A 467,432-nucleotide genomic window follows, 5' to 3' on the forward strand; every position below is an offset into this window, starting at 1 on the left:
TAAACTCACACAAGGGTGAATGTCAATCATATCTCCATAAAGCTGGTAAAAATGTCTGAAATCTTGCTCTTGGAATCTCCTACGTGGGTTACTGACTCTTTGGGATACGTATGTACAGTTACAGAGAGACTTAGGGACGGAGAGGGTGTCTGAGGCCTTGTTTTATTTCAAAGAAAGCCACTGAACAGGCTTGAGGCTACACAGCCGGGAGCAGAATCCACGCTGGACCCTCGATGGAGGCCCACCTACAGCCAGCACCCTGCTACTGGGTATCGATGCCCCTGTCCACACCACTGACTCCCCTGAGGGAGGACACTGGGCCCTGAGGCTGGGACTGCTATCGCTGCTGCCCTGACCGCTGCATGACCCCGCTGTGACACTGCTCGGACCCCCTGCGCCCAATGCATGGACGCTGTCCCAGTGTGTCTGTCACGTGTCCTGAGTCAGAGTCTGGCAGGGGGTCACGTGACTGTTGACGCTTCATGTCACATCCAACTGCAAGACTGGCAAAGTGGGTTCTCCTCTCTATGGATGGAGGTGGTCTCTGTCCCCAACAAGATTCTTTAAGTGTGGAATTCCTTCATGTGGGAAGAGAGGTACGAGTTCTGGGAACGGACGTTGGGGACCAGGAATGGAAAAGAACGACAAATTTCGCCATTTGGAGTCGTGATCTGAGACTAGAACTTGATCTGGACGCTGTAGGCTCTCAAGTCTGCTTGGATGGAGTGACTCATAAATGGCCTCTTTCAACTTATTCCCCTGATGGTTGTTGGGGACCCAGCGTTTATCTACTCCAGTTCCTACTCACACGTAAGTGGACTAGCATTGTTGGGTGATGAAGTGATTGCTCAACATGTCTTCTCCCGGCCTTGGTCTCTTCCTGGGATTAAAAACCCAGATCTGTATCACTTCAGATGATCTGCACATATACACTGACATTTTATGTTTCTTCTTACATGCACATATTTCTAGGGAGAGTGTGTGTAATTTTATTTGGTTTTATGTGGCCTCCACAAAAGTATGAAAACCTGTTCCAGTGTAGACACTATTCTACTTCATCTCTGGTCCACAAACAGCTAATTATCACAGTGTTTTAGCAGATCCAATGACATGATAGACATGCTCAACTTTGTCTGGGCAATGACCAGTCTCAGACAGAAGGTAGAGCTTTCTTGCTTATACTCACTTTCAATTTCTTTATGTATCTTTTTAAGGGCTGATTAACAGTTCACAGACCAGTGCTGGCTCACAGAAGACACAATCATCATTGGTTTAGGTGACTTATACTCCAGCACCTACTCTGGTGCCTAATAAATAGCAGAAATGAAAAACAGTTAATGGGGTCTCCATTTCCAGTAACATAGTAGACTAGGGTTTAAGGCTGCCTCTTCCCTAAAAACAACTAAAAATGCTAGAAAAAAACCATAAAATCATCCAAAAGTGCAGTAGAACAATCAAGAGAGTAATCATTTAAGTCAAAATTTAAATATGGGCAGTAAGCCAGAGAGAATAGTTGTTCTGATCCTTAGGGCATTTTTCAAATCTAGAAAACCTTAGCCTGGCTTCTCAGGCTCATAAGCTTCATAGAGAGGAAATAATGCCCAGAGCTTCTTCATGTGAGGAGCAGGAGAAACATCCCCTCCCTGAAAATCTGGAACTTAAGACTCATATCCTCAGAACAGGGTGACACAAAGCAAATCTGTTCTATTTTCAAGTACAAATTTGTTCTATTTCAAGTACAAATTTGCCTTTGAGCCGGGAAAAGTGAGCAAACAACTATTTCAAAAAATTTGCAATCACAGACTAAGCCGTCTGTGATTTTTTTGTCCAAATTTGCTTTGTCATTGTCCATTGAATCAAACTAACTTCATGTCATTAGTTTAGTTAATAATTGTCCTGGATTGGTGAGGACCCAACAACTGTAAGAAAGAAACAAATTTCTCAAGGGAAATCTCTATTTAACCTACGTGTCAAAAAATTTACACAAATAATTGCACAAAGAAAAAGAGCAACTAGTAGAAAGAAATGTAAATTTCAAATGAAAAAAGACTGATTGACTAACTTTAGAAAGAATCAGTAGTAAAATGCTCATGAAACTTCAATATTGAAATCGTAAGACATAAGATATAACATGACTAGGCTATGATATAAATATATAAATATATGTTATTTGAATATATATTATGGATATGACATGAAGAAAAGAATCACAATATTGAAAATGTAGTAAAATGGCGAAAAAAGCACCTCTCAAAAATAACTATAAAATATAGTGATTAATAAATAATGAAAATACTATATTCTCTGAATAAGAAGTTATCAGTAAAGAGGAATGAGTGGAGGCATGAAAAACAAAAAGCAGAAAGTAAAATGGCATCCTAAATCCAACAGTGTCAATATTAACATTAAATGTCAATGGCTTAATTAAGTCCATCCAAGTGCAAATTGTTAGACTGAACACAAAACAAGATCCAATTATGCTGTCTACAGTAGACTCACTTGAAACTCAATTACAAATAGATTAAAATCAAAGGGATGGGAAAAGTCATCTCAGGGAAACAATCATAAGAAAGCTGGAGGGGACGCACTCTTAAGCCAAAACGGACTTTAAAAATGCTAGTGAAGATAGACAGGATCGGGTAGGCAGAGTTAAAATGGTGGAGTAGTAGAGAGACCCTGAACTTGACTTGTCCTTCGAATACAGCTAGATCAACATTCAACTATTTTGAACAACGAGGAAGATGATCTAGGATTAAGGAAACAATCTGCACAGGTGGGGTGAAAGAATTTGGCAGATCCGAGGTTCAGAGCTCTGCACTGGGGGAGAGGCAAGTGGTGTGGCCATGAACGGGAGGGAACCCAGTTTGCAGAGCAAAGTCAGGAAGAGGGAGAAAGTGGCCAGCAGGTAGGGACCTCACAGTAACCAGTGAAGAGATCCCCTGGGTCACTCAGGGAGACATTACTCCCCTTCCCAGAGGGCATTTGCAAGACAGTATTTAGCCTCTCCAAGGACAAAAGGCCAGCCGGGGCCATTGTGGGGATCTCAGCAACAGGGTTAGAGGTGCCCAGGGAGGGCAGAAAACCTCTTCACTTTTCGCTGTGAGCTACAATGGATTCAAACCTCTGTGTGGGAGCTGAGGGGCCACTTTTCTGGGGCTGAACTGAGCAGAGCGCAGAGACTGGAGCAGGTCACAGATAACCTGGCCAACACTTCTCGCTGTCGGCCCCAATAGATTCAAGCCTCTGCAACTGCTTTTCTGGGAAAGAAGGGAGTAGGGGACTGCGTCCATGCCCAGGGCTGATAACCTGGTCCCAGCTTCTGGCTGAGCGTTACGATAAGCTCTAGCCTCTGTGTGCGCACCGTGCGATGGCTTTTCGGGGACAGAACAGTGCTGGGCCTGCCCTGAGCCTCTCTGCAGGCGGATGGGAGTGGGCCCTTTAAAACATGGAGTTTTGAGTCCCAGTCACCAACCAGAGAGAAAATACAAGAGATCTGTGACTCTGGGCATGCCCAAGACCCAGGCACAGACAAGTTAGGGCAGGGAACCAACGAGGGCCCAGGACACAGGAGATTGTTCGCTTTTCTAAGAGGACCTCCTGAACAGCTGTAGCAGAGGGTTCCACTCCCCAGGGACAAGAGGGTGGGAGACGCCACATTCTAGCCCCTACACCACCCGCACCCCCCAGCACAGTCAGACTCCAGAGTGAAACAGCACCTCTAGTGGAGGCTGGAGTCCCCCACACTAAACCCCGCCCTCCTGTACCTGGCAGGGGCATTATTGCATGGGCAAGAGAGCCTGTGAGCCCGCACAGCAGGTCTCTCCCTCAGAAAAGCAACACAAGTGCCCCGCACCTACTAAGTCTACTGATTAAAGAAAGCTGCAAAACATCAGTTTCTGATGGAAATGCGACCAGGCTTGTTGTTGTTGTTGTTGTTTCTTTCCTCCCCTCTTCTTAATTTTTAAAATGTTTTGAAATTTCTTATTTTTTTATTCTTTATCCTTTATTTTATATATTTTTTTCTTTTTTTAATTTTCCCCTTATCTTATTTTTTGTATCAGGCTTATCATTTTTTATTCATTTGTTGGTTTGTTTGTTTCCTTCTCATATTTTTCAGATCAGGCTTATTATTTTATTTCCTCTTTTCTTCTTTCCCTACTCTGTTTTTCCTTCTTTCTTTATTTTTTAGAATCAGACTTACAGCTTATTGTTTGTCTGTTCATTTGCATTTTAATTCCTTTTCCTGTTGTCTTGGATCAGGCTTTTGTTGTTGTTGTTTTTTCTTTTTTCTTTTCTTTTTCTTTTTCTTTTTCCTTTTTCTTCTTTTCTTTTACGGGTTTATTTTGACAAACAAATCAAAGCAACCAACTTAATGGTGCAAACACTCCCCACTACAAGCACAGAGGAACTCTGTAGAGGGAGGACCAATGGAAAAGAGCAGCCAAAACACAACAGTAGAGTCTACACAGCATATACCAGAATTACTTCCCGAGTTGTTGTTGCTGTTATTGCTGATTTTTGCTGGGTTTTGTTTTTTCACCCTTTCTTTCCTCCTTTATTTTTATGGACAAAATGACTAGACGGAGAAACTCACTTCAAAAGACAGAAGAGGAGGTAATATCACTGTCAGGGATTTGATCAATATGGATATAAGTAAGACGTCTGAACTAGAATTTAAAACAGTGATTATAAAGATACTAGCTGGGCTTGAAAAAAGCATAGGAGGCACTAGACAATACGTTGCTTCAGAAATAAAAGATCTAAAATCTAATCAGGCTGAAATTAAAAATGCTATTGCTGAGATGCAGTACAAATGGAGCCGCTAACAGTGAGGATAAACAAGGCAGAAGAGAGTGATATAGAAGACAAAATGATAGAAAATAAGGAAGATGAGAAGAAAAGAGAAAGACAACTACTAATTCACGAAGTGAGACTTGCAGGTCTCAGTGATTCCATAAAGCAAAATAATATCTGGATAAATGGGGTCCCAGAAAATGATGAGCAAAAGAGAGGGGCAGAAGGTTTATTTGAACAAATTACAGCTGAGAACTTCCCTAATCTGGGGAAGGAAAAGGGCATTCAAGTCCAGGAGGCACAGAGAACGGCCCCTCAAAATCAATAAAAATAGGTCAACACATTTAATAGTGAAGCTCACAAATTTCAGCGGTAAAGGGAAAATCCTGAAAGCATTTCAGGACAAGACGTCCTTAACCTATAAGGATAGACACATAAGGTTGGCAGCAGACCTGTCTACAGAGACCTGGAGGCCAGAAAGGACTGGCATGATATCTTCAAGGTGTTAAATGGGAAAAATAGGCAGCCAAGAATACTTTATCCAGCAAGGCTGTCACTCAGAATAGAAGGAGAGATAAAGATTTTACAGGACAAACAAAAACTAAAGGAATTTGTGAACACTAAACCCGCCACCACAAGAGATACTAAAGGGGATCCTTTGAGCACAGAGAGAGCCCAAAACTAACAAAGACCAGAAATGAATGGAAATAATCTACAGATAAACAGCAACTTTACAGGTAATACAGTGGCACTAAATTCATATCTTTCACTAATTACTCTGAAAGTAAATGGACTAAATCCTCCATCAAAAGACATAGAGTATCAGATTGGATAACAAAACAAGAACCATTGATGTGCTGTCTACAAGAGACTCATTTTAGACCCAAAGACACCTCCAGATTGAAAGGGACAGGGTGGAGCACCATTTATCTTGCTAATGGACATCAAAAGAAAGCTGGAATAGCAGTCCTTACATCAGACAAACTAGATTTTAAACCAAGGACTGTAACAGATGAAGAAAGACACTGTATCATATAATACGAGGGTCTATCCAACAAAAGATCTAACAATTATAAATATTTATGCCCCTAACATGGGAGCAACAAATATATAAACCATTTAATAACAAAACTAAAGAAACACATTGATAATAATACAATAACAGTAGGGGACTTCAACACCCCACTCACAGCAGTGGCCTGATCATCTAAACAGAAGATCAACAAAGAAACAAGGGCTTTGAATGACACCCTGGACCTGAGGGACTTCACAGATATATTCAGAGCATTTCATCATAAAACAACAGAATACGCATTTTTCTTGAGTGCGCATGTAACATTCTCCAGAATAGACTGGGTCACAAATCAGGTCTCAAGTGGTACCAAAAGATTGGGATCATTCCCTGCATATTTTCAGACCACAATGCTTTAAAACTTGAACTCAATCACAAGAAAAAATTTAGAAGGAATACAAATACATGGAGGTTAAAGAGTATGCAACTATAGGATGAATGGGTCAACCAGGAAACTAAAGAAGAATTTAAGAAGTACATGAAAGTAAATGAAAATGAAAACACTACAGTTCAGAACCTTTGGGATGCAGCAAAGGCAGTCCTAAGAGGGAAAAATATAGCAATACAAGCCTTTCTCAAGAAACCAGTAGAGTCCCAAATACACAACCTAACCTTACACCTAAAGGAGCTGGAAAAAGAGCAGCAAATAAAGCCTAAACCCCATAGGAAAAGAGAATTAATAAAGATTAGAGCAGAAATCAATGAAATAGACACCAAAAGAACAGTAGAACAGATCAATGAAACTAGGAGCTGGTTCTCTGAATAAATTAAAAAGATTGATAAACCCCTAGCCAGACTTCTCAAAAAGAAAAGAGAAAGGACCCAAATAAATAAAATCATAAATGAGAGAGATCACAACCAACACCAAGGAAATACAAACAATTTTAAGAACATATTATGAGCAACTATATGCAAACAAATTAGGCAATCTGGGAGAAATGGATGCATTCCTAAAAACATGTAAACTACCAAAACTGAAATAGAAAGAAAGAGAAAACCTGAACAGACCTATAACCAGCAAAGCAATTGAATCAATAATTTAAAATCTCCCAACAAACAAGAGTCCAGGACCAGATGGCTTCCCAGTGGATTCTACCAAACATTAAAAGAAAAATTAATACCTATTTTTCTGAAACTATTGCAAAAAATAGAAGTGGAGGGACACCTGGATAGCTCAATTGGTTAAGCATCTGCCTTCAGCTCAGGTCATGATCTCAGGGTCCTGGGATCGAGTTCCACATTGGGCTCTCTGCTCAGCGGGGAGTCTGTTTCTCTCTCACTCTACCTCTGTGTTCCCCCTCTCTCTCCCGCTCTCTCTTTTCAATAAATTAATAAAATCCTTTTAAAAATATTTGAAAAAATAGAACTGGAGGGAAAACTTCCAAACCCATTCTATGAAGCCACCATTATCCTGATCCCAAAATGAGCTAAAGACACCACCAAAAAGGAGAATTACAGACCAAGATCTGTAAGGAACATGGATGCAAAAATTCTCAACAAGATACTAGTTAATAGGATCCAACAGTACATCAAAACGATTATTCACCACGGGCTCCTGGATGGCTCGCTTGGTTAAGCATCTGCCTTCAGCTCAAGTCATGATCTCAGAGTCCTGGGATCAAGCCCCACATCGGCGTCTCTGCTCAGCGGGGAGTCTGCTTCACCCCTCCCTCTACCTCTGTGCACGCTCTCCCTCAAATAAATCAATAAAATCTTTTTAAAAAAAGGATTATAGGGGTGCCTGGGTGGCTCAGTCATTAAGCGTCTACCTTCGGCTCAGGTCGTGATCCCAGGGTCCTGGGATAGAGCCCCACATCGGGCTCCCTGCTCCTCGGGAAGCCTGCTTCTCCCTCTCCTACTCCCCCTGCTTGTGTTCCCTCTCTCGCTATGTCTCTCTCTGTCAAATAAATAAATAAAATCTTTTTTAAAAATTAAAAATAAATAAAAATTAAAAAAGGATTATTCCTGGGATTTATTCCTGGGCTGCAAGGGGGGCTCAATATCCACAAATCAATCAATGTGATACACCACATTAATAAAAGAAAGGACAAGAACTATATAATCTCTCAATAGATGTAGAAAAAACATTTGACAAAATACAGCATCCTTTCTTGATAAAAACTCTCTGCAGGGTAAGGATAGAAAGAACATACCTCAATATCATAAAAGCCATATAAAAAAATCCACAGCAAATATCATCCTCAATGCAGAAAACTGACAGCTTTTCCCCGAAGGTTAGGAACACAACACGGACATCCATTCTCACCACTGTTACTCAACATACTACTGGAAGTCCTAACCTCAGCCATCAGACCTCAAAAAGAAATAAAATACATCCAAATCAGCAAAGAAGAAGTCAAATTCTCAGTCTTCACAGATGACACACTACTTTATGTAGAAAACCTAAAAGACTCCACCCAAAAATGGTTAGACTGTTCAGGAATTCAGCAAAGTTGCAGGATATAGAATCAATGCACAGAAGTCCATTGCATTTCTATACACTAACAAAGAGGCAGAAGAAAGAGAAATGAAAGAATCGATCCCATTTACAATTGCACCAAAAACTAAATGATAACTAGGAATAAACCTAACCAAAGAGGCAAAGGATCTGTACTCTGAAAAGTATAGAACACTTATGAAAGTAATTGAGGAAGACACAAAGAAATGGAAAGGCAATCCATGCTCATGGATTGGAAGAACAAATATTGTTAAAATGTTTATGCTAGCAATGTCCACAATAGCCAAACTGTGGAAAGAGCCAAGATGTCCATTGACAGATGAATGGATAAAGAAGATGTGGTATATATATACAATGGAATATTATGCAGCCATCAAAAGGAATGAGATCTTGCCATTTGCAACGACGCGGATGGAACTGGAGGGTATTATGTTGAGTGAAATAAGTCAAACAGAGAAAGACATGTATCATATGATCTCACTGATATGAGGAATTCTTAATTGCAAGAAACAAACTGAGGGTTGCTGGAGTGGGGGGTGGGGTGGGAGGGATGGGGTGACTGGGTGATAGACACTGGGGAGGGTATGTGCTCTGGTAAGCGCTGTGAATTGTGCAAGACTGTTGAATCTCAGATCTGTACCTCTGAAACAAATAATGCAATATATGTTAAGAAAAAAAAAGAAGAAGAAGGTAGCGGGAGAGGAAGAATGAAGTGGGGGAAATCAGAGGGGTAGACGAACCATGAGAGATGATGGACTCTGAAAAACAAACAGGGTTCTAGAGGGGAGGGGGGTAGGAGGATGGGTTAACCTGGTGGTGGGTATTGAGGAGGGCACATTCTGCATGGAGCACTGGGTGTTATGCACAAACAATGAATCATGGAACACTTCATCTAAAACTAATGATGTAATGTATGGGGATTAACATAAGAATAAATAAATAAATAAATAAATAAATACTCAGAAACAGAAAAAAAAAATGTTTATGCTACCCTAAGCAATCTACACATTCAATGCAATCCCTATCAAAATGCCATCAGCATTTTTCATAGAGCTGGAACAAACTATTTTAAAATTTGTATGGAACCGGAAGAGACCCCAAATAGCTGAAGTAATGTTGAAAAAGAAAACCAAAGTTGGGGACACCACAATCCTGGACTTCCAGCTCTATGACAAAGCTGTAATCATCAAGACAGTATGGTACTGGCACAAAAACAGACACATAGATCAATGGAACAGAATAGAGAGCCCAGAAGTGGACCCTCAACTATATGGTCAATTAATATTCAACAAAGCAGTAAAGAATATCCAATGGAAAAAGGACAGTCTCTTCAACAAATGCTGTTGGGAAAATTGGAAAGCCACATGCAGAAGAAGGAAACTGGACCACTTTCTTACACCAGACACAAAGATAAACTCAAAATGGATGAAAGAACTACATGTGAGGGGCACCTGGGTGGTTCAGTCATTGAGCATCTAGCTGTCTTCGGCTCGGGTCGTGGTCCCCGGGGTCCTGGGATTGAGCCCCGCGTCGGGCTCCCTGCTCTGCAGGAGGCCTGCTTCTCCCTCTCCCACTCCACCTGCTTGTGTCCCTGCTTTCGTTATCTCTCTCTGTCAAATAAAAAAAATAATAAAATCTTAAAAAAAAAAAAAGACTTAAATGTGAGACAGGAATCCAAAAATCCCAGAAAAGGACACAGGCAGAAACCTCTTTGTCCTCAGCTACAGCAACTTCTTGTTAGACACGTCTCCAAAGGCAAGATAAACAAGGTAAAAAGCTTTTTCACAGAAAAGGAAACAGTCGACAAAACTAAAGGACAACCTACAGAATGGGAGAAGATATTTGCAAATGTCTTACCAGATAAAGGGCTAGCGGGATGCCTGGGTGGCTCAGTCAGTTAAACATCTGCCTTTGGCTCAGGTCATGATTCCAGGGTCCTGGGATCAAGTCCTGCATCGGGCTCCTTGCTCAGCGGGGAGCCTGCTTCTCCCTCTGTCTGCCACTCCCCCTGCTTGTGCGCGCTCTCTCTGTCTGACAAATAAATAAAATCTTCCAAAAAAAAAAAGATAAAGGGCTAATATCCAAAATCTATAAAGAACTTATCAACCTTGACACCCAAAAAACAAAAACTTCAGACAAGAAATGGGCAGTAGACATAAAAAGACATTTCTCAAAGAAGACATACAAATGGCCAACAGACACATGAAAAAATGCTCAACATCACTCGGCATCAGGGAAATACAAATCAAAATCACAGTGAGATACCACACACTAGTCAGAATGGCTAAAATAAACAACTCAAGAAACAACAGATGTTGGCAAGGATGTGGAGAAAGGGGAACCCTCTTACACTATTGGTGGGAATACAAACTGGTGCAGCCGCTCTGGAAAACAGTATGGAGTTTCGTCAAAAAGTTAAAAATAGAACTCTACGACCCAGCAATTGCATTAGTAGGTATTTATTCAAAGGATACCAAAATAGTGATTTGAAGTGGCACATGCACCCCAGTGTTTATAGCAGCACTCTCCACAATAGTCAAAACACGGAAAGGGCCCAGATGTCTATCAACAGATGAATGGATAAAGAAGATGTGTTGTATATATATACACTGGAATATTACTGAGCCATCAAATAGAATGAAGTCTTGCCATTTGCAACCAGTGGATGGACTAGAGATTATTATAATAAGTATAATAGGTCAATAAGAGGAATACAAATACCATATGATATCACTCATATGTGGAATTTAAGAACCAAAAAAGATTAACATAGGGCAAGGGAAGGAAAAATAAAGTAAGATGAAAATTGAGAGGGAGGAAAACCATAAGAGATGTTGAAGGAAACAACCTGAGGGTTGCTGGAGGAGAAGTGGGTGTGCGGAAGGGACAATTGGGTGATGGGCATTAAGGAGAGCACTTGATGTAATGAGTACTGGGTGATATATGCAACTGATAAATCTCTAAATTCTACCTCTGAAACTAATAAAAAAAAGATAAACAAGATCACTTTATAATGATAAAACCGTCAAATCATCAGAAAGATAAAATACTTCTAAACATATTTAACAATAACTCATCACCAAATATATGAAAGCAGAACTGACAGAGATTGAGACAGAAATAGACAATTCAACTATAATAGTCCAACTGCAATATATCACTTTCAATAATGGACAGGACAACTATGCAGAGAGCAATAAAGACAAAGAAGACTTGAACCATACTATAAGACAACAGTATAAGTCTGACATTTCTAGAACATTCTAGCCATGAACAGAATACCCATTCATTTCAAATGCACATGGAGCTTTCCTGAGAATAAACGATTTGCAAGGCCATAAAAAAAACTCAATGAATTTAAAGGGGTAAAAATAATACAAAATATGGTCTCTTATCACACTGCCAGATACTAGAAATCAATCAAGAACTGGAAGAAATCTGGGAAACTAAAAAATATGCAGAAGTAAACAACACACTTCTACATAATCAAAGCGTCAAAGAGACATAAAAACAGAAATCAGAAAATACTTTGAGATTAATAGAAAGAAGACAGAGCACACCAAATCTTGGAGGGTCCTACTAAAGCAGTGCTGAGAGGCAAATATGTAGCTGTAAATGACTACATGAAAAAGAAACATCTCAAATCAATTACCTAAACTTCCATGATAAGTCAAGAAAGAAAGATGAGCAAACTAAACCAAAAGCAAGCAAAAGGAAGGAAAAAGTAAAGAATAGAGTAGAAGTTAATGAAATAGAGAAAAGAGAATAAAATAACAATATAGAAAACTAACTAAATCAAATGTGATCCTTTGAAAGATCAAACTGACAAATCTCCAACTAGAGTCACTAAAAGACCCAAATTACTGGGATCAGCAATGAAAGAGGGGATATCAGGACTGACCACACAGAAATAAAGAGAATTATATGAGATTATGATGAACAATTATATGCCAAAAAAAACCCTTACTTGGATAAAATAGACAAAGTCATGGAAAAACACAAACAACTAAAGCTGACTCAAGAAGAAATAGCCTATATGAATATATACCTATAACGAAGTAGAAGATTCAGTCAACTGTCAAAAACTATTCTTGAAAAAAGTCCGGTTCCAAATGGCTTCACTTGTGAATTATACCAACTGTTGAAAGAATTAATAACAATTCTTTACAGACCCTTCCAAAAAGGAGAGGAGGGAACCCAACTCACTCTACCAGGCTAGATTATTCAGATACCAAAACCAGACAAAGATATCACAAGACAATAAAACTACAGACCAACATCTCTTATGAATATAGATGCAAAAACATTCAACAAAATGTTGCAAATCAAATCCAGCAACATATAAAGAGTTACATACATGCCTAATGAAATTTATTCCAGGAATGCAAGATTGGTTTAACATTTATATCAATTAATGTAAAACACCATATTACTATATTAGAAAACAAAAGCCACATGCTTATCTCAACAGATGAACAAGAAGCATTTGACAAAATCAGACATCCTCTCATGATAAAGACTTAACAAGCTACTAACAGAGGGAATTTCCTCAATCTGATTAAAGGCACTTATGAAAACCCTTAAGCTAACACCTTACTCAATGGTGAAAGACTGGTTGTTTTCCTCCTAAATCAACATGAAAAAGATGTCCATTCTCACCACTTCTATTAAAATTTGTGCTGGAGATTCTAGAGCAAGAAAATAAGAATAAAGTGTATCCTGACTAGAAAGAAAAAGAAGTAAAATTATTTCTATTCACAGATGTCTTGTACATAGAAAATCCTAGGGAATTAACTAAAAAGCTATTAGAATGAATAAGTAAGTTTGGCAAGGTTGCAGGATATGAGGTCAATATATAAAAATCAGTTATATTTCAATACCCTTTCAATAAGTAATCCAACAATGAAATTAAGCAAACATCTCCATTTACAATAGCACCAAAATGAAAAAAATACTAAGAATACATTTCACAAAAGAAGTGCAAAACATATACTCCTGAAAACTACAAAACATTGTTGAAAGAAATTTAAAAGCATCTAAATAAATGGCAAAATGTTCAAAGATCAGAAGACTTAAAGTTGTTAAGGTAGCAATGTTCCCCAAATTCATCTATAGGTTTAACACAATCCCTATCGGATACCTAACTAGCTCCTTTTTTAAAATCGACAAACATGGGCGCCTGGGTGGCTCAGTTGGTTAAGCAACTGCCTTCGGCTCAGGTCATGATCCTGGAGTCCCGGGATTGAGTCCCCTGCTCAGTGGGGAGTCTGCTTCTCCCTCTGACCCTCTTCCCTCTCGTGCTCTCTGTCTCTCATTCTCCCTTTCTCAAATAAATAAATAAATAAAATCTTTAAAATTGACAAACTGATTCTAAATTCACAAGAAAATTCAAGGGACTGAAAATAGCGGCTGTAGTAGGAGGACCCTCAATTCCCATATCAAAACTTCTTGCAAAGTAACGGTGATCAAGATGGTGTCGGGGGATTGGTTCAAGAGGGCAGCTTATGTGTTTTCTCCTGAACCCATCTTCCTACATGAACACAACAAATTTACATCTACATATGGAATAATCTCCTCTGAAAAAGACCTGAGCCTCCACAACAAAGGATAAAAGGACAGCATCAAAACAGGTAAGAGAGGGAGAGACACTCTTGCCAAAAAGAAAATCAAAACCAAAAAACCGCACTCCAGGCACGAGACTCCAAAATATGGTGGGATCTCAAAAATTCAAAATTTCGCTGAGAAGCAAGACATCTGTGCTCCACATCAGGTATTAAACCCTAGGTCCTGCACAGGAGAGATGAGCTCCTAACATGCTTGGCTTTGAAAACCAAAGGGATTAAGGGGCGCCTGAGTGGCTCAGTCCTTAAGCGCCTGCCTTCGGCTCAGGTCATGATCTCAGGGTCCTGGGATCGAGCCCCTCATCAAACCCTGCATGGAGGGGCGCCTGGGTGGCTCAGTTGGTTAAGTGACTGCCTTCGGCTCAGGTCATGATCCTGGAGTCCCGGGATCGAGTCCCACATCGGGCTCCCTGCTCTGCGGGAAGCCTGCTTCTCCCTCTCCCACTCCCCCTGCTTGTGTTCCCTCTCTCGCTGTGTCTCTCTCTGTCAAATAAATAATAAATAAAATCTTTTAAAAAAAAAGAAAGAGAACCAAAGGGATTATATTCAGGAAAACCATAGAACTGTAGGGAATGAAGAACCCACTCTTAAAGTTTGCGTATGGTCTCACTCACCTCAGGACTCAGCCTAAAGAGCAGCAGGAAAAGTGTCTAGGACATATGCGAAGGACACCCACTTACTAATCTTTGTTTTGTTTTGCTCTGTTTTTAACTCTAGGAGAGTTAACATACAGTATTATATTAGTTTAAGGTGTACAGTATAGTGATTCAACAATTCTGTACATTACTCTGTGCTGGTCAGGATAAGTATGCTCTTAATCCCCTTCACCAGCTTCACCCATCCCCCTACCCACCTGCCCTCTGGTAACCCCCAGTTTGCTCTCTCTAGTTCTGAGCCTGTTTTTTGGTTTATCTCTTTTTCTCCTGTCCATTTGTTTTGTTTCTTAAATTCCACATATAAGTGAAATCATATGCTATTTGTCTTTCCCTGACTGATATTTCACTTAACATTATACTCTCTTGATCCATCTGTGTTGTTGCAAATGGCAAGATTTCATTCTTTTATATGGCTGAGTAACATCCCATTGTATAAATATACCACATCTGCTTAACTTACTCATCTATCGATGGACACGTGGTCTACTTTCATAATTTGACTACTGTAAATAACACTGCAATAAACACAGGGGTATATATATATCTTTTTGAATTAGTGTTTTCATAATCTTTGGATAAATACCAAGTAACGGAATCGCCGGATCATATGGTAGTTCTATTTTTAATTTTCTGAGGCAACTCCATACTGTTTTCCACAGTGGCTGCACTGGTTTGCATTCCCACTGCAGTGCTGGAGGGTTCCTTCTGCTCCACGTCCTCACCAACATCTGTTGTTTCTTGTGTTGTTGATGTTAGCCATTCTGACAGGTGGGAGGTGGTATCTCATTGTGGTTCTGATTTGCATTTCCCTGATGCCGAGCGATGTTGAGCACCTTTTCATGTGTCTGTTGGCCATCTGGATGTCTTCTTTGGAAACATATCTGTTCATGTTTTCTGTCCATTTTTTAATTGGAATATTGGTTTTTAGGGCATTGAATTGTATAAGTTATTTGTATATTTTGGTTACCAACCCTTTATTGGATATATCATTTGCAAATATCTTCTCCCATTCCATAAGTTGCTTTTTAGTTTCGTTGTTTCCTTCCCTGTGCAGAAGCTTTTAAGTTTGAGGTAGCCCCAATAGTTTTTTTTTTACTTTTCTTTCCCTTGCCTCAAGAGACATACCTAGAAAAATGTTGCTGTGCCCAGTGTCAGAGAAATTATGGCCTGTGTTCTCTTCTAGGATTTTTATGGTTTCAGGCCTCACATTGAGGTCTTTAGTTGATTTTGAATTCATTTTTGTGTATGGTGTTAGAAGATGGTCCAGTTTCATTCTTATTATACATTGCCGTCCAGTTTTCCCAACACCATTTGTTGAAGAGACTGTCTTTTCCCCATCGCATATTCTTTCCTGCTTTGTTAAAGATTAATTGACCATATAATTGTGGGTTTATTTCTGGATTTTCTACTCTGTTCTATTTAACTCTGTGCCAATTCCATACCATTTTGATGACTACAGGACTCTGAGATATGATCCTTCTACAGCTTTGTAATATAACTTGAAGTCTGGAATGTGATGCCTCCAGCTTTGCTTTTGTTTTTCAAGATTGCTTTGGCTATTTAGGCTCTTGTGGTTCCATACAAATTATTAGGATTGATTGTTCTAGCTCTGTGAAAAATGCTGTTGGTATTTTGATAGGGATTGCATTAAATATGTAGATTGCTTTGGGTAGGTTAGACATTTTAGCAGTATTTATTTATTTTTATTATGTTATGTTAATCACCATACATTACATCATTAGTTTTTGATGTAGTGTTCCATGATTCATTGTTTGCATATAACACCCAGTGCGGCATGCAGAACGTGCCTTCTTTAATACCCATCACCGGGCTAACCCATCCTCCCACCCCCCTCCTCTCTAGAACCCTCAGTTTGTTTTTCAGAGTCCATCGTCTCTCATAGTTTGTCTCCCCCTCCGATTTCCTCCCCTTCATTTTTCCCCTCCTGCTATCTTCTTCTTCTTTTTTTTTTTTAAACATATAATGTATTATTTGCTTCAGGTTTAGCAGTGTTTTTGCTTCCAATCCATGAGCATAGATTGTCTTTCCATTTCTTTGTGCCATCTTCGATTTCTTTCATCAGTGTTTTATAGTTTTTGGAGTACAGGTCTTTCACCTCTTTGGTTAAGTACTTTATTATTTTGGGTGCAATTTTAAATGTGATTGTTTTTTAATTTCTTCTATTGCTGCTTCAATATTGGAGTATAGAAATGCAAGAAATTTCTGCACATTGACTTTCTATCCTGTGACATTACTAAATACATTCATCAGTTCTAGTGGTTTTTTGGTGGAGTCTTGTGTTTCCTATATACGGTATCATGTCATCTGCAAATAGTGAAAGTTTTCGTTCTTCCTTACCTATTTGAATTTTTTTTATTCCTTTTTCTTATCTGACTGCTGTTGCTAGGAAGTCCAGTACTATCTGGAATAAAGGTGGTGAGAGTGGACATCCTTATCTTGTTCCTGATCTTAGGGGGAAAGCTCTCAGTTTTTCCCCATCAAGGATAATGTTAGCTGTGGGTTTTTCATATACAACCATAATAAATAATAATGTTGAGATATGATCCTTCTAAAACAACTTTGTTGAGGGTTTTTATCATGAATGTATGTTGTATTTTGTCAAATGCTTTTTCTGCATCCATTGTAATGATTATGTGGTTCTTATCATTTTTCTGATTCATGTGATGTATCACATTGATTGATATGCAAATATTGAATCACCCTTGATACCCAGGAACAAATCCCAGTTATGGTAGTTAATCATTTTTTGGATGTACTGTTAAATTTCATTTCTACAGGAGTGCAAGAACGTCTGAGCTGCTCTGGGCCCTAGGGATCTGAAGCCTCTGAGGTTGGGGCCCTAACCCTCACCTGCCCAGAGCCTATCCCTGCAGCATTTGGCTGCATTGCCCCCAGATCTAACCCTGCTGGGGATCTGGAATCTCTGGCTTCCAGCCTTCTGGCAGTTTTTGCTTCTGGTGCCAGGCCTGGTGGAGCAGGTTTTCTGGTGCTCCTGGTTTGTGTCCCTGGGCCCTGAACTTAGGGGACTTCAGTGGTCACCAGCTAAGCTCATGTCCTGCTCATGATGGGTTGTCTCTTCTCAGCATGAAGGGGCGTGGCCAACAGTTTCCTTCAGATTGTATTTTTGGCCTTGATTCTCCGCTGCGGTGCTGAGCCCTCCACTGCGAGGGCCACAGCGAGGTGGGCAGAGTCACAGCCATGGGGACAGTGTGTCCAGCTGCTTCAGGCCAGGTTTGCCTTTCTGCTGGGGAGCTCTGCAGATGCATGGGGTTCAGTCTGGCTGACTGAAGCCCAAGGAAGGCCCAGGGGTCTGGGAGGGATTTGGTAAGTGTTGCAGGGCCCATGTCTTCTACCCAGTGGTACAGGGGTGGGGGGTGGGGGGACTGTTGCCACCACAGCTCAAGGCCCCTTCTCCCATCTCCTCATCTCCCCTCAGGAACTCCTATGCCCCCCCCTGCCATTCTCTTTCCTTTCTCTGATCCCCTTCTTGATCCTCACCAACCCCCATCTCACCTCTTCCCCTCATGGACCATTGCCCACAAGGAGCCCTCTGGCCAGGACTCTTCGGGCCCCAACTTTTCCCAACTCTAACTTTCTGAGAGGGCCCTTTGCCCAGAGGGTCTCCCTCCCACTGCCCTCCTGCCCTCAGCAAGGGGAGCCCTGCAGCAGGGTGCTCAGCTCCTTGTGTATAGACTTGTCCTCTGTCTTGGCAGATCCTCCCCCTCCTTCCCCTCCAATGCAGGCACCTGCCCTGGGCCCTCCTTCATCCTGGGCCATCACCCAGCACCACCCTGTCCCCACTCCTTCAGCCTACCTTCACCCTCTTGTGACCTCCACTCTCCCTGTGGGCTGGACTCCGGGTCTCCCGGTTCCCTCTGCACCCCTCCTCCAGGGCCCCTTGCCTGCCTGCACCCTTGCCCACTTGCCTGGCCCTCACCAAGCTCTCCTCTCTCAGGAGCTCCTCCCATGGGCCCCTTGCAGTCAGCACGCCTCCTCCAGGCTCTCAGCCCACACCCCCTCCTCTCCTGTCAGCCTGTAATTAAGTTTTTTCAGGGCACCCAGTCCCCCATTCCCAGGCCCTCAGCATTACTCTCCCCTGCTGCCTCTTGCCGTCTCCCCCACCAACCAGAAAACTGCTCCAGGTCCAACTGTCCAGATCCTTGGCCCTCATCCCTCCTTTGGTTCCTTGACCCCATTGGGCCTCACTCCTGACATCTAGTCCCCAAACTGGTTGCTCCTGCTACATGGTTAGCAGCTGCCTTTTGCTCCAGCCAGCCTTCGCCCCAGCCTGCCCGACCTCTGCTGGATGACACCCTTAACCCTTTGGGGGTCTGACCTGCCCCCACTCCCAGAACCACCCCCACCATGCAGGTCCTTCCCCAAGGTGTGCACCATGGCATTTTGGTTCTATTTTCTCTTCCATTCCCCCTCCTTTCTTTTTCTTCTTTTTTAAAAAGATTTTATTTATTTATTTGACAGAGAGAGACACAGCAAGAGAGGGAATACAAGCACGGGGAGTGGAAGAGGGAGAAGCAGACTTCCCGAGGAGCAGGGAGCCCGATGCGGGGCTCGATGATCCCAGGACCCCTCCCCCTCCTTTTTTTTTTTTTTTTTAAGATTTTATTTATTTGCGAGAGAGAGAATGAGAGACAGAGAGCATGAGAGGGAGGAGGGTCAGAGGGAGAAGCAGACTCCCCGCTGAGCAGGGAGCCTGACATGGGACTCGATCCCGGGACTCGATCCCAGGACTCCAGGATCATGACCCGAGCCGAAGGCAGTCGCTTAACCAACTGAGCCACCCAGGCGCCCCTCCTCCCCCTCCTTTCTAATACAGACTACACTTGGGGTGCCTGGGTGATTCAGATAGTTAAGCGTCTGCCTTCGGCTCAGGTCATGGTCCCAGCGTCCTGAGATTGAGCCCTGCATCCGGCTCCCTGCTCAGCGGGGGGTCTGCTTCTCCCCCTCCCTCTGCTTCTCCCCCTGCTCATATTCTCTCTCTTTCTGTATCTCTGTGTCTCAAATGAATAAATTAAAAAAAAAAATTCTTAAAAAAAATACAGACTACACTTGGGACTACACTCTGAGACCCCTGCCTACTGCCTCTCCCCAGGGAACACTGGCAGGTCCAGCCCATCCCCACATGGGGCCTCACTCTGATACTCTTCCACTTGGGGCTAGGCCCACACTTTCCCCTCCCCCAGGGGCACTGGCTTATCCTAAATCCCTTGTGGTCACAATCCCCCCCACAGCACTCTGCCTCACTGCCCCTCCCTCCCATGGTCCCACCATGTCCCTGATGAGCCTTCATTACAGGCAGCAGCCCCTGGCTCTCCACTCCACGCTAACCCCCTGTGCACCATGGCAGCTCTGGTCATGGATCCCTCACCCTTGGGTGCCCACTGTCCCTCCCTCCCTGCTGACAAGACCTCTGTTTCACCGTGGCTTTCTTGCCCCTCCCTTGCTCTCTGCAGGCCAGCCTCACCCCTTGACCTCCTACCTTCACCTCTTTACAGGAGCCCGTGCCTCCCTCCCCTGGCTCCTGTCCTGCATGTCTGCCCATCTCCCCCACACCCCTCTGCCATTCCTTCTTCCCTCTCCTTCCTGCCCCCTCTCCTCTCTTCCTGCATTGGAAAGCCTCCGTCCTGTCCCTTGCACAGGGGCATTTTCTGCATGCTCAAGACTTCAAGCAGCTCAGGACAGCAGAGCTTTTCTTTTTTCTTTTTCTTTTTAATTTAAATTCCATTAGCCAACATATAGTACATCATTAGTTTCAGATGGAGTGTTCAGTGATTCATTAATTCTGTATAACACCCAGTGCTCATCAGATCACAAGTCCTCCGTACTGCCCATCACCCAGTTACCCCATCTCTGCACCCCCTTATTCCTTATATTCTTTCTCTACTTGACTTACTTCATTTAGCATAATACCATCCAGTTCTATCCATGTTGATGCAAATTGTGGGTATTCTGATGGCTGAATGATATTCCATTGTATATATGAACCAAACCTTCTTTATCCATTCATCTGTTGAAGGACATCTTGGCTCCTTCCAGTTTGTCTATTGCGGACATTGCTGCTATGAACATTGGGGTTTCACTACATCTGTATCTTTGGGGTAAATACTCAGTAGTGCAAATGCTGGGTCGTAGGGTAGCTCCATTTTTAACTTCTTGAGGAGCCTCCATACTGTTTTCCAGAGTGGCTGCACCAGCTTGCATTCCCACCAACAGTGTAGGAGGGTTCCCCTTTCTCTGCATCCTCGCCAACATTTGTTGTTCCCTGTCTTGTTAATTTTAGCCATTCTAACTGGCGTAGGGTGATATGCCATTGTGGTTTTGATTTGTATTTCCCTGACGACAAGTGATGTTGAGCATTTTTTCATGTGTTTGTTGGCCATTTGTATGTCCTCTTTGGAGAAATGTCTGTTCATGTCTTCTGCCATTTCTTGACTGGATTATTTGTTCTTTGGGTGTTGAGTTTGAGAAGTTATTTATAGAACTTGGATACCAGACCTTTTTCTGTTATATCATTTGCAAATATCTTCTCCCACTCCATAGGTTGCTTTTTAGTTTTGTTGACTGTATCCTTTGCCGTACAGAAGCTCTTTATCTTGATGAAGTCCCAATAGTTCATTTTTGCTTTTGTTTCCCTTACTTTAGAGACATGTCTTGGAAGAAGTTGCTGTGGCTAAGGTCGAAGAGGTTACTGCCTGTGTTCTCCTCTAGGATTTTGATGGATTCCTTTCTCACATTTAGGTCATTCTCCCCTTTTGAGTTTATCTTTGTGTATGGTGTAAGAGATAGTCCAGTTTCATTCTTCTGCATGTGGCTGTCCAATTTTCCCAACACCATTAACTGAAGAGACTCTTTTTTCCATTGGATGCTCTTTCCTGCTTTGTTGAAGATTAGTTGTCCATAGAGTTGAGGGTCCATTTCTGGGTTCTCTGTTCTGTTCCACTGATCTATGTGTCTGTTTTTGTGCCAGTACCATACTGTCTTGATGACTGCAACTTTGTAATATAGCGTGAAGTCAGGCATTGTGATGCCCTCAGCTTTGGTTTTCTTTTTCAGCATTCCCCTGGCAATTCGGGGTCTTTTCTCGTTCCAAATTTTAAGATTATTTGTTCCATTTCTGTGAAAAAAGTTGATGGTGTTTTGATAGGGATTGCATTGAATGTGTAGATTGTTTTGGGCAGCGTAGACATTTTAACGATGTTTATTCTTCCAATCCATGAGCATGGAGTATTTTTCCATCTCTTTGTGTCTTCTTCAATTTCTTTCATAAGTGGTCTGTAGTTTCTAGAGTACTGATCCTTTACCTCTTTGGTTAGGTTTATTCCTTGGTATCTTATGGTTTTTGGTGCAATTGTGAATGGGATCTCTTCCTTAATTTCTATTTCTTCAGTCGCATTGTTAGTGTATAGAAATGCAGCTGATATCTGTGCACTGGTTTTGTATCCTGCCACTTCCTGAATTGCTGTATGAGTTCTAGCAATTTGGGGGTGGAGTCTTTTAGGTTTACCCCATAAAGTATCATGTCATCCAGCAGAGCTTTTCTGAGAAACATTTGACGTGCGGTTACTTCCAGAAAGCAGTTTCATCTGTGGTCTCCTCCCTGCCCCATAGGATCCCAAGGACTTTGTTATAACCTCACAGGGGTGTCCCCGCATGGATCTGTGCATCAGAGATTTTTCACTGAGGGATGCTTGGATGGTCAGGCCTTCCTGCACCATGACATTGAGAGAGATGTGGCACAGCTTCAGGGACTGTGGGCAGGAGCAGTCCTGGGACACAGAGACCAGAGACTTGAGAGAGACCAGGAAGGGCCTCAGAAAGACTCTGTCAAACATCCTGGCCCTGCAGGCACAGAAAGGAAATGACAGTGGCGTCAGAGCAAGAAGGATGGGAGACCGTTCCCAGTGAAGTTCAGGGCAGAAAGGAGGGACCTGTCTCTTCTCACTGGAGTTGGCTGGGGGTGGGGGTGAGGACCGACGGTCTGTGCATTTCAGCTCAAGGTGGCCATTACTGAGCCAGCACAGGGAAGACCTGGAGGAGAGCAGGTTGGACCCCTTTGGCAGGAGTTTGTCACTGGGGCAGGGAAAGCAGAGGGACACAGGATGGGAGAAGTCACTACTGACTGGAGGCAGACATGCATTCCCTCCAGGAGGTCTGGGGCTCGAGATCTGAGAAGACAAGAGCACCAGGGCTTTGAGCATTTCCACTAAGATGGGGAACTCTTTCTCTCCTATGACCTGAAGGCCCATGGATGGACAGTTTCCTGGCCCTCCATTCATACCTTGGCTATGGAAATCAAGAAGTCCTGGGATGCAGATGGCTTTCAAAGCCAGGATTCCTCACCCATATGCACGGAGAGCTTCGGGGAAGCCTGCAGAAATATCTGGAACCCTGGATGGGCTTCTTTGGCAGACGAGGTATAACCCTGGAGCAGGGGCCTTCCTCTCCCCCAGATCCATTGAGCCCCCCACAACAACCCTGTCCAAGGAAGCCCTCCCTGTCCTAAAGGATGCACATATATTCTGTTGGTGCACTGTATTGTGATCTGCCCGTCCTGTTACAGCATCTGGATAAAGACACCAAGCAAGTGGGAATGGAAATGTGCTTTCCCAGGTCAATAGTCCAGGAAGACAGTGGACTCTCCTACATAAAGTTGAACCAGGGGAGGTGGGTGTCAGGCAGGAGAGGAACCCTAGCCTCCTTGTCACAAAGAGTTCCCTTATAGTCCCCTCAGCCCAAGAGCCCACCCTTCATACCCTCTCCTCAACATCAACACACAGATTCAAGAGAGTGAGCCCTGGATCCCAGACCCATCCTCCTGCCAGTCCAAAGGAATTTGGGTTCCAGGGCACGGAACAGACTTGGAGAAGGTCTGGGGTCAATGAGGGCTCCAGCCAGAGGTGGAAAGGTGGGAGAAGCAGCCCACTTCTGTCTTCTGTAGAGGGGAACAGGGCTCAGCCATGTGCCTCACTGGCTCTGTGCTTTCTCCTCAGTGTCCCCAACAGTGAACAGTCCCCAACAGCCTTGGAGAGCATGGTCCCCCAACATGCTGGGCTTTCAGTTTCTCTCCCGGGAATATCGCCCTGACCTGGCTTCAGGATCAGGAACCCCTGAGCCAGGATGCCCAGCAGTTTAGGGGAGTCCTGCCTGGTGGGAATGGGACCTACTAGGTGTGGGGGGCCATAAGGATTCCCCAGGGAGAGGAGCAGAGGTTCACTGGCCACATGGAAGCCACAGGGAGCCACACTGCACACCCTGTACATTTGGGTAAACCTGGGTGATCATGGAGGGGGTTCTGACTCTGGTCGGGTCAGGAGCTGGGGGCGGGGGGACAGGAGAGCAGGCCCATGGTCCTGGGGAACCCAGGTTAATATAAGGCCTTTTTCCAGGAAAGGCCCTGGCGCACCAGCATGGACGGACAACCATCTGCCTGCTGTTGCTGCTTTTCTTACTTACTTTTCTTACTGTCATCATTGCGCGTGTCTTTTCTCCAAGAATAAGACGTCAGTCATCAGCAGCTGTGGGAGCCCAGGTGAGAAATCTGGCCAGTGGGTGGGATCAGAGCCTGGGACATGGGGTCCCTCATGTATTCCTCTGCACAGATTGGAGGGACGACAAGCTTCTGTAACAGGAGCTGAAAGTCATGGTGAGAGGGGCTGGGAGCCACGTCTGCATCTTCACCCTTAGCCCTGCTCAAAGCCAGGGTCCCCAGGGCCCGTGAGTGGTGAGCAGGTGTCTCCTTGCTCTGGGTGAGGATTGGCAGTGTGGGCTGGGGCTCCCTGCTCTGAGCTTGTCCATACTTCTCTCTAGTCTCAGGTTCAGCAGGACTCATCCCAGCGTGATGCATGGGGACCACGTGCTGACTGGAGAGGGCCCAGGTGATCATGGGATCAGAGCGACACAAGCAGGAAAGGGTCCAAGACTTAGTGGGGAAGGGTTCAACACTGGGGAGGAATCCAGACAAAAGATGATGACTCCATTTCATTCCAGTCTACACCTGCTCTAACTTCTCCAGCCATCATGAGGAATCCAAGAAAAAGACTCACAAGGCTCCACCTAGGGGTCAATGGAAGGTGCCAGAGCCCTGCCTGTGATGTCCCCTTAGGAGGTCCCACTTACAACACACAGATGTGTCCTGAGCACAGATGGTTACCTTTGGTCCACTTTGAAGCCCATCAAACTGCTCCTCCAGGACCTGTCTCCCAAGATGTTCCTCAGGGTCACTCCTACCTGTACTCTTTCCTGGGTCCCATCACATGCCCCATGCTTCCTGGAGTGTCCTTGTGGGTCATATGCAAGAGTACATGCATATGACCATTGGGAAGAGAGGGCCAGGCCATTCTCAGGATAGCTGTGGCCACTGGTTGTATCTTGCCTCCCTGATTGGTCCTGTCTAGCCCATCAGGGCACAGACCAAGGGACCATTTAGGGCAGGGCATTCTGTCTGTGTCCTGTGGCCTCATGTTGCCCTCCTTGAGTCAGCTTGCTTTCTTGTGGTTCTCACTGCCCTGTACATTTGGAGGAAGGGATGGTCAGAATGATTACCATGTAGGGCACTTGGGTGGCTCATTCGATTAAATTTCCGATTCTTGATCTCGGCGCAGGTCTTGATCTCAGGGTCATGAGTTCAAGCCCCATGTTGGTTTCCACGCTGGGCATGAAGCCTCCTCAAAAAAAAAAAAAAAAAAGATTCCTGTGTAATCAGCCTGCTTGAGGGGAGATGAAAAGGGAAAGACAGAATTTTGTGTTTGGGCAAAGAACAAGGCAATGCATGAAACAGGGAAACAATGGAGTGTGTGGGGTATGCAGGGCCTGGGGTCTTTCTGTTGATTTCAACACTTCTGTGTGACCATCATGGAGGGCAACTGATTTCTCACTCTTGAACCTAATTTGTTTATAAGCCGGCCCTTGGTCTTGGGCAGACTGGGATGGTTAGTCACCCTACCCCACACTGAGGGCCTGAAACCAGGTCACAACTAGAGATAGGGTCCATGCAGTTCTGCAGGTGTTCCTGATGTCCTCTGGGGTGGCCCTCCCAGAGTGAACATCAGTTATGATTCTATGGGGTAGAAATGGTTGCCTTATATGCCATTGGGACATTTACTGGAGAAAGAGTATGAAAGTTGTGTGCCAATTTCTCAAATTCTGCTTTAAATTTTAATGTCCAGAAACAAATTATTTCAGCTCACTAGCCTTAATAGGATTTCCTCCACTACTGAGCTGGCCTAGCATATTAACGGAACAGGCATTCAAAGGGGAGGGGGCCATCTAGGAGGGTTCCATGTGGGAGGTAGGGGAGAGATGGGGGCAGTGACAGTCTCAGGGTGCAGAGGGTGGACAGGCAGTCTCAGGCTTGTGGTCTCAAGAACCCCCTGGACCTCATTTACAAGAAGATTGTTACAGGCTCTGCCTGTATTGCCTAGTGGAATCCCTGCTAGGATCAGGGCAGGAAGGCCCTGGCAGCCATAGCCAAGCACACTTGGGGAAGACCTGTGATTCCAGGTGCAAGTGGACCAAGAAGGAGCAGGGAAGGTCAAGTGTAGCCTGGGAGCCTGGGCTAGGGGGGAGGGTGGAGGGCAAGGTCAGGCCTCTGTGAGCCTGGGCGCTCCTGAGTCAGGTCATGTACAGACCCCGCTGCAGCCCTCTTTTTCTAGACTGTGCCTGCTGGTCCCCTGAGCTTTCTGATGTGCCTTCCGGTTAGGAGCTGCTGGCTCAGGGCTAGGGGAGGGAGGAGGCTGAGCTGCAGTTGGGCTCAGTGTCTGTAGTTGAGCGACACTGGCAAGCAGACAGCAGCCCTGGGGCACAGGTGCTCATGCTCATGCAGGTGGGGATCCAGACAGCTAGGGAGAGAAGGTGCTGTGTTTGTGACCACTGCCTGGCCTGGAGGAAGAGGTAATAGGACCTGTCTTTCAGGGGTGCCCTGTGCTCTGTGGGTGGATGGGTTGGGACTTGAGGGGAGGGAAGGCTTTGAGCTTCTGCTCCAGGGTGTTGTTTTTGGTCCCAGGGTCCTTTCCTGCTCCTGTCTGGTGGTTGGTGGAAGCAGGTCCAGGTGACGATGCTGAGGGATCATGGGGGGAGACCAGCAAAGGCTGGCTAAAGGGGTGAGAGAGAGAAAACAGTGAGGGTGTTACCCTCTTTCAGAGAAAGGCAAAGCTGAGTTTGGACAACTGAAGGAGAAGTCCTGAGAGCATACAAAGCAATATTCAGCACCAGCTGGGCTTCTATTGGTTTCTCTTTTCTCCCTAAACTTGTTAGTCTTCAAGACCTGGATTAACACCAGATGGCACCAATAGGCCATAATGGCAGCAAGCAGCATTTAACAGCCTCAGTGCACTCCCCACTGAGAAGCAACATATTCTGGAATATTCTCGGCCATTCAGATCTTCAGATGACTGTAAGCCCAGACCATGTCACACAGAGCAAAAGAGCTGCTGTTGGGCCCAGCTGACCCACACAATGAGGGGGAATAAAGGTGGTTGTATTATTTGGAGATTTTTTGTTATCTAGCAATAGGTAACAGCAATATATAATGTATTTCTATTATTATATTTTTATTTATTGTCTGTCTTTCCTGTCAGATGGCAAGCATTAGGACGATATAGGACATAGGACAATAGGACACAAGCATAGGACAATAAGACACAGCCATGTGCTGTGTCCCTGGCATTAAATGATTACCAGACCTAACACAAACATTGGCCCAGAAGCATTCATGGAATATAGTTAGAGGAATGAATGAATGAATGAATGAATGCATGCATGCTATGACCAGAATTCCTTAAAGTTGGGCTTGGGGCTGGAAGGAGGAAAGTTTATGGGTGTTTGATATGGGGAGTTCTTTTTTAAAAAAATTTTTTATTGTTATGTAAATCCCCATACATTACATTGTTAGTTTTAGATGTAGTGTTCCATGATTCATTGTTTGTGCATAACACCCAGTGCTCCATGCAGAACGTGCCCTCCTCAATACCCATCACCAGGCTAACCCATCCTCCCACCCCCCTCCCCTCTAGAACCCTCAGTTGTTTTTCAGAGTCCATCGTCTCTCATGGTTCGTCTACCCCTCTGATTCCCCCCCTTCATTCTTCCCCTCCTGCTACCTTCTACTTCTTCTTCTTCTTTTTTTTTCTTAACATATATTGCATTATTTGTTTCAGAGGTACAGATCTGAGATTCAACAGTCTTGCACAATTCACAGCGCTTACCAGAGCACATACCCTCCCCAGTGTCTATCACCCAGTCACCCCATCCCTCCCACCCCACCCCCCACTCCAGAAACCCTCAGTTTGTTTCCTGAGATTAAGAATTCCTCATATCAGTGAGGTCATATGATACACATCTTTCTCTTTTTTTTTTTTAATTTTTTTTTTTTAAGATTTTATTTATTTGCGAGAGAGAGAATGAGAGAGAGAGAGCATGAAAGGGAGGAGGGTCAGAGGGAGAAGCAGACTCCCCGCTGAGCAGGGAGCCCGATGCGGGACTCGATCCCGGGACTCCAGGATCATGACCTTAACCAACTGAGCCACCCAGGCACCCCCACATCTTTCTCTTTTTGACTTATTTCGCTCAGCATAATACCCTCCAGTTCCATCCATGTCATTGTAAATGGCAAGATCTCATTCCTTTTAATGGCTACATAATATTCCATTGTATATATATATGTGGCTAGGACTTCTAATACTATGTTGAATAGCAGTGGTGATAGTGGACATCCCTGCCGTGTTCCTGACCTTAGGGGGAAAGCTCTGTTTTTCCCCATTGAGAATGATATTCACTGTGGGTTTTTCATAGATGGCTTTTGTGCTATTGAGGTATGTACCCTCTATCCCTGTACTCTGACGAGTTTTCATCAAGAAAGGATGCTGTACTTTGTCAAATGCTTTTTCTGCATCTATTGAGAGGATCATATGGTTCTTGTTCTTTCTTTTATTAATGTATTGTATCACATTGATTGATTTGCAGATGTTGAACCTTGCAGCCCAGGGATAAATCCCACTTGGTCGTGGTGAATAATCCTTTTAATGTACTGTTGGATCCTATTGGCTAGTATTTTGGTGAGAATATTTGCATCCATGTTCATCAAGGATATTGGTCTGTAATTCTCCTTTTTGATGGGGTCTTTGGTTTGGGGAATCAAGGTAATGGTGGCCTCATAAAACGAGGTTGGAAGTTTTCCTTCCATTTCTACTTTTTGGAACAGTTTCAGAAGAATAGGTATTAATTCTTCTTGAAATGTTTGGTAGAATTCCCCTGGGAAGCCATCTGGCCCTGGGCTTTTGTTTGTTGGGACATTTTTGATTATTGCTTCAATTTCCTTAGTGGTTATAGGCCTATTCAGGTTTTCTATTTCTTCCTGGTTCAGTTTTGGTAGTTTATACATCTCTAGGAATGCATCCATTTCTTCCAGATTATCTAATTTGCAGGCATATAGTTGCTCATAATATGTTCTTATAATTGTTCGTATTTCTTTGGTGTTGATTTTGATCTCTCCTCTTTTTTTTTTTTTTAAAGATTTATTTATTTATTTGAGAGAGCGAGAATGAGAGAGAGAGAGTACATGAGAGCGGGGAGGGTTAGGGGAGAAGCAGGCTCCTCACCAAGCAGGGAGCCCGATGCGGGACTCGATCCAGGGACTCCAGGATCATGACCTGAGCCGAAGGCAGTCGCTTAACCAACTGAGCCACCCAGGCGCCCCTGATCTCTCCTCTTTCATTCATGATTTTATTTATTTGGGTCATTTCTCTCTTCTTTTTGATAAGTCTGGCCAGGGGTTTATCAATCTTGTTAATTCTTTCAAAGAACCAGCTCCTAGTTTCCGTTAATCTGTTCTACTGTTCTTTTGGTGTCTATTTCATTGATTTCTGCTCTGATCTTTATAATTTCTCTTTTCCTGCTGAGTTTTAAACTGCTGTATTCTAAACATAAAAATAATACAAGAAGCTTCTCTTTCAGTCGTGGGTTTTATTGTTAAAAATACTTGTGAATGCATACTAATTCACTTCTAGATGTCGGAGGCACCAAAAGGCATTATAATGTGTCTTCCCCTCGAATACAAAAACTTCAGTGTTGCTCTGGGATTTTACACTCTCTCTAGAATCCCCTTGAGATTTCTGAGTGTGAAAGAAACCACATTGGACACAAGGTTGTATAGCAAACAAGCTCTAGATAAATAGGGCTTTTATTTGAGTGGGCAATACTGTTTGGACAAATGAAAACATTATGGGATTTCTAGAGAAGAAACTCGTTATACATTCCATAGATATGCTTTGGCTGAAAGTGGCAGAAACGCAACCCAGGCTGTCAGAATGGGGGGAGGGGGGGTTTGTTGTCAGTGAACAAACAAAACTAGCAAGAATGCTACTGTCCTTGTGTGACTGGAACCAGGGTGTGGAATGCAGGTAAAACCTCCCCATCTCTTATTTCCTCTTTTCTCTGTACTGGATCATTTTTCAGACCAATCACCGGTACAAGCTCTAGTTTTAGCCCTTTCTAGGTTCGTCCCTCTCAGCTTGCCAACAAAGAAACACAGAGGTCTTCTCTGGTCCACAAGAAGAGATTTCTAGGACAGGATTTTGAATCAATGACCTGAATCCTGGCTTTTCTTTGAGTGGGCTGTAGTATTTGGGCGAATAAAAGGACTATGTTGTTGCTAGAAAAAAGTGTAACTTCATTACTCATCAGGTATTTCTTGGCTAAACATAGCAAAATGTAACTCATGCTTGTCAAAATGGAGGTTCTTTGTCTTAGTGAACAGTGGAGGGAAAGCAGGGAAACAGTGAGGCTCCCACACAGGCAGCTGGCCTCGGGCCCTCCCCGCTGGATGGGAAGCAGCAGTCTGTCCGGGAAGGGCTGTCTTGGGCCCGCGCTGCCACCATGGGGTGGGGGGTGACTGAGTCTGGGTTTCTGTGTGAAGAACCACGTGGCTTTCACACTAAGCTATGCCCTTCAACTTCCACGCTACCGGGGCTACAAAGGGTCACTGGACCTTCCGGCTACCTTATTCCGGTTTCTCCACTTGTCGGCAAGGAGAGAGGCCATTTATCCGAGGCCCCTCACAGATGACAACAGTGCCACTGGTCTCTCTCCGAGAGAGGCCTGGGGCCCATGGGACCACTGTCCTGTCCTTCCCCCAGGTGGAAGTGGGTGCAGTTTCCAGCGCCCACAACTGGGTCCCTAGCCCTTGAAAAGGGACTTCCTGAAATCACAGAGAAAGACAGATGTGCTGCCAAGAGTCTGAAGCAGTTCGGAGCTCAGAAGGGTATTTGATGTAGACGCTTGTTCTCCCTTCTACCTGATGAGAGTGCGGAGTTCATAATGAAGTGTGGGATGCTGGGTCGTTGCCATTTAGGGGAAGGAAAACAGCATGTTCTATACTGGGAATCAAACTCACAGATGTGTCATTTACGGTCAGGAAATCTGTGGGGAAATTATAAAGAAACTTATGGAGCACCTTTTCTACTCACATAGCTTATGATCCTTTCTTCTACTCATGACAAACTAAGCCTAGAGAAATTCTAGAATCCCTTCAAGGCGGTACAATTCAGAGGCAGAATCAGGATTCAACCCCAGTGTCCCTTCGCTTGGAAGGTCGTGCTCTCTGCGGCCGAGCACTCGACAGCTGTTCACAGTAACCCCACAGACACCACACGTCCGTCAACTCCATGAGCCTCTGAGGAAGGAGTGGCCTGAATGAGTTCACCTCCGGCGGGGCAGCTCAAGGCACGTTTTCTGCCCCTTCTCCCTCTTCTCACTGATCTCTGGCTCCACGGTGAGCAGTCCTTCATTTCTTCTTCCAGAGCCCGTGTTGACTGACTTGGAGCAGCACCAGGGAAATCTGGGATCCATCAGAACAGCGGGAAGAAGCTTCCAGGGCAGCCCAAGATGAAGCCCGTTGTGGCACTAGAGAGACTGAGTTTGCACCTGGTATCGCGAAGAGGAGGTGATTTTCCTTCCCACTCTGTGTAGAGAGACTGGGCGGCGCTTCAGCACCTCCTCTTCCTCCCACTTTGTGGAAGTTTCTTGGCACTTGCGGCACAGGCCTGGGAGAGAGGAGCCTTGCTGAGGTCCTAAGGATTCCTGAGAATCAGGCTCAGGGTCCAGCGAGAGGGACTCATAGCTCTTGTACCAAAAGGCGTCTTCTTTACTTCTGTGGATTTGGATTCACTGGTTTTCTGAAAACCTTCTGAGAGATTAGAGAATTGAGAGGCTGTCAGATCACTGACACTCTGTCTGCACATAACACCTTCTCCAAGATTTTCCAACCACAAGATGAGGGAATCTAACCTGACATACTGACAACCACCTGGGACAATCAGATCCAGGGACATTTCAAAATCTAATAGCGTGACCAAGGTCAAACTAGAAGGAGATTCAGTAAAAGAAGAACTGAAAGGAGAGAATGTAGACTTTGGGGGAGATCATCGCTCCTGAACCACAGTGGTCTCCCTTCTTCCCCAGGAAATACGTTCCAAGACTCCCAGGGCCTGCTTGAAATGGCGGAGAGTACAGGACCCTAGATGTACTAGGAGGTTTCCTCTACATACACACCTGAGATAAAGTTTAATTTATAAATCAGGCACAGCATTAATGACATTCACTAATAATAAAATAGAACAAATAGAACAAATACTGTAAAGAAGTTATGCATTCTCTCCCTCTCTCGACTACTGTGTACTGTACTCCTCCTTCTTCTCGTGATGCTGTGAGATCATAAAAGGTCTATGTGAGGAGATGAGGGAGGGGAGTGAGGTCAGCCCCGGGATGTACCTTAGGCTACTATCGACCTTCGACCTCGCGCCGAAGAGCCCAGGAGACCAGGGGAACGGAAAGCACAGAGAGCCGCCGCAGGGACAGCGAAGAACAGCTAGAGTGGCTCTTCCCTGGGGCCACGTGACAGTGACGGGAGTGGACCGGCCGCTTCTGGGCCCCGGTCCCTCCGCGCACGATCCCACAGGCTCCTAACGATGACGCATTCAAGGCGGTTCTAGCACACAGACCTTGCGACAAGGAAACGGAAACTCAGGCAAAACAGTTCCCGCGCTGCGACCACCGCGCCCGGCGGCCGTTGAGCCAGAAGCCAGCGCCGCCCCCGCGGCCCTTCGCGAGGGGAGGCCGCTCTCCGCAGCCCGGGCTGCCGCCGCCCCCGCGCTCCCGCCCCGCGCCCAGCAGCCCCTGGCAGCACCAGGCCCGGGGGGACGGGCGCTGCTCTCCGTCCCCGAGGCCCCGCGGCCGCCGGCAGCGCCGTGGGACAGACGCGACACGGCCGAGCCGCAGCAGCGGGGCCGCGCGCCGCGCGCACAGGCCTCCGCAGAACGCAGCGCGCAGGCGCACGGGCCCCACGGCCCGCGGGGCCCGGCTGGGGAGGCCGCCGGTGCGGTCCTGTGCGGCGCTCGCGGCTGAGGGCACGTCCGAGAGGGCGGCTGCGGCGGACGCGAGGCTGAGGGGGAGGTGGGGAGAGCGACGGGCTGAGGGGGAGGTGGGGAGAGCGACGGGCCCCACGGAATGGCCGCAAGACGGTGCAGCCCAGACCAAGCGCACCGGAGGGCACCGGAGGCGAGGCGGCCACGTCGCCGAGCCGGTGGCATATGCTGCTCAGCGGAGTCCCCGCACAGGGCTCGGCTGGCCCCCTCTGCGGGAGGCGGTGGGCACAGGTCATGGTATCGCAGCCCCACGACTACACGGTGGAAGTGGGGACCCCCCCACTGAAGGGTGGGTGCCCCGCACCCCTGCCACCCTCCTGCCGTGCTCGGGGCTGAGAGATTCACGCTAAACAAGGCAGGTGACGCTACGGAAAGTCCAGACGGCCAGAAAATGCCGGCATCAAGAGCCGTAGAGACCTGAAAACTCGTTCTAATCGTCCGCACGAGGGGAACGATTCTGAAGGCCACTGGGATGGTTAAGTGGCAGAATGTGGGTGCAAACCCAGGCCTCCCGACTCCTAGTCCAGGGCACTTTCCATCAGGCCATGAGGGAGGCCCAAGGCTGAAGGTCCGGGAGAAGAGCTGCACACTCATGGAAAGGTTCAAACATAGAAACCTCTGGAAAAGTCCACCTGCCTCACGCAGGGAATGCAGGAAGCAGGAGAAATCAGGTCACCTCCAGTGGTCACGTCACACCCGCTCTTCTGTCTGAGATGGCGAAGCAACGGGACACAAACCACCTCATCTTTCTGAGACTCAGCTTCTCTCCCATGAGGGAGAAGTGACACTTTCTCTCATTGCCTCCCACAGTCGTCCTGAGCCTGAAATGGGTTCTTTCTGAATTGCCAGATATGGTAAATTCAAGCTGCTTTTATAGTATCCGTTAACACTGATGATTTCCCCACCCTGCGGAAGAGGACAACGAGGAGCACATAGCTGAGGTGAAACAGGAGTAGGGTGCGGGGCTCTGATGTGCATCCAGTGCAGCTCTGACCTTCAGTCTCTTTCTCTAGCAGTAGAAGTGGTCCTGCACCAGGAACTCTGCTCACCCCAAGCTCCTGGTCTCCGAGGATGGACACGTGGGACTCTGAGAGGCTCTCTGCTGGGCCATCTGCTCATCCCCAGAGATTCAACACCAGCCCCTGTGTGCTGGGTCAGGAGGGCTACTCCTCTGGGACCCACCGCTGGATGGTGGCACGGTCATACTGGGGACACTGCCTTCTGAGAGTGGCTTGAGAGTTGGTGAGGGGCAGGGAAGGATTTCTCTGCCAGAAGGAGGGCATCTGGGCTGTGCGGGTCACCACGTGACAGTTCTGGGCGCTCACCATTGCAGACACCAAACTGCCCCACATGAAAATCCCCAGATGGAAGGAGTGACCTTGAATAGCGAGGAGGAGCAGGTGAGCTCTTTAAAAGATAAAGAGGCCGGGCGCCTGGGTGGCTCAGTCGTTAAGCGTCTGCCTTCGGCTCAGGTCATGATCCCAGAGTCCTGGGATCGAGCCCCACATCGAGCCCCACATCGAGCCCCACATCGAGCCCCACATCGAGCCCCACATCGAGCCCCACATCGGGCTCCCTGCTCAGCGGGAAGCTTGCTTCTCCTTCTCCCTCTCCCACTCCCCCTGCTTGTGTTATGTCTCTCTCTGTCAAATAAATAAAACCTTAAAAAAAAAAAAGATAAAGAGGCCATCATTTACTTGTCAGGATTCTTTCACAGGGAAAAGAGTCTCGTTCTTTAGGTTCAGTGGAACATGGATCAGCTGAGCCTGCATCCTTGAACTGGACATGCTTCCCCAGGGCTCTCCTGACACCTGCTCAGACATGTGCTCATCCCCACAGCCATGTTGGGCCCATACTGGGCATCCGTGAAGAGACCTGTGTGGCGGACCCCCTCCCGTCCCATCAGGGGATTCTCAAGGACAGCAGAACATCTGTGGTCTCCGCATATCAAACGGCTCCGTCCCCTGGTTCCTGGTAGAAGACTTGGCACCTGTGTTCCAGGTACTGTGTGTCATCATTCCATTCCCAGCCCACAGCCGCCCCCCTCCAACACCCTGCCCCGCCCAGATCTCCCACCCCCTCCAGCAGCCATCCTAACACCGCAAAGGCACAAGAACCTATGTGCTTGTTGACAGTACGGATTCCTGGTCCGCCCACAGAGAACCCACTGCATAGAACGCATTGCTGGAGATAAAGAGAGCCCCCTCGTGATCAATCAAATAGAATGAGGGATGTCCCAAGTACAGACAGAAAGGAGACCAGTGGTGGCCCAGGGCTGGGGGCAGGGGGAGAGGACCAGATGCAAATCGGTGTCAGGGAACTTTAGGATCAGGGACCTGTTCTGTATACTCGTTGTCGGACTAGTTCCATGAGTCTAAACAATGGTTGATATTCATGTAACTGCACCTCTGCAATTGGGGAATTTTATTTTTTTTAATTTAATTTAATTTAATTTAAATTCACTTAATTAACACATAGTGTATTACTAGTTTCAGAGTTACTTTATGGTTCATTAGTTGCAGATAACACCCAGTGCTCATTACATCATGTGCCCTCCTTTTTTTTTTATTTAAGATTTTTTATTTATTTGACAGAGTCACAGTGAGAGAGGGAACACAAGCAGGGGGAGTGGGAGAGGGAGAAGCAGGCTCTCCGCCGAGCAGGGAGCTTGATGCGGGGCTCGATCCCAGGACCCTGGGATCATGACCTGAGCTGAAGGCAGATGCTTAACGACTGAGCCACCCAGGCCCCCCCAACATGTGCCCTCCTTAATGCCCATCACCCAGCCACCCCATCCTCCCACCCATCTCCCCTCCAGCCACACTTAGTTTGTTTCCTATAGTTGAGTCTCTTATGCTTTTACTCACTCTCTAATTTCGTCTTATTTTCTTTTTCTCTCCCTTCCTCTATGATCCTGTTTTGTTTCTTAAATTCCACATATGAGTGAAATCATGTGGTATTTGTCTTTCTCTGGCTGACTTATTTCACTAAGTATAATACCCTCTAGTTCCATCCACATCATTGCAAATGGTAAGATTTCATTTTTTGATGATTGAGTAATATTCCATTGTATAAAAATACACACTACATCTTCTTTATCCATTCATCTGTCAATGGATATCTGGGTGAATTTTATTTCATATGAGAATCTTAAGAAATAAGAGAAAAGTATAGAGTAAAATGGCAAAAGAAAGATAAATATAAACTAGGTAAATATAAACTAGGAGATAAACTTTAGATAAGTATAGCTAAATATAAACTGGGAGAATTCACTGCGAGCTCTCCTGCCCTGAACTAATTTTAGAGGAAGTCCTGCAGACAAAGGGAAGTGACACTGGATGGTATCGTACAGAATGGAGTAATTAACAAGAGAAATGGTGCTATTCTCTTTATGTAAATTTTCTTCATAATTTCTTTAAAAGACGTATGGCTGTTCAAAGCACTAATTAGTTCATGATATTCTCTGGCTTATACTGTGTGTTGGTGATATGTGTTCCAACAGCAGCACAGAGGGGCTTAACTGGAACTCTGTTGCTACAAGTTTCCTGTATTTACTGGATGGAGTTCAAAGTTACTTTAAGTAGACTGTGAAAAGCTGAAGATGCAGGTTTCAATTCCTACAACTTCAATTAAAAATTAATGGACATAAATATAGCCACGAGAAGAATCAAATCATAAACAAAAAATATTTGCTGGAAACCAAGGAAGGTACAAAAGGAGGCATGAGAATGGAAAAGAGAAGGGACAATTCAGAAACAAAAAGCAAAATCATAGACCCAAATCCCACCACATTAGGAATCATAGTAAATATAAACCAACTAAAATTCTTTTTTTTTTTAACAGAAACAACAATGCAGTATTTATTTTATACAGTTGAACTGGGTACCTAGTAAAGTAAGCTATAAAAATTCCAAATAGTTATCTCTAAAGGAAACCCTTTGTTTACATGGTTTTACATATTAATTACTCTGGAAGTTTCTGAACTCTGTTTAGCAGTAGATCTCCTTTCCTGATAGTTTCTTGGTACTGCCAGTTCTTGCTATCAGGCCTGTAAACCAACTAAAATTCTAAACAAAAGTTTGAGATTATCAGGCTGCATAAATATCAAGATAGACTATATGCTATGTAAAATAGAAAACCTTGAAATATAAAACCAAAAATAGGTAAAAAGTTAAGGGATTAAGGAATATCCTGAGGGAATAAAAAGCATAAGAAATCGGGAATGTTGCTTTATTCTGAAGCAAAATAGACTTTCACACAAGGAGCATCACCAGCGACAAAGAGGACTTTCTAGGAGGATAACAGGTCAACATCACAGCAAGACAAAAGTAATGAATGGAGAAGAACCTAATTACAGAGCTCTAGAATAGGTGACACATAAAGGGGCAGAACTGTAAAGAAATAGACAAATTAACTATGATATTTAGCCATCAATACTCCTCTCTCATTAATAGAACAAGTAAGGATTACAGGACTTTAACCATACTGTCAGCCAAAACAGACCCTGGACTGAAACTAAAATAAGTCTCAATAAATGTAAAGGCAGCCAAATTATAGACTATACTCTGTGACAACAGTGACATTAAATTAGAAATCCATCACATGAAGATCTCTAGAAAATCCCCAAATATTTGGAAATGAGAACACACATCAAACCCATGTGTCATCATGGCTTAGAGAGGCAATCACAAGGGATGTCAGAATTCCCTTCACCTGAATGACCATGTACAGATATGACAATGTGGGATCTGTAGATGCAACAAAAGCAGTTTGTCATTTCCCAGTCTGCAGGGGCAGGAAGCCAGGTCTGAAGGATGCAGATACCAGGTCCCTGGTCCTAAGGGGCACCAAGGGGTAGAAGAGGCAGCAGACCAGGGTCCTGGGCGCTCCAGGTAGGGAAGGGGGGCCACCCTCCAGATTCCAAAAGGTGGGGTCTGACCCCTGCACAGGAGCTGCCCCCCTTGGTCATCTTGGGCATGGTGTTCAGACGCCCGGGTTCTGCAGGCCTGGGGAGAGGGGAGAAGACACATGTGGGTCCTGGAGGAAATGTGAGGCAGAAGCCTGGGCCCTGAGTCCTGGCTGATGTCCTTGTACCTCCGAGCTCCAGGATGGCATCTCCATGGCTCCAGCTGCTGGGCCCCTCGCTGTCAGAGTCTCTGGGGCTGCTCCTCATGGAGCAGGGGTTCCACTGACTTCACAAGTAGAGACGGTTTCCAGGTGGCAGAGGCTGTAAAACAGGGGTGGACGGCAGGGGGCTGAGAAACCCTAGCCCAGGGAGTGGGAATCTGGAAACTCCAGAATCAGAAACCAGGGCTGGCCCTTCAGGGTGCACGGGACTTGCTCCCCCTTCCTCTCAGTTCCTTGACGCCCCGGCCTCCCCAGCATAAGGGGGTCTTGCTCTGGAGGAGAGGAAGCCCCTTAGACACCTCCCCTCTCTCTGCTTTTCCCTTCTTTCTGGAATGTTTGAACTATTCATAGTGTCAGTGTGGAAAATGCCTGAACTTAAGTACAGTTTCCTGACCAATGACAGAGCTCACCCCTGTGTGATGACCATCAGGTGACAACCAGAGACCGCTGCCAGGGCTCCAGCCAGAAGTCCCTGCGCCTCTTCCAGACAGAACACATCCTCTCCCACAAGTGTCCCTAAGACGACTCCTCCCCCTGACTCTGTCCCGGGTTCCTCCGCCTGCACTCTTGTTGGCCCCCACCCCCTAATGTCAGTACTTCCTCCCTCTGCTCACTCCTCCGGGAGCAGCCCCAGGTTCCAGGCCATCTCCCAGCGGAGCCCCGCCCCTCCTCCTCCCCTCCTACCTGACCTTAGGAACTGAGAATCCAGAGCTGGTTCCCTGGAGGAGGACCCGTTCGCCCTGAAGCAGCAGCAAGAACAAGTGACAGGGACCCGGGGTCAAGGTCCCAGGAGGAACTGAGGGCACCCAGCATGTGTGTGGGGTCCACTGCGGACCTGGGAACCAGCCGTGATGGCCTGAAGATCTGTTCCTCCCTGAGGCCAGAGTCCATGGTCATTCAATGGGGAGAAACCACCTATGTCAGCATGTATTTTGGGAGACAATTCAGACTGAGGACTCGACACTGGATGGGGGCTTCCCCTGTGTGCACAGCCCCGTGCCCCTGCTGGGAACCCCGGGAGACCCTGGGGAGGTCCCTGGGGAGAAGCCCAGAGGGCGCGCAGGTCTCCCGCCCTCAGCCCTGTGGCCACACGGGGGCGCTGCGGCGCTCCGGTCCTGCACCGCCAGGGGGAGCACTGGGCTGAGCTGAGTCAGGCCCAGAGGGCTGACCTGCAGGCTGGGCATGGGGGAGGGGGGCGGAGGAAGGGGCCTTCTGAGCAGCCCTGGGGGCAGGTGCAGGGGGGCGGGGATCCGAGGAGAGGAGCGCTCTGGAGCCCTGCCCCGTGTCTGAGTTTCCATCTGTCCTCCCCACAACCCCTCTCTCCAGCCCCCGTCTGACAAGCCCAGGAAAACCGAAGAGTAGATCCTTGTTCCTCCTGGACTGATTCCCTCGCTGAGGGCTCTTTTACAAAAGACACTCCTTTATCTTAGAACAGTTGGAGATTTACAGAGAAGTGACAAAGGTAGTGCAGAGTCCCTGTGTGCCCCACACTCAGTTGTCCTGTCGTTAACACCAATCTCACCGTCATGCATTTGTCACAGCTAATGACCCAATATTCATACGTTACTACGGATCTCCACACGGGATCTGCTGTCATGGTTTTGTTTTCTCTCCCAAGACCCCGTCCAAGTGACCACATTGAGTGCCATCATGTCTCCTTCAGGCTTCCCTGGCTGTGACCGTGTCTCAGAATGTCCTTGTTTTTCATGGCCCTGACATGTTTGAGGAGATGCTTCGGGTACATTGTAGACTGTCATTGTGAATCAGGCTGGCTGAGGCTGTGGGCTTTGGGAAGACCACACCTGGCTGGGCCCTTCTCCACGCCACATAGCAAGAACACGCAGTGATCCCTTGCTCGTCACGGATGAAGTTCACCTTCACCCCCGGGCTAAGGTCGTCTTACCCACATGCTCCCTGTGAAGTTCCTTCTCTTGCTTTGTCCCTCTCCATAAAGTAGTCTTTGGAAGGAAGTCAGGATGTGCAGCCCACAGGCGAGGGCTGTCCCGCGGTGACAGTTTGCATGCAGGTTGTTGTGCAAACGTGAGTTCTCAAATGAGGTGGGTAAATACCTTCCAGGGGGATCAGCAGCTTGTGTGCTCAGTCCATGTGTGACTTCATAAGAAACTGCTGACCGTCTCCCACGGCAGCTATGCTATTTTGTATTCGTGCCCTTAGTGACTGAGGCTTTCTGGGCTCCCTGTCCCGGGCAGCAGGTGACAATATCAGTGCTTGGATTCCCGCCATCTAACAGGCGTGTGATGGCAGATCACTGTTGTTGTCTTTTGCATTTCCCCGGTGACACTTTTTGTTGAACATCTTTTCATATGCTTGCTACCCATGAGTGTATCTTCTTCAGCTCTCCAGATTTTTGCACATTTTTTAATAATCATTCTTATATTTTTATTGGGAAACCCATCCGTTTTTCAAATGAATTTAAAAACTTTTCCAATATTTTTAATGAAAAATTCTCGTATTGTCATATATCAACATTTACTACTCATCTTTCATATGTCATGAAAAACACCATTATTATATGCTTGGAAAATCCCCAAACCCATTCTCTAATGAGTGTCCATCATAATTTAAAGAGTATTTTCTCCACTCAAATAAAAAAAAATCTATTGTTATAAGGCTACAATCATTATATAGCAAAGCAATTCCTACTTACATGCTTTACATGAAAAAATAACTCATTGTTCCTAAACCCTGATGCAAGGCATTTCAAAGGACGCAAATAAAACATCGGTGTAAACAGCAGTACAGAACATGAGTGAGATAACATGAGTTGAATAACTTTTACACAGCTTGACCTAGACTAAGGGAAACATAAATTCCATCATAGCCACAGCTATAAAGTATGTTAAGATTCACAAGAATTTGTTTCTCTCATTATATAGAGAAGAACAGGCTGTATAATCTCTTAGAAAAAAAGAAAACCTCATAAATATTTTCATATTGAAAAATGGCATGCTCTCTGGGTATGTATGAAATCAGCATATTCAGAAGTGACCGGGAGTAATAGCAAATGGCATATCTGAACACCCAGCTTTACTATCCCCCAGGCCTACTAGTCTGGACTCTTTGTAGCACCACGGAAAAGGCATTAGAAAATCACAAAGGTACGTGACTGCAAACTCACCCTGACACGAGGCTCACTTAGCCCACAGTAACAGATAGCAATGATGCAGAGAAGATTTTGTCAATTATTGATTAGATATATCTAGCAAGAAAAAATCTGTTATGTTAATACATCTCAGGTACATCAAGCACCAGTTTCAAGATTATCAAACACATCCAGCATATTGTTGCTCAGCCCGAGAGTTCATTTCTCACCACTTTCCCCCTTATACCCTGAAAGGCAAGGAAGATAAAAATAGAATGGTGAGAGCTATTCTAAGAAAAAATCAGGGGCACCTGGGTGGCTCAGTCGTTAAGTGTCTGCCTTCGGCTCAGGTCACGATCCCAGGGTCCTGGGATCGAGCCCCGCATCAGGTGCTCTGCTCCACGGGAAACCTGCTTCTCTCCCATTCCCCCTACTTGTGTTCCCTCTCTTGCTATGTCTCTGTCTGTCAAATAAATAAATAAAATCTTTAAAAAAAAGAAAGAAAGAAAGAAAAAAAATTCAATTCCTTCCCTATCAAATGTATGTCTCTCAAGTAAAACACAGAGGAAGCAACAAACTTAAAAAGGTCTACGGCATTCTCTGGAGCTTCCCATCCCAGCAGAACAATTTTTGCCTCTACTAGAGGATTAATGCCTGGGGTGAGGAGGCCAAAGCCAGGCCTTGGTGCCCCATCAGAGAAGGCCAGCCTAGCCTTACTGCTAGAAGGCCACACTTTACATTTCGACTGCACCTCTCACAAATCTCCCCACTGGTGAGGCAAAGAGGTGTGAGTGTGAATACGACTCAGGGAGCCCATCAAACCCCGCTAAAAACTACCAAAATAGACTGCACTGTGGGTTAACTTCATATATAAAAACAAACACATTGGCCTCTTTTCCAGTGGTAATTATGATTAGCATTCCCTTCTTAGGCATAAAAGGAATAACGGTGTATCTGGGTTTATGCGCAGTTCATAATCAAGTATAAATATTCAGACCGTTTCATTTTAAAATTACAGATTAAAAGTGACTCCCAAAAGAAGATCAATTTCTTCATAGAGGAAATATAGTTTATAAAAAGCTGGAATGATGGTTAATTCAAATACAAAAACTCATACACAAAAAGTCCTCCTTTTCCCTTCCCACCTTGCTTAGGTTCATCCAGTTGATTCTACCACACAAATGTACTATCATTCTATCACAGAGTAAAATACTAACAAAATGCCTCAGTTAGCAAACTGAGGACCACTTCTTGACAACTGCAGCATTGAGGTAGAGCTGAGAATCACCACTCTTAAGCATGGTTTCCTTCTTCCCGTTTTGTGTCCCACAATGATTATTAAAGGAAGGAATCTGGTCTGTAAAGGACTGCGTCATCCACTGCCCATTTGGAATATCCCCGAAAGTTGATTCTCCACTGTGACTTAGCCCCGTGGAAGGGAAGCTGCAAGGGTCGACGTTGCTCGGATTTTCAGCAAAAGCACGCCAGACGCTGCTTCATAAACTGGGTCATATTTTTCTTCCTTAAGAGCCATCTTCTTTGCATCCTCTTGGGCTAGCTGTAGATCAAACGTACATTCACTTCTTGAACGTCTGTCTGTGTTTGGTTCAGTGCCTTTCAACTGATCTCTCAAGTCTCTCAGCTTAACGTGCTTCGTGCTGGGCTCGAGGAAACTTGAGCACATCTTGCACTGGATGATGGCATAGCAGGGCAGGGAGTTTCTGTGTCTGCGATCTAATGGGGCCAAAGTGCAAGTTCGAAGTTTTTAATCTTAACTCCAAAAACTTCTTTACTAAAAAATTCATAAATACATTTTCCATTAAACACTGCTATCCGTGGCTGATGTTGCTCTGATTTCTGCACGAGAATACGTCCTCCTTCACAAAATTCTTTACTGGAAAGAGCTTTGCTGCGTGGTGTCCTTCCCACCACATTGGTAAATCCAATACCATACTTCCCTGGTAGAGCATGATCATCCACCCCGTTCAGCTGCACCTCACTCAGGCCTGACATAAACAGACCCTTCCAAAAATGGTTTCCAGGTCCAGGGTAATGATGCCCTTTGTAAGCTGCCATTAGTCCTGGGTTTATGCCAAGAATCACAATGTTCAGATTGAAGGTCAAAATGTCCGGGAGGTCTTAGAAGTTCAGCTTCTGAAACACCGTTAAGACAGTCTACCTTTCTTTTCACTTTAAATGTGTCTGTAATTTTTTTTTCTTGCTTTTCTTTTGATTTTGTGGACTAGTCAGACTTTTTGGCCTCAGCAGGCTTTTGGGGTTCTACTGGGTGTTTTGGTTCTGTTGCCCTGGGTTTTCTTTTCCTTCCTTTTGGGGTCTCATGTGCAGCAGGTTCGCGAGCAGGAGCGGGGTCTGGAACTTGTGCCGTATTTGCTCTTCCCTCACCACTGCCCCATCAGGAGCTCCAGCCATCGTTCGTGGGCATGGGGATGTAGAAAAAGCTCGAGCTCGCCGAAGCGAAGGGCTGCCCGCGTTCTCCGCTTCCATCCCCCGCTGCGGCTCCACGGCAAGCGAGCGCTGGTCTCCGGGGGGCGCCGGGAACCCCCCGCCGCTGTACCGCAATAACCAGAGCCCAGAGCCCCGACAGGAATGTTGGCAGAACCCGGCTAGGGGCAGGCACTCAAGCTCCTCCCCCGAGTTTCTAGTCCCACCCCCGCACCCCGCCCAGCCCCAACCCCCATTTTTGCTCATTTTTTAAATGAGTTCTTTTATATGTAACTAATGAATCATTGAACACTACATCAAAAACTAATGATGTACTATACAGTGGCTACCTGAACAAAATTTAAAAAAAAAGAAAAAATGAGTTCTTTTCTTATTGGTCCTTTTTTAAGGGTTTTATGAGTATTCTACAGCAAGTCCTTTATTAGATATGGGATTTGCAAATATTTTCTCCCAGTCTGTGTCCTGAGCATGTTTCCTGATGTAACAGTAGACATTAGGGCACAGATGTATTTTTCTGATAAGACACATGACTGTGCTGGATTTGGGGTAGAGAACTTAGGCGACTGGGGGATGAGGGGTTACCATGCGACTTCTTTATTTTTGTACATTTGTGAGTATCTATTGAATTCTCTTGTATGTGCATGAATAAAGTTTTCAAAAAATACACTACTTTAAAATCCCTAACCCCTGACAGATCATCCTCAGACCATAAATGAAGACTCAGATTCTGAACTTCTACTTTAGGGCCAATTATCTTTTCACTGAACTATTTGGCCTTTGAATTTGTATTTGTGAAACAGGTGGGCTGGATGGACAAATTCTCCCACTGAAATAGCTTGAAATGTAGAAAAACCATCAGCTTGAAAGCATTAAACCTGACATGATAGTACTAAATGAAACAATGAGCACCTCCCAAAAAAAAAAAACGAAGGAAAAGACCCTGCCTGGCCCCCCAGAAAGCAGGTTCCTGAGACATGGAGCAAAGGCTCTGTGAGTCCCCTGCCCAGAGTGCAACCGGGTGGCCCAGCCCTTCCAGCTCTGAGCCCTGAGTTGCTGACTTTCCCACCAACTCCTTTTTTAAAGTGTAAATAAAGCATTTACATTCTGATTCTGATGTGTATGCATGATGTATAATATATATGATGTACGTCTATTCACTGCAGAAAAATTATAAAATGCGAAAAGTGATAAATGACAAAGTAAAAAGGATGTAATTCTCACTCCTGAGCTGTTTTTTTTGCATTTGCTTCTAGTTTCTTCTATATCCCCCTGCTGCTGGAAGTTTCTCTTTCTAAGGTGATGAGCTCAGACTCAGGGGCCTCGGCCCTGCTCTCTCCAGATGCCATTTCCCCAGTCAGCTCCCTGTCACCCTCCTGAGAGGCCTGCCTCTCACTTGCTCTTCCCTGCTCAGCCTCCTGCACTCCCTCCCTGCTCCCCTCTCTGAGGTGACAAGCTCATTTGTTCCTCACTCAGAAAAGAAGGACTCAGGTGAGAACTGTGCACCCCCATCCCCCACCCCAGGTCGGCACCTGTGTCCTCAGCTTCTAAGCAGTGTTGGGGGAGGGGCCTTCCTGTCTCAGGCTGCCCCTCCACGTGGGCACACATGGCCCCTCACTCACCTGCATCATGCACTTGCCCCTGTCTCCTGGCTCAGCCATTCCTCCTACAAACATGCTGCCATGACTCCCGTTCAACAACTTGAAGCAAAACTAAATAAACCAAAACAAAATCATCCTATAAAAACCCAGTGCTTGCTCCCAGGACTCCTCCAACTCCTGCCCCATCTCTGTGGCCTCCGTGCAGAACTCTTCCTGACCCATCTCACCCACCATGTTGTCCTTGTAGCCAATGGATAGAGGCACAGAGTTCCAGAAAGTCAAATATGTCTGTAGTTCTTGATATCAAGACAGATGTGCCCAAGCTTCCATGCCCCCATTTCCTGAATCTCTGAGACCACCTGCATTAGTTCTTCTAGCTGATTCTCTGATTATTGCTTCTGTGCTTCTAAGTAGCCTGCTTCTCACATCTGTTCTCTGGTCTTCAGGTTTATGCATCAACTTTACTGAATTGGCTCTTCTTTCACACACTCCCATCTTCCCCATATAATTATTTGATAATTTTGACAAGCTCAATGTGCAGTGTTTGCATTATTATGACCATGACATGCTAGTTGATGTGGGAAACAAAGGCAGAAGAAAAATGATTAAATTTCCTTACTACCTAGAGACCACTGACAAGTCCTTGAAACAGGCACAGCGACCTTCCTCTAGGGACTCAGCTGCCTCGATGTTAATACTTCGCTAAGGGCAAAACACAATCCTAGTCTGACCACCCCCCCAATCCTGTAAGTCTAAACTTCCTTTATCTCTAAGCCTTCCAAGATACATGTTGGTATGTATCATCCCCCAAGCATATGGCCCACCAATATACATCTGAAGGGTCTCCTGACTAAGGTTTTATTAGACTGTAATAAATGACCTTTTCCCAACAATAGCTAGCCCCTTCAGGATCCTGGAAACCTCGCTTCCAAATTTCCTTAGAGACTTTTGCTATCCCTACCCCCCTCCCAACTTGAAAGTATGTAACAGGCCACTCCTCCTGACCCCATTGCAGCTCCTTCTGCCCACGGGTCCCCGGGCTTTAATAAAACCACCTTTTTGCACCAAAGATGTCTCAAGAATTCTTTCTTGATCGTCGGCTTCGAACCCTAATAACTTCTTTCCTACATCACTAGTCACAACTGAGCATTTCATAGACTATGATTACATGTCCTTTCCTGAATCAACTTTTTATTTTCCCTAAATAACTATCTTATCCCTTCATTTGCTTAGTTTCTGTTGAACTCCTATTAAATCCTTCCCCACTCCCCCTGGGTAAGTCTTCATGAACTCAAGCCCATTCACTCTTCTCCCATCTTCTTGCCCGTGCAGCCCCCTGGCCTGCAGCCCTCAGTCCTGCCCCATGGGGACAGGATGCCTGCACCCCTGGGACAGGGCTGACACTCGGACCCCTGCAGCTCCTCCTGGGGGCCCTTGGCCTCTCTTCTGCTGGCTCCCTGTGGCCGGGATCCCATGTGCTCTCCCTGTCTGGTTTTCTCCATCATTTGTCCCACTTTGCCTACTGGTGTCCTGGGGAAGGAAACATGGCAAGTAGAACAGAAACTCTCACATCTGAGAAGCCCTTAGGCTGCCCTCGCCCCAGAGTTACATGGTGACATGACAGAGACTCTGTGCTGGACAGAGTTGTCCCCGGAATTTGGGGGCCTTGCCTCATGTCTTCCAGTTGCCAGCCCTGTGTTGTTGCCTCTTGGAGTTTTCAGGGTGTCTGCCCTTCCACCGTCTTTCTGGGGTACCTGGATGGCTCAGTCAGTTAAGCGTCTGCCTTTGGCTTGGGTCATGATCTCGGGGTCCTGGGATCAAGCCCTGGGTTGGGCTCCCTGCTCAGCGGGGAGTCTGCTTCTCCCTCTCCCTCTGCTGCTCCCCCTGCTTGTGCTCGCTCTCTCAAATAAATAAATAAAATCTTAAGAAGAAAAGAAAAGAAACAAACAGGTCTTCTCTCCTGCTGCCTTCACCCTCCCGATTGTACAACTTCAGGGAAGGACAACTTTAGTCATCCAGTGTATCCACTCAATTATTCATGTCTATGGTCATATTGTTCATTTCCCAGAGCTCTTTCCTGTTCTGTGATTGCACAGCACTGTGTGTAGTTGTGTTTTTGTTTCATATCCATATGCCTGTTGCATCCTGTGGATATGACTGATCCTAGTTAGGGGACCTGCTGGGTCTCCTGGTTTCTGCTTTCGTGATACCATGACCTTCCTCCACACAACACTCATCTCAGGAGCAACTTACGTTTCCCTCTGTCATTTCTGCTCCATGCCCATCTCCCACATGACACTGCCAGTGTCTCGTCACCAGGGTGTCACCCTTGCTCTGGGTTGTAGCTCTGGAGTCCAGCTGATTCTGAGCCCCTGGAGGCCTCCAGATGTCCACTGGATGATAGGCTTCAGTGTTATTTGAGCAGGTGAGTCACATTGCCCCTTAATGTCCTCTTAAGCTCTGAGCCCAGCAACCTCCTGTCGCAGAAAATTCTGGAACATTGCAACAATTCACTTACATGGAGTGCACATAATACCCACCCCCTTATGGACAGGGAACAGTGAACAACAAGTCAACAAGGCCTCTGAGAGCAAACCTTCTGGTTTGAACCCTGGCTGCACCACCCCCTTCTCCTCTCCAAGTCTCCCTTTCCTGTCCGTACAAAGGGATCCCCTCTGGGGTGCCTCCTGGGTTTGCTTTCATGATTGACTGCGACTCTCTGTGTAAATCACATGGTGATAATCCCTGAGACATGTTAATGTTCCACTGTTGATACCATTATCACCTTAAGCCCTTCTTTGCTTTATAAACCCAAGTCAAGAAACATCCTTGACAATATACTTTTGAGAACACGTGTGATTATCTCTTTGGATAAACTCCTAAAAAAATTGTCTGTGTCATAATATAAGCACATTTAAATTGTGGAGATAGTTTACAAAAACACCTGTTAAAAATTGTATCCCAGGGGGCGGAGCAACATGGCGGAGGAGTAGGAGACCTGGATCCTCTCCTCTCAGGAATTCAGCTGGATAGGGATCAAACCATTCTGAACACCTACAAACCCAACAGGAGATGGAAGAAAAGAAGAGCAACAACTCTCTCATCAGAAAAGCGACCACTTTCTGGAAGGTAGGACATGTGGAGCAGTGAATCCGAGGCGATATTCGGGAGGATAGACGGCGGGGGAGGGGCCTCCGTCGGCCGCTTCTGGCAAGTGATAGAACCGCGGAGCACAAAATCGGAACTTTTAAAAGTCTGCTCCGCCGAGGGACGTCACTCTGGTGGCTAAGCGGGGGGTGGAACCCTCCGGGACAGTGTGGTCTCAGGACCCTCGGGGTCACAGAAAGACCGGGGGTGCCTGAGTGTGGCCGAGCTCCCAGGTAACAGAGCAGGGAAGCCGGCTGCAGAGGCGGAGCCCAGGCGCGGGCTCTCAGCTCGGGGTGGCCATAAACCGTGATCCGCGGCACAGTCGGACCACTGCTCCTCCAGCAGGGACCCAACAAGCGGCAGATCCGGGGAGACTCACCTTCCTCCCCCGGGAGGAGGTGCGCGGGAGTGCACCGCAGGGATCTGCTGGGTTTGGAGACTCCACCCGGGGTCGGGTGCCAGAGATAGAGGCGCGCGGTCGCAGGCCGGGTGAGCACGGAGTGTGGCCGGAGACCGGGGAGACGGGAGTGACTGACGGCTTTTCTCTGGGGCCTCACTGAGGAGCGGGGCCCCGAGTTCTCGGCTCCTTCGAGGCAGAGATTGGGAGGCCGCCATTTTCACTCTCCGCCTCCAAAGCTGTAGGGAAAGCTCGCAGGGAACAAAAGCCCCGGAGAGCAAACCCGAGCAGATTACTTAGCTGGGAGGGGGCAAGGGCGGGGCAATTCCGCCTCCGGCAGAGACATTTGGAAACCACGGCAACAGGCCCCTCCCCAGAAGATCAACGAGAACAGCCAGCCAAGACCAAGGTTACCGATCAATGAGAATGGCAGAACTCCAGCACTAGGGGAATACTGCACATAGAATTCATGGCTTTTTTACCATGATTCTTTAGTCTTTCAAGGTTAATTTTTTTTTAACTGTCTTTTTGTCTTTTTATTTCTTTTTGAATTTTTCTTTTTCCCTTTTTCAACCAACATCTTATCAATCCCTTTTTTTAAAAAAAACATTTTTATTTTTCATTTTTAGAGTCATATTCTATCCCTTCATAATAGTTACCCATATTTTTGGCTTATATATATAAGTTGTTCTCTCTTTAAAATTTTGAGATAGTTTCTTCTAACAGATCAAAATATACCCTAAATATCTAGTATATGGTGTTTTCTATTCCCCTACCTGATCACATCCTCTCCCTTTTTTTTTCTCTTTCTCTTTTTTCTTTTTTTAAATCCTCTTCTTTCTTTTTTCAAACAACTTCTTATTAATTCCTTTTATAACATTTTTTATAATTTCCATTTTTACAGTCATATTCCATCCCTTCCTCATATCAACCCTTATTTTTGTACATATATAAGTTTTTCTTTCTTTAAAATTTTGGGAGGCACTTTCTTCTAAAAGACCAAAATACACCCCAAATCTAGTGTGTGGCACTGATCTATATACCATATAGATCATATTTGATCACATTCTGGTTTTTCTTTTGTTGTTGTTGTTTTGTTTTGTTTGTTTTTGTTTTTATCTTTATCTTTATCTTTTTCTTTTTTCTCTCTTTCCCTTTCTTATCCCACTGCTTCAGGTCTTTTCTGATTTGTTTAGAGTATATTTTCTGGGGACGTGGTTACTCTGCTAGCATTTTGTTCTCTCATTAATCCATCCTCCTCTGCACAAAATGACAAGACGGAAAAAATCACCTCAACAAAAAGAACAAGACGTAGTACCGACTGCCAGGGACCTACTCAATACAGACATTAGTACCATGTCAGATCTAGAGTTCAGAATCATCACTTTAAAGATACTAGCTGGGCTTGAAAAAAATATGGAAGTTATTAAAGAAACCCTTTCTGGAGAAGTAAAAGAGCTAAAATCCAACCAAGTAGAAATCAAAAAGGCTATTAATGAGGTGCAATCAAAAATGGGGGCGCTAAGTGCTAGAATAAATGAGGCAGAAGAGAGAATCAGTAATATAGAAGATGAAATGATGGAAAATAAAGAAGCTGAGAAAAAGAGAGATAAGCAATTACTGGATCACAAGGGCAGAATTTGAGAGATAAGCAATACCATAAGACGAAACAACATTAGAATAATTGGGATCCCAGAAGAAGAAGAAAGAGAGAGAGGGCCAGAAGGAATAATGGAGCAAATTATAGCAGAGAACTTCCCTAATTTGGGGAAAGAAACAGGCATGAAAATCCAGGAAGCACAGAGAACCCCTCTCAAAATCAATAAAAATAGGTCAACTCCCCGACATCTAATAGTAAAACTTACGAGTCTCATAGACAAAGAGAAAATCCTGAAAGCAGCTCAGGAGAACAGATATGTAACCTACAAGGGTAGAAACATTAGATTGGCAACAGACCTATCCACAGAGACCTGGCAGGCCAGAAAGGACTGGCAGGATATATTCAGAGCACTAAATGAGAAAAATATGCAGCCAAGAATACTCTATCCAGCTAGGCTGTCATTGAAAATTGAAGGAGAGATAAAAAGCTTCCAGGACAAACAAAAACTAAAGGAATTTGCAAACACAAAACAAGCCCTACAGGAAATCTTGAAAGGGGTCCTCTAAGCAAAGAGAGACCCTAAAAGCAACATAGACCAGAAAGGAACACAGACAATATACGGTAACAGTCACCTTACAGGCAATACAATGGCACTAAATTCCTATCTTTCAATAGTTACCCTGAATGTAAATGGGCTAAATGCCCCAATCAAAAGACACAGGCTAACAGACTGGATTGAAAAACAAGATCCATCGATATGCTGTCTGCAAGAGACTCATTTTAGAACCAAAGACACCCCCAGATTGAAAGTGAGGGGGTGGAAAACCATTTACCATGCTAATGGACACCAAAAGAAAGCTGGGGTGGCAATCCTTATATCAGACAAATTAGATTTTAAACCAAAGACTGTAATAAGAGATGAGGAAGGACACTATATCCTACTTAAAGGATCTATCCAACAAGAAGATCTAACAATTGTAAATATCTATGCCCCTAACATGGGAGCAGCCAATTATATAAGGCAATTAATAACAAAAGCAAAGAAACACATCGACAACAATACAATAATATTGGGGGACTTTAACATCCCCCTCACTGAAATGGACAGATCGTCTAAGCAAAAGATCAACAAGGAAATAAAGACTTTAAATGACACACTGGACCAAATGGACTTCACAGACCTATTCAGAACATTCCACCCCAAAGCAACGGAATACACATTCTTCTCTAGTGCCCATGGAACATTCTCCAGAATAGATCACATCCTAGGTCATAAATCAGGTCTCAACCAGTACCAAAAGTTTGGGATCATTCCCTGCCTATTTTCAGACCACAATGCTTTGAAACTAGAACTCAATCACAAGAGGAAAGTCGGAAAGAACTCAAATATATGGAGGCTAAAGAGCATCCTACTGAAGAATGAATGGGTCAACCAGGAAATTAAAGAAGAATTTAAAAAATTCATGGAAACCAATGAAAATGAAAACACAATATTCAAAATCTTTGGGATGCAGCAAAGGCAGTCCTAAGAGGAAAGTATATAGCAATACAAGCCTTTCTTAAGAAACAAGAAAGGTCTCAAGTACACAACCTAACCCTACACCTAAAGGAGCTGGAGAAAGAACAGCAAATAAAGCCTAAACCCAGCAGGAGAAGAGAAATAATAAAGATCAGAGCAGAAATCAATGAAATAGAAACTAAAAGAACAGTAGAACAGATCAACGAAACTAGGAGCTGGTCCTTTGAAAGAATTAACAAGATTGATAAACCCCTGGCCAGACCTATCAAAAAGAAAAGAGAAATGACCGAAATCAACAAAATCATGAATGAAAGAGGAAAGATCACAACCAACACCAAAGAAATACAAACAATTATAAGAACATATTATGAGCAACTCTATGCCAGCAAATTAGATAACCTGGAAGATATGGATGCATTCCTAGAGATGTATCAACTACCAAAACTGAACCAGGAAGAAATAGAAAACCTGAACAGACCTATAACCACTAAGGAAATTGAAGCAGTCATCAAAAATCTCCCAAAAAACAAAAGCCCAGGGCCAGATGGCTTCCCAGGGGAATTCTACCAAACATTTCAAGAAGAATTAATACCTATTCTTCTGAAACTGTTCCAAAAAATAGAAACGGAAGGAAAACTTCCAAACTCATTTTATGAGGCCAGCATTACCTTGATCCCAAAACCAGACAAAGACCCCATCAAAAAGGAGAATTACAGACCAATATCCTTGATGAACATGGATGCAAAAATTCTCACCAAAATACTAGCCAATAGGATCCAACAGACATTAAAAGGATTATTCACCACGACCAAGTGGGATTTATCCCTGGGCTGCAAGTTTGGTTCAACATCCACAAATCAATGAACGTGATACAATACATTAACAAAAGAAAGAACAAGAATCATATGATCCTCTCGATAGATGCAGAAAAAGCATTTGACAAAGTACAGCATCCTTTCTTTTTTTTTTTTTTAAAGATTTTATTTATTTGACAGAGAGAGACACAGCGAGAGAGGGGAACACAAGCAGGGGGAGTGGGAGAGGGAGAAGCAGGCTCCCGGCCGAGCAGGGAGCCCGAGGCGGGGCTCGATCCCAGGACCCTGGAATCATGACCTGAGCCGAAGGCAGATGCTTAATGACTGAGCCACCCAGGCGCCCCAGTACAGCATCCTTTCTTGATCAAAACTCTTCAGAGTATAGGCATAGAGGGTACATACCTCAATATCATAAAAGCCATCTATGAAAAACCTACAGCGAATATTATTCTCAATGGGGAAAAACTGAGAGCTTTCCCCCTAAGGTCAGGAACGCGGCAGGGATGTCCACTATCACCACTGCTATTCAACATAGTATTGGAAGTCCTAGCCACAGCAATCAGACAACAAAAAGAAATCAAAGGCATCCAAATTGGCAAAGAAGAAGTCAAACTCTCACTCTTTGCAGATGATAGGATACTTTATGTGGAAAACCCAAAAGACTCCACCCCAAAACTGCTAGAACTCATACAGGAATTCAGTAAAGTGGCAGAATATAAAATCAATGCACAGAAGTCAGTGGCATTCCTATACACCAACACCAAGACAGAAGAAAGAGAAATGAAGGAGTCGATCCCATTTACAATTGCACCCAAAACCATAAGATACCTAGGAATAAATCTAACCAAAGAGACAAAGGATCTGTACTCAGAAAACTATAAAATACTCATGAAAGAAATTGAGGAAGACACAAAGAAATGGAAAAACGTTCCATGCTCATGGATTGGAAGAACAAATATTGTGAAGATGTCAATGCTACCTAGAGCAATCTACACATTCAATGCAATCCCCATCAAAATACCATCCACTTTTTTCAAAGAAATGGAACAAATAATCCTAAAGTTTGTATGGAACCAGAAAAGACCCCGCATAGCCAGAGGAATATTGAAAAAGAAAAGCAAAGCCAGTGGCATCACAATTCCGGACTTCAAGCTCTATTACAAAACTGTCATCATCAAGACAGCATGGTACTGGCACAAAAACAGACACATAGATCAATGGAACAGAATAGAGAGCCCAGAAATGGACCCTCAACTCTATGGTCAACTGATCTTCGACAAAGCAGGAAAGAATGTCCAATGGAACAAAGACAGTCTCTTCAACAAATGGTGTTGGGAAAATTGGATAGCCACATGCAGAAGATTGAAACTGGACCATTTCCTTACACCACACACAAAAATAGACTCCAAATGGTTGAAAGACCTCAATGTGAGACAGGAGTCCATCAAAATCCTAAAGGAGAACACAGGCAGCAACCTCTGTGACCTCAGCCGCAGCAACTTCTTCCTAGAAACATCGCCAAAGGCAAGGGAAGCAAGGGCAAAATGAACTATTGGGACTTCATCAAGATTAAAAGCTTTTGCAAAGCAAAGGAAACAGTCAACAAAACCAAAAGACAACCGACAGAATGGGAGAAGATATTTGCAAATGACATATCAGATAAAGGGCTAGTATCCAAAATCTATAAAGAACTCATCAAACTCAACACCCAAAGAACAAAGAATCCAATCAAGAAATGGGCAGAAGACATGAACAGACATTTTTCCAAAGAAGACATCCAAATGGCCAACAGACATATGAAAAAGTGCTCAATATCGCTCAGCATCAGGGAAATCCAAAACAAAACCTCAATGAGATACCACCTCACACCAGTCAGAATGGCTAAAATTAACAAGTCAGGAAACGACAGATGTTGGCGGGGATGCGGAGAAAGGGGAACCCTCCTACACTGTTGGTGGGAATGCAAGCTGGTGCAGCCACTCTGGAAAACTGTATGGAGGTTCCTCAAAAAGTTGAAAATAGAGCTACCCTATGATCCAGCAATTGCACTACTGGGTATTTACCCCAAAGATACAAAAGTAGGGATCCGAAGGGGTACATGCACCCCGATGTTTATAGCAGCAATGTCCACAATAGCCAAACTGTGGAAAGAGCCAAGACGTCCATCGACAGATGAATGGATAAAGAAGATGTGGTAGATATATACAATGGAATATTATGCAGGCATCAAAAGGAATGAGATCTTGCCATTTGCAACGACGTGGATGGAACTGGAGGGTATTATGTTGAGTGAAATAAGTCAAAGAGAGAAAGACATGTATCATATGATCTCACTGATATGAGGAATTCTTAATCGCAGGAATCAAACTGAGTGTTGTTGGAGTGGGGGGTGGGGTGGGAGGAATGCGGTGACTGGGTGATAGACACTGGGGAGGGTATGTGCTCTGGTAAGCGCTGTGAATTGTGCAAGACTGTTGAATCTCAGATCTGTACCTCTGAAACAAATAATGCAATATATGTTAAGAAAAAAAAAAAAGAAGAAGAAGAAGAGGGTAGCGGGAGGGGAAGAGTGAAGCAGGGGAAATCGGAGGGGTAGACGAACCATGAGAGACGGTGGACTCTGAAAAACAAACGGGGTTCTAAAGGGGAGGGGGGTGGGAGGATGGGTTAGCCTGTTGGTGGGTATTGAGGAGGGCGCGTTCTGCATGGAGCACTGGGTGTTGTGCACAAACAATGAATCATGGAACACTTCATCTAAAACTAATGATGTATGGGGATTAACATAAGAATAAAAAAAAATTGTATCCCAGTGTTCACTCCCATCAACCTATATGATGGTGTTTTCCTGACCCTCTGATAGACACGCTCATCCCTTACTTTCACCTTTGCCAAGGTCATTGATTCTAAGTTTTGTTCCTGTTACTTATTCCACATTCTCATATTTATGTTTACTTATTACCAATACAATTTGTTTTTGTAAATCTGTATAAATTTGTTTGACATTTCATTTCCTCCTTTCCAAATTGTTTTCTAACATTTTTTAATTCTTTTTTTCTTCCTTTTCCTTTTTTAAATATTTGAGTGCATTTGATACACAATGTTCCATTCCTGGGGCGCCTGGGTGGCTCATGTTAAGCGTCTGCCTTCAGCTCAGGTCATGATCCCAGGGTCCTGGGATCGAGCCCCGCATTGGGCTCCCTGCTCCGCGGGAAGCCTGCTTCTGCTTCTCCCACTCCCCCTGCTTGTGTTCCCTCTCTTGCTGTGTGTCTCTCTCTGTCAAATAAATAAAATCTTTAAAAAACAAAAAACAATGTTCCATTCCTTTCACGTGTATAGCATAGTGCTTCGTCATATAATCCAAACACTTCCACCCTTGGGTATTTACCCAAAGAAAATGGAAACACCAATTCTATAATTATGTTTTGAATGTGTTGCAGCTATTTTAAAACATGGAATTTAACAGAGAAGAAACAGCAGCCTGCCAACATCAGGAGCTGGTCTGACACTGACAACTAGGCTCAGTGTGGTCAGAAGCTGGCTAATGTCCACCCCTTGGCCATATTCTTCTCCTGTGGGACATAAGCCCACAGAACATCACAGAACATCAGCATCCGACAAGGACACTCTGGAACCATGACATCACTGTGTGTCATTACAGACAAAAACAAGGCACTGCACACCCCACAGAATAACACACACCTCCCTGTGTCAGCCAATGTGAGCAATCGCTCACATCGCTCCTTTGCCATGACTGCTCTATCCTCGCTCTGGTCTGGTCTGCTTAGAGAGAAGATTCACTGAGATGCTCAACCATGGAATCGCCCACACGTCCTGACAACACGCAGTCAGGAGTCGGCCCCAGCTTCCACAGATCCTCTCCAAAACACTCATCCATGTCCTTATAGGTTCCAACACCTTCATATTAGGATGCCCCATGGCCCCCAAAGGAGTGTCTTCTCTCTCACTGCAACAAGTAATAGATCCATCTTGAGTGCCCACAGGTGCTCCTGGTGGTCTTGGGCTGAAGAATAATGATGCATGTTACCTTTTTGTCTGTGAAAATTGTTTGTATCTTTGTGAGTGCAGGGCTGGCATTCGAAAATTTCATGTCTTTCTTTATGGGTTTTCATCATTGGACCATGCTTAGAGAATTCTTCATTCCACAATTGTAAACATTTCATGTATATTTTTCCCTGGGTAGAAATGAAGAGCAGAGGGTTTCAAGGGTGAAGGGAAACACAGAGAATTGTCTGGATTTGGGCAAAAGTATGAAGAGGAGCAAGAGGTAAAAGATAGTAAGGTTGTGGAATCTAAGATGTACATCTTCTGCTTTATGATTTTTACAAGTACGTACAGAGCCTACAAGGTACACGTTGTATTCAATATATTCTCTCACCTGGGCTCGGTGAACACTTATGAGCCTCCTTATGTTTACCACGTGAACTCAACCAACACCAAGACACCCAAAGTAATAGAGACAATGCTCCAGGGATGGGCATTGTTGAACACTTATGACCTAGATGTGATACATCATATTTTGGCTAATGTCTGTACACTTCAGCTGTTATAATGCATGATAATTAAACTTTCATGCTGTATTTTGAGGATATGTCTCAGACCCACATACACAATCCATGACTTCCATTTGAACGTAAGTTTAATAAACATAGACCTATGAGTCACACAGTATCTTTTCTGAGGAGGATCCAGAAAACTAAGAGCATTCTAGATTGGTAAGGTCTGAATAGTAGCTATGAACCACATATGGCTACTTAAATTCATATTCATTTAAAACAATTAAAAATGCCACTGCTCAGGACACCAGTCCCATTTCAAGTGCCACCTGCATCTCTAGAACCACATGCATCTCGCTCCCACCATAACGGACAACGCAGATATAGAACAATTCCTTCCGCACAGAATGTCGTATCGGACGGTACTGCTCTGCGTGCTTTTTGGGCCATGAGTCAGATGCATCAGACACATGGAAAGTGAAAAGACCAACATGATTTCTCTTACAGACGACATCAGATTCCGTCTGGGATGTGAATACATACGAAGCTGGTGGGTCACAAAATCAAAGTCGCATATGCCTGGGTCTGGTGTCTTCGGGTGCAAACTGTTCCTAATTACAAAAGGGAAACCCCTGTCCCCCCACCTCCCTTCCCAGACTGGGGACCCTCTCCGCCATCACATTTCCAGGAGGTGAGTTCTCTTCTAGCTGCACTTGGGGGCTAAAGTCAGAGCTGAGTTTTCAGAGGCAGGAAGTGCAGCTCAGGGAAAGGGATTCTGCTGAGTGAGGACAGGCCAGGGCAGGACCAGCCGGGAGACTCTCCCAGGGTTATCAGAACAGCCGTTCTCAAAGTGTGGTCTGGGGAACACCTGACGTCACTGAGGCCCTTTCACAGAGTCCATGAGGTTAAATCTATTTTCCTAACATTATTTAGACAAAATGGCCTTTTCACCATGTTGACGTTCACACTGAGGTAAAACTTAGAAGAACGGAGGTGCAAACTGCAATAGTTGTTATTCTTCACCATTACTTACATCCACAAAAAAAACCAAAAACCCTCTTTCCACCATCTTTCCGCACCGCCATAGTGGTTGTCTGAATATCTTGGCAGATGCTTTCAAGAGCAGTAACAATGCCTGAGAGAGAGGCCAAAGCCAGGTCATATTAGCCATGCTCCAAAGTCATTGTCCCGTTTCTAACTGTGATGACGAAGCTCGGTTACATTGTTGAATTTGAAATCACTGCTGATCACAGAGCTGGGAACATTGTTGGGAACCTCAGGGGCAGGTTAAACACGTGTGAAGTGAGCAGCCCCGGATTTGATGTACAACTTTAAGATCTACAAAAATGGCAGAAGAATCCTTCCAGTTTGGTTTCATTGTCCTGACAACCTCACCTGGCATCATGGACCATGAAGAAGCAAGATGAAAACACACAGGAAGGAAAATCCTGGCGTTCTTTGTCTAGGGATGTAATACATACCTGCAAATAGAATGCCTCAAAAACAAAAACAGAACAAAACAAGATTAGTGTCACTTTAAAATATCCTGATTGAAGCATTAAATATTACTCTTTTTATTAGATATTCTCAAATCCACATTTAAACATGTCTTATATGATGATGTGGAATGTACAGCACTTCCACTACATGCATAAGCCCCCAAGGAAGATAATTTGTGTGAATTTAATTGGCCTCCCCCCCCTTTTTTTTTTTTTGTACAGAATGCCATTTTTCCTAAAGGAATGAGTGAAAGAGAAACTTGGAATATTTAGACTAGGAGATTTGGCACACAGTTTCTGGAAAATGAATAGGAACTTACCCTTTCATGAACATCAACTCACATATGACAGCTGAGAGTACTTGTTGCCTTGATCAAATGTCAGCTCTCAAGAGAAAATCAGAACTTTAGGAAAACTGTGATCCACCAAGAAACGACAGCTTCTCACTCCTGACACACTTTTCTGTTGGGATCTGTGGTAATATTAAAACAAATCTGACTTTTTGATCATTCAATTCCAGTCTAATCAACACTAGAACATGTATATAATATCACGAAACAACAGATTCCTTAAAAAAAAAAAAAAGTCATGCATTAGTACAAGATCCATTCAGTGTGCAAGATGGGCCTGTGGATTTTAATGTAACAGAGAAGGACATAGTCATGATACAATTTCGCGTTCCACTTTGCAAATAAATTACAGAAAGTAGTTGTGTAGTTTTAATGTAGTATCTAAGATGAACATAGAGAAGTATCTGAAAAGGTTATGAAACATGCTAATCTGCCCTATTTGTGCAAGTGTGTAAATTTTTTCATACATTTCAACCAAAACAACACAATAAATGCAGAAGCAAATCTGAACATGCAGGGGTGTCCTAAGGAGACAGACAAGAAAGACACTTGAAAAATGTAAAACGCAACAAAACCACTCTTCTCACCATGCTGTTTATTTCGGAAATACTTATTTTTCATAAAAATAATATTTGTTTTCATGCCATGGGTTATTAATGATTCTAAATGAATTTATGAATTTCTCAACCTGTTTTATTCCTACTATGGTAAATACCGATAGATATAACCCACAGACCCAAAATATCCTTGGGATCCTCAGTAATCTGTGAGACTGTATAGGTATCCTGAGAACACGGCGTTTGAGAATCACTGACTCACACAGCTCCTGGGCCACGACTCAGGGAGACAGTGTGACAAAGAGCGCGCCGTGCAGTAGGTGAGGGGTCGGGGCAAAGTCCCAGGTCCCTGCGCCTGCCTCTCAGGGTCTCAGGCCCCAGGGCGGTGTCTGGGGTGGGGAAGCCCAGGGCCGGGGAGTCCCCATCTCCCCGGTTTCACTTCTCCGTCTCACAACCTGTGTCGGGTCCTCCTGCCTGGAGACTCCTGACAACGCGCCGGTTCGCATTCCCATTGGGTGTCGGGTTTCTGGAAAAGCCAATCAGCGGCACCGCGGTTCCCGGTTATAAAGTCTCCGCACCCGCCCCGGGAGCCCAGCGGCGACTCACAGTCTCCCCAGACCCCGAAGATGCAGGTCGTGATGCCCCGAACCCTCGTCCTGCTGCTGCCGGCGGCCCTGGCCGTGACCGAGACCTGGGCGGGTGAGTGCGGCGGCGGGAGGAAAGGGCCTCTGCGGGGCGGGAGCGAGGGGACCGCGGGGCGGGGACGCGGGACCCCCGGGGAAGGCGCCTCTCCTTCGCCCCCGCCCCAGCCCCCCAGCCGCCCCCGGCCCCGCCACGGCCTGTGCCCCCCCGCCCCTCCCCGCCTCCGCCCTGCTCTCCCGCCCTCGGTGCCCCTCCCCTGCCCTCCCGGCCGCCTCCCCCTGGGCCCCGGCCCCGCGCCGGGACGAGGGTCGCGCGGGGTCTCAGCCCCTCCGCGCCCGCAGGCTCCCACTCCATGAGGTATTTCTACACCGCCGTGTCCCGGCCCGGCCGCGGGGAGCCCCGGTACGTGGAAGTCGGCTACGTGGACGACACGCAGTTCGTGCGGTTCGACAGCGACTCTGTCAGTCTGAGGTACGAGCCGCGGGCGCCGTGGGTGGAGCAGGAGGGGCCGGAGTACTGGGCCCAGCAGACGCGAGGCGCCAAGGACAGCGAACAGACTTTCCGAGTGAACCTGCAGACCGCACTCCGCTACTACAACCAGAGCGAGGCCGGTGAGCGACGCGGGCCCGGGTCCCGGTCACGACCCCCATCCCCACGGACGGGCCGGGGTCGCCCCGAGTGTCCGGGCCCGAGCGCCACCCCGAGTCTGAGGGAACCCCCGGCCCGACCCCTGACCCGGACGAACCCGCGGGAAGTTTCAGGCGGTTTTACTTTCTGTTTGGACTTAATCCCCGGCCTGTCGGGCGGGGCCAGGGTCTCACACCATCCAGGTGATGTACGGCTGTGACGTGGGGTCCGACGGGAACCTCCTCCGCGGGTACGGGCAGTTCGCCTACGACGGCGCGGATTACATCGCCCTGAACGAGGACCTGCGCTCCTGGACCGCGGCGGACACGGCGGCGCAGATCACCCGGCGCAAGTGGGAGGCGGCCGGTGTGGCAGAGAACTGGAGGAACTACCTGGAGGGCACCTGCGTGGAGTGGCTCGGCAGGTACCTGGAGAACGGGAAGGAGACGCTGCAGCGCGCAGGTACCAGGGGCCGCGGGGCCTCCCCGACCTCCCCTCCGCTGGGGCTGGGTTCCCACCAGGAAGGGAAAATGGACTCGGTGTCAGAACACCGCCCCTCCCACGGGTGGGGACACGGAGATCGCCCGGGTGTTCCTGTTCCTACTAGAGAGGGCCTCACCCAGAGGGCCGCTTCTCGCTAAGGGGCAGTGGGGGAACCCAGTCTCTCCCGGGAGGCAGGTGGAGAGCGTCCCTGAAATAAGCCATCAGCGGTTCCCTTTAACCCTGGCAGCCACCTTGGGAACCATGACTTTCCCTCCCAAGGCCTTGTTCTCCAATGACAACATCGCTGGAGTTCTGACTCCGGGTTTTCTGACTCATTCACCCCTCGCCACAGTCAGGACCATTAGTGTGCACTCTCACTTAGACCTGCAGCCTCCTTCCCTGGACTGTCTCCCTGATCTAGAACTTTCCAGGATTAGGGGATCCCAAAGGCTAGTTTGGTAACTGGGCTGTGTGGTTCTTCCATCCAAACCAATGGCTGGGTCCACCTCAGGATGCTCACATGAATGCCGTTTCAGTGGCCCATAAAGGTCCCAAGTGTGGATTTTCTGATTCTTCTTCAGAACCCCCCAACGCACACGTGACGCACCACCCCATCTCTGACCAAAGGGTCACCCTGAGGTGCTGGGCCCTGGACTTCTACCCTGCGGAGATCACCCTGACCTGGCACCAAAATGGGGAGGACGTGACCCAGGACACAGAGCTTGTGGAGACCAGGCCTGCAGGGGATGGGACCTTCCAGAAGTGGGCGGCTGTGGTGGTGCCTTCTGGACAGGAGCAGAGATACACGTGCCATGTGCAGCATGAGGGGCTGCCCGAGCCCCTCACCTTGAGATGGCGTAAGGAGGGTTTGGGGTACAGCCTCTACTCAGGGAAAGCAGAAGGCCTTCTGGAGAATTTCAGCAGGGTCAGGACTCTTGCCAGAGCTCTGGGCCCCTCACCCTCCCTTCCCTTTCCAGAGCCGCCTCAGCCCACCATCCCCATCATCTGGATCATTGCTGGTCTGGTTCTCCTTGCGGTCACTGTGGCCATGACTGGAGCTGTGATCTGGAGAAAGAAGCGCTCAGGTAGGGAATGGAGTGGGGAGATCTGAGTTTTCTTGTCCCTTTGGGGGGTTTCCTAGGTAGGAGACTGTCCTGCCTTGTTACTGGGAAGTACCATCCTCATGCATGGACTTGCCCACTCTGGAGCTGATTACTAACGCTCACTGTGTAGCAAACACTTGTGAAAATGAAGGACACATTTTCATCTTGGTAACTCTGGTGATGGGGACCTGATTCCCAGCAGTCACAGGACAGAGAAAGGGCCCTGCTGAGGACAGACCTCCAGCAAGTCAGGTGGTCCAGTGACCCCACACCTTGTCCTTCATGTTTCTTGATCCTGTCCTGGGTCTTCAGTCACAACTCTGCAAACTTCATTTAGGACCAGGACTGGGAGCTTCCCCTAGGATCTCATGGCCCAGCCCTGTTCTGGCTTCTGACATGATATTTTCTTCCCACAGGAGGAAAAAGACCAGGCTACTCTCATGCTGCACGTAAGTTTGGAGGGAGTGATCCCTGAGACCCTGAGATACTGTAGACAGAACCCGACGGGGAGCTCACCCACCCCATAGCTCCTCCTCTAGTCTCCTCTCCTGTGGGCTCTGACCACGTCCTGTTTGTTCTCCCCTAGGCGATGACAGCGCCCAGGGCTCTGATGTGTCTCTCACGGCTCCTCACGGTGAGACCCTAGAGACCCCAAGTGGGGAAGGGTTAGGGCACTAGGGAGAGTGTGTCCGCCCTTATGTGACTGACCTAAATTGGTGCATGATTTTTTTTCACAGTGTGAGACCAGCTGCCTGGTGGGGACTGAGTGATGCAATATGTGTTCACACTCCCACTTGGTGATATCCACAACCCCTGACTTCTCTTTCTGCAAAAGGTGCCAGATGTGTCTGTGTTCTTATGAGTACAATGTGAGGACATGAGGAGATTTGCCCACCCTGCCCACCACGACCCCTCCCTATGCTGATCTGCATCCTCTTTTCTGATGTGCTTTCCTGTTCCAGCAGAGGCAGGCCTGGACCATCTCCATCCCTGTCTTTATTTCACGTTGGGCTGAGTACTAATGACTTATTTCCCTCTTGAAAATTAGAATCCAGATATAAGTTTTGTTTCCTAATTCTTGGCATGTGGGTCTGATGAGGTAATAAAAGAGGAGATCTGTAAAGTTGAGACAGCAAATAAATGAAGCCTGAGAACCTTCCAGAATCCCTGTGTTTATTGTGCTGAGTGTCTTGCAGGTCGGGGCAGAGAAGGCTGTGAGGAGCCGAGTGGGGACAGGGCCTGTGCCCAGTGGTGCTCAGTGCATCATGGGTGTGACGTGCTCACCCCTCAGCTGGGTCATCTCTCTGCTCCGTGTCCTTGCCCCTTCTGTGGAACCTCGTCTCCCCAGGACCTGTGATCACAGGGACTTGAATGTCCCCTGTCACCAGGACCTTGTGCAGCAAGAGCTTACTGTGACTGGGTCAGTTTATGCTCAGGCCTGGATCAGGTCACAGCCTCCATTTTGGGGTAGTTCTTTTTCAGTGTTCCTCTAGAGCATCAGGCCTGTTCTTGCTCTTGTGTACGAGTTCTTATCCATTCTCCCTGGGTGACCCCGTCGGTTACAGCAGCGGGTGTCCTTTGGGCCATGGTTCCCACAGGCCTAGGTTGTCCCCTGCACACACGAGTTCTGTGGTATGGAGGGATGAACTTTCAGATTCATCCATGTCTTCCCCTCCCTCTAGAGCTGTTTTCTAGATAATTCTTTAGATTCTGGAGGTAGAGAGAGGAGGAATCAGAGTTTCTCACCCTTATTAAACTTCAGTTAGTTTCTGTCTTCCCTGCTGCTCTGTCCTCTCTCCCCGCCCTTACTTCATTGATCTTAGTGCCGGCTCCGATCCAAGTTCTTGGATTTATAAAGCAGAGTCTAACGTAGATTTCTATGTGTTTGGAGAAAAGGCCCCAAAAAGCCTCAGTACAGTGTTTCTGAAGAGAGAACTCTGTGTGCTGTGTGTGCAGGAGACATGGTGTGGGGGAGGGGGGACTGAGCAGAGAGAGAGAGGGGAGGGCAGCCCTGTGAGAAGAGAGAGGCAGCCCGGTTGGCGAGGTGGGCGCATGGGGGGCGGGGGGGAGCTGCCATGGATCAGCTGAGCCTGAGGCGCATCTAGAAGAGGGAGGTCCTCTAGCTGCTCATTCATTCACCTGATAATTGTCATGTGCCACATACAGGACACGCTATGTTTACGTCTGGGACAGCTCAGTGAGACTAAGAAGAGGGAAAACATGCGGCTCTTGTGGAGATTAGTTGTAGTGTAAGGGGCAGCCTGCACTTGACCCTCGGGCAATGCGGGGATGGGGGCAGTGACCCCCGCGTGCAGTCAGAAATCCAAGTATGGCTTTTGACTCCCTCAAAACATAAGAACTAACAGCCTCCTGGTGACTGGAAGCCTTACTGATAACATGAACTGTCGCTTCACACATTTGCATGTTACATGTACTATATACTGTGTTCTTACAATGAATGAAGGTAGACAAAATAGTAGAAATCATAAGGAAGAGAAAGTGCGTGGACAGTACTTACTGTAGAAAAGTCCGCATCCAGGTGCACACGCCCCGTGCAAACCAGTGTCATGCAGAGGTGAACTGTGTACTGTGTAAGCGCAGTAATAAGGGAAGTGTTTACATGGAAGTTGGCAGGAGCTTTGAGGAAGGTGACCCAGAGCACCGTGCTGGGACGGGGACCATGGCTCCGTTACTCCAGGGATCAGGGAGCCTCACTGAGAAGGTGACCTCTGAGAGGTTTGAAGGTCATGAAGGAATTGTGTCAGAGGAGGTCTGGGGGGGGAGCTCTTTCCAGGCAGGGAACCCCCAGGGCACACGCACTAGGACAGGAGCGCGTCCTGTGTTCACGGAAGGGTGAGGAGGCCACCGGGGCTGGAGCAGAGAGCCGGTGACGTGAGGTCGGATGTCAGCCTCGTCAAGGAGGCCTGAGGCTATTAAAAGGGTTTTGAGTTTTCTCTGCGGGAGGCGTGGAGTTACAGGAATGAACAGATCGATGCGACTGACTTTCTTGAGCAGCATCTGTTTGCCTCTGTGCAGAATCGGGAGGTGCAGGGAGAGCGACCAGTAAGGAACCTGTAGGAAACCCATGCCGTGTCCCAGGAGGGGGATGCGGGCTGTACATCTGGGATGTGAGGAGGGAAGCTACTAGGAAGTGATTGGGAGCTGGAGATATTCACAGATGGACTTTGCAACATTTCCTAATGGCTTCATTCTGGGTGGTGAGAAGGAGGAATCAAGAGGGCATCCAGTGTTTCACACATAAAATCTCTGCATTACTGAGAGTGTAGATCTTAAATGTCTGCACCACACAAAAGGAAATGGTAACCATGTGACATGATGCACATGTTAACCATGCTATGGTTGTAATCGTTACCAGTACAGAAATGTATCAATCATCAGGTTGTACCCCTAAACTCACACAAGGGTGAATGTCAAGCATATCTCCATAAAGCTGGTAAAAATGTCTGAAATCTTGCTCTTGGAATCTCCTACGTGGGTTACTGACTCTTTGGGATACGTACGTACAGTTACAGAGAGACTTAGGGACGGAGAGGGTGTCTGAGGCCTTGTTTTATTTCAAAGAAAGCCATTGAACAGGCTTGAGGCTACACAGCCGGGAGCAGAATCCACGCTGGACCCTCGATGGAGGCCCACCTACAGCCAGCACCCTGCTACTGGGTATCGATGCCCCTGTCCACACCACTGACTCCCCTGAGGGAGGACACTGGGCCCTGAGGCTGGGACTGCTATCGCTGCTGCCCTGACCGCTGCATGACCCCGCTGTGACACTGCTCGGACCCCCTGCGCCCAATGCATGGACGCTGTCCCAGTGTGTCTCTCACGTGTCCTGAGTCAGAGTCTGGCAGGGGGTCACGTGACTGTTGACGCTTCATGTCACGTCCAACTGCAAGACTGGCAAAGTGGGTTCTCCTCTCTATGGATGGAGGTGGTCTCTGTCCCCAACAAGATTCTTTAAGTGTGGAATTCCTTCATGTGGGAAGAGAGGTACGAGTTCTGGGAACGGACGTTGGGGACCAGGAATGGAAAAGGACGACAAATTTCGCCATTTGGAGTCGTGATCTGAGACTAGAACTTGATCTGGACGCTGTAGGCTCTCAAGTCTGCTTGGATGAAGGAGTGACTCATAAATGGCCTCTTTCAACTTATTCCCCTGATGGTTGTTGGGGGCCCAGCGTTTATCTACTCCAGTTCCTACTCACACGTAAGTGGACTAGCATTGTTGGGTGATGAAGTGATTGCTCAACATATCTTCTCCCGGCCTTGGTCTCTTCCTGGGATTAAAAACCCAGATCTGTATCATTTAGATGATCCGCACATATACACTGACATTTTATGTTTCTTCTTACATGCACATATTTCTAGGGAGAGTGTGTGTAATTTTATTTGGTTTTATGTGGCCTCCACAAAAGTATGAAAACCCGTTCCAGTGTAGACACTATTCTACTTCATCTCTGGTCCACAAACAGCTAATTATCACAGTGTTTAGCAGATCCAATGACATGATAGACATGCTCAGGTTTCCTTGGCAATGACCAGTCTCAGACAGGAGAAGGTAGAGCTTTCTTGCTTACACTCACTTTCAATTTCTCTATGTATCTTTTTAAGGGCTGATTAACAGTTCACAGACCAGTGCTGGCTCACAGAAGACACAAATCATCATTGGTTTAGGTGACTTATACTCCAGCACCTACTCTGGTGCCTAATAAATAGCAGAAATGAAAAACAGTTAATGAGGATTCCATTTCCAGTAACACAGTAGACTAAGGTTTAAGGCTGCCTCCTGTCCACGTGAGGTGATGAGCACTGGGTGTTATATGCAACTGATGAATTACTGAATTCTACATATGAAACTGATGATGTACTATATGTTGGATAACTGAATTTAAATTTAAAAAAAATTTTAAAAACAAGTCTGCCCCTTCTCCTAGAACAACTAAAAATGATAGAAAAAAAACATAAAATCATCCAAAGTAGAACAAAGTAGAGTGATAGAAAAAAAACATAAAATCATCCAAAGTGTGGTAGAACAATCAAGAGAATAATCCATTAGCCCAAAATAAATATGGGCCATAAGCCAGAGAGAACAGTTCTGAGTCTTAGGGCATTTTTCCAATCTAGAAAATCTTAGCTTGGCTTCTGAGGCTCATGGGTCATAAAGAGGAAATCATGCCAAGAATTTCTTCATGTGAGGAGCAGAAGAAACCTCCCCTCCCTAAAAATCTGGGAACCTAAGATTCATAGCCTCAGAATGAGGTGACACAAATCAAATCTGTTCTACCTTCAAGTACAAGAACATTCTAAGGAAATTTGCCTCTGAGTCAGGAAAAAGTGAGCAAACAACTATTTCAAAAAATTTGCAGACACGGACTAAGCCGCCTGTGATTTGTAGTCCAAAATTTCTTTACCATTGGCTATTGGGCCAAAATACCTTCATGCCAAGTAGTTTAGTTTATAATTGTCCTGGATTGGTGATGACCCAAAAATTGTAAGAAAGAAATTTCTCTAGGGAAATGTCTATTTAACCTGTGTGTCAAAAAATTTACACAGAAAATTGCACAGAGAAAAAAAACAACCCAGGGCAAGAAATGTAAAGTTCACATGGAAGAAAGACTGTGATTAAGTAACTTTAGGGAGAATGAGTAGTAAAAAGCTCATGAAACTTCAATATTGGAATCATCAAGACATAAAATACAACATGACCAGCATATGATATAAATATATAAACTTATGTTATTTGAATATATATTACGGATATGATATAAAGAAAAAAATCACAAAATTTAAAATATAGAAAAAATGCAAAAGCAAAAGCACCTCTTAAGAAAATAACTACAAAATAGAGTGATTAATGATTAAATATGAAAATATTACAGTTTATTCACTGAATAAGAAGTTTTCAATAAAAGAGAATGAGTTGAGGGGCACCTGGGTGGCTCAGCTGGTTAAGTGCCTGCCTTCTGCTCAGGTCATGATCTCAGAGTCCTGGGATCAAGCCCTGCATCTGGGTCCCTGTTCAGCGGGGAGCCTGCTTCTCTTTCCCCCATCCCTCTGCTGCTCCCCTGCTTCTGCGCTCTCTCTCTCCCTCTCTCTTAAATAAATAAAATCTTTAAAAAGAGAGAGAGAGAAATGAGTGAGGCATGGAAAACAAAAAGCAAAAAGTAAAATGGCATCATAAATCCAACAGTGTCAATATTAACATTACAAGTAAGTTGCTTAAATAAGTCAATCAAAGTGCAGAGTGTTAGACTGAGCACAAAACAAGATCCACCTATGCTGTCTACAGTAGACGCACTTGATCTCAGTTACAAATAGATTAAAATCAAAGGGATGGAAAACATATCTCAGGCAAACAACCGTAAGAAAGCTGGAGTGGATACACTCATTAGCCAAAAGGGACTTTAAAAATGCTACTAAGATAAACAGGATGACTTTATACCGATAAAATGGTCAAGTCATCAGAAAAATGAAACAATTCTAAACATATATTCACCTAATAATTCAACACCCAAATACATGTAAGCAAAACTGACAGAAACTGAGAGAGAAACAGACCATATGACAATAATAGTTAAACTTCATATATCACTTTCAATAATGGACAGAACAACTATGCAGAGATCAATAAGGATAAAGAAGACTTGAACCATACTATAAAACAACAGTGTAAGTCTGACATTTATAGAACATTCCAACCATGAGCAGAATATACATTCATTTCAAATGCACATGGAGCTTTCTTGAGGATAAGCCCATAACCTAGGCCATAAAAAAAAAAAAACCTCAGTGAATTTAAAGGGGTAAAAATAATACAAATAGGTTCTCTTATTACAGTGGCATGACACCAGAAATCAATAACTGGAATAAATTTGGGAAACTCACAACTATGCAGAATTAAACAACACACTTCTATATAATCAAAGGGTCAAAGATGTCAAAATGGAAATCAGAAAATACTTTGAGATTAATAGAAATGAAGACAGAGCCTACCAAAACCTAGAGGGTCCTATTAAAGCAGTGCTGAGAGGGAAATATATAGCTATAAATTATATGAAAAAGAAACATCTCCAATCAATTACGTAAACTTCCACGATAAGTCAAAGAAGAAAGAGGAGCAAATTAAACCAAACGCAAGCAAAAGGAAGGCAAAAATAAAGATTAGAGTAGAAATTAATGAAATAGAGAAAAGAGAAGAAAGTAACAATGTAGGGAACTATCTAAATCAAATGTGATCCTTTGATAATCAACCAAACTGACAAATCTTTAACTGGACTCATTAAGAAAAAAAGAAAAAGACAGAGAAATGACCCAAATGACTGGGATCAGCAATGAAAGAGGGGATATTAGGACTGACCACACAGAAATAAAGAGATTATGAGATTACGATGAACAATTACATGCCAAATAATTAACTTACTTGCATAAAATAGCCAAAAATGCTGAAAGACACAAACGACTAAAGCTGCCTCAAGAATCGGACTATACCTATACCATACACCATCTGAATATGACTATAATAAGGTAGAAGATAGAGTCACTTGTCAAAAACTATTCCACATAGGGCACCTAGGTGGCTCAGTTGGTTAAGCGACTGCCTTCGGCTCAGGTCATGATCCTGGAGTCCCTGGATCGAGTCCCATATCGAGCTCCTTGCTCAGCAGGGAGTCTGCTTCTCCCTCTGACCCTCCCCCCTCTCATGTGCTCTCTCATTCTCTCTCTCAAATAAATAAATAAAATCTTTAAAAAAGAAAAAACTATTCCATATAAAAGCCCAGTTCGAAATGGCTTCACTTGTGAATTATACCAAATGCTGAAAGAAGTAATAACAATTCTTTACAGACCCTTCCAAAAAGGAGAGGAGGGAACCCAACTCACTCTACCAGGCTAGCATTATTCAGATACCAAAACCAGACAAAGATATCATAAGACAAGAAAACTACAGACCGGTATCTCTTATGAATGTAGATACACACACACAGATTTCAACAAAATGTAGCAAATCAAATCCAGCAACATATAAAGAGTTAAATACAAGTCTAATGAAATTTATTCCAGGAATGCAAGATAGGTTAAACATCCATATCAATCAACGTAAAACAGCATATTACTATATTAGAAAACAAAAGCCACATCCTTATCTCAACAGATGAACAAGAAGCATTTGACAAAATCGGACACCCTCTCATGATGAAAACTCAACTACTAACAGAGGGAATTTCCTCAATCTGATTAAAGGCACTTATGAAAACCCTTAAGCTAACATCTTATCTAATGGTGAAAGACGGGTTGTTTTCCTCCTGAGATCAGCACCACGAAAAGGATGTCCACTCTCACCACTTCTATTACACATTGTGCTGGAGGGGACCCCTGGGTGGCTCAATCATTAAGCGTCTGCCTTAGGCTCAGGTCATGATCCCAGGATCACGATCCCAGGTCCTGGGATGGAGCCTGCATCCACTCCCTGCTCCGCGGGGAGGCTGCTTCTCGTTCTCCCTCTGCCTGCCGCGCCCCCTGCTTGTGCTCTCTCTCTCAAATAAATAAAATATTAAGAGGGGAAAAAAAAAGGAAACGCCAAGTGAGGTTGTCAGGCTCGCCTCTTGGTGGGTTCAAGGCAAAACACTCAATCAAGCCAAAGAGGAGGAAAAGGAAGGGTTTTACTGACAAGTAAAGGAGAACACCGCGGGTATTTCCCAAAGCAGTGTCTCCCTGAACAACAAACTGGGGAAGTTTTCAGCTGAGGGTGCAGAGGTCACTGAACCCTCTGATGCAGGACACCTGACCCTTGGTTGGAACTGCTGTCTCTGCTGCTCCTGGCACCCGGATGACACTCAGGCCACTCGTGCCAAAATGTCTCTGCACAGACTTAGCGCCAGAGCCCGGAGCCCGCGGCCGCCGCCACGTCCCATCAGATGCGCCTTGAAGCAAGTGAGGATGTTAGAGGTACCTTTGCCAGAGCGAGAAATAGAAAATACCGACTTCTAAAAATATCTATTGAAAATGAGAAACTCGTGATCGGATCATGTAGTCAGCCTTCAGATTCCCAGGGGAAGGACTGTGACTCCTTTGTTTTACCCCTCCTAGGGGACAAACAACCGTGCTATATAGTATTCAGGTTAGACTCTCAGAATGCCAGGGATATGAATGGATACTCATTGTCTGGTCTCCAGAACATTCTCGTGATCGTCAAAAAATGTTGTGTGCGGCAACGAGAGCACCTCTGAAAAAGGAGTTTGGAGGTGGCCACGTGAAAGACGAAGTGTTTGGAACAGTAAAGGAAGATGCATCATTACATGGATATAAAAAACACGTGCGGGCACAATCTTCTCCTGCCCCATTGACTGCAGCTGAGGAAGAATTACGGCAGATTAAAATTAATGAGGTACAAACTGACATGGCTGTGGGCACGAAGATCAACACTACAAGGAGTAGCATTTCCTCTTTCTCGAGAAGCTTTTCAGGCTTTGGAAAAATTAAGTAACAGCTCAACTATGTGCAGTTGGAAACAGACATAAAAACGAAATTATTATTTTGGCCAACACAACAAATACAGAACTAAAAGATTTGCCAAAGAGAATTCCCAAGGATTCAGCACGTTACCATTTTTTCCTGTACGAACATTCCCATGAAGGAGACTATTTGGAGTCCATAGTTTTTATTTATTCAATGCCTGGATAACGGATGCTATATTCTAGCTGCAAGAGCCCTCTGTTAGAAATTGTAGAAAGATAACTACAAATGGATGTCATTAGAAAGATCAAGATGGGGTGTCTGGGTGGCTCAACGGGTTAAGCGCCTGCCTTCAGCTCCGGTCATGATCTCAGGGTCTTGGGATCGAGCCCCACTTCCGGCTACCTGCTTGGCAGGGAGCCTGCTTCTCCCTCTCTCCCTGCCCCTCTCCTCCGCTTGTGTGCTCTCTCTCTCTCTCAAATAAATAAAATCTTAAAAAAAAAAAAGAAGGAAAGATCGAGAGAGACAATCGGGATGAATTGACAGCAGACTTCCTTTTTGAAGAAGTACACGCAAAGCAGAATGCACATAAGCAAAGTTTTGCAAAACCAAAAGGTTCTGCAGGAAAAAGGAATTTGAAAACTTATTAGGGGTCCAGTTGAAAGTGAAGCCACTGCTGATTAAAATCATTATATTAAGCACTACAATATTAGTTTTTTAAAAGTCCAGCTTTTAGTACAGGAGAACTGTTATATCGCTGCATGCAGGTCAGCTCACCAAGCTTTTGACTTCTGTGTTTCTTAAAAATCAAGGTTACAGAAGATTATATACGATGTGCTAGTATTAATTTTCTCATACTGTTTTTTAAGCAGTGTGTAGAAGTATTTTTGAATTGTTACTTTTTCATGGAATTCTTCTGGGCACTGTCCTCTCCATTAGAGTGTTTTTCCAACATTATCCAAGACTACAAGGCTATATCAGGCTCAGGATTATTTTGTCTTTCAGTCATAGGGTAGTTTTAATGTTTATGTTGATACATAGTAGGGAAAAAACTGAACAATGAGAAAAGCTCCTGTGTTTTGAATTTACCAGCTCATGGGCAGTGGCCAACAACCAGGCCGCATGGTCAGGCAGCAGGGCAATGGAAACAAGGTCTATTAAAGGGATAACCACATGGGGGCCGGACCCTCAATCACTACCGGAATTTGAGGGGTGCATTAAAGGAGGACATGGTGATGCTCATCACAAGAACCACCTTCTGAGTTTGGAAGTTGACTGAAATGGATGAGTGGGTATCCTGGTGTCGTCCTCTCTTGAGGTAGCCACGTAGGTCAGTGAAATAAGGGGACCGTGGGGGCTGTGGCAATGCAGAGAAGGGCTGAAACTCTATAGTCCACTTGCATCCTCTGTGGCCCCAAATACCAAAAAGAACTGTTCTGGCTGCCAACCAAACTGTTGGAAAGCCTTGACCGTAGCTGGCAAGTCAGAGCAGTACCGGTAACCCCGAGGGGCTACAAATGGGCCTTGACAGGAACTCGTATTCTGGATTGGGCTTTGCTCACCCAGTGGTAGATGCAACTGGTCAGAGTGCTATTAAAAAAAAAAAAAACCAAAAAAAAGAAAACAAAACACAGCTAGACATCACTTAAAAATTAAAAAAATAAAAAGCACAGAGAGGACTGGTCCTGTGTGGACAGCTCAGTGACATTTTACACGTGCACACCTCCACATACCACCCCCCAGAGCAAGATGCCGAGCACGCTGAGCTTCGCAGAGATTCCCAGTCAATACGTCACCACAAAAGGTAACCACTCTCTGACTTCTGACATTATAAATTAGTCCTGATCCTCAACTGAACATACAAAGAGTCATACTCTTGCATGTGTGGCTTCTTTCACTCGGTGCCCTGTCCGTGAGATTCACCCACGGTATAGGGCGTAGCCACAGGCCAGTCTTTTTCGGGGCTGCGTGGTATTCCGTTGTATGGACGTGCTACAATTTATGTATCGATTTTCCTGTCATATGCATTTATGTCGTTTCCCATTTGGGGCAATCATACATAGTGCTGCTGAGAACATTCTTATACATGCCTATTGGTGCACATGTGAAAAAAAAGATACTGCACCAGTTTGGAATGCTCGGTGACATTTCCTCACACCAAAAAAACAGTGACAAACCATAATGTCCCACAAAGGGCAGAGAGACATGCTGACAGAGTAACAGCTTCATGGACAATGGGAACAGGCAACGGAGACGTTGTGAAAACAGGGTGTTGGGGCCATACAGGCATGAAGCGCTGGCTTCCACACCTTCCCAAGTGTGTGCTCCCACCCCGCGTGAGCGGGGCTACAGGACGGTCCCCACTACACACTTTTTCCTGGGGGATCGGAGGAGGAGGGTAGGGGACGGTTTCAGTGTGACTCTACAGTCCTTCCCAAGGGAGAGGACATCGGTACGACTGTGCTTCACCTCCGCACTCGCTCATCCTACCCGGTGCCGAGTCTCAGGGCAGGGATGCAAGTGTGCGTGCCAGAAACGGGACGCGGTCCGAAGCAAGACACCGTAACTACTTCGTTAAATCCTGATGTGGGAAATCCGAAGGGCCTGAGGGGAGGGCTGTGCCTTCACCCCATCCAGCAAAGTTGGGGCTGACGGCGAGCACAGCTACCTCACCTGGTGGCCCCTTACCCGCCAGTTCTGTCCGGGTGTGACCCTCCCCTCTACGACCGAGAGTGGACTGAGGTGGGGGGGGGCTTGCCAGGCTAGTGTTGCTGCCCGCAGTGTAGACCAGCACAGCAGCCACACATGATGTCCCTTCAAAGGCAGAGAGTTGGGTATAAATGCAGAGAAGTAGAAATAGTAGCTGAGGTTAAAGGAATGGATAAATTCGCTACGTAACGAGGGGAATCCCATATTACATTAACCCCTCCGAAGAAGTGTGAGCAGAAGATGACACTGTCTCTTAGCTCAATTATCCCAGATGCCTGACAGAAAAAGCCGTACGCTGTGTGGACATTCCTGCTTCTGGAACCTGGCAACACTGAACGGACCCAGCAGACCGGAGCGACCCTGGGAGACCCTGTCCTCCAGTAGGATGGTGGGCAAATTGTCAGTGGGACGCGGGTACCGTGTCAGCATCTCTGCAGTTCCGGTCCTACTGCTACACGGGACCTGTGGTCAAAGACCAGGGCGTGGCCTGTGGGATAATACAAATATTTGGTCTCTGTGCCCGGTTCCTGGCACCGAGCTCCCCAAGCCCTTGGGATCTCCTGAGAGATAAGAGCGTCTCTAGTGTGCTAATGAGATGACTTGGCTGAGGGTCCTAGATAGCTTCAGGTTGGGGCTGGTGACCAGGAGGCCCAAGCCATGGTTAGAGAGTTGGAGCCATCAGCCTCGCTCCCCGACCTCCGGGGAGAGGCGCTGGAGGCTGACCTCCATCCCCGACAGCCAGTGACTGACTCAAGCATGCCTACGTCATGAAGCTTCTACGACATCTTCCCGACAATGGAGTTCACGGAGCTTCTGAAATGGCGAACACGTCCACGTGCTCTGAGGGTGGCACATTCCAAGTCCACAGTGACAGAGGCTCCTGCACGGGGACCTGCACGCTCCCACACTCCTGCACCTCTTCATCCGGCTGCTCGTGTGGATCCTTATAATAAAGCGTAACGGTAAGCATGGAATTCTCCTGAGATCTAGGAGTCATGCTAGCAAATCACTGAACGTCCAGGGTACCCCCAACTTTGTAGCCAACTTGAACAACAGCGCAGGGGACATGGGAACCTGAGAGTGGAGACTTGCTCGTGAGCTGAGGGCAATCTTGCCAGATGAGTCCTTCCGCCTGTGCATTGCATGCTCACTCCAGGTGGACAGCGTCAGATGTGAAATGAATGAATCAGAGGACACCCAGGTGGTGACAGGGAATCAGAGAGCTGGTCAGGTGGGGGAAGAAACCCTCTCTGCTCCACAAAGAGAAACTCAGAGTAAAAGCAAGCAAGTTAACCCTGTACCTCATCTCGTCCAGGAGCAAAGATAGCAGAGCTGAAGCATGGCTATCACGTCCGTCCGTCTGCGACCAGCTGTTCACGGTCCTGTTACAAAAGGAAAAAGCAGGCCCAGAATGGAGTCACTGATGCTACGCACCACGGAGAACGTCACACTTAACCTACTGCAGCTTCACCTTCTCCCAGAAATGCGACCTGCAATCGGCCACCGGAACGTCCTGCTCAGCGCTGAACGGACGCCGCCGGGAGACCGCCTCCTTTCCCCTTAGTCGGGCCCCCTCGCTCACAACAAGGCCTCATTTACTCATAGTTTCCTGTTTTCCCCTCCCCTCTGCCTTGACAATCCTTTCCTTTCTGCTACTGGAAGAGGCTCCTTGCTCTGTGCTAGCTGGGGGCTGCCCGAGCCATGAACTGCTGAAGAACCTGACCTTCCATGTGCCCAGTTGGCCTGTGGTGCGTGAACAGTCCCGACTTTGCGGGACACTCCAGCTACCCTAGAAAGCCAAGCCGGTGCTCTGGGCTCCTTCGCTGGTTGGTTTTTTGTGCTTGGCAGCGGTCACGTAAAAGCTGACAGATGCTAGAGACTCTCGTCCCAGAGTAGCGCCCTGCACAGCGAAACAGAAACATTCACGGACACGTCGGCGCACACAGACCCGCTCATGTCTTACAGGTGTTCTCGTCCTTGCCAGAGCAAAGGCAGGGCACATACGCCCTGAGTCATCGGGCCACCGGCCCAACTGGCCAAACTGCAGTGGACAACAGCTGGGTCTCACCACGCGCCATCCAGGGAACGACAGGAGAACTGTCATTTATTAGCCACGTGGTCCTTCGGCCGAGCCTGAGCGCCTACAAAGCACCTGATGGAGCTGCAGCCTCCGATCTATGCTCCAGGACCCGCGATGAGTCGCTTTCTCCATCCCGCGCCCCCAGCACCCCAGCGGCCTTCCCACAGGAGGACAACTGCCCGGTCAGGGCCTCCGGAGGAGCCCGCCTCTCTCCTCCCTCCGCAGAAGAGGCGGACCTCTTCTCCCCACAGCCTTCCAGTGGGACCCGGCCCGCGGCTCCGCCAGACAGGGGGGCACACGCTGGACCCGACGCACGACCCGTTGACAGACAGAGGCTGCCACTGCGCACGAGGCGTGTGACAGGTGACGTGAGTGGCAGTGCGACCCCAGGCCCACGCGCGGCCGCGGCGGCCAGTGTCCCGCCTCAGCGGAGTCCGCCGTGCGCGCGGGGACATCTGTGCCCGCGGCAGAGGCCGGGCTTGCGGTGGCACGACGGCTCGGGCCCCGGGCCGCGCAGCTAAGCCTGTCCCTGCTGGTCCCCAGGCCACACGTCACATACGCAGAGGACGCCCGGCCGACGCGTGTGTGAGCGCACTACCTGTCGTCTCAGGTCGGGCGGCGCCGGACCGCAGCGTTTGCTCAGAGGAAGAGCTGCGGGGAGCAAGCGTCCGCAGATGCGCGCCGTCCCAATGCGACCCGCTCCCTGACGCTCCCCCCACGACACCCGCGATGAAACAAGGACGTGCATCTCCCACATCACCCCGCACACGACAGCAAACGTCCTCCCTCCTCTTTGCGGGGGGCGGGGGGACAGACGTAAATGCGATTTTAATGCCCCGCCCACCCTGGCCTGCTCTCCCCGCGACCTCAGCGGCTCCCCATCCGGCTGAGCACCAGGCCCCAGACCCACAGGCTCCGAGGATTAGGCACCAGGTCAAGGAATCCCCGATTTAACAAGCCCCACGAGCAAGGCTGAGGCACAGCCACGGGGAATCCTAATCTTCGTTCCCGCGGCTCAAAGTGTGCTGGGAAGACCAGCAGAACTTCAAGGTCTTTCCCAGACGCGAAACGCGCGTGTCCCGTCTGTGGCGCACGACCTACGCCAGTCACGGGGTGACGAGTGTGGAGCACCTCCCCAGGCCACAGGCACTACCTTCACTCTGCGGCCGCTGCGGCCCGGTCAGCCCTCCCGCTGCCCCTCCTCCCTCCGCAGCGCCCCGGACTCCCTCACCGCGCCGTCCCCTCCCTCCCTCCCTGCTCTCACAGCACCTGCCCTGCACACCAAGGGCATTCCCGTTGCCAACAAACCGCCATCCTCGACTCACAGGTGCTCCTTCCCAGCCGAACAGAAATCGAAGGAGACTCTGCTGCGTCCGTAGCTCCTTGACTTGGGACTGGAGCCCGCACGGGATCAGGAGGGCAGAGCGCAGGCAAGCAGAGGTGGGGACGTAAGAGCAACGAATTTAAAATGCGAGGTTCCGGCACGCCCCCGTCTGCTAATCCAGAGTCTGGTCGTCCGAGAAGACTGGGGAAAAGATGGGAAGAACAACCGAGCCCCAGAAGGAGGGCAAGTCCTGACTGCGTGTGAAAATAACTCTGGATACTACAGATTCCCGGCACGGGGGCTGCCCTGGGCCTTGTGGAGACACCGCCGGGCCAACCACCTCCTGCCACTGTCAGACAGGAGACACCCGAAGCTCAGTGAGACCAGACTCCCACACGAACGTGAAAATAGGCCTAGTCCTCTACAGAAACAGAGGAACAGCAAAGAAACACCCAAAGATGGGCCGGGGGCCCAACCCAGGCCTGAGCCGAGGCTGACCCGGCCACGCAACGTTGCTGCCCACGGCCAGTCCCGGAGGCAGGACAAGGTCTGGGTGATGTCCGAGGCTCTGTCATCCCAGGTCCTACTGGAGGGACAAGGACAAGAGAGCAGAGAGACTCCCCACCTGAGCAGTGACCATGTCACACCCCCGTTGAACTGAGCACCAACTGGGCATGAGGCTCCTCCACACGAGGCTCCTAGCAGCCTTTTCCTGTCCCCACCTAGAGCAGACCCAGCACACCAAACTTGCAGATTCTGGAAGGTTCTCAGTGCTTCCATTGATTTCTTCTCTCAAACTTTAGGAAGCCTCTCCTTTCACTAACTCATCCACTCCTCATGACAAGAAATGGAAAAACCCAATTTACCTCCAGAGTCCTATTTTCAACAAGGAAGTAAGAAGTTGTAGCTCAGTGTAACATAAAGTAAAGACAGAGAAGGAGATGGCCCACTCGCCCTCGGCTGGAACACAAAAGCAGATGAGGAAAGAGGACACAGGTCGGTCGGGGCGGGGAGAGGGGGGCAGTCGTGTGCGGAGAGGGGCAGTCTCCCCACCTCACGTTACGTTAATAGGAACACGGACACATTCAGATGCCCTTTGCAGAGAGAGAAATCAGGGGTGTTGATGTCACAAGGTGGGAAAGTGAACACATCTTGCGTCGCTTGTCCCCCACAAGGCAGCTGGCTCACACTGTGAAAGGAAATAATCATGAACAAATTCAGGTCAGTCATATACATGTAGACTTTCTCAACAGCCCACCACATGCTCAAAGTATCCTCCTCAAAGAATCCCCGCTACCCAGTCATGGCCCCTTCCCCCCTCCCCTCCTCCCGTCAGGCCCTCCAGGGTCTCACCTTTAGGAGCAGAGAGAGCCCTGGGGATTGTCACTGCCTGGGGCAGGACAGACAGATTGTGGTCAGACTCACAGGAGATGAAACCAAAGGAGGAGCTGTGGCGTGAGTGAGTTCCCCGAGGGGTCCCGTCTACACTGTCTCAGGGTCTCAGGGATCACCCCCTCCATACTTACATGCAGCCTCAGCTTAACTCCTTCCTCTTCCCCCTGGGAAAGAAAACATCCCATGGGATGCCATGGAGGAGGCAGGGCCCGAGATCCTAGATGATACGGATAGCCTGGACCACAGGGAACTTTCCAGAACGGTCACCGCAGACCTAAGGCAGGATCAGGGACAGGAAGAAAAGAGATGGCAGGGCGAGACCGACCGTCCTCCTGGAGTCTGTCCTCAGCACGGACCTTGCTCTCTGACCTGTGACTGCTGGGAATCGGGTCTGTCATCACATTCACTGGGGTGATTAATCTGTCCTTCACTCTCACCTGTGCTTTACTACGGTGAATGGAGCCATGAGCCGCACGGTGCTCGAGCACATGAGTGCGGTCGGCTCTGCCCACAAACAAGGCAGGACAGACTTCCACCTGGGCTTGAAACACTGCACAAGGACAAGAAAACTCAGAGCAGCCCCCTTCCCTACCTGAGCCCTCCTTCCTCCACATGACAGCTCCAACCACCAGAGCACCAGTGACCACAACGACAACCAGCCCAGCCACGATGCCCACGACAGGAATGGGGGGCCGAGGAGGGGACGCTGGGAAGAGATAAGGAGAGGGCCTTGCCCCCCAGCTCTCAGCCCCAACCCTCCTGAAGTTCTCCACAGGAGCTCCTCATGTCCCTGACAGGAGGCTCCGTGCCCAAGTTTCCCTCCTTACCCCTTCTCTCTGTGAGGGGCTCGGGCAGCCCCCCATGCTGCACATGGCACGTGTATCTCTGCTCCTGCCCAGGAGGCACCACCACAGCCGCCCACTTCTGGAAGCTCCCATCCCCTGCAGGCCTGGTCTCCACATGCTCTGTGTCCTGGGTCAGGTCCTCCCCATTGTGGTGCCAGGTCAGGGTGATCTTCCCAGAGTAGAAGCCCAGGGCCCGGCACCTCAGGGTGACCTCATGGTCAGTGATGGGATGGCGGGAGACATGTGTCTTCAGGGGATCTGAAGAGAAGGGTCAGAACATTCAGGAACTTAGGGAGGAGTTAAGATGGGGGAGGAGTAGGAGACCCTAAGTTCAGCTGGTCCCTGGAATCAGCTAGACGGTTATCAAATAATTCTGAACACCCAATAAATCAACGGGAGATGTGACAAAAGAAAGCCTCCAAGGCTACAAGCAGAAAAGCGACCCCAGTCTGGGCGGTAGGAGGTGTGGAGACGTGAATCCGGGGTGAAATAGCGGAGGCCACGGCGGAGCGGAGACAGCTTGCTTAAGGAGGCCACGGCAAAGTGTTAGAAGCAGCAGAGCGCAAAATCAGAACTTCTAGAAGTCGGCTCCAGTGAGGGACGTCCCTGGCTTAAAGGTGCTCCGGGGGCGGAATCCAGGTGGGACAGTGTGGTCTCCGGATCCCGGGTTCGCAGGAAGAGCAGGGGTGCCTGAGTGCGGCGGGGCTCCCGGGCGTCGGAGCGGGCAGCCGGCTGCAATCAGCGGGTCTAGGCGCCGGCTTTCTGCTCGGTGTTGGTGTTGTCCTAACCCGGGAACCGCTGCGCAGCCGGCAAACCACTCTCCGAGCCGGCCCAGCAGGCGGGAGAGCACAGGAGACCCCCCTTCCCCCCCAGGAAGAACTGCAGGGGGCCACGCTGCGGGAGTCCGTCCAGTTTGGAGTTTTGAAACTCGGTCACATGCCTGACATAAAATCGCTTGGTCACAGGCTGGGTGAACAGAGTTCCGAGGGCAAGCAGGGAGACCACAGTGACTGCTTCTCGGTGCGGGCTCACTGAAGGGGGTCGGGGGGTGCATTTTCAGCTCCCGGCTAGAGAGCACGGTGCAGCCGTATTGATCCCGCGCAGCGGAGCTGGAAGCCTTCGGGGAGCAAAGCAGCGCCACCTGGTGGAGTCCAGAGCTGCTTACACTGGGCCCGGCCTCTGCCAGGGAGGAGCAATCCCACCAGGGCAAAGTCCCCCGGAGAATCCGCGCAACACGCCCCGCCCCCAGAAGACTGGCAGGGACAACTGATCACAGGGGCTGCAAAGCTTCAGCTCTTGGGGAAACCAGTATATAGCATCATGGGGTTTTTTATTCTCTAGTACTTCAGTATTATTTTTTGTTATTTTCTTATTTTTTAATTCTTTTTTAATTCTTTTTAAATTTTATATATACATTATATATTTTTTAAATTTTTGTTTCCTTCCATTGAATTTTATTTTATTTTTGTATATATATGTTTGTCTTTCTTATTTTGGGATCTAGTTTCTCTTAATAAGCTGACCAAAACACACCAAGGATCTAGTTTTTTGTTTTGTTTTTTATTTCTTGTTTTGTTTTCTTTCTGTTGTTTTTTTTTTTCCTGTTGTCATTGTTATTGTTGTTTTTTCTCTCATTCTTCTATTCTTTTCTGGACAAAATGATGAGATGGAGAAATTCACCCCAAAAGAAGGAACAGGAGGCAGTACTTACTACCAGGCATTTAATCAATATGGATATAAGATGTTTGAACTAGAATTTAAAATGATTATAAAGATACTAGCTGGGCTTGAAAAAAGCATAGAAGACACTGAGAATCCCTTAATGTAGAAATAAAAGAACTAAAATCTAGTCAGGCATTAAAAATGCTATTACTGAGGGCGCCTGGGTGGCTCAGTTGGTTAAGTGACTGCCTTCGGCTCAGGTCATGATCCTGGAGTCCCAGGTGAGGAGGGGAAGAAAGGGGCAGAAGGTTTATTTGAACAAATTATAGCTGAGAACTTCCCTAATCTGGGGAAGTTCAAGTCCAGGAGGCACAGAGAACCCCCCTCAAAATCAATAAAAATAGGTCAACACCTTGACATACAATAGGGAAGCTTGCAAATTTCAAAGATAAAGAAAAAATCCTGAAAGCGCCTCAGGACAAGAGGTCCTTAACCTATAAGGTTAGACATATAAGGCTGGCAGCAGACCTGTCCACAGAGACCTGGCAGGCCAGAAAGGACTTCGTGATATATTCAAGGTGCTAAATGGAGAAAATACGCAGCCAAGAATACTTTATCCAGCAAGGCTGTCATGCAGAACAGAAGGAGAGATAAAGAGTGTCCAGGAAAAACAAAAACTAGAGGAATTTGTGAACACTAAACCAGCCATGCAAGAAATATTAAAGGGGATCCTTTGAGTGGAGGGAGAGCCCAAAAGTAACAAAGACCAGAGAGGAACAGAGACAATCTACAGGAACAACGACTTTACAGGAAATACAATGGCACTAAATTCATATCTTTCACTAATTACTCTGAATGTAAATGGACTAAATGCTCCAATCAAAAGGCATAGGGTATCAGAATGGATAAAATAACAAGACCTATGGATATACTGCTTACAAAAGACTCATTTTAGACCCAAAGACACCTCCAGATTGAAAGTGAGGGGCTGGAGAACCATTTATCATGCCAGTGGACATCAAAAGAATGCTGGAGTAGCCATCCTTATATCAAACAAACCAGGTTTTAAACCAAAAATTAATGGAGAGATGAAGAAGGACACTATAGCATAATAGAAGTGTCTATCCAACAAGAAGATCTAACAATTGTAAATATTTATGCCCCTAAACCAATTAATAATAAAATTATAGAAACTCATTGATAGTAATACAGTAATACTAGGGGACTTTAACACCCCACTCACAGCAATGGACAGCTCATCTAGGCAGAAAATCAACAAGGAAACAAGGGCTTTGGATGACACACTGCACCAGCTGGACGTCACAGATATATTCTATATATATCCTATATATATTCACAGATACATATAACCAGACAAAGACCCCATTTTAAAGGAGAATTATAGACCAATATCCCTGATGAACATGGATGCAAAAATTCTCACCAAGATACTAGCTAACAGGATCCAACTGTACCTTAAAAGGATTTATTCCTGGACTGCAGGGGTGGTTCAACATCCGCAAATCAATCAGTGTGAGACACATTAATAAAGGACAAGAACCATATGATCCTCTCAATAGATGCAGAAAAAGCATTTGACAAAATACAGTGTCCTTTCTTGATAAAAACTCTCTGCCATGTAGGGATCAAGGGAACATACCTCAATATCATAAAAGTCATATATGAAAGACCCACAGTGAATATCATCCACAACAGGGAAAAACTGAGAAGGTTTCCCCAAGGTCAGGAACATGGCAGTTATGTCCATTTTCACCACTGTTGTTCGACATAGTACTGTAAGTCCTAGCCTCAGCAATCAGACAACAAAAAGAAATAAAAGGCATCCAAATCAGCAAAAAAGTCGAACTCTCACTCCTTGCAGATGATATGATACTCTATGTCGAAAACCCAAAAGACTCCACCAAAAAATTGCTAGATCTGATACAGGAATTCAGCAAAGTGGCAGGATATAAAATCAATGCACAGAAGTCCGTTACATTTCTTACACTAACAATGAGGCAGAAGAAAGAGAAATCAAGGAATTGATCCCATTTACAATTGCACCAAAACCCCTGCAATACCTAGGAATAAATCTAACCAAAGAGGTAAAGGATCTGTACTCTGAAAACTATAGAACGTTTATGAAAGAAATTGAGGAAGACACAAAGAAATGGAAAAACGTTCCATGCTCATGGATTGGAAGAACAAATATTGTGAAGGTGTCAATGCTACCTAGAGCAATCTACACATTCAATGCAATCCCCATCAAAATACCATCCACTTTTTTCACAGAAATGGAACAAATACTCCTAAAATTTGTATGGAACCAGAAAAGACCCCAAATAGCCAAAGGAATGTTGAAAAAGAAAATTAAAGCTGGTGGCATCACAATTCCGGACTTCCAGCTCTATTACAAAGCTGTCATCATCAAGACAGTATGGGACTGGCACAAAAACAGACACATAGATCAATGGAACAGAACTGAAAACCCAGAAATGGACCCTCAACAGTATGTTCAACTAATATTCAACAAAGCAGTAAAGAATATCCATCATGGAAAAAGGACAGTCTCTTCAACAAATGGTGTTGGGAAAACTGGACAGTCACATGCAAAAGAATGAAACTGAACTACTTTCTTACACCATACACAAAGATAAACTCAAAACGGATGAAAGACCTAAATGTGAGACAGAAATCCATCAAAATCCTAGAGGAGAACACAGGCAGCAACCTCTTTGACCTCAGCCGCAGCAACTTCTTGCACACGTCTCCAAAGGCCAGGGAAACAAAAGGAAGAATGAACTACTGGGACTTCATCAAGATAAAAAGCTTTTGCACAGCAAAGGAAACAATCGACAAATTAAAAGGCAACCTACAGAATGGGAGAAGATATTTGCAAATGTCTTATCAGATAAAGGGCTAGTATCCAAAATCTATAAAGAACTTATCAACCTCAACACCCAAAAAACAAAAACTCCAGTCAAGAAATGGGCAGAAGACACGAATAGATATTTTTCCAAAGATATCCAGATGGCTAAAAGACACGTGAAAAAATGCTCAACATCACTTGGCATCAGGGAAAAACAAATCAAAACCGCAATGAGATACCACCTCACACCTGTCAGAATGGCCAAGATTAACTATTCAGGAAACAACAGATGTTGGCGAGGATGCGGAGAAAGGGGAACCCTCTTACACTGTTGGTGGGAATGCAAGCTGGTGCAGCCACTCTGGAAAACAGTATGGAGGTTCCTCAAAAAGGTAGAAATACAGCTACCCTGCAACCCAGCAATTGCACTATTAGGTATTTATCCAAAGGATACCAACACAGTGATTTGAAGGGGCATATGCACCCCAATATTTATAGCAGCAATGTCCACAACAGCCAAACTATCGAAACAGCCCAGATGTTCATCAGCAGATGAATGGATAAAGAAGAATGGATAAAGAAGAATATTCCACACAATGGAATATTACTCAGCCATCAAAAAGAATGAAATCTTTGCAACAACATGGATGGAACTAGAGGGTATTATGCTAAGTGAAATAAGTCAGCAAAAGACAAATACCATGTGATTTCACTCATATGTGGAATTTAAGAAACAAAACAGATAAACATAGGGGAAGGAAAGGAAAAATAAAATAAGATGAAATCAGAGAGGGAGACAAACCATAAGAGACTCTTAAGTCTAGGAAACAAACAGTGTTGCTGGAGGGGAAGTGGGTGGAGGGAAGGGATAATTGGGTGATGGCATTAAGGAGGGCAGGTGATGTAATGAGCACTGGGTGTTATATGCAATTGATGAATCATTAAATCTTATCTCTGAAACTAATAATACAGTATATGTTAAGTAAACTGAATTTAAATGTAAAAATTTTTTAAAAAGGAAAGAAAATTCAGGAACTTTACATCTGTCTTGGTCCACTGAAGCAGCTCTCATGTGGCCATCTTGAGAATGAACAGGACAACTGGGGTGGGGAAAGAGAGCAATAACCCAGACACCAGCCTGAACACAAAATCTCTTCTTGTTTGGAAAGTTCTAGAATTAGGGTGAGATGGCCCAGTGTAGAAGGCACGTTTCTGTGAGGAAAAAAAGGAATTTCTGGTCCTAGCCTGGCTGGAGGCCAAGTGACTCAGAATAGGTAAAGTCAGACCCCAAACACATGGGGTATGGGACAGAGAACAAAGCCTAAGAAAATCCCCCAAGGTTCCCAATGGCACTGTGAATCAAAGGGAAACGCTCATCAGTTATTTCATAAATGGTCTCCTCCTCCATCCCTGGGGAGACTGTAACCCTCAACGGTCCCTAGGAGAAAGGCAGACTCTTAGGGCCACTCCGGTACCAGGTCTGAAAACCCAGGCGGAGTTAGTCTCCAGACCCGACCCACGGGAGGGCCATATACTGGTATGGATCCCATTTCTTCCTATCCTCTTAGGAGGCCTCAGCCAGAGGGGAAATCGTGGAAGCCTTGCGGCCCCTGGAACCTGCGCGCTGCAGCGTCTCCTTCCCGTTCTCCAGGTACCTGCCGAGCCACTCCACGCAGGTGCCCTCCAGGTAGTTCCTCCAGTTCTCTGCCTCACCGGCCGCCTCCCACTTGCGCCGGGCGATCTGCGCCGCCGTGTCCGCCGCGGTCCAGGAGCGCAGGTCCTCGTTCAGGGCGATGTAATCCGCGCCGTCGTAGGCGAACTGCCCGTACCCGCGGAGGAGGTTCCCGTCGGACCCCACGTCACAGCCGTACATCACCTGGATGGTGTGAGACCCTGGCCCCGGCCCCGCGGTCAGCCACGCCCCGCAGCCCCACCGCCGCCTTCAGTCCCCTCCGCCCCCCCATGGTCCCTTCCCGGACAAGAAAGAGATGAAATCCAAACAGAAAGTAGAACTGCTCAAGCGTCCGCTGGCTCTTCCTGGATCGGGGGACCGGTGGGTCCCGCAGCCTCAGGATGGCGCTCGGAACCAGCGACCCCAGCAGGTCCGTGGGGATGGGGGTCGTGACCGGGACCCGGGCCCGCGTCGCTCACCGGCCTCGCTCTGGTTGTAGTAGCCCCGCAGGACGTTCAGGCTCCCTCGGAAACTCTGTGCGTTGTTCTTGGCGATCCGCGTCTCCAGGTCCCAGTACTCCGGCCCCTCCTGCTCCATCCACGGCGCCCGCGGCTCCATCCTCGGACTCGCCGCGTCGCTGTCGAACCGCACGAACTGCGTGTCGTCCACGTAGCCGACGATGACGAAGCGGGGCTCCCCGCGGCCGGGCCGGGACACGGAGGTGTGGAAATACCTCATGGAGTGGGAGCCTGCGGGCGCGGAGGGGCTGAGACCCCGCGCGACCCTCGTCCCGGCGCGGGGCCGGGGCCCAGGGGGAGGCGGCCGGGAGGGCAGGGGAGGGGCACCGAGGGCGGGAGAGCAGGGCGGAGGCGGGGAGGGGCGGGGGAGCACAGGCCGTGGCGGGGCCGGGGGCGGCTGGGGGGCTGGGGCGGGGGCGAAGGAGAGGCGCCCTCCCCGGGGGTCCCGCGTCCCCGCCCCGCGGTCCCCTCGCTCCCGCCCCGCAGAGGCCCTTTCCTCCCGCCGCCGCACTCACCCGCCCAGGTCTCGGTCACGGCCAGGGCCGCCGGCAGCAGCAGGACGAGGGTTCGGGGCATCACGACTCGCATCCCTGGGGTCTGGAGGAACTAAGTCCCGGCGGGTCTGCGGCACGGACTGGCCGGGAACCGCGGTGACGCTGGTTGGCTTTTCTAGAAACCGGACAGTGGGAGTGCGAGCTGGGACTACGTCATGGTATCCAGACGGGAGAACCTGACAGGTTGTGAGAGCGAGAAGAGAAACACGCAGAGTAAGGGACTGGGCTTCCCTGCCCCAGACGCTCCAGGCTCTCAGGCCTGGGACTTCCAGAGCCAGGCCTTCCACGAGCCCGGGGCTTTGCCCTGATTCCTCTCCACCTGCACAGAGCGCTCTTTGTCTCACTGTCTCCCTGAGGCCTGGCCCAGGGTCTTTCTGGAAGAGACACCAGGGAGAGATACCTGGCTGGGATCAGCCCGCTTTTGTCCCTTTCCGTTCCTGGAATCCCTCGCCTTGAGCTGAACTCCTATTCCTTACTTCTCCTCCCGACTCTTCTAAAAGAAAACTCACCCCCAAGAAACTGGATGCCAGAGAGTGAGCTCGCCCTGGGAATGGAGATGAAGGAACGGGAATTTTCTCTTTAAGCCTGGAGTTTCGATCGAAAACCCCAGCTAGAGATTCTCATAGAGATCAGTTTCCTTTTTGTTAATTCACTACAGTGGTAGCACAATCTTGATAATCCCTGAACATCAGAATCTGATCCCTAAAGTGGTTTTGCCCCTTCCTGTAGAAATGTCTAAACAACATTGCAATGAAGACTCACAAAGCTACTAAGTTGTACTTTGTCAGACAGCATAACTGTGACTGTATTGTTTGGTTTGGTTTGGTTTGGTTTGGTGTTTGAAGTGAGAAGAAACTCACTTCACATTTAATGACACAGGTAGGTTGAAAATAAATGGATGTTTTTATATAGTAACACAGGCTACATGGAAACCAAAATTAAAAACACAGTATTATTTACAGTTATAAAGAAAATGAAATACAGTGTATATACCTAACAAAACACATAAAGGATCTGAATGCTGAAAATTACAAAATGCTAATAAAAGAAAGCAAATTAAATAGAGCCATAATATGTTCATGTATAAGAAGATTCAACCTAGTAAAGATGTCAGTTCCCTCCAAATTGATCTATAGATTTAATGCAATTCTTGCCAAAATCCTTACTGGGATTGTGGGTTTTTTGTAGACATAGACAAGCTTATTCTACAATTTATATGGAAAGGCATAGTACCTAGAAGAACTAACACACTCAAAAAAGAGAGCTAAAGTGAGAAGAATCACTCTATTTCATATTAAGGCTTATGATTTAGCTACAGTAATTAAAACATTGTAATGTTGGCAGAGAAATAGACATATAAATCAATGGAACAGAATAGAGAACCCAGGAATAGACCCACACATATGCTCAGCTGATTTTTGACAAAGGCACAAAGGCACAAAGGCAATTCAGTGCAAAAGGATAGTCTTTTCAATAAATGGTGCTAGAGCAACTGGACATCCACAGACAAAAACACAAGCAAACAAAGAAACTTGAGGCTAAATCTCTCACTTTATAAAATTAATTTAAAATGTATAATAGAACATATATATAACATTTAAAGTATAAAATTATTAGAAAAGGGGTGCCTGGGTGGCTCAGTTGGTTCAGCGTCTGCCTTCGGCTCAGGTCATGATCTCCGGATCCTGGGATGGAGCCCCACATCAGGCTCTCTACTCAGCAGGGAGCCTGCTTTTCTCTCTCTCTCCCTCTGCCCTCCCACCACTTGTTTTCTGTCTCTCTCAAATAAATAAATAAAATCTTTTAAAAAAATTATTAGAAAAAAGAAAACGTTTGGGCTATATCTTGACTCTGTTTATGGATATACAAACCTATATATATCATAAGATTCCATAGAATTAAACACATACCCAGATGAGTACAAGTAACACTGGGGAAACCTGAATAAGAGCAATGGATTATATCAATGTTAATATCTTAGTTGTAATACTGACTACAGTTTTGCAAGGTATTACCATTGAGTAAAAGTTACTCAGGATCTCTATTATTTCTTATAATTGCATGTGAGTCAGGGTGCCTGGGTGGCTCAGTCGGTTAAACGGCTGCCTTTGGCTCAGGTCATGATCCCAGGGTCCTGGGATTGAGTCCCGCGTCGGGCTCTCTGCTCGGTGGGGAGCCTGCTTCTCCCTCTTCCTCCCCCCCTGCCTGTACTCTCTCTCTCTCTGACAAATAAATAAAATCTTTAAAAAAAAAAATAATTGCATGTGAGTCTTCAATTAGCTCAAAGTAAAAAACATTAATTTTAAAAAGCACTTACAACAAAAACAAAAACAACACAACTCTCATGGCTCCAATTAAAGCTCAAACTTTTTAGTTTCATATTCCTAGCTCCCTACAAACAGACCCCAAATTCCCTTTCAAATCTTACCTTCCACCAGCTGTCTGCACACACTGGCTTAATAACTGGATATTCTTGGGAGTTCCGTATGTCTGCTTCTCCACTCAGCTCATCCTCCAACCCAGTCCCCTCATCCACACACCCCAGTTCTACTCTTCTTCAAGGTTCACCTCCAAATGGTACTTCCAGCTGGAAGGAATCCCTCCGAGTTCTCAGGCACCTTCTTACCTTATATTAAAGCTTTGTAGGTACTTGTTTTCTATTTTCCACAAAGCTCTGAGCTTTTGTCTCACTGAGTTGAGATAATTTAGCTCCGATTCCTCACAGGTGCTACTAAGCTCCAGCAGGTAGAGCTCTCGTGTTTTCTTTTCTTTTTTAATTATTATTGTTTTATTTAAATTCAATTAATTAACATATAGTATATTATTAGTTGCAGAGGTAGAGTTCAATGATTCCACAGTTGTATATAACCCACAGTGCTCATTACATCCTGTGCCCTCCTTAATGCCCATCACCCAGTTACCCCATCCCTCCACCCACCTCCCCTCCAGCAACCCTGTTTGTTTCCTATAAGAGTCTCTTATGGATTGTCTCCCTCTCTGATTCCATCTTATTTTATTTTTCCCTCCCCTCCCCTATGATCCTCTTCTTTGTTTCTAAAAACAATCTTCATTCCATAGCCCTAAGTTTGTCTGTGTGAGTTCCCCTCATATCCTCAATACATGGAAGCACATGGAAGCACAGTTTGATACTAAGTATTTCAACCAGGAGTATGTACAAACTTGAAGAACCTCAAAGTTGCAATGTTCCATGCAATCAAAATGCCCTTCACCAGTGCTCCTGCATCGCCTATTTGTATGCATTATTCACATCTAAGCAGTGTGTATATTTTATCTAAACACATATTTTATCCAGACACATTTTATATTTTATCTAGACACATGTTAAACTGATTAGCATAAGGAGGCAATTGGTTTTCAGGCAGCGCCACAGAATATAGTAAATACTAGATGCAAAAAATATCTTGGTAAGACCTGTAGATATAGATTTAATAAAAAATCTATATAACAACATATTTAAATCTGAGAACTACACTGCTTTAGAATTCGTTCCCTCTGTTGGGCGACTGCCTTCGGCTCGGGTCATGATCCTGGAGTCCCGGGATCGAGTCCCACATCGGGCTCCCTGCTCGGTGGGGAGTCTGCTTCTCCCTCTCCCACTCCCCGTTTGTGTTCCCTCTCTCACTGTGTCTTTCTCTGTCAAATAAATAAATAAAATCTAAAAAAAAAAAAAATAAAAGAATTCGTTCCCTCTGCTCCTCTTCCTCATCCTGCATCTCCAGTCCTTTCTGTGTCTCTCTCATCCCTTGGACCCACTCCTCTCCTTAGTCTCCACCACCTCTCACTCCTGAACTGGGTCCCTGGTGCCACCCGATCACCTGCCACCCAGGGCCCTTCTCCTCACAGGCGGCAGCGATCCTGTTGCTGTGAGTCAGGTCGGGTCATGTCTTCACTGAAAATGCTCCAACGGCTCCATCTCACTCTTGGGAAGCCTCTAGAATGTAAGGCACATGAGCACAGGGCCTTTGGGCTATTTTTGTCAGTTGTATTCCTAAAAAATAAACCTGTTCCTGGTACCTAGTAGGGAGTCCTCAAGCACAGTTAGCCAGCAGAGCAGCCCCTTGTGTCTTGGAAGTAAGCCTGCCTTAGTGTCCCTCTGTGACCAGTCGTTGGCTGGGAATAGCCCATGAGACACAAGGCCTCTGCACAAATGCTTTGGAGATTTTAGGGCACAGGAGTGGGTGTCCTTGTGGCTGACTTGGGGAATGTGACTTAAACCTTACACCTAAGGAATCTGGGCCACTAGAAATCAAACCCTTCTTTCTTTGATTGCTCTGTGCATCCATTCACAGTTGCAGTGGAACAAGGGGGAACCAGGAGACACCCAAGTCTTTCAGGATTCCACACATATTCCTCCTGCCCCCATGGGCGCCTGGGGGGCTCAGTCGTTAAGTGTCTGCCTTCGGCTCAGGTCATGATCCCGGGGTCCTGGGATCGAGCCCCGCATCAGGCTCCCTCTCCTGCTCCCTCTCCTGCTCCCTCTGTTTGTGCTCTCTCTCTCTCTCTGTCAAATAAATAAATAAAATCTTTAAAAATATATATTCTTCCTGCCCCCATTATGGGACACCAGCCCCTCCCCATCATGCAGATGAGGGTCAACTACTCCTATCTCAAGAAGACGGGGCTCCTGTCATCTGTTGGTCTGGGCGTACGGAGTCCAAAGTACCCTGGAGAAAACCGTACTGTATAGGACAATGGGACCCTCGTCATGTGCCCTTGTAAGAACATCTCCCTTTTGGGAACCAGGACCTCCCATTTTACAGACTCCAAATTGTGGGGACAGAAAGTGCAAAACCCTCCAGTGGATGATCCCCCATGATGGAAATTAAGAGCCACACCCCTTGGTCCTGGACCCACTTACTCTTCCCACTGGGAAGACAGCACCAGATAGCGGTCTCTGCTCCTTTGGAGTTGTTATCATCATTTTGGCCTCTGGCTTTCACAGGTTAACTGTCACCACTTGGCCTCTGTCTCTTCAGGGCCATACCCTTCCCATGGACACTAATGAGTCAACTTTAGGACCCCCCTCTCCCACAGTCATCCCAGCCTGCAGAAGACACAACACCCCCAAACTCCTTAGTGATGCAAGCGCTCGTACAATCACCTTCTGGATGGCTTCTGTGAAAGATGTGTCTTCTGGGTCCTCTTGTGGAACATAATCCTCTGGTGGGTCTCCTGGCTTCACACGATTCCTCCATTCCTTCAGCCTCTTTACCCACACTCTACCATCCGCCAGGGCAACCAAATCATGTCTACCTCACTGAGAGCCACCATTTTTTCTGGGCTATGAAGAGCTGCCCCAGCTGTAAGTTTGCCCCATGCCCTGGGTCCTTGATAAACCCATGTCCTGAGAAAGTACCTCCAAGCCAATGAATTTTTGTTTATCCAGCCTGACATTCTCGCCCTGGTTCAACACCTCAAAATCCAGTCCAAGAAGTACTCCTTAGGCTCTTACAAGTATCAGCTGGCTAGTTGTTGCAAAGATACACATTGCCTCATAGAGGTAACACTTCTGCACCACCTTCCAGCATAGTGAAAAAGCTGGCCATTACTAGAGAAGGGTGAGTCCCTGTGTATGCCCAGAGGGTCCAGGATAACTTTGTTCCAGTTTGCAGAATCTCGGGTTTTCCCTACCAGGGCCCTGACTTTCACATAGTAGGTTTGCCTTGGCTGGGTGTCTATCTCTAGAGTTCTGGTCCTCACAATCCGTCTGCGGCTCCCACCCAACTCTGTCTGACCTTCCTCCATGGAGACAAAGTCCTCTCTGGCAGCTGTCCCGTGAACCAGTCGGCTCTCACATCTCCAGAGTGTACTTGCACTTTAATAAACTTTCCTGCTTGCACGGCTAAAAAAAGAAACAAAAAACAAACAAACAAAAAAAGCCTCTGTAAGCCACTGCAGAGGCTGTCACACTAGCCGTAAAGCTTTGTTAACAGCCCTCAGTTCCCAGGATCTTTCTCTGAGGCATAAGTACACTCAGCAGTAAGCTGCCACTTCCACTGACTCTGCAGGGCCCGCCCCCCATTATTTTCCGCAGGCTCCTATCCTCCCACCTGCCATAGCTTTCCTCCAGACCAGGACAGGTTCTCAGCTCACCTCCAGCAGCCCCTGCAGCAGTTCAGCTGCCCTTTGTGTCTCACCTTCCAGCCTGGACAGTGTCCTCCTGGTCTGCCAGGCAGTGTGTGAGCTCGTGCCGAATCCCCATCCTTCTGCCTGCATTCTTGGGCCGTTCGATGCTGCTCGTGTTTCAGCGTCCTGGGAGGAGCAGACACCAGTACAGCATGATAGTGCCAGGAATTTGTTAGGGAAAGCCCTGTGAGAAGACATGGGGAAGGAGCCAGAAAGGCTGGGAGAACAGCAAATCTCTCTCTTTTTTTTTTTTTGCTTTTAAAAATGGAATTATGTCTTTTTTTTTTTAATGTTATGTTAGTCACCGTACAGTACTTCATTAGTTTCTGATGTCATGTTCCATGATTCATTGTTGGCGTATAACACCCAGCGCTCCATGCAGAACGTGCCCTCCTTAATACCCATCACCGGGCTAACCCATCCCTCCACCGCCCTCCCCTCTAGAACCCTCAGTTTGTTTCTCAGAGTCCATAGTCTCTCATGGGTCATCTCCCCCTCTGATTCCCTCCCTTCATTTTTCCCTTCCTTCTCCTAATGTCCTCCATGCTATTCCTTATGTTCCACAAATAAGTGAAACCATATGATAATTGACTTTCTCTGCTTGACTTATTTCACTCAGCATAATCTCCTCCAGTCCCATCCATGTTGATGGAAAAGTTGGGTATTCATCCTTTCTGATGGCTGAGTAATATTCCATTGTATATATGGACCACATCTTCTTTATCCATTCATTGGTTGAAGGGCATCTCGGCTCCTTCCACAGTTTGGCTATTGTGGATGTTGCTGCTATGAACCCTGGGGTGCATATGGCCCTTCTTTTCACTACATCTGTGTCTTTGGGGTAAATACCCAGGAGTGCAATTGCTGGGTCGTAGGGTAGCTCTATTTTCAACTTTTGGGGGAACCTCCATACTGTTTTCCAGAGTGGCTGCACCAGCTTGCATTCCCACCAGCAGTGTAGGAGGGTTCCCCTCTCTCCGCATCCTCGCCAACATCTGTTGTTTCCTGCCTTGTTCAAATCAAAGCCACATTGAGAACATCAAATCTTGGTGCAAGTCTGAATCTGAGGGAAGGAGACAGAGAGGGAAGGTTGGCTGGAAGCATCCTAGACCCAGTGCAGAGTCAGGCAAGTTCATCAGGGTGTCAGGGAGCCCTGGAGCCTCAGTCAGCCTGCAGAAGAGGAGGCGTCCTGCCTCCGTTTCCTTGCTGCTCTCAAGCTCTCCCTGGAGGAACTGCACAGGAAGTGTCATCTCAGAGCAAACACGGCCTCAGATTTGAGAGCACACAGTCAGGGCCGAGGATTAGTTACACTCCCTCAAGCTGAGGGTCAGGATGTGTCTTCTCCCGGCCACCCTCATGATCTAGTTGAGAACAAAAATCAATGATGAAAAAGTGAACAGGGGAAGAATTGCCGGACCAGAACCTACAAGTAGACAAGAAGGGAGGAGGTCTAGGGCAGCAGCAGAGACACCAGCTCTGGCTGGCACCAGCACGGGTGGGTCACCTGTGCTGAAGAACTGGGAGGCCCATCACTCGGAGACAGATGCTGGGACATGAGTAGATGGTGGGAGCAATCTGTACAGTTGTCCTCTAACGTGTTCAGTGTGCTCGGTGATGTAGGAAACAAGATCATTAGCAGGAAGAAGAATGGGGAAGGGGGTTGGATGTCCTGAGGGCCCACCCACCTCCCAGCCCAGGAGTGCCAGGTCTGTGGGAGAGGACTGAACAGGGAGCCGGGTCTTCAGGGGGACCTGGTTTCTGTCAGAGCTGCAAAGTGAAGGGACCATCCTGAGAGGACTCTGGACATTTACTGGTCATGGCAGAGCTTTCCACGGGGCGCAGTGGAAGGTTCAGGAGCTGGGGAGGGGGCATGAGAGGAGGCAGGATAGGGGTGTGCAGAACCTCATGGAGTGAGAGTGCAGGATATCTGGGGGACCAGGGATGACTGACATGAGCGAAGAAAGGACATAATGACATTAGTCCTGGTGGACTCCAGGCAGATGGTGGGGGTGAGTGTGTGAGAGATGATGGGAAGGAGCAGGAGTTTGGGGCTCTCACTTGGGCTCTGTTCAATGGAACGAGGAGGTTTGGGGTGGCTGGGTCTTAATTCTAGTGTGTGGACCTTTTCTTAACCCCTGGATTATGGGGGGCAGTCCCTGGGGTCAAGAGGTGTTAAACGAAGTCCATGGGTTCACTCTTGACCCTTGTGGGGCAGGAGTGCACTCACACCAGATTCAGCTCTGCCTGACACCTGCACTGGGAGAGAGACTTCTGGGGCACCAGGTGTGAGCCCAACACAGGGACCTCTTTTGTGCCTTCTCAGGGTGCAGGAGGTCTAGGGGAGCTAGGATCTTAGTCCTATAACCCCAGTCTGCATGCCCACGCTATGGAGTAGGATGTAGACAATGAGGATCTGTTCCCAAAAAGAGATGATTTTGTTTTTTAAAAAACTGAGTTTCAAAAAACTGAGAAGTAGGGAACAGAAGAAAATGCTTCTACTTTTCAGTTTTCCTGCTGTTACCATCAAGGGCCTAGAGGCAACGGAAACCTTAGGGTGGGACCTAGCGACCCTGAGCTCCCCTGTCTTCCAAATAGAAGACTTTTATATATAGAAGACAAATAGAGAATTTTATATTACTTTAACATTTTATATTAGGGAATTACACTTATTCCCTTCAGTATAACAATATTGTGTGAAGAAAAGTTTCTAAGAGATTAAAACTGAATTATTTAGGGATGAGGGTCATGATGTCAGCAAGTAATTTTCAAAAATTTCTGGAAAAATTATAGAAATATAATTTATTACGTATATAAGGAAAATATTAAATTGATTAAATCTAGAGTGCTAGGTACTATTCTTTCAAACTTTAGGTATCTTTGAAATTTTTCACAATAATTTGGAGAAACCTTTTAAAATAATGCATAATGACATGGGACATATTCACAGCAAAATGTTGAATAAAAATTAGGCTTCACGTGCATATGTGTAAGAATGTGCTGTCAGTATGTTTATGTGTGTGTGTGTGTTACCGAACCCAAGTTTAGCTGCTCTAGCCCGAAAGATTCTTACTCAAGAGATGAGTTCTGACTGGAAAGAAATTTGAGCTTTATTCAGGAGGCCGGCCACCTGGAGAGGACTCTTGTCCAAAAGCCAACTCTGAGGTTTCTGCCTGGCCCAGGTATTTTTAAAGGGGGTTAGGGTGGTTAATCAGCAAAGGGAGTGCAGTGGCCTGCAGCATTTCTTGATCACGTGCAGACTCAACCATGCCGGCTTCAAACGGTCTCAGTGCGGGGAGGTCAGCGAGGGGGGCTGGGTCTTGTCTCATGATGTACCAGGGACTCTGTTCTTTCTGCGAGGGAGGTCAATAAAATCATCTGTGTGACCTAAAGGAAAGAAAAACGTTTTACTAAAAGAATTACTGAGCTAATCAGAAAGCCAACACACTTGCTGGCCTCTGAGGCCTGGGAAAGTTCTGGTCCTTCGCTCCTCAAGGCCAGTGGTCTGCAAATCGCAAAGAAACTAAATTCGTTCTGTTACAGATCAAGGGCCTTAGGTCAGGTTTACCTCCCGCCTAAAGGCAGGGCAGGGCAGGGTGAGAGGGGGGTGGGAGGTTCCACAAGTGGTGGGTGGTGCAGGGAGGGCCTCTCAAAGAGGACCATGGAAGAGAACGTCAGGGAAAGAAGCGCTGCCTGGGAGACACGTTTTCTGGCCTGGACCAGCACTGAAGGCTCTGAGGTGTGGACACGCTGGGCGTGCTGGAGGAACCAGGCAGTGGAGGGCCTGGATCTGGGCCCATCCCACAGACACAGCTGTGTAAACTGGACATTAACTGGCAAAGGTCATGCAGATGAAAGGGATTTTTTTAACGTAAAATACTTGAAAGAAATTATTCAAGACATTCCAAAGGGTTTGCAATAGGAAATTTTCCTCCCTCCCAAGACCCCAGGCACCCAGGTCCCCTGCCAGAGATGCACATTATCAACTCCTCATGTATCCTTCCTGAGAAAAATGTATACAAATGTTATTGTTGACATCAAGAAGGAGTACTGGAAGGGTGACTGGGTGGCTCAGTCAGTTAAGCGTCCAACTCTTGACCTTGGCTTAGGTCTTGATTTCAGGATCGTGAGTTCAAGCCCTGTGTTGGGCTCCACACTGGGCATGGAGCCTACTTAAAAAAACAGAAGAAGAAGAAGAAGTACTGGAAAGAAATAGGAAAAAAAATGTTTCTTTTCAGTTTTCCTGGGTGCTGTCATCAAGGAGCTGGATAGAGAGGTCACAGTGGAGAGGCAGAAACCTCATAGGAAGTTTCCTAAGCTCTCCTCTCCTTCAATCCTTGCCCCATTCCTGACCTTAACACCTGTGGAGTCCAGGGCTGCTCAGAAGCTTCTTCATACCTCTATTGATGCCCAGCCTTCAGGTCAGCCTCCCCTGAGTGACTTACAGCCCAGGTCCTCCCAGGCTGCTCAGTCAGAATTCAGGAGCAGCGCAGCGGCGCCCCCGTGTGGTCACAGGGATGAGGTTGGAAGACCCAGCTCCCCTTTCTCTAGCTCAGCCAGGAGCTCCCAGGGTCTCCCTCTGCTCCCAGCCCCAGAGCAAGGCTTTGAACACAGAGGTTGCCCCTGTCCATGTCAGGTTGGGGTGCAAAATGTTTCCCCAAATCCAAAATAATATGTGTTTCCACAGATATTTCCCTTGTGTGACCATTGATTCTGCTCTTAGGATATAGCAAGGTCTCCAGGCAATAACAGCTGGTTCCCAGGTCTGGGGTGGACCCCACAAAGAAACTGAGTGTCCTGTCTCCAAAGATAGGACCTAGGAATTCTAAATCCCTGTCACTTATTTCTGCTGCTGCCTCTGGAGTTTGACTCAGTTCAGTAAGTCTCAAGATATGGCATGAAGGACGAGGGGAAGAAGCCCGCAGTGCATTGAGTCTAGAAAGGGGAGGATGTTCCTGGGGAAGTGAGGCTGGGGTGTAAGTAAGAACATCGGAGGGGTAGAGGGTCCAGTGAGGGAAGAAGGAGTCAGGGAGAAGAGTGGCATGGGAAGGGCTAGCCTAAGGAACACCTGTTTTTGTTTGGAGAGGGCTCTCTGGGTCCTGGACTAGGTACTAGAGAGTGAAGGGCTGATGCAGTGCCAGCCCTGGAGGGACCAACCCTGGGGTTTCAGGGTCCCACTCCCTGTGTTAGTACCTCATGACCATGGCTGAGCCCAGACCAGAGTCAGCCAGTTGTCATGGCCTTCAGTTGTCCTTCCTCCTCTATGACAAGCTGAGGAGCCCCTGAGGACCGTGTGCTGAACATGCAGTGTGGGCTGGACACCAGTGTGCGCTACAAGGACCTCAGCAATAGAACCCGGGGTACTGACCACCCATTTCCCAGTAGCGGTCCCTACACCCTCCATAACTCACTGCCGAGGAGTCTGGGGTCCTGCATATTTCCTTGCCCCAAACACCCAGACCCTGATACTGTACTCCTCAGGTCTCTGCTACTCCCAACCCCTGAACTTAGAAGCTCATGCTGCATTCCCAGTCCCAAATCTCATTTCTACCGACCACTGACCCAACACTACGGCGGTGCTACAGACTGAATGTGCACCCAACCCCCCAGATGCATATGTTGAAATCCAATCCCCAGTATGATGGTATTAGAAGTTGGGGCCTTTGGGAGATGATTAGATTGCAAGAGTAGAGCCCTCATACATGCGATTAGAGTCCTTATAAAAGAGACTCCAAAGAGTATGTTGTTTAAGTCAACCAATCTGTGGTGTTTTGTGGTGAACATCCAACAGACTGAGACAACCTCCAAAACCAAACACTGCTAAGCTCTTCAGTCTCAGACCCACTTGAAGGAATCTGGTCACAGCATGTATTCATTTATTCACAAATATTTAATGAATGTCTCTGTGCCAAGCATGATTCTAGGCCTGGTAATCATTTAATCAAAACAGACAAAACACCTGCTCTCCTGATGCTTACAGTTTGAAAGGAAAGACAAACAACAAATAAAAACACAATAATAGTATTACTATGGTATTATATAGTATGTGTTCCTGTTACCTATTGGTGGGTAACAAACAATCCCAAAATAAAACTACCTTTTTATTCGCTCTCACTGTATGCATTGACTGGGCTCAGCAGGCAGCTCTTCTGCTTCATGTGACACAGTCAGGGCTGTAGTCACCTGGAGTCCCAGCTGGTCCAGAACATTCAAGAGGTTTCTCTCGTGGGGCGCCTGGATGGCTCAGTCAGTTAAGCATCTGCCTTTGGCTCAGGTCGTGATCCTGGAGTCCTGGGATTGAGCCTCACATGGGCTCCCTGGTCAGTGGAGAGCCTGCTTCTCCTGCTGCCCCTCACCCCCCTCATGCTCTCTTGCTCTCTCTCAAATAAATAAATGAAATCTTAAAAAAAATAATAATAACAAGGCATCTTATGTCAGAACCTCAGAAGTCAAGCAGTGTCACCTTCTCATGTTCTAGTCATCAAAACTAGTCACTGATTAAAGAAGAGGGGAGGGCGCCTGGGTGGCTCAGTTGGTTGGGCGACTGCCTTCGGCTCAGGTCATGATCCTGGAGTCCCTGGATCGAGTCCCGCATCAGGCTCCCTGCTTGGCAGGGAGTCTGCTTCTCCCTCTGACCCTCCCCCCTCTCATGTGCTCTCTCTCATTCTCTCTCTCTCAAATAAATAAATAAAATCTTTAAAAAAAAATAAAGAAAGAAGAGGGGAATTAGCCCCCACCTCTAGACAGACGGTGAGGTCACATTGCAAAAGAACATGAGGGGTGGAAAATATTGTTGAGGCCATCTTTGAAAAAGAACACTTCACAATGTGTTAGATAGTGACTGGAGATGTAGAGGAAAAAATAATGCAAAGTTGACAATCAATGCAAGATGATGGGAGAAGTGGCACTATTAAATAGGGTGGTAATAGAGAAATCTGTCACATTTCTATACACTAGTAATGAAGCAACAGAAAGAGAAATAGAGAAAACAATCCCATTTACAACTGCACCAAATGTAATAAAATACCTAGGAATAAACTTAACCAAGGAGGTGAAAGACCTGTATTCTGAAAAATATAAAACACCGATAAAAGAAATTGAAGATGACACAAACAAATGGAAAGACACTCCCTGTTCATGGGTTGGAAGAAAAATATTGTTTAAAAATCCATTCTAGGGGCACCTGGGTCGTTCAGTTGTTAAGCATCTGCCCTCGGCTCAGGTCATGATCCCAGGGTCCTAGGATCGAGCCCCGCATCCAGTTCCCTGCTCAGTAGGAAGCCTGCTTCTCCCTCTCCCACTCCCCCTGCTTGTGTTCCCTCTCTCGCTGTGTCTCTCTCTGTCAAATAAATAAATTAAATCTTTAAAAAAATAAAAATAAAAAAATAAAAGTCCATTCTATCCAAAGCAATCTACAGATTTAATGCAATCCCTATCAAAATACCAACAGCATTTTTCACAGAACTAGAACAAACAATCTTAAAATTTGTATGGAACCACAAAAGACCCCAAATAGCCAAAGCAATCTTTAAAAAAGAAAAATAAAGCTGGAGGTATCACAATTCCAGATTTTAAGTTATATTACAAAGCTGTAATAATCAAAACAGTATAAAAAAAAACAGTACGGTACTGGCACAAAAGTGGACACGTAGGTCAATGGAACAAGATTGAGAGCCCAGAAAGAAACCCACAATTAATAGAGTCAATCTTTGACAAAGAGGGTAAGAATATGCAGTGGGGAAAAAACAGTCCCTTCAACAACTGGCGTTGGGAAAACTGACTAGTTGTTTTTTTTTTTTTTTTCTTTTGTTACATGCAAAAGAATGAAACTGGACTTCTTCCATCATACACAAAAATAAACTCAAAATGGATTAAAGACCTAAATGTGAGACCTGAAACCATAAAACTCCTAGAAGAGAGCACACGCAATAAGTTCTCTGACATGGGCCATAACAAGTCCTTCTTGCTCCAACCTCCTTTACTTCTGCCATTTCTTCCGTCATAGCCTCAGCTCTGACCTCTCTCTCTCCTCTTCTGCCCTCCAGGGGTAGGAATGGCTCTTTCCCACTGAGGAACAGGCTCTGGGCAAGGAGCTGGGCTCTAGCTGAGGCTGAAGGAAGGAAAGGCTCAGGGGCCAGGAGTCAGGGAGGGAGAATGGGAACAGCCAGAGCAGAAGCTGGAAGGCTGGCGGAGGTCATGAAGGAAGGTGTTTCCATATCAGTTTTCTCTCATAGTCCAGGAAAGCCATCTTTCTCCCAGGCCCAGAGGCATGGAAAGAGCAGCAGGAACAGAGAACTATCCCACATGAAGGAAAAATATAAGTGATTCCCTCTCTGCTCTCTTTTTCCTCTTGCCTATTCTGGTCAACTTCATAAATGAAACTTGTTCATGAAACTTGAAATTTTTTTCTTTTAGTAAAGTCTCCAAATATTAGGGAATTAAATTGTTAATGTCTAAGCCCTACAGCCTGAAAACATAGAAGCTTTGGCAAATGACACATATGGAGAACTGGCCATCGTACATTGGGTACTAAAGGCTGCACTGAACAAAGTCTAATGTGGTGCTGAAATGCGATCCACTGACTTGACTGTGGGAGCTTGAGCAGCTCTTGGAACCTCTGTGTCCTCTTTACAAAAGTGAAATGAGCACCCAGTACCCAGATTTTTGTCTCTACATGTCATTCTCCAATAAAAGGAACCAGCGTTCCTTAGGAAAAAAAGCTAATTCTATGACCAAGACAGAAAAAAAAACACAGGATGAGCCTGGAATATCTTGCAATGCCAGAAAGGAAGTATACCTCCCCAAAAGAGGGGCATGTCAAAGGGACACAGGAGCCAACGTGAAAGAGCTCCCTATGAACAGGGCTGCAACAATATGAGCAACAAAATGACCATAGTATTGGATTATAACCCAAAATATTTTTTAATATATTGAGTTCATACAGAAATACATAAATGATCAATAAATTGGAAAATGGGGAGAGAAGGAACAAACAAATCTTCATTACAGAATAATCCAAGTAATATGAAGATAATTCCCTTTCCAGAAGGTAGAGCTTGATTGCCCTCCCCTTGAATGTGGGCTGGACTTGGTGACTCACGTCCAAAGAATAGAATATGGAAAAGAAAAAATTACTACTAATTGCAAAGTTACTACTTTACAGTAGAGAAACGTGGCAGAAATAACCTTAATCGAGTGTTAAAGTTTATGTTGATATCATGCACCCTCTGATATGATGTGATGAGAAGGGCACTCTACCTCTATGGTATTATTCCTTAAAATCGATTACCCCAGTCTAGTCATGAGAAAACATTAGACAAATCCACACTGAGTGACATTCTACAAATTATCTGTCCAGTAGTCTTCAAAACTCTCAAGGTCATGAAAATAGGTAAAAACTAAGAAACTTGGGCACCTGGGTGGCTCCGTTGGTTAAGTGACTGCCTTCGGCTCAGGTCATGATCCTGGAGTCCTGGGATCGAGTCCCACATCGGGCTCCTTGCTCAGTGGGGGGTTCTGCTTTTCCCTCTGACCCTCTTCCCTCTTGTGCTCTCTGTCTCTCATTCTCTCTCTCTCAAATAAATAAATGAAATCTTTAAAAAAAAAAAACTAAGAAACTCAACAGATTAGAGGAGACTAAGGGGACATAACTTAATGCACTAAGGTGCCCTGGGCTATTAGGTAACTCCCACTATAATGTTCCATTGCAAAACAGAAAGCACTAGGCCTAGATAGGTTCATTGGTGCATTCTACCAAACATTTAGGTAAGAAGTTATAGCAATTCTCTACAATCTCTTCCAGAAGATAGGTGCAGAAGAATACTCTAACTCATTTTTGAGGCCAGTATTACCCTAACACCAAAACTAAACAATAATATTACAAGAAAGAAAACTACAGATCATTATCTATCATGAACATACATGTAAAAATCCTCAACAAAATATTAGCAAATCAAATCCACAATGTATAAAAAGAACAATATACTGCAACTAAGTGGGATTTATCCCAGGTACACAAGGCTAATCCAACATTTTAAAATCAATTAACATAACCCATCAATATCAACAGGCTAAAAAGGAAAAACCACATGATCATATCGATAGATGCAGAGAAAGTATTTGACAAAATCCAACACCCATTCATAATTAAAAAAAAAAAACCCTCTTAGTGAACGAGGAATAGAGAACTTCAACTTGATAAAGAACACCTACAAAAAACCCCACATCTAACATCATACTTTATAGTGAGAAACTACAAGTTTTCTTGCTAAGATCAGGATCAAGGCAAGGATGTCCCCTCTCACCACTTTTCAACATCCTACTAGAAGTCTGAGCTAATGCACTAAGACAGAAAAAAAGGAAATAAATGGTATACAGATTAGGAAGGGAGAAATAAAACTGGGTTTGTTGACAGATGGCATGATCGTCTATGCAGAAAATCCAAAGAATCAACAACAAAAAAATTCCTGAAACTAACAACAGACGATTATAGCAAGGTTGTAGGATATAAGGTTAATATATATGTCAATCACTTTCCTCTATAGATCTTCCTCAGCTTACAATAGGGTTATGTCTCAGTAAGCCCATCACAATTTGAAAATACTGTGAAGTCAAAAATGCATTTTTTTGCTCTTTTAAGTCTTTTTTTTTTTAATGTCCATCCCCCAGTTACCCCATCCCTTCACTTCTCTCCCCTCCAGCAACCCTCAATTTGTTTCCTATGATTAAGAGTCTCTTATGGTTTTTCTCCCTCTCTGATTTCATCATTTTACTTATTCCTCTCTTCCTCTATGAGCCTCTGTTTTGTTTCTTAAATTCTACATGTGAGTGAAATCATATGATAATTGTCTTTCTCTGATTGACTTATTTCACCTAGCACAACACCCTCTAGTTCCAACCACGTCGTTGCAAATGGCAAGATTTCATTTTTTTTTATGGCTGCATAATATTCCATTGTATATCTATACCACATCTTCTTTATCCATTCATCTGTCGATGGACATCTCTGCCCTTTCCACAGTTTGGCTATTGTGGACATTGCTGTTATGAAATTTGGGGTGCACATCCCCTTCGGATCACTATGTTTGTATCTCCAGGGCAGATACCTAGTAGTACCCAGTAGTATCCAGGGCAGACCCAGCAATTGCTGGGTCATAGGGTAGCTGTATTTGCAACTTTTTGAGGAACCTCCATACTGTTTTCCAGAGTAGTTGTACCAGCTTGCATTCCCACCAACAGTGTAGGAGGGTTCCCCTTTCTCCACATCTTCACCAACATATGTTGTTTCCTGACTTACTAATTTTAGCATTCTGACCAGTATGAGGTAGTATCTCATTGTGGGTTTTTTTTTTTTTAAGATTTTATTTGTTTATTTGTCAGAGAGAGAGAGTGCACAGGAAGGGGGAGAGGCAGGCAGAGCAGGCAGAGGGAGAAGCAGGCTCCCTGCTGAGCAAGGAGCCCAATGTGGGGACTCCATCCCAGGATCATGACCTGAGCCAAAGGCAGACGCTTAACCGATTAAGCCATTCAGATGTCCTTGCATTGTGATTTTGATCAAAAATTCATTTTTTTAAGATTTTATTTGGGGCACCTGGGTGGCTCAGTCGTTAAGCGTCTGCCTTCGGCTCAGGTCATGATCCCAGGGTCCTGGGATCGAGCCCCACATCTGGCTTCCTGCTCCGCAGGAAGCCTGCTTCTCCCTCTCCCACTCCCCCTGCTTGTGTTCCCTCTCTCTCTGTGTCTCTCTCTGTCAAATAAATAAATTAAATATTTTTTAAAAGAAGATTTTATTTATTTGACAGAGAGAGAGACAGCCAGAGAGGGAACACAAAGTGGGGCGGGAGGGGGAGCAGGAGCGGGAGAATCAGGCTTCCCACAGAGCAGGGAGCCCTATGTGGGGCTCGATCCCAGGACCCTGGGATCATGACCTGAGCCGAAGGCAGACGCTTAACGACTTAGCCACCCAGGCATCCCGATCAAAAATTCATTTAACTCACCTACCTACCAAACACAATAGCTAAGTCTAGCCTACCTTAAGCTTACCCAGAACACTTACATTAGCCTACACTTGGGCAAAATTATCTCACACAGGGACAATTTTATAATAAAGTGTTGAGGGACTCTTGGCTGGTTCAGTCAGAAGAGCATGTGACTCTTGATCTCGGGGTCATGAGTTTCAGCCCAATGTTGGGTGTAGAGATTACTTAAATAAAAACTTTTTAAAAAGTGTTAAATAAAATATGTAACTTCTTGAATACTATACTGAAAATGAAAAACAGGATAGTTGTATGGGTACAGAATGGTTGTAAATGTATTGGTTGTTTACCCTCACAATTACACATCTGACTGAGAGCTGGGGCTCACTGTTGCTGCCCAGAATCACAAGAGAGTATTGTACTACATCACTAGCCTGGGAAAAGATCAAAATTCAAAATTTGAATTATGCTTTCTACTGAATGTGCTAAAGTCAAAAAATTGGAAGTCAAACCATCATAAGTAGGGACCATCTGCATACTAGCAATGAACAAGTGGAAGTTGACAAAACTCTGATGAAAGAAATCGAAGAACCGAAACAAAGAGGCAAAGGATCTGTACTCAGAAAACTATAAAATACTCATGAAAGAAATTGAGGAAGACACAAAGAAATAGAAAAAATGTTCCATGCTCATGGATTGGAAGAACAAGTATTGTGAAAATGTCTATGTTACTTAGAGCAATCCATACATTCAATGCAATCCCTATCAAAATACCATCCATCTTTTTCACAGAAATGGAACAAATACTCCTAAAATTTGTATGGAGCCAGAAAAGACCCCAGAATAGCGAAAGGAATGTTGAAAAAGAAAACCAAAGCTGTTGGCATCACAAGTCCGGACTTCAAGCTCTATGACAAAGCTGTCATCATCAAGACAGTATGGTACTGGCACAAAAACACATAGATCAATGGAACAGAATTGAGAACCCAGAAATGGACCCTCAACTCTATGGTCAACTCATCTTCAACAAAGCAGGAAAGAATATCCAATGGAAAAGAGACAGCCTCTTCAACGAATGGTGTTGGGAAAACTGGACAGCCACATGCAAGAATGAAACTGGACCATTCTCTTACACCATACACAAAAATAGACAACTCAAAATGGATGAAAGACCTAAATGTGAGACAGGAATCCATCAAAATCCTAGAGGAGAACACAGGCAGCAACCTCTGTGATTTCAGCCACAGCAACTTCTTGCCAGACACATCTCCAAAGGCAAGGGAAACAAAGGCAAAAATGAACTATTGGGACTTCTTCAGGATAAAAAGCTTTTGCACAGCAAAGGAAACAGTCAACAAAACCAAAAGACAACCGACAGAATAGAAGATATTTGCAAATGACATATCAGATAAAGAGCTAGTATCCAAAGATCTATAAAGAACTTATCAAACTCAACACCCAAAGAACAAAAAAAATCCAATTAAGAAATGGGCAGAAGATATGAACAAACGTTTCTCCAAAGAAAATATAGAAATGGCCAAAAAACACATAAAAAAATGTTCAATATCACTCAGCATCAGGGAAATACAAATCAAAACCACAATGAGATACCATCTCACACCAGTCAGAATAGCTAAAATTAACAAGTCAGGAAACAACAGATGTTGGCAAGGATGTGGAGAAAGGGGAACCCTCTTACACTGTTGGTGGGAATGCAAGCTGGTGCAGCCACTCTGGAAGACAGTATGGAGGTTCCTCAAAAAAATTGAAAATACAGCTACCCTATGACCCAGCAATTGCACTACTGGGTATTTACCCCAAAGATACAAATGTAGTGATCCAAAGGGGCACACGCACCCCAATGTTTATAGTAGCAATGTCCACAACAGCCAAACTATGGAAAGAGCCCAGATGTCCATCAACAGATGAATGGATAAAGAAGATGTGGTATATATATATAATGGAATATTATGCAGCCATAAAAAAAAAAATGAAATCTTGCCATTTGCAATGACGTGGATGGAACTAGAGGGTATTGTGCTAAGTGAAACAGTCAATCAGAGAAAGACAATTATCATATGATTTCACTCACATGTGGAATTTAAGAAACAAAACAGAGGAACATAGGGGAAGAGAGGAAAAATAAAACAAGATGAAATCAGAGAGGGAGACAAACTATAAGAGACTCAATCATAGGGAACAAACTGAGGGTTGCTGCAGGGGAGGGGGTAGAGGGATGGGGTCACTGGGTGATGGACATTAAGGAGGGCACGTGATGTTATGAGCACTGGATATTATGTAAGACTGATGAATCACTGACCTCTACCTCTGAAACTAATAATATATGTTAATTGAATTTAAATAAAAAATTAAAAATTAAAAAAATAAATCAAAGAACTAAATAAATGAAAAGAGATTTCATACTCATGGATAGGAAGACTTGATGTTGTCAAGATGTCAGTTCTTCCCAACTTGATCTTTAAATTCAACTCAATCCCAGGGCGCCTGGGGGGCTCAGTTGTTAAGCGTCTGCTTTTGGCTCAGGTCATGACCCCAGGGTCCTGGGATCGAGCCCCGCATCAGGCTCTCTGCTCCACGGGAAGCCTGCTTCTCTCCCACTCCCCCTGCTTGTGTTCCCTCTCTCACTGTGTGTCTCTCTGTGTCAAATAAATAAATAAAATCTTAACCAAAAAAAAAAAAAAAATTCAACTCAATCCCATTCAAAATCTCAGCAAGTTATTTTGCAGATATTGACAAAGTGATTCTAAAGTTTATATGAAGAGGCAAAAGAGCCAGTACAGCCAGTCTACCATAAGAACACAGAGTTAGAGGATTGATACTACCTGACTTCAAGACTTATTATAAAGCTATAGTAATCAAGACAATAGCCTGGGTGGCTCAGTCAGTTAAGCGTCTGCCTTCGGCTCAGGTCATGATCCCAGGGTCCTGGGATCGAGCCCCGCATTGGGCTCCTTGCACAGCGGAGAGCCTGCTTCTCCCTCTCCCACCAGCTTGTGCTCGTTCATGCTCTATATCACTCTCTTTGTCTCTCTCTCAAATAAATAAATAAAATGTAAAAAAAGAAAAAAGGAAAAAACAAAGACAGTGTATACAGTACTGGTGAAAAAACAAGTAGATCAATAGAACAGAATAGAGAACCCAGAAATAGACCCCACATAAATACAGTCAACTGACTTTTGTCATGGAAGCAAAGGCCTTATCATGGAGAAAAGGTAGTCTTTCAACAAACAGTGCTGGAACAAGTAGACATCCACATGGAAAAAAAAAAAGTGAAATGAGAAAGCTCTCTTGAAAGGTTACCGTGAAGGTCACCTATGACAAGAACATAAATTGCCCAGCAGGTTCAGTGGACTTCAATATTCCTAGGTACCCATCTCCACAAGAGTGTCATATGAAGGGTACCGTAATTTATGTCAGTCACAGTCCTGCCAATCCACTGGGTAGGATGTAGTGTCAGCACATTGGCCTCAGGAAGCTCTGCAGCCCTTTGACCTTGTGGATGATGTTCCCCATAATCCTCTGCTTGTCTCTGGGTGAAAACTAGGCTTCTCCTGCAGAAGCCAGGCCCAACTCTCATTTGATTGTCTATTAAACATAAAGCCTTTTCTTAAAAGGGGGGGGGGGGGGAGACTCTATTAAGACACTGTGAGAGGAATGCCTGGATGGCTCAGTCAGTTAAGCATCTGTCTTCAGCTCAGGTCATGATCTCAGGGTCCTGGGATGAGTCCCACATCTGAGAGTTGGCTTCTCCCTCTCCCTTTGCCCCTCCCCCCACCTCGTGCTCTCTCACAAATGAATAAAAAAATCTTAAAAAAAAAAAGACAAAAGATACCCAGGAGTAACAAAAACATATGTAACATGAAATTAAACAAACTGGTTTACACGTGTTTATCTTCATTCCTTCATTTCCATGATTATGAGATCCAAAACACATTCAAAAGATTTGAACTGACTCAAAGGTCAGCCTTTCCTTTATATCAATTCTCACAGATGAACAAAACCCCAATCCATAGACTCTATTTTAACTTAGGTTTAAGACTACCTACTACAAATTATTGGGAGAGTAGTCCATTTTGGAGTTCATAACCTAAAATAGAAACTCAGATGGTAGAAATGCCTAGTTTTCAGGAAGGATACTTTGTTATTTGTGCATCATTTAGATTGTCTTACAGAAGTTTCATTTGCTGTATTTTCTTAATGGCTACAAATCTTGCTTTTAATTTATCAATGTGGTGAGTTTAGCTTCAATACCAGTTGCTTGTAATCTGTTTAACCTTATATTGGATAGTTTCCCACAACCATAACATTAGCTTGGGCCTCTTATGTTCCAGTAATTAAGACTTTAAGCCATGCATATACTGCAAGTCAAATAGGAATTGTGCAAAGACTATCGCTGAGAAACATGAGGAAGCTTCTCTTCCAAAACGTTAACGAAGTTTAGGTTCTTTTTCCACTGAAAAGTGAGAACATGTCAGCTAATGAGGAATGTGGGGTGTTTGGCCTCATCTAAAGGTGCTTCAGCAACCCCCCCCCCCAAGTCTGAGAGCCACTGACCTCCAGGAAGATCACCCTCCCTGGTTCCTGGATCCCCATGCTATGGCAGAGACCATCTTCCCTCCAAATTCAGCATGATGTCACAAAGATAGTGAGCTGGTTAGCAACTGTCCACTCTCCTGCCATCTTGTTTTCTGAGATACTTTTTCTGAGGGTCTACCTTTTCCCCCAGATGATCAAAACTGGGACCATCCACTCCGAGCCACCTCTGCCCACTGGGATGTAGCGTGCTCTCCAGCCACAGGACATTTCAGGACATACTGCAGGAAGGCCACCTGTACACGAGGCTCACATCACACATTTAAAGTGAGGGCTCACGAGTTCAACAAAGCTTGAAACCTGTTACCAGTGTCACGTTCTTTTCAGGAGCCAAGGGTACAATGACACAACAGTGCCCTGAACTAACAGAGAATGCAAACCCCTACAAACATGCAATGCAGACAAGAAGGAATGTCATTATGGGCCAGCGAGAAGAGAAAAAAACGGAAATAAAGGGATAACCAATACTTGAGCCAGGTCAATGGCTGAGCTTTCAAGTCAGGTGGACCTGGACATGAATCCTCCAGGCTTTTCCACCATCCAGCTATGGACCTTGAGTCCCGAATGAAACCCTTCTGAGCCAGTTTCCTACACACCAGCAATGTAACTTGTACCTTGCAGAATTGAGAAATGAGAAAAGACATAGTGCTAAGAAAAACAGACACTAAGACGTAGGCTGGGCACCAGTGCTTTTTTTTTTTTTAAGATTTTATTTATATGACAGAGAAAGTCACAGAGGGAACACAAGCAGGGGGAGCGGGAAAGGGAGAAGCAGGCTTCCTGCTGAGCAGGGAGCCCGATGCGGGGCTCGATCCCAGGACCCTGGGATCATGACCTGAGCTGAAGGCAGACACTTAACGGCAGACACTTAACGACTGAGCCACCCAGGCGCCCCCGGGCACCAGTCTTCTAAAGCAAGTTCTGCCTGGGGCACCTGGGTGCCTCTGTTGGTTAAGCATCTGCCTTCAGCTCAGGTCATGATCCCAGGATCCTGGGAAGGAGCCCCATGTCTGGCTTCCTGCTCAGCGGGGAACCTACTTCTCCCTCTCCCCCCTGCTCTTGCTCTAAAATAAATAAAATCTTTAAAAATAAAGGAAGTTCTGCCTCAACTGGCAGAACTTTTTCACATCAGGAAGACTCTGTCTGGGGCCAGGTTGGGAGGGAGGTAAAGGTAGGGGCAGGGCCCGGGGCAGGTCCAGTCACTGAAGCGAGGCCAAGGCCTGGAAGGAAGGAGTCAGTTCCTGGTGGCTCTTGGGCAGTTCAGACAGCTCGCTGCTTGCTACACCAGCCATGGTACTCCCTCTGCCCTGGCTCTCATGTTGCTGCCGTCGCCTCCTCCTGCCTTCCTGGCCCCTGGCCCCCCATGGCTCCTGGAGGTGCTGCTCCCAGAGCCCCAAGGCAAGCACAGAAGAGCCGACCAGCTCCACATGCAGTGGGAAGATAAAGTCATCCCCAAGGGTAAGTGGCACCAAGAGCGGGGGAAGAGGGTAGGAGGGAGGAGGGGGTAGTAATCCCTTTAATCTTGTGTCACAGGCCTGCTCCAAGTAGATACCCACCCCCAACCCCCAGAGCTCTTGGCCTAGTTCCAACTCCTAGGTCCCTAGCACCTTCCCCACCCCCACCCCTCTCTAGACCTTAGGGCTCCCTGTCCCCACAGCCCTCCCTCCCTGCAGAGTCCATGAAGTCCTTGGACAGGAATTTCCCCTCACCTAACAGTTAATTATTTCTTAGTGGGGGGAGGGACAGCCAGTCCTCTCCTCTCCATAACCTCCCTTGTATAAGGAGTCCAGTTATAACCCCTGAGCAGCAAACTGCCCCCCCAAGGGTCTTATGCCTAAGACCAGAAGCCACCTTGGCTTCACAGTACAGATGCCCTTAATACAACAGGGTTTAAAGATTTAAACTTGAGAGGCAGAACGCCTGACTTCCAGCAAGCCTCAGCCCCCTGCCTGGGCTGATGCTCCCTCCCCTCTGCCCCCCTCACTCAGGGTCCCAGGCCCCGCCCCACAGCTGAGCTGGCCCAAGCCGAGGAGTTGCTGGAGCAGCAGCTGGAGCTGTACCAGGCCCTACTGGAAGGGCAAGAAGGGGCTTGGGAAGCCCAGGCCCTGGTGCTCAAGATCCAGAAGCTGAAGGAACAGATGAGGAGACACCGAGAGAGCCTAGGAGACGCCTAAGCTTTCCACCAGTTCCCACTTTACCTTCTAACACTGGAAACACTACATACCACCCACACTGGGCCTCTGGGTCAGAAACATCCCAGCCCCTCCCAGGCCACTAAGAAAAATGTAAGTAGCAAGGAGCCACGGCCTCTGCATTCTTAGTCACATCGCCCTCCCCTCGCCCCTCCCCACTGACCTGGGCCCCACAGAAGGGCACACAGTCTTTACGGGAATATACACTGAATCATGGCCTAGCCTCACCCTAAATCCAATAAATGGATGGAGCACTTACAGACACCACAGACGCATACGTTTTTTTAGTTTTGTTAAAAAAAATTCAGACAATTCAGGAAATACGGGTTTAGGAATGGTGGTGATGCAAAAGGGGGGAAGCCATGGGGTGGGGGTGGGGGTGGTCAGGGGTAGGTGGCAGTAGTGTCTCCTTCACCCCATGCCTGCTGTCATCTCCTGAAGAGGGACAGACCGTCGCGTTCCAAAATGGGTGGGTGAGTCCTCTACCGCGTCTGTTCAACTGGAGGGAAAACATGGCACAATTAGGACAAGACATGGAAAAGGCAGGGCTGACAAAAACACCACCCACCCCCATACATGCAGAGATCTGTAGTTTGTGGGTGCAGAGGATAAGTTGGGGGTGGGGAAAGATAGTTTGTTAAGAGAAAGAGACCTACAGGTCAACTAAACATCCCAACAGGGGCATCAAGATCAGGGGCACACAAACTTGCCAAGTGCCTCTTACGCACCAAAAACTTTATGTACGTGAGATTCAAGAAACACACTAGGGAACGAGGAGACTCTGAAGAGTTGAGAAGCCAGTTTCCTGAGATCCATACTCACTGTAGGAGGAAATGTCTATCTCATCAGGCAGCTCACTAATATTGACTTCAAAGCGATCCTGCACGTCATTGAGGATCTTGGCATCATTTTCATCCGACACAAACGTGATGGCCAAGCCCTTGGTGCCAAACCGACCTGCTCGGGCCACCTGGAAGGAGACAGAGGGTAGCACTGGCAAGACCCCAAAGCAGGAAGACACCCAAAGGAGGGATGAGAAAGGTATGAAGACACAGAAAATCAGGCAGCAGGAGGGAACAGTGAGATGCCCATGTAGGTGTGGAGCTTACCCGATGCAGGTAGGTGTCGGAATCCTCAGGCATGTCATAGTTGAAGGCAATGTTCACCCGCTCAATATCCATGCCTCGGCCAAATAGGTTGGTAGCCACAAGAATTCGTCGTTGAAAATCTTTAAATTGCTGATACCGAGAAAGCCTTTGTGAAATTAGAAAAATGTTGAGTCCCTTCTCTCAATGGTCTCTTTTCCTTCCCAAGGACAAAAAACATCTTTCCACCTCTGACTCACCTCTCCTCCTGGGGCATCCCTCGGTGGATGGCAATGGCTGGGAAGTTCTGCTCCACTAGGAGCTGGGCCAAGGCAATGCAACGCTGCACAGACTTCACAAAGATCACCACCTGAGTGTGTGACAGGCGATGTGGGTACATGTGGGATATGTGAGAGATTATGTGCGAGAAGAGTGTTCAGTAACTCCACTCTTCCAAAGAAATTCCTCCTAATCCCCATCATATATTCCTCTTCTGTTCTAAATACAACTTAGCCTTTCTTACTCAGCTGATTTTTCCTGAGCAGACATGCTCAGAGAAGGTACAGAGAATAGTAACCAAAACTACCAGGTATGTTAGGAGACAAGAGGCTAATGGTAAAAATGAGCAAGTGCTAAAAAGTAAAACTAAAGTCTGGAAAGATCTTGACCAGTATTTCCTGCTCATCAGAAACACGCATAAGCAACCTACCTTTAAGTTTTTGGTGCAAATAAACCACCCAACAGGTTAGGTTATGGAACACTTCTTCTCGGTAAATAGCATGAGAAAAAACAAATTTAAGAACCTAGCAAACCCGGGCGCCTGGGTGGCTCAGTTGGTTAAGCGACTGCTTTCGGCTCAGGTCATGATCCTGGAGTCCCTGGATCGAGTCCCGCGTCGGGCTCCCTGCTCGGCAGGGAGCCTGCGTCTCCCTCTGACCCTCCCCCCTCTCATGTGCTCTCTCTCTCTCTCATTCTGTCTCAAATAAATAAAATCTTAAAAAAAAAAAAAAAAAAGAACCTAGCAAACCCAAGATATTTTGGAACTTTTACCAGCTTATGAAATCCCCTCTTCTTTATTGAGCTTTTTCTTTACTAAACACCTGGCTGTGACAGCCATGGAACAGAAAAGCAGCTCTCACCCTGTTTAAATTCTCATTTAAAAGAATTTCACTTAAAAGGCAATTTCTCCACCATTCTCGAGAAGCTCTAATCACATATGTCATGTCCTCAATAAAAGAGTACTTAACCAGGTTTCTGCTACAGTTGGAGACGTGCTCATCCCCCTACTGGACCTTGAACAACTGACCTGATTGAACTCAAGGACATCGAGAAGGTCAAAGAGCTTCCGGTTCTTCTCGTTGTCCTTCAGTTTCACGTAGTACTGCTGCAACCCATGCAGCGTCAGCTTCGTCTCATCATCCACGAAGATCTCCATTGGCTGGGGGGGGAGGGGGAGTAGGGGGTGGGGAACGGGAGGAGGGCAGAGTGGGGGGGTTAAACCTGGGGGGGTGGAGGAACTTATCTCCAATACACCCCATGGGGGGATGGGGAGAAGAGAAGACTGAAAACCCCACCACACTCCCAAAAATACCCCCATTTTAATGTGGTCTCTTCCACATTAGCTCTGATTTCCCTCCTATCAGATGAGTTTTAAGACTGCCCAACCTCAAACTGTCATGGGAAGGGAACTTTGCAGGGAGGAAAAGGAGCAGTGAGACCACCCAATGGCAAGAAGCCATTACCTCAAAGTGAGGTGGCAGAAGAAAGAAAACAATGGGAGATGATCCCCAAAGGGAGAATGTGATCCAAATGCCTGGGAATTGATGGGACAGGGTGACTCAAGGTCAGAGTTAACTCCACCACAGCTGGTTGTAAAAATATAGGGGGAAGACAGGGATTGCTCCATTTGAGTATCTTCTCAACTAAGAGAATCAGGGGGCGCCTGGGTGGCTCAGTGGGTTAAGCGTCTGCCTTCAGCTCAGGTCATGATCTCAGGGTCCTTGGATCAAGCCCCACGTCAGGCTCCCTCCTCAGTGGGGAGTCTGCTACTCCCTCCCCCTCTGCCCCACCACCTGCTTGTGCACTCTCTCTCTCAAATAAATCTTTAAAAAAATAAAAAAAAACCCACTAAGAGAATCAGATCCACATCAGGAGGGTGGGTATCTGTTAAGATCAGAATGCTACAATGGATGGTCTCAAAAATGGCATGAAAGAGAAGGAAAAGTTACTCAAGATGAGTAACAACTTGCCCTCAGACCACAAGGGAATAGATGGCACCCACTGGACTCTGAACTGAGAGTCAAACCAACTATAGTGTTACAGGGATGGTACCAATAAATGGTGTTAAAAAACAAAATTCAGAGCAGCAGATACACATTCATCTTAAAAAACACACACACACACACACACACACACAAAACCCTTGAAGGGGAGGAAGTAGCATAAAAAAATATAAATTGACACAAGACTCAACTCCTGAGTCCAAGTTTCCTAGCACTCTTCACTAACCTGGGGACGTAATTAATATGAACACCCAGGGTCCAAGATTTCAGGAAAGGATGTGTGGCACGGGAGAAAACCAGAAGCCCAATCCCAGAAAGCAGGGTAGCAAAGGCAGGCTTTTCAAAAAGAAGTTCCATGGCCTCCTTCAAATCTAATCCTAGCCCCAAGTATAGCTAAAAATAGTTAACACCCCATGGGAAAGAGCAGTACAGGATAGGGAAAGAATACACTGCACTGTTTATACAACAGGCCCCATCTAGCCCCAAACCCTAACACCCACCTAGTTACATCCAAGTGGAGCTCCTCACTTTACCTTTCCCATATCCCTCTCCTTTGAGTATTAAAAAATTGTTTTAAAAAGGAAAAAAAAAAAAATCTACCCCCCCTTTTAGGACACCCCTCCCTCCAACACATATGGGGGGAAACGGGGAGCACGGCACGCCTTGGATTCAGGAAAAAAACCGGGAACGGAAAAAGAGGCTGGTTTGGTCCTCAGCTTCCTGGTCAGGTTTCCCCGCGGCCTCCGCTGCCGCCATCCACCGCTGGGTGCCGTCCGCATTTCCCCCGCCGCTCCACGGTGCTTCTCCGCTGCCGGCTCACATCAACCGAGATTCCAGATGGGTGCGAGGAGGTATGGACAGGAAGGAGTAAGGGATCGGGGACTGAGGTGCCAAAGGCCCCCACCCCTGGAGGTGGGGAGGGAGCGGATTCATTTGTGCTGTTTGCTCTTCTTTTGGACATGCCCTGCCATCTGTCTGTCCCTCTCTTGCTCTCCTGCCACCGGAAAAGTTATGAGTTTTGGGGAGCAGAAGGCTCCAACTGTCTGCTCGATGCCACCTTGAGGGTGCGTGGCTGTAAAGGGGTGTGTAGGAGACGATGGGTGGGTGGTAGGGCAGAAAATTCTGCCCTCCCCCAAAAAGAAGAGGTTCAAAAATGCTGATGGGGGGGGAAAAAAAAAGGTCGAACACTACCCGCTCTCAAGTTAACCCGACCAAGTCTTCCGGAGTTTCCCTGGCGCCCGCGCAGACCCTAACACTAGCTGTCTCTGCCTCTGTGTGTCTCTTCAAGGAGTCATCACTCCCAGATGGGCACGTGCCCCCTTCTTGGCACTTGAAGGACAAAGGGAGTCTGGAGGAAGAGGGTGCGGAAGGGGAGGAGGCAGTGGGCGGGGAGTGGAGGGAGAGAAGGTAGAAGGGTATTTACGTCTTGCATGAACTTGCGGCAGACGGGACGGATCTCTTTGCTCAAGGTAGCACTGAACATCATGACCTGCTTCTCATGGGGGGTCATGCGAAAAATTTCCTGGACATCCCGACGCATGTCTACAAGAAAAAGGAAAAAAATCATAGGAGAAAAGCAGCATGTATCAGACAAAAACCAGAGACTGCCTCCCCAACAAGGTGAAGACTGCTGGAAATGGGTAAGCAAGAGTCATTTCACAGAAAGATTGGTCTCAGGTACTCTATTCATTTGAACTACCATAAAATCACATCCATTGCAGTAACACCATGGAAATAACACACAACGGAATTTGAAATAAAGACTTGAGATCAGGTTAACCCGATTCCACTTTTGTGTTTTAACCAAGGAAGAAGATAACGAAATCCCAAATCTCACAATTATGATATGGAGATGAAACTCACTGCAGAGGCTCACAAGCCTAAAACCCTTGAGAAATGTTTTACAAGGCCCTTCTCCCTACTTTCTCCCCATGCCCCAGCTATCTACAAATACTGCACACCTAATTACATTCTAGCTGTCAGAGTCCATTCCACGCTTCCTCTGGATCACACTTTCTATCCAGCCAGGCAAGTGAGATCTCTACCTCAAGCCCACCTTATAGCTCACCATCTGTAATAGCCAAAGATCATCTGAAATGACTTATCCCTGGGGCTATCCATCCCCACTCTCTCATTTATTAAATGTGAGTTCTTACAGTTTTTCTTTCTTGTGGCATACTGGACTACAGAAAATCCCATAAACTCTCCACATTAATCCTGAGGTCTAAAGATCTATTCAGCTATAAATTCAGATGTATGCTGTGCAGGGGATGCCAAAGAGTAAACAATCTTTCTCCTTCAGTTTATTATCTCCCCAAACACCCAGCATAAAAACCTATGAAGGAAAGAATAGTGGTGTGACTGATGTCTAAGATCAGCAAAGCCACTCCTCTCAAAGACAAAGAAACCTCCATCACAGAAAGGAAGGACAAAACACTGTTCCCCTTGATCACCAAGGTTGCTTAAAAAGCCTAACAAAAACCAAGAGGGGAGCCAGAGCCATCAGTCATGGGTGATAGATTAAGAGTCATCCTGGCACTGAAGTGCTCCTGTATCAAATAAACATCATTTGGCTCTGAAGGGCAACTCCCAGATCACTAGCCCCATCCCAGCGCTGCCACTCACCGAGCTGTTCAAGCATCTTATCACATTCATCCAAGATAAAGTGTTTAATGTGTTTGAGATTGAGGCTCTTATTTCGAGCCAGGGCGAGGATGCGGCCAGGGGTCCCCACAACAATATGCGGGCAGTTCTTCTTCAGCACCTCTTCATCCTTCTTGATAGACAGACCACCAAAAAACACCGCGACCTGTATTAACCGAGGAGAAAACAGTGTCTCACAAAAGAGTCCAATCTCCCCACAGTTCCCTTCCTTTCAATTTAAACGAATTCTTAGAACATTTCAAAGCTAGAAGGAACATCAAAGGTCACCCAATCTAAAATTCTTATGTTCCCCAGACACTGAAGAAACAAAAGTGACTTGCCCAAAGTCATGTGACTAATCAGGGTGGTGAGGACTAGCGTTTTCTTCTGACTTAATCTAATAATCTTCCTTCCCCTGGTGCTATGGCCAGACCTCACTCTAAGAATGAGGACAGCAAGGGGCGCCTGGTTGGCTCAGTCAGTAGACCACATGACTCCTGATTTCAGGGTTTGAGTTTGAGCCCCACATTGGGTATAAATTATAAATAAATAAACCCTAAAAACAAAAGGATAACAAGAAATAGTAATCACCAGACTGCAGAGTGCCACACAACGCTCATGGAATATCAAGTTTTCCTAACTAAACTCAGATCTTTTTTTTTCTCTTTCTTTCTTCCTGCTTTCTCTCTCTTTTTTTTCAAGTAGGCTCCATGCCCAGTGTGGAGCCCAATGCAGGGTGTGAACTCACGACCCAGAAATCAAGACCTGAACCAAGATCAAGAGTCGGACGCTCAACTGAATGAGCCACCCAGGTGCGCCTCTGAAGATTTTTAAACACCTTTTTGAACAAACCCTATGAAATTACTGATTGAAGGTAAACATATTACTCCATATTAAAAACATTAGGGAAAGATTTGTTGTGGATATAAGCCTTAATACAGTATCAAATGACACCAGAAACTGCTTTCTAGTTTCAGAAAGAAAGATCAATCACAGGATCACACTGTCAGAATAAACCTAAAACCACTAATTATGGGACAACAAAATTTGCAACAGAACAGGAGATACACAGCGTATCAACTCAAGAATTCTTGCCAAAAATGTTTAACTTCAATTAGCTGAGCTTTCAAATATTATTTCTGTTAAAGGAAATACGGAAAGAAAACAACTTAAACAACACTGTAAGGGAGTAAAACCAGACAAATCCAGATGTAGGATATTCTGTAGAACTAGCCCAACCTCAAACAAGTCACTATAGCACAATTTTAAACAAAATAAAAGGTCATGACGATTTATATTTGATCTTAACACCAAGAATATTCTGTTTTGAGGCACAGTTGAAAGAGCATGCAACTCTTGATCTCCGGGTCGTGAGCTTGAGCCCCACCCTGGGTGTGGAGATTACTAAAAAAAAAAAAAATAAACAAACTTAAAAAAAAATTCTCTCTTGGGGCGCCTGGGTGGCTCAGTCATTCAGCATCTGCCTTCGGCTCAGGTCGTGATCCCAGGGTCCTGGGATCGAGCCCCACATCAGGCTCCCTGCTTGGCGGGAAGCCTGCTTCTCCCTCTCCCACTCCCCCTGCTTGGGTTCTCTCTCTTGCGGTCTAATAAATAAATAAAATCTTTAAAAAAAAAAATCCTCTTTTAAGCAGCATAAACTGGTAAGTTGGACCTATAGAGGAGGAAATGCAATCCTCGCTCACTAATGAGCCAGCAATAAATGTTTCAACAGTCAGAACAACGGAAACTGTTTTCTGGTTTTCAACTTTTTAGAATCAACCAGCAGCAAGACTACCTGGTGGAAGGACAATGATACTGACAATGTAAGAAAATAGATACGCGTAATAAACACACACACACGGCATTTAAATTATTTTTAAAGAATTAAAATTAATTTTCATATAACAAAAGAATAATGTAAACCGTCTGATCTTTCATGAAAAGTAAAAAAGACCCGAAATTTGATAAAATGAGAGAACAGTGCCTAATACTTGGTGTCACAGAACCATTAGGGGAAAAAAAGGTTAACTAATGATTAACTTCTGTGAGGTGCGATCAGAGATAGGAGAACAAAAATCTTTTCATTATGAGGCCTTTTAAATTACTCCAGCATGTTTACCCCACTCAGATACTGCTATTACTACTTTGGTTTTTAAGACTACTTTTCTTTTGGGGCGCCTGGGTGGCTCAGTCGTTGGGCGCCTGCCTTCGGCTCAGGTCATGATTCCGGGGTCCTGGGATCGAACCCCACTTCAGGCTCCCTGCTCCACGGGAAGCTGCTTCTCCTTCTCCCACTCCCCCTGCTTGTGTTCCCTCTCTAGCTGTCTCTCTGTCAAATAAATAAATAAAATCTTTAAAAAAAAATACTTTTCTTTTTCTAATTAACATATAACATATTATTTGTTTCAGGGATAGAGGTCTGTGATTCATCAGTGAAGACTACTTTTAGGGGGCGCCTGGGTGGCTCAGTTGGTTAGGCATCTGCCTTCGGCTCAGGTCATGATCCCGGAGTCCTGGGATCGAGCCCCACATCGGGCTCCTTGCTAGGTGGGGAGCCTGCTTCTCCCTCTTGCACTCCCCCTGCTTGTACTTTCTCGTTTGCTCTAATAAATAAATAAAATCACTAAAAAAAAAAAAGACTACTTTTAGTTTAAAACTACTTTAGTTTAGGGGCGCCTGGGTGGCTCAGTCGTTAAGTGTCTGCCTTCGGCTCAGGTCCTGGGCTCCCTGCTCAGCGGGAAGCCTGCTTCTCCCTCTCCTACTCCCCCTGCTTGTGTTCCCTCTCTTGCTTTGTCTGTCAAATAAATAAAATCTTTTTTTTTTTTTTTTTTTAAAAAAGGACTACTTTAGTTTAGCTCAGTTAAGCATCTGACCTCCACTCAGGTTGGGATTGAGCCCCACATGTGGGCTCCCTCTGCCCACCCCCCACCCCTCGGCTCATGCGTGCTCCCTCTCTCAAATAAATACAATCTCTTAAAAAAAAAAAAAGTGACTATTTTTACATTAGGGCTAAGACTCAACACATAAAGTAATGAGTAACAGGAGAAAATAGCAACAATCCAAACAAAAGTACTGTTCTTCACCACATCCTAGCCAGGAGAGTAGGAAGTTATACACATCAGTGCTTCTCAAACTCCAATTACCGGGAGATCTTGTTAGAATGCATATTCATACTCAGTAGGTCTGGGGTGGTACCCACATAATCTGCATTTCCATCAAGCTTCCAAATGATGCTGTAACTATGGGTTTGGGAACCACACTATGAAAATCAAGGTTATATATGGAAAACAACCCGAGCCTATTCTGTTGTGGCCCCCAAACATCTTCCGATTTTCTACCATTTTAAAGAATCCTCAAAAATCACACACCACACTAGAAGTATTTTGGAGCTCTCAGCCTTCTCTTGCCACAGACCCTAAAATTCTCAAACTATCAACCACAGCACAGTGAAATAAAAGTCAATATGAATAAGTAGTTAACAAAAGTGTGGTATCATGATAAGCATCCTCCGTAGACCATTCGTGCAGTCTCCTGCTGCACAGCTATATTAACACGAGATAACCTAATGCTTCTCCAAAATTAGAATATAAGCAAACATCTCAGAAATTACAATGTATTCAAGTGATCCCTATAACATACATCTCTTGCACACCAAAGTTTACAGAAACTTACTAGCTATTACATGTAATTTAACAACTCTGGACATGAAGACTGCTGGTCTACAAGTCTTCAATGCCTTCAACACCCCACACCCTCACCCTCCCAGGTCTCTTTACCCTGGCTTACCTTGACATTGGGCATGTATTTAGAGAAGCGCTCATACTCCTTGCTGATCTGAAAAGCCAACTCCCGAGTGTGACACATCACCAGCACAGACACCTGGGGGGTGGGGGGGAGTAGATGGAGACAGTTTATCCCTTTACTATGCCCTCTGGGGAAGCAAATGGTCACAAAAGCACATCTGGCAGATCATAAATGACTTCAACTCTGCAATCTAAACCGTTAACCCCATGCTTACTATGTAATATCCCCCATAACCATCAAAGGTGACAGAGGCCATCTTAGCAACAAACACTCATGGCTCCGAATGCATCACATGGCTAAGACAAAACACCCTTCTCGAGTATTTCTAACCAAAATGTCTTCCACAGCACTCTCCCCCAGTGTACCTGTCCAGTAACTGGCTCCAGCTGTTGCAGTGTGGCCAGCACAAACACTGCTGTCTTCCCCATGCCTGACTTGGCCTGGCATAGGACATCCATTCCCAGAATGGCCTGAGGGATGCACTCATGCTGGACTAGAAGGCGGGGAAAAAAGATAAATTAGACTTCAGTCTCCAGATAACTCCACCTTTTTTCCACCCTGCCAAACCCATTTCTCACCGTTCAATTCTTAAATGTTTATCAATTCCCAGACCTTTTCTACCTCTCTTCGCTCCCAAACTCATCCCAAAAGCAGACCTTCCTAGTTCTTTCTCACTTTAGCCTCCGACTCCAGTGCCCCCTCCTCCATCCTGCTAAATACCCTCTTGCACCTACAAACAGCTCACCTTTAATGTTTCTAACTGTCCCTATTTTTCCTTAATCTGTAACAATGCATGACATGTGAGTGCCTGCCTCAGGCCATTTCTCCAACTTAGCTTGCCACACTTTAGGCCACATAACCCTGCAACTCTGAAGGGCTTGGTAGCTGACCCAGAAGCCACCCACTTTAGATCAGCCATTAAGGTTTCCAGAGACCAGAGCTGGCCAACAGAGAGGGACTTAAGGTCCAACCAGCTCCTCTCTGGAAATTCAAAATTAGAAACCTAAATGACAAAATTAAAAACAAGTAGACAAAAAGAAAAACCAGTCACAAGAACAAATGGCAGACCTCTGAGTCACTTTTTTTTTTTTAAAGATTTTATTTATTTATATGAGAGAGAGAGAGAGCGCGCGCACGCGCGCAAGTAGGCAGGGTGGCAGGCAGAGGAACAGGGAGAAGCAAGTTCCCTGCTGAGCAGGGAGCCCGATGTGGGGCTGGATCCCAGAACCCTGGGATCATGACCTGAGTCAAAGGCAGTCGCTTAACCAACTGAGCCACCCAGGCGCCCCTTTAAGTCCCTTTTCATGTCACTAGCTTCTCATGTTATCATGTATGAAAAACCCATCTATATAAATCTTTCCTACTGCTAAAACAGTTTTTGATCCTTTATCTCCTGATCTAGCCTAAGTAAGTTTGTACGACTTGAGAGACTGTTTAACACACCTGTTTCTTGTATCCTTAGAGAGCTTAATGAATACTCTATGCTGGGCAGAAATTTACCTTCTGATGGATGCTCAAAGCCACAGTCAACAATGGCCCGGAGCAACTCTGGCTTCAGCAGGAAGTCACGAAAGCCAGAGCTGTGGATGGAGACATAGGAGCCCTTGACATCCTTCTTGGCAGGGGCCTCAGCCCCATCTCCCCCAGCTGCTGTCTCCACCTCATCTTCTTCATAGTCCAAGAGCTCATTGTCCACATCATTCTCTGCCATAACTGGGCCGGCAGGGGGAGAAGGGGAGGGGTCTCTGGATGGTTTCACGCAGAATAAGTGAAAACAAGGAAGGAGAGTGGGGGCTTGAACAACAGTTTAAAAAAAAAACACACACACACCCTAATTTGTGATAGAAGAGCTAGGAAAAAAACAGATGGAAGACTTATTAGTCACGAGCAGAGCCTTCACCACCTCTCTTCCATCCCCACACACTTCCCACTTTCCCTAAACTGTGACACCTTTACCTGGAAAAAAAAACTAATAGTAACACAAAACATAAAAGCAAAAACAAACATAACACAGTGGTCCCAGGTGAAGTGGTTAAGACAAATCCCCAACAAGATTAGGATCAGAGTAGCATAAACCAGGAAGTAGGAAGGGGAGAACCAGCATATGAATTCCTGATCTGTAAGTAACAATAATGAAGAAAACAAAAAATGAAAAGCAAAATATGTCAAGGCAGTGCAGAATGGAGATGACAAGATAAAAATGAATCCTGAAAAATCCTCAAAGGAACTCTGTGCTTTCCCAATAATCTCCCTAACAAAGCAGCCATCAGTCAAGGGTGATAGATTAAGGTCATCATTGCGCAAAGCGCTCACTTCTCAAAATAAAAACATCATGTGGCTGCCATCCACCTCCCACTCCTCAGTAACCTCCTTCTGGTGCTTAATCCCTGTGTAATTGACGGGGGAGGGGGGGAGTAAAAGAGGAATGGCTCGGTCAGAAGTATTCATCTCTTCCCCATACAATGAGAAAGAAAATAACGGATACACTCGCTACAGCTTTAACAGAAACTTTAGCAAGGGATCTCACAACACCCTTGCGTTACTCCTCACGTGAGACTCCCTTCCGATAATCACACAATGACACCATGCATAAACATTTGGGAAACGTCCCAAATAAAGGTTGGTTAAGTCCAGCTGAGGAAAGTCCAACTAGGCCCAGAAGCCGGCCCCTCCTCCTATTCCCACCTTGGGCCATGAAGAGGACCCAGAGAGGAGAGGGAAGGTGAAAAGAGCCCCGCCCTCCGCAAATGCCCAGGACCAAAGGACACCTAGAGCCGCCTCTCACCATCGCTAGGGCCTCCGATAAACGAGGAGCGCAGCTAAGGAGCAGGGAGCAAAAGGAACACAACGGCGCTGGGGCCACCATCTTGGATTGGGCCCCCTTGTATCCCTACCTCTACCCCCCCCCGAAACTCTAAGAGCTCTGAAAAGGAAAGCAAGCAATAGAAATAATGACCCAACTAGGCCCCAGGGACCCGACCATAGCCTGTGCAAGCGGTATCAGGAGTCCATGGGACAGGATGACCGCAAAGAAATGCAGATGGAGGCGGATGATACCAAGGCCAAAGCTTACCCGAGCAAGGCGAGCGCATATGGCGGCGGCAACAGCGACGAAGGAGGGACTCTGCCTTCACTTCCGGTTCTCGGCTTCCCTCTTACCCGGGACTCCCGCCTTCTCGCCTGCCAGCGCGCAGGCGCAAGAGACCGGAAGAAGATCCTTCCAGACTCAATAGTTCCGTGCGCGCTGGGGTTGCCTTTAAAAAATGCCTGTGTGAAAAAAAAAATTTTTTTAAGCCACTTCTAACTCCTCCGCTACTGCAAATAACAAAAGGCATAAAGGAAACTAGCATCATCTCCCACTGTTACCTTTTTTCTATTGTCCTCGTCTACTCCACGTCCCTCACCTCTTCCCTTAGTTTCTTGCCGGGCAGGTCTTCTCTCTGGGCACCCCTCCGTAGGCGCCCCGCTCGGTGGAACAGGATGGAGGGGGCTGGGAGTTCCCACGGGGTCCTTGGCCGGGTAGTCAAGGTGACCCGGGGGCGTCAGGAGCTAGTCTGACCCCAGCTGAGCGGAAGGAATGACCCTGAGCCGTGCTCACGGGTCCTCCCCTTACCCTTTCCCCAGTGGTGGAGACGGTGGGCGGCATTTGCCTCAAATAATGTGGGCCGATGTAGTTGATGCCCCAAGGACCCCGAGGCTGATGGGCAGGAAATTCGAGGCAGGAATGTGTTCTGAATCCACTGAGTGGGGGACGGGGCGGTCTAGATTCTGCCTCAAGTGTTGAAGATAAATGGTGGGGCTTGAGGGTTACACAACATCCCATAAGTATTGTTAATTCGAGCAGACTGTCTTAGCCCCGCTTCCAGCAGCCCCATTGTTCAGCTTGAATTTTTTCCTGAATGAAACCTTTGACACCCCAGTCTTTGATAGGCCTCAGAAGTCAGACGTGATGTCAACAAAAATGATAGCAAACGTTTGGCTCTTTACCTGTTACCACAGTTAACCGTTTGACACTAAGGAATAGATACCATTATTCCCATTCTATAACAAGCAAACAAATAAAGCAATATGTCCAAAGTAACAAAGCTAGTACGGTGACAGAGCCAGGATACAAATACATTTTATTCTCTATTGTATCCACCTCCCTGCTTAAAGAGTCTGGTTAATAATTACACTGTGGATTACCTCATTGGTTCAAGTCTTTGGCTTGGTGAAGCAGGGATTGTTTTCTGTGGCCAAGAGAAATAACAATGATCCAAGGATGGTGTCATAGAAGGACAGTTTTCCCGACTCTAAGTATCCCAAGTTTTGGGGCACCGGGGTGGCTCATTCTGTTAAGCGTCTGCTTCGGCTCACGTCATTATCTCCAGGTCCTGGGATCAAGCCCCGCATCAGGCTCCCTGCTCAGCAAGGAGCCTGCTTCTCCCTCTCCCTTTGCCCCTCCCCCCATGTTCTCTTTCACTCTGCTCTCTCTCGAAAATAAATAAATAATCTTGAAAAGAACAAGAAAGCAAGATAAGGAACAAAAAGTGCTTGTTCCTACACTGCAGCTTTTCTCCATAGTTGCCATCTATAGTTCTCAGGTTCCCAACGAGTAACCCCACCTTTGTTTCTCACTTTAGAGAAATAATAACACACTAGTTCCTTTTGTTTTTCCAACAAGTTTCAAAGAACAGCCCTTTGGGGTGTTTGGGGAATACATAAATAAAAAACAAGAGAGTGACTGAAAATGAGAAATGATGAAGCAAAAGGAAGCTGCTTCGACACACCAGTTGATTTGCCCATAGTTTTTTTATTGACACTTTTTCATTGTTACAAGGGAAACGTGTTCAAGATGTAGAAAGGAAAGCCATGCATACAACGGAACATAGCATCACTTTAGATCTCAGGAAGCAGTGAGCATCTGATGGGCCTTCGGGGAAATCGGAAAAGGGGGAATCCAATAAAGGGAAAAACCAACTTAGAAACAAAAAGAAAGACTAAGAAATTCAACATCTTCCTGGAATCACAGTAGAGAGGCTAAACGAGGTCTTCATTACTTTTCAGGGATCATAAAGCTCTGGGGAAAGAGAGGTGGGAAGAACTAATTCTTCAGAGAATTACTAGGTTCACAGAATGAATGAGTAGAACTAGAGAACCGTTGACGAATGTGAGGAAACAGCTGTGTTTAGGTTTTGGCAGGTGGGCAGGGAGCGGTAATAATACCATAAAGCTACCATTTATTGAATCACAGCTACTAGATGCCAGAAACCACACTAGGCTCTTTACAGAGTGATTCCTAATCATTGCAGCAACCCTATAAGGTAGGTATTATTATCATCATCATCATTTTAGTCCCGTAGAGGAGGACATTGGACTAGGGGTTAAGTAGCTTGTCCTGTCCCAGCAAGTGGCAGGGTTGGGAAAGGGACTTCAGCCTGCCAGGCTCTGAAGCCAAAGTGTTTTTCACATCCCTACTTCTCCATGATACAAATTTCAAAGAGGGGTCAGGTGAGGGTGACTTGGGAGTTTTCAAGGTCCCAGTGAAGGTTAAAGAACAATAAGGAGATTCAGATCTGAACAGGAGAACTTCTAAATTTCGCAGAATTATTGGATCTTGCCCCTAGAATTTCCAGGGAATGGAGAGCAAGTGGGAAAGAAGCAGCGAAGATGGTGGGAGGTAATTTTGATTGGGGGATTTCTTTGAGGAAGGGAACTGGAAGGGAACAGTTAGGCCCTACGGTGGATCCTAGACAGCAATCCGGTAGTTGGGGTGGACCTGGGGCCTGACGTCGCAGACCATGCCAAGAAGTTGGGCCAGGACGCGTTCTCGGTTTCTCTGCTGGGAGCTCTGCATGCCCTGCACTTGGCGTCTTGTAGCCTGTTCCACCTCAGCCGACAAGTTCCCCTGGGAGCCCATGGCCTGGGGGGATTGGGAAAGGGATGGAAGAGAGAAAGGCAAAAGCAGAAACAGAGAAAGAAGGGTCCAGGCAGGTGGAGAGAAAGATCCTGGAGCAAGGCCAGGAAGAAAACCCCTTGCCAAAACCAGCCCCATCCCATGGAAATATCCAGACACCAAAGAAAGCAACACAATTCCCTTTCCTTTGGGACTTGACATGCAACTTCATCCTAAAACAGACTGTAAAATCCCCACTACCTCACTACACCTGATCATAAAACTCTGCCTTCTACCCCAAATGACATCATACTCCACGTAGACGGTGGCAATTCCCCCCACAAGCTGTATAAGTCTTTCAAAACTCTCAGATTCTCTTCCTTATCACACATCTTTATCAATAACGTGGTCCCTCCTAAGGGTCCCCTTCAGCCCTTTACCACCTTATTTTCTTGTAGAGTCACACTGTCCACACCTTATCAGATACACCCACCACTTTGCACCCTGGGGTCCCATCTCAACTCTCCCACTACTCACCGCCTGCTGCTTGCTCTGGAATTCCTGCTCTCGCTCTCTACGGTACTGTTCCACCTCCATTTGTGCCTCCTCCTTTGCCTGCTTCAGACGCCGGGCCTTCCCTGGAAGCAGAAGAAAGGGCAGGGGGTGGGGGTAGACCCCCTCACAAAATGTGATAGTAGTGGTTATTCCTTTCCAGAAAGTTTTTCTGCCTTCTCTCAGCCAACCAGGTGCTAGATTCTAACACCCACCCATTTCTTCCCTCCTAATCAGCCATCCCAGCCCCAGCTTTCTCCCCACCAGCCTTGGATTTTCCCAGGGACTCGAATGTTTGCTGTCCCCCCACCCCAATTTCCTTTCCAGACTCCTAAGGGAGAGAAGAGGAGACTCACTCTTTCTGGCATCTGCCACCTTCTCAGCCGCCCGCTTCTCAGCTTGCAGGAGCTGCTGGATACCCTGGGACTGACTGGCCATTTCTGTCGTTATTGCTGATGCTCTTTCAGATGCTACCAAGGTACCAGATGGCTCCCCCCACCCCACCCCCAACACACACACACATACACCGCCTACTTCTCCTCTTCCACCAGCTCCTTGCTGCAATCCTCCACCAACCCTGGGTCTTAGTGCTCCCCTTTTCCGCTCAGCCTCCTGCACCAGGTGTCTCCCCCAAACTGATCCTCCCATTGATGGCTGGTCTCTTCTCCCACGTCTACACTGGCAGTACCCAGAAGAACCACATGGGAGCAGCAGAGACCAGACCCAAAGCTGCCGGCTACCGTCACAGCAGGTGCAGGGTTTTCCCGGTCGGAACGTCCAGGAGTGGGGGCAGGGGCAAAAAGGAGTGAGAAGGAGGCATAGAGGGGTTGAAAATGGGGTGAAAAGGTAAGGAAGTCGACACGTGTCGTGTATTGGGAGAAGAGGATGCTGGGTTTCCCTAAATTCTTCCTACTTCTCTTCCCTTTTTTTTTTCTCTCTCTCCCGTTTCTATCTCCCTCTTTTTATCTTTCCCAAGTCTAAATTTCTGCATCCATTTCATTTGCCTTCTCCTATAGTTGTTTCTTTATGTCTTTCACACATGTCTTTTTTGATCTGGCCCTGTTCTTGACCTCGTTGTGGTTTTAGTTTTGGTTTTCCATTTTCATCATGATTTTTAGTCCTCTTTATCTCCCCTGTTTTCTCTCTCTTCTCCTCTTCTATCTCTGAACCATCTCCTCTCTCTTCCCGTTTGGGGGAGGGGAGGATAAATCTCTAAATCGCCGTTTTTACCCTCCCATGCTCGGCTACTTTTCCTCGTTTACCGTCCAGTCTTCCGCTTTCGGGCGGACCCTTTATCCTAAGTTCCCAAGTTCCCCACCGAGGCCAGACTGAGGAAACACACACACCCCGTCCCCTCGGAGAGAGACGACATCCGGTAACGCGCTCATTTCCGCCCTTTACCTGCGTCTCGGCTTGCGCCATTTCCGCCAGCCTAGAGTGTCTCCGCCCTTCCCGCCTCCCTTCCTCGAGCGTCTTAAACACAGGCCTTGGGCCTACAGCTCTGGGGGTACTTAGGGGGGCGGGGGGCAGGTCTGATGAGTAACCCCTCCCCCCAGGTCCCAGAGGGAGAAGCCTCCACATCTGTCTGCCGGGTACATCATATTCCGTTTCTAGATCATTATTTGAAATTATCTGTGACTTAAATTCAGATTTCTGTTGATAAAAATTTTCCCCATCATTCTTTGTCTTTTTCAAAGTCTCTTGTTAACAATTATCTGGGCTAATGAGCCTCAAAGCAATTATTTATACTTTTCTCAAATTTTACATTAAGAAATCTGTGACCCAAGCCCTCTTCAAAAATTTTTTCAAACCTACCTAAGGGATGAGAGTTAGGAGAGGCCTCATCTCTTGCTGAAGATGTAAGAAGGGGGACCGAAGGGAGGAACAAGAGGGAATGTCAGGGACGGTGGGGGAGGGACCAGGCAAGGCTGGGGCCCTGACGGCTGCCTTTTTTTCCTTCTTCCTCAGCCCAAGACTTCCATGGCCTCCACTTCCCGCCGCCAACGCCGAGAGCGTCGCTTCCGTCGTTACTTGTCTGCAGGACGGCTGGTCCGGGCCCAGGCCCTCCTCCAGCGACACCCAGGCCTTGATGTAGACGCTGGGCAACCCCCACCACTGCACCGGGCCTGTGCCCGCCACGATGCCCCCGCCCTGTGCCTGCTGCTTCGGCTTGGGGCTGACCCTGCCCACCAGGACCGCCACGGGGACACGGCGCTGCACGCTGCTGCCCGCCAGGGCCCTGATGGTGAGTTTGCCTGGTGGGGAACAAGGTCATGAGCCACTGACTGACCGGGAATGAGATGAAGGCCAACGATTGAAAGATAAGCTAGTTATGCCTGGGAAGGTAATTAGTTGACCATGTTGGCATGTGGCAATCATTTGTGACTTTACTGAGTCACCATTGTCTGAAGAACCCAACATTCTCAAAACAGCAACTTCAGATTTCACATCTTTCTAGATGAGTAGCTATTTTGTCTCTTGACTGGTTGTTTGCCTGCCATGCAAAAAGTAAGATAGAGGGTAGGTTCTGCAATTCCATTGCCTGGGTTCAAATCCCAGCACCACACTTAACAGCTGTGTATTCTAGGGCAACTTACTAAACTTCCCTGAGGCTTAGTTTGCCCTCATGCAAAATTAAATAACAACAACCTTTTGCTGTGTCCCCGCACTTCTCACAAATCAGCATTTAATCCTCACAACAATAAGTACTAATATTATCCCCTATTTCTCAGATGAGGAAACAGCACAGAGAAGTTAAGTAACTTGTCAAAGTCACCCAGCTACAAAGTGGTAGAGCAGGGATTAGAACCCAGGCAGTCTAGCTAGACCATCTGTAATCTTTTTTTTTTTTTTTTAAGATTTTATTTATTTATTCGACAGAGAGAGAGACAGCGAGAGAGGGAACACAAGCAGGGGGAGTGGGAGAGGGAGAAGCAGGCACCCCGCAGAGCAGGAAGCCCGATGCGGGGCTCGATCCCAGGACCCTGGGATCATGACCTGAGCCGAAGGCAGATGCTTAACGACTGTGCCACCCAGGCGCCTCTAGACCATCTGTACTCTTAACGACTGTGTTATCCTATGCGGTATGTTATAGAATTATACAATGATGCGCCCATGTTCAAAGCACCCATGCTGTCACGTATATTTTGAGAATCAACTGACACAATATGTAATTAGAGCACCTGGCATGTGATTAGCACACAGTAGATGTTGGCCAGTAGTGTTTCTGATATCAACAGATCCATACTTCCTTACCCTCAGCTCTGCAACTCAAAAATACTAAGAGTCAAACATTTTTCACCAGACTTGTTTGGTGAGAAAACCTAACCTGAACTAAAGCGAGACTATCTGTGAATTGTTTTTATCCTACTGATGTCAATGTTCGTACATTTCTCTGCAGAAACATTCATGTGTTTGGTCACTGGAGCTGCCAGCTGGCCCTCCAGGCCACTTAATATACCGTGTATGTACTTTCAGATCAGCCCTACCAAATCCCAAAAACATCTGAGTTCTGAAAAACCTTTGACACTGAAGGTTTCAGATGGGAACCTATGGACAGTGGAAGCAGCTCTGTAGAGATAATAGCCCTCAGGAAAATAAAACCCTCTAGCGATTCTCCCCTGCTAGAGATTTTCCTTCTAGAGTAAGAACATTAGAGGAAAATCCCTGGGTTGGGTTGAACAACCTTAGCTCAGTTTGACTGCTGCTATCACCATCTTCCAGCTCCCCAACAGAAACCCCTCTCATCCCAAAAACTTCCCCCATATAGGAGAAAAAAAATCCCCTTTTCTTTAATTCCTCTTAATATAGTGAGATAGGCTGGCATATTCAGATTAAAAAAAAAATTTAAAAAGAGGAGATTTGCAAAATGTAGGCATCCAGTTTGACAGCTGACATTACACATGGCAAGAGAACAGAGAACCCTGTGGCAGATCTCAGACCTCCTCCAAGTTCAAATTCTACCACCTACAGGCTGTGTACCAGGGACATGCAACTTAACTTCCATGAGCCTAATTTGCCTCTCTTTTTTTAATTATTTTTTATTTTTTAACTCGCCTCTCTAAAATGGAAGTTGTGACAAGTAAATGAGGCAAGCACTTGGTATAGGTTTGGCACCCACCAGATAAAAAGTATTGTTATTTTTATTCTTACATTACCCAATTACGGCTTTTTGAGTAATAAAAATCTCTCGCATAGGACCTTCTTTTATTATATTGACATCTAAGAAGCACATGAGATCGATACTGTTACCCTATTACAGATGAGGAAATTAGGGTCCAGAAGGTTCAGGAACTTCCTGAAATCTACTAGCCAACAGGTTGTTGTCTTCCTAAGAGGGACCTGCCCTCGGGTCCCTCCCAAGCCCTGGTATACATCCTCTCAGGCCTTACTTCCTCCTGTTCCCCTGACAGCCCTGCCACCAGGTGGCCGTCTGGCTCTTTTGTAGAATGGCCCATCTCATTCAGCTTCTAGCTGCTTTAGAGACCATTAGGTCTTGAAATGCAAATATGTTCTTTGAACAGATGAAGTGACCCAGGATCCCCTAAGGAAGGGGAGGTGTTCTCCTATTCCCAAGTTAGGTGCGAGGGGTGAGGCAGTTCATGCTGGATTGACTGGGCTATGTGGTCACAACCAATGAGATGCCAGTGAATGGCTTTTGGTAACTTCCTTTTGGGACCCATCCCCTCATGGGGAAGTGGTCTTAGCTGTCAAAGGTGTGTCATGAACATACCTTAGTCAGACGATAACCATTCTCTACACACTACAAGAATTAGTGAACACCAAGAAACAGCAGGTCATTTTCTCACAGTCTTTACAAAAAGAAGAAAGTCCAAAGCCAGCCCGGTATTTTTTTTTGTTTTCTTATGTAACATTCACTGCACTTCTGCTTATTGCCAGCACAGTGTCAGACATCTGCCATCCACCGCTCACTTACACTGCAGAGCAGGAGTAAGCTGTGGCCCTGTTTGGCACATAGCTGTGCTGTCTGATTTACGTTCCATTTGCCTTTCCAGCCTTTCCTACCGTGGCACAACCACAGACCTGCAGCTCCAGCTACGTAGCTCTGTCTTCAGTGACTCCAAACATGTTTTTCACAAGACTGCCTCTACCTGTTGCCTTCCCAACCACCTGATTTTCACTTTGCTAAGTTATCCTCCCTTCCCAGCCCAACATAAGCCCACCTCCTCCTTGAAGCCCTCTCTGACCCCCCTCCCACTTTACCTTTTCTTCCTCTGTGCCTCAGTTAATCATCACTCAGTATAAGTTTCCAATATTGGTGTTTTTAAAAAATGTGTTGTGCCAGTTAGTGTGAACATCCCTTTAAGGTAGAAATCACATCTCATTATGGAGAAGGGAAGAACAGTGCTTCTGTCACTAAGAAAAGTACATGTTTACTTCAAGTTTTTTTTTTTTAAAGATTTTATTTATTTATTTGACAGAGAGAGACAGCGAGAGAGGGAACACAAGCAGGGGGAGTGGGAGAGGGAGAAGCAGGTTTCCCACGGAGCAGGGAGCCCGATGCGGGGCTCAATCCCAGGACCCTGGGATCATGACCTGAGCTGAAGGCAGACGCTTAACGACTGAGCCACCCAGGCGCCCCCAAGTTTTTTTTTTTTAATACAGATTTTTCCTAATATTATAAAAGCACAACATACTAATTAAAGAACACTGGGAAGTTGATCTGCACTGCTAAATTGGTGATAAAGGTGGCATTTCAAATCACTGGAGGGCAGTGAGCTATTTTAATAAACAACATTGAAGCATTTGGTTCATCTGGGGAAGAGTCCTACCTCACACCTGACTCAAAAATAAATTACAGGGGCGCCTGGGTGGCTCAGTCGTTAAGCGTCTGCCTTCCGCTCAAGTCATGATCCCAGGGTCCTGGGATCAAGCCCTGCATCAGGCTCCCCGCTCCGTGGGAAGCCTGCTTCTCCCTTTCCCACTCCCCATGCTTGTGTTCCCTCTCTCGCTGTATCTCTTTCTGTCAAATAAATAAATTAAATCTTAAAAAAAAAAAAAAGTAAATTACAGCTGCTTAAAACCTAAATATGACAGGAAGGGTGTGTACCAAATTCATGGGAGGAGTTTTCTCTGAGGAGGGGAATAAAATTTGGAAGGCAACATCAGAAAAAGCTTTAGCTTTATCTGTGATAGTTTATTTCTTTAAGACAAAATAATGTTGCAGAAATTACAGAATAGTAACATACCTTGTGGGAGGAATAGGGGTATTTATTGTACTATACTTTTTACATTTTTTTTTTAAGATTTTATTTATTTATTTGACAGATAGAGACAAAGCGAGAGAGGGAACACAAGCAGGGGGAGTAGGAGAGGGAGAAGCAGGCTTCCCGCTGAGCAGAGAGCCCGATGTGGGGCTCGATCCCAGGACCCTGGGATCATGACCCGAGCCGAAGGCAGACGCCTAACGACTGAGCCACCCAGGCACCCCTATACTTTTTACATTTTTTTTAAGATTTTATTTATTTATCTGAGAGAGAGAGAGCACAAGCAGGGGAAGCGGCAGGCAGAGAGAGAAGCAGGCTTCCCACTGAGCAGGGAGCCCGATGCGGGGCTCAATCCCCGGACTCTGGGATCATGACCTGAGCCGAAGGCAGACGCTTAACCTACTGAGCTACCCAGGCACCCCTACATTTTTTTAGATAAACTAAAAAAATAGTAGAAAAAAACACAAGAGGATATTTTTATAATCTTAGAGTGGAGAAAGCCTTTCTAAGGATGAAATAAAGCCAAAAGCTATAAAAGAAAATATTGATATGGATTTAACTACATAAAAACTTTTCAAAGATGGGAGAAAATATTTACAAATACTTGACACAAGAGGTTGATATCTATAATATATAAAGAGTTATCATGTCTACATATATAATTTCTAGGAGAGCAGTAGACAGAGAATATGAACAGGTCATTCACAAAAGAAATAAAGAGCCAGGGGCACCTGGCTGGCTCAGTCAGCAGAGCTTGTGACTCTTGATCTCAGGGTCATGAGTAGATTACTTAAAAAAAGAAAAAGAAAAAGCCAAAAAACATATAAAACAAAGAAAATTTCATTAATAAAATCATTTTTTCCTCATTAGATGAGCAAAATTAAAAGGATTGGTTGGTGATAATCTTGGTAAAGGACAACACAGGCGCTCTTTAGTCTCCGTAGGAGTATATGTTGGCACAAATTTGAGAGCGGTTTGATAAAACCGCACATGTTGTTTGACTCAGAAATTCCACTTCTGAGAGTCTACCCCACAGAAATACTGTAAGGAGTCTACAAAGACATATGTAGGAGGCCGAACATTTTTGGAAACAAAGTCTGCTGACTGGGCGTGGGGAGATGTTTGTTTCATACACATGGTGGAACACTACACAGTCATAAAAAAGAATGAGGTGGACTGTGTACGGTCCTGTGGGAAAGTACAAATGAGACGTTAGGTGAAAAAAGCAAGTTGCCAAACAAAACATAGAGCGTGACTACGTATCTCGGAAGAAAGTCATCCTGTGTATGCATTTATACACCCAGACAGGACTGGAAGGTACCACAGCAAACTTAACAGTGATTAAATGTATTCTTCACTCTTTAAAAAGAAAAAAAATGTTTCACATTAGTTATATCCCTTTCACATTAAAATATTAACCAGGGGTGCCTGGGTGGCTCAGTCGTTAAGCATCTGCCTTCAGCTCAGGTTGTGATTCCAGGGTCCTGGGATCGAGCCCCGCATCGGGCTCCCTGCTCCGCGAGAAGCCTGGTTCTCCCTCTCCCACTCCCCCTGCTTATGTTCCCTCTCGCTGTCTCTCTCTCTGTCAAATAAATAAATAAAATCTTAAAAAAAAAAAAATTAAATAAGATTGGAGGACAGCCACCCATAGTCCTACCACCCAGAGACTAGGATTTTTACATATTTTCTTCTAGTCTGTTTTTTTCCAACTAGGATTTGGGATTTGGCTGCTTCTTTTACACGGTTGTGATTGGATCCTATGTATAGTTTCGTAGCCAGCTTTTTCCACACACAAACATCATTTTTAGTGGCTATTGAATCTTCTGTACCATATTTTACTTACCATGTTTAAAGCCCATGAGTTTAAAAACCTCCTGTGCAAGCCTGAACACCCACCTACCCTCGTACCTGCTGTGAACCATGGTGGGGAATAAGCAGTTGAAAGAGAGGACTGGGTATTTGCTGGGTGGGACAGGTGGGGAGGGTTGGTGACAGGTCACGTCAGTGGTAAAGAGAAATGTCCTCTCCTCCTCTCATCCTGATGTGGTTTGAGCTGGGCAGCACTCGAGTGTACCAAGAGATGATGGGTGGGGGGCGATGGGCCTTGGCCAGCCAAGGTGGGCCCATTGTGTCTTCCTACCTTCCTGGCAGTGACAGGACAACCCTTCCCTGTCCCATCCTTTTGCCAGGTGGCCAGTACTTGGCAGCACCACAAAATAAAGATTTAATGACTGGCGGCCCATTTCCTCCTGCCCTAGGAAGAGAAAGTAGGTGCACAGGAAGGGAGGGTGCCTCACTCACCTTCCTCTGTCCCGGGAGTGGAAGAGGTGCTTGGTGGCCGTAGTGGGTGGGCTTGGCCAGGAGTAGAGTGCTGTGTTGGCAGTAAAGTGGTCAGCATGGCCTTCAGCTGATGCTAGAGTGGATGCAGTGAGGTCAGGGCTCAGGAGGAGCGGGGGTTCGGGAACATCAGTCCCTCTTCTGTTTACCCCCAGCCTCCTGTTAGCCAGTCCCTGGGTGGGACCCTCTATCTCAGCCCCTTTCTCCTGCCCTAGGTCAGTAGTCAGTTTGGAAAGAGCTTGCTTCGCTGCTGGGAACATTTCCATGGCTTAAAACTCATTGCTGGTCTGGACCCTGTACCTCCCCAACCCCTCCCAGTATGCCCTGTATGAGGTTGGCTGAGAGAAAGTCCCCTCCCTGAAAATATTTTACTCAGTTTATTGAAAAGCAATGTGAAAAGGTTTCTGTTACTTATTTGCATATTTATAATGGTGCAGAGTAAAATGTTCAGATATTTTACCAGTCTGAAGTATAGCTTTGGGCCAGAAACACAGTAAGAGTTATAAAGCGACAATATTTTCAAACCAAAAATGAAATTCATGGGTGGAGGTTTTTGACATGGCCCAGTGTGGCTGGAGGCAGGCTGGGAAATGTCATTGAACATAGTAGAACTCCTAGGATACTAAAATAGTTTGTGGGGACACAGATCAGAATATTTTAAACTACCACGCCTCTCACGCATGTGGTAAACTATCAGTAAGAATTTGTCAGTGACCGTGATTTCCTAACACCCAGGAGGCTTCCGTGCGGGCAACCCTTGCCGTTGCTCTAAGACCGAGAGAGTGAGTGACCAGCGGGATTCAGGATGGCGGCTGTGCCAAGGGGCGGGGGTCCCAGCTGATTTCTGCTCCCGGCTCTCCCAACAGCCTACACGGACTTCTTCCTGCCACTGCTGAGTCGCTGCCCTTCTGCTATGGGGATAAAGAATAAGGATGGGGAGACCCCTGGGCAGATTCTGGGCTGGGGACCCCCCTGGGATTCTGCTGAAGAGGAGGAAGAGGACGAGGCCTCTAAGGAGCGGGAATGGAGGCAGAAGCTGCAGGGAGAGCTGGAGGATGAGTGGCAGGAGGTCATCGGGAGGTTTGAAGGTGAGGAATCCATTCCCATGCATAGCTGCCCTTCTTCCCCTTGACCACTTTTCCTGTACCCGCCGCATGAAACCTCCCGCCGGCCTCCTGTACCCCCGTCCTCTATACCGCCCTCCCCTCTTGCCTGTCCCCTCCTCCCAGCATTTCCCCGGCCACCCCCATCCTGCCCTCCCAAGCAGATGACGCTTCCCATGAGGCCCAGGAGCCCGAGTCCTTCTCAGCCTGGTCAGACCGCCTGGCCCGGGAGGGCGCCCAGAGGCGGCGGCGGCAGCAGCGCGGGGCAGAGGGAGCCTGCCGACCGGCACGGGCTGCGGGCCCCAGTCACAGCTGGCCGCGGCAGGAGGAGGAGCAGCGGCGCTTCCGAGAGCGGGCGCGGGCCAAGGAGGAGGAGCTGCGAGAGGGCCGGGCCAGGCGGGCACAGGAGGCTCGTGGGGACCGAGGGCCAGAGCCAGTCAGGGCTGGGCCCAGGGCAGAGCCCCCAAGAGGAGCAGGGAGGGGCAGCCTCTGGCGCTTTGGTGATGTGCCCTGGCCCTGCCCTGGGGGGGGGGACCCGGAGGCCATGGCCGCAGCCCTGGTGGCCAGGGGCCCCCCGTTGGAGGAACAGGGAGCCCTAAGGAGGTACTTGAGGGTCCAGCAGGTCCGCTGGCACCCTGACCGCTTCCTGCAGCGATTCCGAAGCCAGATTGAGACCTGGGAGCTGGGTCGCGTGATGGGGGCCGTCACGGCCCTTTCTCAAGCCCTGAATCGCCACGCGGAGGCCCTCAAGTGACCCCAGGGAAAGAGTGAGAAACTGCAGGGAACGCAGCCTTAGAGGCAGGGCAGTAGTAAGGGGAAGGTCAGGGATGGGGATGACGAGGAAGAGGCTGATGCTGTACGGCGAAGGATATGGGGTGGGAGCGAGACTTGTAATGAGTGGGAGTGGGGAGGATATGGGCCACCACCACTGCTCCTTGACTCCTCTAGTTCCTAATAAGACCTGGTTCCACATCTCACTCCTGGTGTCTCTTCTGCCTTTTTCCATTGCTGTGGTTTTCATCATACATGACCTCTCCTTTCTCACCCCGCCCGCCAAAATCCGCAGCTCCTACACACCTGCAGCACGCACTCACACACCAAGTTGGGCTCTCAGCTGGAGCCAAGAAGGCCCTGCTTGCCCACCTGCAAAGGCAGCCCTAAGAAGACCCAGTTTGCCCACCAGTCTCCACTCCCTGCGCTGGGCTCCTCCACTGTGCTGTCAGTGACTGGAGAAATAGACGTGAACAGAGACGAAAAAGGGAACAAAACCAGTTTCCCTCCTCTCCCCAGTTCCCCAGCTAGAACCACATCCTCCTCCCCACTTAACACTCCCTCCCCCAACACAGGGCTTTCCCTTTGCTGAGTCACTGAATGATCTGAGTTGGGGGCAGCTGGAGCTGGGGGCCATGAGGAGGTTGTGGGAGGATGGGATAGAAGCAGAATGGACAAAGGAAGAGCCCTGTGGGGGAGTGGAATTTCGGTTGCTAAAATTAGGAGCAGGGGAAGGAGGTGGAAAGAGCCAAATTATGTAACCTGGGTTGTCTGTTCTTGGGCAACCAGCGATCCACACCCAAGGCTATCTCCCCGCTAGCTCCTCAGTCCTATGTCTTCGCCTCCAGGGCCCCAGTCCTTGCCAGCTTCTGCCCCCATCCCACACCTGGGCTTCCTCTCTCAGCAGTCTAGCCTTCCAGAGAGGCATCTTTTCCTGAAGTTGAGGAAAAGGTACTGAGGGGCGGAGGGAGAGGGTCTGGCGCCATCCCTTTCACTGTTCCATACTCAGATCCACTCGAGCTCCCCAGAACCGGGAGAGGAAGTTGTAGATGGTACCAAACCCCGCTGTCGTCCCCCAGGACACAACAGGGAACTCCGCAAAGAGCAAAGAGTTACAGGCGTGTGCTGGCGTGTGCGGTCTGCATGCGTCTACATCAGAGAATATTAAGAATCAGAAACAAATTTTTTAGGGTTGGAGCCCTGGTCTACTCAGGAGAATCCTGAGGGCAGTAGAGGAGAGGGAGGGAAGCCCGCGGGAGCAGGGGAACACGGGCGGGCACGAGACCCTGGGAGAAGACAGCCAAAGAGACCCGAGGCCTCCCAGGGAGCAGGCAGCTGTCAGGGTCCGGAGGAGGAAGGGCTGATGAGAAAGATCTGTGAGAGGAAGCTGCTGTGATTCAGAGAAGAGCCTGCGAGCTGTGAGCAGCCCAGGCGTCCGGTTCCTCTCACAGGCCGGAGATTTCGGAAGTGGCATGCAAAGAGCCCAGCTGTGGAGCTGGGGGGAGCTGGGGTTGGGATCCCTAAGCTGGGGGTTGAGAGGTAAGCAATAGAAACCTTTGGCGTCCAGATTCGCTCCTCCATCCAGCAGAGTTTTCTTTGGTTTTGAAGCACATCATTTCCCCTCTGCAAGAGTTACATAAAACCAAAGCAAAATAAGCCCTGATCCCTGGCCCCCAAACCTCCCTCTTCTCAACGTCCCTCCCTGGTGTCTGGCCCCCAGGCCTGTTGGGGGTTCCCCTGAGTGAGGGCTGTTCACTTTCTCTGACCACAGGGTTTCCGCTTCTGTGTCTCTTGTTTCCTAGGCTGATAAAAATACTGAGCCCTAGAGGCCCTGGCTTCCTCTGACCCCCTGGGGCCAGGCAGCAGGCATCCTGTCCACCGTGGTGGGGGCAGGGAGGGGGGCCCAGGGATCCCCAAGGGATGACTCAGTGCCTACCATGAAACACTGGGGAGGTGTGAATGTGTGTATCTGCTCTCGAGAGCTGGAACGAGGAATCAATTCTTGGGGAAGGATGATGCATTGGGGTTCAGTTAGGAAAACAGGATTAGGGAACGAGACTAGTGAGATCAAAGAGGGTCAGTTGGGGGATTGAGCTTGGGGCCGGTTTGAGTTAAGTTGGGAAAAGGATCTGGGGGGGACTCTATTCAGTGTAGTTCAACTGAGCAACAAGTAGCCCAAAGATAAATCCAAACTGCTGCAAGTTTGCAGTCTAACAGGGGAGGTAAGGCCCACAGCTAATTGTCATTCAGGGCATGATGCTGAGTAAATATTAGAGCGTAAGACACAGTGGGTATGGAAGGGGGAGGGGGCGCTGAGCCGGGAGAGGGCATTTGACTGGTGCTGAGTGGGCAGAATTTCTATGGGTGGAGGTGGCGGGAAAGGCTCCATAGACAAACGAACTGGCTTCAGCAGAGACCAGGAGTCAGAAAACAGTGTATTGAGGAAAAGACGAGTGTCCTGAGGAAGACGAAGCACAGGTGTGAGTGAGCAGGTGTTGAAGAGAGGCCCGCAGGAGGCCAAGGTACAGGGTCCGGGACCTCAGCCTGTGTGCCGCGGTAGTGGCGGCAGCCCTGCAGAAGAGGGGGAGAGAGCGGAGAGTGCTGCGGGGGTTACAGACGAGGAGTGAAGAAGAAAACCGCGATCATTCCTGCCATGTCAAGCCCTTTCCTAACAGGAGTAATCCTGCCAACAACTGTTCAGAAGGTGGGTGGTGGATCTCCTTTGTAAAGAGGAAACGGGGCGGGGGGCTCACAAACATACTGAACTTGCTTAAGGCCACACAGGTAAAAAGTAGCAGATTAGCACTAAGTGCATCTTACTCCAAAACTTGTGTGCTTTCACTTAGGTCCGAGTAACTCCAAATAGCGTTAAAGGAGGGAACAGATCTTAAAAACTTTGAGAGGATAAGTCATTAGCACAACTGGTGGGACGGTGGGAGGAATCTTAGAAGAAGAGGAATCTTGGATGACCCTGAATTTTGTTCCTAGGGGATTAGAAAGATGATGCCCTAAGCCTAGGAGACACCTAGCTGAGAGGAAAGATAAGGAATTCAGTTTCAGACACTGAAGCAATACATTTTGATTAAGCACCTGATAGGAGCAGGGCACTCTGCTAGACAAAAGGTTTAAAAGAAATATAAAGTCACTGCCCTCATAGAACTTGCAGTCTAATGAGATAAACAATATATAAGTAACAACTACAGGTGGTAATGGGAGGTGCACCTGCCTAGAGTAATAAAGTGTTCAAACAAGGCCTGCTGAGTTTGAGGTGCTAGCATAACAGGTGGAGATTTCTGGCAAGCAGGTCCAGAGCTCAAGAGAAAAGTGTGAGCTGGAGGGGTAGATTCGGGCATCATTCCCTTCCTAGGGGAGATTGAGCCTCGAAGTGCACCGGATCCCCTAGAGAGGGTGATCAGAAGAGCCCCTGAAGATGGTCGAAGCAAGAGGAATCAATAAAGGAGGGAGGTGGGGAAGTGGTCAGAGAAGTAGGGCAAGGGAGGGGTGTGCCAAGCAGAGACAGGGCAGCAGCCACATCTAATGCTTCAAAGAGGCCTAGTAGGGGAAGGTTGAAAGATCCTTTGGGTTCAGGAACTAGACAATTACAAATTTTGAGAAAACAGTTTCCACTTACCAGAGGGGCAGAAATCACTTTACATAGGTTAAGGAATGAGTGGGAGGTGAGGAAAGGGAGGTGGTAGGTACAAAGTCATAGAATAGTGAATATGGAAGATAACTAAGAGTCATCTCTAATGCAACCCACGAATTTTACAGATGAGGAAAATGTTACCAGTTCCCAAAAAAGTGGGTAGTTAAGGGGGCTAGTCTCTTGAGACATCACACAGAAAAGGAAGGTGAGAGATGAAATGGCAGAGAGAAAAACAGAGTCCAGGGAAGGATTTTTTTTATTTTCAAGAAATAAAATTGAACGGGCGCCTGGGTGGCTCAGTCGTTAAGCGTTGGCCTTTGGCTCAGGTCATGACTTCAGGGTCCTGGGATCGAGCCCCGCATCCCTGCTCGGCGGGGAGCCTGCTTCTCCCTCTCCCATTCCCCCTGCTTGTGTTCCCTCTCTCGCTGTGTCTCTCTTTGTGAAATAAATAAAATCTTTAAAAAAAAAAAAAAAGAAAATTGAATATGTTTACAATGAAAGCACAGCGCATGAAGAGAGAAAGATACCGAAGATTTGAGGTGGGAAAGAATATGGTAAAGACACAGGAAGTGGAATACAGAGCACAGAGGATCTGCCTTGGACAGGAGAAGAGTCCTCAGAGTCAAAAGAAAAGAAAGATGGGGCGCCCGGGTGGCTCAGTCGGTTAAGCGTCTGCCTTTGGATCAGGTCATGATCCCAGGGTCCTGGGATTGAGCCCCATATCAGGCTCCCTGCTCAGCCCCAAGTCTGCCTCTCCTTCTGCCCCTCCCCCCGCTCATGCTCTCTCATTCACTCTCTCAAATAAATGAAAAAAATCTTTTAGGGGCGCCTGGGTGGCTCAGTTGGTTAAGCGACTGCCTTCGGCTCAGGTCATGATCCTGGAGTCCCGGGATCAAGTCCCGCATCGGGCTCCCTGCTCAGCAGGGGGTCTGCTTCTCCCTCTGCCCTCTTCCCTCTCGTGCTCTCTGTCTCTCATTCTCTCTGTCTCAAATAAATAAATAAAATCTTTAAAAAAAAATCTTTTAAAATAAATTAAAATTTAAATTAAAAAAAAAAAAGAGGGTGACTGGGTGGCTCAGTCATTACACGTCTGCCTTCGGCTCAGGTCATGATCCCAGGGTCCTGGGATCAAGCCCCACATCAGGCTCCCTGCTCGGCAAAGCCTGCTTCTCCCTCTCCCACTCCCCCTGCCTGTGTTCCCTCTCTCACTGTGTCTCTCTCCGTCAAATAAATAAAATCTTAAAAAAAAAAAAAAGATGAAATGTAAATAAAGTGAAGGAAAAAGAAGGAAGTGAAGAGATCAGCTCGGATGGCCTTAAGCTCAATGAAATACAGGACAGCTTCACCAACTGAGAGTAAAGAGGTGTAAGAGGCACAGAGATTTAGAACATCCCCTGCAGGAGTATAACAGGGAATCAAGAAAGAAAGATTGAGAAATACTGAGGGCTCTCTCAGGTTAAATGGCCAGGAGGAGCAGAAGGCCTCTTCTAGTGACATGACTCTCCTGCCAAGTGTGGCGACCTAGGAGAAAGCCCCAAGGATGAGACCATTGAGTTTACCCAAATCCAAGTTTTTTAAGGTTGTCTTGGTAGAACACCAAGTGACTCTAAAGTGCTAGTGAAGAGCTGTCTGGGTGGCTCAGTCGGTTAAGCACCTGACTATCGATTTTGGTTCTGGTCATGATTTCAGGGTCCTGAGGTCAAGCCCCACATTGGGCTCTGCCGTGGGCGTGGAGCTTGCTTAAGACTCTCGCCCTCTGCCCCTCCCCCCCCGCTCACTCGCTCTCTCCCCCCCCCCAAAAAAAACAAAAAAACAAAGTGCTAGTGAATGTAGTTGAAATTTTTGACCATGCAGTGCAAGTTAAACCAGATGGACAAGGCAAACAAGGAAAGAAGAGGGGTTGGAAGCCTTGGTGAGAATGGAGAACTAATTTGATGGGAGGAAAGAGTGGGGGGTGTGAAAAGTGAGTGGTGGTTGTGAGAGGGAAAATTCAGAGTTCAAGATCTCAAAGATATAGCCCTTCCAAGTGATGCTGAGGTCTGAGATACAACTTTACACAGGGGTGCCTAAACGGGAGCAGGGAAAGAGACTGGAAAGCTTTTGTAACTGAAAAAGTTGAAGCACTGAGAGGACAGTGTGAGACCATTCTGTGTGGTTTTGAAGTCTCTAAAGATGTTGGTGGGGATGAGATATGAAGAAAAACTGAGATAGATATAAAGTTGTTAAGAGTGTGATAAAGATGTTGGTGGAGAAGACTGCTGTGCAGATAGGAAGAGCATGGCAAATACAAAACGCATGGGCTTCAAGAAAAGAAAAGGAGGTTACCAATGGTGCTGAACAGTGGTCTCTCCTCTGCCCCCTGCCCCTTGAGATTGGAGAGAAGGAAGAGCAGCCTTCACCAAAGAGAAAAGGAGCAACATTAGGGTAAATCCAGGTTTCACAGTGCCAGAGGAAGACTCTTTCAAAAATGAGACAGAGAATTTGAATATATGAGGAGCTCCACAGCATACTGTGAAATGGATTGGTAGAACCGTCGTGTGGGGTAAGGAGTCTAATCCATGGAGGTTAGATCCCAGTGAGAGTTCAGGAGAAGAAGAAAAAGGCTGGAGGGTTTTGCTTCTGGAAACAGGGGGTTGCTGCTTCTGGAATTTAGAATGGAAGGTACATAGCATTTATTATGATGGAAAAAAAACATAAATACCCCAAAGGAGGTGTTAGGGGGATGCACAAGACAAAGCATGTCTTCTAGTTCCACGGCTTCAAATGCCCATCTTCATGCTGATGACTCCCAGTGTTGTCTCTCTAGCTCTGACCTTGCCTCTGAAAGCCAGACTCCTATCCAATTGCCAAGTGTCATCTCCACTTGGATGTCTGCCCAATGGATTTAGACTTAACATATTCAAAACTGAACTTTTGGTTCTCCCACGTCATCGGAATCCATGTCCCTCCCAGTTTCCCTATCATCCAACCCCCCCAAAAACCCATCCAATCTATCATCGAGTCCTATCAATTCTACCCCTGAAATATATCCCATATTTGTCTACTTCTCTCCAATTTCATGGCTGCCACCATCTTCTCTCCTATTGCTGCCATTGCCTCCTAATTGATGTCCCTGCTTTCATTCTTTCCTCCTACAATCCAGTCTAGATAAAATCTTTTTTTTTTAAGATTTTATTATTTATTTGAGAGAGTGAGCGAGAGAAAGCACAAGCAGGGGGAGTGGGAGAGGGAGAAGCAGGCTACCTGCTGAGTGGAGAGCCCGATGCGGGGCTCTATCCCAGGACCCTGGAATCATGACCTGAACCTAAGGCAGATGCTTAACGACTGAGCCACCCAGGCGCCCTAGACACGGGATCTTTTAAAAACATAAATCCGGGGCGCCTGGGTGGCTCAGTCATTAAGCGTCTGCCTTCGGCTCAGGTCATGATCCCAGGGTCCTGGGATGGAACCCCGCATCGGGCTCCCTGCTCCGCAGGAGGCCTGCTTCTCCCTCTCCCTCTCCCCCCGCTTGTGTTCCCTCTCTCGCTGTATCTCTCTCCGTCAAATAAATAAACAAAATCTTAAAAAACAAACAAACAAACAAACATAAATCCGGGGCGCCTCGGTGGCTCAGAGGGTTAAGCGTCTGCTTTCGGCTCAGGTCATGATTCCAGGGTCCTGGGATCAAGTCCTGCATCGGGCTCCCTGCTCAGCGAGGAGCCTGCTCCTCCCTCTTCCTCTGCCTGCCGCTCTGTCTACTTGTGCTCTCTCTCTCTGTGTCAAATAAATAAATAAAATCTTAAAAAAATAATAAAAATAAAAACATAAATCCAATCACCTCTGCCTCACTCCTCTCTGTCCTCCTCCTCCCCCCCTTCCCTCCTTATACACACACACACACACACACTGACACCCTCCAAAGTCTTCCCCATGGTTGAATAAAAGCCAGATGCTTTCTTTCTCCTTGAACGGTCCTGCGTGATCTGGCTCCTGCCTCCTCTCTCTGACCTCATCCCCCACCCGCTCCTGCTCTCTCTGTTCCAGCCGCGCCAGCTTCTTTTCTGTTCCTCAACACCCCCAGCTCATTTCTACCTTCCAGCCTTTGCAGTAGCTGTTCCTTTTGCCTGGAATGCTTCTCCCCTACACCTTCACCTGGTCACTCTTACTTGTCATTTGGGTCTCAGCTTAAATGCCACTTAGAGAGGACTTCCTGACCACTGTGTCTAAGGTAGTTCTCTGCCACTCCTCACATGCCCTGTATTGTTTCCTCCTAGCACTACTTACTGACTTCTGTGTATTTCCTTTCTGCCTTGCCTTATGAGGATGTCTGATTTGTTTGCCTCTATATCCCTATTGCCTAGAACAGTGCCCAGCACATAGTAGGCACTCAATAAAAACTTAAATGGGGGCAAAGAAAAAAAAACCTTAAACGAAGACATGGATGAATAATGGGATAAAACAGGAGAAAGCTCATCTTTAGATTTGTGGCTTAGATTGGATTTACCTTTAGAGTCAGGTTTAACTATAGAGTTGGGGGTGGGGATGAGTTGATTTCAAAATTAGCTGTAGGGAACAAGATTGGTTTAGTTTAGAGGATAAGTTTATTTTCAGGTTTATTTATTGGAATGTGTTTAGATTTGAGGTTAGGGTTGGGTAGTTTGAGTTACGATTTGGGTTGAGGTTAAATTTGAGTTAGGTTCAAAGTTAGTATTAATCCCAATATAGGTTCTGAGGCTAAGTTCAAGTTTGAAGCTAATGTCATTTCAATCTCATTTAGAGGCCTCAGAAATTTCACTAGTTTCTCCACAGAGCCCACTGTAGAGACTGTATTTCCCTGAGTTTGGGGCTCAAGACTCTAGTCATCACCCCTCCCACCCAGGGAAAGCCCCAAACCAACTGCTGGCCTCTCCAAGAAAGAAACTGAATTTCACACAACCTCCGAAACTGAGATTGAAACCAAGATTGGCCCATCTCAAGGAGCGTCCTTCAGCACATCACAAACGCCTGTGACACTGAGCCTCAGCCCAGTTCTTGCCCTTCCTTCCTCTCTTTCTCTCATGTCTCCCTGTCACTCTTTCTCACCTTCCCCTTTTTGTTCCTCAATGCCCTGTCTTCCCCTGACCTAAGTTTCTCCCTTTCTTGGTTTCTCATCGTTAATTGCAACACTGTTTTATATTTTAATATAACTGAGGTCGCTTAGTCCATCAGCTCCTACCATTAGAGAGGCAGAAAGAGACAACAGGAAGGAAAAGGAACCCCAGAGAAAGAGAGACACAGAGAAAAGAAAAGGAGCAGGGCCCAAGAGGGAAACCAACAGTGACATAAGAGACCATAGGTTAAAAGAATAAGAAGAAGCCAAGCTATAGACCAAGATATTTTTTAAAAGATATATTTATTTAGGGGCACCTGGGTGGCTCAGTCAGTTAAGTAATTGCCTTCTGCTCAGGTCATGATCCCAGGGTCCTGGGATCAGATCCCTGCATCAGGCTCCCTGCTTGGCGGGGAGTCTGCTTCTCCCTCTACCCCTCCCCTGCTCATGATCTCTCTCTCTCTCAAATAAATAAAATGAAATCAGAAAAAGATTTATTCATTTATTAGAGAGCACATGCAAGAGCTTGGAAGGGACAGAGAGAGAAGGAGAGAGAGAATCTCAAGCAGAATCCCCACAGAGCGTAGAGCCCAACATGGGGCTTGGGGCTCAATATCATAACCCTGAGATCATGACCTGAGCCGAAAGAGTTGGATGCTTAACTGACTGAGCCACCCAGGCGCCACTAGACCAAGATATTTAAAGGAGGCATCGGTGGCTACTCCTCCTCCATCACATCTGCTCAGCCCCACCCCTGTAGATTTTGCCTAGAAACTCTCGTCCTTTCCATCCTCCTGCTGCTGCCTCAATGTAAATGTAAGCTCTTGTCATCTCCTTGCTGGTTATTGCACAACTTTCCTAACTGGTCTCCACCTTCTGCTTTTCCCTCCAGCCCCTCACTCCCATACCCCAAACCACTCTTCATGCAGCTTCCAGACTCATTTTTCTGATGTACCAATCTGCATGAGTCCCTCTCTCGCTTAAAAATTTTGGTGACTCCCCATCATAATTAGAATGAAATCCAAACTTCTTTTCTTGGTTTTAAGCCCTTCAGAATGGGGGCGCTCAGGTCATGATCCCGGGGTCCTGGGATTGAGCCCCACATCGGGCTCCCCTGCTCAGTGGAGAGCCTGCTTCTCCCTCTCCCTCTGCCTGCCGCTCCCCCTGCTTGTGCTCTCTCTCTCTCTCTGTCAAATAAATAAATAAAAATCTTTAAAAAATAAATAAATCCTTCAGAATGCGTTCTCAGCTTAACTCCCAAGCCTCATCTCTGCTCCTTCTATTTGTACCCAAACTGTAAATAAAGTGAAGGAAAAAGAAGGAAGTGAAGAGATCAGCTCGGATGGCCTTAAGCTCAATGAAATACAGGACAGCTTCACCAACTGAGAGTAAAGAGGTGTAAGAGGCACAGAGATTTAGAACATCCCCTGCAGGAGTATAACAGGGAATCAAGAAAGAAAGATTGAGAAATACTGAGGGCTCTCTCAGGTTAAATGGCCAGGAGGAGCAGAAGGCCTCTTCTAGTGACATGACTCTCCTGCCAAGTGTGGCGACCTAGGAGAAAGCCCCAAGAATGAGACCATTGAGTTTACCCAAATCCAAGTTTTTCAAGGTTGTCTTTTTTTTTTTTAATATTTTATTTATTTATTTGACACAGAGAGACTCAGAGAGAGAGGGAACACAAGCGGTGGGGGGGGGGGGGGGGGGAGAGGGAGAAGCAGGCTTCCCGTGGAGCAGGGAGCCCAATGTGGGGCTCGATCCCAGGACCCTGGGATCATGACCTGAGCCAAAGCAGACGCTTAACTGACTGAGCCACCCAGGTGCCCCACACATGGCCAAGTGATTCTAAAGTGCTAGTGAAGGACTGCCTGGGTGGCTCAGTCAGTTAAGCACCTGACTATCTATTTTGGTTCTGGTCATGATTTCAGGGTCCTGAGGTCAAGCCCCACATAGGGCTCTGCCCTGGGCATGGAGCTTGTTTAAGACTCTCTCCCTCACCATCCCGCCCTGCTCAGGCTCTCTCTCAACACTTAATGCCTGACACCCCTCTCCCAGGCTAAGTTCAATGACTTTTCTATGGACTGCCTTAAGGCCATCGTCACACTTTATTCTAATTATCTGCTAACTTTCCTGTCTTCCACGCTGGTTTTGAGTTCCCAGAGGGCATGGGAACTGTCTTTCACATCTGTATCCTCAATACCTTGTACAAGGTCCTCAATAAACGTTTCTGAAATAGAGAGAAAGCTAAAGAGGTGGAAGGAGAATGAAAAGAAACAATAGTCTTATCGGCCTCGGAAGGCATGAAAGGCAAAGGGCCTCAAGAAAGGGGAGGAAAGCAGGAGAAATGGCTCATACACACCCTGAATGTTACTTATGTGCCACAGGACCCCAAGACCACTCAGAAACGCTTTTCCAGAGAACAGCCATATGCCCAATGCCACGGTGGCGGGGGGGCGGGGGGGAGGGAAGGGCTTTAGCTTTTCAAAACCCTCAAAATGAAAGCATACCAACATCAATAAAAATAATCATGAGATTTGAGATGGCCAATTTTCTCAATCTTCTGAAACATGGATAAAATCATCTTTAGAAACCTTTTTTTTTAACTTACAAATTAAGTAAAAACTGGCTCAGGGCGCCTGGGTGGCTCAGTCGGTTAAGCGACTGCCTTCGGCTCAGGTCATGATCCCAGGGTCCTGGGATCGAGTCCCACATCAGGCTCCCTGCTCCGCGGGGAGCCTGCTTCTCCCTCTCCCACTCCCGCTGCTTGTGTTCCCTCTCTCGCTGTGTCTCTCTCTGTCAAATAAATAAATAAAATCTTAAAAAAAAAAAAAAACTGGCTCATTTTTAAGAATGTTCATATCAACATCTTTCATAGTAGCCAAAAACTAGAAACAAACCAAACGTCTATCAACAGAAGAATGGGTAAATAAGAGAGTATATTCACACAATAAACTTACATCATGATAAAAAAAAAATACTGATAAATGCAACCACATGGATGAATCTCAGAAAGATCATGTCGAGTGAAAGAAGCCAAATCCAAACAGTACATTCTGTGTGACTTCATTTATATGACATTCAAAAGCAGGAAAAACTAATCTATGGTGATAGAGGTCAGAAAGTGGTTGGTTATCTTTGGAGGGTATCAACTGGGAGAGGGGCATGAGAGAACCCTCTGGGGACCTGAAAATATGTTGAACTGAGTGGTGGCTACATGGCTATAAACAGATGGAAAAGCTCACCAGGCTGTAAACTTAAGAGACATGCGCCTTACTGTACGTAAGTTAAAAGGGGGAAATCTTAAACAGTATTCTGGCTCTGCAATCGCAGCTTCCAGATAAGTCCTTTGCTTGTCCCCACCCTATCCTAGCTCACCACCCTCAAGCTCCTCCTGTGTGAAATTCCAAAGCCTTCCCTGTAGAGAGCTTTGGAAATTGCTACATTCCTCGATCCCAGAGTGTGTGTTTGTTTGGGGTTATATAAATCTGACCTGGGGCACCTTGGTGGCTCAGTCAGTTAAGCGTCTGCCTTCGGCTCAGGTCATGATCCCGGGGTCCTGGGATCGAGTCCCACATCGGGCTCCCTGCTCAGGGGGGAGTCTGCTTGGAATTCTCCCTCTCCCTCTCCTGCCCCTCCCCCCCAAATTAACAAATAAATAAACAAAATCTTTAAAAACATAATCTGATCTGTGGAGGCCACCTGAGGACATCCTTCAGGAGTGAGATGAGACCTCAGCATACTTAAGTGCATGGCAACATCTCTCAGTAGGGGAACCATGACATTTATCTTCCCATCCAGGACACTTGTGATAACAAAAGGGAGATCCATGAACATTTTCACCAGGACAACAAGCATAAACCAGAATGTCCAGGGCAAAGGTGTATATAAGGCAACTTCTTGATAGAAAACCTGCCAGACGACCAGGAAAGTACACATACTGGGACGAGGGTGACTTGAACCATTTGGGACAAGGATGGGGGTAGAAGAGGAGGAAATGGGCACAGAGAGTAGCCTGTAATCAACCAAGGGTGCAGAGGTGTTATATATAATCACTCTTCAGGGAACCGGGCCTCCAGCCCACGCCCCAGCTGCTCCCCCACCCCCTCCTCCCCGAATTGACTGTCCCTTCTCTGGAACTCCTAAGCCTGACCCTGCTCCCTGGCCCTCCCAGCCCACGGTTCCCCTGACCCCGCTCCCTTTCCCAGAACTCAGTCGTCTGAGCCCCCAGCCTGTGGTTCACTCCTGGGCCTCAGCCTTTCCTGCCTTCGACTGAAACGGCAGCATCTTCTCAGCCCTGGGGGCTTCCCCGGGGCCCAGCCCGGGGCCTAGAACCCGCCCGCCGCCTGCCACGCCGCCACGCTGCCACCGCCGCTTCCTCTATAAAGGGACCCAGGCGTCCAGGCCCAGGGGCCCCGCACAGCAGGTGAGACTCTCCCGGCCAGTCTCCTCCTCGGGCTGCCCGGCGCTGGACTCCCCTGGGCACTCCGCCCCTCCGCCCGCGCCGCGGCCCCTCCCGTGCCGCCTGCCTGGGCCCGGGCCTCGGTGGGTTCCGAGCGGTTTGCTCCCCTCTCTCGGAGTCTTCATCAGCCAGTCTTTGTTCTCTCTGTCTCTGTCACACGTTCTCTGTTTCTGCCACGATCCCCCTCTGTTCCCTTCTCGTGTCTGTTTCTCTTTCTGTGCCCCCCTGCTCACATTGGGGGGTTTTCCGGCCTGCACCTTGTCCCCTTCTCTCCTCTGTGGCCCTGGCTCTCCCGTGGCTGTCTCCGCGGGCAGGAGGCCCGTCACCGCCCCGGCCCCGCCCCGCTCACTGTCTCTCTCCCCGCAGGTTCTCCCCATGACACCACCTGGACGGCTCTACCTCCTGAGGGTGTGCAGCGCCCCCCTCCTCCTCCTTCTGGGGCTGCTGCTGGCCTTGCCGCCTGAGGCCCAGGTGAGGCAGCAGGAGAATGGGGGCTGCAGGGGTGGCCCCACCAAACTTTGGGCCCTAGAGCCATGCTCCACCCTCTTGTCCCCTAGGGGCTTCCTGGTGTGGGCAGCTCACCCTCAGCTGCCCGGACTGCCTACCAGCACCCTCAGAAGCACTTCGCACCAGGCACCCTCAAACCTGCTGCTCATCTTATTGGTAAACCTCACCTGACTGCCCCGACATGTCGCCCCCAGCTCTCCTCCTACACCCCCTTCAAGGGACCAAGCATCTATTGCACCTCTCCCCCAGCTCCCCCCACCCCCCAGAACAGAGGTATCCCACTCCCATCTGTCCTCCCAGCCATCCCCCAGGAACTCGGCCCAGCACCTACATCCTCAGGGATTAAGAGTGCTGACCCCCAGGTTCTCAACCTCTCCCATCCCTCTGGCTCTTCCTAGGAGACCCCAGCACCCAGAACTCACTTCGCTGGAGAGCAAACACGGATCGTGCCTTCCTCCGCCATGGCTTCTCTTTGAGCAACAATTCCCTCCTGGTCCCCACCAGTGGCCTCTACTTTGTCTACTCCCAGGTGGTCTTCTCTGGGGAAGGCTGCTTCCCCAAGGCCACCCCCACCCCTCTCTACCTGGCGCATGAGGTCCAGCTCTTCTCCTCCCAGTACCCCTTCCACGTGCCTCTCCTCAGCGCTCAGAAGTCCGTGTGCCCAGGGCCACAGGGACCTTGGGTGCACTCCGTGTACCAGGGAGCTGTGTTCCTGCTCACCCAGGGAGATCAGCTCTCCACTCACACAGATGGCCTCTCCCACCTACTCCTCAGCCCCAGTAGTGTCTTCTTTGGAGCCTTTGCTCTGTAGAAAAATCCAGAAAGAAAAATAATTGGTTTCAAGACCTTCTCCCCATTTTGCCTCCATTCTGACCACTTCAAGGGTCACCGCACCTCTCTTTTGATCCTTCCAATAGCCTCAAGTCTCCCCTGCTCGTGTTACCTGGCGCTTCCAAAGAAGGAATTCTAGGCACCCCAGGGGACCATACCTCCTTTCAGCAAACCTCAATGCTAGGCTGAGGATTTCAAGTCTGCCTAGAAATTCCTGCCCAGAGCTCTTCATCTGTCCTGCCGTCAAAGGAGGACCTAGCCCTGGACATGGAGTGGTCAGACACCAGGAGGAGCTTGGGAGGATGACAGAGAGGCAGGGGAGGGGGAATTATTTATGCAGGGAAAGACTTAAATTATTTATTTATGGAGGATGGAGAGAAGGGAATAACAGAGGGCCACCAGAAGAGAGAGAAATATGCCCAAGAGATGAAGAGCAAGAGAACATCGGCGTAAGGATAACACAGTGAAAGAGAAGACAAGTGGGGCTGAGACACCAGGGAGCTCTAGAAGGAAGCAAAAGACTCTTCAGATCCAGCCACTGCTTGACTAAACACCCCGTGAGGAGACATCTGCACCTTCGATGAAGCCCAATAAACCTCTTTTCTCTGAAATACCGTCTATGTCTGTCTGTCTGTCTGGGAGGGGAGAATTTCCCAGGTCTCTAAAAAATGGAAGGAGGACAGGGGCTTCAGAAGAGACAGGAACTGTGGACTACAAGGAGATGAAGGGGCCTTAGGAACTCCGGGGAAATGTGGCGGAATCACAGAGGTGAGGCAGCCAGACCACGGCAGGGAAACCAAAGGATAAGCTGGGAAGAAAAAGGTAAAATGGGGGTCCAAGGTCTGGAGGAGTGGAAGTCGGGACCACTGGCAAATATGGCCACGTGTAGAGAGGCTCTGAGGAATGGGGGTTACAGGAGTCCTCTGGGCAGAAGTGACCACACCAAAGGGTGTTTGGGACTATGGGGGTGGACATGGGGACCCTCTGGAAGAATGGAGTGGGAGACCCCCAAGGCTGGGGGGCTGGGGAATACAGGAGACGTTTCAGGAGACACGGTCACACAGAGAGACTCTGAGAGCTAGGGCTATCTCCAGAAATCTGGAGGGCACTAGAGTTCTTTGGGATACATGGCTACACACAAGGGCTCTGACAGATGGGGCCTTCATGCAAAACTCAGGGCCTCAGATTCCCTTGGAAGCCAAGACTGAAACCAACACTGCTGAGTCCCTGGTCAGAATGAAAGGAGAAGGCCTGCCCTCATGGGGTTCGTGAATTCCCAAGGTTGCTTTCGCTCCCACTGGGGCTGTCCCAAGCGTGTCCCTGCCATTTACCGCCCTCTCCCCAGCCCTTTCAGAGACCCCATCCACATCTCCCGCCTCAAGCTCCCTTCTCTCAAGCTCCTTTTTCCCCCAGGGACCCAAACACATGTCTCAGGACCCAGCATAGTTTTCCCCCCACCTTTTCTCCCCATCAAGGCGATGGTTTTCTGAAGCCCCTCCCACGTCTAGCTCTACACCTACCTAAGTCCAGTCTGGAAATCAGAGGAAAACAGGCCACAGACCTGAGCCTCAAAAAAAAAAAAAAAAGGAGGGAATGGGAATTGGGGGCAGAGGGAAACTGGGGTCCAGCCTCCAGGGTCCTACATACATCGCAGTGACTGGCCCAGCAAGCTTCCCTCAGAATCCGAGTGGGGAGGGTAGGAAGTATCCTTGATGCCTGGGTGTCCCCAACTTTCCAAACCCCCGCCCCCGCGATGGAGAAGAAACCGAGACAGAAGGTGTAGGGCCCACTACCGCTTCCTCCAGATGAGCTCATGGGTTTCTCCACCAAGGAAGTTTTCCGCTGGTTGAATGAGAGCCTTTCCCCGCCCTCTTCTCACCCCATGGGTATATAAATGCAGCTGTTTGCACACCCAGCCAGCAGAAGCTCCCTCAGCGAGGACACCAGGGCACCAGCCAGGAGAGAGAGAAGCAACTGCAGACCCCCTGGAAATAACCTCTCAGACGACACACCCCCAGACAAGCAGCCAGGCGATTCTTTCCCTCTAATACACACTGCCCCAGGGCTCTACCATCTCCCAGCTGGACCCGAGCCCCTCTGGGAAGAACGCCATGAGCACTGAAAGCATGATCCGGGACGTGGAGCTGGCCGAGGAGGCACTCCCTAAGAAGGCAGGGGGCCCCCAGGGCTCCAGAAGGTTCTTGTGCCTCAGCCTCTTCTCCTTCCTCCTCGTTGCAGGAGCCACCACGCTCTTCTGCCTGTTGCACTTCGGAGTGATCGGCCCCCAGAGGGAAGAGGTGAGTGCCCCACCAGACTCGGCTCGTTCTCGGGGGTTCGGGGAAAGAGGTGTGCTGATGGGGACCGGTGAGAGAGAAAACATGGAGAAAGATGGGGAGGCAGAAAGAGACATGGAGAGAGATGGGGGAAGAGAGAGAGGGAGGGAGCCCACAGAAGGTGCTCACTGAATGCTTCTTGAATGAACGAATGAGCCCGCAGACATATGGAAAGAGAGATGTGTGGAGAGATGTGGGGAGAGAGATGGGAACAGAACAAGTGATATGAATAAAGATGGTGAGACAGAAAGATGTGGACAGTATGAGAGAGAGATAAGGAGAGATGTGAGGAAAGAGATAAGGAAAGATGAAGATAGGGTGTCCGGCTCGTGGAGAACACTCAGTGAGAGTGTTGTGGAATGACTGAATGGTGAGAGAAAACTAGAGTACGAGCTACAGAAGCAGCCTGGCTGTTTCTCGTTCAGGGGTGACTTGCTCTGATGCTAAACCTCCTTCTCTCCAACAGCTCCCAGATGGCCTCCAACTAATCAACCCTCTGGCCCAGACAGTCAGTAAGTGTCTCCAAAGCCTTTCTCCTGATTCTGGGCTTGGGTGGGGGGGCGGGGGTGGTCCTAGGATAGCAGCAGTGGGGGAAATTCAGGGTTTTGGTTTGAGGGGAGAGGGCATGGAGGTCAAAGTAGCAGGATCTTTCCCAGGAAGCTTAAGGGTCTCACCTTTTTCTTTCTTCTTTCCTCCTCAGAATCATCTTCTCGAACTCCAAGTGACAAGCCTGTAGCTCATGTTGTAGGTAAGAGCTCTGAGGATTCAGCTGGGGGGCAGTGAAGCAGATAGGATGTGGAGGGATAGGATTTGGGGGCTGAACTCAGGCTGAGGGTAGACAGACCTTGGAGATGGTATGAGAAGGACTCACTGGCCTTGAGGGGGATACTCAGAACCTCATGGCCAGATGGGAAGTGGGAAGACCGACAGAGGGGACAGGAACCGGATGTGGGGGGGTGGGCAGAACTTGAGGGCCAGGATGTGGAGAGTGGAACTGACAGGGTCACACTGACTCACCCCTCCCTCCTTCTCTCCTCCCCTCCAGCAAACCCCGAAGCTGAGGGGCAACTCCAGTGGCTGAGCCGGCGTGCCAATGCCCTCCTGGCCAATGGTGTGGAGCTGACAGATAACCAGCTAATAGTGCCATCAGACGGGCTGTACCTCATCTACTCCCAGGTCCTCTTCAAGGGCCAAGGATGCCGTTCCACCCATGTGCTCCTCACCCACACCATCAGCCGCTTCGCCGTCTCCTACCAGACCAAGGTCAACCTCCTCTCTGCCATCAAGAGCCCTTGCCAAAGGGAGACCCCAGAGGGGACTGAGGCCAAGCCCTGGTACGAGCCCATCTACCTGGGAGGGGTCTTCCAACTGGAGAAGGGTGATCGACTCAGCGCTGAGATCAACCTGCCTGACTATCTCGACTTTGCCGAGTCCGGGCAGGTCTACTTTGGAATCATTGCCCTGTGAGGGGGCGGGACATCCATCCTTGCCCATCTCAACCCCTTTATTATCTACTCCCTCTGACCCCCCTCATCCCCTTCTGGCTTAGAAAGAGAATTAGGGGCTCAGGGCTGGGCCCCAAGCTTAGAACTTTAAACAACAACACTTAGAAACCTAAGATCCAGGGATGTGTGACCCGGACACTGGAGCATTGGCCCCTACCAAGAATGCAAACTGGGGCTTCCAGCGCTCACTGGAGACCTCAGGTTTGGATCCCTGAACGCAACCTGGAACACTTGGAATGTGGGAGTCAGGGAACCTTTAGTTCTGGCTAGAACACTTCAGAATGTCCCTTGAGAAGATCTCACCTAGAACCTGACGTGAGTGGACCTCAGGCATCCCTTTCTTTAAATGTTTCCAGACTCTTCCTGAGAAGGAAAGCCCAGCCCCTCCCACATGGGGCCAGCTCTCTCTATTTATGTTTGCACTTGTGATTATTTATTATTTATTTATTATTTATTTATTTACTGATGAATGTGTATTTATTTGGGAGGTTGGGGTGTCCTGGAGACCAAATGTAGGGGCTGCCTTGGCTCAGACATGTTTTCTGTGAAAACGGAGCTGAACTCTAAGGCTGTTCCCACCTGGCCTCCTGGCCTCTGTGCCTCCTTTTGCTTACGTTTTTCAAAAATATTTATCTGATCCAGTTATCTAAATAATGCTGATTTGGTGACTGACTGTCGCTACATCGCTGAACCTCTGCTCCCCAGGGGAGTTATGTCTGTAACCGCCCTACTGGTCAGTGGCGAGAAATAAAACGTGCTTAAAAAAGAAACACGGTCTCTTTCTTGGAGTTAATTCTGCATCTTCCTCTCCTTGGGGGTGGGAGGCCACTCCCTAAAGTCCTCTCTCTACAAGCCTGAACCTAGGGCACCTGGGTGGCTCAGTGGGGTGGGCGTCTGACTCTTGATTTTGGCTCAGGTCATGATCTCAGGCTGGTGGGATGGAGCCCCTGAGTCTCAGCTGGGAGTCTGCTTCTCTCCCTCTCTCTCTGCCCCTCCCTCGGCTCACTCGCACATGCACGCTCTCTCTCTCAAATAGATGAATATATCTTAAAAATAAAAAAATCCCTGAACCCATAAAATAAATACAAATAAAAGTTAAAAAAAAAAAGATCCCTGAACACAGTTCCCACTCGGGGGACTACTGGGGCTCAGGAGACCTTGCATATAACAAAGCCCGGGCAAATAGGCCCTTCCCCCAGGAAACTGGAGCCTGAACCTAATACCTCTCCCTCAGGGCGTGGGAATTTCCGACTCTGGGAATTCCAATGGGGAAGTCCTGCACCTCAAGTGTCAGGTGAGATTTCCTGCTGTTCCTGCTGTTGCAGCCTGCAAGAGAGAGTCTGGGAAGGGCCACATTCTCAGGCACCTGAATCACAGCCAAAGGACTTCCAGACCTTCAGGCATCAGGGCCCCAAATCGCCGGATCCCAGGCTCCCCCAGCAGCCCTAACTGTACAACCTGAATCAGTTACTGAGCCTCATCTCCCCATGAAGGCAGGCCCACCCCCCCCGCATATGGGGCCACAAGAGAATAGAAGGCCTAAGCTAAATCAGAGCACCCAGCATAGCACTCGGCAGAGTAAGCACTCAGTGAACTCTGACTTTCTTCCTTTGTCCAGCCACCAGCCATTCTATCTGCTTCCGTCTCTCAGTGAGTGGAATTGAAGAGACGAAAGAAAATTTAAAAACAGGAATAGGATGCGAGTGAAGGACTCACAAGCCAACTCTCACATATGTTCTTGGTGAATGATGAGGGGAGGGTCATGAGCTAGATGGGCTGGAAAGAGAAAAGCACCCTCTCTCCTCAGGAAAGTTCTTCTGGACACAGAGTCACACACAAATATGGAGTCAGAAATGAAGACCCAGGGACGCCTGAGTGGCTCAGTTGGTTAAGGTCTGCCTTTGGCTCAGGTCATGATCCCAGGGTCCTGGGATCGAGCCCCGCAACAGGCTCTCTGCTCAGCGGGAAGCCTGCTTCTCCCTCTCCCGCTCCCCCTGCTTGTGTTCCCTCTCTCACTGTCTCTCTCTGTCAAATAAATAAATAAAATCTAAAAAAAAAAGGGGGGGGCGCCTGGGTGGCTCAGTTGGTTAAGCAACTGCCTTCGGCTCAGGTCATGATCCTGGAGTCCCGGGATCGAGTCCCGCATCAGGCTCCCTGCTCAGCAGGGAGTCTGCTTCTCCCTCTGACCCTCCTCCCTCTCATGCTCTCTGTCATTCTCTCTCTCGCAAATAAATAAAATCTTTAAAAAATAATAAAATAAATAATAAAAGAAAAGAAATGAAGACCCAGAGAGTGGGAGTCCCCACCGGGTTCCGAAGTTGGGCTTTCCTTCCTGCCAGGCTGCTGGGCAGGGGAAAATTGTGTGGTATGCCGCAGGGGTGGGATGACCCACTGGGGTGACCTAGATAGGGCCTTGGGTCCCTCTCTGCCTCCCTCAGTCTGGAGCTGAAAGTCGGTCATGGGGTGCTTGGGGTGAGGGGGCTGCTGTTACTCACCCTTGGGCCCCCACACCTGCCAACGTGCGGAAAGCGGACCCGAGGGGTGAACAAGGGGTGAAGACGTTCCATCTCACCCTGCATAAGGCCAAGGGCCCCAGACTTTCTCCCTCTCCTCCCCAGCTTTGCCCTGGTGTCCCAGGCCCTATCTTTTGGCCTCCTCCCTCACACCCAATGAGCTGTGTGTTCTTCCTTGGAGGACAGTGGATTGTGGGATAGTGGCTAAAGGGGTTTTCAGGCAGCCAGGCAGGCAGCAGGGAAGAAGTGCTAGGCCCTCAGGGCTTTACTCCTTCTCCCCAGCCTGGTTCCTCAGAACAGGGCTGGCCTTCCCCTGTCAGGATTCCTGTCACTGATGGGAGGGACCCAAGAGAAAAGAATGCAGGTAGAGTCTGGTGAGGACTCGGAGGATCTGCGAAGGAGGAGGCTTGGAGATGCTTTGGGGTTTGAGGGAGATCCCCTTCTTCTACCTTCCCACTGGACTAATGCTGGGGCAAGTTCATTCAGAGCTAGGAGGTGGGTGGGAAACGAGCAGATCTCCTTCTCAGAGGGCAGAGGCCATAGGAAGTGGTGTGAATTGTTTCGAGCAACCAGAATTAGAGACTATGTAACGGCCCCTCGCGTACCCACCCTGAATCAAGACATGTGAGCACCTGGACGCCCGTGTTCGGCACCACTAAAGCTGCTTTACATTCTTTATTTTCTTCAGGCTCGCCATCAGTTTGCAGTCTCCTGCATTTTCCCCACTGCCACGGGGTCCCTGGAGTCTGGGTCCCCAATATCTCGGCTGAGTCACACGTCCCTACCAGGCAGTCGTTGATCCCCGCCCTCACCCCACCATCACCGCCCCGAAGAAGGTCTTCCCTCTCCTGTAGTCCACCATATCGGGGTGACTGATGTTGACGTACACCCTCTCGCCCCTCCGGAGCTGCACCAGGCCGCCGAAGCCCACACTCGTGTACCAGAGGGGCCCGTACTCGCGCGTCCGGGCCGGGTCCAAGACCGGGGTGACGGTCTCTGCGCCCTCGAGCAGGAGCTCGGGCGTCCCCGGCCCATAGGCGCCCCCCGCCCGGTACAGCCGGCTGCGCAGCGTGACCGAACGGTCCGGCAGGCCCCCGCCGGCAGGGGGCGCCCGGCCCCGGTAGCCGACGTGACAGTAGAGGTAGTAGAGGCCGTCCTGCGGGAGCGCCAGACCCTCGGCGCCCGAGAACTGCGTCCCGCTCCTCAGAAACGCCTCTTCTTTCTTCGCCTCCCAGCCTAGCCCCTGCCCCTTCGTCCAAGCGCCTGCGGAGAAACGGGGGCCCGTCGGCGCTCGGGAAGCCGATCCTGGGGGAAGGATCCAGGCCCGGGACTTCCGAGAGGGTGAGTAGGAGGGAGAGTGGGGGCTCTTAACCCCCTGCAGGAGCCGAGCCGGGGGCGGGGCGAGGGCGCGCGGCGCCCCCTCTGCAGTGTTTTGGGGGAGGGGACCAAGGGCACCCGAGTGTGGGGTGCGGAGCGCGGTGGTGGGGCGGTGGGGAGATCCAGGCAGGGTTTTGACAGCTCCAGGAGGGAAGCAAGAAGATGGATTGCGGGAGGAGCGGAAGGTGGGCACTTTAGGGACCAGAGGTGGTGAAGCAGGTCGGAAACCGAGCCCTGCAATGACAGAGCAAAGGGACTCTAACTGTGGGCTGCAGCGCCGGTCCCTTGGACTACCTATGAGATCCTTACCTATGAGGTGGGCGGCTGGGAGCCTGGAGCTGAAATCTGTTTCTGCCTCCTCCTCTGGCAGCTCCTGTGACCCTGGAAGGGGGGAAGAGTCCACTATTGGCGGCCAGGGCGGCCTTCCATGCATGGTCCCCCTGAGAGGACAGGGCGCCAGGGCGGGATTCCCGGGGATGCAGATGGATGGGAGCTGGGCATTCCTGAAGGGCTGGAGCAGGGGAGGGGGGAGATGGTCTGCTCTTACCCAGTCGTTGCTGGGCCTGGGCCTGTGCCCCCGGGTCAGTCGTCCCTGTTACCTGGGGGGTGGGGTCACAGTGCCCAGAGTTCAGTGTTGGCTGATGCCCACCCCACCCCTCCCAATGCAGACCCAAGCTCCAGGCCTGGGGTCTTTCCTACCAGTCCCACCCCCAACACACATCTCCCTGGGAGGGAGAGCAAGCGAGGCACATGTACTCAGAGACGGGGGCCTGAGTATGTCTTGGGAAGAGGCGAAGAGACAGCCAGACAACCAGGAAGGAGCTTGGAGCTTTCAGGACACAACAGCATCGCGGGGACAGTGGAAAGAGGACCAGCAAAGAGGCAGACAAGGCATCCCCACCAGGGACAGCCAAGCCAACTGAGCAGGATGAGACAAGAGAGCCCCAGGCGTAGCTAGAGGCAAGTGAGCATCAGCAGCACGCAACCCCTGCAGGGCTGGTTGCAGCTACTCACCAGTCCTCGTCCCTGCTCCTGGGGCACCAAGGCCAGCACAGCCAGGACAGTGATAGGCACAGCCAGCAGCAGGGTCACCAGGGAAGTGGCTCCCGCCACAGCCAGCAGGAGGCAGCCCTTCCCCTGGGGCCTCCTACCCCGGCCCTCTAGCCCCAGTGCCCCCATTGAGACTGAGCCAGGACCAGGGCAGGGGGGCTTTCATACCTCAGGGGTGGGGCCACCCCCTCCCCATAGACCCACACACCTGGCTGGGACTTTCCGCACACCCCTGCTCCCCTCACCCAGCTTCCTGTTTACCCAGAGCTGGGGTGGGGCAGCTGGATGCCCGGGTTCTCTGAACTGGGGAAGAAGTTGGGGTGAAGTGACAGGCTTGTAGGGCAGAGCTGGAGGGAGCCTTAGAGATCTGGTTCAGCAGGGAGGGAAACTGAGGCCCAGGGAGGGAAGGTAGCTTACAGAGAGTCAGGCAGCAGAACGGCGCGAGGAGAACACCGCACACCAGATTTCCAGAGCAGTCTGCATTCTTCTACACCCCAGTGGTGGGTGCTGGGAAGGAGGGCTGTGTCCACGTCCCTGAGGTCAAGGGCTGGAAGAGGACAAGAACTGAGGTCTTGAGAGATGGATATCCAGGTCCTTGAGAAGAACTTAAGCCAGCACTAGACCAAATCTCCTCCTTCCATTCCCTCATTCACCCCTAACCCCCAGAACTTGGTGAGAAGCAGAGTTAAGCCAGTCCACAGAAATAGCAACTGAAAGGGGCCTCAGCCTCCCCACTGACCATTGACTCACTGAGGAGGGATGGAAATGAGCATTACCTCCCTTGCTCCACAGAGGGTAGATGGGAGAGCAATAGGGCACTGCCCCACCCTCAAAGAGCTTGCTGTCTAGAATGAGATCCATCCATTTAGCAGGTGCTGACTACATGTTTAGGAATAAATGAAGGAAGGACAAATGAATGAATGAGGAAGCAAAACAGAGCAGCAACAAATGGTATGGTAGACAGTGCAGTGGGAGGAAAGACCAGGTCCACGGAAGTTGGAGGTGGTCTCAGATCATGTCCCCTTCTTGATGACATCTCTGTGATTAGGTATTAGTAATAATAATATAGCTATTATACAAATAGCACTTAGCAAGTGCTTGCCACTGATCTACACACTTTATATATAATAATTCTTTTAATCCTGACAAAAACCCTAAGAAGAAACTGAGGCACAGAGAGGTTAAGGAACTTATAGAAGGCCACACAGGAGTAGCAGAGTCAGGATTTGAACCCAGGCGGTCTGGCTCCAGAGCCTTGACCACAAGACAGTTTAAAAAAAAAAAACAAAAAAAACCCTGAGTACTGACTTCAGGTTTGTGCATTTTAATGTATGTAAATCTTGCCTTCCTCAAAAAAGAAATGGGGAAACAAAAGCTGGACTCGAGTCACCAATAAGCATGGTAAGAGGTTTAGGGGTAAAATGTGTACTGATGTTTGCAACTTTGAAAGGTATCCAAAAAATGATATAGATTGATAGGTATGTGATAAAGCAAATACAGAAAACTGTCCATTTTAGAATGTAGGTGGTAGGGATATATTCACTGTAAAATTATTTCAATTTTGTTCTGTTTGAACATTTTAATAATAAAATGTGTGAAAAAAAACAAAACCGTAACCTGCTGTCCAAAATGGGGAACATTGTAGCTGGGGGGAGAGAGAAGAAATGCCAGAAAGTTTCTGAATTTGAAGAAGGAAATGCAAATGCATATGGACCCAGGCACAGATACCCTCCTTACCTCCTGCCCCCACATGAGCTCCTCAGTCTTCACTCTCCGTAAGGACTGGGTGTGCAATCTTCCAGCACCCATCTCCCTCTCTATCTCAGTGCCACTAAGAGGCCTTCATCCAGGTCTCTGTCCAGAAGGTCTCGGATCACTGCCCTTATTTGTGTGCCCAACATCAGAATGCTGCCTCCTACAGGCAGTCCACCAAGATTGCCCCCATTCTTTCCCAACACCAACTTGTCACCAGCTTTCTGTCCTAGACTATCAACAGTACTCATATACTCCTGTACATCTATCTAGCCTAGCTGCCTCTGATTCTTTTCGTTAATCACTCAAGTGCCCTGCTAGATACAGCCCCAGAACGCCAGGCAAGTTTCCCCAAATCTACCAGAGCTCCTACTCTGATGTGGGAGCCTGGGTGTGTGTCTACACGTACACATTGGGATCATGAGCTCTCAGCGGATGCAGTGTGAGGGGTAATTGGGGAAAAATTAATCAGGGAAGGTACCTAGAGGAGGTATACACTCACTGACTACTTGCAGAATCAATAGGATGGCTGGAGCTGTGGGGGATTATAGGCTTAGTTACAGTCCCAGGAGTCTGAAAGAAAAGATGTTGTAACCCTAACCTTCAAAGCCTAACTTCCTCTCCTGATGAAGCTAGGGAGGCATCCAGACTAGGGGAGACGTTAGCCAGAGGAGGGGCTAGAATGTTTGAAGTGGCAACACCTCTCCACCCAGGCAGCTCCGGCCAGTCTGGAGTCTGTCTACCCACAGGCCACAGGCTCTGGATAAGCTGGGAGAGAGCAGGAGCCCTGGTGGGGAAAAACGGGGCAGGGAGAGGCAGTCACGCCCTGCAGTGAAGTGAAGCTAAGATGACGGAAGAGAGTATGGCTTTGGGGTTCCCTGAGCCCTGGAGGCATCTGCTGTCCAGCCTCTGTCTCTGCTCCCAAAGAATTAAATACAATCCACTTCTGCCTCCACTTCCCCTCATGGCGATCACAGGTCCTCCTCTCCACCTGTTTCTGCTCCCCAACCCCCCCCCACACCCCAGCATTCCTCTTGAGCCCAGGAGGGTCCCAGTTTCCAGACCCTGGTCAGTGCAGCTGGCTCTGGCAGCATGAAGTCAGCGACCCCCCTCTTTGCCCTCAAACAGGAACCAGTGGTTGCAGGGCAGGAAGTGTCTGAGGGGAAGTTATGGGGCCCAGACACTCCTCCATGCCCCACTTCAGCCCCAGCAGTATCTGTCCGTGGGAAGTGGCTCCCCACACCAGCCACATAGGGCCCTGCTCCCCAGAGCGGCTCTGGGCCGAGGGAGCGGCCCCAGCTGCCGGGTAGCTCCCTGTGTTTCACTGGTCCACACACACACCACCGGAAACCCTGGTTTCTCCTCCTCCGTCAGCCCCTCACCAGAACCTAGAACTACCCAGTGCTGGAGAGACCCCCATGAACCACCTAGTCAGCCTAAGACAGTGGAAAAGGGGTGTGCTCTGGAGCTCTGGGGTTCCAGGCCAGCTCTGCCACTTCTAGGCTGAACCTTCTTGTAAGAGTCTCGACTCGAGTCTCAGGTTCCTCACCGGGGAAACGGGCACCGTAATACCCTATGTTGTGAGGATTAGCAATGACAAAGGGAAAGTGCCCAGGTCAGGGTTGGCACATCAGTGGGGCTCCTCAGCCCTGGAACAGTTGTAACAGAGGGCCCCGCACTTTACAGATGAGGAACTTGAGGCACGTGACTTGGCCCAGGCCATTTAGCCTAGCAGAGCTGGGCTAGGTTTCCTGACCTCCAGGTCAGTTTTCAGTGCTTGACCTAATGGCAGCTTGTAAGGACAGAGGTAAGGTAACCCGCTGCACAAGGAGGGTGGAGGGTATGCAGCGAACAGAGGATAGAAAGCAGTATATGTGCATTCTTGAGTAGATGGCCAGGGGACAACTGGTGCGGGTGGGCAAGGGACCTCATGGGGAGACCCAGAGACAGCAGGGATGGCAGTGGGAAGCCTCTGAGGGGTAAGTGAGGTAACCTGTGAGAGATGGGCACCTCTGGTAGGAGGTGAGGTAACCCGATCTGGGGTGAAGAATCTGAGTATGTTTTTCTGCCTCTAAAACTGTTGGAGAGGGGCGCCTGGGTGGCTCAGTCGTTAAGCGTCTGCCTTCGGCTCAGGTCATAATCCCGGGGTCCTGGGATCGAGCCCCGAGTTGGGTTCCCTGCTCCGCGGGGAGCCTGCTTCTCCCTCTGCCACTCCCCATGCTTGTGTTTCCCCTCTCGCTGTGTCTCTCTCTGTCAAATAAATAAATAAAATCTTTAAAAATAAATAAATAAATAAAAATAAAACTGTTGGAGAGCAGGGCTGAGATACCCACGGAGGTTGAGATAACCAGGAGGATGGGGTGAGCCGAAGGGAGAAATGGGTCCCTGATACCTACCCTTTTCCCTGCAGAACTATGCCCTTACCTATATGGCGGGAGCTTGGGGCTGGGGGGGCTCCTGCTCCTGGCTATGGTCATTGTGTCCGCCTGTCTGTGTCGGCTCCATCGGAAAGGTGAGCCCCATCGCCCACAGCAGTGCCCCGGGTTGCCCCCACCCACACCCTTTCCTACTGCTTTCCCAGAAGTGCCCGTCAGTTCCCACCCGCCCTGGGAGAGGAGGGTGGGAGAGAGGAGCCAAGAGTATCCAAAGAGGGAGGCTGGGGTTTTGGCCATGGGAACCACAGAGATGTCAGCAAGTGAGGAAACACCCTCTGGGGTGGGGGGAGTGGGGGGGGGGCCTGCTGAGCTTCTTCTTTTCTTCCAGTGAGGAGGCTGGAGAGGAGTTGGGTGAGTCTGGGGGCCGGGAAGCGGGTGATGGGGGCAAGAGGAGGCTGAGGGCTGAGGCGGGTGGAGGCAAGAGAAGCAAGGGAAAGCGGGGGTGGGGGGGGCGGGGAGGGCATGAGAGAGCTGGAGAGGCAGAGAGAGAGAAGTAAGAATGAGAAGAGTAGAGAGAAATGGTGTAGAGAAAGGAAAAGGGAATAAGACAGAAAGGAGAGAGAGGAAGAAACTAGAGAGACAGAGAGAGAGAACGAGAGAGACGCAGGGCAAGAGAAAGAGAGGGAGAATAAGAACAACAGAGACCCAGGGAGAAGAGGCAACGAGAGAAGAGAGCAGGGGCTCAGGTGGGCAGAGACAGAGGGCGGGGGCGCTGAGGAGGCAGTGAGGTACAGGGGGGTGGGCAGCAGCCTGTGGGAAGGACCGGGGGAAGGGGCTCCTCTGGCGACCTCCCAGCAGCACCTTCTCCCTGGCCCCAGGCCCAGCTCTCGGAGCAAGAGCTCCACTATGCATCTCTGCTGCCCATGCCCTGGAGGGAGAGGCCTGACCTCAGCCACAGGGAAGGTGCCAAGGAGGACCCCAGCACCGAATATGCCTGCATTGCCAAGAACTAAGCCAGCGGAGCTCCCCCAGACGCCTCCCTGAACCCAGGTGGACCCTGTGGCCCACCCAGTAAAACCATGTCCTGCCACCTTCTGTGTCTCAGGCTTCTCAGTCCAACTCAACTCCGTCCCATTCAACACGGCCACCATCAAAACTTAAGCGACTTATCTTCCCACCCGTTCTGGGGTTGAGTAGTGATTTCTCAGGGGAAGAAGGGTGTTGAGGGACCCAAGTTCCCCTGAAGGCCAGAAAGAGTACACACGTGGGCGTGGCTGGAATGGGGAGTTGACATGTAGGACTCATCAGATCTGATACTCCCCATTTCTCAGGAGAATCCGCCTCAGCCTCCTGTACCCCAGAAAGGTGGAGGTGCTGAGCCCTGGGATGATGATGGGAGGGGGCTCCAGGCACGGTTACCGGGAAGCTCGCTCCTTGGACCTTTCTAGGCCAGGCTTGGTAGAAGAGAGAGTTAAGAGTCGGGGGACCCCAGAGAGGGGCATATTGTGGTACCTGGATAATGGAAAAGGAAACACATGAGACTCATAAGAAGGCATTAGTGGCGGGGCAGAGGAAGATTTATTGGGGTCTCTTGAAGACAGTTGGATGCCTGGGGTCTGGAATCACTCATCAGCGGCATCTAAGAAGTGGCGGCATGTTCCCAGGTGACGGTGGCCTGCAGGAGAGACCACAGGAGCTGCTCGGTGGGCGCCGCAGCCCTCCTCCGGCTGCTCTCTGTCTCCCCCTCCTCCAGTTCTCTTCCAACACTGCCCTAGCCCCCTTCCTTACATTTGCCTTGGTAATAGATGGTGCTGCCCATGGCCACACAGATAAAGCTGAAGGCATAGAATCCAGCCCGAAGGAGGAGGACTGTGCTGGCCCCTAGCCGAGGAGGTCCTGCATGGGGGTGGTAGAAGGAAGGGGCGAAGGGGGGACCTAAGGAAGAAGCAGGCACAGACCCAGGGAGGGACAGAGAGCAGGGGGCCTCAGGGAAAGACTCCCAACTTCCAGGAAGAGTGGGGTCTCCCATCTCACCTTTCTCTACCACCAGCAGAGTCCCATTCCCCATCCCAACACCTAGGCCCAGCACCTCCACCCTGCACACGTAGACTCCAGCGTCACAGTGTTGGGTGTCCCAGATGTGCAGCTCGGCCTGATGGTCATAGAGGAAACGGGAAGAGGGAAGAGGGGCCAGGCGGCCCCTGAACTCTGGGGTCCCATTCCTCACTTCCTTCTCTGGGGCCACCTTGTCCCGGTACCACGTGACAGAGCCAATGGCCAATTTCCCTTGGCTGGCATTGAAGGAGCAGGGCAAGAAGGCAGCGGTGCCCTCCTGGGTACGAATTTCCAGGGGCTGGAACACCCAGAGAGCACAGGATCCTGGCAGGCAAAGAGAAGACCCAGAAAAACACCTCTCTGGTTACAATATAGAGAAAGGACAAGAGAGTTTGCAGTAGAATATCCCAGCTGTGTCTCCACCCACAGAGGACCCAGAGGATCAAGCACTTTGCTACCCCATGAAACCCCTTGCTCTCCACCAGCCTCATTTCTTAACATTGTTTATTAAATAGTTTTTCAGGGCACCTGGGTGGCTCAGTCATTAAGTGTCTGCCTTCAGCTCAGGTCATGATCCCAGGGTCCTAGGATCGAGCCCCGCATCGGGCTCCCTGCTCCACAGGAAGCCTGCTTCTCCATCTCCCTCTCCCCCTGCTTATGTTCCCTCTCCCGCTGTCTCTGTCAAGTAAAGAAATAAAATCTTAAAAAAAAAAATAAATAGCTTTTCAAATCCTTTCCTATACCAACACTCATCCTCACCCCATCCCATCACTGTCCAGCCACATTTACTAGTAATGTCTTGCTGAAACTTAACCTGTCCCATTGAAATTGGAGCTCATTAATGAATGTGGCTGCCTAGCTAACTAATAATTAACTATATTATTCCAGGTATTATTTTCATACCAATGGCATACCGTATACAGTACACCACCCTTGCTACTTTGTTTTTTGTTAAAGAGCATTAACTAATTGAGTCTTCAGGTGAAGACATAGCAATAATTGATTGAAATCCCTCTTTAACTCAACCAAATGGATGAATTAAAGCAATTTGTAAAATCTCCAATTAGATTCTCTAGTTCGTGAAATTTACCTGCCATTCTTCTTATTTCAGTGGTTCTCAAGCTTGAGAGCATATCGGAATCACCTGGAGTGTCTGCTAAGACAGATTCCTGGGCCCGACCCCCCTTGGGTTTAGAGTTGAGCCTGAGAATTTGCCCCAGGTTCCCAGCTGATGCTAAAGCTGTGGGTCTGGAGTCCACACTGCATTTAGTTCATGGATATGGCTGATAGTTAACGTCCCTCAGTTAATTAAAATCAGTTTCACTGAGAAACTTCCCTCAGAGTTAATTAGGTCTCCCAAACTCCTAATTACATCTAGACCCTAGATAATAAGCCTTGTTTAATAGGCTTATTAAGCTCATCAAATTAAAATTGACCCCTTCAAAAAAAAATTTCACCTCTTCCTCCCTTCAAGCTCTTTATACTGGTTCTTCAACTCTATCTTACTAGGATGGTGGCTGAGAAGAAAGGACCGCTGGGATGGAAGCTGGGGTGTGACCCTCCCAGTGGGCAACAAAAGAGGAGAAATGGAGGGAATTGTGAACTGGGGGTGTCCACACTGCTTCCGCTTCCAGAGGACCCCACCCGCTCCCACTCTCCTTTCTGGGCCACTCCCCTCAGGCCTCAATGTCAGCCTCCCCCATCCTCACTCCTCCCAGCCCCACACCCCTCAGGGTTCTGGGAGAAAGCCCTCTCACCTGGATGGACCATGATAAAGATGAGCAATAGCATCCGGGTCATGTCAGAGGGTGTTCCAGTTGGCAAAGGGGATCTGAGAAGTAAGGTCTGGGTGGAGAAAGAACAATCTAGTGCTCGTGGCCAGGCCTTTGGTCAGCACCAGCTGGAGGTGGGCAGCGTCCTATGACACACAGGACTCACACATCACTTATCAAGGACCTCAATTGCCTGGGACCTCGGGCATCACATGCATGCCTCCTTGAGGAGAGAGGATGCTGCTGATGGCAGTATCTGGGTCGCTAGGAGGCGGGGACAACACATGGTCCAGTGGCCTAAGTGTTTGAGGGGGAAGGGAGGGCTGAGATGGCAGCTCACACTAGGGTGGGTGGGTGAGACCAGGATGTGGTTCCCCTACCTCCTGAGTTTCGAGAAGACCAACGCTTTACCCAGAATAAGCCTCCAGGAGCCCTCCTGGGCCCAGAGCTAACCTATTTCCCCCTTCGTCTTGGCTCAGCAGTGCCCAGGCCCACCCCATCTGTTCCCTTCCCTCTAGGCTGGCTCACCCCTAGGACTGCTCTAGAAATTCTATAATAGAGGGGATTAGGAGAAGCAAGCTGATTGGTGGTGGCGGCGGGCGGTTGCTAGGGACTTTGGAAGCTTCATTTGCATAGCAATCAACCTGTTTTACTTAGATCGTGTAGACTTGGGTGGTTTGGCTGAGTGAAAGCAACGGATGGAGAGGTCTGGACTCATTCATATTCAGATCTCCATTAAAGGAATATACCTCTCACTGAGGTCCGCTTTACTCATTGTGTTCTGCAAGTACTTGTCACTCACTGGTAAACCCACTCTGTTATTTTGTTCACTGTTTAGCTAGCATTTCTTGAGAAACTATCAAGTGCCCTTACATGAAAAATATTCTTAAAGACACAAAGGAAAGACTTTGAGTTCATAACTCCAAGGTTATACAGGGATTGGTACAAGAACATACCACACATTCTTGTATATGCATTACACACCTACATGAGACCGCACAGCCCATAGAAGAGGAGGATTACATGAACAATGCCAGGGAAGGCATGGGCCCAGCCCTCAGCGCACAGTTCTCTCTGGCTCCTTTGATGTTAATACATCTTTTTCCCTGAGGGTCCCTGTCTCTAGCTCTGTTTCACAATACATTGTGAAATTCCCATTTTTCCCTGCAGTGATCTAGAGTTTTGTTTTGGAGAAGCAGCAACGTCATGGTTAAGAATGCTGGCTTGAGAGCGCCTGGGTGGCTCAGAGGGTTAAGCGTCTGCCTTCGGCTCAGGTCATGATCCCAGGGTCCTGGGATCGAGTCCTTCATCGGGCTCCCTGCTCAGTGGGGAGCCTGCTTCTCCCTCTGCCTCTTTCTGTCTCTCATGAATAAATAAATAAAATCTTAAAAAAAGAATGCTGGCTTGGAGTCAGCCTGGGTTCAAAGGCCAGCCCCTCCACAAACTAGTTATACGATCCTGAACAAATTATTTAACCTCTCCGAACCACCTACACAAGCACCCACGCCACATAATCTGGGGAGGACTGACTCAACCGTTCTCCAGTAGTAGCCAGGGCTTCCTCCTCTGGGCCTCTAACCTGAGGGTGTGGGACGCAGGTGCCCTTGGCAAGGCAAGGGCTGCCCCCTGCTGGCCACAGAGCATGGGGAGGCCTGAGATGCCCCTAGGTGGTTTTTCCCTAATGGGCCTTAATTCCAGCTTCGGCCTAGTCCCCTTACCTTGCCTCGTCCGATCAACAGCCCATGTCCACCCAGAGAGTCAATGTGGAGGAAATTGTCTCTTCTACTCAACGATGAGAAGTCCAGAGTTTGAGGAGGGAGTAGAGATCACCACCGGTGGAGGGGGAGTGTGAGGGTGGGATGGGCAACCGGCCCGAAGGGAAAACTCCATACTTTCACGGTACCCACACAGGGCACTGCTCCCTGTCCCAGGACAATGTGGCTTGGAAGTCAAGTCAGCCTTAGTTGGCGTCCTGGTTCCATTGCTCACACATCTGTGAGATGAGAACAGTATCTGTCAATTTCCAGACTTCATGGTATGGGATGCTCGGTAGGTTTGCCCCAGGCCCTCCCCAGTCCGGGGTAGGATGACCATTGTTACAGCTGTGCCCGAACTCAAGCATACCTTGCTCTCTCCATCTCTTGTCTCTACCCAAGATTTCCAGTATCCAAAAATGTTGTGGATTCCCAAGACTGTACTTGGATTTCTTTTAAGTCCATCTAGAATAAATCCTGGCATACGTGTAGATTCAGGGACCCTTTCAATAGCTCTGAGACTCTCTAGGGAACTTTAACCTGCAGGATGGGAACTGCTGCACTAATCAGCCCAAGGATGGACTTTTTCAAAAGAAACTTTTTAAAAGATTTTATTTATTTATTTGACAGAGAGAGACACAGCGAGAGAGGGAACACAAGCAGGGGGAGTGGGAGAGGGAGAAGCAGGCTCCCCGCAGAGCAGGGAGCCCGATGCGGGACTCGATCCCAGGACCCTGGGATCATGACCTGAGCCGAAGGCAGACACTTAACCGACTGAGCCACCCAGGCACCCTCTGGTCTAACTTCTTTAACACCCCACCCATGGGCTGCCTTGAAGGTGGTCAGAGCTCAGAGCAGGAAAAGAGGTGAAGGCACAGAAGGAACTCTGGAATCCCAGCACTGTGATCCCATTTTACCGGGGATTTCCTCCTGTGCTGGGAGTGGTAAGATGCAGGTAACTCCTCCTCTGGCCAAGTCCTTATAAACATTTTCAATGAATTAGCAGCCCCCACGTTCCACTTTCAGTCTCTGACCACAGCTTCTCCTCTGAGGCTCATGCAATGGACCCCGCCACCTTCCGCCCCCTTGCCGTCAAGGTCTATTCTCCTTCACATTCACCAAGAGCAGGCACCTAACTCTCCAGCTTCCTCTCTATTTCACCCCCACTCCACCGGTGGTGATCTCTACTCCCTTCATGTCCACGTAAATGATATTTTTAAACACTGAGATATAATTATATACAGCAAAATGCAGGTCTTTTTTTAAAAAAATTTTAAGTGCACAGATCTTAAGTGTACAGTTCAGTGTTCTCTGGCAAACCTATACACCCCTGTAAACAACACTGCAAGTAAGATACAGATCATTTCCATCACTCTAGAAAATTCTCCCATGCCTCTTTTTGGTCAGTCCCTTTCCCTTCCCAGAAGCAACTACTGATTTATACCCCTATAAATGTATATCCCTATATTATACCTCTATTCTTGAACTTCGTATAAGTGTGATCACATAGTATACACTCTTGTATCCGGCTTCATTCATTCTGTATAAAGTCTGTGAGATTCATCTATTGTTGTGTGTATCAGTACTTTGTTCCTTTTTTTTTTTTTTTCCTGAGTACCACAGTTTATTTATCCACTCATCTGATGATGTACAAGCAGGTGGTATGAACATTCTTGTACACAACTTGTAAATGATTTTTCTTTTCTTTCTTTTTTCTTAGAGAGTGTGTGTGAGGTGAGGGGAGGGGCAGGGGGACAGAATCTTAAACAGACTCCATGCTGAGCACTGAGCCCAACTCGGGGCTCCATACCACAACCCTGAGAGCATGGCCTGAGCCGAAATCAAGAGCCTCCCAGGTGCCCAACAAATGATTTTTCAATATACTGATCTCACAGTTGCTTTCCCTGGTCTACTCCAACCATCACCTTGATTCTACATGTCACCATGGAAGTTGTTCCACTTTGGAATCTTACCTCCCCTTTCCCAGGGAAATAAAAGCAATTAGGCCTCAGTCCCTCCAGACTCCTGTACCCTATACATGTGCTTTCACATGATTCAGCTGTTGGCTGACTTTTGGGTTCTTTCTCTCTCTTTTTTTTTTTTTTTAAGATTTTATTTATCTATTCAGTAGAGACAGAGAGACAAAGAGAGAGGCAGAGGGAGAAGCAGGCTCCCAAGGAGCAGGGAGCCCGATGCGGGACTCGATTCCAGGATCCTGGGATCATGACCTGAGCCAAAGGCAGACGCTTAACCATCTGAGCCACCCAGGCGCCGCTCTCTCACTTTCATTCAGCGAACTGCGAGCACCTACCGTGGGGCTTACCTAGGCAATCCTGTCTTAGCCAGTTTTAACTACTGCATATTCTCTGTCGAGACTCCAGTCTGTATCTCCATCTCAGTCTACACCTTCACCTGAGGCCTCTTTCTTGAGGTCCAAGTCCAGAATATCTAGCTGTCCTCGGGACATCTCCTCCAGAGTGTTCCACAGGCAATTCAAAATCATCAGTACCCACCCAAACTGCATCAGCCTCCTAGAGTCCCCATGTCAGTGCATGGAAGCAGAATCCACCCCATCACTTAAGGCAAAAGCCTGGGATTTATATTTTTCTGCCTTCCCTCAATTTCCCCATCCAAACAATCTCTAAGTCCTGTCCATTCTGCCTCTAAAATATCTCAAGTATCTTCCCACCTCTTAATTGTCACTGCTAGTTAAGGGCCTTGTCATCTCAGGATAAAACGAGTACAATAGCTTCTCTGATGGACAGTGTGGTTTCTTCTCAATATCCATTCTACACCTCCGTCTCCAAGTGTTGGGGCTCATCCATCCATTCAACAGCGGTTGTACTGAGTTCCTTCCACATGCCGGACATTCTGCCTTCCTTTTCCCCTCCCCTTCTCTCTCATATCTCCCACATCTCTGTCCACAACTCTTTCCTCTCACCATCTTTATTCATATCATTTGTTTCTTCCCTGTGTCTCTATCCACACCCCACATCTCTCCACACACCTTTACTCACTCCCCCCCCACCCATCTGCTTGTTCACTAATTCATTCATTCAACAAATATTTGGTGAGCACCTTCCATGTGCTAGGCACCTCTCTCTCCATCCTTCTGTCTCTTCCCCCATTTCTCTCCACATTTCTTTCTGCCTCCCCATCTTTCCCTACATTTTCCCAGCACATCTCTTTCCCCCAACCCATCTTTCATTCTCTTTCTCCTCCATTTCTCTCTGTGTGGGAGAATGAGTCAAGGCTGCAAGGCACTTGCCTTTTTCCTCTGGGAGCGATCGGTCTTTTCCTGAGAAGCCTTCCCAGGCTCCACCAAGGCTGGCTGGGACCACTCCCAGATACCCTCAGATTCTCTGTGCCAGGTTCTTTATTTAAAAAAAAAAAATTAATCTAAAATATTAAAGGAAAACTTTAACTCACATCCATCAGAAACTGGTAAATCAAACAGGCAAATAATTATGAAAGACAAAGAAGAGTGAAACCGGATAGTTAACAAGCTTGATCTAAGGTAAATACGTAGAATCTTCGAAAAAGTAGGAAATACGCATTCTTTTCAGGTACGACAAAGACATTTAGAAAAAGGAATCAAAATCATAGAATACAATTGCTGACCAAAAGCCATGACAATTTAAGAGCAGTAACAAAGAATATTTATTATATGTTTGGAAAATTTTTTTAAGTGTTTTCTAATGTATTTTGAAACTTTAGAAACCTACCTCTAAATAATTCAAATGTTAAAGAAAATATAATAATAGAATTTAAAATATTTTGAACTGAACGACAGTGAAAATCCTGCCTATCTAAACTGTTGAGGGGTCCCTGCTCCGAGGGGAGCCTACTTCTCCCTCTCCCTCTGCCCCTCCCCCACTTCATGCTCGCTCTCTCTCTCTCTCAAATAAATAAATAAATCTACAAAAAAAAAAAAAGGAGGGGGGCTGGGTGGCTCAGATGGCTAAGCATCTGCTCAGGTCATGATCTCCAGGTCCTGGGATCAAGCCCCATGTCTGGCTCCCAGCTCAGCGGGGAGTCTGCTTCTCCCTCTCCCTCTTCCTTTCCCCCTGCTTGTGCTTTCTCTGCCTCTCTCTGTCTCTCTCAAATGAATAAATAAAATATTTTAAAAAAATAAATAAAAGAAAAAAGAAAGTTTGAAAGTCATTGAGTTGGACAGGTATTTCAAGAATTTAGAAAAAGAGGGGCGCCTGGGTGGCTCAGTCGGTTGAGTGTCTGCCTTGGTTCAGGTTACGATCCCAGAGTCCTGAGATGGAGTCCTGCATCAGGCTCCTTGCTCAGCAGGGAGTCTGCTTATCCCTCTGCCTGCTGCTCCCCCTGCTTGTGCTTTCATGCACACACTCCCTCTCTCTCTCTCCCTGATAAATAAATAAATAAAATCTTAAAAAAAAAGAAATTAGAAAAAGAGCACAAAGTAATTATAAAAAATTAAGGAGAAAAATAATAAAGATACTTTTAGAAATTAATGAAATAAAAAAGAAACAATAGAGCAGGAAACGTTTTTAAATATTTACAAAATATGTAATATTTTACATACTTACAGAGATTACTAATATTAAAAATCTCTGACCAGAATGATTATGCAAAAAAGGAAAAGAGGAGAAATGGCATACACACACAAAAATAAATAATTAAGGGAATATAATGTCAGATACATTGCAAATTTTTTTTTTAAAGATTTTATTTATTTATTTGACAGAGAGAGAGCGAGAGCAGGAACACAAGCAGGGGGAGTGGGAGAGCGAGAAGCAGGCTTCCTGCCGAGCAGGGAGCCCGATGTGGGACTCGATCCCAGGACCCTGGGATCATGACCTGAGCCGAAGGCAGACGCTTAACGACTGAGCCACCCAGGCGCCCAGATACATTGCAAATTTTGATAAGATGAATAGTTTTCTTTTTTTTAAGATTTTATTTATTTATTTGAGAGAGAGAGAGAGAATGAGTGGGGAGAGGGGCAGAGGGAGTGGGAGAAGCAGGCGGGGCTCCATCGCAGGACCCAGGATCATGACTTGAGCCAAAGGCAGATGCTTACCAGACTGAGCCACCCAGGCACCCCAAGATGAAGAATTTTCTAGAAAAATATATGACCACACTGACTTAAGAAAAAATGAAAAGCCTGATATACTTATAACCACTAAAGAAATTGAATCAGTTGTTTAAAATTTAGCCATCAGGCACCTGGGTGGCTCAGTTGGTTAAGCGACTGCCTTCGGCTCAGGTCATGATCCTGGAGTCCCGGGATCGAGTCCCGCATCGGGCTCCCTGCTCAGCAGGGAGTCTGCTTCTCCCTCTCCCGCTCCCTGCTCTTGTTCTCTCTCTCTCATTCTCTCTCTCAAATAAATAAATAAAATCTTTAAAAAAATAAAAAATAAAAATAAAATTTAGCCATCAATGGGGTGGCTGGCTGGCTAAGTCGGAAGAGCACGTGATTCTTGATCTCTGGGTCATGAGTTCGAGCCCCAAGTTGGGTGTAGAGATTACTTAAATAAATAAATAAACTTAGAAAAAAAATTTATCCATCAAAAAAAAAAAATCACCAAGCCCAGATAGTTATGAAACCTTCAAGACAGATCATTCCAATCATTTAAAGATTGTTCTAGTGATTGGGAAACAGGAAAAGTTTCTCAACTTATTTCATGAGATTAATGTAACCTCGATACAAAAGCCAGGCAAGGGCAATCTGAGAAAGTAAAACCATGAAACAATTTCACTCATGAACATAGATGCAAGAAAAAAAAAGAACTTAATAAAAATATTAACAGGGGTGCCTGGGTAGGGTGGCTTAGACGCTTAGTCTTCTTTTCGGCTCAGGTCATGATCTCAGGGTCCTGGGATGGCTCCCTACTCAGTGGGGAGCCTGCTTCTCCCTCTGCTGCTCCCCCTGCTTGTGCTCTCTCTCTATCAAATAAATAAATAAAATCTTTTTTTTTTTTTAAGATTTTATCCATTTATTTGAGAGAGAGAGAGAGCATGAGAGGGGAGAGGTCAGAGGGAGAAGCAGATTCCCCGCTGAGCAGGGAGCCCAATGCGGGGCTCGACCCCAGGACCCAGGGACCATGACCTGAGCCGAAGGCAGATGCTTAACCAACTGAGCCACCCAGGCGCTCAAATAAATAAAATCTTTAAAAAATATATTAACAAACCTAAACCAGAATTGAATAAGTAATAAAAAACAACTTAACCAAGCAGTCTTTATCCTAGGAAAGTAATTCACGATTCATGCACTTCCTAATTCTGTCCATACAATTAGTTACATTAAAAGATTAAGGAGGAAAATCCATGTGACTATCTCAGTCAATACAGTAAAAGCATTTCACAGCTTTTGTTCATGATAACAACTACTCAAATTTAAAAAATAGGAAAAAAAACATTTTTGGGCGCATGGGTGGCTCAGTCGGTTAAGCATTTGCTTTCGGCTCAGGTCATGATCCCAGGGTCTTGGGATCAAGCCCTGCATCGCAACGGACTCTCTGCTCAGTGTGGAGCCTGCTTCTCCCTCTCCCTCTGCCCCTCTGCCTTGCTGTACTCACTCACTCTCTCTCTCTCAAATAAATAAATAAAATATTTAACAAAGAGAAAAAAACATTGCACAGCAGTCATTTATGATTTTAAAAATTACAAATATGTGTATTATGTCTTTATTCTCCCAAGAAATTCAGTGTTCATTTTCTTTCAGTGTTTATTTTTGAAATAGTTTTGTATTTTTCTTCTGTATCTTTCCTCCTGTTCCCATCCCTACCCTCTTGTTATCCACCATCTGTTCACTGAATACTTGCATTTCTGATGTGTGTCCTTCCTTCACTGCTAAATGGCTTTACCAAGTTTTGTTGTTTTTCAATTCATGATGGAATTTTGGGCTACAATTTCCACCAGCTTTTGGCAATGTATTTCTGGTGTGTTGTTATCTGTCAGTAAATTGTGTTGCTCTTTTTTTTTTAATTTAAATTTAATTTAGTTAACATATAGTGTATTATTAGCTTCAGGGGTAGAATTTAGTGATTCATCAGTTGCATGTAAGACCCAGTCACATTCCATCATGTGTCCTCCTTAATGCCCATCACCCAATTACCCCATCCCCCCACCCACCTCCCCTCCAGCAACCCTCAGTTTGTTTCCTGTAGTTAAGAGTCTCATATGGTTTGCTTCCCTGTTTTTATCTTTTTTTATTTTTCCTTCCCTTCCCATATGTTCATCTGTTTTGTTTCTTAAATTCCACGTATTAGTGAAATCGTATGGTATTTGTCTTTATCTGACTGGCTTACTTCGCTTAGCATAATTCCCTCTAGTTCCATCCACGTCGTTGCAAACGGCAAGATTCTATGTTGCTCTTTTTTACCTTTTTTCTCATAGTTAATCAAACAGAATCTCTGTTCATTTCTTTTTTTCTTTTTCCCTTTTTAAGTAAACTCTATGCTCAACATGGGGCTCAAACTCAGGACACCAAGATCAAGAGTTGCATGCTCTGGGGCACTGGGTGGCTCAGTCGTTAAGCGTCTGCCTTCAGCTCAGGTCATGATCCCAGGGTCCTGGGATCGAGCCCCACGTCGGGCTCCCTGCTCTGTGGGAGGCCTGCTTCTCCCTCTCTCACTCCCCCTGCTTGTGTTCCCTCTTTCGCTGTGTCTCTGTCAAATAAATAAATAAAATCTTAAAAGAAATTAAAAAAAAAAAAAGAGTTGCATGCTCTACCAACTGAGCCAGCCAGGCATCTTTTTTTTTTTAATTTTTTTTTTTTTTAAGATTTTATTTATTTATTTGAGAGAGAGAGTGAGCAAGAGAGAGAACATGAGCAGGGGGTGTGGCAGACAGAGGGAGAGGGAGACGGAGAAGCAGACTTCCCACTGAGCAGGAAGCCCAATGTGGGGCTCGATCCCAGGACCCCGGGATCATGACCTGAGCTAAAGGCAGATGCTTAACCGACTGAGCCACCCACGCGTCCCTTGCTGGTACTTTCTGAGATGCACCACCTGTGGGTCCCTTTGGACACTTCAAAACATTCTCTCTCCACCTTTACCAGTACTTGAGTACATTTGGTCCATCCTGCATTCAGCTTCTCCTTCTCAAGGTGAGGCCTTTCCTCCCAGGAAGGAATATTTGATTTTTTCAGAACTGTCACTTGGGCCCTTCCTCTCTTCCTGATTTTCCCTGAGGCACTGCTGGGGACTGCCTGTTGGATATGGAATCTGGGCACACAAACACAGAACTTTGAGTCTGTAGGCATGCTGTGTCTCCTAGCTGCAGTGAAAACGTAGCACGCATGCCTGTGTGTGTGACCAATCTCATTATTGCTGGATATGGTTTCCAGGAGACAAAAGGTGAAATTTAGGAGTAAATTGCTGCTACGCTCCCCTCAAAGCCCCGCAAGACGGTTTTTTTTTTTTTTTTAAGATTTTATTTATTGGGGGCGCCTGGGTGGCTCAGTTGGTTAAGCAACTGCCTTCGGCTCAGGTCATGATCCTGGAGTCCCGGGATCGGGCTTCCTGCTCAGCGAGGAGCCTGCTTCTCCCTCTGACCCTCCCCCCTCTCTTGTACTCTCTCTCATTCTCGCTCTCTCAAATAAATAAATAAAATCTTAAAAAAAAAAAGATTTTATTTATTGGGATGCCTGGGTGGCTCAGTTGGTTGGGCAGCTGCCTTCGGCTCAGGTCATGATCCCAGAGCCCTGGGATCAAGTCCCGCATCGGGCTCCTTGCTCAGCAGGGAGTCCGCTTCTCCCTCTGCCTGCCACTCCCCTTGCTTGTACACACAGGTGCTCTCTCTCTCTTTGACAAATAAATAAAATAGAATCTTGAAAAAAAAAAGATTTTATTTATTTATTTTTAAAAATTCTATTTGTCAGAAGAGAGAGGGACCACGTACCAGTGCACAAGCAGGGGGAGCTTAAGCAGGCTCCCCACTGAGCAGAGAGCCCGATGACCTGAGCCAAAGGCAGACACTTAACCAACTGAGCCACCCAGGCGCCCAGGGAAACTTTTCAGAAAAGCAAAGTCTTTCAATAAGGCCAATGCTTCCCGGCTTTGCTTCAGGGAGAGCACCTTGTTAACCAAGCTCCCGAGTCTGGTGCATACACAAGAAGCCCTTTTGCCCATTTACAGTGAGAAATAAAGCTGCAGAAATCCACTTCTTCCCAGCCCCCCATACTCACTTACATATGTGCATGTGCACATTGTATCAGTCAGAGTCCCAACAGGAAACAGCACCCTCAGATAAGGCTAATTTGAGGGCGCCTGGGTGGCTCAATCAGTTGGGTGTCTGCCTTTGGCTCAGGTCATGATCCTGGAGTCCCAGGATTGAGCCCACATGGGGCTCCCTGCTCAGCAGGAGGTCTGCTTCTCCCTCTGCCCCCTCCCCCCGCTCATGCACTCCCTCTCTCTCAAATAAATAAATAAAATCTTTAAAATTTTTTTAAAAATTAGGCTAATTTGAGGTGCTAGTTTATTTACAAAGGTGAGTGGAATATAGGGGAATCCCAAGGGATATTGCCACCCCAGGTCCAAAGGGATGAGGGGAGAAAGAGATTACAGCAGCGATTCTTACTCATTTTGTATCACAGATGTCTTTGGCATTCTAGTAAAGCATAAAATAAAAATATATAGGGCGCCTGGGTGGCTCAGTTGTTAAGCGTCTGCCTTCGACTCAGGTCATGATCCCAGAGTCCTGGGATCAAGCCCCACATCGGGCTCCCTGCTCAGTGGGAAGCCTGCTTCTCCCTCTCCCAGTTACCCTGCTTGTGTTCCCTCTCTCGCTGTCTCTCTCTCTCTCTCTGTCAACAAGAGGGAGAGAGAGCATGAGACTTTCAAGCAGACTCCCCACTGAGCATGGAACCCTATAAAATAAAATCTTAAAAAATAAAAATAAAAATATATATAACAAAGTAAACCAACTTATTGAGTTCCAGTTACCAAAACAGTAATAAAAAGCTGCAATAGAGGGGCATCTGGCTGGCTCAGTTGGAAGAGCATGTGACTCTTGATCTCAGGGTTGTGAGTTTGAGCCCCACGTTGGGTTAGAGATTACTATAAATAAATAAATAAATAACTTCCAAAAAAAAGTTGCGGTAGAATAAATCATGTACTTTACTACCACATTATATAAAAGACAAGACATTTAAAATACAGGCAAGGGAATAAAATCTTTGAAAAAAAAATGGGGTGCCTGGGTGGCTCAGTTAAGCATTTGCCTTCTCCTTAGGTCATAATCCCAAGGACCTGGCATCGAGCCCCACATCGGGCTCACTGCTCGCAGGAAACCTGCTTCTCTCTCTCCCACTCCCCCTGCTTGTGTTCCCCTCTTGCTATGTATCTCTCTGTCAAATAAATAAAATCTATTAATTAATTAATTAATTAATTAAAATACACGCAAGGGGTGCTTGGGTGACTTAGTTGGTTAAGCGTCTGCCTTCGGCTCAGGTCATGATTCCAGGGTCCTAGGATGGAGCCCTGCATCAGGCTCCTGGCACGGCGGGGAACCTGCTGCTCCCTCTCCCTCTGCAGCTCCCCCCTGCTTGTGCGTGCTCGCTCTCTCTCTCATAAATAAATAAAAAATATTTTAAAACATTAAAATACAGGCAAGTTGAGCCCCACATTGGGGCTAGAGTTTACTTAAAAAAAAATTCTAGAAGTGGATAAAGCTTTCTGTACTTAAATGAACAGTATTATTTACAATAATGGAAAGATAACTTCATTAGTGATGTAGTTAGGGCGCCTGGCTGGCTCAGTCGGTAGAGCATGTGACTCTTGATCTCAGGGCCATGAATTTGCGCCCCACCACGTTGGGGGTAGAGTTCACTTAAAATACAGGCACACCAGGGCGCCTGGGTGGCTTAGTCGTTAAGTATCTGCCTTCGGCTCAGGTCATGATCCCAGGGTCCTGGGATCGAGCCCCACATCGGGCTCCCTGCTTGTGTTCCCTTTCTCGCTGTGTTTCTCTCTGTTAAATAAATAAATGCAATCTTAAAAAAAATAATAAAATAGGGGCACCTGGGTGGCTCAGTCGGGTGAGCGTCTGCCTTCGGCTCGGGTCATGATCCTGGGATCCTGGGATCAAGCCCTGCATTGGGCTCCTTGCTCGGTGGGGAGCCTGCTTCTCCCTCTCCCTCCTCCTGCCACTCCCCCTGCTTGTGCTCTCTCTCTCTCTCTGACAAATAAAATCTTAAAAATAAATAAATAAATAAATAAATAAATAAATAAATAAATAAATAAATAAATAAAAATAAAGTACAGGCACGTTGAAGTTAGATTTTAATAAATAAAGACACATCCGTGCAAACTATATTATTGCTTGGCTTGAACAAGAACTTTAAACTGTGGGGCCCCCCGGCTCTCTCATTTGGAAGAGCATGCAACTTTTGGTCTCAGGGCCGGGGATTCGAGCCCCACGTTGGGTGTAGAGATCACTTAAATAAATAAACTTTAAAAAATAATAATAAAATAAAAAGAACTTTAAACTGTGATGTGGTTTTTAACAAGCAGCACATGTAATGTTGAATATGAGAAAAGGATGTCCATTTTTCCCTTTCCGAGTTCACGGACCCACTGATATCTATCTCCCGGGCATACAGAAACCAGGAGCAAGATAGAGCTTTGCAGTGCAGGTCGCCTGGAGAGAAGCATTGCCTGTAAGTGGAGGTTTCCGCCAACCTGAGGTGACCCCGTGGGAAGGGGGCCAGGGGAACCAACACCCGTGGCTTAATGTCCTCCCTCCCACTGTTCTCCTGCCAGGCTCTCCAACAGCCAAGACCGGCTGGAAGCCAGAGGTGCCCTTGACATGCTCTGTACCCGTTAGCCTGCTGCGGAGGAGAGCAGAGTGGGAGAGGGAAAACGGAGGGGCAAGCAGGACACACACACCACCAAGTTTTCTGGCCCGTGTATGCTTTTCCTGTAAGCACACTCCGTGGGACCTGATTCTAAGCAGCAGGTCCCCCGGGAAAGCATGGAATCATAATAAGGGCACCTAGCAACAGGTGCCAGTTCCATAGGGATTCTAATCTCATGGGGTTCTCCTGGTGGGTCATTTCCCTGACTGCTTGGCTGGACACTAACACGTCTGGCCCCTGTGACTCCTCCTTTTCTTCTTCCTCCAAGACTGACCAGCTGCACCCCCCACTAACCCGTGCTTAAGCTACGCTGATACCTTCAGCCTGGGTTCAGCAGGCCTCACAGGCTCGAGCACCTCTCCATTGCTTTAGGGCAAGGACTCTCACACTTGACCCTGTATCAGAAGCACCTGAGGCACTTGTTAAAAACCTATTGTCAGGCCCCACCCCCAGAGTTTCTGATTCAGTAGGTCTGGGCTGAGGCCCAACCAGGCACATTTCTTTTTTTTTTTAATAATTTTTTTAATTTATTTTTTTATTATTATGTTATGTTAATCGCTATCCATTACATCATTAGTTTTTGATGTAGTGTTCCATGATTCATTGTTTGTGTATAACACCCAGTGCTCTGTGCAGAACGTGCCCTCTTTAGTACCCATCACCGGGCTAACCCATCCTCCCACCTCCCTCCCCTCTAGAACCCTCAGTTTGTTTTTCAGAGTCCATAGCCTCTCATGGTTCATCTCCCCCTCCAATTTCCCCACCTTCATTCTTCCCCTCCTGCTATCTTCTTCTTCTTTTTTTTTTAACATAGAATGTATTATTTGTTTCAGAGGTACAGGTCTGTGATTCAACAGTCTTATACAATTCACAGCTCTCACCATAGCACATACCCTCCCCAGTGTCTATCACCCAGCCACCCCATCCCTCCCACCCCCCACCGCTCCAGCAACCCTCAGTTTGTTTCCTGAGATTAAGAATTCCTCATATCAGTGAGGTCATATGATACATGTCTTTCTCTGATTGGCTTATTTCGCTCAGCATAATACCCTCCAGTTCCATCCACGTTGTTGCAAATGGCAAGATTTCATTCCTTTTGATGGCTCCATAATATTCCATTGTATATATATACCACATCTTCTTTATCCATTCATCTGTCGATGGACATCTTGGCTCTTTCCACAGTTTGGCTGTTGTGGACATTGCTGCTATAAACATCGGGGTGCACGTACCCCTTTGGACCCTACATTTGTATCTTTGGGGTAAATACCCAGTAGTCCAACCAGGCACATTTCTAACAGCCTTCGTGTAATGCTGCAGGAAGCGCCACTCAGAGGGAGCCACTGTTTTTTTGTTTTGTTTTTTTTTAAATATTTTATTTATTTATTCATGAGAGACAGAGAGAGAGGGAGCCACTGTTTTAAGGAGCTTCTGCATTATCTCTGCTCAGATCTAGATTTTGCAGCCAGTCAGAGAGCTATCTACTTCCCCTATCTCCGTGTTCTCATGGATTCCTCGAAGCTGCCCCCTAATGCACCCCTGCATTTCCCACCCTTGCCCAGAAGCCCCCCCTTCACCCCTACTACTAGGAGTCAGCCTTCTCTGTGACCCTGGGGGCTGGGCCCCTGAGTCTGGGTGGGTGATGTCTTCCTGTATGTTGGGTCTTCACAGGCTTTCCCTCCATCTGTGTTTTGTTCTCCACCCTTTGCCCTTGTAGATACTCTTACCCTTCACTTTTGTCCCATGTCAGAGCAGCTATCACTTTCTCCCAGGGGTTTCTCTGAGCATCTAAGCTCTGTCCCACTATGGTAGTCTGCCAAACCATTCTTTTTTTTTTTTTAAGATTTTATTTATTTATTTGACAGAGAGAGACACAGCGAGAGAGGGAACACAAGCAGGGGGAGTGGGAGAGGGACAAGCAGGCTCCCCGCCGAGCAGGGATGTGGGACTCGATCCCAAGACCCTGAGGTCATGACCTGAGCCGAAGGCAGACGCTTAACGACTGAGCCACCCAGGCGCCCCATGCCAAACCATTCTTGATGGAAAGAACAGTCTGGGAGGCAGTCTCACCCCGAATACAGGCCAGAGCCTTCCCAATGGCCTATAAGGCCCTACCCAATCTGGCCTCATCTCCTGCCTGTTTCCCCTCATCCATCTGGCTCCAGCTACACTGTTCATCCTGCTGCTTCACAAATACTCCAGATATCCAGACATGTTCTCACCTCAGGACCTTTGCACTTGCCTGAAATGCTCCTCTCTCATATAGCCACATGGCTTATTTCCATACCTTCTTGAAATCTTTTTTTTTTTTTTTTAAGATTTTATTTTTAAGTAATCTCTACACCCAGCCTGGGGCTCAAACTTACAACCCCGAGATCAAGAGTCACATGCTGCACTGACTGGGCTAGCCAGAAACCCCCCTACCTGAAATCTTTGCTCAAATATTTTCTCAGAGAAGCCTCTCTGATCACCCTCTTTAAAACTGCAGTCCAGGGTGCCTGGGTGGCTCAGTCAGTTAAGCATCTGACTTCAGCTCAGATCACGGTCTCGGGGTCCTGGGATCAAGTCTCCCCACAGGCTCCGTGCTCAGCAGGGAGTCTGCTTGTCCCTCTCCTGCTCCTTCTGCCCCACCCCAGCTCATGCTCTCTCTCTCTGTCTCTCAAATAAATAAATATTTAAAAAATAATAAAAATAAAATAAAATAAAAATAAAACTGCAGTCTCCCACAGCACTTCCTATCCCCCTTCCCTACTTTGTTTTTCTGCATAGGTACTTGCCACCTTTAATATGTTTATTATTTTTAGAATTTTTTATTTTTAGGTAACCTCTACATCCAACATGGGGCTGGAACCCCAAGATCAATCATCACATGCTCCGCTGACTGAGCCAGCCAGGCACCCCAATATGTTTATTTTTATGGTCTGTGTTCCGCAGTTAGACTGTCCTTGAGGACAAGAATTGACACTTGTTTGGATCACTGAGGTGGCATAGAGTATGCATTTGATAATTATGTGTTGAATGAATGTATGAATAAAGAAATGAATTCCCCCTACTAGGCACTGAGACCTGAGTGTAGGGTTGTAGCTTTCTCTGAAAGGAGAGAGGCTGCTACAGTAAAGGGAAGTCCAGAATTCAGAGTTCACCCCAGCATCTCCCCCCACCTGCACAGGTCAGGGAGAGGGCAGTGAGAAGTGAATACTCCCAGCTGCAGAAGGGGAAGTAAGGTGAAGGGAAGGGGAGGAGGAAAGGTGTCTCCATCGATGCTGGGGCAGGGTGGGTGGAGCTCTGGGTGGGGAGTCTGTTTTTATTTTATTTATTTATTTATTTATTTATTTATTTATTTATTTATTTATGATTTATTTATTTATTTGAGAGAGTGAGGGGGGAGGGGCAGAGGGAGAGGGAGAGAGAGAATCTCAAGCACACTCCCCACTGTGCAGGGAGCCCCCCTGCGGGGCTAGATCTCACAATCCTGAGAAACCAAGAGTCGGACAATCAACTGACTGAACCACCCAGAGTTTGGGAGGTTTGAACAAAAATGGTGGGGAGTTTGAACAAAAACGTCTTAGTGAGGGGAACCTACTAGCCTCACCTCCCCTGGAAGCAACTACTCATACGACAAAAAAAAGGAAAAAGGATATGCGTGGGGAAGACATTTATTAGAGGCTACTTACCCATTCTATCGAACCCACGGTGACTGGCCCCGATTACACATACACACCCCCCTAGTGTTGGCTTCACCCTCTGGCTCTTGTTTCCACAGATGCTGTCTCTCTCAGCACCACTTTCAGTTCCTCCAAAGAATCTACTTAAATTCACGAATTCCTGGGGCGCCTTGGTGGCTCAGATGGTTAAGCGTCTGCCTTCGGCTCGGGTCGTGGTCCCCGAGCCCCACGTCGGGCTCCTGGCTCAGCGGGGAGCCTGCTTCTCCCTCTCCCTCTGCCTCTCCCCCTGCTCATGCTCTTTCTCTCTCTCTGTATCTCTGTGTCTCAAATGAATAAACAAAAATCTTTTAAAAAAATTCTCGAGTTCCTGAGCTCTGTAGATTTCACTAAATATTTCAAGGGAGATAAGATGAATGGGTTACATTGCACATCCTAAAGCGAATAAGTACAATTCATGTGTTAGGCATTGCCATGTTTCCAAGTGCCTCTGTGGAGCTGCCAGACTGGGAGTGAAGCTTCTCTCCCTTTCCGACCCTAAACCATCTTGCCGTCCTTTTAGATCTGCCAGTGGACTTGAGATTTTTCTCCCATTCACAGCGTAGAAAAATCCAGTCAGCCCTTCCTCGGCTATGTATCCAAACCTGCGTGCCCAGACTCATGACACCCGACCAAATCCAAGTCTTAAGATTTACCTGACCCTCTGCACCTGTTCAAAGACCATTTATTTGTTCCTGAGAGTAAATAGCCTTCCCCCATACCTCCAGTGGCTTCTTTCTTTCCTGCACAGACTGGGCTCTCTTTTTTAAAAAAATATTTTATTTATTTGTTTATTTGACAGAGAGAGACACAGCGAGAGAGGGAACACAAGCAGAGGGTAGTGGGAGAGGGAGAAGCAGGTTTCCTACTGAGCAGAAAGCCTGATGTGGGGCTCGATCCCAGGACCCTGGGATCATGACCTGATCTGAAGGCAGACACTTAACGACTGAGCCACCCAGGCACCCCTAGACTGGGCTCTCCTTAAGAGGAATTTGGGAGAATGTTATTTTCTCATCTCAATCCTAGAGCCACCGGCCCTTCCTCTTGGGGTGCTCATGTCAGCAGAAGCTGAGGGGAAGTGAGGCCTGGGACTGGAGGAGGAGGGAATGAGGGGAAAGAGGAAGTTTAGGAGGGAGGCCTCCGAGGAGGCTGATGGGATAGGAGAGCCGGCGGACAGAGAGAGCACCAGCTCCATCTCTATCCACTTATCTACAGGTTTCTCCATCAACATCTGAGCTATGAGCCAAACCAGGGATTTACAGGGTAAGGAAGGTAGAAGAGGCAGAGCCTAAAATGGGAGCAAGGAGATGGACAGACCTGGGCAGGGCTAGGAGGTGGTGAGCAGGTCTAGGAGGGCAGAATTCTGATGACCCTGGGCCGGTGTGGGGGAAAGAAGAGGAATGGGGGGGTGAGGAAACATTAACCTCTGTGCCCCCTCAGGAGGAAAAGCCTTCGGGCTGCTGAAGGCCCAGCAGGAAGAGAGACTCGATGAAACCAACAAGGTAAAAGGAAGATCTGAGGGGGCAGGGCCTGGGGGGAAGGGGCCCCTGGACGAGGTGGACCTATCCTGGCTCTTGCTTTCTCCCCACAGCAGTTCCTGGATGATCCCAAATATAGCAGTGATGAGGATCTGCCCTCCAAACTGGAGACCTTCAAGAGTGAGGGGAAAACTGTAGGGGCAGATGGGGAGTGAGGAGATTTCTTGATTTCCTCAAGAACAGAGAAAGGACCTCAAAGACACAGAGTCTACATGTGTGGTGGAAAAAAGGGGGGCTGCCTCTATTGTTCCCCCTGGTTGCAGTCTCTTTCCTTGGGCTGCCCCTCTCAGCACCCTCTCTGGTTCCCTACACCTTAACAGGGTGCCTCAACCCAACCCACACTTCCTCTCCTTGCCCCACCTCCCCCTTCCACATCTTCCCCACCTAGCGCTTGGTCAGCGGCCCTTTTCTCAAGCCCCTGCCCTGCCTCGGCCTGGGACCCTCCAGCCAGCGCTTACCCTATCTGCTTTCTCCCCTCACCCAGAGAAATACATGGAGTTTGACCTGAATGGAAACGGAGATATCGGTGAGAAAAGGGTGATGGGGGGGTGTGCAGACCCAGGAAGAGGGAGGTCTCTCCTACCATGCTCCATTCCCAGTGGTTTGGGAGAGGGCCCAGCCACCAGAGTAGGAGGGACTAGAATGGGAATGGGAAGGTGAGGACAGAGAGAGAGAGGCTCCCCTTTTCTCACCCCACTCCTCTGCCTCTAGATATCATGTCCTTGAAGCGGATGCTGGAGAAACTGGGGGTCCCCAAGACCCACCTGGAGCTCAAGAAATTAATCAGGGAGGTGTCCGGCGGCTCTGGGGAGACTTTCAGCTACTCTGACTTCCTCAAGATGATGCTGGGCAAGAGATCTGCCATCCTAAAAATGTGAGGGTCCAGTGCCAACCTTTCCTATGCTTACCTGTTTTCTCCTCAACCCTACCCCCATCCCCAGGGTCACCTGCACATTACTCAGCATCCATTTCTTCCCTTCTTTAAGGGACCCTTCCAAGTTCCTATCACTATCCAATGTTCTGGTCCCTACAGCCCCCGGCATGGCCATCCCTGCTCTTCTTCCTCTTCCTCCCACCATAATAACCCCTGTCCTTTTCCAGACTTTCACAGCAGCCTAAGATTTATTCTCTCGAGAAGACTGTCCCCTGATCCCTCTGTCTCTTCCCATCTCAACCAGGATCCTGATGTATGAGGAGAAAGCGAGAGAACAGGAGAAGCCAGCAGGTCCCCCAGCGAAGAAAAATATCTCTGAGTTGCCCTAATTTGTAGTAGGGGAGATGTTGTGGGATTGATGGGGCTTCTAATGACCCCAACACGGAAAAAGGACACAGAATTGTGAGCCAGAGGTACACTAAATTAAATAAACTATCCTTCTCCAGATCAAGTCAGCTTGGTCTCTGTTTGGGGGGAGTTTTTTTCCTGGGTTTGGGAAAAAGTGAACATCTTTGAGGGAAGGGCAGCAAGGATTTGCCCATATGAGCAATCTATCCACAATTTTGTAATGTGTCAACTACAGCAGATGGTTTTGGATTTCAAGGCAGATTCCAGATATATGATAGCCTTGATCTCAAGGAATTTAGATGGGACAAAAAGACATGTACAGACAAAAAAAATACCACCCAGGCCCATGGGGAAGAGCAAGGATTATCTTTTTTTTTTTTTTTTAAGATTTTACTTTTTTTTTTTTAAAGATTTTATTTATTTATTTGAGAGAGAGAGAATGAGAGACAGAGAGCACGAGAGGGAAGAGGGCAGAGGGAGAAGCAGACCCCCTGCTGAGCAGGGAGCCCGATGCGGGACTCGATCCCGGGACTCCAGGATCATGACCTGAGCAGAAGGCAGTCGCTCAACCAACTGAGCCACCCAGGCGCCCAAGATTTTACTTTTTTTTAAGTAATCTCTACACCCAACGTGAAGCTCCAACTCACAACCCCGAGATCAAGAGTCACATGCTCTATTGACTGAGCCAGCCAGGGGCCCCAAGCAAGGATTATCTTGAACCAATATTCTCCATCACTAGTCTTTGTTACCTAACAAATCATTAAGACTCTCTGAGTCTTTCCTCAGAAAGTGGGGATAATATGATCTACCTCACGGCGCCTGGCATATCATAAGCCCTCAATAATGTTTAAAACTTGAATGGATGGATGGATAGATGGATGGATAAAAGAACTGATGTTACTGAATAGAGTAAAGGATTCACAAAACTATAAGTCCTGATAAGTTAAGCATTAAATGAGTCGTTGAGGTCCTTTTAGGGGACAAGCTGCAGAAACTGAGTCTAATGAAGGGAAAGGGGGCTTCTATTTGGAGGATATTGAGAACAGATACTGGGGATACAGAATACTTGGATGGCAGAAAGGATTAAAAAGTCAATCCCGGGGGAGCCTGGGTGGCTCAGTCATTGGGCGTCTGCCTTCGGCTCAGGTCATGGTCCCGGGGTCTTGGGATCAAGCCCTGCATCAGGCTCCCTGCTCCGCGGGAAGCCTGCTTCTCCCTCTCCCACTCCCCCTGCTTATGTTCCCTCTCTCACTGTGTCTCTCTCTCTCTGTCAAATAAATAAAATCTTAAAAAAAAAAAAAAAAGCCAATCCAAGGGAAGGAACGAACCACAGAGTTCCCAAGTCTTCAGTGAGGCTATTCCTGGACCTTTCCTCCAACAGGTCCAGATGAGGGTTAACTCTAGCAATCCCCAGACTCTGGCCACTATTTCAGATTTCCTGACTTTCTGGGGAGAGATAATCCAATTAGCCCAGCTTGTTTCATGTACTGAGAACAGGAGTGTTGGCTCTTCCCAGTGGTGAAGCCAGGTTGACCTCTTAAAGAGTGCTACAGTAAATGTATGGGACTTCAGATGAGGAGGAGATCACAGCAAGTTGGATAAAATATCTGAACGTAATAAAATCGATAGCTAAACTTATTGAGCACCCACTGTATACCATCCTAAACGCTTTCTGTATACTAATTCTCTTAATCTTTGCAACAACTCCGGTGACACCGAGGAGGATACAAAGGAGCTGGAGCTTAAATAATTCGTTCGTTCAGGATAAATAAATTGGGTTCTATTCATACATCGGACTATTATTTTACAGCAACAAGAACGAACAAACCACAGCTACATGCAACAATGTGGATGAACTTCTTCAACATAATGTTAAGCAAAAGAAGACAGACACAAAAGAACCCTTACTGTACAATTCCATCTGTATAAAGTACAAAAAAGGGTAAAACTAATATATGTTGTTATAAGTCAGGATAGTAGTAAGTCTTGGGGGAGGGCAATGACTGGAAGAGGCCCTCTAGCAGCTTCTGTGGCGCTCAAGTTTTATTTTTGGCTACATGTTCTGCTCAGTTTGTGAAAATTCATCAAAAATAAATAAATATAGTATGCTTTGATAAAAAGACTTAAAAAATCATTTGGGGGGTGCACCTGGGTGGCTCAGTCAGTTAAGTGTCTGCCTTCAGCTTAGGTCATGATCCCAGTATCTTGGGATCAAGCCCTGCATTGGGCTCTCTGCTCAGCGGGGAGCCTGCTTCTCCCTCTGTCTGCCCCTCCCCCTGCTCCTGTGTGCTCTCTCTCTCTCTCTCTCTGTCAAATAAATAAATAAAATCTTTAAAAAAAATAAAAATAATTTATTGGCCATCAACCTTGTGCCATTCCCTATTCTAGGTGGTTGGGATATAAGAGTCAACAAAACAATGATCCTTGCCATTGTGAAGTTTACATTCTGTTGTGGAAAATGGTGTAGGAGGAGGACAGACAACAAACAATAAATATAATTTAAAATATATATGATGTTAGAAGAAAAAGTAGAGCAAGTTAAAGGGGAACGGGGGTAACAGGATGGTCAGGGAAGATTAAAATTTTGAATGTGTCATCAGGGTAGGCCTCACTGAGAAGAGGACCAGCACTGAACAAAGACCTCATGGAGGTAAAGGAATGAGCAATGTGGGTTTCTGGGGGAAGAGTCAACTTGGCGAGGAAAAGAGAAGCAAAAGGGCTCCAAGGTGAGACATGCCTAGTAGAAGTAGGGAAAGTGATAAAATCATGGGGCCAAGTCATTTAGGGTCTTGTAGGCCACTCTAAGGACTTTGAGAGAAACTGAGAGGCATTGTAGAACTTTGAGCAAGGGAGTCCTTTGAGGCCTCCTTTGAGAAAAGGCCCACTCTGGCTGCAGTGCAGAGAACAGGCAGTAGGGGCAGGGGTAGACTAAAGACAAGTTAGGAGGCTGTAGCTGTAACCCAGGTGAGAGATCAAGGTGGAAGCAGTGTAAGTGAATTGGCTGGATTCTGGATATTTTCTCAAGACAGGAGTTCCTGTCTGCTTGAAAGTGGGGAGTGAAATAAAGAAGGGAGTCCATGAGGATTCCAGGGTTTTTAGCTTAACTATAATTTTTAAATTGCCACCAACTGAGATGATGAAGGCTGTGGAGAGAGCAAATTTTGAGGGTCTGGAGATCAAATGTTCGGTGTTGGACATACCGAATTTGACATGATGTTAGATAACCAAGAGGAGATGTCAAGTACATAGCTCTGTATCCAAGTCTGGAGTTTGGGAGAGAGGTCTGCATTTGGGAGTCATCAGCACATGAATGCTATTTCAAGACATGAGACTGATGTCCTTGATACACGCATGCTGGGTAAAAGATTGGGGTGAAGGCTTGACTGGAGTTGGTTTAAGAATGAATGACAGGAGGGAAATTGGTGACAGTGAATATGGATAACTCTTCCAAGAAATTTTGCTGTGGTAGGTGACCAGGGAGAGGGGGACAAGAGAATCATTTTGAATGCTTAAGAACTGAAGTCATCTCAACTATCTTAATGTGCCTCAGGATAAAACTGTTATTGGATTCTTGCTAATTTTTCTGATCTCATTTTCCATAATGGACAGACAGTCTCTTTAGTCACAACAGCTGAGAGGCACGGGTCCCTAAAACCATGCCTCTGCACATCAGTTCACTGGGCCTGAGCTGTGCACCGTCTCAAACTTGGCTAAATCCTAACTAGTTCTTCACATTTAAAAAGATCCACGTTTTTCTAGAAGCATTTCTGAACTTCCTCAGGCAGGATCTGATTTTATTCCTCTACTTTCACAATATATTGTGGATATCTCTCACGCCTTCGAAGCAGTTGTCGAATGATTTGCTGAACGGGTAGCCGGTCTGACAGGAGCATAGTAATTAGAGACAAAGGAGGGAACTAGTACCACATTTCGTAGAATGAAACCCATGTGAAGAGAATACAAACCGCCAATAGTATCAGATATACAAATATATTCATGAAAATTATAGGTTATAAAATTAAATGTCTTAGTCATTGGTTGCCGATATGTTGATCGAAGAGGTCATTCCTACCCTATCTTTGTTCAAATGATTTGCATGTATTATGCAAATAAATAGAACTAGCAAAAGAATGCCTACACCGCACGGGGCCGACGATACACTCCCCTGGACCCCAGGATTGGCCTGTCTATCCACTTCATTTGCACGACGTGATTTAATAACTAGAAGGCCCCGCCTCTTTGGTGCTTTCACCTCTCGCGAATGGACGCGTGAGTCTGGACTCTTCCACGGTTACGTAAGCCCCGCCCTCCGGCAGCTAACCCCTTCCGCCCCGTGCTCTCGCTCCATCTCCGGCGAAAGCACTGCCAGTCTTGCATCGTTTCCTTCCACTCTCCGCGTCCCTATGTCTCTCCGCTCCCATCTTTCCACGAATGCACAACGCACGCTCCGCCCCTTCCCCCCGCCCCCATAAATCGTGCAAATTCTGCGCCCTAACCGCCCAGCCGACAGGCACTGCATTCCCGCCCCCTCTACGCGTCTTAACGGCCGACGCCGGGGGCGCGTCTCTTTAGCCAACCGGCGTCCTAGCGCCTGAAAGTCCCTCCTCTTTATGCAAAGAACCTATGCCTGCTCCACACGCCCTGCTTTTTTTTTTAAACAAGGACAGCCCTCGAAGCAAAGAGGGATAGGGTAGAAGGTGCCCCGCCCTTTATGCAAATCAGGGGGCGTGTCATGCGCTGAGGGAGGCGGGAGGTGGGGGGGTGCTCCCGGGGGCGGCGGTTGCCCGGATGGGCCGTTAGTCGGAGCCCAGCCGCGGAGTGAGCGAGGGAGACGGGAGGAGCCGATCCCGGCGCCATCCGCCGCCATCCGCCCCCGCCCCACCGCCATCCCACCTCGGGGAGCCCCTAGGCCCCGGTCCCGGACCCCCGCGCACCCGGCCAGGTGAGTCTGGGGAGCCGAGTGCTAAGGCCCTTTTCCGGCGCGGGAGCGGTCGTGGCGGCGGCGGCGGCGGCGGCGGCGGTGGCGGGCCGGGGGGAGGAGAAGCTGCCATTAGCCGCCGCCATTTTGTCCTCCTGCTGCCGGGGCTTGACTGCCCCTCCCCCTCTGATACCCCAGCTTGGTACCCGCACCTCCAACCCCTCACACAGAGTCTGAGGCCTGCCCCTAACCACCCACATTCCTGGCTTTATGGGGCGACCCCCTCTCCTGGGCCCCTAACTCCCCAACCTCAGCTGCGCTCTTGGCCTCTTCACCCCAATCTGTGAGTCCCCTTCCCCGCCGCCAGTCTGGGGTGGGCCGCGCCCGCCGATCTTCGGAGAGTCTCCTTTCTTCCATATTGGGCCACCCTGCCATCACCCAGTGCTTGGATTTCCCATTCTTGACGCCCCTCTTCGCGTCGAGTCACTCCCACCCTGGAACCCTGCTTTTATCCTACATGTTTGCTTTCTACGTTTCTCAGTCTTTCTCTGCTTTTTCATTTTTCTTATTTCTTCTCTGTCTCAACCCCCCCTTTTTTTCTTGGGTTTCCTGACATTGCCCTCTTACTTTGCTCTGTATCTTTTCTTTACCATTTCTGGTTAAGTGTATTATTTCCCAGCTGCTTTCGTGTTGATCCTCTTTTATTAGTGTTACTCCACATTTGTCTATCCCCTTTTTATTCATGTATTTATTTTTCGAAGATTGGAGTCTTTAAACACCTACAGGGCAACCCCCACTCCTTCATCTTACCTGTCTTAAAGTTTTCCCTGTTTTTCATCCTGATTTTACCCAGTTTTTATCGTGGGCCTGCCTGGATTTCCCACCACCTCCCATCTCTTTCCTGTACGCCATTCCTTCCTATAAATGAATGCCTGGTCACTCAGGAACCAACTGACGATGCAGAGTTTGGCCTGCTTGGGGAGGAAGGGATATTGGGGAAAGAGATGACTGCTGATGGCTGTTCTTACTGGGAGTAGGAAAATGAAGTTGGTTCTGGCTTTGGCCCCGTGGTTACAGTGTGTGCTTGAGGTGGCTCCATAATGTTTTGTTTTTCTCATATCTGCATAGGGTAAGCCAGAGCCCACCAGTGTTTTCATCTGGAGACCAGATTTTTTCCAGGAGCCGGGATGGGGGCAAGTGTAGGAAAAAATGGGGTGAATATTCCAAATACTTGGGGTCTGTAGCCTGGGAGTATGTAGAGCCCCAATTCCACGAGGAATTATCTGGCACTAGCCCGTAGTCTGGCTGAGCAAGCTCATAAAATCGTTAAACTCCCGGCATACCTTCGTGCAGACCTCCCCAGATGGGAGCGAGGCTGCTGGGAAAGGAACCTGGGGCACAGTTAGGGAGCTGGTGTCTAATAAGTCAGGGATTTAAAGCTCTGTTTTTTGCAGGATGGAGCTGTCTGCCTCTTTCTGGTTTTCTCTGGGGCTGGGACTTGCCATGTTTTATCATACATCTCTGGAATGCTTTTTGTGGAGGGGGAAGAGATTATTACTTGGAATAATGAAGAAGCGGCTATCCTTTATAGACTGGCACAAAAGGAAGTGTGTGTCTACTACTAGGAGCATACCAGATTTTTTATTTGGATTTCCTTGGCAAGAGGTGTCTGGGGGAAAGAGGGACCATGGCATTTGGACTCTGGGAGTTGCTTAAAGGGACTGGGAGTTTGAATAGGCTGGAGGAAAAGACATCAGAGGGCCAAGTGTCTGGGCCCCTAACGAAAATGCAAAGGAGCATCTAGGGAGCAGAGACTGAAACACTTGGTGTCTGGCCCACAGGCTCCGGCACGTTTTGGGGGAGGTGCCTGCAGGACCCAACCTACTCAATGAGCTTCCAGCGCAATGTCCGATCGCTCGGGGCCGACTGCCAAGGGGAAGGATGGAAAGAAGTATTCCTCGCTCAACCTGTTTGATACGTATAAGGGCAAGTCCTTAGAGATCCAGAAACCCGCTGGTGAGGGTCCTGCCAAGATGTTCCTAATTTCTAGAGGCTGGGCATGAATGGGGCATACATTTTAAAGCTTTCTGAAGGGAAATGGTTATAGTACAAGTATCAAAAGACTACAGGAACACTAGAGACTCCCAGCTTTATCTTGGGTCCCGTAGGGAACGTTGGGCTTTGGATGAACACCAGTGACCCTCCTACAAAGGCGTGTCTGTAGTTCCCTGTCTTTGGACACGTAAGAATTGGAGGCAAAGAAATGTGGATTTGGAGAAGCCTGGGGCCAGCTTGCTCCCTGCAGGCTCAAGGTGAACCATCCAACAAAGAAGCATCAAGTGTAATACATCTTAGTGTTTGGAGTGGAATTTCAGAGATTGCTGAGGGCAAAGGAAGGAGGGGTTTCTAAAAGAAGTTTGGTAATAAGACATTGAGGAGGTACAAATGGGGCCTAGGGTAGGAAGCTGTCCGATCACCCATGTGGGGTGTTCTTCACCCTCCCATCTTTTCTCCAGTTGCCCCTCGCCATGGCCTGCAGAGTCTCGGGAAAGTTGCCATTGCCCGGCGTATGCCACCCCCAGCCAACCTTCCAAGCCTGAAAGCCGAGAACAAAGGCAATGACCCCAACGTCTCATTAGTGCCGAAAGACGGAACAGGATGGGCAAGCAAACAGGAGCAGTCCGACCCCAAGAGGTAGACAGAGGTCTGGGGGACCTAGAGTGATGACCATTTTAACTTCGAACTTCAGGATGGATTGGGGCTTGGTCTAGCCCAGCCACATAAGATCCAGAGACTGAGGGAAGCCTCGGTCTTTCTTGGTTATTCCAGGGCTCCTGTTAGGGGACTAAGGAATTACACTTTTAGCTTTCTGTAGAAGGTAGAAGGAAGGGATCAACAAACAGGTGACAGCCTACATGGGGTGACTAAGTTATGGTATTTTGTCACAAGTACTTGTGAATAGTAACAAATGGGCTTGGGTTCACTTCCTGTCCTCCACCAATTGGACAAGTAGGGGAGGCATCTCAGGTCCTGGATAACCTTCATGTCCTACCATCCCCTTAGTTCCGATGCCTCAACCGCTCAGCTGCCGGAGTCGCAGCCACTGCCGGCTTCACAGACGCCTGCCTCCAACCAACAGAAACGACCCCCAGCAGCCCCCGAGGTATGTGAAGAACTGGATGGTACTGAAGGCTGGGAGCAAGAATGGTTTGTAGTTCTACCACCCACAGCACCATTTATTATTTCTCTGCTTTCCCAGAACACTCCTTCGGTTCCAAGCGGGGTAAAGTCCTGGGCACAAGCCAGCGTCACCCATGGAGCACATGGAGATGGTGAGTGCAGGGCTGCTTGGGGAGCTTGCTCTGTGCGCTGTGGTAGGCAGGAGCCCTGCACTATACCTTCAGCAGAGTGTTCTTGGTTCTCAATGGCTAAATTTTGGGCCCCATATTCGGTTTCATGGGCTACATGAGCAAGTTCGTTTCTGTCTTATGTGAGGCTGACGGGGGTGTCCCAGGACTGACCTTGTTTATTGGGAAATGAGTACACAGTGCATAGGGGGTGAGTTTGAAAGTAGGAATTTGATGGTCTGGTATTATCAGAGCCTTCGATTTTTGTGGTAAATTCTCAGTAAATATGGTTTTTTGGTATTTTTTGGTTTGCTACTCTGCACCCCAACAGGTGGAAGGGCATCAAGCCTACTGTCACGATTCTCTCGAGAGGAATTTCCGACCCTGCAGGCGGCTGGCGACCAGGACAAGGCTGCCAAGGAAAGGGAGTCTGCCGAACAGTCGTCTGGGCCCGGACCAAGCCTCCGCCCCCAAAGTGAGTGGTTGTCATTTGTGAGTTGAGTGGGTGGGTGAGTGGTTGGTTAGGTTTTGGCCAGAACAGTATCTTACTCCATTTCAGAGCTAAGTGCTGGCTTATTCACCTTTTCCCCATCATTTTTAGTTATGTTCTCTCTTTGCCTTTTCGAAAATACAGATTCTACAACTTGGAGGGACGGAGGTGGGCGTGGCCCTGATGAGCTGGAGGGCTCAGACTCCAAACTTCATCACAGCCATGATCCCCGGGGGGCGCTACAGCCTTCGGGCCCACCCCAGTTCCCTCCCTACCGCGGAATGATGCCGCCCTTCGTGAGTATCTTGTTTTGGAGTGGTTGCACTTGGAAGCTAGAGAGTTAGCAACTAGGACTTAGCTTTTGGAGGAGACGGAAAGAAAGCAGGGGCCTATGATAGAGAGAAGGACGAAAGGTTTAGGGAGCTGGTTGCATATTTGACCCTCTAAGCATCTGCTGTTGGGCCATTTTGCAGATGTATCCCCCATATCTCCCGTTCCCTCCGCCCTATGGACCCCAGGGGCCTTACCGATACCCTACTCCTGATGGGCCCAGGTGAGTAATCCAGGTCTGGGATTGGATTCTGGTTGGGGACAGGGGAAGCCTCTTAGAAAGGGAGATGGTCTTCTGGCCCAGAGGCTTGAGTCTTATATGTGGTTCGACAACATGCCATCTTTGACACTCTCTCCCATTTGTCTTTTCACACACAGCCGTTTCCCCCGTGTGGCGGGCCCTCGGGGTTCAGGGCCGCCAATGCGCCTTGTAGAGCCTGTAGGTCGGCCTTCAATTCTTAAAGAGGATAATCTCAAAGAGTTTGACCAGTTGGACCAGGAGAATGATGATGGTTGGGCAGGTTAGTGCATATGAAGGATGAAGCGTTTTGGTCTCAGAAGTCAAAATCTGATGAATAAATAGGGGATTGTGTGGGAGAAATTGCGTGGGAGAAAGGGAGACACTGAAGGGTAGGGCATACACATGGCGGAAAGCCAAGTTCTGGTAAAGAACTGAGAGGTGTGGGAATGCCAGGACTCACAGTGCAGCTTCGTGCAGAGGCGGGTTGGTGTTGGGAGTGCATCGCACTACATAATACCAGATCCTTTCCTGTGTTCCAGAAGTGATCTGAGGTTGGAGAGCAGAAGGCTTGGCTTATCGCTTTTCATTTTTCCCCATAGGGGCCCACGAAGAGGTCGACTACACTGAAAAGCTCAAGTTCAGTGATGAGGAAGACGGGCGAGACTCCGATGAGGAGGGAGCTGAGGGCCAGTGAGTTAGGGGGCTCAGTTTCTCTCGCAGTAATACCCTCTTAAAGGAGCTGGTTTCCAGCTGATTTTAATTCCACTGTTGGTCTGCTCACAGCAAGGAGTCCCAATCAGCTGCTGGTGAGGAACGGCCCCCTGAAGCAGATGGCAAAAAGGGCAACTCCCCCGGCAGCGAACCGCCCCCTCCCAAGACGGCCTGGGCAGAGACCTCTCGGCCTCCAGAGACAGAGCCGGGGCCTCCTGCCCCAAAGCCTCCCCCACCCCCACCTCACCGGGGCCCCGCTGGGAACTGGGGCCCCCCTGGGGACTACCCAGTGAGTGTCTACAATGAGGGCTTGAGAAGGGTCAGTTGTGGGAGATGAGTGTTGGCTGAGAAGTTGAAGCACTAATAATAGAGGAAGCTGGGGGGAGGGTCAGGAATGGGCTACAGGAAGTGTAAAGCAGTGGAGCATCTCTGAAAAGCATCCAGAGCATCTCTGGAACGTCTTTGGTTACGGGAGTCTGGGTTAAAAGAAATCGGGATGCTAGTGAGGAAGAACGAGGAGGCCTGGGTGTTCGGGTCTCTGAAAGGAGAGAGGAAACGGGTAAGATTAGGATGAGTTTTTCCCTACCCAAAGAGGCTCCCAACCCAAGGCCAGTGCCTGCCCCCACAGCTAGAGTGAGTTGGTCAGTCTGTGAAAAAGACAAGAAATCTGACGACTAACACCTCTGGCCCTGCCGGGTCTGCCCATTGACAGGATCGGGGGGTCCCTCCCAGCAAGCCCCCAGCACCCGAAGACGAGGATGAGGCCTGGCGGCAGCGGCGAAAACAATCTTCATCTGAGATCTCCCTGGCTGTGGAGCGGGCCCGGCGCCGGCGAGAAGAGGAGGAGCGTCGCATGCAGGAGGAGCGCCGGGCAGCCTGCGCCGAAAAGCTCAAGCGACTTGATGAGAAGTTTGGGGCGCCTGACAAGCGGCTCAAAGCAGAGCCTGCTGGCCCACCAGCTGCTCCTCCCGCCCCAGCTCCGCCACCTGTAGTCCCCAAAGAACTCTCTGCACCTCCAGCTCCTCCACCAGCACCAACCCCAACACCAGAAAAAGAACCGGAAGAGCAGACCCAGGCCCCTCCTGCCCAGCCCACGCCCGCTGCAGGTGTGGTTCCGGCTCCCACACCAGCCAGCGGGGGCGGCGGCCCCGGTAGTATGGGCGGCGGCAGCTTCGAAGCCAGCGCAGGTATGGAGATGGCGACAGGGCACGCCCGGGCATCCTAGTTCTCTCTCGGGGCCGAGGGCACGGGTGGTAAGCATGGGAGGAGATGAAGCCGAAGGCAGTGGTTTCCGTGTATCGGATTGTCAGTGGTGGAGGACCAGAGGGGTCCCTTTGCTCGTACGGGTATTTAAGGAGAGGGAGGTTTTCCTCTCGGAGCTCCTGAATAAGCAGTAACCTGAGAGCACTTTCCGAAAGCTCAGCACGGAGCGAGACTGAAGACAGGGTCTGTTGCTTTGGTGGTTTCATGGGCAGTTCGCACCACCATCATTGGCTCTTGGAGTAAGCGCTTAGCTTTCAGGGAGGCTGCCGGAGGTGAGGGCGGGGCTCGTGGGGCTATTCGTGGCAGGTTTTGGGGGATTGGGTCACTCTGAGGATTATCTTTTGTTGATGCAGTGGAACCCCAACTGCCCTCAAAAGAGGCTTCTGAACAACCAGAAGAGGTTCCCTCTCCTGCTACGACACCGGCCCCAAAGGTGGAACCCAAGGGTGATGGGGTTGGCCCCCCCCGGCAGCCCGCCAGTCAGGGCTTGGGCTACCCTAAATACCAGAAGTCGTTGCCGCCGCGGTTCCAGCGCCAGCAGCAGGTGAGAGGCTGCTCTCCCCCGGTAAGAGTGGTCCCCTCCCTGGCTCCCCCGTGCATCCCGCTCGGGGGGTGCCTTCCGGGTCCCTCTACTGCTTCTGTCTCTGGTGTGTCACACAGGTGTCCATCCAGTGCTAGTGTCTGTCGCGTGCGTGTGTTAGCTTTGCTTCTGGCCTTGTTGCCTGCGGGGCAGGCCCGGGGCCCTGATGCCCCCGGCCCCCTGCTGTCCTCCCCCAGGAGCAGCTCTTGAAGCAGCAGCAGCAGTGGCAGCAGCACCAACAGGGTTCCGCCCCAGCCACTCCGGTACCACCGTCCCCACCGCAGCCCGTGACCATGGGGGCAGTGCCGGCTCCACAGGCTCCGCCCCCGCCCCCCAAGGCCCTGTACCCAGGTGCGCTGGGCCGGCCCCCACCCATGCCCCCGATGAACTTTGATCCCCGCTGGATGATGATACCTCCTTATGTGGACCCCCGGCTCCTCCAGGGCCGGCCCCCTCTGGACTTCTACCCTCCTGGTGTGCACCCCTCTGGTAAGGGCCCTTGAGGGGGGCAGGTAGGGGACACCGCAGTCCTGGGAAGTGGCTACACGCATCTCACTGTGTAGATGAAGGGTCATGGGTGAAGGAGGGGGAGGGTACGTGCTTAGTGTTGCTGAGAGCACTCTTCATTTCAGGAATGGCCTTGGGAAAGAAAGAGTGGGCTTTCATTGGCCAGGATTTACTTGGGTTCATCGATTGGTTTGTAGAGAAGCTGAGTGGATATGGATAAGATAATTCTTTAAGGAGAGCGTGTCAGGCTCAGGCTTGCCAGGAATAAGAGATGGAGAAGTTGACGTCGACATGACTGAGAGAAGTAGAATGGGGAGATGCTTTTTGAGCTGGAGGGCCTGTCATATAGGAGAGGGTTAGCTTTCTCATCCCTTTTGTTTTCTTAGGCTTAGTTCCCCGGGAGCGCTCAGACAGTGGGGGTTCAAGCTCAGAACCGTTTGAGCGCCACGCACCTCCCCTGTTACGGGACCGGGGCACCCCACCAGTGGATCCAAAGTTGGCCTGGGTAGGAGATGTCTTCACCACCACACCCACCGATCCCCGCCCTCTTACCTCCCCACTGCGCCAGGCTGCCGATGAGGATGACAAGGGGATGCGGTGAGTCTGTAGCGGATGTGGGTGCATTTGCCAGTGAAAGGACTTGGGTTAGGAGAAAAGGTTCTTTGGATTATTGGTGAGGTGACAGGAATAATGTAAGAGAAGTGTCGGGGTGGTAATAGAGTGGTCTCTTTCTCCACCTAGTTCCGGTTTTCCTCATTCTAAGATACTTAATTTCCACTTTTTTCTGTCTCTTTTTAGGAGCGAGACGCCTCCAGGACCCCCCCCGCCACCCTATCTGGCCAGTTACCCAGGCTTTCCTGAGAATGGAGCCACTGGGCCCCCGATCCCTCGCTTCCCTCTGGATGAACCAGGTCCCCCAGGGCCCCGTCCACTCCCCTGGCCCCCAGGCAATGATGAAGCCACCAAGGTACAAGCTCCGCCACCCAAGAAGGAAAGCCCCAAGGAGGAGACCCCGCAGCTGACGGGGCCAGAAGCCGGCCGAAAGCCCAGCCGCACAGTTGGAGGCCAAGGCCCCCCTCCACCTCGCAGAGAGAGCCGCACTGAGACCCGCTGGGGCCCTCGCCCAGGCAGCAGTCGTCGTGGGATCCCTCCAGAGGAACCAGGGGCCCCTCCCCGCCGGGCTGGGCCTATAAAGAAGCCCCTACCACCTGCGAAAGCCGAAGAGCTGCCTCCCAAGCCACTGGAGCAGGGCGATGAAAGCCCCAGGGCTCCAAAGCCAGAGCTCCTCAAGACGGCGAAGGGGAAGATGGGGGTCCCCAGGGAGATCCCACCCAGTGGGAATCTTTCCCCTGCCCCAAGGCTCCGGAGGGATTACTCCTATGAAAGAGTGGGTCCCGCCTCTTGCCGGGGCCGGGGCCGGGGCGAGTATTTTGCCAGAGGGAGGGGTTTTCGGGGGACCTATGGGGGCCGGGGGCGGGGAGCCCGGAGCCGAGAGTTCCGTAGTTACCGAGAGTTCCGGGGAGACGATGGGCGTGCAGGCGGGGCAGGGGGACCGAACCAGCCCCTGGCACCTCGAGGCCGCACTGCCAGCGAGACACGAAGCGAGGGTTCGGAGTACGAAGAAATCCCCAAGCGGCGCCGGCAGCGGGGCTCAGAAACAGGCAGTGAGACCCATGAGAGCGATCTGGCCCCCTCAGACAAGGAGGCTCCCCCGCCCAAGGAGGGAGTGCTCACCCAAGTCCCTCTTCCTCCTCCACCATCGGGAGCCCCTCCTTCGCCAGCCCCAGCCCGCTTTTCCACCGCCCGAGGCGGGCGCGTCTTCACTCCCAGAGGAGTGCCATCCCGTCGGGGCCGGGGGGGCGGGCGGCCCCCTCCACCTGTTTGTCCAGGCTGGAGCCCTCCCACCAAGTCCCTGGTTCCTAAGAAGCCTCCATCAGTTCCTTTGCCACCCAGTAAGGAGCCTTTGAAAGAGAAACTGATCCCAGGGCCTCTGTCCCCCGTGGCCCGGGGAGGTGGCAGTGGGGGCGGCAGCGTGGCCATGGGTGTGGAAGATGGGGAGCGGCCCCGACGGAGGCGGCACGGGAGGGCTCAGCAGCAGGACAAACCGCCTCGGTTCCGGAGGCTGAAACAGGAACGGGAGAATGCTACCAGGGGGGCAGAGGGCAAGCCCTCTTCCCTAGCCCTTCCAGCCACTGTCTCTGGAGCAGAGGAGACCGCGTCCGGGCCCCCGCCCCCTCGCCGCACAGCTGCCAAGTCTCCAGATCTGTCAAACCAGAACTCCGACCAAGCCAATGAGGAATGGGAGACCGCGTCAGAGAGCAGCGACTTCGCCAGTGAGCGCCGGGGGGACAAGGAGGCTCCCCCACCCGCGCTGCTGGCCCCCAAAGCTGTGGGAACTCCTGGGGGCAGTGGGGGTGGAGCCGGCCCAGGCATTTCAACCATGTCCCGCGGAGAGCTGAGCCAGAGGGCCAAGGATTTGAGCAAGCGGAGCTTCTCGAGTCAGCGGCCAGGCATGGAACGGCAGAACAGGCGCCCGGGCCCCGGTAGCAAGGCCGGCGCTGGCAGCAGCGGCGGAGGTGGCGGGGGACCTGGAGGGAGGACCGGCCCGGGGCGAGGGGACAAGAGGAGCTGGCCCTCTCCGAAGAACCGGAGGTGGGTAGGGTCCGGTCGGGCTGTTGAGTCTGTTCCTGGGGTTAAGCAGTGGGGGCGGGGAGAGCGCCTGAAGGAAAGAGCACATGGGTGCTGAGGAGTGGGGGGTCAGAGGGCACGGGCTGCTAGGCCCCGCACAGCCCCGTCTAGGGAAGGTAACCGGAAAGCAGTTACCGATGGAGCCGGGAGCGTGCACGTATTCTCTGTTCTTTGTTTTCCGCCTCAAAGACCCAGAATTCCTTAGACGTACTTGGAAATACCTGGAGTTTCACAGGGAAGCGGGAGAAGTTGGCGGATTGGACTGGTAGGGAAAGTGTTAATAATTCCGGGAATATTGGAGCTGGTGCTCTGTTTCCTTCAGCCGACCTCCTGAGGAGCGGCCCCCGGGACTTCCTCTGCCGCCCCCACCGCCCAGCAGTTCTGCTGTCTTCCGCCTGGACCAGGTTATCCACAGCAACCCCGCTGGCATCCAGCAGGCTCTGGCCCAGCTCAGCAGCCGCCAGGGGGGTGCAGCTGCACCAGGGGGGCACCCGAGGCCCAAGCCTGGGCCTCCCCAAGCCCCTCAAGGCCCCTCCCTTCGGCCCCCAACCCGCTACGACGCTCAGAGGGCCGCCACCACCAGCAGTGTCAGTTCAGGTAAGCTGGAGGGGCTAAGGGTGGGAATGTCTCCATCCACAGAGCAGGTCAGGGGGCAGAGGGGGAGGAGCCTAGCCTGGGGGCCCTGATGCTGGGTGTCTGGACTGAGCAAGGGTGGAAGGACTGGGAAGTGGGCTAACGGGAACAGCTAGGGTCAGTGATAGAGCAAAGCAGATGCTGATGGATTTTCCCTTTTCCCCAGACCCTCAGTTCGAGGAGCCAGGGCTGATGGTGAGGGGGGTGAGCGGGACTCCCCGGGACTCTGCTGGGGTTAATTCCTTCCCCCCAAAACGGCGGGAGCGGCCTCCCAGAAAACCGGAGCTGCTGCAGGAGGTGAGGGCTGGAGCTTGAGGTTGTGCTTCACTGCTCTTACTCCTGAAGGTTCTCGCTTACATTTTCTCCATTTCCGTGTTCTCATCACTGTGTGCTGTCCTTAAATTCTCAGTATTAGTCACTGCCTGTCTCCTCTCACCTTTTTTGCCGCACTCTGGCCCAATCTCTTCCAGTCCCCAGTTCGCACCTCATTCATGTTTTGCCTCTGGCCTTTTTCACCTTTAGGAGTCTTTGCCACCTTCTCATAGCTCTGGATTCTTGGGCCCGAAGCCTGAGGGCCCAGGCCCTCAGGGAGAGTGCAGAGACGCAGGGAAGGAGGCCCTGACTCCTCACATCTGGAACCGTTTACATACTGGTGAGTAAGCCTGGGGGGATGGGGGAGAGCTATGTCAGAGGGCGGAGAGGGCAGGGTGGTCTCGGGACAGTCTCACCCTTTGCTGTCTGGTGCTCTGCGCAGCCACTAGCCGGAAGAGTTACCGGTCTGGCTCCGTGGAGCCCTGGATGGAACCCCTGAGCCCTTTTGAGGACGTGGCTGGAACAGAGGTAAGTGATGATGGGAGGGAGTGTCTGGGCTGGGATTCTTCCCCACCTGTCCTGGGTTGTCTGGGGCTACTCACCTCCGTAGTTTGTTCTCTCCTTTCTTCAGTTTGTGTATTTGTGAGCATCAGTTAGGTGTTGGGGTGCTTTCTACCTTGATTTTGTTAATTGCTTTTCCACTCCTCTCAGATGAGTCAGTCTGACAGTGGGGTGGACCTGAGTGGGGACTCTCAGGTGTCGTCAGGTCCCTGCAGCCAGCGAAGTTCCCCTGATGGAGGACTCAAGGGAGCAGCAGAGGGGCCTCCCAAGCGGCCTGGAGGCCCCTCACCCCTGAATGCTGTTCCTGGTGAGGGTCCACCTGGTTCTGAACCCTCTGAACCTCCTAGGAGACGGCCACCTGCTCCCCATGATGGGGACAGAAAGGTAAAAGACCAAGAAAAGAGAAGAGGAATGTTTCTGGGACTCTGACTTTGGCCCCACGTTTGTTTCCTCTTTATCTGTGCCTGTGTGTTCTGGGCATTCCTTCATTTGGGTTTCCTTTTACTTCCCCACCCCAGGAGCAGCCCCGGGAGCAGCCTCTGCCCCCCGGCCCCATTGGCACAGAACGATTGCCGCGGACAGACCGAGGCCCAGAGCCTGGCTCCCTCCGGCCATCCCATCGACCAGGCCCCCCTGTCCAGTTTGGCACCAGTGACAAGGTGTGCATGGGCAGGATCTGAGTATCTTGCGGTGGGTGGAGAGGAAGGGAAGGACTGGAGGTGGGATGTGGGGGATGCACATCTTGAGTCACAAGTCGATCTCCGCTGCATCACTACCACAGGACTCGGACCTGCGCCTAGTGGTCGGAGACAGTCTAAAAGCAGAGAAGGAGCTAGCAGCAGTCGCTGAGGTGAGTGGGCGCGTTCGGCGGAAAGGCCTTCAGTTTCTAGGGAAAACGGCTGGGGGTGACCTGGACGTTCAGGAAGCCGACACTGCTCCTGACCATGCTTTTTCACAGGCCATCCCCATATCCCGAGACTGGGAGCTGCTCCCCAGTGCTTCTGCCTCAGCTGAGCCACAATCCAAGAACCTGGGTTCTGGGCACTATGGCCCAGAGCCCAGCTCCTCAGGCCAGCGCTTGTACCCTGAGGTCTTCTACGGCAGTCCCGGGCCTCCCAGTTCGCAGGTAGGTCCTGCTTCCTGTCCCGTGACCCCTTTCTTCCTGCTGTCCCTCACAGTCCGGCCTTTCCAATTTGTGTAGTTGTAAACCGTCATGGCTTTTACTGTAGTAGGTGGGGTGGGCGATCTTTCCTTGACCAGAAAAACTGGAGCTATTCAGCCTTGCCCTCCCACAGGTCTCGGGGGGAGCCATAGACTCTCAGTTACATCCCAACAATGGAGGTTTCCGCCCTGGGACACCCTCCCTTCACCCTTACAGGTAAGAGTAGATGCCCGTTGATCTCAGAAGGAAAGGGGGAACGGTGTTTCCGTGGGAGGGAAGGGGGGAAGACCTGTTTCAAAGGTACCAAAAGCTGGTAGACTTAGAACAAAGGAATAAATGATCCTGGTTTCCTGAGTCCTCTCCCTGCACCTGAATTATCATTTGTTTTTTGGTTTTCCTTCTCCAGATCACAGCCCCTGTACCTCCCCCCGGGCCCAGCGCCCCCCTCGGCACTGCTTTCCGGGGTAGCTGTCAAGGGCCAGTTCTTGGATTTCTCCGCACTGCAAGCAGCAGAGCTGGGGAAGTTGCCAGCTGGAGGAATCCTGTACCCTCCACCTTCCTTCCTTTACTCTCCAGCTTTCTGCCCCAGCCCTTTGCCCGACCCACCCTTGCTTCAGGTGAGAGGTGGGCAGGTGCTATGCTTCAGGAGTTGGAAGGGAGGGAATGCTTTTGGGGGAGTTGACATTGCTCCCCGTGGTCCCCAACAGGTGCGCCAGGATCTGCCATCCCCCTCAGATTTTTATTCGACTCCTCTGCAACCTGGTGGCCAAAGTGGCTTCCTCCCCTCAGGGGCCCCTGCTCAGCAGGTACCTCTTGTCATGCCTTTTGCCCTTCATTCTGTTTTTCTATCCAGCCTCTGGCTTTTTCATGTCTCACTGTATTTCTGGTTTTCTGACCTTCTTCCCCGCGCCCCCCCCCCCCCAATTTCTTCCTGTAGATGCTTCTACCCATGGTGGACTCCCAGCTGCCTGTGGTGAACTTTGGCTCCCTGCCAGCAGCACCACCTCCTGCCCCACCGCCCCTCTCTCTGTTACCTGTGGGCCCTGCTCTGCAGCCCCCCAGCCTGGCTGTGCGGCCCCCACCTGCTCCTGCCACTCGGGTGCTGCCTTCACCTGCCAGACCTTTCCCCCCTAGCTTGGGGCGAGCAGAGGTAAGGTACCGGAACTGAAGGGCTGGGGATCTCCCACGAGCTCGCGGTAGGGATTCAGGATCTCAAGAGGAGTTGGGCTGAGAGGCAGGAGGCTCATGAATTTGTTTCCTTCAGCTGCACCCAGTGGAACTGAAGCCGTTCCAGGATTATCGGAAACTGAGCAGCAACCTTGGGGGACCCGGGTCATCACGTACTCCCCCAACTGGAAGGCAAGAAGAGGGAGGGGGATGCAGATTTCCCAGCCTTAATGGCATTCTCAGGGGCCCAGGGAGCAGGTGTCAGGCTTGCCTTCAACAGCCTTCCTCCCGTAGGTCTTTCTCGGGCCTGAATTCCCGTCTCAAGGCCCCGCCTTCTACCTACAGCGGAGTCTTCCGCACCCAGCGCATCGACCTCTACCAGCAGGTGAAGGGAGAGAGCCCTGTGGCCCCAAGTCTGAATCCAAGAGTTACCACCTGAGTTCCTGTCTTTCCATCCCTGGCCTCCCAGTGTGACTGATCCTTGCCCGTGTACTGTCCCCCAGGCCTCCCCACCGGATGCCCTGCGCTGGATGCCGAAGCCCTGGGAGCGGACGGGGCCACCTTCTCGAGAGGGGCCTTCCCGACGGGCAGAGGAGCCTGGGTCCCGAGGGGACAAGGAGCCTGGGTTGCCCCCACCCCGCTGAGGGAGTTCCCCTTGCCCCCCACCCCCCGGGGCTTGTATATAGATTATAAATATATAAGGGGGAAAGGGGTGGGTGGGGAGGGGTTGTGGGGCTGGGGCCTTGCTTCCCCTCCACCCCCTTCCCCTGGTCCCCTATCCCTGGGGCCGTTTGTTAAAAAAGAATAATAAAAGGATTAAAAAATTTTTTCTGAAATGATTTTGGGGATGGGTTGGTTGTTTGCAATCCCTTGTAGCGGTACGGTGCCCAGGGATCTGTAGTGGTTTTAGGGAAGTTTGCTGACCCTGGTGATCCGTTCTAACAAGCTACCTCAAAGTTTGTTCGGTTGTATATTGAAGTCTTAGGGACTGGGAGCCAGAGCTGGCTCCGGTGAGTGAGGTCTGTTGGCCACTAGGCTGGAGCTGACACGGGGCTGGCCCGACATGTCTGAGGCTTTGGTGGTACATCTAGAAGGTAGCACCCCACCGGGTTGTCAAGCAGGGTCTCTGGCCTGTCCAGCAAGAGAGCAGAGTCATCAGGCCTCTTAAATCCCTGAGGTAGTGTCCCAAGAGGTCCTGGTGGAAGCTGAAGTATATGGCCTGGCCTTGCCAGGTCTTCGGCCACGTTCTGTTGGTCCAGCAATAAGCTAGCGCACGGGGAGGGGACTGCAATTGCATCTCTCCAAGGGAGTAGCAAAGGATTTGCAGCCTCCTCTCACTTTGGTCCCGGCTACGAACTGGAGAGGAGGGCCCTGAAAGCGGTTTCGTGGACTCCACATTCAAGCCCGTGAACGGGAGGAGGCCCGTTCAGCCCGGTAGATGAGTGCCACTGTCAGGCTTGGCTAGTCAGGCTGGGACTGCATTTAGGTCTGCAGCTGCTTGGAAATCAAATGGTTTTTTACCGGATAGTTTGAGAGCCCTATGCTGGCCTAGAAATAGGTTTGGTCCATCTGTAAACTCCCGTTCTTTCACGTACACGTAAAATGCTTGTGCGTGATTGCGGTCGCCAGGCTTCGTTTCAGTGCTGCCCCCCGTGAACAGCAGAACAAGGCAGTGCGCGGCTGCTCGCCGGGGAGGATGAACACAGCTGGGCTCCTAGGGACTACTCCGAGAAGACTGAAGTACTTCGACGACTTAAGAAAGACAACTTAGAGACAATAGAGCCAGGAAAATCTGACTTTTATTTCTTAAATACTGTGAAGGGAAATGGTCCCCTGATGAGGGAGGGCCACAGAGCAAAGAGCTAGGGATCATCAGCAAAAGCCCGATGGGCATTAGGGAAGCGCTGGGGGCTGTAGTTGGGGTCTTCCTGCAGTCGCTTTTGTATATCAGCCCGAAGCTAGAGAGAGAGAGAGAGAGAGAGAGAGCAAGCGGGTTGGAGGGGCACTGGCTGAGGCTCTGGGATCCCAGCGAGCACGCAAGGCCGTCCCTTAGGAACTAGCACTTCCCACCAGCCACAGTCGGGAGCCTTCCCAGATGCCACTAGGGAAAAAAACTCTTTAAAAAACATCAAGTAGTAGCCCCAGGCTGACCAGTTTGTCTCTGAAGGGATCAGAAAAGAGGGGCCCTAGCCCGACCCCTCCCACTAGACCATCCCTATTCTGCTTCAAGGTGGGGGCACCTGCTGCCTGTAGCTCTCCTGAACCTCTGGTGCCTCCAGGTCCCGGCTCAGGCTCTCGGGGCTCGTCAGCGGCCGAGCTCCGGCTGCCTTAGCTGCCCGGCTCACGGCCTCTGAGAGAAGCAGCTGGGGGCCCTCACCCTGCATCGTCTGGGGGACAGGGGGTCGGGAGGGAAAAGGGGATCAACGTCAGATCCAGTGCCACCACCCAGCTCACCCTTTCCAGGAGCCAACCACTGAATTTCTAGGCTAGTGGAGAGAAGGGAACCAGCCCGCGGGTGGTTCTGAGCGCAGAAATGCCTTCCTAGTTGGCTCTGGCTCTGGCGAGAGAGCGTTTGCACGTGCTGGACTTGCCCTTCAAAACACGGGCGGCAGGAGGAGTCGCGCCACCCAGCACTCAGAGCTAGCTAGTCCACGAGAGGAGGCCGCCCTCGAGGAAACGGGCCCTGGCCACACGGCACCTGGGGGTCAGGCGGCTGAGGGAGGACAGCGGCGCTGGTGCGCGCTAGCCTCACACCTACTGCCACCACTGTGGGCGAGTCCCAGGAAGGCTTCCTTGTCCACTCAGCCACAGGACGGAAGTAGGAAGAACTCCTTCCGGCTCTAACTAGTTGATTCTAAACACGGCAGAGGAAGGGGGATAAAGAGCTCCTCAGGGAAGAGGCACACCAACCTTACGTCTCTTGGCAGGCATACCACTGAGGTAGGCGTCGCTCAGGGGGGGCTGCGGCTTCACCTTCCGCTGGCTCTGAATGTCCTGCTGGATAATCGGGACCCACTCCTGGGGACGGAAAAGATGATGAGGAACTGGCACAACTTCCAGCTGCTCTTGGCTCCCCAGCTCACCTCCTGACACTCACTGGGGGGACTGCGGCTGCCCAAGGCTCGGTCTCAGCTGAAGCTCCGTCCTGTTCGTCCCGGGAGCCGCCGCCCTCAGGAGCAGGAGGTGGCCCTCGGGACATGGCCTCTTCTGCTGTTGTGCCCGGGGCCGGGGAAGCATTCTCCCGCTGGGAGTGAGACAGCGGGGAAGATGCAGGCTTCAGCATCCCCAGCCTCCAGCCCTTCTGCCCGCAGCCCTCCACTCCCCGTTGTCTGGCCCCTCGACCTCTCCCTGGTACCTGAGGCTCAGGGGAAGTCCTCTCTGAACCCTGAACTTCCATTGGCTCCTCAGGAAGTGGCTATGAAATTGGACAGAGGAGGAGAACACAAAAGGCCCTCTCAGGCCTCCCTGTCCAGTTCCCTCAAGTCCCCGGACCCCACAGCCCATCGGGACCCTTACCTGGGGGGGGTCACCAACCCTGCGAACGTATCTGAGGATGGCATCAGGGCCCACGGGCATGTGCTCCAGAACCACCTGAAGCCTCAGTCCCATCATAGTGGTCAGCCAGCTCACCAAGGATGGGTTCACCCCACGAGACATGCGACGCTGAAGGCAGAAAGCAGCCTTGGAACACAACATCTTCAACCAGCTTTTGAAAGGTACGGAAGGGTAAAGGACGGCAGTTTGGAGCAAAAAAACAAAACGAGAACTGCAGGATAGCAGAGAGAATGGAACCCTAAGAAAACAAAAGGCTGGAGATCGGGGGGCTGGGTGGTGCTTACAATTCGGCCGTTGATGACTGCGGCAAGTTCCATCTGCTGTCCCCCCAAGCAGTGCAGGTTGAGGGCCAGGCATTCAAACAGGCCCTGGTTACACAACTCCAGCAAACGGGCCCCAAACCCACTGTCTGTGGGCAAGATGCGAGGAGGGGACGCTGGCACCGGCAGCCCTGCGCCTCTAACCCGCCCACACGTGCGCCCGCGGGCCCGCCCCTCACCTGTGCAGTGCAGCACGTGAGCAGCAATGCTGTTGAACTGCTCCTGGAGAAATTCCAGGTTTGTCCGGATGATGTCCACGCCGGGCTGAACCTGCACCAAAGACTGAGAAACGAGACACGCAAAGAGCCCCAACTCAGGGACCCTGCAGGACTAGGATCGAGGAGGCAGGAGGAGCAGCAGTTACCCTGACCACAGCCGGGACACGAGGAACGGGGAAGGGTTACTCACAAAACTCTCCCGCACGTATTCTTCCAGCCCCGTGATCAACGTGTGGGTTGCCGTCTAGAGGGAAGCAGCACAAGTTCAGGCCCAGGCCCCAGGCCCCAGGCCCCAGCCCCCTCCACCTCCGGTAAGTCCAGGACTCGGGCTGGAGCAATCGTCGCTTTAGGTGACAGATGAACAGAGTCAGGAAGAAGGAACGGAAGCTGAGCAGGAGCGCTCTGAGGCCCAGGGTCCTCACTTACCCGTATGTTGCCAGGTGTGGGCTCTTGGCCACCCAGGTAGTGCTGGTGGAAAAAGGACCGCAGCTGGGGCTGGAGCCGCTGCAGGGGCTGGAAATGGCCATGAAGGAGCATCACCACGTCCACCATGGAAAAGTTCTGGCACAGAAGAGAGAGCAGGGCCCCAAAGAATCCTAGGAACAGGGGCCGAAGTCAGCAGCGGCCTTCACCACCTGGCCTGCCCACCCACCACCAGCCCGTCGGCCTCGTTCCGGCCATCGGCAACCCCCCCGCCCCGCCGCCGACTCGCTCACCGAGGGCCCCATCAGCCCCAGGCTCGAAGATGTTGCTGGACCCGCTGAGGCGCTGGATGAAAGCGGCGATACTCTCGCTGCTGCCAGCCCGGGCCCCCAGGGAGCCCAGCAGGGAGTTCAGCACACCCTGCACCACGGAGGTAAAAAACTCCGGCGACAGGCTCTCAAGACCCAGGCCTCCAGGGCTCCCTGCACCAGCAGAAGGGGACCCCGGCGGGGGCACGGTCTGCTGCTCGGGGGCTGGGGCCGGGGGTGGGGGCGGCGGAGGGGGCGGAGGCGCCGTCTGTGTCGCCTGGCAGACAGAGAAAGAACACACCACAGAAAACAAGCTGAGAACGGGGACAAGACACCGGGAAGGCACAAACCGGAAGAAGCCCGAAGACGGAGCGCGCCGGCCCCTCTCCCTCTGAACGGGTGAGGTCAGAAAGCAGCACCGCGGGCTACTCTGCCTTCACAGCCTCGTCTTCCTCTTCTCCAAAACCGTGGGGGGGGGGGGGGTGCTGGGGCGTCAGTGAAGTCCCGGGGCCCCCTCCCACCGCCAGGCCCCCGGACGCTGGAACCCAGCAGCGAGATCGTAGCGACAAGACACCAGCGCCCGGCTGGGCCCGAGGAAAGGGGGGCTGAAGCCAAAGAGCCAGCCAGCCACCCACCTGCAGGAAGTCGGTCATGCCCTGCAGGAAGGCGGGGACGCCAGGCATCGCCACGGTGATGGTAGGAGAAGCCACGCCGGGCGCCCCGGCCCCGGGCCCTGCCGGCCCCAGCAGGCTCCCCAAGAGCTGGGAGAACTGCAGGTCGGCCGCGGAGGGCTGCGGGGGCGGAGGCTGGGCAGGCCCCCCGGGGGCAGGACCGGCGGTGGTAGCAGTGTTGGTGGTGCCAGCGCTGGCTGAAGCGGTGGCGGGGGCCGCAGGTGGAGCCATTCCTGGGGTCCCCTGAGCTGGACAGACCGAAAGAGACAAGGTGAACTGTAAGGAGAAACGAGATGCCCCGGCATTTCCATCACGCTCTCCCCGGCAGGAGAGCAAGGACAAAGGACCCATGCGGAGAGCCGGGAAGCGGCCGTGAGGAGCGGCCGTGAGGAGCGGAGCGTCAGCCTCCAGGCTGTGGCCCCCCCTGCAGCTGGACGTGGGCGGGAACGAGGACTCACCCACGAGAACGGGCTGCATCAGAAGCTGCCCCACAAGGCCGCTCACCATCTGGGCCAAAGAGGCATTGGTACCCAGCCCGGTGCCCTGCTGAACCGAGAGAGGGGAGGCTTTCAGTCCTGCCCTGTCCACTCCCCACCACAGGACCCTCTCCGCAGACTCTTCCGCCCCACCCCAGAACTCCTCCACCCTTACTCACTAGAGTACCCGAGACGGGGGGCCCCCCAGGATGGGAAGGCCGAGCCTGTGGAGGGGTGGGCCGGGCAATCACCACCCGGGTGGGAGCTGTCGGGAAGCCTGGCACCTGCTGTCCTGTGGGTGGCAGAGGGGAGAGACCGAGGAGGGCTGAGGGCTGGGCCCTGGCCAGCCAGCCAACGGCACCCACCACCATGGACCGTGCCCCACCTCCCAAGCTTCCCCTCCCGGGTCATTACCTGCGGCCGCGGAGGCAACAGCTGCCACCATGGCCTGGTGAGTGATCTGGTGGGCGACGGCGTGCATGAACTCAGGGGGCAGGGAGGGCAGCTGGATGAGGGTGGAGCCTGAGGGGCGGGTCTGATGTAACCTTGAACCTGGACCCCCTTCAACCCACCCACTCGGCCCTACCCCTTGTCTACCCAGAGCTCAGCCTGCTCTGATGCCCTCACTCTTACCCAGGGTCTGGCCATGACCAGGGGGTCCTAGGGGGCCAGTGGGAGCACTCGGAACTCCACCAGGCTGTGTGCCAGAATCTGGGCAGGGAGACAGAGAGAGTGGCCCTGAGACAGGCGGGGCCAAGGCCTAACTGTATCCTCCAGAGACCAGCATCCTTCAGGCCGCTACTCCCCCCACCAGAAAGCCGGCTTTTCCCTCCATCTGGACAGGGAGGATGCACTCCCTTCGCCATGCACACCAATCTGCAGGGACAAGCAGTCCCTCCTGTCCTTCCCCACATGGGCCGACTAAAGCTTCTGCCCTGGTTCCTCTGCTCTGGCAGCCGGCCCTGGCTTCTCCCCTCCCCACCCTCACTCTCACACCTCCGCGCCTCAACCCCGCCTCCCGCGTCGTGCAGCTCTACTCTACCGACGACTGGCCCTAACTCACCTTGGATGTTCATGTGCATCATGACCACGGGTTCCACGCTCTGGTGGGAAATCCGGATGACCCTCGGGTGGCTGGTGGTCGGGGGGGGAGCCGGCCCTGGCGGGGGAATCCCCTCGGTTGAGGAGTCGACAGCGGTGGAAGTGGGAGCCAGGGACGAGGCCTGCCCAGGACCAGGGGGAGCTGCCTCCGCATTGGCAGCCGGGGGGGGCCGAGTCCCATTCCCCGTCATGGTCACGGTGGTTCCTACATTGATCTGGAGCAGACAAATAAGGCAGTAGTGAAGAAAACAAGAGCCTAACCCAGAGTACCCCGAGATAAACTCCTTCAGCCTCCCCATCCTTCATCCCTTTGTATTCCCAAAGTCCCCACCTTCTCGCTTCAAGCCCGATAGCTACTCTGGGCCGTTCCACCAATAGCGCCCCGCATTGTCCGTCCCTCCGGGCTCCCCCGACCCACCTGGATGGGGATGGCTGCCTGCTGAAGCACCATGGGGGTGGTGTAGTGCGACATGGGCCGAACCACGTGCAGGTGTCGTGGGGGCGCACAGGCCAGGTTGCAGCGCAGGTCAGACAGGGCCACGAAGGTGTTGCCCAGCAGCCGCAGGCTCTCCCCCACCAAGTTGATCAAGCGCTGGTCCTCTTCACGGCCCTCTTGCTGTCCCCACCGGGGCCGAGCACAGAAAGGCAAAAACCTATCAGGCTGGAACGAACCTCGGTAACAAGAGCAGCAACACCCCTGAAGAACACCGTGCTCTCTACACCTTTGGGCATAGCCTGGGAAGCTTCTGGGTAGGCCCGGTCTGAGCAAGTAACTTCCACTTCACATACGTACAAAGTTCCCTACTACGACTGGCACCAGAAAGTCAGCACATCATCTACTCCTCTCCCTCACTCCACGTAAGCTTCCTGAGCAACTCGCTCGAGGCATCGAGGGAGAAAACCAATAGACAAATCTACAGAACTCATTCCGTTGCAGACAGTGTTGTTTTGCGGGGGAAAGGGTTAGCTAGCTGCACTCCAGACCGCTCCCTGTGGGACGCACCGGGGGTGAGGGGGCGGGTGGCACTCACGTTGTTGTTGTAGTCCGTGGTGGCAGCGGCACCCAGAACCTCGTAGTAGCGCTGCAGGAAGGGCTGCAGGCGGCTCTCCAGCCGCTGGAGCTCCTGGAGCACTTCGACGTACTCCGCAGGCGAAGGGTGGCTGGGGGCAACCCCGAGAGGCAGTGAGCAGAGGCTTTCCTCAGATCCCCAGCCTCCCAGCTGACCTAGACTACAATGCCCTGTCTCTCCGCAGCCCCCCAGACACCTGGCCCAATCCCTCCTGGGACCAGCAGAACATCCATCCTTCACCTGCACCCACAAGAAGACAAGGAGAAGAAAACAACTGCTTCCACCTTCCCCACCACACAATCCCATCCCTATGATGGCAGGGAACGAACGCTGAAGGAAGAAACGCCGCCCGCGTGAACTTGGGGAAGAGAGTCTGGATCGGGCTCAGGAACCACCACCTGGATTTCCTTGCCCCAGGGACAGCAGTGCTTCCGGCTCGATTGCCAGCCCTAACCTCATTCGGCTGGTCCAGAGCCTCTCTGCCCCACCAGGCTAACCCTACAGGTAAGAATGCCCAGCGGTCCCCTTCTCCCACCATCCCCTTCCCGGCTCTCATACTTCACTGAGGATCCCTCACTCCCCTCCCAAAGCGTCCCTCGGGTTCTCACTTGGGCGCATTTGTCTCTGGGGCAGGTGCTGGGCCCACAGGGGCTGGGCCAGAAGGGGTGAGTTCTGGGCTCTGGGCTGGGACACGCTCCTCCACTTCTTCCGCCTCCATGGCCTCCCGAGGAGGCACTTCGCTTTCGACTGGTTCTGATGTTTGAGAGCTCAAGGCGACAGGCTCCGGGGCCACAGTCGGCATCTGTGCAGGCGGCTGACTGTGCTGTGCTTGGGGTCCCCCTCGACACTGAAGGGGAGAGATTCAGGATACCAAAGGCAGGATGAGACTGCCACAGATTACTCAGGTCAATGGAGAACGAGTGGAGAAGGAGCTCTAACTAGGCTCCTAAAGGCAGGGCTTTGCACCTGTCTGACTCCTCAGCAAAAAGCACCATGCTTAAACAAGACGCATGATAAATAATCTGTGATACTTGAGAGTTACTAACAAAATAAAAAAACGATAGTTCCCTAAACCTCCGCTAGAAGAATAAAAAACATCACACGCTACAGTCACAACACCAACCAATAGAACTAGGACATCTCGGCATCAGACAGTAATTAAAAAGCTAAAAAAGCACGGACTGCTTCTGTAATTGAAAAAAGATGCCACAAGAGTTATCTGGTAAGGGGCACCTGGGTGGCTCAGTTTGTTAAGTGACTGCCTTCGGCTCAGGTCAAGATCCCAGGGACCTGGAATTGAGCCCTGCATCAGACTCCCTGCTTGGCGGAAAGCCTGCTTCTCCCTCTCCCACTCCCCCTGCTTGTGTTCCCTCTCTCGCCGTCTCTCTCTCTCTCTTTCTCTGTCAATTAAATACATAAATAAAATCTTTAAAAAAAAAAACAAACTTATCTGGTAAGTCTGCAACAAACTTCCCAGATACCAGGCACCCAGAGGATTGGCAGGGACAAGAGAGCCCGACAAAGATATATTTTCTGCCCCAAAGAGTGAAGATTGCAGAGAACAGACCAGATCAGGCAGGAAGAAACCAGCTGATATGGCCAGTCATGCCTTCGCTGCCAGGCGGACACAGAACGGTAAGGGAGAATGAAAAGACAGACAGACCCTAGCCAGCCTTGCCCACTGACCTCCATCCGGGATAGTAAGGTCTGTATATCCCTGATCATGTGCTGAGCCATCACCAGCCGTACTCGGGGTTCACTCTATACGACAAGAGAAATAAAATGAGGGTACGTCTGAGACGAAGCCATGAACTCTACCACCCACTGAATCAGGTCCCAGCCGGCTCCTCAGCCAGGACCCCCCCACCCCCCACCTCATGGCCTCCTTCTCCCAGATCCCCTTCCCTGACCCTCCCAGGCCCGTGATACCTGTATCGGGGCCTGTTCCATGTTGATGTGAACATCCACAGCAGAGCCGTCACTCTGGGAAAAGGGTAAGGGAAGTTGCTCTGGGAGAAGCCAAATACTAAGGCCCCCACACCTCCAACTCATTTTCTGGAGCCCCACCCTTTTTCTCAAAGACTGAGGCCGTATCAGACCTCAGGGACCTGGAAACCCAATCTAAAGACCGAGACACCTATGTTTATGAGCTCTCTGCTATTGCCACAACCAAACCACCCTTCCCCACAAAAACTGGCCTATGTGGAACACAAGCTTACAGGAAGGTTGAAGGTTCCAACCATGACATAGCTGTTGGCATTCCGGTCATGAACAGAGGCCCCAGGCCCCCGAGTACCAGGTGGGGGTCCTCCACCATGGGTGCCTGAGGCAGACCCTATCCCAGAAGATGCCCCAGAAGGGAGCTGAGTCTGAGGAGGAGCCCGTTCCACCAGGTGAATAACCTTTCCCCCAACATCTGCAGGAAAAAAAAGATACACACCAAAGCATTATACAATCAAGTAAGCCCAAGGCCTCAGCTCATCCCTCAACCTCTGAACTGCCTCCCCCAAACTTACTGTATTCCTGGAGCTTCTTATCATCCTGCAGAACTCGTCCCTGATAAATGAGCCGTTGTTTCTCAGAGGGAATGCTGACAGAAGCAGCAATGTGCTCTTTAAACTCCTTTACATTCATCTACAGCAAAGAGAGACCAAGAACTATCAGTGAATGTAGGAAAAGGGGAAGGACGGAAAGGGGACAACTGACTTTTGGAAATGAGGGGTAAAAACCACCCGATCATAACATCACTACCTATTTGTCTTGATTGTGAGATAATTATTGTACAAAGTCCCAAACTAAGACATGTTTACACCTGTCAAGACAGACAATAAGGGCGCCTGGGTGGCTCAGTTGGTTAGGCGACTGCCTTCGGCTCAGGTCATGATCCTGGAGTCCCGGGATCGAGTCCCACATCGGGCTCCCTGCTCGGCGGGGGGTCTGCTTCTCCCTCTGACCCTCTCCCCTCTCGTGCTCTCTGTCTCTCATTCTCTCTCTCAAATAAATAAATAAAAAATCTTAAAAAAAAAAAAAAGACAGACAATAAGTGTTAACAAACTTCAAGTTATGTGCCCAGAAAAAAATTATGTGGCTGAGAAACAGAAAAGCTAATTGACATTCCCTTCTCTCCCTGGCTCCCAAAGGAATGTGTGTCTACGGATACCATTGACCCCTCCTCAAACACAAAATGATACAACTCTACAATCTCAAAGATAAATGCAATGACAAGGAAGGGGGAGTGGAAAGTCAAGTTAAGGAAGGCTCAACGGCAAAGAGAAAAAATAACAAACACTTTCCTAACTGGACAAGTGAGTCTTCAGAAGTACCAGATTGTTTATGTACATCTAATCAGAAAAGCCTATATGGTTTTTTGTGTACATGTTAAAAGCCATGGACCAACCCCTCATGATTCTGTCTCCACGTATCACAGGAACTAATGGTACAGACAGCCGTGTGGCATTAAAATCAAAAGATTCAAATTATGCCACAGATACTAGTAATTCCAGTCAACAGTCTGCTAGGGATCTACCTGTGCTACAGGCTCTGATTTCTAGCCTTTAAAAACATAATACAGACCTGATTAATTTTTGTTTTTAAGACTCGAGTTTTGGATCTCTGTTCTGTTTCCCTTCCCAAAGGCACGAGCCATGTCTGTCCCTTTGGGCTGGGGTTTGCTCATGATGATGGCATACAGATTCGTCCTTCCTCCACATTTCCCTCTGCACTGAGTTCTATCAAGGTGGAAAAAGGCAGAACAAAATCTGCCTCATTCAACAGAAGCCATACCTTCTCACTCAACAAGAAAGACCAAAAAATGTCCTGTCCAAAATATGAACAAAGGAACCAATTAAAAAAGATTCAAGAACCAAAAAAATCAGGCTCTTCTCTCAGAATAAGGGGCCTATAAGAGGAAGAGTTAATGAGTGTCTTCCAGAAGTGCCGGGGTCTCACCTGGGCCCTCACAATAAAGGTCCGAGTCTGAGAGTCCAAGGTCTTCACCAGCACCTCCAGGCTGTCAGGCTCCTCCATACTGGTAGTGGTACTGGTACTATCACTGGGCTCCATGGCTGACAGCTCTCTAAGGAAGAATAGAGGGAGGGAGGCCTGCTGTCGCCCAAAGCAGATACCCGGAAGCCTCCCCGGCCTGAGTCTCCGCCCTAATACCTAAAGAGTTTCTCCCACACAAGCGCACACACTCACACCCGCCCCCATCCCCCTTCTGATTCCGGGGCACGGGGAGAGAAACACAAAGGGCAGGAGATCGACGGCACAGGGAGCTGGAGGACGGGGAGATGGGAGGGGCTCCACAATGCCAATCACAATAAGGGAGGGCCAGTCAGGCTAGGAAGCCGGGAAGGTAGGAACCAGGAGACCGGTGTCATCACCAGTCGCGATACGACAAAGGCCCCAAAGGTCGGCAAACCCTGGGGAGCACACGAGAGCGGGGGGTCGCGCCAGACTCTGCGGAGACAGTGGTTTCGCGCACGCGCGCCACGCCACGCCCATCGAACTCGCCTAAGTCACGACAGACCCGAAATGACGGACACTCACGGGGGGCCAGACTGGCTAGCTGACTGCCCCCCTCTTCCGCCTTCCCTCGATGCTCCAGCAGAGCGGCGCAACCAACACACACCAGACACAGACACAGACACACAGACACACAGACACACACACACACACACCCCACCCCACCACTACCAATACCACCACCCCGGGCTCCGCCCCCGAGTTCCCCACGGTACCGTCACTTCCGGTCTCCCCCAACTTGCCACCGATGGCCACTTCCGTTTCCCCGATAGTATTTGGGGATCGCTAGGCTGTACTTCCGGCTCCCCCAGGCCCCCAAGCTTTACTCTTGTGGGGCACAACGAGAAAGTTCGCGGCCCCAAACAGTGAGTTCCTTGGGGCGAGACGGGCCGGGGCCGGCCTGGATGGGAGGGAGCCGAGCACCCCGAGGAGCCGCCACCGCCGTCGCCCGGGGGACCGTACTGCGCCTGCGTGCGTTGCACTACGCATGCGTACACTCTTAGGCACCTCCCCACCCCCGCTAACGCTGTTCACTTCTGTGCACGCGCTTGAGCCGTGGGAGGTTGAGGTGGCTACTATAAATGCCTGAAAATAATTACCAGAAGAGACTCTATACCTCGAGAGGCTTTGGACAGTTGTGTGCCTCTTGGGAGTTTGGGGACTGGGGATTGTTCCTCATGAATCTATGTTAAAGTCTTGGCCGGCAGAGAACTTGAGGCGGCACTGTGCTGGCCTCCTAAAATTCTGTCTTCTCACTGGCCCTCGCGGCGCTACTCCTTCGGCGCCTCCGGAAGTCCTCCTGCTTTAGGCGGTTGGAGATGGTTCGCGAGCAACCTGGGTGTGCTGTCGCGTCGTTGGGGCTTTCGGTGCTGCCCGGTGGGCGTTTGGCGGGGTGTGGGCGCCATGTTCCTCGCCGGCGGTGTGCGGCCGGGAGGACACGCCATGTTCTGGAGCAACTAAGGATTTACTGCTTTTCAGGACTTTCGTCAGAAAGGGCGCCTCCAAGTTTGGGAATTGGGAGCGAATGGAGTCAGACTGGACCGAAGCACAAGAGTCCGATCCTGGGCTATTGAAGGGGCCACCGCAGGGCTTCCGCTGGCCGGGGTCGACGGTCAGACTGGGCAGTCGCGCCCCGCCCCCCGCCCTCGGGCAAGGGCCCTGGCCCCGCGGCGCTGCAACTTCTACCGTCTCGTGGCTGCCGGCCTACCTGTCCCCGGTGTCCACAGCCTTTCTGGGTTTCGTAGTTTCTACCCAGGTCCCAGTACTGTTTCAGTTAAGAGTTCTAATAAACACCTGTTTAGTGAGCACTTGGTTTGTGCCAGCCAAATTGCTCAGGGTTTTGCGTACTGCCCCATTTAAAAGGCTTTCAACACCTGAGATAGGGGAGTACACTTAGGCGAAAGTAAGCGGCAGAACTGGCAAGTCCAGGCCTACCAGACCCCGGGTCAAGCATTTCTACTTTACTGCTCCTATAAATTGTTGTATTTTATATATATTTGCTTCTTCTTACTAAAAAAATGGCAAACATTACCCCCAAATGTTACAAGGGGCCTTCATATACCCATCACCCAAACTTGGTTCTTTTAACTAAATCGCAAACCCATAGCAAGCCTCACCTCTCAGAAATTTTTTGGCAGTCTGTGGTTTATACATAATCTATTAAGGAAGCCCCATCTCTCATTGCATTAATTGCTCCACCCACTTGGCACTATCCAATGAGTGCCTCTTGACAATTCTTTCCGTACTATTATTTGAGAACCTATAGCCCACTAGAAACTGTAATAAGTGCCTTTACAAACATTAATTATAGTGAATATTTACTTTGGACTTAACCACGTGCAGGCCTTTGCTAAGGGCTTTACATGCATTATCTCTTTCAATCCTATGAGATTGATGGTTTGATCATTTTACAAGTGAAAAAAAAACAGGCATAGAGATTAATAAAATTGTCCAAGATCTAACAAATAGTGGAGTTAGGGTTTGCACCCACTCTGCCTAACACCAATATCTATCCTCTAACCTTTACTGATGTAGCCTCTTCCTTCTGGTAATAAATGTTGAGTGAATGAGCTCGTGTCAGTGAACTTTTCTCAGGGGTGTTCATATTGTTTCCCTAATTACAAACTTCAGCGAGAAGGCCTCCCATTCACCAGGCCCCAGCACCTGGTTCATACCTGTCCTAAAGAACTTACCAGGCTGTGTACTGCAAGGATTTGTTTTGTTTACACAACTAGTTTTTTTTACTGCTCTCAAGGCCAGCGACTGTCATTCATTTTTATGTCTCTAGGGCTTAGCTGGGCAAACAGCTGGGACTCACAACAGTTTGCTAGGTGATGAATGAAAGAATCAGTTCACCTCTCTTCAGTGCTGTACAACAGAGCAGATATCCAGCACAAATATGGGTTGAAAGACCACAGGCTTCTACCTAGAGGGTTCAGCTCTCATAATTCCTGAGACCCTGCCAGGGTATATTATGGAGTGATGGCATCTAGAAGAGGGGGAGGAAGGCCCAAACACTGTAGGTAATCCAGGCTTGGGTTGGAAAACAAGGTTGAAGTTACTCATTAGCAGGTGAAAGGGTCAAGGGTCGAGGCAAGGGGGCTGGAAGCAGAGTGGACTGAATAACTAGCAGGGGGAGAGAGCAGTTAAGGCACCAGCCACTTCACGAAGAGCACCAGCTCCCTTCTGCCTGAAGATGGTCCACCAAATATGGGCAGCTCTGCTCTACCTCTGTGGTATTCTCCTTAACTCCATCTACCAGTGCCCTGAGTACAGTCAACTGACAACTCAGGGAGTGGATGGGAAAGAGGTATGGACTGAGAATGGGGGAAGCTGATGGTGGGGGCTCTGAGGGACTTGGGTGGGTGGCCTTGGATGACCAGAAGCCACGTTGGGAAAGGAAGGGAGAAAGGGTGTATTACGATAACGAATGCAAGAACAAGTAAAAAAAAAAAAAAAAATTTAGTACTGTGGCCATCAATGTGGAGACACGGTAGAATTGTGAGGTGGGTGGTTACTCAGGTTGATTGAGGGGGCTACAAAGGAAAAGTCGCTTAATGACTTCCTGTCATAACCCAACCCTTCGTTGGAAAAAAGCAGCTGCCACTCCACTGCTAAGTCCTGCCATCTTAAGAGTGGTGATGAAGAGGTTGAATGGGCCCTGTAGTGGGGACCCACCCTCTTCTGATCCTCTCATTCTCTGCAGTTCCCAGAGCCACACCTGGGCAGGTGGTACTTTATCGCAGGGGCAGCTCCCACCAAGGAGGAGTTGGTGACTTTTGACCCTGTGGACAACATTGTCTTCAACATGACTACAGGCTCTGCCCCCATGAAGCTCCAGCTTCGCGCTACCATCCGCATGTGAGTGGTGAGGAGGCAGAGACACCAGGAGGTGCAGTCTCTGCCCAAAATATGAGCACCCACCCACAAAGAGCTAGGCTCTTTGGGATATCCACTATTCTTGGCCCACTGAGTTCAATGGTTCTATTAGTTAACCTCTGAAGAGAGATGGGCCTAACCACCTGTCCCTTGGTAGCTTGAAACCCAAGGGGACCCAGGCTTCAAAGAGAAATAAGATGGAATAGAGGCTGGTACTGTGTGGCTAGGGTGTCACTCAGTCTTTCATCCTTGCCACCACTTCTGTAGGAAAAATGGGCTCTGTGTGCCCCGGAAATGGATCTACCACCTGACTGAGGGGAGCACAGATCTCAGAACTGAAGGTTGGTTCTCTCCAGCCCTCACCCTCCCCAAGTCCCCTGGGCTTGCTTGGTTTTGCATCTCTGACCTCACAGTCTCCCCCCCAAATCTCTGCCCCAACAGGCCGCCCTGACATGAAGACCAAGCTCTTCTCCAGCTCATGCCCAGGTGGAATCATGCTGAAAGAGTCAGGCCAGGGTTACCAGCGCTTCCTCCTCTACAGTGAGTGGGGATGCCAGGCAGGAAGGGTTGGAGAGAAACAGCAGAAGGGCAGGAGAGCCTCTCACTCTGGGCCCTATGATATCATCCAAGGAAGGGCTGGGTGCTGCTTCCATGAGGTCCTCACCAGGGAGAGGGAGGTACTGAGAAACTGGGACTTTGATGGGCCTGGCCCTGCCCTGCTCTTTCAGATCGCTCACCACACCCTCCTGAGAAGTGCGTGGAGGAATTCCAGTCCCTGACCTCCTGCCTGGATTTCAAGGCCTTTTTACGGACTCCCAGGAATCAAGGTGAGGGGGTAAAGTCCCACAAAAGAGGACTAGGACTCACCAAGTCTTCTGCAGGTGCCGGCTGAAAGGGACTCAAGTGATGTCACTGGAGGACATGGTCAAAGGCTGACATCATTAGAGTGGCTGTGCTGACACCTCCATTTGTGTCATAGGCTGTGATGGCACCAGAAGGATGTGGCCAAGAGCTGTGGTGTCACCTGAGGGAGCCAGGATGGGCTCTGGGCTACTCAAAAGAGAGGTTTCTTGAGTTTGCGGTGGATAAAAGGGGCAAGGGGGTTAGACACAAAAGGAAACGGGCCTCAGGGACCCCTTCTTTGATGCGAGGAAAAGCGGGAATGCATTCTCCTCCACCCCATTACCACCAACCTTGCTTTTCTCCCTGGAGTTCCTTCCTTTCCATCCTCTTCTTTTCTCCCTCCTCCCACCAGAGGTCTGCGAGCTGTCCAGTAACTGACCTGTAGCTTCATCTGTGCCCCAGATGGATATGGTGGGAGCTGCAGTTGTGCTGGGGGGAGGAGAAGCTGGAGACTCCCAACTCCAAGAGTAATAAAGATGATTTTTCAATCCTCATCTCATTTTGGGTTTGTCTCCAAACATCAATCCCCCCACCTCCATTTCAATATTCCCCCTGGACCTTCTACCACCTAAACCCCCAGCTGGACGGCATCAGGAAGGACACTGAGTGGTGGTAACTCTCTTTGTAGTGGTATATTTAGGATTTGGTGTGACACAGTTGTTTATTGCTGAGTGTGCAAACCCCTAACCCCAGAGTGGGGACTCCAAGGTCCAGTGCTTCCCCATACTTCCTGTCTGAGCTGCCAACCCCTCTGAATTGGCCCTCCTGCCAATACTGCCTGCACTATCCCCACTCCCCCTGGCTCCTGGGAATACCCAGATCCTTCCTGCAGGCTCCCTGTCACCATTGGCTCCTATCCACACCCCTTAATCCACCCACCTCACCGTCCCATTCTTCCCTTGTGGCTCAGATCCTAGGATCCAAGGGATTCCTTGGGTCTCCAGCCACCCTCTTACCCTAGTCAGAGGCCTGTCTGCCTCTGGTCTGCTCCACTCCAAGGTAGTTTTGAAAGGTAAAGAGGATCTTTAGTCTTTATTTTTCACCACCACGCTTATTTTTTTTTTTTTCTTTTAAAAAGTAAAGGTGGAGAGAAAAAACTGGAAGTGGAAGAAATGTAAAAGCAGAGTAAGAACAGCTGGTGAATTCAAGGGTGATATCCCCATAGTCCATAAACAGATACCCTAAACAGCTCTACTCTCTCCTGTGTATGAAGGGGGGCCATGCCCTCATACTCTGGGGTTTCTTCCCCATCCCTGAGGTCCCTGTGCTTACAATCTGGGTCATGGCCCCCACTCTCCTACAGGCCACACTATCTTCACTCTTGCTCCCACCCCACTCAGGATGGGGGCACTAGGTCACACTCTATCCTGCAGTCACAGCCCCTCTCCTGGGTCTCCTCTCTATTCCTCACCCTCCCTCTCCAACTTCTCGTCCTCCAAATCAGTGGTTTCCTCCTCCCCACTGGGCTCCCGGAGGCTGACAGCCAGCACCAGGGCCTGTAGGAGACCAAAGAGGCAGGCAAAGTGCAGGGGGTGAGCAGTAAGTAGGCTCAACACAGCATGGAGCCCGTGCAGGGCAGCCAGGAAGGACAGTAGCCCATGCAGCCAGAGGCCCAGCGGTCCGCGCAGGCCCAATGCATCCAAAGCTGCCCTCAGAGGCCGTGAGCACAGCCCCAGCAGGGCTGAGGCCAGCAGCTCCAGCAGGTGCAGAGTCAGGTTGGTTGAGATCTGCAGACACTCCTCTGGGCCCCCCAGGTACTGCAAGGGAGCCCCTGCTCCCCCACCTGGATCCCCCCGCAGCCAGCCCAGCAGCTTCTGACGCCGCCCTGGCTTCTCCACTGGGGCTTCTGGCCCAGGGGGGCTCAGTTCCCCTTCAGGGGACACTCCAGGTCTGGTGCCACTTGAGCCCACAGGATCCCGGCCCCGTTTGGGAATGGTTCCTCCAGTCTCCAGTCTCCCAGACTCTTGAGTGTTAGAGACAGTCTTGTCCCACTTGAAGGAATCCATTCTGTTGCTCCCCAGTTCCTCATCTCGGGACTCCCTACTTGGTTCTGGAGCAGCCTCAGAGCTCCTCCGTGCCCCTGGGTCCTTGGTCTTGGGAGGCCCCACATCTCCCATGGTTTCTGGGGCACTATCCCAGTCACTCCCTGAATTCTCAGAGGAGCTGTCCACTCGTCTGAGTTCTGGGGTAGGCAGGTCAGGCTTCATTGGTTTCCGGCGGCCCCAAGGGCGAGGTAGCCAGCCACCAAGCCGTCGCAGGAACATGGCTGGGATGTGTCGTGAGCCCCCCAATTCTGGGGCTGCTTCCTGGAACTGCTTCGATTCTCGGGTTTGGAGGCTGAGTGTCTCCTCAGAAGCCAGAGTCCGTTCAAGCTCAGAAGAACTGTTACCTGTGTCGTGAGTCCTACTCTGAATTCAGAAATGGCTCCCCACTTCCCTGGATGTGCTGCAGCCTCAAGTGTGGCAAGTGGCTTGTTTCCTTTTCAGTTTTGAGGTAAAGAAGGGAGGCACATCCAAATTCATTCACCACCACCACTACCGCCACCACCACCCCAAACACAAGATTCAGGACAAGAATCCCCAAGACCTGACAAGGCCTGGGTCACCTCCACGGTGTCCTCCCTAGGTTTCTGGGGTCTCCTTTTCTGCAGGCAGCACCCCAAGTTTCACTCACCAAGGCCACGCCCCAAGGTGCCCCAGAAACTGGAGAGGCGGTGCTCCATCCAAGAAGGAAGGAAGGAAGGTGGCCCTGGGTCTCAGGTGCTCCCAATCTGGAGAGTCCTGAACTGCTGACCTAAGGGAGCTCAAGAACAGGCAGTCTCTTACTGGGGGTTAGGAGAGAGGTGTTCAGCAAACTCCAGCCAGCAGCGCTCTTCTCTCGATTTAGAGAGCTATGAATCCTACAAAGCGGCCCGACCGGTCCCCGAGCACGCAGCTGAGACGCGGTCTCCGCAAGGTCAGGCCAGAGATGTCCTGGGAGATCCTCGTCGCGAGGCCAAGCGCGGGCCTGCCTGGGGACCCAGGCATCCGGGCGCGGTGCGTTGCGACCCCTCCCGGGCCCGGCGTCGTGGCCGCGACCTCAGCAGGCCGCCTGGAGCCGCAAAGCCCGGAAGCTGCTGCACTGGGCCGGGAGGGACAGACGGGGGCGGAGCCCGCAGTTCGCTGGGCGGACCCTGCGGATCCACCGCCCCCCGCGTCCCCGCGCCATTAGTACGCGCCACTCAGCAGGGCGCCAGCCGAGATCTGGCAGGGCCGGGGCAGGAGTATAAACCTAGCCATCCATCTTCGTCGCCCACAGGTCCCTGGGCGCTAGTGCTCCCCTAAATTCCTCCGCTCCCTTTAGCCTCCCGTCCTTTGGTTCTTCCCTGCACCCCACCCCCACCCCCACCCCCAACTCCTCCTTTTCATGTCCATGACTTCATGAAAGGCTTTTCCGGAAAAGCAAACTGCTTCTGTAGGACTTGTGCTGATCTTCCCTGCCCCTCCATGCAGATTTTACTTCCTGGGTCTGACAACAGTGAGCTCTACTTAGGCTCAGCACCTGGTATGAGCGGCAGAAGGGAAGGGGAGACAAGTGTAGACAAATAGAATGTGCTTCCCGCCCTCAGGCGTTTTCAGGTAGTAAAATGAAGAACCTTGACTTAAAGGTTACATTTGGGAGGCCAAAATGTACACTGGGAGGTGCTGGCTCTAGTTCAGCCAACATCATGGTAGAGGCTGGATATTCTTGGGCCCTCCCAGCCCATTGGCCTCTTCCTGCAAGACCCTACCTACTCTCATCACCCCCATGAGCTTTCCCAGGCTTCCCCGATCACCATGCACTGTATATTTGATCACGGTCATAGCCTGCCTCCTCTAGCTGTAAGCAATTAGAAGGTTAGGAATATGTTTTACTTCTCTTCTTAGCATATAGTGTATGATCTTGTTTAAAATCAGTAATTGAAAAAAATAAAATAAACACAGTGATTGAATTGGCTGCAGTGGTCAGGGGACGCTTCCTGGGGTAGGTGAGACTGGCACAGAGCTTGGGCAATTCCTGGCTCAGGGGACTGAAAGAATACGTGGGGCATTCCAGGCAGGGGCTAGGACCTGGAAATGAACCAGACTGGCAGGGAGGTGACCCTACCATGCCACCAGGAAGGGCTACCCCTTCTGGCTCAGGTGGGACTTGCATGTGGCCCCCAGACTTGTTCGGCTTTCCCACAATAGTTTCCAGAAAAGTGAATAAACACGGGGCGCCTGGGTAGCTCAGTTGGTTAAGCGACTGCCTTTGGCTCAGGTCATGATCCTGGAGTCCCTGGATCCCTGCTCAGTGGGGAGTCTGCTTCTCCCTCTGACCCTCCCCCCTCTCATGTGCTCTCTCTCATCCTCTCTCTCTCAAATAAATAAAATCTTTAAAAAAAAAAAGTGAATAAACACAAAAGAGGAAGAAGTTTGATTTATTTTTCAGCTCTCAGCTCCTCTCTCCCAAAGACAGAGCCCACTGACTAAAATCTGAGGGTCTGGGACCTGGACAGACCCCAGGAAGTAAAAGCCAAAGGGCCTAGGTCCAAGTTCAGACTTCAGCAATAGACCAGGATCAGACCTTACCAAGGTCAGAACTCAAGGTTCATGTATGTCCTCAGATCCCGCTCCCAGGCCCTGTGCTTCTCCTCCTGCCTTCTCTCCTCCCTCCGGCTCAATGTGGTCACCCGAGGGGCTCTCTCCCTCCCAGCCACGGCCCGAGTATCTTGAGCCAGGAAGTGTGTGACTCGGGGTTGGGGCACTGATCTGTAGCCTAATCCTTCCTGGTCCCTCTTGAGGACAGTGGGGATGGGGTTGGTGCGGCCTTCACCCCGAGGTCCCAGCCCCATTCCAGGCTCCCAGCCTCCCCTCAGTAGCAACTTGAAGCCTGGGCTGGAGGTGGGAACCCCAAGGGGCAGGTTGGGGGACCTGAGATCACGGGGCAGTGACAGCAGGTGAGCAGTGGATGTGTAATGGTTAGAGTCTTGAAAGTGGGCATTGCAGGTCTCACAGTACCGGAGGAACGGGGATTGGGACCTGCAGAGGAAAAAAGAGAACAGAGTTCAGGGCAGGGAAGAGTTGAGGCCTCACAGGTGGGTGGCAAGGTGGGAAGTCCTTCCAGTCTTTCTGCTAAAAAACAAATTGCCTTCCAAACCACTTAGCAATGAGGGACCCAGAGGGGAACAGTTGGGAGGAGAAATGGCAACCAGGCCTCAAGTTCTTGGGCAAAGCTTAACAACGACTACAATTAATATGTATACAGTGCTTATTATATGGTAAGCATCATTCTAGCACTTTACGTATATTGACCCATTAAATTCTAACAACCCTTTAACAAAGGTGCTCTTATACCCCCATTTCTCAGATAAGGAAAATGAGGCACATAAAAATTTGGTTCTTGCCCAAGTAAGGTAGAATTAGGATTTTAACCCAGGGAGCTCATGTTTATTATCACTCTATTACACTGCCTTATCAACCTATACTGGGGGATCAGGGAGAGAAGCTTTAGCTCTGTTCTGGAGCCCCTGGTGTGGAGTGGCTAGGAAGGGCAGAACACACTGAAAGATGGGCATGGGCTAAGGCTTCCCCTCACCGGTTCTCTGGACTCCTCATCTCTCCATGGCTCTCTCTGACCATGCGCGCCACCTCAGAGAAACCTGCTTCTTCAGCCAGCTGAGCAGCATCCTTGCCACCCAGCTCACAGACGCCCACCCAGGCAGCTCCACGGCCCAGGAGATAACGCACAGCAGCCCCCTGGCCTGCTCGAGCAGCACACATCAGGGGGGTCCACCAGAAGGCATCCCGAGTGTTGATATTGCCCCCGGCTCCCCCTGCCTCACGGGGATCCAACAGCCTTCTTAGTTCTGCCAGGTCACCTTCCTGAGCCGCCCTCAGTATCCACTGGGTCATCTTGTCCTCTGCCTCAAGGGATCTCCTTTGTCCATGTCCTCCCGAGGCTCCTGAAGCAGCTTCCCTCATCATTCTTCTCTTCTTCCTCTTTCTCTTACTGGCAGGTTCAGGCTGAGATCTCTGGGATTCAGAGACACTGCTCTCATCTGAAATCAGGGTCTCATAGAAAGCCCGGGCTGCAGCCCCATCCAAGGTGGGCTCCAGCTCTTCAGGCTGTGACTGCTGCTGCCCATCTTTCCAGAGGTCGCTGGGGTTGGTGGCTGGGGTGAAGGTGATGAGGGAGGGCCTGGACATGGCTTTTGGGAGAACTGAAAAGATGAGACTAGATAAAGGGAATATGAAACAAGCAAGCCAATCCCTTGGTGGCTCTGCACCGCCCTTTAAATCTTCCTTGATCCTATGTCGGGGTCTGGTCTTCCCAAAGAAAAACAGACTTTAACGCTTCTACAGAAGTAAGCAGATTTGGGGGAGAAGCTCCAGTCTCCGTGACTTTGTGATCTCCGAACGGCGAAACGGGGCTACTCTAAGCAAAGGAGCTGACGATCAAATAGCCACACGACCCGAACACGCACGCGTGACTGGAAAAAACAACAAAACACCAACACAAAACATAACTTGAGGGCTCAGTCATGTGCGAAGCGCCAGGTTCAGCTTCCCCGCCCCGGGACCTTTCCAATAGCACCCGCTCAAAATGCCACGTGCCTAGGTAGCGCGAGGACAGAGGATCTGTCGGTTGGGGTCCTACTTTTACATAACGCCCCCACAATGCCCTTCGCCTCCCCGAACGTGGTCCCCGCTCCGAGCTCATTTTTTAGAGCTGCGAAACCACTCTGTGAGTTATGAAAGGCTCTGAGGAGGCGGAAGGAAACCTGTGGAATGCCCCGAAGCTGTGAAATGAAATAACGTCACGCTGCCCCTCACCATTATTCTGACCAGGGTTCGAAGGTCACACTTAGTGCCCGCAGCAGAAGGCCCCATTCAAGCCCTAAGAGGAAATGGAGAAGTGCAAGGGGACGAGCAGCAGAATGGCTGGTGCTACCTCAGGTTAGCGCACGGGGCCGTCCCGTTTCTCACACCGCTCACCTCAGCCCATCCCACCCTTCCCACGTCCCTCAGCAAGGAGCCCGGCCTCACCTCCCGCCTGAGGAGACCACAACCCGGGGTGAAACACAGGCCCCGACGGGGCCTCCAGTGGCCGGCCTGACTCGGGTAAGAGGCTTGACAGGCAATGAGGACCCGGTGGGTTAGACGGGGATGAGGTCAGTATCCTGGGCATCAGGCGAGCGCCTGAAGCCGAACCTTGCTGCGTGAGGGGAGCTATAAGAAATCAGCGGCCAGCCTCGTTCCTTTCCCCGCCCCTCTCGGCCCCTCAGTCGCGGAATCCCACGACTCTCTTTCCCATACTCCCTGGCCCAGAGGGGGGTACTGCGCTTCCGCTTCCGGTGGCACCCCGCTGCGCCCCGCCCCCCCCCCCCCCCCCCGAGCGCCGTGCTCATGGGCCTCGCGACGCCAGGGTCGTTCGTGAGGCGTCCTGGGATTCGTAGTTCGCCTTTCCCTCGCTTCGCCAGTTTCTCTTTACCGGGGACTCCATTTCCCGGCGTTCACTGCGGCGCTCGACCCTTGGCGTTTGCGCGTTGCCCTCTCCCCACCCTCCCCAATTTCCACTCCCCCCCCCCCACCCGACTTCGCCTGCCGCGGTCGGGTCCGCGGCCTGCGCTGTAGCCGTCGCGGTTCTTTGGAAGCAGCAACTCCCCTCCCCCACCCTGTTCCCGGTCCCCGTCCAGCCGGTGAGTCTGAGGTCGTCGCCGCGCCGAGTCCCCTGTCCTTAGGCGCGGCACATGGGGTCTCCGCGCGTTGATGTGGGGGTGGGAAGGAAGTGACCCGGTCCGGCACTGGGGGAGGGAGGGATGGTCTGAGGGGCGGAGGCGGGATGTGGGGACTCCTGTGAAAGGGCCCTCACGGCCACCCGCAGGCCGTGAGAGAAAAAGGGGCCCAGCTTTTGCTTGGAAAGGATAAACTTCGGAACCTTTGGGAAAGGCGCCGGGAACATGCAGAGACCTGCGGGGTAGGGATCTCGAGCCGAGGGCCCTGCCGGAGTTGACATGAAGAGGAAGGGGGCAGGTCTTCGGGAGCGTTAGGGGTGTGGGTAAGACTGGTGGGTCAAGACCTGTCGGTTTCTCGAAAGTATGGGACTCCAGAGAATCTCTAATCTCAGAAAAGGGGCCAAGGTGTGAATAACAGGAACTGGAGAGGGGCGCTCCAGAGTCTAGGATGTTTTAAGGAAAGGTGGCCCCAAACTCTTTCATGGTTGGAGAGCAAAGTGTGGGAGGAGGGAGGATACCAGAGGCTGGGTGGGAGAGATTGGGCTTTACTTACACTCTGTTTTTCTCCAGCTGACGTGAAGATGAGCAGCTCAGAGGAGGTGTCCTGGATTTCCTGGTTCTGTGGGCTCCGTGGCAATGAATTCTTCTGTGAAGTGAGTTCTTCTCAATCTCCCAGCCATCTCCTCACAAAGTTTGGCTATATATTTTCCCACATATTTAGCTTCCACACACTTCTCTTACAGGCTGCCATAGAAACTTTTTCCTGTCAAGGAAGAGTCCCTTCAGTAACCCCCCTCATTAACTTGTGAAGTGGCAAGACTGCCCAAGTCCCAAGCGTGTTATTCTCCAGCAATATAACATTGGACAAGTCAACTTTAATATTATTATTATATAGCATTGGACAAGTCAACTTTATTATTATTATTATTACTATTATTATTATTATTATTATTATTATTATTATTACACTAGTACTGGTAGTCCATACTTTGGGAGCCTGTTAGAATTAAAATGCTGTTTGTGAAAATGTCTTGTAATGGGCAAAGTTGTGTGCTGGTAATATAAAGGATTGTAACTGCCCACAGGACCCAAGCTGTTCAGTCTCCACTTTTTTTTTTTTTTTTAAGATTTTATTTATTTATTTGACAGAGAGAGGGAACACAAGCAGGGGGGAGTGGGAGAAGGAGAAGCAGGCTTCCAGCTGAGCAGGGAGCCCGATGCGGGGCTCAATCCCAGAACCCTGGGTTCATGACCGAAGGCAGCCAGTTAACGACTGAGCCACACAGGCACCCACAGTCTCCACTTTCCTTAGAGATCCAGCTGCCCCTAAGGAGAAGACAAAACTGATTTGTAGAGATGGGGGGCAGGAGTAGGAACAGGGATTTTTGAAAGGAATGTTTCTTTTTTTTTTTTTTTTAAGATTTTATTTGTTTATTTGAGAGAGAGAGAGCACATGAGAGGGGGGAGGGTCAGAGGGAGAAGCAGGCTCCCTGCTGAGCAGGGAGCCCGATGCGGGACTCGATCCAGGGACTCCAGGATCATGACCTGAGCCGAAAGCAGTCGCTTAACCAACTGAGCCATCCAGGCGCCCGAAAGGAATGTTTCTTTAAGGAGGAGATTGTTGTAGCTGTTTAAAAGAAAAGCCAAAGCTTTTATGGGAAGGCAGTATATGTGAACTGGAGAGAGAGACTCAAGTAGTTCTGCTGAGTTGGAATTGGGGAATGAGGGGAAACAGAAGCAGTTGTGTTGAGAATAAGGCATCAATTAGAGCAGTGTGCCTAGGTCAAAGCTGAGGATTCTGCTGTGGGTTTCTTCTTGACTTCCACATCTTGACAGGTAGATGAAGACTACATCCAGGACAAATTCAATCTCACTGGACTCAATGAGCAGGTTCCTCACTATCGACAAGCTCTAGACATGATCTTGGACCTGGAGCCTGGTGAGGCACCCTCAGGGTTGTTCTGTGTGTGAATGGGTTTTTTGTTTTGTTTTGTTTTTTCTTTTCATATTCTTGTTTATCTGCTTCTTGAATTTCTAAATTTTCTTTTGGTTCTCTGACTCTTTTTATCCAAAGTCCTGTCCTTCATTTTGGTCCCCCATCTGACTTTTGCCTGGGTTTGTGACTTACACCACCTGTACCTGCACTCTGATCCTGTAATTTGGTTCTATCCCCTAATGCTAGTTTCCCCATGAGTCTCATTTCCTGTTTCTTTGTTTTGCCTTGCACCTTTTAGTCTAGAATTTCATCTTCTGTATTGATATCTTTCATTTATTTGTTGAGAGAGTTGAGAGGGAGAGAAGAAAGTAAAGGCTAAAGAGGTGTAGAGAGAAGGCAGAGCTGTCTTGGGTTGGTGGAAGGGCCAGAGGCCCAGGTTTCTGGGTCAAATGCCCGGGTGATGGGTGGTTCAAAGATGGGTGCCAGGCAAACTGTGTAGCCAGTAGCCCCTGGAGGTGGGTGGGACATCTAAGAAAGCTGTAAGACAAATGGTTGCAATTGGCTGGGGCCATGTTTCAGATGAAGAGCTGGAAGACAACCCCAACCAGAGCGACCTGATTGAGCAGGCAGCCGAGATGCTTTATGGATTGATCCACGCCCGCTATATCCTCACCAACCGTGGCATCGCCCAGATGGTGAGGCCTCTCTGCTCCCCCTTGACTCCTCTGAGGCAGTAAGGGAAACAGAGGTTCCTGCAGTGAGGAGTCACGTTTTCAACCTCGTCAAGGAATGTGGCTGAGAAGAGGGGAAGAACCCCAGATACGGGGCCTGGGAATTAAATCCTAATTGGGGTTGTGCTGACTGAGGTGTTTACAGGGAGGGAGACGTGACCTTGGACAGGAAGTTGTTGCAGTCTGCCTCTTCCTCAGGGAACAAACAGCGAATGGCTCTGATGGTCTGTAACCTGCCTAACTGGAGGAAAGGAAGCAGGGGAGTACGAGGGCCCATTTGGGCCAGCTTGAAGGGGTCTCTGGACAGAAAGGCAGGAGTGGAGGACAGAGCAATATGGGTTGGGCTGACAAAGGGATTGCCTCTTCTCTTATACCTACCCACCAACCCCTTTCATTTTATTCACCTCAGTTGGAAAAGTACCAGCAGGGAGACTTTGGCTACTGTCCCCGTGTGTACTGTGAGAACCAGCCAATGCTTCCCATCGGTGAGTATTGGAGAAGGGAAAGGAGGCCACGTCAATTGGCCGGTCCTCCTGGGAAAGAGTTGGGGCTCAGCAAGTCTGGGCCTGAGTCTGGGAGGGAGGTGGGGCAGGCTTGGGGGTGCCCGGCCTGCTGAGTCTGGCTGTCTCCCAGGCCTTTCGGACATCCCAGGTGAGGCCATGGTGAAGCTCTACTGCCCCAAGTGCATGGACGTGTACACACCCAAGTCATCGAGGCACCATCACACGGACGGCGCCTACTTCGGCACCGGTTTCCCTCACATGCTCTTCATGGTGCACCCCGAGTACCGGCCCAAGCGGCCCGCCAACCAGTTTGTGCCCAGGTGGGGAGCAGGGATAGAGTCACCCAGGGTCAAAGGAAAGGTTTGGGATTCCCCAGAGAGAAGGGAGGACAGGGCATGGTCCTTTCTTGAGGTTTGCTTCTCCCAGAGCAAGTAACCTTGGGGAAGGTATTTGCCTCCCTGTGCCTCAGTTCCCTTATCCATGAAATGGGGATGATAGTACCTGACCGATAAGGTATATTTAAATAGTGAGTTGCTTTGAAAAACATTTGACACCTGAAGTACCATTTAAATGGTAGCTGTCATCATCTTGGTTGTTCAGCCGTTAGCCAGGAAAAAGTGTGGTTTATCTTCCTGGAACATCATGTTTACCAGGAAGAACAGTTTGATATTATATTGAAACAAGTGCTAATCCGCACACACACACACAAACATACAATCACATACGTGTGTGTGTGTTTACATGTAGTCTAGAATTTGAGTTTTAATGGCTATTTAAGGTATATTTCCCAATATTCTGGAGGGAAGCCGTTTGGGAGCCACTGTCCTTAAGCACTGAGCAGACTCATGGAGAAGCTGGGGTGGGGAGGTGGAAACTCAGGCCACTGGCAGGGCCAGGGTGGGGCTCACCCTGCTGCCTCTCTGACCTTTGCCCCCGCGCAGGCTCTACGGTTTCAAGATCCATCCAATGGCCTACCAGCTGCAGCTCCAAGCCGCCAGCAACTTCAAGAGCCCAGTCAAGACGATCCGCTGATTCCCCATCCCACTTGGCCCTCAGTCTTCGACACCTCCGATCCTTTGCTGCCACCCTTTCAAGAACCCTCTATGGTTTTTAGTTTAAATTAAAGGAGTCATTATTGTGGTGGGAATATGAAATAAAGTGGAAGAAAAGGCCATGAGCTGGTCTGCTGGTGCTTGGGGTTGGGGGATGGGAGGGTGCTGCTCTGCTTGATTCCAGGGACCCTCATGGCCCAGCCCACCCTCCTCAAGTTGAAAACCAGCACAGATGGGTGCCCAGTGTATTGGGGTGAGGTTTTTAGCAGTAGAGCAGAATTTCTAGTATGTGCAAAGCCACAAGGAAAAGACCCAGGGGAAAATCAGATTTCAAAGTCTAGAGACATACTTGTTCTTTTTTGGCCACCTAAGGCTGTATATTTATACCATAAGGAGTATAATCAACAACAGCATCTTCCAGTTTTGATTTTACAGGGCAAGTGGTCCTGAAATAAACAACCTTTAAGGGGTGGAGAGAGGGACAAGGTCCAGAATTGCTGCCGGGTGGTGTCTGTGCGCCCCCTGCTGGGGGCTAAGACATGTTCATCTCAGAAGGCTGGGGCCCCAGGGTCCCTGGCCAAAGTTTTTGCCAGCACAATAGGGACAGTTCTCTTGTGTGGGGAGGACAGCATGTGGTACCAGAGACAGAAGCTGATCCATGGACCCTTGAGGTGGGGGAATAGATCTTTTCAGGGCACAAGGGACAAAGACAGGCAACTGGATAAAGGCCCAGGTGTTGCCTGGGCCATTGCTCCCACGTACAGGAACACGACCTTGTGGGTGAGGACACGCTGTCCTCCAGCCAAGTTAATAACTTCCTCCCCCAGCCAAGGAATATAGCTCTGCGTCTACAGCTCCTGCTCAAACTGTCAAAACCACCCTGCAGCTCAGGATCAAGGAGCTGGGTCACAGGAAGGTCGGTTTCGGGATACCCCCCAGGGACTGCCTTCTCCCCGGAATTCCATCATGAAGGCCCATATGCTTGTAGGTGTGCTGGTCATGGTGGGCTTCGCAGTGGCAAAAGGTAAGTGGGGCCCAGGGGCAAGGAACGAGAAGTGACTGAGTCCTGGAAGGGTGTGGGGCTGTAGCCCTAGTTCACAGGCAAGGCAGAGAACTTGGAATGAGCCAACACTCCCATCCCTCCTGTCTTCTGCTTCCCCAGCCCCTGTTCCTGAAGTCCGGACCTGCCACCTCTGCCTCTTAGAAGACCCTTCTACAGGGTGCATTTCAGGCTCAGAGAAGTGCACCATCAGCACCCCATCACCATGTATGGTGATCACCATCTATTACGGTGAGTCAAGCCCCAGGAAGGGGCTGCTGCTGGGATAGCCCATGGCTTGGTCTCCTTTCCTCTCAGACGAGGGCTGCTTAGGACCTGGGGTGCAAGAGGAAGACAGCAGGATCCTGGAAGGAGGAGTTGAGGGTTCTGGGGGATCCACTGAGCCAGTTTTTCTGGCCCCTTCTGAAGGAGTCTGGGATGGAAGTCAGGTCTGGGTGAGGGATGGGAGAGTCTGGGGTAAGGATAACAGGGTTGGGGACTATGGGAGGCAGCGGGGATTATTAGTTAGCTGTTCCCTCTTCTCCAGATACCAAGATTCGTTTCTTCATCCGAGGCTGTGGACAGTATAATTCTTACCGCTGCCAAGAAAAACGCAATACCTACTTCTCGGAGTACTGGTACCAGGCCCAGTGCTGCCAGTACGATTACTGCAACTCCTGGTCCAGCCCCCAGCTCCACAGCTCCCCACCTGATCCCCCGGCTGGGGCCTGGGCCTTGCCCCTGTCCGAGTCCCAGATCCACTGGTTCTACCAGGCCCTGAATCTCTCACTGCCCCTCCGCAGCTTCCATGCTGGGAAGGAGCCCAAAGGGTTGGACGCCCCGGCCATCCTGCCCCTGAACCTGAACTTGTCCATTGCTGACCTGCGTCGCATATATTTGTTCCTCAATAGCTCAGGACTTTTGGTTCTTCCCTGGGTTGGGCCCTGATGCCTTAGCCTTCCTGGATTTCACTGCATTCCAGCATCTCTTCCCTAACACCACAGCCCTGCGCTGCCCTCTTAAAACACTCATGTTCTCTGCTCTCTGATTTCTCTGGCCTCCCTTCCTCTGTACTTCCAGCGTGACTATGGCTTTGGTGTCTTTTCTTTCCCAGAAACTGGTGGTGCTGGACCTCATAGAAAATAATGAGTTTAGAGTCTGCCTAGGCCAGCCTGGGGAAGGCATAGTGGCTTCTTCGTGTCCTTTCCTGTCACCGGAGTCCGTCATCCCCCTCATCTTTCCAATCCTCTGGCAATCTGGTCACTGCTGCCTCCATTCAGATCTGGTTGTAGATCACATCCTATGCCCATCTTAAGACCCAGACTGAACTTGCAGCAAGAAGAATGAAGGGGAGACTTCCGTGCACATTTTCTGACTAGCACTGTGCTGTCTCTGCCTCACTCCCTCCACCCCCACCCCTGCCCTGGTCGCCTGCTTCTCTCCTCTCATTGCAGTCCCTGGCCTCCTCAGCCTCACTTCGCATCACTGAGTCCTGACACCCGCTTCAGTAGATGCCAGGGAAGGGGAGAGGAGAGACGAGGGTCTGGCCTGCTCTGCTCCACATCTGCTTGCTCTCCACAACCTCCACAATAAATGGACTGGGCTAAGTCTGTGTCACACTGTTTATGGGGTCAGGCTCAGGTGTGGGCAAGTATAGACCAGTGAACGAAGGTTGATTGGGCATGGGGATCAAACCATCTACAGCCTGGCCCATTCCACTTGGCCTTTGTGGCTTCCTCATGGCTTGAACCCTGAGAGCCTTTATCCATCCCACCTTCTGCTTGGCTAGAGATCTGTTCAGCTATGAGGATTATGACTTCTCTCAGCTTTTGACTTACCCCACAGGGGTGCCTGGCTGGTTCAGTCAGTAGAGCATGCGACTCTTGAGCTTGGGGTTGTAAGTTTGAGTCCTACGTTAGGTGTAGAGATTACTTAAAAATAAAATCTTGAACTAAAAAAAAAAAAAACTTGCCCTAGAAACAAAACCTAGAAAGTTAAAACCCAGGTTACATCAGGGTTTTCCATCTAACAGAGGTGGAAAACTCTTCTTTGAACCAGGAAAACTTGGGAGCAAACCAAAGGGCCCAGGTCTGTATCTCAGAGTTACCTGGTGCTGAGGGATCTGGGTTTTTGCCTGTTGGTTCTTTTTAGGATCCTGGCACCCAGGACCCCTCAGTAGGGAGCTAGGTTGGGGCATGGATGTTCAGAGATACATGGTTGGAGCTGCAGTGGTTAGATCTTTCATTTTGAAAAACTACAAGCATACAGAAAGCAATAATGAATATTCATAACTTTCCATACATGCAATAAACACACTGCTTTGGGCTTGGTGTTAATGAGTACAGCTAGGTGCCTGCCCTTCTGAGTCTTGTAAACCAGTGCTGGGGTTGTGAAACCTTTTTCTGAAAAGTAGTGCAGCTTTGTGGTTGGGGGACCCAATCCTGGCTTCTCTGCCACTTGGCTAAGTTGGTCTCTCTACCTTACCTTGGTCACCTGTCAAAGAGGAATAGTACTTCATAGGATTGAAAGAATGCATGTGAGTGTGTGCACAGGTGCAAATTAGAGCCTCCAGAATAGACACATGCCTTAGGGACAAAGATACAGATTGTGGTGTTTGTGTATGCATGTATTTATTATTACTACTATTTTTTTTAATTTTAAAGATTTTATTTATTTGAGGGAGGAGGGGGAGAGGGAGAAGCAGACCCCCAGCTGAGCCAGGGAGCTTGGGGCGGGGCTCGATCCCAGAACCCTGGGATCATGAGCTGAGCTGAAGGCAGACACTTAACCAACTGAGCCACCAAGTGCCTCTATACTACTTTTTAAAGTAATCTCGGGACGCCTGGGTGGCTCAGTCGGTTAAGCGTCTGCCTTCGGCTCAGGTCATGATCCTAGGGTCCTGGGATCGAGTCCCGCATCGGGCTCCCTGCTCCTCCCTCTGCCTCTGTCTCTCTCTGTCTCTCATGAATAAATAAATAAAATCTTTAAAAAAAAAAAAAAACAGTAATCTCTATCCCCAACATGGGGCTCGAACTCATGCCCCCAAGATCAAGAGCAATACGTTGTACCAACTGAGCCAACCAGGTGCCCCTTTGGCCTATTTTTAAACCTCTTTAGCAAAACATACAGAAGCTTGCATACACCATAACTTGAGTTTTTGTAAACCACACACCTGTGTCACCAGTCCTCAAGTCCACATAAAGGCCTTTATCAGCACCCAAAGCCGCCTTTGTGCGCCCTCCCAGGCATGTCTCCCAACTCAGCAGTAGCCACTGTCCTGAGTTGTAGCTGTTTAGAGGAATTCTGTCTGTGCTTGATAACAAATGGCATCATACAGCATATATTTTCACTTACACATTTTGCACATATGTTAACTGAGTTCCATGGCCCCTTTAATGGCCTGTGCTCTGGCAGGAAGCACCGATATTAATTTGTAGGTCAGGGAGCAGTTGGAGGTACAAAAATAGGTCCAAACTTTCAGGGTGCCCCCCCTCTGGGCCCACTTTTCTCCATCACCTCTGACTTCAGTGTAAAAGTCTAGGTTTATACAGCTGTAGCAAGTAAAAGTGGAGGACGGTCTCAGAGGCTGAGGAACGCAAGGCCCAAAATTCTGCAGTAACTTCCCACACCATCCTTGAAAAGGGAAGCTGAGCCTGGGGTCAGGCCAGGGCTCCACGAGACCTAGCGGCTCTTCCATAAAGCGTCCTGCCCGCCCCGCTCCCGCCACACACACACCCCCCCCCCCCCCGGCCCCGGGCCTGGGCCTGGGCCTCTCAGCTCCGCTTCCACCAGCACCTCTCCCCACTGTGGACCTCCCCTCCAGTTCTCACACAGTCCTGGATTTGACCCCACTGCCAAGGATGCCCCTTGCCCTTCCAGCCTTCCCTGCAGGAGCGCTTTGGTTCCTCTTCATTTTTTTGTGCCTAGAGCTAAATCCAAGACATGGAGTTGGGGCAGGAGCAGAGCTCAGCAGAGCTAGGAGCCCCTTACCTGCCCCCACAGCAGCGCAGTCAGGCAGGAGCTCGGCCTCCACCACCACTAGAAGACACAGACAAGCCATATAGTTTGCACACCAATGTATTCGGGAATAAGACCTGGGGACTTGAGGGGAGAGAGGCCCATGGTGGGAGAAGGGGCAAAGCTGGGCTAAGGAGCAGCCAAGAGGTGGGAGAAGAGAGGAGAAAAGCTGTCAGACTGTGAGGACTTTAAGGCAAAACTCAGAGACTTCTGGAGAGGGAGCCTGGGGGAGGGATAGAGTGGGAAAAGGGGTGTCGAGGGGTGTCAAACAAGAGGCAGATAGGGCTGGGGTCCAGTAACTTGAGGGAGGCTGGGAGGGCTGGTAGAAAGAACTGGAAGTTGTTCTGGCTGTGCCAGCCAGCTGGAAATCAGGAAGATGAAAGGCGACTGGCAGGATTTTATTCTTAAAAGTCTCTGCAGAAATTCTAAGGAATATAGAAGACTCTGTTCTGGGGGTTATTGCAGAACTCCCGGAAGCAGCATCGAGAAAATATCCAGAAGCCAAACACTGGAGAAGAGCGGGTATATGAACAATCACTCATCTGTTCCTTGCGGCGGCAGTCACTCACCATGATGTCAGAACCACTGTCTGGGGAAGGATGGCAGCAACCAGTGATACAGAGATCCCAGGTCCCAGGCACAGCCCCAAGCCCCTCCATCCCGTCACTCCATATGGACTTAGCATCACTGCCCCCACACTCTTCCCTGGTCCCCCAAAAGGCAGATTTCTGGAACTGGGCAGGGGCAGGGAATGCCAGGGAGTCACCAGCTATGAATTCTGTGGAAGGTTAGTGGGAAAGAGCCACTCAAAATACAGTGATGGTTGGAGGGGGCTGAGTTTGGTCTTGCTGGGGAGGGGGGACCAGCACTTCGGCCGGGACCCTATAAGGAGAAGTTGGGAGAGGCTTCTCTTTGATATGCTTGAATACTCTGACATTGGACCATATCTATGTTTAAGAAGTGTAATAAAAAGACTTGAATTTGAATTCGAAGGTAATTTCATGTAGTGGTTAAGAGCACCATCTCTGTAGTGTTTTAAGAGTATTGTAGTTGTTTAAGAGCACACAAACTATGACTCAGCTTCTAGGAGACTTGGGCAAGGTATTAACCTTTCTGTGCCTCTGTTTCCTCATCTGCAAAATGGGGGGGGGTAGTAATAACAATACCTATCTCAGAGGGTTTTAAGTGCTTAGAATAGTGCTAGCACACAATACATGTTTTGTGTTTTAAAAAGGGTAAGGGAGGGGCACCCAGCTGAAAGAAAAAGAAGAAAGAGGAAGGGAGGGAGAGAGAGAAAGAAAGAGGAGAAGAAAAAGAAAAGTGTGAGGCATTGTGTGGAAGAGCAGGCATGAGGAACAGGGAAATGTAGTAAATTTTCAGCAAATTGAAAAATGAAGTGTTGCTCTCCAGAGCGCCATTTGACATGACAGTTTGGCCTAACATTCAAATTCAGGAGGAAGCAGAGCAAATCCTCTGGGAAGAGTAAAGCAAGAAGACAGCTAAGGCCCAAACTTTGGTGGACATGAACGCTTAAGGGTCAAGGAGAATAAGGCAAGACCCGGGGAAGGAGACCAGGAAGAAGCAGTGGACGAGCCAGAGATGTCTGCAGGAACTGTGGCTGACAGGCAGGGAGAAGGCAGCCTGAGGACAGGCTGGGGGAGCTGGTGATCACAAGGGTCCCCCACAAGGCTGGGTGCTGTAAGGAAGGCCGGAGCCAGTCAGCTGCAGGCTGAGGGAACAGAAGCGTGGAAGCGGAGACAGAGAATGGCTCTGAAGGTAAGGAAAGAGAGACCAGGATGGGAGCAGGAACCCGACATGGGGTACAGCCGAGACACACATTTTGGGGATGGGCTGAGCCAAAGATAAGCAGCTTACTGTTCTTTATGAGGAGAGTCATGCAGCTGCTGCCAGGCGGGGCGAGGCAGATGTCTGATCCCAGAAGGCATCCCAACTCCTTGGTCTCCAAGAGGCATCGATAGCAGCGCAGGTATTTGGGGAGCTGAACTGGATGAGGGGGTTCAGGATCAAAATTACCTAGAACACAGACAAACACTGATTCCAAACCCACCTAATTTCCTGGCTGGTCAACCCTCTCCCTACTTCCCCATCTCAGAAAACCGTAAGATCGCCAATTCTTGAAAACCATCTGGCTTGGGTGCCTGGGTGGCTCAGTCGGTTAAGCGACTGCCTTCGGCTCAGGTCATGATCCTGGAGTCCCGGGATCGAGTCCCGCATCGGGCTCCCTGCTGGGTGGGGAGTCTGCTTCTCCCTCTGACCCTCCCCCCTCTCATGTACTCGCTCTCTCTCATTCTCTCTGTCTCAAAGAAAGAAAGAAAGAAAAGAAAGAAAGAAAGAAAGAAAGAAAGAAAGAAAGAAAGAAAGAAAGAAAGAAAGAAAGAAAGAAAGAAGAAAGAAAAAGAAAAGAAAACCATCTGGCTTAATCCTCTACCAGAGGCCTTGTTAAAATCTCCATTCTCTGCTCTTACACCTCCTGAAATAAGGAACTCATTAAGGAATTCATTCACTCATTCAACATGTATTTGAGGTGCTAACATGTGCCCAGCACTCTGCAAGCTTCTAAGTTCAAAGGTGAGGCAGGGGCAGCTCATTCCAGCTTTGGGCAGTTCAGTGAGGACAGTTCTTCCTCTGGGACTTGGTTTTACAGTCCCTCACCCCTGTGGACTCGCTTTTGAATATGCTTTCTTAATCTGTAATGTTCAAGAAGTGAAAACAAGACTGCATTATGACAGGATAGGAAGAGTCTGCACTTTGTAGACAGACCTCAAGCAGCCCACCAACCACATTCTTTGGTGGTCTTTTCACTGGAAAGACTCTAATATTAAACTCTGTCACCAAAGCCCTCCCCAACTACGAGTATATACACTTCCCTCTTCCTCTGGTCCCAGGCCCAGACCACATGTTAATGAGTCCCCAGACCCAGCGGCGCACTTAGTGTGAGGCAGATACTGAACAAACACTTTGAATCCTGCTTCTACACAGGTGGCGTTTTGCAGTCAAGTGAGATTATCAGGCTGGATTGAGGCTTGTTCTACTCTGTAGGTGCTGGTTCTGTCATTTAGCACGTTCCCGGAACCCTCCCTATTCTGCACTGCCCCGATTTGAATGGGGTCCCTTCAGTATCTTCATCTCACTGCTGTTGAGACGGCCCTGGGGTGATAACTAGAAATCTCCCTCAGAGTGAACATTAGTCCATTCCCAGTCCCTAGGCATTATCCCATCAAGCCCATCCATCCCATCTTTCCTCCTGCCTGGGTTTACCTGAGTATCCTGGGCAGATGTACCCAGACACCTGGTGTCTGTGGGTTTCTCTACCCAGCAGACCAGGAGACCCTTCCGACCCCTTAGAGCCACTTACCAAACACCAAGCTCATCATGACCAGCGCTATTAAAAGGACCATGTATAGGGCTTGGGGGTTGCTGTGGAGGCCCAGGGCCCCCATACTCCGGCTACCTGCAGGGCCTGCCATAAAATGCATGACTGCCCACCAGCCTCCAGTTGGAGCTTATATCGGTGGAAGAGAAATTGGCCAAGAGGAAGGTAACACCCATTCGGGGTGGAAATCAGTGCCAGGATAGCCAGAGAGACAGAGTGTCCTCAGCCATGACCACTCTAAGGCCTAATATCCTGCCTTGGGGACAGAGCCCTGGCAAGAGGGGAATGAGAGGGAAACTTTCTTTCATATTTAATCTACATAAGTTTATTCATGCTATCAGGTGTTGGGGATACAACATTGCACAAAATCCCTGCCCTCACAGAGCAGTCTAGTGGGGGAGACAACAAGGAATAATGGGGAGTGGTGGTGGGGGGAGAAGACAAGTGCTTCCTGGGAGCGCCTGAGAAGTCGAAGGCACTGACCAAGGGAGCAACAAGATCAGATTTCTGTTTGTAAAAGACTGCAGAGGCCGGGAAACCAGTTGGGAAGCTATTCCTGAGTCCAGTCACAAGATGGCGGCCTGGTCTAGCAGAAGAGAGGCAGGAGCCGACATGAAGGAATCGGACACTTATTTAATTGGACAGATTTGGAGTTAGACTGAATATGGAAAGAAGGAAGGTGGGGGGATAGGCTTGCACAAGGAGATGATTGGTGGTACCACTTTCCAAGATGGGGAAAACGTGGAACGGTGAGAAATCCCAAATTGAGGACACCTGGGTCCCCAGTGACCTATTCAGTCCAGTGGCCTCTGTGGGGTTTCCGGCTGGCCAGCACCTTTCCTTATGCCCCCCTTCCCCCGCTCCGCCTAAGCTCAGCTGCAGGTCAGTGGCTCTGATCTCCGGCGCCCACAGGCTCCGGCGCCGTGCGCTCGCTCTCCGAGCTCGACTGCACCTCAGGGCTCCCAGGAGGATGCGGGGGCGGCCCCCAGGCCGAGCTCAGTTCTCGGCGGGGAGCGTCTGGGAAGAAAACTTGGGAAAGCCATGCCCGCGTCGGACCCAGACATCCACCCCTAACGGACACCCAGAGCACTACGAGGTTTACCCGGAAGGCGGCGCTGCGGCGCCACCAACCCTCCCAGGTAGGAGGCTACGCAGCAACCAATAAGCGGCCGTGGGCGTCCCGGGCGCCCCGCCCACCACCTCTGCCAGGGGTGGGGGGCGTGGCCTGCCCGGCTCCTACGCCCGGCGGACTCTTTGCATGCCCCTCTCCAGGTCATTCTCTGAGGGACTCCGGGTTTTCATTTTATTTTATTTTTTCTAAGGATTTTATTTATCCATTTGTCAGAGAGACAGTACAAGCAGTGGGAGCAGCAGGCTCCCCAATGAGCAAGGATCCCCATGCGGGACTTGATCCCGGGACCCCGAGATCAAGACCCAAGTCGAAGACAGACGCTTAACCAACCGAGCTACCCAGGCGCCCCTCAGGGTTTTCACTTTAAGTGTGGGTGGGCTGTGGGAAGAGCTGGGCGTAAAGGAGCGAATCACCTGCTCCAATTTTCGGTCTGGAGGTTTGGGGTGCGGCGCTGCAGGAGGGCTCCCTGCTTACAGTCCCGGACCATCCAAGAATCATACGGCCTCGGGTGCTGATGGGGAAGATGGGAAGAAAGGGACGGAGACTCGCGCCAAGGAAGACGCACGGGAAAGAAGAAACACGAAAGGAATACACGCCACTGCGCTCCCAACAGCGTTGGGATGAATGAAATAAGAAAAATGTATTATTGAAAAGTCAGAGTAATGAAGTTGGTGGGAGGGCCGCCCGGCACCAGCCGAAATGTCTGTTGAATGAACGACAGAGAATCAGAGAGCGGGGGCTCCTCTTGAAGCGAAGGGGGCAAAAGGGAGTTAGAAGGGAATTTCACAGCGTCCTCGGAACCCCTCTCTCGAATATAACCGCAACTAAGTCCAAGCACTAGGGAGCTATGGGTAGCTGAGGCTGGGCTCCCTGAAGGAGTGACCCTGAGAGGTCCGGGAAGACTCGCTGTGGAGTTAGAGCCCATAGCCGCGCGCGCTGCGGGAGGGAAGACACGAGTGGTATTTCGGCGCTGGGCTGGGTGGGGCTGGGAGAGGTGTTCTTCGGCAGGGGCGTGGCCTCACGGCCATCAATGCTGCCCCTGTTTCGTTTTGTTACTCCCCAGTCTAAGCGACCCGGCGCGGCCAGTGCGCGGGCAGAGCCTCGTGAGTTCGTTGCCACGGTGACGGGCTCCAAGGAGGCTTTCCCGGGGTGAAGAGGCGGGGCGCTGCTGTGGTCGCCATGGTGACACCTGCGGAGGGCGGTATCTGGGCTGAGTGCCGCTCCCCCGGGACAAGGGACGCCTGGGAGTAAGCCCCCGAGTGACGAAACAAAGGAGGTGGGGCCTGAGGGCCGAATGCCACCTTCAGGGGAACGGGGCGGGGCCGACAAGGGGCGGGGCCATAGATGATTGGACTGGGCGAGAGCCAAGTTCTGTTAGCCGACCGGCTAGACCAGGCAGTCTGAGAGAGGAACTCGAGAAGCCATCTTTAGCCCGAATATAAATGAATGAAAAAAATGAATGATTTGGTTCCTCAGGGTGTTGGGATGGCTTGTTGAGTGGCTGGATGAATGAGTGGATAGGTACCTGGCCCTCACCCGCTTGTGACAGCCGAGAAGGAGACACCTGCCCCTCCTGGGGAAGTGGAGCAAATCCTCAGCCCAAACGCGGAGCCCAGAGCCGACTCTGGCAGCCTCTAAGATAGGGAAGGATGAGGGACGGTCCAGCCCAGGGCCCACCTCTCCTTCCCAGGTTTCCTGCTCAGGTGCTAATTCTTCTTTGTCCCAGCCTCCATCCTCTCTCCCAGTGTGCCCAGCTCCTCGGGGACGCCTGGCCGTCCGGGCCTTACCTGGTGCCCATTAAAGCAAGGTCCAGAGCCCCAGCAGATGTGGGATCTGCATCTCAGATGTTCTCCTGAGACTGTTGGAACCCTGCTATATAGGGTGAGGAGGAGTGGACAGGGAGCTGGTCCCACCCCAGGTGGGGGTTGTTCAGCAAACAGCTGATGTGAGCTTTATCCGGTGGGGAGTGATCTAAGGATGTAGACTGAGGCCCCTGGGTGGGTGTGGGGGGTCCAGAATTCAAATGTTAAACCTCCCCCTCCCCATCCACTAAATATCCAAGGGCTCCTCATGACATCCACTGTTCTTTATAGTATGTGCAGGAAGAAGGGGGCAGGGGAAGTGGTGGCAGAGGTAGGTCAATAGAGTCCCTAGTGGCCATGGCCAGGAAGGGGGAGTCCCTTGTCTCCAGGGTGTGGGGGGTGGGGCTAGGTGCCCCCTATTTGCATTCAAGGAGGTTAACTTAGCTGAACAGACTTGTTTTCCAGGAGATTAACTAACTGTCTTGGTGGATCAGGGAGGGTGAAGTTCAGAACCGGGCAACTGGTCCTACAGCTTCATGCTCCACACTTCCCACCCTGTTTGCCCCCTGGGACGGGACAGAGGAGCAGAGTGCCAACATCAACTCTCCAGTATTTGCTAAAAGTGGAACATTCTGGAGCTGTGGCCACCTCCTCTCTTTTAACCCCAAGTACCAGGTGTCATATCAGAGATCACCCTTCCAGTGGAGACTCAGTATGCTCCTGCCCCAGAGAATGCAGAAGGAGCTTCATGCCGTGGGGTTCAGGAGACACTGAAATTAGCCAGAGGCCATCTAGGACATCAGCGCATTATTGCTTGCCCATGTTAAGCTTGTTCACAACAGTGGCCAAGGGGGGTAAATCTGGGGGAGTTTCATCTAGAAAAGAGGTTCCCAAAGAAGGAGGTGGCCAGGGAACATACTGATGGGTGGGAGAAGGACTGATTCCGTTCCATGAATTCCAAGGATTGGAAATAGGACAGAACTTAGAGGAAACCAATTTCCTCAGCTTCAACCTAAGGATTTTATTCTAATAGCTGTCCAGAACGGTGAAATGTGGCTGTGGGAGAACATAAGCCCTTGGCGCCCAGGCCTCAGGCCCTGGAAGGCCCTGTTTTTGAATTGCAACAAAAGACTTGATGACACGGTGAGGAGGTGTGCAGGGTTCGCTGCTTAAGACGTGAGATGTGGGCTGTTCCTTACTCCCCATGGGAACAGCAAGAGCTGAGCAAGGAACACTGGGGGTACTGATGGTGAAGCCATGCAGGTTGAATCTGGAAATCCGTAGAAGATTCCTGAGTAGGGGCAATCAGGTACTAGAAAAACACTTTGTAGGCAACAAAGCGTGGGCAGGGGAGGTTGTACGTGGTGATACTACTAGACAGACCAGTGAATAGGGAGGCGTGGGGACCCACTGCATGAGGACAGTTCAAGTTGGGGTCTGAAGGCCTGGGGGAACAGCAGGGATGGGGAGGGTTAAATTGGCTGGCTGGGGTTGGGTTCCCCAAATCCCAGCCCCTTGAGGCTTCAGCTGTCCCCACTACCAGCCCCAGGCTCCTGGACATTTGGGAAGTCAAACAATTAGCCCGACTGTAGAAAAAATACCTTTTTATTAGTTATTAGGAATAATCCATCGAATGCAGGCTGCGTGTTGGGAAAGGTTAGGTACTGCCAGATGGATGAGGGGAAACGTGCAAGAGGGCAGTGAGAAGGGGGACAGTCCCCCCACTTCCCACAAACTATAAACAGCAACATGAACACAGAGAATCACAAATAAGAGGATCCTTCCTCCTGTCTCCTCCTGTCCCACTCTTTCAGAACGAGTCCCACTGTGGTCGCTAGAGGTGCCAGGGCATCTGGAAGTTCTGGGCTGGGAGCGGGGTGCAGTGTGTGGCCTCAAAGTTGTGCAGATACTTCTGAGCCTGAACAAAGAGGACAGGACAGGTGGGGTGCAGAGCACTGCGGTGAGCAGCAACCACCAAACATCTCATGGCCCCTGAAACCACCACCCACGCTCTACAAGCTGCCACTTCCGATGCTGTCCCCAAGCCCCACACGTGCCCCCTGGCCGTCCCGGCACCCCCTTCCTGCTTGCCACCCCTTAGCTCACCAGAAACAAGGCCAGCTGCTGCCTTCCGTCTGCATCCATGTCCTCCCCTACAGAGAAGAGGCGCTCACACAGGGGCCATACATCCGGGTACTCATCCCCCTCCTGGACTCTTCCCAACACCCTCTCCTGCCCCAGGACCTCCTTACCCACACTCCAGGGAAAGTCAGGCCCGTGTTCTGCCTGGTAGGAGCGGAGGACAGATAGGCACCAGTCCTCCTCCACCTCCCAACGGCTGTAGATCGAGGCTGCTCAGGGAGAGAGAGGAGCGCCCGTCAGTGACCTGGCCTTGCCACGCCCCCACCCAAAGGCCTCACGGCATCCCCTTGCACCTTCCTCCAGCTGTGAGGAGGCCTCCAGCCACTGCCTCACCACTCGAAGACCCTCCTCTGCCATCACACGGGGATACCTACAGAGGGAGCACCGGGATGGGAGGTCAGGACCCAACTCCCTTTGCTCCTCACCCCTAAACCCTCCTCCCTCCCTCCCTGCTGTGCGGTGTCAGCACACACATGTACAACCCCCACCCCCCCTCACCGATACTGCAGGAGCTTCAGCAGGAGGTCATTGCCTCGGTTGGACATGATGTCCTCGGGAACCCTGGGGGTGGGAAGAATGAACACTGGAGGGACTTAGGTTGGGGAGGAAGGGTCTGGATACCCAGGTTTCTGGTGGGCAGAGGCGGGAGGGGCAACTTCCTAGCTCCGTCTGGGATCCAGGGGGGCAGAGGCTCCCAGGCACTCACGTGGTAGTGATGATCTCATCCTTGGTTCTGCGGATCAGCAGCACAGGGCCCTGGTACCTTCAGAGGACAGCGTTGTGGAGAGGGAGTGCTCAGAGGGAGATGGTGACAATTGGCTACCCACCCCCCACGAGCTGCCTTCTCACCCCCTGCTGCATAGGGCCCCATGGGCTAGCCCATCACCCAGAGGTGAGGAAATGTTGAAGAATGGGCGCTGCCCGAAGTCTGGCCTTACTGGGAGATCTGCCAGAATACCCAGCAGAGCCTGCCCAGGGGGAGGTGGGGGAGGGTGCTACATGCTGCGTGCTGGCCTGCCCTCACCTGCACAGCTGTTCTGCGTTGTTCAGATTGAGATGCTGCCTCACGGTCCTGGTCACCAGGCCCCCTGGAGTGGGATAAAAGTGAAGCGATGACAAAGACAAAGCCCTTGCCCAAAACAAAGGTCCCCACTGTTCACAGAAAGAGAAAACTGAGGCCCCAGACAGGGGAGTCCTCCTGCTTCTCAACAATGGGGTGACCCACTCCCCATCCACAGCAAAAGGATCCATCTCCAGTTAGAATTAAGCTCCCAGTTCCAGCCCACCCCTTCCCTGGAAGGGCAGGCCTGGGAGCTGCACTCACTCCAGCTATCTGGCATGACCTTCAAGGCCAAGGGCACCAGGTCATCAAAGGAGGCATCCAGGATCACGGCACTAATGTCTGGGTAGGACATGGCTGCCCACGTGGCTGGTACCAGGACAGGGAAGAAGGGTGAGGACCAAGGGGCTCCTGCCCACCACCCCACCCTTGTCCCATTGACCCTACAGGCTGGCGCCATCCTCCCTACTAGGTTAGCCCCAGGTGTCCCCTAACCCCTCACGTCACTTGGCCAGGGCACTATCAGGAAAGGATGGAGAGAGAACATCAAAGTGCATCAAAGACTATGTGCAGAGGAAAGATTCACTTCCTGATCCCCCCCTGCCCAGGACCCTGGTCTGCTTCTTTTAATAATGGGCAAAAGAGAGGCATCTGGGTGGCTCAGTCGGTTAGGCATCCAACTCTTGGTTTTGGCTTGGATCATGATCTCGGGGTGGTGAGATTGAGCCCCGTGTCAGGCTCTGCAATCGCTGGGGAGTCTGCTTGGGATTCTCTCTCTCCCTCTGCCTCTGCCCCTCCCCCCGGCTCTCTCGCTCAAATAAATACATAAAATCTTTTAAAGAAAATAATGGGCATAAGAGTGGAAGGAAATGGGAATGTATAGAAATAGAATACCATCTTCCAGACCCACGCAGATATCCCACTTCCATCCTCTCTTCCCTTAAGCCTCGACCCCACTGCCAGGCCCCCAGTGCACTTCCCTACCTCTCCTTGGGGTGGGGTAGGGGTGGCACAAATTGGGAGGAGGGGGGCAGGAGGTAGGCTGGTACCAGTGAAGCCGCCAATGGACCAGGCATAGATGATGATGTCCTGGGGCTGGAAGCCCAGGCGGTGGATGGCAAACTGGACCACCACATCCATGGCATTGGCCTCATTCTGAGGAAATGGCACCCCCTGCAGGAGGAAGGACAAAGGCAGGAGTGAGTCAGCACCAAAGGCCACCTGGGTCACTTGCCTGCTCTGAGCATGGACTCTTCTTGCAGCAGACAGGGAGGGTGCAGAAGAAAAGTGTGGTGGGAGGGGCTGCACTCTCCAAAAACCAGCCTGCCTGCCCCTCCCCACTGCGAGAGGAGGGGTCTGACTTCCTGCTCCGGCACCTAGGTGACAGGTGAGTGGGAGCCCCCCTCCAGAAAATATACACCCCTTTCCCTAACTCCAGTGGCTGATCAGGGGGAGACAGACCACAATTCAGGAAAAGAAAGGGATTTCAGAGAGGGTCTCACCGTGCTTCCAGCAAAGCCTGGATGGTTCCAGCCCAGAACTGAATATCCGGCTGCAACAGAGGAGGGGGAGGGGTTAGGACCTCATGGTGCACATCCTCCCACCCCACCCCGGGGCCCCCTCCAGCCCTAGGGGAAAGAGCAACAGAACCCTGGAGCTCTAAACACCCCCAAACTCAGAGGCAAATAACGCCGAGCCTTCCCAGAATGGGGAGATGACATCAGAGGTTCAGTAATCGCGTGGTGGCGACAGAATGAAGGCCATCCTGTTAGGGACACAACCCAAGGGGAGGGATGTCTGGTTAGCAAAGCAAATGGGGAGTACACTTTCCCCCAGATGTGAGAGTTTTAAACCTCATTCAGACAAGGTGATCGGGCCAGGGAAGTTCTATCAGTGTGGGAAGGTGGGGCCGTTCCATTCCAAAGGGCAGGGACGAGAGAGCTGAGCGTCGGGCCTACCTTCCAGAGGTGTAGAAATGCAGCCCACCTCATAGAAGCCCGCGTTCCCCTCACAGCAGATCACCTAAGGAGGGAGGCAGGAAGGAAGGCTGGGAAGGAGCCAAGTTGGGACAAAAAATGCCCCATGTGGTAGGACGTGGGAGCTTTGTAGGGAAGAGGAAAGGACCTGTTCTCTTCAAGGGGAATGAAAATTTCTCAACCCACAAGGTGCATAAGAAGAGAAGCACAGTGGACGCAAATGCTTAGCAAACTGAGCACACAGAGGAAGAGGAACTGCTCAACCACCCAGCACAGGGTCCACTTCTCCTCGGAAGACCAGCAGGGGGCTAGTTCTCAGAAATGGGGTTATGGATCCTTTTTTTCTTTTCTAGTTTTTGGGTCTATTTTTTCTCACAACTGTTTCTTTTGTGGGGTATGCCAATCGCTTTCCATCTCTAGGCTCCAGACTTAGAATCAGATGAACTCCGATTACATGGTGCCCCATGCCGAAGCCCAGAGACGGTGGGGCTTGCATGGACTCTCACAGCAGTTGGGTAGCCAGGACCCTAAGCCAGCTCCCTAGACTGCTGGCTGAGGGCTCCTTCCAGGGCTGCTTCACGGAGGCGGGCCGCTTGGGAGGCCAGGCTGCCCGGGTTCAAACCCCAGCTCTCTCACTGTGTGATCTGGGAGAATTAACCCGGGTCTTTAGTTTCGTCCTCTGTAAAATGGGCTGACATAAAAAATTAGTTCCTATTCTATAGGGTTGTGGTGAGAATGAAATACATGCCTTCTATGTGACAAATAATGCCTAAGTGGTGACTATTACAAGATTACCTTCTGGTCCTTGAATGTCAACTCCTACTTCTTCCATTTTGCTATGGCAGGGTTTTCTGACACCAAGAGGTCTTGAGGGTGGGGCTGGGAGACGGCATTATCCTTGGGGCTGCTGGAGACCTTGAGATCCCCAGAGCCTCCACTGGCCCCCAACTGCCTCTGGGCTCCCTGCCCCTTCTCACCAGCTTCTGTCCCTGGGGCTCTGCTGTCCCCCGCCGGTCTACAAACATGGTGTCAATCTCGTTGCCATCACAGGCCAGCAGCTTTGCCCGGCGCCCGTTACACTGAGTGAGGGAGATGTGAGGGGTGGGAGGTCACATCCCTGGCGGGGGGAGAAGGAGCATCGGGGCGGGGAGGGTGCGGGGGCGCCTCACCTCTTCCACCAGCCGGGCCTGGCCCTGCAGCAGCACAGGCATGAGGGCCTTCTGGAGCAGGTACACTGAGCCAGGGTACAGCATCCGGCGCCCCAGAGTGTGCGCCACCAAGTAGCTGCGGGGAACACGGGGGTTAACCGACCCTTGACCTCAGGAGGGCCCAGGGACCACCCCAGCCCTAGCACCCAGAGACGCTGGGGCCTGCTTCACTCCTGAACTTCAGCTTTGTTTTCTTGACCTTTACAGGTTTGTTTTCCTTTCGAAGGACTTAATGAAATATTCTATATACCCAGCTGGTATTTTTCAAACTTTTTTTTTTTTACTACAACCTTTATAAGGGGCACATTTTATATTGCGGCCCAGTACACACATCTGTACATATACTGAAAATTTTAGGAGATAATGTTTTCTGTATATGACAAGTAAAAGCAAAGTTATTATTAACTATGATTCTGTTAATGTATAAATACAACTTAGGGGCACCTGGGTGGCTCAGTCGGTTAAGCGTCCAACTCTTGGTTTTGGCTCAGCTCATGATCTCAGGGTCGTGACATCATGCCATGCGTGTGGCTCCGGGCTCAGCACAGAGTCTGGTTAAGATTCTCTCTCCCTTTGCCCCTCCTCCACCCCACCCCACCCCACCCCACCCCTGCATGTACCCGTGCGCGCATGCACGCTCTCTCTCTCTCAAATAAATAAACTTTAAAAATGCAGCTTCTTAAAAGTCCCCAAGTAAATAATACTTTTTAAAAAATGACAGCTGTAATTCACTCAGTTGATTTTAAGATTCACAAATAGGTCAAGATCCATAGTTTGGTTTTTGTTTTAAGATTTATTTATTTATTTGAGAAAGAGAGAGAGAGTGTGTGTGTGTATGTGCATAAGCAGGGGGAGGGACGGAGGGAAGAGGGAAGTAGACTCCCCAGTGAGGATGCGCTAGACGCAGGGCCAATCCCACAACCCTGAGATCATGACCTGAGCTAAAATCAAAGAGTTGTTTGCCCAACTGACTGAGCCATTCAGTCACTCCAAAATCCATAGTTTGAAAGACACCAGACTGCAGACTCCACAGGGGCAGAGACCTGACTGTTCTATTCACTGCAATATGCCCTGTATCTGCCATGTAGCAGGTGGCCACGGCCTGACACAGAGTAGGGGCTTAAATATTTACTGAACCAATGTGCTAATCTCGACAGATAGGTAGGTGCTGTTCCTGAAAACGACAATTAACCATTTCCAGTTAATCCTGAAATAGGATTTGTCCCCAGAAAAACACTGTACCACTCCGTCCAGCATCCCCTCCAAACCGCAAATTTGGCTTGCCCCTCTGACCAATCAGCACACTGTCCACACTGATCACTAAGCCCTCCCCTTTCGTTGGTACCCCGGAACCTGCCTCCCAGCCCCCAGCACCAGAGAATTCCCACAGCATCTGTGCCACGGTAAGATACGGATGCTTACTGCTGTTACTCTGGACATCATCAGTGTCCACAACTATGATTTACTTGGGCTTTGCCATGTGCTCTCAGGCACCCAGGCAAGGCGGAAGCCCTTGTGAATACGCTACCCTACTTAATCTCACCACTCCTATGAGGTGGGTTATTCACGGATGCAGAAATTGTAGCTCGCTTAAGGTAGAATAGCCTAGGCGCTGAGGGCCCAGGACAGGGACACAGCTACTCTGGCTAAGGCTATGTGTCTCCACCACACTCCCAACCTCATTCTTCCCTCCAGCCTCATTAAAAGAGCTTTTGTGGGGTGCCTGGCTGGCTCAGTTGGTAGAACATGTGACTCTTGCTCTCGGGGTCGTGAGTTCAAGGCCCATGTTGGGTGTAGAGTTACTCAAATAAATAAACTTAAGAAATAACAAAATGAAAAAGCTTTTGTGTCAGTTAGAATCGTGTTAATATCCCAATCCTTCCTTCACCATCTGTGAGACTGGACCTCTCTGAACCTCTTTTCTTCACATACAAATCTAGATTAGAAACTATCACAAACAATATCAAGTCTACAGCACGAGGCCCAATAAAGGACAGCTATCTTACAATGGAGCACCCAGTCCTGGAGTCCTCGCTCCATATCCCCTCCACCCCAGCGGGCCTCTCTCCCTGTTGCTTCCCACCTGGTTATCTGACAAGGCAGCTTCTTGACCCAGTTGAGGAGGGTGTCTGCTGTCCCCCGGTGCAGGGGCTCTGAGCGAAGCAGGGCCACACCTTGGCGGGAAGGGCCCCCTCGAGACTCCTTCCTGAGGATGGAAAGATGCAGGGAAGGATGGAGTTAGGAGCAGCAAGCTGGACATCTGAGGCTCAGAGGACAGGGGGGTCTAGGAATGAGGAGATGGCACTGGAGAGCAGGCCCTGGGGCCCAAGGTGAGGCTGGAGGTGAGGGACAGGACAGAGCAGGGAGGGAGTGAAAGAACTGGGACCTCACCGGCTGCTGGGCTCTTCCCAGTGGAAGTCGACTGGCCAGCTCTTAAAGTCAAAGTTGTAGTTGGCGAGCTGCCGCTGTGGTGGGCAGGCGGAGAAAGAGGAGGGGAGGCAAAGGGGGACTAAGAAGGCAGGCCTACCTACCCACCCTCGTCACCCTCACCATCCACAGGGCTGGCCCCCACACATCATGGGGAGACGAGTCAACACCCCTCCCTCCCCCCCTCAGTTCACAGAGGGTAAGCTCTGTCATGGCCTGAAAAATCAGGCAAGAGAGGATGCCCTATCCGCTCTCAAGACTGGCCTGGCTGCTTCCAGAAGGGAACTTAACAGTCTTTGCTTTTCCAAAATGTAAGACTGACCCACTCCCAGAATGGGTGGCTGGAGGTGCTGGTGCTTCTGCGGAAGTGGGGGGTCTGTTGGCTGGTTACCCGCCCCCCCCCCCCCCGGGGCCTTTCCCTGATGCTGTCCTGGAGGCTGGGTGAGAGGGAAGGAGGGAAGTCATGCCTACAGTGGTTCCTTTGCATTGGGACCACCTCTTGAATGAAGCCCTCTCTGACTCTTCCGTCCTCACAGCCTTCCTTCCCTCACCTTCTGCAGCCAGGGGCTGGTGATGCCACCAGATGCCAGACCATCTCCGCCGCCAGTCGCCCCACTGAGTCTGCCCACACGCTTTTTGAGGGTGGCGGGAGCTGCGTCTTCTATTCTGCTGTCCTCCCTCCCTCAGCCCTGGAGCGCCCAGCACTCTATTTTGAGAGCTGTTTTTTATTTTCCGTCACAGAAATTTTTTGGCATTTTCAAAAATAACTTGACTAAGAGGGAACAATAGAAACACTCTACAAAAATGTAAATGGCAAAACAAAACAAAATGAAGAAAAGCAAATTTCAGACAGGCTTTGCTCAGACCTGGACGCAAACCCAGACCCAGCCACTTCCTTTGCTCTGTGACTCTGCTTGTCACTTAACCTCTTTGTATCTGTTTCCTCAGAGGTATAATAATACCACCTCATGTGGTTGTTGTGAGGACTGGGAAGGGTGTGTGCAAAATGGCTCAGACAGCGGCGTGCTGGACCATCATTACATAGCTCGGTAAATGGAGGTGTGGAGCAGGATGATGGTGGTCACAGCTGTTTGATCCCAGGAGCCCCTTTGTAACAGGAAAGAGCTTTATAGGGCCCCAAAGCCCCTTCTGAAAGATAATCACACTCCAGCACCAGCTGGGCTGGCACAACTCCAAGGACACTGTGCCCTGGCTTTTCTCCCTCTTGGCGTCACGCTGTGCTTCCGGGCACAAGAGTGGACATACCTGTCCATCTTATCCCATCCCTGAACAAAACTAGCATGGTGTTTGATGCACATGGCCAAAATAAACACCATCTACACAACTGAGCTGCTCTGATAGAAGACCACCTTCGAAGAAACACCGTGGAACATCCCATTAGGAGTGGTAGGAAGGAAGATTCCTTGGGTGGACAGTTCACTTGCACAGTGGGGAAGGGATATAGCAATGGGCAAGCGAAAACCCAGTATGGTCTGTGGCAAAACCCACCTCCTCCCCCAGGCAGAAGCTGGTGCCCGGTGCTCCGGGGAGGCAGCTGAGGAAGCTGCTGCCAGGGCACCCATCTGGCACCTCTCACCTTGTTTTCGGCAGACTGGTTCCTGTGCGTTGCCTCCAAGATGGTGATGAACTGCCGGTACTGGGGGTTGGTCCAGCGGCCGATGCCTGGTAGAGAGAGGACAGGAAACAGTGTTAGGAAAAGTGGGACGAGCAAGCTGAGTAAGTTTCAGGAAGAGGGTTGGAGATGGGCAAGGAGAAGGCCCTGGAAAGAGAAGTGGGAGGAAAAGGAACAGATGGCCCAGGGTTTGGGGAAACAGGAGAGTCGAGCTGACCCCCTTCCTCCGTATCTAGCAACTGGCTTCAGTGTTCTCCTCCTACCCAGCTTCTTCAGTTTGTTTCTTGATAGGCTACCAACCCTCCACCCTCCAGAATGTTCACTTTCCCAGTCTTACCACAGTGTCATGCAATCTTCCTAGTCACCCCGGTGAGCACGGAGCTGCTTGCTTTCCCTCTTTTCTCTGTACAATCTAACTCCCTGCCATCTGGCTTTCTGGCTCCTGCTCTTGCCCCATAATCACTTCCTCACTGAATCCGCAGCCCCTTCCTCCATCCCCGCTCTCTTCCAACTGTGCCTCTCAGCACTCTTCCTGTCCCTCGAGACTCCTTCCTCCTCCGCTTCCTGGGTCCATCTTTTCCACCATCCGACTCCCAGACTGCTCCTCCCAGCCTCCCTTCCACTTCCCTCTCTGAAACAAGAGCCATCCTCAACGCTAAGCTCTTTCCTCTCTTCACCTGGCCCTTTGGCGATCACATCTGCTCTCCCTTCACTGCCAAGGAGTCTCAAGCCCTGACTTCTCTGCTTCCACTGATCTGGCAGGTGTCACGGGCCAGGCACCACTGATATGGGAGGCATTGGAAATGAGACACACAGATTCCAGCCCCGAGAGCTGGGGCTTCGGTTGGGGGCAGGGTGGGGCTGGAGAAAGACGGTAAGCAAGTAAACAAGAACATTTCAGAGAGGGGAAAGTGCTATCAAGAAAATAAAACCAGAATGAACTAGAATGCTATTATCATCAGCGGTAGAGACCCCAGACAATACTGAGGAACAAAGCAAGGTGCAGAATGATTTGTACAGCGTGATGCCATTTGTGACAAAAATGTAAAATGAACAAAAGAAGGGCTATATATTGTTTTTAGTTACCATATTTCATAGATTCTAAAATGCCTATTTTTCTTTCACATTTGAAAACTGAAATTGGAATGCATCTTACAAGTCATAACAGCTTAGATTTGATAAAATGAGGCCTATCTTGCATAAAAGCATAAAAATGTGGACCAGGAAAGAAACCCCGACAAATGGCAATGGCTACTTCTGGCAAAAGAGGAACACAGAACTGGGGAAGATTCCAATGGGAATGCCAACTCTGAATGCAAGGCTTCAGTCTTTTATCGACAAAAGGTATTTGAAGCAGTATCACAAACATAAGCCTTTCAGTTCTTTATGATAATGGGGCGCCTGGGTGGCTCAGTCGGTTAAGCGTCTGCCTTCGGCTCAGGTCATGATCCCAGGGTCCTGGGATCGACGAGCCCCGTGTCCGGCTCCCTGCTCGGCGGGGAGCCTGCTTCTCCCTCTCCCTCTGCCCCTACCCCCTGCTTATGCTTGCTTTCTCTCTCTCTCTCTGTGTCAAATAAATAAATAAAATCTTAAAAAATATAATTATTATGATATTTTGTTCTCTGGGCTTTTCTGTATTTAATTTTTGTGCCCAAATTAAAAATAAATAAAATTTAAAAGTAGGACAAAACCGAGGAGTGGGAGCTACTTTTAGATCAGGACGTCAGGGAAGGCCTCTCTGAGGAGGGAGCCCAGGCCAGTGGAGATCAGAAGGCAGAACACTGCAGGCAGAAGGTCCTCACCCCTGCCTGGGCCCAAGTGCAGCCATCCAGCTGCTGACCCGCCACTCCCTCTCCAAGCATCCCCTCGCCCAGTTTTTGTCATGTGCACCTGCCAAGGGGCAACGATTTGGACAGTCTCTTCACTTTTAAATTGTCAGATATGACATACATACATACAACACACAGTTTAAAAAAATGCAAAGCAAACATTCATGTGACCATCACCTGAGTCAAGGAAGAGAACACAGTCACATCCCCCCAGGAGTCCTCCCCATCCTGTTCCCTCCCTCTCCCAGGTAATCACTCTCCTGACTTTCAAGATAACCATGCCTGTGTTTTGCTACTTATATATGCATCCCTTTTGAACTTTACATAAGTGGAAATATACTGCATACCTTATCTGTCTGCTTCTTGCATTCAACATTACAATTTTAAGACTCATCTGCATTGCTGAGTGTAGCTTACATTTGTTCACTTGCATTGCTGTGTTGTGTTCTGTTGTAGAACTAGACAATCTAGTGTATTTAACCATCCTACAATTTGTGGCCATGGACTTGTTTCCAGTTTCAGATTATTACAAACATATATATATGGACGTGTGCGGAATTACTGTAGGGTATATGCATCTTTTCCAGATAACAGCAAAGTTTTCTGCCAATTAATTTTTCATTCTTACAACCAAGCCCTTTAAGGAAAAGATCATATCTTCACCATTCCCAATTATTCCCCCTCAGGGCCCAGCAGAAAATTATATTTGCAAAAGCTACTTAATAAATATTTACCCAGTGAAGGATAGATCCAAACCAGGCTCCCTCTGGACCTACCTCGGAGACAGGCCACGCCTGCCAAGAGTAGTAGCAACGTCCCAGCATAGTGAGAAAACGGCACCACTTTGGACAAGCTCAAGTAACCTGGGAGGGGAGAGGCATTATGTGAGAAGTTTTCCCCGCTGCCCCTCGGCATCTCTTCCCAGGTCAGCCTCAACCTCCGCCCCATACCCTCTCTTTGGGACAGCCATGCCCTTGGAGGAAGAAGATGCCTGATGGAAGAGGGAAGCCAAGCCATCCTCACAGGTCCCCTTTCCTCTTTAGGGGGGTCAGCTCATCTGCCAACAACCTGCCCATCACCTTTGAAAACACACTGACCTTTCCTGTATAAGTAGAAGGCGGCGAAGGGAGAGGAGTAATAAGAGATGGACCAGAAGACTGAAGCCTGCAGCAGAGAGACAGGGACAAGCAATCAATACACACACATAGGTCTGCCATTTCCAGGCCTAGGCTCTGAGCAAAGTGGACAGGAGGTCATATCAAGTACCTATTCTGTGCATAACACAGTAGGTCCTTAATATTTGTTGAAAGGCAATGTATCAGAGCATAACAGAGGCTGGGGAAATTAGGTACAGGTTCTGTTTTCTTCCTCTTATCTCCGGACATAATTTCATCACGTTTAAAGGCCAGTTTCTTTTTCTGCTCAAGGTAATCAAGCCTTTTCCATCAGCCCTGCTCAGGACAGCACCTGGCCTGGTCCCCAAGAGATGCACAAATGTCACCATAGGAACCCTGCCAGAGAAAACAGCTGTCTTTGCAGCCAAAGAGGTTAGTTGCCAGGGAGGACAGGTCACTGGGGACCACAGGACTCAGCACCTGCAGATGGTCCCAAGAGTAAACACATTTTCGTTAGGGCTCAGGCTGCCCCAGAGAAAGCAAACACACCAAAGGGGAGTACCAAGTATGTGTGCTTGAGAGCATGTCCATGTGTGCCTTGGAGAGGGCTGTAGAGCCCAGAGCATCCCCCACCCCCAGGGGCACTGCCTTCTCCCAGGCTGGGGAGGAGAAAGTTCAGGAGGGCAACTGGGTCGGAAAAGATGCAGTAGTCCCAGACGCCAGGGCAGACATACCAGTGCCAGAATGCTGTCAGCATGCTTCTCCAGGGCACGGGGTTGGTAGTACGTATCCTGCCAAAACAGATGGCCGCATCAAGGACCGTGTCCATTGACAAGTCCTTCCCCTTCCCTTTTGAGAGCCCTGATGTGTGTCCTCTGGTTCTAGCCTCCAAAGCAATCCCTCCTGGGACATCCCTGGCTCCCAAAGAAGCCCCTCTTCCCAACCCCCACTCCAAACCTGATTTCCTACCCCAGACCATGAGAACATAGGGGCCTGGACTTGCAAGCAAAAGTGAAAGCCTCACTGGACATTTTGTGCTCCTTTTCCACAGCCCAGTTTCAAACGGGTTGTGGGCATGTGCATATGGGGAGAGGAGTTATGGAAGAAAGGAGAGACACCATGACAACTTTAAGAGGGAAAGAAGATCAGAAATAACAGTAGGGTGATTAAGGAGAATGTGGCTGAGGGCGGGAAGTTCTGGAGGGCAATAAACACAATTTGAGGGCGCCTGGGTGGCTCAGTTGGTTAAGCGACTGCCTTCGGCTCAGGTCATGATCCTGGAGTCCCGGGATCGAGTCTCGCATCGGGCTCCCTGCTCAACAGGGGGTCTGCTTCTCCCTCTGCTCTCTTCCCTCTCGTGCTCTCTCTCTCTCATTCTCTCAATCTTTAAAAAATAAATAAATAAACTAAACACAATTTGAGACTACCAATGAAAGGGCAGAGAACATGTACGGACACAGCCTACCACCACCCCCAGCTTTCACGGATGCGATGACCCTGGGGTCTCCAACGTAGGGTGGGCGGTTGGGTGGGGGGCAGCGGATACATATGTCGAAGTCATCTTGAAATTCAAGGCCAGGGTAGAAGGAAGAGAAAACAGAACCGGGGAAGGCACCGAGTCAGAAGAAATCGAGAGTCAGACGGCAAAATCATCCAGCTCTCGAATCCGCGCAGGGTCTCTTCCAGGACTTAGAGTCAAATGGGACCAGCACGAACCACGAAAGACAGGGTGGGGGGCCGCAAGAGGAAAAAGCAAGGAGTGGTAGTCAGAATGAGAAAGCGATGGCAAACAGCGATAAAGGAGGCAGCCGGTCCGCAGGCGTGACTTTAACCCAGGAAGCACCAAGAGCACTTTGCAGACAACTGGCTTGACAAGCAGGCTCCCCCGATTTCCAATGATGGGCGCTTCTGGGGAGCAAAGGCCGCAGAGGGGTTTGGGCCGTACCATGTTTTTGACCAGGGGAGAACTCGACTCACCCAGGAGCTGGAAGGGGGGGTAGTGACTGAAGTTGGAGTCTCAGGGACGCCGGACGGGGCCCTTTCCGAGTCCCTTTCCCGGTAGATTTTGTAGAGCCGGGGGCCTAGGACGCAGCTCAGCAGCTTCGCCATGGCCCCCGCTCCGGCCGCGGCTCTCCCAGCAGCAGGTCCCCCTGCTGGCCCCGCCCTTTCCCGGCCTCTAAGGTATTGCGTGCCCTTGACGTCAGCACGTACCGGCTCCGCCTCGTGCCCTGTGGAGACATTTTCCGCGCTGCTTGAGACAGTTTCCGTGCAGTTGGACCTACGGGTAGAGCAATGGTCAGAAATTATTCGGAGGCGTTTGGAACGCGGAGAATTAGAACATTATCAGGCGTAGTTAAGTCCCCGCCCCCCCTTTTTAATCCCTTAATATTGGCAGGCTCTCGAGCGACAGTGGGAACGAGAGGTAAGATTAGGAGCACTTGACAAGAGCAACAAAAAAGAAAAGGTGTCTAGGAATACATCTAACCAAAGAAATGCAAGATTTTATGAAGAAAATTTCAAAAGTTTTTGAAAGAGGTAAACGAAGGCTTGAATAATTGGAGAGCTACATCGCAGTCATGGATAGGAGGACTCAGTATTGTTAAGGAGTGTGAAATACTGGTCAAAAAAAACCAAAACAAAAGCGGGGGGGGATGAATTATCGCTTCGCAAGCGTGGACGAATCTCAAAACCTTAAAACCGTAACATTGAGTGGAAAAAAGAAACCCACAGGTTACATACAACCTGACACCATTGTATAACGTCCAAAAAGAAAATTTAATGAGAGTGAAAGATAAAAGAGCAAATTTAGAATAGTGTAACAGAGCATAGAGGATCTTTGAAATGGTAATACTATTTTTTAATAGATATTCAGGTTTGTTTTATTTTTCTTTGTACCTTACACCTACATAATATATACATTCTTTAGCTTCTTATTGCAGTAAACACCTATACGGAAAAGTGAACCATTGGAATATATCCATGTAATCAGCATCGAGATCAAAATTACATTATACCACATCTACAAGATCTTCCTCAAATCACTACCTGCCCCACCAAGAGTAACCACTATTTTAATTTCTAAATTCATAGGTTAGTTTTGCCTGATTTTGTACCTCACGTAAATGGAATCATATGAAATCATGCCCTTTGTTTCTTGCTTCTTTTACTCGTTATGTTACATTTGATGTAGTCTTTGGTATGCATGGAATATTTCATCAGAAACAATTTAAAGGGGCACCTGGGTGGCTCAGTTGGTTAAGCGTCTGCCTTCAGCTCAGGTCATGATCCCAGGGTCCTAGGATGAGCCCCATGTTGGGCTCTCTGCTCAGTGGGGAACCTGCTTCTCCCTCTCCCTCTGCCCCTACCCACCCCCCACCCGCTTGTACTCTCTCTCAAATAAATAAAATCTTAAAAAAAAGAAAAACAATTTTAGAATAAAAAAACACCAATTCAAAGAGATACAGACACCCCTATGTTTATAGCAGCATTATTTACAATAGCCAAGATATGGAAGCAGCCCATGTGTCCACTGACTGATGAATGGAGAAAGAAGATAAGAGATATGTGTATGTGCGTGTGTACACACACATATATATGGAATATTATGCAGCCATAAAAAGGAATGAAATCTTGCCATTTGCAATGATATGGATGGAGCTAGAGAGTATAATGCTAAGCAAAATAAGTCAGCCAGAGAAAGACAAATATGTATGATTTCAGTCATATGTGGAATTTTTTTAAAAAGATTTTCTTTATTTATTTAACAGAGCGAGCATGAGAGAGCACATGCAGGGGGAGCGGCAGAGGGAGAAGGAGAAGCAGGCGCCCCCATATGTGGAATTTAAGAAACAAAACAAGCAAAGGGAAAAAAGAGAGAAATCAAGAACCAGACTCTTGAGGCACCTGGGTGGCTCAGTCGGTTAAGCCTCTACCTTCGGCTCATGTCATGATCTCAGGGTCCTGGGATCGAGCCCCACGTCGGGCTCCCTGCTCAGCGGAAAGCCTGTTTCTCCCTCTTGCTCTGCCTCTCCCCTCCTCTTGTTCTCTATCTCAAATAAATAAATAAAATCTTAAAAAAAAAGAAACAGACTCTTAATTATAGAGAACAGACTGATGGTTGGGGGGTAGGGCATGGGTGAAATAGGTGCTGGGGATTAAGGAGGGCACTTGTCTTCATGAGCCCCAGGTGATGTATAGAAGCGTTGAAGCGGGGCGCCTGGGTGGCTCAGTTGGTTAAGCGACTGCCTTCAGCTCAGGTCATGATCCTGGAGTCCCGGGATCGAGTCCCGCATCGGGCTCCCTGCTCAACAGGGGGTCTGCTTCTCCCTCTGACCCTCCTCCCTCTCATGCTCTCTGTCTCTCATTCTCTCTCTCTCTCAAATAAATAAATAAAATCTTTAAAAAAAAAAAAAGAAGCATTGAAGCGCTATATTGTACACCTGAAACTAATAAAACACTATGTTAACTGGAATTAAAATAAAAAATTAAGGGGCTCCTGGGTGGCTCAGTCCCTTAAGTGTCTGCCTTTCGGCTCAGGTCATGATCCTGGGCATGATCCCCGAGGGTCCTGGGATTGGGCCCTGCATCCAGCTCCCTGCTCAGTGGGGAGTCTGCCGCTCCCTCTCCCTCTCCCTGCCCCCCCGCCCCCCATGCTCTCTCGCGCTCATGCACTCTATCTCCAATAAATAAAATCTTTTTAAAAATAAATAAAAAATTAAAAACATACCAACCATAAAAAATTTTTTTTAAAATAACCTTCAAAAATAAATAACACATTAAAAACTATTAGAGCTATATGAAGATCTGCTTTGAGAATCCTGCCTGGGGTAAAGGGATTTGGTGAATTCTCTAGGCCCCTGTTATCTTTTTCCTTCAGGAGTAACTTAATACACTCATCAGGGGCTCAGAAGAGGTCTGTGGTGTGCCAGGCAGCCATAGGGAAAGTCATTCTAAATTATTCATGGAGTATTGACTAGGTATGCAGTCTTATGCTGGGTTCTGTGGAGACCGACATGAAGACTCAGCTTCTTCACTCATGGTTGGTATCTCTCTTAGGGTGGAGAAGAGAGAACAGAATGTACTTCCAGAATGAATGAAGGTGGACAGCTGTGCCCCCTTCTGCGCAGGCTTTTTAGCATGAAGTCTTTGATCTGTATCCTTCAGCTGATGTAGAGTCAGAACTGTGAGGAGATCATCTTCAGAACACCCTGGACGGGGTCTTTTCCCCATCGGGACTGAAAGGGGGTAGTCACTTTTTCCCCAGTAGACACGAAGCTAGGCTTTATCTCCCCAGCATTCCCATCCCCTCAGAGCCCCATGTCACTACAGACCAGGGAGCATGGGACTATATCTGGGTTTTCTTTCCTCTGTGAGGCACCAGGTCCTGGGCAAGAGAACTTGGCAGGCTCTCTCCATGACCGTCTTACTCCTCCTCCTTCTGTTTCTACATGGACCCCACCAGGCTGCTGCAGGTAAGGAACAGGAGGTGGGGGATTCTTTGGCTATTTGAAAGGTTGTAAGGAACTACTGTTGTTTCTCCTTAGAGGCCTGGGGAAGGTATATGACTCAGGAAGATAGTTTACTCCAACTGACTTCCCCCTGCCTCTAACTCAGGGGAAGATCCAGAGACAATGAGGGTCCAGGTTATGTACAGTTTCTTCTTTTTTTAATGTTTAATTTTTTTGAAGATTTTATTTATTTATTTATTTATTTATTTATTTATCAGAGATCGAGCAAGAGAGTGAGAGCACACAAGCAGGGGGAGTGGGAGAGGAAGAAGCAGGCTTCCCGCTGAGCAGGGAGCCCGACGTGGGGCTCGATCCCAGGACCCTGGGATCATGACCTGAGCCGAAGGCAGATGCTTAACCAACTGAGCCACCCAGGAGTCCCTAATGTTTAATTTTTTAATTTTGGGGGCTTTGGTTTTGTTTTGTTTTGTAGAGTCTTTTTTTGCGGGGGGGTTATGTACAGTTTCCCTTAGAAAATAAGGATAGACGAGAAAATACGTCCAGAGAAGGGGAAAGGAGAGGAAGAGAAAGGACCTTTGCCAACTATTCTAGCCTTTTTTCTCTTGCCTTCAGATTCCCTCACCCACTGGAGGAGAGGGGAGGAGAGGCCCTACCCTCTCCTCCCCTCCTCACTTTTTTGTAGCTGTCACTTGAGAAACGTACTCATAGGCAGACCCATGCGGGGAGACCCCAGAAGGGCAGAAGCTGGGGGTTGGAGGTCAAGTGGGAGCTGTCGATCTGATGCAGGTCTCTAGTCTCATACATCCTTCTCCCCACAGACAACATCCAGACCATCTATGTAGCCTTGGGGGAGGCGATGGAGCTGCCGTGCCCCTCACCACCCGCCCTGAGTGGAGACGAGCTCCTGTCCTGGTTCCGCAGCCCTGCAGCAGGCTCCTCCACTGCCCTGGTGGCCCAAGTGCAAGTAGCCAGGCCAGCCCCAGACCCCGGGAGGCCCACAAGGGTATCCAGGCTGAAACTGCTGGGGAACTACTCGTTGTGGCTGGAAGGGTCCAAGGAGGGAGACGCCGGTCGATACTGGTGTGCTGTGCTGGGTCAGCAACACCAGTACCAGAACTGGAGGGTATATGATGTCTCCGTGCTCCGAGGTGAGTGAAGGCACATAGATCAGGGGCCACTGGGGGGCCAGGAAGTCCAGCAGAGAACTAAGAGGTCCCTCTCTCCCCACAGGATCCCAGCTATCCGCGAGGGCTGCAGATGGACCCCCCTGCTCTGTCCTCTTATGCTCTGTGGCCCCTGCCAGACGCCTAGACTCTGTGACCTGGCTAGAGGGAAAGGGTCCTGTGAGGGGTCATGTACAGTCATTTTGGGGCAATGGGGCTGCCCTGCTCTTGGTGTGTCCTGAGGAGGGGCTCTCTGAGTCCGGGGAACATAGACCAAGAATCATCCGCTGCCTCATGCCTCACAACAAAGGGGTCAGCTTTAGCCTGGCAGGTAAACTGAGGGAGGATATGGGAGAGGATATTGCTTCTGGCACAGTCTGCACCTGCTGGTTAGGGGAGGAAGATGGGACTTTGCAATTGGCCAGATTCTGGTGGGGGATGATTTCTGGTGGAGCAGACCATCACCTGTAGGAAGAGGGCTTTTTTTCTTATTGACTAACTCCCTAACAGAGAAGGAGGTTGTTTAAGCCAGCTCTCTGGTGGGATAGACCACTGGCCTATTGACCACTGGAAGGCTTCTGGTGGAATACACCATTACTTAGAAATGGGGTAATCTATGACTTTTGTGGAATATCTCATAGCAGAGAGGAAGAAAAGAAGAATTTTTGATGGGGGAATTGTCTTTTGAAGAAAAGATATATGCGCTGATGTTCTAATGGCCTACTGAGAGTGGAACTAGAAGGGGAAAATATATATAATTGTTTTATAATTAGAAGTCCGTTATACACAGAAAGAATGCTATTGAATGTAGAATAACTCATTTACAAGGCAGGAGGGAGGAGCAAATGGCCATTACTTTGGTAAGCAAAGGCCAATTAATGGGCAGTGACTGGGTCTTATTTCCCTCTACATCCTCAGCACCTAATATGGTGCCTGGCATTTGGTGGGCACTCGGGGAATGCTTATGGAGTGAATGAGTGAAAGAAAGAATGAATTGGAAGGCACTACTTGTTCCTGAAAGTTTGGATTACTATTAAGGATATGAGGAAAGACTGCAGTTACGGCTAACGGTCTGCTCTGGAGTTAGCTGTCCATCTGTGGGTGGGGGGTGTCGCTATTCGATACCAACAGGGGCTGACAGGGTCAGCATGAGAGGCTTAAAAATGGGCAAAGTGGGTTGGTGGAAATTGGGGGCAAAGCTTATGAAGTCTTTTGGTGGGAAGAGCCCACTAGACTACGAGGGGAAGCCTCTCTTTGGGGCACAGGAACAAACCCCTCACCACCTCCCTCCTTACCCCTGTTGTCTTGCCCTTACTGTAGCCTCCATGGATGTCTCCCCTGCCCTCTGTGCCCCTTCCATGGGCTGGGATGTGTCCTGGATCCTGATGCTGTTGCTCACAGTGGGTCAGGGGTTCACCATCCTAGCCCTCAGCATCATGCTCTGCAGACAGAGGGTCCAGGGGGCTCAGTGCAGAGGTGAGTCCCTCCCTCCCAGAGGGAAAGAAGAGAACATGTGGTGTGAGGCAGAGGGTTGGGCTCACGTCTTGCCTCTATACCCTATCTTCTCTAGGGGAGGAGGGTAGTAAGGAATATAGCTCTGAGTTATCTGGTGATTTCTCTGCTGCACCCCATGTGGCTCCTTCTTCCCAGATGCCTCAATTCCTCAGTTCAAACCTGAAATCCAGGTCTATGAGAACATCCATTTGGCCTGTCTCAGGTGAGGAACACTAGGGGGTGCAGGCTTAAATCCCAGAGGAGACTGGGGTTGGGGTGGGTATGGGGGTCCCCGTTCCTGAGGAGGTAGAGAATGGAAGTATCCTTAATCTGTCTTTCTGCTTCACAAAACCCACAGCCCACCTGCCCCCAAGATCAGATGATCTCCATGACATCTGCTGGAAGTGTGACCTGCTGTCTCTCTGGCCATCTGGCACCTGAAGGCTTCGCCTGAAAACCGTGGCAAGGGGGGAAGGGATGAGAGTGCTACTTTACAGTCCAGTTGGTCTCCAGCAGTCAAGCTCTGTGTGTGTGTGTGTGTTGGGGGGTGGCGCTGAAGGAAAGCAGAGCATTATTCTGTGATGTCACCTGTGAGAAGGTGTGGTGTCCTGTTTCATAACAACCAGTGAAGGGGTGGCCCTGAGCCCCCAGTACCATGGGATTGAGGGGAGCCCAGGGTGGCTGGCGGGGGTGAGGAGGGGTGGGCATGGGCAGAGACGAGATAGAAGAATCCAGAGATTTGAGCAATTGTGGAGAGTCAGCCTTGGGGAAACCACAGGACAAATGGAGGGGACTAAAGAAGAGGGAAGGGAAAGGACTCACATTAGAGGAAAGAGATGGGCAGAGAGGGAAAACAACAGAAGCAACCAAGTGGGAGGACTGAATGACAGAGAATAGGAAGAAGACTCAGCTTGCCTCTAAATTAAACCAGGCCACGCCCCACCCCGTCCCTCATCCCTGCTCAGTCTCATTCGCACAGAGGAGTGGAGGGAGAACACGCACCTTTAATCAGACCTCAGACTTCCTCACGTGGACGGGGAGGGCACTGAGTCAGGATGGGGTGGCTGTGCTCAGCCCCTGCCCTGAGCCACCCTCCTTATCCTAGCACTTCATGCGGCATCCGGCATCCGGAGCTGTGAGAAGCTTATCAACATCCGGACATCCCGGGAGCCCCAGGAGTCACATGCTATCTCCTTGGGTAGAGGGAGTGTGCACAGGGGCGGGGTGGGTGGATTCCTGGTGGGGTGTGTGCTGGGCTGTCTGTGAACCATGGAGAAGCCTGGGCTGGTCAAGCGGGGGAGGCTACTGATGCTCTTAACTGGTCCTTCCCCGGTCTCAGGCAGAAAGGAGCTGGACTCCCCACTACACCCTCACAAGCAGCTCCACCAGACACCCTTTTGTGTGTCTGCTCAAGCTTGGAGAGTGACTTCTCAGAAGAGTCACCGAAAGTCTTATGCTACAGTAGCTTAAGCTAAGAAGCTATCAGCAAGAAGGAGGACTCAAATGACACAGATGGAGAATGAGGTGAAAGTTACAGTTCGGGTTCCAGCAGCCAGCCCAACCCACCAAGCAGCTCTAGTTTGCTTTTAGAGAGAGAGAGAGAGACAGGAGGAGAGAGAGAGAGAGAGTACACACACACACACACACACAGCAGTGTCCTAGACTCCCAGATAGCACTTTTATTCAATTTACTCTTCACAGTTCCCCCAAGAACCTCCTTCCTGAGTTCCTGACCTGCCAAATTAATCTTTCCTAGCAAGACTGTCCTCCTCACCTTACCTGGTGCCCCTTCAATCCCCTTGCCTGGGACCCCCAGCTCCATCAAACCACCTGCCTTGCCCCAAACCGGGAGCTGAGATAGGACATCAGCGGTGGGCATCTAGAAAAGAAAAAAGACCTAGAACAGGTGTTCTTTATGAGGTGGGGCTCTGGGCAGGTGCCTATAGGGGCTAGAGCAGTGCCCGAAGGAACCAGGGGTCTGGGAAGGTGTGAGGCCGGGAATCCGAGGTCTCTACAGAATCAGGTTCTTGGGCATATCTCAGATGCGGGTGTCTGGAAGGCGGTGATGATGGGGGCAGAGCCCTGGGTGGAAGGCTGCAGACCAGCTTGAAGCCAGCGGAGGAGGGGGCCTCCCCAGGTGAAGCTGGCCCCGAGGAGGAGGAGCAGGGCAGTGAGGAGGGGGCTGGGGAGCGGCCGCAGCGTGGTAGCTGTGTTGCACAGGTCCTGCTCACAGCAGTGGTGCCGCAGAGTGTAGGAGCGCGACCAGTAGGTGGCACGGCCCTGCAGAGGGCACTGGGCCCGTGGGAGGCAGCCTTTCCGCTCGATGATCTCATTCTGCTCTGTGGGACAAAGAGAATGCTGAGGCCGGGGCAGGAAGGAGGCAAGGGCTGTGGGGCAGCAGGAAAAGCAGCACGGGTGGATGGAGATTGGCCTGGAGAAGGGCCACTGGGCCCGAGTCCTACCTGAGGTGCCAGTGCTGATGTCACAAGCTTCGTCGTCCTGACACTCGGTGGCAACAGGGTAGCAGGGTTTGGCGAAGCCGCAGGTTTAACAGCGGAGCCGACCCCGGGCAGGGGGCGGGGGCGGGGGCGTGGTGAGACCTGCGGTGGGGCGGGGAGGGCTCAGCAGACGTCGGGAGAGGCAGAGAGGCCCCTGAGAGGCTGGAGCCCAGATCCCGGACAGGGATTCATGCAGAGAGGTGGGGAGAGGGAGGTGGGGAAAGGGAAGGAGAAGGGCAGACAGAAGTAGAAAAGAGACACAGGGAATGGAGGGGAGACACCTCAGGAAAAGAAAAAGACACAGATGCAAGAGGGATCCAGAGGTTCTGAGAAAGGCACAGACATGACAGAAGCCAAGAGAGTCAGAGAGGAAGGCAGAGAGTGACACCCAAAGCCAGACCGGGAAGGCGGGGTGGCAGTGAAGAATTTAAGCAGATGGTGCCCCAGACAGAGAGCAAATAAGAATTGGCACTGACCGCGGGGTCTCTGCAAAGAAGCAAGAGGGAGATAAGGAACAGGGGAGACAGAGGACAGAGGCATGTCAAGATGCTGCAAGGAAGAGAGAGTTATTCTCAAATGCCTTGGAAAAGAAACTTCTGGTTCCCCCTTCTCCTGGCCTGAGGCCATTCCCGGGAGCTCTTCTTTCTAAAGCCCATGCAACACTCTGCTCAGCGTCTTCCCCGTTTCTCCCCACCGGCACCCCCTTACCCAGTGCCCCACAGATGAACAGGATGCACAGGAAGATGCTGGAGGTGCCCATGGCTGGACCCAGGGCTCAGGAGTCTGGGAGAATGTGATCTACACCCCAAGATCCTGAGAGCTGGAGCATCTGAGCGAGACAGGGAGGGACCAGTAAACAAACACACCTAGGGAGTGAATCTGGGAGGTGGAACCAGGACCAGATTCACCAGCCTGACGCAGTAAGGGCCCTGGGCCCGCGGCTCCTGCGCCCCACACCTCTCACATCCTCCCCGCCCCCTACTTGAGTCTGGCTTGAGCCTTCAGGGTCTTCTCTGTTCTCTGTGTGTTGCTCTCAGCTGCGTCTGCCGCTTCAGAGTTCTGTCTGTCACCTTCCCCCTCACTCCTCCCCACCTCCCCTTGTCTCAAGCTGTTCTCGGCTCTGTCAGCTCAGCTCCCTGGCTTTGTTTGCTCCATCTTTCCCCTCTCCGTGCATTTGAGTCTCTCAAGGTCACCCTCCTAGAAGGCCTGGCCCAGAATTGTTCCAACGTGGTGTTTGAATGTGGAATCAACAATACCCTCTCCCACCCGCCCCTCCACACAAAGCTCAGCTGCGTAAGTGGGACCCCACCCAGCTTCACATCCCTTTGATCCCCCCAAGCCTCAACATTTGTACCCCATAATTATCTCTCCCAGCATTACTACTGCGGAGGAAGGAATTAATCATGGGTGGGGCCAGAGGGACAGATGTGTTTCCACTAGGGGGGCAGTTCAGAAAGACTAGGAAGGAATGCAGGGAAAAGATTTAGGAGATGGTGGTAGATTCTGGAAAACTGAGGTTTAAGACATTGAGGAGGAGAGTCTGATCTGAGGAATCAGAGCAGGGATGTATCGGGAGTAAGATAGAGGAGGGAGGAGGGCAGAGGAGACAGATAGCCTTTTTTTTTTTTTTTTTTTAAATCTCAGGACCTCTATATACTCTTAAAAATTACTGAAGACCCAAAAGAGCTTTTCTTTGTGTGAGTTTATATTGGTATTTACTATAGTATTTACTATATTCAAAATGAAAACAGAGCATTTTAAATAAGTTTATTCAAAAATAAAAATAATAAACCTATCACCTGTTAACAAAATACAGTTTTGTGAAAAGTAACTTCTTTCCCAACAACACAGAAAAGGAGTGTCGCTCTACACTTTGGGGAATTAGATAAAAGTCAGGCTGAATAGAAGATGGCCGGGTTATCACATCTGCTTCTGCACTCAGACTGTTGGGATGTGTTGTTTTGGTTGAAGTGTGCTGAGAAAAGCCAACCTCATGTAGGTATGTAGTTGGAAAAGGAAGACCATTGAGGACCCTCTGAAAGGGTCTATAGGGCCAGGAGTTCTGGGTCCAGAGCTTGAGAACCGCTGCTGAGGATGGAGGACTCCAGGGACTCTGGAGCATGCCAGGAGCTCTTTCTCCCGCGGGGCCCTGTCCCTGTCCCCACTGGGGCCCCAGTGCCTGCTGGTGGAGATTCTTTCCTCCCTTTTTATTGCCCTATAAAGCCCAAGGCAAGGGGGATATAAGGCTGGCGGATCAGGGCCCAGGAGGGGGGGCGGGAGAGAGGTGATACTGACTCAGGCAGACTCAATGAACTCCTTACTTGTTGGGGTCCTGCTCGGCACCCTGCTGGGGTCTGCCTTGGGTAAGGAGGCAGTCAAGGCCTGTCCCCCTCTGCCAACTGGCTCCCGGTCAGCCCAGGTCAAGTGCCTCTTTTCTCCTGCCAGGAAACCACATGCGATGCTTCTGCTTCGAGTGCAAAGGAGGCCCCAGCAGCTCCTGCAAAGAAACGGTGGCCACCTGCGGGGAGGAGGAGTGCTGCGGCTTCTTGGAGCTCAAACCCCAGCCGGGCGAGGGCAGAACAAGCTGTGTGGAAACCGTGAGTTCTCAGTTTCTCCCTCTTCCCCCAGCCCTCCCCTGCCTCCAGGCTCAGTCTGGCTCTGGGCAGATGATGCCATGGCAGAGTAGAGCGGTCTGTAGCCCCTTCTGACTCTGGCACTGACCCCCCAGCAGCCCACTGTCCATGGACTCCCACCTTCTCCTCTTCACTCTCCAGAGTCTCAGAGGCCCATTCACTCGTAAGTGGTTGAAAAAGTTCTGTCCCTTGAAGGTAGGGACCAAAATATTAAACCAAGCTTGTAGACATTAGCTAAGGACCAGGGCGTGTGTTTGTGTGTGTGTGATTTTGAAATAATTTTTGATTGACAGAAAAGGTGCAAAAATAGTAGAATTCCTGTATATCCTTCACCTCCCTTCCTCTAATGTTAACATCTAATATAACCATAGTACAGGGGCGCCTGGGTGGCTCAGTCGGTTAAGCGTCTGCCTTGGGCTCAGGTCATGATCCCAGGGTCCTGGGATCGAGCCCCACATCGGACTCCCTGCTCAGCGGGGAGCCTGCTTCTCCCTCTCCCACTCCCCCTGCTTGTGTTCCTTCTCTCACTGTCTCGCTCTCTCTCTGTCAAATAAACAAATAAAATCTTTTTTTTCCCCACTCCGCCCCCACCCCCGCCCCCGCCCCCGCCCCCTGACAGCTTGCAAGTGAGAGTTTTTGAGGGCAAAATTGGGCTAGGGGTCTTCTGAGACGGTGGACACTGTTGATTGGAGGCCCACGCAAGGTCATGCCCACACAGGCTCTCTGGTGCCACTTCATCTGGTCCCCCAGAGGTCTTTTCCATCTCAAGAGACTTAGAATCTAAAAAATATCTTTATTCTTTATGTTAGACATTTCATTAGGCACATCCAATGATTGTGTCTTTAGGATAGTGCTGATTAACTACTTGTCCCGCAGGTTCCATTCCTATCCCTGGAGCCTAAGCTTGTGTGTTCCTCAGTCGGTCCGGCTGTGCCTGCGGGTGACAGGACTTGTAGTGTTCATTTTCCACCTGAACTGACAAGAGGGATGTTGGCTTCAGTCCAGGACCCAAATGAGGACCCGGCATTGCATTTAGCGCTCGCGTCTTCTTCGTCTCCAGTCAGCAACAGTTCTGCGTCTTTGTCTTCCACGATCTTGACACTTTTCAAGAGTCCCCATAACTTATTTTAGAGACACCCCTCTATTTACATTTATCTACTATTTTCTCATAATTAGACTGTAGTCATGGATTTTTGGCCAGAACAGCACAGTGAAGGGAGGTCGGTCCTTTTCAGTGCCGTTGAATCAGAGGGCTCACAATGTCAATGTTAATTTTGGTCACTTGGTTTCGTGGAGGTGTTTTTTGGAGGGGGCAGAGAATCCCTTTGGGCTCCTTGAAGTCACCTCCGCTCTGCCCTAGAAGGCAAGTCCTCAAGCCAAGAGTCCAACACCCCAGTCTTGTTCTCTCTCTCAGCCTCGGTGACCTTGATTCATCACTATCCAGCCTGCGTGGCGGCCCATCATTGCAATCAAGTGGAAACAGAGTTGGTGGGAGATGTGACTTACACAACCCACAGGGACTGCTGCGTCGGAGACCTGTGTAACAGCGCCGTGGCAAGCACCGTGGCCCCGCCATGCATCTTGGCTGCAGCAGCCACCGCCCTGGCCTGGCTCTTGCCAGCGCTGTGGAGAGGCTAGTGGGCTCGGGGGAAAGGAAGGGGAGCAAGGGAGCAAGGGAACAAAGGAGATCTGAGGTGAGAAGACAAACAGCCCTCTGTGAGCCATTAAAATCTCTCCACCACTCTAGAGCTGACTGGAAAATGCCATCTATCCTTCGTTGATGGGAGAATTGCACGAGTGTTATGGGGGCATCCGTGTTCTAGTTACCAAGCGTCAGCAGACTTAGTTACTCCTTAACCAATGAAGCCCCAAAGGAAAATGGAGAATGTGCCCTAAGTGACTCCTGGATCCTATTGCTAGGGAGAATCCTCCTTAGCCGTGAAGCCACTGAGGGGAGTGGGCTCTGGGCTGAGTGGGGGGGTCACAGGAATCAAAGACCCGGTTGGGTTTGTTCCCCTTTCTCCCATTTGCAGCTTGGTTCCCAATGTGACTCTATAGGATTGAGAAAGGAAATGGAAGCCCCATGATGGGAGGGTTGCTTGGTGCCTTGCTTAGTAACCCGGCTAAGTGAGGCCCTTGACCCTAACCTGAGGGACTGGGGCCTGCTGAGAGGGTCCTGGGTCCCATGCCCATGCAGCTCTCCTACCCTTTTGGGGGAGTCTTCAAGCCAGGCTGCACCTCCTTCTTGGCAGTACATCAGAGGTGTGGCCTAAATTTGGGATAAGGGTTGTTGCTCCAAACACTGGGACCTGTGTGCCAACCCCAGACACAGAAAGGAAGGATGGAGGCCTGAAAAACCCGTTTCTCCATTTGCCCCAGCCCAGCCTCTCAGGGAAACTCCCTGGAGGATTCTTGGGGAAGGGCAGGAGCTGAGAGTGTTATTTCCCGAGAGGGGGCCTCTGACAACAGGTATTTTGACAGTAAACACACAGTTTATCAGACACAGACATTTATTACTCAAAATGCAAAGATGTGAGCATGGGGATGAGGTATGTATGGGGGCCAGGGTTTGGGGAATCAGCCCCATACAGTGAGGTCATCAGGTCCTTCCTGGGAGCCTTCACAGGGGACAGGACAGAAGCCCCATCTCAGGCCCAGATCCCCATCCCTCCCGAGTCGGGCACGGTAGAGTGCAGGATGCGAAGCGCAGGGCTCTTCTGGGGACCAGTGGAGGGTCTGGGATGGTCTAGAGGGGTATGGGAAGGGACTCGGGAAAAGCCGAGTGGAGGATGTAAGGTGGAAGGATGGGTGGGGAGACCACTGTCTAATTAAAAAAATGTGAAGAGCCTGGAGAAAAGCTTTTCTGAGTGAAGGGAGTTAAGGAGAGACCAGTGTAAGGAGCCGAGGGACAAGGAGACACAGGGCCAAACGCAGCCTAAGGCAGGTGGGAGGAGGGGCAGCGACGGAGTGAGTCTCAGTGCAGCAGCCAGAGGCCAAGGCCAGCCACAGAGGCGAGGAGCACAGGGGTCAGCGCTGGGGTGGGCCGAGGGGCTGGGCTATTGCAGCTGTCCTTGCTGCAGCAGGTGGTGTTATAGGTCAGGCCCAGCTTGTGGTTGGTTTGGTTGAAGGCCTCCTGACAAGGCTCTCCCGGTGTGCCACATCGAAGGTTGGAGAAAACCCACATCTTACCTGAGGGTAGGAGTGGGCCGTGGGGTCAGCTCGGACGGGTACCTTCGTGCCTGTGTCCACCTCCCCTCCCCACGCACTCGCCCAGGCTTCCTTCCCGACTCTGCCCTGGCCCCCCCCCCTTATCTCTTCTCAGTAAGTCTGACTGTCCTCCTGCACTTCTGTCCCCCGCCCCCTCACCCCAGCCTTGGTCCTGGGACTTGTGGCTGGGAGGCCTTGGACTTGTTACTGTCTACAGTCCATGTAAAGTCATAGAATGGTGCCTGGCACATAAGACTCCTTGGCCAAATAGCGTCATTGCTGGGGCTGTCTGTCCCATCTCAGTCTGAGCCACAGTTGGGCCTCGGCCCCCGCCATAGAGTCTCCCACTGGCCCCCTCTCCTCACTAAAGAGGGGGATATTACCGAGGTACACATTTGTTGTCAGGCACTGTTGTCCTGGTTCCAGGCGGCAGGACTGCCGGTCCACACAGCCCAGCACAGGGACTTTGTAGCAGGAGTGACAGCGAATGTCAGCTGGGAAGACACAAGTCAGGCTGAGGTGATGGGGTGTCTGACTCACCTGGGGACCAGCCGAGCTGTGGGGTAGGGTGGAGAAGAGCCCATCAAGTAGGTGTTCTGACCTGTTTGGTTTGGTGGTGACAGAGCAGGTGAGTGAAGCAGAAGAGGGGAAGTGGGTGGGGGTGGAGTTGTTGCTCTGTGAATGCCTCACCCTAAATATCATCCTGCACCCCACCCCATTCAGGGATGAGTCAAGAGGGGCAGAGCTACCAACAAAAACATGGGACTAGGGATAGAGGGAATGTGAGAATACCGTAGGCAAGGAATGGAGGAGGTGGGGGAAAATATGAAGGAATTCAGGAGCCTTCACAGATGGAGACTTGAAATTGGAAGAAACACTACAAATAAAAATCATGGTTGTTGGGGCGCCTGGGTGGCTCAGTCAGTTAAGCGTCTGCCTTCGGCTCAGGTCATGATCTCAGGGTCCCGGGATCGAGCCCCACGGTGGGGGGCTCCCTGGGAGCCCGCTTCTCCCTTCCCCTCTACACCTCCCCCTGCTTGTGCTTGGTTTGCTCTCTCTCAAATAAATAAATAACATCTTAAAAATCTTTATTTATTTATAAATAAAATAAAAATCATCGTTGAAGCGCTTGCGTCAATGGCTTGGGACTGGAGGCTGACAACAAAGCCACCTGTGGCCAGCTTCAGCAATTTACTCTCACCACCTGGGACCGCCATGAGTGTGGGAAGAGGAACCAGACCTGAGTGGGATCCTCTCACGCAGGCAGCTCTTGGACAGGAGAGAATAATATCTGAGAAGAAGATCGTCAGGTGCTGTCTGAGCACCTTACCAGAACGGAGAGGGTGGGTGCAGAGAGTGGCACCCTCCAAGCTCCCACCTCAGCTAATTCTAGGCTTGCAGGAGCAGAGTTTGGTGAAGGAGGGGTTCAGTCCAAGGGTAGAGGAGCCCGGTGACTGCACCTCTGTGATTTGTTTCACCCTGAGGGCGAGCTGCCCTGCATTCCCTCCATAGAAGGCTGGGATATCTCCCTGGCTCCCCAGGAAGTTCTAGGAGATTGCTGGGACCCTCAAGAAAGCTTGGTCCCTGCGGGTATCCTCCCTGGAGAACAGCAGGGGTGAACTAGTAAAGGCCACTGCTTGAATGACTGAGAACAGAATCTGAAGGAGTAGGTGGGGAGGGTGGGGTGCACAAGAAGCCCTGGGCTGGATGCCCAGGTTTCTGGGAGGACTCCACTGAGTGCAGGTGGTGAGAGGAGAAACCAGTAAGCTGGGTTTGGTCATGGAATGGGGGACAGGGGACCTGGAGCCCTGGCAGGTTAGAAGAGTGGGTCTTGGAGGTGGGGAGAAGTGTGAAGGAGACATGGGTCCTTGAGGAATGGAGCAAGGACCCTGTCACAGGGAGGCCGGGTTCTGGAGGCACAGGAGAGCTGCGCCAGCTGGAGCTAGGGGTGCTTGGGATCCCAAGCAGTGGGCAATGGAGAGCAGTGGGTGGGATAAGGTGTAGAAGCCCCGGGGCGCCCCCTGTGCTCACCTGAGACCCAGCAGAGCAGAGCCGACAGGGTGACCAGCAGAAGGCCTTTCATGATGAGGGTCCAGAGGATGGTAGCAAGTGCAGCAGCTGATAGAGTAGATTTTCAGGGATCCAGCTCTGGGAGTCGAGTGGCCTTTTTGGAATTTATAATCCCAACGGTCCCTCCCTTCCCTGCCTCTGGTGGCCCCTCCCTCCCCATTTACACCCAGATGACCAGGGGTGGGGAGGGACTAAGCAGAGCTGGGTCAGGGAGTAGGGATGGGAGAGAGAGGTAGTGGAAGGTAGGTACACTTGTGGCCAACTCCATTTTGGTTCTTGGTTTCAGGCCAAGACACCCCTCCTTGTTCCCAGCTGACAGCCCTGCTGCCCAGTCCTCTGAAAAGACATCGCCAAGGCCCCTGTGATGTTACAGGGGCTGTGGTTCCTGGGAAATGGACAAGGGGGTGTGGCCTACACTCATTGCCCAATTTGAGTCCCTGGGGGGCACTGGTAGGGGAATGTGAGCAGAAACTGAGGACGGAAGGGGCCAGCTTCATCTGGATTCAGCCTTGACGTGGTCTTCCCAACCCGCGCTCAGCCACAGGATGAAGGATGAAGGGTTTGTGATGTCACCAAGGGCTTCTGTGATGTCACAACAGCAGAGGCATAGGCTGGGGCTGCCTGCTGAGGTGATGTCTCAGGCCCTTAGATGGTTCTCGGAACCTGCCCTGGCTAAACTAGGGCTTGGCCTAGCCTGGCTTGCTCTGGTTCAGCGGGGGCCAATGAAGTCCAGGGTATGGGGCATGTGGCCTGCTCCAAAGTGTCTCCCAAATCAAAACCTGCCAGTTTGAGTGGTGCGCCATTGGCCAGGAGGGACAGCCTGGGCACAGAGAGGTGGAGTAGAAGCTAGAATAAGAATAGAAGTTGCAATAATACTAATAATGGTGAGCACCAAGTGCTCCTATGTGTCAGCCATTGTTCTAGGCGTTTTAGGTGTATAACTTTTTTATTTCTCAATACTCTAGAAGGTAGGTGCTTTTGTCCCTGTTTTACAGATGAACGAACAGGCCCAGAGAAGTTAAACGACTGGCCCACATCACTCAGCTAGTAGAGGGTCAAGGCAGGATTTGAACTCAACCAGGATGGTCGGGGGGGGGGGGGGCGCGGGGGGGCACTGCTACCCGGCAGGAGTTAAAGTACGAAAGTGCTTCTGTAACCAGACCGAGCACCACTTTCAACTGAGTATTGTTTGAGGGCTGTGAGCGAGCCAGCGAGGACTCCCAGAGGGATCCCGGTGGCTGGTTGCCCCGCCCCGCCCTTATCGGAGCCCCCAACCCGCGGCCCCCCCAATTCCCTCCCCCGTTTCCCTCCGGTTTCCTCCGCTGATACACTCGCCTCCTATCCCCCACCACATCCCAGCCATGGCTCTGGTTCTGCAGCTGCTGCCGTTGCTGCTGTCTAGGGCCCAGGGGGACCCCGGGGGTAAGCCATCTCTCCCCCCCCCCCCGAAAGTTGGGATGGGCTCGAGGAAAGACTGAGGGAGGGGGGAGCGATGGGGAGAGGAGGGTTAATGTTTGTGGGATGATCCAGGTTGGCGGGGGCACAGAGGAGAGGTGAGGGAGAGGAGACGGGAGTGGGGTTCGTCTTGCCCTGTGGACTTGCCCTAACCTCTGTCCCCTCCAACCCCAGCTTCACTGGACGGCCGCCCTGGAGACTCGGTGAATTTCTCCTGTGTAGGGGTCTCGCATCCCATCCGCTGGGCCTGGGCGCCTAGCTTCCCGGCCTGCAAGGGCTTGTCCAAGGGACGCCGCCCCATCCTGTGGGCCTCATCGAGCGGGACCCCCACTGTGTCTCCAGTCCAGCCCTTTGCTGGTCGCCTACGTGCCCTGGACCCTAGTATCCGGCGGCTGGAGCTCCTCTTGAGCGCGGGGGACTCAGGCACCTTTTTCTGCAGGGGCCGCCACGAGGAAGAAAGCCGTACGGTGCTTCACGTGCTAGGGGACGGGGCTGATTGCAGGGCACCGGGGCCTACCCACGGTAGGTCCAGGCTTTTGTGCGCGGGACTTGGACACACACCCTCGGGAGGGAGAGAGGCCTTAGCTGCGGGGTTCCTGGGCGGGAGAGCTAGTGCTCTGTCCTCGCACCCCTAACCTCAGTATCCACCCCCCCCCCCCCCCCCCCCCGTCCTCCGTTCCCCCAGGGTCGGTGAATCCGCAGCTCCTCATCCCCCTGCTGGGCGCTGGGCTAGTGCTGGGACTCGGGGCGTTGGGCGTGGTCTGGTGGTGGCACAGGTGAGCACAATGGGCGGGGCCTGGTTAAACGGGTCGTGACAAGAGGCGGGAGGGGCAGGACCAGAACTTGGCAGACAGAAGCTAGACCTAGAGCTCCGGCGTGTGGTTTAGAGAGGAAGGGGGGAGGTGACCACTTGGGCCGAGGCCGCAGGTTGGTAGGCAGAGCCCTGGCCAGGGAGGCGAAGCTAGAGCCCGAGCAGGATCAGAGTGTGGGCGGAACTATCTGTGGGGGTGGAGCCTAAATTGTTTTGCGGGTCTGAGCCTTCGAGTTGCTGGGTTGCTGTTGGTCCGGAGGAAGACGAGAGACAAAATTGGTGGCTCTCAGACTTATACATCCGTTACAGACGATCACCCCCGCACCCGCCTCGACCACTCCCCAGATTTGGTGAGACTAACTCCACCCCGTTTTCCTTCTACTGCTCCCACACTTCCCACCTCTCAATTCCTGAGTCTGAGCCCTTCCTTGCTGGGAGCAGAGTGTTGGTCACTTTCTCTCAATCCTTCAGCTCTGTTCCCCCCATATAGATCCACTCGTGAAAGTCAACCCCCAGAGGCCAGTAAAGGAGGAGGAGCCTAAGAATGCAGGGGAACTGGACCAGGAGGCGGTAAGCCTGGGGATTGGAAGGGGGTTGGACAGAATCCCCAAGAAAAGTGGACCAAGAAAGACAGAGGCCTGAATTCCCCAGCAAGTCTGACTTCTGAGACCCTCCTGCCTTCCTCCCCACCTTTCAGAGCCTTCTCTACGCAGACCTGGATCATCTGGCCTTCAGAAGGCCCCTCCGGTTGTCCCCAGTGGTCCCGGCTGATGCCTCCACCATCTATGCGGTTGTAGTTTGAAGGGAAGCCCTTATCCCAAACCTCACAAGCTGGAGGTTCCCAGCTCTCCACAACTCCCCACCCCTTCTTGGCCCCTCACCTGGCAAAGGAATGCACCACGGGATAGAAATGAGCACTAGTGTGAGAGTCAGGAGCCCCGGGTTCTCTGCGACTGACCGTGCTCCTTCAGTTACCCTCCCTCCTGTAACTTTCATGTCTTCTTCACCACTGGTGCCCTCTCTAAACCTGATCAAGCCCTGCCTCCCTATCTTAAGACATCAACAAGTCCTAGATAGTTGTCCTGTCTCTTGGTTCCCTCCACAGTCCAGCTCTTTGAATCAGGGGCCTACACCTTGTCTTTTCCTTCACTCCACTCCTCCTGCTCATCATCTCTCCATGAGGTTGCCAGTGAGGTCCTAAAGGCCACACCCAGTAGAGTTTTTAGCTTGGTCTTTGATTACTTCCTTTCTTTATGCTGGTGTCTTCCTTTTGGACTCCTCTTCCTTGCTCCCTATCCCCATGGTATTCCCCACCATTCTAGGTTCGTCCCTTTATCTGACTTCCCTCTCTTCTGGGAATCTGTCATCCACAGCCAGTCCTCAGCCCTCACCTCTGCAAACAACACCTAGAGCTCTCTCCAGCTCAGATCTCGAGTAATGGGATTTCCCATCTATCCCTGGGACATCCCTGCCTGGCTGGCTGTAGGCATTCTGCACCCAGCATATCTAAAACCCAACTCATTGTCACTCACTCAATCCTCCTCTGCATTCTCTCTTGATCAACCAGTTGCCTAAGCCAGAAACTGGGAGTCATGCAGACCTCCTTCTGCTCACTCCCACACAATGAACCAAGTCCTGTCTTTCTATTTTAATGTCACTGTGAAATCCATACCCTTCTTCACGCCCAGGGCTGCCACCTGAATATACTCTCCTCATTTCCTCCCTGGGTGACTCATAGCCCCACCTCATCCTCTTGCCCCTGCCCTCTTCCCTGAAGCCAGAGAGGTTCTCCCCAAATGCAAACCTTCTCACAACCTGTATTCCAGAGTTGCAGGATTTCTTTCCATAACTTTCAGCTCTGGACCCATGGGTCTTGGCTTTGGGTACAAGGTGCTGGCAGCACTCTGCCTACCCTCCAGGCTTGTCTCTGTCACTCCACAAGCGCACAGCATGCCAACCTGGTAGAGGTTCTCCCCAGCCTCCAAATATGGCTTCGCGCCACACAAGTCCTTCTTCCTGGACCTTTTTTCCTCCTCCCCACTACCTTCCTGGCTAATTCTTCTTTATCCCCAAGACTCAGTTGAAATGTTGCTGTTTCTGGGAAGCCATTCCTGACCCTCTCTGCCTACCCCTGCAGACATTTTGATGCTGTAGGCAGTCTCCTTATTTATCTCTTAGCAACAACACCCTGTGAATTGTTCCATCACAACCTGTATTTCAATTTCAATGTACTGTGAGTTCCCTGCTCTCAGAAGACTGACCCTTTTTACATTACTGCTAAGCCTCAGTAAATGAGTGAATGAAAATGAAAGCGTCACTTCTTCCTCTCTATCAACTTGGGGTGGGTTGATAATCTACCAGTCTCTGAATCATCTGACATTTAGATAAATTGAGTGATCCACCCTAGACTTTCTTCTCTACCTCATATATGCTCCCCACAATAGAAATACTATCCTATCCATCTTGTGCCCAAACACCTATGATAGGGCTGGGCACTGAGTCAGTAAGTGCCTAATGAGGGTTTGATGAATGAGAGACTAACTAACCTCAACCTCAGATTTCAGCCCTGTCCCTATCCCAGTAAGACACCAGCCACAGCCCAGTCTAAAAGGTCAGTTCTGTTTTATTAGTTCTGAGGAAGAGGACTCACCCAGTGGACTCTATCCTTTTTCCCACACTAAGCCCCCACCCCCCCATCTTGGGGCCCTCTCCCCACTACTACCTATTCACCGTCTTCTATCTAAGCCTCCATCCCCTTCTACTCCCTATGCTGCCCTACCCCTGGCCAGCCAGAACCCTAAGGCCAGGCCCTCAGCTGTGGGGGCGCGTGGTGAGCACCAGGCAGAGGGAGCTGAGCCCAGCGCCTGCCTTCTCCAGTTCTGAGCAGGACACAGGTACCAGGGTGACATCAGAGAGCTTCTGCAGTGCCTGCAGGGAGGACACAAAGTGGGGAGAGGGGAGTAAGACCCCAAGGCCACAGCCAGGCCCTTCTTGGAGCCAGCTCAGAGTGGCACCACCCACGCTTCTAGAGAAGGTACCCCTTCTTCGTCCCACTAGGAAGGCCTGAGACTCCTTCCTCTGGTTATTGTTGGTGGTGGAGCTCCTGCCTTCCCTCACCTCCTGGCTATTGGGCAGGTCCCCGCCTCCACGGTGCAGGAGAAAAGGGAGCACACTAGGCAGCCCAGGTCGCAAAAAGAGACAGTCAGCAGCTGCATCATCTGGGAGGGTCAGGGACGCGTAGGGGTGGTCTGTCAACACTGCCATCGCCTGAGGGAGAGGAAAGAGGAAGTGGTCAAGTCTCAGAGCCTCTCCACAACCGAGTGTGATGGCCCTACCACCATTAAGGGCTGAGGACACAGTTACATTTGTTGTATAATAATGATAGCGAGCACTTGCTCTTAGTATGTGTCAGGCACTGATCTAAGCATTTTAGTGACCTTTGTTAAGTTCCACTTCGGACACACATGCAGTTCTTACTACCTGCAACCCTCTTCTTCCTTTCTCTAGCCCCCCACCAGTCAATGTCATCCATCCTTCGTCATAGCTTAGATGCCACCTTTGGGGAGGTTCCCGGAAACTCGGGAAGACGATGTTAATCGACTGTGTTCCCTGTCCCTGTCCTGCTATAGTAACTTCTTGCTTTCTGACGTGTTTTCATACTAGATGAACGGCTCCATGAGGGCAGGGGTTGGAATTAAGTCTCTGAACCTCCCAGCTTTCTGCCTCCCCGGCCAGGAGCCAAGCCCACTTTTGCTGGCCGCGCCCCAACCTGCCCCACCCCATCCCGCCCCTCCTCACCCTGACAGCCTTTTGGGCAGCGTCGCTGCTACCGGCCACGACAGTGCGGGGTCCCCCCATGCCGCAGAGGCCGCGCAGGTGCGAGGGGCCCGAGACCGGCACTGTGGAAACGGCGAAGTCCTAGGGGCAACAAGGGAAATTATTCAGGGACGCGGGAGGGGTGAGGGTATTCCCCCAAACACAGGTGGCTCTGGGCTCCTCCCTACTCCGCGCCGCCTCCCTGCGCCCCTCCTACCCCATCCGCTCCCCGCTTCCCCAGCACAAAGCTGGTCCCGCTCCTCACCCGGAACGTGTCCGCCACGATCTCAGCTCCTCGGTGATTGGTCCACTTGGAGAGGCCTACGAAAAACTCCCGGCCTGAGCCCAGGGAGGCCGCGGAGGTTTGAGAGCCAGAGTGAGTTGGAAACAAGGCCCGACATGGCCTAGTCTCCCCAACTCTGCTTCCCAATGCCAAGCCCCAGGGATGCAGGCACCTCAGCCTCACCGGTAAAGAGAACATCAGTGCCATCCAACGTCGCGTTCTCATCCCCCATCTCCACGATCCGGAGCCCAAGGTCCTGAAGGGCTCTGCGGACTCCATCGACCTTAGGGCAGGAAAGAGGGCGCGGGGCACAGACATTCCCACCCACAATTCTTAAAGCTCCGCACGTCCAGCTCCTCCTTTCCCCTTACCTCCCAACCCGCGCCCCGGCGCTCACCTCCGGCCTGCGGGAGGGGCTCCAGGGACGCGTAATTAGGGCCGTGTCCCCTTGGATCACGGCGGTGTCACCGAGCAGCGGTCCCAGCGGCAGCGACTCTTCAGGAGGCAGTTCTAGCAGCTGCAGCCCCAATCGCTGCCTCAGTTTACCCCCCAGTACCCCGTGCTCCCTCTGGGCTTTAGCCAGGTCCAGAGCCGGGAGGCCAGCCCCCGCACCCTCCCCCGAAGCCAGGCTCTCTGGGACCCCCCGGATCAGGGCGTGGGAGCAGCGGCCCAGCCCCTCCCCTGGCGTCCCCATCCCATCCACACAGTCTCCCCCTCTGGCCGCGCTGATTTCTTAGTTTTCTCTTTTTCACCTGTCTGGGAGAAGAGACAGAAAGCGGGGGTGGGGAGGCAGAGAAAGAGACACGCACAGAAGGGCGTAGGGGGGTGGTAAGGAGCGCCCGGGTCTTCCTTCTGCCATCTCCGGGCGCCCCTCCCACTTCGCCCCACCCCCTCCAGACCTTTCTCTCCTGCCCACCCCATTCCACCCCGCACCCTTCTGGGTCTGCTTCTTTGGAGGGAGTCCGAGGAACAAGACCGGGACCCCTAATCTTCAAAACACCTGTTGCCCCTGTTCGGGGGCTTCGCGAGGTCCCTGCTAGGCGCCCCTCTTGGCAGCCGCTAGGATGCGCTCACTCCCCAAAAATGCAACGGCCCCGCCCCCTTAACCCTCAGCTGCTCGCTGCCATAGGGACCCGAAGTGCGGCGAGGGACCCAAAGGGGTTATGGGACAGGAGACAGCTGGGGAGAAGGTCAGGGCCTAGGAAGATGAAATCCTGAATGCCCAAACGAGAAAGAGGAAGAGGGGCAACGAAGGAGGAATTAGAACCTAAGGAGTTAAATATCATCTCTCCACCCGGGCCGGTCGTGCTGCCCCTAGCGCGACCCAGTATAAACCAGACCGAGTCCCGGAGGACTGGGAGAGGTCTAAAACGAAATCCAAGGGGCGGGGAAACCGGGGGCGTGGTCCCAGGGAGCGGGCGCCACTCCCGGCTCCAGGACCCTGTCTCCCGGTCCATCTTCCCCAAAGTCTACCTCACTCAGGTCCGCACCCAAAATTCCGCCTCCTGCACTCTGTCCGTTGCAGGCACCGGCCCGGCACCCTCAAGCTCCGGCCCGCACACGGTCCAGGGGACATCTCCAACCGCTAGACTTACCTCCAGCGGCCACCCCGACTCCTGCGCTCTGTGATCTTGGCTCGGGCCCCACCCCCCTGAGGACAGAGTTGGTTGGAGAAGGGAGTCCTAGTCTTCAAGCCTCGGGGACTGGAGCTCTTGGCTTTTGAGGGGTCCCTGGATAGGCGAGCTCAAGAACTACGGTGGGGCGGGGTCGCGATGGTCTGGCGGCTTCGGGGCATTGTCTAAGCGGGACGGGGCGGGGCTCCTCGAGACCACGCCCATTCCGCCCTGCTACGCCGCGCCCACTCCACGGGGACTGCGTTCCCCTCCTCAGAACTCGGCCCCGCCCCGTGAGTGCTGCCCAGGCCCACCCAGATCTGGCTGGCCCCGGCGGCTGGGCTGCAAATGCGACATGGACCACAAGACAGCGTTATGGTGGAGCGGCACGAAAAATGGAAGCCTGACCACAAATACCCCTCTTCTAAATTCCTGGCTTCTGCCCTGAGCTCAAGGTCACTGACCCACTTCTCATTCCATGTTACCCACATTCAAGTCCTCTTTGTGTAAAACGACACTGTATTTTCATTCTGTATTTTATTACTGAAATACATTGTCCTACCCGCACCACCCCACAATAAAAATCTTACCTAGATTCCCCATTTTTCCCCTCAGCCCCCCAGCCAGCCCTGCACAAGTGCTCCAGGATTCTCTGCCCACTGGCCATTTTGGAGTGTGTCCCTTGGATAGCCACGTGGAAACCAGTTGGTGCCTTTGTGGAGAAAATGGAGAGGGGAGACGAAGTCTCAGGAGCCACTTATTTGAGGGCCTTGGCCACTTGCTCGTAAGCCAGCTCGATCTCCTCATCATCTGGACAGGTGGAGGCAAACTCTTCCTGAGCATAGGCATTGCGCAAGTACCGATGCACTCCGCGGAACCCCTCCGGGATGGAGAATCCCCTGTACTTCTTACAAACCACCTGGGGGCGGGGAGAGGAGAGGGACCAACATGTTAGCCTAGAGCTGGATGCCAGGCTCTTGTCTTTCCCTTCTCCCAAGACTCACAGGATGAAATCTAGCCTTCCTGTGCAGGCACTCAAGAACCCCCACTATCTGGCTTCTCTTCCTGTGATTCTTATCTCCCATATGAATCATCTTCTCCAATTGGCTTTCTTAACTCCTCACGATCTTCTCCTGTCTTCGCCCTTCCTCTCCACTCACTGAAATCCTGGCCATTTATAACCAGCTCCTTTTCAGACCACCCCGTGCCATGGTGCCATTTCTCTCTTCTTGATTTTACTGAGATGTAATTCACAAATCAGAAAATTCTCCACTGTGACTTTTGTCCCTATTTTTCATCTGGCTTTTAATCATGTTTTGTTACTTAACTTTCTTGTGACTGTTCTATCTTCCTAGCTAGATTTCAAATCCTTTGAGGGCAAGGACCAATCCTCATCCATCTTTGCATCTTTCAGTGCCTAGTACACAGATGTTCAGTACAGAGGTCTGTGGCAGACTGACATTAGGCCCATGTTTCACAAACTAAACCATACCTTTGAGGCTAAGACAAAAACATGGTAAGCAGCAGTTTTCATCTTTCATCACAAGACAAAGTGGAGACCGATGCTATAAAACAAATTAAAGCTCTGATTTTAGGAAAAGCCTGCTTTGTCTGATGTTGGGATTTGGCAGTGATAGAGACAGGAAGAACACTCTTGACAGCAACACTGGGATATGTTACTCCCAGCCAGTCTGTTTGCATCCACAGCCTGTATCACGGAATGTAATTCTCTCAAAGCACTGGGCTTGCAGCAATGACTGGCGAGAAGGAATGGGGTGTGTCTGCTATTGGTAGCCATCCATAGAAACCACCCTAAGAAAGAAACCACCTTTGGAGTGGTTGTCATGGGAAACCTGTGTGGGAGCTTCTTAAAGAGCCATCTCAGTGGCCACCCTCTGCTCATACAATGACCATCCACCTGTACTATGTGGAGCTTTGGCAACAGGTTGCAGTCAGCCAGAGTGAGCTCATTGCCATCCAGAAACTTCCTCTGAGAGATGCCCTCGTCCTCAGCACTGGTCTCATCCACTTCTTCTGGGAGGGGGGATGTCAAGTAATTGTCTAAAACTTTCAGGGCTTTCAGGAGCCCCTTCTCCAGATCTGTGCAAGAAAGGGGAATTGGTAAGAACATCAGGAGGGTGACATAGTCCAGGAGGGCCTGGGGAGTGGGGGTTGAATGAATACTAATGGTGAGGCCAGTCCAAAATAATAATATCTGACATGAATGTAGTTGTTTTCCATGTGTTACTCTAAGCACTTTACATACAAAAACTCATTTAATTCTCACATCAACCCATGAAACAGGCATTGTTATCTTCATTTTATAGATCTGGAAATGGATTTACAGAGAGATTAAATGAACTGCCCAAAGTCACACGGCCAGTAGGGTTTGTACTCAGGCTGTCTGGATCTAGAGTTGTCGTCGTTGTTGTTGTTAAGATTTTACTTATTTGACAGCACAAGCAGGGGGAGTGGGAGAGGGAGAAACAGACTCCCTGCTGAGCAGGGAGCCGGATCGGATGCCAGGCTCAATCCCAGAACCCTGGGATCATGATCTGAGCCGAAGGCAGACACTTAACCAACTGAGCCACCCAGGTGCCCCTAGAGTCACTGTTCTTAAGCACAACCCTCTTCTGCCAGAACACAGGTCAGCAGCCAACCCAACTAACATCCCCAGTGATGCAGGAGAGGCTAGGTGACAAACAAGAGAAGCTTAAAGTCACAGCCAATGAAAATGCAAGGAAATACGGGATTTAAACAGAAAGAAGGGGGTTGGGGCGGGAGGCAGTGAGGGTTTGCCAACATCTGCTCCGTCTCCCCAATATCGGAATTTCCAGATGCCCCTAATGCCTCCCAATCCCTGGATCTTCTCCAGTCCTCCTAGGACCCCGGCCTCCAACCCTTGAGACTCACTATCATTGAGTGTCGGGTTTGAATTCTTGATGTAAGCAGAAAATTTGGCAAATATGTCCAGCCCCGCCGTGTTGGATTCAGGGTTGAGCGCTGCCAGCTTGGGGTACCTGAAAGCCAGTAGGAGAAACAGGAGAAGAGATCTTCTAGGGAGGAGCCTTAGCTCCCCTGCTCCAGCCCACCATCATTTTGGTTTTCCATTTCTTCCACGTCTCTCTTTCCTAGAGTCTCCCCGCTACCCACCCCTTCCTTTCCAAGTGCCCTCATACCTGGGAGGGCACAGCACCGCCTCCAAAAACTCCTCAATCTTGTTGGTGTCTGTGTGCACTTCGGTGCCATACAGCAGGAATGGGAGCTGCCCCCCTGGGCACAGCTTCTGTACTGTCTCAGTCCGCCTGGGGGAGAGCCCAGGCATCAGGACAGGAAAAGGGGGTCAGGGAGAATCAGAAAGGGGAGATGGAGGGATGTGGGAAGAAAAAGGAGCTCTGGGTGGAGGGAGGAGGGAAAAGGTGCAGGATGAAAGGACTAGGATGGGTGAGCATGTGTGTGCATATGTGTGTGCACAAGGGGTGTTTAGAGAAACAGAAATTGGCCCACCTCTTGGTGTCAACAGTGGTGACGTTGAAGGTGACTCCCTTGAGCCAGAGTACCATGAACAGTCTCTGGGAGAAGGGGCAGTTCCCAATCTTGGCCCCATCACTGCCAGCCTGAAAAGTAACCCCCACCCCAAGGTTAGGCCTGGTACACCCGACCTACCCCAGGCCATTCTCTGCACCTCCTACTCCCAGATCATGCTGTTTTCTGCCTAGTCATGACATGCAGTCTCACTACTAAAAGCTCTCCCCAGACGTGGGCTCTCCACTCTGGAGGTGGAGCAAACCTAGGGCAGATCAGTGGGAACGTTTTCTGCAAAGGTCAGCTTCTGGTTCCCCAGAGACAGGTGGGAGGAAGGCAGAGGAATTGAGTTTGGGAGAACTCAGGAGATCGGGACCCTAGAGAGGGAAGACAAACAGCAATGCAGTTTTACCTTCTATTCTAAGCACTTTACATACAAAAACTTATTTAACTCTCACATCCCTAGAGAGGGACTTTGGTGAGGACAGGGTTGTAGGCTAGAGGCCTAGATTCCTGAATGGAGTAGAGCCTGGGAATGGACATGGTACGGCAGGGTTTGGAAGCCAGAGTACTGGTTCTCTATACCTCTACCCTGTCTCTGGCAGCTGGGTGGGGAGTCAAGGGGCCCAGAGCCTCACCCTAAAGATGTAGAGGGCTTTGCAGAGGGGGGCTGCCCTCTAATTGGCAAGTGGTGACCTCATCCCCCAAGGGACCTCCCCCTAGGCCGAGGGTGATTCATCTAGGCTGTCTCCGGCCTCAGCAGCTTCCTTCCTGGCAAGGAGTGGGGGCAGGGACCTGTGAGGCTGAGGCCTGGGCAGTGGAGGGCCACCTTCCTCTTGCCCACACACTACTTGTGGGGTCTCCCAGCACATGGCCCCCGGCTCCAGATAACCCTCCTCACACTGGACCCAAGGCCAGAATCTGTAGCGCAGCCTCACCCAGGAATAAAAATAGCCCTTGAGGCAAGTGTGAGTGGGGTGGGGACCACACCTAAGGGGGGCGGACCCAGGCATGGCTGGGCACAGGGAGAGGGAATGGCTTCCCCAGAAGCCCCAAGCAGCGAGGAGGGAGAAAGCGGCAGGAACGCACAAAGAAGGACGAACAAAGGGGGTAGTGGAGAGAAAGGAGGCAGGAAAGTGAAGGGTGGGGAGAATGTGCAAACAAGGAGGCACAGACGGAGAGGGAGGTGCAGAGATGAGGTCCAGGATTGGGTAAGAATGCCCCTGAAGTGGGGAGGGGAGCAGAGCAGAAAGAGTGAAGTCCGCTAGTCCGCTGTCGCGCTTTCATCTCCAAAGGCCAAAGGACCACCGCTCCTCATCCACACCCACAGAGAGAGGACTGAGTTGGGGGACTCTCTTTTTCCTGTTTCTAAAACCCCCAAACCCTAAACACCCTAACCCAGGTCTCTTCCTCCTTCTGATCCCTCTCCCCACCTATCCTCCCGGTAGCCCCAGCTAAACTCCCATCTGGTCACCTTCTTTTCTCTCGCTTCTCCAAGTCCCGGGGAGCCTTCCGGGCCCACCCCCTCTCCGGCCGGGCTGCTAGAACTCCACTCCCACTCTCCCATCTCCTTCCACCCCACCAGTCCTTCCCCGTGGATCTCCCCGCAGCCTCCCTCACCACACCCTCTTCCTTGAAACCTGCCGTGCCACACACGCGCCCGCACTTCTCCAAGTCTCCCCCAAGACACCCTTCACTTTGGTCTTCTCGTAGGACCACCTGTCCTGATGTTTCCCTCTGACCCTCCCAAACCCTGTTGGGTCCCACTGCCCCCTTCTCTCCCAGTCTTTCCATCAGCTTGTCCCTCCCACCCCCACCCTCGTCAATATTCTCAACTCCTGGGAGGACCTTCTCTCTACCTTCCGGCCCTTTAGGGGGCTGAAAACTTGCACTTCTACGAACTTTTCAGGGTCGAGCACAGAATTCTCATTACCCGCACCCACAACAATCGTCTTCCCCTCCCGAGGCCACCCCCCACAACAGCGCGCACACTGCAGACTGCACGTGGGGTTGGGTGGGGGTCAAGGAGGGAAGGGATTGGGGAGTTAAGGCTGGAGCTGGGTAAAGGTGAGAGTTGCCTTCCAGGAATTGGGAGGCTGGCCTAGGAGCGAGAAGGTGTTCCTACCTTCACGAACAATTCAACCTGAGGTTGTTCTTCAGCCATGGTTGCGACGGGGACCAGGAAGCGGCCGGCGCTGGGGGAACTGGGAGGGGCCCGGGCCAGGGAAGGCGGGTCCCACAGGCAGGGATTCTCTCCCCCAGACCTAGGGCTGGCCCTTCAGCGCAACACAAACCCGATGAGACCCGCTCACACGAGACACGGCTTCCCCACTAGCCCAGCACACACACACACACACACACACACACTCAGGGAATCATTCTACAACCCCACACCCCGCCCCTCCAGCTCTATCCCCTCCCCGGCTAGATCAGGGAGCCGCTGACTCACCGACCGGCCCCGCCCTGAACCTGGGGAGGGGACAGGAGGGGGGCGGGACTCGACGATCTCGGGAGTGGGGCAGAGGGGAGAGCCTCAGGTCTCCTAGAGGAAAAGGGATGGGGGTGTTAGGGAGGGGGAATCCTGGGAACCTCCTTGTTTCTCCACCCGTCTCCTTGAACACAGGATTTTTTTTTCCTGCCTCAGTTTCCCTGCTGCATTAATCAGAGGACACTCCCCCTCCACCCTCACACAAGACACCAACAGCTTGATCAAGCCCATGAGGGCCCAGGGAGGGAATTTTAGAATGTGAAGGTGGTCCTTTATTCCTTTTCCCACGTTCCTTCCAGACTCCAGCAGGACAGGGACTTGGAAGTGGATGCTGAGGTTGGGGAAAGAGAGTGGTGAAAGATAGGGCAGGGGATGGGAGGGGAGACATCCAGGTCTCCTGCTAGGGAAACAAGAAGCTGAGCCAAAGGGTCTCCTCACTGGGGGAGGTCTGCTCCTCCTCAGCAGCGTAGTCAGCTTTAATGCTTCCACTTCTGCGCCCATACCAGGACCCTTCCTGTGCCCCTAGCCCTTTTCTCACTGATCGGTTGAAGATGAGAGAATGGTGGGGAAGGGTGGGGTTGTTGTGGCCCTAGAATAGAGCTGCACTGATTCTGGAGGGGATGGTAGCTAGTCCTGTCATGGAAGAAAAAAAAAGCAAAGATCAGATGGAATAATGTAAATGGAGTCCTTGGGGACACACATAAATAAGTAGGGAGGTAGAGGAAGAGTAGCTTGATTTTTGGTGGTTCTGTCAAACTCTTTATGATCTGCTGAAAAACGGCTTAATAGTATGTCCTCCAAACTGGACATATTCCAGCCTCCATGTCTTGAATCTCTCTCCTTCCCTACCATGCCTTCTCCTTCCTCATCACCTGCTGTCTAACAAGAGACCTACAGTTCCAGAAAAACACGGTGGAGTGCAAGGACATAGAGGAGCAAAACAGGCCTTGACACTTAAAGAAAGGGAGACTTTGGGGAGGACTGGGGTGGGGTGAGAGACGTGCTGCTGGAAACCAGCAGTTAGTGGTTTCCTCTCTCCTCTCCTGCTTCCTCTTCTGTGGGTTTTCTCCTCCCTGGGGGAAGGCCTATCTCTCTCCTCCCCAGTGAGGAGATATATTCAGTGTTTGTTCCTTTGAACTGTAAGATCCTGTAAGGTTGTAGAATGATTCCATGAGTGTGTGTGTGGGGGGGGGGTCTCCTCCATGGGTGACCCTCAGATTCTGCACACAGGGCATCTGAGGAAAGGAGGTCAAAACAGCCCTATTCTTAGGGTCCTCTTCTGTTCCAGCTGATCAATGTCCATCAGAGAATCCGCCACACAAAGATCTCCCTTCTGGGAGACGCCGCAGGCAAATGGGGCCAGCCCTGAGCTCAAACAGGTTTTGGCAGCTTCATTCCTGCCTTTTTCTCTCCTACAGCTTTATGGGTAAAGCTGGCTTGATCATCAATATTGACTTTGGCTGGCTGGCATGGCTACCCACAAGGTATTTCGCCTTAATTTCCCAGATGACAGGTAATGCTGCCCTCTCCTGGTACTATCCAGCAGTGCCCCCCGGGGCTGCACCCCCAAATCCTGCATCAGAGAAGTTTTCCTGCGGTCTCATCTCCTTACCCTTCTATCTCAGTATCTACCCTTTCCTTCAAAGGGTGGCTTCTTTTTCACTCCCTCCCCTTCCTTGGCTTGGTAAACCAGTCCCTAATCTGTTTTCACCCCAGATTGGAAGGTGTTTGCCTCCCTGACACGCCTTAGAGTTGTGACGGTCTCTTTCAGGTTTCCATAGCTCCATTGCTCAACAGTTTGCCAGGGGTAACCATTAACCTAATCCTTAACTCCCTCCCCTACCTTTCTTGCTAGAGGGGATTTTCCAATCGTTTAGCGGAGCCAGGTTAACCCACCATTTTCTCTAACCTCTTGGATGAGATCGCCCCATCTCAGGGTACCTTAGGACAAAGCTGGAGAGGAAGATGCATTTTAAGCGATCTGTTTTTTTATTTTTTATTTAATTTATTTTTTAAAAAAGATCTTATTTATTTATTTGTCGGGGGGGGGGCACAAGCAGGGAGAGTGGCAGGCTGAGGGAGAAGCAGGCTCCCCGCTGAGCAGGAAGCCCAATGTGGAACTCTGTCCCAGGACCCTGGGATCATGACCTGAGCTGAAGGCAGACGCTTAACTGACTGAGCCACCCAGGCGTCCCAAGGGATCTGTTTTTTTAAAGTATGTATTTATTTCTGTCCCCCTCACAATTTCCTTGCTTCTCTTCTCACACACACTAAAAAGTAAGCTTCATGAAGCCCATACTTAATTAATGTTCAGTACTTTGAGTCTTACCACCTGGCCCAGAGTAGGCACTAAATAGTTGCTGGGTGAATGAATGACACCCCTCTGTCTTTAGGGGTGTGGGTGTTTGTGCACCTGCAGAGGTGGATAGACATGTCTCAGCGGGGGTGTAGGGGTTATCAGGTCTACTTTTTTTTTTTTTTTAAGATTTTATTTATTTATTTGACAGAGAGAGAGGGAACACAAGCAGGGGCAGAGGGAGAGGGAGAAGCAGGCCTCCCACTGAACAGGGAGCCCAATGCGGAGCCCGATCCCAGGACCCTGGGATCATAACCCGAGCGGAAGGCAGATGCTTAACGACTGAGCCACCCAGGCACCCCTATCAGGTCTTACTTCTACCAGAATTTTGTGTAATTTGAATGCTTCTACCTCCTCTGGGGAGACCAAAATTAAAATTAGACCCAGTAGTGCCCTCGTGGGGGTGGTCATACCCTGCACCAAGGAAATAGGCAAAGGAGGACTAAGATAGGAGTCTCACTTATTTCTGCTTACTTATTTGAAATACGTAGTAGCTCTTACTAGTTTACCAGGCACTGTCCTAAGTTTTCATAAATATGAACTTAGTGGGTACAAATACATTTTTAAAAGATTTTATTTATTTGTCAGAGAGAGAGAGCGCACACAGCAGGCAGTAGCAGCAGGCAAAGGCAGGGGGAGAAGGCGGCTTCCTACTGTGCCATGCGGGACTCACTTCCAGGACCCTGGGATCATGGCCTGAGCCGAAGGCAGACGCTTAACGACCGAGCCAGCCAGGCGTCCGTCGTGGGTACAAATATTAATTTAGAGCTGTTGGCACAGGCTTAATTAACGTTGCTTATCTCCACTCTCCAGAAAAAAATGCAATTCGCCTCTGCCCCTTTAGCCAGCTCTCCCCCAACACCCCTAGACCAGTTCCCTGGGCTCTGACTCAAGCTCCGCTTCCGACTTTCTCACAGGCTCCACCTCCCGTCAATCAAAGCCCAGAAACCCGGAAGGCGAGTTGCCCAAGTGCTAAGCAACGGCACAGGCGGGAATTTTGAACGTTCTGGCACCGCCCCATATGCGGATGGACCAATCAGTGTCCAGCCGTCCCAGCAACTGTTTATTCCCTCTCTCGCTCGGTTGGATCTCCAGGCAGGATCCGGATCTTTCCGACCAATAGCCGCTAAGAAGGGCGGGGCGTGTGCGCGCGCACCCCGTCCTCACGCCGGTATGCCCCTCCTGCGGGCACTAGACTGTTAGTTACGCGGTTTCGTGCACGTAGCGACCCAGGTGACTGAAAACGCGGGAAGACGCCGCGAGTAGTCGGCGGCTGAGGGGGGAAAGTCTAGAGGTTCGGGCTGCGACCGTGGGGGTGTGGTTGGTAGTGGCGGAGAGAGGAGCGGTGCAGACTCCCCCCACAGGGCCGTCCAGCCAAAGCCCAACCTCTGCGTGACCGAAATGAGGGTGGGGCGAGTGGAGTTTTGCACAGTCTGGACCTCAGTGACGTACGTGAGAAGTCGCCCGTCAAAATGTTCCACAAATGTTAAAAAAAAAAAAATGTTACCGCAGCTCTCCCCGGCCCTCGCAGCCCTGCGCCTCAGCCGCCTCCCAGAAGTCCTGGGTGGGTTTGCGTTTCTGCGCAATCCCTACCCCAGCCTCCTCGCGGTGAAACCTCGCCCCTGAACCGCCTTCATTTTCTGCTCCCGCAGAGCCTCCAAGGCCATGGCTTCCGTCGGAGCGATCCCAGGCAGGACGCCGCAGGGCCCGGGGCCCGGGGCAGCCTCGGCCAGCTTTCCCAGCCTGGCCCCGGTGCCGGGCCGCGGGGAGTCCGAGGAGGAGGAGAACGAGCAGGAGCCGGCGGAGGTCTCTGGGGCGGTGTTGTCGCGAGCGGCAGGCGCATGGGTCCGGAGAGCGGGGCGTTGGTTGGACCGTCGGGGTGTTAGAATAAACGGGCTGGGAAGAGCTAGCTAGTCGCTTTTCTCTGCTCTATTTCACACTTACTGAATGGGGATGAGGATGACTGTCTCAGAGATTTGATAAAATGATTACAGTTAAGCAAGACATGGCATAACCTTGCATAACCCAGCAGTTCAAATATGTTTCCTTTCTTCCTCCGGGACAGATCCATCTGTGTGTCCTGTGGACTTCGGGATACTTGGGCATTGCCTATTATGACACTAGTGACTCCACCATCCACTTCATGCCAGATGCCCCAGATCACGAGAGTCTCAAGCTTCTCCAGAGAGGTGGGGGCAGAACCATGGGTTCCTCTACTCTGGGACTGGAGGTGTATTTCACTCATATATCCTCACCTGACTCAGTCTATTTTATTAGTTGACTCCTAGAGGCTCTCTTTGTTGTTTATAGGAATTCATTGCATTATTCAAGGAACATTTATTAGGTGCTTACAGTGTATCAGGTGCTGGACATACAGTCCTGGGCAAATCAGTCATGTCTGTCCTTCAGAGGTTTTTAGTCTAGTGACAACCTCCAGGCCACTCCTCTTCTCCTACCACCCTGCCAGTCCTACTACTCTTTTCCAAAACTTCATGCCTGACTCGTACCTATGCTCCCAATGTGCAGAGCACTTCTTAGTTTTAGAGGGAGGAAACGAGGGTGTTTTTTGTTTGTTTTTTGGGGGGTTTCTTGGAGGGGGTAAAGGGAGGTAGCAAGGGGAGGGCAATGGGTTCCCTCTTAGAGGATAAAGATCCTTTAACTCATTTGGTCTCCATTCTTCTAAGTGTTGGATGAAATCAATCCCCGGTCTGTTGTTACGAGTGCCAAACAGGATGAGAATATGACTCGGTTTCTAGGGAAGCTTGGTAAGGACTGGGTAAGGGGAAAAGTGAAGATGGGGAAGGACTAAACTGTGGAATATTCCAGGAGACTAAAGGGTCTTGGAGGGAGCTACAGCCAGGAGGCCAGAATTGGGTGAGAGGGAAGGTGGGACAGAAGCAGGGGACTGAGATGTCCAGACTGATGGCCCTTTCTTTGCTTCCCCCACAGCCTCCCAGGAGCACAGAGAGCCTAAGAGACCTGAAATCGTATTTTTGCCAAGTGTGGATTTTGGTACTTCCTTTGCTCTGCCCAGCCCCCCATCCCAGTTTCCCTACCCTTTCTCCTTACTCCAGCCCCATCATCAGAAGTCCCCCCTCAGCTTTATCTCATCCTAACCCTTGGTGTTCTCCAAGCCCCTTAACCAGTGTCCTCAAGATCTCTCCTGGTCCCTACTTTTTAATAACCTGAAACCTTGTGAAACTTCCACATAGACATGTCTAGGGATGAGGGCCTTCGCTGAGGAGTGGTGACACTTGGTGGATAGCTTTGATTGTTGGAATTTTCACCTTTAAGACAAAGCCATTTGAAAGTTAAAATCACCAATTAAAAAAAAAAAAAAGACAAAGCCATTTGTCTCTAAAAAAAAAAAAAAAGAAAGAAAGAAAAAAAGGCTGACTCTGATGATCCATAAGGCACTTCCATAACCTTCCCAGGCTTGCAAAAAGGATAGGGAATGTTCTATCCTAATTAGATGTTAAAACATTAGTATTATTCATTCCCCTATTAATATGATCTTTTTGACCCTGAATCCCAAATAGATACCTCCCTGAGTCACTCATCTTTCTCAGGTTGTGCTCTCAGCCAAAGATCTTTATATTAAATGTAAAATAAAGCGAGAATTAGACTGAGTCTGAAGATTTGGTTCTTGTTTCAGCTTTTCACTAACTGCCTGTGGCAGCTGGCAAGTCACATCATCTCTTCTATTGTCTCTCTCTTTTTTTTTTAAGATTTTATTTACTTATTTGTCAGAGAGTATTGTCTCATTCTTAAAATGGGGTAAGAAAGGGCGCCTGGGTGGCTCAGTTGTTAAGCGTCTGCCTTCGGCTCAGGTCATGATCCTGGGGTCCTGGGATCGAGTCCCGCATCGGGCTCCCTGCTCAGCAGGAAGCCTGCCTCTCCCACTCCCCCTGCTTGTGTTCCTGCTCTAGCTATCTCTCTCTCTGTCAAATAAATAAATAAAATCTTTAAAAAAAAAAAAAATGGGGTAAGAAAGTGACCTTTCTTTCCCATGCCTCCCCCAAAATAGGTCTGGAGATAAGTAAACAGCGCCTCCTTTCTGGAAACTACGCCTTCATTCCAGACTCCATGACTACCACTGAGAAAATCCTCTTCCTCTCCTCCATTATTCCCTTTGACTGCCTCCTCACGGTGAGAAGGGTCCTGGGATGCAGGGGCTGGGATGCAGCAGGCTGGAGAAAGGGACAAGCACCCCACTTCTAGGGTTGAGTCCTGGGAGGTGCTAGTCCAACCCTGGAAATAATAGTTTTCCCTGGTGTCGTCCAGCCTCAAGGACACTGGGACTGACCTCAACTCCATTCCTGATCCCCTCCCAGGTTCGGGCACTTGGAGGGTTGCTCAAGTTCCTGGGTCGAAGAAGAATTGGGGTTGAACTGGAAGACTATAACATCAGCGTCCCCATCCTGGGCTTTAAGAAATTTGTGTTGTAGGTGATTTACCCTAACCTTAAGCAAAGTTAGGTGGGATTGGGAGGCCTGAATAGTAAGACAGGGGTGGGGTACGGGGAAGTGGGCGGTGCCCCATCGGGTAAAGTGGTCTAGGACACATAGGAGCACCTGAAGGGGATGTGGAGCTCTGGGGAGAAGACTGAGAAGGGTGGAACCTAGCAATGGACTCACACCGCCCCATCCCAGCCACCTTCCCTTTTGCTTGTTTTCTGTCCTCAGGACCCATCTGGTGAGCATAGATCAAGACACATACAGGTAAGGAGATGGAGGCAGGCTGTCGTCTTGGGGGAGGGAGAAGGATTAAGTTTAATGCTCTAATAATCCTAATAAGGCTCCAGTTTCTTTAATCCTGGGGTTATTAAGGTCTGTCTCCTTGAAGGAAAGGGAAGAGAGGGCGAGGAGAAAGGACGAAAAGCACAAAGGTATCAAATAGATATCCTACCTTCCTGAGTCACTTATCCTGAAGAGAAAAACTGAGGCAGAGAGGAGTGTGGGACAGACCTTACAACAACACTTGATCTCAGGAGCGTGTCCCCAACCTCCATTCCATTTTCTGAATTCCCTTTAAAAACCCGTTACCTCAAACGCCTCCATTTCTCCCTGACAGCGTTCTGCAGATATTTAAGAGTGAGTCCCATCCTTCAGTGTACAAAGTGGCCAGCGGACTGAAGGAGGGGCTCAGCCTCTTTGGTGGGTATGCCCCTTCCCTCATCCCACACTATGAAAGCCTGCCAGAAAAGCAGCTGCCTCCAAACATGTGTCCCAGCCCCTTTCTTCCCACTTCACTCCCACTGCCAGATGTCTCTTCCACTCCCATCAGCTCGCTCGCACTCTCTCTCTCTTTTTTTTTTTAAGATTTTATTTATTTGACAGAGAGAGAGGCAGCGAGAGCAGGAACACAAGCAGGGGGAGTGGGAGAGGGAGAAGCAGGCTTCCTGGCAAGCAGGGAGCCCGATGTGGGGCTTGATCCCAGGACCTCAGGATCATGACCTGAGCCGAAGGCAGATGCTTAACGACTGAGCCACCCAGGCGCCCCTCCATCCAATTCTCTTTGTACCCTCCCTGAGCTTGGCATCTCCCCTCGCCCACAGTTGTCCAGTGTCATTTGCCTATCATCTCTGACTTTACCAATTCCATGTTCATTCCTTGGGCTTGCATGGATGTTTCCGCTAGTCGTGCACCTGTCCAGGGACTTGGGGAGGCCCTATGTATAACTGCCTAACTGCCCGTGTTTTATTGGCATTGAGTCTTTATCAGTTGTCTCTGGCTTTAGGGTATAGTCGGGACATCGCCCCAAGTATCCACATGGTTTCACTGTGCATATCTCGGTGGATTGTGTCTAATGTTTACATATACGTGTTGGGCTCTTTGTGATTCCAACTACAACCACTCTGTATTTTTCTGGCCAACTGTTCGTGGGAGTGCCCATCCCTCCCCTAAGCCCATGTAAGGTAATCCTGGCTCAGACCTGTGGCCAGGAGCTGGCTTTAGCTGCCTTTGTGTCCTGTATCCAGGGAACGCCCCCAGGCCAGCCTGCCCAACACCCGAACCTCTGGCCCGGATGCCTCATTTTAGACACATCCACACATTCCTTTCCCTGCCCCTGCCTTGTAACAAGCTTACTCCCTGCCCCTGCTCCTCCCCACAGGAATCCTCAACAGATGCCGTTGTAAGTGGGGAGAGAAGCTGCTCAGGTGAGTCTCACGGACATGCCACAGGCTCATGCATGCAGTCTACAGGCACATGCACACTCCATCCGGTAGTAATAAAAACAACTGCCCTTTCCCAAATGCTGGCTAAATGCATTTAATCCTTACAACAACCCCAAGTGGTAGCTAGTATTATCCTCATTTGATGTCAGCACAGATACCCATATGCCCATTGATGATACAGACTGGCACACACAAAAGCAGCAGAAACAGTCACAAAACACTAATGCACACATGGCAATATCTTTTTTTTAATTGAAGTGTAGTTGACATACAATATATTAGTTTCAGGTGTACAACATAGTGATTCAACGTTTATGTACATTATGAAGTGATCACCACGATAAATCTAGCTACCATCTGTCACCATGTAAAGTTGTTACAATATTACCAACTATATTCCTTATGCTGTACGTTGTCTTTTTTTTTTTTTAAGATTTTATTTATTTATTTGACAGAGACAGAGATAGCGAGAGCGGGAACACAAGCAGCAGGAGTGGGAGAGGGAGAAGCAGGCTTCCCCTCGAGGAGGGAGCCCAATGTGGGACTCGATCCCAGGACCCTGAGATCATGACCTGAGCCAAAGGCAGACGCTTAACCGACTGAGCCACCCAGGCGCCATGGTTTTTTTTTTTTTTTTTTTTTAAGATTTTATTTATTTGACAGACACAGCGAGAGAGGGAACACAAGCAGGGGGAGTGGGAGAGGGAGAAGCAGGCTTCCCGTGGAGCAGGAAGCCCGATGCGGGGCTCGATCCCAGGATCCTGGGATCATGACCTGAGCTGAAGGCAGCTGCTTAATGACTGAGCCACCCAGGCGCCCCGTTGTCTTTTTTTTTTTTTTTTAAAGATTTTATTTATTTGACAGAGAGAGACACAGCGAGAGGGGGAACAGAAGCAGGGGGAGTGGGAGAGGAAGAAGCAGGCTTCCCGCAGAGCAGGGAGCCCGATGTGGGGCTCGATCCCAGGACCCTGGGATCATGACCTGAGCCGAAGGCAGACGCTTAATGACTGAGCCACCCAGGCGCCCTCCGTTGTCTTTTTTTAATAACTGGAAGTTTCTACCTCATATGGTAGGGCTTTATTTTATTTATTTATTTTTAAAGACTTTATTTATTCATTTGACAGAGAGAGTGGGAACACAAGCAGGGGGAGTGGCAGACAGAGGGAGAGGGAGAAGCAGATTCCTCGCCAAGCAGCGAACCCTGACGTGGGACTCGATCCCAGGACCCTGGGATTATGACCTGAGCTGAAGGCAGACACTTAACCGACTGAGCCCCCAGGCACCCTGGGCTTTATTTTTTTTTTAATATATTTTTTTTAATTTTTATTTTTTAAATGTTTTTTTTTTTTTAAGATTTTATTTATTTGACAGAGAGAGACACAGTGAGAGAGGGAACACAAGCAGAGGGAGTGGGAGAGGGAGAAGCAGGCTTCCCGCGGAGCAGGGAGCCTGATGCGAGGCTCGATCCCACGACCCTGGGATCATGACCTGAGCCGAAGGCAGACACTTAATAACTGAGCCACCCAGGTGCCCCAAAGATTTTTTTTTAAAGATTTTATTTATTTAAGAGAGAGAGAGAAGGGGCAGAGGGAGAGGGACAAGCAAACTCCTCGCTGAGCAGGGAGACCAACGTGGGGCTCGATCCCAAGACCCTGAGATCATGACCTGAGCCGAAGTCAGATGCTCAACCGAATGAGACACCCAGGCGCCCCTAAAAGATTTTTTTTATTTTAAGTACAATATACCCCCCAACATGGGGCTCCAACTCACTATCCCAAGATCAAAAGTCACATGCTCTACCGACCAAGCCAGCCAGGCACCCCACACAGTACTATCTTTAATTATAAAAACCATACTTCAAATTTGAGCTATTTTTTTTTTTTTTTAGATTTTTATTTATTTATTTGAGAGAGACAGATAGAAGGAGAGCAGAGGGAGAGTGAGAAAGGGAGAAGCAGACTCCCTGCCGAGCTGGGAGCCCGATGTGGGACTCAATCCTGGGACCCCGAGATCATGACCCAAACTGAAGGCAGACACTCAACCGGCTGAGCCATCCAGGCACCCCTAAATTTGAGCTATTCTCTGATGACTTTCAAAATTGTGTCTCTAGTTCCAAATTCCGTATGTAGAATGCACACTGCACATCATCCCCACTTGCAATTTCCACATAGTTCAAACTCAGAGCATCTAAACCGATGCCCACTGGGCCCGTTCCTCTTCCTGCACCTTTTTTTTCTGGCTAATGGCATTGCTGGCAATACTACTTCTCAAGTGCTGAACCTTGGATTGATGCTTCTCCTTCACCTTTCATATTCAGTTATTCACTAAAGCCTATTGATTCTACCCTGAGATGCCTTTCTCAGCCATCTCCCTCCCTCTTCCCACGGCTCTAATTCTGGCTATAATCATTTCCAACCTGGAGCATCACAGTCACCTTCAAAGTGGTCTCTCTGCCTCTAATCTCTTCTTTTTCTAATTGTCCTTCGTTCCAAAATACTTGTTATTCCAAAATAGATATCTGAGCGTGTCACTCCACTTTTTTAAACCTTAAGTAGAAACAAAATAACATAAACCTCAGGAGGCTTCCCCATTCCCTGCCGGGGTGAAGATCAGCATCTTTAGCAGTATGGTGTTCAGAGGCCCTCCCATTCACCTCAACTTAAATTTCCATGATTATCTTCTCTAGCCCTGCCTAAGTCCTTTCTCACTGGATCCACCCTATATTCCAGTTGTTTGGGCCACTTTCCGTCATGGGAATACACCAAGCCTGTGTTTATGCAGTTCCTTCTGGAAAGTCTTTCCCTTGTTCTTCACCTGTCAGAATCTTACATCCTCTTCAAGGTGCAAGCCCACTATCACCCCTTCCGTGAAACCTTCACAGGCACCTCTAGGGAGACTGACATGCTCCTTCCCGTTTGCTTAGTGCCTGTTTATGTTTTCTGGCTGCACTGTCACATCAGCTTGGAGTTAGCGGTCAGTGAACCTGCTTGCTCTCATAACTGCAAGCTCCATACAGTGGTCATACCTGTGACCTCAGTGCCTGGCACATGGCCTTGGATATGGTAGCACCCAGTGAGTGAGCACGGTACCCAGATGCAAGCACATGGGTCACATGGTCTCTACAAACTCAGAGCTGAAAGCTTTGATAGCCCACAGGTGCACAATTCTTTCCCCACCTCACCTGCCCTGCACTGTGTGTCTTTTGGAGGTTTTTAGGATAATCCCTGAGGTCATCTCCAGGTAATTGGGATCATTTAATCACCCCCACATTCTACAGGTGCAGATCTCTCATCTCAGCAAGGGATGAGAGGGAAGGAATTCTTAGTGGAGAAGAGAACAGAGTTAAAGTTGGGGAGGAGTGCAGATCCCCCAGGTAGGTTCCAGCAGGGCATGGAAACATAACCTGAATTATGAACTAAGGACCCAATTGGCCCAGCTGAATGGGGCACCAGGAAGGTGACTGAATGTCACATTGCTCTGAAGAGCACTGTCCTAGCCGTCTGCAGACCTGAGTTCGAGACCCAGCTATACTTCTTACTAGCCCCATGACTTTGGACAAGCTGCTTATTCTCTAAGCGCTTCATTTTCTCAGCTGTAAAATTAGGAGGTTTAGCTTGACTAAGATTTCTCCCGGCACTAGCGTATATGAGTCAGAAAAACCTCAGGATTTTACAAGATAGGCAGCTTGGCAAAGCTCTCCAAGGTAGGGACAGGTATTCACAGTCTGCCCTACACTTGCTGCAGGTGGCTGAGGAACAGAGGTGCCTAAAACCCACCCTCGAATCCCACTCAGCCCTCCGCTTCACTCTAGCCTGGGGTGCTCTAACCCAGGGTGACTGGCCCTCTACTGTGGTGTGAGATACACATCCCCGGGCCCCAGCGTCTCCACAGGTTGCTTCTTGTATAAAATAGCATATGCCTAATGGCCGCTCTAATGCAGAAAAGAACTCATGGGCTCACAGGTCCTTGCACAGTCGCACACTCTCCGTAGCCACGGAAAGACAGGGACACCCAGATTCAGACAAACCCAGATGAGACATTTATTATTGTATACTAATTTAATTTATTAGCAAATACCTCAGGCACACAAAAGGTGGAAGTAATAATGGTGATGATGATGATGATGATATAAACTTCTATGTTTACACCAGCAAAACTAAGAATAAGATAATGTTATTAAAGGGGTGCCTGGCTGGCTCAGTGGGTAGAGCATGTGACTTTTGATCTTGGGGTCATGAGTTCAAGCCCCACGTTGGGCATAGAGCTTACTTGAAAAACGGTGGGGTGGGGGGCGTGGTGGCCTGGGTGGCTTAGTAGGTTCAGCGTCTGATTTTGGCTCAGGTCATCATCTCAGTGTCCTGGGATGGAGGCCCTGCATCAGGCTCCCCGCTCAGCAGGGAGTCTGCTTGTCCCTCTGGCCCTCCCCGTGTTCGTGCCCTCTCTCTCTCTCAAATAAATAAATAAATAAATATTTATTTCTTAAAGTCTAAAGAAAAGAGAGACAATGTTATGGAAGCCTCTTAAAGTGTCCCTTCCCAATCCTTCTCTCTGCAGAGATGACCATTATCATGAATTGAGGATGTACTGTTCCGCATGGAATGGCTATATACTTTCACAGAAGAACAGGAAAAGACGAACGTCTGTGCTATTACACCCAAGGGACTTTCACAGCCAAATGCATTTAAACTCATGCTGACTCACCCTCTCCTACTCAGCCGCAGAGAAAGCTAGAGTGTTGGCACACAAATACTTCAATACGCTGCTCTCCCTCTAAATATTGACAAGCTCCACTGCATATCCACATGGAATGACACATGGTCACATGCATCAAAACCATGATAAACAGTCGTGCTCACATGCAGAGATTTTTAGTAGACATGTGTAAACACACCCGCACAGATAGGACACTGGGCTTGCCAGTACAGATCCATATCACCACAATCCCCAGGGCCCTCCAAACACACACTGTCACAAATTGAGATCAAGACAGTGATGAGGGGGCGCCTGGGTGGATCAGTCAGTTAGGTGTCTGCCTTCAGCTCAGGTCATGATCCCAGAGTCCCAGGATCAAGCCCCGTGTTGGGCTCCCTGCTCCGTGAGGAATCTGATTCTCCCTCTGACCCTCCCTCCTTCTCGTGCTTGCTCTCTCTCTCTCCCTCTCAAATAAATCTTTTTTTTTCATTTTTATTTTATTTTTTAATTAACATATAATGTATTGTTTCAGGGGTACAGGTCTGTGATTCATCAGTCTTACACAATTCATAGCGCTCACCATAGCACATACTCTCCCCAATGTCCATCACCCAGGCACCCCATACCTCCCATCCCCCTTCACTCCAACAACCCTCAAATAAATAAAATCTTAAAAAAAAAAAAAAAAAAGACAATGATGAGCACAGATGTAATTTCTGGTCCCCTACTTCATCCCTCACTTTTAGGCTGTGGTTCACACGTCCAACTCAGGACCTGGGAGAGCTAAATGCTCGGTTGGATGTCATTCAGTTTTTCCTCCTACCTCAGAATCTGGACATAGCTCAAATGCTGCATCGGTTGCTGGGTCATATCAAGAATGTACCTGTGAGCCCAGGGTGGGGGCAGGGAGGTGGGGAAGGAGCTTGAGGGTCGGTAGTAGACATTGGGCTTCTTGGGGGGCACTAGAGTGGGAGAAGGGAAACAGTGGCCGTCCCCTTGTCTGACTGTAGCTGATTCTGAAACGCATGAAGCTGTCCCACACCAAGGCCAGCGACTGGCAGGTTCTATACAAGGTAAGGCCTCCCTTCTAGAAGCCCAGAGGTCCAGGTTAAGCCTCTCAGCAGGCAATCCAGACCCTGTGTACTCTGCTCACCCGTCCAACTTTTTCCCAACACTTTAACAACAACAACTTTGTATTGTGGAAACTCAAAAAAATTTAGAATAATATAATGAACCCCCATGTACCCAGCATGCAGCTTTAACACCTAGACTCATACTAGTGTTGTTTCATGTATATCTTCTCCCTCTTTCCCCTTCCTGGATTAGTTTGAAGCAATTCCCAGCCATCATATCATTTCACCTATAACTATTTCAGTATGATTTCTAAAAGAAAATTGCTTTTAAAAAAGAATAACAATACCATAATCTTACTAACAATTAACATAATTCTTGAATATCATCAATTATCTGATGTTCACATTTCTAATCCTCTCTTAAATGTCATGATTTAAAAAAATACATTTTGTAGGGCGCCTGGGTGGCTCAGTCATTGGGCGTCTGCCTTCGGTTCAGGTCATGATCCCAGGGTCCTGGGATCAAGCCCCACATCTGGCTCCCTGCTCACTGGGGGGCCTGCTTCTCCCTCTCCCACTCCCCCTGCTTGTGTTCCCTCTCTCTCTGTGTCTCTCTGTCAAATAAATAAAATCCTTGGGAAAAAAATACATTTTGTTTAATTAGGATGCAAATATGTTCAACATATGGCAATGGGATGATGTCTCTTGAAGTCCCCTTTGTGGGTTCCTTTTTCATTTCACTGTTCTCCCTCCATCTCTATCTCAATCTTTAGTTTTCTTTTTCCCCTTGCAAGTTATTTGGTGAAGAAATTGGATCGTTTGTCCAGTAGAGTTTTCCTTAACCTGGATTTTGCTGATTACATTCTGTACGTGTTTTTGACATGTTTTACTCTCTTCTAGAATTTTTGTTAATAGTTGGATCTAGAAGATTGACCAAATCCAAGTTTGATTTTTTTTTCAATACTGTTTTATAAGCAGAGGAATATAATGCCTGATACGTCTGTCTCTCTTTTTGTGATGTTAGCAGCTTTTGATGTTTAATACCTAAGTCCATTAATTCCTTAGAGATTGCAAAGTAGTGTTATTCTGTTATTCTTTCTCCATTTATTAGTCTGAATGTTTCTGTAAAGAGAAACTTCCTCTCATCTGCTTTTTGGTTACTCAGTGGTGCATTTCATATCGTAGAAATTGCTTGATTTTCTCCCCTGCCTTTATTTACCAGCTCTTCAGCATATAGGAAATTATTAGTTCCCTAACATGCCCCAAGGTAGCCAATGTATTTTTTGTTGTTTTAGTATCATCACAAACTCAGATTTACACATGTTTCAGTCCATTGCATTTTTAATCTTTCTACATGTTCAGATTATTCCATCTGTGGCCAATGGGAGCCTCTTCATGTTGGCTTCTGAGTCCCTTAAACATGACCCCAGTAGACGTCTGCACTTGATAGCTCCCCTCCTGCTCTCTCGTTTGAGAAGATGTACCAGATACATCATTTACATCTCCTGGTTCTTTCTTCTTTTAAATTATATGGATTTATTTTAAGTAATCTCTACACCCAAGGTGGGGCTTGAACTCACAACCCTGAGATTAAGAGTTGCGTGCTCTACTGACTGAGCCAGCCAGGTGCCCCTACATCTCTTGGTTCTGACCCAGAACCAGATCTTTCCCAAAGAGCACTGGTTCCTTTTAGAGAAAAATGGCATTTCTGTATCACAGTCTGAATCCTAGAGGATGCACACACAGCATGTTTTGCTTATTGCTTTAAAGGCTTTTCTGCAGACATATCTAGAATTTTTTTTTTTTAAAGATTTTATTTATTTATTTGACAGAGACAGAGACAGCGAGAGCAGGAACACAAGCAGGGGGAGTGGGAGAGGGAGAAGCAGGCTTCCTGCTGAGCCAGGAGCCCGATGTGGGACTCGATCCCAGGACCCTGGGATCATGACCTGAGCTGAAGGCAGTCGCTTAACCAACTGAGCCACCCAGGTGCCCGATATCTAGAATTTTTAAAAAGTAAAATACATGACAAATTGGTACTGATACCAGCAATTTAAATTCAGAAGCACAGGGTTCTTACCTTGTATATTCCTATACTATTCTCTTCAACCTTCCTTCTAGTTCTCAGTAACACTAGGAATGATAAGATTAGAATATCACTCATTTTCTTTTCTTACATTACATCCACAACAATCTTAGTATAGCAATACCAGCACTACTACCAATGATATTATTGCTGAAAATAAGATTTTTTCGGGGGAAGAAGGGAAGTTCTTTTTGTCCCTACTAAGGATACAGCCAAATGACTGTGTTTTAGTCACTTGGAATAGTTCCTCTCTGTGTGGTTATGTCACTAACTGAATATACATTTGTGTTCATTTGTTTCATTCTATTTTTGATTTTTAGGAATTGGTTTTTAATTTTTTGTTAAAGATTTTATTTATTTTATTTGTCAGAGAGAGGGAGAACCCAAGCAGGGGGAGCGGTAGGCGGAGCAGTTAGAACAGGCAGAGGGAGAAGCCGGCTCCCCACTGAGCAGGGAGCCTGATGTGGGGCTCAATCCCAGGACCCTGGGATCATGACCTGAGCCAAAGGCAGTCACTTAACCAACTGAGCCACCCAGGCGCCCCTGGTTTTTTAAGATTTAATTTACTTTTATAATTATGTAAAATATTTACGCAGTTCCAAAATGTAACCTCCCAAACAAGGTATAGGCAACTAATTCTGGTTTCTATCTTTTCCCCCTTTCTACCTTTAACATTTTCTTTAAAAAATGTTTAAGATTTATCCTTCTGTTGTTTTTAATTTATTTTTTAAAAAATAATTTAAGATGTAAAGAAAAGCCACAAAAATTGTACAGGGTGTTCTCATATACCTTTTCACTCAGCTTCCATTAATGTTAACATCTTATAAAAAAATGTTAGCATGTTACATAATCATAGGCCAATTATCTCATAAATATTTTATGAGTTATAATTCAATGCTGTTTATTTTTGCTCACATTTTTCTAGTTTAGATCTTTGAGAGTTCTTTTCAGATTGGCTTTTAATATGCCCATTGGCCTTCAGATTGGCTTTTCAAATTCAGATAGGCTTTTGATAATGCCCTTCTGACATGGCCCCCAGTCCATTTTTGAACACTTCATAAGTTTCTACCGCTACAAGATGCTCCAGGCTCATCTTATATTTTCCTTGCCCCAGCCCTGGAATCAACCATTTCTCCAAGGAGTCCTGGTTACCTTCTTTGGAGAACAGTATTAGAAACCAGATCTGGACACTAGACGTGGTTATTACTACTGGGGTATCTGTCACTTCTCACCACGGACAGAGCTAAGAAATAAATCCTTGTATGCTAACCTTCCTCAATATGAAATCCTTTCCTCTATTAAAGCACCTACCATTTTATTTTTAAATTTTCTGGGTCTATTTCTGTCTTTCTCACTAGACCATGAGCTCATCTGGGACAGGGGCCACATTTTAGTTCTTTGTGGCCTCACTGTTGAGTGGAGTGCCTGACACAGAGTTTTACAGATGCCATTTCCTCACTTACTGTTTCTTCTTTGCCTTTGAGATCCTCTTTCTTACTGTGTTTTCTCCCCTGTCCTTCCCTGTCCCCTCGCCTCAGCCCGCCTTCTGTCCATTTCTGCTACAGACTGTGTACAGTGCCCTGGGTCTGAGGGATGCCTGCCGCTCCCTGCCCCAGTCCATCCAGCTCTTTCAGGACATTGCCCAAGAGTTCTCTGACGACCTGCACCATATCGCCAGCCTCATTGGGAAGGTGGTGAGTGGAAGAAAGAGGCAGAGCCCCTGGGGACCTAGGGGAGAGAGGTGGGATTGGAGGATGGAGAAAGACCGGGCTCTGGGGAATGTGGTGTTGAAGATGGGAGACATCAAGGTCAGTTGGGTGACCAAAGAATGGGATGGTGAGAGGAGGTGGCAGAACATCAGAGACATGCTTGGAGGGTTAGAGTCAAAACAGGAAATGCAGGGAGAATAGGGGCCCAAGGAGAGGTGAGGAACAGGACTGGGGACGGTTCTGGGTGATGAGCAACTAGACTTTTTATCTCCTCAGGTGGACTTTGAGGGCAGTCTTGCTGAAAATCGCTTCACAGTCCTCCCCAACATAGATCCTGACATTGATGAGAGTGAGTGTTGGGTGTGCAGTTGGGCCTGTGAGCCCTGAAACACGAGCCCACCCAGTGACGGGGTACCATCATCAGTAGGTGGCCACTACAACCGGGGATAACTGGGGCCAACATGGCAGGAACCTTACTTTTGATACCCACATGTCTTCCACCCTCCTAGAAAAACGAAGGCTGATGGGACTTCCCAGTTTCCTCACTGAGGTCGCCCGGAAGGAGCTAGAGAATCTGGACTCCCGTATTCCTTCATGCAGTGTCATCTACATCCCTTTGGTGAGGGCAGGAGGGTGTGTGTAACCCCCAGGGATCTTTTATGGGAGATATTAAGCTCTTGAAGGACACACTGCTAGATAAGAAAACTCCTGGAGAAGCCTAAAGAATATGAACACCCTGTGGTAGCTTTAGACCCCTGAGGGAAGCACTGCAGGAATGCAGAACTCTGGTGTCCTCCAGGGAGATAAGGTGCCCAGTACTTGGTACTTTACTCCCTGTTTTATCTCTTTACTCTCCTCAGATTGGCTTCCTTCTCTCTATTCCCCGCCTGCCTTCCATGGCAGAGGCCAGTGACTTTGAGATTGAAGGACTGGACTTTATGGTAAGACCCTTGACCTCTGTAGGGGGTGATAAGAGAAATAAGTCAATAGCTGAGGGAGGGCCTTACCCTATCAGTACTTCCTAATATGGGTTGTCTCTTCTATAGTTCTACTTTGATCCTTACCAGCTCTGAGATAAAAGGGAAAGAAGTCAGGGTGGGAAAGAGATGAAACATCTGTACTCTGAAAACTATAAAACCTTGATGAAAGAAATTGAAGATGACACAAGGAAATGGAAAGGCATTCCATGCTCTGGGTTGGAAGAACAAATATTGTTCAAATGCCTATACTACCCAAAGCAATCTACAGATTTAATGCAATCCCCATCAGAATAACAACAGCATTTTTCACAAATTATCCTAAAATTGGTATGGAACATAAAAGACCCCAAATAGCCAAAGCAATCTTAGAAAAAAAAAAAACAAAAAAACTGGAGGTATCACAATTCCAGAGTTAAAGTTGTATCACAAAGTTGTAGTAATCAAAACGGTATGATGTTAGCACAAAAATAGACACAGATCAATGGAACAGAACAGAAAGCCCAGAAATAAACCCATGATTATATGGTCAATTAATCTTTTTTTTCAAGATTTTATTTATTGGGGCGCCTGGGTGGCTCAGCCAGTTAAGCATCTGCCTTTGTCTCAGGTCATGATCTCAGGGTCCTAGGATTGAGCCACATGTTGGGCTCCCTGCTCAGTGGGGGGTCTGCTTCTCCCTCGTCCTCTGCCCCTCTCCTCCCTCCCCCACCCTTCCTGGCTCTTGCTCTCTCTCTCTCAATCAGATAAATAAATAAAATAAGGCACCTCTGGTCAATTAATCTTTGACAAAGCAGGAAAGAATATGCAATGGGGAAAAGGCAGTCTCTTCAACAAATGGTGTTGGGAAAACTGGACGGCAACGTATAATAAGAATGAAACTGGACCATCTTTTTTTTTTTTTTTTTTAAGATTTTATTTATTTATTTGACAGAGAGAGACACAGCGAGAGAGGAAACACAAGCAGGGGGAGTGGGAGAGGGAGAAGCAGGCTTCCCACGGAGCAGGGAGTCTGATGCGGGGCTCAATCCCAGGACCCTGGGACCATGACCTGAGCCGAAGGCAGATGCTTAACGACTGAGCCACCCAGGCGCCCCTAGACCATCTTCTAACACCATACACAAAAATGAATTCAAAATCAATTAAAGACCTCAATGTGAGGCCTGAAACCATAAAAATCCTAGAAGAGAACACAGGCCGTAATTTCTCTGACACTGGGCACAGCAACATTTTTCTAGGTATGTCTATTGAGGCAAGGAAAACAAAAGCAAAAATAAACTATTGGGACTACATAGGGGTGCCTGGGTGGCTCAGTCTGTTAAGTGTCTGAGTCCTGGTTTTGGCTTAGGTCATGATCTCAGGGCCGTGAGATCAAGCCCTGTGCTGGGCTCCTCACTTAGCACAGAGTTGGCTCGTTCCTCTCCCTTCCCCTCTGCTCCTCCCCCCACTCATGCTCTCTCTCTAAAATAAATAAATAAATAAATATATAAATATATAAATAATCTTTAAACTACTGGGACTACATCAAAATAAAAAGCTTCTGCACTGCAAAGGAAACAACCGATAAAAGACAACCTACTGAATGGCAGAAGCTATTTGCAAATGACATACCCAATAGAGGTATGCAATATATAAAGAACTTAAGGGCAGTTTGGCATGAGACTCTTGATCTCAGGGTTGTGACTTCGAGCTCCACTTTGGGTGCAGAAATTATTTAAATAAATAAAAAGAAACGTACATAACTCAACACCAAAAAAACAAATAATCTAATTAAAAAATAGGCAGAAGACATGTTCAGACATTTGTCCAAAGAAGACACATCCAGATGGCCAAAAGACACATGAAAAGATGCTCAACATCACTGATCATCAGGGAAATGCAAATCAAGACCACAATGAGGGGCGCCTGGGTAGCTCAGTCGGTTAGGTGTGCCAACTCTTGATTTTGACTCTGATCATGATCTCAGGGTCATGAGATCGAGCCCTGCATTGGGCTTTGCACTCAGCACAGAGTCTGCTTCTCTCCCTCTCCTGCTGCCCCTCCTCCCTCTCCCTCTCAAATAAATAAATCTTAAAAAAAAAAACAAAAAACCACAATGAGATATCACCTCATACCTGTTAGAATGGCTAAAATTAAAAAATCAAAAACTCAAGACACAACAAGTGTTGGTGAGGATGTGGAGAAAAAGGAACCCTCATGCACTGTTGGTGGGAATGCAAACTGGTGCAGCCACTGTATGGAAGTTCTTCAAAAAATTAAAAATAGAACCACCCAATGATCCAGGAATCGCACTACGGAGTATTTACCCAAATATACCCAGAGAATACAAAAACACTAATTCAAAGGGATACATGCACCTCTATTTTATAGCAGCATTGTCTACCATAGCCACGCTGTGGAAGCAGCCCAAGTGTCCACTGATAGATGAATGGATAAAGAGGATATGGTATTACATACAGTGGGATATTACTCAGCAATAAAAAAGGACAAAATCTTACCATTTGCAGTGGCATGGAGTATTATGCTAAGTATAATAAGCCAGTCAGAGGAAGACAAATTCCATATGATTTCACTCGTATGTGGAATTTAAGAAACAAATGGACAAAGAGAAAAAGAGACAAACCAAAAAACAGACCCATAACTATAGAGAACAAACTGATGGTTACCAGAGGGGAGGTGGGTAGGGGGATGGGTGAAACAGGTGGAGGGGATTAAGAGTCCACTCATTTTGACCGGCACAGAGTAATGTGCAGAATTGTTGAGTAATGTACACCTGAAACTAATATAACACTGTATGCTAATGATACTGGAATTAAAAAAAGAGTTGTAGAAATCATCAGCGGAAGGCATAACTAAACTAGTCTTTAAGAATGAATATTTGGCGGTTCTCCACCACCAACATGAAGACCTAGTTGCATTTCTGCAATTCAAGTACAGAATGCCGGGGCCCAGTTTCACATGTGCCGTATCCAGGGGTGGTTAATCAGGGCTCATTCGTCCTCACCCTGCTCCTTTGTTCAAAGGGCTTTGTTCCTTTCAACAAGCCTGTTCAGCTTCAGCACAAGTATCAAAGAAACAATGACTTCAGAGGAGGTAAGAAGGAATACTCCAAAGGATTCACTGAGGAAAATTCAGCCCGTATCCTAGGAAAGAGCCCCACATTGGTAAGAATTTCATGAACAAATCAGACCTTGCCAAAAGGATCCATGGACTTAAAAAAACAAAGATGTTTGAGATTGTTTTTAATTGTTATTTTGTCACTAATTTAAGAATTAAATTGTAAACATTGGATACTCACCAAGGAACACCATGTTCTAAAGGGAGGGCTTTAAGTTTTGAAGGCAGCTGAACCCCAAATACTCCAGTACTTGTGGTGTGGCCTTCCACAAGGCCTCGTCTTAAACTCTTTTCAGCTCTCCATCCGCCAGTATCCAGTAAGGAGAAACAAATGCCATTCCAGCTATTTCTAATGGAAGGAATTTAATACAGGGAATTGGTTGTACAGTTAATGGGAGAACTGAAAGAGAAACTCAAAAGCTGGGACAACGCAGATGTCCATGTCAACAGAAAGCTGCTTCCACCCCCGAGGCTGAAGAGACAACGGGAAGAAGTGGGCCAGCAGAGCCTTAGACCTTGAAACAGTGGGAGCTAGAACCCTAGAGAGGATTCAGCCAAATAGGAGAAACTCCTAAGGCAGAGGGAGAAATGTCCTGGCTTCTCCTCTTATCTGCCCTGCCATGGTGGAAACTTCCTGGAAGCCAGTTGGCCATGTATTCATGCTTCCCTAGTGTCTTTCTCTCTGTGTTCCTGTAAAAATAGAAAATAAATTTTTTATTTTATTTGGAGGGGAGCAAAAAAAAATGAATATTTGGCGGGGGGGGGCACCTGAGTGGCTCAGTCAGTTAAGCGTCCAACTCTTTTTTTTTTTTTTTTTAAGATTTTATTTATTTATTTGACGGAGAGAGACACAGCGAGAGCAGGAACACAAGCAGCCAGAGTGGGAGAGGGAGAGCAGGCCTCCTGTGGAGCAGGGAGCCCGATGTGGGGCTCGATCCCAGGACCCTGGGATCATGACCTGAGCCTAAGGCAGCCGCTTAACGACTGAGCCACCCAGGTGCCCCAAAGCGTCCAACTCTTAGTTTCAGCTCAGGTCATGATCTCAGGGTTGTGAGATCGAGCCCCACCTCAGATTCCATGCTGAGCATGGAACCTGCTTAAGATTCTCTCTCCCTCTCTCTCTCTGCCCCTTCCCCCCAATCCACACTTCCTCTCTCTCTCTTTAAAAAGAAAAAAAAGAATGAATATTTGAATGATAAACTTATAAAGAAAATAAGGAATTGATTCCCAAAGAGGTCAGAATAGAGGTTACTTTTGAGGAGTTGGAGAGGATTGTGATTAGGATGGCTCTCTGGGGTAGCTGACAAAATTTTAGCTTTTTTTTTTTTTTTTTTTTTAAGATTTTATTTATTTATTTAAAAGAGACAGAGAGCGAGAGCAGGAACACAAGCAGGGGGAGTGGGAGAGGGAGAAGCAGGCTTCCCACGGAGCAGGGAGCCCGATGTGGGGCTCGATCCTAGGACCCTGGGATCACAATCTGAGCCGAAGGCAGACACTTAATGACTGAGCCACCCAGGCGCCCGAAAATTTTAGTTTTTTAACCTACTTTGCAACCTACGTGGTTGGTTACAAGGGTATTTGCCTCATAACAATTCCTTAAGCTATATATTTGTTTTCTGCATCTGTTCTTTTTTTTTTTTTTAAGATTTTATTTATTTATTTAAAAGAGACAGAGGCAGAGGCAATAGCAGGAACACAAGCAGGGGGAGTGGGAGAGGGAGACGCAGACTCCCCACTGAGCAGGGAGCCCAATGCGGGGGTCCATCCCAGGACCCCGGGATCATGACCTGAGCCGAAGACAGACACTTAACCAACTGAGCCACCCAGGCACCCTCTGCATCTGTTCTATTTTTATTTATTTATTTATTTATTTTAAAGATTTTATTTATTTATTCATGAGAGACAGAGAGAAACAGAGGGAGAAGCAGGCTCCCAAGGAGCGGGAAGCCCGATGTGGGACTCGATCCTAGGACCCTGGGATCATGACCTGAGCCGAAGGCAGACGCTTAACCATCTGAGCCACCCAGGCGCCCTCTGTTCTATTTTTAAATAAAAGTTTTTTAAAAGAAAAAAAAAAGTCGGCGTGGGGCCAGACGTGGTGTTAGAGAAGATGGGGACCAAGAATGCAAAGCCCACAGCTTTGAGCCCTTGTTCCCAGTTTCTGTCAGAGGAGAAGCTGCACTACCGTAGTGCTCGAACCAAGGAGCTGGATGCATTGCTGGGGGACCTGCACTGTGACATCCGGGGTGAGGAGAAGCAAAAGGCTGGAAGGGCGGGCAGCTTGGGGTGTCTCGGACTCTATCTGCACGCCTGTTTCCAGGTGTCCCCTGGCTTCTTTGTCTCTTCTTCCTTTTCCCATGGAGCTGATGCCCAGCTCCCTCCCTCCCTCACCCCCAGACCAGGAGACCCTGTTGATGTACCAGCTGCAGTGTCAGGTGCTGGCACGGGCCGCTGTCTTGACCCGGGTGTTGGACCTTGCCTCCCGCCTGGACGTCCTGCTGGCTCTTGCCAGTGCTGCCCGGGACTATGGCTACTCAAGGCCCCGTTATGCCCCCCAGCTCATTGGGGTCAGAATCCAGAATGGCAGGTGAGAACAGAAGGGGGTGGAGGCATAGACACAAGGGGCCCAAAGGCCCCATCTTCTGGTGGCTTCATTCGTCTGCATTCAGAGGCCACGTGTGAGGTACCTTTCTACCCACTGCAGACATCCTCTGATGGAACTCTGTGCCCGAACCTTCGTGCCCAACTCTGCAGAATGTGGTGGGGACAGAGGGAGGGTCAAAGTCATCACTGGACCCAATTCCTCAGGGAAGAGCATATACCTCAAACAGGTGAGGAGAGTCCCTGCACATTGGGCCTCTGGCATCTTCTTCATTGTCTCCATCTCCCACCTGCCTGCAAACACAGGTCCCTGCAGCTCCTCCCTGGTGTTCTGACCCGACCTGTCATGGAAAGGCCATCGTGCACACATGTTCTCCTCTCTACTTGAGGGAGAGCCATGCTCTAACGGATCCCTCTGTGGCCTGAAAGCCTCTCCCCACCTCTGAACAGGGCCGTGCTGTTCCCAAGTGTGCCTCTGTCCACTCTCCCGCCCTCTTTCCTGATTCTAAAGAGAGCTGAGGGGGCTATCCTCTCCTATTAGACTGTGTCTGCCCACCTTGATCTATAATTCACCCCTCAGCCTTGCCTCACCCCCACCCCGGCCCACACCACCAGGCCCAAGACCTTGTCTCCTCCACGTTTAGGTAGGCTTGATCACATTCATGGCCCTGGTGGGCAGCTTTGTGCCAGCAGAGGAAGCCGAAATTGGGGCTGTAGATGCCATCTTTACCCGAATCCACAGCTGTGACTCCATCTCCCTGGGCCTCTCTACCTTCATGATCGACCTCAACCAGGTCAAAGGGAGCAAAGGGTGGTGGGGCTGGGGGAGGGTGTTAGTGCGGAAGGAACTCTATTCTTGAAAAATGATCAGAACAAGAAAACCATTCCGTCTCCTGCATGCCTTCTGTATTAGGGGCAGGGAGCACCAAGTTCAGACACTGTGAGAATCAATACCATGAACCTTTCCTGAACCTTTGCTTTGCATGAGGCACTGTTGGCAATGAAAGGATGAACAAAACACGAGTCTTGCTATTAATGAACTTGCAGTCCAGGAGGGTGGACACACACACAAGCAGCTGTGGTCAGTGCGTTGCAGGACTTGAACACTACTGAAACGCTCCCTTGTCCACCTGGTGCCCAGCAGATGGCGAAAGCAGTGAACAATGCCACCAAGCAGTCTCTGGTCCTCATTGACGAATTTGGAAAGGGAACCAACACGGTGAGGAGACAAGCTGATGAGAAACTGAGGAGGGGAAAATGGTGGGGAGGCTCAGGAGAGGAATAGAGGGTATGTGGGCAGAAAAGAAACAGAAAAGCGCAAGATGGGGACAGCTAGGGCAGGTGGAGAGGTGCACACGGGGGCACCTGTGGTTCAGTACCCTCACCCTTGCCCTGTGCGCAGGTGGACGGGCTCGCACTTCTGGCCGCTGTCCTGAGACACTGGCTGGCACTTGGACCCACGTGCCCTCACATCTTTGTGGCCACCAACTTTCTGAGTCTTGTTCAGCTCCAGCTGCTGCCACAAGGGCCCCTTGTACAATATTTGGTAAGGATACCAATCTAGCCCTCTGGGGCTCCCTAGGAGGAACATTTACCAGAACCCAGAACAGCCTCCTCAGTTAGAACAGAGGCATCCTTCCCGTTTCTCACTCCCCACAGGGATTGGCCAAGGGTTTCAGGACAGGACGCAGAGTGACTCATGACATACTGTCCCCTTCTATCTCTTTTAAGACCATGGAGACCTGTGAGGATGGAGACGACCTAGTCTTCTTCTATCAGGTGTGTGAAGGTATTGCCAAGGCCAGCCATGCCTCCCACACAGCTGCCCAGGCTGGGCTTCCTGACCAACTCCTTACTCGTGGCAAGGAGGTGAGATCCAAAGGTCAAACACCTCCATCAGGGCTCCCTACTGTTGTCCCTACTCCTCTCAGGGGCCTGGGTTTCTGGGTCCATGGGATTTCTGACCCTTATTTCCAGTTCTCTTACCCAACTCCCCCACCCCCACTTCTTGTTGCTAGGTCTCAGACTTGATCCGCAGTGGGAAACCTATCAAGCCTGTCAAGGAGTTGCTAAAGGAGAAGCAAATGGAAAAGTGAGTGTGTGTGGCCCAGTGTCCTGGTTCTTTCCAGCATGTTCTGCAGCTCTTCTTCCCCTTTCAGGGACCCTGACAGCCTCTTTGCCCTTCAAAGACCCATGATTTGTTTCTGAAATCCCTAAATTTTCCTGGGTTCCCTCTGCCACAGCCTCTTCCCTCTGCCTGGGAACTCAGTTTTCCATTCTGCCATAAACCCTGCTGTCCTCTCTCCCATCAGTTGCCAGACATTAGTAGATAAATTTCTGAAACTGGACCTGGACGATCCCAACTTGGACCTGGACCTTTTCATGAGTCAGGAAGTGCTGCCTGCTGCCACTGCCATCCTTTGAGAGCCCTTCCTTGGCCCTCCTCCACCTCAACCTGTCTCCTCACCTTCCTCAGACCCAGAACTCTCAGCTTTCCTGGAAATTTTGTTTCATATTAGGAATAAAGTTTACTTCAGAGAAAGTTATTGTTTCTTTAGACCAGCCAAAACAAAACAAAAGACTAAGAACGAGATGAAACACCAAGCAGAAGTCCACAGAGGGGCCTGCCCTGCCTCATTAGACACACAGGGACGTGGGGTGCCTGGCTGGCGCAGTCGGGAGTGCGCGACTCGTGATCTCGGGGTCGTGGGTTCGAGCTTCACGCTGGGTGTAGAGATCACTAAAAATAAATCAACTTAAACACACACACAGTGACACTGCTGTAGGGAAGACCCTTCGGTCCCACCCAGGGGGACCTCACGAGGACCAGCCCTTTCAACAGACCCTACAAAAGCAGATGAGAAGGAAGACAGAGAAACCCAACAGATATGGTCTTTCCCCTAAGTAGGAACACCCCAGCCTCAGACAGACACAGCAGAAAGGGCCCCGGGAGGCTGGAAAAGAAGGTAGGACGCGCACAGGGCAGGAGGGGAGGGGCCAGCCCGGGCGCCAGTGGGCGTGGCTCCGCCCTTCTCACCTCGGAGCCATGGGGAGCCAGGGGCCTGGCGGGCCGCCCCGCAACGGGGCTCCCTACACGGTTCTGCTGCTGCCACTGGGGACAAGCCGCCGGCACCCAGGGGCCCGGAGCTTCTTCCTCTGGGTGAGTATTAGTCCAGCAAGAGGTCCCAGGGAAGCCCACCCCCTGGATCTGCCCCTACATTTCCCCTCAATTTTGAGGACCCATAAGTCTTCTCCCCTGCCTCCCCTGCCCTCCAGGTGCTCAGTGGTCAGGCTGGGCTCACACTCCGTGACCAGTGAACCCAGCCAAGGGTTGAGACGAGGGGCCACGGCCCAGAGCCCTGCTGTGGAGCAAGTCAGCCTCCGCTTCTTGCCTTCCCAGCTGCAGAGGATGCAGGCTCTGGAGAGGGAGCAGGACGCCCTGTGGCAGGGGCTGGAGCTGCTGGAGCGCGGCCAGGCCTGCTTTGAGGGCCGTCTGAGGGAGGCACTGCAACAACAGCAGCACCTAGGGGCTCTTGGTGAGGTACGGGGCTGCCGTGTGGTGTGCGGGAGCAGGGACATGTGGACAGCCTGACACCACCCTGGGGAGGCCAGAGTTAAGGGGCAGGGATCACGAACTGGAAGCAGCATTGTAATGACTGGATGCCAGCAAGCAGTTAGGTTGGTGTTCATTGTTGGGACTGGAGGGGGCCGGTCTGCATTCCATTCAGAGGAACATGGTTTGGATCACCCCACTGAGATGGGGGAGTGGCCTGGACTATTCCAATGGGTCAGGACTAGACAGGGAGGATCCATAAAGAATAAGGAAGGAAAGGGGTACTGTGCTATTTGAGGGGGATAGAGGAACTGGATTGGTAAAGAGATGGGAGTGGAGAGTATCGGATTTTTCCACCTGCCTTGAGGGCTACTGAGATGAGGAGACCCAGATGGAGAAGAGGTATGGCCTGTGGTGACAGAAAGAGTGGCAGATGGACCTCATGTTTTCACCATGTTGTCAGCCTCCAACTCCTCCTTTAGAATTTTCTAACAGATTTACACTCAGAGCCTCATGGCCCCCAGTTAGCCCAGATTCAAAAGGTGAACGTGTGTTTGCAGAATCTGATTCAGAAGGTGAGTTTATTGTTTTTTGTTTAGATTTTTGGGAAGTGGGGGAAGAGAGGGGACTTGGGATCAACACTGGTTTAACAGAAAAAAGCAAATCCCGCCCTCCCCCCCTCCCCAGTTCTCCCCACATCCCTTAAATAAGGCTAGTTCCTGTCCTGCCCAGGACTGGAAGGGAAGGCCAAGGAAGCAGAACTTACAGCAGCAACAGGTAAACTGTAGGGGAGTGGGGGGGAGGGCGGAAGCGCTGGGCCCGTGGCCAGGGTGGGGGTGGGGGGTGGAGGAGCGCAGATGCCCACACTGTTTCTCTCCTTTCTCCAGGAGTTGTCAAGGCAGCAGAAGGGAGGCATTCAGCCAAAAGGCGAGACCACTCAGCCGGGCTGCCCCAAGATGCAAAGGGGCCCAACCCGTGTGTAAAGCCTCCTCTGGGTTTCCTCATTTGGTGAGGGGGGAGGCTGACTCAGAACCCCCAGTCTCCTCATTCTGCCTCTTGACTTAACAGATAAATGGCTCCAGGTGGTGGGTCAACTGAAGTCCAAACATCTTGGTGTAAAGTTTCTTCTCTGCAACTGAAAACTTCCATTTCATCTTCTCGGTGTCTTATGCCCTCACTCTCCCTTATATGATATGCATAAATGATCTTTCTTTGAAATCCCTCTCTAGAGAAGACATGTTTATTGAAACTGTCCTTCAACTTTAAATACAAAAATAAAATAGGCGCTTCTTCAGAATTTCAAATAAGAACAATTCTATAAATAAACCTCACTCCCAACCTTAGTCTCCTCCCCATACATCTTTCCTTCTACCTGAGCTTAGGAAAGCACGAATAAATAGTGGAATAAAGAGATGCTGTGGAGAGATAGGAACCAACTTTCTCCACAAAGAGGTATTTGGTTTGGTTCCCACCAGGGTTAGAGAAAGTGCACTGTGGGAAAATCCACTGCCCTCTTTCCCAATCTCACTAAGAAAGAGAGGGACAAGTGCCTGAGAAAGAAAACCTCCAGCTGAGAGAGGTGGGGTCCCGAGGCCCATGTTACCTTCTCACCAAAGGAGCAGGATTGAAAAGAGCTCTGGAGACCCATCCCTCCTATGTCACCAGTTGTCACCCCTCCAGCTGTGCCCCACCAGGGGTTGCCCACCCGCCCTCCCCCGGCCCTTCCCCGAGTCACCAAAGTGGAGGCAGGGCTGGTTGAGGCGAGGATAGGGCCAAATGAGTGGGCAGGGGCGGCCAGCGGTCCTGCGGAGAAGGGGGAGAGACTGTCAGGGTGTCTGTACCCAAATTAGGCCTACAGCGCCCCCCCCCCCCCAGCCTGCACGGCCTGCGATGGGAACGGGGGTGCCTCACCTGCGGGCCGGGCCCAGCACTAGGAGCTGGAGGAAGGCGTGGGTCGGGGGCACTGGGCTGGCCTCCCGACCTGTCGAGGTTACAGTCACCGTCACCAAGGAGTCTGGCGCGGCTGAGTCCGGGACCTCCAACCATAGGCGTCCCCAGGCGGACTCATTCGGTTCCAGGCGAACCCTGCCAAGTGGACACACATGCCCGGCTGAAGGCCCGGGCTCCGAAGAGCTGCGAGCCAAGGGTCCGAGGGTCCGAGGGTCCGAGCCAAGCGCCGGCAGGGAGGCGAGGCCAGGCGAGACTCTGAGCGCCCAGCGGAGGCCGCTGTAGGCGGGGCTTAAGGCACCAGACTCCCATGCCCGGGAACCAAAAGGTGGGCCAGAACTGAGCAGGAGGGTTCGGGGGCTGTACACGGAGGGGTTGGAGGTGAGAGGGAAGCTGGGACTGACAGATGGCCTAAGGTCGAGATCCTGAGGGCCCGAGAAGCTGGCGGCGGCGGAGCAGGGCGGAGGGCGGGTCAGGGCAGGAGCCGCGGCACCTCTCTCGGGGCCCCACCCGCACCTTCCCCTGGCGTCTCACCTCCCGAAGCACCGGGACCACGGTGCAGGGCTGGGGGTGCCGCTCGGTGCAGGCCCCGCCCCTCTCCGTCCGGCCGACCAGCTCCAGAGAGAAGCGTCCCCCGTGGACAGAAGCACGGGCGGGAGCGAGGCCACGAGGACACCTCGCTGCCGCGGTCCCGTGGGCTCCAGAGGCACCCAGCCCCTCTCGGCACCCTCCGGGACCCCTCGAAGGACGACGTGGGAGAAATGCGGCCGAGCATCTCCGGGGTTGCCTCTGGAGCCCAGCCCTGTCACCTCTACCAGCAGCTGGCTCTGGAGGCCTGGGACAGGGGACCAGAGGGGAGAACGATGGTCCGCAGGAGATTCGGTGACAGGGAGAAAAAAACAAATGGCTTTTGGAATAGGGGTTATCCCTGGGGAGTATGGATGGAGAAAAGGGGCTACCTCTGAGGGATATTGTGGGGCAGGGTCAGTAAAGATTCTGGGATGCTGGAAATGTTCTAAATCTTGAACGGAGGGATGGTTACATGGGTGCATTATATGCAATCCATCCAGTGCGTACTTCAGTTTAGTGCACTTCATTATATATAACTCAATAAAAATTTAAATATATAATTATATATATAATATATAATGGGGGCACCTGGGTGGCTCAGTTAAGCGTCTGCCTTTGGCTCAGGTCATGATCCCGGGGTCCTGGGATCAAGCCTTGCATCGGGCTCCTTGCTCAGCGGGGAGCCTGCTTCTCCCTCTCCCTCTGCCCCTCCCCGCCACTTGTGCTCTCGCTCGTGCTCTCTCTCGAATAAATAAATAAAATCTTTAAAAAAATAATAATGGACAAGTTGGGGCAGGGGGATAGATATACCTGCAACTGGCTGAGTCAGGGGGTAGAGGCCAGGGTGGGGGCCATCCTCCATGGGAATCCGAAAGTAGAAGAGGAAGTCCAGGGCTGTCTGAGCTGAGGAGGGCCAAGGCAATCAGAGACCTTCTTGCGATGAATGTGACTGCTAGTGTTCTCCGAGCTCTGCAGCCTCCCCTTCCCTTCCCTTCCCTTCCCTTCCCTTCCCTTCCCTTCCCAGGAATATCTCCGTCCTTACCTTGCCCTCTCACCCTGGGCGCGTCCTCAGCTGTGACCCAGATCTCCCAGGTCCCTGTCTGTGGGGGGTCATTCACGGTAACTATGCAGAACTGCCCAAAGCGGCGCGTGTGACCTAGAGGCCCCTCGCCTTCCTCTTGGCCCTGGGAGACCCCTGATGGGAGTGGGGGATTCATGGGACAATTCCCGTCCTTTAGGATGTCACCCTTCATTCTCCTCCCTTCTTCCCTCCGCCTCGAGACACACACGGGGAAGTATACCTGCAGGGTTCCTGATCTAGAAGCTGCTGACCTCCCTGTGGATCTGAACTGTGACCCTCTGGAGCAGCATATCCACCCTGAACACAAGTGGCCTCCCAGACACAACAGGAGGTTCCAGGGGAAGGGTAACCTTGAAGGATGGGCAGAAGCACAAAATGGGGGAGAAGATAAGGCAGTGAATGAGGTGTAGGAACAAAGGCAGGAGAAGGGTGGAGACAGAAGAAAACTAAGTCACATGTGGAGAAGGGAAGCCAGTGATAGAGGGGGGCAGAAGACCAGGGAGGGAGTTACGGTCAGCAACAAAGTGGAGGCAAGGGATTGAGGGTGAGGCCATCGCTTCTTGTCCCTCCTTAAAAGATGGCAGGACTTCCTGTGGTAGCCCTGAGGACAGACTACTGGAGGCCAAGGCTGGGGGACAGGGGCAGTACCCACCAGGAAGGAGCAATGTGGAAGGTGGGCAGCCGTGGATCTCAGAGGGAGAGAAACTTCCTTTCCCACCTTTCTGACTGCGGTGGCAACACGGCAGTGTTAAACCATAAACCTATGAGAACGGGAAAGGCCGTGTCGTCACCCACACCCTTCGTTCTCAGCTGAAAACATTAGTCCTTCTGGGCGCCCACACTTACCACGTCAGCCATGCTGTCCCCAACAATGGCGGCCACATCCTGAATGTGCTGGTCTTTGGTGAAGATGACCTCTCCTCCTGAGGTCAGGGCCACTGCTTCGTATGGCTCAAAACACAGAGGGGACAAGACCTCACGCCGAGCTCGGCCCTGAACCCTCGATGGGTCTTCAGTCACTAGGAATGTCACCTGTGCCCAGAAGAGAGGCCAGTTCTTGAGTACTCCCAGTGCCGTCTACCACTGTGAACGGGGGTCTCCTGGGCCCAGGCGCTCTACAGAGCTGATGACCAGTGGCAAGTTCCCTGTCTGCCCTCTGACTGCCACTGCAGGGTCTCCCAGTGACACAACCCCTAGGCCTTCACTTAGTAGTTGCCACTCCCTTGTAACTGTCACCGTATGTCACCCACATGGTGGATTGTTGGCAACTAGATCTCCAGTTCTTCAAGTGGTTTGTTGGCGACAGGTTCAAATATGAATTCCGCACAAATAAGGGATCCAGAAACGTTACACTCATTGTCTGCTTCTCCCACCCCACGCCAAGGCTGGTGCGGCCACCAGAGTGTGGGGTGAGGCTCATTAGGAGGTTGTCGCCATAGGGTTCCCCGCATCCCTGGGTGGCTACAGCGGGTCTCCCATCAGCTGTGCTCACTCTGCAGTGCCACTCCTGAGTCAAGGATTCCACCTGGCTGGCGAGCATGGCGTCCTTGGGGGAGGCGTCTGTGAAGACAAAGCTGTCTGAGAGTGGAGGGGTGTGCAGCAGAACCGGCTGGCAGAGAGGGGGAGCGCTGGTATTAAAAATGGCAGCGGCAGGGGAATGGGTAGAACCAGGGAGGACAGAACTGAAGGGAATAGAACCTGGAACCCTGGAGGGAAGCTAGGGGGACTAAGCTCTGAGGGCGGGGTGGGAGGTGGAGGTCCCAGGAAGACTCTATTTCCCTTGGTGGTGGGACCTGGAAAGGGGAGGGAGACGAAGGGAGGGGGAGGGCAGACCTCCAGGGCTGACAGGCACACGTCAGGCTCATCTCCACCCCCAAGGCATGGATCTCATTGAGTTGTTGCCAGAAGCTGTCAGGGTCACTGGTTGTAAAGACAGGGCCAAACCCTGGGGAGGCAGAAGGGAGGTTGAGGTGAGTGAGGAGAGGGATCCCCTATCCCTACCCAGGACCACCTCCCCAGTCAAGAGGCCTGCTGTGCTCCAGGGGCAAACAAGTATGGAAATAACAATATTCCCTTATATTTATATGTGCGGGGCAGGGCAAGGGCTAGTTGTTACCTTGCAGGGAAGTGGACCTCATTTCCTTAACAGAGTGGCAGCATCTCCTGTGGTCCTGAGCGGGCCTTTCCTGGGTATGTGTGTAAGTATGAAAAAGACCTGGGCCTCAGTTTCCTCAGCAGAAAAGTCAGAAAAATAACAGTACTTACCTCGGAGTGTCATTAGGACTAAATGAGCTGATTTTGTAAACCTTAGAATAGTACTTTGACCCATAATAAGTGCTAAATTCTTAATTATTCAAAACTTCATCAAATGTGTGTTAAGCCCCTATTAAATGCCAGCTACTGTGAGATTCATGCAGGTAAATCAGACTCAACTCCTGCCCATAGGGAGTTCTCAGTCCTATGGGTATTTGATGGTCATTTCAACCCTAGGAGATAGGCAGGATAAGACAAGTACTGACCCATTTTATGGATGATGAAATTGAGGCAAAAAAGGCTAAATGATCAGCCTAAGGATGCACAGTGACTGGTCGACCCAGGTCAGATGGTCTGACTTCCAGTTCAGCGGGGGAAGGAAGTACATGATAACCAGCTGTCTCAGAGGCTTCACGGGGGCCTGCACCCACCAACCCCCATCCTCATCCCAACATCCACCTACAGGAAATGGAGAGAATTGAGAATGGCTGATTAGCACAGATCATGATTAACCTCATATGGAAAGTGCTACCATTTTGGAAACAGAAGTGGCCGATTGTTTCCTATATGCACGCGGGTACACATAAAGACTCAACCACGGGAAGTGTTACCATTTTGTTAAGGAAGTGGAGCCACGAGGCCCACTTCCCCACCAGTGGCATTTACCCCTTGCCCTGGACTTTCCTTCCTTCCACTATCCTCCCCAGACCACAGTTACCTGGATCTTGGAAAGGCACCAGGACGTAGTGGACAGGCTCCATGGGGCAGCCCCGTCGCTGTTCCACAATGTGGCGAGCCTGGATTTTGGCAGCATTGATCTCCTCACCCGTACTGCCCGTGGTGTCCAGGACAAAGCTCAGGCTGGAGGCCGGGCTGATGTCCAGCAGCCTGGAGGGCAGGCCGAAGACACTGGGAAGAGTCTGCACATTTGTCCCCAGCCCCTGTTTACTCAGCTCCCCCAGGAGCACATGCCCATTAAGGAGCGCATCTCGCAGAGGCCACTCACCCAGAGAAACCCCTGTCTCCCAGGTGGTTTCTCAGGAGACTGAAGGCTGGATGGAGGCCAGAAGGGCCAGTTTTGCTGCCTGGAGGTGCAGCATGTGGTGGGGAGAGAAGCCCGGGGCTGTGCTCTCTTTGTTGATGCCGCCCTGTGGTGGCTGGGAGCTGCTCCGGTCAAAACGGCCCCCATGGCTACATTTCCCTGGGTTGCGGGAAGAGATCTGGGCAAGCCACTGCCTCCTAAGAGAACTAGGCCCTCTTTGACCTGGTCTGACCTCTCAGTCTTCAGCAAAGGACCAGCAGGAAAGATGATGGTTTGTGGAGGGCAAACTGGAGTGAATCCTGAGGGGTCAGTGATCACAGTACACGGTGCATTCCCTAATCCCCCCAGTCAACCCCCAAAAGCTGCTGTTGGGTAATGGAGAAGTCTCAACAGCTGGGTAAGAAGTTCTCCACCCTCAGCAACAATCATGGCCTCCTCAGTGGGCCTCCATCCACCCACCCCATTCCCAACGTCCTCGCCTTCTTCCAGGAAGTGATGCCATAGGAAATGGGACAAGGGCCTATAGTTCTGAAATCCCTAAGGAGAGGGCCAGGGGGAAGGAAGGGCCTTTCTCCCCTTACTTCTGCCTGGTACCTGGAGGTTTGGAGGGATGAGTTCCAAAGTAGCCAGAAGTGAGGAGTGTAAAGCCCAGCAAATTCCCAGGGCAGCTCAACTCTCACAATCAGAGCAGGCAGGATCGCCTACTGGGAAGAGAGGACAGTGGTCTAGAGCCCAAGATTCTGCCACCACTGACCTTTATCCCTGTCCACCCAAACTTTGGCTTTCTCCCCAGCTGGCCAAAGCCCATAGGTACTCTTCTAGGCTTTCTGAACAAAAACCTGGACATCGTCTGGTCATGAGACAGTATTTGAGACGGGGACTGTGCTAGGAAACCCAGAAGCGTGGGGAGCAGTACTGCAGGGATAGAGCCCTCTGTGAGCTGTGGACAGGAAGCCAACTTGTAGTGGGCAGGAGGCAGCTTCCGGTCATAGTGCAGGTGGAAGGAAGAGGGGACTGTGAGGGAGAGCCCTGAATGCTTCATGCCATGTTGGGGGAGGAAGCCACATGAAAGAGAACTCAGTGGAGGTCTGCAGACCTTGGTCCTGGCTCTGTCCTCCCCCTGTGACCTTGGGGAAACTACCTAAATGACCTGGCCTTTGGCTGGGCTGGGGGACCTCACAGGTCATTCCAGAGAAGAAGCAATGTCACATCCTATGCGGCCTGAGGATGTGACACAGTGGCTGGGTAGGGTGACAGGATGCGGCTCTATGGGATTCCCCCAGCTCCAGGGTCATGGCCGTACCTCGTGCCAGGCTCCCGAGCTCCTGCCTCAGCCAGAGGAGCTGAGGGTGTGGCTGCTGCCGCCCCAGGTCCACCCAGTTGCTGTGACTGTCGAAATCCTGGCGGGGAGGGGACAGAAGGGGACTGTCACCACAATCTCCAGCCCTTACTCCCACTCCTTTGAGTTCCCCATCTGGAAAGCCTCCTCTTACCCCAAGTGCGCTCCACGGGCTCTGCCCGTTGCCCAGGAGGGGGCTTTCCCCAAGTGGGAGTCTCCCAGTGTTTCCTCCCATCTCACTCAGAGCCCAAAGGCCCACCTCAGACCTCCCGCCTCCCTCTTCTCTCCAGCCACAAGGCCTCCTGCTCTTCCCACTGGACCTAGGGACCTGGGGACCAGCCTCAGGGCTTTGGCAAGCAGCCCCCATCCCTTCTTGATCAGGGGGAGGTGTGATCAAGGAGGCACCGTGAGGAAGCTTCTATCTGGGCGATGGGAAGACCCTGAGTGAAGCCCTCCCCCTCAATGACCGGTTCAGGCTGTTCTCACCCGCAAAGCATGAAGCGCGGCGCCGAGGCGCTGGTGGGCCAGAGTGTGCTCCAGGGCTCTGGCCGCCCCCATGGCCGCCCGGGGAGCCCCCGCCAGGAGCATGCGGCCCTGGCCCAGCCGCTCGGCATCGAAGTGCAGCTCAGGGTCATTCCCAGATGTTGGCAGGAAGTCCTGGGCTGCGTTGGCCCAAGACACCTCACCTAAGGCTGCTCGGAACTGCCGAGAAGGAAACCCAGGTCCCAAGTAGGCAGCAAAGGGGTGCCTGGGCGGCTCAGTTAAGCGTCTGCCTTCGGCTCAGGTCGTGACCCCAGGGTCCTGGCATCGAGCCCCGCATCGGGCTCCCTGCTCCGCGGGAAGCCTGCTTCTCCCTCTCCCGCTCCCCCTGCTTGTGTTCCTGTTCTCGCTGTGTCTCTCTCTGTCAAATAAATAAATAAAATCTTAAAAAAAAAAAAAAAGAAGTAGGCAGCAAAGAGGTCGTTGGTGAGGAGGGTGCGGCCCTGGAGAGAGTGGGTTCGGGGACAGGGCCCCTGGGATTGGACTATTGCCCACATTTCCTCAGCAGCTGTCACTTGGGTCAGGTGTGCAAGGAATTGAGAGTGCTGGGCCCTACGAGGGAGCTGGGCCCTACGAAGGTGGGGCAATTCTGAACCTTTCTTTTTTTTTTTTTTTTTTTTTTTTTAAAGATTTTATTTATTTATTCATGAGAGACAGAGAGAGAGGCAGCGGGAGAAGCAGGCTCCCAAGGAGCAGGGAGCCCGATGCGGGACTCGATCCCAGGACGCTGGGATCATGACCTGAGCCGAAGGCAGACGCCCAACCATCTGAGCCACCCAGGCGCCCAATTCTGAACCTTTCTAAGGAGTGGGGGCTCTTGATTTCAGGACCAGGACTCTTGGGTATTGTCAGGCGATAGACGTGGGGAGGTGCGGAAGAGAGGATGTCCCTTCTCTTGGCAAGCAGGGCCCTCAGGGAGTAGAAGTCCCAGGGAATTGGGGAATCCAACTGGGATGTGACAGGGCCTGGGGACGCTCACCAGGAAGTCCTCAAGACGAACTGGGGGCTGCTCTGAGGGCGGCTGCTCTGGGAAAAGCTGCAGGGTGACATTGAGGGCCGCTTCCTCCATCAGGTGCTGGTGGGTGACGGAGCCCGGGGCGGCCAGGAGGCTCCGGATGTTGGGGAAGAAGGAAGTTGCGGGAGGCAGCAGCAGCCGAGGGACTCAGGTGGGAGAGGGGACCATCTGCGGGGAGCATGGCTGGGACATGGACCTGGGGGACAGAAGGCACTCAAGAGCAGGAAGCAGCTGCGAGTCCTGGGCAGGCACAACAGTTTGTCTCCCTGGGCACTTGCTTTTATCTTAGGCACCTGACGGGTGCCCAGCTGGTTTCCCCACCCTCTTTCCTCAGTCGCCCAGATTACCTGAGGGCCTTATCAGGCTAATAGGGCCCGGCACCTGCAGGAGAGGGGCTGAGGCTCCTCCGCTAGGACCCCCCTCCCCATCACCAGGCTGTCACCCCTCCCACACCCCCACGCACACAAAGTCTTGAGTCTCCTCTCTAGGCCTGTCCCCTACCTGGTTGCTGGGTCTCCAGCAGGGCTGCTGGGGCGTGGTGTCACAGGGCACTTAAGTCAGAGTTATACTTAACCTAAGCGGGACCCAGCAGAGGGGGAGGGAGGCCTGGGCGGGGGCGGCAGCCCCCCGGCCCTTCTACTCACGACCTCCCAAAGCCACAGGCAGCAGCCGGCACGGCTGGCCTCCCTCAGCCGGAGGGCACAGGTGAGTGGAGAAGAGCTGGCAGGAGGAAGGGAGTGAGCAACGTGACTCAGGCCTGGCTCAGTGCCAGGGACAGACCCAGACAGACGGCACCTCTCTGCCCACCCAGTGCCTCTCGCCTGGCCGGCAGCCCTCGCACTGCTCGTGCCCACTGTGTCCGAGGGCGCAGGCACCCAGGCCCTCAGTGCTCCCCCCCCACCCCAGCACGCACAAACAGCTGGTTTTGTGGCAAAATATTTTATTGCTGCCACCCCCATGGTGGACACTGGGGGTTATGAGGACCGGAGTCGGGTGTAATCACAGCATCTTCTGGAACAGCGCGATGGCCTCATCCACCTTCCTGAGCTCTGCTTCTGTCTGTTGGAGCTGGGGGTGGAGCAAGGGAGAGGGGGCAGTGGGTGGTGAGGACCTAGGCCCAAGAGAGGAGACAAATGCCAGGAGCGGGGGCACAGCCCATGCCCATGATGGCAGAGGGGTCCGAGTTGGAAAGATGGCTGAGGACCACAGGCAGGGAGTACTCTGGGGACTGTGTGAGCCTGGCCGGCCCGCTCCCCCCTAATTCTCACAGGCCTCCCCAGCAGCACCCGCCTTCTCTTCCAGCATCCCTGAGCTCCCAGGTCTTGCCTTCTGCTAGAGTGGTCAGTCCCCAAAAAACAAAGGGGCCTCAGAGCCAGCAGCCCCGCCCCCAGGTGGACGGTGGGGCACAGGGGTTCGGGACAGAGGCTCCTAGGCAGGCACAGGGCCCTCATTTGTAAAATGGCAGTGGTAATACCCCGGGCCCTGCGCGGGCTTCCGGGAGAACTCTGCTCATTTCTGTCTGCGTCCATGCGGTTCACCCCACTGCTCCTCCCTGGAGAGATCCCAGGTGAGCCCGCTGGGCTTCCTGAATGTAGGTGGTCCCCAGACCAGCTCCAGGCATGTGGGATGCCAAGTTCCGGGCACTGGGGCAGGCACGAGGGCTCTGGCTGGGAGGCAGGATACCTGGTTCTAGGTCTGCCTCCGTCCTCACCTTGCTTGTGTGACCCTGGACTATGACCCTACTCCCGGCTGTTCCTCGTGTAAGGGGACGGATTACGCAGACCCCACCTGTTCAAGGGGCCCAGGCTACCTGCTGCCCCGTGACTGCCCAGGGCTGGGCAGCACGCAGCTGTGGGGATGGGGTCTGATGATGGAGGAAGCGCATGGGGAGGGAAGCGGAGAAGGAGCGCCCGCCCACCCCGCACACCTTGGCTCTGTCTGCCTCCTGGACGTCAAGGGGCACCTTGCTAGGGTAGCCCGCGGCGGCGCGGCGCTCCCGCAGACGCTGGGCCTGGCGCTGTGCCTCGCTGCGCTTGGCCTGCAGCTTGCCCAGCTCCCGCGCCGGGTCCACCAGCCCCTGCAGCTGCAGGTGGACGGAGCAGCGGTCAGAGGCCAGGGCCACGGCACAGCCCTGCGGCACAGGGGCCCCCAGGGCCAGGACGGCCACCACACCCGCACTGGCCAGCGTCTGCACGTAGCCTGACACCGCCGACCCCAGAGCACCTGTGGCCTCATCGGCCACCTCCAGGAAACCTGCGGGGCAAGGAGGGAGGAGAGATGTGGCCCCGAGGAGACGCGCCACGAGGCACCGCGCCAGACAATGGTCCCAGAGTGGACAGAGGAGACAGAGGGACGGGTGGGGGTGGGGGCCTGAGGCTCACAGTCAGGCCGGATCCGGGTGAGGTTGTAGTCCGCCCGCAGGGAACGCACAGCTCGCGTTATGCTTAGGGCCAGGTCCATGGCAGCTTCGGCCTCAGGGTCCTTCCAGGAACACTGCGGGGGGAGGAGGGGGTGAGGGCGGCTGGGGGGCAGGCCAGAGCCCCCACCTCCAGCCATACCCCGTACCTCTGAGGGCTCCGGATAGGGGGTAACACAGAGGCTAGGGGGAGCTTGCAGTGTCCGCCGGGGCAGCCTCTGGAACAGCTCCTCGGTCACGAAGGGCATGAAGGGTGACAGCAGCCGCAGGCCAACGTCCAGGCAGGTATAGAGGGTCTGGCGAGCACACTCGGCCACCACTTGGTCCACCCCATTCAGCACGGGCTTCAGGCACTCCTAGGGGACCGGGAAGCACAGGGCTCGGGTGGAAAAGGTCTAGCCTCCAGGCCTCCCTGTGCCTGGAGGACCGGGAAGGTGACAGGTTGGCCCAGGTCCCATGGCCAGCCACCGGCAAAGTGAGGCCCAGGGCTCTGCCGCACCCCCCCACCCTGGTCCGCTTCTCACCAGGTAGACATCACAGAGCTCATAGAGCCAGAAGCTGTACTGGGCAGTGGTGACAGCTGGGAAATCATAGGCCTGGAAGCCTTGGTTGCTAAGCCTCACAGCCTCAGTCAGCCGGCTGCGGATCCAGCGGTCCACCAGGCTCTCGTGGCCTCCAGGCTTGGGAAGAAGGAGCGTTATCAGCTAGGAGGTCCCATATGCCCAGGGGGAGGGAGGCAGAAGCCTGGGGGGGGGGGGGGGGGCAGGAACCACGGGCAGGCCTGCATTCCAGGAGCCTGATAGGTCCAAAGCCACCATCATGTGCTCAGTTTGGGGAGGAAAACGGAGAGGCCCTCCCCAATGCCCCCGGCTTTCACTGTAACTGTCTGTCCTGTGTCCATCCGTTCCTTCAGTTACATGAAGGCTCCTCCAGGACCACCTGACTCCGTGGCTGGGATCCTGACAGCACGGGCCACGCTTGATGCCTGGTGGCCGGCGTGCAGCCTCTGTGTGGTGTTGCCCACTGCGCTGCCTAGCGGGTTCTCACCTCAGAGGTTGGTGAGGGCACAAAACCCTTCCCAAGGCCCCGGAGGGCAAACTTGGTGGCGTTCCAGAGCTTGTTGCAGAAGTGGCGGTAGCCCAATATCCGGTTCACGTCCAGGTTGATGTCACGACCTGGGCGGGAGCGAAGAGTGAATCCTTACTGTTCTCCCTCCCAACTCGTGCCCACCTTGGGGAAGGGGAAGGGACTTGGCCGAGAGGTTTGAGAGGCCATACCCTGGGACGTGTAGGCACAGAGTCCAAACCGGAGGGCGTCGGTGCCACACTCGGGAATCCCCGCCGGGAAGTCTGCCTTCTGTGGGGAGGAGTCAATGGGGGGGCGCCTTGAGGCGGCTGCACCTCCCTCGGCCCACACTCTAGCCCCAGAGCCCACCCTCCGTACCTGCCCTTCTTTAGCCTTCTCCACCTCACTGGGATCCAGGTTGCTGCTCAGTAACTGGTCGTGGAGGCCCTGAGGGTGAGGTGGGAGCAGTCAGGGGGCCGTGGCCACAGCCCCACGGCCCTTCCCAGCCTGGCCCAGAGCAGAGCCCCACCTGCAGGGAGACTCCATGGATGACGTCCAGGGGGTCGATGACATTGCCTAGAGACTTGCTCATCTTTCGGCCATGGGCATCTCGCACGATGGCGTGGAGGTAGACCTGGCAGGGAAGGCCCACGACCATGTGTCTCCTCACCCAGACCCCAGTGCCTGCCCCGGGCCCTGCACCGGGTTGGCCCCATACTGAACCTCCGACCCCTCGGTGTCCCTGCCAGTCCACTCAGCACCTTCATGGGAATTAGAGGTACTCCCTCCTCCAGGAAGCCAGGGCACAGAATCACCACGTGCAGCCCCGGCCGGCTTTCAGTCCCCACGAGCCCTCCCTGGCCGGGCTGTGCCCTGTGTCCCCATGCATGCTGAGCCCGAGCTGTGGCACGGGAAGGGGGTGAGATAGGGACTGTGGGATGGGTCTCGGCAGTCTTCACACCTCTCTGAAGGGCAGCTTGCCAGTGAGCTTCAGGCCAAGCATGACCATCCTGGCCACCCAGAAGAAGAGGATGTCATGGCCCGTCTCCAGCAGCGTCCCCGGGTAGAACACACTCAGATCTTCTGACTGGGGGCAGAGCAGGGCATGAGGGGGTGCCAAGCACCCACCTCCCAGATCCCCACCCCACCCTGAGCTGGTCCCTCAGGAACATACCTGGTTGGGCCAGCCGAAGATGGAGAAGGGGAAGAGGCCAGAAGAAAACCAGGTGTCCAGTACATCCTCATCTGAGGGAGGCCAAGGTCAGATGTCAGAGGAGGGAGAGAGGAGGATCAGAGCCCCGGCTCTGCCCTCCACCCCCCAGACCCTGCCTTGCCTTGCTGGAGACTGATCTTGTCAGGGGACACTCCAAATTCCTTGGCTGCCTTCTCCCGGGCCTCGGCCTCGCTGCGCCCACTCACCCAGTACCGCCCATCTGGGTCCTGCAGGCAGAGTGAGTGCCCAGGGGGCGCCTCGGCCTTGCTCCGCCCCCTCCCGCCAGCGAGGACCCAAGGAAACCACAGCTCCTGGAGATGGGCCAATGTCCAGCTCCGGCCCAGGTCTCACCTGCCCCGGGGGCACGGCGGGGTCACTGACTGTGACGAAGTAGGCTGGGATGCGGTGGCCCCACCACAGCTGCCGGGAGATGCACCAGTCCCTGTGAGGGGGGCGGGGGGGAATCAGGCAGGGGAGGGAGGTGCCCTGGCCTGTGCCCTGCCTGGCCTCTCAGCCAATGCCCCTCCCCACACCGAGGGGCCGACGCACCGGATGTTGTCCATCCAGGCATGCCACGTCCGCTGATGGGCCTCAGGGAGGATGCGGAGGTCGCCCCGTGTCACAGCAGCGCTGGCAGCCTGGGCCATCTCCCCACAGCGCACGTACCACTGCGGCCGCAGCAGAGGCTCCACCACATCCTTGGACCGGCTGTGGGGACACACGGGTGGGGTGATCAAGGCGTGGAGCACCGCAAGAAGCCCCTTCCCCACCCCGGCCTCCAGCCTCACTTGCAAAGCGGCACCACCATGGGGTTGTCCTCAACGCCCCGGAACAGTCCCCGCTCCTTCAGTGCCTCCAGCACTGCCTTCCTGGCCTCAAACCTGGGTAGGCCCTGGGTGGGAGACGGGCCCCATCACGGCTGTGCTTAGGTAGCCCACCGTCTCTTGACCTGGCCCCCGCACTCCCAGCAGTCTCACCAGGAAAGGCGGGGGCACGTTGATGAGGGCCCCTCGGGAGTCCATGATGCTGATGGCCTCCAATCCGTGCCGCTGCCCAACCTCATAGTCGTTCTGGTCGTGTGCGGGGGTGATCTTCACCGCACCTGGGGTGTACGTGGGGGGGCCCGGGGCATGAGGGACTCGGTGGAGTCTCTTTCTACCACCCCCTTTTGCTGAAAGATGTGGCTCCCAGACCACCCTTCTCTAGTACAGTCCCTGAAACCCAGCCCAGGTCCTGCTGCTTCAGGAAAAGCTTGTTTCTTTTTCTTCGAGAGGGAAGATGAATGACTGGAGTGTGCCTCATGGCCTCCTCTCTCCAGAGGACAGCCCCCTGCTCACCTGTGCCAAACTCCATGTCCACAAAATCGTCAAAGACAATGGGGAGGCTCCGAGACAAGAATGGATGGATCACGCTCTTTCCCTTCAGGTGCTGGGGACAGAGGGTGACGTCAAAAGTTCAAGAAGGCCTGGACCCAACTCCCTCCTATCCAGGGCCCTGATTGTCCCAACACCCAAATTCCATCTTCAGGGCCAGAAAGGAACTGAAGATGAGTTTCTTTTTTTTTAAAGATTTTATTTATTTATTTGACAGAGAGAGACAGCGAGAGAGGGAACACAAGCAAGGGGAGTGGGAGAGGGAGAAGCAGGCTTCCCACCGAGCAGGGAGCCCGATGCGGGGCTCGATCCCAGGACTCTGGGATCATGACCTGAGCTTAAGGCAGACACTTAATGACTGAGCCACCCAGGCGCCCCTGAAGATGAGTTTCTAAGCCAATTTTCTCCTCAGCCAAGGGGCTCCGTGCCCATCCCACCCTCATTCACAGTGTGGGAGCCCCTTCCAGCCAGCAATCCTCCCGAGCTGTGGGCAGCACCCCGGCCACACCTGGTATCTAGGATCTTTGGGGTGCACAGCTATGGCCACGTCTCCCAGCATTGTTTCGATCCGAGTTGTTGCCACCACCACCTCCTCGTCACTGTCTGGGGTGACATGCAGCCCTGTGGGTCTCAGCTCTGGCCCCTTCTCCACCCAGCCCAGGACCCTGGTGCCCCCGGCTCCTACCTGAGCCTTGGACCTTGTAGGCAAAAGAGACAAGGACCCCAAATTCCACCTTCTCCTTGTAGCCAGGCACGGAGAGCAGAGTGCGACCTGTCAGCTCCTTCTTATCCACCTGTGACATGGGTATTAAGAGAAGTGGCCTAGAAGCCAGGGCTGGGGGCGGAGATGGAGAGAGCCTGGGCTGGGGGTGGGGGCACACCTCGATGTCGGAGATGGCAGAGTTGAGGCTGCAGGACCAGTTGACAAGGCGGGTACTGCGGTAGATGACTCCTTCCTCGTGGAGCCGGACAAAGGCCTCTGTCACAGCTGTGGAGAGTTTCTGGGGAGCAGGGGGAGGCAGAGCTGGGCCCAGCTGCCCAGGGGCCCAGGCAGCAGGATCCGGTGAGACCTGGGCTGTCCGGAGTCCCACCGTCTAGCTCACAGACCCCTTTGAGGGCTGGAGGGGAGAAGTACTTTTCTTGAAGAGAGAGGGCTATGGGGACACAGGAAGCCACTCAGCTAGGGACAGGTGCTAGTGGAGAATCCTGGGAGTTCAGGCTCCATGGGGAGGCCCTATCATGTGCCATCTGGAAGAATGTGAGCTCCCCGAGAACCAAGGGCCATGAGAAGGGGCAAGAAGTGATATTTGTAGCTGAGCCCTTAGTGGTTTCCTATGGGTGGTGGGCTCCCCTCCTAGGGGAGGGCCACAGCATGTGTGCTCTTCCGTGGATCACTCGCTCTGGGGAGCTTCCCACTCCTGCCCCAGGCCTGAGACCCCTCCTACTCACAGGGTCCATGGTGAAACAGGCTCGATTCCAGTCCAAGGAGCTGCCAAGCTTCTTCAGTTGGTGGTAAATCCGGTCACCTTTCCTGGAAGTGGACAGACAGGCCCGGGGGCACTCAGGCCTGGGCTGGAAGGAGACATGAGGTGGCTGACGGGATGGGACGGGATGGAGAATCACTCGTCCCTCTGAAAGTGACCTGGGCCCCAGAGCCAACTGAACCTCAGCCTCTGTGAGGGTCTGGCCCTGCAGCCAGGGCCGGAGGCTACATAGGTCTTATCTGGACAGGGGACGGGGTGCTGCACACTCACTCCTCCTTCCACTTCCAGACCTCCTGCAGGAAGGCCTCTCGGCCCAGCTGGTGCCGGCTCAGGCCCTGCTCGCGCCAGAGCTTCTTCTCCACCACCACCTGGGTGGCAATGCCCGCATGGTCACAGCCAGGGTTCCACAGGGTGGTCTCCCCACGCATGCGGTGCCTGTGGGAAGAGCCAAGAGGACCCGAGGTGAGTGGGCCAGTGGACCTGGCACCAAAGGAAGAGGGAGGGGCTCCTGAGCAGGGAGTTAATGGACTCAGGAAAGAAAGGGGAGGTGGGGAGGGATCCTCCCAATTCTAAAATTAGTCAGGGAGAGACGTGCAAGGACAGCCAAGGCAATTTGACAAAAGAACAAGGAGACCTGTGCCCAACCAGAAAGCCAGACGTAGGAGAGAGTTACGATTATTCAAACAGTGAGTTACTACGGAGAAACAGAGTTACAGATTAAGGGAACAAAATGGTGTCAACGGTGTCTGGAAACAGATCTGAGCAAATTTAGTATTCGTCGAAAGTAACATTTCCTATCAGTAGGGAAATGACGATCAACTGAATAAATCTGTTCGGGACAACTAGTGATTAGTGCCCTACTTCCCAATATTAATAAAGGTAAATCCTGGTCCGATTCGTGAACTCAACACTATCAGAAAAACATTAGGAAAAAAATGACATACTTTTCAAAACTAAAAAGAAAAAAAGAAAAAAACACAGATGAAAATGTTTCTAACTTTGAGGTAGGAGAGGCCTTCTTTAACAAGACACAAAGTTAAAGAACTACTGGCAAACCAGGGCGCCTGAGGCACGCCTGAGCGGCTCAGTCGTTAAGCACCTGCCTTCGGCTCAGGTCATGATCCCAGGGTCCTGGGATCGAGCCCCGCATCGGGCTCCCTGCTCAGCAGGGAGCCTGCTTCTCCCACTCTCCTGCCCCTCTCCCACCTTGTGCCCCCCAGCTCCTCTCAAATACATAGATAAATAAAAGGCTGCTACCTTGAGGTTTTTTTTTTAAGATTTTTAAATTTATTTATTTGAGAGAGAGAATGAGATAGAGAGAGCATGGAGGGGAGGGTCAGAGGGAGAAGCAGACTCCCCGCTGAGCAGGGAGCCCGATGCGGTACTCGATCCCGGGACTCCAGGATCATGACCTGAGCAGAGGGCAGTCACCCAACCAACTGAGCCACCCAGGCGCCCTACCCTGAGTTTTCTAAATGTTCATTCTTTTCTGTTAATAACTTGACCATTGTGTGTTACACGTATTTAACACAACTCTGTTTTTGCAGCTTTCAATTCCTTGCAAAATTCTCAATCTGATGTTGTATCCCCAGTGCCCAGAGCAGAGCTGGCATAGTGACGTCCAGTAAGTATTTTTCGACCAAGTTAATTTAGGAAGTAGGACTCTAGAAAAACTTTTCAAAACTTAAAATATAATAAGCTCTTGCTTCCAAAAATAAAAAGTTGCTTTAAAATACATTTTTAGGGGCGCCTGGGTGGCTCAGTTGGTTAAGCGTCCAACTCTTGATTTCAGCTCAGGTCACAATCTCTGGGTCCTGGGATGGAGCCCCGCCTCAGGCTCTGCGCTCAGCGGGGAGTCTGCATGTCTCTCTCACTCTCTCCCCCTGCCCCTTTCCCTGCTCGTGCTCTCTCTCTAAAATAAATAAAAGTACTTTTTTAAAGGGACTTGTCACGTGGAATACTAGGTTATATATTTGTGAATACTGTTCATGTGTCGGGGGCAGGAGCAAATGCTAGAACAGGTGGAAACATTCACAATACACGTAACAAACCAAAACACCAGTATCCAGAATATTAAAGAATCTTCCAACAAACCAACTAAAGAAAAAAAACAGAATCAACAGGAAAACGGATGAAAGATAAGTACAGATGATTTATATAGAAGGAAACCTCACTGGCCGAGAAACACGAACAGGCATGGCCTCGGAATCAGGAGTAACAGAGGTACCATGTTTTTGCCCATCAGATTGGCAGACACACACCAGTAACGTCCAGGGTCGGAAAGGGCGTGGGGAAATGAATGCCCTCACAGGCAGTTCACGGAGGTGTTAAGTCCCTGACGCCGTTTTGGAGGCAACTTAATATAAGCATGCCCCTCCAACAGAGTGGTTTCACTTCCCGGTAGTACACCAGAGAAATCCTTCCACTCACACTTGAGAAAGCATATACAGAATGTGCGTTCCAGCCAGGTGTTCGAGAGAGAAAAATCAGGCAACAACCATTATTAAGGAAGTGACTCCATTATGGTATAGCCACATTATGCTACGGCACAATGAAAGAAAATGAAGTCAGTCTGTGTACAAGAACAAGAAAAGATCTCCCAAATAAACTGCTAAGTATAAGAAAAAAAGCTGTGGAGTAACATGTTTGGTGTGAGTCTCTTATGTTAAAGAATAGAAAAGAGAAAAACCCACCCAAAAAGAAAATTATAAGTTTCTATGGATACACGTATTTGTAAGTAAACAGATAAAAGATCTGGAATGATACACATAAAAGCGGTAATAATGGCTAAATTTTGCGAGGGAATAGGTCCACAGAGACGTAGTCAAAAAGACTTAAAGCTTTAGGGCGCCTGGGTGGCTCAGTTGGTTAAGCGACTGCCTTCGGCTCAGGTCATGATCCTGGAGTCCCGGGATCGAGTCCCATATCGGGCTCCTTGCTCAGCAGGGGGTCTGCTTCTCCCTCTGACCCTCCCCCCTCTCATGTGCTTGCTCTCTCTCATTCTCTCTCTCTCAAATAAATAAATAAAATCTTTAAAAAAAAAAAAAAAAAGACTTAAAGCTTTAAATTTCTTACAAAAACATATTTACATATTTCTTGTTTAACTCAAAATAAAGTTATTTTTAGTAGCAAGACAAGGGAGAGGAGAGTCTGCAAGCCAGCGGTGCTGGTTGCCTAAGGGAGGGCGCTCCTGATGGGATATGGGACTTGATGGGGACAGAAGCGGATCACCACCAGGGGGCACAGCTGAGGGCCCATATGGAAGAAGAGAGGACAGAGGACTGTTCAGGAAGAGAAGGGAGGACTAGAGAGAGGAGGCAGAGAAGGCAGAGGGAACCGGTGGAAAGAGAGAACAGGAGCTTACCATCGGGTCAGGGAGTCCTGGATGGCATTGGTGAGTGCATGGCCCAGGTGCAGGGAGCCTGTCACATTGGGGGGTGGGATGCACATCATGAAGATTCCCCGGGGATTTGGGGCGGACACACTGGAACGCTGATGGGGGAGGAAGAATGGCACATGCTAAGGCCTCCCATCCCTCTCCCGGCCCCCTCCCAGGCAATGGGTCCCTCGGCCCTGCTGTTGCCCTCCCACATGTCCTCCAGGCCTGGGCAGCAGAGCCCACTCACTCCATACTCTGGCTTGAAGAAGCCCTGCTGCTCCCACCAAGGGTACCAGGCAGCTTCCACATACTGAGGGCTGTAGGAGTCGGGCATGGTGCCACTGACATCTGGGGGAGAGATGGGGAGGGTCAGTGCCTGAGGCTGGGAGCAGCTGGGACAATGGGCCAGCAGAGGCGCCGGGCCTCTGTGGCTCACATCATAGGACAGACAGGCATTGGAAAATCTGGGGGGCTGTGCAAACCCTCCAAAGCCAAGTGGTGGGAGCAAGGGCAGAGCAGGAAGGGGTAACATCAAGGAAAGCAGCAGCTGAGGAGGGTGGAAATGAAGGGTGGGGGTCCTTTCCCCTTTCTCGTACCTTTCTTTTCCCCAGCTGGGGTTGGGAGGTCATAGGTAATGACCCCAGGATCCCGTTTCCCCTTCTTCTCTGGTTTTGGTTTCTTCTGCTCGGGAGGGAAAAGTTATAGGCAGAGAGATCATCCACCCACCACAGTGCCAACCTTCCAGTTCGACCCTTAGCTTCTCACCTCTGCTGGGGGTGGTTGCTGCTGCTGGGTCTTCTGCTTCTGTTGGAATTTCTCTAGCTTCTCCCGTTTCTTTGCCTCTTTCTTGAGTTGAGTAGCTGTCTTTGGGGGTGCAGGGACCTCAGGGCCTAGAGAGAGGCACAGAAATGCCAACTTAGCCCACTGGGGACCCTCTCTGTTAACCATGCCATGATGCTTCAGATGGGCCATTCCAGCCGCCCCAGGGCTCCCCGTGCTGGTTTCCCACCTCACCCTCCCTCAGGCCCCTTCCCAAGTGACTCCGCCATTCCTAAGAGAAAAAAGGAAAGTGAGCTACAGAGAAGGCCCAGAGCAAGCCCTCCTCACCTGGCTGTTGAGAGAGGGGTCTGGCCCCCGAGTGCAGAACCACCTCTCCCAGCACCGCCCGGAATTCTGGCTGCTGGACACACGTGATGAACCAGCGCGTCACATTGCCCCAGACCCGGCGTGCAGAGGGCTCCAGGACCTGGGAGGGTGAAACGAAATGAAACACCCTTAGTCACCCTCTCGCGAGGTCTGAGGACAGCTGCCCTCGTTCTTCCCCAGGCCCCACCAACTCACGTAACGGAAAGGCAGCAGCAAGGCTGTGACAGCCGCCAGGTCAGCCAGTGTGGGGGCCTCCCCGGCCAGGTAGGTGTGCAGCCGAAGCCACTCTTCCAAGGGGCTCAGGGCCCGACCCAGGGCCCCCAGGGCAGCCTAGCAGGACAGGGAAGGGCTATGAGACAAGGTTTGGCCCACCTCAATCCCCACCCCTATCCCCACCCAATCCATGTGGCCCCCTTCTGCTCCCACAAATCACCACCTGAGGCCAAAGAATCATAACAAACGTATTCCCCTTTGTTCAATAAATTCCTGCTGAACATACTATATACCAGAAGCAATATATTAAACATCAGAAGTTAAAGATTGCATAAGACAACCCAGTAATTGCTTCAAGAAGTATTTATTTATTAAGCACCTACTATAGGTCGGGCACTTCTCTATAAAGAATGTGGAGACAAGCACAGACCCTGACTGGTGGAGTTTACTTACACTCCAGTGGGGGAGACAGTAAACGTGCAAATACAGAATGCATTACCCTATTTTTCTCCGTTAAGTGTTATGAAGAAAAATAAATCAGGCTGAGGGGGACAAGGCATTCCAGAGAGGGGACTTCTATGGTAGACAGAGTAAGCAGGAAATTGAGGGAGCAAGCCAGGGTCACATATTCATCTCATTCACTCATTCATTCACTGAAGAAATACTAAGGATCAACCATATGCTCAAAACTGCAAGGAGGTGGTCTGCTTTGGACTCACAGCCTCAGTCTGGTCTAGTTCTCTCTCCTCTCCCTTCCTTCCCCTCCTCATTTGCCTTCTCCATCTCCCCAAGCACAGCTACCTCTCCCACCCCACTTGCCTCTCTTTTCTCCAGTCTTTTCCTATGTTTCTCAGTAACCACGTTCATCAGCTTCAGACTCCTCAAACTTCTACTCCCAGACTTTAAAACACCTGGCACCAGACTATACTCTGCACACCTCTTTCCATCTTCTCAAAAGTGTTTCTCAACATGGAAATTTCCACTCTCAAAGATGGGAAGACCAAGACTCAGTTTAAGAAACCTGCCCAAGGTTATCATACCAGGTGGCAATCTGGGACGTGATCAGTGTTTCTCCACCTCTGACACCCTGTTTTCCAGTCTCATTACCCATTCTACTCTTTCTTCTAAATTCCCCCCTCTTCCTTCTTCCCTTCTTCTTCCCACTCACCTGGGGGTCCTGGGCAGAGCTCCGGAGTCCCAAGGCCGGCAGCGTTGCTCCACAGGCAGCTGGTATTAGCTCCGTGTCGGCATAACTGACCCACTGTTGGACCAGAACGGCGGCCCGGCTACCGCCAGGGCCCCCCAGCCCTGCCGGCCACAGCAGCTGGGCCACAGCGGTGGCCCCCCACACCCAGAGCCCACCGGGCCCCTGCTCCAGGGCGGGCAGGCGGGGTGGGGGAAAGGGAGTCCTGCTGGTCGGAGGCGGCTGGAGACAGATTCGGGGGTGGGCTCCTCCCCAGCCCGGCCCCTCCCCAGCCTCCCCATAGCGCGCCGCTATAAGGGCACGCAGGCTGGGGAAGGCGTCGGGGTGAGGGGAGACATACAGGATGGACATGGTTACGCAGGGGGTCCGAACGAGGTGGAAGAAAACCTAAGGAGCAAGAGAGACAGGGGATGACTGAGGGGAGGGCAGAGGCGTCCTACTGGGAGAACAGAGGGGACCCCGTGGGGACTCCTGTACCGCAGGCGTCTGGGACCCCCAGGGCTGGAGGTCTGACCCGGCCTTAAGAGCCAAGGGCCCGGCTCTCGCAGTGGCAGTGCCGATGGGAGACTCCCCATGATCGCGCGTGCTCGGGGACTGCGGGAGGCTCGGGGCAGCCAGCCCCTCGGCGTCCGGGAGGACGCGGGCTCGGGCCGCAGGTACGTACTGGCGGGAGGTGGTCACGCCGAGCCGGACAGCCACCTCGCGGCCGGAGGCCGGCCGAAGGTGGACCGGCCTGACGGCCGGAGCCGAGGACTCGGCCGGGCGGGGACGGTGGGCGGTTCTCGAGGCGACCCCAGCTCCCTGCGACCGCCGCCGGGCCGTGGGCGCCCACGTGTTTCCCCCCCTTTGTGACAACGAGCGTTTCCGGGCCCGCGGGTCCTGGCGCGGGCGGCCGTGCTCCGCCTGCGCGGGCGGGGGCTGTCCTGCTCGACATCCGCCCGGGGCCGCGCCGCCCGCCGCCGGCCGCGCTCACGAGGGACGGCGCGGGGCGCGGGGCGCGGGCACAGGAGCGGAGGACGCTCCCGGGACCGCGCTCCCGTCAGGCGCCACCGCGGGCACCCCGCGCGGGTCCTCGGGCGGGCCGGGCGGGAGGGCGGCACCCAGCGGGCAGCCCGGGAACCCGCGGGCCGGGCGCTGCCGGCCGAGGACCCCAGGGGCGCCCAGCCTGCTCCCGGAGCATCGGTGCCTCCCGCAGAAGCAGGCGTCACGCTGGACGGCCCGGAAGGTCCTTTAGTACCGAGCACTCCTGCGGAGAGGAAACTCCTGTTTGCTGAAGGAGCCAGTTTGGTTCATTCCCAATTCTAACGCTCCACAATAAAAATGATGCCACTCGTATTAATCCGTTATATTCAGCAAGCGTGTAGCGATTTGGCTGGGTTGAGGAGGCAGTCCGGCAGCACCAAATGCATTTTGGTGTCTCATTAACTGTCAGGTTAACAGGACAGAGATGGACAGGCAGCAAGTACTCCTTGTGGGTACAGTACGAGCAGACCACCGTAGGCAAGCCATACAGGTGGGAGCATGTTCAAGAAACATGGTGTAGCCCAGGTGAGAGATTATATGGTTCATACCAGGGAGAAGAGTGGCAGACAATGCTGGGAAGTTGGGCTGGACTCTTGGCTGGGGTAATAGAGTAGCAGGGCTTGGATGAATTCAACATTCCTTTCCCACCCTCCAGGCTCCTTCCCAAAACACATGCAGAACCAGAACTCAAATGTGTATCATAAGTTTATTCCCGATGCGGGACAGATTCCTTCCACCCCCAAAATGAATCACATGCTGCCCTGGAGAGATCTAGGAGATTCTCCCACCATATCCTGGGAAGGGGTGAGAAAGGCAGGTGCTGAGGACAAGGCAGGCTTTGCAGTTCCCCAGCCTACTTATCCTCCCCTCCTCAACAGAGGAGAGCTAGCTGTTCCCCACTATTATTCTCATCCACTCTTCCCTTAAAGGAAAAAAAAAAAAAAAAGACAAAAACCCCTCAAATACGGGAGGGGGGGGTCCTGGGCTGCGACTTGAGGTGAAAGGTCACCAACAGAAGAGGGACAGGGAGGGGAGGAGGGATCATCACTGTTTCTGCTGCAGGGCCTCCTTCCTTGCTGCGTCCTGTAGCAACTGTGTGTCCACCTCATCTGCCGGCAGCTGCACATAGCGGACCACTGAGCCCCGGATGAAGCAGTTCTTCACTGATAACTAGAAAGAAAGACAAATAAGAAAACACCCTGAAAATTGTCCACTGTCTGGGGCGCCTGGGTGGCTTAGTCAGTTGGGCACCTGACTCTTGATTTTGGCTCAGATAGAGATCTCAGGGTGCTTCACTCTCGTGCGTGCTCTCTCTCTCAAATAAAAAAAATAAAATCTTAAAAAAAAAGAATGTCAGGTATCCACCCAGGAGCGTCCTGCTTTTGTTTCCTCTTCACCATCACCAACTCACCATGTGAGGATATTTCTCAGGGTCTGTAACACTGATGTCAGTTAGTTTGATGTTGAGGTACTAAGAAAAGAAGATGAACACCGTCATTAGCGCTAGAGACAGAGACAAGATGCAAGTACCCAGCCCTGAAACTCTCCCCTCTCCTTCCCCGAGACCCCATTCTAGGCTCCCTCATATCTTACCTGATCCACAGAATGGAGGGTTCCACAGATGCTGTTGGGGGAGAAGGAGGAAAGAACCAAATCAGTTTACACCAAAATCAACAGAGAGATGATTTCAGAGCATGGATAAGAACATGGCTGGGAAGTCAAGGTTTGAGGGAGCCAGAAAAGGGAGAACCAAATGGGGCATTCCTAAGCCCAGGAACAAGAAAGACGATGCATTTATTGTAGTGTGTTATTTTAGACTTCACATCTTCTAAAACCAAGGCACTCTTAGCAGCTAGTATTAAACAACTGTTATAAACTAGGCCTGTGTTCCCCATAGTATTTGCAATCTTTACAGCTACTTCACAAGGTAGCTATTACCAAACAGGGGCTCAGAGATTGTGTAATGTGCCCAAGTGTAGAAGAAACAGGGACTTGAGTTCACATCGGTCTGATCCCCAAACCATCAGCTATTTTCAAACATTTGCTGGAACCCCATATGTAAAGTAGACAAAGTAGCTTAACATTGTTCTTGATGATGCAGGCACAGGGATGTCCTCTCCCTTCCTCAGTCCCTGGGCCCTCTGAAATGTTTCAGAACACCAGGGCTCCAAGTCATGCTACCTCTCTCCCAACTTCTTTACTTTCTGTCAATGGCCTCAACAGTCTCACAATCTCAAATCCTGAGCTGTACTTCACCATCCTCCATGACCCATGTACCCATCATTTGGCAACATTTTCCTAACATCTCTATAATTCTTTCTAGTTTGACTTCTACAAGCCAAAGTCTAATTACACCTCAATCCTGGCCACCTTTATCCTAACCACCTACATGTCATCACCAGATTCTATGTTCCTTAGAACTGTGGTTCTCAAACACTGATGTGTGCTCAAAAGTTTTATAAGTCTGAGATAAAGAAACACAGGTTAGGGGCGCCTGGGTGGCTCAGTCATTAAGCGTCTGCCTTCAGCTCAGGTCATGATCCCAGGGTCCTGGGATTGAGCCCCACATCGGGCTCCCTGCTCTGCGGAGGCCTGCTTCTCCCCCTCCTACTACCCCTGCTTGTGTTCCCTCTCTCACTGTGTCTCTCTCTGTCAAATAAATAAAATCTTTGGGCGCCTGGGTGGCTCAGTTGGTTAAGCGACTGCCTTCGGCTCAGGTCATGATCCTGGAGTCCCGGGATCGAGTCCCACATCAGGCTCCCTGCTCGGCAGGGAGTCTGCTTCTCCCTCTGACCCTCCCCCCCTCATGCTCTCTCTCTCTCTCAAATAAATAAAAATCTTTAAAAAATAAATAAATAAAATAAATAAAATCTTAAAAAAAAACCACACAGGTTAGTATAGCATTGTGTTGAGTATGTATGTAGTATGCTAAAGGTTGTCAGTATTTTCTTCCCTAAGGATAACTCTTTAATTGCCCTTGCGATTTTTTTGTTACTAAAAAAATTTTAATGAAATGATCATACTGTGCAGTTGCTTAAGCATCAGACTCTTGAGGGCACCTGGGTGGCTCAGTAGGTTAAGTGTCTGCCTTCCACTCAGGTCATGATCCCAGGGTCCTGGGATCAAGCCCTGCGGCAGGCTCCCTGCTCAGTGGGAAGTCTGCTTCTCCCTCTCCCTTTGCCTCCTCCCCCCGTTCATGCTCTGTCTCTCTCTCAAATAAATAAAATCTTAAAAAAAAAATTGTAAAGAAAATAAAATATTGGAAAAAAAAAGCGTCGGACTCTTGGTTTCAGCCACTTTCAGGTCTTCAGGTCGTGATCTCAGGGTCATGAGATCGAGCTCCACATCAGGCTCTGCGCTCAGCTTTCAGGTCTTGATCTCAGGGTCATGAGATCGAGCCCCGCATCAGGCTCCACGCTCAGTCTGCTTAAGGCCCTAGGGTGCCTGGGTTGCTCAGTTGGTTAAGTGCTGGACTCTTAATTTCTTGATTTTGGCTCAGGTCATGATCTCAGGATTGAGACCGAGCCCAGCATGGGGCTCACACTGAGCATGGAGTCTGCTTTTCTCCCTCCTCTTCCCTCTGCCCCTCTAAAAAAAAGAAAAGAAGACTCTCTCTCTCTCCCTCACTCTCTAAAATAAATCTTAAAAAAAAAAAGTCCGTATCTTGCCAAAAATAAAGCTGGCGGTTCTCTGTTGGACCCCAATTTTTGTTAAATTCTAAGTCTTTAAAATCCACTGCCTGAGAGACACACTTCCTCAGTGGTGGTTTCCCCACATCCCTTGGCTGCTGGGAAGACTTTGACAACACCCTATTACCATCTGCAGCGGTGAAGTGACTTTTGAAACTGCACAGGTGGTGTCATTTCATGCTGTCTCTTAATATCTGGCACAACAATGGTCTGACAAGCATGAGAGAAAGCTCTTTTCCTATACCAGTGGACTACCTTCAAATCTTGTCCCTGTTTTAGGATATGGGGCTATAACATAAGCTATTCTTGCCATGTGGAAGACCCAGAAAGGAGAGAAGAGGAAAACCAAAAACAAATCATCTCATAGAATTGCCTAGGTTGTTCTGACTTCCATTCTTGTCTCGCTATATGGCCCCAATCTATATGCCATCAATACCATGTCAATGTTTCCCACACTGAGAAATTATCTCACAAAGAAACATGGGAGATACTGTTGGGGGCAGGGGGGTACGGGGATACACTGATTCAAAGTTTCTAAAGAAGGGGCGCCTGGCTGGCTCAGTCTGTTAGAACATGCAACTCTTGACCTCAGGGTTGTGGGTTTGAGCTCCACCTTGGGTACAGATTACTTAAAAATAAAATATTTTTTAAAAAGTTAGGTATTAAGGGGGTGCCTGGGTGGCTCAGTTGGTTAAGCGACTGCCTTCAGCTCAGGTCATGATCCCAGGGTCTTGGGATCGAGTCCCGCATCGGGCTCCCTGCTCTGCGGGGAGCCTGCTTCTCCCTCTCCCACTCCCCCTGCTTGTGTTCCCTCTCTCGCTGTGTCTCTCTCTCTCAAATAAATAAATAAAATCTTTAAAAAAAAAAAAAAAGTTAGGTATTAAGAAGAACACCTGTGATGAGCACTGGGTGCTGAATGTAAGTGATGAGTCACTAAATTCTACACCTGAAACTAAATTACTCTTTATGTTAACTGGAATTTAAATTAAAAATTGAGAAAATTAAATAAATAAATAGAAGTTTCTTTCTTTTTTTTTTTTTTTAGATTATTTATTTGAGAGAGAATGAGAGAGAGAAAGAGAGCACGTGAGAGGGGAGAGGGCCAGAGGAAGAAGCAGACTCTCCGCCGAGCAGGGAGCCCGATGCGGGACTCGATCCCGGGACTCCAGGATCATGACCTGAGCCGAAGGCAGTCGCTTAACCAACTGAGCCACCCAGGCGCCCTTAAATAGAAGTTTCTAAAGGAGAGTCAGGTAATAAGTAACAATACTTTATTTTTTCTTTTTTTAAAGATTTTATTTATTTGACAGAGAGAGACACAGTGAGAAAGGAAACACAAGCAGGGGGAGTGGGAGAGAGAGAAGCAGGCTTCCCCACGGAGCAGGAAGCCCGATGTGGGGCTCAATCCCAGGACCCTGGGATCATAACCTGAGCCGAAGGCAGACACTTAACGACTGAGCCACCCATGCGCCCCAAGTAACAATACTTTAAATGTATACTTCATTTAAAGGATTTTTTTTAAAGGACTTTTTTTTCCTAAAGAAAGATGTGTACAAAGTTGCACACATAAGGATGTCCAGGGCAGCATCGTTTGTAAAAGCAAGAAACTGGAAACAGCCTAAATGTCCAACAGCAAAGTCGTGATTAAATTAGTTCCCAGCAGCTAATAAAAATGCCATACAGACATTAAGAATATTAAAGATCGGGAGCCTGGGTGGCTCAGTTGGTTAAGCGTCTGCCTTCAGCTCAGGTCATGATCCCAGGATCCTGGGATTGAGCCCCGCATCAAGCTCCCTGCTCAGCGGAGAGCCTGCTTCTCCCTCTCTCTGCCTGCCGCTCTGCCTACTTGTGCTCTCTATCTCGCTGTCAAATAAATAAATAAAATCTTTAAAAAAAAAATGTTAAAGATCAACTTTATTGACATGGAAAATATCCACAACATATTGCCAAATGAAAAGCAGGTTTCACAGTTGCATAAAGAATATGACCCCAGGGGTGCCTGGGTGGCTCAGTCGTTGAGCGTCTGCCTTCGGCTCAGGTCATGATCCCGGGGTCCTGGGATCAAGCCCCGCATCGGGCTCCCTGCTCTGCGGGAAGCCTGCTTCTTGCTCTCCCACTCCCCCTGCTTGTGTTCCCTCTCTCGCTGTGTCTCTCCCTGTCAAATAAATAAATAAAATCTTAAAAAAAAAAAAAAAAAAGAAAATGAAAAGCAAGTTTCACAGTCGCATAAAGAATATGACCCCAGGGGTGCCTGGGTGGCTCAGTCGTTAAGCATCTGCCTTCTGCTCAAGTCATGATCCCAGGGTCCTGGGATGGAGCCCCACATCGGGCTCCCTGCTCCATGGGAAACCTGCTTCTCGCTCTCCCACTCCCCCTGCTTGTGTTCCCTCTCTCTCTGTGTCTCTGTCAAATAAATAAAATCTTAAAAAAAAAAAAAAAAAAGAATATGACCCCCTTTTTATTTAAACTCCAGTTAGTTAACATACAGTGAAATGTTCGCTTCAGGCGTAGAATTTAGTGATTCATCACTAACACAGAATACCCAGGGTTCATCACAGCAAGTGTCGGTCCTTAATACCCATCGATCCATGCCCCCACACCCACCTCCCCTCCAGCAATCCTGTTTGTTCTCATAGTTAAGAGTTTGTTTTCTGGGGGCGCCTGGGTGGCTCAGTTGGTTAAGTGTCTGCCTTTGGCTCAGGTCATGATCCCGGGGTCCTGGGATTGAGCCCCACATCGGGCTCCCTGCTCGGGGGGAAGCCTGCTTCTCCCTCTCCCTCTGCTGCCGCTCCCCCTGCTTGTGCTCTCTCCCTCTCTCGTTCTGTCAAATAAATAAATAAATTCTTAAAAAAAAAAAGTTTGTTTTCTGGTTTGCCTCTACCTTTTCTTTCCCCATGTTCATCTGTTTTGTTTCTTAAATTCCACATACGAGTATGGTATTTGTCTTTCTCTGACCGATCGTTTTTAATTTATAAGAGAGAGTGTGCAAATGTGCGCACACCAGACAGAACTGGACTTCAGTTCTGGCTGTGTCATCTACTAGTTGTGTAGACTTGAGCAAGTTTCTTAACCTTTCTATGCTTCAGTTTCCTCATGTTTAAGATAGCAGTAACAGTATGTGTCCTATAGAGTTCTTACGAGAATTAAATGAATTAATAAATGTATTCAGAATAGTGCTTAACTGACAGGATGTTCCCAAATGTTAGCTATTTTTCTTTCTTTCAGCACACACTTATTAAGCACCTACGATATACCAGGTCTATGGTAGACATTAGGTACACAAAGGTGAGCTTAAACATGGTCCTGGCCCTGTAGGAAGGATAGGCCGTAAACAATAAACATACTTTTATGAAATCACAATTTGAGAAGCACACATGAGGAAAAAAATAGACTATATGACAGATACTACTTGGCGAGAAGGACCAGGAAAAACGTCTCTCCAAGGATACAGCATTTATCCATGTCCTGGATGCTAATTAGGAGCTAATGACAGAAGGGGGTAGAGGCTGTAAAAGCAGCACAGACATACGGGACTGCACTGGGCTTTGGTTTATCCTTTACATTTTCTTTAACAAAATGGAGATTGTGCCACATCGACTATTCTGCAACAGCTCTCCATATCAATACATCTTATTCCTCTATGACAGCTGTATATTATGGAAATGCCACAACTTAATTAACCCATTCCCTATAGATGACTATTTGCTTCCAATTTTTGGCTATTGCAAATAAAACCACAAACACCTCTGTGATACACCTTTACTTGTGAAACTGATGCATACATTTCTATAATTGGGTCAAAGGAGTAAATAATCAGAAAAAACAGAACTATGTTCATTTTGTTAAAAAAAATTTATTGATGCCTCTGCCCTCTGATGGCTCTCTTGTACTTTAAGCTTAAGGCACAGGTCATTTATTTCTTTTGTATCTCTCCCACTTTGTCCAGCCCTCAAATAATACTTGTCAAAGAGGTTCCAGAGCCCCGCATTTACCCACCCGCTACGGACTTGCTCGAGCAGGTGCCTACCTCAGGTCATTCTTGAGTTCCACGACCACATCCTTGCCCACCAGGGACTTGAAAAAGGAATAGAAGAGCTATTGGGCGAGAGAGGAAAAACCATCACCTGGGACGGTACACGGTAGGAAGGAGCGTCCCTCCCTCTGCTAGTATTCCCAAATACTGGTATTGGGATCTCCACCACATCTCTGGCAGTTCTCAAAACTTTACGGGAAACAATACTCTGACAGGGATGACCGGCTGGAGCCCAAATACACTTCACTGAGCATGACTTAAAGCTCCAGAAAGACGCTCTGCCCGGCACCCCTCGGGCTCTCCGGGTCGGTCTCTCAATCGACCACCTCTCCTGGGCTCCTGCCCACCCCCGCAACCCCCCACTCCCAGTGGGCAGAATTGTAGAAAGCATCCCATTCTCACCCTCCCAAAGCCTGGCCTCCGTCACAGAAATACTCCCTGAGGTCTAGCTCTTCCCTCCCCTCCTGTCCCCAACTCTCTCGCGCGTTTCTTTTGTTTTTTTCCCCGCATAAGGGGGAAAAAAAAATCCCATTTGCTCCGAAGTGTGTCCCCCCAGAATGCGAGGCGTAGGAACTAAGAACAGAGGGCAAACCCCAGGGCCCAACTCCGGCCCCGAGGGTCAAAGCCTAGACGACCCCCCGACACACACACCCCCCCCGCCGCGCGCCGTCTCCAACCGTCCGGCCCGCCCGCGCTCCCCCAGGGCGCCCCCTTGTGACGTCACGGTACCTACCATGGTGCTCAAGCCGCGGGCTGCCGGCCGGACCGGGAAGGCGAAGGCAGGGAACCGCAGGCCTGGGGTCGGGCGGCAACCGGGAAGCGAGCCCGCGCGTGGGGCGGGACGGAATCGCGCAGGCGCAGCGAGAAAAGCCGCGGAAGCTCTGAGTAATGACAGGCGCGCGCGGCAGACTCGCGGCTCCGGGAAAGCCGGCAGGGGAGAGCCGGCAGGGGAGAGCCGAGGGGGCGTTTAAGCCGGGGAAGGGGCGGGTCTTCCTGCCTTCCCACTTCCTCCCGGAGAGGCGGGCTTCCACCACGCAGGCGCGAGCCCGAGCTGTTACCGAGTTTTGAAGAGGCTCCTCGCCTTTCCGGGTTTTTTTTTTTTTTTTTTTTTTTTTTTTTTTTTTTTTTTAAAGATTTTATTCATTTATTTGACAGAGAGAGACACAGCGAGAGAAGAAACACAAGCAGGGGGAGTGGGAAAGGGAGAAGCAGGCTCCCCGCAGAGCAGGGAGCCCGATGCGGGACTCGATCCCAGGACCCTGGGATCATGACCTGAGCTGAAGGCAGTCGCTTAACCAACTGAGCCACCCAGGCGCCCCCTTTCCGGGGTTTTTACTTGATAGTGCCCCCCACGGTGCTAACACCCTACAGACACTCTTTTGAAAACTGTCGAGGAACTTGGGAAAACTCCTGATTTGTGCACTTTTCTATATCCGTTACACTTCGATAAAAAATAAAATGTTGCGGAGTCGCCGAGATTAGGAGCCAGAGCACTAATCTTGATTTTATCAAAGGTTCCCAATAAACATTTTTCTCCCAAGGACCCATGTTTCTTACACCCTTTTGCCTAGGGCTGTCCTGTAAAGGACTGAGTAAAACCAAAGAGAAGCTTGCTCAGGGGTAGAAATTCCTATTCTAGTATTTCACTTCCAAATATGCCCCCTCAAACACTAAAGGACACAAGTGCACAGTTACACAGACTTCTATACTCATGCCCCTAAGGGTTTTATAAAGATGTGATATTATGACACAATAGGTGAAAATACTTTTTTCAAGGAATAAGACTGCTAAATCCATTTCTCATCTTGCAGAAAAGTATCCATACGTCAGCAGTTTGTTGTAAAAATGTTTTCTGCATGTAAAGGATGTAATAATAGACTACGAGTACACAGATGTTGGGTGTCCTAGACCCCACCTATAAATGTCATAAGGACATCAAGCAGAAGTTTGTTCCCCCCAGTTAAACCCTAAGCACCTAAACGAGTCTATCACTGAGTACAAGCAGAAACTATAAATAGCAACTGCTCTAGCTGGAGCTAAAGGTGCCTGATGATCAAAAGTTATTTTCCTGCTTGAAACAATTAGTTCATGATAATTCAAGTACTTTCTCCTTACCAGTTTAATCATTCACAATGATTTCACAATCAGACCACACTCACACTCTTCATGAAATCTTCTTTACCTTACTTTTCAAGGTACGCTCACAGTCTATAAAGATACCAGAAGAGGGGTGCCTGGCTGGCTCAGAAGAGCACACGACTCTTCATCTTGGGGTCATGAGTTTGAGCCCCACAGTGGGTGTGGAGACGACTTAAATAAATTAATTTAAAAAAATAGGGGCTCCTGGGTGGCTCAGTCATTTGGGCATCCGACTCTTGGTTTCGGCTGAGGTCATGATCTCAGGGTGGTGGGATGGAGTCCACATCAGGCTCTGAGCTCAGTGTGGAGTCCGCTGGGTTTCTCTCTCCTCTGTTCCTCCTCCCCCTCAGCGTTCTCACATATGCTCACGCATATGTGCGTGCTCTCTCTAAAATAAATCTTTAAAAATAAAAAAATAATAAACTTAAAAATAGTAAATCAATAAAGATACCAGAATAAATTTGTTTTAGGAACAAATTTACTGAGTGACATTTAACCATCCACACAGGAAGAAAGTTGGGGAGGTCGGAAATAAATGACATTCGAATTCATCAAATGGTTCAGGGGCCTAGTTTTCCTAAGAGTCAGAAACATGGATTGAGAAAAGATGGTATACAAGACTCTTTTGTCAGAATCCGAAGGGATGGTAACTTAGGTCCAGGACAGTCAATTCAGTAATCATAACAATGTTTGAAAATGAGGGCAACAAAATTCACCTTAGAGGCACCCTAGAACCCTCCAGCTCCACATAAGATTAATCTACTTCTTCAATGGTGGGGCCTGTGGCAGCCCTTCCAGGAGTATACCCCGTCCCACAGGAAGGCCCGGTGCATCCTCCCTGGTAGAGTTTTGTGATGATTGGGTTACACACCTGCTCCAATTCCTTTCTCTTATGATCAAACTCCTCTTTCTCAGCCAGTTGATTGGCCTCCAGCCATGAAAGGACCTCATTACATTTATCCAGTATTTTCTTTTTATCAGACTCACTAATCTTGCCCTTCAAGCCTTCATCACTCACAGCACTCTTCATGTTAAAAGCATAAGATTCTAAAGCATTTTTTGCAGAGATTTTCTCTCTCTGGACCTCATCCTCCGCTTTATACTTCTCAGCATCCAGAACCATGCGCTCAATCTCCTCCTTGCTCAGGCGGCCCTTGTCATTGGTGATGGTGATCTTATTGGCCTTGCCTGTGCTCTTGTCCATGGCTGTTACATTGAGAATACCATTGGCATCGATGTCAAAGGTCACCTCGATCTGGGGCACTCCCCTGGGTGCAGGAGGGATTCCAGTCAGGTCAAAGCGCCCCAGGAGGTTGTTGTCTCGGGTCATGGCCCTCTCGCCCTCATACACCTGGATCAATACCCCAGGCTGATTATCTGAATAGGTGGTGAAGATCTGCGTCTGCTTGGTGGGGATGGTGGAGTTGCGCTTGATCAGGACCGTCATGACGCCCCCAGCCGTTTCCAACCCTAGGGACAAGGGAGCCACATCCAACAAAAGCAGATCCTGTACCTTTTCAGACTTGTCCCCCATCAGGATGGCTGCCTGCACCGCTGCCCCATAGGCCACGGCCTCGTCAGGGTTGATGCTCTTGTTGAGATCACGACCATTAAAGTAGTCCTGCAGCAGCCTCTGAACCTTAGGGATACGAGTGGAGCCCCCCACTAACACAATGTCATGGATCTTAGCCTTATCCATCTTGGCATCCCGAAGAGCCTTCTCCACAGGTTCCAGAGTGCCTCTAAACAGGTCTGCACACAACTCTTCAAACCGGGCTCTGGTGATGGACGTGTAGAAGTCAATGCCTTCATAAAGTGAATCAATTTCCAAGTTGGCCTGGGTGCTAGACGACAGGGTCCTCTTGGCCCTCTCGCAGGCGGTGCGCAGCCGCCTCACGGCCCGCTTGTTCTGGCTGATGTCCTTCTTGTGCTTCCTCTTGAACTCCTCCACGAAGTGGCTCACCAGCCTGTTGTCAAAGTCCTCCCCTCCCAGGTGGGTATCCCCAGCTGTGGCCTTCACCTCAAAAATTCCATCATCTATGGTCAGGATGGACACATCAAATGTGCCTCCACCTAGATCAAAGATCAAGACATGTCGCTCTCCCTGACCTGCTTTATCTAAGCCATACGCAATGGCAGCAGCTGTGGGTTCATTGATAATTCTTAGCACATTGAGACCTGCAATTACGCCTGCATCCTTGGTGGCCTGGCGTTGAGAATCATTGAAATAGGCTGGTACAGTGATCACAGCATTGGTAACGGGGTGGCCCAAAAAAGCCTCAGCAGTCTCCTTCATCTTCGTCAGTACCATAGAAGAGATTTCCTCAGGATAGAAAGCTTTTTTCTCCCCTTTGTATGACACCAATACCTTGGGCTTGCCTCCTTCATTGATTACTTGAAAAGGCCAAAGTTTCATATCTGATTGCACTACAGGATCATTAAACTTCCTGCCAATCAGACGTTTGGCATCAAAGACAGTGTTCTGCGGATTCATGGCTACCTGGTTCTTGGCGGCATCCCCGATGAGCCGCTCGGTGTCCGTGAAGGCCACGTAGCTGGGGGTGGTGCGGTTGCCCTGGTCGTTGGCGATGATCTCCACCTTGCCGTGCTGGAACACCCCCACGCAGGAGTAGGTGGTGCCCAGGTCGATGCCAATGGCCATTCCCTTAGCAGCAGCCATGGTCTTCCGAGGCCTGAGAAGAAAAAATGAGGTAAAGTTTTGGCACAGTGCTTTTTTATTTTATTACTTTCAATTGTGGTAAAATACACATAATTTGAAAATTTACCATCTTAACTGTTTTTTAAGTGTCCTGTTCAGCGGTAAGTTCATTCATATTGTTGACCAACCTCCAGAAAACTTTTTAACTTGCAAACCTGAAATTCTATACCCATTAAAACCACTCTCCATTCCCCTCCTCTCTCCGGCAACTACTATTCTACTTTCTGTCTCTATCAGTTCGACTACTATTAATAGAATGACATAGTAATTTCTTCTTTGTGACTGGCTTATTTCACATAGAAAGATATCCTCAAAGTTCATCTATGTTACAGCATGTATCAGTTTCTTTACTTCTTAAAGCTGAATAATATTCATTATAAGTATATAACACATTTTGCTTATTTATTCATTCCCTCCTTGGACACTTGGGCTGCTTCTACCTTATGGCTATTGTGAATAATGCTGCCATAAATTCGGTGTACAAGTATCTTTTTCCAGTCCCTTCTTTCACAGACAGTGCTTTTTGGACTAAAGTATTCTTAGCGAACTGGAAGCAAATGGGAGGCAGTTAGCATATACTGTGTTCAATTTTCACAGGGCCTAACTATCTGTGATGTTTATTCTGCGATTGTACCTGTCCTCCTGCTGAACTAAGATTATTTTATATTCTGGTCTCCTCAGGAGACATTAATCGCCACACTTCGATTTAGCTACCTTCCACAGCTCCCTTACCCTCAATTAGGGATTTGTCGGGAGTAATATTGGGCTGGTCTGAAAATGGCTGCTAGGAACCCAATCAAACCCTCACAAACTTTCTCAGACGAGACTGAGCGCCAACAAGCAATCTCTCTCCGGTCTCTGGAATAACGCCTATCTGAAGACACTAACAGATCAGCTCCCCGACCTCTTTCCAGCAGCACTGACAAATCCCACCCACCTTGGCTCTTACCAAAGGATTCCCCTTCCCTGATTGGTCAATGCCCCATTACCTTAGACTAAAACTATAGAACGTTCCAGCACTTTCTCAAACACGGATCTATTAATCTTGCCTACTGCCATTCCATTTCAGGGAGAGCCCTCCAGGCTCACCTATTGTCCCGCCGCCTTCGATCCAGTTTGATAATGTTCTGATTGCGGAGCCCCGGAGGGTGGGGGCTCCTTCAACATCCAAAATGCGCAGCTGGTGTTCCCCCACCCCCCACCCGCCCCGCCCTACAACTTTGAGCGGACTCCGGTCCTACCATCCCGATTGCTTACTAACCCATGAGGTCAAAGGCAGCACCCCCATTGTAACGCGTCTAGGATAGCAGCGTCAACACTGCCGCCCCCACCCTGCCTCCCTCCCTCCCAGCCCCTCCCAGCCCCTCCCACCTCCTCGCACCGACCCCACCCTCCCCGAAGCCTTGCCAGCCTCAGCAAGCCCCAGAAGAGTCTGGAGAGTTCTGGGAGGGGCGGCACCCTGGACGCCGATTGGTCCCAGAAAGCCTGGAGGCAGGACGCGAGACGAAACCCCTGGAATATTCCGGACCTGGCAGGCCCGCAGGGCTCCGCGATTGGCCGAGGACGGGAAAGGCGGGGCCGGACGAAGCGCTATAAACACAGAGCCGCCCAGCCGCTGACAAACAGCAAACCTGCCGAAAAGACAGCAGGCGCTCCTGTGGCGTCCGCCAGCGCAACTTTCGCAGACCCACCGCATCCGGATCCCGCACGTTCTCGAGTTCGCAGCTTCAGAAAAGACCGAGCTCCTCGTCGCGGATCCCGACCGCCTTTCACAAAGCCTGAACCTGAGCGCGGGGCAAGGGAGCAGGACAGCGGCATGGCGAAAACCGCGGCCATCGGCATCGACCTGGGCACCACCTACTCCTGCGTGGGGGTGTTCCAGCACGGCAAGGTGGAGATCATCGCCAACGACCAGGGCAACCGCACCACCCCCAGCTACGTGGCCTTCACGGACACCGAGCGGCTCATCGGGGATGCGGCCAAGAACCAGGTGGCGCTGAACCCGCAGAACACCGTGTTCGACGCGAAGCGGCTGATCGGCCGCAAGTTCGGCGACCCGGTGGTGCAGTCGGACATGAAGCACTGGCCTTTCCAGGTGATCAACGACGGAGATAAGCCCAAGGTGCAGGTGAGCTACAAGGGGGAGACCAAGGCGTTCTACCCCGAGGAGATCTCGTCCATGGTGCTGACCAAGATGAAGGAGATCGCCGAGGCGTACCTGGGCTACCCGGTGACCAACGCGGTGATCACCGTGCCGGCCTATTTCAACGACTCGCAGCGCCAGGCCACCAAGGACGCGGGGGTGATCGCGGGGCTGAACGTGCTGAGGATCATCAACGAGCCCACGGCCGCCGCCATCGCCTACGGCCTGGACAGGACCGGCAAGGGGGAGCGCAACGTGCTCATCTTTGACCTGGGCGGCGGCACCTTCGACGTGTCCATCCTGACGATCGACGACGGCATCTTCGAGGTGAAGGCCACGGCCGGGGACACCCACCTGGGAGGGGAGGACTTTGACAACAGGCTGGTGAACCACTTCGTGGAGGAGTTCAAGAGGAAGCACAAGAAGGACATCAGCCAGAACAAGCGGGCCGTGAGGCGGCTGCGCACCGCCTGCGAGAGGGCCAAGAGGACCCTGTCGTCCAGCACCCAGGCCAGCCTGGAGATCGACTCCCTGTTCGAGGGCATCGACTTCTACACGTCCATCACCCGGGCGCGGTTCGAGGAGCTGTGCTCCGACCTGTTCCGGAGCACCCTGGAGCCCGTGGAGAAGGCGCTGCGCGACGCCAAGCTGGACAAGGCCCAGATCCACGACCTGGTCCTGGTGGGGGGCTCCACCCGCATCCCCAAGGTGCAGAAGCTGCTGCAAGATTTCTTCAATGGGCGTGACCTCAACAAGAGCATCAATCCCGACGAGGCCGTGGCCTATGGGGCGGCGGTGCAGGCAGCCATCCTGATGGGGGACAAGTCTGAGAACGTGCAGGACCTGCTGCTGCTGGACGTGGCTCCGCTGTCACTGGGGCTGGAGACGGCCGGGGGCGTGATGACCGCCCTGATCAAGCGCAACTCCACCATCCCCACCAAGCAGACGCAGATCTTCACCACCTACTCGGACAACCAGCCTGGCGTGCTGATCCAGGTGTACGAGGGCGAGAGGGCCATGACGCGGGACAACAACCTGCTGGGGCGCTTCGAGCTGAGCGGCATCCCCCCGGCCCCCCGGGGAGTGCCCCAGATCGAGGTGACCTTCGACATCGACGCCAACGGCATCCTGAACGTCACGGCCACGGACAAGAGCACGGGCAAGGCCAACAAGATCACCATCACCAACGACAAGGGCCGCCTGAGCAAGGAGGACATCGAGCGCATGGTGCAGGAGGCTGAGAAGTACAAAGCCGAGGACGAGGTGCAGCGCGAGAGGGTGTCTGCCAAGAACGCCCTGGAATCCTACGCCTTCAACATGAAGAGTGCCGTGGAGGATGAGGGACTCAAGGGGAAGATCAGCGAGGCCGACAAGAAGAAGGTGCTGGACAAGTGCCAGGAGGTGATTTCCTGGCTGGACGCCAACACCTTGGCCGAGAAGGATGAGTTTGAGCACAAGAGGAAGGAGCTGGAGCAGGTGTGTAACCCCATCATCACCGGACTGTACCAGGGGGCGGGCGGCCCCGGGGCCGGAGGCTTTGGGGCTCAGGCCCCCAAAGGGGGCTCTGGGTCTGGCCCCACCATTGAGGAGGTGGATTAAGACTTCTTCCTCAAATTGTTTGTGTTTGTGTCGGAGACTGTTGGGATTCAGGACTCTTGCATTGCCTTCCATGTCTGTGTTTCATCAGCTCTCAACATTGCCAGTTGTTTGCTTAATTTCAACTGTCTCTTTTGGTGAATTCATGAAGTTCCTTTTTTCCTAGAGTCTAAAGGTAGCAAAAATTTATACTGCTACCGTTTGTGCCTTTCTTTTTCGTAATATCCACACCAAACTCGGGCCTTTTTTTGTTATGTTGTTTTAACTATTTTCTGCTGAGTAAATAAATTGAATAATTTGATTGCTTCTGTGTTTTATTTTGAGGTTAGAGTCTTTGTAGGTTGTCTTTTTGGTCTAAAACTGGTAATTTGTATCTTAGATAATGGTCCAGGATCTGGAGAAGTAAGTTTATATATTGCACTGTGATCTCTTTCTTTTAGGCAAATGGCATTTTGGGGAGATTTTTTTTAAAAAACTGCTTATTTTGAGTGGGTTGGGTCTGTGGGTGTAGAAAAATTTAAGGGCTACTGACCTAGTGGCCTCAAGTTTGGTGAAGGGGTTGACCCTGTGTAAGGGTGGCCTGGCAAAGGGGTGTGGGGTGGTGTTCCTGGAGAAGCTGACAAAAGACAGAAGGGAGAGGCAGTTAGGTGGGAAGGTCCTGGCTGCCCATTCCTGTAAGTTCGCCTGATATGTCAGTCATGCTATGTAATCTGGTTTCAGCATGAAAGAACAGGTGAATCCTAAATTGGCACTGGCTTGCCCAGTTAGGCATTAGCCACGCTGACCTCTCTTTCTCATTTGTTAAAATGAAAGTCTGGCCTGATACCTCAGTCTATAGTTCTCATTTATGAGAGGTTACTGAGATAGAAGTGTCACATTTCTGCCAATGGTTATTTACGTTTTAAATACCCAGTGAGTAGGGGCGCCTGGGTGGCTCAGTTGTTAAGCGTATGCCTTTGGTTCAGGGCATGATCCCAGGGTCCTGGGATCGAGCCCCACATCGGGCTCCCTGCTCAGCGGGGAGCCTGCTTCTCCCTCTCCCACTCCCTCTGCTTATGTTCCCTCTCTCGCTCTGTCAAATAAATAAATAAAATCTTAAAAAAAAAAAGTATCCAGTGAGTATCTGCAAGGAACTGTCATTGAGTTTGGTGCCCCAGCAGAAGGACCTAATATTTCAGCGCTTTTATGTACCAGGCACTGTTTTAGGGCCCTTTATGTTTATGAATACTCATTCCACGACACTGAGTTTACGTAGTGTCTAACTTGCACAAGTGAACACATGGGAGAACTTAAAAGTTACTGGCTTAACTAAAATTACTTAAGTGGTTAAAAAATTTTCCAGTTTGGCAAAGATGTTAAACCTGGATTCCAACTCTGGTTTCATCAGTTTTTGCCAGGCTGTCCCCAGGTTCACAGTACTTTTTTTTTTTTTTAACTATGCCTGGTTCTGGGTTGGTTTTAACTTGGGTTTCACAATCATTACCCCTTTGCCTTTACTTTATGGGATCCCAAACAATAACATCAGATAAACACTAGGATTGATAACAAAGGCTTAGTATTTGTTAACCTAGAAGAGGGGGAAACTTAGAAGAGGGGAGGCCTACTACAGGTTTCCTTCCTATGCACTACCTTCCCTTTGAGATACTGCATATCCTAGCTGGTAGGATTCTAGAAATAATCCCCTTCACCACCTCATTGGAAAAGGCCCTGCTGCAATCTTCAAGGCTTGGGGAGTGAACCCCTTTAAAAATCAGTTGCATATGGAGGTTACAAAATTGTTTTGGAACAAGATAGAGATGGTGGTTGCAGATCATTGTGGATATACTTGGTACCACTGAATTGTCCACTTCGTTATTTTTTAATTTTTTATTTTTTGTAAAGTAATCTCTACACCCAACATGGGGCTCGAACTTGTGACCCTGAGACCAAGTTGCATGCTCTTCAGACTGAGCCAGCCAGGTACCCCTGAATTGTGCACTTTAAGATGGTTTTTATGTTATGTGAATCTCACTTCAACAACAGAAACAATTTTTAAAAAATGGTCTCACTCAACATTCCATAAAAGCATTTTCTGAATTTATGTGTTCTTCAGAGCCCACCAAACCTTTTAGTAAATAGTAGCCTCTGAAGAAAATCAGTATTCTGGGAATAGCACATACATGTGGACTTTGTCCTGGAATATGGAAATGGAAAACTAAGCGACGCTTATAAAGGCACTTTTAACCTTCAAGACAGTTGAACTGTAGGGCTATGGACTCTAGCTACAATGTAAATCAGTCTTCACGAGGATACGCATTTGCTACAGGACCTCCTCTTCAGAGCTGCAGGAACATTTTGTGACTGTCATTTGCAAATAACAGTGACTTCAAGCCAGCAGCCACTACCACTACTTAGGAGAGAGGTGGCAGGGGACAGGGAGGGTGGATGGAAAAGGGTGGAGATTGGGAAGGACCTACCAAACACCTTTGATCAGAGAGTTTAGGGAAATCTCCAGAAATAACCCTGGCGAAAATAAGTTCCTATGGCCTGATTAGTCGTTATTGAGTGGGTGCTTTATTAAGAAATCAATATAAGAAGTTATAGCTGGCATACCCTTGCACTGAGGACTGAAATAATCACTTTGTAACATCAAAGGAGATCAGGCTGATGAAATTGTAGGTTTTTTTTTTAAGATTTTGTCAGAGAGAGAGTGCACAAGCAGGAGGAGCAGCAGGCTCCCAGCTGAGCAAGGAGCCCGGTGGGGTACTGGATCCCAGAGTACTGGGATCATGACCTAAGCCAAAGGCAGACACTTAACCAACTGAGCCAGGCTGGCATCCCAAAATTGTAGATTTAAAGCAAAGAGAATGCAGTGCCATCCCTGGAGAAAGAATGTCTTGGGTAACAGAAGAAACTTTGGGGGTAGGAAGGTACATCGAGGAAACATAACTGGATGAGGAAAGAATGTTTTAAATCAAATACCTTCCCTAATTCCTTTCCAGTCCCACCTATCTCCCTATGCCAGCCCTCAGAAGGCAAGTGGCTATGGTAATGCAATTGATTTTAAATGCTTTTTGAATCCAAGATACTGCTTTATTAGCAACATATATACTTACTGTTATTTCTGGTGTTTAACAGGATTGTCATCAAATATGAAAAAGGTAATCAAAACAACAAACTTTTTATAAATATGAAAGAAGTGGGCATGGACATGGGCTTTCGGATAAAAGAGGAGATGGGGTTATTTCAGGTGAGGGGGCGATCCTTATGGTAGGGATAAAAAATTGGGAACTGTCATCAACCTTCACTCTAATTGAAAACCCTAAATCCGTCTCCTTGGGTCACCTCTTGGGAATCCGCTGCACTGGGACAGGGCAACGCCACCAGTCCCGCCCCCTTTCCTAGCACCGCTCCCAGAAAGTCTAAGGGCTCGGGCCTCGGAGCAAATTCCGGAGGCCGGGGTGAACCCGCCCCGCCCCTCCGCGCCCCGCCGGTCCTTGTCGCGCCTCGTCAAGGATCGAAGGACAGGGTACACCCGGGGAGCACTGGGGCGGGGGGGGAAGACGGAGTCCAGAAGATGAGAATCACTTCCCAGGGCCTTCGACCTTTTTTACAGCTCCCAACCTCTGCACGGGGACGAGGAGCGACAGCCGCCGGTGAGGCGGCGGCAGAGCGAGGCCAGCAAGGACCCACCCGCCGCGCGTGCCCGCCGAGCCCGGTGCGCGCTCGCCTCGGGCTCTGGGGCCTCCTCTTCTGGCGTCTGGCCACCCGATTCCTCCGGCTTAGTTATAGGAGCTACAAAACTTTCCCATGCTTTCGTCGCATAAATTACCTAGTGTGAGCGAAACTGTGAAAATCTCGCCTTTTTTCTTTTTTCATCCCGTCTTGAAAAAACAATCACAAAACCCCGGGACCGGCCAGGCAATCCTGCGGCCAGCCCCGCCGCTAGGTCCCAGCGGCTGCCTCCGCGCTCTGCGGCCCGCCCCCGCCCCCGCCCGTATCCCTCCGCCCGCCGTTCGGTGCCCCCTTTTACCCGCTGTCAGGAACTTTCTGGAGGTTTCTGGGTTCGGGGGCGGGGACTGACTCGTAAGAACACTCTTCAACATACTGCCCCGTCCGAGGTTCCCAACCCCACCCCCAAACCCCAACCCCGCCCTAAAACATCAAGCTTAGTCATGGCTCTATATTTAATTTCCAGAAGATTCTGTGAACTATGTCCAACCTAGCCATAGTTACAGGGCTCCCCCACACACACCCCGCTTTCCCCTTTCCGACCTAACAGTCTGTTATGAAGGGAAGGGGAGGCGGGGCTGGGAGACCTGGAAGGGTGGGAAAGGTAGGAGCGGGCGGGGGATGATCAGGAGTCAGAAGTGGCAGCCAGGAGGGGAGGCCCCGGCTGGTCACATAACCCCGTGATGCCCCTAATGCGCACAGAGCCCTGACATTCACTTCACTCCCTTCTGTGGCTATTTGTTTTCCTCTCGAGAATGAAAGGATAGGATGCATATGCCAGCATTGAGATGAGTCCAAAATAGGGAGTATGAGGACACGTAGGCTCAATCACCAGTTCTGTAATTACCTCTCAGAGTGACCTGACTAAGCCACTGAGCCTCTGATCTTTTGTGTTCGTCTTTGAAAACGAAAAGGTTTGGCTGAATGGCCTCTGCCTAAAAATCTTAATAGTTTCTCCAGTAAATTGAAAGTAATGCCATTGTCCTGGCAGTAGTCCCCAATCTTGCAAGCACCTCAAGAAGAAAGATTGAGAGGTCAGACCCTAGAGTGTAGGCTCCCAACAAAGACAGGAGAAAGGTAGCAAACTTTTGAGCACTACTCTGTCCCAGTCACAGAACTAAGGCCTGAGCAGCATTATCCTATTAATTCCTGATGCTACCATCCTATAAGATGGATATTGTTAATTCTATTTTAGAGATACAGAGACTTGTGTTAGTTAACTTACAAGTACTGCATGGTGAAGAAGAAGGAGGAGGACAAGGAGGAAGAAGAAAAACAGCCTTTACAAGGAAGTAGAGTCAGATTTTCCCAAGCTTCTGGAAATCTGCAGCGCTCCCCAGTCACTGCAGCCTTTGCCACTGACTTGTTAAAAATGCCTGGCTCTAGATTTCGTATCAGTTATCTCTTTAGCTTTTTTCTAACTAACCTTAGAATTGTACCATCTTTTAAAACTCAAAGAATTGAGGAGAAGACTACTGTTTGAGAAACTGCAGGAAAAAGGAGAGAAGAAGAAAAAAAAAAAACAGCTTCAGGGTGATGAAGGCTCACTTCCTCCATACTTCCTGCACTGCAGAGTTCTTGGCTCTCTCTCTTTTGTTCCCCACCCTTTAAGTACCTTACAGCCCCACCAGTTTGGGGAACCTGAGACTTGATCCTTTAAAATGCCAAATCTGATAAAAACCTCATTGCAAAATTAGCCAAAATAAAATTCTGGAAAATCTCTTGGGGTTCTTACAAGTCACCTTAGACACCAATTAAACCCGTGACAGGGTTTTTGCCTTGAGAGGCATCCAGTGTAAAAGGCAAAATTCAGGAGACCCTCTCCTTGTCAGGAAATGGGAAAGTAATACAGATGTTTGGGTTTCCAGACCAGTCCACACAGAGAGATTTAACTCAAAAGGTAGATCAGCTATAGGGTGTAGCTGATGATTCATGGAAAACGATTACTAGTGGATCTTTTTCTGCTACACCAACAGGAGCAAGATTTGAGGTCCGGTCACCATGTCTACCTGCCAGGCAGTGGGTACAGTGATGCCCTTTGCGTCCAGCCAATAAAGTATTCTAAATTGCAGATCTGGAGAGAAGGAACGAGTAAATCCAGAACTGCCTCTAGTAGCAGCTAATGGCAAGGAAGCTTCCAGAGGGAGGAGGAGGTGAGGTTAAGGGTCCCTAGAAGTGTTGACACATTGGGCAGCTAAAACGGAAGCTTGGGGAGTCGCCAGAGATTGCATAAAGAAATGGAAAATTCCTTAAGTTTGACCAGTTTGACTAGATTAGGAGGTGACTCATTAGGGAGCTACATCTGAATGTTAAAAAAAAAAAAGTTATCGCTTGCCTGCACACACACACACGGGATTGTAAAGGCAATTCCAACTGAGCAAAATGTTCAAAAGTTAGATTCCTTCCCTTCATCAAAAACTGCCTTCTCATATAAAAACATACAAAAAACTGCCTTCTCCCACTGTGTTTACTGTGCTCAACTATGTGTATACAGCAATGAGTCTATTTTTGGTGGGTTGTGAACCCGGCGCTGTTACTTTAATGTCCCTTAGATTTTCATATCAGGCAGCCAACAAATGGTTCTCCGTGCCTGCAAAGGATTTAAAAGGGGGAGGGGGCGGAATGAATGATCAAATGTGTTTGTATTCAAAGCAGGAGGGAGGATAACGTGCAGGAAGTTGGAATCTAGGATAAAAAACTAAGTGGGTGAATTAAATGCATGATAAATAAGTTTTAAAGAAGTTGGAAGTAGAACCTGCGTCCGATCAACTCCTCCCACCTTCCAGTATCAGGATTCCCGACCAGTTTTTTTTAAAAGGGACCACCTGCAACCAGCTGTGGTTTATGATGCTGTTAAGGAGGACAGAACATCCCCACCCTTCCCTCGCCGGCTCCCCATCCTCTACATTTCATTTAAAAAGGATGGAAAGCCTAAGGGCGAAATCCTCTGCATTTCATTTAAAAAGGATGGAAAGCCTAAGGGCGAAAGAATTCGGCAGAAGACCGAATTCTGCGTTCTGAGTATGAACCAGTAATTAACAGGCGGAAAAGAGGGAAAGGGGTGGCCCAGACGCGCAGGCTGGGAAGAACAGGGAAACAGAAAAGCCCCAAAGGCCTTAAAGACAGCTGAAGTCCTATGGAAAGTTTTTTTCTTCCTCCCGCCTGAGCCCAGCCGGAGGCAAATGGGTTCAGCAGATCCAGCCCTGCCCTTCCCCTCCCCCCGCCCTTGGCCCAGCTTGTTCCTTCTGGGGCGATGGGGACGTTCTCCAGTTTAAGAACCACCTGTTTACTTGATTGGTTTTCTTTTAAAAAATTCAAATTCCCCATCCCCAGATATTCCATCCGTGTAGGTTAAAGATGATGTCAAAACTATACTGCATTATCTTTCCTTCTCTTTTCCGCTTTTTAAATCGAAGGTGGGAAAAACGCCGCGGATAGCCAAGGCAATAATCCTCAGGCAGCCCAGGCCTTTGTATCGATCCACTAGCGGGCCTAAACGCGGCCCCGTCCGTCAGCACCACAGTCCAATCAGAGTCTCTTTGACCCACAGATAGCTCACCCATTTCGAGAAACTCGGGAACTTTCTGTATCTGGGGTATCCCCGGGAGTCGTGTAGCCCTTCATCCTATCTTAAGCCATCAAACTAGTTTGAACCCCAAGAGCCTCTCACCGCCCTACAATTACCAGCCTAATGCTAGTCCTTCTGGTCAATTTCAACACCAGGGAACATCATCGCCAGCGGGTAGGAGACTGGGTGGGCAGAATCAACAATCACCGATCCCAGCTGTTCTCCTCCCCCCCCTTAGGACTCGGGTCCCTTCCCAAGAATCCCAGAAGAGTCTGGAGAGTTCTGGGAGGGGCGGCACCCTGGACGCCGATTGGTCCCAGAAAGCCTGGAGGCAGGACGCGAGACGAAACCCCTGGAATATTCCGGACCTGGCAGGCCCGCAGGGCTCCGCGATTGGCCGAGGACGGGAAAGGCGGGGCCGGACGAAGCGCTATAAACACAGAGCCGCCCAGCCGCTGACAAACAGCAAACCTGCCGAAAAGACAGCAGGCGCTCCTGTGGCGTCCGCCAGCGCAACTTTCGCAGACCCACCGCATCCGGATCCCGCACGTTCTCGAGTTCGCAGCTTCAGAAAAGACCGAGCTCCTCGTCGCGGATCCCGACCGCCTTTCACAAAGCCTGAACCTGAGCGCGGGGCAAGGGAGCAGGACAGCGGCATGGCGAAAACCGCGGCCATCGGCATCGACCTGGGCACCACCTACTCCTGCGTGGGGGTGTTCCAGCACGGCAAGGTGGAGATCATCGCCAACGACCAGGGCAACCGCACCACCCCCAGCTACGTGGCCTTCACGGACACCGAGCGGCTCATCGGGGATGCGGCCAAGAACCAGGTGGCGCTGAACCCGCAGAACACCGTGTTCGACGCGAAGCGGCTGATCGGCCGCAAGTTCGGCGACCCGGTGGTGCAGTCGGACATGAAGCACTGGCCTTTCCAGGTGATCAACGACGGAGATAAGCCCAAGGTGCAGGTGAGCTACAAGGGGGAGACCAAGGCGTTCTACCCCGAGGAGATCTCGTCCATGGTGCTGACCAAGATGAAGGAGATCGCCGAGGCGTACCTGGGCTACCCGGTGACCAACGCGGTGATCACCGTGCCGGCCTATTTCAACGACTCGCAGCGCCAGGCCACCAAGGACGCGGGGGTGATCGCGGGGCTGAACGTGCTGAGGATCATCAACGAGCCCACGGCCGCCGCCATCGCCTACGGCCTGGACAGGACCGGCAAGGGGGAGCGCAACGTGCTCATCTTTGACCTGGGCGGCGGCACCTTCGACGTGTCCATCCTGACGATCGACGACGGCATCTTCGAGGTGAAGGCCACGGCCGGGGACACCCACCTGGGAGGGGAGGACTTTGACAACAGGCTGGTGAACCACTTCGTGGAGGAGTTCAAGAGGAAGCACAAGAAGGACATCAGCCAGAACAAGCGGGCCGTGAGGCGGCTGCGCACCGCCTGCGAGAGGGCCAAGAGGACCCTGTCGTCCAGCACCCAGGCCAGCCTGGAGATCGACTCCCTGTTCGAGGGCATCGACTTCTACACGTCCATCACCCGGGCGCGGTTCGAGGAGCTGTGCTCCGACCTGTTCCGGAGCACCCTGGAGCCCGTGGAGAAGGCGCTGCGCGACGCCAAGCTGGACAAGGCCCAGATCCACGACCTGGTCCTGGTGGGGGGCTCCACCCGCATCCCCAAGGTGCAGAAGCTGCTGCAAGATTTCTTCAATGGGCGTGACCTCAACAAGAGCATCAATCCCGACGAGGCCGTGGCCTATGGGGCGGCGGTGCAGGCAGCCATCCTGATGGGGGACAAGTCTGAGAACGTGCAGGACCTGCTGCTGCTGGACGTGGCTCCGCTGTCACTGGGGCTGGAGACGGCCGGGGGCGTGATGACCGCCCTGATCAAGCGCAACTCCACCATCCCCACCAAGCAGACGCAGATCTTCACCACCTACTCGGACAACCAGCCTGGCGTGCTGATCCAGGTGTACGAGGGCGAGAGGGCCATGACGCGGGACAACAACCTGCTGGGGCGCTTCGAGCTGAGCGGCATCCCCCCGGCCCCCCGGGGAGTGCCCCAGATCGAGGTGACCTTCGACATCGACGCCAACGGCATCCTGAACGTCACGGCCACGGACAAGAGCACGGGCAAGGCCAACAAGATCACCATCACCAACGACAAGGGCCGCCTGAGCAAGGAGGACATCGAGCGCATGGTGCAGGAGGCTGAGAAGTACAAAGCCGAGGACGAGGTGCAGCGCGAGAGGGTGTCTGCCAAGAACGCCCTGGAATCCTACGCCTTCAACATGAAGAGTGCCGTGGAGGATGAGGGACTCAAGGGGAAGATCAGCGAGGCCGACAAGAAGAAGGTGCTGGACAAGTGCCAGGAGGTGATTTCCTGGCTGGACGCCAACACCTTGGCCGAGAAGGATGAGTTTGAGCACAAGAGGAAGGAGCTGGAGCAGGTGTGTAACCCCATCATCACCGGACTGTACCAGGGGGCGGGCGGCCCCGGGGCCGGAGGCTTTGGGGCTCAGGCCCCCAAAGGGGGCTCTGGGTCCGGCCCCACCATTGAGGAGGTGGATTAGGGTCCTTACCTTCGTTGCTCCATGTTTCTTTTCTTTTCTTTTCTTTTTTTTTCCCCCCATGTTTCTTTTCAAGTCGAAGTGATCTGAGAACCTTGCTATTGCACTGGGTTTTTTTCCTACCTTCAGTTTTCTACTATTTCAGTTCATTCTAAAGTTAGGTTGTAACCTGATAGTATTTGTCTTAAATTTCTTTGTGGTATACCAGTTTGTTCATTAGAATTTTTGCATTTAAAGTAATTGGTACGGTCTTTTTTTTTTTTCCCCCCCCGCCTCTGTAAAATGAGTAAACACTGCCACCCTCTGTCCAATTTTGCTATGTAAACCCCGGAAGTAATGGAATGTCGTTTTTGGTTGGTTGGTTTGGTTTTTTTATAATTTCTATACTTCATGATGAAAAATAAAATGTTAAAAATTAGTCTGTTTTTATTTGAGGGGGGTAATGGACTCTTGGAATATCTGAATTCCATAGAGTGGTGAAAGGGAGGAGACGTGCACTCTGAGGAGCCATGACTTTGGCTGTTTATGTTGGGACTTAATTGTAGGTTGTAAATGACATCTGTGCTAGAAAACAAAATTCCAGGTGCCCATTTTTGTTGATTCACCTTTTTTTTCTTTTTTTAAAAGATTTTACTGATTTATTTGACAGAGGGAGACACAGCGAGAGAGGAAACACAAGCAAGGGGAGTGGGAGGGGGAGAAGCAGGCTTCCCGCAGAGCAGGGAGCCTGATGCGGGGCTTGATCCCAGGACCCTGGGATCATGACCTGAGCCAAAGGCAGGCACTTAACGACTGAGCCACCCAGGCACCCCGGGTGCACCTTTTTTTTTAGGGTAAAAGTAGGAAGGGGGGAGCTGCAAAAAATTGGGGGAGAAGTTATTGTGGGTTCAAAGGCAGCATTGAGAGAGGTTCATGATTCCTTATTCTCGCGCTTTTAATGTGTGCAGAGCCATTAATTTGTCCCTTCTGAGCTTTGGGTCTTCTAGTCTTTAAGTTATGAATGATATTGGGGGTGTGTAAAGCAGCAAAAAAGGAAATGCAGAGTCACAGTGTAGCTCTGTAAATCCCAGCTGGGTGACCAAGTGCAAATTACTTAGCCTTAGTTTTGGTTGTCTCACTTTAAAGCAATTTGTCTGAATGACCTCACTTTTAAAGCTCTATATCATTTTGAGCAGAAATGTGGCATAGGCAAGCAACATCTTCAGCCATGGTCACCCTGGCTACAGTTATCCAAGCAGGGGCATGGAGGAAGGAGAGTCTGAGGGTTTGGAGGCATGACAATGAAGCAGGTTCTTTGCTTCACCCCAGTAATCTTTTTTTATTATTATATTATGTTAATCACCGTACATTACATCATTAGTTTTTGATGTAGTGTTCCATGACTCATTATTTGCGTATAACACCCAGTGCTCCATGCAGAACGTGCCCTCTTTAATACCCGTCACCAGGCTAACCCATCCTCCCACCCCCCTCCACTCTAGAACCCTCACTTTGTTTCTCAGAGTCCATCGTCTCTCATGGTTCCTCTCCCCCTCCGATTTACTCCCCTTCATTTTTCCTCTCCTGCTATCTTTTTTTTTTAACATATATTATTTGTTTCAGAGGTACAGATCTGTGATTCAACAGTCTTGCACAATTTACAGCACCCACCATAGCACATACCCTCCCCAATGTCTATCACCCAGCCAACCCATCCCTCCCACCCCCCACCACTCCAGCAACCCTCAGTTTGTTTCCTGAGATTAAGAATTCCTCATATCAGGGGCGCCTAGGTGGCTCAGTCGTTAAGCGTCTGCCTTCGACTCAGGTCATGATCCTAGGGTCCTGAGATTGAGCCCCACATCGGGCTCCCTGCTCAGTGGGGAGCCTGCTTCTCCCTCTCCCACTCCCCCTGCTTGTGTTCCCTCTCTCGCTGTGTCTCTCTCTGTCAAATAAATAAATAAAATCTTAAAAAGAAAAAATTTCTCATATCAGTGAGGTCATATGATACATGTCTTTCTCTGATTGACTTATTTCGCTCAGCATAGCACTCTCCAGTTCTATCCACATCGTTGCAAATGGCAAGAAGTGGTCACTTCAACTACATCCAGGGCAGAATCAGCAACAAATACTGGTTTTTTCCACACTGCCTGAACACTGTTGACATTGGGTTCCTGTCTGGTTCTGAGTGACGGTTTTACCCCAGTTTTTTTTTTTTTTTTTTTTTAAGATTTATTTATTTATTTGACAGAGAGATAGCGAGAGCAGGAACACAAGCAGGGGGAGTGGGAGAGGGAGAAGCAGGCCTCCTGCCGAGCAGGGAGCCCGATGTGGGACTCAATCCCAGGACCCTGGGATCATGACCTGAGCCGAAGGCAGACGCTTAACGACTGAGCCACCCAGGTGCCCGGTTTTACCCCAGTTCTAATGATCAGTAACCTCCTTTACCTTTTAGGCACAGTCTCAAAACCATAGGAACTTAAAGTAACATCAAATTTAATTATGAAGGAGATGCTGAAAGGAGTAGAGCATAGAGCTGGGAAGATCAAGGAAATGGGCTTTCCTCCATACAAGCCCTTCTAGGGGGGTTCTTCCTGCCCTAGCAGTTAGATTAAAGGTCTTTAACATTTTCCTTAGCCTGAGAGAATCCAACCTCCTGCCTCCCCAGAACTGAGGCTGGAAAGAACTACTCCAAAATAAAAACTAAGTTCAAGTTCTGTGTTTCAATAAATCTTCACTCTCTAGGAAAAATCCAGTATTTTAGGAATGACAAAGTAGAGGAAGCCCTCCTTGAAAGCTTGTAAAGGAAAAGGAATATAGTAAGGTCTTTTGGTTCCTGGATCAATTCAAAGGCCTGTTTTACTCACAAAATAAGTGAACTATATAATACTACAGCCTCCTACCATAGGCTATAGTAAGTGCACTTTAAAAAAAAAAAAAGATTTTTTATTTGTTTATTTGACAGAGAAATAGCACAAGTAGGCAGAGTGGCAGGCAGAGGGAAAGGGAGAAGCAGGCCCTCTGCTGAGCAGGGAGCCCAATGCGGGGCTCGATTCCAGGACCCTGGGATCATGACCTGAGCCGAAGGCAGCTGCTTAACCAACTGAGCCACCCAGGCACCCCAGTAAGTGCACTTTAACTGCTGCAGCAACCGAATTGCCGGCTTTCTTACCTTCCCCCTCCCCCACCCTGCCAGGTAGTAGAGGGAATAAATAGCTGCACACTATTGGAGACATGTTTCTCCAACCTGGTGGTGTATTAAAATCATTGGGGGAGGCTAAAAAAGTACCCACTGCCAGGCCTCCACTAGGAGTCAGAATCTTTGGGAGTGGGCTAAGGCACTGTAGAGAATTCAAGCTGCCTGAGTCTTTCCAATGTGCAGGCAGCATTGAGAAAACTGATTGGATCAGAAGCTGCTCCTGATTACATTTTTAGAGGACAGGGGGCATGGGAGAGGGAGAAAGCTGTCAGTGCCTGGAGGAGCAGCAGTTAGTGGGAAGGGGCTTTCTGCTGTGAATGGGAACCTGAAGGCTTGAAAGACCTTAGGAGTGTTGATTAATGCAGCAGCAGTGATAGAGGTTAGGGAAATCTCCCCGGACAGCTTAATGGGTCAAAAAAGAGAATCCCTGAGGCTGGGAAGTGGTTCTTTAGGGAGCAACATCAGAATATGAGAATTCAGGGGCACCTGAAGAGTATGCAACTCTTGATCTCAGGGTCCTGAGTTTGAGCCCCATGTTGGGTGTAGAGAGTTAAAAACAAACAAAAAGCACCACCAAATGTTTTGGGGGGGGGGTAACCCTCTAAATGTTAAAAAAAATTTTAAAAAAGAATATGAGAATTCATAGGCTCCCTGCATATACACACATCTTGGAACTTAAAGCAAAGTTACTTTGCAACATCAACTATGGATGGGATTCAGCCCCTGGGAGCGGAGAAATGTATCAAATGAATAAGTGAATACTATAGGATTCTTGGAAGAGATTTTTTGTTTTTATTCTTTATTTTTATTTATTTTTGTTCTTAAACTCTACATACAACTTGGGGCTCAGACTCAGTACCCCAAGATCAAGAGTTGCATGCTGTACCAACTGAGCCAGCCAGGCACACCTTGGGAGAGTTTTTTTTTTTTTTTTTTTAAGATTTTTATTTATTTGACAGAGAGAGACACAGTGAGAGAGGGAACACAAGCAGGGGGAGTGGGAGAGGGAGAAGCAGGCTTCCCGCGGAGGAGGGAGCCCGATGCGGGGCTTGATCCCAGGACCCTGGGATCATGACCCGAGCTGAAGGCAGACGCTTAACAACTGAGCCACCCAGACGCCCCGGGAGAGATTTTTTGTTGGAAGTCTGAAATCGTGGGACAAGGGAGGTCAGGTGAAAGATGATTGCAGAAGTAAAAGGATATATTTCCTACACCCACAATGGCCTTTTTCCAAATTTTAATCTGTGTTCACTGTGCCTAAATTATGTAACTTAAAACATTTTGGGGGCACCTGGCTGGTTCAGTTAATAGAGCATGCGACTCTTGATCTCGGGGTCGTGAATTCGAGCCCCATGTTGGGTGTAGAGATTACTAAGGAAAAAAAAAAGACTGATTTCCTATGATCTGGAACCCCCAACTCATCCCTTCACGTAAGTGGCTTTCTCACAAAAGATGAAGATGCCAGCATACATCACCAAACATTAAATGCATTTATAAATGAGGAGGTATAGAAGGGTCCAGGAAGGTGGGATTTGGGATAATTTATGAGTTGATGGATTAAGTGGCCAAGAGCAAATGACCAGATTTCTGGGGGAGCAAAAACTAGCAAAGGGAGAGCAGGGCCTGGATGTTGCCACACCACCATAATTTGTTTTGCTTCCAACCCCCCTGAGATATAGGGTGCTATTTAGAGTGTACTGAACACAGGTCACTGTTTCTGACCAACTCCCAGGCCATGCACTGCTCATAAAGAGGACACGAAACAGGAAAAAGGGTGTCGTTTACTGGGAGTAGTTTAGCTTAATGGAGTACTTTAATGGTATTGTGTTTCAGTAATGTAAGAGAAGAAAGTTCTGCAGATCGGTTGCACCGCAATGTGAATACAGTCAACACTACTGAACTTTACGCTTAAAAGAGGTTAGAATGTTTTTCTTAAGTACGTGGGATCGAGCCCCGCGTTGGGCTCCCGCTGCTCCCTGCGCGCGCGCTTGCGCGCTCTCTCTCACAAAAATAAATAAAAATACTTGGAAAAAATAAATAAAGTTATCAAATGGTGTATTTTTTCAAATGGTGTGTTTTATGTTTTAATAAAGATTTTATTTCTTTATTAATGAGGCACAGATTGAGAGAGAGCGAGAGAGGGAGGCAGAGGGAGAAGCAGGCTCCCCACAGAGCAGGGAGTCAGATGCGGGACTCGACCCCAGGACCCTGGGATCACGACCTGAGCCGAAGGCAGACCCTTAACCGACTGAGCCACCCAGGCACCCTCAAATGGTGGTTTTTTTTTTTAAATTGTTTATTGTATGTCATTTATATCTTAAAGCTGTCAAAAAAAAAAAAAAACAGCATTAAAGTTGATGTGCCTGACAGGTCTGCAGGCTGGAATGGGTTGCGAATTCAGATTTCGCTGGCTAGACGAAGCGGGTGACAGCCTCCCGGAGGGACCTGGACCCCAAGCGGGCACCGGTGAGGACGAGAGAGGTCCACAGATCTCCAGAGGGGGACTGACGTGCCCTGGGGAGGCCACTAAAGAAGACAGCTCAGCTGCGCATGCGCCCTGCCCGGCCAGTCGAGAAACCGTCATCTGTCTTTTGTTTTTCAAAATTAACAAAATATGCCCGAATATTTGCCCGGAAGAGTTTGAAACATTCACCCCTGGCCTCTCTTTCACTTGGTTTATTCTTGTTTGGACGAACGAAGGGGAAGAGGCCGTAGGCCGAGCACGGCATCGACGAAGACAGCCATACCCCTCAGGCCCCCAAACCCACGCCGCTATAAATAGCCGGGGCCCCGCCCTTGTAGCTCTCTTTGTGCGCTGGTCTGGTGGCCTCAGGCTGTGGGATTGGTGCGGTGCCTGTGGGGGCTCCTGCGGCTCCCTCCCCTACGCTAGGGGGAGGCCCTAGCGTCCTGCGCTGTCATTGCACGGCTTCCTGCGTGTAGGTATCTCGGGGTCTTGCCGGGCGAGGGGGCCGCAATCTCGGGCTGAGCGGGATGAATTACCATTACAGACTAGAGTTTCTGACGCGTCCATGACGCCACTGTTTGGAACTGACCCAGCCCAGGGCAGGGGGAACTCGGCTGGAGTCGCCCCGGCATCTGCTGACTCCCTGTTTCTTCCCAGGCCCCTGGTCCTCGCAGGCTGGTCCGCAGCGCCCTGAGGGTGAGTGGATTGTGCGAGATGGAGTGGCTGGCGGTGGTCCTGGGGGAAGACGGGGGTAATGATGAACCCAGGTGACTCTGAGTGTCTCGCTGACGCCATCACCGCAGCGCGCTGAACATCTCCCTCCCCTGGGCTGGGGTTTCCTGATCTCTGGGCTGGGGAGAACTTGATGGCCGAGAACCTTTACTAGCCACGAATCCCTGTGTTTGATTTATCCGTTAGGTGTCTTAAGAGTCCGCAGGTGTGTTACTGTTGGATAAAGGTGAGTATTAGGTGTGAGATGGTTCTCAGTACTTCTCACCATCTTGTCCTTAAGGCTCTCTCTCTCGCGGGGCCAGTATGGAGTCTGTTCCTAAGGAACACGCGAAGCAATGTAAGTATATTACCTGGTGATTTTCCAAGGACTGCTTTCTGGTTTACATTTCTTTTGTGACTATTAAAAAATTATTTCTGGGGCGCCTGTGTGGCTCAGTTGGTTAAGCGACTGCCTTCGGCTCAGGTCATGATCCTGGAGTCTCGGGATGGAGTCCCGCATCGGGCTCCCTGCTCGGCAGGGAGCCTGCTTCTCCCTCTGACCCTCCCCCGCTCGTGTGCTCTCTGTCTCTCTCATTCTCTCTGTCTCAGATAAATAAATAAAATCTTTAAAAAAAAAAAAAAAATCATTTCTAACTCCCCATGTTTTTGTCCAAGCCTGGTTAAACCTACTTCTTCTGTACACCCCTACGTGCTGGGCTTCCCTGTGGAGGTATTTTTTTTTTGCAGTTCTGAGGGGATTTTTTCCCCCCGACTTTACTCTCTTCCACTTCCATCTCTTCATTTGCAACATCCTTATACTGGGTCAGTTGCCTTTCAGTGTATGACATCCCTTCACAGAATGGCCTCCCCTGATCCAGGTCTCTTAAATTGGGAATGATGATTTCTCAGACTAGAGTCTCTGATGCTGGTCTTGATGTCAAAAATTAATTCTGACTCATTTGGAGAACTGGATACTTGAGTCTCAGAAAGGGCCATTGTGGGGAGGGGGCTTAACTTTGCTTGTCCTTCTCATTGGTTGTCCTGTTTTCATCTTTCTAGCATGATTATTCTGGAAGCCTAGCTAGGGTGGTGCCCTTTCAGATGAGGCACCGATCTGGTAGCTGAAGGGCTGAAGTTTGGAATTCACCCTCTGGGAGAAATGCTGTGGAGAGATGTCTGTGATGTCTAGGTAATGGCTCCTGCCACTTGAACCTACAGGCTGTGATGAGAAGTGAAGAGCTACGTCCTTTCTCCCTGGCTACTATGGTGAGTGCCCTTTTCTCTCGCAGCCCTCAAGTGGTAATGATCACCTTTTTGGACCATGAGCATTTTTCTGAGGATCTTTGAAAATCACTGATTTACTCATGTCTTCCCTACCCGCCCAGGTTCATGTTTTAATTCCAGTTGCCTGCATGGTTCTAATACATGTTCTTTTTATGAAATTTCAGGGTTTTGTTAATGCAGAGGATATCTCCCATCTGGTGTTGGGCAGATCCCAGGAGCTTCCATCTAGTTTTCCTGCATTAACCTGTGTGAGCAGCTGTCAACTTACTGGAGGAAAGAAACTGCCCAGAAATTTTGAGATGCTTAAGTATTTTTAGACCAATTAGACTTATTTAACATAAATACTGTTTTTATCAAAAGATTCCAATAAAATATTTTAAAGCAAAATAAAAGTTTGGTTTCCATAAAAACAAGATGGTACAAAAAGATTTAGGGAAGTGAAAGGTAACCATCTGTGAATGAACATCACAGCTGACGGCTATACCTCTTTGCAACTGTATACAAAAAGCTAAAACCGGGTTGACACTAGAATTAAGGATTTTAGGTGGTCTGCCATAGGATTTTAAGGGACTAGATGTTAACAAGTAGTAAAGGTTTTTAGGGCGTTGAAATACTAACACAGGTGCTTAGTTTGCCTTTTGAAGAGTAAGTAAGTGGAAACAGGTGGTCTATATTTTAAAAGCATATACCCATGGTGGTTGCTAGGGGCTGGGGAAAGGGGTAAATAGGGAGTTTGGATACAGAATTTCAGTTTTACAAGAAAAAAGAATTATGGAGATAAATGGTGGTGATGGTTGCTCAGTATTACAGAATATTTGATACCATTGAAGTGTGTGCTTAAAAATGGTTCGGATGGGGTTGCCTGCGTGGCTCAGTTAAACAGCTGACTTGTGCTTAGGTCATGATTCCAGGGTCCTGGGGTCCAGCCCGGCGTCAGGCTCCCTGCTCAGTGGAGAGCCTGCTTCTCCCTCCCTCGTGGTTCCCCCTGCTTGCGCTCTCTCTTCTCTAGCTCTGCCAAGTAAATAAATCTTCTTTTTAAGTTGGTAACTTTTATGTGTATTTCACCACAGTAAAAATTGGGGGAAAAAGCATATTCATACTTCCCCTATTTCAAGGGTGGTTTTCCAGCAACATGTACAAATTTCCGTTGCTGTAAGACTTCCAAATTATCCAGTTCCTGGGAGGGGGGTGTTTAGGTTTCTAGTCATGCTGTATACCAGTACTGACTCCCTGTTACTTGCACCCACCTGAAGTGTGGTAGAATACATTTCCAAAAGTAGAATTTCAAAGGATTTAAGCATGTAAAACAATGCATAGTATATTCCATAAGGTTGTACCAGTTTATGCTCGGTGACATCAGTGTCAAAAGATTGCCTTTTTTTCCCTATACCTGTCATCACTACTCCTAGTGGTAACACTTTTGGCACCAGTTTGGTGCTATTAACTCATTACTTTTTAGTCTTTTTTAATCTTTGCCACTTTATTAAGTAATCTCTACCCCCCCAGTGTGGGGCTGGAACTTAAACCTTGAGATCAGGAGTCCCGTGCTCTATCAACTGAGTCAGCCAGTTGCCCCTACCTACTCAGTCATCTTCTAAAAATTACATTTTTTCCATATTTGCCTACTGAACTTTTTTTTTTAAAATTTTGATAGAGTGACAGCATGAGCCGGGGGGGCAGGAGGGAAAGAGAAGCAGACTTCCTGCTGAGCAGGGTGCCTGCCTGCCAGGGCTTGATCCCACGGTGATCCCAGGACCCTGAGACTGAGACCTAAGCTGAAGGCAGACGCCCAACTGACTGAGCCACCCAGGTGCCCCCTGCCTACTGAGCATTTCCAGCTTGGTCCCCACCACTTTCATTTTTTTTTAAAGATTTTATTGAGAAAAGAGGACAAGCTGGGGGAGGGGCAGAGTGAGAGACAAGCAGATTCCTGGCTGAGCAGAGAGCCCTAAGTAGGGCTCCATCCCAGGACCCCAAGATCATGACCTGAGCGAAAGTCAGACACTTAACCAACCGAACCATGCAGGCACCCCACCACCACTTGAAATTAGCAAAGATTGTGGCATCTAGGTGGTGTAGTTGCTTGAACATCTTGATTTCAGCTCAGGTCGTGACCTTAGGGTTGTGGGATGGAGTAAGGAATCAGGTTCTCTCCCTCTGCCCCTCCCCTGTGCACATGCTAGCTCTCTCTTAAATAAATCTTAAATTAGGAAAGATATTTCCCAACCTGTATTTTCCTTAATCACCTTTGCTAGTTTTATTTTTTTCTTCCTGACATTGCTCTGGATGGTACTCGCTGGAAGACTGAGTCCAGTTTGCTGCTCACATTGCTATTCCCTAGTAAAGGGTTCCCTGGGCTTCAGTCCTTGGCCCAAACCTTAGGATTAGCCCTGTTTAGAAGGGACTTGTTCTCTAAAACTTCATGGATTAAAGTAGGTAATACTTTATTAAGATTCTTAAAATCCCTCACTTGGGCTCTTGTTCCTAAGAACTGAACTAGTCTGTTACCAGTCAAGGTTACTTTTGTGGAGAGGATTGAGACTATGGGGTGAGGGTAGGAGGAGACTTGGACTATTTCCTCCATGGATTTCTGAATTAGTACCACTAAGAATGTACTAGTTTGTGATATAAGGTCCTAAGCACGTAATTGTGTGTGGCTCTCAAGGATCATCCCGTTTTATCTTCCCAGCCAGCGGTGCTTAGATCTGCACTAAGCTTTTCATGTGCTTCACTTCATGGAATCCTTAAAACTCAACCTTGCTACTTTGATACTATCTACCTCACTTCAGGGGCAAGAAAAGGAAAGCTCAGGATGTGAGATAATTAGCTTAAGGTCAGAAAGTAGTCTGGATTCAAATTCCTTTCTGTCTGCTACACCTGTCACCCAGCTTTAGAACATTAACCAGTAACTGAAGCAAACCTGCCTTTGATTCACTTTCCCTTTTAATCCCTCCCACTCAGAGGAAACTACCCAGCTGAATTGTGGCTGTTACCATTCCCTGACCTTCCTTAGTTTTACTCTGAATATATCCCTAAACAATATATACTGTTTTGTATCTTTTTGAACTTAATAAATATGGGATAATTGTTCATGTAGTTCTACTGCAACTTGACTTTTTAAAAAGATTTTATTTTTATTTTTTTTTAAGATTTATTTACTTGAGAGATAAAGCACGAGAGGGAAGAGGGTCAGAGGGAGAAGCAGACTCCCTGCTGAGCAGGGAGCCCAATGTGGGACTTGATCCCAGGACTCCAGGATCATGACCTGAGCCGAAGGCAGCCGCCCAACCAACTGAGCCACCCAGGCGCCCTTTTTAATTTATTTTATTTTATTTTTATTTTTTTTAAAGATTTATTTATTTATTTGAGAGAGAGAGAATGAGAGACAGAGAGCATGAGAGGGAGAAGGGTCAGAGGGAGAAGCAGACTCCCCGCCGAGCAGGGAGCCCGATGCGGGACTCGATCCCGGGACTCCAGGATCATGACCTGAGCCGAAGGCAGTCGCCCTACCGACTGAGCCACCCAGGCGCCCCTTTTTTATTTTTTTTAAAGATTTTATTTATTTATTTGACAGAGACACAGCAAGAGAGGGAACACAAGCAGAGGGAGAGGGAGAAGCAGTCTTCCCGCTGAGCAGGGATCCTGATGCAGGACTTGATCCCAGGATCGTAAGATCATGACCTGAGCTTAAGGCGATGCTTATAACCAACTGAGCCACCCAGGCGCCCCTGCAACTTGATTTTTTTTGTTGTTTATGTTTTCCTGTAATTTAGATTTCACCCTTCCATATACATTTCTGCCCATTTTTATTTTGGAAAAAACTTCAAAAACTTCGTTTGTTAATGGGTGTCTCCAGGTACTATATATGAGGACTTCTATTTGTAACTGCATTTTTCTAGGTTAACAGTATCACATAGGAAGTATAGGGGAGTGGTCAAGATTCTGGAGCAAGACTGATGGGCTAGGTTACTTATCCATTCTATCAGTTTTCTCATTTGTCAGGTGAGAGTACCTACCCTAACAAAGAGTTAGGTTTAAATATGTGCAAATGAACTTTTTATTTTTTTTTAATCTTATTTATTTGGCAGAGAGAGACAGCCAGAGAGGGAACACAAGCAGGGGGAGTGGGAGAGGGAGAAGCAGGCTTCCCACCGAGCAGGGAGCCCAGCACGGGGCTTGATTCCAGGACCCTGGGATCATGACCCGAGCTGAAGGCAGACGCTTAACGACTGAGCCACCCAGGTGCCCCTGTGTGCAAATGAACTTAAACAGTGCCTCGCACATATTAAACCCTATTTAGGTATTAGCTACAGTTATATTATTTCAAATAGCTTGATCATTAACGTACATAGCCCTTAATGAGTGTACATAACGTACACTCATCCTTCGTCCCACTAGTAAATGGTCAGCTTCCTTTCTTGTCCCTAAGGTCTCTTCTGCATTCTCTTGCCCTTATTTGTTTTTTTTTTTTTTTTTTTTAAAGATTTTATTTATCTATTTGAGAGAGAATGAGAGACAGAGAGTACGAGAGGGAAGGGAAGGGAAGAGGGTCAGAGGGAGAAGCAGACCCCCCGCTGAGCAGGGAGCCCGATGTGGGACTCGATACCGGGACTCCAGGATCACGACCTGAGCCGAAGGCAGTCGCTTAACCAACTGAGCCACCCAGGCGCCCCTCTTACCCTTATTTGTATGGTCCAAGTCCTCCCCTGGGTGTTGGGACTCTCCTTCCTGAGCCAGCCCCAGGTTTGGGGTGTAAGATTGAGCTACAGCCATGGTAAGGGTCACATGAACTTTATTTCAGGCATGGAAATACATTCCAGCCTTCTGCATCCTTGAGCCCCACATCACTCCCCTCAGGAGTGATGGTGATTTGTTAAGACCTCTATCCTAAAACCTTCACCTCCCCATGCTCTACAAGTGGAGTAACTTCAGAAGTAAACAGCCCTCCCTCCTAACCCATTGGCCAGATCTCACAGCTTTGTATACTTTGGGCAGAGGCTGGTCTCTCAGCCACCGCAAGACTGTGAGCCTCCCAGGGCCTGGCCTCCACCTGTCTCTCCAGACCTCTCATCCCTGGAATCCTCAGCCACTGGCCAGTCTGGTAACGGGACACCTCTACCTTGCTGGTTGCTCAGAACCCTTGGAGTTTACTTCTTTATGTTCTCTGTAACTCTAAATGATCCATTGTTTAGCTGTAAATGTTCTTAAGCATTGCATACTATATATGTATTCTGTGACTTGCCTTTTCTCTTCATGTTAGCTTTGTGAGATTAATCCATTCTGGCATGTTAGTCATACCACCACTGCATGTAACACATCACTGCTCTATGGTATTATATTTTACGAATGTATCACAATTTATCCATTTCCCTGTTGGAGAATATGTGTGTTACTTCTTTTTCTCCCCATTACAAACAATACCACCAAAGACTTTATTAAAGATTTTCTTTATTTATTTGACAGAGAGACACAGCGAGAGAGGGAACACAAGCAGGGGGAGTGGGAGAGGGAGAAGCAGGCTTCCCGCAGAGCAGGGAGCCCAACATGGGGCTTGATCCCAGGACCCTGGGATCATGACCTGAGCTGAAGGCTTAACGCTTAACAACTGAGCCACCCAGGCGCCCTGACTTTTATTTTTTTTTATTCTTTATAACTAAGCTCTACACCCAGCATGGGTCTTCAGCTCACGACCCTGAGATCAAGACTCACATGCTCTACTGATTGAGCCAGCCAAACGCCCCACCACCAAGGACTTTTGTGTACATGAATCCTTATACATGCATGTCAGTTTGAATAGTCTCCTGTCCTTACATATCCAGTTTGTCAGCAAATCATGCTGGTGTTACCTTAAAAATAACACCAAAATCGGATTGCATCTCACACCTCCACTCTGGTAGGCACTCTCATCAGCTCACCTACATGACTGCAACAAAGCCTCCTAACTGGTCTCCTGGCTTCCACCCTTACCCTGTTACGGTCTTATATCCACACAGCAGCCAGAAGTTTCCCTCCACGCCATGACTTGGGACTTGTCTCTCTGCTGCTCAGTATCCTGCAATGGTTCCCATTTCACTGAGAGTGAAAGCCAAAGTCTTCACAAGGTCCTCCCAGGTCTAGCTCTGTTGCCTTTGAACTCCTCTCCTACTCTCCACTCTGCCTCAGCCACATAGCATGAAGCCAGGAGCTGGTGCGCACTCTCCTGTCAGTGTTCAGGGAGTAAAGGTTTTGCTTGCCGGCTGGGGTCACAACCACATGCCTTGGTCTGTAGGGTAGACTGAAATTTGTCAACAGAGCCCGTGGATGTCATTTAGGTGGTGAGGAAATCCTAGAGTGGAGAAATAACTGTTTTGGACATCGTTTGTGGAACTGTAACTTTATACAATCCATTTGGAAAACAGTTTGGCAATACCTATGAAGTCTGATGCACATTCTCTTCAATGCAGTGTTTACGCTTCTGGAATACACCCTAAATACACATGGATTAATCTCACAAACAATGTGAAGGGGAAAAAAGGCAAGTTAAAAAAGAATACATATGTAGTATGTAATGTATTTTTTAAAAGATTTTTTTTAAAGATTTTTACTTAGAGCAGGAGAGGGGGGAGGATCAGAGGGAGAAGCAGACTCCCTGCTGAGCAGGGAGACTGACACGGAACTCGATCCTGGGACTCTGAGATCATGACCTGAGCCGAGCCAAAGGCAGTCGCTCAACCAACTGAGCCACCCAGGTGCCCAAATGTAGTATGTAATGTTTAATAATATTTACTTATATACTTATACTATATAGCTCAACTATTGTTTAGAGTTAAATATAATATAGTAAAAGAAATGCATGGGATTGCTAAATGCTAAATTCAAGCTAGTAATTACCTGGGCTGTGACCAGGGGGTGAGTAGAGAGAGTGGTGCAGTCAAGGTGGTATACATGGGGGCTCCATAGGAGCTCACTGTATAATTTTTCATATTTTTTTATGTCTGAACTATTTCTTAACTTAAAAATATGGTTTGGGACCTGTGAATTCTGAAGGGCTGAGCAAAGGCAAAAGCTAAGTCACTCCCACAGAGACACCTGCAGACTCTGAAGCTCAGACATAGAGCTCCCTTGGAAGACATCCAAAATGAGCCAGATTCCAAAACCCTGGGCATCCACCCCAACAGGAGCAAGTCAGCAGACGCAGCAGCAGGTGACTTTATAGCTAAGAAACTCCGATAACAGCATGTATGAAGGCTGAAGGTGTTCAAAGAGATAAAGAAAAAATTTATTGCACACAAACAGGGTATTACAAAGAGCAGGTAGATTTGAAAAGGAAGCAAATGAGGGGCGCCTGGCTGGCTCAGTCAGTAGAGCATGCAACTCTTGATTATGGAGTTGTAAGTTCAAGCCCCAAGCTGAGTGTAGAGATTACTTAAAAATCTTTATTTATTTATTTATTTTTAAAGATTTTATTTATTTGCGAGAGAGAGAATGAGAGACAGAGCATGAGAGGGAGGAGGGTCAGAGGGAGAAGCAGACTCCCCGCTGAGCAGGGAGCCTGATGTGGGACTCGATCCCGGGACTCCAGGATCATGACCCAAGCCGAAGGCAGTTGCTTAACCAACTGAGCCACCCAGGCGCCCCTACTTAAAAATCTTTAATTCGGGGGCGCCTGGGTGGCTTAGTTGTTAAGCATCTGCTTTCGGCTCAGGTCATGATCCCACGGTCCTGGGATGGAGCCCCATACCAGGCCCCCTGCTCAGCGGGAAGCCTGCTTTTCCCTCTCCCACTCTCCCTGGGGGAGTGTGTTCCCTCTCTCTCTGTCTCTCTCACTGTCAAATAAATAATTTTTTTAAAGATTTTATTTATTTATTTGACAGAGAGAGAGATAGCGAGAGCAGGAACACAAGCAGGGGGAGTGGGAGAGGCAGAAGAAGGCTTCTTGCTGAGCAGGGAGCCCGATGTGGGACTTGATCCCAGGACCCTGGGATCATGACCTGAGCCAAAGGCAGACGCTTAACGACTGAGCCACCCAGGCGCCCAATAAATAAAATCTTTAAAAAAAGTCTTTAATTTGGCTTGGGTCATGATCTCAGGGTTGTGAGATTGAGCCCTGCCTCGGGCTCTGTGGAGCCTGCTTGAGAGTCTCTATTTCCCTTGCCTTCAGCCCCTCACCCACCCTGCTCATTTGCTCACTTGTTCTCACTCTCAAAAAATTTTTTTAGTTAAATATATTTTTTAAAAGATTATTTTAGAGAAAGAGCACAATTTGCGGGAGGGGGAGAGGGAGGGAATCTTCAAGCAGACTCTGCTGAGCATGGAGCCCCACATGGGGATCGATCTCATGCCCATGAGATCATGACCTGAGCAGAAACCAAGAATCGGATGCTTAACCAACTGAGCCACTCAGGCGCCCCCACCCCAAATTAAATCTTTAAAAAAATTTTTTAATTAAAGCAAGCAGAAAAACTCAAATTGAAATAAGCGAGTACATAAGCACAGTAAGTTAAATAACAGAACAACTGAATAGAAAACTAGTGAGTGGAAGAAGAAATCCATAATGTGGAGCAGAGAAAACAAGTGAATAACTTTTTTTTTAAAACAAGTGAATAGGGGCGCCTGGGTGGCTCAGTCGTTACGCGTCTGCCTTCGGCTCAGGTCATGATCCCAGGGTCCTGGGATCGAGCCCCGCATCGGGCTCCCTGCTCGGCGGGAAGCCTGCTTCTCCCTCTCCTACTCCCCCTGCTTGTGTTCCCTCTCTCGCTGTATCTCTCTCTGTCAAATAAATAAAATCTTAAAAAAAAAAACAAAAAACAAGTGAATAATTTGAAAAGGAAGTTAATATGAAGGATGGTAGGAGATGCTCCAACCTTTGGCGTTGTGCGTTTAGAGCTGCCCTCACCTGGTTGGTTTGTTACAATGCCGCTGCCAGAACAGCTCTGCCCAGGGGCACATGGGCGCATCTGGCTGGAGCAGCTCAGGGCCATCTGTTAATTTGTTTATTGTAGTACTTTCCCATCCATTAACATCCTCCTTTCCCATGATTATCTTTTGATTGTTGTATTTCTCTTTTTTTTAATATTGTATTTATTTAGTGTGTGTGTGTGCGTGTGTGTGTGAGAGAGAGAGAGAGCGCACAAGCAGGGGAAACGGCAGGCGGAGGGGAGAAGCAGGCTACCCGCAGAGCAGGGAGCCCGATGCGGGGCTCGATCCCAGAACTCTGGGATCATGACCTGAGGAGAAGGCAGATGCTTAATGACTGAGCCACCCAGGCGCCCCTGTTGTGTTATTTCTCAAAGAGTAAGGAAACAGGCTATCCCTAAGGGTTAAAGTATCTGCTGACTCTTCAAATGTTAAATGTAATTGCAGGCAGTCAGGTGAACCTCAGGTGGTAGTGGGTCAATTCTAGGCTGACTGTTGCCTGGCAGTAAACCACTGAATTCTAAAGAATGTAACAAAGATAGAGATGTCACCAATAATCCCCAGTTATCTGCTGACATTAGGTAATAAACCAAGGTGGAGGTGGGGGCCGGGGAGGGGTGAGAGCTGTCTCTCAAGAGCCTGCCATAGCAGGTATCACCTGGATCAGGGCGCTTCCCATTTCCTAGTGGCATACGGAGAGTGGCTGTGCTCCACACGGGTTGTTGTCTTCTAAAGGAGGCCAAGCAACTGTTATAAAAAACTAGTTTTTTAAACTTTTTATTATGAAACTTTTAAAAAAATAATGTCTACCCCCAATGTGGGCCAAGATCATGAGTTGCGTGCTCTATTGACTGAGCTAGCCTGGTGCCCCTGAAGCTTTTAAAACAGTAGGAAGGGGGGGGCGCCTGGGTGGCTCAGATGGTTAAGCGTCTGCCTTTGGCTTGGGTCATGATCCCAGGGTCCTGGGATCGAGCCCCACATCGGGCTCCTGGTTCAGCGGGGAGCCTGCTTCTCCCTCTCCCTCTGCCTCTCTCCCTGCTCATGCTCTCTCTCTCTCTCTCTCTCTCTCTCTGTATCTCTGTGTCTCAAATGAATAAATAAAATCTTAAAAAAAAAAAAGTCACAGTCCCAAATAGAGCCATTTAAAAACAAAAAAAGAAACAAACAAACAAAAAACAGTAGGAAGGGGCGTCTGGATGGCTCAGTCAGTTAAGCATCCGACTCTTGGTTTTGGCTCAGCTCATGATTCAGGGTTGTGAGATGGAGCCCCGAACTGGGCTCTGCACTGGGTGTGGAGCCTGTTTATGGATTCTCTCCCTCTCTCTAGCCCCTCCCCCCTAAAAAAAACAATAGAAAGAATAGTACAAAGAACACCCATATACCCACATCTAAATCCAACAATTGTCAACATTTTTCTGAATTTAAAAATATGTCAATGGGGCACCTGGGTGGCTCAGTCGGTTAAGTGTCTGCTTTCGGCTGAGGGGCTCAGGTCATGGTCCCAGGGTCCTGGGATGCAAGCCTCACGTGGGTCTCCTGGCTCAGTGGGGAGCCTTCTTCTCCCTCTCCCCTCTGCTCTTGCTATCTCTCTCTCTCTCAAATAAATACAATCTTGAAAAAAATTAAAAAAAAAATATGTCAAATATATATATTAAATTAGGGCGCCTTGCTGCCTCTGTCAGTAGAGCGTGTGACTCTTGATCTCAGGGTCACTGAGTTCAAGCCCCATGTTGGGCCTAAAGCTTGCTTTAAAAAAATAAAGAAAAGTAAAAAATATATACATATATATATTAAATTATATACACATTTGGCAGGCTCATTTCAAAGTGAATCACCATGACATTTTATCTCTAAATAAATGGCAGGTTTTTGTTTTGTTTTGTTTTGTTTTAATTTTAAGTAGGCTCCACACCTAGTGTGGAGCCCAACACAGGGTTTGAATTCTGAGATCAAGACCTGAGCTGAGGTCAAGAGTCAGACACTTAACTGACTGGGCCACCCAAGCATCCTGGCAGTTATCATTTTTTAAAGAGCCAGTATCCAATCAAGGATAAAGCACATTATTTTTTGTTACATCTTGTTAGTCTTTTGATTCTAGAATGACCCCCTTCTTTTCTCCTTTCTGGGACATTGATCTTTTGAAGAGACTAGGCCAGTCATCTTGTAGAATGTTCCACATACTGGCTTTGTCTAATTGTGTCCTTTTGGTGTTTTGAACTTGTTCCTCAATCTTCTCTGCATTTTCTTTAAACTGGAAGTTGCCCCTAAAGGCTTATGTAGATTCTGGTTACATAGCCTGGGCAAGAATACTTCATGTCTGACATTATGTATTACTTTCTTGTGGCCTGTGTAACAAAGTACTACATAGTTGGGGGGTTACAGCAACAGGTATTTATTTCCTCACAGTTCTGGAGGCCTGACGTTTAAAACACTTTCCCTGGGCCAAAATCAAGGTGTCCACAGGGCCTTATCTCCTCCAGAGACCCTAGGCGAGAATCCATTCCTGTCTCTTCCAGCTTTTGGTAGCTGTTGGCATTCCTTGTGACTTGTGGTTACATCACTCCAGGCTGTCTCTGTGGCACATCGCCGCCTTCTCTTCACTCTGTGTGTGAGTCTTCCTCTGCTTCCTGATACAACCGTATAAATGATTGCATTCAGGGTCCACCAGATAAGCCAGGATAATCTCCCATCTCAAAATCCTTGACTCAATCACACCTGCAGATTCTCTTTTCCCCTGTGAAAGGTAGCATTCACAGGTTCCAGGGATTAGGATGTGGATATCTTTTAGGGGATCATTTTCAGTTTACCACATGCTATGTGCTTCACAGGGCCTTGGATCAGGGGTATCATCATATCTACTTGTCCCATTCTTTTTTTTTTTTTTTTTTTTTAAGTAGGTTCCATGCCCAATGTGGGGATTGAACTCACAACCCTGAGATCAAGAGTCGCATGTTCCACTGATTGAGCCAGCCAGGCACCCCCTACAAGTCCCATTCTTTTTTTTTTTTTTTTTAAGATTTTATTTATTTATTTGAGAGAGAGAGAATGAGAGACAGATAGCAAGAGAGGGAAGAGGGTCAGAGGGAGAAGCAGACCCCCAGCTGAGCAGGGAGCCCGATGCGGGACTCGATCCCGGGACTCCAGGATCATGACCTGAGCCGAAGGCAGTCGCTTAACCAACTGAGCCACCCAGGCGCCCTACAAGTCCCATTCTTGATCTCAGCTTGATTACCCAGTTAAAGTGGTGACCCCTAGATCTCTTCATTGTCGAGGTACTTTCCCCGCTTGTGACTGACAAGATTTGGCACCATATGAATGAATATCCAGTTCCCCATCAACCTTTAACCTAATGGTTTTAGCATCCATTGACGATCTTTGTCCGCGTAGAGGAGGAAAGTGTTCCCTGACCCTCGCAGGGTCCCTGGCTGGGTCTGAACATTAAGACAAATACACAGAAAAAAGGCATACAGATTTATTTAATATAAGTTTCCCATGACACTGGAGCCTTTATATGGAAATGAAGATCCAAGGACACGGTGACTACTTGTTTTTCTGTTGGGTTGAACAAAGAGAGGCAGTTGTGACAAAGTGACTAAACTGTGGGGAGGTGACAGGAAATCGGAATTATTTTAACAGTCTGTTTGTGTAGCATTCGCTCAGTCTCAGCCTCTCGTCCTTGATAATGAGAATGTCTTCCTTCCTCCGGCTACAAGGAGGGCACCTTTCACATGGGAGCTTTATTTCCTGCTTTCAGGAAGAAAAAGGAAGGACAGAGGGCCTTCTTTGCACCTACTGTTTTTCCAGTGCCTTTAACTCAAAATAATCAATATGCCAACACCCCATGTTTGGGGCGACACGCTCTGAACTCCTTCACCTAAGTTAGTTCATTCAGGTTTGCCAAATGATTTTCTAATTTGATTATCCTTCCTCCCCTTATTAGATGATATTCTGCTGTAAAAGAAGCAATAAGTATGTCATTTCACCAACATTTATTTATTTGAGAGAGAGAGAAAGCATGAGCAGGGGGAGGGGCAGAGGGAGAGGGAGAAGCAGGCTCCCTGCTGAGCAGGGAGCCCTGATGCAGGACTCGATCCCAGGACCCTGAGATCATGACCTGAGCCGAAAGGAGATGAGATGAGGAGTATTTTGTCAAAACTGAATTACTTGTTTCCACTGCAAAGGCAGGATAAATGATTCATTTTTTCCCTTTATTTACAGTATTGTGTGTGTGCGGAGTTGGTATAAAAGTCTCCTCCAACAGTGGCAAATGAATTCCCTTACTTCTTTTTATCCAGGAAATTTCCCTGTGGACCCTTTGACCTTATCAAATGCCTTGCTGAGACCCAAACATTCTGAGACACTGATCTTCCTCTGATCTCTGTTTTTAAAATTGTGGCCAAGGAAATGCCCGTGTGTTTGGCCTGACATCCTCAGAGGACCCACGATAGTTCCTGGATGTTGCTCCCACCTCCAATAGCAAGGGCATCTCCACATCTCCAGGGATTTAAAAATAACAGAACCAAGATCGGTAATTGTCAAACAATACATGTCCCTTAAATTGGTTAATTGATAGCAACATAGCAAAATTAGATGGGCTTAAGATACTGAGGCAAGAAGTTAACTATGTATATATCATATACATATATAGTGTATATAATAATAATGTACAATTTATTATTACTACTTTTTAAAAGTAAGTTCTAGGCCCAACGTGGGGCTTGAATTCATGACCCAAAGATCAGGTGTCACATGCTCTACCACTGAACCAGCCAGGCGCCCCTAATTACATACACTTTAAAGAAGACTAATAAACAACATGTACTTACCGCTGAGCTTAAGATCTGGTACTGCTAAACTTGTGGCTTGCAGATTTGGAGGCGACAGAGGATGTGATTTCTGGTCCCAATCCCACAGGAGTGTGAACTTCTGTTAGGCGTTTTCCAGAGACACTTCCCTGACCTTGATCCAGAACAAAGTCAGAGGCCAGTTGATCCATTGAAGATGTGGCCTCTTGATACTTTGTTTACAAAAAGAGGCAGCCCACTTGTGAGCTGTAGTTTGCCAATTAGATTTTTAGAAATATTGCATTCAAACTTTATTTATCTTGATTCCTAAGTTTTTTGGTGTTCTCTAAACAGGTTAAGTATCTCCTTTCGGCTCAGGTCATGATCCCAGGGTCCTGGGATCAAGTCCTGCATTGGGGCTCCCTGCTCAGCAGGGAGTCTGTTTCTCCCTCTCCCTCCGTCCCTACCCCTGCTCATGGTTTCTCTCTCTCTCAAATAAATAAATAAAATAAAATATTTTATTTTTTTTAAAGATTTTATTTATTTATTTATTAGAGAGCGAGCGAGCGAGAAACAGCATGAGAGGGGAGAGGGTCAGAGGGAGAAGCAGGCTCCCCCTGAGCCGGGAGCCCAATGTGGGACTCAATCCCAGGATTCTGGGATCATGACCTGAGCCGAAGGCAGTTGCTTAACCAACTAAGCCACCCAGGTGCCCATAAATAAAATATTTAAAAAAAATTTTTAAAAATTATGCACCCAAAGTGCAGTCCTGCTTTGTTGGGGATGGGTTGGGGGGACAGGAAGAACTTTCTTGTTTAATTTTCAGTCCTCAGGTGCCTGGCTTTATCTCCTGACTGCAAATCTGAGATCCACTGAAACCCTGATTTCAGCACTGAGCATTGGCTGATGTCCGCAGGGCAAGCAGAGCCTCCAGGCCCACTTGATTTTCTGGATTCTTGCTTTCTATTATTTATGGTTTTTGAAGATTTCCCTTACTTTTCTGCCAGCTAAGCCTTACACTAAAAATGTGTTCTTAAAAATATTCTATCCAGAGTATTAGGAAAGGGAAACCTACTCTTTCATTGTGGTAATTTGAGTCAGGTTTTTTGGTGGTCAAAAAGAAGTGCAGGCTTTTGCCTTAGATCTTCTCTCCTAACCTTTCTTTTTTTAAATTTTTTAAAAGATTTTATTTATTGGGGTGCCTGGGTGGCTCAGTCGTTACGCGTCTGCCTTCGGCTCAGGTCATGATCCCAGGGTCCTGGGATTGAGCCCCGCATCGGGTTCCCTGCTCAGCAGGAAGCCTTCTTCTCCCTCTCCCACTCCCCCTGCTTGTGTTCCCTCTCTCGCTATGTCTCGATATATCTGTCAAATAAATAAAATCTTTAAAAAAATTTTTTTTTATTTATTTGACAGGGAGAGTGCACAAGCAGAGGGAGCAGCAGAGGGAGAGAGAGAGAGAGAAGCAGGCCCACGGTTGAGCAGGGAACCCAACACGGCGCTCAATCCCAGGACCCCAAGATCATGACCTGAGCGGAAGGCGGATGCTTAACTGACTGAGCCACCCAGGTGCCCCTCTCCTAATCTTTCTTTGGGCAAAATTGATTGACCTCCTCCTGCTCCTTCCTGGTAGCAACTTCTGGTTGTGAGGACTGACTAGTGAAAAGTATACCTGGTGCCTGGTCCCTGGTATTTGCTGCTCAACCTAAGTTGTTAATGATCTTTTCTCACTGTTTAAGGGCAGCCTGAGGACAGGGAGAGAGAGCCCAGAGTTCAGTCCTGAGCCCAGGGGCTGGGGAGAGGGATGGGGGTGGGTGAAGGGGAGGGGCCTGTGTTAGGGGCCCAGCTCCAGGCTAGAATGTGGCTGCTCGCCTAGGAGACACTGGCCAGGCTGCAGGCTATGTTTGCTCTGTCCCATTTGTACAGATAAGCACTACACCTTCCTCTTACAGCCTCCAGACATTCCTTCCAATCCCCCCTTTACATTAAAAGAGATCCCCTGTGCCCATCTGGGACCATACTTTGAGAACCACTGGCCTAGCTCCTTACCCACCCTGATCTGTCTTGCCTCCAGTATGAGGCACCCACCATGTGGCAGCTGTTGTGGGGGCATTCAAGGTGCTGGGGTAAATAAGCAGGTTTGGTCCCAGCCGGCTATTAGGGTTACTTGTTTTTTGGACATAAATTCTTCCTACTGAAACAGTTTCTCTTTTGAGATCTTTTTTTTTTTTTTTAAGATTTTATTTATTTATTTGAGAGAAAGAAAATGAGCAGGAGCGGAGGGGCAGAGAGAGAGGGAGAAGCAGGCTTCCTGCTGAGCAGGGAGCCCCATGTGGGATTTGATCCCAGGTCCCTGAGATCATGACCTGAGCGGAAGGCAGATGCCACCCAGGCTCCCCTTGAGATCTTTTCTACAGTGTTTTGAAGTCTATTCTTCCTAAGTCTAGGCTAAATGGGCTCCTCACTTAGAGGGGAGTCTGCTCCAGATTCTCTCTCCCTCTGTCCCTCACCCCACTAGGGTTTATCTCTCTCTCTCTCAAATAAATAAATAAATAAATAAATAAATTTAAAATGCAAATCCCAGATTGATTCTAGAATACTGAACTTGCAGTTCTGGGATGGGGCCCAGGGATGGGGCCCAGGGCTCTGCCCCACACCCTCCTGGGGGAGGATCCTCTCTCAGCTGATGGTTCTTGGCTAAAAAGGAACAAGGTCACTCTTCACAAGCCTTCTGCCACATCTACTTAAATGACACAGTAGCTCATGGGTCAGACATTCATGGTATCATTTCCTTTCTTTCCTCCAGTATTTTTTTATTTTTATTTTTTTTAAGTAGGCTTCATGCTGGGCTTGAACCCACGACCCTGAGATCAAGACCTGAGCTAAGATCAAGAGTCGGACTCTTATCCGACTGAGCCACCCAGGCGCCCCCTCCCCCAGTATTTCTAAAAGCACTGTTGGCAAGACCTTGTCAGAGGTGCAATTTTTAGTGCTATTAGATAGATGTCCCAATTGCTGCAGACGCCACCCTCTCCGATCTTCTCGCATCCTCTCCGATCTTCTCGCATCATACCTATCTTGTGATCTGTATTAGAAAAACAGACCCCCTCACCCCACCAGCCATGCTGCCTGGGGCCTGGGTTTCTCTCTCCTTTCTTCCCTCAGATGTCCCCCTGCCTCCTCCTACCGGCCACAGATTCTTCCTCTATATGTCCCCTGTGTGGTTGGTAACAGTGTGGTTTACTGGCCAAGACAAAGTATTACATCAGTCAGTTTACTCTGAGAACTGGCAAGTAAAAGGGGGGAAGTTAAGCGTTTATCCTGCCTTTCCCTACAATGCTTCAGGGTAACCCAACAGCTTTGATGAGGGAAAGCTCTTTTTTTTTTTTTTTAAGATTTTTTATTTATTTATTCATGAGAGACAGAGAGAGAGAGGCAGAGGGAGAAGCAGGCTCCCAAGGAGCAGGGAGCCCGATGCAGGACTCGATCCCAGGACCCTGGGACCATGACCTGAGCCAAAGGCAGACCCTTAACGATCTGAGCCACCGAGGCACCCAGAGGGAAAGCTCTCTTTTTACTGAAGAATTTCAGGTAATGGGTAGAAATAATAGAATTAAAAAAATCAACATTTCACAACCCCTCAAAATGGTTCAGGCAAAACCCATCTGTGGATGAAATTGTCAGTTGGAGGGTTGATGGGGGGAACTTACAAAGGAGGGGTCAGGCTGTGGCCACCTGAACCCACTGCTCAAGCTCAGCTTTACTCAGTACTTGCCCCCTGAGGGGGTACAGTAGGAAGCAGACACCACCTGGGAAGGGATCTTATCCTGCTGCCCTCTCCCCCGCCCCCGCCCCCAAAATGGATCGGCAGCCAGGCCTTCAGGTTTGATAACTGGAAATGTGAAGGATGGAGGAAGAAGTTAAATGACAGTCTGAGGAGCAAACTGACAAATCAGAGTGGAACGTTCTATAGGATAAATGTCTCTATTTCTGCATAGATGGTATCAAGAAAAATTGAAAGAGGGGAGGTGGGATGGCAGATTAATCTAGATTTAAGAGACATCAAAATGAAATATATAGGTTTTCTTTGGATCCTGATTTGAACAAAACTATAAATAAGACATTGAGACATTTGATGAAATTTGCACATTGACTGGATGGATATTAGATGATATCAGAATTATTGTTGGGGCGCCTGGGTGGCTTAGTTGGTTAAGCGACTGCCTTCGGCTCAGGTCATGATCCTGGAGTCCCGGGATCGAGTCCCGCATCGGGCTCCCTGCTCGGCGGGGAGTCTGCTTCTCCCTCTGACCCTCCTCCCTCTCATGCTCTCTGTCTCTCATTCACTCTGTCTCAAATAAATAAATAAAATCTTTAAAAAAAAAAAAATTATTGTTAATGTTTTGGGTGTGCAATGGTGTTATGGTTACATAATAAAATGTTCCATTTTTAAAGAATGAGATGCATACTTAAGAACGTAGGGGTGAATGTCACAAAGTCTGGGATCTGCTTCAAAGTATTTCAACCAAGGAAAGGAAAAGAAAAAAGAATCGGAGGAAGCAAATGTTGGACATGTGGGGCGTACATGGCGTTCATTAAGCTATTTTCTCTACCTTTGTGTTTTTAAAAGTGTCTGTAAGTGAGGGCGCCTGGGTGGCTCAGTTGGTTAAGCGACTGCCTTCGATCAGGTCATGATCCTGGAGTCCCTGGATCGAGTCCCGCATCGGGCTTGGGCTCCCTGCTCGGCAGGGAGTCTGCTTCCCCCTCTGACCCTCCCCCCTCTCATGTATTCGCTCTCTCTCATTCTCTCTCTCTCAAATAAATAAATAAAATCTTTTTAAAAAAAATGTCTGTAAGTGAAAAAATTGAAGTATTACCTTTTTTATCACAAATTCTGGATCAAATACAAAACTGAACCATATCCTCACACACAGTGGGATTATTCCACTTTTCCTATCTGGCGGAATGAATTAACCTAACATTTCTTAGATGTTAGGATAATTAGACAAGTAAGTTGAAAGTAAAAGGAATCTCTAACTGTAAGTGAATGTGACCCTTACTCCTCAGTCTTTAACATTCTTATCACCTCATCTAGGCATCATATTTTCTTTCCTCCTCCATATGGAGGAAAGTTACATATGGCTCTCCCACTCATCTGTAGGCTGCCCATTCTCTTCACAGCATCTGCCTGAGGATGGTGCTATTTTCTCACATAATTTGTCACCGTGCTTATTTCTCTGCCAGGTTGGTCTGGGTGAGAGGCTTCCCATCTGCATTTCACACACCTGCCCCCTGCCTCCCAGAGGACTCCATCTTAGCAATATGAAACAGGGCAGATTTTTAAATATCTCACAGGGCTCCCCCTGCTACTCCTCATTACACGTATGAAGATGAATCTGTTTTCCTGTGAGAAAGAAGAATGTGAAAGGGAAAGGAGGATTTAATGTGCCGAAGTCCGATTTCCACAGGCAATAAGCACACCAGCTTCCTCCCCAAAGCTCATTCCCAGCCTCTTACAAGTGTACACGAAGAATGGACATGAAGATGCGCATTGATAGAACCACACAGACTCCACAAATGCTCATTCTCCTTCATTAAAAACGTTAAGTTACAAATATTTCGATTTATAAATAGTCAAGGTGGGTGGGGCACCTAGTTCTTTACCCTGAATCCAAATATTGCCCTTCCAGAACTTTCACCAACCCACACCATAGCCCGCATCTTACCCCGAAGAGGAAGCTCAGCCTTCCCCAATTCCCTGAGTTCGCATTTATTCAATTCTACAGGCCTGCCTCGCCCTGCCTAAGAAAAGGACCAGTCATCGCCCCGGGAAGGCAGAAGGGGCAGGGGGCCAAACCCAGCAATGATGTGGAAAGAAAGTGCTCTCAAGCGAGGGCAGGACTTTCTGTGTGGAAGAAGCCAGGCTTGCAGTCCTAACAGAGTGATTTCCCTGTCAAAGAGGACTTGGTTTTGCAAAGGCTAGAGTCTAAAGGAAGGTGGAACTGTCTTTTAGTCAACTCTAGCAGATCTCTATGGACCCATGGGCCCAAAGGCTAAGTCCAAGGCCTTCTACTCCTGGGGCAGGTGTACAGCTCAGAGTGTCCCATAGACGCTGACTTTGGCCAGGGAGATGCTCTCTGTGTACTGGTTCCGGCCTTTCTCATACAGGACATAGAGCTGGGGGGCCTCGTCCTTCCTACCCATGCTGCCCTCCAGGGCTGCCAGTGAGGAGTAGCCGCTGGGGCCTGGCCACAGTTGGACCGTCTCTTTCCGCCACGAGGTACCATTGCTGAAGCTCCAGCGCAGGGTCAGGTTCACACCTGGGGAGGGCGGGAGGCTCAGGGGAGGGGCTCTGGGCGCACCTTCTCTAGATAAGGGAGGCTCCCCCCGCCGGCTCCCCCCCGCCCCCCGACAGACACTCACGGAACTCGGGATGCGCTGGATTGGAGAAGAAGACGATGCCGGAGCTGGTGGCTATGGCTCCTGCGGCTACCACAGGGTCCACGAGCTCAGGGTCAAAGGTGACGTCCCGGGGCCGTATTGTGTCACAGGCGTCGTAGCTGCGGAGGACTACCCGGCAGTGGCAGTGGTAGTTGTTCTGGTTCCGGGCGTTGATGGCGACCGAGCCATCTGGGAGCTCGTAGGGCTAGTGGGGGAGAACAGGGCTTCAGCAAGACCCGGGGACCCTGTCCCTGAGGAAGCAGGCGGCGGGGGGAAGGGGAATGGCACAGAGCTGGGCGGCCAGATCCTGGGTCTGTGAGGCAGGGCAGGCGGGGCGGGTGCGGAAGCGCCAGGGCCTCCCGACCTGGCACTCATCGGGGTTGAAGTCGTTCTCCCGCTTGGGCTGGCCGTAGGGGATGCCGCTGACCCCGCTGCCGTAGCGCCACGAGGCCCCGTGATCATCACTGAGGAGGCAGAAGACCCCGTCCCGCTCCAGCGTCCCATGGCCACACACGATGAGGCGGCCCTTCCGCGGCTCCCGCTGCTTCTGCAGGAAAGGAAGCTGCGGTCACTGAGGGAGACACTGAAGGGGCTCCCAGGCAGGGAAGGGGAACCCATCACCTCCCAAGTGGGAGAACACATCTGGTCCCCTTCAGTTCTGTCCTGGCTCCTGAGGGTCCCAGGAGGATCCCATAAACACCACTGCCTGAATCAAGGAGCTCTTTCGCAGAATGAGCTCCTTCAGGACAGCCGGGGCGTCCACAGGAGGACAGGTTGTGCGCAGGAGCCGGGGGTCTAGCCACAGGGGTGCGTGGGAGCTTAGAGCCAGGCTTGGTGTGCTCACTCACCAAGCTGAGCACCACGGACCACAGCACAGGCTTGTGTCTGCTCAAAGCAAGGGCTGCCTTTTCCCATTCTGCACAGGTACCACGTAGACTAATAAGGCCCTGTTGACAACCCCCAGATGGAAGGCGATGGCAAAGTTCCACCTTCCCTTGGGAGGCAGTTCCTCCCAGGATGTCCTTTTCTTCCAAGGAATGCCATCTAAGCAGAAACCTGACTTCACAAGACCTTCTCCCTGGGGAAGAAGCCCAACTGGGGGCATCTCCCAGACTCCTCAAAAGGCAGCCCCCTCCACCCATCTCAGGACAGAGACCTGGATGCCAGAGCCTGGTCCAGGGGCAAACATCTCGGTGCCAATATCCAACGAGAGATTCCGGGGAGGGCTCCAGGAAACCCCGTCATCTTTGCTCCACACCAACATGGTGGAGGCCACCTGGCAGCCAGCCTTGTGAGCGCAGAGGGAATAGAAAAGGAACACCACTCCTGTCTCCATATCGCTCACCACTGCCCCCAGGTTCAGCCCATCTGGGGTCTCCCCATCATCTACGATGAAAGCTGTCGGAGACCATGTGCTGCCTGAAGAGAAAAGAGAAGTAATCCAGGGTGAGCACTCTGAAGGTGCCCTTTCTACCACTCCCTGTTAATTTCCACCCCTTGGTAGGGACCCAAGGCCTCAGAGTGGCCCCAGGGTCCCACAAGACCTGCCCCACCTCACCTCTCTGATCTTATCTATTCCACCCTTGCTCACTCCATCATGTCCCCCAAGTTCCTTCCCATTCCTCATATACTTCTCTCCAGGAGGCCTCTGCACAGGCTGGTGACATCTGCCTGGTATACCTCTGCCACTCCCTCTGCTTTGTGCTCTCTCACTCTAGATCTCTCTCAAATAAATAAATAAATAAATAAATAAAATCTTTAAAAAAACTAAAAAAATAAAATTGCAACCAATCTCCAGCACCGTTTTATTTCTCTCCATTATATTTATCACTTTCCAACAAAAAATAAATTTACCTATTTATTATGTTTATTGTCTGTCTCCCCACAGACAATATAAGCCCCAAAAGGGCAGAGATTTTTGGTCTGCTTTGTTCACAAGTGTATTCACAGAATCTAGAATGGGGCCTGGTATATAGCAGGTGCTCAATAAATGTTTGAATGCTCAACTCCTAGGTGATCACAATTTCTAGATCCCTGCTCTGGACAGCTATGCCTGAGATGGGTGGAGGGGGCTGCCTTTTGAGGAGTCTGGGAGATGCCCCCAGTTGGGCTTCTTCCCCAGGGATAAGGTCTAGATCCCTGCTCTGAGCTTCCCTCCTCAATAAATGTTTGAATGCTCAACTCCTAGGTGATCACAATTTCTAGATCTCTGCTCTGGACAGCTTCCCTCCTCAATTCCCTCTACCCCTCAGGGACCCAGGCCTCCAGCTCTCCCAGTGGTCCTATCCTATCCTCAGGGCCCTTGGGCAGGTCAGGCTCCCCACCCATGCAACCCAACACCAGCCCTTGCCACCCAGGCATCTTTATACCCTGGTCAGTGGATCTCCGAAGAGCAATGAACTTGGCCCCCTCATCCGATGTGGACATTTTTCTGGCCTCGGCGAAGGCAAGGAGAGTGCCCTGAGGAGTGGTTGTGATGAGCGGGATTCGGAAGGTGTGCACAGAACCGATCTGCCTCCCGCTCACCCACAGCAGCTGCTCCATGGTCACCAGCGGCTGAACCTGCGAAGGGAGGAGGAAGGAAGGGTCAACGGACAAACTTGACTTCGGGTTTTAGGACCGGTGAATAGTGGCTCCGGGTCGAGTTTCCCTGGGAAAGCCAGGGTGTTGGGGATCAGAGTGTGGGTGGGGGGCAGAATGAGGAAGGGGAACCGGAGGAGAGTTTGGAGCAAAGCTGGGGGGGCTCGGAGCCGGGGAAGGGCTATGAGGGGAGAAGGCGCCTTCGGGCAGCGCGGGGGTGGGGGACCTCCAAAGGGAACGAACTCGAATGAAGAGGAGACTCGGAGGGCAGGAGAACAAGGGCCCGGGAAGGGAGAGGGGTTGGGAGCGGATGGAGGGAACGGGGTCTGAGAGCGGCGGGAGAGTCCCTCGGAGGAGGGGGTCTCAGCAGCCCGCGTCCCAGGGGGCGCTGGGCATAGACGACCCGCGTGAGTCTGGGATGGGTAATACGAGGGGAGACTCACCAGACTGAAGTCGTTCCTTATCCCAGCCCCAAATTCTGCCAGAGACAACAGCGGCAGGAAGATTGCGGCAAATACCTGAACTCTACATCCTCCCCAGAACCCCGGCATCCGCGGTCCCCCGGGCCTGCCCAGGAGCACTGTGCCGAGTCGGTTCGCCATCATCTCTTCCTGGGCAGCCGGGACCCAGGCCCCCAGGGCTAGACGCGGGCTGGAGTCTGTCAGCTGACCGGGCCCTTTAAATGCCAGCTACTACTCCCCCCCAGCCCCCCTCCCACAACTCCCCCAACCCGCCCGGAGTCCAGCCACCTGCCGCACTTCCGCGACTCTAATTGGCCCTCACACACTGAGACTCCTCACATGACCGGAACCGGGCCTTCCAATTGGCTCCTTTTGAAGCCTCGGAACTTGTGACCCGGACTAGAAGCTTATTGGCTGGGATGAAGAAGGGCTGACATCACTCCGCAGGAACCTTTTGATTGGCCATGGCTCCTGGGGCGTGTTAGAGGGGGCGGGGCCTATTTTAAAGAGCCAGGCGGCGGAAAAAAAGCTGCAATTCGTCATGGAGGAAATAAAAGTCCCGGACTTTTTGAGAAAACAAAGTATCAACCTTTAATAATTTTTTTTAACTACAAAATCGAGATCTGGAAGGCGGGGTGAGGCTGGGAGGCTGTACAGGAGGGGTGCAGCCCTGGATCAGGGCCGCGTCTCTCACTTCTTTTTCTTCTTCTTGTCCCCTGGGAACGCCTCGTTTTTCCTGCCTAGGATCTTCAGAAGGGATTTGGGCATGTAGTAGGGCCGGTCCAGGGAGCCGTCGTTCCTCTCCAGGTCTTCCACTGAGCCGCAACAGAGACCGTTAGAGTGGACCCTCGGGAGCTACCCCACTCCCCGGGAAGATAGGGGAAGACGAGACTAGCTGCCTGGTTTCAGGCTGCACCACCACGGGCTGTTCTTTTGGGCAGTTTTGGTAACCTATATGTAATCTCGGTTTCTTGGTAAAGTGGGGTCAGTAATACTGTAGTTCATAGCGTGCTAGAGCTTAAGAACAGAAATGCATGTCAACCGCGTACTGCAGACTGCAGTGCATACTAAACCCTGAATGGATGTAGAGCTGACTCTTGAACGACACAGGGATTAGGGGCGCTGACCCCCCACGCAATCAACAATCGGCCTATTGCTTTTTTTCCACCCGAATTTTATAGCCTACTGTTGACCCAAAGCCTTACTGGTAACAGTCAGTTAACACGTATTTTGTATGTTATATGTACTGTATACTGTATTCTTACAATAAAATAAGCTAAGGAAGAGAAAATGTTAAGACAATCCTAAGGAAAAGAATACGTTTACAGTACTTACTGTATTTATCGGGAAAAAATGGGGTTGTTCAATGGTCATAGGAGGGTGAGCTAATCCCCACTCACTACAGCCACCTGCTGGGAAGTCTCTTGTGGCCGTTCTACCTTCGATTTTCTACGGAGAGATACCAGAGGCCTCTGCCCCGGAATGCTCTTTCTTGGGAGACCCTGCCAGCCTGGCAGCTCACTTCCTCTTTTCTTCCGCAAGCCCCTGGCTTGAGGATGGCAGAAGAGGCTTCCTCTGAGTTTGGCTCCTTTAGCTCACAAAGCTGCTGTTTCTAGAAGTCCCAAGTCTCCAAAAAACCCTAAACAATCTGGTACCTTGAAATTTGGGGGGAGTGGGAGGGGCTGTCACTCACAGAAACAGAGGAAGAGTGTGTCCACACACATGCCAAAAACGCTGAAGAAGCCGCTGGCAATGACATAGGCCCCCAGGATGGAGATCTGGAAGATCCAGGGCATGTTAGAGTTCCTTCAGGGGGTTGGACAGTGAGGCAGAGCCGGGGAGTCACTCACCATGATGGGCAGCCAGTAATAGTTGAGGAAGGGGTTCTCAAAGTCTCTACCCAGCCCCTGGATGCGACCGGTGAAGAAAAAGAAGGACAGGACCCCTGGGGGAGAGGTCTGGAGGTCAGTGTCATCACTCCTCTGAGGTCACCTCGGCTGCCCTCTGCCCCTGCCCTCCGTCCGCGTAACTCCCAGCCCTGGCCCTTACCGACACCTCCAACCACCAGCAGCTTCCCGAAGAGCAGCAGCAAGTCTGTGACTTTATCCAGAACGACCACCCTGTATGGGAAGTTGGGGTGGGTCGGGCATGAGGGGGCCTGGCAGGGCTAGGAACTGGATTGGCTATATAAGTTGCTGTGACAGATGCAAAATGAAAATCGTTCACACTTCAAGATGAAGGCAGCAGAACATTCAACCAAGCTCGAGGCCCTGCTGAGCACCGCATGCCCACAAAGCCGGCCTTGGGTAGGAGATCCTGGGGGTGGGGGAGAGCCTGACCTGACAATGTTCCGCATGAGCAGCATGAAAGCATTTTTGGCGGAGACACAGAAATTCTTCCCGTAGATGGCGATCTGAGTGGGGTCGAAAGGTCAGAGTCACCTGTGTGGAGCTTACCTGGACCAGGGCAGGGGCCTGAGCCCAGGGACCCCAGAACAAGGGGCTGCTCGTGCAGCGGGGCTCACCATGATGTAGGCATTGCGGTTTAGGAACTTGATAAACTTCTCCAGACACCAGAGGCAGCACTTAAAGCAGCACATGATGCAGCGGGCCACAGGGTTCTGGGCTCCTGGGAGAAAGGGGTCGCTCATGTTTGGTCACTGTGCCCTGACAGCCCCACCCCAAGGGGCCAGCTGCTCACCTCTCAGTTTGCTGTCAGTGTACTCCAGAATGACTCGGGCTATCTGCACAAGGGTCAGGATGAGGGCTCCAAAGGCCAGCGACCCAGTGTGGTAACTGCAGAGGGGCCAGGCAGTCAGAGGCAGCTCCAGGGCCCCTGAGACTCCCAGGCTCACAATTCCCAGCCCCCGGCCCCAGGCTTACCGGAGTGTGCGGATGAAGGCAGAGCTCAGGGGGAAGGTGGGGATGTCCCGGGGCTTGTGGAAGGCCCAGTAGAAGGAGGCAAAGGCCCCAGCCAGGACACACTGGCCCAGGGCCAGTACCCAGTTGATGGTCCAGAACAGACCCAGGACCCCGTAGATTTGCAAATTGAAGAGAGAACGCTGAACCAGGCCTGTGGATGAGTAGCTCTGGAAGACGCACCCCAGCCCTGGGCATGAGGAGTTCACGGGCTGGGCCTGGGGGTGACAGAGTACGGTCATTCCCAGCCAACTCCTGCCACTCCGAGTAGAGGGAGGGAAGTAGCGGCCTCCCTGAGTTGGGGAAGCCATTTCGTTCCAGGAGATCCTTCTCCAGGTTCTAGTTGGGTTCAGATTGCCTAGTGTGTGAGAGTAATTAGCTTTCCTTCAGTCTCCATATGGGCACAAGAGGTCCCAGGCTGCGTGGGCCAAGCCTGAATGGTGTGAAGGCAGCGTGACCAGCACCTAGCTCTCTCCCTGGCGCTCAATCAGCAATCCCCTCTAAGACAGCCTCTGCAGGGACGCCTGGGTGGCTCAGTCGGTTAAGCGGCTGCCTTCGGCCCGGGTCATGATCCCAGGGTCCTGGAATTGAGTCCCGCATCAGGCTCCTTGCTCAGCAAGGAGTCTGCTTCTCCCTCTCTCTCCCTCTGCTTGTGCTCTGTCAAATAAATAAAATCTTAAAAAAACCCCAAAAAGACAGCCTCTGCAACTTCAACCAAAATGCTTGCTAGCAAAAATGAACACACTGGGAATATTAGATGGTATTAAGGAATTATTGTTAATCTTGTTGGGTGTGATAATGGTATAGTGGTTAGGCTTTTTATTTATTTTTAAATTTATTTTATTTTTTATTTTTTTGGTTGTGTGTTTTTTTCTTTTTAAGATTTCTTTCTAGAGAGAGAGAGCAGGGAGAGGAGCAGAGGGAGAGGGAGAGAATCTGAAGCAGACTCCCCACTGAGCAGGGGGCCTGCCCCAGGCCTCAATCCCATGACCCTGAGGTCATCGCCCTGAGATCATGATCTGAGCAGAAATCAAGAGTCAGATGCTCAACCGACTGAGCCACCCAGGCGCCCCTTTGGTTATGCTTTTTAAAGTCCTTATCTGTCAGGGCACCTGGCTGGCTCAATCTGTAGAGCGTGCGACTCTTGATCTTAGAGTTGAGTCTGAGCCTCACGTTGGGGGTAGAGATTATTTAAAAAAAAAAAAAGTAAAAAGTGCTTATCTGTCGAGATCCATCCTGATGTGTTTACGGGTGAACTGGCACATATGTCCAGAATTTACCTTAAAAAACTCCAGGAAAAAGGATTGTGGGGGGTAGGGGAGTGGAGATGGATGAAACAAGGACAGTGGGAAGGTGAGAGTTTGTGTGGGTTTGAAAATTTCCACAATAAAAAGTAAAAAACACAGAAGTAAAACAAAAATCAAAAAAACCCAACAACCCTTTCCAGCAAATGTAACAAAAATCTTAAGAATTGCTGAAATTGCTGTGTGTCTTCAAAAAAATTTTTTTTTAAAGATTTATTTATTTGAGAGAGCGAGAATGAGAGAGAGTACATGAGAGGGGGGAGGGTCAGAGGGAGAAGCAGGCTCCTCGCTGAGCAGGGAGCCCGATGCGGGACTCGATCCCTGGACTCCAGGATCATGACCTGAGCCGAAGGCAGTTGCTTAACCAACTGAGCCACCCAGGCGCCCTCAAAATTTTTTAATAGGAAAATAACTACTTTCCACTTTGTAACTGTGGGTTTCTAGCAGTCTCCACTGCTAGATCCTGAACAAGCTGGAAGCGAGAACCAGGTCATTTGGAGCTTTGCATACCTAGTGCTTGGCACAGGGTGGGTCCTCCCTAAATGTAAACCAACCTCCCTCCCTCTCCTGTTGTAGAGTGGGCTAATGCCTGGGAGCAAAGCCCCATCCCAGCTTCCAAGAGGTGGCCCCACGAAAGCTCTGAAGACAGCAAATCCCCTGCAGTCCCATGCACTTTCTGGGAACCCCAGAGGGCAGAGTGTGGGGAAGCGGCTTCTCTTCCCCGCCCCCCCCCACTCAGCCCCACCTGCCTATTGCCTAAGGCACTTTGTTCCCAGGAAAAAGGCTTTAAAATGAAACAAAACCCATCTACAGTTATCAGCTCTTATCAGGTGCCAGACATTGTACAAAGCACTTTACGTGCCTGATGTCATTCAATCTTCTCAGCCACTCCGAGGGACAGGTATTATGATTGTCTCCATTTTACAGATGAATGGACTGAGACTGGAGGCCCAAGTGGCTAACAGTCCTCCTGGCAGAGGCCAGTTCAGGGGAGGGTGGGAAGGGCCGACCCCGCTTTCCCAGAGCCACACGCCTCCTCCAGCCTCAGTTTCCTTCTTTGAGTAGGGGTGGCTGAGGGGGAGGCATACTGGATCCAGAGTCCACTACTGGCCCCCTTTCTGGCTCTACTGGGGGCCTGTCATGTGACCTTGAGGGAACTCCTTTTTCTCTCTGGTCCTCAGTCTCTGCTGCACAATGAGGGATTTGGACCAGCTGGCCCCTAAGGTCACCTCAGCCCTGCTGGTGCCCACCACCATGTCCACCCCAAATCCCCTCACCATGGGGTCGCACGATGTATTCATTTGCACTTTTTCACAGCCGGGCAAGCTGGCGTTGGGCACCCAGAGGACATATTGGGGTTGCCCGGATGTGGCCAGGTACCCAGAGGGGAGTCAAGGAAGAAGGCATAGTCACATGGGGGTCTCCACGGGTACGTTCCTCAGGGACACCTTCCCAGGCACTTGCGCAGGTTGTTCACTGCAGAAAGGGTTGGAAATCAGCCTGGGCTCAGTCTTTCAACTCTGTCCAGGGGCGGGCCTGTGTCTGCCCGGAGAAAGGGGCACCTTCTTCCCATTGCACTAAGGCATTGTACAGGTAAATACTGCCCCTTCCCCGCCGCCCCCCCAACCCCGCCACCGACCCCCCCTCAGAAGGGCCTTGGCCATGTGGCCAAAGGATACAGGGCAGTCATGGTCCAATAGACAATGCAGATGAGCAGGAGGACAAAGGTGACCAGAGGGTAGAACAGGGTAGACATCATCTGCCCCACAGCCCTGTAGGGAGGTAAGAGTAGTCCATCAGTATGGCCCCGGGCCCCAGCGCCCACCCATCATCCTGTCCTGGGGCTGACCCTGATAAGGTCCCCACTGCTGCCCTTGCCAGGGCCTGCTCTGTCCCCCAGGCTGGGCACACAGTAGGTGCTCACTGAATGAACGGAATTGAATAAACCAGGCTCAAGGGACCCTTAGAGGAAATCAGAGTAGCAGAGGAGCCACCTGGGGCAGCTTCAGGGAGGATAAGGGAGCAGAGTCCTCAAAGTCCGGTCTCCTGACGGGCTCGGCAGGTAGGACCGGGGTGGGAACAAGCCTGGGCTCCTGCCATCCCACCCCTCAGCCACCACCACGGCAGCCACCTTTCTGCCCGCTCCTCATGGAGAGCCTGCTTCCTGTTCTGGGAACCTGACAAGACACTAACTCATTTAATCCTCATGACAACCCTACGAAGAGGGAACTATTTTTTTTTTTAAGATTTATTTATTTATTTATTCATTTGAGAGAGCGAGAATGAGAGAGAGAGAGAGAACACATGGGGGGGGAGGGTCAGAGGGAGAAGCAGACTCCCCACTGAGCAGGGAGCCCGATGCGGGACTCGATCCCGGGATTCCAGGATCATGACCTGAGCCGAAGGCAGTCGCTTAACCAACTGAGCCACCCAGGCACCCCTGAAGTAGGAACTATTATTGGCCCCCACCCCCCGGGCACCTGGGCAGCTCAGTCGGTTGAGTGTCTGCCTTTGGCTCAGGTCATGATCCCAGGGTCCTGGGATAGAGTCCCGCATCAGGCTCCCTGCTTGGCGGGAAGCCTGCTTCTCCCTCTCCCTCTGCCTGCCACTCCCCCTGCTTATGCTCTCTCTTCCTTGCTCTCTCTCAAATAAATAAGTAAAATCTTTAAAAAAAAAAAAAAAAACTATTATTGTCCCCATTTCACAGGTAGGTAAACCGAGTCTCAGACAAACTGAGTCACGCGGCAGTGTTAACCACTGCGTAACTCTGTCCTTCTCTTCCGGGGCTCCCCGCCACCTTCCCAGCACTGCCATGCCATGCCTGCACCCCTGTCCTCTGCCCCATCTCCCTCCCAGACAGGTTCTGACTTGCTGGCCTCCTTCAGGAGGGCGATGGCGATGCAGATCCGCTGCCGCAGGAAGATCAGCAGCAACAGCAGGATGCCTTCAAGCACAGCCAGCACGATCACTGGGGGCGGACAGGGAGCAGAGGGGCCTGTGTCAGGGCCGGGGCTCGGCAAGGGCCGGGCCAGCCCCTGGGCGGCTGGTGGTCCGGCAGCGGGCAGGGCACTCACAGGCAGCCAGCCAGGTCTCCTGAACGTTGCGGTAGGCGCCGAGGTTGGTGGTGATGCCCAGCTGGTTGATGGAGGCACCCTTGTCCCGCAGCACTCGGTACTCCTCCCAGCAGTGGTAGATGCCGTATGCCAGCACGCCCAGCACCCCGAGGATCAGCACCAGCACCAGCGGCCCGGCCACCAGGCGCAGAAGCAGGATAAACAGCAGGCTCAGGACCAGAGCCACACCTAGGGTGCTGCAGGCAGGGTGAAGTAGTTGAGAGTCATCCCTGGGCCCCTAAATCTTCTCCCTTTCCGAGGCTCCCGAATGCCTCACACTCCCCATGTCCCCAGGTTAGATCCCCTTTCTCTTACAAATCTTGTTGGGTGTGGGGTCAGTTCTGAGCTCCGGGCTCCTCCTCCTCTGTCCAAAGTTTCTGCTTCAGACATTGGGCTAGGAGCCAGAGGAGGGGGAGGGAGGGCAGCAGGGAAGGAGAGAGTAGGGGGACCAGGGACTCACACAAGAATCCAATGCCAGGACTGGGCAACATCTTCGAAAATCTTCACAGTGATGTCACGGGCACTGAGGCTGTCAAGAACACCGCTTCGGCGGGGTGGGGGGGCAGAGTCAGATGGGGCTCTTGGCGGGGGAAGGGGTACGGGACAGAGGTGTGGGGGCAGGAGGATGCCCACCTGATCCCGTGGGAGATGGAGGTGTTGCTGGGGATCCCTGGGAGTTCGGGTGGAGTGCTGTTCGCCAGCGGAAGACAACGCCCCAGAGCTGGGGGGAGAAAACCGGGGCTCCTGGGTGGGCAGGCCCAGAGCTTTGCCTTGAAAGCCTCTGGCCTCCACCCAGCACCCGAGTGGCCTTAGGGAAGGCAGGAGAGATGGGCTTTGCCCCCCCTCCCCACCCAGAGAGCTGCTCTTGACTCCATAGCCAAGAGGGAGTTCCTGCCCCGCGGGGCCCCAGCCAGCTTCTTTCCCGGTCTCTCAGGACCACTTCCTCCCGTCCTTGTCTCTGCCAGGTGGAGACCCGCATTTCCTCTGGCCTGACTCTTACATTCCACCCTCCACCCACCCTTATACTCCACCCTTCAACCCCCCTCTGCCCAAGAGTCAGGGAGACCATGCCTCCTCATTCCCGGGCTCTAGAGCATTCTGCTGCTCAGACACTTCCAGCAGCTCTGCCCTGGAGTGCCCACGCTCCCTGGCCAGGCTTCAAGGCCCCACCATCGGAGCTCAGCCCACTTTCCCCTCACCTCTACTTCTGCTCTCCCTGAGCCTCTCTCTGAGTGTTCTCCCTCCAGAAATCCCATCCATTACTCCCTGTTCAGCTCCATCTCCATGTCACCTCCTCCAGGAAGCCTTCTCACCCCTTCCCCAACTCCTTCAGCACCTATTATGTGCCTACAGAATCCTTTATCTCCACCCTTCCAACGACTTTGCCAGGCAAGCTGGCTTTGGCATTTACATTCTAAAGATGAGGAAACAAATCTCAGAGAGGTTGAGTAATTGGCCCAAGACCACACAGCTGGAAAGTGCTGGAATCTGGATCTGAGTTTGGAGCATTCACTTGAGATCTTTTTATTGTACTTATTTGAGAATTGGCTGTTTTCTCATGCTATAATTAAAAATTTTTTCCTATTAAAAATACCATTGACGGGGGGGCGGGAAAAAAAAATACCATTGACTATTGGAAAGAAGAACATATAGAAAAAATTAGAAAGTCAACTGCGAGCCCAGTACCCAGCCACATTTGCTTGTGAGTCTGGCTGGACATCCAGTCTGCTCCCAGTGCACAGACATTAACGTGTGTGGGTACATTTGCCCAGCTGTGTTTCTGTGGGATGCTCATGCAGTGTCTTTGCCAACATCTCTGATCTCTGCACCTAAAATGTAGCTCGAACCGGGAGCAGTTTCATCTGCCCTGTGACTCGCCTGGGTGCCTGTGCCCAGCAGGTGCACAAGACGGTAGGGTCAAGATGCAGAGAGCAAAATGAAGACCCGGTGCTAATTCCAGTTCGGCCAGACAAGCTGCATGACTTTACTCTCTCTGGGCTTGGTTTCCTCATTTGAGCAATAAGAATACAGGACTAGATGCTGCCCGAGGAAGGAATGCAGCTTCTCACCTGGAGTGGAAGGGAGGAGGAATCCGGGGCAGAGCTCCTGCTGCAGGCTTTGGGTCACTGGCTGGGGGTTGGGGGAGGACATACAGACACACAGACAGAGCAGGATGAAGGAGGGAGCCCCCCGCACCACCCCCACCCCCACCCCCACCATAGTCACCTACCCAACTCCCCGTCCCCCCACCCAGGTGACTCCTCCTTGGCCACAGGGATGACACTGGAGGTGGCTCTCACCATATCCCAGGGCACCCCTGGCAGGCAAAAGTTCCTGTCTGCCATGTAGAAGACCTCCCCAACCTTCTGCGAGAGCTGCTTGGCTTCCACCGTCCATGCATCCTTGGGGCAGGAGGACACACACACCTGGGGGCAGAGAGAGTGCTGAGGGGCTGGTACCTGGACCCTGGGGGCAACCGGGGCAGAGGTGGGTCCTCGGCTCTGACCTGGGGTGTGGGACACTGCAGGCCGTTCTCAGCGACCACGATGACGTTGGTGGCCAGAATGCAGCTGAAGATGTTGAAGTACAGAAGATACGGTTTATCTCTGCGGGAGGGAAGGAAGTGTGGGCATCAGGACCTGGTCAGGTGTGGGGAAAGGGGAGGACTGCCGGGGCCCTGGCTCAAGAATACAGTGGGCCCAGTGGAAGTGTGTGTGGGGCCCATACCCTGATGCACACCACTCAGCTCCTGGCCTTAGGAAGCTCAGTTCAGCTGGGAAGATACAGGAGGCACCCGGAAGACTTCCCAGAGTAACTGAGCATCGAAGCTGCTACCAAATGGCTAAGAGTTTTACGACCTTGAGCAAGTCACTTAACTGCCCACTGCCTCAATCCCATCAGGTGTAAGGTAAGAGGACCTGCTTCGTAGGGTTTCAATGAGTGTGTGTGTGCAAAGTACACCATCTGCCTGGAACGTAGTAAACGCCATGTCATTGGGAAGGTTTTATTATTTACTGAAAGTTTCCTGCTGGCGGAACTGATGGCATGGTTTCAGGGATCCCCCCTGAGTTTCAGATTAAGAAATCAAAAGCTCAGAGAGGTTGACTACCTTGCCCAAGGCCATACGACCAGAACTGACTTAGCCCAGTTGGGGAGTCAAACGCCAAATTCTGAACTTTAAAACCCATGCACTTAACCATGGCTCTGCCTCCCATTTTCGGAGGGCATCAGAAGCCAGCTGCTCAGAAATGGAGGCTGCTCAATGTGGCCTCGCCTGAGGAAACTCAGGGAGGCTTTGGCCCCCGGGCGGGGGGCAACAGAGGAAGGATCTGGAGCCTGAGTGTTGGAACCATGCTGGGGAGCCTGCCCCTCTTTTTTTTTTTTTTTAAGATTTTATTTACTTATTTGTCAGAGAGCGAGCGCACAAGCAGGGGGAACAACGGGCAGAGGGAGAAGCAGGCTTCCCGCTGAGCAGGGAGCCCAACGTGGGGCTCAATCCCAGGACCCCGGGATCATGACCTGAGCCGAAGGCAGACGCTTAATGACTGAGCCCACTAGGCGTCCCGATCTGCCCCTCTTCCTGCCTTTGTACTCACTCATTAGCCCCTACCCCGCAGTAGGCACCGGTAGAGTTCCTGGGGTAGAGGACTTGCCGGGGGTCTCCGTACACCCAAGCTGGAAGCAGATGGAGAGTTGAATCACCAGAGAGTGGGACTTGGGGGATGGGGAGCAGCCTCGGGGATGGTCTTTGCTCTCCCCGCCTCCCACCACCGCCCCAGCACCGCGCCCGCTGGAAACTCACCCACGATCCCCACCACGATGTAACCCAGAATGAAGACAAGGAAGAGGACACAGCAGATGATGTCTGTGCAGCTCCTGGGAGAGAAGTGGGGGGAGGCTTTGGAGGGGGAGGCGGGGCGCATGGTTTGGAGGAGTCACGGGTTGGAGAGTCGGGGGATGCTGGAGAAGGTGTGCCGGTAGGTTTTATTTTATTTTTCTAAGAAAACCTTTTTCTCACAATGCACCAGGGAATAAATAAGAAGCGCTTGTTTCCATTTGTCCTCAGGAAGGTGTGTGTGGGGGAGATGACAAAAAAAACCCCAAATAACTGTTTTTTGGGTGAGTAAACTTCTGAAGTATGACCCAGAAAAGTAAACAACTCCTAAGTGCCCCACTGGATGAATTTTCCCAAACAGCACACACCCGTGTAGCCAGCTTCCAGGTCAAGAAACAGAACCTCACCAGCACCCCAGAAGGCCCCTTGTGCCTGCCCCAGACAGAAGAGTTCACCCAAGGGCACCACTTTCCTGGGGCAGGAGTTTTCTTTTTTATAAACTTATTACCAATATTTCAGCAAATACAATGCAAAACGAAGACCCCCACCCCCTAGTTGGGCAGGTGCCCAGAACTTACCTGTTCCTGATGGGACCTCGGAAGGTGGGGTCATATTTGGCTGGCTTCCCTGAGGGCACGGGGAGGAGTAGGGAGAGTGAAGCCTGAGTGGATGTCTCTTCCCATGTCCTGTCCCTCCCACATCCTTCCTTGCAGTGTGATCCTACCCTGGCCCAGGATCCTCCCTGGACCTCAGGAGTTCAGGGGGAGATGGACAGGGGCAGAGCTGGTGGGAGAAGTTGGAGAGCAGGAGAGGTAGGATTAAGGCATGGGCAGCAGCTTCACTGCTCACCGTGAACTCCACCAAGTTGGCTTTGGAGGGAGGGGAAAAGGGGGCCTTAACAGGTTGTTTCCAGCTCACACCTCAAGGCTGGCAGCCAGGGAAATAGCCTTCGCCTCCTGCCCCCATCCTGGCCCATTTCTCCTGTGTCTCCCCCTGGCTGGGATGTGGGACTCTGAGTCAAGCCACCCCAGTGGCTCTCCCACCCCAGTCCTTATCCCTCTCCCCTCCCTGTGCCCAGGCCAGGGTGGGCACAAATCTAGAGCACCTCAGGGAGGTCACAGCCCCTCCCCACAGCTGCCCCAGGTCCTACCTCCACCCTCTGGCCCAAGGCCGCAGAGAAAGAGACTGGAGCCAAAGGCATTAACTCCTGCAGGACCTGGGCAGGGAGGGGCCCCTGTAAGGCCTCCCCACCCAAAGGGACCCCAGGCCACTGCCAGTCTCTGGGTGAGCAGTCAGGGTGACACCTGAGCCGGGTGGTTGAGACTGTGGTCGGTTTAGATTGTGGCCATGTCCTGTTCCTGGTCCTCCCTGAGTACACACAGGGAGGAGGTGGGGCCAGGCAGCTAGGGTCCTGTGTTGGCACAGAGCAGGGAGGGCAGAGGGTTGGGCAAGAGTGTGGGAAGGGGTGAGATTCCTTCTCCTTAGGTGTTCTGGACTCTGTCCCTCCATGGCTCTCACACATGAGATCAATGATTGACCCAAAGCTGTTCCAGGAAGTCTGCTGGGGAGGCCTTACTGTTCCTTGTCCTAGCCTGCTTAGGAACCCAAGCTTTGCCTCTGGGAGGCCCCTCCCTTGGGATTCCCTCCCCTTCAGACCAGGAGCTCAGACCTCTAAGCCCCAAGGGACCCTGCAGGCAGGCCTGTGGCCCTTACTGCTTCACAGGGAGCCCAGAGGCTGGTGTCCCAGTTCCCTCTTGTCTCAGAACACCCCACCCCTAATCCTAGGGGTCTCTGGGACAGGCTCCTGGCCCTGCGTCCTCACGGAGATTCTGCAGATAGGCTCCCTGCTCCCTCTCCCCTTGCCTTACCCTTCACAGGAAGCCCTTGTGAAGCCCCTGCCCCTATCTTTCATAGTACCCTGAGAAGTCTTCCCCTCCTGACAGAGACCCCAGAGGCAGGACCCGGCCCCCTCTCCACAGAGGCCCACAGCCCTAACGCCTCACAGGACCCCCAAACACACCCCACTCCTGCTGTCACTGCTCAGAGACCCTGGGAAGCAGACTTCTAGCACCGTTTTTCCCTCAGAGACCCAGGGTCCAGACTGAAACTCCTCTTCCTTACAGGGACCCCAGCTGTTCCTCCTGACAGGGGCCCAGACCCCAGCCTCACCCTTCATGGGCTCTGCAGCACATAGACCCTCCCGGCCCCTGAGCCCCATCCTCCTGCTCAGGACGCTGACCCTGCCTTCTTCCATTCAGGCTTTGCTTCCCAGGGCCCTGCCCTGAGGGACCCAGATTCCAGCCCCAGCTCCCCAGCTTCACTCTCCAAAGTCTCCCTGGCAAAGGCCCCCAGACCCTGAACCCAATCCTCCTCCCAGGACCCTGACTCTACTTCCTTCCATCAGCTCTTTCCACACCCTCCCTTCAGGGACTCAGGACTCCCCTCAGCCCCTCTCCCTGGGGCCAGCCCCAGCCATCGCTCCCCGAGAGCAGGCCCAGCCTGGCCTCCCCTCCCTCCGAGGGTCCTGGGCCTCTGCCCCAGCCTTGCCCTCAGACTCACCATAGGCCTCATCCCCGTCCTGTTTTCCCCCCATGGTTCAGTCTCCAGAGTGATTGGAGCCAGGGAGACCTAGCGACTCACCTGCCGCCCGCCCCGCCCTCCCACACGTCACAGCCCCACCTCCGCCTGTGGTCCCGACACACTCTGGTTCCTCCTTCTCAACTCCACCAGGGCAGTGCCCTGCTGGAGGCCTGGAAGGCCGAGCCTGGGACCGGCTCAGGGCTGCTTGCCTGCTTGCCACGGGCTCCATGGACCAGGGCAGGCTTTAAGGAAATCCTTCCTGTTTTTGCAAATTACTTCAGCTGTGGTTCACTCACACCTACACTCTCCTGCCGAAGATGAAGTGTTGAGATTTGCCTTTTAGCCCTTGACTGGACCCTGTCCACAGTGGTCTCCCCACAACCCTCCCCTCCCCTTGGGTGGCTGTCCACACCAGCCACACCTGTCCAGCCTGCTTCCCATCCTGCTCGGTCCCTTGGACCCACATTCCTTCTAGCTGTGTGTGTTTCCTCCCTGACCAAGCCCCCGGCCCCCCAACAATCATCAAGACAGTTTATTACCAAACCCAGTATTTATTGAGAACAAAGGATACCAGCTGGCATAGAGGCCCAATTTCAATTCATCGAACTTCAGCTGAGGATGGGGAACAGGGAGTGGCCAGCCCTGAAGTTAACCCTCCCAGGGAGGAACCAGCTCTGGGAGAGAGGGGCTGTCAGACCTCCAGGGCCTGGCTGGGGTCTCGGGCCAAGGAATGTGTGAAGGGGGAGGGGAGAGAAGATGGCAGCGCCCCAAGGTGTGGGCTGTGAGCAGCAAGTGGCCGACGGGGCTGCTGGCGGGCGGCCACCCGGGGGTGGGATTCGTGTGTGGTCTGCTCTCAGGGATTGACGGGGGGCAGGGAGCTGAGCTCGGGCAGCAGCTCGGGGTGGGGGTCTAGGCGCGCCAGGCGGCTCTGTTCCAGGGCGATGGCCTCGGCGGAGTGCTTGCATTTCTCAGAGCCACACTGACATGTGAAGTATTTGCTTTTGATGTCCCAGAAGCGGTCACCGTAGTCAAACCTGTCGGAGGAGGACAGGAGGCTACGGGATCCAGAGCCAGCAGCCCAGGCCTGCCCCAAAGCACCCACCCTCAACGGTCTCCGACAGGCGCCCAGCCCTTCTCTGCGCACGGACCCGCCGCACTAGCCCTGCCTGCGCGCTCGTCAGACGTGCAGAATCCTGGGCTCCATCCCAAGTCTACTGAATCAAAATCTGCGAGGCCCAGGACTCCATTCATACTGTCTTGAGAGGCTTGGCTCTAATCCATGCCAGACCCCAGGCACTCTCCAGCCTCCGGCACCTGGTCCCGGGCTCGCTGCATCTCCCACGCCCCGGGCACACCCCAGAGACACCTCACCCCAGCTCCTCCCCAGTCCGGATGTCTCGGGAACTGAAGAAGGCAATGCGTGGAAAGCGCAGGTCTTGGTGCAGCATGAAGACCCGGACGGGGATGATGTTGGGGTCACACAGGTGGTTGATGAAGCGGCTGATGTTGCCATAGTAACGGGCATCGATGCAGTACACCTCTCCATCCTGCGGGCAGGGCAGCACTTCACATCCCCCACTACCCTGCTTGCCTGGCCAACCTCCCCACCCACGGACGGACCCCCAGTCCCTCCTCCCACGTTTCCATCTGCTGCCTGGCTGCAAGGCACAGAGGGGTCTCCTGCTCACCTTGTTGTCTAAGTCGAAGAGGTAGGAATCATCCTCTCTCACATCAGCCTCGGCATCAGAGATCAGCTCCCCGACATACCTGTAGGGCAGGAAGTGGCGGTTCTGAAGGTGAGCGGGGGTTATCGGGAGGCAGCTCCAGGCCCTGTCCCTCCTCACAACCCCGCGGAATCCTCCTTCACGATCTGTCAGCTGCCCCGCTCCACGTCCACGGATCCCACAGATCTGCATGGCTGGGGTGGGCAGCCAGGGCAGAGCGGGCCCGGACAGCGGACGTCAGGCATCACGGGCTGGGGGAGGTGGGCAGCTCCCCGCCGGAGTGAGGAGCAGGAGGAAGAACAGGGGATACCAACACGGGAGGGGACACACAGGGCCTCCTGCAGCCAGCTGGGGTCTCTGCTGGACAGCTGGAACAACAGGCAGGACTGGCATATGTGGGGGACGCTGGGGGCCGGTGGGCAGGGCCTGAGCTGAGCCGGAGGAACAATCAGTGAGCAGGGAGACGCCAAACCCCTGTGGCGAAGGGGACCCGTATCTGTGGGCAGCTGGTTTGGGTGGGGCAATCCGTGCAGGCTTAGTGTACTAGGAGCCCATGCTGGCGAGGCCAGGCTGCAGGACAGGCGGGACGGCAGGCCTGCAAGAATGCGTGGAGCCACAGGGGCCAAGAGGGATTCTGGGAAGGCGCTGGGGACAAGGACAGCCACCCTGAGAAAGCAGAGGAAGGAAAGGTGGTGAAGAGGAAGGAAGGGCGGGTCCAGGTGAGGACAGCGCTGAGGGAGCCAGAGCAAGGCGGGTAGCAGACACCGGAACGAGGACCAAGACCCAGGGCGGGGGCAGGCTGTCGAGAGGCGGCATCAGCCGAAGGGTGAGGGCAGAGGCCGATTCCGGCCGGGATGAGCAGTGAGCCCGTGGTGGGGAACTCAAGGTCCAGGAGGAAGGGGCCATTTGAACCAAGTCAAGAGATGACCCAATAATTATTCTTTTTTTTTTAGATTTAGGTTTTTAAGGTTTTTATTTATTTATTTGACAGAGAGACAGAGATAGCGAGAACAGGAACACAGCAGGGGGAGTGGGAGAGGGAGAAGCAGGCTTCCTGCAGAGCAGGAAGAGATGACCCAATAAAGAGGAAATGGGGGTGCCAAGGTGGCCCAGTTAAGCATCTGCCTTCGGCTCAAGTCATGATCCCAGAGTCCTGGGATTGAGTTCCACATCAAGCCCTGCATCGGGCTCCCTGCTCAGTGGGGAGCCTGCTTCTCCCTCTGCCCCCACCCCACTTGTTTTCTCTCTCTCAAATAAATAAATAAAATCTTAAAAAAAAAAGAAAAAAAAAAAATGGATGGTCCCTTAAATAGGGTAATGGGGCCAAAGGAAGCCTAGATGAAGTCTGCAAGCCATGGGGGAGGAGCCGGGCAGGGGACAGGGGGGTGACAGATGCTGGGAAAAGAAAGTGGAGGTGGATGGAAAGGTTGTCTTATCACCTCCATTTTGCAGAGCAGAGAAATGAGGCTCAGAGAGGTTAAGAACTTGGCCGAGGACGCTCAGCGGCAGAGTGCGGCTCAGACCCAGGTCTGTCTCCCAGCTTGGAAAGGCAGGGAAGGGGCGATGTGGTGGTGGTGGCAGGAGGCTCTGCGGTCTGGGCAGGCTGGGGGCAGGTGCAGTCTGGCCAGGGAGGTGCGGTGAGAAGGGGTGGGGCCCGTCAGGGAGGAGAGCAGAGGGAGATTGGAGAGTCAGTGGCGGGTGGGCACCCAGCACCCGACCCCTACTCACTCGCAGATGAAGGTCCCCTGGGGGATGGTCTGCAGGGCACGGACCCCCCAGCCCATCTTGGCTGTTCGGTAGAGCTGCAGTCGCACTCTGGGGGGCGGGAGAGAGGCTGCTGTTAGGTGGAAGGGCGCGGGGGTGAGGCGGGCTGAGGGCGGGCTGCAGGGGGGCCTCACTTGATGCCGCTCTGCACCACCCGGTTCTTGCAGTTTCTCCAGCAGGAGCATGCCTGGTTACACTCGAAGATCAGTGGGGGCTCGATCTTGTTAAATTCCTGGAGCAGCCGCCCATCCTGGGGTCGAGGGAGGGAAGGACGAGTGGTTTCCACGTGGTGCCTGCTGCGGCTCCCAACCCCACAGCCGGGGAGGATGGGCTGGGGGAGGCCACGCGAGCCGAGCTCAGAGACCAGGAACCCCAGCGGGCCGCTGGTTTGCATCCCGGCGGCGGCGAGCGGGGCGAGCGCACGCACCTTGTCGTACCAGCAGCGAATGCTGAGCTGGCCGCAGAGGCAGTTGGAACTGGAACAGTCATCCACGCAAGTGCAGTGCTGGGGCAGGGGGCAGGGGTTAGCTCGGCCCTCAGAAGCGGCCTTGTCCCCTCAGCAACCAGCGCTCCCTGACCCACAGCCACTGGCCTTCCTCTGAGATCATTATTTTAGGACAGTGGGTGCTGATGGTCCCAGTGTGAGGGGGAATCAAGATGTTGCTGACAGGGGTGTCCCGGGGCTACCGTGAGCCCATACACCTTCATGTGGCCTAAAAAAGGGACCCTTTCCCAGATGGAAGCCCACACTCGAGTTCCCTCTCGGCCCCGCTCCCCTATTGGCCCACGACTTGCCCACTGTCCCTGGTAGCCCTGGATGTCCCTCTGAGAGGGCGCAGGACCCCCCACTCACTTGCAAGTGGGTGATGTTACGGTCGATGTTCATGGTAGATGTCTCACAGTTCTCCGAGATGTACTTGTAATCCTCAGGGCAGGGCTCCCCGTCCACGCCGTTGACACAGGGAATAGGCACGTTCTCATAGCCCCGAGCCACATCCCTGACAGAAGGGAGATGGGGCTGGGGGCACTAAAGGAGGGGGTGCGGGGGTCCACTAGGTGCAAGGAGAGGCCTGAGAGGTTCCTGGGGCCGTGGGACGGAAGGGAGTGGTTCTGGGTGGGGGGGCAGGGGGAGGAAGGTTGCCAAATAAACTGCAGGACACCCCATGAAAACTGGATTTCAGATAACTAAGAAATTTTTTTACTATAGATATGTTCCCACTACTGCATGGGACCCTCTTAACACTAAAAAACGTGCGGCTCCTCTGAAATCCTCATTTAGCTCTATTCTCATTTACTGTATCTGGCATCCTGGTTGGGGGTTGGCTCTGGGGATTCAACGAGCCTGGGGAGGGTCCGAGGGATGTTCTGAGGGTTCAACAGGGCTTGGGGAGGGGGCAGAAGGCTGTTCCGGGTGCAGAGGGCCCTGGGCTCACCGGCAGATAATCTTCTCAGTGCGGACGGCCCGATTTCCCACTCCCAGCCGAAGCTTGCGGTTGAGCTGCAGCGCAAACCACACATCGGAGCGCTCGGGAGTCAGGTCCCATGCCGTGTCCCCTTCCTTGTTGCGTAGTTCCGGGTTCGCCCCGCGTGACAGGAACAACCTGGGAGGGGACAGGAAGCCTGTGGGGCCCGGGGCCGCGAGCCGGCGTTGGGGTGCCAGGCTGTGGGGCGGGCAGGGGCTCACAGCACGCAGTCGTGGTAGCTCTCCCGTGCCGCGATGTGCAGGGGCGTGTCCCCGTGGTAGTTGACAGCATGGAGGTCGCAGCGGGCATTGAGGAGGACCTCGGCGATGGCCGCACTGCCGGTGAAGGAAGCCCAGTGCAGGCAGATGTTTTCCTCCTATGCAGGTGGGAAGGGCGGGGGTGTGCCCAAGCCGTGAGCCCTTGAACCCAGCTCAGAGAGGGCCAGAGCAGCCCCCACCTCCCCCAACCCCTGCCAAACTCTCACGTTGTCTGTGAGCGTGACGTCGGCACCCCGGGTCAGCAGCATGCGGATCACCTCAATGTGCTTGTGCTCTGCGGCCCAGATGATGGGCGTCCACCCCCCACTGTCCTGTGGGTGGGGAGAGAGGGAGGAGGGTGAGGGGCCCGGGGCCCGGGGTCCGCCCGGGTCCGCCCAGCAGCTGGCCCTGCTTACCAAAGCAGCGTGTGGTCTAGAGCATAGGCTCCAGAGCTAGACTCCAAGCATGAGTCTCAGCTCCACCACTCACATGGTGTGGGACCCTGGGTTAAGTCTCTTCACCTCTCTGGGTCTCAGTTTCCCAATCTGTGAAACGGGACTAATAGCGTCTACTACTCAAAGTTGTGGAATAATTTCTCTTTCTAAAAAACACACCTTTCCTAGGTCTTTCCACTCAAAAGTCCTAGAGTACGATGACCCAACAGCAAAACCGCTCCTAAACACCCAGACTGCAGTCTCTAAAAAATATTTCCCATTTAAAGGAACCAGTCTCTTAGAGAAATGGCAGATTGAGCCTGGTGCAGGAAACTTGCTAAAAAGGTAAAGATGCTCTCAGAAGTTGCTGGGTCGTATCAAAAGCCACAGGAGCCTAGTTGAAGGGCTCCTCCTGGACAAACAACGGAACAATTCAGATTGAAGAGGGACTGTAATAGGCCGAAACACACCCTACATACGACAAACTAAGAGGTAATAAAGAGCATCACTGCACGTTTCTACGAGACCAGTGCTCTAAGCCCTGAGCTATGGAGCCAACCACATACATCCCTGCACATTTCTAGAGATTAAGGCAGCAACTCATCGTTCTGGAAACTGATAGAAAGAAGCAAAAAAAAAGAAAAGTAAATAATACAAACGAGGAGGGAGAAAGAGATGGGGACAGACCGGAACAGGGCTGAGATTCAGGGAAAGGGTCAGAGGTCCGTGGAGGCCGAAAGGGGGCCCGGAGCCCGAAGCTGAGCCCAGGACCCGGAGGAAGGGGGCTGGGCAGGCAGCCAGGCCGCTGACCTGGGCGTTGACGTCCACCTGTCCCGTGCTGAGCAGCAGGCTGACCATCTCCAAGTTCCCAATTTTGGCTGCATGGTGGAGGCAGGTGGAGCCGTCCTCCTCCTGAGGGAAATGCGGGCAGATGAGTGCCCTGCCGGCACGTCAGACCCGGCCTGTGGCCCGCGCCCCGGCTGGCCTGCCGGCACACCTTGCTGTACACGCAGCCGCCACGCTGCACCATGTAGCGGGCTACCTCCAGGTGGTTGTTCACCACGGCCTCCATCAGCGGCGTCCGCTGCTGCTTGTCTACCGCGTTGATGTTGGCTCCCGCCTGCAAGGAGGGCGCACGTGGGCTGGCGCCGCAGAAGGGCTGGGCGCGGGAGGGGGTGCGAGGGCCGGGCCTGGGCTGACCTGCAGCAGCACGTGGCAGATCTCCACGGAGCCCTTCTGGGCAGCCGCGTGCAGGGGTGTGCGCTTGCTCTGCTGATCGCTCTGGAAGTTGGGGTCCAGGTTGTCCACTGCGGGGAGAGCCCGCCACACCGGAAGAGGGAGGAACAAGTGGTAAGTGAGCTGGGGGGGTGGGGCGGGGGGGAGGCAGGTGGGACCTCCTCCGGGAAGGCTATGTCAGGGCCCCCTCCTAGGCAATGTAGTTAACCTCTGCGAGCTTCCACTGGGAAGGCTGAAGTGAACAGCACCGTCCCCAGCACCTATGTGCTCGTTGTCACCACTGTCCCCATCATCACAGGTTATCTGTGTGTCTGTCTCCCCCTCCCCGCTAAGTGACTTAGAGAAGGACGATGACCTTCACTGCTCCCGGCCCTGAACCCAGCGTCTGGTGGGTGACTGCTGTTCCAGCAAGGTTCACGGAACAAATGAGTGAGCGGAATACTCACATAGCATCAGGATCACCTTCTGCAGCTCCCCCTGCTTCACTGATAGGTACAACTGCCGGGGGTGGAAACGGAGTTTCTTCCGCCTGCCACGGTGAGGGAGAGGGGTGGGCTCCTCAGAAGGAGCATCCCCCTCAGCACCTGCGGACCCACCTCCCAGCCCCAGCCCCAGCCGCCCTGCCCGAGAGCAACCCCTCATTCACCTCTCGGACTCCTGGATGACCAGGGCTTTCTCCAGGGCCTCACGGCCGGGCCCCGGGGGCAGCCCCACAGCTGACAGGCAGCCCCCGTTGGGAAGGGTCAAGGAGGGCCCCGAGCTGTCGATGGTGTCAGCCAGAGGGTCGCAGGGTGGGCGCCGGGGCTCCCCATGCCCTCGCATCCGGGCACTGAGGGAGAAGGTGCTGATGTCTACAAGCAGTGGCGCTGGGCAGGGAACGGACAGTTGGGAAGGGGGAGGCCAGTACCTGGGCTGGGAAGTGTCTGCTCTCCCGGGGGCATCCTGAGCCAGGGGTGGGGGGGCAGGGGCTGCAGTGCCAGCTGGTGGGGTCACCCCATCCCCCCGGGGGATGGTCACCTCCTGGGCCTCAGATGCATCCTCCCCACAGTGGGGACAGAAGACCATGCCGTTCAGCTGGGACACACAGGCCTTGTGGAAGCGGTGGGCCACACGGAAGTCGGGGTGGCACTCCAGGAAGGTGCCCTGGGGAACAAGGCGGTCAGGCTCCGGGAGAGCCCTCCCCTGTGGGGCACAGCGGCCTGTCCGCCCCACCGGTCGCTCACCGCTGTACAGAAGTAGCCACAGCCTGGGCAGCAGTGGTGCTTGACCATGCGGGCACGGTGGGTCTCACAGAGCACCATGAGCGCCACGCGGCTCGACGGCCTCATGGTCTCCCGCTTGAGGATGGCGGCATTGCAGCCTGACAGCTGTGGCGGTGTGAACGGGCAGGGAGCGGGTGAGGCTGCGGCCTGGAGCCGCGTCCCCACCGCCGGCACCTCTCCTACCGGTCCTCAGGCCCACCTCTCCATCCACACTCTCTGTGGCCATGCACTTGTGGCCAGCTCTCTCACTGATGCGGTCGATCTTGGGAGCCTCCATGCGGCAGCTGCAGAGCGGCAACTCCTCAAAGCCCCGCTCCGTCTCCAGGGAAGATGTGTCATTGGAGACCCCTTGGACGGAGGAAAAAGGGAGCTGAGGGAGGCCATCCCCATCACCCACAGGGACCCCTGGTGCGGCCTCTCACCCCTGCCATGCCTTCCCCTCTGTGCTCTAGAACTCCCAAAGCCTGGCCATGGACGGACACCTCGGCTCCAGCGGGGTCCCCCTCCTCCCCGTTCCCTCCAGCCCAGAGGGTGCCCCCTAGCGGCTCGCCGTCCCAGCAATTGGCAATTACCAGCGTGGTTGGGGGAGAGGGTCCCCTCGCTGGGCAGCTCCAGGGACCCCAGAGGGACCTCCATGTACTCACTGGGGCCTGAGGAGCCCACACCATTCACTCCTGACACAGAGACAGAGAGAGTGAGAGCGCGAGCTCACAGGTGCCCGGACGCGTGGGTACATGCGGGTGTACGTGCATGAGCACATGTGTGGGCATGTGTTAGTGTACGCTCTCTGGGGGCCGGGAGGGGGGCTGGAGGAGGGGACCCAAAAGCAGAGGAGCCTCCTCACCTCGTGGCTCCTTGGCCCGGGGAGGCTCGCGCTTCCGCCGTTTCCTGGACGGCTTCACCCATGGGCTGTCCTTCCGCCATTTCTTCTTGGCTTTGCGCCGGCCACTGGAGCCACTCTGGGATGGAGGAAGAACTAGAGAGCCTGGCCCCCAGCCCACGACCCCTCCTCCCCTCTGAGGACTCAGACCTCCGGCCCCACAGTCCCCCACTCCTTGGGATGCTAGCCTCCAGCCCTTACCCTGTCAGACTGATTGCCTGACTCCTCGTCCTCCTCTTCTTCTTCCTCCTCTTCCTCCTCCTCTTCTTCTTCTTCCTCTTCCTCCTCCTCCTCTTCTTCTTCTTCCTCACTCAGTTGTTCAGCCAGAGCTTCAACCTCAGACTGGGAGAGAGGAAAGGCAGGCTTGAGGAAACAGCAACCTCCAGGCCACAGCCCTCTCTTGGGGGGAATTGGGAGACAGGCAGGGCAGGACATATCCAACCCCCAAGACTCAGACAATGAAGCAGGATAAAGAGCTACGACTACAATCCCAGGATGGCTCCCTGCAGGAGGTGAGCATGGACAGGAAAAGAGAGAAAGGGTGCTGAATGTTAGCTGTCAAAATCTCACTTACAACAATGTGTGCGAATCTTGGCAACAGAATAAGGAAAAGAAAGTTCCAGAAAACAAGCATATAGTTTAATACTATTTATGAAGTTCACACATAGACAAGACTATCCACGGCTGCTCAAAACACTAGTTGAAAAGCTCATGAGGAACTTTACAATGAGGATGAAGTTGACATTCCGGAAATCCACGGACCAATCTTAAATAGGACTAATAAAAAGATGAGATGCTCTATGCCTCCTGATGTCATGCAACAGGAAGCATGCATACTAGCTATCAATCTTCTCACCATTAAAAACAAAACAAAACAAAACAAACCCCAAATCACCCGAAGCTGATCGTTGCTTCTAGATCTAGTTTACAAGAAACATTGGGCAGGGAGGAACATGTCAGTCCCCACCCAATCAGCAAATACCTAAATTTGAGGAATTCTGTATTACAAGTGACCTGGTTCCTCCAACAAATAAATGACAAGAAAAACTTCTTTTTCAAAGCCACGGCACGGGCACCCATGCATCAAGAGAGACCTAAGGCAAATGTCAATCAAACCAGTGGATGGAGCGCTTTTGAATCTGGACAAACAAAACCCCATTTACGAAACCACAGAGGCATCGTGAACCCTGGTAGCCGGGTGATGGTTTTAAGGAGTCACCGGGACATTTCCGAGGTTGTGAACACAGTGAAGCCGTGATATTAAAACACAGGAAGAGGCCTCATGTTTAGAGATACATATGGAAACAGTTCCAGATAAAATGATGTGATGGCTACTTTACAACGGTCCTGGAGGTGGGCAGGCTGGGGGAGGAAGAGCTGAGTCAAGAGCCGCTGTGTACTGACAATTGCTGGAGCCGGCTGAGGCTTCGTGAGAGCTCACCCTTTGTTTTTTTACGTATTTGAAATTTCTCATGATATCATGTTAAATAAAAAGCATACGGGTAGAACAGCATTATACTGCATAAGCAAACACGTATGAGACAAAACCAAACCAAGAGCGAAACAATAAATAAGCAAACAACAAATAAACAACAAAATGGGATGCTAAACCCAAAGTCCAGGAGGGCGGTTACCACCTTGGGGAGGGGCAAGGGGATGGGCTGGGGCGGAGCACACATGGGGAGGAAATTGAGAGGATGGGGTGGTGAATTAGGGGGTGTCACAAGGTAAAAAGGAAAGAGAGCCGGGGGGTGGGGGTGGGCATGGGCAGGAAGGACTGGAGAGTGAGCCTTGGGCGAGGTGGGTGCTGGCAGGGAGGCAGGCTGGCTCCTCCTCACCTTGCTGTCAGAGTCCACACGCTCATCCACAGAATAGGAGTCGTAGTACAGGCTGAAGTCGTCCCCCACCACTGTCTCCCACTCCTCCAGGGACCCTGGATCCCCTTTCTCCACGGTCACTTCTCCCGAACCCCGCGTAGAACCCAACTCCTCTGACTAGGAGAAGATCAGAAAAATGGAAGCTGCTGGTAGTCCCCCCTCCCACTTCCCCTGGGGACCCCCCCCACCCCCAAGATGGAGAGGCCTTGTTTTCTGCCTCTCCAGGCTTACCAGGCCACCTCCTGCGTTCAGCTTCCTCCTTTTGGCCACCTCTGGAAGAAGAGAGAGAGAGAGAAAAAGGAGTAAGGCCTGTCCTTAAACCCTCAGGACAGGTCTTATCAAGTGGCGGGTGGGTGGGGGGTGGGACTGACCTGAGGTCATCTTCCCCATCGAGTGCACGTCATCACTCATGCGGAAATGCTGCACTTCAGGGGGCCGCTTCTCAGGGACTGGGGGCTAGGGGCCAAGAGGGAGCACACTTAGGGTCAGGGAACATCTGTAGTTCTGCCTGGATTAGCCTGGAGCCCTGGATGAGGGTGGGGTGGGTGAGCCACACCCTCAAAAATGCCATCTGAAGCCCCAATAAACCAGAATGTGGCAATGACGAGAACTCCTGTCTCCCAAGAGGATGTGTTAAGCACATCCCACACCTAACACTTACCTCTTCAAGCACTCAGAAGCAGACCCTCTTTACCCATTTTATAGATGAGAAAACAAAGGTTCATGCCTTGACCAAAGCTGCCTAAACCATATCCAGAACAAAATGATACCAGGAGCCCCAAAAACATTGTCATAAAGCTTCTGAAATTCTGGGGCTTTTGTCCTTTCCTTCACCTCCTTCCCTGTAGGGATTCACAGTAAAAACCCTTAGAAACCCTTTGAAAAAGGAAGTAGGAGCAGTTTCAAAGGGAGGAAAAAGCTCCCTTGGGGCCTACTTTGAGGTAGAGAATTTGAAGTTCCTTAGACAGTCATTATCATAAGAATAATTACTACGTCTACATCGTTAACTCTCGAACCTTTGTTTTTTCTATTTCCCTCTCCCCAAGAATGTAAACTCCAGGAAGACAGGAACTTGTCTGTTTGTTCAGATTAAGCCCAGCCCAGAATTTGACACACAGTAGCCCCTAGGTAAATACGTGGAGCCATGAATAGATGAGAAAAACTCTGAAGCTAAACTGTAAAAAAAAGTCCACAAGGGGTTCACAGTGGATTACTCTGGTCTCCCCACCCCCATGCCTCCCCCCCCAATCCTCACCTGCCCATTTCCTGGTTTGGACATGGTTTTTCTGGCTCGGTGGACCTTGGGCTGCCCCTCTGGGCTGGGTGTGGCCACAGGGGGTTCAGGCCCTGCTGTGGCTGCCCCCTGGGCCCCCGGCATACTCAGCAGCCGCATAGCCAAACTCTGGACTGATGGGGGTGATTTTCCAGCCCCTGTCATTGACATCTTGGCCCGGCTGGGACAGGCACCCCCCTTGCTGGGGGAAGAGGGGAATGACTTTGTGGCATGGCCTGGAAGACAGACAAGCAGGCAGGCAGACAGAGGCAAGATAAGATGGAAAGTGGTCAGAGGATACCCCACCTCACCCCTCCAGGCTCCCCAGCCTCTCACCCAGCAGGATGCGACCCCCATGGAGGTCCCCATCTCCCTCGAGATTCTCAGGTTCATCCCCAATGAGTGGTGTGGCTCCCACCGGGGTGTCAGCCCCCTCATCGCCCACGGTGACTGTGACAGAGGCTGGGGATGAGGGGCCAGCAGGCTCCAGGGAGTCAGGGCTGGCCTTGGGCAGGGTCTCTTCACTACGAGGGGTGTCCCCCAAAGAACCATGAACTGTAAGGGAAAATAAAAAGTTTAGGGCTAAGGTCTCAGGGAATCCTGTGTTGGGGGAGGTGAAGGTCCAACTGGGCCCGTTTCTACTGCACTCACCTCTCTCCGTGGCTCCTCTAGGCTCCTTCTCCAGCACCAGCGCCCCCATCTCAGCAGGGGCCTCCCCCTGGCAGGGGACACAAGGTATAGGAGGGCTGGTCAGCCCAGTAGGAAGTTGGGGAGCCCAGGACGCCTGGGCTCTGGGAAGAGAGAGTAGGCTCCGGGGCCTACCTCTTCCTCTATGGGGGCCCCCCCTTCCGCGGCCTCGGCTGCCCGGGGGGGCCGCACGACCCCTCCCCCGGGCCCGCATTAACCCCCTCCCTCTCGGCAGACCCCGCATCTCAGGGGCCGAGAAGAGAGGAGGGGGAGGGGGCGGGGCCTCTGCGCCCCGGCCCCGCCCCCTCCTCCCGGCTGCACGCGCCGCTCCCCCTTTGTCCCCCAGGCCGCGGGGACCCCGGGCACCAACCCCTCCAGCGCCCGCTGCCCCCCAGCCCGGTGGACGGCCCCTCGTGCCCCTCGCGCGTGCTCCTGGGGCCCCGGCGCCCGCCGCCCACTCGGGGGCAGCCGGCGGCTGCACGCGCGCCTCCGTGCCCACTCCCCCCACCTCCCACCCCCTGGTCCCCTCATCCGCCCCCGGTGCTGGCCCTCCGGATTGCTGCAGGTCCCGTCCGGGCCCCCCGGCCCCGTTGCACCCCCGGAGCATTGCACGGGCGCGCGCTTCCCCCGGGCGCGCGCGCGGGCATGCACCCGCCTCTCCCCCTCCCCTTCCGCACCTCGGCGGCCGTCGCCGCTGCAGCTCCCGCCGCCGCCGCCATCGCCGCTTGCGCGGGGGGCCGAGCCGGCGCGCGGCCGCCCCGGGTCACGTGGGCGGGGGAGGGAGGGCTAGGAGGAGCCTTAAAGGAGCCACTACGCGCTTTCTGGCCATTTTCCCCCCGAGAGCCGCTTCGGAAATGGCAGTGGCTGTCCTAAGCCGGGGGCTGCAGGGGAGAATTCCTGCCAATCCTGGCGTCAGCTCAGCGGGGAGCCGAAGGTGAGGCACGCCTGGGTCCAGGTGTGGCTTCTCCATCCCCCGCCTGTTTTTAGGTAACGAAAGAAGTGTCTGACCCTCACGGCTCTTGGCAGCGGCTGTCTTTCCAATCTGGCCCGCCTAGGCTTCTCCCGCCTCTGGGTGCTTTCTGGTTTCTGGGTCGCCAGATAGAAGACTCGGGCTCCGTTTTGGCCTCGCTTCTCTAACGAGCAGGAAGGGGACAGTGGGAACGCGCGGAGGACACCTTTGCTCGACTGCTTTTACCTTGCTGCTTCATGTCTCCTGGAGCAGCGTCCCCTTTTGAAAACCTGGGGCTAAATGTCTCTTCTGTTTATGCCAGACCTGTTACGCCACCATGTGCACTAGGGATCCAAGTAAGCCCCCAGAGGCCCAAGAGTTATTACTGCCTGGTGACACTACTAAGTAACCTTTTTTTTTTTTTTTTGCCAAACACCTCCCAAGCATAGTCAGGCACTACGCGGGTCATAAGCCCAGCTAACAGTGGAATTATGAATATTACACCAAGATATACAACCTTGATAGCATTATTTAGGGTACCATCCCTTTACGGATTACATTCTGGTCAAAGTTCAGAAAAAACCCTGTTACGATTTCACACGCAGTATTTGATAGAAGCCCGTGGTTGGGCTATGGGGCACCTGAGGCCAATTCAAGGCCTTCTGGGAACTGTAGTTCTCTTTGGTTAAGAACTATTCCAGAGCTTTGTGGGACTTGTAGTCTTCTCCATAACCCTGATCCAAGCATAGTGGGTTTTTTTTAGCTTTTCAGAGGACATGTACCCTTTCGTCAGAACATAAATGCCCAAACATAGGTTCCTGCTTACAATTTTGGTGGGCATAATGATCACCTTTATAGCTCATCCCTAGGGCTGATACTAAACTCTTGTAATAGAAGGGGAAGTTGTGTGTTATCACCATGGCCAATCATAGAACATAAGCGTGAGATACCTGTTAGAGGTGCTGAGGTTGCAGAACTGGGAGGGTCTCCAGCCAGAGAAGCCCACTTGTCACAATCCCCTGCTCTTGTCAAGTCTTCTTCAGGCATGGGACCTGCATGAGCTTTGCGGAGTATTGAGCAAATGCAATAAGGAGGGAGACGCTGTCTAGGGTGGGATAGTCATATACACGCAGTTGCCAGACAGAGTATAAAGAAAAAAAGTGTTTGGCTTTTTTTTTTTTTATTTATTTTGTGGAAAACAAAAGCAGAAAAACTAAAACCCCAAACTCCAGAAAAAATCCTAAAAAATACGTTTTTTTCTTAAAAAATACTGTATGTCTCTACTCCTCTCCCTCCCCTCCCAACAGCCCTCCTTGTATCCTTTCATCTAAGTGCCCTACCCCCACCCCCACCACTATTCATCCTTCTTGCTATTGTCCCCCACTTTTCCATATCTACCCAGGATGCTCACCCCCAAGTTCTCTTACCTGGCACCTGACATGGTTCTCCCTAGAGTTTCGGTGAGCCTTTTCCCACAGTCCCATTCCCCCAGCATGCAAGAACTGTCTCCCCACTTCCTTTTCTGGGATTCAATAATCCTTTCCCCCTACCACTCCCTCTCCCAAGGATCTATTCTATGCAGGAGCATGTAAGCTGCCTCCTGCCAAATTCCCTCCCAATTCCCACCCACCCACCCCCCATCTCAAGAAATATCAGAACCTCTCCCTGGGCAGCCTTAACCAGGAATAAAGCATTTTCCTCTTTTTTTCTTCTCAATCTATAAGACCCTTTCCCTCCCTCCACATATCCATGCACCTCTAAGAGAAGAAAATTTTTCTCTGGGAGGCCATATCCCCTTGGCCTTCTCAAAGAACCCTCTCCCTCTCTTTTTTTCTTCTGAAAAGACAGGGGTCTTCTCTCCAGGGAATCTTCAGCCCCTCCCTCAGGATGTGTCTGCTCAGGTTCCCCCACCGTACCTGCCTGATCCCGACCCTCCCACCCCCCCATTCTCCTGGGCCAGGGAGCTCCCTTCCCACTCAGCCCAGGGACCCCTGCCTCCTGGCCTCCGAGCCTGCCCCGCTAGCGGATGAGGACGTTGATCTCGGCCACGCTGGCCTCCAGCACGTTCTCTGCCGTTGTCTTGCCATGCTGCTCCTTGAGGTGCCGCCTAATGGCGGGCTTGTGAGCGAAGCGCACGTCGCAGTAGGAGCAGCGATAGGGCCTCGCTCCGGAGTGGAGGTTGAGGTGGTCGTGCAGCGTGGACTTCTGCGTGAAACACTTGCCGCAGATGCCACAGGAGTGCGACTTGACGCCGCGGTGCACGTTCATGTGGCGGTTGAGGTTGCTGCTGTGGTTGAACTGCTTGCCGCAGCGTGGGCACATGAAGATGAAGTGCTGCGCCCGCATGTGGAAGACCAGCTTCTCCACGCCCTGGAACACTTCCGGGCACTTGGTGCACTTGATGTTCTTTAGGGGGTTTCCACTGGAAAAGCCCCCAGGCAGGGGTCCCCTGCTGCCCCCTGCCCCCAGGCTGCCCCCCGCCCCCCGGGCAGCCATGGCCACCGCTGCTGCCTCCACCAGGCCCGAGGTGGCCCCCACGCTGGCCCGGCCTCCAGGGATCAACAGCAAACCCTCCCCTTCTGCGTCCTCGGACAGGCTATAGCAGGCTTTCACTACACCCTGCGGTGGGGCCACAGTGCTGGGGGGCACGCTGCTCTGAGCCAGCTCTCCCAGGTGGCCGCCCACGGAGCCTCCGATGCTCAGACCCCCTCCCAAACCTCCGGGAGGTTTGAGCCGGTGTGCCACCTCCAGGGCCGACTCCACCTTGACGATGCAGATGTCAGACACGTCCTCGTCCTCGTCCTCATCTTCTTCCTCGGCCTTCAGCTCCAGGTCCTCATCCAGGGGGAACTCCAGTTTCACAGGCCGTAGGAGTGGAGGGGGTAGAGGAGGTGGGGGTGGGGGCTTGGGGGCTGGTTTTGGGGTCCTGGCAGGAGGGAGGAGGGATTTGGTGGCACTGACACTGCTCACAAGGCTGGCATCGCTGATCCCGTCCTCTTTGAGGCCTATTTTGGGCTCAATGAACTGGCTGAGGGCGTTCCTGCATTTCTCCACCACGTGCTCCATCTGCAGGTAGGAGGCAGCCGTCAGGTAGTTGACGATGTCCCTGACAGCGAATTCCAGAGCGCCCGTGTAGCAGGAGAGGAGCAGGTCGGCCACGATGCGCGCACTGTGCATCAGGGAGACCTGCAGCTCAGAACTGGGGTTCAGCAGGAACTGGTCCCTCAGGAAAGGCGAGCAGGCGGCCAGGATGACCTTGTGGCCACGGAACTTGAGGCTGTCGGCCACAATGGTCACGTCACAAAACCGCTCCTCTGCGCGGAGCTGGTTCATGTTCCGCAGGGTAGCGGCCTCGTGGCCGGGCAGCTGGAAGCGCAGGACTTCCACCCCAGAGGCCATTGTGGCGGGGGTGGGCAACCCTGGTTGGGAAGGAAACCGGTCAGAGACAAAGGTCTCTGGCTCTCCTAAGCCAAGGCTCCAGGCCCCTCGCCCCCATTTTTGCCCAGCCTCCCAGCTTCAGATCTCCCAGTCTTCAGGCCTCTTCCTCAGTTTCCCCAGTCCCTGGGGAAGCGCTGTCCCTCCGAGAGGACGGAGGCGTGGTTCCCGGGGGCGGGGCAGCGGCGTCCACACCCCCAGCCCGACCGCCCGCGAGGACCGGGCGAGCCCGCGCGCCCACGGGGAAGGTAGGAGAAACCGGGAGCAGAGGCCTGGGGCTCTGGGCTCCCGGGTGGCCCGGGTTGCAGCCTCTTCTCACCCCGCCCCCTTTCCCCGCTGCTTCATTCCTCCGCCCCCCCTTGCACGTTTGCACGCGCTTTTCACGTCCTCCCCCGGCCGCCTGCACGCTTCGTGCACGCCCCCCCCACGTTCAGAGCTCCGTGGCACGCCCCCCCAACCCCACGACCCTGAGTGCACGCGCCTCTCACCTGGCCCGGTTCCGCGCGCTGTTTTTTCCCCCCCTATTTCCCCCACCCCCCCCCGGGGTTGGCAGCGCCCCCAAACACGGGCAGGGCCTGGGCAGCGCGCAGGCGCGGGGGTGCACGAGGCGCGCGCGCGGGGCCAGCTCCGCGTGGGCGTAAGGAGGGAGGGGCGGGGGCGGCTCGTGCAGTGTGTTCCAGGCCCCGCGCGCCTCAGCGTCGGCGAGAACTCGGGTTGGAGGAAGAGGGGAGGGAATTAAAGGAGCAGGATTCCCCCTTTCCCGACCCCCCTTTCTTCAGCAGCCCCCCCACACGGTTAAAGGGCCGGATGGCCTGGCCTCCCCTTTGGCCGGTATTATTTGTCCGCCAGAGCGGAAATACGTTCCACACCCCCCTTTCTCGCTCCCCCTCCTCTGTGCCTCCGGGCCCCGCGGCCTGTCTGCGCGTGCGTGCCAAGTGCCGCGCGGAGGCCCGCTTGCTCGGGCCCGCCCCCCGTTCCCGGCGGCCCGCGGCGCCCTCCGCTCCGCGCCCCCCGGCGCGCGCCCCCGCCTGCGCTCTCCGGCTGCGGTGCTCCCCGCCTGGCCCGCTCCCGCCGACGGTGCTGCCACCTGCTCACAGGGGTGGTGCCGCTGCGGCCCAGCTGTGCTGTGCGGGACAGGGCTGCAGTCGCAGCCCCTCCCAGGGACCCAGACCGCCCCACGGCTATCGGAGCTGTTGGTCGCTGTTGCCCACGCGGTGCATCCTCTGTTGCGTATGCTCACAGCCCCTCTGTCCACACTTCGAGACTCTTTCAACTCTTCGGAAGCTAGTGACCACCCCAGACCTCCTGGCCTAAACGAAGTTTTGACTTCCTAAAGAAACAATCCAGTACCCTCCACTTTTCTCTGTCTCACGATAGTGTAACATCACACCCATCCGACCTTCTTCTCCATTCTTAGAATTGATCCTACTTCTTGGCAAGGCAAACGTCCTCCGCTTGTGTGTACTGTCGATGACCTTGCCCATTTCACCCCTACTGTATAATTAGCCCTAGTACTAATTCTTCTAATTGTGCGATTATTTGTATCAGTACGATTTTACCATCTTTAATCTTTCCTACTGCCGCTGTCCTTCCGATGGCGGGGCTGGCAAGGTCAGAGCTCCATCGCCCTAAACAAAACCTCTCCTCAACTCTGCACCTCTGCCTTCTCTTTCTCTCTCACTCCCAACTAACCTGCGGTCTCCACAGCTTCGCCAACAGCATTTATTAGCACCTTGGAGATTGCCCTGCCCCCTTTCCTGCACAGTCACTTCCCTACCCATCCAAGTCCAGGTGAAAAAGCCCCTGTTTCCCATTAGTTGGATTGGTTGGTTACATACTCCAGGAGACTAGAGCATTTCTCATACACATCAATTTTGAGGAAACTGCTTGTTATATAATGGGTTCAATATCTGGTTTCCCCCATTAGATTGTAAACTTCTTGATTGCAGGAATTATGTTATGGGTTATATTTTGCAAACAAAAGGCATGCAATAAATGACTGGCTGCTGAAGTCATTCCTTTTCAGCTCAGCCAGCATCCACCCAGAAAAAGTTTGTTTCTGACTTAAGCTGAATTCCTGAACTCAAAGGGATGACCTTTGGTGGGAGAGTGGGGGCAGTATTTAGTGGTGCTTGACTCTTGCCTTTCCCTTTTAAATTCTTGCCTTTTATGCCTCCATCCAGTTCTCTTTATTCTAAAATGCCCTCTTTGTAGAAATCTCCTTTGTAGTCAGGCCATATAAATCTGAGAAAGAACTTTGGCTTTTGTGTCAGACACACCTAGGCTCAAAGCCATATTCCACTACCTTTTTTTTTTTTTTTTAAGATTTATTTATTTAGTGTAGAGGAGGGAGGGGCAGGGAGAGGGGGTGGAGAGAGAGAATTTCAAGCAGATTCCCTGCTGAGCGTGAAGCCCTACCCCGGGCTCCATCCCAGGACCCTGAGATCATGACCTGAGCTGAAATCAAGGGTTGGACATTCAACCAACTGAGCCACCCAGGTGCCCCCATATTCCATTAGTTTTTTAGAAGACCCTTGGGCAAGTTACTTAATTTTCTGAATCACAGCAGCTTTGTCTTTGAATTGGAGACCCTGATTTTTCACAGGGCTAATGTGAGGTGTAAGGGAGCCTGGCAAACAGTAGGTGCTAGAAGAGATAGCTCTCTTCCCCTTTGCCTAATTGGGAGACAGACTACAAAATCTTCAAAAGAACTTTAGCTGGATATTCTGTTTCCCTGTCTCATCTCTTCTCTCCCTCATTGCCAAACTTCTCAAAAGAAAGTTCACACTCCAGTGAAATCAGAAATACAAAGGCTGTCAAAGTAAGAACTGAAGTTTGTAAAGTTTTGTATCCTGTCACCTTCTTGCTACTTCTCCTTTCTAGGGGAGTGTGAATGGGACGAGGGGCCTCAGCTTGGAATTTAAGACAGGTTCTTGGGTGGCAGATAGAGCTGAGAGCTGATGAGTCCTTCAAGTGCCAACTGCCCCCCCCCCCCCCCGTTACAGTTTTCTATGGAAACAAACCGTAGTGCACAAGGCTGTCTTCTCCTGTGCAGCCTGGTGGGGAGATGCTGTAGGGGCTATTTTACCACATAGCCCGTGTAGGGGGATCTAGATCCTTGTCCCTTGGTCACAGACTTCTGCTAGTGTGAGATGAGGGACCCTCCTGTCCCTGGCTTGCAGTACTAAACTCCCTGGCATAGTGTCAAGGATGGGTAAATTCAGGATTCTTAGTGGGCATGAGAAATAAAGTCTGACTAGGGAGCAAGAAACAAGTAGGAGACAGAAGGTCTAGGCTCTGTTCAGGTTGGAGGCCATCAAGATCCCAGAGGTTTCAGTATTCTCTTCAAAAAATGGAGGGGGGCGCCTGGGTGGCTCAGTTGGTTAAGCGTCTGCCTTTGGCTCAGGTCATGATCCCTGGAGCCTGCATCGGGCTCCTTGCTCAGCCTGGAGTCTGCTTCTCCCTCTCTCTCTGGCCCCTGTTCGTGCCCGTCCCCCAAATGAATGAATAAAATCTTAAAAAAAAAAAAAAAAAAAAGGAGGGGTTGTCCTATGAAGTCTCTTTCAGCGCTATGAGTCTTTAAAAGCTCAATCTGAAAAGAGGCGTGTGTATTTTTGTGTCTATGTCTGGGAGAAGTGGTGGAGGACTAGCCTGCTCATGGCTTAGAGAACCACTCCTGGTTATGGATGGAGGCTAGCGGTGGTCTAGATAATCCCAAACAGGAAGGGTTACACATTTCTCTGCGGCGTTCAAGGTAGTTTTGGCAGTGAGTGTACTTTTGCCATATGCTTAGCCTAGACTGGAATAGGTATATTCCTTGAGCTACTAATAGGAAATATTGGACTTAAATCCATAGGCTGATAAAACTTTTCCTGTATTACAATAAAACCTCCAACATCTCTTCCTCTCTTTGACCCACACTCAGCTCTACCCTCACTGTAAGAACCCTGAGTCCTGCTCTGCTGCTCCCTCGGTCTCCTTGTTGCCTGAGCAACTGACTTCCAGGCCTGTGGCACCTGGCTCAGGTCATCCTCTCAGACCCGCCAGTGTCCATGCAGATGACCTAATCCACACCCCAATTAAAAAATAAATTGTCCGGTTTATTTTAAGTTTTCTTAGAGTCATTTGCATGGTTCAACGTTCAAAAAGTATATTTTATTTTATTTTTTTTTAAAGATTTTATTTATTTGAGAGAGAGAATGAGAGAGAGAGAGCACATGAGGGGGGGAGGGTCAAAGGGAGAAGCAGACTCCCCAGTGAGCAGGGCACCCGATGTGGGACTCGATCCCGGGACTCCAGGATCATGACCAGAGCCGAAGGCAACCACTTGACCAGCTGAGCCACGCAGGCGCTCTCAAAAAGCATATTTTACTGAACAGAAAGAGAATCAATACCAGATGGGGATTACTTGCTTGCTTATCAAGAGAATACGTTTGATATTCATTTGGGAGAACATTTTTACCCTGGTGGGGAATAAGGACTCATAAGCACGTGATAAAAAAATCTATCACCTTGGGAATTCTGGCCAATGAAATTGCTCAAGCAAAATAGCTCAACAAAAATCATTAGACTCCTTGGCCTGGGTAGTTCTGGACAATAGAATGGCCTTAGATTGTATTTTGGCAGGACAGGGAGGGATATGCAAGGTAATTAACTCTTCCTGCTGCATTTGCATTAATTCCTCAGCTGAAATAGAAACCCACCTAGACAAGATTAGAGAACAAGCCACTTGGCTGCAACAAATTGCTGCTGAAATCCCAGGAACAGAATGGGATTGGTTTTCTGGTCTGTTTTCCTGGATTGCTCAAGGAATTTGATCAATACTCTGGGCATTAACCCAAGTGGGATTATCTATCTTGGCTGTGCTTTTTATGATTTATCTACTCATAAATGTGGCATGAGTTGCTGCTTAAAAGCAGCAAAAGCAGGAATTAACTTAGTGGTTGTCCAAAGCTTTGAAGTTAGGCCAGGCCAGAGGACTTACAGTCAGGAGCAAACCAGTTTCATTCCTCCAATCGTGATCTTTGCCCCTCTTCAACAGGAACTAGCTAGAGTTCCTATCCCTCAAGACTGAGGACTGACTAAAGACAAGGATGGGGGGCACTGAGACTGGGGTTGCAAGCTCCCACAGACCCCACAGTTTAGACATAGCTGCCTCTGACCAGCCACGTAGCCCGTAGTTACTGTTAAAGAAACCTGTAAGATTGCCTCAGGAAATCACATTCTGTTGCCTCTGAAAAGTCTGTGGGATGCTGTTCTGCCTGAGATGATAAACATCATGTGCCACGTTTGCAAGAAAAGAAATAATAGTTTGCAGCTTAGTAATAGTCACAGGATATAAAACTTCTGCCTTTGTACTCTAGAGGTGACATCACTAAACATAATCTGCCGAGAACGTTTTGCAGTTCCAGGCCCCTAAAGAGGAACAACCAGGCCCCTGCTGCAGAACGACCGCCTCACTACAAATCGCACCAGAACCAGACAAGGAGATGCCAAACGGAAGAAGATGATCAAGAAAGGAAATATTATAGTCGACCTAATCGCCAATCAATCAGCATGATCCAAGACCCTTACCCTGAATTTTCACCCTTTATTTTATTATTTTATTTTTTTGTTTTTAAGATTTTATTTATTTGACACAGAGAGAGTGTGAGCTGGGGAGGAGCAAGGGGAGGGGGAGAAGCAGGCTTTCGCTGAACAGGGAGCCCGATGTGGGGCTCCATCGCAGGACCCTAGGATCATGACCTGAGCTGAAGGCAGATGCTTAACTGACTGAGCCACGCAGGCGCCCTTATTTTATTTTATTTTTTAAAAGATTTTATTTATTTATTTGAGAGAGAGAGAGAGTACGAGCTGGGGTCAGAGGGGCAGAGGGAGAGGGAGAAGCGGGCTCCCCACTGAGCAGGAAGCCCAACTCCGGGTTGATCCCAGGACCCCTGATCATGACCCAAGCCAAAGGCAGCCGCTTAACCAACTGAGACACCAAGGAAGGCACCCCTGAATTTTCATACTTTAAAAACCCCTGCTTGGAAGCCAATGGGGAGCTTAGGCCTCTGAGCATTAGCTCTCCGTTCCCCTGGGTGATGCCACACCAATAAATAGCCTATTTTTCTTCGCTCCCAAAACAAACAAAACCAAAACCCAAAAGTAACGAAAACAAAACCCTGAAAAACAACCAACTAAAAAAATAAAACAAAAATCAACACCCCCAAACCCACAAAATTCAGAAAGTGTAAAAGGGTACGTACTGAAAGGCCTCCTGCTACCTCCCCACCCAGTTCCCCTGCCCTCCCGCCACCAATATTATTTGTTTCTTCAAAGTTGTTTGACCTTCCGACAACTTTTATCTTCATTCCATTTCATCCACTTTCTTGTCAGGCTCGCCCTCTGGTGATTGACAGCATCTGGAACTTCCTCCTTTCTGAAATTTGGAATGCCAGCGCACCATTCTCTGAGTAGCCCTCGGATCTCTCCCTCCTGGGGGACAGTGAGTATACCTGCCCCACTCTCCAGGGAGACCTCCAGGCATCTCGTCTTCCCTTTCTCCCTGTCCAGCCAAGAGAGCACTCACATGCAGCACTCAGCTGCTATGACCTAGCAGCACCCTTTAGTTGGGTTCTTGGTGCCCCTTGGTGCACTTGGAAGAGCCCCTCTGCCCCCCATTCCTGAGCCGCCACCCCTCTCCCTATCCCCTTCTCCCAGCAGACTGAAGTGCCCTCCTTCACGCTCCAAACATCTCTTTCTTTGCTCATCCTTATTTCCCTTTCCTTAATTTCAGAGCCTGTTGAAAGCCCATCCATCCTTCCTACATCCCATTCTTTTTTTTTTTTTTTAAAGATTTTATTTATTTATTTGTCAGAGTGAGAGAGCACAAATGGGGGAGTGGCAGGCAGAGGTAGAAGCAGGCTCTCTGCTGAGCAGGGAGCCCAATGCGGGGCTCGATCCCAGGACCACGGGATCAGGACCTGAGCTGAAGGCAGACACTTAACTGACTGAGCCACCCAGGCGTCCCCCTACATCCCATTCTTAACCTTGCTTTGTTTCTTGCTCTCCTGGGCTTTATACTCGCCCCTTTATTTTTAAATCCAGACAAGACTTTGCTTCCTTAAAAGAAAAAATCCTTCTTCAGCCTGGTCCCTCTCGGCTGCCACCACATCTTACCTTATCCTTCTCAGCACAGCCAGCATTCCAACTGTCCCCCACGCCTTCGTGCTCATCCTCTCTCCTAAGAATATATATTGTGAATACATTATATACATAGAAGAACGTATAAAATGAGCATGTAGAGTTAAAGACAAACGAAAACAAGGGGCACCTGGGTGGCTCAGTCGGTTAAGCATCTGCCTTTGGCTCAGGTCATGATATCAGGGTCTTGGGATCGAGCCCCACATCAGGCTCCCTGCTCAGCAGGAACCTGCTTCTCCCTTTCCCTCTGTTGCTCCCCCTGCTTGTGCGCTCTCTCTCAAGTAAATAAATAAAATCTTAAAAAAAAAAAAAAAAAAGACAGATGAAACAGAATACCTGGGCACCTGACCACAGCTTAAGAAATAAATTCCCAGGACCTTAGATGTCCTGTGGGCTCCACACTGACTGCATCCCTCTCCCCTCCTGCAGGGTGACCTCTACCCTGAATTTCTTAAGTATATGTCCATTTCTTGTCTTCATAATTTCACTATCTATGCATGTTGTAGGTATTCCTAAATAGCATTCCTAAATAAAAAATAGCATTTTTATTCCTAAAAAAAAAATTTAGCTTTGTGTGTTCGATCTTCACATAGATGGAATCATATGTTACGTATTTTTTTCTGGAGCAGGCTTTTTAACTCATTCTGATTTTGTTGGGTTGTATAGTTGTAATTCATTCACTTCCTTTCTATTGCATGCTTACACCACAATTAATTAATCCATTGTCCTGCTGATGGACATTTGCGTTGTTTAAAGATTCTTTTATTTGAGAGAGAGAGAGCAAGAGCAAGCAGCAGGAGGGGCAGAGGGAGAGGGAGAGAGAATCTCCAGCGGACTCCCTGTTGAGCATGGAGCCTGATATGGGGCTGGATCTCACAATCCTGAGATGACCTGAGCTGAAATTGAGTCGGACACTCAACCGACTGAGCCACCCAGGCGCCCCACATTTGCGTTGTTTAAACTGGTCGTTATCACAACAATGCTGCTGTGAGCCCTCTTTTACTCTTCTCTGAGTGGGACATGTAAGCTTCTCCAGGGCAGCAGGCTTCAAACTAGGGACCTATATCCCTGTGGTGCAAGAGGACTGTCCAAGTAGGTGGACCTGGATAGATGTGAGGGAACCCTTTTCAGATCTGACTCTCCCAAAAGGCATAGGGTCCTGAGGAGACCCCTGTGAAGGAGAAACACTTGCCCCATTCCCTTGCCCAGCCCTCCCTTACCACAGAAACTAGGCCCCAGGGGCATTCAAGAGGGTCAAAACACCAGGGCACCAAAGGGACAGTTCCAGAATCTGTGTTGGTTCTGAGAAAGTGAGTGACCTAGCGACATCATTCTGCAAGTCAGCTACTTTCTCTGTCCTTTCAACAAAGTTGAGTGTTAGCTGATTTATTTATTGTTTTATCCTTTTTATTATTGAGGTGAAATAGATATAACATAAAATTAACCATTTTGAAGTGAACAATTTAGTGGCATTTAATGCATTCACAACGTTGTGCAACCGCCACCTCTATCCACCTCTATCTCGTTCGAAAACATTTTCATCACCCCAGAAGAAACCTGTACCTGCTAAACAGTTGCTCCCTTCCTCCCTCCAGCTCTCAGCAATCCCCAGTATGTGTCCTGTTTCTCTGGAACTATCTATTCTGCTGGATATCTTGTGTAAATGGAATCATGCACTATGTGGCCCCAGGTGTGGCTTCTTTCACATAGCGTAATGCATGTCTATGCATGCTGTAACGTGGATTGGTACTCCCTCCCTTTTTATGGCCGACTGATATTCCAGTGTATGGATATACCACAACTGGTTTGTTCATTCCTCCGTTGATGGATGTTTGGGCCATTGCCACCTTTTGGCGACTGTGACTAGTGCTGCTATGCACATGTATTTGTTGAGTACCTGTTTTTAGTTTTTTGGGGATATGTACCTAGGAGTTGGATTTCTGAGTAATTCTTTTTTTTTTTTTTAAAGATTTTATTTATTTATTTGACAGAGAGAGACACAGAGAGAGAGGGAACACAAGCAGGGGGAGTGGGAGAGGGAGAAGCAGGCTTCCCGTGGAGCAGGGAGCCCGATGCGGGGCTCGATCCCAGGACCCTGGGATCATGACCTGAGCCGAAGACAGAGGCTTAACCGACTGAGCCACCCAGGTGCCCCAGATTTCTGAGTAATTCTATATTTAACTTTGGAGGAACCACCAGTTTTCCAAGGCCACTGAGCCATTCTGTATTCCCACCAGCACATTGTATGAGGATCCCAATTTCTCCACATCCCAGCTATCACTTATTTTCCATATATATGTATTTTAAGCCATCCCAGTGGGTATGAAATGGTAGCTCATTTTGGTTTTGATTTGCATTTCCCTAATGACTCACAATGTTGAGTACCTTTTCAGGTGGTTGTTGGTGTCACTTATATATCTTCTCTGAGAAATATCAATTCAAGTCCTTTGACCATTTTTAAATTTAATTGTTTGCCTCTTTGTTGTTGAATTGTAAGTGTTCTTTATATATAGTGGATACTAGATTCTTATAAGATACACGATTTACAAATATTTTCTCCCATTCTGTAGGTTGTCTTTTTTACTTTCTTGATGAAATGTCTTTAAATTGGGGCACCTGGCTGGCTCAGTCAGCAGAGTGTGCAACTCTTAATGAGTTCAAGTTGCATGTTGGGTATAGAGCTTACTAAAAAAAAAAAAAAAAAAGTAATAAAGTGCTTAGAAGTACAAATATTTTATTTTATTTTTTTAAGATTTTATTTATTTAATTGACAGAGAGAGACACAGCGAGAGAGGGAACACAAGCAGAGGCAGAGGAAGAGGGAGAAGCAGACTCCCCACTGAGTAGGGAGCCCGATGTGGGGCTCGATCCCAGGACACTGGGATCATGACCTGAGCCGAAGGCAGACGCTTAATGACTGAGCCACCCAGGCGCCCCTAGAAGTACAAATATTTTAAATTTTGGTGATGTCCAACTGTTTTTCCTTTTGTTGCTTGTGCTTTTGGTGTCCATATCTAAGAAACAATCACCTAGGGGTGCCTGGCAGTCTCAATCAGAAGAGTGTGCAACTCTTGACCTCAGGGTCATGAGTTCAAGCTCCACATTGTGTGTAGATTACTAAAGAAAATAAATAAACTTTAAAAAAAATCACCAAATCAGGGGCGCCTGGGTGGCTCAGTTGGTTAAGTGACTGCCTTCAGCTCAGGTCATGATCCTGGAGTCCCGGGATTGAGTTCCGCATCGGGCTCCCTGCTCGGCGGGGAGTCTGCTTCTCCCTCTGACCCTCCTCCCTCTCATGCTCTCTGTCTCTCATTCTCTCTCTCTCAAATAAATAAATAAAATCTAAAAAAAAAAAAAAATCGCCAAATCCAAGGTTGTGAACTTCTAACCGTTCTTAAACTCTTGTATTTAGGTTGTTGAACCATTTTGAGTTAATTTTTGTATACAATGTGAGATAGGGGTTCGACGTCATTCTTTTGCATGTGGATATCCAGTTTTCTAGCACCATTTGTTGAAGAGACCAGCTGATTGATTTTTGATGATAAGTCACTGTGTTTTGGTATATAACTTCGTATGATTTCAAAGAACTTAGTGACATTGCTATGACAAAACTCCTTCCATTTACATCTACATATTTATGTGAACAAAATTTTCAGTTCTTAAATCTATAAAAATGAGAACTAGGGGGACGCCTGGGTGGCTCAGTCGGATGGGCATCTGCCTTTGACTTGAGTCATGATCCCAGGGTCCTGGGATCAGGTCCTGTGTCAGGTTCCTTGCTTGGCGGGGAGCCTGCTTCTCCCTTTGCCTGCCACTCCCCTTGCTTGTGCTCTCTCTCTCTGACAATAAATAAATAAAATCTCAAAAAAAAAGAAAACTAGGAATAGAATTCATGCTGAATCCTGTCTAATTCTAGCAATAAGTAATGTTCATTCATGTAGTTCATAAATACATGAACTAATTGAAAAGAAAGTGGCCGAACCATCTTGTTTAGAATTGTACTTCTTTTTAAAAAAAATATTATGTATTACTAACTTATTTTTTAAATTAATTAATTAATTAATTAGAGTAAGCTTTACACCCAATGTGGGACAAATCATGACCCCAAGATCAAGAGTTGCATGCTTTACTGACTGAGCCAGCAAGGTGCCCCTAGAATTGCACTTCTAATCTAATTTTATTTATTTATTTATTTAAAGATTTATTTATTTACTTTAGAAAGAGAGAGTGTGTGTCAGTGGGGGGAGGGGCAGAGGCAGAAGGAGAGCAAGAGAATCTCAAGCAGAATCCCCGCTGAGTGCGGAGCCCTACCCAGGGCTCCATCCCAGGACCCTGAAATCAAGAGCTGAAATCAAGAGTTGGACGTTTAACCAACTGAGCCACCCAGGTACCCCTCTAATTTTATTTTTTATGCTTAATCATTAGTTAGCAAAGTTTATCAAATATTCATGTTGTTTTGACAAATTAATTTTTAATGATAATCATAATAATTACTTAATCCAGAAGGAAAAGTTTGAAACTTAGAGCTGTAAGGCCACAGGAAATTTTAAATTTTCCTTTTTTTTTTTTTTTTTAAGTAGGTTCCATGCCCAGCGTGGAGCCCAACATGGGGCTCAAACTCATGACCCTGAGATCAAGACCTAAGCTGAGATCAAGAATCTGATGCTTAACCGACTGAGCCACCTGGGTGCTCCTAAAAATTCAAATTTTTAAAGAAATTTTATTTATTTTAAGTAAGCTCTACACCCAATATGGGGCTCAAACCCAAGCCTTGAGATCAAGACTTGTATGCTTTTCCCACTGAGCCAGCCAGGCACCCCTAAAAATCCATTTTTATCTATATACATATTTTCATTGCAGAGAATAGAAGACTTTCAAACATAAGCCATATTTAGTAAGATAATGTTTTGGTAGGTCAAAAGAGAAATATGAATTCAGAAGAAATGGCACATGTGAAATTTCTGATTGTTACAGAAGAGAGTGGTCAAGGGCTTTTTAATGAATCAGAGAGGGTAAAGGGTCAGTATTTACAACACACTGGAAATTGCATCTTCTTGCAATGACTTAAACATTTCAGGAAAATTTTAGATAGTAGCATAAAAATGTGCATGTACCTACATATGTATGTACCTACATAGTTTACAAACTTTTTTAAACACGAGCAACAAAGTTTAAAGATGAAATGCTTCTCACACTTTGTTGTGCCTGTGAATCATCTGGAGATTTGTTCAAATGCAGATTCTGAGTCTGAAGGTCTGGATGGCGCCTGAGGTTCTGCATTTCTACAAGCTCCCAGTGATGCCCGCGCTGCTGGTCTGTGGACCACGCTTTGAGTAGCAAGCATCGGTACACAGTAGGCCCCCCTTATCCGTGGGGGATACGTTCCGAGACCTTCAGTGGATGTCTGACACTACAGAGGTCCCGAGCCCCATAGATAACTATTTTTTCAACACATACATACCTATGATAAAGTTGAATTTATAAATTTGAATTTATAATTTATAAATTATAAATTTGAATTTATAATTTATAAATTTATAAAGTTGAATTTATAAACAGTAAGATTAACAAGAGTAACATAATACAACAGAACAATTATAACAATATACTGTAATGAAAGTGATATGAATGCAGTCTCTCTCTCAAATGTCTTATTGAACTGTACTCACTCTTCTTGTGAGGACGTTGGATGATAAAGCGCCTGCGTGAGAGATAAAGTGAGATGAATGACTGGCATTAGGCTCCTGTTGACTTGATCCACTTGATCTGTCGGAAGTAGGATCATCTACTTTCAGACCGAGGTTGACTGCGGGTAATAGCAGCTGTGGAAAGTGAAACTAGGGATAAGGGGGGTGGTGCTGCCTCAGATAAGGGGGTTACTGCTGCAGATAAGGGGGGGCTGCTGCGGATAAGGGGAGATGCTGCTGCGGAAAGGGGTTTCTGCCGCGGAAAAGGGGGGTACTGCTGTATTCCTACCAGTGGAACTGCTGGGCGATGGGATCTTCACATGTTCCACTCCCCTGCCTGATGCTGAAGTATCTTCTGAAGTAGTTGTACCAATTTACACTCCCCAGTAGTGGCCTCGCCGCCGCTTGTGAGGTCACCCCAGGCTTCCTGACTCCCAGTGCTCGCCTCACTTGAGCCTTCTGCAGCCGGGGGCGCATTTGACCATGCTTGTCTGGTACACCGCCTTCCCCTGGTTTCTGTGACACCTCTTTCTTCCGGCTTCCCTTTCTTCTACAACCTCAGGCTCCTCTGCAACCCCTTGCTCTCTTCCTTTGTCCACCTTTTAACTGTTGGTGTCCTTGGCTTTTATTCTCCTTGCTCTTCCTGGGCCATAGCTTGTGCACTTAAGAGGTGGATTACCACCTGGGAGACTCTGTGATGGTTAGTTTTATGTGTCAACTTGGGTTGGCTATAGTACCCAGTCCTTTAGTCAAACACTACTCTGGATGTTTCTGTGAAGGTGTTTTGTGGATATGATTAACATCTACACTCAGCTGACTCTAAGTAAAGGAGGTTTTCGTTGATAATGTGGGTGGGCCTCATCCAATCAGTTGAAGGCTCCAGGAGCAAAAATTGAAGTTTCCCAGAGAAACTCAAGACTATCACATAGAAATCTTGCTTCAGTTTCCAGCCTGCCAGCCTGCTCTACATACTCGAACTCAAGACCACAACATCAACTCTTCCCTGAGTTTCCAGCCTGCTGGCCTGCCCTGTGGATTTTGGACTTGGCAGCCCCCATAATTGCATGAGCCAATTCCTTAAAATAAATCTCTTTGTATGTATTTATTTTTAAAGATTTTATTTTTATTTATTTGAGAGAGAGCAAGAGTGAGAGTGAGAGAGAGTGAGCATGGCGGGGGTGGAGTGGGGAAGGGGAGAGGGAGAAGCAGACTTCCCACTGAGCAGGGAGCCTGATGCAGGGCTCGATCCCAGGACCCTGGGATCATGACCCATGCTGAAGGCAGATGCTTAGCCAACTGAGCCACCGAGGCACCCCAATCTCTTTGTATTTATGTTTCTGCTTTTCTGGAGAACCATGACTGATATAGATTCCCATGTTTCTGTCTCCCACCAGACCTGCCTCCCATTTCGGGTCTAGAATATCCATCTTCTCCTGAATGTTATAAAGGTACTTAAAACACAATATGTCCTGGATAGAATCTGTTCTCTTTCTCCCCAAACCTGTTTCTCCATATAGGTGCCACCATCCATCCCATCACCCAAGCTAAAAATTTGGGATTCGATACGGACTTCTCTTTGCCCTTCATCCCTCATATATACTTAGCCACCAAATCCCTTACCCATCCAATTAATAAATATATGAGTTCCTACAGTGTGCCAATGCTGAAAGTGCAGGTAGTTCAAGGGAGAGTAAGACCCATTTGCTGAGGGTGTGAAGAAACTGAAACCCTTGTTGATGGGAATACCAAATGGTACTGAAAACACCATGGTGGTTCCCCAAAAAATTAAAAATAGAATTACCATGTGATGCAGAAACTCCACTTCTGGGTATACATCCAAAAGAATTGAAAGCAGGGTCTCAAAGAGATATTTGTACACCCATATTCACAGCAACATTACTCACAGTAGCTAAAACATGAAAACAATCCAAATGCCCATCAACAGATGAATGGATGAGCAAAATGTGGACGCACATACAATAGAATATTACTCAGCCTTAAAAAGGATGGAAATTCTGACACATGCTACAACATGGATGAAACTTGAGGACCTTGTGCTAAGGGAAATAAGCCAGATGCAAAAGGACAAATACTGTATGATTCCTTTTATATGAGATACTTAGAGCAGTCAAAATCATGGAGACAGAAAGCAGAATGGTGTTTACCAGGGCTGGGGGAGTGGGGAACAAGGAGTTAGTGTTTAATGGGTATAGAGTTTCAGGTTTTTTTTTTTAAAGATTTATTTATTTGAGAGAGAGAGTGCAGGTGAGAGGGAGAGGGAGAGAGAACCTGAAGCAGACTCTGCCTTGAGCACAGAGCCTGACGTGGGGCTCAATCCGACAACCCTGAGATCATGACCTGAGCTGAAACCAAGAGTCAGACGTTTAACTGACTAAGCCACCCAGGCACCCCAGAACAATCATTTTATTTTATTTATTTATTTATTTGTTTGTTTGTTTATTTATTTATTTAAAAAGATTTTATTTATTTATTTGAGAGAGAGAGACTGAGAGAGAGAGCACATGAGAGGGGGGAGGGTTGGGAGGGTCAGAGGGAGAAGCAGACTCCCTGCCGAGCGGGGAGCCCGATGCGGGACTCAATCCCGGGACTCCAGGATCATGACCTGAGCCGAAGGCAGTCGCTTAACCAACTGAGCCACCCAGGCGCCCCGGAACAATCATTTTAATACAGAAAATTGTCCTGTCAAATATAACTCTTTTTTTTTTTAAAAGATTTTATTTATTTATCTGACAGAGAGAGACACAGCGAGAGGGAACACAAGCAGGGGGAGTGGGAGAGGGAGAAGCAGGCCTCCTGCGGAGCAGGGAGCCCGATGTGGGGCTCGATCCCAGGACCCTGAGATCATGACCTGAGCTGAAGGCAGACGCTTAACGACTGAGCCACCCAGGCGCCCCCAAATATAACTCTTGAAAAAGAAACCTATCTCTTTAAAAGCTAAATACCCATACCTATTTATTGGACACATTTTACTTTTCTTGTTGGTTTCCCAGGAAGCTAAAACCTCTCTAATATTTCACTGTCTTTTAAATTAAATAATAAAACGTTAATTTGTAGAAACAAAAACAAAAACAAAAAAATGAAAGAAAAAAACATTTCCTACCCTCAAGAAGACTACAGTTAATAACTACGTAGCCAGAGTATGCTGGGGTAAGCGCTGAGATGGGGGCAGCCTGGGTGTGATGAGAGCCCAGCAGAGAGCACAGAGGGGCCTCCGAGGTCTACCCCTCAACACTTGTCCTAGCTCTCCTTCCCCACTGCTCTGCTTCCGTGTAGCCAACCCCTGGTCTCTTACAGGGATTAGAAATGTCTCCTAACTGGTCTTCCAATTCACCTTCCATAGTTTCCAGAATAATATTTTTGAAATGCTGATGAAATCATATCACTTCCCTGCCTCAAATGCCATATAACTAATTGCCCTACAAGCCACCAACCTGGCTCCCGAGTAGGGCAGACTCTCCTGCCCAGTCTGTTTAGCCATGTGGCAATGCCTAACTTCAAGAGTGCTGAGAAATTCAGTTCCACCATGTGCCCGGAAGAAGGCAGAAAATAGGAAAACTGGCGAACGGCCTCCATGACTACCACAGCTTGGTGCAGTGCCTACCTGCTTTCATCTCTCTCTTCCACTGGACACCGCGGATCCCAAGCACGGCACAGGGTTCCTGCCCTTGAGCGGTTTGCTCCAGGAATGGGCAGAGACCAGTAAATCAATGGACTGTAATTCTCCATGTTCCTGTGACAGTCCAGGTTTGGCTGGCGTGTTGGCTGGGGAAAACCCATGAAAGAAGAGCAATGGATTATGGGAGAGGAGAGTGGGAAAGGGACAGTACCGAGGCTCCAGAAAAGGCCCAGGTTGGGATGATTTAGCACAAGGTGAGTCTGAGCTCCAAAGAACTGTCCCCTTCAGCCATAGCTGAAGTCAGAGGGGCAGAGAAGATACAGGGCACAGAAAGTGGCTGCTACAGGGGACCTAAGGTTTCCTAAATTACTGCTTTCTGGCAGTTGCTGTGCTAGGTGCTAATTTATGTACCTTACTCTTTTTAGTACAGCAACCTTATGAAGTAGGTTTTGTGATAACTTATAGAAAGATGGTAGCATGTCATCACAGCAAGCATAATGGGTGGCTCTGACGGGGTGGCTTTACCTTCATCTGGTCATTTTTCAAAAAGGTCTATCTCAGAAATGGGATTTTAAAAATGCAGATATGACTGGGCTCCAAAGGACTGACTCATGCCAATAACACTCATGAAAGTCTAATGTATAAAGGGCTCATTTATTAATTTCAATGGTAGGTGGGACTTGCAAGATGATTTGATACTTATGTTCCTCGAGCTTTTTTATTCATTTGATATTTTTGACAGAGCCTATTGTGTGGCAGGGTCTTTGTGTCTTGTCTAGTCTTTTTATTTGCTTGTTTGATCTTAGTCGTTTAATGATCAAAGGGGGTTAAAGTTTTTTATATTTTAACTTTTTTTTTTTTTTTTTTAAGATTCTATCCATTTATTTGTCAGGGAGAGAGAGGGAGAAGCAGACTTCCTACTGAGCAGGGAGCCCAACTTGGGGCTCGACACGGGGCTCGATTCCAGGACCCTGGGATCACGACCTGAGCTGAAGGCAGATGCTTAACCGACTGAGCCACCCAGGCACCCCAAAAATAAATTCTTTAAAAAAAGTCAATGAGTTGTACACTTAAGATTTATGCACTATATGTGTGTTATATCTCAATTAAAAAAAGATAATGCCAGTGGGTGTGTCAAAGGTGAAGTGTTACATGTTATTAAAAATAAATTTGACCATTTCATCTAGGTTTTCCAATTTGCTGGCATACAATTGCTCACAATACTCACTTACAATCCTTTTTTTTTTTTTTTTTTTTTAAGATTTTTATTTATTTGACAGAGAGAGAGAAGAGCAGGGGGAGAGGCAGAAAAAGACTCCCTGCCAAGCAGGGAGCCCGATGCGGGACTCAATCCCAGGACCCCGAGATCACTACCCGAGCCAAAGGCAGACGCTTAACCGACTGAGCCACCCAGGCGCCCCTCACTTACAATCCTTTTTATTTCTGGAATAATGTCCCCAGTTTCATTTCTGATTCTAGTAATTTGTGTCTTCTCTTTTTTCTTAGTCCAGCTAACTAAAAGGTTGTCAATTTTGTTGATCACTTCAAAGAAACAACTTTTGGTTTCATTGATTTTCTTTTTTTTTTTTTAAAGATTTTATTTATTTATTTGAGAGAGAGAGAATGAGAGACAGAGAGCATGAGAGGGAGGAGGGTCAGAGGGAGAAGCAGACTCCCTGCTGAGCAGGGAGCCCGATGCGGGACTCGATCCTGGGACTCCAGGATCATGACCTGAGCTGAAGGCAGTCGCCCAACCAACTGAGCCACCCAGGCGCCCGGTTTCATTGATTTTCTTTACTGTTTTTCTAATTTCTATTTTGTTTATCTCTGCTCTGACCTTTATTACTTTCTTCCTTCTGCTAGTTTTAGGTTTAGTTTGTTCTTTTTCTAGTTACTTAAGTTGTAAAGGTAGGTTATTGATTCGAGAACTTTCTTGTTTTTTAATGTAAGTGTTTATAGTTATACATTTCCCTCTTAATACTGCTTTTGCTGCATCCCATAAGTTTTGGTATGTTGTGTCTTCATTTTCATCTGTCTTTAAGTATTTTCTAATTTTCCTTGTGATTTCTTCTTTGATCCATTGATTGTTTAAAAGTGTGTTGTTTAATTTCCACAAATTTATGAGTTTTCCAGTTTTACTTTTGTTGTTGGTTTCTAACTTCATCCTGTTGTGATTGGAGAAGATACTGTATATGATATCTATCTTTGAAATCTCTTGAGACATAATTTATGGCCTAACACCTGGTATATCCTGGAAAATGTGCCATGTGCCCAGGAGAAGGATGTGTGTGCTGTTGCTGTCGGGTAGTGTTCTGTACACGTCTGTTGGATCTAGTTGGCTTATTGTGTTGTTTACGTCCTCTGTGTCCTCACTTACTTTTTGTCTAGTTGCTCTGTTCATTGTTTTGTTTGTTTTTTTAAGTAGGCTCTATGCCCAGTGTGGAGCCCAATGTGGGGCTCAAACTCATGACCCTGAGATCAAGACCTGAGCTGAGGTCAAGAGTTGGAACGCTCAACTGACTGAGCCACCCAGGTGCCCCTGGTTGTTCTGTTTATTGTTAAGAATGGGGTATTGACATCTCCAACTATGATTGTAAGACCTGTCTATTTCTCCCTTCAATTCTGACCCTTTTGGCTTCATATATTTTGATGGTATGTAATTAGGTGTGAAAATGTTGTAATTGTTCTATGTCCTTGCTGCCTTGAACCTTGTACTAATATATAATGTCCCTCTTTGTCTCTTGAAAACTTTTTAAATTTAAAGTCTGTTTTGTCTGATACTGGTATACCTACCCCTGCTTTCTTTTAGCTACCGTTTGCATGGAGTATCCTTTTCCATCTTTTCACTTTCAATCTATTTGAGGTCTTTGGATCTCAAGTGAAACTCTTATGGACAGCATATAGTTAGATACTGTATTTTTTAAATCCAGTCTTGCCTATCTCTGTATTTTGATTGGAGAGTTTAATCCATTTACATTTAAAGTAATTACTGATTAAGGGGGACTTACTCCTATCATTTTGCTCTTTCTTTTCTATAATGCCTTATAACTTTATTTGTCCTTCATTTCTTGCATTACTGTGTTCTTTTGTGTTTAGTTGACTTTTTGGTAGTGAAACATTTTAAATTCCTTTCTCATTTCCTTTTGTGTAGATTCTATAACTATTTTCTTTGTGGTTACCATGGGGATCACTTTTATTTTATTTTATTTTTTAAGATTTTATTTATTTATTTGACAGAGAGAGAGAGAGACAGCGAGAGAGTGAAAACAAGCAGGGGGAGTAGAAGAGGGAGAAGCAGGCTTCCTGCAGAGCAGGGAGCCCGATGTGGGACTCGATCCCAGGACCCCGGGATCATGACCTGAGCCGAAGGCAGACGCTTAACGACTGAGCCACCCAGGCGCCCCAGGGATTACTTTTAATATCTTAAAGTTATAACACTAATTTGAATTTATACCAGCTTAACTTCAATATCATAAAAAGACTCCTCTCGGGGCACCTGGGTGGCTTAGTCGTTAAGCAGGGAGCCTGATGCAGGGCTCGAACCCAGGACCCCAGGATCATGACCCAAGCTGAAGGCAGATGCACAACCGACAGAGCCACCCAGGCGCCCCTAAAATAATTTTTAAAAAATAGATTTGAGGGGCGCCTGGGTGGCTCAGTTGGTTGAGCGACTGCCTTCGGCTCAGGTCATGATCCTGGAGTCCCGGGATCGAGTCCCGCGTCGGGCTCCCTGCTCAGCAGGGAGTCTGCCTCTCTCTCTGACCCTCCCCCCTCTCATGTTCTCTATCTCATTCTCTCATTCTCTCTCTCAAATAAATAAATAAATAAAATCTTTAAAAAAAATAGATTTGATATTGCTGATTTTTTATAAAGTGGGATAATTGTATTATCATTGTGTTCTCAAAAAGGAGTATTTATCTTGTAGAGATACATACTTATGTATATTAACAGGTGAGATGTAACATAATGTTGGATTTGTTTAAAAATAATCCCAGAAGGAGTGGGTGGGTCTGAGATGAAGCAGTATTGTCCATATATTGATGATTGTTGAAGCTGGGTGATGGGTGCATGGAGGTTTGTTATACTATTCTCTCTACTTTTGCGTATGTTTGAAGTTTTACAAAACAAAACTTAAATAGTCTGTGGAGAGACTGCATGAGGATCTCCTGTTAGTAGTATAGCAGGGTGACTCTTTTGGTGTATTGGAACATTTAGGCAGATATTCAAGCCACTTTTTCCTGTAAAAGGCTTTTACGAGACTTCTACTGGGGATAAACACTGAGGATGCAGAGAGGTGCTGAGTCCCCCAGAGATCCTCTGCAAGAGTGTTCCTGCCTGGTTCCAGAGCTTTATCCTTTGACTCCTTATGTTTCCCTCCATCTGTTTGAATATGTACCACATGTACCCAACAAGAGTGCAAAGAGAAATAAAGGGGATTTTGAGAAGAGTACATCTCTCTCCTTGCCCCACACCCCATTTTCTAGCCCCTAGTTCTCCCCAAAGACAACTCTCTCATTCAGTTTTTTGTATACTTTTCCAGAGAAATTGTACACATACAAGGAGCAGATGTAACTACATCCTCTTTGCCCCCACTTTTCTGCATAAATGACAACAGACCACACACATGGTTTTGAATGTTTGCTTAGTTAAAAAGTACATCTTATGAATAATATCTTGAGACATTGCACTTCATACATACATAAGCCTTAAGCTTTCAGAGGCTGCATAGCATCCCACTGTCCAAACTACAAGGTGCTGAGCGTTATTCCTCTGCTAATGGACATGGGTTATTTCCAGACGTTTGCTCTTGGTAACAATGAATGCTGTAGTGAATATCTTTGTACACCACCTTTCTACACCCGTAAGGGAAAAGAAATTTTCATTTTGATAGTCTTAATTTAGTTCTCACAGGTAGCCTTAAGGGGAGTGGATTTTGTTGTTGTCTCCATGTGTGACAGATGACAAAACAGGATAAGTAAGGTTGTGAAACAGCTAATAAATTTGTCAAGCCAAACCTGAGGTTCCAGGCTGTCTTCAGTCAAAGCCTGCATTCACTGGGGCTGGGGCCAGACATGGGGACATAAGGAGTTCTGCTGGAGTATGACTTTCATTTGAGTCTGGTAGAAAAGCAAGGCATGAATGTATGTCTCTTCTACACTGGAAAGTTCTCTCCCTGCCCCTTGGAACATTAAGGGGTAGGGGCAGGAGACTGCCCTTCTTTAAACCCCAGCACTGCCCTTTTGGTGGGAGGGAGCTAGGATCCAGAAGAGGAAAGGAGATTAATCATTCCCCCTTCTCCCCTGCTGCCCCCACAACACACACACTCCCCAGGATATGGAGGAAAACATTAGAGAGGCATTTTTTTTAATTAAGAAAAAAAATTTTTTAAGTATCTCTACACCCAACGTGGCTCTCCAACTCACATCCCCGAGATCAAGAGTCACATGCTCTACCAAATGAGCCAGCCAGGCACCCCTGAGACGCATTTTGAGTGAAAGGGCAGATGAGGGACAGTTAGGTCCCCCTTCCCACCAAAAATCAGTCCAGATCTGGGGATGGAGGTGGTGAGAGAAGGATCCAGGGAGGTATGGACTGAAGCCATCCCTCCCCTTGCCCTTCTCCAGCTGACCCCTGAGTACATGAGTCAGAGTTATGGTCACTACCCTCTCACCTGGGCTACACAGGGCAGCCTCCCCATAGGTGGCAAGAAGTGGGGGAGGGGAGGATGACATGCATCGCGGGCCACCCAGGACTGGGAGACCTTGGAGGGATGGGATGGACAGAGGTGAGGTGGAGCTGTGTTGTGGAGAGACAGACACACTGGTGTATCCCGGGCTTAGCTATTTCCAGGGACTGAGTTTCCATATGAAGGATATATGGCTCCTTATAAGAGGTCAAGGATAGGGCACCTGGGTGGCTCAGTTGGTTAAGCGGCTGCCTTTGGCTCAGGTCATGGTCCCGGAGTCCTGGGATCGAGTCCCACATCGGGCTCCCGGCTCAGCGGGGAGCCTGCTTCTCCCTCTGACCCTCTCCCCTCTCATGCTGTTTCTCTCTCTCTCAAATAAATAAAATCTTAAAAAAAAAAAAAAGAGGTCAAGGATAGGCCTTCTATTTCCTGGGAGGTCACCACTCTGCCCTTGATGTCTTTCTTAATTCTCAGGAATTGTTTGTACAATGGATGGGTGAGAAGAGGAGGTTCAGTGTCCTGACCCAGAGTCTAGACCTGCAAGTTGGCCTCTGGGGTTCAGGGGCCTAGAGGAGCCTAGGGACTGCACATAACCCTTTCCCAAGGCTCTAAGGGTGATTTATGTAAAGGTTTCTCAAGGTTACAGTTGGGAGCCACCCAGGTGCCCCTCATATGAAATTTTCAAGGAGCTGAGGTCCCCATGGGAGTAGTAAGACATTCTGAGAGGCCATTATGTCATCATTTCTTTTTTTTTAACCTGTGAATAGGGGATGAGTTGCACAGTATGGGGTGTTGCTTTCTTCTCTTTAGAATTGGTCCCCTGGGGGAGCCTGGGTGGTTCAGTCAGTTAAGCATCTGCCTTTGGCTCAGGTCATGAGCCCAAGGTCCTGGGATTGAGCCCCATGTCAGGCTTCCTGCTCAGCAGGGAGTCTGCTTCTCCCTCTGCCTGCCACTCCCCCTGCTTGTGCTCTCCCTCTCTGTCAAATGAGTAAATAAAATCTTAAAAAAAAGAAAAAGGATTGGTCCTCTGGAAGTATGTATTAGAAGCCTTGAATTGATGAGAAGAAATTTTGATGAGAGGGAAGACATTGGCAGGAGTAGAAGGGCTATCATTTTAAGCATTATTTACCTCCTTCCTTCCATCTGGAGTGAAAACGTAGGTTGCATTTGCCAGGCTTTATAATGATGCCAAAAATAGACTAGCCAAGGTCATCTTCACCAAATGGGGATCTACTGAAAATCTACTTGGGAGCCGAAAGAGAGCAATAAAGATCTGGTGTCTTCAGGCCCAGAGCCTCTGGGGTCATGGTCCTTCTACACTGGACTGGGCGTCATGGAGATCTAGAACAGGGACCCAACTCCAGTGACTTTGTTCACCTTGATTTGTCACTATGCAATGTAGCTTTTCCATGGGCAGTTTCCCACTGTCGTCTCCCAAAATCCATTCTCTTATATAGTATTAGAGTTCTGGCTGTGCACATGGTAGGCAAACTTGAAACCACATTTCCCAGCCTCTCATATAACCAACTTTTTGCCAGCAGAATATGAGTGCAAGAGTTGGGTGAATTTCCATGTCATTACCTGTCCCCTATTTTTTCTTTCATTCCACTTCCTTGGGACTGGAATGCAGACTTGATGGAGACTTCTTTTGACCATGCAGACAAGGACAATTCTCAATGGCATGGCAGAGCCACGAGATGGAAGGAGCCTGGGATCCTGAGTGATACTGATGAGCAGCTGTGCCCTGCCGGCCAGGGCTACCTTTGCCACATCAGCCCTGCCTGCTTACACTGATGGTCTTATTTGAGAAAGATGCAAACTTCTACCTTATTTAAATCACTGCGTTTTGGGTTGTCTTTATTATAGCAGCTTAGATTAGACCCTGATAAGCACATGTCTGTGGGAATTGCCCTTGGCTCCCATATTGATTTCTGGCTAAATGGCTTAGTTAGACACATGTTTGGCTGCTAAAACTTGGGCTAAAATAACCACAGTGAGGGGCGCCTGGGTGGCTCAGTCAGTTAAGCGGCTGCCTTCAGCTCAGATCATGATCCCGGAGTCCTGGGATTGAGTCCCGCATTGGGCTCCTTGCTTAGCAGGGAGCCTGCTTCTCCCCTGCCTGCCATTCCCCCTGCTTGTGCTTGCTCTCTGTCTCTCTCTCTCTCACTTTCTCTGTGTCAAATAAATAAATAAAATCTTAAATAAAAAAAATAAAATAACCACAGTGGCTTAAATGGCTGAGCATAAATGGTCCAGGGCAGTTACGATAGCCCTGCAAGATTGGGGAGCAGCGCTTCTTTGATTTTGTTGCTTTGTCATCATCAACATGTGACTTCCATCTTGTGGTCTAGGGTGACTGTTTTGGCTTCCACCAGTGTGTCTGCACTCCAGCCAGTGGGAAGGGGAGAAGAAAAATTGAGGAGCACACCCCTTTCTTTAAGAGCATACCCCACGGGCCCGGTGGAAAACTTGTAAGCTTTAATACTTAAGGAAGAGAGGAGAATGGATTCTGATACACTGCTAAGTTTTTTAACTCAACAAACGCTGGGAGAAACTCATGAAAGAAAGGCACCCCTTTTTTAAAGGCAGCTATGAGCTGAGCGGATATATTAGTCTGCTTGGGCTGCCATAACAAAATGCCCTACACTGGGCAGCTTAAACAACAGAAATGTCTTAGCTCCCAGCTCTGGAGGCTGGAAGTCTGAGACCAGGGTGCCAGCATGGTTGGTGTCTGGTGAGGACTCTTCCTGGCTTACAGACAGTCATCCTCACCTGGCCTTTCCTCCATGATGCATGATGGGATGGGAGGGAGGTATGTCAGGGAGGTTGAGAGAGAGAGAGAGGGCACTCTGCTGTCTCTTCTTATAAAGACACTTAGCCTATTGGGTCAATTCCCCAACCGTATGACCTTGTTTAACCTTAATTACTTCTTTTTTTAAAAAAAGATTTATTGATTTGACAGAGAGAGCACAAGCAGGTGGAATAGCAGGCAGAGGGAGAGGGAGAAGCAGGCTCCCTGCTGAGCAAGGAGCCTGATGCGGAGCTTGATCTCAGGACCCTGAGATCATGACCTGAGCCGAAGGCAGTTGCTTAACCAACTGAGCCACCCAGGCGCCCCTAACCTTAATTACCTCTTAATAGGCCTTATCATCTTCAAATATAGTCACATTGGGGGTTAGGACTTCAGCATATGAATTTCGGGGTGACACGATTCAGTTCCTAGCAGAGGCTTAAAGAAGGTACTCAAAATTCAATGGCTTAAGTATTCAGCCAGGTGAGGATTCATTATGTTCTGATGACAAACAACTCCCAAATCTTGGTTGTCATAGTGGTTTGCAAAATATGGCCATAAATCTCTCCTATTCTAGTGTATATGCCTCTTTGCAATATGACTTTGCGTTCCTCCCATCGTGAGGTAAGGTTTCCCCCACCCTTAAATCTGGGCAGGCCCTTTGATTTGCTGTCACCAATAGAACAGGGTGGAAGTGACGTTATGTGACTTCTGAAGACAGGCCTCAAGAGGCTGTGCAGCTTTGCTTTGAATCTCTTAGCATGCTTTCCTGAGACTGCTTATGCCATGCAAGGCTAGGGATGAAAGACCATGGGACAGAGAGCTCCCGGTGTCCGACTCTCCTGCTGAACTCAGCCCTTAGCTGACTGCAGCTGTGTGAGTGAGCCCAGACAAGAGCAGCAGAAGAACCACCTGCATGAGAAAGAATAAATCATTTTTTTAAGCCCCTAAATTTTGGGTGGTATTTGCTTTTTTCCTACAGCAGTGGTAATGTAATAGATTAAAACAAAGATTTGGTTTTTGCTCATATTACATACATATCCTGTGAGGGTCAGCAGAGGCTCTGCCTTTGGTGTCACTCAGGAATGTAAGCTGATGGAGCAGCCCCCACCTCAAATGTTGCCATACTGCCGGAAAAGAGCGTGGTGAGGACTGCATTGACCCATAAAGCTTCCATCTAGAAATGATACATGTCACTTAAACTCATATTTCATTGACCAATGCAAGTGGATAGGTAAGCTCAATCCTACTATGTGACCAAAGGGTGACAAGGCCAGAGTATTTGTGAACATCTCTAATAGCCACCACCCTTAAGATAGTTTATTTCTCTCTGGTAACAATTTGAGTAGGTGGGCAGGGCTCGTATGGCATCAACACAATGTCAGGGACCCAAGCTCCTCTCTGCTTGTTCTGTCACCCTCAGGGTGTTGCTCTTGAATCACCATCAGATTTCTAGTTTAGCCCATGGAAAAGGGAGGACATACTCTCCTTTTATTTTAGGGGCATAAGTTGGAAGTTACATGTTATCAGTTCCACTCAATTCCTATTGGCCAGAACCAAGTCACCCATTACCTAGCTGCAAGGGTAGCTGGGAAATGTAGTCTTTAGCTGGGTGACTGTGTGTCCTGCTAAACATCTTACTGTAGAAGGAGGGAGAGAGAACAGACACTGGGTGCCAGGCAGGCACCAGCAGCTCTGCTGCAGCAGCAGCTTTGGGACCCCCAACACCAAGGGTCTCATGGTCTTCCTGCATTCAGTCAGTTTTGTCCAAGGTGAGCTCCACTTTGCATATGTGTTTCTAAGAAGTTATTCATAAGTCAAAAGAGTTTTCACAGACTTAAATGATCATTTCAGAGATGTTTCATCTTCATTTTTTTAAGATTTTATTTATTTATTGGAGAGATACAGAGAGAGAGCTAGAGAGCACAAGTGAGGGAGAAGGAGAAGCAGGCTCCCCGCAGAGCAGGGAGCCCGATGCAGGGCTCGATCCCAGGACCCTGGGATCATGACCTGAGCCGAAGGCAGACGCTCAATGACTGAGCCACCCAGGGGCCCCTCATCTTCATTTTTAATTGATCTTATTTATTCATATCCCACATTGTTTGGCAAAGTACTAAAGAGACTTCTGTGGGATGGAAGGGTTAGCACATTAGCTTAGAGTTTCTTTGCTTCCTACTTTTCATACAATTGCAGGTTGTAATTTATTATTATTATTATTATTATTATTTTAAGATTTTATTTATTTATTTGACAGAGAGAGACACAGAGAGAGAGGGAACACAAGCAGGGGGAGTGGGAGAGGGAGAAGCAGGCTTCCCGCGGAGCAGGGAGCCCGATGCGGGGCTCGATCCCAGGACCCTGAGATCATGACCTGAGCTGAAGGCAGACGCTTAACCAACTGAGCCACCCAGGCGCCCCTTTATTATTGTTTTTAAAGATTTTATTTATTTATTTGACAGAGAGAGTGAGAGAACACAAGCAGGGGGAGCAGTAGAAGGAGAGGGAGAAGCAGGCTCTCCGCCAAGCAGGGAGCCTGTTGTGGGCTCTGTCCCAGGACCCTGGGATCATGACCTGAGACGAAGGCAGACGCTTAACCATCTGAGCCACCCAGGCACCCCTGCAGGTTGTAATTTAAAGGTACATCCAATAGAGGTAACATACCTCAATATCATAAAAGCCATATATGAAAAGCCACAGTGAATATCATTCTTAATGTTGAAGAACTGAGAGCTTTTTCCCTAAGGTTAGGAACATGGCAGAGATGTCCATTCTCACCACTGTTGTTCAACATAGAACGGTAAGTCCTAGCCTCAGCAATCAGACAACAAAAAGAAATAAAAGGCATCCGAATTGGCAAAGAAGAAGTCAAACTCTCACTCTTTGCAGATGACATGATACTCTATGTGGAAAACCCAAAAGACTCCACCCCAAAATTACTAGAACTTATACAGGAATTCAGCAACGTAGCAGAATATAATATCAATGCACAGAAATCAGTTGCATTTCTATACACTAACAATGAGAAAGAAGAAAGAGAAATTAAGGAATCGAGCCCATTTACAATTGTACCAAAATCCATAAGATACCTAGGAATAAACCTAACCAAAGAGGCAAAGGATCTGTATACTGAAAATTATAGAACACTCATGCAAGAAATTGAGGAAGACACAAAGAAATAGAAAAACGTTCCATGCTCATGGATTGGAAGAGCAAATATTGTTAAAATGTCTATGCTACCCAGAGCAATCTATACATTCAATACAATCTGTATCAAAATACCATCAATGTTTTTCCTTCCTTCCTTCCTTCCTTCCTTCCTTCCTTCCTTCCTTCCTTCCTTCCTTCCTTCCTTCCTTCCTCTAAGAGAGAGAGAAAGAGAAAGAGAGAGCACACACAGGCAGGGGGAGGGAGAAGCAGCCTTTCTGCTGAGCCGAAGCCAGGTGCTTAGCCGACTGAGCCACCCAGGCATCCTTGTCAACATTTTTACAGAGCTGGAACAAATAATCCTAAAATTTCTGTGGAACCAGAGAAGACCCTGAATCACCAGGGGAATGTTGAAAAAAAAAAAAAAAAAAACCAAAGCTGGGGGCATACAATGCCTGACTTCAAGCTCTATTACAAAGCTGTCATCATCAAGACAGTATGGTATTGGCACAAAAACAGACACATAGATCAATGGAACAGATTAGAGAGCCCAGAAATGGACCCTCAACTCTATGGTCAACTAATGTTCGACAAAGCAGGAAAGAATATCCAATGGAAAAAAAGATAGTCTCTTCAATAAATGGTGTTGAGAAAACTGGACCATTCTCTTACACCATACACAAAAATAGACTCAAAGTGGATGAAAGTCCTAAATGTGAGACAGGAAACCATCAAAATCCTAGAGGAGAACACAAGCAGCAACCTCTTTGACCTTAGCTACAGCAACTTCTTACTAGACAAGTCTCCAGAGGCAAGGGGAACAGAAGCAAAAATGAACTATTGGGACTTCACCCAGATAAAAGTTTTTGGCACAGCAAAGGAAACAATCAACAAAACTAAAAAGCAGGGTAAAGAATGGGAGAAGCTATTTGCAGGTGACATATCTGCTAAAGGGTTTTATCCATAATCTATAAAGATCATATTAAACTCAACAACCAAAAAACAAAAAATCCAGTTAAGAAATGGGCAGAAGACATTTCTATTTGGAGAATAGACATTTCTCCAAAGACATCCAGATGGGTAACAGATACAGGAAAAGGTGTTTAACATCACTCGGCATCAGGGAAATACAAATCAAAGCCACAAGAGATACCACCTCACACCATTCAGAATGGCTAAAACTAACAAGTCCGGGGGCGCCTGGGTGGCTCAGTCGTTAAGCGTCTGCCTTCGGCTCAGGTCATGATCCTAGGGTCCTGGGATCGAGCCCCGCATTGAGCTCCCTGCTCCGTGGGGAGCCTGCTTCTCCCTCTCCCACTCCCCCTGCTTGTGTTCCCTCTCTCACTGTGTCTCTCTCTGTCAAATAAATAAATAAAATCTTAAAAAAAAACCAAACCAAGTCAGGAAATGACAGATGTTGGTGAGGATGTGGAGAAAGGGGAACCCTCCTACACTTGGTGGGAATGCAAGCTGGTTCAGCCACTCTGGAAAACAGTATGGAGGTTCCTCAAAAAGTTGAAAATAGAGCTACCCTACGACCCAGCAATTGCACTACTGGGTATTTACCCCAAAGATATAAATGTAGTTATCTGAAGGGGTATGTGCACCCCAATGTTTATAGCAGCAATGTCCACAATAGCCAAACTATGGAAAGAGCCAAGATGTCCATCAACAGATGAATGGATAAAGAAGATGTGGTATATGTTTACAATGGAATATTATGCAGCCATAAAAAAACCTGAAATCTTGCCATTTCCAACAACATGGATGGAACTAGAGGGTATTTTGCTGAGCGAAATAAGTCAATTAGAGAAAGACAAGTATCATATGATCTCACTGATATGAGGAATTTGAGAAAAAAGACAGAGGATCATAGGGGAAGGGAGGGAAAAATGAAACAAGGTGAAACCAGATTAAGAGACTCTTAATCTCAGGAAACAAATTGAGGGTTGCTGGAGTGGAGGGGGGTGGGAGGGATGGGGTGGCTGGGTGATGGACATTGGGGAGGGTATGTGCTGTGGTGAGCGCTGTGAATTGTGTAAGACTGATGAATCACAGATGTGTACCCCTGAAACAAATAATATATGTTAATAAAAAAAGATATATACACACACACATACATACACACAATGGAATATTACTCAGCCATCAAAAGAATGAAATCTTGGGGCGCCTGGGTGGCTCAGTCGTTAAGTGTCTGCCTTCAGCTCTGGTCGTGGTCCCGGGATCCTGGGATCGAGCCCCACATCGGGCTCCCTGCTCTGCAGGAAGCCTGCTTCTCCCTCTCCCACTCCCCCTGCTTGTGTTCCCTCTCTCGCTGTGTCTCTCTCTGTCAAATAAATAAATAAGATCTTAAAAAAAAATGAATGAAATCTTGCCATTTGCAATGACGTGGATGGAACTAGAGGGTATTAAGCTAAGTAAAATAAGTCAATCAGAGAAAGACAATTCTATGATTTCACTCATATGTGGAATTTAAGAAACAAAACAGAGGAGCACAGGGAAAGGGCAGGAAAAATAAAACAAGACGAAATTAGAGAGGGAGATAAACCATAAGAAAGTCTTAATCATAGGAAACAAACTGAGGGTTGCTGGAGGGCAGGTGAGTGGGGGGATGGGTAACTGGGTGATGGGCATTAAGGAGGGCATGTGATGTAATGAGCACTGAACTCTACGTTTGAAATTAGTAATACACTGTATGTTAATTAATTGAATTTAAATTAAAAAAAAGAAGGAAAAAAATAAAAAAATAAAGGATGTCCAAAATTCCAAAATACCTTTGTTCTGGGTAACCAATCCCAGACTTATTTATTTTATGGGTCGGGAATTTTTTCTACTGGACTTTCCGTAAAAGTGTTTTAAACATTTTCCAGTCTCCAAAAACTAAGTGTTGATTTCATTTTTATGTCTAGATTCTGCGGAAGGGTTGCAAGGAAT

At 50.0% G+C, this 467,432-nt stretch overlaps 36 protein-coding genes, 6 long non-coding RNA genes, 6 other non-coding genes and 2 pseudogenes across 147 annotated transcripts in view; 26 read left to right on the plus strand and 24 right to left on the minus strand.

The window, feature by feature from the left end:
- The window catches only part of LOC123841675 (uncharacterized), a 7,125-nt gene extending 2,389 nt beyond the window's left edge, over nucleotides 1-4,736 (plus strand). Inside the window, exon 2 of the long non-coding RNA XR_006790265.3 lies at nucleotides 174-4,736. This is a non-coding gene — a long non-coding RNA (uncharacterized LOC123841675). The remainder of the gene's footprint in view (nucleotides 1-173) is intronic.
- A 17,617-nt stretch (nucleotides 4,737-22,353) lies between these two features.
- MICA (MHC class I polypeptide-related sequence A) lies at nucleotides 22,354-23,918 on the plus strand. Its single transcript, XM_064598328.1, is given in 2 exon segments — nucleotides 22,354-22,541; nucleotides 23,699-23,918. Coding segments are annotated over 2 exon segments (408 nt in total).
- Nucleotides 23,919-36,824: 12,906 nt separating this feature from the next.
- Nucleotides 36,825-60,286, minus strand: LOC135365541 (uncharacterized). 2 transcript variants are annotated; one of them, XR_010413578.1, is made up of 7 exons: nucleotides 59,159-60,286; nucleotides 58,373-58,835; nucleotides 56,871-57,018; nucleotides 56,525-56,789; nucleotides 47,601-47,839; nucleotides 38,151-38,283; nucleotides 36,825-38,062 (listed from the first exon to the last, which is right to left on the minus strand). It is a non-coding gene; the product is annotated as an uncharacterized LOC135365541 (long non-coding RNA). The 2 variants fall into 2 exon arrangements; XR_010413577.1 differs by having other exon boundaries at nucleotides 36,825-38,283.
- On the minus strand, nucleotides 42,516-43,674 carry LOC123842853 (G/T mismatch-specific thymine DNA glycosylase-like; annotated as a pseudogene).
- Nucleotides 60,287-63,764, plus strand: LOC135365540 (DLA class I histocompatibility antigen, A9/A9 alpha chain-like). Its single transcript, XM_064597351.1, has 8 exons — nucleotides 60,287-60,444; nucleotides 60,729-60,998; nucleotides 61,201-61,476; nucleotides 62,079-62,354; nucleotides 62,475-62,582; nucleotides 63,017-63,049; nucleotides 63,187-63,234; nucleotides 63,338-63,764. Exons 1-8 carry the CDS (start codon nucleotides 60,372-60,374, stop codon nucleotides 63,340-63,342), a joined length of 1,089 nt encoding a protein of 362 aa, XP_064453421.1. The 5' UTR covers nucleotides 60,287-60,371; the 3' UTR covers nucleotides 63,343-63,764.
- Nucleotides 63,765-71,808: 8,044 nt separating this feature from the next.
- LOC123842620 (twinfilin-1-like) lies at nucleotides 71,809-72,523 on the plus strand (annotated as a pseudogene).
- A 7,779-nt stretch (nucleotides 72,524-80,302) lies between these two features.
- On the minus strand, nucleotides 80,303-87,807 carry LOC123842937 (class I histocompatibility antigen, Gogo-C*0203 alpha chain-like). Its single transcript, XM_064597357.1, has 4 exons — nucleotides 87,655-87,807; nucleotides 87,101-87,370; nucleotides 86,567-86,842; nucleotides 80,303-80,676 (listed from the first exon to the last, which is right to left on the minus strand). Exons 1-4 carry the CDS (start codon nucleotides 87,725-87,727, stop codon nucleotides 80,318-80,320), a joined length of 978 nt encoding a protein of 325 aa, XP_064453427.1. The 5' UTR covers nucleotides 87,728-87,807; the 3' UTR covers nucleotides 80,303-80,317.
- A 23,909-nt stretch (nucleotides 87,808-111,716) lies between these two features.
- On the plus strand, nucleotides 111,717-112,600 carry MCCD1 (mitochondrial coiled-coil domain 1). The gene is made up of 2 exons (XM_045866138.1): nucleotides 111,717-111,884; nucleotides 112,415-112,600. The coding sequence occupies exons 1-2, from the start codon at nucleotides 111,717-111,719 to the stop codon at nucleotides 112,598-112,600; spliced, it is 354 nt and encodes a 117-aa protein (XP_045722094.1).
- Nucleotides 112,601-112,798: 198 nt separating this feature from the next.
- On the minus strand, nucleotides 112,799-129,507 carry LOC123837549 (spliceosome RNA helicase DDX39B). 2 transcript variants are annotated; one of them, XM_045866533.3, is made up of 13 exons: nucleotides 129,216-129,312; nucleotides 128,845-128,945; nucleotides 125,506-125,699; nucleotides 123,933-124,177; nucleotides 122,798-122,925; nucleotides 122,415-122,507; nucleotides 118,611-118,794; nucleotides 117,409-117,527; nucleotides 115,010-115,141; nucleotides 113,964-114,073; nucleotides 113,728-113,872; nucleotides 113,441-113,588; nucleotides 112,799-113,117 (listed from the first exon to the last, which is right to left on the minus strand). In XM_045866533.3, the coding sequence occupies exons 1-13, from the start codon at nucleotides 129,295-129,297 to the stop codon at nucleotides 113,101-113,103; spliced, it is 1,698 nt and encodes a 565-aa protein (XP_045722489.2). In that variant the 5' UTR covers nucleotides 129,298-129,312; the 3' UTR covers nucleotides 112,799-113,100. The 2 variants fall into 2 exon arrangements, with proteins under 2 accessions (XP_045722489.2, XP_045722495.1); XM_045866539.3 differs by lacking the exons at nucleotides 112,799-113,117; nucleotides 113,441-113,588; nucleotides 113,728-113,872; ... (6 more) ...; nucleotides 123,933-124,177; nucleotides 125,506-125,699 and adding an exon at nucleotides 127,205-128,334 and having other exon boundaries at nucleotides 129,216-129,507.
- LOC123838073 (small nucleolar RNA SNORD83) lies at nucleotides 118,483-118,559 on the minus strand. The gene has a single exon (XR_006789407.1). It is a non-coding gene; the product is annotated as a small nucleolar RNA SNORD83 (small nucleolar RNA).
- On the minus strand, nucleotides 124,694-124,771 carry LOC123838071 (small nucleolar RNA SNORD83). The gene has a single exon (XR_006789406.1). It is a non-coding gene; the product is annotated as a small nucleolar RNA SNORD83 (small nucleolar RNA).
- A 68-nt stretch (nucleotides 129,508-129,575) lies between the features above and the next one.
- Nucleotides 129,576-143,961, plus strand: NFKBIL1 (NFKB inhibitor like 1). 5 transcript variants are annotated; one of them, XM_064597360.1, is made up of 4 exons: nucleotides 129,576-129,705; nucleotides 130,828-131,104; nucleotides 138,290-138,511; nucleotides 138,688-143,961. In XM_064597360.1, exons 2-4 carry the CDS (start codon nucleotides 130,840-130,842, stop codon nucleotides 139,278-139,280), a joined length of 1,080 nt encoding a protein of 359 aa, XP_064453430.1. In that variant the 5' UTR covers nucleotides 129,576-129,705; nucleotides 130,828-130,839; the 3' UTR covers nucleotides 139,281-143,961. The 5 variants fall into 5 exon arrangements, with proteins under 5 accessions (XP_064453430.1, XP_064453428.1, XP_045722494.1 ...); XM_064597358.1 differs by lacking the exon at nucleotides 129,576-129,705 and adding an exon at nucleotides 130,276-130,451; XM_045866538.3 differs by lacking the exon at nucleotides 129,576-129,705 and adding an exon at nucleotides 130,277-130,451 and having other exon boundaries at nucleotides 138,653-143,961.
- Nucleotides 143,962-150,506: 6,545 nt separating this feature from the next.
- On the plus strand, nucleotides 150,507-154,416 carry LTA (lymphotoxin alpha). Its single transcript, XM_064597362.1, has 4 exons — nucleotides 150,507-152,434; nucleotides 152,837-152,941; nucleotides 153,028-153,133; nucleotides 153,376-154,416. The coding sequence occupies exons 2-4, from the start codon at nucleotides 152,846-152,848 to the stop codon at nucleotides 153,786-153,788; spliced, it is 615 nt and encodes a 204-aa protein (XP_064453432.1). The 5' UTR covers nucleotides 150,507-152,434; nucleotides 152,837-152,845; the 3' UTR covers nucleotides 153,789-154,416.
- Nucleotides 154,417-155,663: 1,247 nt separating this feature from the next.
- TNF (tumor necrosis factor) lies at nucleotides 155,664-157,744 on the plus strand. The gene is made up of 4 exons (XM_045865967.2): nucleotides 155,664-156,105; nucleotides 156,608-156,653; nucleotides 156,842-156,889; nucleotides 157,187-157,744. The coding sequence occupies exons 1-4, from the start codon at nucleotides 155,920-155,922 to the stop codon at nucleotides 157,606-157,608; spliced, it is 702 nt and encodes a 233-aa protein (XP_045721923.1). The 5' UTR covers nucleotides 155,664-155,919; the 3' UTR covers nucleotides 157,609-157,744.
- A 3,066-nt stretch (nucleotides 157,745-160,810) lies between these two features.
- On the minus strand, nucleotides 160,811-162,715 carry LTB (lymphotoxin beta). 2 transcript variants are annotated; one of them, XM_045866540.3, is made up of 4 exons: nucleotides 162,551-162,715; nucleotides 162,084-162,135; nucleotides 161,846-161,917; nucleotides 160,811-161,422 (listed from the first exon to the last, which is right to left on the minus strand). In XM_045866540.3, the coding sequence occupies exons 1-4, from the start codon at nucleotides 162,713-162,715 to the stop codon at nucleotides 160,968-160,970; spliced, it is 744 nt and encodes a 247-aa protein (XP_045722496.1). In that variant the 3' UTR covers nucleotides 160,811-160,967. The 2 variants fall into 2 exon arrangements, with proteins under 2 accessions (XP_045722496.1, XP_045722497.1); XM_045866541.2 differs by lacking the exons at nucleotides 160,811-161,422; nucleotides 162,084-162,135.
- On the plus strand, nucleotides 161,360-192,745 carry AIF1 (allograft inflammatory factor 1). Of its 5 annotated transcripts, none has more exons than XM_054505777.1 (8): nucleotides 161,360-161,500; nucleotides 166,749-166,850; nucleotides 167,102-167,124; nucleotides 189,266-189,327; nucleotides 189,417-189,483; nucleotides 189,848-189,889; nucleotides 190,075-190,237; nucleotides 192,456-192,745. In XM_054505777.1, the coding sequence occupies exons 2-8, from the start codon at nucleotides 166,753-166,755 to the stop codon at nucleotides 192,589-192,591; spliced, it is 591 nt and encodes a 196-aa protein (XP_054361752.1). In that variant the 5' UTR covers nucleotides 161,360-161,500; nucleotides 166,749-166,752; the 3' UTR covers nucleotides 192,592-192,745. The 5 variants fall into 5 exon arrangements, with proteins under 5 accessions (XP_054361752.1, XP_045722498.1, XP_045722499.1 ...); XM_045866542.3 differs by lacking the exon at nucleotides 192,456-192,745 and adding an exon at nucleotides 190,542-190,744; XM_045866543.3 differs by lacking the exon at nucleotides 192,456-192,745 and adding an exon at nucleotides 190,465-190,590.
- Nucleotides 168,274-170,568, minus strand: NCR3 (natural cytotoxicity triggering receptor 3). The gene is made up of 4 exons (XM_054505657.2): nucleotides 170,526-170,568; nucleotides 168,748-169,128; nucleotides 168,502-168,609; nucleotides 168,274-168,388 (listed from the first exon to the last, which is right to left on the minus strand). Exons 1-4 carry the CDS (start codon nucleotides 170,566-170,568, stop codon nucleotides 168,336-168,338), a joined length of 585 nt encoding a protein of 194 aa, XP_054361632.2. The 3' UTR covers nucleotides 168,274-168,335.
- A 2,679-nt stretch (nucleotides 192,746-195,424) lies between the features above and the next one.
- PRRC2A (proline rich coiled-coil 2A) lies at nucleotides 195,425-210,394 on the plus strand. 3 transcript variants are annotated; one of them, XM_045866546.3, is made up of 31 exons: nucleotides 195,426-195,587; nucleotides 197,405-197,579; nucleotides 198,080-198,257; nucleotides 198,627-198,726; nucleotides 198,823-198,895; nucleotides 199,242-199,385; nucleotides 199,545-199,696; nucleotides 199,874-199,953; nucleotides 200,109-200,251; nucleotides 200,571-200,661; nucleotides 200,755-200,971; nucleotides 201,395-201,869; nucleotides 202,299-202,489; nucleotides 202,723-203,014; nucleotides 203,419-203,629; nucleotides 203,831-205,684; nucleotides 206,043-206,317; nucleotides 206,520-206,650; nucleotides 206,876-207,005; nucleotides 207,108-207,193; nucleotides 207,377-207,610; nucleotides 207,745-207,885; nucleotides 208,008-208,076; nucleotides 208,185-208,352; nucleotides 208,522-208,604; nucleotides 208,795-209,005; nucleotides 209,096-209,194; nucleotides 209,326-209,538; nucleotides 209,653-209,747; nucleotides 209,850-209,940; nucleotides 210,059-210,394. In XM_045866546.3, exons 2-31 carry the CDS (start codon nucleotides 197,468-197,470, stop codon nucleotides 210,197-210,199), a joined length of 6,480 nt encoding a protein of 2,159 aa, XP_045722502.1. In that variant the 5' UTR covers nucleotides 195,426-195,587; nucleotides 197,405-197,467; the 3' UTR covers nucleotides 210,200-210,394. The 3 variants fall into 3 exon arrangements, with proteins under 3 accessions (XP_045722501.1, XP_054361755.1, XP_045722502.1); XM_045866545.3 differs by having other exon boundaries at nucleotides 195,425-195,587; nucleotides 209,653-209,940; XM_054505780.2 differs by lacking the exons at nucleotides 209,653-209,747; nucleotides 209,850-209,940 and having other exon boundaries at nucleotides 195,425-195,587.
- LOC123838082 (small nucleolar RNA SNORA38) lies at nucleotides 197,763-197,893 on the plus strand. The gene has a single exon (XR_006789417.1). It is a non-coding gene; the product is annotated as a small nucleolar RNA SNORA38 (small nucleolar RNA).
- Nucleotides 210,395-211,336: 942 nt separating the features above from the next.
- Nucleotides 211,337-222,779, minus strand: BAG6 (BAG cochaperone 6). Of its 37 annotated transcripts, none has more exons than XM_045866549.3 (26): nucleotides 222,437-222,779; nucleotides 221,646-221,772; nucleotides 220,214-220,331; nucleotides 219,917-220,113; nucleotides 219,627-219,680; nucleotides 219,384-219,458; nucleotides 218,306-218,544; nucleotides 217,659-217,788; nucleotides 217,046-217,243; nucleotides 216,590-216,842; nucleotides 216,160-216,237; nucleotides 215,941-216,048; nucleotides 215,706-215,818; nucleotides 215,509-215,593; nucleotides 215,015-215,298; nucleotides 214,365-214,656; nucleotides 214,075-214,244; nucleotides 213,839-213,892; nucleotides 213,610-213,712; nucleotides 213,395-213,519; nucleotides 213,072-213,218; nucleotides 212,911-212,970; nucleotides 212,653-212,799; nucleotides 212,466-212,573; nucleotides 211,796-211,942; nucleotides 211,337-211,513 (listed from the first exon to the last, which is right to left on the minus strand). In XM_045866549.3, the coding sequence occupies exons 2-26, from the start codon at nucleotides 221,757-221,759 to the stop codon at nucleotides 211,418-211,420; spliced, it is 3,495 nt and encodes a 1,164-aa protein (XP_045722505.1). In that variant the 5' UTR covers nucleotides 221,760-221,772; nucleotides 222,437-222,779; the 3' UTR covers nucleotides 211,337-211,417. The 37 variants fall into 37 exon arrangements, 36 of the variants coding, with proteins under 36 accessions (XP_045722505.1, XP_045722503.1, XP_054361761.1 ...); XM_045866547.3 differs by having other exon boundaries at nucleotides 215,509-215,596; XM_054505786.2 differs by having other exon boundaries at nucleotides 215,509-215,596; nucleotides 216,160-216,264; nucleotides 222,437-222,701.
- Nucleotides 222,780-224,916: 2,137 nt separating this feature from the next.
- APOM (apolipoprotein M) lies at nucleotides 224,917-226,996 on the plus strand. Its single transcript, XM_045866139.3, has 6 exons — nucleotides 224,917-225,030; nucleotides 225,427-225,581; nucleotides 225,867-225,940; nucleotides 226,041-226,139; nucleotides 226,328-226,426; nucleotides 226,855-226,996. The coding sequence occupies exons 1-6, from the start codon at nucleotides 224,917-224,919 to the stop codon at nucleotides 226,878-226,880; spliced, it is 567 nt and encodes a 188-aa protein (XP_045722095.3). The 3' UTR covers nucleotides 226,881-226,996.
- Nucleotides 226,997-227,229: 233 nt separating this feature from the next.
- On the minus strand, nucleotides 227,230-229,651 carry CUNH6orf47 (chromosome unknown C6orf47 homolog). Its single transcript, XM_045866566.3, has one exon. The coding sequence runs from the start codon at nucleotides 228,764-228,766 to the stop codon at nucleotides 227,903-227,905; it is 864 nt and encodes a 287-aa protein (XP_045722522.1). The 5' UTR covers nucleotides 228,767-229,651; the 3' UTR covers nucleotides 227,230-227,902.
- A 1,273-nt stretch (nucleotides 229,652-230,924) lies between these two features.
- On the minus strand, nucleotides 230,925-233,850 carry GPANK1 (G-patch domain and ankyrin repeats 1). Of its 2 annotated transcripts, XM_045866568.3 has the most exons (4): nucleotides 233,549-233,850; nucleotides 233,336-233,399; nucleotides 232,098-232,992; nucleotides 230,925-231,541 (listed from the first exon to the last, which is right to left on the minus strand). In XM_045866568.3, exons 3-4 carry the CDS (start codon nucleotides 232,706-232,708, stop codon nucleotides 231,097-231,099), a joined length of 1,056 nt encoding a protein of 351 aa, XP_045722524.1. In that variant the 5' UTR covers nucleotides 232,709-232,992; nucleotides 233,336-233,399; nucleotides 233,549-233,850; the 3' UTR covers nucleotides 230,925-231,096. The 2 variants fall into 2 exon arrangements, with proteins under 2 accessions (XP_045722524.1, XP_045722523.1); XM_045866567.3 differs by lacking the exon at nucleotides 233,336-233,399.
- Nucleotides 233,851-234,003: 153 nt separating this feature from the next.
- CSNK2B (casein kinase 2 beta) lies at nucleotides 234,004-238,579 on the plus strand. 3 transcript variants are annotated; one of them, XM_045866570.3, is made up of 7 exons: nucleotides 234,004-234,201; nucleotides 234,808-234,890; nucleotides 236,074-236,176; nucleotides 236,753-236,868; nucleotides 237,314-237,389; nucleotides 237,538-237,727; nucleotides 238,349-238,579. In XM_045866570.3, the coding sequence occupies exons 2-7, from the start codon at nucleotides 234,819-234,821 to the stop codon at nucleotides 238,437-238,439; spliced, it is 648 nt and encodes a 215-aa protein (XP_045722526.1). In that variant the 5' UTR covers nucleotides 234,004-234,201; nucleotides 234,808-234,818; the 3' UTR covers nucleotides 238,440-238,579. The 3 variants fall into 3 exon arrangements, with proteins under 3 accessions (XP_045722526.1, XP_045722527.1, XP_064453451.1); XM_064597381.1 differs by lacking the exon at nucleotides 234,004-234,201 and adding an exon at nucleotides 234,347-234,479; XM_045866571.3 differs by lacking the exon at nucleotides 237,538-237,727.
- A 152-nt stretch (nucleotides 238,580-238,731) lies between these two features.
- On the plus strand, nucleotides 238,732-244,716 carry LY6G5B (lymphocyte antigen 6 family member G5B). Its single transcript, XM_045866572.3, has 3 exons — nucleotides 238,732-239,483; nucleotides 239,622-239,750; nucleotides 240,046-244,716. The coding sequence occupies exons 1-3, from the start codon at nucleotides 239,426-239,428 to the stop codon at nucleotides 240,444-240,446; spliced, it is 588 nt and encodes a 195-aa protein (XP_045722528.2). The 5' UTR covers nucleotides 238,732-239,425; the 3' UTR covers nucleotides 240,447-244,716.
- Nucleotides 243,941-247,201, minus strand: LY6G5C (lymphocyte antigen 6 family member G5C). Its single transcript, XM_045866573.2, has 3 exons — nucleotides 246,892-247,201; nucleotides 245,391-245,549; nucleotides 243,941-244,104 (listed from the first exon to the last, which is right to left on the minus strand). Exons 1-3 carry the CDS (start codon nucleotides 247,010-247,012, stop codon nucleotides 243,941-243,943), a joined length of 444 nt encoding a protein of 147 aa, XP_045722529.1. The 5' UTR covers nucleotides 247,013-247,201.
- Nucleotides 247,202-251,430: 4,229 nt separating this feature from the next.
- On the minus strand, nucleotides 251,431-265,425 carry ABHD16A (abhydrolase domain containing 16A, phospholipase). 6 transcript variants are annotated; one of them, XM_045866574.3, is made up of 21 exons: nucleotides 265,211-265,424; nucleotides 263,968-264,024; nucleotides 263,216-263,282; nucleotides 262,895-262,981; nucleotides 260,254-260,339; nucleotides 258,621-258,694; nucleotides 258,313-258,435; nucleotides 256,191-256,305; nucleotides 255,999-256,100; nucleotides 255,004-255,067; nucleotides 254,748-254,810; nucleotides 254,548-254,597; nucleotides 254,095-254,218; nucleotides 253,310-253,414; nucleotides 253,010-253,073; nucleotides 252,692-252,748; nucleotides 252,484-252,546; nucleotides 252,279-252,355; nucleotides 252,096-252,194; nucleotides 251,950-251,996; nucleotides 251,431-251,761 (listed from the first exon to the last, which is right to left on the minus strand). In XM_045866574.3, the coding sequence occupies exons 1-21, from the start codon at nucleotides 265,340-265,342 to the stop codon at nucleotides 251,678-251,680; spliced, it is 1,740 nt and encodes a 579-aa protein (XP_045722530.1). In that variant the 5' UTR covers nucleotides 265,343-265,424; the 3' UTR covers nucleotides 251,431-251,677. The 6 variants fall into 6 exon arrangements, with proteins under 6 accessions (XP_045722530.1, XP_064453452.1, XP_045722531.1 ...); XM_064597382.1 differs by lacking the exon at nucleotides 253,310-253,414 and having other exon boundaries at nucleotides 265,211-265,425; XM_045866575.2 differs by lacking the exon at nucleotides 254,748-254,810 and having other exon boundaries at nucleotides 265,211-265,421.
- Nucleotides 265,426-268,609: 3,184 nt separating this feature from the next.
- On the plus strand, nucleotides 268,610-278,127 carry LY6G6F (lymphocyte antigen 6 family member G6F). Its single transcript, XM_064597388.1, is given in 7 exon segments — nucleotides 268,610-268,704; nucleotides 269,520-269,849; nucleotides 269,932-270,195; nucleotides 271,185-271,340; nucleotides 276,302-276,424; nucleotides 276,427-276,453; nucleotides 277,904-278,127. Coding segments are annotated over 7 exon segments (1,182 nt in total). The 5' UTR covers nucleotides 268,610-268,646.
- Nucleotides 278,128-278,989: 862 nt separating this feature from the next.
- LY6G6C (lymphocyte antigen 6 family member G6C) lies at nucleotides 278,990-281,827 on the minus strand. Its single transcript, XM_045865970.2, has 3 exons — nucleotides 281,728-281,827; nucleotides 280,080-280,190; nucleotides 278,990-279,678 (listed from the first exon to the last, which is right to left on the minus strand). The coding sequence occupies exons 1-3, from the start codon at nucleotides 281,777-281,779 to the stop codon at nucleotides 279,464-279,466; spliced, it is 378 nt and encodes a 125-aa protein (XP_045721926.1). The 5' UTR covers nucleotides 281,780-281,827; the 3' UTR covers nucleotides 278,990-279,463.
- Nucleotides 281,828-283,054: 1,227 nt separating this feature from the next.
- On the plus strand, nucleotides 283,055-286,337 carry MPIG6B (megakaryocyte and platelet inhibitory receptor G6b). 5 transcript variants are annotated; one of them, XR_006789244.3, is made up of 6 exons: nucleotides 283,055-283,188; nucleotides 283,396-283,743; nucleotides 283,907-283,997; nucleotides 284,259-284,382; nucleotides 284,523-284,602; nucleotides 284,730-286,337. XR_006789244.3 is itself a non-coding variant. In XM_045866578.3 (6 exons), the coding sequence occupies exons 1-6, from the start codon at nucleotides 283,128-283,130 to the stop codon at nucleotides 284,832-284,834; spliced, it is 828 nt and encodes a 275-aa protein (XP_045722534.1). In that variant the 5' UTR covers nucleotides 283,055-283,127; the 3' UTR covers nucleotides 284,835-286,337. The 5 variants fall into 5 exon arrangements, 4 of the variants coding, with proteins under 4 accessions (XP_045722534.1, XP_045722536.1, XP_045722535.1 ...); XM_045866578.3 differs by having other exon boundaries at nucleotides 284,504-284,602; XM_045866580.3 differs by having other exon boundaries at nucleotides 284,342-284,382; nucleotides 284,504-284,602.
- A 377-nt stretch (nucleotides 286,338-286,714) lies between these two features.
- On the minus strand, nucleotides 286,715-289,971 carry DDAH2 (DDAH family member 2, ADMA-independent). Of its 2 annotated transcripts, XM_045866576.3 has the most exons (7): nucleotides 289,727-289,971; nucleotides 288,529-288,887; nucleotides 288,315-288,414; nucleotides 288,114-288,187; nucleotides 287,831-287,950; nucleotides 287,150-287,299; nucleotides 286,715-286,960 (listed from the first exon to the last, which is right to left on the minus strand). In XM_045866576.3, the coding sequence occupies exons 2-7, from the start codon at nucleotides 288,823-288,825 to the stop codon at nucleotides 286,844-286,846; spliced, it is 858 nt and encodes a 285-aa protein (XP_045722532.1). In that variant the 5' UTR covers nucleotides 288,826-288,887; nucleotides 289,727-289,971; the 3' UTR covers nucleotides 286,715-286,843. The 2 variants fall into 2 exon arrangements, with proteins under 2 accessions (XP_045722532.1, XP_064453456.1); XM_064597386.1 differs by lacking the exon at nucleotides 289,727-289,971 and having other exon boundaries at nucleotides 288,529-289,036.
- Nucleotides 289,972-290,266: 295 nt separating this feature from the next.
- Nucleotides 290,267-295,650, minus strand: CLIC1 (chloride intracellular channel 1). Its single transcript, XM_045866581.3, has 6 exons — nucleotides 295,395-295,650; nucleotides 293,252-293,361; nucleotides 292,924-293,049; nucleotides 292,658-292,764; nucleotides 291,663-291,844; nucleotides 290,267-290,663 (listed from the first exon to the last, which is right to left on the minus strand). The coding sequence occupies exons 1-6, from the start codon at nucleotides 295,431-295,433 to the stop codon at nucleotides 290,502-290,504; spliced, it is 726 nt and encodes a 241-aa protein (XP_045722537.1). The 5' UTR covers nucleotides 295,434-295,650; the 3' UTR covers nucleotides 290,267-290,501.
- A 3,351-nt stretch (nucleotides 295,651-299,001) lies between these two features.
- Nucleotides 299,002-323,088, plus strand: MSH5 (mutS homolog 5). Of its 6 annotated transcripts, none has more exons than XM_054505803.2 (25): nucleotides 299,002-299,346; nucleotides 299,766-299,958; nucleotides 300,179-300,302; nucleotides 300,798-300,878; nucleotides 301,063-301,125; nucleotides 302,141-302,262; nucleotides 302,448-302,557; nucleotides 302,799-302,834; nucleotides 303,187-303,269; nucleotides 304,228-304,273; nucleotides 309,730-309,868; nucleotides 309,994-310,056; nucleotides 313,681-313,836; nucleotides 314,128-314,200; nucleotides 314,361-314,470; nucleotides 314,712-314,792; nucleotides 320,104-320,191; nucleotides 320,343-320,532; nucleotides 320,650-320,776; nucleotides 321,191-321,340; nucleotides 321,691-321,765; nucleotides 321,949-322,092; nucleotides 322,278-322,415; nucleotides 322,565-322,638; nucleotides 322,859-323,088. In XM_054505803.2, exons 2-25 carry the CDS (start codon nucleotides 299,779-299,781, stop codon nucleotides 322,968-322,970), a joined length of 2,565 nt encoding a protein of 854 aa, XP_054361778.1. In that variant the 5' UTR covers nucleotides 299,002-299,346; nucleotides 299,766-299,778; the 3' UTR covers nucleotides 322,971-323,088. The 6 variants fall into 6 exon arrangements, with proteins under 6 accessions (XP_054361778.1, XP_064453471.1, XP_064453473.1 ...); XM_064597401.1 differs by lacking the exon at nucleotides 299,002-299,346 and adding an exon at nucleotides 299,365-299,561 and having other exon boundaries at nucleotides 313,708-313,836; XM_064597404.1 differs by lacking the exon at nucleotides 299,002-299,346 and adding an exon at nucleotides 299,367-299,561 and having other exon boundaries at nucleotides 299,766-299,919; nucleotides 313,708-313,836.
- Nucleotides 308,478-308,550, plus strand: TRNAK-UUU (transfer RNA lysine (anticodon UUU)). Its single transcript has one exon. It is a non-coding gene; the product is annotated as a tRNA-Lys (tRNA).
- LOC135365545 (uncharacterized) lies at nucleotides 317,807-320,924 on the minus strand. The gene is made up of 3 exons (XR_010413587.1): nucleotides 320,768-320,924; nucleotides 318,127-318,635; nucleotides 317,807-317,971 (listed from the first exon to the last, which is right to left on the minus strand). It is a non-coding gene; the product is annotated as an uncharacterized LOC135365545 (long non-coding RNA).
- Nucleotides 323,089-323,205: 117 nt separating the features above from the next.
- Nucleotides 323,206-325,768, plus strand: SAPCD1 (suppressor APC domain containing 1). 6 transcript variants are annotated; one of them, XM_064597422.1, is made up of 6 exons: nucleotides 323,206-323,706; nucleotides 323,823-324,082; nucleotides 324,582-324,674; nucleotides 324,832-324,876; nucleotides 324,987-325,078; nucleotides 325,168-325,768. In XM_064597422.1, exons 1-6 carry the CDS (start codon nucleotides 323,435-323,437, stop codon nucleotides 325,195-325,197), a joined length of 792 nt encoding a protein of 263 aa, XP_064453492.1. In that variant the 5' UTR covers nucleotides 323,206-323,434; the 3' UTR covers nucleotides 325,198-325,768. The 6 variants fall into 6 exon arrangements, with proteins under 6 accessions (XP_064453492.1, XP_064453490.1, XP_064453491.1 ...); XM_064597420.1 differs by having other exon boundaries at nucleotides 323,823-324,087; nucleotides 324,987-325,074; nucleotides 325,168-325,636; XM_064597421.1 differs by having other exon boundaries at nucleotides 323,823-324,087; nucleotides 324,787-324,876; nucleotides 325,168-325,635.
- Nucleotides 325,577-334,033, minus strand: VWA7 (von Willebrand factor A domain containing 7; the record flags this gene model as incomplete). Its single annotated transcript, XM_064597426.1, is given in 20 exon segments — nucleotides 325,577-325,922; nucleotides 326,029-326,543; nucleotides 326,581-326,681; nucleotides 326,684-326,881; nucleotides 327,427-327,519; nucleotides 327,659-327,811; nucleotides 327,918-328,047; nucleotides 328,544-328,729; nucleotides 329,190-329,306; nucleotides 329,531-329,577; nucleotides 329,580-329,642; nucleotides 330,669-330,838; nucleotides 330,957-331,002; nucleotides 331,005-331,151; nucleotides 331,587-331,670; nucleotides 331,673-331,696; nucleotides 332,296-332,392; nucleotides 332,818-333,057; nucleotides 333,273-333,314; nucleotides 333,851-334,033. Coding segments are annotated over 20 exon segments (2,982 nt in total), but the record flags the coding sequence as incomplete, so codon positions are not given.
- A 776-nt stretch (nucleotides 334,034-334,809) lies between these two features.
- On the minus strand, nucleotides 334,810-348,420 carry VARS1 (valyl-tRNA synthetase 1). Of its 6 annotated transcripts, none has more exons than XM_064597395.1 (30): nucleotides 348,044-348,420; nucleotides 347,344-347,766; nucleotides 346,158-346,292; nucleotides 345,924-346,062; nucleotides 345,582-345,706; nucleotides 345,413-345,497; nucleotides 345,064-345,164; nucleotides 344,802-344,929; nucleotides 341,708-341,872; nucleotides 341,403-341,484; nucleotides 340,835-340,987; nucleotides 340,639-340,747; nucleotides 340,462-340,556; nucleotides 339,918-340,008; nucleotides 339,558-339,682; nucleotides 339,369-339,472; nucleotides 339,130-339,288; nucleotides 338,932-339,022; nucleotides 338,702-338,807; nucleotides 338,542-338,612; nucleotides 338,329-338,454; nucleotides 337,897-338,001; nucleotides 337,746-337,814; nucleotides 337,580-337,658; nucleotides 337,350-337,477; nucleotides 336,827-336,982; nucleotides 336,452-336,658; nucleotides 336,268-336,379; nucleotides 335,814-336,139; nucleotides 334,810-334,997 (listed from the first exon to the last, which is right to left on the minus strand). In XM_064597395.1, the coding sequence occupies exons 1-30, from the start codon at nucleotides 348,311-348,313 to the stop codon at nucleotides 334,917-334,919; spliced, it is 4,146 nt and encodes a 1,381-aa protein (XP_064453465.1). In that variant the 5' UTR covers nucleotides 348,314-348,420; the 3' UTR covers nucleotides 334,810-334,916. The 6 variants fall into 6 exon arrangements, with proteins under 6 accessions (XP_064453465.1, XP_064453468.1, XP_064453466.1 ...); XM_064597398.1 differs by having other exon boundaries at nucleotides 335,814-335,969; nucleotides 348,044-348,418; XM_064597396.1 differs by having other exon boundaries at nucleotides 334,810-334,954; nucleotides 348,044-348,418.
- Nucleotides 348,421-349,094: 674 nt separating this feature from the next.
- On the minus strand, nucleotides 349,095-368,827 carry LOC123837574 (U6 snRNA-associated Sm-like protein LSm2). Of its 11 annotated transcripts, none has more exons than XM_064597412.1 (6): nucleotides 368,734-368,827; nucleotides 359,135-360,956; nucleotides 356,119-356,186; nucleotides 349,996-350,026; nucleotides 349,814-349,873; nucleotides 349,095-349,572 (listed from the first exon to the last, which is right to left on the minus strand). In XM_064597412.1, the coding sequence occupies exons 2-6, from the start codon at nucleotides 360,941-360,943 to the stop codon at nucleotides 349,447-349,449; spliced, it is 2,094 nt and encodes a 697-aa protein (XP_064453482.1). In that variant the 5' UTR covers nucleotides 360,944-360,956; nucleotides 368,734-368,827; the 3' UTR covers nucleotides 349,095-349,446. The 11 variants fall into 11 exon arrangements, 8 of the variants coding, with proteins under 8 accessions (XP_064453482.1, XP_064453481.1, XP_064453479.1 ...); XM_064597411.1 differs by lacking the exon at nucleotides 368,734-368,827 and adding an exon at nucleotides 362,244-362,537; XM_064597409.1 differs by lacking the exon at nucleotides 368,734-368,827 and adding an exon at nucleotides 362,072-362,537.
- Nucleotides 362,572-365,022, plus strand: HSPA1A (heat shock protein family A (Hsp70) member 1A). Its single transcript, XM_045871854.3, has one exon. It carries the CDS (start codon nucleotides 362,799-362,801, stop codon nucleotides 364,722-364,724), a length of 1,926 nt encoding a protein of 641 aa, XP_045727810.2. The 5' UTR covers nucleotides 362,572-362,798; the 3' UTR covers nucleotides 364,725-365,022.
- Nucleotides 368,828-368,910: 83 nt separating the features above from the next.
- Nucleotides 368,911-372,373, plus strand: LOC135365544 (uncharacterized). Its single transcript, XR_010413586.1, has 3 exons — nucleotides 368,911-369,036; nucleotides 370,409-370,585; nucleotides 372,239-372,373. It is a non-coding gene; the product is annotated as an uncharacterized LOC135365544 (long non-coding RNA).
- A 56-nt stretch (nucleotides 372,374-372,429) lies between these two features.
- LOC135365542 (heat shock 70 kDa protein 1) lies at nucleotides 372,430-374,997 on the plus strand. Its single transcript, XM_064597406.1, has one exon. The coding sequence runs from the start codon at nucleotides 372,657-372,659 to the stop codon at nucleotides 374,580-374,582; it is 1,926 nt and encodes a 641-aa protein (XP_064453476.1). The 5' UTR covers nucleotides 372,430-372,656; the 3' UTR covers nucleotides 374,583-374,997.
- A 5,974-nt stretch (nucleotides 374,998-380,971) lies between these two features.
- Nucleotides 380,972-381,034, plus strand: LOC123838079 (small nucleolar RNA SNORD48). The gene has a single exon (XR_006789414.1). It is a non-coding gene; the product is annotated as a small nucleolar RNA SNORD48 (small nucleolar RNA).
- A 788-nt stretch (nucleotides 381,035-381,822) lies between these two features.
- LOC123838076 (small nucleolar RNA SNORD52) lies at nucleotides 381,823-381,889 on the plus strand. Its single transcript, XR_006789410.1, has one exon. It is a non-coding gene; the product is annotated as a small nucleolar RNA SNORD52 (small nucleolar RNA).
- Nucleotides 381,890-386,996: 5,107 nt separating this feature from the next.
- Nucleotides 386,997-401,257, plus strand: LOC135365543 (uncharacterized). The gene is made up of 4 exons (XR_010413585.1): nucleotides 386,997-389,399; nucleotides 395,407-395,639; nucleotides 397,309-397,461; nucleotides 401,137-401,257. It is a non-coding gene; the product is annotated as an uncharacterized LOC135365543 (long non-coding RNA).
- NEU1 (neuraminidase 1) lies at nucleotides 395,938-405,635 on the minus strand. 8 transcript variants are annotated; one of them, XR_010413583.1, is made up of 8 exons: nucleotides 405,357-405,627; nucleotides 404,703-404,895; nucleotides 403,490-403,752; nucleotides 402,698-402,880; nucleotides 402,316-402,538; nucleotides 402,093-402,212; nucleotides 401,178-401,296; nucleotides 395,938-396,070 (listed from the first exon to the last, which is right to left on the minus strand). XR_010413583.1 is itself a non-coding variant. In XM_064597417.1 (7 exons), the coding sequence occupies exons 1-7, from the start codon at nucleotides 405,516-405,518 to the stop codon at nucleotides 395,946-395,948; spliced, it is 1,077 nt and encodes a 358-aa protein (XP_064453487.1). In that variant the 5' UTR covers nucleotides 405,519-405,630; the 3' UTR covers nucleotides 395,938-395,945. The 8 variants fall into 8 exon arrangements, 7 of the variants coding, with proteins under 7 accessions (XP_064453487.1, XP_045722554.1, XP_045722557.1 ...); XM_064597417.1 differs by lacking the exon at nucleotides 401,178-401,296 and having other exon boundaries at nucleotides 402,698-402,877; nucleotides 403,679-403,752; nucleotides 405,357-405,630; XM_045866598.2 differs by lacking the exon at nucleotides 401,178-401,296 and having other exon boundaries at nucleotides 402,698-402,877; nucleotides 405,357-405,630.
- A 149-nt stretch (nucleotides 405,636-405,784) lies between these two features.
- SLC44A4 (solute carrier family 44 member 4) lies at nucleotides 405,785-417,949 on the minus strand. Its single transcript, XM_064597427.1, has 19 exons — nucleotides 416,512-417,949; nucleotides 416,306-416,384; nucleotides 415,216-415,315; nucleotides 415,010-415,135; nucleotides 414,779-414,839; nucleotides 413,343-413,430; nucleotides 413,170-413,253; nucleotides 412,671-412,906; nucleotides 412,465-412,564; nucleotides 411,276-411,368; nucleotides 410,874-410,976; nucleotides 408,257-408,510; nucleotides 408,075-408,169; nucleotides 407,899-408,002; nucleotides 407,714-407,787; nucleotides 407,424-407,494; nucleotides 407,225-407,319; nucleotides 407,068-407,152; nucleotides 405,785-406,189 (listed from the first exon to the last, which is right to left on the minus strand). Exons 1-19 carry the CDS (start codon nucleotides 416,630-416,632, stop codon nucleotides 406,065-406,067), a joined length of 2,094 nt encoding a protein of 697 aa, XP_064453497.1. The 5' UTR covers nucleotides 416,633-417,949; the 3' UTR covers nucleotides 405,785-406,064.
- A 1,693-nt stretch (nucleotides 417,950-419,642) lies between these two features.
- Nucleotides 419,643-432,790, minus strand: EHMT2 (euchromatic histone lysine methyltransferase 2). 6 transcript variants are annotated; one of them, XM_045866604.3, is made up of 28 exons: nucleotides 432,659-432,790; nucleotides 431,946-432,012; nucleotides 431,631-431,849; nucleotides 431,277-431,530; nucleotides 430,393-430,477; nucleotides 430,253-430,293; nucleotides 429,983-430,138; nucleotides 428,346-428,486; nucleotides 428,109-428,223; nucleotides 427,837-427,938; nucleotides 427,464-427,612; nucleotides 427,226-427,369; nucleotides 426,910-427,145; nucleotides 426,649-426,831; nucleotides 426,449-426,531; nucleotides 425,967-426,073; nucleotides 425,764-425,886; nucleotides 425,577-425,678; nucleotides 424,560-424,664; nucleotides 424,297-424,451; nucleotides 424,046-424,213; nucleotides 423,466-423,610; nucleotides 423,040-423,117; nucleotides 422,747-422,862; nucleotides 422,577-422,663; nucleotides 420,813-420,891; nucleotides 420,496-420,671; nucleotides 419,644-420,158 (listed from the first exon to the last, which is right to left on the minus strand). In XM_045866604.3, exons 1-28 carry the CDS (start codon nucleotides 432,698-432,700, stop codon nucleotides 419,978-419,980), a joined length of 3,639 nt encoding a protein of 1,212 aa, XP_045722560.2. In that variant the 5' UTR covers nucleotides 432,701-432,790; the 3' UTR covers nucleotides 419,644-419,977. The 6 variants fall into 6 exon arrangements, with proteins under 6 accessions (XP_064453470.1, XP_045722561.2, XP_045722558.2 ...); XM_064597400.1 differs by lacking the exon at nucleotides 427,837-427,938 and having other exon boundaries at nucleotides 419,643-420,158; XM_045866605.3 differs by lacking the exon at nucleotides 423,040-423,117 and having other exon boundaries at nucleotides 419,643-420,158.
- A 1,765-nt stretch (nucleotides 432,791-434,555) lies between these two features.
- ZBTB12 (zinc finger and BTB domain containing 12) lies at nucleotides 434,556-437,089 on the minus strand. Its single transcript, XM_045866607.3, has 2 exons — nucleotides 436,854-437,089; nucleotides 434,556-436,349 (listed from the first exon to the last, which is right to left on the minus strand). Exon 2 carries the CDS (start codon nucleotides 436,327-436,329, stop codon nucleotides 434,950-434,952), a length of 1,380 nt encoding a protein of 459 aa, XP_045722563.1. The 5' UTR covers nucleotides 436,330-436,349; nucleotides 436,854-437,089; the 3' UTR covers nucleotides 434,556-434,949.
- LOC129045569 (uncharacterized) lies at nucleotides 436,494-450,444 on the plus strand. Its single transcript, XR_008505508.2, has 3 exons — nucleotides 436,494-436,613; nucleotides 442,744-442,852; nucleotides 450,181-450,444. It is a non-coding gene; the product is annotated as an uncharacterized LOC129045569 (long non-coding RNA).
- Nucleotides 450,445-467,432: the final 16,988 nt, after the last annotated feature.

This window comes from Mirounga angustirostris, unplaced genomic scaffold, assembly GCF_029215605.1.
Source record: "Mirounga angustirostris isolate CCGP_5_RB_7025 unplaced genomic scaffold, mMirAng1.0.hap1 SCAF_8, whole genome shotgun sequence".
Taxonomy (NCBI): Eukaryota; Metazoa; Chordata; class Mammalia; order Carnivora; family Phocidae; genus Mirounga; species Mirounga angustirostris.

Bases quoted from the DNA above. Each gene is read 5' to 3' on its own strand.
- ZBTB12 (XM_045866607.3), bottom strand. From the start codon at position 436,329: ATGGCCTCTGGGGTGGAAGTCCTGCGCTTCCAGCTGCCCGGCCACGAG.
- LOC135365542 (XM_064597406.1), top strand. From the start codon at position 372,657: ATGGCGAAAACCGCGGCCATCGGCATCGACCTGGGCACCACCTACTCC.
- VARS1 (XM_064597395.1), bottom strand. From the start codon at position 348,313: ATGTCGAGCAGGACAGCCCCCGCCCGCGCAGGCGGAGCACGGCCGCCC. The intron at 336,140-336,267 runs GTGAGCCTCAGG...CTTGCCCCGCAG, and splicing joins CACCCGGATCCGGCCTGACT to GTTTCCTGGAGGTGGCCGAT. The intron at 334,998-335,813 runs GTGTGCGGGGTG...TCTTGGGCCTAG, and splicing joins AGGAGGCAGACAGAGCCAAG to GTCCTCACCACCCACTGCCC.
- GPANK1 (XM_045866567.3), bottom strand. From the start codon at position 232,708: ATGTCCAGGCCCTCCCTCATCACCTTCACCCCAGCCACCAACCCCAGC. The intron at 231,542-232,097 runs GTGAGGGGAAGC...TTTCCTCTGCAG, and splicing joins ATGAGGAGTCCAGAGAACCG to GTCCCAATCCCCGTTCCTCC.
- NFKBIL1 (XM_064597358.1), top strand. From the start codon at position 130,395: ATGAGTAACCCCTCCCCCCAGGTCCCAGAGGGAGAAGCCTCCACATCT. The intron at 131,105-138,289 runs GTGAGTTTGCCT...CTCTCCCAACAG, and splicing joins TGCCCGCCAGGGCCCTGATG to CCTACACGGACTTCTTCCTG. The intron at 138,512-138,687 runs GTGAGGAATCCA...TGCCCTCCCAAG, and splicing joins GGTCATCGGGAGGTTTGAAG to CAGATGACGCTTCCCATGAG.
- LOC123837574 (XM_064597408.1), bottom strand. From the start codon at position 361,093: ATGAACTTACCGCTGAACAGGACACTTAAAAAACAGTTAAGATG. The intron at 356,187-359,134 runs GTGTGTAACCCA...CTCGCCCAATAG, and splicing joins AGAGAAAGGAATTGGAGCAG to CTCTTCTATTCCTTTTTCAA. The intron at 350,027-356,118 runs GTAGGCACCTGC...CTCCCCCAACAG, and splicing joins GAACTCAAGAATGACCTGAG to CATCTGTGGAACCCTCCATT.
- NCR3 (XM_054505657.2), bottom strand. From the start codon at position 170,568: ATGACCCGGATGCTATTGCTCATCTTTATCATGGTCCATCCAG. The intron at 169,129-170,525 runs GTGAGAGGGCTT...TATTGTAACCAG, and splicing joins CTTTATCATGGTCCATCCAG to AGAGGTGTTTTTCTGGGTCT. The intron at 168,389-168,501 runs GTAAGGAAGGGG...TCTCTCCTGCAG, and splicing joins CATCTATTACCAAGGCAAAT to GCCACCGTCACCTGGGAACA.
- TNF (XM_045865967.2), top strand. From the start codon at position 155,920: ATGAGCACTGAAAGCATGATCCGGGACGTGGAGCTGGCCGAGGAGGCA. The intron at 156,106-156,607 runs GTGAGTGCCCCA...TCTCTCCAACAG, and splicing joins TCGGCCCCCAGAGGGAAGAG to CTCCCAGATGGCCTCCAACT. The intron at 156,890-157,186 runs GTAAGAGCTCTG...CCTCCCCTCCAG, and splicing joins GCCTGTAGCTCATGTTGTAG to CAAACCCCGAAGCTGAGGGG.
- BAG6 (XM_064597364.1), bottom strand. From the start codon at position 221,759: ATGGAGCCCAGTGATAGTACCAGTACCACTACCAGTATGGAGGAGCCT. The intron at 217,789-218,305 runs GTGAGAACCCGA...GGTTGCCCCCAG, and splicing joins CCAGAGACAAATGCGCCCAA to CCACCCTTCGCCTGCGGAGT. The intron at 213,713-213,838 runs GTGAGTAACCCT...CTCGTTTCTCAG, and splicing joins AATACGTGCGGGAGAGTTTT to TCTTTGGTGCAGGTTCAGCC.
- LY6G5C (XM_045866573.2), bottom strand. From the start codon at position 247,012: ATGCATTTTATGGCAGGCCCTGCAGGTAGCCGGAGTATGGGGGCCCTG. The intron at 245,550-246,891 runs GTAAGTGGCTCT...TCTGTGTTCTAG, and splicing joins CATGATGAGCTTGGTGTTTG to GTAATTTTGATCCTGAACCC. The intron at 244,105-245,390 runs GTAAGCTGCTTA...ATCCTTCCCCAG, and splicing joins GACTCTCCTCATAAAGAACA to ACAGTGGTTCTGACATCATG.
- LY6G5B (XM_045866572.3), top strand. From the start codon at position 239,426: ATGAAGGCCCATATGCTTGTAGGTGTGCTGGTCATGGTGGGCTTCGCA. The intron at 239,484-239,621 runs GTAAGTGGGGCC...CTGCTTCCCCAG, and splicing joins GGGCTTCGCAGTGGCAAAAG to CCCCTGTTCCTGAAGTCCGG. The intron at 239,751-240,045 runs GTGAGTCAAGCC...CCTCTTCTCCAG, and splicing joins GGTGATCACCATCTATTACG to ATACCAAGATTCGTTTCTTC.
- CSNK2B (XM_045866570.3), top strand. From the start codon at position 234,819: ATGAGCAGCTCAGAGGAGGTGTCCTGGATTTCCTGGTTCTGTGGGCTC. The intron at 236,869-237,313 runs GTGAGGCCTCTC...TATTCACCTCAG, and splicing joins ACCGTGGCATCGCCCAGATG to TTGGAAAAGTACCAGCAGGG. The intron at 237,728-238,348 runs GTGGGGAGCAGG...GCCCCCGCGCAG, and splicing joins GCCAACCAGTTTGTGCCCAG to GCTCTACGGTTTCAAGATCC.
- LOC123837549 (XM_045866533.3), bottom strand. From the start codon at position 129,297: ATGGCCAGTCAGTCCCAGGGTATCCAGCAGCTCCTGCAAGCTGAGAAG. The intron at 117,528-118,610 runs GTGAGTGGCAGC...TTTTTCTTGTAG, and splicing joins TAAGATGCTTGAACAGCTCG to ACATGCGTCGGGATGTCCAG. The intron at 113,873-113,963 runs GTGAGTCAGAGG...AATTTCACAAAG, and splicing joins GGGATGCCCCAGGAGGAGAG to GCTTTCTCGGTATCAGCAAT.
- MPIG6B (XM_045866578.3), top strand. From the start codon at position 283,128: ATGGCTCTGGTTCTGCAGCTGCTGCCGTTGCTGCTGTCTAGGGCCCAG. The intron at 283,189-283,395 runs GTAAGCCATCTC...CTCCAACCCCAG, and splicing joins GGCCCAGGGGGACCCCGGGG to CTTCACTGGACGGCCGCCCT. The intron at 284,603-284,729 runs GTAAGCCTGGGG...CCCACCTTTCAG, and splicing joins GGGAACTGGACCAGGAGGCG to AGCCTTCTCTACGCAGACCT.
- LOC135365540 (XM_064597351.1), top strand. From the start codon at position 60,372: ATGCAGGTCGTGATGCCCCGAACCCTCGTCCTGCTGCTGCCGGCGGCC. The intron at 60,445-60,728 runs GTGAGTGCGGCG...CCGCGCCCGCAG, and splicing joins CGTGACCGAGACCTGGGCGG to GCTCCCACTCCATGAGGTAT. The intron at 62,355-62,474 runs GTAAGGAGGGTT...TTCCCTTTCCAG, and splicing joins GCCCCTCACCTTGAGATGGC to AGCCGCCTCAGCCCACCATC.
- SAPCD1 (XM_064597419.1), top strand. From the start codon at position 323,435: ATGGTCTTTCCCCTAAGTAGGAACACCCCAGCCTCAGACAGACACAGC. The intron at 323,707-323,822 runs GTGAGTATTAGT...CCTGCCCTCCAG, and splicing joins CCCGGAGCTTCTTCCTCTGG to GTGCTCAGTGGTCAGGCTGG. The intron at 324,877-324,986 runs GTAAACTGTAGG...TCCTTTCTCCAG, and splicing joins AGAACTTACAGCAGCAACAG to GAGTTGTCAAGGCAGCAGAA.
- EHMT2 (XM_045866602.3), bottom strand. From the start codon at position 432,225: ATGCGGGGTCTGCCGAGAGGGAGGGGGTTAATGCGGGCCCGGGGGAGG. The intron at 431,531-431,630 runs GTGAGAGGCTGG...TCTGTCTTCCAG, and splicing joins TGGGGGTCGCATCCTGCTGG to GCCATGCCACAAAGTCATTC. The intron at 430,139-430,252 runs GTAAGCCTGGAG...ATCTTCTCCTAG, and splicing joins TGAACGCAGGAGGTGGCCTG to TCAGAGGAGTTGGGTTCTAC.
- CLIC1 (XM_045866581.3), bottom strand. From the start codon at position 295,433: ATGGCTGAAGAACAACCTCAGGTTGAATTGTTCGTGAAG. The intron at 293,050-293,251 runs GTGGGCCAATTT...GCTCTCCCCCAG, and splicing joins ACCACTGTTGACACCAAGAG to GCGGACTGAGACAGTACAGA. The intron at 292,765-292,923 runs GTATGAGGGCAC...ACTGGCTTTCAG, and splicing joins GCGGTGCTGTGCCCTCCCAG to GTACCCCAAGCTGGCAGCGC.
- SLC44A4 (XM_064597427.1), bottom strand. From the start codon at position 416,632: ATGCGCCCCGCCTCCCCCTCCAAAGCCTCCCCCCACTTCTCTCCCAGG. The intron at 412,907-413,169 runs GTGAGTCCCTGG...CCCTGCCTGCAG, and splicing joins TCCTGGCATTGGATTCTTGT to CACCCTAGGTGTGGCTCTGG. The intron at 412,565-412,670 runs GTGAGTGCCCTG...GTCCGCCCCCAG, and splicing joins GGAGACCTGGCTGGCTGCCT to TGATCGTGCTGGCTGTGCTT.
- LY6G6C (XM_045865970.2), bottom strand. From the start codon at position 281,779: ATGAAAGGCCTTCTGCTGGTCACCCTGTCGGCTCTGCTCTGCTGGGTC. The intron at 280,191-281,727 runs GTGAGCACAGGG...GTGTCTTCCCAG, and splicing joins TCTGCTCTGCTGGGTCTCAG to CTGACATTCGCTGTCACTCC. The intron at 279,679-280,079 runs GTAATATCCCCC...TCCTACCCTCAG, and splicing joins GACAACAAATGTGTACCTCG to GTAAGATGTGGGTTTTCTCC.
- PRRC2A (XM_045866545.3), top strand. From the start codon at position 197,468: ATGTCCGATCGCTCGGGGCCGACTGCCAAGGGGAAGGATGGAAAGAAG. The intron at 198,727-198,822 runs GTATGTGAAGAA...CTGCTTTCCCAG, and splicing joins GACCCCCAGCAGCCCCCGAG to AACACTCCTTCGGTTCCAAG. The intron at 207,006-207,107 runs GTGAGTAAGCCT...TGCTCTGCGCAG, and splicing joins CTGGAACCGTTTACATACTG to CCACTAGCCGGAAGAGTTAC.
- MSH5 (XM_064597401.1), top strand. From the start codon at position 299,515: ATGAGGGTGGGGCGAGTGGAGTTTTGCACAGTCTGGACCTCAGTGAC. The intron at 320,777-321,190 runs GTGAGGAGAGTC...CTCCACGTTTAG, and splicing joins AGAGCATATACCTCAAACAG to GTAGGCTTGATCACATTCAT. The intron at 321,341-321,690 runs GTCAAAGGGAGC...GGTGCCCAGCAG, and splicing joins TCATGATCGACCTCAACCAG to ATGGCGAAAGCAGTGAACAA.
- LTB (XM_045866540.3), bottom strand. From the start codon at position 162,715: ATGGGGGCACTGGGGCTAGAGGGCCGGGGTAGGAGGCCCCAGGGGAAG. The intron at 162,136-162,550 runs GTGAGTAGCTGC...CCCACCCCCCAG, and splicing joins AGGAGCAGGGACGAGGACTG to GTAACAGGGACGACTGACCC. The intron at 161,423-161,845 runs GTAAGGATCTCA...GTTTCTCCGCAG, and splicing joins CCCAGCCGCCCACCTCATAG to GCGCTTGGACGAAGGGGCAG.
- LTA (XM_064597362.1), top strand. From the start codon at position 152,846: ATGACACCACCTGGACGGCTCTACCTCCTGAGGGTGTGCAGCGCCCCC. The intron at 152,942-153,027 runs GTGAGGCAGCAG...CTTGTCCCCTAG, and splicing joins CCTTGCCGCCTGAGGCCCAG to GGGCTTCCTGGTGTGGGCAG. The intron at 153,134-153,375 runs GTAAACCTCACC...GGCTCTTCCTAG, and splicing joins ACCTGCTGCTCATCTTATTG to GAGACCCCAGCACCCAGAAC.
- DDAH2 (XM_045866576.3), bottom strand. From the start codon at position 288,825: ATGGGGACGCCAGGGGAGGGGCTGGGCCGCTGCTCCCACGCCCTGATC. The intron at 287,951-288,113 runs GTGAGGAGCGGG...TGTTGCCCCTAG, and splicing joins TCGTGGCGGACACGTTCCGG to GACTTCGCCGTTTCCACAGT. The intron at 287,300-287,830 runs GTGAGGAGGGGC...CCTCTCCCTCAG, and splicing joins CTGCCCAAAAGGCTGTCAGG to GCGATGGCAGTGTTGACAGA.
- APOM (XM_045866139.3), top strand. From the start codon at position 224,917: ATGGTCCACCAAATATGGGCAGCTCTGCTCTACCTCTGTGGTATTCTC. The intron at 225,031-225,426 runs GTATGGACTGAG...CATTCTCTGCAG, and splicing joins AGGGAGTGGATGGGAAAGAG to TTCCCAGAGCCACACCTGGG. The intron at 226,427-226,854 runs GTGAGGGGGTAA...TCCTCCCACCAG, and splicing joins ACGGACTCCCAGGAATCAAG to AGGTCTGCGAGCTGTCCAGT.
- HSPA1A (XM_045871854.3), top strand. From the start codon at position 362,799: ATGGCGAAAACCGCGGCCATCGGCATCGACCTGGGCACCACCTACTCC.
- ABHD16A (XM_045866574.3), bottom strand. From the start codon at position 265,342: ATGGCGAAGCTGCTGAGCTGCGTCCTAGGCCCCCGGCTCTACAAAATC. The intron at 262,982-263,215 runs GTCAGTGTGTTT...CTCCCCTCCCAG, and splicing joins CTTCTACTTATACAGGAAAG to GTTACTTGAGCTTGTCCAAA. The intron at 252,195-252,278 runs GTGCAAGGGGAT...CTCCCTGAGCAG, and splicing joins CTCCTCACAGCTGGAGGAAG to CCTCGATCTACAGCCGTTGG.
- NEU1 (XM_045866597.2), bottom strand. From the start codon at position 405,518: ATGATGGCGAACCGACTCGGCACAGTGCTCCTGGGCAGGCCCGGGGGA. The intron at 402,539-402,697 runs GTCGGGAGGCCC...CTCCCCCACTAG, and splicing joins TCAACCCCGATGAGTGCCAG to CCCTACGAGCTCCCAGATGG. The intron at 402,213-402,315 runs GTGAGTGTCTGT...CGCCCTCCCCAG, and splicing joins TCCAGCGCATCCCGAGTTCC to GTGTGAACCTGACCCTGCGC.
- MCCD1 (XM_045866138.1), top strand. From the start codon at position 111,717: ATGGTACTCCCTCTGCCCTGGCTCTCATGTTGCTGCCGTCGCCTCCTC. The intron at 111,885-112,414 runs GTAAGTGGCACC...CCCCTCACTCAG, and splicing joins AGATAAAGTCATCCCCAAGG to GGTCCCAGGCCCCGCCCCAC.
- CUNH6orf47 (XM_045866566.3), bottom strand. From the start codon at position 228,766: ATGTTCCTGCGACGGCTTGGTGGCTGGCTACCTCGCCCTTGGGGCCGC.
- LOC123842937 (XM_064597357.1), bottom strand. From the start codon at position 87,727: ATGCGAGTCGTGATGCCCCGAACCCTCGTCCTGCTGCTGCCGGCGGCC. The intron at 86,843-87,100 runs GTGAGCGACGCG...GGCCGGGGCCAG, and splicing joins CTACAACCAGAGCGAGGCCG to GGTCTCACACCATCCAGGTG. The intron at 80,677-86,566 runs GTTCCAGGGGCC...CCTTCTCTTCAG, and splicing joins GGAGACGCTGCAGCGCGCAG to ATCCCCTGAAGACACATGTC.
- AIF1 (XM_054505777.1), top strand. From the start codon at position 166,753: ATGCCCTTACCTATATGGCGGGAGCTTGGGGCTGGGGGGGCTCCTGCT. The intron at 166,851-167,101 runs GTGAGCCCCATC...CTTTTCTTCCAG, and splicing joins GTGTCGGCTCCATCGGAAAG to TGAGGAGGCTGGAGAGGAGT. The intron at 189,328-189,416 runs GTAAAAGGAAGA...TTCTCCCCACAG, and splicing joins GACTCGATGAAACCAACAAG to CAGTTCCTGGATGATCCCAA.